The 576,716-nt window shown below is 44.4% G+C and overlaps 14 protein-coding genes and 1 pseudogene across 24 annotated transcripts; 7 read left to right on the forward strand and 8 right to left on the reverse strand.

Annotated features, from left to right (window-relative positions):
• Window positions 1-32,704: 32,704 nt before the first annotated feature.
• Window positions 32,705-51,732, reverse strand: LOC106590493 (GTPase IMAP family member 5). Its single transcript, XM_045708032.1, has 6 exons — window positions 51,586-51,732; window positions 50,160-50,264; window positions 37,399-37,482; window positions 36,938-37,121; window positions 36,726-36,825; window positions 32,705-36,625 (listed from the first exon to the last, which is right to left on the reverse strand). Exons 1-6 carry the CDS (start codon window positions 51,714-51,716, stop codon window positions 36,030-36,032), a joined length of 1,200 nt encoding a protein of 399 aa, XP_045563988.1. The 5' UTR covers window positions 51,717-51,732; the 3' UTR covers window positions 32,705-36,029.
• A 518-nt stretch (window positions 51,733-52,250) lies between these two features.
• Window positions 52,251-60,684, reverse strand: LOC106590483 (immune-associated nucleotide-binding protein 3). Of its 3 annotated transcripts, XM_045708040.1 has the most exons (8): window positions 60,546-60,684; window positions 59,560-59,690; window positions 59,245-59,346; window positions 57,376-57,471; window positions 56,690-56,978; window positions 55,086-55,194; window positions 54,209-54,957; window positions 52,251-54,163 (listed from the first exon to the last, which is right to left on the reverse strand). In XM_045708040.1, exons 2-8 carry the CDS (start codon window positions 59,679-59,681, stop codon window positions 54,029-54,031), a joined length of 1,602 nt encoding a protein of 533 aa, XP_045563996.1. In that variant the 5' UTR covers window positions 59,682-59,690; window positions 60,546-60,684; the 3' UTR covers window positions 52,251-54,028. The 3 variants fall into 3 exon arrangements, with proteins under 3 accessions (XP_045563996.1, XP_014037047.1, XP_014037038.1); XM_014181572.2 differs by having other exon boundaries at window positions 52,251-54,957; window positions 59,245-59,304; XM_014181563.2 differs by having other exon boundaries at window positions 52,251-54,957.
• An 8,642-nt stretch (window positions 60,685-69,326) lies between these two features.
• Window positions 69,327-77,663, forward strand: LOC106590405 (4-aminobutyrate aminotransferase, mitochondrial-like; annotated as a pseudogene).
• A 112-nt stretch (window positions 77,664-77,775) lies between these two features.
• On the reverse strand, window positions 77,776-79,109 carry LOC106590477 (transmembrane protein 186). Its single transcript, XM_014181551.2, has 2 exons — window positions 78,984-79,109; window positions 77,776-78,684 (listed from the first exon to the last, which is right to left on the reverse strand). Exons 1-2 carry the CDS (start codon window positions 78,984-78,986, stop codon window positions 77,989-77,991), a joined length of 699 nt encoding a protein of 232 aa, XP_014037026.1. The 5' UTR covers window positions 78,987-79,109; the 3' UTR covers window positions 77,776-77,988.
• A 225-nt stretch (window positions 79,110-79,334) lies between these two features.
• LOC106590471 (glycerophosphodiester phosphodiesterase 1) lies at window positions 79,335-86,128 on the forward strand. Its single transcript, XM_014181538.2, has 6 exons — window positions 79,335-79,930; window positions 80,147-80,322; window positions 80,531-80,636; window positions 81,350-81,442; window positions 81,704-81,915; window positions 85,306-86,128. The coding sequence occupies exons 1-6, from the start codon at window positions 79,664-79,666 to the stop codon at window positions 85,451-85,453; spliced, it is 1,002 nt and encodes a 333-aa protein (XP_014037013.2). The 5' UTR covers window positions 79,335-79,663; the 3' UTR covers window positions 85,454-86,128.
• A 1,476-nt stretch (window positions 86,129-87,604) lies between these two features.
• On the forward strand, window positions 87,605-93,060 carry LOC123730737 (MAPK regulated corepressor interacting protein 2). Its single transcript, XM_045708107.1, has 5 exons — window positions 87,605-88,199; window positions 88,457-88,526; window positions 89,944-90,077; window positions 91,653-91,772; window positions 92,563-93,060. The coding sequence occupies exons 1-5, from the start codon at window positions 88,145-88,147 to the stop codon at window positions 92,631-92,633; spliced, it is 450 nt and encodes a 149-aa protein (XP_045564063.1). The 5' UTR covers window positions 87,605-88,144; the 3' UTR covers window positions 92,634-93,060.
• Window positions 93,061-93,210: 150 nt separating this feature from the next.
• On the reverse strand, window positions 93,211-103,953 carry LOC106590400 (structure-specific endonuclease subunit SLX4). 3 transcript variants are annotated; one of them, XM_045708088.1, is made up of 14 exons: window positions 103,354-103,414; window positions 102,548-103,188; window positions 102,219-102,435; window positions 101,724-101,942; window positions 101,121-101,395; window positions 100,597-100,895; window positions 100,186-100,432; window positions 98,692-98,861; window positions 98,299-98,445; window positions 98,004-98,173; window positions 94,843-97,763; window positions 94,533-94,635; window positions 93,901-94,236; window positions 93,211-93,766 (listed from the first exon to the last, which is right to left on the reverse strand). In XM_045708088.1, the coding sequence occupies exons 2-14, from the start codon at window positions 103,065-103,067 to the stop codon at window positions 93,403-93,405; spliced, it is 5,988 nt and encodes a 1,995-aa protein (XP_045564044.1). In that variant the 5' UTR covers window positions 103,068-103,188; window positions 103,354-103,414; the 3' UTR covers window positions 93,211-93,402. The 3 variants fall into 3 exon arrangements, with proteins under 3 accessions (XP_045564044.1, XP_045564048.1, XP_045564040.1); XM_045708092.1 differs by having other exon boundaries at window positions 101,130-101,395; window positions 102,548-103,953; XM_045708084.1 differs by having other exon boundaries at window positions 102,548-103,953.
• Window positions 103,954-104,000: 47 nt separating this feature from the next.
• Window positions 104,001-176,527, reverse strand: LOC106590442 (CREB-binding protein-like). Of its 4 annotated transcripts, none has more exons than XM_014181503.2 (33): window positions 175,666-176,527; window positions 154,077-154,678; window positions 142,892-143,026; window positions 142,409-142,670; window positions 130,853-130,966; window positions 128,807-129,040; window positions 128,257-128,341; window positions 127,778-127,918; window positions 127,310-127,427; window positions 125,049-125,238; window positions 124,820-124,882; window positions 124,470-124,591; window positions 123,434-123,637; window positions 122,794-123,123; window positions 122,277-122,465; window positions 121,922-122,090; window positions 121,231-121,349; window positions 117,670-117,909; window positions 117,447-117,535; window positions 116,643-116,723; window positions 116,428-116,484; window positions 115,780-115,857; window positions 115,608-115,675; window positions 113,741-113,891; window positions 113,040-113,186; window positions 111,324-111,437; window positions 111,014-111,179; window positions 110,437-110,604; window positions 110,035-110,196; window positions 109,662-109,819; window positions 108,949-109,072; window positions 108,474-108,729; window positions 104,001-107,658 (listed from the first exon to the last, which is right to left on the reverse strand). In XM_014181503.2, the coding sequence occupies exons 1-33, from the start codon at window positions 175,751-175,753 to the stop codon at window positions 105,647-105,649; spliced, it is 7,236 nt and encodes a 2,411-aa protein (XP_014036978.2). In that variant the 5' UTR covers window positions 175,754-176,527; the 3' UTR covers window positions 104,001-105,646. The 4 variants fall into 4 exon arrangements, with proteins under 4 accessions (XP_014036978.2, XP_014036968.2, XP_014036985.2 ...); XM_014181493.2 differs by having other exon boundaries at window positions 122,794-123,126; XM_014181510.2 differs by lacking the exon at window positions 124,820-124,882 and having other exon boundaries at window positions 122,794-123,126.
• A 350-nt stretch (window positions 176,528-176,877) lies between these two features.
• On the reverse strand, window positions 176,878-285,015 carry LOC106590466 (adenylate cyclase type 9). 2 transcript variants are annotated; one of them, XM_045708103.1, is made up of 8 exons: window positions 194,217-194,436; window positions 193,749-194,029; window positions 188,732-188,834; window positions 187,185-187,393; window positions 186,774-186,933; window positions 186,250-186,398; window positions 184,515-184,544; window positions 176,878-183,065 (listed from the first exon to the last, which is right to left on the reverse strand). In XM_045708103.1, the coding sequence occupies exons 2-8, from the start codon at window positions 193,961-193,963 to the stop codon at window positions 181,646-181,648; spliced, it is 2,286 nt and encodes a 761-aa protein (XP_045564059.1). In that variant the 5' UTR covers window positions 193,964-194,029; window positions 194,217-194,436; the 3' UTR covers window positions 176,878-181,645. The 2 variants fall into 2 exon arrangements, with proteins under 2 accessions (XP_045564059.1, XP_045564061.1); XM_045708105.1 differs by lacking the exons at window positions 176,878-183,065; window positions 184,515-184,544; window positions 186,250-186,398; ... (1 more) ...; window positions 187,185-187,393; window positions 188,732-188,834 and adding exons at window positions 275,678-275,965; window positions 280,312-280,576; window positions 280,922-281,176; window positions 281,459-282,788; window positions 282,925-285,015 and having other exon boundaries at window positions 193,758-194,029; window positions 194,217-194,435.
• A 3,663-nt stretch (window positions 285,016-288,678) lies between these two features.
• On the reverse strand, window positions 288,679-306,835 carry LOC106590279 (sarcalumenin). Of its 2 annotated transcripts, none has more exons than XM_045708118.1 (10): window positions 306,743-306,835; window positions 296,478-297,761; window positions 294,545-294,634; window positions 293,309-293,404; window positions 292,500-292,616; window positions 291,834-292,067; window positions 291,258-291,379; window positions 290,700-290,927; window positions 289,997-290,203; window positions 288,679-289,742 (listed from the first exon to the last, which is right to left on the reverse strand). In XM_045708118.1, the coding sequence occupies exons 1-10, from the start codon at window positions 306,801-306,803 to the stop codon at window positions 289,476-289,478; spliced, it is 2,706 nt and encodes a 901-aa protein (XP_045564074.1). In that variant the 5' UTR covers window positions 306,804-306,835; the 3' UTR covers window positions 288,679-289,475. The 2 variants fall into 2 exon arrangements, with proteins under 2 accessions (XP_045564074.1, XP_045564069.1); XM_045708113.1 differs by having other exon boundaries at window positions 296,283-297,761.
• Window positions 306,836-318,230: 11,395 nt separating this feature from the next.
• On the reverse strand, window positions 318,231-327,265 carry LOC106590423 (transcription factor AP-4). 2 transcript variants are annotated; one of them, XM_014181445.2, is made up of 7 exons: window positions 326,935-327,265; window positions 324,730-324,895; window positions 323,032-323,130; window positions 322,579-322,752; window positions 322,145-322,309; window positions 321,776-321,925; window positions 318,231-321,578 (listed from the first exon to the last, which is right to left on the reverse strand). In XM_014181445.2, the coding sequence occupies exons 1-7, from the start codon at window positions 327,015-327,017 to the stop codon at window positions 321,420-321,422; spliced, it is 996 nt and encodes a 331-aa protein (XP_014036920.1). In that variant the 5' UTR covers window positions 327,018-327,265; the 3' UTR covers window positions 318,231-321,419. The 2 variants fall into 2 exon arrangements, with proteins under 2 accessions (XP_014036920.1, XP_014036929.1); XM_014181454.2 differs by lacking the exon at window positions 326,935-327,265 and adding an exon at window positions 326,461-326,481.
• Window positions 327,266-343,023: 15,758 nt separating this feature from the next.
• On the forward strand, window positions 343,024-361,933 carry LOC106590410 (zinc finger protein GLIS2). Its single transcript, XM_014181422.2, has 7 exons — window positions 343,024-343,046; window positions 354,186-354,359; window positions 355,049-355,212; window positions 356,258-356,443; window positions 356,891-357,024; window positions 357,810-357,928; window positions 358,360-361,933. The coding sequence occupies exons 2-7, from the start codon at window positions 354,191-354,193 to the stop codon at window positions 359,085-359,087; spliced, it is 1,500 nt and encodes a 499-aa protein (XP_014036897.1). The 5' UTR covers window positions 343,024-343,046; window positions 354,186-354,190; the 3' UTR covers window positions 359,088-361,933.
• Window positions 361,934-362,198: 265 nt separating this feature from the next.
• Window positions 362,199-371,226, forward strand: LOC106590431 (beta-1,3-galactosyltransferase 2). Its single transcript, XM_014181469.2, has 4 exons — window positions 362,199-362,491; window positions 368,766-369,276; window positions 369,448-369,654; window positions 369,993-371,226. Exons 1-4 carry the CDS (start codon window positions 362,460-362,462, stop codon window positions 370,389-370,391), a joined length of 1,149 nt encoding a protein of 382 aa, XP_014036944.1. The 5' UTR covers window positions 362,199-362,459; the 3' UTR covers window positions 370,392-371,226.
• A 2,675-nt stretch (window positions 371,227-373,901) lies between these two features.
• Window positions 373,902-377,594, forward strand: LOC106590435 (beta-1,3-galactosyltransferase 2). Its single transcript, XM_014181480.2, has 5 exons — window positions 373,902-374,033; window positions 375,146-375,531; window positions 375,772-375,902; window positions 376,005-376,394; window positions 376,568-377,594. Exons 1-5 carry the CDS (start codon window positions 374,029-374,031, stop codon window positions 376,778-376,780), a joined length of 1,125 nt encoding a protein of 374 aa, XP_014036955.1. The 5' UTR covers window positions 373,902-374,028; the 3' UTR covers window positions 376,781-377,594.
• A 39,377-nt stretch (window positions 377,595-416,971) lies between these two features.
• On the forward strand, window positions 416,972-446,659 carry LOC106590506 (vasorin). The gene is made up of 5 exons (XM_014181594.2): window positions 416,972-417,218; window positions 442,304-442,536; window positions 442,855-443,414; window positions 443,631-443,858; window positions 443,981-446,659. Exons 2-5 carry the CDS (start codon window positions 442,326-442,328, stop codon window positions 445,166-445,168), a joined length of 2,187 nt encoding a protein of 728 aa, XP_014037069.1. The 5' UTR covers window positions 416,972-417,218; window positions 442,304-442,325; the 3' UTR covers window positions 445,169-446,659.
• The last annotated feature ends 130,057 nt before the right edge of the window (window positions 446,660-576,716 follow it).

Raw genomic sequence — 576,716 nt, forward strand, 5'->3', positions numbered from 1 at the left:
TCTCTCTCTCTCTCTCTCTCTCTCTCTCTCTCTCTCTCTCTCTCTCTCTCTCTCTCTCTCTCTCTCTCTCTCTCCCTCCCCCTTCCCTCTCTCTCTCTCTCTCTCTCTCTCTCTCTCCCTCCCCTTCTCTCTCTCTCTCTGTCTCTCTCTCTCCCTCTCTCTCTCTCTCTCTCCCTCTCTCTCTCCCTCTCTCTCTCTCCCCCTTCCCTCTCCCTCTCTCTCTCTCCCCCTTCCCTCTCTCTCTCTGTCTCTCTCTCTCCCTCTCTCTCTCCCTCTCTCCCCCCTCTCTCTCTCTCCCTCTCTCTCTCCCTCTCCCTCTCTCCCCTTCCTTCTCTCTCACTCTCTCTCTCTCTCTCCCTCTCTCTCTCTCCCTCTCCCTCTCTCCCTCTACCCCCTTCCTTCCCTCCCCCTTAACCTCTCTCTCTCTCTCTCTCTCTCTCTCTCTCTCTCTCTCTCTCTCTCTCTCTCTCTCTCTCTCTCTCCCTTTCCCTCTCTCCCCCTCTCTCTCTCTCTCTCCCTCTCCCTCTCTCTCCCTCTCCCCCCCTCTCTCTCTCTCCCTCTCTCCCTCTATCCCCTTCCTTCCCTCTCCCCCTTCCCTCTCTCTCTCCCTCTCACACTCTCTCTCCCCCCTTCCCTCTCCCTTCATCTTTCTCTCTTCCAATACCCATGATCCTCAAAGAGTACAGTTTAGACATCTCCCCTGAGCACTGCACCCTAAAGTTAATGCAAAACCAAACTTTATTTAAACAAAGCCCCTCAGCTGGACAATGAATCTGCTCTCTGCAATGTTCAACAGCAGAAATTATCACGCCAGATTTAGAGCTTGATTCAATCCGTAGTGCAGAATATCTGCGCGGTAGCGCGGCTCACATTTAAAGGTAACAACCGATTGAGCCGACATATGCAGGGTTTACCATGAATGCAGTCTCCATTACCGCGGGAACATTGCCTTTAATTGTCAATCTTGCTCTATAAAGTGGATCTTCAGTGCTACGGATTGCCACACACACACACACACACACACACACACACACACACACACACACACACACACACACACACACACACACACACACACACCTTGTTAAATGAGTCATATCACACTGTGATATCGAGGGAGTTGATACCATAGCCCTGTTCAAAGTTATTCTATGATTTCACTCATGACAGTCGTAAGAGGGAGGGCAGTCTGTATATTTGTCTTTCAGAATAATTAAGGACCTCTGGAAGTAATACATCCTTGTAGATTTACTCGAGGGCTGTATTTGTAATTCATCTCAGTTGGAGTTCAAAGATGTAACCTTACCTGGGGGTCTGGGCACACGACTGCAGGGGGGTACTATGTCTGGTTCTGAACCAGTGAAATGTCAGGAGACTTTCAAACAATACAAGAATAAAGATTTATCTGGCCATACTTTGTCTTTGTCCTGCAGATTATATTTTGTCAGTTGTTGGTGAATATTAAACACCAACGTCATCAATGAATCAGATGGTGGCTAATATTGGATCTACGACCATTAGCTCTGATATAACCAGATGATGTGTTCATGTCAATATTTATTCGATTTTTCAGGAAAAGGAGATTGCTAATGTCATAGTCATAACAGTTTACAGCGTTATCATGATTTGAATCTACCTCTACCCACCAAGCATGAATCGGTTTGGAAAAACTCACACCCCTCAACTGGCGTAAAAACACAGTCCAGTAATATGGCTTAGGGTCTATTTCCTGACCTCATCACAACCAGATGAAACAGTCCATTAGTTAAGTGTTTGAGCCCAGGTGGAACATTGCAGATTTCAAAGTATGACAGAAGCCTTATTGCAGTTAGCTACCAGATATTGATGACAACTCAATACAGATGCTATTTTTCACCGTCACTACACTGAACGCATTGAATGAAAGAAATCCCTACTCCCCCTCTACCTTTTCCCACTGGTGTTGACTCACCTTCAAGGCATGTTTAAATGAAGATATCTGACCCCAGAATCCTAAAATCCATTATTAGCTACGCTAAGGATACACATTGACTGTGGTCAGCCATGAAAATACCATTTAGCAAGCAGAGGTCAGCCATGAAAACACCATTTAGCAAGCAGAGGTCAGCCATGAAAACACCATTTAGCAAGCAGAGGTCAGTCATGAAAACACAATTTAGCAAGCAGAGGTCAGCCATGAAAACACCATTTAGCAAGCAACGGTCAGCCATGAAAACACAATTTAGCAAGCAGAGGTCAGCCATGAAAACACCATTTAGCAAGCAACGGTCAGCCATGAAAACACAATTTAGCAAGCAGAGGTCAGCCATGAAAACACCATTTAGCAAGCAAAGGTCAGCCATGAAAACACAATTTAGCAAGCAGAGGTCAGCCATGAAAACACCATTTAGCAAGCAAAGGTCAGCCATGAAAACAGCATTTAGCAAGCAGAGGTCAGCCATGAAAACACCATTTAGCAACCAGAGGTCAGCCATGAAAACACCATTTAGCAAGCAGAGGTCAGCCATGAAAACACCATTTAGCAAGCAGAGGTCAGCCATGAAAACACCATTTAGCAAGCAGAGGTCAGCCATGAAAACACCATTTAGCAAGCAGAGGTCAGCCATGAAAACACCATTTAGCAAGCAGAGGTCAGCCATGAAAACACCATTTAGCAAGCAAAGGTCAGCCATGAAAACACCATTTAGCAAGCAGAGGTCAGCCTAATACGTTCTGAAGGTGAGAAGAAAAATAAGAAGAGGACTTAAGTGGGAATGTTTGAGATATTTCAAGTGAGGGAAGGTTGGAGATATTTAACAGGATACTGTATTAAACCCAATGAGGCCCTATAGGCTCTTTGGACCCGGGGCGGGAGGCCCTAAAGCTTTTTACAAGCCAGCTGAGCAAATAGCACCATGGGAGAAAGCCGACGGGTCAAAGAAAAGAAAATGGAGGAGACAGTGAGAGAGTTAAGTATGTATATTTTCACTGTTAATATAGTAGAGACGTATAGATAGATGAACGGGTTCAATCTATATTGACATCTTTCTGATTATATCAGCCTATATCAATAGTTGTGTCCTCTTATTCACTACTACAACATGAAGCCTGTGTTTACTGTAATAATAAACTAATACATTTGAGTAGCATTTGTAATAATTTTCTGACCACTGTCCTGACTGATTCAGTAATTGCTGTTTATGCAGGCATGGTGATATACAGCAGGGATCCAAATGAACCATGTTTGAACCACACAACCCCTTAAACAGCCAATTAACATCATTATCCTGATGATTGCTGGGAAAACAATAACTTATGTGAACCATTGCATTCCCTAAAACAAATGTCTGCTTTTTAACAAAACTCACACTTTCTGAATCCCTTCTTATAGGGAGGCAGTGAAATAATGTAAACATTGAAACAGTATGAATAAGCCAGTATAAATGTCATGGTAATTTGACGTGCTGAACTACCCCAGTCGAAGCATTGTTGGTGGTGGAAACGCTACACAAACATGCCAGTTTTAATCCTGCTGTGTTGCCAGGACATTAACGTCCCATGAGTAGAATAATCAAGGAATACTTTCTGTTTTGAAAACTCCCTGCAAAGCTGTGTGTGGTCAGTATGAGCAACTGTGAAAGTGGCAATGAGATGTGGATGTTGTCAATCCCTTTACCTAAGACCACCTACATCACTGCATATCAACCACACCACATACACCACATACATTAGATAGGCATAAAATACTCAAAAACACATATACACTGCCAATAGGGCTACTGTCATGCAAACTGTAGTCTTAAGTACAGACAGTATCGTTTTCAAGGCTACTCTGTGGTAGTCTGTCCAGAGCAGGCCAAGGTCCAGTCAGAGCACTGAGACTTTGGGACTTCCATCAGGCTCTGATTCACATCCCTCTCACACACACACACACACGCACGCACGCACGCACACACACACACAACATCCCTATCTGGCCAGTCTGTTTACCTGGATCTCTGTAGTCCTGGTCGTCCCTGGAGACCCAGCCTGATCCTGATCTGATCACCACTTTATTATTGTTTTCTGGGATAAACACAGGGATTTATCAACACAATAACATGTGGATGTAGTGTGTTGGGGTGTGTGTTTGGGGTGTGTGTTCCCTGTCTGTGTGTGTTTATGTGAGTATCTGTGGCTTGACACTCCCTCCCCTCCGTCCTGTCCCTCCCTGCCCTCTCCTCCATTCCCTTCCATCGGGGGGGCAAATGTCGAGCGAGTGAGCCCCGAACCAGGGTTGGCCGGTCGCTACGGAAACAATGGCGACTGCAGCGCGGTGACAGCGGGAGACAGGAAGAGACAGGAACAGGCACAAACACAGGAACCTTCCATTCTGCCACCGAGTCTGAGACAGACCTGAGACCTGGATTTGCGTTCCAAATGCCACCCTATTCCCTATAGGCCCCTTAAGGCTCTGGTCAAAAGCAGTGCACTACGTAGGAAATAGGGTGTCATTTGGGAATCAGAGTGGCTCAGTATGATAATATGCACTAACATGACAAAAGCAGTGACACACACAATCAGTGATTATTCACGAGTCCTGGGGGAGGCAGCATGGAGCGCCACAGAGTCCTGCGGTATGATACAGAGAGATATATTTAGGTATGTGTGTGTGTGTCTACCTTCACCTCATATGGCATGAAAGTTTTGGGCAGGTCTGGGAATCAAGATATGTTCAGCCTATATATATATATATATATATATATATATATATATATATAAAATCACGGATTTTAACATATACAGTTGAAGTCGGAAGTTTACATGCACCTTAACCAAATATATTTCAACTCAGTTTTTCACGATTCCTGACTTTTAATCCTAGTAAAAATTCCCTGTCTTAGGTCAGTTAGGATCACCACTTTATTTTAAGAATGTGAAATGTCAGAGTAACAGTAGAGAGAATTATTTATATTTCAGCTTTTATTTCTTTCATCACATTCCCAGTGGGTCAGACGTTTACATACATTCAATTAGTATTTGGTAGCATTGCCTTTAAATTGTTTAACGTGGGTTAAATGTTTCAGGTAGCCTTCCAAAAGCTTCCCACAATAAGTTGGGTGAATTTTGGCCCATTCCTCCTGACAGAGCTGGTGTAACTGAGTCAGGTTTGAAGGCCTCCTTGCTCGTACACACTTTTTCAATTCTGCCCACAATTTTTTTTTATAGGATTAAGGTCAGGGCTTTGTGATGGCCACTCCAATACCTTGACTTTGTTGTACTTAAGCCATTTTGCCAAAACTTTGGAAGTATTTAAAAATAAAAAAATAAATTGTATTTCACCTTTATTTAACCAGGTAGGCTAGTTGAGAACAAGTTCTCATTTGCAACTGCGACCTGGCCAAGCTAAAGCATAGCAATTCGACACATACAACAACACAGAATTACACATGGAATAAACAAAACATAGTCAATAATACAGTAGAACAAAAGAAAACAGAAAGTCTATGTACAGAGTGAGGTAAGATAAGGGACTTTAAGGCAATAAATAGGCCATGGTGGCGAAGTAATTACAATATAGCAATTAAACACTGGAATGGTAGATGTGCAGAAGTTGAATGTGCAAGTAGGGATACTGGGGTGCAAAGGAGCAAGATAAATAAATAAATACAGTATGGGGATGAGGTAGGTAGATAGATGGGCTGTTTACAGATGGGCTATGTACAGGTGCAGTGATCTGTGAGCTGTTCTGACAGCTGGTGCTTAAAGCTAGTGAGGGAGATATGAGTCTCCAGCTTCAGAGATTTTTGCAGTTCGTTCCAGTCATTGGCAGCAGAGAACTGGAAGGAAAGACGACCAAAGAAGGAATTGGCTTTGGGGTGACCAGTGATATATATACCTGCTGGAGCGCGTGCTACGAGTGGGTGCTGCTATGGTGACCAGTGAGCTGAGATAAGGCGGGGCTTTACCTAGCAGAGACTTGTAGATAACCTGTAGCCAGTGGATTTGGCGACGAGTATGAAACGAGGGCCAACCAACAAGAGCGTACAGGTCGCAATGGTGGGTAGTGTATGGGGCTTTGGTGACAAAACGGATAGACTGCATCCAATTTGTTGAGTAGAGTGTTTGAGGCTATTTTATAGATGACATCACCGAAGTTGAGGATCGGTAGGGTGGTCAGTTTTACGAGGGTATGTTTGGCAGCATGAGTGAAGGATGCTTTGTTGCGATATAGGAAGCCGATAGATTTAATTTTGGATTGGAGATGCTTAATGTGAGTCTGGAAGGAGAGTTTACAGTCTAACCAGACACCTAGGTATTTGTAGTTGTCCACTTATTCTAAGTCAGAGCCATCCAGAGTAGTGATGCTGGACGGGTGAGCAGGTGCGGGCAGTGATCGATTGAATAGCATGCATTTAGTTTTACTTGCATTTAAGAGCAGTTGGAGGCCACGGAAGGAGAGTTGTATGGCATTGAAGCTCGTCTGGAGGTTAGTTAACACAGTGTCCAAAGAAGGGCCAGAAGTATACAGAATGGTGTCGTCTGCGTAGAGGTGGATCAGAGAATCACCAGCAGCAAGAGCGACATCATTGATGTATACAGAGAAGAGAATCAGCCCAAGAATTGAACCCTGTGGCACCCCCATAGAGACTGCCAGAGGTCCGGACAACAGGCCCTCCGATTTGACACACTGAACTCTATCAGAGAAGTAGTTGGTAAACCAGGCGAGGCAATCATTTGAGAAACCAAGGCTGTTGAGTCTGCCAATAAGAATGTGGTGATTGACAGAGTCGAAAGCCTTGGCCAGGTTGATGAATACGGCTGCACAGTAATGTCTCTTATCGATGGCGGTTATGATGTCGTTTAGAACCTTGAGCGTGGCTGAGGTGCACCCATGACCAGCTCGGAAACCAGATTGCATAGCGGAGAAGGTACGGTGGGATTTGAAATGGTCGGTAATCTGTTTGTTAACTTGGCATTCAAAGACCTTAGAAAGACAGGATAGGATAGATATAGGTCTGTAGCAGTTTGGGTCTAGAGTGTCACACCCTTTGAAGAGGGGGATGACTGCGGCAGCTTTCCAATCTTTGGGAATCTCAGACGATACGAAAGAGAGGTTGAACAGGCTAGTAATAGGGGTTGCAACAATTTCGGCAGATCATTTTAGAAAAAGAGGGTCCAGATTGTCTAGCCTGGCTGATTTGTAGGGGTCCAGATTTTGTGGCTCTTTCAGAACATCAGCTATCTGGATTTGGGTGAAGGAGAAATGGTGGGGGCTTTGGTGGGTTGCTGTGGAGGGTGCCGGGCAGTTGACCGGGGTAGGGGTAGCCAGGTGGAAAGCATGGCCAGCTATAGAGAAATGCTTATTGAAATTCTCAATTATAGTGGATTTATCGGTGGTAACAGTATTTCCTAACCTCAGAGCAGTGGGCAGCTGGGAGGAGGTGCTCTTATTCTCCATGGACTTTACAGTGTCCCAGAACTTTTTTGAGTTAGTACTACAGGATGCACATTTCTGTTTGAAAAAGCTAGCCTTAGCTTTCCTAACTGCCTGTGAATATTTGTTCCCCACTTCCCTGAAAAGTTCTATATCACGGGAGCTATTCGCTGCTAATGCAGAACGCCACAGGATGTTTTTGTGCTGGTCAAGGGCAGACAGGTCTGGAGTGAACCAAGGACTATATCTATTCCTAGTTCTACATTTTTTGAATGGGGCATGCTTATTTAAGATGGTGAGGAAGGCACTTTTAAAGAATAGCCAGGCATCATCTACTGACGGGATGAGGTCAATGTCATTCCAGGATACCCCGGCCAGGTCGATTAGAAAGGCCTGCTCACAGAAGTGTTTTAGGGAGCGTTTGACAGTGATGAGGGGTGGTCGTTTGGTCGCAGACCCATTACAGATGCAAGCAATGAGGCAGTGATCGCAGAGATCTTTGTTGAAAACAGCAGAGGTGTATTTAGAGGGCAAGTTGGTTAGGATGATATCTATGAGGGTGCCCGTGTTTAAGGCTTTGGGGTGGTACCTGGTAGGTTCATAGTTAATTTGTGTGCGATTGAGGACATGTTAAGCATGTCCCAGTTTAGGCCACCTAGTAGCACGAGCTCAGAAGATAGATTTACATTTACGTCATTTAGCAGACGCTCTTATCCAGAGCGACTTACAAATTGGTGCATTCACCTTATGATATCCAGTGGAACAACCACTTTACAATAGTACATCTATATCTTTTTTTTGGGGGGGGGGTTAGAAGGATTACTTTATCCTATTCCAGGTATTCCTTAAAGAGGTGGGGTTTCAGGTGTCTCCGGAAAGGACTGACTCCGCAGTCCTGGCGTCGTGAGGGAGCTTGTTCCACCATTGGGGTGCCAGAGCAGCGAACAGTTTTGACTGAGCTGAGCGGGGACTGTGCTTCCGCAGAGGTAGGGAGGCGAGCAGGCCAGAGGTGGATGAACGCAGTGCCCTTCTTTGGGTGTAGGGACTGATCAGAGCCTGAAGGTACGTAGCTGCCGTTGCCCCCACAGCTCCGTAGGCAAGCACCATGGTCTTGTAGCAGATGCGAGCTTCAACTGGAAGCCAGTGGAGTGTGCGGAGGAGCGGGGTGATGTGAGAGAACTTGGGAAGGTTGAACACCAGACGGGCTGCGGCGTTCTGGATGAGTTGTAGGGGTTTAATGGCACAGGCAGGGAGCCCCGCCAGCAGCGAGTTGCAGTAATCCAGATGGGAGATGACAAGTGCCTGGATTAGGACCTGCGCCGCTTCCTGTGTAAGGCAGGGTCGTACTCTGCGAATGTTGTAGAGCATGAACCTACAGGAACGGGTCACCGCCTTGATGTTAGCGGAGAATGACAGGGTGTTGTCCAGGGTTACGCCAAGGCTCTTAGCACTCTGGGAGGAGGACACAATGGAGTTGTCAACTGTGATGGCGAGATCATGGAATGGGCAGTCCTTCCCCGGGAGGAAGAGCAGCTCCGTCTTGCCGAGGTTCAGCTTGAGGTGGTGATCCGTCATCCACACTGATATGTCTGCCAGACATGCAGAGATGCGATTCGCCACCTGGTTATCAGAAGGGGGAAAGGAGAAGATTAATTGCGTGTCATCTGCGTAGCAATGATAGGAGAGACCATGTGAGGATATGACAGCGCCAAGTGACTTGGTGTATAGCGAGAATAGGAGAGGGCCTAGAACTGAGCCCTGGGGGACACCAGTGGTGAGAGCACGTGGTGCGGAGACGGATTCTCGCCACGCCACCTGGTAGGAGCGACCTGTCAGGTAGGACGCAATCCAAGAGTGAGCCGCGCCGGAGATGCCCAACTCGGAGAGGGTGGAGAGGAGGATCTGATGGTTCACAGTATCAAAGGCAGCAGATAGGTCTAGAAGGATGAGAGCAGAGGAGAGAGAGTTAGCTTTAGCAGTGCGGAGAGCCTCCATGACACAGAGAAGAGCAGTCTCAGTTGAATGACCAGTCTTGAAACCTGACTGATTTGGATCAAGAAGGTCATTCTGAGAGAGATAGCAAGAGAGCTGGCCAAGGACGGCACGCTCAAGAGTTTTGGAGAGAAAAGAAAGAAGGGATACTGGTCTGTAGTTGTTGACATCAGAGGGATCGAGGTAGGTTTTTTGAGAAGGGGTGCAACTCTCACTCTCTTGAAGACGGAAGGGACGTAGCCAGCGGTCAAGGATGAGTTGATGAGCGAGGTGAGGTAGGGGAGAATGTCTCCGGAAATGGTCTGGAGAAGAGAGGAGGGGATAGGGTCAAGCGGGCAGGTTGTTGGGCGGCCGGCCGTCACAAGTCGCAAGATTTAATCTGGAGAGAGAGGGGAGAAAGAGGTCAAAGCATAGGGTAGGGCAACATGAGCAGGACCAGCGGTGTCGTTTGACTTAACAAACGAGGATCGAATGTCGTCAACCTTCTTTTCAAAATGGTTGACAAAGTCATCCGCAGAGAGGGATGGGGGAGGGGGATTCAGGAGGGAGGAGAAGGTGGCAAAGAGCCTCCTAGGGTTAGAGGCAGATGCTTGGAATTTAGAGTTGTAGAACGTGGCTTTAGCAGCAGAAACAGAGGAAGAAAATGTAGAGAGGAGGGAGTGAAAAGATGCCAGGTCTGCAGGGAGGCTAGATTTCCTCCATTTCCGCTCGGCTGCCCGGAGCCCTGTTCTGTGAGCTCGCAATTAGTTGTCAAGCCACGGAGCAGGAGGGGAGGACCGAGCCGGCCAGGAGGATAGGGGACATAGAGAGTCAAAGGATGCAGAAAGGGAGGAGAGGAAGGTTGAGGAAGCAGAATCAGGAGATTGTTTGGAGAAGGATTGAGCAGAGGGAAGAGATGATAGGATGGAAGAGGAGAGAGTAGCAGGAGAGAGAGAGCGAAGGTTACAACAGCGCAATACCATCTGAGTAGGGGCAGAGTGAGTAGTGTTGGAGGAGAGCGAGAGGGAAAAGGATACAAGGTAGTGGTCGGAGACTTGGAGGGGAGTTGCAGTGAGATTAGTAGAAGAACAGCATCTAGTGAAGATGTGAGTAGGGGGGGGACGGTGAGAGGGTGCGGTCAAAAGAGGAGAGGAGTGGAAAGAATGAGGCAGAGAGAAATTAGTCAAAAGTAGACGTAGGGAGGTTAAAGTCACCCAGAACTGTGAGGGGTGAGCCATCCTCAGGAAAGGAACTTATCAAGGCGTCAAGCTCATTGATGAACTCTCCAAGGGAACCTGGAGAGCGATAAATGATAAGGATGTTAAGCTTGAATGGTCTAGTGACAGTGACAGCATGGAATTCAAATGAGGAGATAGACAGATGGGTCAGGGGAGAAAGAGAGAATGTCCACTTGGGAGAGATGAGGATCCCAGTGCCACCACCTGGTCAGACGAGGAGAGAGCAGTAGGAGTAGCAGTGTTTTCTGTGGTAATCCATGTTTCCGTCAGCGCCAAGAAGTCGAGGGACTGGAGGGTAGCATAGGCTGAGATGAACTCTGCCTTGTTGGCCACAGACCGGCAGTTCCAGAGGCTGCCGGAGACCTGGAACTCCACGTGGGTCGTGCGCGCTGGGACCACCACGTTAGAGTGGCAGCGGCCACGCGGTGTGAGGCGTTTGTGTGGCCTGTGCAGAGAGGAGAGAACAGGGATAGACAGACACATAGTTGACAGGCTACAGGAGAGGCTACGCTAATGCAAAGGAGATTGGAATGAAAATTAACTAAACAGCTGGGGAAGCGAGAGTGCAGGGCCTCCCTCACTAACCATTCACTGAAACATTCATAACTTTTCCAACTTCCACTTTAGAAATATAATTGATGTAAACAACAGTGGTTCAATGTTTCCAGGAATAGGCTCAAACTTAGTTTATTCAGCTAGATAACTTGGTACAGTATTCTTCCGTGAAACCCACCCAGTGCACCGTGTCCTATGACGCCGTAGCTAACTAGCATGCTAGCATCCAATAACACACGGTTAGCACCAATACTTGGTTACAACAAACTACCAATGGATCATACGTGTCCGTGTCTAGTTCCTTTCATAACGCAGAAGTGATTAAATGTTGACTAGCTAACACAAAGTCAGTCCTGCTAGCTACACAAGTGGACTACATGTCTCGAAAGTTCAGAAAGTTAAGCTTACGTTGCAAAAATCTTATTGACTAAAAATGATACAGTACTGCTAGCTGCTAGAGTTGGCTAGCTAGCAATGGCTGCGTTTACCTTTATCTTACCTTTATCTTTGATACAAAGGCAACTATGTAGCTAGCTAACATTACACTAATCAAATCGTTCCGTTGTAATGTATTTAGTTTCTACAGTACTTCTAGTTGGTAAAGTTGACTAGCTAGCAGTGGCTGTGGTGTTGTGGTGTTGACGCCGTTTGGAAAACGGTGCGAACGAACGAATACAGCTGGCTAGCTAACCTAGTTAGTTTCTCAAAGCTACACCTTTATCCTTGATATAAAGACAGCAAAGACAACTATGTAGCTAGCTAGCTAATCAAATCAATCTCCGTTGTAATGTAATGAAATGTAATATTATCCGCGGAGCGAAGTACAGCACGAATACTCACTCCAGCATCCGGTCCCGGCCCCGGGGGGGCAATCAATTCACATAGAAGCTCGAATTATTTGGGTACAGACTTGGATAGTAATACAGAACTCTGCAGGCTATCTTTGCAGTAGATTGCAACACCACCCCCTTTGGCAGTTCTATCTTGGCGGAAAATGTTATACTTAGCGATGGAGATTTCAGGGTTTTTGGTGGTTTTCCTAAGCAGGATTCAGACACGGCTAAGACATCCGGGTTGGCAGAGTGTGCTAAAGCAGTGAGTAAAACAAACTTATGGAGTAGGCTTCTAATGTTAACATGCATGAAACCAAGGCTTTTACGGTTACAGAAGTCAACAAATGAGAGCACCTGGGGAGTGGGAGTGGAGCTTGGCACTGCAGGACCTGGATTAACCTCGACATCACCAGAGGAACAGAGGAGAAGTAGGATAAGGGTACGGCAAAAGGCTATACGAACTGGCCGTCTAGCACGTTCGGAACAGAGAGTAAAAGGAGCAGGTTTCTGGGCACGATAGCACAGGTTCAAGGCATAGTGTACAGACAAAGGTAAGGTAGGATGTGAGTACATTGGAGGTAAACCTAGGCATTGAGTGATGATGAGAGAGATGTAGTCTCTAGAGATGTTTAACCTGTCTGGGAACCTGGGACGTTTGCGTCCCACCCTAGTCAACAGGCCAGTGGAATCGCGTCGCGCGAAATACAAATACCTCATAAATGCTATAACTTCAATTTCTCAAACATATGACTATTTTACACCATTTTATACATACACCTCTCCTGAATCGAATCACGTTGTCCGATTTCAAAAAGGCTTTACAGCAAAAGCAAAACATTAGATTATGTTAGGAGAGTACCCTGCCAAAAATAATCACACTGCCATTTTCAAAGCAACTAGCATGCATCACAAATACCCAAAACACAGCTAAAAGCAGCACTAACCTTTGACAATCTTCATCAGATGACACTCCTAGGACATCATGTTACACAATAGATGCATTTTTGTTCGATAAAGTTCATATTTATATATAAAAACAGCATTTTACATCGGCGCGTGACGTTCAGAAAATATTTTCCCTCAAATGCTTCCAGTGAATCAGCGCTACAATTTACAAAATTACTATTCGAAAACATTGGTCAAATATAATATTGTCATTCAAAGAATTATAGATTAACATCTCGTGAATGCAACCGCATTGCCAGATTTAAAAATAACTTTACTGGGAAATCACATTTTGCAATAAACGAGGTGCTATGCTCAGAAAAATAGGCTAGGCGATACAGGTTAGCTCCATCTTGGAGTCATCTAAAATCAAATATACTATTGTAAATATTCTCTTACCTTTGATTATCTTCATCAGAAGGCACTTCCAGAAATCCCAGGTCCACAACAAATGTAGTTTTGTTCGAAAAAGTTAATAATTTATGTCCCAATAGCTCCCTCTTGTTAGCGCGTTCCGAAGGCTATTCAAAATGTACGAGGCGCGCGGGACTTGTCGTCACGAATGTGCAAAAAAAATATATTTACGTTCGTTCAAACATGTCAAACATTGTATAACATAAATCTTTAGGGCCTTTTTCAATCAGAGCTTCAATAATATTCAAGGCGGACGATTGCATTGTCTTACTAAATGTTTCGGAACGAGAGTGTACCCACGGGCGCCCGCGTCATAGTAGTCCCTCTATGACCAACTTTCCAGGCCTCTCGTTCGGTCAGTATTTACCGGAGAAGACTCAAACCACTTTGTAAAGACTGTTGACATCTAGTGGAAGCCTTAGGAAGTGCTAAATGAATCCTAACTCACGGTGTGTTTCATAGGCAAAGTGTTGAAGGTGATTCCACAAATCAGATTTCCACTCCCTGCCATTTTTGCCTGCCATATGAGTTATGTTATACTCACAGACACCATTCAAACAGTTTTAGAAACTTTAGAGTGTTTTCTATCCAAACCTACTAATTATATGCATATTCTAGTTACTGGGCAGGAGTAGTAACCAGATTAAATCGGGTACGTTTTTTATCCGGCCGTGCAAATACTGCCCCCTAGCCCCAACAGGTTATACCAGGTGATGTCATCGCATATGTAGGAGGGGGAACATGGTTGGTTAAGGCATATTGAGCAGGGCTAGAGGCTCTACAGTGAAATAAGACAGTAATCACTAACCAGGACAGTAATGGACGAGGCATATTGATATTAGAGAGAGGCATGCGTAGCCAAGTGAACATATGGGTCCAGTGAGTGGTTGGGCTGACTGGGGACATGGCGATTCAGACAGTTAGCAGGCCGTTGCTAACAAGCTAACAGTTAGTAGGCCGGGGCTAAACAAGCTAGCAGTTAGCAGACCGGGGCTGGCAAGCTAGCAGTTAGCAGAACGGGTTAGCAAGCAAGCAGTTAGCAGACCAGGGCTAGCAGTTAGCAGACCGGGGCAGGCAAGCTAGCAGTTAGCAGACCGGGGCAAGCAAGCTAGCAGTTAGCCTTTGGGGGACGTCGCGATGGGGGTAAGTCTGTTTTTGCCTCTTTGTGCGGTGGCGTCGATACGATGGTGGTAGACCAGTCATGGAATTAGTAGGGTTCCAAGTAGCTCTAGGTAGCTAGCAGGTCGTGGTTAGCAGAATGGGCCTTCAGCGGACGTCACGCCTGAGGGGCCTGTTGGAATCCTCAGGCAGATTATGTCGGTATTCCAGTCGTAGAGGATCGGCGGGGTTCCGTGCCCCGTACCGGCAGTAGAAGGGGTCCGTATATTGTTGCCCAGGAGTGGGCTTCGGTGGTAGCACAGGAGCCCTGGCCGGGCTAGCTTCAGGCTAATTGGTGCTTGCTCCGGGATGGAAACGCTAGCCAGGAGTAGTCACCCGGGATTGCGGTTAGCTAGTTGTGAAGATCCAGATTAAAATGTTCAGAGTTTGCTGTGGGAATCCGGGGATATGGAGAAAAAAATATATGTTCTGATTTGAGTCCTGTGTGGCTCAGTTGGTAGAGCATGGTGTTTGCAACACCAGGATTGTGGGTTCGATTCCCACGGGGGACCAGTATGGAGAAGAAAAAAAAAAGTATGAAATGTATGCATTCACTACTGTAAGTCGCTCTGGATAAGAGTGTCTGCTAAATGACTAAAATGTAAAAAATTAGTCACGTTGTTCGAACAGGCGAGAGCTTTCTGAGCTAAAGGTTAGCTGATGACCGCTAGCGATGGTTTGCGGACTGATAGCTGGTAGGTAGTTAGCTGGCTAGCTTCAGTTGAGGGATTCCAGATCTGAAGTAAATAGAAAGACTTTAGAAAAAAAAACAGATCCATGCCACATTGGGTGAGACGGGTTGCAGGAGAGTATTTTGAGGTTTAGGAAAATATTTTTAAAAGATATGCGAAGAAAAAGATGTAAAAAGATAAATACAAGGGACACAACAGGACAAAGACGTCTGACTGCTACGCCATCTTGGATTAAAAACATGCTTGTCCATTTGGAAGACCCATTTGCGACCAAGCTTTAACTTCCTGACTGATGTCTTGAGATGTTGCTTTAATATATCCACATAATTTTCCTGCCTCATGATGCCATCTATTTTGTGAAGTGCACCAGTCCCTCCTGCAGCAAAGCACCCCCACAACATGATGCTGCCACCCCCGTGCTTCACGGTTGGGATGGTGTTCTTCAGCTTGCAAGCCTCCACCTTTTTCCTCCAAACATAACGATGGTCATTATGGCCAAACAGTTCTATTTTTGTTTCATCAGACCAGAGAACATTTCTCCAAAAAGTACGATCTTTGTCCCCATGTGCAGTTGCAAACCGTAGTCTGGCTTTATGGCGGTTTTGGAGCAGTGGCTTCTTCCTTGCTGAGCGGCCTTTCAGGTTATGTCAATATAGGACTCGTTTTACTGTGGATATAGATACTTTTGTACCTGTTTCCTCCAGCATCTTCACAAGGTCCTTTGCTGTTGTTCTGGGATTGATTTGCACTTTTCGCACCAAAGTACGTTCATCTCTAGGAAACAGAACGCATCTCCTTCCTGAGTGGTATGACGGTTGCATGGTCCCATGGTGTTTATACTTGCATACTATTGTTTGTCCAGATGAATGTGGTACCTTCAGGCGTTTGGAAATTGCTCCCAAGGATGAACCAGACTTGTGGAGGTCTACAATTTTTTTTCTGGGGTCTTGGCTGATTTCTTTTGATTTTCCCATGATGTCAAGCAAAGAAGCACTGAGTTTGAAGGTAGGCCTTGAAATACATCCACAGGTACACCTCCAATTGACTCAAATGGTGTTAATTAGCCTATCAGAAGCTTCTAAAACCATGACATCATTTTCTGGAATTTTCCAAGCTGTTTAAAGGTACAGTCAATTTAGTGTATGTAAACTTCTGACCCACTGGAATTATGATACAGTGAATTATAAGTGAAATAATCTGTCTGTAAACAATTTTTAGAAAAAGTACTTGTATCATGCACAAAGTAGATGTCCTAACCGACTTGCCAAAATGTTAGTTTGTGGTTGAAATGGTTGAAAAACGAGTTTTAATGACTCCAACCTAAGTGTATGTAAACTTCCGACTTCAACTCTATATTGTATATTTTTATGTAAAATAGAAAATATACAGACATTATTATGTATGAGTTCTCATTAATCTTCCACTTAATTCAGCTCCAGAATGTATTTTAAAGAGATATTAAAGACGTACATTAATCATTGCTGTATAGCCCTTCTATGGCTAAACTCCTGAGACTGAGTAATTCATGGGTATGATATTGAAAAATGGAGACCGAGCCCATATTGCAAGACGCTTGGTATGTAGCCTGTGTGTCTGAATAGATGCAAAAATCCCCTCTGTAATACTATTATTTCTGTATTAATGGGATATTTGTTCATATGGATTACGATGCCTTTTGTTCAATATTTTAGGCCCTCATTGTTTCTGAATAAAACGTTCTGCTTCACTCTTGTTGATTCCCACATTATAGAATAATGCTCTACATCTACAATAGCCTTCACTACAGCACATGTACTCCACACAATAGGTCTGCCAGAAGGCATCATGATTAGACCATAAACCTGCCAGCTTCAGAAATACACTATCACAGTCTCTTCCTGTCCCACTCATTGTGCTGTAGGCTGGTGTGTATTGTATTGTACTGTAATCAAGGTATTCACTCTAGGAATCCCTATGGGCCAGATCTCTGATATTTACATATATAGATGACATCGTTCAGCAGCAGGGGTATACCTTGGCATCTTCACGACAGCCAACGGCAATTCAATTGTGACATATTAATAATTGTAGGCATCCTTGAGGGAAATCCTAAAGATCAGATGGTTTTATCATTCAGCGGTAGGTATATACCTTGGCATTAATTCTCCCTCTTTCCCACTGCGACTTCCCTATGTGGTATAGTTGTATGTTAAAGGAAGTATGGCATCAGCTTTAAGGGAAATCCCCCCCACAGAGCTTCAATTCAATACAACTTTATTTATCCCCTCAGGAGTAACAGAGCGTCTAACAGAGACCTGTGGTCTGAGGAGTGGCGCCAAGGTAAACAAAGGTAAACAAACAACCAATCAGACGTCTCCGTAAACCCTACCGCCAATCCGCTACCTGTCTTGATGAGGGGACCGGACGGTCCAACTCTGAACAACGCCATTCAGGAACATTTTGGGAATTGGGAATGAGGACTTGGGACCGTTTTGGTTTAGGAGCGGAACGAGCGGAATGATCTTCCTCTCCCTCCATCCTGTATTGGCGGGTTTGGGTCTCAGTCTCACAAAGAGAGTCGACTGGGCTGGGAAGGGAGCGGTGAGAGGGACCGGGAGCATTCCTTTCAGCTGGGAACCCCCTGCTGTGAGAGAGGGCCTGCTCCAAAGGAATTCAAATGTACAGCAGCGTCCCCCAGACTCCAGTGGCCTCCAGGTTTTTCCTTCTGCATCCCAAATAGCACCCTATTCCCTATGTAGTGCGCTACTTTTGACCAGGGCCCATAGGGAATGGAATGCCATTTGGGACACACACTCCCTGTATGGTCTGTGAGAACGGCTGGGTTATTCAGGTTTGCCTAGTTGTGTTATGTTATCTAAAGAGGGAAAGTACCGCACAGAAGGGTGGAGGTTTAAACGTACTGAGTAGAGCTAATTCTGGGCTGATCTCGTATTAGCCTCTGGCCCAGGGGTAGGCTACCCTGTTCCTGGAGTGCTGCAGGTACTGCAGGATTTTGTCCCAACTAGGCACCACACCTGACTAACTGAGCTAATTGTACAGTTCAGTGATTGTCTAAATTCTACACTCCTGGTCTTCCAGGTCAGTTAAATCAAGAACATGAAGTGCCTGTGGCACTCCAGGACCAGGGTTATCTACCCCTGCTCTGGCCTATAGAACGTGGTCTGATTTTAGGTTGTTTGTGTTGAAGTACTGTTGGGCCATAGTCAGCGTACTCCATCAATTTAGTTTGTACAGTTGATTAGCCATATGTGGATAAATCCAGCATCGCCCGTGATGTATGTAGCTACTGTACACTCCAGTCCAAATAAGGTAATCTCTTTTTTATAGCAATGTCATTTTTCCTTATAAAATATGGACATCTTCTTTTCAGTCTTTTCTGAGTACAGTAATGTGATGTAAAAATAGGCTAAGATTTATCTGTCTCAGTGGGGTGGGTTCCCTGGTGAAAGTATGTTTGGGGAGAAATCTTGGTGTCAAAGAAAGGAATATTTGGTCTCTGAAAAATCTAATTAGGAGACATTTTAACCCTGGACACAATGGATGTTATGTAGTAATGCTGATCGGACCATTGTCTATTGTGTTGTCCCTCAAGCCTCTCCCTGTGTTATAGAGAAACATGCTATGTTCTCTGCCCTGACTGGAAGAAACATCCAGTGAACAAATGAATCGGTTGCTTCTTTTTGTTTTCAAACAGATCCTCCAGTGAGGCGCTTGGGGTTCCCTTGGCTGACATTGCCAAGGCATCGGGAGTCGAGGCCCGCAAAAACAATTGATGAAACAGGGAATGGCGTGAAGAGTGTCCAAGAACCTGCCTTTTACGGCCATTCAGGGTCTTCCAAGGACAAGTTGTGTGTCTCCCTTCAGAATTCCAGAATTGATTTTCTCTTCTGAATAAAACATTATTTTCTTTCTATTTCTTTGTTTTTTTGTGTGACTCACTAGACTAGAGCCATGGGTCTAAGTTTGGCTTCAGAACAGACAGTATACGCCTAGGAAACTGGTGGTAATGACGGTAGCCATTTTGTTTCAAAAGTTAAATCAAACTATGATCTGTCCTTATATTAAACAGGAAGTCTCGGGGTTATCAGTACTAATGGTCGAGAGCACAGCTTGCTTTTCGATATTTGATGGATTTCTCTGTTTATTTGTTCATTTCAATTGTTTTGCTCGTTGTCATCACAATGCAATTTGTTCAGGCTTTGTAGTTCGTTCAACTTCCTTTCTGTCCAAAGATTGATTTAACTTCATACCTTAATGTTTTAATCTCGGAACCGATATTTTCCGGGAATATTTCAAAAGAATACTGGTTGTTCATCCAACTTTTAACAAAAAATTATATTTTGTACAAATAGTTTATCCTCTGGTTGTTTCTCAATGGGTATAGAAAACAGATTTTGACACCTAAAATAATAGATAAGTGTCACATCATCTTACTTTATGGCTTATAAACTTAAAACAAAAATTGCAACACAATACTAGCTGGACAGCTTTAGGCTACGTTTTTAGATGGAATGCCTATCAGAACTGAGGAACATTGGTAAATATCCTACATAAAGTATACATCAGACCATAGCTCTCTGAACTCCATACATTTTCATAGCTAAGGTGTCATAGGTACAAACTGGGTCAGTACTTTGCAGACCTCAGCAGAATAGGATCCACCTCATGAGATCTACAATACATACAGTAGAACCAGACTCACTGAACATATTGAAGGGAATTATTTACACCCCCGTTAAAACAAAGTAAGATGGATAGATGGAATAGTCATTATATGGATAAAACATATCTAAGTTGAAATAGAGCATTCTTACGATGGAGCACAGTCTATATATAACCTCATTCACATCAAATGTACCAGGAATTCACAAGATGGAATTCTCATGCATTCTAGAACCATTTGGATTTCTCCTGTCGCCACGGTAATGAGCTGTTGTTGATTCTAAGGAACCTACGGAACAGTGCAGAATTCCATCACGTACTATAGCCTACGCAGCGCTAAACAGAACATGGAATAACGACTTGTATTCTTTTCCTCTAGTACATCTCATTCATTCCTTCTGTTCATACACCTGTACATACTAACGAGGTGAGAATACCAGTCTGGAATACCAGACTGCAAAGAACAATTACACTGCATGCCTGCCTGATGTCTACACTTTCCTCCCTTTGTCAGTGTAGTCCTCCAGCGCACTGCACACACAGAACGAACCCAGGCCTGCTTCCTGAGTGCTGGAGTTAGGGCTGTTTCTAATTATAGCTCAGAGACGAGCGAGACTGAGGCACACACACACAGTATACCCACACATACATTAGGCTATACACACACACACAGTACACACACATACAGACACACTACTATAACTACAAGCATAGAATTTACGGTCCCAGGGCCGATGCTTCCCCTGAACCCAGCAGGCCAGGGAGCTGTTCACCGTTCACTTTCTCTGGTTGTAAATCTGACAGGCTTGGTCTGGTGGCTGCATGGTGCACCACATGTTACTATACTACTGCATCATGTCAGACACAGGACAGTAGTCTTGTGTAGGTTTACTCATTAACCATCCACAACATCAGGTAAGTAGTGAGGGGAACGTGTTATAAACCAACAATGCTATGAAAGGCATAAGACTCTTGCATTGAACGCACTTGTCGCTGCACACATAGATTTTTTTCTTCGTGGTGAAACAAGTGGATTACTTCCTGTACCGCATGAGGTCACTTTACAGGTGTCACACACAACCCATTTAAAAGTACCACACATTACTGACAATACAAATGCACCTGGTAACACGTTCAGGTGTCCAGGTCACTTTGTCAAAGTACAACACTAAACACAGAGCTACTCCTTCAGCTTAGAGTGTGTGGTGTTGTGTAGACTAGACCTCCTGCAAGGTGTTTCTGAGTAGAGAACATCATCACCTCCCTGTAGACATTAACAGCTCAGCTAGCATGGCTGTAACACATTATCAAGCCGTTAAAGTATCACAGAGAGGCCGGCGCCTGATGATTGAGTTATTACTTCACATTAACACGTTGACTTACTGTGCCACTGCCTTTAGGCCTATGATGCAGTCACAGAGTTCTGTGTTCATGTGTGGTACTTTAAAATAAACTCAGCAAAAAAAGAAACGTCCTCTCACTGTCAACTGCGTTTATTTTCAGCAAACTTAACATGTGTTCATATTTGTATGAGCATGACAAGATTCAACAACTGAGACATAAACTAAACAAGTTCCACAGACATGTGACTAACAGAAATTGAATAATGTGTCCCTGAACAAAGGGGGGGTCAAAATCAAAAGTAACAGTCAGTATCTGGCATGGCCACCAGCTGCATTAAGTACTGCAGTGCATCTCCTCCTCATGGACTGCACCAGATTTGCCAGTTCTTGCTATGAGATGTTACCCCACTCTTCCCCCAAGGCACCTGCAAGTTCCCGGACATTTCTAGGGGGAATGGCCCGAGCCTTCACCCTCCAATCCAACAGGTCCCAGACATACTCAATGGGATTGAGATCTGGGCTCTTCGCTGGCCATGGAAGAACACTGACATTCCTGTCTTGCAGGAAATCATGCATAGAACGAGCAGTATGGCTGGTGGCATTGTCATGCTGGAGGGTCATGTAAGGATGAGCCTGCAGGAAGGTACCACATGAGGGAGGAGGATGTCTTCCCTGTAACGCACAACGTTAAGATTGCCTGCAATGACAACAAGCTCAGTCCGATGATGCTGTGAAACACCGCCCCAGACCATGACGGACCCTCCACCTCCAAATCGATCCCGCTCCAGAGTACAGGCCTCGGTGTAACGCTCATTCCTTCGACGATAAACGCGAATCTGACCATCACCCCTGGTGAGACAAAACTGCGACTTGCCAGTGAAGAGCACTTATTGCCAGTCCTGTCTGGTCCAGCGACGGTGGGTTTGTGCCCATAGGTGACATTGTTTCCGGTGATGTCTGGTGAGGACCTGCCTTACAACAGGCCTAGAAGCCCTCAGTCCAGCCTCTCTCAGTCTATTGCGGACAGTCTCAGCACTGATGGAGGGATTGTGCGTTCCTGGTGTAACTTGGGCAGTTGTTGTTTCCATCCTGTACCTGTCCCGCAGGTGTGATGTTCGGATGTAACGATCCTGTGCAGGTGTTGTTACACGTGGTCTGCCACTGCGAGGACGATCAGCTGTCCGTCGTGTCTCCCTGTCTGTCTTAGGCGTCTCACAGTACAGACATTGCAATTTATTGCACTGGCCACATCTGCAGTCCTCATGCCTCCTTGCAGCATGCCTAAAGCACGTTCACGCAGATGAGCAAGGACCCTGGGCATCTTTCGTTTGGTGTTTTTCAGAGTCAGTAGAAAGGCCTCTTTAGTGTCCTACGTTTTCATAACTGTGACCTTAATTGCCTACCGTCTGTAAGCTTTAAGTGTCTTAACGACCGTTCCACAGGTGCATGTTCATTAATTGTTTATGGTTCATTGAACAAGCATGGGAAACAGTGTTTAAACCCTTTACAATGAAGATCTGTGAGGTTGTTTGGATTTTTACGAATTATCTTTGAAAGACAGGGTCCTGTGTGTGATTTGGGTGAATCCTTCTATAAATACATAAGTGGTATGCTAAAATGGATAGGGGGAAACATATATAAAAGTAGTTAGCTAAGACAAGCTTAGCTAGCACGTTTCATCCATCTCTACAAAATGAAATTAACCATCCACAATATCAGGTGAGTAGTGAGTGGAATGTTGCGTACCAACAATGCTATCAAAGGCATAAAACGCTTGCAGATTGATGGAGATTACAAAGGTAATTGCCTTTTCTCATTTGGGCAAAAGTCTGTCCTCTGTCCTCTCTCCTCCGTCCTCTCTCCTCTGTGACCCGCAAACCGATAAGTGGTAGAGTGGTCGAGGAGAGTCTTCATTTGTTAGTAGGCAAAATGAAGAGTGTCCTCCCCTCCTCAATAGCCACCTTTCATCGAGGATAGTCGTGTATCCTACCTGAGTCCTTCGCAGAAGAGTTTTAGAAATCTGCCACACCCCCTTTGAAGCGGTTGTTTTCTGGAAGGAGGAAAGCATTCAAAAATGAAAAGAGGATATGCTACTTATCTTTTTATTTATATAATGTCTTGCACAAACTAGCTACATTTGTTTTATCACTTTACACATTTATTTGGGGATTCCACTCCTGTAAACGTCATTTGCCTGATGACGCGTGAGTGGTGAGGAGTCTCATTCCATGTTCCCTCTCCTCACCGCCTCTCCTCGATTACCTTTGATCTTTTTCAAAAGGAGGCAAGAGAGGAAGGAGGAGATAGGACACAGGAGTTGAGCAAATCCAGTTGAGAAAAGGAAACTGTATGCAGAATCAACGTGATCTTCTTCCATTGAAGAAACAAACTTCCTGTTTACGGAGGTCGCATGAAAGGTAAAGGTATCAAATCAAATCAAGCTTTATTTATTCAGCACATTCCAGACATGGATGCAACGCAATGCGCTTCACAAATATTTTTATAATAATAAACTACACAACGAACACCAGAGGATAAAAAAACTAAAGAATAATGGTAAAAATTGAAAGACTAAAAAGCACCCTAAGTAATAGCAAAGATAAAAAGGTGTGTTTTAAGTTCTACTTTAAATATGTCCAATGTTTCGGCCCCCCTCAGGTTCTCTGGCAGGCTATTCCAGAGGCTGGGGGAATCATAACTTAAAGGCTGCCTCTCCATGCCTCTTGGTCCTAGGATTTGGGAAAGTTAAAAGGCCAGTGCCAGAGGACCTGAGGGACCTACTTGGTACATACTGTAACTTAAAATCATTTCGGACGGGGTTGGGGTGGGGTGCACAATCGTGGATTGATTTAAAAGCCAATAGAAGAATCTTAAAACGTATTCTAAAACTCACAGGATGCCAGTGCAGAGACCGGTGTAATGTGTTCTCTCCGTCTGGTCTTGGTCAGTACCCGTGCTGCAGCATTCTGTATGTTTTGCAGTTGACCAATGGCTTTCTTGGGTAGACCATACAGGAGAGCATTACAGTAGTCAAGCCTGTTTGTAATAAAAGCATGGATGAGTCTCTCTGTATCCGCATCCGCCTGAGATAGAAACGGCTGTTTTGGTCACATTCCTAATTCAAAATTGAGTTCAGAATCGGAAATGACACCTAGGTTTTTTACCTGGAGATTTATCTTTATATTAAAATGAAATAAAATGTGCTGCCAGATTCTCTCTCTGTGCTTTGGCTCCAATATTAAGTACCTCGGACTTTATTTAGCTGGAGGAAGTTGTGAGCCATCCAAGTATTTAACTCACTAATACAGTCTAATCATTTATCTGTGGAGCTAAAATCCTCTGGTGACACAGAAATGTAAAGTTGTGTAAAGTCTGTGTAGCAGTGAAAATCAATGCTGTGCTTTCTGATGACACTGCCTAGGAGTAACATATATAACCTGAACAGTGCCAGACCAAAAATCAAACCTTGTGGAACTCCATATGTGAAATCATGTTCACTAAGGTCACACAAGGAAGAATACTGCTTATAAAAAGCTGCGAGCAGGGTGAGACAAACACCCAAAGTTAAATCGGAATCAGAATGAATAGTGATACATCAGTAGTCGAGAGAATACTGTCAACAAGATTTAGGGCGAACAGTCACCTTCAAAAGACTCAATTCTGTTATTGTTGATGGTGATGTTGTCCGTAAATACACATTTAATTACCGAAGCCCATCTGAATTCAAACAAAGACCTAATACAGCAGTGGATTATTTTATTGTGTGTGGAAGTGTTTTTACTGCAGCCATGCTGAAAACAACAGGAAATCCTAGGCAAACAGGAAGGTTTCTTTTTTGTGTAATAAAGACAAATTATTGGGGTCTTTTAGAGTAAACAATACAGGGATAGACAAAATACCTGCACGACTAAATTGGAATCTTGGAGTCCTACATAGTGGGACAATTGATCAACGATGACCAACAATGACATCACAAGTTCCACAAGGAAGTCATAGACTCAGTGTGCATCCGAAATTGCATCCTATTGCCTACATAGTGCACTACCTTTGACCAAAGCCCTAAGGACCTTGGCCAAAACTAGTCCACCACATAGGGAATAGGGTGCCATTTCATTTGGGACTCTTTGAGGAAGTGATACAAGACCATGTTGGCACTTAGAACCACAGCTACCATTTTGATTGATATCCCCATAGGGAGAGGAACTAGTAGTCAGACACACTTGTTGCTATGAGTCTACTCTCAAATAATGCCACACATCTTCCTACATATTGTTCATAATGTTTCATTGTTCCTAACGAGTATCACAGCCTCAAAAGGAGACTAAAATATTCATAAAAACAGGAAAATGCATTCAATATGAAATAGCTTGGGCTGGTCCGGCAGAAGTCGAGGTCAGTGTAATATTGTTAATCACAGGAAGCTCGTCCCCCCTAATAACAATGACAAAACAAACACGAGAGGGTGGACATCGCTGAAGTGAGAGGGAGCAACAAGTAAAAGTGGGACTTTCCCCCTATACAGTACAGGGAAGGGAATCAAGGGTCCTTTTCAAGGGCCCTTCAAGACATGTAAAGGCCCCTTGGAGCTGCCAGAGGATGTCCCAAATGGCACCCTGCCTATTCCCTGTATAACACATTATCTTGTACAGGGCCCTGGGTGGCAGGCAGCCTAGCAGTTAAGAGCGTTGGGCCGGTAACTGAAAGGTCGCTGGTTTGAATCCCTGAGCCGACAAGGTGAAAAAAATCGGGCAAAGTTCGCTTGAGCAAGGCACTTAAACCTAATTGTACCTGTAAGTCGCTCTGGATAAGCATGTCTGCTAAATGTAGGCAACAGGGTGTGATTTGGGAATGTGGACTGAGTCATTTTCAATATCAAGCCGTTTTCTTCTAAAGGAAAAAGAGCTGATCCGAGAGCTTTTGTTCTTTTGTTAATGTTCTCAAACGCTCGTCTAGGGGATGGGCAAGCAGATAGGTGAATTCCAAGATTTTAGCTTTGTAATGTGGGTGTATTTGGCTGTATAATATAATACTCAATACCCAATTTGATATCCCAGATGTGTTCTTAGATATTATTTATTTGTAATGCTTTATTCATGGTATTTTCAGTGTAATGTACTGATTCAGAATAATATAATAACATTAGACATGATGTATTGATTCACCAAGTGTAAACCTATAGGGGGTATACAGAATATACTGTATAGAGGATATATTGAACATGACGCCCTGTAAACTATACATTTCCTGTGCATTGTCACTCATCCCACCAAAATATTCATATTTTTGTCTCTGTATCTATGGGGGCATGTTTGGATAACCCAACATAACATACAGAGTGATGTAACACATTATTAAGTAATGCTGAGTAGGTATAAAGACCTGAAACTGGTTTTATTGAAGGATGAATTGTCTAGATTAGGCTTACAGATAATTGTGCAAGTGGCCAGTTAACATGTACAAAAATGCCATTCTTAAGTTGCAGGTGCAAGCCTATTTTCCCTCACCTTTTAGATAGTCCTACACAGAGTTCAGGAGCCTGTATGAGTTAATCTAGGATCAGGTCCCCCTCTGACTTATTATGATCCTATATCAGCACTCCTACTCTGAGACTGTTTGTGAATATGGGCCCTGATTATGGGACACTATGAAAAATAATCAGTAGACAGACTGACTAATATCCTTGACTATACTGACCTCTACTGGATAGCCAGACAGTAGACAGGATGGAGACAGTTCTCCATTCAATCAAAGTTGGGAAATTAATAAATCAATAATGTAGTTTTAAACTGAAGGGTTAACCTTGAGTATTTTTTAGAGGAAACTCGATGCCATCTAGAGATTTACCAAGAGGCCTTAACCCCTCACTTTACCATTCACATTGTTAATTCCACATAAAAGTGCATATATCTTATATGCCTCTAAACACCATTCTTTCAATCTTAAAAAATCTATAAAAACGCTTCTAATGATTAATCAATGAACAACTCACACCAAAAAAAATCTAACATACAATGCTACTCATTCATTATGCAGTCATCTGAAATAAATGTAAAAATGACCATTGTAAGAGCAGGTAATTTATAGCATACTGGCTAATGAGTATTCCTGAAACAGAACTCTAGGGGAACCCCTGGCTGCTATTTAAGATATGACACAGACATTGCAACTTTCTGACTGATTCTCAGACACATTTATCATATAAATGTAAATCCATACATTTGAAGACATTTGGGGGGAAATATTAAACAGATTCACCAAGCTTTGATGCTTGAACCCGTAAAAACAAATTCCTCATTTTAGTCATTTAACAAGGCTCTTATCCAGAGTGACTTACAATAGCAATTAGGGTTAAGTGCCTTGCTCAAGGGCACATTTTTCACCTAGTAGTCTCGAATCCGCGGCCTTTTGGTCGCTAGGCTACCTGTTGCCCCAAAATACCACAGTGGCTTAAATAAAAAAAAACTGGTTGCAGTCATTCAGCTTGTCTACTGTCTGGCTCTGAGGCGTCTGCATAGTCCCACATTTTTATTTTTTAAATATAAAATAGCCCAAGGCCTATGCAGCTGCTCTGCAGGCATGGCTGGATGAAACTCCCCCCAATGTTTCAATGTATTTTCAGAAATTGTTACATTTTCTGCCGTTAGAGAGGCTATCCCATGTTCTCAACAACACACCATAGCCTCTCATTTAGGCTTAGAATGATCATCAGTGTTATGCATGGGAAGGCTGACCTCAGACACCTGATCTGACCTGATTCTATAAATTATGGCCGGGTCCAGGTTCTCCCCACTTCTCCCGGGGTGCGTGTCCGTGTGCTCTTGGCCATGGATTTTACAGGTGTGGTCGCTTCATTCAGCAATTGCCATTCAACAATACATATGGAAACCATATGTTTGACTCCATTTCTTTAGTTGAAGGCCGGTGGGAGGAGCTATAGGATGACAGGCTCATTGTAATGGCTGGAATGGAATAGCTGGAAAGGTAACTAACTGACTTGCCTAGTTAAATAAAAAAACACATGTTTGACTCCATTTCTTTAATTGATGCCTTTAGTTTTCATGGTGCACAAGACACCAGTCAGATTTGTGCTTGTCTCTGTGGACTATCCATTTGCAGAGGCTGTGGGGATGACAGTCCATCACTCTCTAAGACATATGCTAATGATATTGTATATGGTTATATTATGTAAGAACAATGGTGCAACTAGGATTGCAAAATTACTGGAACTTTCAATAAATTCCCTGGTTTTCCGAAATCCTGAAAATTGATGCCTTTTCCTAGACCGCTATGTGCATAACAGCAAAGTTAAGCAGCATATTGTTGCTGAGAACAATGCAGCGGAGGCACTAGCAGAGTGAGAAGAGAAAGTAGTCCTTGCCTTAATTGTCTAAGAAAAGTGAAGAGAGAGGAAACCAACTTAATTAGGTCTGTAATCAATAGCCTAACTGTTAAATGTGCCTGGTTTAATAAATCATCCAAAGGATATACACTACATGACCAAAAGTATGTGGACACCTGCTTATTGAACATCTCATTCCAAAATCATGGGCATTAATATGAAGTTAGTCCCCCCTTTTCTGCTGTAACAGCTTCCACTCTTCTGGGAAGGCTTTCCACTAGGTGTTGGAACATTGCTGCGGGGACTTGCTTCCATTCAGCCACAAGAGCATTAGTGAGGTCGGGGACTGATGTTGTGCGAATAGGCCTGGCTTGCAGTCAGCGTTCCAATTCATCCCAAAGGTGTTCGATGGGGTTGAGGTCAGGGCTCTGTACAGGCCAGTCAAGTTCTACCACACCAATCTCGACAAACCATTTCTGTATGGACCTTGCTTTGTGCACGAGGGCATTGGCATGCTGAAACAGGAAAGGGCCTTCCCCAAACTGTTGCCACAAAGTTGGAAGCACAGAATCGTCTAGAATGTCATTGTATGCTGTAGTGTTAAGATTTCCCTTCACTAGCACGAACCATGAAGAACTGACTTGTTGGAAAGGTGGCATCCTATGACGGTGCCACGTTGAAATGCACTGAGCTCTTCAGTAAGGCCTTTCTGCTGTGAATGTTTGTCTGTGGAGATTGCATGGCTGTGTGCTCGATTTTATACACCTGTCAGCAACGGGTGTTGCTGAAATAGCAGAAACCACTAATTTGATTAGATAGATAGATAGATAGATAGATATACTGCTCAAAAAAATAAAGGGAACACTTAAACAACACATCCTAGATCTGAATGAAAGAAATAATCTTATTAAATACTTTTTTCTTTACATAGTTGAATGTGCTGACAACAAAATCACACAAAAATAATCCATGGAAATCCAATTTATCAACCCATGGAGGTCTGGATTTGGAGTCACACTCAAAATTAAAGTGGAAAACCACACTACAGGCTGATCCAACTTTGATGTAATGTCCTTAAAACAAGTCAAAATGAGGCTCAGTAGTGTGTGTGGCCTCCACGTGCCTGTATGACCTCCCTACAACACCTGGGCATGCTCCTGATGAGGTGGCGGATGGTCTCCTGAGGGATATCCTCCCAGACCTGGACTAAAGCATCCGCCAACTCCTGGACAGTCTGTGGTGCAACGTGGCGTTGGTGGATGGAGCGAGACATGATGTCCCAGATGTGCTCAATTGGATTCAGGTTTGGGGAACGGGCGGGCCAGTCCATAGCATCACTGCCTTCCTCTTGCAGGAACTGCTGACACACTCCAGCCACATGAGGTCTAGCATTGTCTTGCATTAGGAGGAACCCAGGGCCAACCGCACCAGCATATGGTCTCACAAGGGGTCTGATGATCTCATCTCGGTACCTAATGGCAGTCAGGCTACCTCTGGCGAGCACATGGAGGGCTGTGCGGCCACCCAAAGAAATGCCACCCCACACCATAACTGACCCACCGCCAAACCGGTCATGCTGGAGGATGTTGCAGGCAGCAGAACGTTCTCCACGGCGTCTCCAGACTCTGTCACGTCTGTCCACATGTGCTCAGTGTGAACCTGCTTTCATCTGTGAAGAGCACAGGGCGCCAGTGGCGAATTTGCCAATCTTGGTGTTCTCTGGCAAATGCCAAACGTCCTGCACGGTGTTGGACTGTAAGCACAACCCCCACCTGTGGACGTCGGGCCCTCATACCACCCTCATGGAGTCTGTTTCTGAACGTTTGAGCAGACACATGCACATTTGTGGCCTGCTGGAGGTCATTTTGCAGGGCTCTGGCAGTGCTTCTCCTGCTCCTCCTTGCACAAAGGCGGAGGTAGCGGTCCTGCTGCTGGGTTGTTGCCCTCCTACGGCCTCCTCCACATCTCCTGATGTACTGGCCTGTCTCCTGGTAGCGCCTCCATGCTCTGGACACTACACTGACAGACACAGCAAACCTTCTTGCCACAGCTCGCATTGATGTGCCATCCTGGATGAGCTGCACTACCTGAGCCACTTGTGTGGGTTGTAGACTCCGTCTCATGCTACCACTAGAGTGAAAGCACCGCCAGCATTCAAAAGTGACCAAAACATCAGCCAGGAAGCATAGGAACTGAGAAGTGGTCTGTGGTCACCACCTGCAGAACCACTCCTTTATTGGGGGTGTCTTGCTAATTGCCTATAATTTCCACCTGTTGTCTATTCCATTTGCACAACAGCATGTGAAATTTATTGTCAATCAGTGTTGCTTCCTAAGTGGACAGTTTGATTTCACAGAAGTGTGATTGACTTGGAGTTACATTGCGTTGTTTAAGTGTTTCCTTTATTTTTTTGAGCAGTGTAGTTGATTTTATTAAAACACATAGGTTGTTTTATATATGGAAAAATACACGTTTTAAAATTTGATTGGTCGAAACAAGAGACAACAATATTTGTTGTCGTCGGGGACAGCCTTGTAGGCTTACCCGGTATTGAAGGCTTGACTTGACAATCTCCAAATGTCATTAAACCTGTTGGTGTTTTTTAACATATGTCTCTTTCCATTCATCCAATGGCCGCTGCATAGTTTGGATTGACGGATTTTAGTTAAATCATTTCAAAAAAGTACATATACTGAAGGCCAATGTAACTTCATATAGCCACCCAGAAGAAAGGCACACTGACACCCACACTTCAGGTTGACTTGGTTTATATCTGCAGGAAAAGATATCAAACAGTGATGACAGAACGGTCACAGCCACACGTTCACTGGTTAGGTAGGACACAATATATCTTTCAGATAGGAGCAACAGTAAAGATAACATGCCCTAAATACAGAGGACAAGTACAACAGTGGAGATTGCGGAGGGGAGGACGGCTCATAATAACAGCTGGAATGGAATAAATGGAATGGCATCAATCACGGCTGTCTTATTCCCTGTCCTCAAGCTGACGGAATAACTCAAGAGTTTCCCCTTTTCAATCCGCATAGGATAAAAATGGTTTTACAGTAAATGAACAAAGATGTAAACAACTCTTTCACTACTGCTGTAGTCAACCTTTTCTGGCCCATGGTGTTGCATGTGAATGTTTATCCTTTTAAGCTTGGAAAAGAGACTCTTAAACCCAGACTTGGAGCTTGAGTGTGCTTAAAAAGGAGAACATGTTTGTAACTCATTTATTTTTACATTGTTTGCAAACTGATATGTGACACATTAACTCAAAACCCAGAAGTTGTTCTTTCAAGGAAAATAACAAAAAAAGGCAAGTCTGAAGACCTCTCGTATTGCCAACCTTACAATGGCAGTAAATATTTCCAACTTGTTGTGTAATGTTTATATCCAATGGCCGATGAGCACTGATATGTTTTATCTATAATTTCTCTTCATATGACAAGGATTGAAAAGGATTTGCCAGTAGATTGTCGCCTTGATTCATGACGATGACCGCTTGTCTAGCTTGCTGGCTAAGACTTTGAAACTGATGTTGACATGATCAGTCCAATCAAAGCTACGGTAGATATAACGTGATTTGACATTTTATCTGTGGCCAATGACCTTCAGCCTTCTTAGATGGGCACTTCTAATGTAACTCTATGGCAGCACCCGAAGGGGCTTGAATTTTCGAGATCTCCCCGTAAATTTTGTGGTGACATAGTGTCCCCATGAGTGACAACACTGAGCCAATCACGGTGCAACTAGAGAACATCACCAACCCCTACTCTCCGTATTTTCCGCTGGCTGCCCCACCACCACAAAACACCTGCATTTTGGAGCTGCCTTACTCAAGAAAGCACTGAGCTAGGCTGAAACACCTGCATTTTGGAGTTGCCTTACTCAAGAAAGCACTGATCTAGGCTGAAACACCCACATTTTGGAGCTGCCTTACTCTAGAAAGCACTGATCTAGGCCGAAACACCTGCATTTTGGAGCTGCCTTACTCAAGAAAGCACTGATCTAGGCTGAAACACCTGCATTTTGGAGCTGCCTTACTCAAGAAAGCAAAAAAGAGACCATGTTTGTAACTAATTTATTTATTTTTACATTGTTTGCAAACTGATATGTGACACATATTCATGCCAAAATAACATGCAAAACAGGCAACAAACAAAACAAATATATTTTTGCTAAACAGTTAGGGTTTAACAGGAGGGGCTCTGAATGACAGGTCGCCACTGTGAAATAGCCTTAAAATACATTAAACGGCAACATAAATATATACATAGCCACATTCTCTAAAGACTGGATTTATAAAAAAATGTAGGCGCTGCATCTCAGTGCAAGATGCGTCACTGCAGTCCCTGGTTCAAATCCAGGCTGCATCACATCCGGCCGCGATTGGCAGTCCCATAGGGCAGCGAACAATTGGCCCAGCGTCATCCGGATTTGGCCGAGGTAGGCCGTCATTTTAAATAAGAATTTGTTCTTAACTGACTTGCCTAGTTAAATTAAAAGATAAAACAAATGTACAGAGGAAGGAGACATGAACCTGCTCTCAGAATATCTATCTCTGACTGAAGAACAGGCAGACCAACTTTCCAAATAGGGGAGAAGCACTCAAAACCCACAAGTTGTTCTTTCAAGGAAAATAACAAAAAAAAAAGGCAAGCCTGAAGACCTCTCGTATTGCCAACCTTACTACAATGGCAGTAAATATTTTATCAATTCGTCAACACATAATGAAAGGAAACGTACTTACTTCCATTGTGTTCCCTATTTCCATAAATACATACATTTACATAGATAGAAGCATTACAGAGATAAATATGTTGTGCACATAAAAACAAATTGAGGTTAAATTCCCATGTACCGAATAAAAAAATACAAGCTTAATGGGCTTTCCATCGCGTTTTCAACTCCAGGCCTACTGATGGTTTTGTCACTAAAAATGTATGCATAGGTACAGTATAGCGAATGTGCTCACTCTGGTATTGGCACGTCACTTTTATTTTTCCGCCGTTATTCAAATGACATTTTCACGCAGCCTAGAGTAGAATTTTGTACTCACTTGAAAACAATAATGCAATTATTCATTGCATTGTTGTTTTGTAGGCTAGTCTAGGTAGGTAATTGTATTGTCCCAAAACAAGATCAATAGGGGAGATTTTTGAGCCGTCTCATGTCTTCACTGCTCTTTCGTGCGCAATGATGCACCTGGCTTCTCTGCTGCCTATCAGCTATTCCTATTTGTTCTTGTGGACTCATATTACAATTGATGCAGCTTTGATGCTTTTACGTGTGGTATGATGGCTAGTTAGCCTATTACAGATCTGGACAAACGATCCACCTACCACTATTGTCACTATGAATGGTGGATAGAGTGCAGGATATACCGTTAGACTGGTAGACTATATTGACCTGTGGTATAGTTACGCAATAAGGTGCGAGGGGGTGTGGTATATGGCCAATATACCATGGCTAAGGGCTGTTCTTATCCAATGGAGACAGCCCTTAGCCGTAGTATATTGGTCTATACCACAAACCCCAGAGCTCCCTTATTGCTATTATAAACTGGTTACCAACGTATTTAGAGCAGTAAATAGAAATGTTTCGTCATTCCTGTGTTATAGAGTCTGATATACCACGGCTGTCAGCCAATAAGCATTCAGGGCTCGAACCACCCAGTTTATAATAAAGGTTAGCACATGGAAAAGCGTAGTGCAGGAAAGTACCAAAATACCTTGATATAGGGGAGAATTCTGCAAGCAGCTAAGGAAATGTTTCTAGGATGGAAGAAATGTTATAGTAAAACCTGCAAATAGTGAAACTAAACCAGGGGGAATGCATTACCCTCCCCTGTGCCCAATAAAACCCCAGAGAGAAAAAAAAGTTTGACAACCCTCTCCTATTTTGGACCACCCCTCCCCCAGTAAAATGCCATCTGTCCCTTACTTCTCAACTAAATACATTTTGGAGGGGATTCTAACAAGGCTACAATGTTTGGTTTCTTGTGTGAACAGTCGCTGAGATTATATTTGGTGATCAATGCAGATTATGCTACTTCGATGCATAGCCTATACTGTAGATCAGATCAAGGAACCAAGGGACAACACTGCCCTCACGGCTCCATAACGAACGATACACCGTGTCTCACTTTTCAGGAAGTAAACGTTTTTCAAATGCTCGAGTGTATTACAAGGTCCTGGCCCTTTTGTGCCGAAAAACGACAACACTGCACACTGTATCTACAGTGTGCAGTGTATCTACAGGGCCTTCCCTGTAGCTCAGTTGGTAGAGCATGGTGTTTGCAACACCAGGGTTGTGGGTTCGATTCCCACGGGGGGCCAGCACAGAAAAAAAAAAATGTTTATGAAATGTATGCATTCACTACTGTAAGTCGCTCTGGATAAGAGCGTCTGCTAAATGACTAAAAATGTAAAATGTAAATGTCTCTGCAGAGAGTATAGACCATTAAGTCCATGACGGAGATGAGGGACATAACCTACATGTCAGGTGCAATTCTTGACAAATGTGTACATTTTTGACAATTGTGACTGCTGCGACCCTGTGACTATTGTTGTGACTACTACTGTCACAGAGACAGGGCACAGCCCTCTAGTGACTGTTGTGACTACTACTGTCACAGAGACAGGGCACAGCCCTCTAGTGACTGCTGCGACCCTGTGACTATTGTTGTGACTACTACTGTCACAGAGACAGGGCACAGCCCTCTACTGACTGCTATTATCTTAACTATTTATTGTACATTTTTGTATTTTATTTTTGTACTGCCTTTGGTTTTATGTTCCGTGTCGTTTGTTTTTTTTCTGTTCTGTTTTGCTCTTTACTGTCATATTGTTGTTGTTGATCTGATCATTGTTTCCTTTAAATTAACTTTTTTTAATTAAATAAACTTGAAAAGAAACCACTGTTGGACTCATTCTTTATTTTTCTTTGTTCTTCTTCTTTCGTTACCTTTCTATTTAGGTCTTCTTTCAACAATCTGATTTCCTTTTCCTTTTCCCTCTTTAATACGTCTAATTTCCTTCTCCAGTTCCTCTTTCTTCTGTATTGATATCATATATTTTTCCTGCATTCTATCTACCTTAGACTTATAGCACCAATTTATGATAAGAATGATGATTGTTGCAACAATGATTGTCAGTTTAAACGTCATGTCTGAATCTGACATTTTCTCAGCCAATTTTTCAACAGCCTTCAATGCCAGATCATTTAGCTCCTTTCTCCTCTTCTCCTCCTCTCTAATCTCTCTTTCTGCTGCCTCCCTCTTCTTCTCCTCCTCCTCTCTAATCTCTCTTTCTGCTGCCTCCCTCTTCTTCTCCTCCTCTCTAATCTCTCTTTCTGCTGCCTCCCTCTTCTCCTCCTCCTCCTCTCTAATCTCCCTTTCTGCTGCCTCCATCTTTATTCCCTCCTCTTGTAGTATCTGAGCCCTCTCCCTCTTCCTCATCTCCTCTCCCCTAACCCTTTAATGTGTCAGCAATTCTGCCTCATGATGATAACCCCTATACTCATTCAGTAATTCTTCTATCTTCTCTAGCAGCTCTGTGACCTGAGTGTTGTCATTCTTGTCCTTGTTGTTAAAGACATGGTATCTGTCCCCACAACTGTTAACGACTTGTAGTAGATGGCTGCTGCCGTTTATAAACGTCTCTACTGGTTTCCCCTCCAGCTGGTCTACCCCAGTAAACAGAACTATTGTGTACTTTAAAGCCTCCTCTCCAAAATGTTCCTGGATCCATTGTACTGACTTTCTGTCCTCATCTGTGAATTCCCCCAGCCTGATCACCAATAGGAAGGCATGAGGTGTGGTGTTAATGCATTCAGCAGTTTTAACCATAACTTCATCAGGTTGCAACAATGTGCCCAAGATACCTGGAGTGTCAATCACAGTTATTCTATTCTGACCAATAAAAACATTTTGTTTCTCACACTGTGTGGTCACAGACACCGGAGAAGCCTCTGCTCGAAACACCTCTCTCCCCAGGATGGTGTTTCCTGTTGAACTCTTCCCTGACCCAGTCTTACCCAGCAGAACAATCCTCATGTCAAGTCTCCCCTTACCTGCAGAGACACAGGACATGTAATGAGTAAATGTTATAGAATATATGGAATCATACTCTGCAGAACAAAACATTGGAAATGCAGTTGTGACTCCACACACCCTCTACTGTGGGACTCATTTGATACCAAAGTCCTCCCAGACCCAGAAGTAGAAGTATGACGATCCAGAGAAGGCCTAAGGTTTTTTTCCGTATTCCAACCTGAGGAAAACAGAGTAAGTCATATCTGTTACTAAATTGATAGTTATTTTATAATCCTAAATCAACTAGAATACAACTAAGAATATAACTGGGAAAGAATGAATGCCTCTACCTGAGTCAAACTCCTTTCTATTTCAACATGGCCGTGCTTATCAGTGGCATCCACTAGCGTGTGTTTCTTTAGTCCTGGGGCCTTGTAGTGGTCTCTACCATGGTCCTCACAGTACGCAGCCTTACAAACCTTGCAGAACTTCACAGCTTTGTGAATGCGTCCCACACATATGTCACACTTCTGTCTGGTACATTTCACGTGATAGAATACAATAGAACAGCAAAACATTATTGTCCACACAAACATTACATTTTTTTATTCCTAAACTAATTCAAGCTTGATAACCAAAAGGGGTGAATACTTATGTCACCAATGTACTTCAGTATTTTCTTTCATTATTTTGTTTATAAATATTGTGTATATCAGTGACAAAAAAAATCCATATTAAATCAATTTTAGTTCCAAGTTGTAACACAAGAAAATGTGAAAAAGTCCAAGGGGGGGAATTATTATGACCATACCTTTGATGTTTAACACCAGATCCTTGATCCATCTCACCTTCATCTGTGCTACACACTGAGGAGTTTGTCTCCAGAGACTGGCTCCTAGGAACGAGAGAGAGATTGTTTTAGGTTACTAATCTTGTATACCTAATCTGATCACTCTTGACCTCTTGTAGTCACAGTAGACACTTTCCCTGATATGACAAGTCTCTGTTACTGCCCGTTTACTTAATTCGTACACTTTATTTGAACTCTGAGCGCGGGCGAACGACTGCCCCCTCTCAATGAGGATTTCAAGTTCAAGGCCGACCGGGGTACTGCAGGCAATGTTACAGAAATCAGGATCCCCATTAAGCGCTTTTCAGACACCCACCAGAATATCGGCGAGTATCCCTACCGGCACAGAGTACCCCACTTGTCCCTCTAGTCAAAGCGGCTGGTGCCTTCACATACAAGGGCGACAGCCACCGGTGACCATAGGAACGAAATCAATAAACATTAGTAACGTGCGAAAAGTGAATCGGTATAAGCACTATAAGCATTCATTAAACTGTATTTACATGCAACAGAAAATATTACTCAAAAACAAAATGATTTGTATTGTTAAACATGACTCTGTGAACTGATAGTGTTAGCCTGCTAGCTAACCAGCGGGCAAGTTAGCTGGTCCTGCTGTTGGATGGAAGTTTTGACGTATCACCAAACAGACTACGTTTTCTACTGTGAACACAGCTTTCCACCTAGGCTGAGTGGCTTCCACTGGTGCTCACCGCTGACCACTCCACCTGGGTTTGAATTTCGCCCCCACCTAGGCTTCATTGAAAATGAAAAGGCCACCCCGTCCGCTATCTGTCAGCGCTTTATAATCAATGGGAGTATAGCGATCTTCGTGGTCAATATCGTGGATATACCATTTCTTTTCTAACACAATCATGGTACCTACACTTGATTCTATACTGAACAAAAATATAAACGCAACATGCAACAATTTCAAGGATTTTACTGAGTTACCGTTCATATAAGGAAATCAGTCAATTGAAATACATTCAATAGGCCCTATTCTATGGATGTCACGAGTGGGAATACAGATATGTGTCTGTTGGTCAAAGATAACAGGGGCGTAGATCAGAAATAGGAGCGTAGATCAGAAAACCAGTCAGTCTCTGACTGATTATTGTAGCCTGTGGAATGTTGTCCCACTTCTCTTCAACAGCTTTGCAAAGTTTTGTATTTGTATTTATTAAGGATCCCCATTAGTACCTGCCAAGGCAGCAGCTATTCTTCCTGGGGTCCAGCAGAATTAAGGCAGTTTATACAATTTTAAAAACATTACAATACATTCACAGACTGTGTGCCCTCGGGCCCCTACTCCACCACTGCCACATATATACAATACAAAATCCAGGTGTACGTGTGTGTATAGTGCATATGCTATCGTGTGTGTGTGTGTATGCATGCGTCTATGTTTGTGTTGCTTCACAGTCCCCACTCTTCCATAAGTAAAAAAATATATAAAAATATTACTGCTTGCATCAGTTACCTGATGTGGAATAGAGTTCCACATAGTCATGGCTCTATGTAGTACTGTGCGCCTCCCATAGTCTGTTCTGGGGACTGTGAAGAGACCTCTTGTGACATGTCTTGTGGGGTATGCACTGGTGTCCGAGCTGTGTGCCAGTAGTTCAAACAGACAGCTCAGGTATTCAACATGTCAATACCTCTTGTAAATACAAGCAGTGATGAAGTCAATCTCTCCTCCACTTTGAGCCAGGAGAGATTGACATGCATATTATTAATATTAGCTCTCAGTGTACATCCAAGTGCCAGCCGTACTGCCCTGTTCAGAACCAATTGCAATTTTCTTAAGTCCTTTGTGGCACCTGACCACATGACTGAACAGTAGTCCAGGTGCGACAAAACTAAGGCATCTAGGACCTGCATTGTTGACAGTGCTGTCAAGAAGGTAGAGCAGCACCTTTATCATTGACATACTTCTCCCCATTTATTACACCTTCATTTTACCAGGTAGGCCAGTTGAGAACAAGTTCTCATTTACAACTGCGACCTGGCCAAGATAAAGCAAAGCAGTGCGACACAAACAACAACACGGAGTTAGACATGGAATCTTAGCTACTGTTGTATCAATATGTTTTGACCGTTTACAATCCAGGGTAACTCCAAGCAGTTTAGTCACCAACTTGCTCAATTTCCACATTATTTATTACAAGATTTAGTTGAGGTTTAGGGTTTAGTGAATGATTTGTCCCAAATACAATGCTTTTAGTTTTAGAAATATTTAGGACTAACTTATTCCTTACCACCCACTCTGAAACTAATTGCAACTCTTTGTTAAGTGTTGCAGTCATTTCAGTCGCTGTAGTAGCTGACATGTATAGTGTTGAGTCATCATCATAGACACTCTGGCTTTCCTCAAAGCCAGTGGCATGTCCTTAGTAAAGATTGAAAAAAAAGTAATAGGCCTAGACAGCTGCCTTGGGGAATTCCTGATTCTAGCTGGATTATGTTGAAGAGGATTCAATTAAAGAACATCCTATGTGTTCTGTTAGACAGGTAACTCTCTATCTACAATATAGCAGGGGGTGTAACACATACATTTTGCCAGCAGCAGACTATGATTGACAATGTCAAAAGCTGCACTGAAGTCTGAGACAGCACCCACAATCTTTTTATCATCAATTTATCCCTCAATTTTTTTTATATCACATTTACGTAAGTATTCAGATCCTTTACTCAGTACTTTGTTAAAGTACCTTTGCAGCGATTACAGCATCACGTCTTGTTGGGCATGATGCTACAAGCTTGGCACACCTGTTTTTGGGGAGTTTCTCCCATTGTTCTCTGCAGATCCTCTCAAGCTATGTACAGTGCCTTGCAAAAGTATTCACCCCCATTGGCGTTTTTCCTATTTTGTTGCATTTCAACCTGTAATTTAAAATGATTTTTTTTCATGTAATGGACATACAAAATTGTCAAAATTGGTGAAGTGAAAAAATTACTTGTTTCAAAAGAATTAAAAAAATAAAAAAACGGAAAAGTGGTGCGTGCATATGTATTCACCCCGTTTGCTATGAAGCCCCTAAATAAGATCTGGTGCAACCAACTACCTTCTGAAGTCACATAATTAGTTAAATAAAGTCCACCTGTGTGCAATCTAAGTGTCACATGATCTCATATATATATATATATATATATTTTTTTTTCTGCTCAAAAAAATAAAGGGAACACTTAAACAACACAGTCAATCACACTTCTGTGAAATCAAACTGTCCACTTAGGAAGCAACACTGATTGACAATAAATTTCACATGATGTTGTGCAAATGGAATAGACAACAGGTGGAAATTATAGCCAATTAGCAAGACACCCCCAATAAAGGAGTGGTTCTGCAGGTGGGTACCACAGACCACTTCTCAGTTCCTATGCTTCCTGGCTGATGTTTTGGTCACTTTTGAATGCTGGCGGTGCTTTCACTCTAGTGGTAGCATGAGACGGAGTCTACAACCCACACAAGTGGCTCAGGTAGTGCAGCTCATCCAGGATGGCACATCAATGCGAGCTGTGGCAAGAAGGTTTGCTGTGTCTGTCAGCGTAGTGTCCAGAGCATGGAGGCGCTACCAGGAGACAGGCCAGTACATCAGGAGATGTGGAGGAGGCCGTAGGAGGGCAACAACCCAGCAGCAGGACCGTTACCTCCGCCTTTGTGCAAGGAGGAGCACTGCCAGAGCCCTGCAAAATGACCTCCAGCAGGCCACAAATGTGCATGCGTCTGCTCAAACGGTCAGAAACAGACTCCATGAGGGTGGTATGAGGGCCCGACGTCCACAGGTGGGGGTTGTGCTTACAGCCCAACACCGTGCAGGACGTTTGGCATTTGCCAGAGAACACCAAGATTGGCAAATTCGCCACTGGCGCTCTGTGCTCTTCACAGATGAAAGCAGGTTCACACTGAGCACATGTGACAGACGTGACAGAGTCTGGAGACGCTGTGGAGAACGTTCTGCTGCCTGCAACATCCTCCAGCATGACCGGTTTGGCGGTGGGTCAGTCATGGTGTGGGGTGGCATTTCTTTGGGGGCCGCACAGCCCTCCATGTGCTCGCCAGAGGTAGCCTGACTGCCATTAGGTACCGAGATGAGATCCTCAGACCCCTTGTGAGACCATATGCTGGTGCGGTTGGCCCTGGGTTCCTCCTAATGCAAGACAATGCTAGACCTCATGTGGCTGGAGTGTCAGCAGTTCCTGCAAGAGGAAGGCATTGATGCTATGGACTGGCCCGCCCGTTCCCCAGACCTGAATCCAATTGAGCACATCTGGGACATCATGTCTCGCTCCATCCACCAACGCCACGTTGCACCACAGACTGTCCAGGAGTTGGCGGATGCTTTAGTCCAGATCTGGGAGGAGATCCCTCAGGAGACCATCCGCCACCTCATCAGGAGCATGCCCAGGCATTGTAGGGAAGTCATACAGGAAAGTGGATGGCAACACACTACTGAGCCTCATTTTGACTTCTTTTAAGGACATTACATCAAAGTTGGATCAGCCTATAGTGTGGTTTTCCACTTTAATTTTGAGTGTGACTCCAAATCCAGACCGCCATGGGTTGATAAATTGGATTTCCATTGATTATTTTTGTGTGATTTTGGTTGTCAGCACATTCAACTATGTAAACAAAAAAGTATTTAATAAGATTATTTCATTCATTCAGATCTAGGATGTGTTATTTTAGTGTTCTCTTTATTTTTTTGAGCAGTGTAATTTATATATATATATACACACACACACACACACACACACACACACACACACATATATATATATATATATATACACACATACATACACACACCTGTTCTGAAAGGCCCCAGAGTCTGCAACACCACTGAGCAAGGGGCACCACCAAGCAAGCGGCACCATGAAGACCAAAGAGCTCTCCAAACAGATCAGGGACAAAGTTGTGGAGAAGTACAGATAGGGTTGGGTTATAAAAAAAAAGAAACTTTGAACATCCCACAGAGCACCATTAAATCCATTAAAAACATTGGAAAGAATATGGCACCAGAGAGGGCCGCCCACCAAAACTCACAGACCAGGCAAGGAGGGCATTAATCAGAGAGGCAAAAAAGAGACCAAAGATAACTCTGAAGGAGCTGCAAAGCTCCACAGCGGAGATTGGAGTATCTGTCCATAGGACCACTTTAAGCCAAGCACTCCACAGAGCTGGGCTTTACGGAAGAGTGGCCAGAAAAAAAGCCATTGCTTAAAGAAAAAAAAGAAGCAAACACGTTTGGTGTTCACAAAAAATGTATGTGGGAGACTCCCCAAACATATGGAAGAAGGTACTCTGGTCAGATGAGACTAAAATTGAGCTTTTTGGCCAACAAGGAAAACACTGTCTGGCGCAAACCCAACACCTTTCATCACCCCAAGAACACCATCTCCACAGTGAAGCATCGTGGCAGCATCATGCTGTGGGGATGTTTTTCATTGGCAGGGACTGGGAAACTGGTCAGAATTGAAGGAATGATGGATGGCGCTAAATACAGGGAAATACTTGATGGAAACATGTTTCAGTCTTCCAGAGATTTGAGACTGGGACGGAGGTTCACCTTCCAGCAGGACAATGACCCTAAGCATATTGCTAAAGCAACACTCAAGTGGTTTAAGGGAATATTTAAATGTCTTGGAATGGCCTAGTCAAAGCCCAGACCTCCATCCAAATGAGAATCTGTGGTATGACTTAAAGATAGCTGTACACTAGCAGAACCCATCCAACTTGAAGAAGCTGGAGTAGTTTTGCCTTGAAGAACAGGCAAAAATCCCAGTGGCTAGATATGCCAAGCTTATAGAGACTTGCAGGTGTAACTGCTGCAAAATGTGGCTCTACAAAGTATTGACTTTGGTGGGGTGAATAGTTATGTACGCTCAAGTTCAGTTTTTTGTTGTTGTCTTATTTCTTGTTTGTTTCACACAAAAAAAATGTTGCATCTTCAAAAGTGGTAGGCATGTGGTGTAAATCAAATGATACAAACCCCCCCAAAATCCATTTGAATTCCAGGTTGTAAGGCAACAAAATAGGAAAAATGCCAAGGGGGGTGAATACTTTCACAAGCCACTGACTGAGCTTGAGAGGATCTGCAGAGAACAATGGGAGAAACTCCCCAAATACAGGTGCGCCCAGGGGCGGAAATCCCGGGGGGGGACACGACCCCCCCCATCCTGGGAAAAATATGATTTGTCCCCCCCAATATATCACTGAAACATAACTATGTAATTTAAATAATATTAATAATACGCAATGAAAGCAATTGTGCTGATTATAGACACTTAATAAGCGCGTTTTTAAGTTTCAAAGCATTGCGACCCCCCCCACCCTTTGCCTCACAATGGTTTGATCCACTGACAGTTCCTTAGTTGGCAAGGTAACAGAGGGGTCGTATCTACTGTCTGAAAGGCACTCAATGAACGTAACTGACGTGAGGTTAATCTAGTCAATCGCGCACACACACTAGCTGAATATGCAGAGCTAGCGCGCAAATATTAACTATTAAGCTAGCTAGTACCTATTCCATTTATGTGGCGTCGTCAAAGATGGAATCTTTGCTATCGTCAATTTATTCCAAGATCAGCATGCAGATGATGTAAGTTAGTGCTTCAAAGTCCCTGTGATAAGGTTAGCGATAAACTGAAATCCAAACTGAACAGAACTACACTCTCTTCTACCATTGTCTTAAATATATTTAATGGTCTCGTTGCAAAAGCTAAATTGTCGCAAGGGAACTTTTATTTATTTATTTCACCTTTATTTAACCCGGGTAGCAAAGATTATAGCAAACACCACTGAAACGGAATTGGTGCTCGCTAGCTTTGCAAACTCAGCTATTGTTAGAAGCCAGCCAATATGAAACAAACTATTAAAATTACAAAAGGTTGCAGCATATGTTGTGTAAATGGTGAACTCATACAGCTGTCAACTCTTGTCATTTTAATCCGTTTCACATTTGCTAGCTACCTTTTAAATCGAAGCCCAAATAGAATGATTGAAGATGATAGAAGCCCATCTCCTACTGTAAATAACCTACACACTGTGTGTGTAGCCAGCCAGCCAGCCAGGTAGAAAAATGGCAGAAAAATAAAAGACGGACATCAGAGTATTTTTCAATACACCAAAACGCATAGTAAGAACTCTAGTAGCCTAATATCTCAAAGACTAGTTGATAAAATGTTCATAAGAAAGAAATGAAAATGTTTCACATTGATGTCATTAGGCAGAGCAGGCAACAGATGGCACACAGACAGCAGAGTTGGGGACAGATATGCAGGGACAGACTGGCAGAGACAGGGAGTCTCAGGTAAGTTTGTTGAGTCTTTGTTTGGCAACATTATGAAAGGTTCTCAATTTTTTTGACTTGTAAAATAGGAACATAATTGGAAAATCCCATGGATACCCCCACTCAACTTAAACTGGTGACTGAACTAAGATTTGTTAAAGGCAATGGTATTGCTGTTGTGATTAGTTGTGTAGTTTTGGGTACCGGTAGTTAGGAGTACGGCAAACACCTTATTTCTTTGGTTCCTCAATATACATTTACCATATTACAATGTAGGCTATGTGTTACAGCACTACTTTTGGTGTCCCCCTCAGGAATTGCTCTTGAGAAAATTTCATGTAATTGTCCCCTCCAAAGTTGATATCAGATTTTCGCCCCTGGGTGCGCCAAGCTTGTAGCGTCATACCCAAGAAGACTCGATGCTGTAATCGCTGCAAAGGTGCTTTAACAAAGTACTGACTAAAGGATCTGAATACTTATGTAAATGTAATATAAAAAAAAAATTGAGGGATAAGTTAGCAAAAACTTTTTTTGCATCGTCATTATGGGGTATTGCGAGTAGATTGATGAGGATTAAAAAAATAAAAAATAAATAAACATTAGAATAATGATGTCAAGAAACAAAATGTGGAAAAGGTCAAGGGGTCTGAATACTTCCGGAGGCACTGTAGGCCTACAACAAGAATACCATCCGTCCCGTCTCTCGTTTAATTTTACCCTCTTCAGCGTAGTAAATAAATAAGCAAATTCTTGATTTTTTTTACCCCTTTTTCATGGTATCCAATTGGTAGTTACAGTCTTGTCTCATCGCTCCAACATGGACTCGGGAGAGGCGAAGGTCGAGAACACTGCACCACTCGGGAGGCACATAAATAAGCAATTTCAAGTATTTTGCTCTATACCATCCGATCCAGAGCGCAGTTTATTAACGATGGAACAGACGGTTGGTTGTTGGTTACCTCTTTAGTTTACGTCTGAATACTGCAATTAAACATTTCCCGAGTAGACAATATTGCATTTAAACATAATACATATTTTCATAACCATTGCATAATACATTCTTTAACTTTTCTGGTAATGATGGATTCATATTCCCAAAGTAGCTGTAGCCTACACCAAATTACCTTTCAAGTGTGTATTTCAAGTAGCTCTATGCATCAGAAAGGATGCGTGGTTTATAACATACAGTAGAATTTAACAGGTGAACAGACAGTTGATCTTTTGCATTGAAGTGTGTATGGCTACAACATTTCCCTCATTAAAATGCAAATCAATTTATAACATTTTTGACATGCGTTTTTCTGGATTTTTTTGTTGTTATTCTGTCTCTCACTATTCAAATAAACCTACCATTAAAATGATAGACTGATAATTTCTTTGTCAGTGGGCAAACGTACAAAATCAGCAGAGGATCAAATACTTTTTTTCCTCACTGTATGGCATGCAAAGTTTATAAATCTCAATATTTTTGTACATGCACAGTATTTTCAGAAATGACACACGCAGATATTTACGCAGGAGATATAAATGAGGCCCCTGGACCCAGGGAATGAATGAGGGCCCATCAGGGGTGTGTGCTTAGCCCCCTCCTGTACTCCCCATTTACCCAAGACTGTGGGCCACGCAAGACTTCAACTCTATCATCAATGGCAGTGTGGTGGACAACAACCTCTCCTTCAACGTCAGTAAGACCATGGAGCTGATCGTGAACTACAGGAAACAGGGGGGTGCACAGTGGAGAGGGTCAAAAGCATCAAATTCCTTGGAGTCTACATCACTGAGGACTTACAGGTAACATGGTCACCAGCACAGTCGTGAAGAAGTCTCTTCTCCCTCAGGAGTCTGAAACTACCTGCAGCATTGAGAGCATCCTGACTGGTTCTATCACCAACTGGTATGGCAACTACACCGCCCTCGACTGGAAGACAAACTGTTTCCATTCTCCCGTCCAGCAGGCAGTACTGGTGCATCAAGACTCAGACAAACAGACTCCTAAAGAGCTTCAATCCCATGGCCAGAAGACTTAAATGGCTAACTACTGCTCTCACTCTCCCACAGACTAGCCACACGGACTCTATGCCCATCCACAGGTCTCTACCCACTCAGACACACAACCTTCCCTGTCCCTCTTAGTCACATACACACCCACAAACCCACGCTCCTGCTAAAATGTTTATTGATTAGATGTATTACAACCATTACACTGCTATTCATAGATACTAATAATAATGGCAATCAATCTATTTTATCCTGCTACTAGTCACTATTACTCCTGTTTACATGTAAATATTACCGTTAGTGGGCTGCCGAGTGGCGCAGCGGTCTAAGGCACTGCATCTTAGTGCAAGAGGTGTCAGTGCAGTCCCTGGTTCAAATCCAGGCTGAATCACATCCGGCCATGATTGGGAGTTCCAATTGGCCCAGCGTCGTCTGGGTTTGGCAGGCTAGCCACACGGCCTATGCCCATCCACAGGTCTCTACCTGGTCTCTACCTGTATGCCATCATTGTAAGTAAGAGTTTGTTCTTAACTGACTTGCCTAGTTAAATAAAGATAACATTTTAAAAATATGTTTTTTTTATATTACCATAAATATTTATCTATTCCTGTTACTAGTCACTTTTCAGCCCTGTTTACACTTTTCAGTCATGTGACTTTTAAACAGATAGGCAATAGCTGCCCACCTCCAACAGGACTACAGTTGAAGTCAGAAGTTTACATACACTTAGGTTGGAGTCATTAAAAAAAACGTTATTCAACCACTCCACACATTTCTTGTTAACAAACTATAGGTTTTGGCAAGTTGGTTAGGACATCTACTTTGTGAATGACACATGGGAAAATCAAAAGAAATCAGCCAAGACCCCAGATAAAAAAATGGTACACCTCCACATGTCTGGTTCATCCTTGGGAGCAATTTCCAAATGTCTGAAGGTACCACATTCATCTGTACAAACAATAGTACGCAAGTATAAACACCATGGGACCACGCAGCCGTCATACCGCTCAAGAAGGAGACGCGTTCTGTCTCCTAGAGATGAACGTACTTCGGTGCGAAAAGTGCAAATCAATCCCAGAACAACAGCAAAGGACCTTGTGAAGATGCTGGAGGAAACAGGTACAAAATTATCTATATTCACAGTAAAACGAGTCCTATATCGACATAACCTGAAAGGCCGCTCAGCAAGGAAGAAGCCACTGCTCCAAAACCGCATAAAAAGCCAGACTACAGTTTGCAACTGCACATGGGGACAAAGACCATACTTTTTGGAGAAATGTCCTCTGGTCTGATGAAACAAAAATAGAACTGTTTGGCCATAATGACCATCATTATGTTTGGAGGAAAAAGGGGGACGCTTGCAAGCCGAAGAACACCATCCCAACCGTGAAGCACAGGGGTGGCAGCATCATGTTGTGGGGGTGCTTTGCTGCAGGAGGGACTGGTGCCCTTCACAGAATAGATGGCTACATGAGGAAGGAAAATTATGTGGATATATTGAAGCAACATCTCAAGACATCAGTCAGGAAGTTAAAGCTTGGTCGCACATGGGTCTTCCAAATGAACAATGACCCCAAGCATACTTCCAAAGTTGTGGCAAAATGGCTTAAGGACAACAAAGTCAAGGTATTGGAGTGGCCATCACAAAGCCCTGACCTCAATCCTATAGAAAATGTGTGGGCAGAACTGAAAAAGCGTGTGCGACAAGGACGCCTACAAACCCGACTCAGTTACACCAGCTCTGTCAGGAGGAATGTGCCAAAATTCACCCAACTTATTGTGGGAAGCTTGTGGAAGGCTACCCAAAACGTTTGACCCAAGTTAAGCAATTTAAAGGCAATGCTACCAAATACTAATTGAGTGTATGTAAACTTCTGACCTGCTGGGAATGTGATGAAAGAAATAACATTCTTAAAATAAAGTGTTGATCCTAACTGACCTAAGACAGGAAATTTTTATTAGTATTAAGTTTAAATGTATTTGACTAAGGTGTTTGTAAACTTCCGACTTCAACTATATATACACACACTCACAGTTTCTTACCCACACACCCACAACATATGCCTATACATTAAATGTACTGTTCGATATCAATTATATGGCTAACTATCAGTAATATTAGGCTACAATTAGAGTTGTAGCTTGCCTCAGGTGATGAATTAGGGTGTTGTGTGCTCGTGGGAAATATGAAACTGGGAAGTCCATCATGAATGTGTTCACGTGCCTTTAAAGTCAGAAAAGTTCTTCAACCAATAAGATTTTATCTAGCTTGGTAAGGAAGCTAACATTGCTAATAATAAAGTTACTTTACACATTGACATATGGTCAATCTAGCTACAGTTCCTTGCGAAAGTATTCGGCCCCCTTGAACTTTTCGACCTTTTGCCACATTTCAGGCTTCAAGCATAAAGATATAAAACTGTATTTTTTTGTGAAGAATCAACAACAAGTGGGACACAATCATAAAGTGGAACGAAATTTATTGGATATTTCAAACTTTTTTTACAAATAAAAAACGGAAAAATTGGGCGTGCAAAATTATTCAGCCCCCTTAAGTTAATACTTTGTAGCGCCACCTTTTGCTGCGATTACAGCTGTAAGTCGCTTGGGGTATGTCTCTATCAGTTTTGATATTAAAAAAATCTAAATACTGTACCTAGTTTAACACAAAAGTCTAGTACACTTCTTTCTTAATGGAACACAGAATGGCTTTATAAGATGAGGCTACTCATTTTTTATTGCGTGACCCCACAGTAATTGTGATGTGACCAAATCATGGGCTGGTGCCACCATTGGAAAATGTTCTTACACATAGAATAGAACAATTTCCCCAGTTTGGAAATACTCATGTTACTAAATGTAAAAAAATGCTATATTAGATGAACGTTTCTAAACTTTTTAAAATATGTCTGGGTGTTAGGCTATAAATTAAAATAATCCAAAAGCAATCAAAATGTAATAGAATTATGTTAATCATTTTGAGTAATCCAAAGAAGTATGTTACTGATTACTTTATTTTTCATGTAACTAATCACAAACGGATTAGATTTTTCAAGTAATTATCCAAACCCTGTCTACATGTACAAATCTACCTCAATTACTCCAATATCCCTTCACAATGTACATTTGGTACTGGCACTGACCCTGTATGTAGCTTACACTGTCCTGTTTTTATTTTTCCTTTCTTATTTCAGTTTTTTTGTTGCAATAACTTGATATTGAATACTGCACTGTTGGGAAGGTCTTGCAAGTTAAACATTTCACTGTACTTGTGCATGTGAGAAATAGAACTCGAAACGTCAAATGCACCACTGAGAATTAATATAGGAGACAACTGAGTGACGTAATCAATGGCTTCAAGAAGTCTGATTAATTAATGTCCCTGAGTAATGATAAAATGAATACAAGACAACATTTCAGAAGACTCACCCATCAGAGGTGGGGCAGACACCGTTGAAATGTAGTGGAAGACGCATGGAATTCTCGCTCTTCATGGACTGACAGTCAGGAACAGGTGGTTCTGGCTGTTCTTCCCTGATAAACACAGCATAACATTTTCAATTCCAACTAAGCTTAACTTTTTGTTGTTGATAACCCCCTATAAAGGACGCTGCTCGAGCTATCATCCTTCAGGGGGTTGTAAAGAGTTTAAAGGGCAATTCCGCCACTATTCAACCTCATTCATCATCTCCAGCACAAAACAATGTCTACATACTCACCAACCAGTTTATTAGGTACACCAACCCGTTCACAAAAATGGATCGCTCCTAGTTACTGTTCTATTGAACGTTAGAATGTGCAAAACCAGTGACATAAGCGACTGAGCTTGGTATGATCGTCGGTGCCAGGCGAACCAGATCCAGTATCTCAGAAACGGCCGCCCTCCTGGGCTTTTCACGCGCATGACAGTGTCTAGGGTTTACAGAGAACGGTGTGACAAACTAAAAACATCCAGTCAGCGGCAGTCCTGTGGGTGAAAACAGCTTGTTGATGAGAGGTTGACGGAGAACGGCAAGAATCACACAAGCAAAAAAACAACTTGTCAATCCTTGTCACAAATGGGGTATTGCAGCAGACAACCATCAGCTAAAAACAAGAAGAAGCGGCTCCAATTGGCACGCGATCAACAACACTGGACAATTGAGGAGTGGAAAAACATTGCCTTGTCTGACGAATCCCGGTTCCTGTTTTGTCATGCTGACAGCAGAGTCAGGATTTGGCATAAGCAGCATGAGTCCATGGACCCATCCTGCCTGGTGTCAACGGTACAGGCTGGTGGCGGTGGTGTACCTCCATCCAATCTGCAGCAATTGCGTGATACCGTCGCATCAGCATAGACCAACAGCCTTGTGGAACTTTTACGACTTGTAGAATCCCTGCCCCGAAGTATTCAGGCGACGGGGATCTGAAAGGGTACTATCTGAGTGTACCTAATAAACTGATAGGTGAGTGTGTGAAAACAGCATGTTTCTATGATCTGTGGTTAAAAAGATAAGGTAGTAAAATAAATGCTTCTCTGTGACATCAGGGTAGGATTCAAATATAAAAAAACTGATTTTTCAAACCTGCAACGAGTTTAGCTCAAGGGAGGGTATTATCTTGCTCCCCATGTCACATCGAAACTGTGTTTGAATTTTTTATTTTTTTTTTTACTTTTTAACTTTAGAATTTTTCACGTAATATGAAGATAATGTTATTGAGCTGGATATAATGAAAATGAGGTTGAAAACTGGTGGCATTGCCCTTTAAGTAGTTTGACAATTTTAAAAACACAAATAGCAAGCACAGTGACTCAAGAGTGCTACAAAAACCCACAATACCATAACAAATTAACATATTATTAAACATAGATCACCTTATTCCATCTGAGCTCTCGTTAGCATCAAGGTATGGCAGTATTTTTTGTGCTTCCTCTGCGGAGCCTCCTTTATATTCACGTTCAGCATCAAGCACGTTTCGCGTCGAGAGTTTCAAGGAAGTAGCCATTTTACAATGTAACTGTAGGTTGTGAATGCACAAACACACAAAAAAACATTAAAAGGCAGAACAAGGCGCAGCGGGAATGTGTATGCTCATCTTCTTTATTGAGAAGAAGACCAAAATAAACACTTAAACAAAAACAACGACGAAGCAACAGTCCTGTGAGGCACACAGCTACACATGGAACAACTACCCACAAAAACCCATGAAAAAAACACCCCTACTAAATAGGACCTTCAATTAGAGGCAACGAGGAACAGCTGCCTCCAATTGAAGGTCAACCCAATAAACTAAACATAGAAATAGGAAGACTAGAACGAACATAGAAATATACTAACATAGAACATTAACCAAAAAACCCTGAAACACATAAAACAAACACCCCCTGCCACGTCCTGACCAAACTACAATAACAAATAACCCCTTTACTGGTCAGGACGTGACAATTGGTGCACAATTTCTACTTAAGATGGTTGGGGTTCGTTCATTGTTCCTTGTCAATCATTGGCTCATTGGTGAAATTAGCATACTGACAATATCTTTAATTAAATCATTCATTCATTTATTAATGCAATTGCAGACAGAAGTTGACAACAGGAACATAGCATGCATGTTTCCGAGTAAGTTCTGCAAAATAGAAAAGGTCCCAAGTTGCTTTTATCATGCTTGTAGTCAACCCCTTGTGATGTCACTGCCTACGTCATTAACTTCTACTCATGAGATCAAAACCATGCCTACACAGCTATATAAAGAAGACTTTTAGTGTTATCTAAAAGCTTGGCAGTAAATGTCCAAGTTGATTTATAGTGGAATGTCTGACTAGTCTCTTATCTCTTACACTCCCCTGCAGAGTTCTGTCTTCACAGTCACACATTTCCCAGACAGTTTCTTTATGAGGCAGAGAGACTAGAAAACAACTGTGGAACAATATTAAACCTTTATAATGAATATATATATATATATATATATATATTGTTTATCTGTAGTCTAGGACCCAATAAATGTAAGGAGGGTGGGGTCTTATAACCCCTCCCCTTCTATTAATACAACATAAGCATAATCAATTATTATAATACACCAAACATTTGGTACAGCCCCCATCATGACCCCTAGTTGAACCCCTGACAAGATATCAAAGGGACGCAAAAGGCACTCTTATTGTGAAACAACCCAGTAACTAGCTGGCCTCTGGCACTGAGCAGTTCCCGGTAGTAGCTTAGCCAACTGCGCCTCACTGATGTGGTACAAAATGCATAACTGATATTTTACATTGATGTTCTGACATTGGTTTTATTAAAGGACATTTAAACTGGGTCCAGCACTTCATGAGACACAGCTACAGTATAGTGAATTTCCAGGCCCAGTTAATATAACATTGAAAATACTGCACCAAACAAATCCCAACACAGCTATATGATGATTCAACTGTATTCCTTGACCGTTTTGACCTTTATATTGCATAATACATGACACTGCATTATTTGTTCACCCATTGGAGAAAGTGCAGGTATCTTATATTTCTCTAAACACCAGGTTATAATGGGAGATATGTTCTTAAAGAATATATAAAACCACTTCTAACAATTAATCAATGAAATCAATTAATAAATGAACTTATCATTTTCATCTGCAAACTTGTTTTGTTTTCAGAGGTCACCCTGCTTTACAATAAGAGATGATGATTGAAGAGACTCACTAATGTTCAGATGATGATTGAAGAGACAAACTAATGTTCAGATGATGATTGAAGAGACAAACTAATGTTCAGATGATGATTGAAAAGACAAACTAATGTTCAGATGATGATTGAAGAGACAAACTAATGTTCAGATGATGATTGAAGAGACTCACTAATGTTCAGATGATGATTGAAGAGACTCACTAATGTTCAGATGATGATTGAAGAAACTCACTAATGTTCAGATGATGATTGAAGAGACAAACTAATGTTCAGATGATGATTGAAGAGACAAATTAATGTTCAGATGATGATTGAAGAGACAAACTAATGTTCAGATGATGATTGAAGAGACAAACTAATGTTCAGATGATGATTGAAGAGACTCACTAATGTTCAGATGATGATTGAAGAGACTCCCTAATGTTCAGATGATGATTGAAAAGACTCACTAATGTTCAGATGATGATTGAAAAGACTCCCTAATGTTCAGATGATGATTGAAGAGACAAACTAATGTTCAGATGATGATTGAAGAGACAAACTAATGTTCAGATGATGATTGAAGAGACTCCCTAATGTTCAGATGATGATTGTGAATACCAAATGAAAAGACTCCCTAATGTTCAGTTTAGTATCATTAAAGGACAATTAGTATGATCATTGTGATCACTGTTACTCCTACATACATTTTTGAGCCTGAGACTTTCAATGCCAGATTATCAATGACCTTCCTCCCTTCATCTTCCCCCTCACAGACTTTTCTCTCTTCAGTCTCCCTCTTTTTCTCCTCCTCCTCTCTTATCGTTGCTATGGCTGCATCCCTCTTTTTCTCCTCCTCCTCTCTTATCGTTGCTATGGCTGCATCCCTCTTTTTCTCCTCCTCCTCTCTTATCGTTGCTATGGCTGCATCCCTCTTTCTAACCTCCTGTTCCAGTATCTTTCTCAGAGCCTCCTCCCTCCTCCTGATCTCCTCTCTCCTCCGGGTCAAGATGTTGGTCACATGATAGTATCCCCTATTCTCATTCAATAATCCATCTATCTTCTCCAGCAGCTCTGTGACCTGAGTGAGGTCATTCTTTTCTTTGTTATTGAAGACGTGATGTCTACCACCACACATACTGAGAAGCTTTAGGGAATCACTATTGTCCATTAGATACTCCTCCACTGGTTTCCCTTCTAGCTGGTCTCCACCAGTGAACAGCACAATGGTGTATTTAAGGGCCTCCTCCGCAAAGTTCTCATTCATCCATTTGACAGTTTTCTTCTCCTCTTCTGTACACCAATTGCACAACCTGATCACCAGCAGGAACACGTGAGGTGTTGAGATGTTGATGCATTGAGCTACTTTACCTGCAAGTTCCTCAGATGGCAACACATCTGGGGTGTTAATCATAGTTATGTTATTTTGGCCCACAACAGCATCTTGTTCCTCACACTGTGGCCCATACGAAGGTGAAGCCTCCACTTTAAAGGCCTCTCTTCCCAGGATGGTGTTTCCTGATGCTCTCTTCTCTGATCCAGTCTTCCCCAGCAGAACAATCCGTTGCTGAAATCCCACCTCAGACCCTGCAAAGATGCAGGATATTTAAAATAGGTTAAAAAAGGTTAAAAGGTTAAAATATGTTCAATTGAATAAGTGAATAACATTAATACTGGAACAAAACGAGAAATAAAGAAAAAATGAGTAAACTCACCGTGTACAGTGACACACAATTGTGTATAACATGCAAGTCCTACCAGGGCAAGTACCAGAATGAGAATCCCCAGAAGACTGAAGAAGAAGGCTGTTTTCCATGAGCAGACCTACGAAGGAGAGTCATGGAACTACAGTGAGGGAAAAAAGTATTTGATCCCCTGCTGATTTTGTACGTTTGCCCACTGACAAAGAAATGATCAGTCTATAATTTTAATGGTAGGTTTATTTGAACAGTGAGAGACAGAATAACAACCAAAAAATCCAGAAAAACGCATGTCAAAAATGTTATAAAATGATTTGCATTTTAATGAGGGAAATAAGTATTTGACACCTCTGCAAAACATGACTTAGTACTTGGTGGCAAAACCCTTGCTGGCAATCACAGAGGTCAGACGTTTCTTGTAGTTGGCCACCAGCTTTGCACACATCTCAGGAGGGATTTTGTCCCACTCCTCTTTGCTGATCTTCTCCAAGTCATTAAAGTTTCGAGGCTGACGTTTGGCAACTCGAACCTTCAGCTCCCTCCACAGATTTTCTATGGGATTAAGGTCTGGAGACTGGCTAGGCCACTCCAGGACCTTAATGTGCTTCTTCTTGAGCCACTCCTTTGTTGCCTTGGCCGTGTGTTTTGGGTCATTGTCATGCTGGACATGCTACCCATCCACGACCCATTTTCAATGCCCTGGCTGAGGGCAGAAAAACACCCCCAAAGCATAATGTTTCCACCTCCATGTTTGACGGTGGGGATGGTGTTCTTGGGGTCATAGGCAGCATTCCTCCTCCAAACACGGCGAGTTGAGTTGATGCCAAAGAGCTCCATTTTGGTCTCATCTGACCACAACACTTTCACCAGTTGTCCTCTGAGTCATTCAGATGTTCATTGGCAAACTTCAGACGGGCATGTATATGTGCTTTCTTGAGCAGGGGGACCTTGCGGGCGTTGCAGGATTTCAGTCCTTCACGGCATAGTGTGTTACCAATTGTTTTCTTGGTGACTATAGTCCCAGCTGTCTTTAGTCCCAGCTGTCTACTATAGTCCCAGCTGTCCCAGCACACTCCCTTTAAGAGTGTGCTCCTAATCTCAGCTCATTACCTGTATAAAAGACACCTGGGAGCCAGAAATCTTTCTGATTGAGAGGGGGTCAAATACTTATTTCCCTTATTAAAATGCAAATCAATTTATAACATTTTTGACATGCGTTTTTCTGGATTTTTTGGTTGTTATTCTGTCTCTCACTGTTCAGATGAACCTACCATTAAAATTATAGACTGATCATTTCTTTGTCAGTGGGCAAACGTACAAAATCAGCAGGGTATCAAAAACTTTTTTCCCTCACTGTACGTCATGTATATACTGTAGGTCACTATTAGGATTGCACATTTCTGGTAACTTTTCTCAAATTCACAGGTTTTCCAGTAATCTCAGTTGGAGGATTCCTGGAATCAGGAGGGAATAAGCAGGAAATCCAGAATCCTCATTTCTGGAAAACCGGGGAATTTAAGGAAAGTTACCATCATTTTGCAACCCTAGTCAATACCTTTCTTGACAATTTCTATCAGGGGACCAAATAGACATTTCACTGGAGAAGAACGAAACTCTACCTGAGGCACAGTTTGTTCTGTTTCAACATATGTTTCATGGACCTGATCATCTACATTTGGAATGGTTTTCCTTCCTTCAGTGGCCTCCACCAATGTGTGTTTCATCAGTCCTGGGGCCTGGTAGTGGTCTCTAACATGGTTCTCACAGAAAGTAGCCTTGCAATCCTGGCAGAACTTCACAGCTTCGTCGCTGCGCTGTACACATATAGTACAGTCCAGTCTGGTACAATGTACTATTCTGCTATCCTGCATCTGGCCTAAAGCAGGCAGAGGGTCCTCAACAGTAGGGCTGTAGAAAGGTTAAAGCTGAATGAAGTTACATGCACGTTTATAACACATGCACGTCCATAGCAAAGGATCAACAGCATTATGTTTTACATTGTACATTTTTTACATTTGAGTGACTCACAGGACCAATTAGAGTTAAGTGCCTTGCTCAAGGGCACATCGGCAGATTGGTTGTTGGATTCGACCCAGAAACCTTTCGGTTACTGGCCCAAAGCTCTTAACCGCTAGGCTACCTGCCACCTCATCATGGTACATGATAGTAGATAAGGCAGCATTCAGTACTATGAACAACAAACACTTACACTATAGGAAATCAATAAATAGCTCAGGCTAGAATTCCTCATAACACCAAAACAAAGGCATATATCTGGTTTACATTATGGGCATACATACTGTACCTCTGATTCATATGAAGACCAGATCCATATAAATCAATCTCACTGTCTGCTGAGCCGACTGTATACACTGAGTACTCTGTCTCCACCTGCTGGCTCCTAGCAACAACAGAGAAAAAGAGAAGACCAGGGTCTGAAATGTTTGTCAAAAGTGGTTGGAAATCTAAAAAGTCATCAATGTTTTTTTTTTCTTCAGGAGAGTAGAGGTTTGCAGGTCGGTTTGTGAGCCATCTCTGTTATTAAAGTGAACAAAAAGAGATTGACTAATGTTTTACAGTGCATTCAGAAAGTATTCAGATCCCGACTTTTTCCACATTTTGTTACGTTTCAGGCTTTTTCTAAAATACATTTTTTCCTCATCAATCTGCACACAACACCCCATAATGACAAAGCAAAAATACGTTTTTAGAAATGTTTGCTAAATTATTAAAAATAAAAAACAGAAATACCTTATTTACATAAGTATTTTGACCCTTTGCTTTGAGACTCTAAATTGAGCTCAGGTGCATACTGTTTCCATTGATCATCCTTGCGATGTTTCTACAACTTGATTGGAGTCCACCTGTGGTAAACTCAATTGATTGGACATGATTTAGAAAGGCACACATCTGTCTATATAAGGACAGTGCATGTCAGAGCAAAACCAAGCCATGAGGTCAAAGGAATTGTCCGTAGAGCTCAGAGACAGGATTGTGTCGAGGCACAGATCTGGGGAAGGGTACCAAAACATTTCAGCAGCATTGAAGGTCCCCAAGAACACAGTGGCCTCAATCATTCTTAAATGGAAGAAGTTTGGAACCACCAAGAATCTTCCTAGAGCTGGCCACCCGGCCAAACTGAGCAGTCGGGGGAGAAGGGCCTTGGTCAGGGAGGTCACCGAGAACCCGATGGTCACTCTGACAGAGCTCCTGAGTTCCTCTGTGGAGATGGGAGAACCTTCCAGAAGGACAACCATCTCTGAGGCACTCCATCAATCAGGTATTTTATGGTAGAGTGGCCAGACGGAAGCCATGCCTCAGTAAAAGGCACATGACAGCCCGCTTGGAGTTTGCCAAAAGGCACCTAAAGGATTCTTAGACCATGAGAAACAAGATTCTCTGGTCTGATGAAACCAATATTGAACTCTTTGGCCTGAATGCCAAATGTCACTTCTGGAGGGAACCTGGCACCATCCCTATGGTGAAGCATGGTGGTGGCAGCATCATTTTGTGGGGATGTTTTTCAGAGGCAGGGACTGGGAGACTAGTCAGAATCGAGGGAAAGATTAACAGAGCAAAGTAAAGAGAGATCCTTGATGAAAACCTGCTCCAGAGTACTCCGGACCTCAGATTGGGGCAAAGGTTCACCTTCCAACAGGACAACGACCCTAAGCACACAGCCAAGAAAACACAAGAGTGGCTTTGGGACAAGCCTCTGAATGTCCTTGAGTGGCCCGCCAGAGCCCGAACTTGAACCCGATCGAACATCTCTGGAGAGACCTGAAAATAGCTGTGCAGCGAAGCTACACATCCAACCAGACAGAGCTTGAGAGGATCTGCAGAGAAGAATGGGAGAAACTCCCCAAATCGGGTGTGCCAAGCTTGTAGCGTCATGCCCAAGAAGACGCAAGGCTGTAATTGCTGCCAAAGATGCTTCAACAAAGTACTGAGTAAAGGGCCTGAATACTTAGGTAAATGTGATATCAGTTTTTATTTGTAATAACCTGTTTTTTATTTGTCATTATGGGGTATTGTGTGTAGATTGATGTGGGGGGGAACTATTTAATCCATTTTAGAATAAGGCTGTAACATAATAAAATGTGGGAAAAGGTCAAGGGATCTGAATACTTTCCAAATGCACTGTACATAAATATTTCAGAAGACAGCATCTCACCATTTCACAGAGGTACGGATCCCACCGTTGAATGTTATTGGTTGACACATGGACCAATCACTGTTCAGGGTGTAAGGCACAGGTGTTTTTGGACTTCCTTCCCTGATACAAAAATAATAAGATTTTCCACTATAGCTTGAGGTAAAATTGGTCCTACTTTATTTGGATATAACTGTTCATATTTAGAATGGAATACAATCACGAAACACGCAATTTTATTGCTACAAATGTTCTAAAACGTCTAGTTTTTCTATCAAATAATTCAATTGGTAACACTTCACTGACTATTGGTATTTAATCGGAAACTCCTCTTACCTCGTTTCATCCGAGCTCATGTTATCAGTTACTTGGGTTGGCAGCAATGTATCCGTTTTCCCTGGCACATAACCTCTATCTCTTAGCAAATCAATTGCTTGGTAATCAGGATTGGCAGCCATTGTATGACGCTTTGATACAAAGTACAACAATGGGCACAAACACAAACAAGAGTGAAAAGGCACAATTGATAGAATGCGTAATCTAGGCGCAGTAAGTAGCTTTTTGGGCGACGCAACCAAATTCACATAAAAATGTGAGTTGTAGATCTGTCACTCGTTGAAAGCATGTCTGAAAAGCGATAGATGCATTCTATGTACATCCGTTTCTATGCTTCCCGTTAAGTTTCATTTTTGGGTCTTTTAACTTTCGGTTTGGTACATCAGCTTCAAACAGCTGAAAAATACTATATTTTGGGTTAATGAAAATGTTTCATAGCATTTAATAATGGCACATTGGATAGCTTGTTTTGTCACACAAGCTGAAATAAAAGAAGAACCATTCGAATCTTAGCAACCAGAGCAATTTCTACATAGCTACCTATGACAGGTTTATAGTATTTGTCAACGTTTTGTTCATACCTTTTCTAGTTTAAATACTAAGACAATTATTCTAGAGTGATTGCAATTTGATTCAACTTTATACAGTACAATTAGGGTGTACTTTGGTGATAAAATGTCACAAAATAGATTTTACGAAGACATATGTTTATTCACTTTCGCTAACATATCAAAATATTTTACTTTTTGTGGTAGTCATGTTCAAAGTTGTTTCCGCGGGTTGCAAAATTTGCATAACACGAGCTGAATTCAATGTAAAAGGCTTTGAAAATAAAAAGCTTGGTATACGCTCAGTGCTGTGTTGACATTCAACAGAGCTTGTGAGAAATCTTTTAAAAAGAACAGGAATATCGAATTAATATGAAAAGTGTATACAAAAATATGAAAATACTACATGTCATGTCTCAAAATCGATATTCATCTTACCTCTCTCTATATTATGTCCTGCTGACAAGAGAAGAAAGATGACGAGGTTAACGTGAAAGTGAGCCTGTCAAGTAAAAAAAGTCTGTCCCTCTTAATCTCGTCTTCTTCTTCTTCAGTATCATAGCGTTTGCACATTTTGTTTGTGAATGCGGCCAACTACTGTTCGGGAGTGTGTTCAATCATGTTACATTTTGTGATACAAATTAAAAAAGGAAGGGAAATAAAATATTGAATCACCAACTAACCCTACACATATCACTATTTCATAAAAATACAAATAAAAAACACCAATCCATTCCACTACTTTGACCCTATATGCTAATGCACCATGCCACCAGACTGGGAGGATGGAACACCACCACTAAACACACCCTGTAACTCTTCTGAAGCTCTACCGAAGTACTTCTCTGCAGCTGCCACCATAACATCTATTTTCTGTGATTGACGTTCCATTTCTGCGCTACAGTTGATAACCATTGCTATGAACGCTAAGAAGCCAACCTTACTGAAACATATATCACTCGTTGGTCTATCCCTCTGTGCTGGCACAGATCTACTAGTCACAGGGATCATCTCAGGGTCCCTCACCGTTGACCCATTCTCCTCTACTTTCTTCACTGGCCCAGCATACGTGTCATATGCTGGGCCAGTGAAGAAAGTAGAGGATGCACTACTCTGACTCGGGCCACCTCCACTTGCCACTCTCGCACCGGACACTTCCGATCCCCAGCAATATGGGCAACCCTACAGTTGACACACACAACTTTATCTACTGAAACTACACAATCTTTTGTCCCATGCCCTCCTGCACACTTCCCACATCTTGGATTCTCCCTCCTACACACTGCCGCAACATGACCATAAACGTTGCACCTGAAACACTGCAGTGGATTTGGTACAAAAGCTGTAACAGGATAACTGATAGAGTATATACCAGTGGAGGCTCCTCAGAGGAGGAAGGGGAGGACCATCCTTTTAGATAAAACTATACTAAATATATGAACATGTCACCAAATAATTGAATTAAACACACTGTTTTGCAATGAAGGTGTACAGTAGTTAGTTTCCGTCCTCCTCTGGGTACATTGGCTTCATTACAAAACCTAGGAGGCTCATGGTTCTCACCCCGTTCCATAGACTTACACAGTAATTATGACAATTTACGGAGGACGTCCTCCAAACTATCAGAGCTCTTGCAGCATGAACTGACATTTTGTCACCCAATCAAAGGATCAGAGAATTAATCTAGTATTGGAAGCATAAGCTACAACCAGCTAGCACTGCAGTGCATAAAATGTGGTCAGTAGTTAACTCAAAGAGAGAGAAAGACAATAGTTGAACAGTTTTGAATAAATACATTTCTTCAAAAATTAAGCATAACCATGATAGTGAGGGAGAGAGAGAGCTAACTATATTTCATAGTATTTTTTTCACATTCACTTACTTAGCTAGCTAGCTAGTTTAGTCTACTCAAACACCCGGCTCAAACAGAGAGGGACGCTGTGTTAGCTAGCTGGCTATGGCTATCAAACACTGGAACTCCTCAAGGTAAGCTTTTGGTTTTATAAATTTATTGCCACCGGGGCCCGCCGGTGTAAATGCTAAACTGCTTGCTGAGTGTACACTATACTACATGATTGTAGCGGGTTTACTAATGCATTAGTTCTATTAGTTATGTTGACTATGACGTTAGATAATATGGTGACAATGATGTAGGCTGTGTGTCGGTTAGCGGTTATGATTCGAAGGTTTGGCTTGGAACGTTTTTTTTCTCGCCTGGTCCCAGACAGCTGACGTGTTGTGCACTGAAGTCCACAAGCGAAGGGTAAAGGTGCAAAAGGAGGAAAGTGATCCGAGAAGGAATTACAACGAGCAAAGTGATCATACTGTTTGTATGCGGCTGCTATGAAAATGAACTGTATTTGCGTGTGATCAAGGGTGTATTCATTCTGCTGATTCTGTTGAAAAACGTTTCTTAAACGGAAGCAAACAAACGGGGATAAACATACCTGAATTTGTCCAATAGAAACGTTCTTTTGCAACTGATGGACTAATGATTACATCTTTGATCAGCTAGATGCAGGCAAGTGTGTGCAAGGCGTAATTGAATGTGTCACTGTCTGTCACTTCGATTACTAAAATGTATCTCGACCTGTTGTTGTAACAACCTCATGGTGGGTATAGGGAAAATTTGAGTGTCATGCCTAAACCTATAGATGTTACATTGAAATGGGTGAGTGGAATATGAATGACCGTCATCCAATGTACTGTAATAGAAATAAGGCCATGCTCATTAAAAAAAAACATCTTAAATGGTACCGACCGCCACTATATAATCCAACAATAATATCACTTGTTGAAGTGGGGAAGAGTTTGAATATATCCCTTTGTTATACTTAATCAACATAATATACATGTGTTTTTATTATTACCAGTGTATCCAATTACCACAACTTGAATAATAATCAATACGGATAGCTCATTAAAATGATATTCAATTTAGGTATTGCTTCCTTAATATATCAATATATGTTATACCAAATCCAACAATGCAAAGCTTCAACTACTGTGTTGACAAAGTTCAACAGGAAATACTATCAGAGCTCAGGACAAGACCCAGATGCAGACAGTTCGAATCACAGATGTTTATTTACAAAACAGGAGGCAGGCAAACGACAGGTCAAGGGCAGGCAGAGGTCGGTAATCCAGGGCAGAGTCCGTAAAGTACAGAACGGCAGGCAGGCTCTGGGCAGGCAGAATGGTCAAAACCGGAAGAACTAGAAAACAGGGACTAAAGAGAACAGGAGTATGGAAAAACATGCTGGTAGGCTTGATGAGACAAGACGAACTGGCAACAGACAAACAGACAAATATTATGAAACACAGAGAATAAATATATATTTTTAAATGGGTACATTTTTTGGGTCAAGCCTGGCTTCCTTTGGCGTCCATGAATACACGCCACTGTTCTGTAGACACACTGGGCAGGACATGTCAGTGTAATACTGTGGCCTGGGCTTGGCAGGGGTTTCCTGCTCCGACTGATGCAGCTCCCGCAAACAGCAAGGACATTCTCCTGGGGTGTATTCATTACAGAAACTGTTTACCATTTGAGAACCAAATGGAAGCGAACAGAACAAAATGGGGAGGAACCTACCTGAATTTGTCCAATAGAAACTCTAGTTTGCGTTTTCCGTTTGGAGTAAACCGTTTCTGTTGCAAAATATTTTGCAACAGAATCGGTGTAAGGATTACACCCCTGGTTCTCTGGGTGGATGTTTTCTTGATCATCTCCGCAGAGCAGTGTTAAGTCCAATAAAAGACGTGACACTCAGAATTTCCACAATCAGGACCGGGTTAATGAAGCCTACTGTGATTTGAATCTTCATCTTGTAGTAAATAGTCCACATCCTCACACTGGTTTTAATCCATTACACCCACTCATATCATCCACAACATATCCATTGGAATTATGATAGAGAGAATGACAGAGATTTGTAAATCAAAGAACCCTTCCACAGTCATGCAAAATGGACTGCAGAATCCAGGAGGGGGGTTTAATCGAATAGACTCCCCTTAGGTGCCCCCTTCTCCCATCCCTGCGTAACCTGCGGGAGATAAATGAAAGACCAGTTTAATGAATGTCAGTCTTTCCGCTTCAGTTTAACATTGATCCTAATAAATATATCTGTAATATCAATTGAATTAAATTATTTTAGAATTGTGTAATACTATGTAAATCTTGCGTTGAAACGTATAGACAGTGGGGAAACTGTGCAGTGCAGGTTATAAGAGTGCAATTGTAACGGCTGTCGTCGGAAGAAGACCAAGGTGCAGCGGACTTAGTGTTCATCATAAAAGGTTTTAATGATCAACGAACACTATACAAAAGAAACCAAAAAACGACTAGCAACAGTTCTGTTAGGAACACACTAAACAGAAAACAATTACCCACAAAATCCAAAGGAAAAACATGCTCCTTATGTGTGACTCCCAATCAGCAACAACGAGCTTCAGCTGTGCCTGATTGGGAGCCACACACACGGCCCAAAACAAAGAAATACAAAAACATAGAGAAAGGAACATAGAACGCCCACCCAATGTAACACCCTGGCCTAACCAAAATAAAGAACAAAAAACCCCTCTCTATGGCCAGGGCGTTACAGCAATTTCCCCCACTGTTTTGATTCTGGGATGATGGGGAAAGCAAAATAATTAACAACATTACATTTCATAATGGTGGGAGCAAGTTTGGCAACCAAATATAACAATTTTCATGTCAATATTACGGCTCATAACTTACATACTCTGATACAGTTGAAAAGGAGGCAAAGAGATATGATGCAAGGAATCTAAGAAAGATTCATTGAGATTGTATGTCCTCTCTCTCCATCTGTTCTGTTCCAATTACCTCTCCCTTCCCCTTCCTTAACTGGTGTTGAGGTAATGCAGGGTTCTGCATTCTCCTCCCCGGCGACTGTGAATAAAATGAGAATATAAATGTGGGAAACATGGATGATTATGCACATAGTAACTAGATCTAGCTTGTCCCGCTGCCTCTGGCGGACTCACGAAACACAAATTCTTCTTTTATAGATTATGTCGGTGTTGGAGTATGCCCCTGGCTATCCGTAAATAAAATAAAAAACAAGAAAATTGTGCCATCTGGTTTGGAATAAGGAATTTGAAATGATGTATACTTTTACTTTTGATACTAAAGTATGTTTGAGCAATTACACTTACTTTCTAAATGTATGTATATTTAAAAACAAATACTCAGACTTTTTTCACTGGAGTCAATTTCTATTCATATCTTTACTTTTACTCCATTATGACAATTGGGTACTTCTCTTACCTACCTCTCTTTATTGCCCGTTCTTTAGGATAGATGGATCTTTAGCGTTTCTTACTCTGATATAACAAAGCCTTGGTTTTCTATATCTTACTTCGTCATTGGCCTGATTACACAGGTAATCAAGGAAGATTGAACCATTTTGTGATGCTAGAATAATGTAGATAACGTTGGTTAGCGAACGCACAAGCACACACACAAAAAGCACCAACAAAAAGCCACAGCTACTGAAATTATTCATTTGAATTCAAGCAATTTCACAGTATGTACGTATTATTTTCAAAATAAGTGCTCCTCACAGTACAATTTATTTTTTTAACCTCAACAAAACATATCTCAGACATAGCCTACAGTAAGTAGGCTACAGTTCTAGCTTGGACAAATTGTCTCACCTTTAGCAGAAGGTTTCATCAATTCATTTGAAATCTTTTCAATCATTAATTTGAGGACAATCTGCATGTCTAAGGAGCTAGTAATGTTATACTTTCACCACTGGTACAAATGCGCTACATTGTGGAAGAGGTGATAAGAATAATGAATTGAGGGTTGTGCAGGCCTTCTGGACCGACTGTTTCCCTCTGATGATATGAACCTGGTTTTGAGGCCTTCAAACACAGACTTGATATGAACTATTGATCCATTTATTAGCGTGTTGCTATTGGTATTTAAAAGAAATTGGAAAGGAACTGGTTCAAACAACAATTAACCGCAGCTGTGAAATTACATTGCAAATAAATTACAACATGGCTAAATTACCATGAAAATATATTACAACATGGCTAAATGATCTCTGCGAATTGGGATAAAAGCTGTATACAACTGCATCACACCCATTAAAATGATATGCTTATAGCATGTTTTGATTCAACCTAGCTGTTCAATTTCGTTTTCCACTTCTATCATTGTGTGCTCAGTGTTGCCAACTCCTCAGTAAGGAAAGTAGCTATTGGCTGTCCTAAAAGTCGCTAAATGACGTCATCACCTAATTTGCATAATTGGCCATGTGCATGTAAGATGCCTGCAGAGAAGGTAGCACAACCGGTGAAGACCAACGGTGTGACAAATGAAAGAGGGAAGATCATCACTGAAGTAGAGGATGATGAGGACAATCTCAGGTACTGAGGAGTAGTAGCCAATTGATTAGGATTGTCTATCACCCCTTTTAATCTATTCAATGTCAAATGATGGATCATGATTCAGGGTTATTGGTGAGGTGGTCAAGGAAAACTTGGGGCCCTAATAACAACAATTAGAAATGATAAGAATGATGGGCGACTGTTTTCATTAGCCTGGTCCCAGATCTTTTGCGCTCTTGACAATTCGATCTCAAGTTTGGTATGATAATGAGTAACAAGGAGTTGGCATGATATTGAGTAACAAGGAGTTGGCATGATGATGAGTAACAAGGAGTTGGCATGATGATGAGTAACAAGGAGTTGGCATGATGATGAGTAACAAGGAGTTGGCATGATGATGAGTAACAAGGAGTTGGCATGATGATGAGTAACAAGGAGTTGGCATGATGATGAGTAACAAGGAGTTGGCATGATGATGAGTAACAAGGAGTTGGCATGATGATGAGTAACAAGGAGTTGGCATGATGATGAGTAACAAGGAGTTGGCATGATAATGAGTAATAAGGAGTATATAAACATAGGCTATGTTTGCATGCCCTTAGCAGTGAATAATTTCCACCTGTTATTTTAATCTGTCGACCATCACCAACCTGTATAGTGATACAGGACTTCATTATTTATGACCAAGAGTGTCAGCTTGCATGTCTTTACCTGTGAATGATTTCACCTTTTTTACTATGTGTCTGTCTGTTGTTCCTCCATCTGTTCTTCACCTCCCCCGGCCAGATGACCTGTCAGAGTTGCTAGCGGAGGGAACCAAGGAGTCCCACGACAGAGCAGAGAACTGCCAGTTTGTCAAAGACTTCCTCAGGGGGCGCATCCAAAGAGAACTGTTTAAGGTCAGTCTGCAGGGCTGGGCAAGAATGGGTTAACTGACAGGCCCAGACAAACCATTTTACACATTGACCCCTGCTCAAATTCATTTAAACTGTTCTTATTTATTCAGTCAAATGGTTGAGTTGGATTAGAACGTTTCATTGAAATAGTGCTACTGTATGTGTAATATTCACATATTTCACTTTACTGCCTTAGTCAGTTCTATTCAATAATATACTGGAACTGAACTGAATATGACCTGCGTTTCTGTCTTCCTGTGAGTTAATATTTCACCTCTGTCTCTCTCCTACCTGCTCTATCTCCCTCTCTCGCTTTCTGTTTCTCTCTGATCTATCACAGACTGATTCAGCCAATCATATGTTTAAAGGGCGGAAGACAAGGAAAGCGTGGACTTCTGGAGGAGAATGGCAAAACTTTGTCCACACTTATGAACTTGTTCCCTCCCTCAATACTTTCATTCTTTATTTCTCTCACTCCCTTCGTTGCTGTGTTGATACCAGCTGGTTGTTGTAGTAATGATGTTACTGTAACGTTGTAGGGTATGAACCCGTCTTTAATTAACCTTTTCACTGCCTACATGCAGATGATCTTCTTCATAATGTCCCCTTCAGTACTTATCACCTGCACGATTCAGTACTTATCACCTGCACTATTCAGTACTTATCACCTGCACTATTCAGTACTTATCACCTGCACTATTCAGTACTTATCACCCGCACTATTCAATACTTATCACCTGCACGATTCAGTACTTATCACCTGCACTATTCAGTACTTATCACCTGCACTATTCAGTACTTATCACCTGCACTATTCAGTACTTATCACCTGCACGATTCAGTACTTATCACCTGCACTATTCAGTACTTATCACCTGCACGATTCAGTACTTATCACCTGCACTATTCTGCTTATCAACTCTGAATAGTTACATTGTTCAACTTTCATTTATGGCTGTAAGTGTGTATTGAAACTATACTGTACTTGCAGTACAGTGTATTTTAGGCATTTATTTATGCTGTAAATGTTGCAAAGATTTTGATCTTGTAGTTATGTAATTGCAATACAGTATGTATATGTTTGGAAAAGCAGTATTTGAAAACATGTCCGCTGTATGCAATGTTGATTAAAATAAACATGTTGACAAATGTGTTTTATCAATGCGTTTGTATTCCAAGAGATGAAATGGGAATGCTGCCTGTGTTAAACTGTAGACCAGAATGTAGTACACATAGATGCTTTAGCCAGGAAGGTTCTGGGTCTAGAATGCTTTAATAAAGACAAGTTAAAGTCACAGTTACATCTCAATGTTTTCATGCCATAATAATAATTCAAATGAATCATGTTAATCTGTCGTTCCAATGTCTACCAACAGGTGGCATGTATGTTTAATGTTTGAAATTTAGTAAAACTGGACATTTCAGGATGTAAGAATCTTGACCACAGCAATCAATGAATACATGAAACCCACCCTCCCTCACCTGTCATAGAAGTTGATCTAAAACCAACCTATTTTGATCCATCCTCTGTCTGCAATTATTACTGTCATGACCTGACCCTTTAGTGTCCAGGAGAGCAGTCTAGTCAATGATAGTGGAGTGTGGTATACCGGACGATTCCGCACTGGCCCCCACCTCCACACCCGCTTCTCTAAATGGCGGTGGTTGAGATATAAAAGGCTGTTGGGGAGTAAGGACGATGGCATACAGTCTTGTGGTTCCACCTGCATCACATTTTCACACTTCCACAGTGAGTGTTTCCATTACATTTTAAACTACTAAGCAGTCAACCAGCATCATTTGATATGAATATTCTATTTTTAAGAGTATACTGTATGTGTGATAACCTAGAAAATATTGGTATTTTTTATTGGTATTCATGTGCAGTGTCAAGAAAATATGAAAATCAACCTTTTTTTTGCATTCTTCATTCTTGCTACAGCGGTAGCTGAGGAGCATGGCCTCCAGTATCCTAAGCCGCCATCTTGCTTCCTCTCTGAGACCCAGCCTTGGGTTGTCTGCTTCAGGTAAGAGGAGAGAAACTTGTATATGACTTACCATAGTAGATATATCAACAAGGATGAATGCAACAACCATGTCTCTGTCACTAACAAATACAGTCATAACTCTACAATTTACTCAAAAGGCAAGGCACTCTGGGAAATATTTCAATAAGGCTTTACACGAAGCAGTGTGTTAATTTAACACCGCTCCGGTGTGTATATGGGTCCACAGACTCCACACTTTCAGTGTTGATTTAACACTGTGTTTTATTTTTTTTTACACTGGAGAATTTGCTGTTTAGTGATAGGTAATGCTGGCTTCTCACATGCTATTTATTGAAAGATAGTACATATTCAACATTATGGTAATAACTAATAAGTTGAACACGATGACAATTGGAGAAAGGAGATTGTGGAATGTCTGGTGAGTTTCTGAATGCATAGCTACATTATGTTGGATCTTAATTTGATCACCCTGTTGCAGGAGAATTTTCCTGCAATGCAGGACACTAGGCTTCTGAAGTTTGTAATTTCCACTTTGAAAATGTCAGACTTGATTTTCGTTTACGAAAAATGTATCAAACCCTACAAAAATGTCAATGAATTATCCTGTTGCTGCAGGATTAATTTCCTGCAGTAGCATACTGGCTCAAATGAAGATCCTACATCTGTACTTTCTGTCAGTCAGACAAGCATCATGTCTTTGACCCATACTGGCCATTCAACTTGCCACAACCAGACAACTGGAAAACATAGTTGATCATTAATTCCCACCTCTGCACTCCTCTTGATCCCACTCATTCCAGATTAATATCTAGCTTCCTCGTGAGGTATTTGTGATTTGCCGTACTGTCTTGTGACTCCCCACTGATTGGGTGTGTTTTTGGCGTTGGCACAAAACTTCATAACTCAAATAACCCATAGAATCTCGTTCACATTTTCCATAGGATACCGCCATCAACAAACACCAGCTAAAAGAGTTGAGGAAGTTGAGTTTGATGGTCCTTGTATGAAGACTGAGGTTCCAGGGCCCAGATCTAAGGTAATTCAATAGATCAACTCTCGACCATACCACACCTGGGACCAGACCTACTATGTTTATCGCATTTTGCAAAGGCAAGAAAAATGACACTATAAAAGACAGTTTTATGGGATTGTTTTTCATTCTCGTATGGAAAAAACAAGTGCAAACTATGCAGTAGCGCAAATGCTTAGTAAATCTGTCCCTCACTGTAATGTGCCAACTGTCTAGCAGTATTGTTGTCTGTTAGTTAGGGTAGCAGGGATGGTAAGGGGAACAACATATTTTTTAACAATTTAAAACGGTCTATGAATGTTTGTGAAATATCTTGTGAGTATTAACATTGGCCAGGCCAAAGCTCTCAGGGGTCAATCAATTACACATATGATAGAAGAAGCCATTCAAAGCACTTTGAAATTCCGGACATGGTTGTTTCTTAAGTACTGGTAGTATCCGTTCATCTCTACTGTTGTTCTCCACAGATCCTAGCACAACAACTGGAGGCGATTCAGGTAAGAAATACACAAAACACACTCAGATTTATATGATATAATATGAATGAAATGTCATGTCACTGCTGAAGGACAAAAAGAGAGGCGGTGAAGAGAAATGTCCACATCGTGAAAAGAGTGTCTTATTCTCCTTGACGTCCTCTGTCCACAAGTCATATCATGTCGGATTTGTACGATGAGTCATGTGTAACGGTACCAGTGAAGATAGCCTCTTCTCTGTTCCCTCTTGAACATCTCTGTCCCTCTTGAACATCTCTGTCCCCCTCTTCAGAGTGTTGTCCAGGTGAACTTCTTCTGTGACTATGAGGGAGTAAAGGTAACTACCTGGTGGACGTGGATGGGAACCGCATGCTGGATGTCTACACCCAGATCGCATCCATACCCATAGGTGGGTATTCTATTCTATAGGACCCAGAGTTGTTCCTGGTCAGGTCACATGGTCAGGAAAAACTATTGGCCACAAGGATGAGTCAAAGCACTGAAAGTCCCGAAGACTTCAAATGTAGGTTTTTCTCTCTGTGATTTCCAGGATACAATCACCCGGCACTCACAAAAGTCATGACGGATCCGAAGAATATGGTAAGCAGCAAAGTTGATCTTGAGAATTGAAAACATTAGATTTGTCATTGATAATGTGTAACTGTTTTCTACAATCTGTGTCAGGGAACGTTTGTCAACTGACCAGCTCTTGGGATGATGCCACCAGAGCAATTCTCTGAGAAGCTTGTCAACGGCCTGATGGCAGTAAGTTTGATATCAAATACACCTCGGAATATAACATCACAGCCCGTTTAACACTATTACTAACCATGCATACATTTTCTACACATATCAGGACACAGAGGACAACATTGGAAATATGTGTTCTATGATACTGTATTGTGTTATCCCCTGGACTTTGTACTTTTTTAACGGATTCAAACCCAAGAATAAATAGAATGAAATCAAATAACTCAAGTGCTGACATGACTGGTGTGCTTCCTCCCTTTGTCCACTAGGTGGCACCCAAGGGTTTCAGCCGGGTCCAGACCATGGCCTGTGGATCCTGCTCCAATGAGAACGCCTACAAAGCCATCTTCATCTGGTACAGAGTAAGTGCAGGACCATGGACAGTAACGCATTTATAAAGTCTAGATTAAATATGGACTGTATATATAGCAGGCTTTTACTCTATGTGTTTCTTAGAACAAGATGAGAGGAACTCCGGAACCAACTCCAGAGGAAGTAAGAACTAGTGTCATCAACCAGGTAGGTAACTCACACTCCCTCACAACTCATTTTGTTATATAGGGCCAGCAGTTTGTCAGTCTGGTGTTCTCTCGTCCTTTTTCCAGGTTCCTGGCTGCCCTGACCTGACTCTTCTGTCCTTGATGGGCGGATTTCACGGAAGAACTCTGGGTAAGACTTTAATATGTACTTACATAGTAATTACTTAGGCTGACTAGGGTACTGAGTGGGTACACAAAGTACTTTCAACTGGGATGTAGGTCATTGCAATGCCAATACATAGGTTTTAGAGCCACGTAATATCAAGTCTGAACTCAAGGCTCTCCTATTCTCCCAGGCTGTCTGGCCACCATTCACACCAAGGCCATCCAGAAGCTAGACGTGCCGTCTTTTGACTGGCCCATCGCCCCCTTCCCCCAGCTGAGGTACCCCCTGGACCAGTTCGAGAGGGAGAACGCACCGGAGGAGGCCCGCTGCCTGGAGGAGGCCCGCTGCCTGGAGGAGGCCTGCTGCCTGGAGGAGGCCCGCTGCCTGGAGGAGGTCTGAGTCGCTCTCTTTACAGTATCTTCTTCCTAATCTGAGCATCCAACTGACTCTCATCCCTTATTCCCCTCATCTATCTAACTTTCATCCATCCCTTTTGACTCGTCCCTCATTCCTACTCATCTTCCAACTCTTTTCATCCATCTGAACTATCCTTTCTTTCATTCTCCCCCCTGATCTTCATTCTTGCCTCTATTCCTCTCATCCCTCGTTCAATCCCTCCCATCTCAGGTGGAGGACCTGATAGTGAAGTGGAATCAGAATGGTCGGCACGTGGCGGGGGTGGTGATCGAGCCAATCCAGGCAGAGGGAGGGGATAACCACGCCTCCTTCGACTTCTACAGGAAGCTCAGGGGAATCACCAAGAAGGTAGAGTAAGGATCCTTACTGGTTATAGACAGAGTACAGAGCATCTGGAGGGATATGAATCATGCTGACAATCTAACTGATTTGATTCTCTTGATTGTTAATGAAAATGATCAAATTAATAGATATTGAGTAGAATTCCTTTAATTGAGGCTTGGTATAAACCACCTACCAAGGTGTGTTTTATCAAATACTTCTCTAAATACATTGATTGGTAAATAATATGAAGCTATCAAGGTACACTCATCTAGAAATCAGTACTTTACTGTGTAAGTACACTGTAAACAGTATTGTAATTACACAGGTCTTTAGTCATTTCAACCTACTGATCCTTGTGTGTCCGTCAGCATGGCTGTGCCTTCCAAGTGGATGAGGTACAGACAGGGGGCGGGTCTACGGGGAAATTCTGGGCCCACGAGCACTGGGGATTGGACGACCCCGCTGACATCGTCTCCTTCAGCAAGAAGATGCTGACAGGAGGATACTACCAGAAAGATAGCTTTCAGCCTGACAAGGTAGTGTGTGTATGTGTGGTACTTTTATATCAACCTTTTTACCTTATTTTCTTTTCTTTCTCTTCTCTTCTCCTCTCTTTCCTCCTCTTCTTTCTCTTATCTCCTCACTTCTCTCCTGTCTTCTCCTCTCCTCTCTTCTTCTCTCCTCTCCTGTCATCTCTTCTCTCTACTTCTTCTCATCTCTTCTCTCTGCTTCTCTCCTCTCCTCTTTCTTATTTTCTTCTCCAGCCGTTCAGGATCTTCAACACGTGGCTTGGAGACCACACTAAGAACCTGTTTCTGACCGAGGTCATAAAGGTCATCAAGACAGAGAACCTGCTGGACCAGGCCAAGAGGTCAGGCAAGGTCATGCTGGAGGGACTCTACGACCTACAGGTGAGTTACGGTCAATGGTTAGGAGTCACTGTTAGGGGAGTGAAGAATGATCATGGTTTGATATTTACTGTGGTTGTGTCATGAGTAGAGGGAGTGTGGTCATTTGTAGTGTGTGTGTGTGTGTGTGTGTGTGTGTGTGTGTGTGTGTGTGTGTGTGTGTGTTATATATAACATGGCATGCATCACCCCACTCCTCTCTCTTCAAGGATAAGTACCCTCACCTGCTCAGTAGAGCGAGGGGCATCGGGACGTTCTGTGCCATCGATGTTAAGGATGAAGACACACACAACAACCTCCTCCTCTAGGCCAGGAATAAGGGTAAGACTCTTAGCATGTAGGATGTGATGAATCCTCAAGGCCAGGAATAAGGATAAGACTCTTAGCATGTAGGATGTGATGAATCCTCTAGGCCAGGAATAAGGGTAAGACTCTTAGCATGTAGGATGTGATGAATCCTCTAGGCCAGGAATAAGGGTAAGACTCTTAGCATGTAGGATGTGATGAATCCTCTAGGCCAGGAATAAGGATAAGACTCTTAGCATGTAGGATGTGATGAATCCTCTAGGCCAGGAATAAGGGTAAGACTCTTAGCATGTAGAATGTGATGAATCCTCTAGGCCAGGAATAAGGGTAAGACTCTTAGCATGTAGGATGTGATGAATAAACTAAAAGAATAAGACTATCAATTTAGAAAGATTATCAAATTATTCAAGGACATGCAGGACAATATCCAGCATAATATTTACTAGCTTAGTATCGATACCATTTACGTCATTTAGCAGATGCTCTTATCCAGAGCGACTTACAAATTGGTGCATTCACCTTATGATATCCATTGGAACAACCACTTTACAATACATCTGTACATCTATATCTTTTTTTTTGGGGGGGGTTAGAAGGATTACTTTATCCTATCCCAGGTATTCCTTAAAGAGGTGGGGTTTCAGGTGTCTCCGGAAGGTGGTGATTGACTCCGCTGTCCTGGCGTCGTGAGGGAGCTTGTTCCACCATTGGGGTGCCAGAGCAGCGAACAGTTTTGACTGGGCTGAGCGGGAACTGTGCTTACGCAGAGGTAGGGAGGTGAGCAGGCCAGAGGTGGATGAACGCAGTGCCCTTCTTTGGGTGTAGGGCCTGATCAGAGCCTGAAGGTACGGAGGTGCCGTTCCCCTCACAGCTCTGTAGGCAAGCACCATGGTCTTGTAGCGGATGCGAGCTTCAACTGGAAGCCAGTGGAGTGTGCGGAGGAGCGGGGTGACGTGAGAGAACTTGGGAAGGTTGAACACCAGACGGGCTGCGGCGTTCTGGATGAGTTGTAGGGGTTTAATGGCACAGGCAGGGAGCCCCGCCAGCAGCGAGTTGCAGTAATCCAGACGGGAGATGACAAGTGCCTGGATTAGGACCTGCGCCGCTTCCTGTGTAAGGCAGGGTCGTACTCTGCGAATGTTGTAGAGCATGAACCTACAGGATCGGGTCACCGCCTTGATGTTAGCGGAGAACAACAGGGTGTTGTCCAGGGTCACGCCAAGGCTCTTAGCACTCTGGGAGGAGGACACAATGGAGTTGTCCACCGTGATGGCGAGATCATGGAACGGGCAGTCCTTCCCCGGGAGGAAGAGCAGCTCCGTCTTGCCGAGGTTCAGCTTCAGGTGGTGATCTGTCATCCACACTGATATGTCTGCCAGACATGCAGAGATGCGATTCGCCACCTGGTTATCAGAAGGGGGAAAGGAGAAGATTAATTGTGTGTCGTCTGCGTAGCAATGATAGGAGAGACCATGTGAGGATATGACAGAGCCAAGTGACTTGGTGTATAGCGAGAATAGGAGAGGGCCTAGAACTGAGCCCTGGGGGACACCAGTGGTGAGAGCACGTGGTGCGGAGACGGATTCTCGCCATGCGACCTGGTAGGAGCGACCTGTCAGGTAGGACGCAATCCAAGAGTGAGCCGCGCTGGAGATGCCCAACTTGGAGAGGGTGGAGAGGAGGATCTGATGGTTCACAGTATCAAAGGCAGCAGATAGGTCTAGAAGGATGAGAGCAGAGGAGAGAGAGTTAGCTTTAGCAGTGCGGAGAGCCTCCGTGACACAGAGAAGAGCAGTCTCAGTTGAATGCCCAGTCTTGAAACCTGACTGATTAGGATCAAGAAGGTCATTCTGAGAGAGATAGCAGGAGAGCTGGCCAAGGACAGCACGCTCAAGAGTTTTGGAGAGAAAAGAAAGAAGGGATACTGGTCTGTAGTTGTTGACATCAGAGGGATCGAGTGTAGGTTTTTTGAGAAGGGGTGCAACTCTCGCTCTCTTGAAGACGGAAGGGACGTAGCCAGCGGTCAAGGATGAGTTGATGAGCGAGGTGAGGTAGGGGAGAAGGTCTCCGGAAATGGTCTGGAGAAGAGAGGAGGGGATAGGGTCAAGCGGGCAGGTTGTTGGGCGGCCGGCCGTCACAAGTCGCAAGATTTCATCTGGAGAGAGAGGGGAGAAAGAGGTCAAAGCACAGGGTAGGGCAACGTGAGCAGGACCAGCGGTGTCGTTTGACTTAACAAACGAGGATCGAATGTCGTCAACCTTCTTTTCAAAATGGTTGACGAAGTCATCCGCAGAGAGGGAGGAGGGGGAGGAGAAGGTGGCAAAGAGCTTCCTAGGGTTAGAGGCAGATGCTTGGAATTTAGAGTGATAGAAAGTGGCTTTAGCAGCAGAAACAGAGGAAGAAAATGTAGAGAGGAGGGAGTGAAAAGATGCCACGTCCGCAGGGAGGCTAGTTTTCCTCCATTTCCGCTCAGCTGCCCGGAGCCCTGTTCTGTGAGCTCGCAATGAGTCGTCAAGCCACGGAGCAGGAGGGGAGGACCGAGCCGGCCGGGAGGATAGGGGACATAGAGAGTCAAAGGATGCAGAAAGGGAGGAGAGGAGGGTTGAGGAAGCAGAATCAGGAGATTGGTTGGAGAAGGATTGAGCAGAGGGAAGAGATGATAGGATGGAAGAGGAGAGAGTAGCAGACCATATCACTTACATTCAGTAGTACTATCAAGTGAATCGTTTATTCATTAGTAAAGAATGATTACTATTTATGATGTTGTTTTCTTGTTCCAGGTGTGGTTCTAGGGGCTGTGGAACCCAGTCTATCCGGTTCCAATCAGCTCTGGTGTTCACGGAACACCATGCTCATCTCTTCCTGGATATCTTGAATGACGCGTCGCTGAGCTCAAGTAGAGTCTACACAGGAATCCAATGTGGCCCTGCTCAAACAGACCCATACACTGTCAATCTGCAGTGAAGAGGTTGATCCTCCTTCAATCAATCAAATCAATCAAATGTATTTGTCACAAAGTGGTTTTACAGAAACCCAGCCTAAAACTCCAAACAGCAAGCAATGCAGATGTAGAAGCACGGTGGCTAGGAAAAACTCCCTAGAAAGGCAGGAACCTAGGAAGAAACCTAGAGAGGAACCAGGCTATGAGGGATGGCCAGTCCTCTTCTGGCTGTGCCATGTGGAGATAGTGCATGGTCATTAAGGCCAGATGGTTCTTCAAGATGTTCATAGACGACCATCAGGGTATACACTCCTGTATATTACTGTACATTATTTCACTCCAACACATTAAGAAAATTATTTCCATAATTGACTGTGGGCTGATTGATTGCAATGGACTTTCTAAAGGTCAAATAACTGTAGACATTTTCTGTATAGTGTTTTGTGTACTGAACCTTAAAATAAACCTGGAAAATATTTTTGCTTAAATGATCAGGGTGTATTTATTGAAGGCTGCGAGTCTGAGCAGCTGTCCAACACAAATGTCACAGTTTCTTTTGGTCGCACACAGTAGTCAAGAAATGTGGCAGAACAGACTGCAGTAAATGTAGGTAGGCATCTCTTTAGCTGCAGAATATACAACATTTTAAATGCTCACAACATAAAATACCCTTTTCACACCACTGTGTCGACCTGAACCTAACTGCAGGCTCAGATCTTTTCAGTACAGTTCCAGGAACTATAGCAGATGCTTGATTGGGCTCGGTTCGGCTCAGTACAGCTTGGTTTGGCTCTGAAAAGCCCTATAAAAACATCAAATCAAAGTCCCAAACACTTTCTCAAAGGCTTGCCTATCCACCACACGTCCCAGTCTAGTCGAGAAGTACAGCGTCTCAGAACTACTATATCGCTTCAACCTCAATATAGTCTCCCCTATGGAGTCCCCGGTGTCCCCCAGAGTCATAACGTCCGTCACAGGCAGATACACGTCCTTCCTGCTTCCCCAGAACGTCAGGTGAGACACTTTCAGCGTCGTCTGGGACTCATCCAGGTACATCATCCCGACGACGCGTCTCAGGTAGTGACTAGCCGAGTAGAGCATGACGGCGGCGAACGCCGCTATCCCCGTGCTGTAGCTAACCAGTAGGTACGAAGCATCTCCTTGGGAATACATGTAGTAGACGGGCGGGAGTAAGAGCATGGTGATTCCGGTTTGGAGCAGTTTGAGTCGGGAGACCGCTCTCAGGAGTTTGATGTGAGGTAAGGAGTAGATGAGGTTGTATTTTTGGGTGGATAAGTCAGAGTATTTGGTGAGAGTAGTGACGTGGGGGGATGGGGGTACTGGGTAGCTGTGTTGGATACTAGGCGTCCATCTTGGGTCCAGTCGGCTGACTACATGGGGTTGTGGACCACAGATTAGCGACCTTGAGCTGCGTCTCAACACACTGTATCCTCTGCAGTGGGCCAGCACATGGTAGGACAGCCGAGGGAAGAGTGCTGTAGACCTATGCTGTGGGATAAAGACAGAGAGAGAGGGTAGGGTAGAGAAAGGGGGTAGAGATAGCAGGAGAGGGCAGAGGGCAACAGATGGAGACATGAGAAATACAAAAATACTTTGTTTTTGTTTAAAACTACAAGCTGTTTAGAGAGCAAGATGCCATACAACAGAGAACCGATTATTTTTGCTGCATCCTCATTCATCCAATTTATTCTAACGGTATTCTGTTTTACTCTATATTAATGGCTATACAACTGACAGTTAGTCTAATATTGAGTCAAACGACAATAACAAATAACTCATTTACCAACCATGTTAGCTGGCTTCTATCTTGCAAAATATGTGAAAAAACATCTCAGGAAGGTATCATTCACGCTGTTAGCCAGATGGCTAGGTCAGACCTTGAACTTTGGTACAGGAAGTAATTTACGCAATGTTCCAAATTGTTCTTAGAGCAATTCCGCCCTCTTGTGGGCAGAGTAAGATAGGGTCCAAATAAAGTATTTCTGCAATTACTTTTATCTTTAATACTCATAAATATGAACAATAATTATTTTTGAAAAGCATGATATTTATTGCTCAAGTCTTTAACATTTTTTTTATTTTAAACTTTAGGTTCCACAAAACTATTAAAACGGAAAGTGGGAGGTACAATATGACAGTTATGAGGCAACAATGTTGCTGTTTGATCATGTGAATAGGATGTTGTGAAACTACGCTAACGATTTCAAATATAGCCACTGAATTATCTTGTGTGTTGCTTCTGCATAGACTGAAGAAGGAAGGTCAAGACAATCTTCGGTGGAGTCCTGAGTGCCGATCTTCCAAAGAAGTGTCACTGCTTGCATCCAACTGGAACAATATTGAGACATCTTTCTAAGCTTCGTTGGCTATTAAGAAATGGTAACTTTATGACAGTGTTAATGCACTGTTGTCTGTCCAACAGCATAGCAGAATTGTGAGTCAGTGACCGTATGGACTCGGCGCAAAAATGCTGCAACTCGGAGACGAAATTGCCCTATTCTCTGTGGTGTTCGCGTTCGTTCTCCTCGGAACACGGAGCCCGATATGGTCCACCGCCCTCACCGCCTGCCTCTATGCCTTTCTGATCATGTTCCATTTTCCCCAAGTCCCGACCAGCCAGGCGAGACAGGTGCTTCGGCCCGCTAAGAACGCTGCTTCGGGTGGGGTGTCCCTAGTCGCTCACCGGGGTGGAGGGCATGATGCGCCGGAGAATACCATGGCTGCCATCCGGGAGGTGAGTCAGCAAGTCGAGGAGAGAAGTATTTGTTCAACAAGGATTCGTGGTTCTTGAAAGCCACAACATTCTCTCTCGCTCTCTCTCCCCTTACATAGCCTCCAGGTGATTATGGCAAACCTTCAGTCAGTATAGTGGAGATCCAGTCAAGAAAGCACCACCTTGCTTCACTTCATGCCATCTCCTTTTCTAACCTCGTCTCATCTCCCTCTCTAGGCCCATAAGAACGGGGCGACCGGCGTAGAGCTGGACTTGGAGTTCACATCAGATGGAGTCCCTATTCTGATGCACGATGAGACTGTAGACCGAACCACCAACGGGTCGGGACCCCTCACACAGCTAAGCTTCTCTGAGCTGAGTAAACTGGACGCAGCCGCTAAGCACCGACTCAGGTGAGTGGAAAGAGAGGAAGAGAGAGATGGAGTGATACTGTAGGACAGCTCCGGTCCTGGAGGTCGCAGTGTGTGCATGTTTTTGTTCCCAACACTAAAACACATATTCAAATAAATAATTGATCATGGTTTAAATTGAGTTCTGTGCTTATTAGTTAGCTGGGACAGGACCAATGATTGCACGGTATATGTTATGTGGCTCCTACAGTGACAAGTTCCAGGGAGAGAAGGTCCCCACTCTGCAGGAGGCTGTGGAGGAATGCATCAAACTGCAGCTCACTATCTACTTTGATGTCAAAGGTCACCCAGATGAGGTACAGCCAATCAGAAGCCTCAGATAAAGATTTTTGTAAATATACACAGTTTCACACTACTGAGTACTTCTTTGTCTTCTTCTTAAGCCTAAGCTTGATAATTCTCTTGTTTGCTGTTTAACAGTACACTTTTAGACCCTCATGGACCAGCTAGGCCCGTTGATAGCCTGTTGTTTTAGTCAGTGGTCCACTTCAGTTCAAGAAACTGAGTATTGAGAGCAGTCATCTAACTCAGTGGTTCCCAAACTGTTCCACTCCGGCCCCTCTTCCATCATTGGGGGAACATCTTTTGCTGTTTTAAAGCTAATTTCCCACAATTCTACACATTGTGTGTTCATGTCATATCTGAGTGACTCATACAATAAGACAATTCTGACAAGTTATAACTATCTCTTTAAGGTCTGCAATGACTAACATGACAAGAGGAACTGATGATGCACTACCCAATTTTCGAAATTGCACCTTGTGCATTCAACTATTGCAACATTCAAGAGTAAGTTTAAGGGGGGGCGACGACGCTGCAGCCCCTCTGCCGACCCCTTTGCACGCCCCCACAGTCTGGGAACCACTGATCTAACTGACCCCCAACAGTTGCTGGCTCACCAGTGGGTCTGAGAGGTACACATACACAAATATACACCCATACTCTACAAACAAACAGAAAGTGTATTAATTACTTTTTCATGTTCTGTTCTTCTCCTCTCCTCTCCCAGGCAGCGGCAGCCCTAAAGGAGATGTATCAGAAACACCCTGTGCTTTACAACACCAGCATCGTCTGTTCCTTTGAGCCCAAAGTCATCTACAGGGTAACTGTGGGCTGTTAGGTTGACAAGAGGATAGTAGTGAGCTGTCTGTCTATATGGCTACTGGGTTAGATGTGCCTATCTCTCTGTATGAGAGGACTAACAATGGATTTAAGTTTCCATGAAATGGCAGCCATTTTCATTTCAGCTTCACTATGGGAAGAACATTAGATTACAGATAGGCATTTGAAAGATTGACCTGATAAACTCGTTGTAAAATCCCATCTCTCTTTCTCTCCATTGCCCTCTAACCCCTGATCCCAGATGCGTCAGGCTGACCCGGAAGTGGTGACCGCGCTGACCCACCGGCCATGGAGCCTTAGTCGGTTGGGTGACGGCACGCCGCGCTTCTCGTCGCTATGGAAACACCACTGGATGCAGGTGCTAGACGTGATACTGGACTGGGCCCACCACCACCTGCTCTGGAACCTCTGTGGCGTCTCTGCCTTCCTGGTGCAGAAGAACTTCATATCACTGTGAGTCACCGCTGTCTATTTAGAGTCCAAAATGGCACCCTAGTCCCTATAGCGTGCACTACATTTCAAGTTTTAATGTCACGTGCAGAAGGACAGTGAAAAGCTATAGTAGTACTATAAAATAAATGAAGGTAGAACAAAAACACATAAGAAATGTAAGTAAGAAGATCAAGAGAATGTAAGTAAGCTACAGTTGAAGTTGGAAGTTTACATACACCTTAGCCAAATACATTTAAACTCAGTTTTTCATAATTCCTTACATTTAATCCTAGTAAAAATTCCCTGTCTTAGGACAGTTAGGATCACCACTTTATTTTAAGAATGTGAAATGTCAGAATAATAGTAGAGAGAATTATTTATTTCAGCTTTTATTTCTTTCATCACATTCCCAGTGGGTCAGAAGCTTACATACACTCAATTAGTATTTGGTAGTATTGCCTTTAAATTGTTTAACTTGGGTCAAATGTTTCAAGTAGCCTTTTCACAAGCTTCCCACAATAAGTTGGGTGAATTTTGGCCCATTCCTCCTGACAGAGATGGTGTAACTGAGTCAGGTTTGTAGGCCTCCTTGCTCGCCCACGCTTTTTCAGTTTTGCCCACATTTTCTATGGGATTGAGGTCAGGGCTTTGTGATGGCCACTCCAATACCTTGACTTTGTTGTCCTTAAGCCATTTTGCCACAACTTTGGAAGTATGCTTGGGGTCATTGTCCATTTGGAAGACTCATTTGCGACCAAGCTTAACTGATGTCTTGAGATGTTGCTTCAATATATCCACATAATGTTCCTCCTCATGATGCCATCTATTTTGTGATGTGCACCAGTCCCTCCTGCAGCAAAGCACCCCCACAACATGATGCTGCCACCCTCGTGCTTCACGGTTGGGATGGTGTTCTTCGGCTTACAAGCCTCCACCTTTTTCCTCCAAACATAACGATGGTCATTATGGCCAAACAGTTCTATTTTTGTTTTATCAGACCAGAGGACATTTCTCCAAAAAGTACGATCTTTGTCCCCATGTGCAGTTGCAAACTGTAGTCTGGCTTTTTTATGGCGGTTTTGGAGCAGTGGCTTCTTCCTTGCTGAGCGGCCTTTCAGGTTATGTCGATATAGGACTTGTTTTACTGTGGATATAGATACTTTTGTACCTGTTTCCTCCAGCATCTTCACAAGGTCTTTTGCTGTTGTTCTGGGATTGATTTGCATTTTTCGCACCAAAGTTTGTTCATCTCTAATAGACAGAATGCGTCTCCTTCCTGAGCGGTATGACGGCTGCGTGGTCCCATGGTGTTTATATTTGCGAACTATTGTTTGTACAGATGAATGTGGTACCTTCAGGCGTTTGGAAATTGCTCCCAAGGATGAACCAGACTTGTGGAGGCCTACAATTTTTTTCTGAGGTCTTGGCCGATTTCTTTTGATTTTCCCATGATGTCAAACAAAGAGGCACTGAGTTTGAAGGTAGGCCTTGAAATACATCCACAGGTACACCTCCAATTGACTCAAATGATGTCAATTAGCCCATCAGAAGCTTCTAAAGCCATTACATAATTTTCTTGAATTTTCCAAGCTGTTTAAAGGCACTGTCAACTTAGTTTATGTAAACTTCTGACCCACTGGAATTGTGATTAAGTTAAATAATCTGTCTGTAAACAATTGTTTGAAAAATTACTTGTCATACACAAAGTAGATGTCCTAACCGACTTGCCAAAACTATAGTTTGTTAACAAGACATTTGGAGTGGTTGAAAAACGACTTTTAATGACTCCAACTTAAGTATATGTAAACTTCCAACTTCAACTGTATATATGGTTAGTTCCAATACCGTATTTACAATGTACAGGGATACTGGATCTATAGAGGTAGATATGTATAGTGGTAAGGTGACTAGGCATCAGGATATATGATGAACAGAGTAGCAGCGGAGTATATGATGATTGTATGTGTGTGTAAAGTCAATATAAATGAGTGTGTGTGTTGGAGTGTGAGTGAGTGTGTAGAGTCCTGTGAGTGTGCATAAAGACAGCGCAAAAAAATATAAACATTCAAGAGTTAACTCAGATCGTCTGTGTAGCCATTTGTTAGGTATTTAGCAGTGTTATGGCTTGGGGATAGAAGCTGTTCAGGAGCCTGTTGGTGTCAGACGTTTTGCACCGGTACCTCTTGCCATGCGGCAGCAGAGAAGATAGTCTATGGCTTGGATGGCCGGAGTCTGTAATGATTTTCCGGGTCTTTTATTTTTTTTGTATATATTTTTTTTTGTACAATATAAAACATACACATACAAACGACAACATCAACTACATCACACCTGCCCAGAACCACCTGCTCACACACCCATCTCCAGCGCCCGCATCACTCTCCGCCACATGACCACAAACTGAACCATTGTTTCTCTCTGTCGGCCACGTACTTTCAACATTGAGGTAATAAAGCATTTAACCTTTCCATTGTGTTAACGACAGAGGATTGGTTGATTTCCAGTTTTTAAGTATATGTTTTTTCTAGATAATCGACGAGGCCTTCCTTTCACACCGCCTGATATCGGTCCTGGATGGCAGGGAGCTCAGCCCCAGTGATGTACTGGGCTGTCCACACCAACCTCTGTAGCGCCATGCGATTGAGGGCGGTGCAGTTGCCATACCAAGCAGTGATGCAACAAGTCGAGATGCTCTCAGTGGTGCAGCTGTAATCTGTTCAACCTCCTGAGGGGGTTATGTCCATTCCCTATATAGTGCACTACTTTAGACCTCTATATAATGACATGATTCTGCTTGAAGGAGCGATGTATCCTCTGATGAAAGGAAATATTTGCTGCTCTAGCCCTTATGTACTGCTGCTTTGTTGTTACTACACGTCGCAACGGTTACCCACATCGTTAGCTGTTTGAAGTGTACACGCCCTCAATAACCACTGTTATAGGGATACTTTGGGATTTTATCTAGCATGCTAGCAGATACCCATAGACTTCCAGTCATTGCGCTAACGCTAGTTAGCATTGGCTCACGAAACTACCTCTAACTTCCTTCATACTGGACACAGAGACATAACAATAGTATCCATGAGTTCATTTTGGAGGTGGTGGCGGCACCGTAATTGTGGAGGATGGGAACGTGGTAATGGCTGGAGTGGAAAGGTATCAACAACATCAACACATGTTGTTACCATGTGTTTGATGTCATTACATTCACTCAGTTCCAGCCATTAGGATGTTGCCGTCCTCCCCTCAGCAGCCTCCACTGCACGAGGTCATCTGACTCTTGGGTTGTAGATAAAAGGGCTAAAATCACTAAGTCTCCCTTTATTACACAACATCTCATTTACATTTCACATAACATGTATTGATTTGATTGGCCATTGATTCCTTATTGACTCTCTCTTCCATCCCCAGGGACTATGTCCAGTACTGGGCCCAGAGAGGGGTTGAGGTGGTGGGCTGGACAGTCAACACAGCTGAGGAGAAACAATACTACCAGGAGATACTCAACGTCAACTACATCACTGACAGCCTACTGGAGGACTGTGATCCTCACTACTGAACACAGTGGATGGACATAACACACAGAAACCTGCACAAAACACACACACAAAACACACACACACTGAAGTGAGTTAAAATCCCATATTGGACACATACGGTTTAACCCTGTGTTACTTATCTTACTGTGTATTGTATGCCCAAGACACATGATACAAATATTCAGTACAATACAATAGCCTTCAAATTACAGGGAGACTTCATTTAGTGAACAACATGTCTCCATGTTCACCTATGTACTGTAATAACCAACTCAGGAGTGTACCTACTGCACAGTTACATTTTAGTCATTTAGCAGACGCTCTAATCTAGAGAGATTTACACTAGTGAGTGCATACATTTCCATAATGGTCCCCTGTGGGAATTGAACCCACAACCCTGGTGTTGCAAGCCGCCATGCTCTACCAACTGAGCCACACGGGACCACAGCTCGTACATATGTCATATTTTGAATCCATGACCGTTCCAAGTGTCAAGGATGTGTGTAAATATGAACACTTCATTCTCACACAGTGCAATAATGTGTTTTTCTGAAGGGATAGTCTAACTGAAACAAGGAAAAGTCTGTGGGCATCCAACCAGCCTTCCAATGAAATACTATCCTAATAAGATGCATTAACTTGAGTGAAATAATCTTATAGAAATGGAAAAATAAACAAGGACAGTATGGATGAAGTATATTTGTTCAGCTTCTCTCTCTCTCTCTGTCTGTATGCAGTGTCTACCATGTTGTTTCAACCCTCAGCCACAGGCTTTCCCCTCACCTCTTAAAACAACATAAGCAAAGTCTGAAGCCCAGGCTACTACCAGTGTTCAGGGACTATGGACATAGGTCAGCAGTCTCTAAGGTACAGGTTGAGTACCTGTTGGTAGCCCGGCTAGTAACAGTGAGTAAAGTTCAGGGCAGGGTACTGTGGTAGCCCGGCTAGTAACAGTGAGTAAAGTTCAGGGCAGGGTACTGTGGTAGCCCGGCTAGTAACAGTGAGTAAAGTTCAGGGCAGGGTACTGTGGTAGCCCGGCTAGTAACAGTGAGTAAAGTTCAGGGCAGGGTACTGTGGTAGCCCGGCTAGTAACAGTGAGTAAAGTTCAGGGCAGGGTACTGTGGTAGCCCGGCTAGTAACAGTGAGTAAAGTTCAGGGCAGGGTACTGTGGTAGCCCGGCTAGTAACAGTGAGTAAAGTTCAGGGCAGGGTACTGTGGTAGCCCGGCTAGTAACAGTGAGTAAAGTTCAGGGCAGGGTACTGTGGTAGCCCGGCTAGTAACAGTGAGTAAAGTTCAGGGCAGGGTACTGTGCGGAGGCCGGCTAGTGGTTTCAATCTCTCGGTCACAGCTTTGAGGCGCCTGTAGTGTCTCTGCCTTGTAGAAGGTAGGGGGGTGAACAGGCCCTGGCTCGGGTGGCTGAGGCCCTTGATGATAGGAGGCAGGATTAAGGTTAGTCCCATACATTGACCTATATAGAGCAGATGTGTCTGAGTGTAGGGGGCAGGGTGAAGCCTAGGTAGACTAGTATTACCCTGGTTAAGCCTGTCTGAGCCTCCTCTTGTCACCGACGAGCTTCAGTTACCAAACATGTCTTACCTGTCTTACATATGTTCTGACTCCCAATATGTATTTTGAACATACATACTAGGCTATTCCACAACAACCAAAATGCATGCCTTATGCAAATATATATATTTTTAAATTTAACTATGCAAGTCAGTTAAGAGCAAATTCTTATTTACAATGATGGCCTACCCCAGCCAATGCTGGGCCAACTGTGTGCCACCCTATGGGACTCCCAATCACAGCCAGATGTGATACAGACTGGAATCAAACCAGGGACTGTAGTGACGTCTCTTGCACTGAGATGAAGTGCCTTAGACTGCGCCCCTATACTCCCTATACTAAAAAGCCTAAGGCTGTGTTTGCATAATGACTCGTGTTAAATCAGAGAACATTTGTGCTGGTAAAAAAAAATGGACTTCAGCAATCTCTGATTTAACTTCCCCATTTTCATTCCAAATGTTAAGCCTGATCATCGTGAATAGGCTTCAAATCTCCACGTGCTCGGATTACCGGGTGATGGGTCAGCAGTAGTGCGTTCTGAAGGGCGCTCCTCCTCTAAAACCGCGACGGTTGGGGGTGTGAAGTGACATGACCGGGGTGCCCATGACTGTCATGTGTGCGGTGTCACTGTCATTGTTTGTAAGGGTACTGTTGGATAGGGTTGCCTCTCACAAAGGGGAATTTAATCAATATAACTAACTGTATTTTCTATTCAAAAACATTGATCGGAAGGGTAGGAGTTTCTTCTCCAACAGACATTTGAATTCCATATCAGTATTGAATCACCTTGGCTGACCTATTGGCTATATCCTTGAAGCACTAGCAGACTGCCTCTTTAACCAAACATATGCTTATTCGTAACGGCGACGAGCACCGCACAGGACAAGGAGCACATTGCAGTACCGAGATCTTTTAACCGAACCGGAGACGTAGGCTACGTAGCTCCGAGCAGCTGACTTGGAAAAACAGGCGCTATAATTTTCCCATCGTGGCTGCGTCAAGAGAACTCTACCAAAAAGGGTATCGATTTAAAGACCACCACGGTATTTGGAGTCGACACATTGTAGGCTATCGCACCACTCTCGACTTGTTTGAAGATAACCCACTTATTTTTCCTTCGCAACACTGAAGTTCTCGGCTTTCACATGATGTACACTATTACTAGAGGTCCCAGTAAACTTGTTACACAGCGCAGGACAGGTGAGCATCAGTTATGTAATTCTTGTTTCTCTTCAATCCAATTATGTATCGCCTATATTATTGATATAATCGATAGTAGCATTCGAATCATGGCAATAAAGCAGTAGTACACTTTTCAAAACCTGAATAATGAGCACGGGACTTTTGTTTAATTGAACCTAGGCCTTCGATTAGATTTGTCGGATTTAAAAGTATATTTTAATGACAAACATGCATGTTGTGATCAGTGCAACCTTGCTATTCTATTTCCATTTCAGGTCCCACGCAGCAAATTGAGAATAAAACCAACGACTTGAAGCTCAAACCGACCCCCTGGTTATCCTTAAAGTAAGTTGCCATATTGCATTTATCATAATCATATCAAGAAGCGCGAGCAAACCAGTCAGTTGAAGTACTACAAAAATGTAACCTGTTACGTGTGTGGCGTATAGTGGAATAAACATGATCATGTAACGTTGATTCCACTGTCATTTATGTAGTACGTCACGATTCACGGAAATTAATCTTAGAACGTTCGTAATCCTGTATGTTTACAGCAATATAGTATCGACACAACGATAAATGACATTGTATCGTTGAAGTGTCATTGCAACGTTTTCTAAATTCTTTGGAAACGGTCTGACCTTGCGAGGTTAGCTGACAGGCTTGCTGGCTAGCAGCGCGTGCTAACTTTGGCCATTTGTTTACTGTCCAAACACAGTAGAGAAACATTAACATTTTTGAACAGCCATTCGGGGAATCGGTCAGTGGTTACATTGTAGCCAGTGTAGAACTATGAGCAACATGCCCTAAGAACGTAGCATGCGTTCAAAGTGAAATATGCCTCGCGCGCTCTGCAAGGGCACACAAGTTTAGCAATGGTGTATTTGGTTGAGTAAGCAAGCTTTTTTTCACCGTCATTGGCTACATACATTGGTATATTTTTAATACAGGATAAAATGCATTCATACAATGTAGTTTAATGCACGTGTGTTACATAATAGCACAGTCATTCAGTCGTTTCCTGGGAATCACTCCACACAGACTTTTATAATCCGTCTGCTGTTGTCTCCGTAGCAACATCATTGTGTAAGGAAGTAGGTTCAGAGGATTCCCACCAATCCTTACGTTTCTATGGTAGCCGAGTGGGCATGACATGCGATGTGGGATAAGAGAATTCCTAAATATTCTAGACCAGGGCACTTCAACCCTGTTCCTGGAGAGAAACCCTCCTGTAGGTTTTCACTCCAACCCCAGTTGTAACTAACCTGATTAAGTTTATCAGCCAGCTAATTATTAGAATCAGGTGCGCTAGATTAAGGTTGGAGCAAAAACGTAAAGGACAGTAGCTCTCCAGGAACAGGGTTGGAGACCACTGAACCTCTAGGCTAGATATACAATTTACTTTGCATCAGTGTATGTACTTATCTATCCAGTGCAGTTGGGATGTCCCAACTGCACTGGATAGATAAGTACATATACTGATGAAGTAAATTGTCAATGTCCTCTGTTTTTAGTGTATGCAGTATGATGGACTGACTGGTTTAAATAGGTATGATCTGAGAATGTATGTGTATCATTTTAATGGAAGGTGATGCTAAAGAAAACTTTATTCTATAAAAAAAGTCCTTTTGGGTTTTATTCAAAATGTATAATCTAGTGCCCAGCATATACATTTCTGAAGCAAGACCAGCTTTCCAGAGGTGTAACACAATACGATTTCACACACAATGTTACTTATTTACTGTATTTTCTATCTGTCTAGCTCTCCAACCCCTAAGATAGTGTTTAATCGCCTGAACGGGAAGAGATACCACACTGCAGCCTCACAGAAGGAAGACACCACATCTGAAGGCTTCACCCCGGCCCATGAAGAGAATGTCCGATTTGTGTACGAAGGTGAGACGCATTGACTACTAGACAGATGAGACATTACCCATTTTTCTCATGCATAGAGCCATGGACACTCACTCAAACAGTATAAGGAATATTGTAGACTCTCAAATATGCAATTTGAAGGTTGTTAATGAGCCTATATTAAGTCCTTTATGCATACACATTCCAGTTTACATCAGTTGAATGGAAGGCCATTATAGCTGACGAACATGTTGACCAGCAGCACTGAGTCAGTGTTAACTCGAGGCTACATCTGACACTATCCACAACACCAGTAATGTTCATCTGGGAGAGAATCACTGCATTCAAGGACTAGACTACTCAATGCATGAGGAGAATAGACACTAAAGCAAACAGGGGGTGTGAATATATAGAAGAGAGATGGATGTATAGAAGAGAGAGAACTATGTGGAGTTTAAGCCTACACTTGAAAGCAAACGGAGGATAAAAGAATCCACCGAGTTTAAATGATTTAATCAAGTGCAAAAGTCTAGGCATTCTTTCTGACACAGTTTGGGTATAGTTTGTTAAAGATCCTCAAACCATAGAGAAGGTAAATAAATGGTTGATAGAAATACTTGAAAGCTTTATCGAAGCAGTCAAGTACAAAAGTGGAGACATTGTTTTCTGACAGTTTGGGCTAGTTTGTTCTATACTTTCAGCCTGCTCTGATGAAGACAGGTGACTTGTAGCAGAATGGAATGGTCTCAGCATGACCTGTTCTGTTGTTCTTGGAGCACTGCTCAATGATAATGATCAGAAGGAAGTTCTGGGCATATCCCGTTTGTTTTTATAAAACATCTACAGAGCACAGATCTACTCATTTACAGAAAGCCTTGGACTCCATTGCCAATGCAAACCACTATATTGTAGTGCATGAAATAGTCAAGTCCAGTCACTGTGTTTATAAAGTGATATCGGTTGTCAATTAAACTATGAAAACACTACCAAGTAATTTAAGGTGAAAGCTCCTTTACACTTTGCACTTCTTATAAAACAGTGATCTTGGTTTATTTTGGTACATTTACATTCAAATGCTTTTCACAGAAATGTATACAGTCAGCACAGTGTATTTGAAAGTGTAAGGGGTGTGTTATAACTCATAGTGGAACACACAACCTCCAGTCTTATCTCAACTCCTCCTAGTAGTGTGGCTGATGCAATGTACTGTAGTTCTGTCCTGGTCCACTCGAGGACACATGGTTGGCTGTTTTCATTTGAATTTGGAGCACAAGCAAGGTTACACCTCTAGAGAAAGTTTATTTAAAATAAAAACACTTCCATTGGGCATTTATATAAGAGGAAAACAACGAACCCTCAGCTTCATAGCCGCGGGAAGTTGTGGTGCGACGGGTGCTGCAGCACCCCATAATACTATCGCAATAGATGGGTTTTTTAAAAGCACACAAAACATTTTCCCGCGTCATGCCCAGTTGGTTTTATGTAGTCATAGGCTGCGTGTATTATACAACTACCTAGGAACTGCAGCATAACACATGGAAAAAAATGATTTGCTCTAACACGTATCTTCAGTTAGTGTGTGTATTAATGCCTCTGTATATTCTCTCCGCTCTGCAGCATGGCAGGAAATAGAGCAGCAGCTGGCAGGAGATGGAGAAGGCAGTGTGGAGCCTGCTGCTGTATGTGGCCAGGGGCCCGTGCAGTACGCAGAGAAGACCCCCAGTACCACAACGAAGAGTGAGTATCTATAGGCCTTATTCACTAGCCGCCATTGTTGTTTAATCAGCCTCCATCTTGCTCTACTGAAGATGTGCAACATTGGGATATATGTGAGAGGCTGTACACTAGTCTACCTCTACTTCCTATCTCATTACATCCAATTATGTGATGCCCAGGACCTGTATTCATAAATGCTCAGAGTAAGAGTGCTGATCTAGGATCAGGTCCTCTGTCCATACAATCTGATTATGATCTGAAAGACGAACTGATCCTAGATCAGCACACCTACTCATGCTCCACTTTGTCACGGTCTTAACCCTCTATTTTGGTGTATTTCTGTCTAGCCCTATAAACGTCTGTCTCAGTACTGTCTACAGAAACACAGCAGGCTAAGCGGTTCTTGGCTCCATCTTATCTGCAGCTAGATAGAGGTCATAAGGCAAGCTTTTGTTTTAATGTTTAACTCTCTGAACAACTATCAGTCTCTCACCTTTGATAAACTGGCACTCCTCCTGGTTGCTGATTTCACACAACCTGTCCAGTCCTGTTCACTCTGTAGGTCATTGGACAGTTACTTAACAGTAGATGGACAGTACTGTAGTGTTTGAGGTTACAGAGAGAGTGAAGCACAAATGTAATATCTCAATAAGCAGAAATCTCACCAATACTGGTTCCTTCCTTTTCACACACTATTGCCTCTTCTCTCCATGCAAACTTGTGCTCGGGATGTGTAGACTTGTGAGATTCAGACAGAGGTACCATCATAGTAATGTTCTCTCATTAGCACCTATTCCCTGTCTCCTTACAGACTTTGTGCCTATAGACCTGGAGGAGTGGTGGGCCCAGCGCTTCCTGGCCAACATCGCTAACCTGTCGTGACAGGAAGAGAAGGGACAGGAGGTGCTAACTGGTGTGGAAGCCACATGGGCCAAGCTGTGATCAGGAGGGGTGGAGAGAGGACATTCTGGTTCTGAAGCTACAGTTTAGTGGGCTTCCTGTATTTTGAAACCCAGTATTTTGGGTTCAAAGGAATACTGATATCTGCACCGTGCTAGGGGAGTGTGTGACACGCACACACTGCTGTACCCCTGAACTTTGACCTTTTAGACTGAACGCTCCACCTCCAAGGAAAATGCCTGTTCCTGATTGGCTAATCAACCAGAAGAACATCTGATTTTTCTTCTGCTTGTGTTTTCTTTTTAACAAGTACCTCCCTGCCCCAACATGAGTTGTGCTCAGATTGAATGAAGTCTATTTCTTGGCTGGTCTTCGGAGAAAAAGAAAAACAGTAAAATATTTTTCACGATTTTGCTTTGTGCTGGAGTTATTCCCGGGTAATCCAGGGGTTTTGAATGTTAACTATTTTGGCTTGTGGACAGCATAGTTCAATAACTCAGTGAAAACGGCTTAGTCCAGACTAGTATAGCACGCTGCAAAGATAGGACTTGACACTAGGAAGAGAACAAACATTACTTAATTATAGTAGTCCAACATCCAACCAATATAAACAGTTCAACATCCAACTAGAACTCAGAATGATAGTAACACGTTACAGCCTTATTTGCCACTGATTTAGTTTAGACTGTTATTTCCTGCAAATCCTTTCAAAATCCACCTTTGCCTCCACTGTATCCCCTCAAAGGTAACTTCAATCTGCCGTTTTGGCTGCCCCTCTCCCTCTCCTTCCCCTCCCTCCAGCCCTAGTCACCCCCTTCCCTTTTCTCTTTCTTCCTCCCCTCAGTCCAGGCTTGGCTGTGGTAAACGTAATGCACTGGGAATCCAGGTAGTCTAGTAGCTTGGCGGCCCCCAGCCGGATACCCGCGGCCTTGAGTCTGGCCTGGAGGTCTGACAGGACCAGGGGCTGGTAGTGGAGGATCTGCCCGTAGAGGTCAGGGTCTGACTGGATGAAACGACGGACAGCGACGAGGTTGTCCTGGAGCTTGGAGGCAGACTGCGAGGCAGTAATATCGTCGTTATCCGAGTCGTCAGAGAGGCACTGCTCTGGATTAGACCTGGAGAATAGATTGGGGGGAGATGAACGGAGGAGTGTCAATGTCAGTACATTTGACTTTGAATTTAGCAGTCAAAGTATTCTAGACAAATGCATACATGAACAACAGCTGTTAAAAACACTCCCAGTGCTAACCTCTCAGAGTCTTCACTGGGTGCTGTGGAGGACGTATTGGATCCCTGAGAGGCAGAGAGAGGCTCCATGTCCTCCTCCCTACCAGGCAGTTTCACCAGGGAGACGGTAGGTGCTGCTCTTCCACTAGGCTCTTTAAACCCCCCAGTCTGGGCACAGGACACTGGCTTTCTGGTGGGCTCCATGGAGGAGGTGGTGGGTGGGGGCCCGACGGCTCTGGGGCGACCCAGGGAAGGTGCCTCGTCCTCGGACTCTGAGCTGACGACCTGGTGGGTGTACTGGTGGATCTCCTTGAGCTTCAGGATCATCTGGCGCTTGGGTAAAGGACGCACACCGAATCTAGAGGGAGGACACAGAGCAGGATGGCAACAGACTTTTACTATATGAAGAGGGAGAGGATAACAGAAGGAGAGATGGAGGGAGGTATAGACAGAGTACACTGACAACTGCCATACATTGTGCTCCTGTAATCTCACATATCATCAAAAAACTCAATGGAGGAAGAAGGACCGGGGTCTAGACCAGGCTAGGTCTCTTAACATGGTGGGAGTGAAATGACCACATGAATTGAAAAACTCATAAAAAGGCAGAGATATCAGAGACAGTTCTGAGGTGATGTGTTGGGGGAGTCAGACCTGTTGAGCTTGTTCTTGAGGTCAGGTGTGTCCATGTCAGAGTAGCTGGGCATGGGGGTGATGGGGACCAGGGGGCCCTGCTGGCCTTTCCTACAGGGGGCCACTGTGGAGAGAGGGGTCAAAGGGTAGAGAAATAAGAAAAGATGTAACAAAACAGTGAATGTGTTTCACATGTTTATTGCATTTATGGATCAGAATAATATCAATATTTCAACAGTACAAAGTAATGAAGCTGGTTTTGAACCCGAGCTAGCTAGATTAAACATTAAAACCTCTATACAAGGGGGTATAACTGCTGAAAGTGTATTACCTGGAGTCTTGAGCTGGGCCACTCTCTGAGCCAGAGCTACAGGATTCACCCTCTGAGAGAGAGGAAGAGCCTCATCCTCTTCCTGCCCCCAGTCGTCCCAGATCTCAGCGTCCAGGAGGCTAGCGTTGATCTCTGGGTTGGCCTGGGGTGTAGCGGTGTTGGGTGGAGGTGGAGAGGGGGTGGAGTAAGAGTGGGTGGTGTAGGCTTTAGGATGAGGAGGAGAGGGGGTAAAAGTAGAGGATGGTCCTGCAATCTCTCCATCTCTCCGGCCCTGTCTTGGAGGACTAGCCCCACTGCCGCTGCTCTCTAGCCTCAGACTGAAGCACACTGCCTGGGATCGTTCTCCGTCCGTGTCCCCTCCTCCTGCGTTTAGGCCCCAGGAGTCATCGAAGGCCATGGGTGGCTCGTCCATCCCGAGGAAGCTCTGTTGAAAGCTGTTACTGGACCTCTCCATGTCTTCTTCCATCTCTTCCTCTTTCACTACACTCCTTTCCAGTTCCTCCATTTTCATCATCTCATCTGATTCCTCTCTCACCCCCCTCTCTTTCTCTCCCTCCGTCTCTCTATCTCCTGGGCTGTGGAAGTATTTAGACTCAGTGGATGGTCGGCGTTGTCCGGGGGAGCCGCTGTTCTCTCTCGGTTGGGTAAGGGACTCCTTATGTGGGGACGAGGATGGGTCCGAGAGGGACAGGCCCAGAGACCCCTGTCCCCCTCTCTTCCATGGGCTCCCAGAGATCCCCAGCCCCCTCCCTCTCTGCCTGGTTCCGTTGTCCCCCTCCCCGTCTCTCAGAAGAGGGGAGGCCAGAGACGGAGCAGAGGGCTTGGGTAGATCTGAATAAAGGGGAGTGGAGCTGTATGGCTGGGGGATGTTGTGGAGAGGGGTACCCTTGGTGGAGGGGTCTGGTGGGGGGATGACGGAGAGAGAGGGGGTCAGGCGGGGAAAGCAGGAGCGTTTTGGTTGGGACTTGGAGGGGACTGTGAATCCAGAACCACTGTTGTATTTCTGGGAAGAGCGGTCGTCATGGTCGAGACCCAAGCTGGAGTGCCGAAGCCCTCTGCTGTCTGATTTCTGCCTAGAAATAGAGGACTCTGTCTGGGCAGAATGTGTAGAAAGCCTGGGTGGGTTGGAGGTGGTGGAGGTCTGGCGGCTAGGCCTGAAAGGGAGGGTGGGAGAGGAGAAAACTGACGCTGCAGAAGAGGAGGAAGAAGAGTTGGCCTTAGGAAAGAGCTGAGTGCGACGCATGCTACTAAAGGTCTGGGTAGAGCTAGAGCTGGTCCTCCTGGACGGCAGGGGCGGAGTGGCCGGGATGAGCCAAGACATCTCTGCAGAACAGTCCACGAGACTAGTAGAACCAGGAGGATCTGGATCTAGGCCTTGATCTGAAGGATCCCTCACAGAACCACCAATAGTCTCTTTCTCCTTCGAGCTGGATTTCTTGGGTTCTGTGTCTGATTGGGTTATCGTGGTGGGTTTGTTGGATTGAGTTGTGATTGGGGTGTAGCCTTGGTGGTTCTGGGAGAGATAAGTAGGGGGTGGTGGAGAGGGGCTGGTAGGTCCTAGATCCCCTACCTCCATCTCTTCACTAGAGTCAGACAGAACTATAAGCTCAGGTTCTTCTTTGGTACTGTGAGGAGGAGAGACGGGTACAGAAATACTATACGGACCATGACTCTCTCTCTTTAAGTCCTCTGGACTAGACGGTACCTTCTCTTGGAGTAACTCCTTACACACAGGAACTTTCCCTCCTCCAACCACTCTCTCCGTCCTAACTCGTGCCCCGGTGTTAGTCACTTCCCCTGGGGACAAACCAGGAACAGGTAGGGCGGATACACCAGGGACCAGAGGAGGACTGATGGAGAGGTCAATGATTTCAATGGCTGAGTACTGGAGGGTAGGGATCGCTGTCTGTCTCGTACCCCCATCGACCCTTACCCTTGTGGGCTGGGAGCGGGAGGACGGTGGGGGTGGGGAGGTGAGTTCTGGCTGTCTCACACCCTCCACTACCATGGTCCTGGGGGGCTGGGAGCAGAAGGGTTTCTGGATAGCCCTGGGGGGTTGGGAGTGGCAGGATGGTTGTGTTGGTGGGGAGGTGTGGGGCTCCTCCTGCGTCTCATAGACCCCCCAAGAGTCAGAGAAGAGGCGGCTGTAGCTACGGTCCAGACTAGCGTTTAGTTGTTGATCGTCATGGGGACTGGAGTGGAGGCTTTTTGTCGTTGATACCTCTCCAACACTTCTTGAGCTTGTGACGTTTGATTCAAATTGTTTTGTTCTGTCTGATTCCATGGTGGCTGTTCTAGAACATTCTAGATCTTTACCTTCTGATTTGTTGAGGTCAGTTTTTATCCTATTTGGATTCCCCCGGTCTGTGTCGATGTCACCAATAGCTATGTCTGCCTCTAAACTGGGAGGTTTTGTTTGAGGGGAAGTCATGCATGTTAATTCACCCTTATCTAAGTGTTCAGCCAATGAGTGAGTTTGGATTGGAGCCTCCTGCTCTTCTTCTGTCTCTGTGAAAAATGTCACTCCTCCCTCCTCCTCTGATTCTTCCTTTTCACTCTCTTTCCCTTCATCCCTCTTTCTCTGAGTGGCGGCAAACTCATATATCTCCTCCATCTCTTCTTCGTTCACCTTTTCTTCGTTCGTCTCTCCATCTTCTATCGTCACGCCATCCCCTCGCCCCTCCTCCATCGCAATCCCTCCTTCCTCTCCTCTGTCCTCATCTTCCTCAACCTCTTCTTCATTCCACATGGAGCGGAGGAGCTCCATGAAGACCCGGTCTGGGTGCTCCTCCTCTCCCCCAGATTGGTGCTCCTGGGCTGGGTAGTCTCCCCACTGATCCCCCTGTCCCTCTACACCTCTGTGGAGGTCTGTCTGAGCTGGGTAGAGCTGGCACAGCTGCTGCAGCTCCTCCAGGTTGAACCTGATGAGGAGAAAACAGAGAAAGAGAAAGAAGGAGTTTTATAGAAAGAGAGTGAGAAAGAGAGACAGCAAGAAAGAGACAGAAAGCAAGAGGGGAAGGGGGATAAAGAACAATATGTTTTTTGGTTAATTCTAACTCACCCTTTACCTGAGAATTTTGTAATACATTCTGTTACTAAGAAGTCACATCACCTAAACACCAGTCTAGCCATCCAGGCGGAGGTGTTGAGTCAGACTTTACCTGGCTGCCAGCTCCTGAACGTGTGGCAGCAGGGTGTGTGTGAGGGGGCAGTGGGCTGTGTAGAGGTACTGGAGTAGGGTATACACCGCCTGGCCTGGTACCTCACCCAACAACACCCTCTGGGCTGAGGGCATGCCATCCTCCTGCACCCCGAATCCACTGTCATGGACCTGGGAGAGAGAGAGGGATGGAACGAGAGATAAAAAACAAATCAATTTCAACTGGAAATATTAATGGTTTCAAATGAGAACCATACAAGCAAATATAACGAGGCAAAATCCACACGTGCACTCACCATCTGCGCCAGCAGGGGGCATCGAGCATACAGCATGAATGAATGGGTGAAGTACACCTCCCCACTGTCCACCTGTAGCTGGACATCACTGAACTGGGGGTTGTTCACCATACTGGTCAGGTCTGAGGCCAGCCTGGACAGCGCCACCTATGGGTCAGAGACAGACAATGGCTAACAGCACAGAACAATGATCAGGCAACAAGTGTCCAACACAGTTATGATGTGATGGTGATTATATTAACCAAGGTGTGGCCAACCCTCTTTCTGGAGAGCTACTGGGTGTGTGTAGGGTTTTGCTCCAAGCCTACTCTAACACACTGGACTCAGCTAATCAAGGTCTAGTTGTGAAAACGTATACAATAGAGTGGAAGACTTCTAAAAAAGGTCCCTTACTGATTTCTGGTTGCTCCTGTTGGTATCTCTGCTTTGAGGAAGAGATCTCATCTGATGGCTTTCAGTGTTTCTAATGCTCTCTGGGATGAAGCCACTGAGACACAGGTCAGGGGGTTCGTCTGTGCCCTCAGGAACAAAGCCACTTAGGTGGAAGTCTGTAGCAGTGTTCTCTTTGTCCGAGGGACCGAGGGAAGATAAACAACGTTAGAGGTACAGTAGGTTTGACTTTCAGGGATGCTGTGTGTGTGTGTTAATCTGCATGTCTGTGAGCGTGTATATACATCCTGTGTCTGTAGTGGAAAAATAGGGAGTGAACACGTGTGAACAACGATGAAGGCCAGCGATGAAGATGCGTCTAACGACCTCCCAGGCGCCGAGGCCCAGAGTGAGGACTCCATCATCATGTATGGCATTGTCTGGATGGCTGACCACATGACGGCTATCACAAAAGTCAAACACACCTTATCCGTGGCTTTCTCCGGGGCGGGACGTTCCCATAGAACCCTGGGAGCACGACGTTACTGTGTGAATTACATTGTCGTGTTTGGATTGATTCAAGAGTTCATAAAGAGCTGTGAATGTTGATAATGTTTCATTGTTCTGTAAGTGCTATGGATTCATTGTTACAGAGTTACTGTGTTATTCCGTCTGTTGGACGGCGGTCAGTTCAAAGAGGGAGCGACCAGATGTGAGCTCTTACCATCCAGATAAGGGAGGTTCTGGAGTTCGTGAGTTATTTTAATGAATTTTGTTTTGGCCGAACAAAGTGACGTTAATTAGACGAGGGGAGATACTGAGATCTGGAGCTCAGGGGAGAGTAAAAGACGGGTGGAAACTTTCTTCATGGAGTCATTGGAAACCAATCTCCTGGTGTAGCTTTCTGTTACACCATAGTGGGTCTTTTTACATATGTTGTATCTTTTGACATTGAAGACTTCTGGTATGTACCATTTCATAATTGCATTCTAATTGCACAAGTGTAATACATTTGATTACTTTTAGATAGATAAGAACGGTAGTGGTCATATTTCTGAGTAATATTCCGTGAATTATTATTAGATGTATGGTCTAATGGTAAATGTCATTCATACTACACACAGGAGATATGCTTGGCCTCTAATTGTGCAGCTCTGAGCTAAGGTTAAATCAATCATTTTATGCTAGGACATTGATCACAAGAAATTAGCTCTGTCTCTCAGCCTCTGAATAACTCCAGAAGGGTTATCTTGGACACACTAGTATTCTGAGTGGTGATGCAAGGCTCGCTACCTTGACTAGATCCATGGGATACGCTTTTATCGACCTATAGCATTCACATGGTAATGGAGTCAGATTGAAGACTATGACATGGTTGTATTACTCCTACACTAACTCCAGTCCTGCTCAGTCGGTTGGATGTCCACTCTTTTACATGTCAATGTCTTTGTGTTTTGTGCACATTCTTCCCCCTGTGTGTTTCCTGTATATAACAGTTCTCCCAGGAGTAGCTCTCACCTCTTGCAGGTCCTGGGGTAGAATAGCCCCACTGTGTGAGGGTCATTCCCTCATCAGCCAGCTCCATCAGGTCACACAGAGTCTGGCTGCCCACTGGAAGGTGCCCTGTCCCTGGGGTGGAAGGGAGCGAAGAGGGGACTGGTCGTTGGGAGGAAGGGATAGATTGCCTGGTCATAGAGACGCCTTCTATTAAGGAAAGGTTGGTGGAGGATACAGGCATTGCCTTGGTGGAACTGACCATATCCATCTAGAAGAAGACAAATTGAGTGAAATAAATTAAAGTGTGAATGAAAAGACTATATGAATCAAGATACACTCATACTTTTAACGCAAATCAGAGTATTAGAAGCAAAGATGTGAAAGTATGAGTAACACACACACACACACACACACACACACATGGGCTCTCACCTTTACAGACACCCAAGGCTGTATAAACTCTCTGAGCTCTGGGGTGTAGAACTCAGAGATGACCTTCGGCCCTCCGTCCCGCAATGCACTCTTCTGCCAGAGGGGGCCAGCACCAGTGCTGCAGGAGGGCAGGGAGCTGGGGCAGCGTGTGGGGGTGGGCGGCGAGGGGCCGCGGGTACGGAGGAGGAGGCCAGCCACGCGCTCCTGTAGTCGCCTCAGGGCTGTCTCCGAGTCCTGGACCAGGAGGAGGGGAGGGGGGCGAGGGGGTGCACCCCTTTTCCTCTTGCCACGCCCCTTACCTGGGGGAGGGGTCAAGAGAAAAGGACCCGGCTATGATATTAATCATATAAACATCATCAGAATGTTTATACATATATAGTTTCATATCAATGCATTTAGTATAGTTTGCTCCTGTCTTACATAATAAAGGGGAATTGTTTTTCGTCACAGCAAATGCATCCTTATAATCATAGCATAATGCATTGCCTAAACAATATGTAGGTTCAGTCAAGATAGTGACTTACTCGTCTTACTTGGTTCAGCTCTCCACTTCAATGGTGACAGAGAAATGTGAGGGAGGAGGGCTGGGAGCTGCTGACCACCTTCTCTCTCCATCTCCCTCTGTAACTCTCTCTGCATCTCCCGCTCCATCTCTTTCTCCTGCTCCAGGAGGGAGTGGGACAGGGCCATGGCCACCATGGTGTCTTCGTCCAGGCCACGGGGCTTCTTTCTGGGCTTCTTCCTGCCCGGGAGGCTGGGGTCTGTGGAGCCTTTACGCTTGGAACCTCCGGGCTGCGGACTGGGGGAGAGGAGAGGGTTATTCACGGGTGGAATAGAATAGTTTATTGTCCTCCCGCATTTGAACAACGCAGTGTTTCTCCTACATTCTTTCTCTAGGTGGGACAGAAAGGCCCCAAAAGCATCATACAGGGGCGGTTCAGTAGGGCACGACGTAGCTCTATCAAGTACACTTCTATCTGCAATGTTCAGTATGTTGCACCCTCTTGAACACGACTCAATGCTTCTAACATCAAAGTTATCAATTTAATGTACAGTAATAGCAGTCAAGTTGTTTGGGTTGGTTGATGGTTCAAAGGGGCGGGACCAATCAGGCCAGGGTGACTCACGGTTGGTTGGCGGTGCTGTCAGTCAGGCCCTCTGCAACTTGTCTCTGTACAGCCTGCAGCAGCACGGCAGGAGCCACGCCCATCGTGGAGGAGCAACGCTTCAGGTGGGCCGCGCGACTCTTCTGGGACTTGAACCGTTTACCACAGATGAGGCATTCTGGGACGATGGGAGCGGGAGGAGGGGCGGGGGCAGCACTGTCCTCACTCTCGTCTAGACACCTGGATAGGGGGACATGGGGTGTCCCAATAAAGTAAACTGGTTTATTTTCCTTGTCTCCTTTCCTTCATCTGATCTGAAAACACTGGATTGTTGAAGGCTAAACATCAGAAGCCACAAGAGGACTTGATTTCACCTATCCAGTTCCTCAAGATCAGGAAAGGAAACGAGGCAGTATCTTCTTTGGAGTCATTGACTGTTCCATTAACAGACAGATTCTGGAGTTAGATGGGTGAGAGAGCAAGTGTCTGTGTGTGTCCAGCTCCAGTCGTCCCTACCTGTTGATGTGTTGGGTGCGTCCTGTGGGGCTCATGGCAGACAGGTCTTTCTGGCAGAGCTGACAGAAGAACAGGCCTCCCTGCTCCAGGTCCACTGCACTACCCTGGGCCACAGCCTGGGCCTCCCTGTCCAGCTCCTCCTGTAGACGCAGGGCCAGGGCCTCATCCGAGTCATCCACCTGGGGGTCCAGTGATAGGGGAGTGGAGGCGGATGGAACTGAACAGGAAGGGCAGAGGTGGAGAGAAAGGTCATTAGCATGCCATTGAGTGTACACACCAATGAATGAAAATACACACCAAAGAGTGTGAGACACAGTGATGGATCTCACCATTATCTGGCAGTGGATGGGGAGCAGCACTGTCACTTTCACTCCCTGTTGCTGCAGGCTGATTCCTCTCACCATGCACCAGCTTCTGTGGATTGACTCTCTTGAACTGCTGCATCCTGTGTAGCACTTTCTCCTTCACCCCCATTCCCCTATCCTCAGGACGAGACCCAGCAACATCCACAGCCACTGATGAACCATTCTTTCCTACACCAAGTTCAATACCTCCATTGACCACTGCTTGTTTAGATTCATCTGTATTGGAGGGAAGTCGGTTTGGTTCATCACAAGTGGTAGAGATGGAGGAAACGTGTTCAGAGTTGTTACCCAAAGCTCCCTTTGAACTTGAGCCAACATCTTTCTTCTTCCTCCTAGTCGTCACCCTTTTGGTGGGTATGTCTTTCGCAGTGTCCTGGAACGAGGGCTCTGCAACACTTCTCTTCTCGGTTTCGCCTGCTTTTCTGCGGACACGTTTGAGCAACTTGGAGCAGAGGTCCACGAAGTCTTGATCGGAGTCGTCCATTGTATTTGACTGTTAGTGGTCTGCTTCTTGCGCCACTAGATAGCTAGCTAGATGTGTTGATTGTTTTGATAGTAGCTAGCCTCTCGGATTGAGAGCCATGGAGGTTAATGCTGCTAGCTAGCTAGAAATGTGAGGTGGCATTTGTGAAATATCCTCTCTTCAGCATAAATATTCTGCATCATTTAGGAATGAATGTGCCATTACTGCATGAACATTGAATAGTTGCATCTATGACAGTGAAAACATGTATTTCGAGCTAAATTTGTTTATTAATCAAAATACTCACATTCGACTGCTTCACATACTTCCTGTCACGTGACAACAGGCTTGCCGTCTACCCATGTCATGTGATGGGTGGATTCATGCGTTACAAGACCCCTTTATTAAAGTACTAAATCATTTAGAAAATATTACCAGTAGAAGAATAGCAATTTGATGCACAGCTTCTCCCTTGAAATCATGGCAACACAGCCATTTGCTACAGCTTTGTGTGTGTTTTTTTTTTAGTTTTAAGTAACCTTTATTTAACAAGGCAAGTCAGTTAAGAACACATTCTTATTAACAATGGACGGCCTACACCGGCCAAACCCGGATGACGATGGGCCAATTGTGCGCCGCCCTATGGGACTCCCAATCAGTTGCGATACAGCTTGGATTCGAACCAGGGTGTCTGTAGTTACGCCTCAAGCAATGAGATGCAGTGCCTTAGATCGCTGCGCCACTCGGGCGCCCGTTTAACCTGAAATTTGCATAGATTTTTGAGAGATTATTGAATGAAGCCCACATACTCACTTTACCTGTTCTCATTCTGAGACTGCCCTAATACTCACTTTTCCACTCATTTTCTAAAACATGCTCACAACCTCATCCTAGTTCAAGTATGCTATCAAAATTGCAGGGCAAACAATCCCACAAACCACTATGACACAGAAGTATAACTCCAAGTGTTTTCTGTTTCACACTGTTTATTTAACAATATGGTATATAAGTAAGAAATGAGTCTTTAACCAGTTTATACAGTGATTTCATTCGCTCTTCCTTATATTTATAGTATTTTTGCTTAATAACAACTTGCATGATTTACAATATGGAGCTAGAACGTAACCCACCCCAAGTTTTATTCAAGTTTGTGTTTTTGAGAGAGGGGAATAAGGATGGAGGGTTGATAGACAGCTGGACTATTTATTTATCTCTTTTCAAAACAAACAAGCAGTCAAGCAGTGAACACCCATTCCCCCTTAGGATAAGAGTCCTTCTGTCCCCCATTCCCCCTTAGGATAGGAGTCCTTCTGTCCCCCATTCCCCCTTAGGATAGGAGTCCTTCTGTCCCCCATTCCCCCTTAGGATAGGAGTCCTTCTGTCCCCCATTCCCCCTTAGGATAGGAGTCCTTCTGTCCCCCATTCCCCCTTAGGATAAGAGTCCTTCTGTCCCCCATTCCCCCTCAGGATAAGAGTCGGCTGTCTGTTCTCTTTATATACTTAACTTTACACAACAAATGATGACAAACTTTTTAAATGACAGAACCACAATTTTCTACATCTGCAAGTCAAGACAGAGATTCCGGTTTCCAGGCTAGTGAGATTTTGTCCTTGTTTTGTTTGTGTTTTGAGAGTTTGGCATTCCGTGTATGTGCGTGTCAAGTGTTTCTGCATACATGCCAGTGCATTACAAACTGCCATAGTCCATTTCCTATTTCAATACAAATGGATAGTTCTCCTCGAACACACACACACGTTACAAAGAGGAAAAAGAGTCCCTCCCTCTCAAATGCAGGTGGATCTATAAAAATGGTACAACACTTTAGATTACAATTGCCAGGGCTACATCTGGAATGGCTCCCTATTCCTTATATAGTGCACTACACTATATTGGGAATAGGGAGACATTTTCTGGATATATGTCCCAGGAATGAGAAGAGCTTGAGAAGAGAAAAGAAACCTATCCCGATTCCCAGACAAAAATATTTTACAGTCTCAACACTAAACAAAAAAATGCTTTACTTTAACCAAAAAAAAAGTACAAAATTAAAAGTATGAATACTATAATGCAATTGTTTTGTACATTTTCTTTAAAAAAGAAAATGAAAAAGGCATGACATCATACCAAATACCAAACAAATAAAACAAAGTCTGAGCACATTTTGGTCTCAACCCAAAAAAATATATATTCTTTGTGATTTAAACGTCTTTTAAACAGCAATTTGCAAAATCCCGACTCATAAGGAAGAAGAAACACCAGTTTTAGGAAACATCAACATTCCCCTACTAGTGTTGGCATTTTTCATTTTATCCCATTTTCTCTCTTTTTACATCTCTTGAAACTATGTACATGTCAGTAAAAAAAATAGGGAAAAAATGATTTTTCATTACTTTATATACATTACAAAGTCTCAAAAAGGGGACGGGCCCAGAGTCTGAGTACATCAGTGGAGGATGGGGAGTGTGGGTTGTTTCTGTATAAATCCCAAATGGCACCCTATTCCCTACATAGTGCACTGCTTTTGAGCAGGGCCCTAGTGCACTAATTGGGAATAGGGTGTCCACCTATTTGGGACACAGCCCAAGTCTCCTGTTTAATGCTACAATCCCTCCACAAACTTCTCCAGCGTATCTCCCGTCGTATCCCCTCCCGTGCCCAAGTCATTCTTCAACCCTCCTCTGGCGGGCGTGTTCATCTGCGATAGCATATCGCTCTGCTCCGCCAAGTGTCCCTGGTCCATGTAGCCAGGCATGGGGCCCCCCAAGCCCGGGTGGGGGGACCCTGGGTGGGATGAGGGCTGAACCTGGGGTGAAGGGCTGGAATGTGGGGGTTGTTGCGAGGGCGGGCACGGGGATTGTACAGGTGCAGGGGACCGGTTGGAGAGGGATTTGGCCATGGGGGATTGGCCAGGGAGGTGAGCTCCAGGCTGGGGCTGGCTGGCCAGCAGGTGGGCCTGGGGACTCATGGTGGGGCTAGGCAGGACCGGGGAGCTGCCCATCTGCTGCTTGAGGATGGCCTGTTGGTTAGAGATACTCTGCTGTTGTTGCTGGAGCATCCGCTGGTGCAAGAGGTTCTGGGTGGTGGAGGTGGGGTCCATGCCCATGCCAGATTGACCCATTTGGGCCATGGGAGGGAGCTGGCCCTGGGCCTGCATGGCTAGCTGCTGCATGTGGAGCTGAGAGTAGCTGGCCGTCTGGCCTTGGGTCTGGGGAGGGAACGGACCTGGATGGGCCGGCTGCTGCTGCTGCTGTTGTTGTTGTTGTTGTTGTTGTTGTTGTTGCTGCTGCTGTTGTCGAAGGAGCTGTCTCCGGTAGAGCTCCTGTATCTGGGCAGCGTTGGGTTGGGGGTTGTGTCCAGGGTTCATGAGTTGCCCCTGGGGTCCTAAGGCAGCCATCCCTTGGGCGGTGGGTTGTTGAGGCTGCTGCGGGGGCATCCCGGGCCTCTGGCCCCCCCCGGCCCCAGCCTGCATCGCCGGCTGGGCTCCCAACATTCCCGGCTGCTGTTGTTGCAGGGGGTTGCTGGCGTGGTACTTGGCCGTTCTCTGTTTGATGAATGCCGCCATGAGCTGGGGGTTGGACTTCAGGATGTTGAGGACCTGCTGCTGCTGCTGTGGTGAGCTGGGGGACTTGAGGGTCATCAGGAGGTCCTGGAGGGCATTGGGGGCGATGGCACCGGGTCTCTGGGATGGCGTCTGGGGTCTGGGACCCCCCGGCTGGGGGACTAGCATCCTCTGAGCCTGTTGCTGAGGAGACATCATGGGTCTCTGTTGCGTCGGTATCCCCTGCTGGGGTTGACCCACCTGAGGGACTCCAACTCCTGGTTGTCCAGGCTGAGCTCCCGCTATGGCTCCCCCAGCGCTGGGCCACTGACCAGGGGCCATGGGCTGCTGCATGCCCTGGGGCCCTCTGGGTCCCACCATTTGACCCCCAACCATCTGCATAGGTCCGGCCATGCGTTGCTGCTGCTGGGTGTGAGGCTGGGGGTTCTGCTGGTGCAGTGGCAGGCCGTTCATGTTGACCCGGTAGTTCTGCTGGTTCTGCTGCTGCGCCTGGGCCACCATCTCAATGTGCCGCGCCATCTTGACCGCAGCGAGAGGGGGTTGTTGTTGAGAAGGTTGTTGAGGTTGAGGGGGTGGCTGGGGTTGGGGAGGTTGCGGGGGGAGAGGTGACTGTTGCTGGTGTACAGGAGACGCTTGAGGTCCCCCTTTGCCCTGGGAAGCTGGCGTAAGGGGATGACCGTTGCGAGGAGGGAACACTGGTGACATACCTGCAGCGTTTGGGGTCTGCGGCTGGTTCGAAAGCAGTTGTTGGGGGGTTTGGGGTGTGTTAGGCTGGGGGTGTGAGGGGGTGGTGTTGGGGGTTGTAGTGGGGGCCTGAGGGGGGGACGGTAAGCTCTGGGGCATTGCTCTTCCCTGCATGGTGGCCATTCTTCTCCTCATCATCTGAGCCTGCTGTAAGCGGTGCTGGAGCTGCTGCTGCCTAAGCTTGTGCTTGATGTTAAGACAGAACGGTACAGGACACTTGTTCTCCTGGCAGTGCTTGGCATGGTAGCAGCACAGAGCAATGAGCTGCTTGCACACAGGGCAACCACCGTTAGTCTTCCTCTTGCAACCTAAAATAGATAAGATATGTTATTGTTAAGGATATATCGAAGTGTATTGGTTGATGTTTTTCCTTTGAGAAATGAAGAAGCAGCCCTGTTCAGAACGAGGGTCGAGTGAAGTGTACTGTTTGTTAGAGGCGCGTGACCGGAAAGCACGCTCCACTTTGTTTTCATCCGGTATTGAACACAGTTTATCCCATCTTAAATTGTATCGACTATTTACGTTAAAAAATACCTAAAGTTGTATTAGGAAAGTTGTTTGAAATGTTTGGACTAAGTTTACAGGTAACTTATGAGATATTTTGTAGTCATGTTGCGCGAGTTGGAACCGGTGTTTCTGGATCAAACGCGCCAAATAAATTGACATTTTGGATATATAACGACGGAATTAATCGAACAAAAGGACAATTTGTGATGTTTATGGGACATATTGGAGTGCCAACAGAAGAAGCTCGTCAAAGGTAAGGCATGAATTATATCGTTATTTCTGACTTTTGTGTCGCGCCTGGCGGGATTAAATATGATTGTCTGTGTTTGTTTGATGGGGTGCTGTCCTCAGATAATGGCATGGTTTGCTTTCGCCGTAAAGCCTCCTTGAAATCTGACACCGTGGCTGGATTAACAAGAAGTCAAGCTTTAATTTGACATATTGCATGTGTATTTTCAAGAATGTTAAATATTTACAATTCTGTAGTTTGAATTTGGCGCCCTGCACTGGATGTTGGTCAGGTGGGACGGTAGCGTCCCATCTAGCCTAGAGAGGTTAAGTGCCTTGCTCAAGGGCACAACGGCAGGACACTGATGCCAGCAACCAATTTCATTACCTTTGGTGTGCTGCACCACGCGCTTCATCTTTTGGCAGGACGGCAGGCTGCAGTTGGCGTTGCGACACTGGCAGGCGTGAACCAGGGACTGGATGCAGCGCTGGATGCTGAGACGGCGTGACTCCTGGGGGCTCTTAGAGGCCTCGCCGGCGCCGCCCGCTCCATTGCCGCCGTCGTCGTCCAGCCCTAGGCCCCACTTGACCATCTGGTGCTCGTGGCCCTTGGCGGCGTAGCAGTTGATACACAGGTCAAAGTCCTGAGAGGTGGGGGTTAATACATGCATGGGCAGATGTAAGTGACAGAGAGGACAGCTATTGCCTGCTTGCTCTTTAGGGTCTAGGCCGGTTTACTGTAAAGCACTTTGACAACTGGCTTCATAAAATTCATTTGATTGATTGGGACACAGGAACATGGTCTAAATCTCCAAAGACGGTGAGGATGTATGCACACGTGTGTGTGTGTGTGTGTGTCTTACCTCACAGACGGTACAGTGCCAGCGTGTCTCCACGTGGTGTTTACACTCGTTGCAGGTGTAAACGAAGCGGTCCTGACCTTGGTTGTGCAGCTCCACCAGCATGCACATGGTGCTCCACTTACACCTTATGGAAACAAATGGTAGGAATTCATCAACCAATGGTCCTCTATGGCAGGGGTTTTCAAACCTCTCCTCGGGGACCCCCAGTCGTTCCATGTATTTGATCTATTCCACAGCTAGCACACCTGATTCAACTTGTCAACTAACCAGCCTTGAATAGGTGAATCAGGTGAGTTAGTTCTGGGCTACAAATAAATTGTGAAACGTCTGGTGGTCCCTGAGGAGAGTTTAGAAACCACTGGCCTACGGAACGCTCAACCTTACCGTCTGAGAGCCACTACATCCATCAAGCAATTTTAAAACTGGCTTAAAAATACCCAAACTCACTTTAACAGACTATCTCTGTGAAGGCCTTTCAGCATCTACCGTTGTTGCTTTAGCTGGCTTGATTCTTACTGAATGTTTCCTTTTTATTGATACATTTAGGACACTTAACAGAGGCTCTTATCCAGAGGGCCTTAGTCAGTGCATTCAACTTAGGTAGGCAAGTCAACAGTCATAATTGTTCAATTCTAACGTAGAATTCAAGAGGTAGAAGTTTGAGATTCCTCCATTATGAAAAGCGCTATACAAATCAAATGTATTATCATTACCTCCTGAGAGAGCTGAACTCCCAGTGCTTGTCCCGGGCCAGGGTGAGGAAGGCGTCGCGGCCGTCCATCAGGTCACAGTTCAGCAGGGGGTCAGGGTCCATGATGGGGGGCAACATGTTGGCCATCTGGGCCGAGTGCAGGTGGATCACAAAGAACACCTGGAGGGAGAGAGGAGAGAAATACTCTTGAAGAGAGCATCACTCAATTCCTGATTGTTTGCCATTGGGTTTGGGTCAGGCCAATAATATCCCAGCTCAGAGATTATAGAAGAGAACTGACACATGGCACCATTCTAAGAAACAACTTCATAAAACAGTTATAGCCATTGAAAGACGACATGCATTTCAAAGCAAGCGTGGTGACGTCATCATACCTCTTTGTGTTTGTCAAGGCTGGCGTAGAGCTTCTGGGACAGGTCATTGGCTACATTCGGCATGCCAGGCTTCTTCTTATTGGTTCGGCTCACGCTGCCCTTGTTCTTATTGGTCTTCTTGCTGTTCTTCTTCTTGGCGTTCTTCGTGTCCCCCGGCGTGCCCTGAGGGGAAGAGAAGAGGGAAGAGTTTGAAAAATATGGCAAATTAACAAATGTTTAGACACAGGACAGTGAGGGCACAAACATTCACCACATGCATGTTATGCATTTGACTATTAAATTATTTCCCATTAATAAAAACATTAAGACAAATTTGACTAGACAGGTAGGAGTTATGTATCGATAATGATGTCTCTAGTACTATCATCGGTCTACCCTATGACTCGTCTCTCCTCCTCCCACCTCAGGTGTGTCGGAGCAGGCTACGTTCTCCTCCTTCTTCCTCTCTTCCGCCTCCTGTTCCAGCTCCTTGATGCTCTCCTCCAGCACGTTGGGCCAGAAGTCCCCCTCGAAGTAGGGCATCTCGTTGGCCTCCGTCAGACAGTCCTCTGTCGCCTGCTTGAAAATGTCCTGGAGAAAAACATAGGAGAAGAAGATTACTTTAAGTGTCCAATGGACACAAATGTTCAACTAATATGAGTCTTCTGCTTGGCTGGTTGTTGCTGTTCTAGCCCTATTAATACATTCAGAAACCTCAAAACACTTTAGAGGTTGAAGGCTTGGTTGGCCCGGTTGCATAGAAGACAACTTTCCCAAGGCTAAGGCTGGGGACTCAACTGTACCAAGTCTACAAGATAGGCCTGAAAGGCTTTAGCCATTGAGAGGCCTACCTTGAAGTTGTGGATGATCCTCTCCACAAAAGCAGTATCCAGCATCTTCTTGTACCACTCCTGCAGCCTCTTGGGCTTGGGGGATCTAACTTTAACTCTTAATCCTTACCTTAATCCTAACCTTAATCCTAACCTTAATCCTAAATCACCTTGAAGTCATGGAGGATCCTCTCAGCGAAGGCCTTCTCCAGCATCTTCCTGTACCACTCCTGCAGCCTCTTGGGCTTGGGGATCTTCTGGTCGGCAGGGTGGCAGTGGAAGATGTAGTCGTCCCCCTCGCTGGGGGGGCACGCCCAGATGTGACCCTGAGAGTAGCTGAGGGGGAGAAGAGACAATGATTGGTTGTTTTGGTAGGGAGACATATTTAATGCAAGTGGGGAGTTACCTCCAAGTAAAGTGCTTTTATTTGAGAAAACTGCAATATGAATGCATATCATTGTACTATTAATTAAGACCTACCCGAGTTTCTTTACATACTCCAGGTAGCCAATCAGGATCTCATGATAGACGGCCGTCCTTAGCAGTCGAGGTTTGAAGAAGTGAATACTGTCCAGGTAAGATATGTAAACCCGTCTGTGGAGGAAGGGAGACACAGGAATAAACAAATGTCATCAATTACCCCGAACCAGCCCCATGTAGGGGGTACAGGTACTCTAGACCAGCCCCATGTAAGGGGTACAGGTACTCTAGACCAGCCCCATGTAGGGGGTACAGGTACTCTAGACCAGCCCCATGTAAGGGGTACAGGTACTCTAGACCAGCCCCATGTAAGGGGTACAGGTACTCTAGACCAGCCCCATGTAAGGGGTACAGGTACTCTAGACCAGCCCGCATGTAAGGGGTACAGGTACTCTAGACCAGCCCCATGTAAGGGGTACAGGTACTCTAGACCAGCCCCATGTAAGGGGTACAGGTACTCTAGACCAGCCCCATGTAAGGGGTACAGGTACTCTAGACCAGCCCCATGTAAGGGGTACAGGTACTCTAGACCAGCCCCATGTAAGGGGTACAGGTACTCTAGACCAGCCCCATGTAAGGGGTACAGGTACTCTAGACCAGCCCCATGTAAGGGGTACAGGTACTCTAGACCAGCCCCATGTAAGGGGTACAGGCACTCTAGACCAGCCCCATGTAAGGGGTACAGGCACTCTAGACCAGCCCCATGTAAGGGGTACAGGCACTCTAGACCAGCCCCATGTAAGGGGTACAGGCACTCTAGACCAGCCCCATGTAAGGGGTACAGGTACTCTAGACCAGCCCCATGTAAGGGGTACAGGTACTCTAGACCAGCCCCATGTAAGGGGTACAGGTACTCTAGACCAGCCCCATGTAAGGGGTACAGGTACTCTAGACCAGCCCCATGTAAGGGGTACAGGTACTCTAGACCAGCCCCATGTAAGGGGTACAGGTACTCTAGACCAGCCCCATGTAAGGGGTACAGGTACTCTAGACCAGCCCCATGTAAGGGGTACAGGTACTCTAGACCAGCCCCATGTAAGGGGTACAGGTACTCTAGACCAGCCCCATGTAAGGGGTACAGGTACTCCAGACCAGCCCCATGTAGGGGGTACAAGTACTCCGAACCAGCCCCATGTAAGGGGTACAGGTACTCCAGACCAGCCCCATGCAAGGGGTACAGGTACTCTAGACCAGCCCCATGTAAGGGGTACAGGTACTCTAGACCAGCCCCATGTAAGGGGTACAGGTACTCTAGACCAGCCCCATGTAAGGGGTACAGGTACTCTAGACCAGCCCCATGTAGGGGGTACAAGTACTCCGAACCAGCCCCATGTAAGGGGTACAGGTACTCTAGACCAGCCCCATGTAAGGGGTACAGGTACTCTAGACCAGCCCCATGTAGGGGGTACAGGTACTCTAGACCAGCCCCATGTAGGGGGTACAGGTACTCTAGACCAGCCCCATGTAGGGGGTACAGGTACTCTAGACCAGCCCCATGTAGGGGGTACAGGTACTCTAGACCAGCCCCATGTAGGGGGTACAGGTACTCTAGACCAGCCCCATGTAGGGGGTACAGGTACTCTAGACCAGCCCCATGTAGGGGGTACAGGTACTCTAGACCAGCCCCATGTAGGGGGTACAGGTACTCTAGACCAGCCCCATGTAGGGGGTACAGGTACTCTAGACCAGCCCCATGTAGGGGGTACAGGTGCTGACCTGGTGTTTGGGAAGGAGCAGTCCGAGCCGTACTCTTGAACGTGCATCCCGAAGAAACACACATCCACGCCGTCGATCTCCTCAAAGGCGAAAAGCGCTTTGGTTCTGTAGGGGAAGGTCTCCGACATCTCACCTGTGTCCACAAACCTGACCAGAAAAAACAGAAAGACAGACGTCTGTCTACATCGAACATTAACCACATGTGTCAAAGAGGCCAAACTGAATGGGCGGCGGGTAGCCTAGTAGTTAAGAGCTTTGGGCCAGTAAACGAAAGGTCGATGTGCCCTTGAGCAAGGTGCTTAACCCTAATTTGCTCCTGTAAGTCACTCTGGATAAGAGCGTCTGCTAAATATGGACTGACCATTGAAGGCAGTAACAGGGAGTGTTTACAGGTTCAACAACATGGGATTTAAAAGATGAATATATGATCATTAGGTTTTATGTGGTGTATTCTTATCTCTTGGGCTCTCTGCAAAGCCAAAGTCAAACAAGGGTGCCAACCACACTGTTTACGGGCAACAATAAAACAGGAGCGTGGGCAAATATTTAGTGTATTGACTATGTTGAGGTACAGACAAGACTTCCTTACATGCTGTGAAAGTGCCTGCACAACTAAAGTAGTGCAATAAATGTGTATACCGTCAGTACTCTAAAATGTTAGGTAGTGCACTACACGTGCGTGTCCACTCCTCAGTCTCTACCTGGATTTCATGCCAGGTTTGACCTCTGTAGTTTTGTCAGAGCTGGCCACCACTCGTACGTACACCTCCCCTGCCTCAGGGTGGTTCTGCCTCTTCAGATACTTATTCACCCGGTCCTCGATGTACATGCCCAACCGCGTCGTCTGCAACCCTACACACACACGGAGAGATTGGTCCAAAAAGGTCACAAACCAAGCCTTCATTCAGCAGGACATGTTTTATGTATGAATAAATGTGCAGACAGAGTCTAATTTAGCTTAATGCCATGTGGATGGAAAGGTCAAACACGCTCTCTGGTACTACAAATACCAGAGGCAAAACCGCAAATGTGTGGGTGAAAGAGAGAGCTACTGCAGGTAATTGGAGAAAGCCAGTGATGTCATAAGTCCATGACATTTACCATATGGAAGTGGTTTGTCATAAAGAGAAAGGCTTCTGTAAAGCTTGAATAACTAGGCTATTAAACTGATGTTCAAAAAGATTTTGGCTTTATTTTCGATATTGCATGACGAATTGGCTAAGTATTCCAATACTCTTAAAGGGGAAATCAGCCATTGATACATCAATTTATGACCTTGAAGGGTTGATACAGTGTGTACACATTGATTATTGAAAAATATAACTTAGAAATGGCTCATGAGCTCAGTTCAACCATCGTACCCCATCAGAACCCAAAATAAGCTGTTTTACTCCAATGTTTGAAAACAAAGTAAATATAACCAAACACTATATACCGTAATTTCCGGACTATTGAGCGCACCTGAATATAAGCCGCACCCACTGAATTAATTTTTTGTAATTTATTTTGAACATAAATAAGCCGCACATGTCTATAAGCCGCAGGTGCCTACCGGTACATAGAAACAAATGAACTTTACACAGGCTTTAACGAAACACGGCTTGTAACAAAAATAAATAGGCTTTAACGAAACACGGCTTGTAACAAAAATAAATAGGCTTTAATGAAACACGGCTTGTAACAAAAATAAATAGGCTTTAAGGAAACACGGCTTGTAACAAAAATAAATAGGCTTTAATGAAACACGGCTTGTAACAAAAATAAATAGGCTTTAACGAAACACGGCTTGTAACAAAAATAAATAGGCTTTAATGAAACACGGCTTGTAACAAAAATAAATAGGCTTTAACGAAACACGGCTTGTAACAAAAAATAAAAAATTAGCAGTAAGCTTTAGTTGTCTTTTTGCACTGAGTCAATTCCTCATGCTGCTGTTTCCAACGTCTTATCATCGACTCATTAAGACCAAGCTCCCGTGCAGCAGCTCTATTTCCTTTTCCAACAGCCAGATCAATCGCCTTCAACTTGAAAGCTGCATCATATGCATTTCTCCGTGTCTTTGCCATGATGAGGGTGACAAAATGACTACCGTAATCAGAATGATGGGAAGTTTGAGAGCGCTCGATTTAATCTAAACAGTAAACAAAAAAGTTGTTTGACCTTAACCCGTTCGGCAATTTCATTGGTCTAATGAAAGCTTCATGCCGGCAAAAAACTGAGCACGTCACAGAATGTTTTTTTTTTTAGAAAAAAAATTGAAAGCGGGAAAAATCCATATATTAGCCGCGTCATTGTTTAAGCCGCGAGGTTCAAAGCCTGGGAAAAAATGTGCAGCTTATAGTCCGGAATTTACGGTAGCCTATAATAAAACTATATTTTTGATACCACAGATGCTCAGCCTTGCATCCATAGCTTGGTCTATGAATTTGAAAGCAGTTACATTTCTCCAGCCCCATCACTCAGCTTTGTACCGAAACAGGGGCGGGGATAACGCTGTGTTATTGTTTCAACTGCGGATTGCCACTTTAAGATGGGGCTTAAGGCCAGGGAATGGAAAAGAGGACGTACGTTTTGCAGAAAATTTGTTGTCTTTCCGTGTTTTCCCACTCTTCTTCAAACAGTTGTCACAGATGAAACTGCAAGGTGAGAGAAAGAAAAAGAGTCATTCATGTAACTGGTATCGAATAGAACTTCTTCCCACCATTTTGTGACACTGTCAGAGATTAGGCTGGATGTTTACCCGGATGGCCAGATGACGTCATAATGTAGAACACATATCTGATGCATCTTCCGTCCGCAATCTTTACAGTCAACAAACCTGGTGACAAAAACACCACATCTTGGTTTACTACAGAAACCCATTACCCGTTATGTCCCCCATTTAGGGCAACAGTTTCTCTTCTTGTTTGTTTCAATTGTACTGTTCATGATATGTAAGAGTGCTGATTGGCTTGACTGCTAGAACAGGAAGCCATAGAGAGATCAACATTCACTTAATATTCCTCCAGTTCTTACGCACGTGCAAGCAGACCAATGCAAGTGCGCCTTTGTAGGAGGGGTTGGAACACAATACTCATATGTAGCCCATTATTCATTTATATATTCATAAAAAATATATACTTTTGTTATAATAAACCTCCAATGTGTAAATAGAATGGAAATTAAAAGGTGAGCAAAAGTGGAGATCTACGAGTGGCTCTTATGTTGTCTATTAAAAATAATCCACGTGCCAAAGGTGTACATGTTGAAATGCTCCCCTACGTGATATAAAACTAAACACCAGATGGCGCTTCAGAGCTGAGCAGGAAGTCTAGTAGGGACATTGCAGGAGCAGCAGGCTGATATGAAAGGTATATGGAGTGAGTGTGAGCTGGTTAAAGAGCCTTACGGTTCAGGGTCTAGTGTATCGTTCTTCTTCCTCTCAAACTGGTCTTTACATATCATTCTGAAGAGGCAGAGAAGACAGCAACTGGTTAGATGACACGGTTAAATCATGACATGAAACAAACATTTACTGCAAATACCTGAATAAAAAACAAGACCCTATTGGAGTTTGAATGAGATGAAGTGGAGAACAAGGTAAGCAGAGACGGGTTGACTCACGTCTGTGGTTGTGCCGGGTCGTCCCCTAACGTCACATTGTGCCCCTGGATCTCATTGAAGCACTTCTCACAGAAATGATACCTGGAACAAGACGAGACACACACATACACACACTATAGCACACGGAACACAGAAAATGGCACCAGGCCCAAAGAGCACCAACAGACATTCAAAACATCCACTTGCCTCAACTAGATATAACTGAATTGTGGTTGTCGTACCTAGCTTCCTTAAGTAGACGCATTAACTAAGTCACTCTGGATAAAAGTGTCTGCTAAATGTACAGATCTGAAATACGATGACTACCTAAAAAGGTTGTCAGTGCATATGAACATCAGAAAAGTCATTCCTATGTCAGAGTTGTACAGTACTTGCACTTTTAACTTCAATGCATATCTTTCCATTAGGACTTGGGAGTGTCAGAACAGAAGACCATGCTGCAAGAGAGATCAGGGCCTGTATATTCATAAAGCATTTCAGAAAAGGAGTGGTGATCTAGGATCAGATCCCCCCCGGATCCACGTTATCTTATGGCGTTATCTGGCGATCTAAAACGGCCAAACTGATCCTAGATCAGCACTCCTAATCGGAGATGCTTTATTAATATGGGCTCAGAGCATGCGGCCTTGTGTTACAGCGTTATGCTATCTATTCACACGCCACGGCCGCTGTGCTGCACAACCCCATTCCAACGCATGCAGAGGAAAAACTAGCTGCAGTTACATGACCTGAACACCAGGCGGAGCAAGGGGGCAGTGTTCTGATTGAGCACTCTGCCATTTAGCGCAGAGAGGCAACTCTTACCTGTTCTGGTAGCTGTAGTAGGTACCGCCGGTGGGTATGGTGCACAACTGCTTACCATAACAGCAGAGAGTTTGAGGAGAGAACTCATACTGCAAAGGAAGTGGCCAACAAGAAAATGTTAGAATACAGATTTGCAAGAAAAGTTCATTTCAGAGATGCAAACAATCTCTGCCTCCGATCCCTCCCTCCCTTTCTCCACTACCCTCCCATCCCTCCATCTCACCTTGCGGCCGCAGCAGTAGCCAAGGCTCATCATAACGGGGTCTATCTCCAGCTCAAACACCTCGGCCAGCTTGGAGCAGAACTTGTAGACGCGGGACGTCTTGCGGTTGTAGATCCAGGCGTTGTTGAACATGACCCAGATGTCTTCCACGTACTGCCAGGGTTCCTGGTACTGACCCGTGTCCAGCTTACGCTTTATGGTGGACAGGTCGATGGGGTTCTTCACGATGTCAAAGTAGTCCTGGGGGGAAGAAAGTCAATTGTTCATCAGACCGCATCAGTCAATCGCTACACCTAACAAACGTATGCAGACATGGGCAAAAATTAAGACTTTCAGCTTTTCATAGAAAATAAAGTGAATATAACCCATGATTCATCCAAAAATATTGTCAGACCTGCCAACCCTGTCCAACTTTTTGGAGTACCAGACGCGCGCGGCAAATTGGAGTTCTTTCCCCACCGCATGCTCGTGCGCTGTTTGTTAGTCTGATCGCAGTTATAGAATTGTACCAAATCAAGTCTATAAAAGGTTGGAATACTTTATTTGACAGCATTCCATTTACACACATTAACAAGATCTAATTAGAAAGAACAAAGGGCCTTCATTTTTATTAAACAAATAAGTTATTTGTTTCTGTACAAACTTTACAAACGTCTTATCCACAATAAAACATTTTTTAAACTCTGATATGATAAGAACAAATGTTTGAAGCAGAGCATCAAATAAACATGTTATCCATAATAAAAAGGAAAAAACTATGATAGGAAACAGTGGGTGAGAACAAATCTTCTGGAGACCTTCAAATGTTCAGGAACACATTTCCTAGACAGGTAGCTAGCAGATTTAGCCTTACGCAGCAGGGTATCAGGGTAGACTTCTCTGTGGCAAACAGTTCTTCTGGCAATCATTGAAACCTTGGTAACAAGGGCACTCATCAGGTCTGTACTGAGGGAGCCTCTGTACTGGGTTTTGTTCTTGGAAACGAGACTGAATATTCGTTCGCAGTCTGCATTGCTGTGGAAAATGACCAATATCCCTAACATCACAGCCGAAAGGTGTGATGTGCTGATTTCTCTCCAGGCCTGATCCGTGCGCATGTTGACCAGACTCTGCTCAAATGAGTTCACACTATTAGGCAACACCATCTTCCACCAGATCAACAGAGGCTCCCTCAGAAATAATGCAGGGAAAGCGTGCCATGAATAAGTTGAGGGATGAGAACTTGGCAGTCTGCCTGTTGGCAATGTCAGCGACCACTGCATGCTGGAGGAGCACATCGGCAAATGGAAATTTCAGCAACATGTAGTCTACTGCAGAAGACAATATGTTTCTGACATCTGCATAGAAGGTCTTCAGATCCAGCTTGCCTTGGCTTCCTATGTAGGTGCGGGTGTCCTGGCCAATGGACAGCTCCTCGTCAGAAAGCTGGTTTTGTCTCTCCAGGTAGAGCGTAGGCTTGACACCAGTACATTTTTGTCACGAGCACACATGCTTAGACAAACATTATGGATCACACCTGGTTCAGTTCAGTCCTCTGAAAAAGTATTTTACAAGACATAAATAAAAGATTCATACTGATAAGTACAGAACATAGCAAATATATATGTTTTGTGGAATTTAGCACAGATTGTATGTTTATTCCATTACATGTACAGTATAGAATGGAGATAATTATCTATAACGTTTTTCTTAGCACATGCCCCCAAGTTTAGTCTCTACAGTAGAGGAACGCTTGTCACCTCTCAAACAGGGCCAATCACTAGGGCCAGCTCACATGTATTGGATTTTTAAACAACACTAAAAGCAAAAATCATTTTGAAAACAAAAACAAAAGATCGCATTGACAGAGTGCAAACTGTCTACACAGGCTACCGCAAAGGGAATCTGACCGCTGTTCAGGAGGCTACCGCAAAGGGAATCTGACCGCTGTTCAGGAGGCTACCGCAAAGGGAATCTGACCGCTGTTCAGGAGGCTACCGCAAAGGGAATCTGACCGCTGTTCAGGAGGCTACCGCAAAGGGAATCTGACCGGTGTTCAGGAGGCTACCGCAAAGGGAATCTGACCGGTGTTCAGGAGGCTACCGCAAAGGGAATCTGACCGGTGTTCAGGAGGTTACCGCAAAGGGAATCTGACCGGTGTTCAGGAGGCTACCGCAAAGGGAATCTGACCGGTGTTCAGGAGGCTACCGCAAAGGGAATCTGACCGCTGTTCAGGAGGCTACCGCAAAGGGAATCTGACCGGTGTTCAGGAGGCTACCGCAAAGGGAATCTGACCGGTGTTCAGGAGGCTACCGCAAAGGGAATCTGACTGCTGTTCAGTAGCCTACCGCAAAGGGAATCTGACCGGTGTTCAGTAGCCTACCACAAAGGGAATCTGGCCGCTGTTCACCAGAAGGGTCTAGTGTTTCAGCCTATGTAAAAGTGCCTATTGTATTTCTTTGCAGCGCATACATCATTTCAGAGGTTCAAAAATGTAAAAAATCTCAAATCTAATGCAAAGACATTTTAGAAGCATTGCCTCTATAGCTAATACCGGACACTGCATCGCGCAGTCTCCTAAACTCCCGACTCCATTTAATGCCAAGATGTTTATATTTATTTTTCATTATACTTTTGTAATGCTTTTTGTGACGTGTATCATAATTACAGTTAGCCTATCAGGTTGCATGATCCTCGTAATGGTACGTGGAAAATACAACTAATGGGACGCAGAATTAAATGTATATCACACTCGCACAAATGCGACAAGTTATTTTTTTTGTATTTGCATTTCATTTCTTTCACTAGCTAATGTGAGTGAACTGCTGGCACTTTAGAACCCACTGAATGTCCATCTTCTGTTCGCTAACGTTAGCTTGAAACAATGTGTTTACCTTTCCACAACACACGGAGTGGAAAAGGGATTGGTCTGTGTGTTTACGTACAGCTGACAGTCGGCAAACTCAACATCACAACAAACAGGAGGGGCAGACACCGGGTAGCTACGTCCAATAACGATGTATTTATCTCCATGTCCGTTGATACAAACTCCGTACGTCTGTGTGTTGCAGCTCGAGAATTGGGATATTAGATTTATTTTGTATTAATTAAAAAAAATTAAATCAGGCCCCATTCATTTCTGCATACTTTTAACTGGGATCTCGTACCTGCGTACAAGGACAGAGAATTGCATAGTTGGTACTCAAAATGGATGCATGTTGGCAGGTCTGTATTAGGAGTATAATTCAGATATGCTGGACTGGAAGTTTCAGGTAGAATGACAAAAGGGTATTTGAGCTCTGTGGTTTAAGGGGTGGGCTACTTAGAGGGATTCCCTGCAACATGGGGTCTACAGGCTGTCTGAAGGGTAGAGACTCTGGGTCCTGTCTGTAGCGTGTGTGTGTACTCACTGGGATGCCCAGTACCATGGGGTCTACAGGCTGTATAAATGGTAGAGACTCTGGGTCCTGTCTGTAGTGCGTCTGTGTGTACTCACTGGGATGCCCTGCAACATGGGGTCTACAGGCTGTATAAAGGGTAGAGACTCTGGGTCCTGTCTGTAGTGCGTCTGTGTGTACTCACTGGGATGCCCAGTACCATGGGGTCTACAGGCTGTCTGAAGGGTAGAGACTCTGGGTCCTGTCTGTAAAGAGACTCTAGGGTGGGCATGAGGGCCTGGCGTAGCTCCTCTGGCTTAAAGACTGGAACAGAGATGGGGAGAAAAAGTTTTAATAGGTGTTTTTAATAAGTTTCATCCTAGACCAATTCCTTGTCCTGTCCCTAGTCCCTTTTTGGGGGAAGGAGAGAGATGGCTAGAGAGAGAGAGAGAAATGGCTAGATAAAGAGAGGGCGAGAGAGAGAGAGAGAGAGAGAGAGAGAGAGAGAGAGAGAGAGAGAGAGAGAGAGAGAGAGAGAGAGAGAGAGAGAGAGAGAGAGAGAGAGAGAGAGAGAGATGGCTAGCGAGAGAGAGATGGCCAGAATACAATTTTGATAAACTCCCATATCTACTGGGTGAAATACCAGTGTGCCATCACAGCAGCAAGATGTGTGACCTGTTGCCACAAGAAAAGGGCAACCAGTGAAGAACAAACACCATTATAAATACAACCTTTATTATTTATTTTCCCTTTTGTACTTTAACTATTTGCACATCGTTACAACACTGTATATAGACATATGTCATTTGAAATGTCTTTTTTCTTTGAGTGTAATGTTAATTTTGGATTGTTTATTATCAATTTCACGTGAGCGAGAGAGAAGAGAGAGAACTCACTTTTCCTCCGTGACTGAGAAGGGGATGAGGACACTGTGCCGTTGGCTCCTCCCCCCTCCTCCTCTTTGGGCTCATTCTTCATCTCCAGCTTCTTCTCCTCAGTCTCCATTGGCACCTGCTTCTCTTCTGGCTCCTCCTTCACTGACAGCGAACCAGAGTCCTCCTCAGTCTGCAAACAGGAAGTAAAGATAGGCGATTAATAAAGCTAGGGGAAATGCTTGCTAACAGTATAAACCATGTGATTCATAGCTTCTATTTCTATGATTCAACATTGTCTAATGACATGGATGGACTCCACATGACTTCTGGAGCTCAGCTTAACCAAACCTGAATGAATGAACAAACAAAAACACACCTCCATCTTGGGCTCGGTCTTGCCACTGGCCGACTCAAAGTCCCGCTGGTCCCTAAGCCGCAGCTCGGCCTTGGTCTCCTGGGCCGGCAGGTCAGGCAAAGCATGCTGGGAGTGCGAATGCAAGTCGCCGCTGGCGGCAGAAGCTGGGGTGGGCACCCTGTTATCCAGACTGGCACCTGTCTGAGAAAGCTGAAAAGAGAAGGAGAGAGCGCCAGAGTGAGAGGAAGAGCGAGAGAGAGAAAAAAGGAGTGTGAGCAAAAGAAAGAAAAAGGAAAAAGGAGGAATAATAAAAAGAGGGTCAAATGAGCATTTAGTGGAAAGCAAGTTCTTCACAATTTGTGAAAACAGTGAGTTTGGTTGACAGATGAGACATTCCATGGTTGTCATGCAGCTAGAACAAGATGGCATGGTCAAAGGAGGTCAAAAGGTCAACCAGAAAGGATTGAAGGTGAGAGGTTAAAAAGGGATGTCGTAGTTCAAGGTGGAAGGGCATGCCATGCGGTCTCAGGGCTCTCACCGGCGTGGTCGGGGGCTGCACTGTAGGAAGCTCCGGTTGGGGTTGGGACTGAGTCTGTGGCTGGAGGGGGGTATGTGGCTGGGGTTGAGGAGGCTGGGTCTGGGTCAGGTTTGGGCGGGGAGGGGTGTTGGAAGGACCAGGACCGTGGGTGGAAAGGGTGGGGGTTGAGCTGCGGCTGGAGGGCTTGGGGGGCTGCAGGTTAGTTGTGGGCCCCCCTGTGGAGGAAGAGGGTGGAGGAGTGGAGCGCAGGGGGGGCTGGGAGGGGAGCTGTAGGCCCAGGGGACCAAGTGCACTCATGGGGAGGTTAGCACTCTGCTGCTGCGGCGACTGCTGCTGTAGGGAGCGAGAGGAGGCACACACACACACACACACACACACACACACACACACACACACACACACACACACACACACACACACACACACAGAACAAGGATTACATACACATAAACCAACCACACACAGAGACTTGAGTTAAGGGTACCTCATGATAGTCAGTGTGTGAGTTGTGACGGTTACTGATTTTAGTGGGTAATTGAACCCATCCCCCCCTCCTCTCTATACCCCCATCCATCTCTCACCCTTGTGACAGTAGCCCAGGCCTTCCCTCCATCTAACCCTCCCTCCCTTTATCTCTCACCTGTGTGACAGCAGCCTGTGCTGGGGGCTGGCCTAGACCCAGGTTGTTAGCGTTCATGGCGCCGGAGGCAGAGGGGGGAAATGGGGTCTGAGGGGGATGGAATTGACTATTTTGATTGGCTGTCTGGCCCACCATGCTGCCGCCGCCGCCGTGGGCTCCCAGCATGCCCTGGGCCTGTGGCATCCGCGAGGGAGACAGACCCATCTGAGGAAGAGAGTGTTACCGTGGTAATAGGAGAACCAATCAATCAAATCCTAGATATACACAAACACAATGAAGCGTAAATAGGAGTATGCCAGCCTTAATGCTATAGTCCGGGGCCCCTAAAATACAGAATAATTTCAATATATCCCTTCAAGCCGATGTGAATACCAATTTAAAATCTGAATACAACCAGTTTGCCATTTCAATTAGTCACTGTGACGTCTCTTCCAGACAGCACCAACAGAGGGGTTGTCTATAACGGGAGAGATCATCAATTATCACTACGAGAGCTCTCGACAAGGCGGCGTCATCAGTGAGCAAGCGGCGCTCTGACTGACTCAAAGCGCTAGGAAAACTAAAATAAATGGCACGTTGTGTGCTGAAATGTGACCCCTGTAACTCCCGCATCCCACGCTTCGGTTTTTACTAAAGAACTGTCGCCATGATGCTGCTGAGCGTTAAGAGGGAATGCTGGGAGTACAAACTCTCCATCCCCATCTCTCCATCCTCCCCCTCTCTCTCACATCCCTTGTTCTCTCTCAGTCAGTCTTGGTACAACGGTAAACCATGCCAGCAGTGCTGTACTTTACTTCAGAGGGGTGGTGCTGCTGCATCATTTCAACCTAACAAAAGGCCCTAACTGACTGACTGACACTTCTCTCTTTGCCACTAAAAATACTCTCCAACATACGGTGAGTCATGGCTGGAGAGAACATTATGTCCTGCGTCCCAAATGGCACCCTATTCCCTACATAGGGCTCTGGTCAAAATTAGCGCACTATGTGAGGTGTTGACACCCTTAAATATCCTAGTGTGTGTGTGTGGTACTCACGGAGGGGACGGAGCCCATGTTGATCTGTGTGGGGTGGTTCATGGGGGAGGCGGCACGGGGCCCTAGAGGCTGCTGGGACATCTGGATGTTGGGCAGGGCCATGGGGCTGAACTGATTGAGCCCTGCAGAGGAGAGGTGGAGCACAACATCAGGCAAGACGCGCGCCCTCACCACGCACACGCGCGCCCTCACCACGCACACGCGCGCCCTCACCACGCTCACAGGGCATGACGCACAACACACCTGTAGAGATGCCAAGCGCATACATCAAATTGATCGACACGAATACGCAGATTCACACCACACACACAAATTGCCTTAAGTAAGAAAACCTAGGGTGGGGTTGGTACCTTGAACAATTTGCATGCGATTCATGATCTGATTTGGCACATTGGGCATAGACACAGGTCCATCTGAGGAAGCAGAGAAAGACAGCAGGATAAGGTAAGGGTTGGAGAAGAGCAGCAAACAAAGATGGCAGAAAAGCAACCCCCCAAAGTGTTCCAGAAAAGCCCTGGCTTTGGACTACTACTACCACCTCCAGAGTGTTAGGGTTTAGGGTTATGGCTTGATACTCACTCTGTGGCCTAACAGACTGCCCAGGGCCCAGGGTGTTGGGCTGCGGGAGACCTCCAGGCTGCTGTTGGGCTCCTGCAGCCGTCAGAGGCCCCTGGTTGATGATCTGTTTCTGGAGCCGAGACCTCCTCTTCTCCTCCAGCTCCTTCTGGATTTTATAGATCTTCTCTGCCAGGAAGTGGTAGTATTCATCCTGCAGGGGAGACAACAAATTAATGAATAAAATGGTTGGGTAATGTAGTTCAAAACAATCTAGCAGTCTAAAAACGACAAACTATTAGAATGCATAAAAACTAGTTTACCACCATTATGGCTCATCAACTTCAGTGCTCAAGTGTTGGTAAGAGCACAAACTGATAGAACAGATAAAAGCAGGACACTGAGGACTATTCAAGGGGCTTGTTTCTGGGGAATGTGAGCTGCGGACCCTGCTGTTGGCAGACTCATACATGTCCCTCTCCACCTTCCCAGCACGCACGTCGTACCCTAATGTCCCCCTCCACCTTCCCAGTGTGCGCGTTGTACCCTAATGTTGGCAGGCTCATACATGTCCCCCTCCACCTTCCCAGTGTGCGCGTTGTACCCTAATGTTGGCAGGCTCATACATGTCCCCCTCCACCTTCCCAGTGTGCGCGTTGTACCCTAATGTTGGCAGACTCATACATGTTCCCCTCCACCTTCCCAGTGTGCGCGTTGTACCCTAATGTTGGCAGACTCATACATGTTCCCCTCCACCTTCCCAGTGTGCGCGTTGTACCCTAATGTTGGCAGACTCATACATGTCCCCCTCCACCTTCCCAGTGTGCGTGTTGTACCCTAATGTTGGCAGACTCATACATGTTCCCCTCCACCTTCCCAGTGTGCGTGTTGTACCCTAATGTTGGCAGGCTCATACATGTTCCCCTCCACCTTCCCAGTGTGCGTGTTGTACCCTAATGTTGGCAGACTCATACATGTCCCCCTCCACCTTCCCAGTGCGCGTGTTGTACCCTAATGTTGGCAGACTCATACATGTTCCCCTCCACCTTCCCAGTGTGCGCGTTGTACCCTAATGTTGGCAGACTCATACATGTTCCCCTCCACTTTCCCAGTGTGCGCGTTGTACCCTAATGTTGGCAGGCTCATACATGTCCCCCTCCACCTTCCCAGTGTGCGTGTTGTACCCTAATGTTGGCAGACTCATACATGTTCCCCTCCACTTTCCCAGTGTGCGCGTTGTACCCTAATGTTGGCAGGCTCATACATGTCCCCCTCCACCTTCCCAGTGTGCGTGTTGTACCCTAATGTTGGCAGACTCATACAGTGCATTCAGAAAGTATTCAGACCCCTTGATTATATTATTTTTTCCCTCTACACACAATACCCCATAATGACAAAGCGAAAACAGGTTTATACATTTTTGCAAATTTATAAAAATTTTTTTACAGAAATTCCTTATTTACATAAGTATTCAGACCATTTGATATGAGACTCGAAATTGAGCTCACTTGCATTCTTTGGCCTGAATTCCAAGTGTCACACCCAGAGGAAACCTGGCACCATCCCTACGGTGAAGCATGGTGGTGGCAGGATCATGCTGTGGGGATGTTTTTAAGCAGCAGGGACTGGGAGACTAGTCAGGATCGAGGCAAAGATGAACGGAGCAAAGCATAAAAGGATCCTTGATGAAAACCTGCACCAGAGCACTCAGGACCTCAGACTGGGGTGAAGGTTCACCTTCTAACAGGACAACAACCCTAAGCAAACAGCCAAGACACTGCAGGAGTGGCTTAGGGACAAGTCTCTGAATGCCCTTGAGTGGCCCAGCCAGAGCCCGGACTTGAACCTGATCTCTGGAGACCTGAAAATAGCTGTAAAGCAACGCTCCCCATCCAACCTGACAGAGCTCAAGGGGCTCTGCAGAGAATTTTTTTTGAGAAACTCCAAATACAGGTGTGCCAAGCTTGTAGCGTCATACCCAAGAAGACTTGAGGCTGTAATCGCTGTCAAAGGTGCTTCAACAAAGTACTGAGTAAAGGGTCTGAATACTTATGTAAATGTGTTTTTTTATTATTTTTAATACATTTGCAAACATTTCTAAAAACCGTGTTTTTGCTTTGTCATTATGGGCTATTGTGTGTAGATAGATGAGGAAAAAAACAACTTAATCCATTTTAGAATAAGGCTGTAATGTAACAGAATGTGGAAAAAGTGAAGGGGTCTGAATACTTTCCGAATGCACTGTACCCCTCCACCTTCCTAGCTTGTGTGCATGTGTGTCGTACCCTGCTGTTGGCAGACTCGTACATGTCCCCCTCGACCTTCCTAGCGTATGCCACCAGGTTCTCCATCCGCCTATCCTTTAGAGCTGCCGGATCTGGGGTGGGGAAAATGGCTTGTACTCTGGACAGAGAGAAGTAGAGGGAGAGAGCAGAGGCATTGAATAAACAAACTAATGAACATGGGAAGGACTGAGTCTACTCTTTTCAAGTGATTCACTGCTTATGTCGCCTTAAGAACATGACTTTCTCATTACAGAGCTTCTGATATAAGTGGATGTCGGTGGTTGTGACTAGGAAGTTGTTTGTGTGGTGGGTGACAATAAATCTAAAGGCTCCCAGTGAGTCACAATTCAAAACCACTGCTTTGGAACTAAACCACAACTCAGAGACTTGTGTTTAGTATTCCATTGGGATAAGAGTATTTTAACGGTTTTCTATGGTCGTTTTCCCACTGCAGCCATCTGGACGTACAGTTTGTGGACGAGGTGGTTGCGGAGGTCCTGAGTGACGTGTTCATGCCAGGTCTTCCTGACTCCCGATGCTGAGAGGGGGGCGGCGGTGGGCAGGCTACCCCCCATGGAGCCAACACCTGATCCGTCGGACAACAGCTGACTGACAGGGGGAGGAGAGGGGGAGATTAGGACAAGGGAAAACATCTTACATAGGCCTGAACAAAAGCTCACGAGGAGTTCCAATTCAATTAAGTCTGGTGCTGTGTCAACAAGTCACTTCATATGGAAACCTGTGTGAGAGAATCTTCAATACAGCTAAATGTATTCACTTATTATCCATGATCGTGCTATACGCCTACTTTCATGTTTCAGTCCCTTGATCTATTTCTTCTCAGCTAAAGCAACAGTTTTTAGAATAACCACGTATTCATTCAATCAATCAATCAATCAATTCCTTGGCACAGCTCCTAGACATGATGTATGTTTGCTGAGACTCACTTGGCGTTGAGAGAGTCTGAGTGCAGGTTGGTCTGATCTGACGAGGCCACGCCCATCGCCCCGCCTCCCAGAGCCATCTGGTTACCTGGAGAAACAGAGACATGGCAAGTTAGAATCTGTATGTGTGTCTAGACGCAAGTTAAGATTGTATTACACACACACACACACACACACACACACACACACACACACACACACACACACACACACACACGTCTCATCAGACAAGACAGAAGCTCACACGCTTTAATGTTTACGCAGTTAAATAAAGTAGCAACTGTTACTAGACGGTTAACCAAACAATAAAACCTGTTGAGCAAGGACCAATGGAGACTGACCAAACTATGGTCTCTTAATCAAACACTTCTCCCAAACTGACACACCTGGGATCGTGCTCATTAGGCAGCAAACAGAAAATTGATTGAAACAGGGAGGGACCACCTGAACTGGTCCAATAAGAAACACTAATTCCCATTCCAAAACATTTCCAAATGTCTTCTGTGGAGTGTCCTAATGAACACAGCCCTGCTACACAAAAACCACTCTTTACCTAGTGCATTGATGGGTCTCATTCGCTGTGGATGCTGCCCCTGTGTAGCGTTCTGTCCCCCTGGGGGGGTCTGACCGGGGGTGGGGGTCTGGTTGCTGTACGGCAGGCCCAGGGCGGCATAGGCCCTCTGCATGGAAGAGGGGTCGATGGGGGTGGGGGTGTTGAGGGAGGGAGCACCAGAGACCACAGAGGCCAGGGAGTTCTGGAGGGCAGCGTTGGGGGAACTCAGCAAGGCTGGAGGGGGGAGAGAGATTCTAGTTAACATTGATTTTGATTGATTTGACTATGATAAACATATGCTGTTAGCTATAGTGTGTTCTCTCTACTACCGCATGGCAAGCGGTACCGGAGTGCCAAGTCTAGGACAAAAAGGCTTCTCAACAGTTTTTACCCCCAAGCCATAAGACTCCTGAACAGGTAACCAAATGGTTTTCCGGACTATTTGCATTGTGTGCCCTCCCCCTGCTACTTTCTGTTTATCTTATATGCATAGTCACTTTAACTATACATTCATGTACATACTACCTCAATTGGCCCGACCAACTTGTGCTCCCACACATTGGCTAACCGGGCTATCTGCATTGTGACCCACCACCCGCCAACCCCTCTTTTTACGCTACTGCTACTCTCTGTTCATCATATATGCATAGTCACTTTAACCATACCCACATGTACATACTACCTCAATAAGCCTGACTAACCGGTGTCTGTATATAGCCTTGCTACTCTTATTTTCAAATGTCTTCTTACTGTCGTTTTATTTCTTTACTTACCTACACACACACACACACACACACCACACACACACCTTTTTTCCCCCCGCACTATTGGTTAGAGCCTGTAAGTAAGCATTTCACTGTAAGGTCTACACCTGTTGTATTCGGCGCACGTGACAATCAATCTTACTTAAACTTTGATTTGATAGTCCTATACAATGTAATCAAACACAAACATACACACGATCATGTAGGCACACCTTGATGTATACACACAATCAGCGCACACACACACACACAAAGCTTTCATAACTTGATTGATATTTATTCTTGGAACTTTACTTGCCATGAGATAGCCGTGTGAAACAGCAGATATGGTTCTAATCTTAGTGGTTTAACCACATTGTGACACATAAGAGCTGTAGAAATTCCTTCATGGGGTATTACATGTGTAAACTCTGCATATTAAATAGAGTTCAGCCAACATACTACTCTATGTCTGCTTCCCAAATGGCAGCCTATTCCCTATAGTGCACTATGGGCCCTGGTCTATGTAGGAATAGGGTGCAATTTGGGACGCATCATAAAAATATAAAAAAATCAGAGGAGAACGAACTGAAATGCTGCTTGCTATTTACACTGGCAGGAGTAAAGTCAGTGGTGCCATTGTGCTTTCCAGCATGTGAATCAGGCAGAGAGAAACAAACTCTCTAAAGAACAGAGTGATGAAAGATGCTGAGCAGAGGGAGAGAGAATGAGCAAGCAGAGAATGAGAGAGAAAGGAGTAAAAGAGCAAAGGGAAAAAAACAAGAAAGCAGAGTAAGGCAAAGAGATGGAGAGAGAGGGAGCAATTAACAGAGTGAGAGAACAAGAAAGGAGAAAGTCATCTGGGGGGTTTAAATGAATCATCAGTCCACCAGCCAATCGCTCAGCAGGACAGCCACACACCCTCCATGCCTCGTCCCCCTCCTCCTCTCCTCTCCCTCCTGCATCTCGGATTACAAGCCCAGCAGGAGTCCACTCTTGCTCATCAAGCTGTTCACAACCAGCCCTGTGGAACGCTAGCCTGGTCCCAGATCTGATTGTGCGGTCTTGCCTAGATCTACGGTCATTGGCAAGACAGCACAAACATATCTAAGACCAGGCTGGAGGAACACAAGGCTAGTATATAAATATCCTACAGGTGGTGGTGTCTTATGGATGATGCAGTACTCATTGAGTAGGATGAGGTGGTCTATAGTCACTGATCTGAGTTCAGTTTTTCACCCTAATGGTTGATATATGGGGAGTCAGTAAACTGATCCTAGATCCGTGTGTGGGTACTACTCACGTTGCTGGTTCTTCTTGTCACTGGCGTTCTTTAGCGGCAGGCAGACAGGACAGTCGTGCCGCGTACAGTTCTTCCAGTGTGAGATGATCTGTCTGGATGACGCACAGTGAGCCACTACAGAGGGGAAAGGAAGAGCAGAGGGAACACAGCGTTACACCACCTGTAACACAGGTTTAATGTCAAATGCACAAGTACAGTGAAATTCCTCTCAAGCACTAAACCCAACAATGCAGTAATCAATAACAATGTAACACAAAAAATAACAAGGTAGAACAAAATGCTACAAAAGTATGTGGACACCTGCTCATCGAACATCTTATTCAAAAGTTATGGGCATTAATATGTAGTTGGTTCCCCCTTTGCTTCCATTAACAGCCTCCACTATAGTGGAAAGCCTTCCCAGAAGATGTTGGAACACTGCAGTGGGGACTCAATTAATCCACAACAGCATTAGTGAAGTCGGGGACTGATTTTGGGCGATTTGGCCAGGCTTGCAGTCGGCTTTCCAATTCATCCCAAAGGTGTTCGATGGGGTTGAGGTCAGGGCTCTATGCAGGCTAGTCAAGTTCTTCCACACGGAACTCGACAAACCATTTCTGTATGGACCTCGATTTGTGCACGGGGACAATGTCATGCTGAAAGAGGGAAAGGCCTTCCCCAAACTGTTGCCACAAAGTTGGAAGCACAGAATCGTCTAGAATGTCATTGTATGCTGTAGCGTTAAGATTTCCCTTCACTGCAACTAAGGGGCCTAGACCGAACAATGAAAAACAGCCCCAGAACATTATTTCTCCTCTACCAAACTTTAGTTGGCACTATGCATTCTGGCAGGTAGCGTTCTCCTGGCATTTGACAAACCCAGATTTGTCTGTCGGACTGCCAGATGGTGAAGTGTGATTCATCACGCCAGAGAACGTGTTTCCACTGCTCCAGAGTCCAATGGTGGCAAGCTTTATACCACTTCAGCCAACACTTGGCACTGGGCATGGTGATCTTAGGCTTGTGTTCGGCTGCTCGGCCATGGAAACCCATTTCATGAAGCTCCCGATGAGCAGTTCTTGTGCTGACGTTGCTTCCAGAGGCAGTTTGGAACTCGGTAGTGAGTGTTGCAACCAAGGACAGACAATTTTTACGCGCTACGCGTTTCAGCACTTGGCGGTCCTGTTCTGTGAGCTTGTGTGGCCTAGCACTAACGCTGAGCTGTTGTTGCTCCTAGACTTTTCCACTTCACAGCACTTAGTTGACCGGGGCAGCTCTAGCAGGGCAGAAATTGGACGAACTGACTTGATGGAAAGGTGGCACCCTATGACGGTGCCACGTTGAAAGACACAGCTCTTCAGTACGGGTCATTACACTGCCAATGTTAGTCTATGAAGATCGCATGACTGTGTGCTCGGTTTTATACGTCTGTTAACAACAGGTGTGATTGAAATAGCAGAATCCGCTAATACGAAGGGGTGTCCGCATACTTTTGACCATGTAGTGTAAGTAAGCTATATACAGGGTCAGTTTCAATATCATATTTACAATGTGCATGGAATCTGGAGTGATAGCAGTAGGTATAGAGGTCACTAGGCATCAGGATATTTTTTTTTTTTTTTACCAGGTATGTTGATTGAACATATTCTCATTTACAGCAACAACCTGGGGAATAGTTTCAGGGGAGAGGAGGGGGATGAATGAGCCAATTGTAAGCTGAGGATGATTAGGTGGCCATGATGGTATGAGGGCCAGACTAGGAATTTAGCCAGGACACCGGGGTTAACACCCCTACTCCTACGATAAGTGCAACGGGATCTTGAATGACCTCAGAGAGAGTCAGGACACCCGTTTAACGTCCCATCCGAAAGACGGCACCCTACACAGGGCAGTGTCCCCAATCACTGCCCTGGGGCATTGGTATATTTTTTAGACCAGAGGAAAGACTGCCTCCTACTGGCCCTCCAACACCACTTCCAGCAGCATCTGGTCTCCCATCCAGGGACTGACCAGGACTAACCCTGCTTAGCTTCAGAAGCAAGACAGCAGTGGGATGCAGGGTGGTATGCTGCTGACAGTAGCAGCAGCATATATGATGATTATACGCGAGTGTGTGCTTGTGTACATTTTTGAGAATGACAAATATGAATTTTTAACAAAGTCTGCTGCCTCAGTTTGTATGATGGCAATTTGCATATACTCCAAAATGTTATGAAGAGTGATCAGATGAGTTGCAATTAATTGCAAAGTCCCTCTTTGCCATGCAAATTAACTGAACCCCAAATAAACATTTCCATTGCATTTCAGCCCTGCCACAAAACGACCAGCTGACATCATGTCAGTGATTCTCTCGTTAACACAGGTGTGAGTGTTGACGAGGACAAGGCTGGAGATCACTGTCATGCTGATTGAGTTCGAATAACAGACTGGAAGCTTCAAAAGGAGGGTGGTGCATGGAATCATTGTTCTTCCTCTGTCAACCACGGTTTCCTGCAAGGAAACACGTGTCGTCATCATTGCTTTGCACAAAAAGGGCTTCACAGGCAAGTATATTGCTGCCAGTAAGATTGCACCTAAATCAATCATTTATCGGATCATCAATAACTTCAAGGAGAGCGGTTCAATTGTTGTGAAGAAGGCTTCAGGGCGCCCAAGAAAGTCCAGCAAGCGCCAGGACTGTCTCCTAAAGTTGATTCAGCTGCGGGATTGGGGCACCACCAGTACAGAGCTTGCTCAGGAATGGCAGCAGGCAGGTGTGAGTGCATCTGCACGCACTGTGAGGCGAAGACTTTTGGAGGATGGCCTGGTGTCAAGAAGGGCAGCAAAGAAGGCACTTCTCTCCAGGAAAAACATGAGGGACAGACTGATATTCTGCAAAAGGTACAGGGATAGGACTGCTGAGGACTGGGGTAAAGTCATTTTCTCTGATGAATCCCCTTTCCGATTGTTTGGGGCGTCTGGAAAAAAGCTTGTCCGGAGAAGACAAGGTGAACGCTACCATCAGTCCTGTGTTATGCAAACAGTAAAGCATCCTGAGACCATTCATGTGTGGGGTTGCTTCTCAGCCAAGGGAGTGTGCTCACTCACAATTTTGCCTACGAACACAGCCATGAATAAAGAATGGTACCAACACATCCTCCGAGAGCAACTTCTCCCAACCATCCAGGAACACTTTGGTGACGAACAATGCCTTTTCCAGCATGGTGGAGCACCTTGCCATAAGGCAAAAGTGATAACCAAGTGGCTCAGGGAACAAAACATCGATATTTTGGGTCCATGGCCAGGAAACTCCCCAGACCTTAATCCCATTGAGAACTTGTGGTCAATCCTCAAGAGGCGGGTGGGACAAACAAAACCCCACAAATTCTGACAAACTCCAGCATTGATTATGCAAGAACGGGCTGCCATCAGTCAGGATGTGGCCCAGAAGTTAATTGACAGCATGCCAGGGCGGATTGCAGAGGTCTTGAAAAAGGGTCAACACTGCAAATATTGTCAAAAGCCTTTGACACTTATGAAATGCTTGTAATTATACTTCAGTATTCCATAGTAACATCTGACAAAAATATCTAAAGACACTGAGGCAGCAGACTTTGTGAAAATTAATATTTGTATCATTCTCAAAACTTTCGGCAACAACTGTAGAGTCAGTATAAATGTGTGAGCATGTTATGTGTGTGAGCAAATAGAATGTATGGGTTGGATTGTCAGTGTGTGTATATAGAGTTTTAGTCCTGTGATCATACATGGAAACGGTGCCCCCCAAAAAATCCTGAAAACATGTAAGAGTCAACCCAGATAGTCCGTGTAGCCATTTTGTTAGCTATTTAGAAGCTGTTCAGGAGTCTGTTGGTGTCAGACCTGATGCATCAGTACCGGAAGCAGAGAGAACAGTCTATGGCTTGTATGGCTGGAATCTAGGGCTGTCTCCGAAAAAAAAAGAAATTTTTAAACGTGTATTTATCCATATACAGTGCATTCGGGAAGTATTCAGAAGTTACAGCATTATTTTAAAAATGATAAAATATAATTTTTCCCCTCAATCTACACACAATACCCCATAATGACAAAGCAAACTGATTTTTTAGAAATGGATAAAGAAATAAAATAACTGATATATTACATTTACATAAGTATTCAGACCCTTTACTCAGTACTTTGTGAAAGCACCTGTGGCAGTGATTAAAGCCTTGAGTCTTGGGTATGACGGTCATGTGTCTTTTACTGATGAGTGACTACTGTCTGACCACTCTACCATAAAGGCCTGATTGGTGGAGTGCTGCAGAGATGGTTGTCCTTCTGGAAGGTTCTCCCATCTCCACAGAGGAACTCTGGAGCTCTGTTAAGAGTGAGCATTGAGTCGTTGGTCACATCCCTGACCAAGGCACTTCTCCCCTGATTGCTTAGTTTGAATGGGCAGCCAGCTCTAGGAAGAGTCTTGGTGGTTCCTCTTTCATTGAAGAATGATGAAGGCCACTATGTTCTTGGGGACCTTCAATGGCACAAATGTTTTGGTACCCTTCCCCAGATCTGTGCCTTGACACAATCCTGTCTCTGAGCTCTACAGACAATTCCTTCGACCTCATGGTTTGGTTTTTGCTATGAAATGCACTGTCAACTGTGGGACCTTATATAGATAGGTGTGTGCCTTTCCAACTCATGTTCAATCAATTGAATTTGCCACAAGCCTCGAACCCTTAATGACTTGGAGAAGATCTGCAAAGAGGAGTGGGACAAAATCCCTCCTGAGATGTGTGCAAACCTGGTGGCCAACTACAAGAAACGTCTGACCTCTGTGATTGCCAACAAGGGTTTTGCCACCAAGTACTAAGTCATATCTTGCAGAGGGGTCAAATACTTATTTCCCCCATTAAAATGCAAATCATTTTATAACATTTTTGACATGCGTTTTTCTGGATTTTTTTGTTGTTATTCTGTCTCTCACTGTTTAAATAAACCTACCATTGAAAATTATAGACGGATCATTTCTTTGTAAGTGGGCAAACGTACAAAATCAGCAGGGGATCAAATACTTTTTTCCCCCACTGTATGAAAGCTGGTGGTTCCTTTTAACATGAGTCTTCAATATTCCCAGGTAAGAAGTTTTAGGTTGTAGTTATTATAGGAATTCTAGGACTATTTCTCTCTATACGATTTGTATTTCATGTACCTTTGACTATTGGATGTTCTTATAGGCACTTTAGTATTGCCAGTGTAATAGTATAGGTTCCGTCCCTCTCCTCGCTCCTACCTGGGTTCGAACCAGGAACACATCGACAACAGCCACCCTCGAAGCAGTGTTACCCATGCAGAGCAAGGGGAACAACTACTCCAAGTCTCAGAGCGAGTGACGTTTGAAACGCTATTAGCGCGCACCGCGCTAATTAGTTAGCCATTTCACATCGGTTACACCAGCCTAATCTCGGGAGTTGATGGGCTTGAAGTCATAAACAGCGCAATGCTTAAAGCATTGCGAAGAGCTGCTGGCAAACGCACGAAAGTGCTGTTTGAATGAATGCTTACGAGCCTGCTGGTGCCTACCATCGTTCAGTCAGACTGCTCTATCAAATCATAGACTTAATTATAACAATAACACACAGAAATACGAGCCTTTGGTCATTAAAATGGTCGAATCCGGAAACTATAATTTAGAAAACAAAACGTTTTTTTCTTTCAGTGAAATACGGAACCGTTCCGTATTTTATCTAACGGATGGCATCCCTGAGTCTAAATATTGCTGTTACATTGTACAACCTTCAATGTTATGTCATAATTATACTTCACACAGTTCGCAATGAGCCAGGTGGCCCAAACTGCTGCATATATCCTGACTGCTTGCACGGAACGCAAAAGACAATTTCCCTAGTTATAAGAAATTCATGTTAGCAGGCAATATTAACTAAATATGCAGGTTTAAAAATATATACTTGTGTATTGATTTTAAAGAAAGGCATTGATGTTAATGGTTAGGTACATTGGTGCAACGACAGTGCTTTTTTCGCAAATGCGCTTGTTAAATCATCACCCGTTTGTCGAAGTAGGCTGTGATTCAATGAGAAATTAACAGGCACCGCATCGATTACATTTACATTTACGTCATTTAGCAGACGCTCTTCTCCAGAGCGACTTACAAATTGGTGCATTCACCTTATGATATCCAGTGGAACAACCACTTTACAAAATCTATATATTTTTTGGGGGGGAGGGGGGGGTAGAAGGATTACTTAATCCTATCCCAGGTATTCCTTAAAGAGGTGGGGTTTCAGGTGTCTCCGGAAGGTGGTGATTGACTCCGCTGTCCTGGCGTCGTGAGGGAGCTTGTTCCACCATTGGGGTGCCAGATTATATGCAACGCAGGACACGCTAGATAAACTAGTAATATCATCAACCATGTGTAGTTAACTAGTGATTATGTTAAGATTGATTGTTTTTTATATGATAAGTTTAATGCTAGCTAGCAACTTATCTTGGCTTCTAGCTGCCCTCGCGTAAAAGGTAGTCAGCCTGCCATGCAGGCTCCTCGTGGAGTGCAATGTAAGGCAGGTGGTTAGACTAGTAACCGGAAGGTTTCAAAAACAAATCCCCAAGCTGACAAGGTAAAAATCTGTCGTTCTGCCCCAGAACAAGGCAGTTAACCCACCGTTCCTAGGCCGTCATTGTAAATAAGAATGTGTTCTTAACTGACTGGCCTAGTTAGTTAAAAGGTGTTAAAAAAAACATTTTTACCAACCAAAAACAAATAAAAAAATAGCCGCGTCCAAAAAGACCAATTACCGATTGTTATGAAACCTTGAAATCGGCCCTAATTAATTGGCCATTCCGATTAATCAGTCGACCTCTAATCAACATAAATTTTTTCATTCAATGTCACATATTTAATGGTTTCCCATTTCATTTACATTTGTTACATGTAATCTTTTGGTTCAACCTTAACCTGTTAGGGCTAGGGGGCAGTATTGACACGGCTGGATAAAAAAAACATACCCGATTTAATCTGGTTACCACTCCTACCCAGTAACTAGAATATGCATATACTTATTACATATGGATAGAAAACACCCTCAATTTTCTAAAACTGTTTGAATGGTGTCTGTGAGTATAACAGAACTCATTTGGCAGGCAAAACCCTGAGACATTTTCTGACAGGAAGTGGATACCTGATGTGTTGTATTACCTTTAAACCTATCCCATTGAAAAACACAGGGGCTGAGGAATATTTTGGCACTTCCTATTGCTTCCACTAGATGTCACCAGCCTTTACAAAGTGTTTTGAGTCTTCTGGAGGGAGATCTGACCGAACAAGAGCCATGGAACGATGATGGCCCATTAGACACCTGGCGCGAGTTCATGTTGGGTACCCTCGTTCCAATACGTTATAAAAGAGTATGCATTCGTCCACCTTGAATATTATTCATGTTCTGGTTAAAAAAGGCCCTAATGATTTATGCTATACAACGTTTGACATGTTTGAACGAACGGAAATATATTTTTTCCCCTCGTTCATGACGAGAAGTCCGGCTGGCTTAGATCATGTGCTAACAAGACGGAGATTTTTGGACATAAATGATGAGCTTTTTTGAACAAAACTACATTCGTTATGGACCTGTGATACCTGGAAGTGACATCTGATGAAGAGAATCAAAGGTAATGGATTATTTACATAGTATTTTCGATTTTAGATCTCCCCAACATGACGTCTAGTCTGTATCGCAACGCGTATTTTTCTGGGCGCAGTGCTCAGATTATTGCAAAGTGTGATTTCCCAGTAAGGTTATTTTTAAATCTGGCAAGTTGATTGCGTTCAAGAGATGTAAATCTATAATTCTTTAAATGACAATATAATATTTTACCAATGTTTTCTAATTTTAATTATTTAATTAGTGGTGCTGACTTGACTGCCGGTTATTGGAGGGAAACGATTTCCTCAACATCAATGCCATAGTAAAACGCTGTTTTTGGATATAAATATGAACTTGATAGAACTAAAAATGCATGCATTGTCTAACATAATGTCCTAGGAGTGTCATCTGATGGAGATTGTAAAAGGTTAGTGCATCATTTTAGCTGGTTTTATGGTTTTGGTGACCCTGTCTTTGAATTGACAAAACATTACACACAACTCTTGTAAATGTACTGTCCTAACATACTCTAAATTTATGCTTTCGCCGTAAAACCTTTTTGAAATCGTAAAACGTGGTTAGATTAAGGAGATGTTTATCTTTCAAAGGGTGTAAAATAGTTGTATGTTTGAAAAATTTGAATTTTGACATTTATTTGGATTCAAATTTGCCGCTCTTGAAATGCACCTGCTGTTGATGGAGTGCACCACGGGTGGCACGCTAGCGTCCCACCTAGCCCATAGAGGTTAATGCATAATAAGCATCAACGGGGGAACATTTTAGGTGTACGCTAATAAGTTGTAGAAAGAATATATCAATTCATAAAACTTGTTCATAAGAGAGAAAATTGTTCATAAGAAGGGCCTGAGATCAAAGTAAATATTCAGACCACTAGGGGGTCAATGTTTTTAGATAGGATATCCAGTAAGCTGCTCTTTGTAGTAGTTGGATCTCAATGGTTACCTCCTCTCCTTGGTAGAGCAACATGCTCAATGCCTGTGTATTTGAGGGAGGAGATTGGATGGTTAGCTTCAACAAAGTGAGCTGCTACTGGATAGTCAATGTTCTTACACCTGATTGAGCTGCGGTGTTCAGCTATGCGGTGCTGTAATTGTCTTTTCGTTTTGTCCTACATAGGCTTCTCCACATGAGAATATGTAAAAATAGCCTACATAAAAAGCCAACAAATAAAATCATTGCAGCACACAGGTAGAAAATATGATAAAAATAAAAATCCTATAAAACCACATTGGCTACGCATAGCTTGTCTGCAAGGAACTTCAAACATTGTATCAACTATTAACATGTTCTGGAAGAAGCTTGAGCTAGCAAACTTGCATAAAATACTCTGGGCCCTCAGAGTTTCCGTCCCAGTGAACTCCGGACAGACACAGCTGTAGGCTATTTGCGCAAGAGATAAGAAGTAATCAGGTATGGATTTTTTATGAAGTTTCTACCGGATCAGAGCATGACATTTTTTCCCCCCTTTCATTCGGAGTGGTTATCGAAAGGAAGAGCTGGAAAGATTTTTCAATTAGGCTACGTTGAGGAACTATTGTCAGGACACGGATCCTGTAGAGGTTAATGATGCAAACTAAAAGATAAAAAGCGGCGGCAACAAGGAAAGCAGCCTCTGGGTGCAAGTTTTCCTGCTGGTTTATAGCCTCGCATAGTTTGTTAAGTTCCAGCTTGTTATTTTTATTGTTCTGAGGTGGAATGTATACAACAGTCACGATAACAGCAGAGAATATTGCAATTAAGAATTCTGTTGGTATCAAAGCCGTGGTCGGCAGTCATCCATCTTATTATCAAGTGGCCAGTAGAATGGAGGGGGGCAGTTTTCCCTTCACCTTAATCGCGCAAATACTCCCCCTCTCGTCTCTAACGCCGACGTTTTCACTTGGATACCCCGAAAATTGGGTCAGAATTACAGAGAGAGAGTCCAGGGCAGATGAGTCGAACTTGAAGCCGGATTTGGCTCTTAACTGCCGATCTGATGTTCAAAAGTTATTGTCGGTTATAAGAAATGATAGCGGATACATTGTGAAAATAAAGTACAAATAAATGCCAAGATAATCACAAATTAGCCAAGTTGGATTAGAGCTCGCAACCTGGAGGCCACACAGTACGGCACCATCTTTGTGTATTCAGTGAGCAACTACAGACGGTAAACCAAAGAGCACAAGGAACACACCACTGGCTCCCAAAACAAAAAGCAACAACCAATATTTATATAACCCCAGACTTTCATATTCTACATTGACCAGGAAGAGGAGCATATATTATCTCTGACATGAGTACAAAATGCACTTTAAGAGAGCAAGAGTGTATTAGTGCCAACAGCATCCAGGCCTTCCAAAGCAACACAGAGAGCAGCAAGGCCTCAAACAATAAGTCTTGGCTTGTTATAACGCAGAGGCAGAACGAGAAATTGAGAAACCAGAGACTCCCCAAAGGCCTGGTTATCATACCAGCGATCTCACAGGGATATTTCAGACTGGGAAGAGTCTACTGCATTTGGCCTTGAGAGGCAGAAGAAGAAAACCACAACCAAAACAACGTGTTCTTTTTGGTTCTGGAATCTGTACCTGCCAGATTGGGTTTCTCCTGGCAGTGTTGGCTAACTGGCTAATATAGAGTCCCAGGGCCCTGTTCAACAGAATAAGAAAAGAATTATTGGGCAAATTCAGGACTTCGTCATTGGCCTCATTAGGGAGAGAACAAGAAACAACAAAACATGTTTCTCCTGGTTTTGTAGCAGACATATTGGGTTCCCTCTATTCTCCAGAGCAGAGATCCCAAATTGGCTAACAGAGAGCCCTGGATCCTGTCAGTAGGGCACACAGTAGCAAAACATTTTGCAATGGTAAACTAGAATCTGGCAATTATTATTGGACAAATTCAAGTAGTTCCTCCACATTTCAGAATGTTTTAAAACGTTTTTTTTGCCCAACTGAAGATGACCCCGACTGATGTGCCTGCTGCTGCTGCCACTAGCCCTGGGCAAGCCCTGGGCAAGCCCTGCAGCAGGAGAAGAGGGAGTCTAGAACTAAAGGCAACTATACATGAAAGTGACAGCTAAGTGAATGAATTGCTCGAAGCGGTGTAGAGAAGTATGAATACATAACTATTTGGGAATACACCAACATGGCAAGACTGTTTGAGCATTAATAATAAAACCCCCAAATATATCTCAAATTGAATTTCTTATTACAGATTCAATACACAACCCCTATCATAATAAGAGCTTAGCAACAGTTTGCTTAGATTCTGTGTAGAATTCTCAAAACAAGCCAATCCAAGCACCAGAATCACCTAAGAAAATACAATTCTATTTACTTTAGATCTGAGAAAAAGGAACAATTACTCTGAAGAGGAACGTTCGTGCTGATTATTTGGGTGGCGGGTAGCCGAAGGAAATGAGCTGGCAGAGACACGAAAAACCAACGACTTGGCATGTACAAGTGTTTGGCTTCATATGACACTTCAACCAGACAGCATACCAGGCCAGACATAAATGAGAGGGAGGCTGGAGGGGAATTTTCCATTAAAGCCACGAAAGAGAAAATAAAACTAGAGAATGAAGGGAAAGAAAGAGAAAGGATTGAGAGGGAAAGAGAAAAGGGGAGAGAGTGGGAAAGTAGCATTCGAGGTGTAGAACTGGAAATCCCCAGTGGCGTGACCAGATTAGGCAAAGATGCGTGGTGTGACCGTTATGGAGTGAAGGAGAGCGTCTGGCCTTCTGTGTTACTAGGAGCACCTTGGAGAGAAGTCAGACAGGACGAGTGGAGGGAGGGAGGAGTGATGGAGACAGGGGGAGAGAGAAACCCTGGCCTCAACGACCCAGCCACGGTGTTACTCCACACCGAGGATGTGTCCCCACCCTCCATTAGCCACAGTGCCAGACCCCTCCCCACCCTCCATTAGCCACAGTGCCAGCCCCCCCCCCAGTACTGACCCTGGCAGGACTTGCCGGCCTGGCAGTGGGTCATGTGGTTGAGGACATTCTTCATGGTGCGGCAGTGTGGCAGGGCGCAGGCCCGCACCTCCCCATTGGCTTGCTCGCGCCGCTGGCACTTGTGGGCGTGGAGCAGAAGCACCAGCTGCTGTTGGATCAGTTTGCGCTTCTCTGGGTCGGCCGTGGGGCCAGAGATGGAGACACTGCCGGGCACGGGGACCATGCCCACCGAGGGCACCTGCTGCCCGGGCTGCTGCTGGGACTGGGGAGGGGTGGAGGAAAGAGGGAGGATATGTTTGAGAACATCTACCTCATCAAAATAATTGCACCTAACTACAGTGACATCAGATGGTCCCAGGATCAATGCAAAGCCTTGACATTTGCACATAACATACAGAGAGAACAGGAAACACTCTTGAAAAAAAGTTGTGCACTATATAGGGAATAGGTTGCCAGACTAGGTGTGTGGACAGGAGGACTCACCAGGTTTGGCACGCTGGTGACGGCGGTAAGGGGTGCTGCCTTGTTCTGAAGCTGCTGGGGGTTCACCCCCTGCCCTGGCCCCCCCTGGCTGTACTGACCACCAAACGGACTGCCACCGTTACTGCCCAGGCCCAACTGAAAAATGAGAGAGGGGAAGGAAAGAAAGGGAGAGGGGAGAAAATGTCAGGAAGCATTTCAAAACACCGTCCATGCTAATAACTAAGTCGCTCTGGATAAGAACTTCAGCTAAATGACCAAAATGTAAAATGTATCAAGTGTCAATTCCATTTCAACAAGCCAAGCACACAAACCCAAATCTCAAAACATGGAAAATGCTCCCAGCATCAATTTGTCTTCTCCAATTCTGCACCAATTTGTCAACAAGCAGCTCTACCAGTGAGGTCCATGCCAGTCACAGCTCGTACATGGTGCCATTATAGCTCTGCCAACTTGGTCCCACCACAACCCTGCTAGTGCCAACACAGCTCAGCCATAGCCCCACACCACAACCCTACTGCCAGAGTTTGAGCTGCAGGCTGAGGAGCCAGAGGGCCTTGGCTGCATCCCTCCTCTTCCTTTCCGCTTTCTCCCTCAGTACCCCTTCATCGCTTCCTCTCCATCTACAATCACCCCAGCTATCTTTCCTAAATCCCCCTTCCACAGCCTGGAGAAGCCAGACAGAGGCCCCTACATCTCTCCCCCTCTGATCCCATGCAGCAGGCAGGCTTAGACCACGGCAGGCGGCAGAAACACCCTCCCTCCCCCGGGGAACAGCCCAGACCGTTGACAGCGCTCCAGCAGACCAGATAAAAAGGCCCAGCTGAGGCAACCAGAAACCAGCAGCTTAACTCAAACAAACACACAGCTGAGAGCTGAAGATGGATAGGCCCCACCCCACCTACATCCTTCTGTCCCTCGCCAACACTCCACACAGACGAGCACTGAAGAAAAGTACCCGCCGTGCACTCCAGACACACCTCCTCCTCCTCCTCATTCTGACACACTTCACACAGCAGCCAGCTCTGCTTTGAGCCTTGCCACTCCACTGTCAGACGAGAGCGACAGAGACACAGGAGTGTATTTAGCTTGTTTGGCCCTGCACATAGATTACCCTATACCTCCTTTCACACTCACCCCCTTATTCTGCATTTGATGAAGTGATTTACTGTCCAATGGTATGGCAGAGAGCCATGGAAAGAGGGGGATCACACACACCCAGAAAGGAGATTTACAACCTAGCATAATGCAGACAACACCAATACGCTCTCGTTCAGTCTCTCTCCATCCCCACTTCCTCACACACCAAACTAATCACCACTGAGTTTCTCAGTCTCACACCCATACCAAACTCCTACAGGTTCTCTCAGCGGACTGGTCTCCATGTAAACACACAACTAGAAACACTGTTAAGACCCCCTCTCTGTGTTGAGGTTACAGACAGGCAGACCTCTCATTAGACAACAGAGAGAGCAGAATGGATGGTTTCCTATTGATTTCCTGTGAAACCACATAAGAGCAGTGTCACTGAGGCTTAGGTAAACAATCCCTAGCAATCTACACACAGTGTTATAATCAACTGTAGTATCCCCTACGGACAGTGATTGAGCAGAAGATGAGAATGTTAACTCAATATCAGTCCATAGCAGTTCCTTACATCTAGAATTCTAGTTCTAATTCTATGCACAGAGCTTGCAACTGAATAATGCTGCCAACTGATGTGTCTTAAAAAAAAAGAACTGACTCAAGCCAATAGGCAACCAGCTTGTCACATGTGCAGCCCATTGTACAAAAAGAGAGCAGTTATGAGTCTGCAGTGCTGTTGATGGAGATGTTTTTAAAATTGTCCTCCAAGGCCACTGTGGCGCGCTGTTAGAAATGTATCATCCCGTTAGAAACGAAGACCAGGCGTTGTAACGAAAGGCTATGGAGGTTCTCACCACTCATTAATTGGGCAATTAAGCCAGTGAATTAAGCCCAGTAAAAACTTAAGCGCTGGCATGGTGTTGGACACAGAGGCAACATCAGACATTGGTGTAGTAGAGCTGTACTAGGCACAGGGGAGGCTGGCTAAGTGTTTCCTGGTCCCAGATCTGTTTAGGGACCATAGGAAGGGGCAAGACAAGACCAACATATCTGGGACCAGGCTATGGCTAATGCCGCGCTCACGTCAGGTCGGAGTGATCGGAGGAACGACTTGTCTACTTGGAGAGTTCATGTGCTTTGAGCTCGGAAGGAACTATTTTTGTTGCCATTTTCAGTGGTGCGTGGTGTCAGTGTTCAGCAGGTGGGAAAGATCAGGGCCCTGAGTTCATACCAGAGTTTCCTAGTCGTAATTAATCAAATAAAATGTTTGTTTGTCACATACACATGGATAGCAGATGTTATTGCGAGTGTAGCGAAATGCTTGTGCTTCTAGTTTCGACAGTGCAGCAATATCTAACAATTCCACAACAGCTACCAAATACAAAGTAAAGTAATGAAAAAATAATATATACACCATTCAAAAGTTTGAGGTCACTTAGAAAAGTCCTTGTTTTTGTCCATTAAAATATTGTCAAATTGATCAGAAATACAGTGGAGACATAATGTTAACGTTGTAAATGACTATTGAAGCTGGAAATGGCAGATTTCTTTATGGAATATCTACATAGGCGTACAGAGGCCCATTATCAGCAACCATTACTCCTGTGTTCCAATGGAATGTTGTGTTAGCTAATCCAATTTTATCATTTTAAAAGGATAATTGATCATTAGAAAATCAGTTTGCAATTATGTTAGCACAGCTGAAAACTGTTGTTCTGATTAAAGAAGCAATAAAACTGGCCTTCTTTAGACTAGTTGAGTATCTGGAGCGTCAGCATTTGTGGGTTGGATTACAGGCTCAAAATGGCTAGAAACAAGGAACCTTCTTCTGAAACTCGTCAGTCTATTCTTGTTCTGAGAAATTAAGGCTACTCCATGCGAGAAATTGCCAAGAAACTGAAAATCTCATACAATGCTGTGTACTACTCCCTTCACAGAACAGCGCAAACTGGCCATAACCAGAATAGAAAGAGGAGTGGGAGGCCCCGGTGCGCAACTGAGCAAGAGGACAAATATATTAGTGTCTAGTTTAAGAAACAGACACCTCACAAGTCGTCAACTGGCAGCTTCATTAAATAGTACCCACAAAACACCAGTCTCAATGTCAACGGTGAAGAGGCGACTCCGGGATGCTGGCCTTCTAGGCAGAGTTGCAAAGAAAAAGCCATACATCAGACTGGCCAATAAAAATAAAAGATTAAGATGGGCAAAAGTACCCAGACACTGGACCTCTGCCTAAAAGGCTTGCATCCCGGAGTCGCCTCTTCACTGCTGAAAGTTCTTTGTTTCTGGCCATTTTGAGCCTGTAAATCGAACCCACAAATGCTGATGCTCCAGATACTCAACTAGTCTAAAGGAGGCCAGTCGTATTGCTTCTTTAATTAGAACAACAGTTTTCAGCTGTGCTAACATAATTGCAAAATGGTTTTCTAATGATCAATTAGCTTTTTAAAATGATAAACTTGGATTAGCTAACAACGTGCCATTGGAACACAAAAGTGATAGTCGCTGATAATGGGCCTCTGCACGCCTATTTTTTTATTTCACCTTTATTTAACCAGGTAGGCTAGTTGAGAAAAAGTTCTCATTTGCAACTGCGACCTGGCCAAGATAAAGCAAAGCAGTTCGACACATACAACAACAGAGTTACAAATGAAATAAACAAACATACAATCAATAATACAGTAGAAAAATCTATATACAGCATGTGCAAATGAGGTAGGATAAGAGAGGTAAAGGCAATAAATAGGCCATGGTGGTGAAGTAATAACAATATAATTTAACAATATAATTAAACACTGGAATGGTAGAATGTGCAGAAGATGAATGCGCAAGTAGAGATACTGGGGTGCAAAGGAGCAAGATAAATAAATAAATAAATACAGTATGGGGATGAGGTAGATTGGATGGGCTATTTACAGATGAGCTATGTACAGGTGCAGTGATGTGTGAGCTGCTCTGACAGCTGGTGCTTAAAGCTAGTGAGGGAGGTAAGAGTCTCCAGCTTCAGTGATTTTTGCAGTTCGTTCCAGTCATTGGCAGCAGAGAACTGGAAGGAGAGGCGGCCAAAGGAAGAAATGGATTTGGGGGTGACCAGTGAGATATACCTGCTGGAGCACGTGCTACGGGTGGGTGCTGCTATGGTGACCAGTGAGCTGAGATAAGGCGAGGCTTTACCTAGCAGAGACTTGTAGATGACCTGGCGCCAGTGGGTTTGGCGACGAGTATGAAGCGAGGGCCAGCCAACGAGAGCGTACAGGTCGCAGTGGTGGGTAGTATATGGGTGCTGGACGGGCGGGCAGGTGAGCATGCATTTAGTTTTACTTGCATTTAAGAGCAGTTGGAGGCCACGGAAGGAGAGTTGTATGGCATTGAAGCTCATCTGGAGGTTAGTTAACACAGTGTCCAAAGAAGGGCCAGAGGTATACAGAATGGTGTCGTCTGCGTAGAGGCGGATCAAAGAATCACCAGCAGCAAGAGCGACATCATTGATGTATACAGAGAAGAGTCGGCCCGAGAATTGAACCCTGTGACACCCCCATAGAGACTGCCAGAGGTCCGGACAACAGGCCCTCCAACTTGACATACTGAACTCTGTCAGAGAAGTAGTTGGTGAACCAGGCAAGGCAATCATTTGAGAAACCAAGGCTGTTAAGTCTGCCAATAAGAATGTTGTGATTGACAGAGTCGAAAGCCTTAGCCATGTCGATGAATACGGCTGCACAGTACTGTCTCTTATCGAAGGCGGTTATGATATCGTTTAGGACCTTGAGTGTGGCTGAGGTGCACCCATTACCAGCTCTGAAACCAGATTGCATAGCGGAGAAGGTATGGTGGGATTCGAAATGGTCGGTAATCTGTTTGTTAACTTGGCTTTCGAAGACCTTAGAAAGACAGGGTAGAATAGTTATAGGTCTGTAGCAGTTTGGGTGTAGAGTGTCTCCCCTTTGAAGAGGGGGATGACCACGGCAGCTTTCCAATCTATGGGAATCTCAGACGATATGAAAGAGAGGTTGAACAGGCTAGTATTATTCACTTAGCAGACGCTCTTATCCAGAGCGACTTACAGTAGTAATGCATCATTTCAACCCCCAAAAAAATTTCCCCCGTAATAGGGGTTGCAACAATTTTGGCAGATAATTTTAGAAAGAGAGGGTCCAGACTGTCTAGCCCGGCTGATTTGTAGGGGTCCAGATTTTGCAGCTCTTTCAGAACATCAGCTATCTGGGTTTGGGTGAAGGAAAAGTGGGGGAGGTTTGGGCGAGTTGCTGTGGAGAGCGCAGGGCTGTTGACCGGGGTAGGGGTAGCCAGGTGGAAAGCATGGCCAGCCGTAGAAAAATGCTTATTGAAATTCTCAATAATAGTGGATTTATCAGTGGTAACAGTGTTTCCTAGCCTCAGTGCAGTGGGCAGCTGGGAGGAGGTTATTCTCCATGGACTTTACAGTGTCCCAGAACTTTGAGTGTGTGCTACAGGATGCAGATTTCAACTTGAAAAAGCTAGCCTTACCTTTCCTAACTGCCTGTGTAGATTGGTTCCTAACTTCCCTAAAAAGTTGCATATCACGGGGGCTGTTCGATGCTAATGCAGAATGCCACAGGATATTTTTGTGCTGGTCAAGAGCAGTCAGGTCTGGAGAGAACCAAGGGCTATATCTGTTCCTGGGTCAATTTTTTTTTGAATGGGGCATGCTTATTTAAGATGGTGAGGAACGCACTTTTAAAGAATAACCAGGCATCCTCTACTGACGGGATGAGGTCAATATCCTTCCAGGATACCCGGGCCAGGTCGATTAGAAAGGCCTGCTCGCTGAAGTATTTTAAGGCCTGCTCGCTGAAGTATTTTAAGGGAGCATTTGACAGTGATGCAGGGTGGTCGTTTGACCGCAGACCCATTACGGATGCAGGCAATGAGGCAGTGATCGCTGAGATCTTGGTTGAAAACAGTACAGGTGTATTTGGAGGGCAAGTTGCTAAGGATGATATCTATGAGGGTGCCTGTGTTTACGGAGTTGGGGTTGTACCTGGTGGGTTCATTGATAATCTGTGTGAGATTGAGGGCATCAAGCTTAGATTGTAGGATGGCCGGTGTGTTAAGCATGTCACAGTTTAGGTCACCTAGCAGCACGAGCTCTGAAGATAGATGGGGGGCAATCAATTCACATATGATGTCCAGGGCACAGCTGGGGGCAGAGGGTGGTCTATAGCAAGCGGCAACAGTGAGAGACTTGTTTCTGGAAAGATTAATTTTTAAAAGTGGAAGTTTGAATTGTTTGGCTACAGACCTGGATAGTATGACAGAACTCTGCAGGCTGTCTCTGCAGTAGCTTGCAACACCGCCCCCTTTGGCAGTTCTAGCTTGTAGGAAAATGCTATAGTTAAGGATGGAAATTTCAGGGTTTTTGGTGGACTTCCTAAGCCAGGATTTAGACACGGCTAGGACATCCGGGTTGGCAGAGTGTGCTAAAGCAGTGAGTAAAACAAACTTATGGAGGAGGCTTCTAATGTTAACCTGTCTAGGCTAGGGGGCAGTATTTTCACGGCCGGATGAAAAACGCACCCAATTTAAACAGGTTACTACTCTGGCTCAGAAACTAGAATATGCATATTATTAGTAGATTTGGATAGAAAACACTGAAGTTTCTAAAACTGTTTGAATGGTGTCTGAGTATAACAGAACTCATATGGCAGGCAAAAACCTGAGAAAAAAATCCAACCAGGAAGTGGATTGTAGTTTTTCAAGACTGGGCCTATTCAGTATACAGTGATTTAGGGTTCTACTAGATGTCAACAGTCTTTAGAACGTGTTTCAGGCTTTTGCAGTCAACAGAGAGCGAACAAGACCTCCTGGAGTCTGATGACCGAGAGAATGACAGGCCACAATTACGCGCATTCACGTGAGGAGGTAGCTGTGTTCCATAACGGTTTTCAAGACATTGGAATCGTCCGGTTGGAATATTACTCAAGTTTTACGTTAAAAAAGGCCCTAAAGATTGATGTTTTACAACGTTTGACATGTTTCAACGAACATAAATATAACTTTTTGTCGTAAAATGTTCGGCGCGCTTCCTACATTTGGAGTAGCTTACTGAACGCGCAAACAACAAGGAGATATTTGGACATAAATTATGGACTTTATCGAACAAAACATTTATTGTGGACCTGGGATCCCTGGAAGTGCCTTCTGATAAAGATCATCAAAGGTAAGTGAATATTTCTAATACTATTTATGATTTTAGATGACTCCAAAATGGCGGGTATCTGTATTGCCTGGTGTATTTTTCTGAGCGCAGTTGGGGCCTCCCAGTTCAGATTATTGCAAAGTGTGCATTCCCCGTGAAGCTTTTTTGAAATCTGTCACAGCGGTTGCATAAAGGAGATGTTCATCTATAATTCTTTGAATAACAGTTTAATATTTTATCAACGTTTATGATGAGAATTTTAGTAAATTGTTGTGCTGATTCACCGGCAGTATTGGAGGCAAAATATTTTCTGAACGTCACGCGCCAATGTAAAAGGCTGTTTTTGGATATAAATATGAACTTTATCGAACAAAACATACATGTATTGTGTAACAATGTCCTAGGAGTGTCCTCTGATGAAGATCGTCAAAGGTTAATGCTTCATTTCGCTGTGTTTTGGGTTTTATTGACATGTCCTTGCTTGGGAAATGGCTGCGTGATTATTTTTGTCTATGTGGAGCTAGGCACTGCAGGGCCTGGATTAACCTCTACATCACCAGAGGAACAGAGGAGGAGTAGGATGAGGGTACGGCTAAAGGCTATCAGGACTGGTCGTTTAGTGCGTTCAGAGCAGAGAGTAAAAGGAGCAGGTTTCTGGGCGTGAGAATAGATTCAAGGCATAATGTACAGACAGAGGTATGGTAGGATGTGAGTACATTAGAGGTAAACCTTGGCATTGAGTAATGATGAGAGAGAGATACTGTCTCTAGAGACGTTTTAACAAGGTAATGTCACCGCATATGTGGGAGGTGGCACTAAATGGTAGGGTAAGGCATATTGAGCAGGGCTAGAGGCTCTACAGTGAAATAAGACAATCACTAACCAGGACAGTAATGGACAAGGCATATTGATATTAGGGAGAAGCATGCGTAGCCGGGTGATCAATAGGGGTCCAGTGAGTGGTTGGGCTGGCTGGAGACATGGCGATTCAGAAAGCTAGCAGACCAGGGCTAGCAAGCTAGCAGAAGGGCCTTAGAGGGACGTCTCGACGGAGGAAAGTCTGTTTTGAACGTCGACAGACTAGTCGTGATGGATTAGTAGGGTTCCGAGTAGCAGAGGGTTCCAAGTCCAATTGGTATAGTGGCCCAGGAAATTGGCCGATGGATCTATACAGCTAACAGTCCAATATGCTCTAGACAGCTAGCAGCAAGTGGGCCGCGGCTAGCGGATGGGCATTCAGGGGTGGTTGCGATGTAGAGGCCAGTTGAGTATCCCCTCGAGCACATTACGTCGTAGTCCAGTCGTGAAGGATCGGCGGCGTTCCGTGCCCCGTATCGGCAGTAGAAGGGGGCCGGGTATTGTAGCCCAGGAGTGGCTGATGGGCCTCTTTAGCTAGCCGGGAGAAAGGGCCTAACATGGGCTAGCTCCAGGCTAATTGGTGCTTGCTCCGGGACCAACGTTAGCCAGTACTCGGATAGCAGCTAGTTAGCTGCGAAGATCCAGGTGAAAATGTCCAGAGCTTGCGGTAGGAATCCGGGGATATGGAGAGAATATGGGTCCGGTATGCTATGGTTTGAGTCGTGTTGTACAAACTGGCGAGAGCTTTCTGAGCTAAAGGTTAGCTGATGACTGCTAGCAGTGGTTAGCTGACTAATAGCTAGTGAGCTGGCTAGCTTCTGTTGGGGGATTCAAGGTGAATAATACTTTAGAAAAAACCCCAGATCCGCACCACATTGGGTGAAGCGGGTTGCAGGAGTGTTTTGAAGTTGAGTTTTAGAAAAAATATATAAAAAAGATCTGTGAAGAAAAAGACATATACACGGGACACGACGAGGACAAAAGACGTCTGACTGCTATGACATCTTGGATTTTTTTGTAGATATTCCATAAAAAAATCTGCCGTTTCCGGCTATAGTCGTCATTTACAGCATTAACAATGTCTGCACTGTTAATGCTGATCAATTTGATGTTATTTCTCCTTCATAAACAAGGACATTTCTAAGTGACCCCAAACTTTTGAATGGTAGTGTACATATAAATATGGATGAGCAATGATCGAGCGGCATAGGCAAGATGCAATAGATGGTATAAAATACAGTATTTACATATGAGATGAGTAATGTAAGATATGTAAACACTAAAGTGACTAGTGATCCATTTATTAAAGTCTTTATGTAGGCAGCAGCCTCTCTGTTAGTGATGGGCTGTTTAACAGTCTGATGGCCTTGATAGAAGCTGTTTTTCAGTCTCTCGGTCCCAGCCTTGATGCACCTGTACTGACCTCGCCTTCTGGATGGTAGCGGGGTGAACAGGCAGTGGCTCGGGTGGTTGATGTCCTTGATCTTTTTGGCCTTCATGTGACATGGGGTGCTGTCGGTGCCCTGGAGGGCAGGTAGTTTGTCCCCCGGTGATGCGTTGTGCAGACCGCACCACCCTCTGGAGAGCCCTGCGGACCCTCTGGAGAGCCCTGCGGTTGTGGGTGGTGCAGTTGCCATATCAGGCGGTGATACAGCCCGACAGGATGCTCTCAATTGTGCATCTGTAAAAGTTTGAGGGTTTAGGAGACAAACAAAATTTCTTCGGCCTCCTGAGGTTGAAGAGGCCGCTGTTGCGCCTTCACCACACTGTGTGGGTGGACCATTTCAGTTTGTCCGCGATGTGTACGCCAAGGAACTTGAAACTTTCCACCTTCTCGACTGCGGTCCCGTCGATGTGGATAGAGAGGTGCGCCCTCTGCTGTTTCCTGAAGGCCACGATCACATCCTTTGTTTTTTTGACGTTGAGTGAGGTTGTTATCCTGACACCACACTCCCAAGTGCCCTCACCTCCTCCCTCAGGCTGTCTCGTTGTGTCGTCTGCAAACTTGATGATTGAGTTGGAGGCGTGTATGGCCATGCATGTCATGGGTGAACAGGAAGTACAGGAGGGGGCTGAGCATGCAACCTTGTGGGGCCCCAGTGTTGAGTTTCAGCGAAGTGGAGATGTTTCCTACCTTCACCACCTGGGTGCAGCCCGTCAAGAAGTCCAGGCCTCAATTGCACAGGGCGGCGTTGAGACCCAGGGCCTCAAGCTTAAATTATGAGCTTGGAAGGTACTATGGTGTTGAATGCTGAGCTGTAGTCAATGAACAGCATTCTTACATAAGTATTCCTCTTGTCCAGATGGGATAGGGCAGTGTGCAGTGAGATGGCGATTGCATCATCTGTGGACCTATTGGGGCGGTAGGCAAATTGAAGTGGGTCTAGGGTGACAGGTAAGGTGGAGGTAATATGATCCTTGACTAGTCTCTCAAAGCACTTCATGATGACAGAAGTGAGTGCTACGGGGCGATGGTAACTGAACTAAATGACTATTGTCTTCTTGGGTACAGGAACAATGGTGGCCATCTTGAAGCATGTGGGGACAACACACTGGGGTAGGAAGAGATTGAATATGTCCGTAAACACACCAGTCAGCTGGTCCGCACATGCTCTGAGGACGCGGCTAGGGATGCCGTCTGGGCATTACGAGTTGGTGGGACATTCACATGCATTTTTCCCAGTAAAAGGGTTGTATTTCCGAGTTCCCGACATGACCGCAACATGTGTCTGAATCTTTCTAAATGGTTCGGCTTCTGCGGAGGACATTTATTCGTTTACGATTTAGTACCCAGCAGTATCAGAGAGCTATCACCCAACCAGGATGGATCTGCTCTACACAGTGCCACAGTAACTAGCACCAAAGCTGAGAATTCATGGATGATCCTGTACAAATGATGATTCAACACACACAATGCAGAGCTATAAAGAGATATCGCTGCTCTCTGACCATTTGGCACATTCAAAACTTGTCTTTCTGTCGCAGACACACATTTCATACATGCCTCTCTATGACTAAGAGTGTAGTTTGTATGTGTGTCTGAGTCCCATCCCTGTGACTCACCTTGTTCATGTTGCCCGCCTGCTGGGCGGCGGCGGCAACGTTCAGGGTGGCAGCGCCCACCTGCGGCCCGCCCTGCTGTGTGAGGGTCTCTGCCAACGAGCTGCCCGCTCCTCCTCCTGGTGCCCCCTGCATGGCCTGGTACTGCCCCCGGCCTCGTCCACCTCCAGGACCCAGCCCCAGGCCTCCGTTTATCACCTGGCCCGGCTGGTGCTGCCCACCCTGGGCTAACATCCCGGCATGGCCCCCCAGAGACTGGTTGAAGTTCTGTCCAGTCCCCGCTTTCGGCGACCCTTGACCCAAGGAGCTCTTCCCGTGTGCTGCACCCAACTGACCCCCAATGCCACCGGGCTGAGTCCCTCCTCCAGCACCCCCAGTGAGACCAGAGGCACTACCCACCCGGAGGAGTTCTGACAGCTGCTTGTGCTTGGCCACTGCGTCCGGGACCTTGGAGCCCAGAGGTCCAGGACCCCCAGGGTTGGCGTTACCCCCGTTGGAGGGCATGGCGCCCCCCGTCATACCCCCCAAGCCAGAGCCTCCGTTGGGGATCAGCTCGTCTGGCAGGTCGTTCTCCAGGTCGTCCCATGACAAGGAGCCTAGATCCACTGTAGAAGAGGAAGAGAGAGAGGGAGAGAGAAAAACAGCTTAATAATATAGATTGATAACAATCATGAAAATTCATGGGCAAATATTCCTGTCTGTGTAAGTGCCATTGAAGTACAGTATCAGCCAGCCTATCGCAGACCTGCCAACCTTGAATCATGTTTATGAGAACCACTTCAGCGCAGTGGCTGCACCCCCGGGCCCAGTGACACCACACTGCTCAAATCATAGACAAATGCACTTTTTTTGTCTAATAATGTGGCAGAAGATTGCCTCAGAAGGAATGGTAGGCTATAGACTTACGGTATTTGGTAATTGGCTGCTCTTCAGGAGCGAACTAGAAATACATTTAAATGCACTGTCAGGGCTCTCACCAGGATTTTCTGACAAGGTGGTGTTGATGTAGGCCTAAGGTTGGGTAGGGGATAGGTCCAGTGCATGTCAGTCAACTTCCCCTTAGGAAGTTGGAGCATTTTGCATTTTTGAAAAACCTGTAACTGCCATTTCCTGAAACTAAGAGTCTTAAATTATATCAAACAATGTATCAAACACAGAAGTACTGTGTTTGATCCAAATTAAAGTGAGGTGGTCTCAATGACACATTTTTCTAGGTTCAATTTAGGGGTAATGATTATTCTAATTAATAATTAATGTAGGTGCTTTTATGTGCATAGTCTAGTGAAAAAGTAAACTGGCTTCATTTCGTTTGGGGAGAAAATTCTAAATGATTAAATCACTGGAAGCAATGTAGTAGCTTACTATATGCTATTTGGAATATGAAACAACTGAACTAGCCCTATATGAGCTAGTTTCACATCTACATCCCTGACCTAGTCCATCAAGTTAGGTCTGACTACTAGGCTACCGTTCATTCAACATGCCTTGTTATTGGTGAACTGACTATTATGACATCTAGTATCACACCACTATGGTTGACATACAGCTACATCAAGAGAACAGATCAACAACTTATTCATTAACATAGGCCTACTAGTCTAACAGCATACCATAACTTTCTGTGAAGGATGGACCGGTATTTGCGGAACAGCTCTCTGCCATGTCTGTTTCCATCCACGCAGCGGCGAAAAACTGAACTACCAGAACACCACAACGTTTCCTTTCTCGAATATGCACTCGTGCCTACAACCGTTGAGATCACAGCATGTCCGGGAAAGAAAGTGTTCTTGCCTAGTTGACTAAACAACGCTGTAGGTAACTACGAAATAGTGGTTGTGCTTGACAAACAATTTTGGGGAAAATAGCAAACAGTTCGTTCTCCATTTTCCTTACCCTTTCCCCCTCACACATCAGTGGTATCAACGGATGAAGTGGAGAGCTGCCATCCAGCTCGGGAGGAAGATTGAAAACCCTGCACTGGTTTTTCCTTGTTCAACTGAAGTCAAAAGAACTGAGCAGACCAGACCCAGCTGCTATCGCATTGGTGTCTATGTGAGAGCCACCCCCTTAAGTAGACAGAAACTGACAATGTTTTCGCAATGGTAAACAGGGATGCACGATATATCGGTGAACATATCGGAATCGGGCGATATTAGCTAAAAATACCAACATCAGTATCGGCCCAATGTCTAGTTTAACGCAAATGTGCAAAACCGATGTCAAAGCTGAAGTGCATACCAAAACTCAGCAAAAAAAGAAAAGAAACGTCCTCTCACTGTCAACTGCGTTTATTTCAGCAAACTTAACATGTGTACATATTTGCATGAACATAACAAGATTCAACAACTGAGACAAACTGAACAAGTTCCACAGACATGTGACTAACAGAAATTGAACAATGGGGGGGGTTAACAGTCAGCATCTGGTGTGGCCACCAGCCAAATTAAGTACTGCAGTGCATCTCTCTCCTCATGGACTGCACCAGATTTGCCAGTTCTTGCTGTGAGATGTTACCCCACTCTTCCCCCAAGGCACCTGCAAGTTCCCAGATATTTCTGGGGGGAATGGCCCTAGCCCTCACCCTCCGATCCAACAGGTCCCAGACGTGCTCAATGGGATTGAGATCCGGGCTCTTCGCTGGCCATGGCAGAACACTGACATTGCTGTCTTGCAGGAAATCACGCACAGAGCGAGCAGTATGGCTGGTGGCATTGTCATGCGGGACAACATACATACATAAATACTACTATGGAATGCCGTTTGGGCCTTTGCGTGTCAATTTTTTTTTGTCAAATAACACTATTTGACACGTCAAATAACACAGTTCTATGATATAATGTTGTGTGTTCTGAATTTGCAAGTGCAAGCGCCACCACTACTATCAGTAGCAGTGTCAAAGATGTACCAAAAAGTCTGCAAACACCTGCCACGAATGATGTGTTTACAATACTGCGTTGGTAATAAAGCATGATTTGTTTGACCGCAACTTCTGGGGTAGCTAACTAGCTTTAGCTTGGTACCTAGCTAGCACCAATACAACCAGCCTGAAAACAATGACCAGTGGAAACTGCAGTCATTTTCATTATTCTTAGCAATGAATCCTTGTGAGTAAGTATTAGCTAGATAGCCACTTGTTGTTCGCCTATTAAAATTGAACTTCAGTTCATAAAAATGAATAGCTAGCCAGCTACTTAACCCTGTTGCCAAAAGCTAACGTTATAAGCAGCCAGCTAGCAAGGCTCGACCGGACCGGGTTATGTGTTGTGAAGCTAGGATCAATAGTGGAATTTGCGGTTTGCCTTCAAAATAAATGTACCTCTTTGAAAATGATGCAGAAGGTTACAATTGGTGGAATCATGCCATATTTAGACTAGATCATGTTCAACAAGGTTGGAATGTGAAGCAATGAAAATGGGGCATCAGTCTACTCGGTGACACCGACAGAACACAACTGTGAAGAGTTTAAGCAAATATTAGCGTTGTAGCTCTTATCGCGGGACTGTGACTGTGTGAAATCACCTCCCCAGTCAGCCTAATGTGTGTATTGACATTCATATTGCACTGTACACCTAAGGATTAACTAAGTATTGGGGATCAACTAAGTATTGGGGATCAATGAAACGGGGTATCAGTCTACTCAATACCCAAGATATTTTTTCCCAACGTTCTCCTAAGAGTTATCAGACTCTAAAACATCCACAGAGTATTGTTTTTCCTCTGGAATAGTGTTCAATACACATAGGTTGACAATAAATATAGGTTGACAATAAATGTGGCTAAATTCAGTTGTTTCAGAGTCCCGCAATAAGAGCTACAACACTAATGTTGTCTGGGTGTCACGGAGTAGACTGATACCCCAATTTCATTGATCCACAAACCATGGTTAAGGCTGGACAGTGAAATAAGTATGCCCCAAATGTAATTCTGAAGTATAATAAATCCAGTGTGATTTCAGATTTTTTGTCAAATTAACAAATTGTCCAATTGTTGATTTAATATAACATTCCAACCTCGTTTAGCATGATCTATTCTATTATGGCATAATTCTACCATTTGTATTCATTTGCATCACTATCAATGACATACTTGTATTTTGAAGGCTAACCGCAAAGTACACTGTTGTGGCTAATCCTTATTGTGGCTAGCTTCACATAGATGGGTCCGACCACCATTAAGCAAATAAGAACTGTCTTGTAAATTAGGGTTATTTTAGATGACACCTAGCTATCGTTTTGCTATGTTTTTGGGGAAGAACATGATTTGCATCTATGAACTAGCTAGCTTATTTTTTTTATGACCAGCACTGTAGGTGCGCGAGACAACTTTACCAGCATCATAGCATACGTATCGATGAATCGTTGTGACATATGAAATACGAGAGTTTAATCAATGTGTAATAACTACATTAAAAAAAATGTATGAACGCGTTAAATTATGTGACGTGCTATTGTGATATTCAGATCCTGACACATTACATTACATTTACATTTTAGTCATTTAGCAGACGCTCTTATCCAGAGCGACTTACAGTAGTGAATGCATACATTTCATACATTTTTTTTTCTTTCCCGTACTGGTCCCCCGTGGGAATCGACCCCACAACCCTGGCGTTGCAAACACCATGCTCTACCAACTGAGCCACACGTCAAATAGTGTTCTCTTTTTTGACACGCAAAGACCCAAACGGCTTTCCATGAAATCCTGGTTGAGAATGAAACGACTGAACAAAACAGCACAGCAAGTAAGTGAAAGAAATAGATTTTGATGTTTTACTGTAATGGGGACATACGTGAATGCCAACAAAATTACTTTTTGGTCAGTGTGGTGTGTGTGTAACCTTTATTTAACTAGGCAAGTCAGTTAAGAACAAATTCTTATTTACAATGACGGCCTACCCCGGACGATGCTGGGCCAATTGTGCGCCGCCCTATGTGACTCCCAATCACGGCCGGATGTGATACAGCCTGGATTCGAACCAGGGACTGTAGTGACGCCTCTTGCACGGAGATACAGTGCCTTAGACCGCTGCGTCCATGTGTGTGTGTGTTAACTATTTAACTGTACTAGAATGCTTAAAAGGCCGCTAAAATTCTAAATATCGGTATCGGTTGTTTTTGGCAAGGAAAATATTGGATATAGGTATCGCCCAAAAAGTCATATCGGTGCATCACTAATGGTAAATGGCCTGAATGAACTATTTTCATTTATCCACCATTTTTGATAGTACTACAACTATGGGGGGGGCGGGACGGAGCAGAGAGCTAAAGAGTTTTGTCCTCGCCCAAGTCCTCTGATTGGCTCAGCTCCAACTTCAGACGGTTGAGTCAAAAACCACAATGTGCCAACTAGTCTATTTCTGTGTATTTTTCATACCAGTGTACTTTGACCTCAAATTGCGTGCAAGTATGGTACGCAAAACACGTGCAAGTTGGCAGGTCTGCTATCGCTCCCAATTCCATCTCCCAGCCCAAGTCCATTCACCTCACACTTGATTCCATCGCAACGTGCTAATGAGCTAACGTGCTAACTAGCTAGCGCTGCTTGGTGAGTCTACTGCTGATCCACACCACACAGTGAAGAAGCAAAAAAGCAGGAGGAAGGGAGGGATGGAGGATGATATTTAAGAAGAGTGATAAATGAGGAGGCTGTTGGTGCCACCTGACAAACACAATTAACAGTTAGACAGGCAGTGAAAATACAGCATCACTCAAGGGAGGGAGGGGGCAAGCGTATTTGGGTAACACTGTCAGGAAGCGTGTTTTGACAGTTAAACAGCCAGTGAAAATACATAATCACTGCATCACTCAATGTTGGTTCCCCATAGGGAAGAGAGAAGGGGGAAGAGTATTTGGGTAACATCGTCAGGAAGTGTGACTGGGAATTGTGGTGGAGGGAGAAAATTGAAGACATGACAGGGGATGAGACTCAGTGGATACAACAAATTAACCCAAACAGAACTTGCTAATTAGATTTCTGCAGGGCTGTGGAAATTGACTTAAGGGTTAATAAAAATGGAGTTATGGATTTTACCCAGTCTCAAAGCCGAATGGTTTAGATTGCTTGGAATATTACGGGAGAAGCTCCGACCAATTGCGACCATGCCTGTGCAGCTCCAAAAAATGTTTAGATTTTTTTTCTTGCCGTCTTTGATGAAAATACCCTTTTCATGTAAAAATAACAGAATATACACTGACGATTTAAAGCAAAACCACACTTTCTGAAGAAACTACTGTTTATCCTGCACCAGTGCTAGAGTTTCCTGAAGAGTGTTGCTGGTCAGGTTTCTTAGAAAACCCTTCAGAGCGCCTTCTCTTTTCTCCTGATTTCTAGGAATTTACCCCGTCTTGGCATAGCCTCAAGGGTTGCGTTAGCTTTCAGAAATCTGCATTGTTAACCTGTTAGGGCTAGGGGGCAGTATTGACACAGCCGGATAAAAAACGTACCCGATTTAATCTGGTTACTACTCCTGCCCAGTAACTAGAATATGCATATAATTATTGGCTTTGGATAGAAAACACCCTAAAGTCTCTAAAACTGTTTGAATGGTGTCTGTGAGTATAACAGAACTCATATGGCAGGCCAAAACCTGAGAAGATTTCAAGCAGGAAGTGGCCTGTCTGAGAAGTAGTGTTTCATCTTGGCTCTTTTTATTGAAGACTCAGGATCTGTGCAATAACGTGACACTTCCTACGGCTTCCATAGGCTCTCAGAGCCCGGGAAAAAGCTGAACGATATCGAGGCAGGCTCTGGCTGAAACACTTTATCGCTTTTGGCAAGTGGCCACTCAGAGTACTATGGGCTTAGGCGGGTGCCCGCGTCCACCGAATGCTTTCTTTTCCTTTGTCTGTTTACCTAAACGCAGATTCCCGGTCGGAATATTATCGCTTTTTTATGATAAAAATTGCATAAAAATTGATTTTAAACAGCGGTTGACATGCTTCGAAGTACGGTAATGGAATATTTAGATTTTTTTTGTCACGAATTGCGCCATACTCGCCACCCTTATTTACCCTTTAGGATAGTGTCTTGAACGCACGAACAAAACGCCACTATTTGGATATAACGATGGATTATTTTGGACCAAACCAACATTTGTTATTGAAGTAGAAGTCCTGGGAGTGCATTCTGACTAAGACAAAAGGTAATAACATTTTTCTTATAGTAAATCTGACTTTGATGAGTGCTAAACTTGCTGGGTGTCTAAATAGCTAGCCCTGTGATGCCGGGCTATCTACTGAGAATATTGCAAAATGTGCTTTCACCGAAAAGCTATTTTAAAAATCGGACATATCGAGTGCATAGAGGAGTTCTGTATCTATAATTCTTAAAATAATTGTTATGCTTTTTGTGAACGTTTATCGTGAGTAATTTAGTAAATTCACCGGCAGTGTTCGGTGGGAATGCTAGTCACATGCTAATGTAAAAAGCTGGTTTTTGATATAAATATTAACTTGATTGAACAAAACATGCATGTATTGTATAACATAATGTCCTAGGGTTGTCATCTGATGAAGCTCATCAAAGGTTAGTGCTACATTTAGCTGTGGTTTGGGTTTATGTGACATTATATGCTAGCTTGAAAAATGGGTGTCTGATTATTTCTGGCTGGGTACTCTACTGACATAATCTAATGTTTTGCTTTCGTTGTAAAGCCTTTTTGAAATCGGACAGTGTGGTTAGATTAACGAGAGTCTTGTCTTTAAAATGGTGTAAAATAGTCATATTTTTAAAAAATTGAAGTAATAGCATTTCTAAGGTATTTGAATAACACGCCACAGGATTCAACTGGCTGTTGAGTAGGTAGCCCATAGAGGTTAACTCAACTCAAAAGAAGCCCAAATATTGAACAGAGCAGTAGCTGAGTTTATCTGTCTGGATCAAGTACAATTCTGGGACTTTGGTCGTGTCTACACTTCACACTTATGTGACTTTATCAGAATACGTAGATCGCATTGAGAAGACGGGTCTAGACGCACAAAAGTCGCTTTGTGGTCTGATCTAGCTGACCCATTCAGGATGTGGTCAGGGATGCACTGTGTGCAGATTTCTCAGTCGATGCAAATCAGGCTACCGAAAGCGCATACATTGGGCGACGTCATCGGCACTCCTCCAACAAGTCTGCAGAAAACTTGTGTTTTGGGGCCGAGAGTTACCTTGTCCTTATAACGTTGGAGGGAATACTTTCCTAGAGCGTGACGAATGTGTTTCGCTGGCATCATAAATGCTTGCCAGCTACCTAATATTTAGAATAAACATTTTGGCTTTTTTGTGGCGGTTTTGGAGAAGTGGCTTCTTCCTTGCTGAGCAGCTTATGTCGATATAGGACTTGTTTTACTGTGGATATAAATACTTTTGTACCCGTTTCCTCCAGCATCTTCACAAGGTCCTTTGCTGTTGTTCTGGGGTTGATTTGCACTTTCTGCACCAAAGTACGTTTATCTCTAAGAGACAGAACACGTCTCCTTCCTGAGAGGTATGATGGCTGCGTGGTCCCATGGTGTTTATACTTGCGTACAGTTGTTTGTACAGATGAACGTGGTACCTTCAGACGTCTGGAAATCACCCCCAAGGATGAACCAGACTTGTGGAGGGCTACAATCTTTTTCTGAGGTCTTGGCTGATTTCTTTTGATTTTCCCATGATGTTAAGCAAAGAGGCACTGAGTTTGAAGGTAGGCCTTGAAATACATCCACAGGTACACATCCAATTGACTCAAATGATGTCAATTAGCCTATCAGAACCACCTAAAGCCATTACATCATTTTCTGTAATTTTCCAAGCTGTTTAAAGGCACTGTCAACTTAGTGTATATGTAAACTTCTGACCCACTGGAATTGTGATAGATTATTTCACTTATAATTGACTGTCTAAACAATTGTTGGAAAGATTACTTGTGTCATGCACAAAGTAGATGTCCTAACCAACTTGTCAAAACTATATTTTGTTAACAAGAAATTTGTGGAGTGGTTGAAAAACTAGTTTTAATGACTCCAACCTAAGTGTATGTAAACATCCGACTTCAACTGTAGCCCTGGCTCTACCACTTCCTCAATATCGCTCCCTCCTTTTCTACTCACCGTCTTTCCCTCTAGTTCTCTCCCTCCAACTCTTCCTTCTTTCACTTGCTCTCACCACTACTTCTCCCTCTAGGTTCTTCACTCGCTTAGTGGCTGAGGCCAGCAGTGAGTGGCACAGTTTTCTGTCAGAGCCAGGCGCCTTCACACACACACAATGTCCTGGTCAGTCAATCACCAAGTCAAGCATGGCTTATTTTCACAGCCTGCATGAGCAGAGCACACACACACACTCCATCTCCCTCTTACACACACACAGACTACTTTCTGTCCCCTCAGATACACACATGCGTGTGTATCTCTGCCATCCTTTGAGCAGCAGGGAGCTGGCGATGGGATCTGTGCTGACTTTATATTTCCTGGCTGGAGTAGATTGCAAGAGCACGAAATAGAGCAAGAAGAGTGTCCATTTCAACACAAAGGGGCTAATGACCCAACTAAACCAGATGTCAAAACTTGGAGACTAGCAAAACTAGGCTATTCAGGAACCACCCTTCCTTCTCCAAAACCATTCACCCAAATGAAAAGTGCTTTTCAGGTATTCAGAGGGGACTTCAACTTGATGGATGAACAAGGCTTATTTGCTTGGGGTGAGAATTTTGGGTATTTTCTATTAGAGCTGAGACAATAAACAGAAAATTACTGACACTGACATTCTTTTACTGAAGCATTTTGCTTAAGTCGGTAATTTCCGGTGATTTTGCTACACAACGTTCCTGTAGATTGACCAATGGTTTAAGAACAGTAATATACGCATTGTGTTGATTCCTGCTATGAAATATCTGCCTGTTCCGTTTTGCTGTTGGCTGCTGACTCTCCCTCCCTCCCCCCACTGACACGGAGGAGGGAGAGATGCATTCTGAGAAGCACAAGCAAATGACCATTGCTCAAAATACTATTGTGGGAAAAAGTTTTTAAAGCAACTACTGTTGTTCTAGTCACAGCTTTCTGTGAGTATATCATGCGTGTCTCACCTCTTAATATCGAGTTCGTGGCACCACTTCTGAACCGGAGTAGGCTGTAGTGCGCCATTTGCGGTAAATAGACCGACATCAAGAAGCCTAGGCCTAGCACTGGAAAGTTTTTGTAGGACATTGTGTTTTAAATTCACACTTCCTCAGGTGTTGAATAATATAGCCTATATAGGCCAATATGCACAAAGATGTTGGCAAACTCTGAAGAGTCAAAAATAAATCTAATAATTCAGGATCCTATTTTGACAGGTTGCACACTGAAATATCAAATCATGCATTTCTTGGATATGTTAGATGAAATAGCTTAGTTGTTGATAGGCTACCATCTCAGTTGTCTTGGCACTGGAACAAAAATTGTCTAGAACCATGGCGCTAATGTAAAGTAACTGCACATTGAAAGTTTAATGTTGAATTTGTTGTTTTCGAGCAAAATAGTTACATTTAAAATCGCAATATTATGTTTTGTCCATGTCGCCCTGCTGTAGCACCTCCCTAAAAAAGTTTATTAAAATTGCTGATTTATCATTATCGCAAAAAACAGGCAATTTATTGCGAGATGGATTTTTGTCCATATCACCCAGCTCCATTTGTCATCAATTCTGTGCTCTGTATCAAAGCCATATCAAATATCTTGGTTCTAAAGTAGTTGCTATAGAGCCATTTCATATTAATTGTTGAGAGAAAAAAAGGATCCCTACAAAAATATGAGAGTCTCCTCAACAGGGTCAGTAACTGCTTCCAAAGCTGTGTTTTTCCCGCAATTGCATTTTAAAATGTTACAGCCTAAAATCAGAACACATTTTTTTTATTCCAGAGCGCGGGGGAGAGGGAGGGAGTGAGTGGCTTGCCAGCAGGCCTCAGCGAAACAGGGAAGATACTTTTACTACAGGAATTGTGAGGATAATGCAAATTACTGGTTCATTTACATTTTAGTCATTTAGCAGACGCTCTTATGCAGAGCGACTTACAGTAGTGAATGCATACATTTCATTTCATGCATTTTATATTAATTTTTGTGGGAATCGAACCCACAAACCCTGGCGTTGTACACACCATGCTGGCGTTGCAAACACCATGCTCTACCAACTGAGCCACAGGCAATAATAGCCTGTAAAAATAGGACGTTTGGACTGAGGTGAGCGTGTAATGTGACCAACTAAAAATGTTACTTGTGTCACAGGCCGGCTCATAGCCTGTGGCAAAAATGAGAGGACATCAACAACCGGTATAGGCCAATTCAAAAAGTTCTTTATTATAAAACAAAACTATTAATTCTAAACAAAGAAAAAGGAATGAGGTGTGGAAATGTCATAATGTAGGGTGTATGTAGGGTGCATGGATGCGTGAATATGTGTGTGTAAACATGACTGAGTGGAAACTAAATAAACCAACAAAGGAACAAACAAAACAGGATCATACCTGGAGGAGCTGGGAGAGAGAGAGCAAGCCAAGCGAGAGAGAGGTTAGTGGAGCAGTTTGTTAAATACCCTGAGCCCAGGTGGCTCCAATCACACCAGCTCCAATCACTAACGACCCTCCTCTGCCTGCAGGAGGAACCGTCCCTGCACTGCAGAGGAGGAGCCGTGACACTTGCGACAAGTTAAAGGGTTGCAAAATGCAAATAAATGTTCAGTCGGGAGCCCTGGAAGACAACTGTCTTATCAGATAGTACGCGATGCAAGAGCTGTTCAAATTTTCTTTAACGATAGTTTCTTACGCCTCATCACGCCATCCATGTCCACTTTAACACGGCATCTTTTTCCCTGTCCGTCTTTCATTCATCCCACTCTCTCTCTTTTCAAGTTGAGAACTGACAGATGTGAGTGGGAGACGCAAAAATTGCAATATCTGCTAACGGGGACAGATTGGTATATAATGAGAGGAAACGGTGAGGCTTAAATATACGGCTTAAAACGTGTGAAGTGATTGCAGACTGGCATTTAAAACTGCCAATTAGGCTGTAATATGGGCCAGGCTCAGCCGGCGCAAAAAGACGCTGCCATAAGTGCTTTCCTGGGGGGGGTGGGTGGGTGGCAACCCATTTGTCCCCTCCTCAGAGGTTCCATTACTAAGTGAGTCATGAGTGTGTGTGACGGGTGGGCCCTAAACGCGCCATTTGGAGAGCAGGGAGCGTGCTGACGGAGGGCTCCTCTCGTTAAAGCAGTGGAATATCCTGCTAGTCATAGAGTCTGCTCCGGTATCTGCGCGTTAGAGATTTTGACGATGAGTATGATGCGTCTCAGATTCAAACTCCCATTAGACAGCTCTGCAAGCATTATGTCAAAATAAGTTTGTTACTCACCAAATATGGATGAGCAACCATCTTCATTGACTCCCATTACGCCATGTACTTCCAAAAAGTCTAAATATAAATTTACAAGCAACTGAATAAAATCCGATTCGGCACTTTCATTAAGGCCACCTACAGGTGGGAAGTCTAAAACATCTCGATACATTGGATACATTTTTCGGTAGCTTGTGAATTTTTATATAGACCTTTTTTTGGAAGTACATAGCTACCAGCTGTAACGGGATTAAATTAAGATAGTTGATAATTGAAACTCAAATGTTTGTGAGTAACAAAAGTATTTTGACAGAGCTGTCATTAAAGGGAAACGCGTCATACTCATCTAAATCTCTAACGCACAGATACTGGGGCAAGTAGAGTCATAATACTTGCCAGGAACCTCATGATACGATATCACAATACTTAAGTGCCGATATGATATGTATTGCGATTTTCAGGATTCTATGTCTTGCAATTAGATACGGTGATTTTAATACGATTTAATGTTCCAAATATATTGCTCACTGACTATAGAAAACATTAGGAACTAGGGATGCACGATATAGTCGGTGAACATATCGTAATATTAGCTAAAAATGCCAACATCGGCATCAGCCCGATGTCTAGATTAACACCGATGTGCAAAACTGATGTCAACGCTGACATGCATACCTATATAATGTAGGTAGATGACGTAATGACGCCACGAAAAATACTGCGCTACACGTGGACATACGCAAATGCCAACAAAATAACTTGTGTTTCAACTATATAACTGTACAAGAATGCTTAAAAGGCCGCTAAAATGTTAAATATTGGTATCAGGTTTTTTGGCACGGAAAATATTGGATATCGGCCAAAAATGTAACCCCGGTGCATCCCTATTAGGAACACCTGCTCTTTCCATGACAGACTGACCAGGTGAAAGCTATGATCCATTATTGATGTCACTTGTTAAATCCACTTGAAATCAGTGTAGATGAAGGGGAGGAGACACGTTAAAGAAGGATTGTTAAGCCTCGAGACATGGATTGTGTATGTGTGCCATTCAGAGGGTGAATGGGCAAGACAACATATTTAACCCTTGTGTGGTGTTCGGGTCTGTGGGACCCATTTTCAATGTTTACTAAAAGAAAAATGATACAATTAATAATTTGTTCAACCTGAGACTCATTGGCCTTGGCTTATTTTCTGTGAAGAATATATCTAAAATAACACACCCCCTACACATTTATATTACATATGTGGTGTTCGGGTCCACTGGACCTGATGGAAATAAAAGTGTGGTAAAGTGTGTGTGTTGGTGAAAACAAGTAAAAATTTGAAGAAAAAGGTTTGCTGTGTGCCTTCACTCTGTCTTCCTCCTCGCTGGGCCTGCTGTTTCAACATAGAATCAAGAACCTAACCTGTCTGTATACCGGCCTGTCTCAACGTTTTCTAGCACTCTTTACCCTTTGTAGTGTGTGGAACTACACAATGTCTTGCGGGAACCTGCACAATGTTATTACAATACATTATTTCAATACATTGTAAAAAAAAAAAAAAGTACTTTGGGGTTCTTATCCTTGCTGGTGTTCAGATCCAATGGGGAATCCACAAAATCCCTTTGGGATGCAGAAACAGGCAGAGATTTTTTCTGCGCAACAATGTCTCTGGAAAACTTCATACAAAATTCCTGGACTATCTGCTTCGATAACCGAGACACCAGACCAGCTCGGCGGCAGAGACAAGCTAGGTGCAATTAGGTCAGCGTGGGTGGACTGCCTTCCCCTGTTTTACAACCCTGGGCCAGACATTACAGTTGATGAGCAGCTTATGCCATTTAGGGGCCGCTGCCCCTTCAGGCAGTACATACCATCTAAACCTGCAAAATATGGAATCAAGATCTGGGCTGCCTGTGATGCTGCATCATATGCGTGAAACGTGCAAGTGTATACGGAGTAGAGGTCGACCTATTATGATTTTTCAATGCCGATACCGATTATTGGTGGACCAAAAACCCGATACCGATTAATCGGCCGATTTAATAAATAAAAAAACTATATAAATATATACATATTTGTAACACTGACAATTACAACAATACTGAATCAACACTTATTTTAACTTAATATATTACATCAATAAAATCAATTTAGTCTCAAATAAATAATGAAACGTTCAATTTGGTTTAAATAATGCAAAAACAAAGTGTTGGAGAAGAAAGTAAAGGCGCAATATGTGCCATGTAAAAAAGCTAACGTTTAAGTTTCTTGCTCAGAACATGAGAACATATGAAAGCTGGTTGTTCCTTTTAACATGAGTCTTCAATATTCACACGTAAAATGTTTTAGGTTGTAGTTATTATAGGATATAGGACTCTCCCTCTATACAATTTGTATTTCATATACCATTTGACTATTGGATGTTCTTATAGGCACTTTAGTATTGCAACAGTATAGCTTCCATCCCTCTCCTCGCTCCTACCTGGGCTCGAACCAGGAACACATCGACAACAGCCACCCTCGAAGCAGCGTTACCCATGCAGAGCAAGGGGAACAACTTCTCCAAGTCTCAGAGCGAGTGACGTTTGAAACGCTATTAGCGCACACCCCGTTAACTAGCTAGCCATTTCACATCGGTTACACCAGCCTAATCTTGGGAGTTGATAGGCTTGAAGGGGTGGGTATAATTTGTGAAACATTCCAACAGGAATCTGTTCCAAAAAACGTAAAGTAAAAGGTTGCCAACCAACAACGTATACAAAGTAGCAACGCATACAAACCTAGCTAACTAGCTGCCGAATACGCATCAACTCACCACGTAGCTTATTCTTCATGTTTGTCCATAGGCAACCAGAGTGAGGACAGACATTTTTCGGAATAAACGTAATGAGTGAAAAACGCAATGAAATAGACCACTCCCTACTCGGTATCTTATTCTGCCGCTATACAACTGTGTATGCGTTGTTTTTTGGCAATCTTGTTATTTACGAAGTTTTTGGAATAGATTCCTGTTGGAACGTTCCACAAATTATACCCACCCGGCTTGAAGTCATAAACAGCGCAATGCTTGAAGCACAGCGAAGAGCTGCTGGCAAAACGCACGGAAGTGCTGTTTGAATGAATGCTTACGAGCCTGCTGCTGCCTACCACCGTTCAGTCAGACTGCTCTATCAAATCATAGACTTAATTATAATATAATAAACACACAGAAATATGAGCCTTAGGTCATTAATATGGTCGAATCCGGAAACTATCATCTCGAAAACAAAACGTTTTTTTCTTTCAGTGAAATACGGAACCGTTCCGTATTTTATCTAACGGGTGGCATCCCTAAGTCTAAATATTCCTGTTACATTGCACAACCTTCAATGTTATGTCATAATTACGTAACATTCTGGCAAATTAGTTCGCAACGAGCCAGGCGGCCCAAACTGTTGCATATACCCTGACTGCGCGCAATGAACGCAAGATAAGTGACACAATTTCATGTTAGCAGGCAATATTAACTAAATATGCAGGTTTAAAAATACACTGCTCCAAAAAATAAAGGGAACACTAAAATAACACATCCTAGATCTGAATGAATGAAATAATCTTATTAAATACTTTTCTCTTTACATAGTTGAATGTGCTGACAACAAAATCACACAAAAATAATCCATGGAAATCCAATTTATCAACCCATGGAGGTCTGGATTTGGAGTCACACAAAATTCAAGTGGAAAACCACACTACAGGCTGATCCAACTTTGATGTAATGTCCTTAAAACAAGTCAAAATGAGGCTCAGTAGTATGTGTGGCCTCCACGTGCCTGTATGACCTCCCTACAACACCTGGGCATGCTCCTGATGAGGTGGCGGATGGTCTCCTGAGGGATCTCCTCCCAGACCTGGACTAAAGCATCCGCCAACTCCTGGACAGTCTGTGGTGCAACGTGGCGTTGGTGGATGGAGCGAGACATGATGTCCCAGATGTGCCCAATTGGATTCAGGTCTGGGGAACGGGCGGGCCAGTCCATAGCATCAATGCCTTCCTCTTGCAGGAACTGCTGACACACTCCAGCCACATGAGGTCTAGCATTGTCTTGCATTAGGAGGAACCCAGGGCCAACCGCACCAGCATATGGTCTCACAAGGGGTCTGAGGATCTCATCTCAGTCCATAATGGCAGTCAGGCTACCTCTGGCGAGCACATGGAGGGCTGTGCGGCCCCCCAAGAAATGCCACCCCACGACTGACCCAACGCCAAACCGGTCATGCTGGAGGATGTTGCAGGCAGCAGAACGTTCTCCACGGGGTCTCCAGACTCTGTCACGTCTGTTACATGTGCTCAGTGTGAACCTGCTTTCATCTGTGAAGAGCACAGGGCGCCAGTAGCGAATTTGCCAATCTTGGTGTTCTCTGGCAAATGCCAAACGTCCTGCACGGTGTTGGGCTGTAAGCACAACCCCCACCTGTGGACGTCGGGGCCCTCATGGAGTCTGTTTCTGACCGTTTGAGCAGACACATGCACATTTGTGGCCTGCTGGAGGTCATTTTGCAGGGCTCTGGCAGTGCTCCTCCTTGCACAAAGGCGGAGGTAGCGGTCCTGCTGCTGGGTTGTTGCCCTCCTCCACGTCTCCTGATGTACTGGCCTGTCTCCTGGTAGCGCCTCCATGCTCTGGACACTACGCTGACAGACACAGCAAACCTTCTTGTCACAGCTCGCATTGATGTGCCATCCTGGATGAGCTGCACTACCTGAGCCACTTGTGTGGGTTGTAGACTCCGTCTCATGCTACCACTAGAGTGAAAGCACCGCCAGCATTCAAGTGACCAAAACATCAGCCAGGAAGCATAGGAACTGAGAAGTGGTCTGTGGTCCCCACCTGCAGAACCACTCCTTTATTGGGGGTGTCTTGCTAATTGCCTATAATTTCCACCTGTTGTCTATTCCATTTGCACAACAGCATGTGACATTTATTGTCAATCAGTGTTGCTTCCTAAGTGGACAGTTTGATTTCACAGAAGTGTGATTGACTTGGAGTTACATTGTGTTGTTTAAGTGTTCCCTTTATTTTTTTGAGCAGTGTATATACTTGTGTATTGATTTTAAAGCAAGGCATTGATGTTTATGGTTAGGTACATTGGTGCAACGACAGTGCTTTTGTTCGTAAATGCGCTTGTTAAATCAACACCCATTTGTCAAAGTAGGCTGTGATTCAATGAGAAATTAACAGGCACCGCATCGATTATATGCAACGCAGGACACGTTAGATAAACTAGTAATATCATCAACCATGTGTAGTTAACTAGTGATTATGTTAAGATTTTTTTTTAAATTTTTATAAGATATGCTAGCTAGCAACTTACCTTGGCTTCTTGCTGCCCTCACGTAACAGGTAGTCAGCCTGCCATGCAGTTTCCTCATGGAGTGCAATGTAAGGCAGGTGGTTAGAGCGTTGGACTAGTAACCGGAAGGTTGCAAAAACGAATCCCCCCTGAACAAGGCAGTTAACCCCCGTTCCTAGGCCGTCATTGAAAATAAGAATGTGTTCTTAAATCTGACTTGCCTAGTTAAATAAAGGTGTAAAAATAAATAAATAAATAAATAAATAAATATATATATGGCAAATCGGTGGCCAAAAATACCGATTACCGATTGTTATGAAAACTTGAAATCAGCCCTAGTTAATTGGCCATTACGATTAATCGGTCGACCTCTAATCTACAAAACGTTTGTCATCTAGATGGCATTGAACCCAGATTGGAACAGAGGGAAGCTCCAGAGGAGAAAGCTCTTTCTTGAAGAGCTGGGCAAGACATTGGTAAGACCTCAAATCCAGAGGCAACATATCCCAAGGAACCCAGCTTCTGCAGCCATTGTGAGTAGGATTCATGGATGCTGGTGCCCCATCCTCCCGACCCACCGAACCAACAACTCCAATACCGGAAGTGTGAGTGGTGTGTGTGTCTGACTCTCCTACCTTGGCCTGCTTTAACTATATATGCGAGTGAGATGTTAGTAAAATTCCTGAACTAAGAGTTTCCATCATTCTAGATTGCAGCCAGTAACAACAAGAAGAAGCTCTGCAATGTGTGTGGACCCAAGAAAGACAGGAAGACAGTACACATGCATCAAGTGCAAGAAATACATTTACAAAACACACAGTAAAACTCTGTCTCTCATGTGGTGTGTAGACTAGCCTTAATTTGTGTTCAATGAGGCTCATTTACCATTTCCATAAAATACTGTATGTAAAATTTGTCCTTACAATTTGTTGAGTTCAAAGCCATAAACATCAAGTGATGAAAACCTTGTTTCATTTATATTTGTTCCAAGACAAACATGATTTATTCCACCCATGTCTTGATTATAATAGATTTGTTTACAAAAATCACATTTTATCCTTAGAAAACAGCAGTTTTATTGATAAATGTGACCTAGCAGAGGTCAGTCAACATTAAGTATTTTTACGTAAATTGTTATGGCTGTATTGTTTTAAAAACCCAATAATATTATGCGTCCATCAGCCTAGGGAACATTGGGTGAATAACAAAAACATGAACACCACACAAGGGTTAAGTGCCTGTAGGTACCAGGCACACCAGTTTGAGTGTCAAGAACTGCAACGTTGCTGGGTTTCTCAAGCTCAACAGTTTCCTGTGTGTATCAAGAATGGTCCACCACCCAAAGGACATCCTGCCAACTTGACAACTGTGGGAAGCATTGGAGCCAACATGGGCGAGCATCCCTGTGGAACACTTTTGACACCTTGAAGAGTCCATGCCCCGACAAATTGAGGCTGTGCTGAGGGCAAAAGAGGATGCAACTCATTAGGAAGGTGTTCCTAATGTTTTGTACACTGAGTGTACTGCATGTTTGCTGCAGAGAGACATTAGACCGCATGAGAAAACGAGGTTGTGATAAGTCAAGTGTGCTGAAAACATGTTGGCTCACTATTTAAAAAGGTTGAGGACAAGCTATAGGATGAAAAATACAGGCGTATAGGCGCAGGTCCAGCCGACTAGCGCTAGCTAATGCTACCTACAGGAGCAAAATATATTTCTCTATTTTACAAACTGACACTTGGAATCAAATATCGATAAAATATCATCCAAAAATAACATTGCAATATGTAGATGTTTAGATTCCCCCCATTTAATATGAATTGTCATTACTAATCGCTGATTGTACAATTAGACTCAAACGGATACGAATTAGCTTGTTTTTTTAAATTAAATTTGGACTTTGGGATAGTAATTTCTGAATGAGTTCATCTGAATGAGCAGAGCTATGCCTCTTCACTAAAAACTCTAGAGAATGACAGACGAGATATAAACCAAGCCAGTAAATAGCCAGCAAACAACGAACCAACCTCCTTCTCTCCAACTACCTTTACGCTATGGTGCTGTTCAACACACAACTTACTACAACGGTCTGCCTTGAGTAGCTGCTGAGCGCACAAGTAGCTAAGCCTAGAGCTGGCTACATCAAGACGTGGGCAATGTGTGCACTAGTACGGCACACACCCACTGACTAAAGTATTGGTGATGGGGGGAATTGAAGGGGGAGGGGGCAATGGGACCCTGCTGGGGTGACAGATGGCCTGAATAGGGGGCGAGGGGCACGTGTTTGCACTCTGTGACTTCAATGAAAGGCGTACCCCCACCCCCCCACCAAGGGAGTGATGTGCAACCCAAACTGGGCCTCTGGGCAGGGGATGCTCCTACGGGGCTCTCCAGGCATGACCGCAGACACTAAGGGGGAAAACGCACACCTTGTCTGGGGTAATTTACTGCTAACAGCCCCTAGTGTTCCCACGCTTCCAGGCTCTGCTTGGCTAAAATGGCAATTGGAGATTGAACACTTGGGGTCGATAATAATATAGCAGGGGATGGATGCGTTAGGGGATTTTGCAATGGATTGTGTGTGAATAACATGGTCATCACCATAGATGTTTTCCCTGTGGCTCAGTTGGTAGAGCATGGTGTATGCAACGCCAGGGTTGTGGGTTTGATTCCCACGGGGGGCCAGTACAAATTATAATTTTTTTAAATTAAATTAAATGTATGCATTCACTGCTGTAAGTCGCTCTGGATAAGAGCGTCTGCTAAATGACTAAAATGTAAATGTAATGTGTTGCATTGGTTATTGTCTCTGTAGCCAATATAGTGAAAGAGGCATGGTGCATTCACACCTACAATCCTAACATTCTGGTTCAGTAACTTTTTATCTAGAACAGTTGAAAGAGGTAGGCCCTATAGGTGTATTTTATCAGCAGTGGGAAACCCATATGAACAGATATGGAACATGATATAGCAATGAAAACTGACAACTGTCAAGGTATTGGGACATAACACCGCATCAAATGCACGACAGTATGGGAGTGGGACATGATAGGCCTATGGTTAAATTACTTGAATCTGACCATGGCATCAGTTGGCCTACTCGGAGCCAGTTAGGTGTGCAGCAGGGTGCAAGACTGTGCCTAAACTGTTTCTGCAGATAAAGGCCTGCTATCAAGATGTTTGACGAAGGTAAATGTAAACATGAACATAATTTAGCCCCCAGCAGAGCCCCCAATCCCTGTAATAACGTCGTTCCATTTTGATAGGGGTATACCGGTTAGTTTTCAACAGAGTATCTGACATGATTTAGGCCAGGGATGGGCAACTCCCGTCCACGGGGCCGGAGTGTTGTTACTTCTCCCCCCATCCCTTGGAAACATACAATTAGTTTAATCAGCTATTCTAAACTGAAGACCATGATTAGTTGATTATTGGAGTCAGTTGTGTTAGTCAGTCCTGGCCCCCGAGGACTGGAATTGCCCACCCCTGATTTAGGCTGTCACCAATGACATTTCGACAAGTATGTTGCTACTTTGCGCTGAAGGGTAGCCATGTTGATGTAGCAGATCAAGCAATTGCTAGACATGTCTCTAGCTGGACATCTAAGCATTAGCTAGTTAAGTGTTGCTTTAGTTAACAATAGCCTTTATAAAAACTAAAATAGCTAGCCCTGTTTTCCAACATGTCAGAAATGACTGGGATGGACGCGTAACGTTGGCAACAAAGTTGTGTTAGCGGCCAAGCTAGCTAACTAAGGTTTGCTAACTGCTTTGTACAGCTGTTTGAATGACAAACGTCAGTTGAATGAATAACTAGTTAACGTTAGCTAGCTAAATATCTGGACACACAGAACAAGTCATACAAAACAAATAACATTTTACTGACTAACGTAGCTAGGTAACGTTAGCTAGCAGGTTAAGTTGGTTTGTGGGCCTTCCTTACCTGGTCCATCTGACGCTGACAGCGCAGGTGAATTCAGCTTCGGTCTCTTTGAGTTGGGAGGTCCGACGTCGAGCAGGTTTTCAGCCATTGTGATCTTTAATGGATTTCTTATTTAATTATTTGAAAAAAGGAAATTCCTGGGACAGAAAAGGTTGTTCTGACAACCTCCACCTTTCTCTAGTTAGCACGTTAGCAAGCGGTTTGCTCGCTAACGTTGGCTAACTGGCTAATTTTCTAGCAGTGAGGGTGAAAATTTCAAAAAAGATGCAACAGCGCCCCGCTTCGCCACCGCCATTCAACCCATGATAATCCAACAACCAACACCCACATTATCGTTAAATAACCCCAATAAAAAAATTCCCATGAAAAATGTACGTTAAAATTAAACCTAAAAACATTAACATGGATTGTATTCCTGTCCCATAAATCGTTAATTTTAGATGTTCAAACAGCTCATTTTTATGACGTCAAATGTCTTCATGTAAAAATGGTTTGAAGCTCCATAAAATGCACAACTGCAAAAAAATTATATATTTTTGCAAAACTGTCAGTAAGAAGCTGTCTCTTCTCCGGTTATCCCCGGTAAACAATACTGCTCCGAACGGCGATAGGGCTCGAGCGCCGCACTTAAGGGGAAATCAGATATACGGGGTATTCTTGCCGACGACGACCGATCGAATTCCCGTTTTTTCGTAAAAAATTCTTCAGAAAAGGTGAAAATACTTCGTTTTCAGGGGAAATTTGCCGTCAAACCTCGGTTTGGATGCTCAATTTCTAAATAAAAATGTGTGATCTACCGAAATCCTAATTCCGAGCCACGACAAGATGGCGGCTGTTGATTCCTTCGGTACAAAAAGTTTTTTTCTCTCTTTTCCAGATAGATAGACTGTAGAGGGGGAGGGGTCGCGCAATCACGCCCTACGTAAACCTATGGTAAAAAGCTTCGGTGTGCGTCACACGAAATTCGCCTAAAATTCCGCTACGGGGCGGTAAGAGACCTTGTGAGAATTAGTATTCACCGTAATAACTTGGTAATAAATAGGCTATTGATTCCTCACGTCAATATCGCTGTTGTAAAGGGAGGCAGATGATAAATAACATTTGTGAATTCTTCATTCTTCACTAAAATGTGTGGATCAATGTAGCTAGGCCGAAGTCTATCTGATCAGTCTTCTCTGACATGAAATATGGCTAAAATGAAGATGACACAAATAAACAAAAGTTTGGATCCTTTAATTTCTGTACTTTTCTTTCTTGATTTACCTGCCAGGCCTACCTTCCCACTGGCCTCATCTCTCCTGTGTATGTTGGCACACAATGCTGCTTTCCTCCTCCTATCGCCCAAACAAACCCCCCAATGTCCATCTTCTTTTAATAAATGTCAGTGTGATGGACTTTGGACTGTCTAATAAGCCTAATAGGTCTCCACATTAACATCAGGCTCTTGAATCAAGGAACAAAATATATTACTATTGTACTTATGCTAGTTGCAGGGGATTGTTGGTTGTCATAATTATGGTAGAAATATTGCTGCCCTTGCAGCATCTAAAATACTTATTTTGACAAGCCCTTGAAAGATCATACGTAATATATCACTCACACAGTCACCCAGACAGCCAGGCAGACGACAAAACAGTTTGATATTGAAGTGTTCTCCTGTTCATCGATTTTCACAAAAAGTCCAAATCTGGCTCAGGCACATGTACAAAAAGTTGAAACAAAATCATAACTGTGACATCAAATACATATTGCATATGTACATACATAGTGAGTGCCTTGTGCAAATGTATACAGATTATGTTCATCGTGTTTAAAAATGATACATTGGCTATGGTTAATGTGCACAATAACAAATAAACAAACACAATAGCACACTGACTGATTTAAAAAGGCAAATATAAACGAGCAAAAAAACACAACATACATCTCAGATCAACAAATTAAAACACTTTGGCTTTTTTCAATATATATTGTTTTCCCCAGTGTGGAAATAACACATTGGAGCTCATTTACTATAGTTAATTTACCATAGCAGTGAAAGAAAGTGAGTGTGCAATTTAATCGCGAGTGAATTATCAACTTTCTTTTGCTTGTGATGATAGTTTGAATGTGCTAACACACCCACACATATTTAGTATATCTGCAAACCAAACAGTAAAAAGAAGAAAAAAAAACAATATTTTCTCAACAATTAAAATTGTATTTACTATAGTGAAGGCCTGGTAAAAGGACTTTTTCTGCAGAAAGAAACACAGGCTCAGACACTGGTTCAGTTCAAACAATATATATTTAATCTCTCTGTTCTATGCATTCTTGATGTTTAAGCTTATGTTAATTACTGAATAATTAGTTTGTTCGTTGTTGGCTTTTGTCTCCCAATTCGTATTAGATATTGTATAGCATAATTATCCTGTATGGCTCAGTTGGGTCCTGTATGGCCTGGTCGGTAGAGCATGGCGCTTGTAACGCCAGGATTGCGTGTTTGATTCCCAGGACCACCCATATGTAAAATGTATGCACGCATGACTAAGTCATTTTGTATAAAAGTGTCTGCTAAATGGCATATATATTATATATTCTTTAGAATTATACTACTTGGGCTCAATTAAAATAGACTTCTGGAGGCTTAATCCATGTCATGAAAGCTAACAAACAAACAAACCCTAAGGTTGGTTAGAAATGTCAAGAGAGGCAAAGAAAGAAATCAATGACCAATGGCGGGAGTGTATGGGTGAGAAGTGGTAGCAAAAAAAACATAAGTATGTCCATGAAAACACACACACACACACACACACACACACACACACACACACACACACACACACACACACACACACACACAAGAACAAAGACACACACACAGAGCAAAGTGGTGAAAACGCCAGACTCAAACAAGCAAAGTCAAAGTCATTCCCTCCCATTCCTCCCCTTTTACCAGAGAGCACAGAGTTTGAGACAGTTTCATTTTTACTTATATTCCCTTTTTTATTTCTCAGTATTGGTGAAGGTTTTAGTAAGAGGGTGGCATGCCCATATCCCTCCTCCCTGTTCTGCCTAGTTCCCTTTAAAAAAAATTGTCCCTTAGATACCAGTCTTGGTTACTGTGCCCTTTCACTCCAAAGTCAACACAAATCGCTACTGTACTCCGTTTCACTCTAACTACCAAAATAAATACAAGTGTGATTCAATGCACAAACACTTACTTAAGCAATCATAAACCAAATAGATACACGATTGATGGTAAATACGATCTGCTTCTGTGGAAGTGACAGATAAAGTATGGCTTTTTTTTTCAAGTGTGATAAATAAAAATATATCCAAATATTTAATACAAAGATCCACAGTACTTTAATTCATAATATAAAAATGGTGTGTGTCGAATTATTAACTATAGTCAGATATATAGAATCTATGAATGTGCTACAAAGTTATTGGAAGTGGAAAGGCATTTGAGGATAAAAATATCAAGAAGGCTGACAATAAGCCACCAAACTTCATCCACACAAGATGTCTAGCAAAAGGCACTGACATTTTAGAAGTACATATTGGTGGTAGGTAAACAAAAGTCCCAAACGTTAAACAGACTCAGAATTTTGGCAAGGGTACATTGGCATAATATGAACAACATATAGCACTTAATTCCGATTTAATACGATTTCTAGATCTTTTTATGGGCACTCACCTTAAAGTTATTGGACATCTGCTTTGATTTGTATCATATGTTTTTAATTTGTCTGATAGCCCACTTAAAGACCCTTAAACTAGCTCTTATTGGTTCTCCCTGCAGATTAGAGTAGAGGTATCCCCAAAGATTACTTGGATAGATTACTCTACCCAAGTCCGAGCATCGACCATTAGGAATTAAAACACAAAACGGACCCTTGATCAGCACCAAGGGGCAACTTCAACTTTCACTCTTTCTCCTTAGTCAAATAGACTTGGGGAAAAAAGCACACGCGCACACACGACACACAGATTTTCATACTACTTTCTGTCTGAAATGTAAGACACAAAAGTGACAGGGCTACAGATGAATCCCCTATAGACCCTTTCTTTCAGAAGTAAAAGCTTGAGCAGAAAAGAGGGGAAAAGGCAAGGTGAGAGAAAAGAGAAAAGCGAGGGAGCACGGAAGAGACCTTGGGCACACCACCCTTCACATAGAATTCACAGAGAATCAGTCAGAGAGAGAGAGAGAGAGAGAGAGAGAGAAAAAACAAGTGAGCAAGATGTTAATTTTCTCAAAACAGGAGTTGCAGTTGGAACTGCTGAAGGCGATTCATCATTTCATAAAACATACAATCATCATCATCATTGCTATCATCATCATACTAACTCAACAAAAAATAGTTTTTTTAGGCACTACAAAAAATGTACTTGAAAAGGAAAACGTTGAAAAATATAGGTTGCATTGCACCCAAATAATAACTTGATGAAAGTGGCACATTTTAAGTACATTAATACAGTAGAGCCTCCCTCATGCAGAGGCTGTGATTGGATAAAAGATTAAACGTCCCACCCCTCAAACCAGCATGTCCCACAAAGCTAAAGGCAGCCGTGATTAGCCATTGGTTGAATCTGGTGTCGGTCAAAATAATTTGTTTCTGTGGCAACTAACACAATGTATAGAACTTCATACAAACTTGAGTATTCACTTCAATACACATTAATACATGTTATAACGTGTTAATAAACTGTTTGTAATGAATTCTGTTCCTTTTGGCGAATGTCATACTTTTAACACATTTTATCCCTAAAGATTTTAAGTGCTTTCCCATTTTGATATAACCAAATAGTCCCTTTAATTTCCTACACTATGATTCCCTTAAACGATTTTTAGATTTGTGCTTTTTCAGTATACTTGTTAGAGTATAATCGCTACTTGAAAGTGCTATAACGTATTTGTTCAGTTTTCTTACTGTCAAGACTGCTTGGTATAGGCTACCATCCCATTTTGCCATTTCCATTGAAGAGAGGTCTAGGAGAAGTTGTGTGAGACCAAGTGAGGAGACCTGTGGTTCCGACAGTTATGTTCCACAGACCACTTAAAGAAGCTGTACGGAAGTTTCTTTAAAAAAAAGTGCTTCCTGAAAAGTTGGACATAAAAAAGCGTCAGTGTGAAGATAAATCCCTATGTTGGTTTCCCCTTTAGTATTGGTTCTATGTAGCACATCACAAACACTCTAAGCCATCGTTTCAAAGCAGAAACACCAATAACAATGCTTTTTGTCATTCCCTTATTCTACCCATAACTTCGTGCTTCTTACCCATGATCCACCACTGTCTGGCACGTCATGTATTTCCCTTTACGGTCAGGCGAATAGGCTACAACTGATCAAGTGAAAAACTGAATATGGCACAAACGATAACGATACAATAACAAAATAAATTGCATTGAAAAAACAACTTGTAGTAAAAGAACCACAGCATCATCGGTAGACTAGGTTTGAAATATAAAAAATAAGTCATGCTAAAGATTGTTCCAACCTTTTTTGTGTTTTTGTTCCATATTCATTTCTTGTTCGTTAACGGTTCTTGTCCTGAAGGCACTTCTCTACATATCAACCAAAGCATAAGAAAAATAAAACCTCAACACCAACAAGCAAAAACCCTTTCTCTAATCCTCCTCCTCCCTCCATTATATTGTGCCACAATAACTGTGCTCAACACAGCCCTCCCCCTTCCTATAGAAAAGTGATGAGCCATCATAGCTTGACTACAAGTCAATGTCCAAAGGTCACTCTGTCTGCAGTCACATTTCATCATGTAAAAACATCTGTTTTGGTTCAGAAAGGTGATTAATGGATAAGTTAGGGGGGAAAAAACTCCTCCCATCCCTACAAACCTGTATCTGTAGCTACTTCTGTCTTCAGCTCAGCTCAGAGAAAGGAGTGCTGATCGAGGATCAGTTTCGACTTTAAAATCATAATGAATAGGATTATATGGATAAGGGGGAGCTGATCCTAGATCAGCACTTGATGGATCAAAGGCGTGACATGAAATCCTCCTTATTGAGCTTTGTCAGCTCATTCGCTTCCTCCTCATCCTCTTCCTCAGGCTGTGCCAAGGTACAGGGTACTAGCTCCGGGTCTAGGTCCAGGGTAAGGAGGTGAGGGTCCGTGCCCGTAGCAGGGGGGTGGCCAGCCCCAGTTTGGGGGATTCCTGGTGGGGTTGGAGGAGCGTCCCTGTACCCCTCTGCCCGATCTGCCCTCACCCCGCAGGGCTTGGCCGGGCCTGGCTCTGGCCCTAGTCCTGAAGGAGCTCCAGGAGGTCCTATGGAAGAGGCTTGGGGGGTGAATGTGGAGGAAGAGGAGGAGGTGGGAGGAGTGTAAGAAGAGGATAAGGGAGGAGGAGCTGGCGCATTGGCACCTGCATCAGACTTGGTCGTATTAACGGCGTCCCCTTCCCCCACGGGTCCAACGGCTGCCTGTGATTGGACAGGTTTCACCGGGGGCAAAACAGCAACTAATTGATGTGGCTGTAGCCAAGGCTCAGCCAATAGCTGCCCACCTCTTTCAGCACTCCTGGGATACAGGAAGGTCCTCATTTGACCTTTGCCCTTGACGTTGACTGTACCGCGGTAGTCGAACTCTAACCCCATTCCGCTGAGCGCCGAGTGGCTCTCCTCACTCACCTGTACCCGACACTCCACCCCTGTAGAGTCCATGCGACTCGCAATATTCACTGTGTCTCCCCAGATGTCGTAGAGCAACTTGGTAGTGCCGATCACCCCCGCCGTCAGGGGACCATGGTTGAACCCGATACGGAGCTTAAACCCAAAGCCTAGCATGTTTTTATTGAAGTCGTCCAAAACACCCATCATCTCGAGGGCGAAGTCGAACAGCGCCCTCAGGTGGTTAGAGTTGGGGTGGGAGTCGTCAATGCACTGTTGAGGGTTCAGCCCGGACGCCGCCATGTACGTGGCGCCGATCGTTTTGATCTTCTCCACGTTGGCGAAGTCCGGTTTCCGTAGCAACTCATCGAAGTCGCCGATGAGCTCATTGAGCACTCGGTAACACTCCTTCCCGCCTTCGTAACTTTCCTCGTAGAATTCAGAAAAATTCACAATACTCGCAAAGATGACCCCGGCGTTGTCGTGATTTTTGGAGTACGACTGGGTCACCTTGAGCTGCTCGGCGACGTGGATTGGGATGATGTTGCCTAGCAACCAGTCGGCCTGGTCCCGCATGTTCTGGATCTTGACGCGGTGCTTGTCGGCCTCTATGTTGCCGTGGTAATGGAGACGGTAGCTGACCTCGAACTCGTGGTTCAGGAACCAGACCAATAGGAGGAGGAGGAAGTAGGTGAGTACTGCTTCTGGGACCAGTAGGTCTAGGGGTCTCACGGGGTCCATGGTGTCTGGATGTGGTTCTGGAGTGGACCATGTCTCATTGGTGAGGTTACTGGAAAAGAGAAGGAGAAAATGAGAAGAGGGCAGGAGGTAGATGAGGGCAGACAGAGAGAGAAAGGAGTGGTGTGGTGGCTAGACAGAAAGAGAGAGAAAGAAAGAAAGAAAGAAAGAAAGAAAGAAAGTTAAGAAAGGAGGGTGTAGAGAGAGAGTGAGAGAGATAAGAAGGGAGGGTGTAGAGAGAGATGGGTAGACAGAGAGAGAATGTGAGAGATAGAGCGAGAGAGAGATAAAAAGTGAGGGTGTAGAGAGAGGTAGACAGACAGAGCCAGCCAGCCAGACAGTCATGAGACAAGACAGACAGAAAGACATACAGAGAGACAGACAGACCAAGAGACAGACAGACCAAGAGACAGACAGACCGAGAGACAGACAGACAGACCGAGAGACAGACAGACAGACCGAGAGACAGACAGACCGAGAGACAGACAGACCGAGAGACAGACAGACCGAGAGACAGACAGACAGACCGAGAGACAGACAGACAGACCGAGAGACAGACAGACCGAGAGACAGACAGACCGAGACTGACAGACAGACCGAGACAGACAGACAGACAGACCGAGACAGACAGACAGACAGACCGACCGAGACACAGACAGACAGACCGACCGAGACACAGACAGACAGACCGACCGAGACACAGACAGACAGACCGACCGAGACACAGACAGACAGACCGACCGAGACACAGACAGACAGACAGACAGACAGAGACAGACAGACCGAGACAGACAGACAGACAGACAGACAGACAGACAGACAGACGGGAGGGGGTTGATATCGTTACGCAGCAGTTGCATTACCATGAACCACACCCATTCAGTGTCTACCGTACCACGCTATACATGCCAAGCACTTTCACAACTTAAATCACTTGGCTATAGGCTCAAAGATACCCATCATAGCATCAATTCAACTCATTATCCCTCTTGTTAAAAAAGGCCAACATGGTCCTTCATGATGTATGTATTATTTCAGATCCTCTACCTGCAGCATCTCTCCCACAGTTGAGCTTAACCCGTGGCTCGTATAAATAGGACCAGCTAGCCAGTCTGACTCACAGGATCTGTCCCAAATGGAACTCTATTCCCTATGGGCCCTGGTCAAAAGTAGTGCACTAAGTAGAGAATAGGGTGCCTTTGAGATGCAGGCATAGCCACTGCTGCTGACATTTAGCTGCTATGATTACACCAGCCATACTTCACAGTTTGAGAAAAGAGAGGAGAGGAGAGAGGGAGAAAAGAGAGTGAGAGAGGGAGAGAGTGAAGAGAGAGGGAGAAAAGAGAGTGAGAGAGGGAGAGAGTGAAGAGAGAGGGAGAAAGAGAGAGAGAGATAGAAAGAGAAAGATAGAAAGACGGCCCCTCTTCTCTCCTTTCACCCCCGTCACCCTCCCAAATGTCACTCATCCATCAACATTCTGTGTTTCCATGGCAACACTCACCCCATCGCTGGAGAACTGTCATTACTGGAGCTGCAAGACAGAGTGACTCCCGTCAGTTACACACACACACACACGGCTGACTGATTCATATCAACCTCTTAGAATGACTCCTGTGAGTTAAACACAGCGATAACACATTCCAACACACTCACACTCCAACACACTTACTCACACACACAACTTGGCTCACAAACAGATGAATATGAACATTTCCCAAGAGCCACTGGGAGGGAGAGGTATATTGTGTATTATTGTGCATATTGTGTATGTCATAAAATGCTGACTTATGGCTGACTAATGGCAAATAAACTGCAAGCTATACAATAAATAAATAAAAAATTGAGCTTAAAGTTTTAACATTATAACATAAGTTATAACATCTTCAAAATGTTGTAAAGTTTCAAATGTTTCAACCCGCTACCCTCTAGAAGGCGGAGACAGTACAGGTGCATCAAAGCTGGGACCGAGAGACTGAAAAAAAGCTTTTTATCTCCAGGCCATCAGACTGTTAAACAGTCACCACTAGCCAGCCTCCGCCCAGTACCCTGCCCTGAACTTTAGTCACTGATACTAGCCGGATACCACCCGGTACTCTACCCTCCACCTTAGAGACTGCTGCCCTATGTACACAGTCATGGAACACTGTTTACATCCTGTTTTACCCACTTCATATGTATACACTGTATTCTAGTTGCTCATCCTATATAACTACTGTTGTACACACCTTTTCTATTCATATATTGTCCATAATGCCTATACACACAATCATATACAGTACCAGTCAAAACTTTGGACACACCTACTCATTCAAGGGTTTTTCTTTATTTTTACTATTTTCTACATTGTAGAATACGTCAAAACTATGAAATAACACATATGGAATCATGTAGTAACCAAAAAAAAGTGTTAAACAAATCAAAATATATTTTATATTTGAGATTCTTCAAAGTAGCCACCCTTTGCCTTGATCACAGCTTTGCACACTCATGGCATTCTCTCAACCAGCTTCATGAGGTAGTCACCTGGAATGCATTTGTTAAAAGTTAATTTGTGGAAATGAATCCTTCTTAATGCGTTTGAGTCAATCAGTTGTGTTGTGACAAGGTAGGGGTGGTAAATAGAAGATAGCCCTATTTGGTAAAATACCAAGTCCATATTATGGCAAGAACAGGTCAAATAAGCAAAGAGAAACGACAGTTCATCAATACTTTAAGACATGAAGGTCCGTCAATACGGAAAATGTAAAGAACTTTGAAGGTTTCTTCAAGTGCAGTCGCAAAAACCATCAAGCGCTATGATGAAACTGGCTCTCATGAGGACCGCCACAGGAAAGGAAGACCCAGAGTTACCTCTAATGCAGAGGATACATTCATTAGAGTTACCATCCTTAGAAATTGCAGCCCAAATAAATGCTTCACAGAGTTCAAGTAACAGACACATCTCAACATCAACTGTTCATAGGAGACTGCATGAATCAGACCTTCATGGTGGAATTGCTGCAAAGAAACCACCACTAAAGGACACCAATAAGAAGAACAGACATGCGGATTGCTAATATTGATATATTTCTTAATTCCTTTCTTTTATTTTGGGGATTTGAGTGTATTGTTTTGTATTGTCAGGTATTACTGCACACTCGCGATAACATCTGCAAAGTATGTGTACGCAAAAAATTGGATAGGATTTGATTCAAGTTCTGAATGGGTCGTAAATACGTATAGGCTGCAGTACTCACCCTGTCCTGTTGAGGGGGCTGTGGAGCAGCACTAGTAGAGCCACACCAACAGCCGTGGCCAGGGCAGATCTCATCCAGAAACTCAGCTGGCAGAAGTTACAGTACTGGATGATGGCTATGGTCACTGCACAGCACAGGAACATGGTTACCTAGAGGGAGGACACAAAACATTTGTTTGTGTAAACAGAAATTCAAATTTTCCTCAATGCTTCTATATGAGAAGAAATCGGGAATTGGAATTTCAGGTTATTTCCCAAATTGACTGAACTGAAATGGAACTTTACCCTGGTACACAAGAGTACTCACACAATATATTACATATGGTAACATAAACATACTCAATGCTCTTGACACTTAGTCCCATACACTTGAGAACACCTATTATTGTAAATAAGTATTGTTAGCAGTAATGCATTTGCCATCTGTCATCTAGACCAGCGTTCAAACCCATTTTGACCATCCCTGACTAGAACCCCATGTCTGCCAGTCTGCCCTCCTCCTTTACCCTCTCTATCTTTCCTTACCTGGATGGGCAGGTGGAGGCTGCAGGCGAGGTGCGAGAACACGGACACGGCAGGAAGTGAGACCAGCACGGCCCCGATCACATGACGGGGGATCCAGCCTGACACCACCCTCAGCAAGGTCTGGGTACAGCTCAACACGTTGTCCAGGTAGAACGTCATACTACAGGGGGCCGAGGGGGAGGAGGTGAGTAAAGAAGGGACAAGTAAATAGCAAAAAAGGACAACATTGTGATACACTGACTCACATCCCTATCAGTTCTCTCTTACACCCTCTACCCCTCTCTCTCTCCCTCCCTCCCTTTACCTAATTTCTCATCCCTCCATATAGCAACAGGGAGACCAACTGCAGCAGACACTTTTCACTTTACCCACCCTCTCTCCCTCCCACTATCTCCCCCCTCCATCCCTCACCGTATGGACAGCACCAGGGAGACCAGCTCTAACAGACCAGCAGCGGTAGCCAATCCCAGGACGGTTGCTGGAGGCGTCTCCATGGTGACCATGGGAACCAGGAAGCAGGCCAAGGTGAGGGCGAGGAACACAGAGCAGGATAGGAGAACATCCAGGAAGGAGCTGAAGGTAGGGCTGGCGAAGGTCTGCACCGGGGCCTGGGTCTCCACCTGGAGGGGAGAGAGTAGTCAGAGACATAGAGAGAAGGTCTGCACCGGGGCCTGGGTCTCCACCTGGAGGGGAGAGAGTAGTCAGAGACATAGAGAGAAGGTCTGCACCGGGGCCTGGGTCTCCACCTGGAGGGGAGAGAGTAGTCAGAGACAGAGAGAGAAGGTCTGCACCGGGGCCTGGGTCTCCACCTGGAGGGGAGAGAGTAGTCAGAGACATAGAGAGAAGGTCTGCACCGGGGCCTGGGTCTCCACCTGGAGGGGAGAGAGTAGTCAGAGACATAGAGAGAAGGTCTGCACCGGGGCCTGGGTCTCCACCTGGAGGGGAGAGAGTAGTCAGAGACATAGAGAGAAGGTCTGCACCGGGGCCTGGGTCTCCACCTGGAGGGGAGAGAGTAGTCAGAGACATAGAGAGAAGGTCTGCACCGGGGCCTGGGTCTCCACCTGGAGGGGAGAGAGTAGTCAGAGACATAGAGAGAAGGTCTGCACCGGGGCCTGGGTCTCCACCTGGAGGGGAGAGAGTAGTCAGAGACATAGAGAGAAGGTCTGCACCGGGGCCTGGGTCTCCACCTGGAGGGGAGAGAGTAGTCAGAGACATAGAGAGAAGGTCTGCACCGGGGCCTGGGTCTCCACCTGGAGGGGAGAGAGTAGTCAGAGACAGAGAGAGAAGGTCTGCACCGGGGCCTGGGTCTCCACCTGGAGGGGAGAGAGTAGTCAGAGACATAGAGAGAAGGTCTGCACCGGGGCCTGGGTCTCCACCTGGAGGGGAGAGAGTAGTCAGAGACATAGAGAGAAGGTCTGCACCGGGGCCTGGGTCTCCACCTGGAGGGGAGAGAGTAGTCAGAGACAGAGAGAGAAGGTCTGCACCGGGGCCTGGGTCTCCACCTGGAGGGGAGAGAGTAGTCAGAGACATAGAGAGAAGGTCTGCACCGGGGCCTGGGTCTCCACCTGGAGGGGAGAGAGTAGTCAGAGACAGAGAGAGAAGGTCTGCACCGGGGCCTGGGTCTCCACCTGGAGGGGAGAGAGTAGTCAGAGACAGAGAGAGAAGGTCTGCACCGGGGCCTGGGTCTCCACCTGGAGGGGAGAGAGTAGTCAGAGACAGAGAGAAGGAGAGGAGAAAGGAACGGTGCTTAGACAGTTGGGATGAGAGGCGAACAACACAGGGACAGAGAGAGGAGATAAAGTTCAGATTACTACTACTATAATGTAGTCAAACTGTTAGAACTGAAATATCTTATACACACCAGCAGGGGGCTTTGTATGAACACGTGGTCGATACGGCTTTGACTGACACGGATTGAGGGTGTCTATGTGTGTGTGTGTGTGTGTGTGTGTGTGTACCTCCTCCTGGTAGCTGATGCGGTAGGCTGTCTCCAAAGGTCTCTCCAGGAAGTTGAGGCTCAGCTTGTTGATGGGAGGCTTGAAGAAGTAGTCCTTCATCAGACTTGAAAGACAGGAGAATAGATTGAGGAAAAGACCGGTAGAGGGTTTCACGGTGGAATCCTAACTTGAACTTGACATCTGCATGCATGACTTGAATCATCCATTGACATCCATGCATTATTTACGTGATCATCGAGGTTAAGTGCATGCATCTCAAGCTGGGATTCCTCCCTTAGTGACCGACTTAAAATATATACGCTGTCAACACTAATCACCATAGCACTGTTGGTAATCCTAAACCACCCAAGCCATGGACTGTTCTCTCTGCTTCCTCACGGCAAGTGGTGCCGGTGTATCAAGTCTGATACCAACAGGCTCCTGAACAGCTTCTATCCCCAAGCCATAAGACTGCTAAATAGCTAACAAATGGCTACACAGACGATCTATGTCTATCTAAGTTGACCTTTTAGTTATTTTTATTCTTGCACTGTCTCAATGCACACTCACGCACACTGACACGCTCAACACAACCATAACATGCACACACATATATACTGACTCTATACACACACACACAATATTCATATACTCTGCTGCTACTCTGTTTATCATATATTCTGATGCCTAGTCACCTTACCCCTATACATATCTACCTCTATAGATCCAGTATCCCTGTACATTATAATATGTTACTGGCACTGACCCTGTATATAGTATGTTTACCCCTATACATATCTACCTCTATAGATCCAGTATCCCTGTACATTATAATATGGTACTGTACCCTGTATATAGTATGTTTACCCCTATACATATCTACCTCTATAGATCCAGTATCCCTGTACATTATAATATGGTACTGACCCTGTATATAGTATGTTTACCCCTATACATATCTACCTCTATAGATCCAGTATCCCTGTACATTATAATATGGTACTGGAACTGACCCTGTATATAGTATGTTTACCCCTATACATATCTACCTCTATAGATCCAGTATCCCTGTACATTATAATATGGTACTGGAACAGACCCTGTATATAGTATGTTTACCCCTATACATATCTACCTCTATAGATCCAGTATCCCTGTACATTATAATATGGTACTGACCCTGTATATAGTATGTTTACCCCTATACATATCTACCTCTATAGATCCAGTATCCCTGTACATTATAATATGGTACTGGAACTGACCCTGTATATAGTATGTTTACCCCTATACATATCTACCTCTATAGATCCAGTATCCCTGTACATTATAATATGGTACTGACCCTGTATATAGTATGTTTACCTCTATACATATCTACCTCTATAGATCCAGTATCCCTGTACATTATAATATGGTACTGACCCTGTATATAGTATGTTTACCCCTATACATATCTACCTCTATAGATCCAGTATCCCTGTACATTATAATATGGTACTGACCCTGTATATAGTATGTTTACCCCTATACATATCTACCTCTATAGATCCAGTATCCCTGTACATTATAATATGGTACTGGAACTGACCCTGTATATAGTATGTTTACCCCTATACATATCTACCTCTATAGATCCAGTATCCCTGTACATTATAATATGGTACTGGAACTGACCCTGTATATAGTATGTTTACCCCTATACATATCTACCTCTATAGATCCAGTATCCCTGTACATTATAATATGGTACTGGAACTGACCCTGTATATAGTATGTTTACCCCTATACATATCTACCTCTATAGATCCAGTATCCCTGTACATTATAATATGGTACTGACCCTGTATATAGTATGTTTACCTCTATACATATCTACCTCTATAGATCCAGTATCCCTGTACATTATAATATGGTACTGACCCTGTATATAGTATGTTTACCCCTATACATATCTACCTCTATAGATCCAGTATCCCTGTACATTATAATATGGTACTGACCCTGTATATAGTATGTTTACCTCTATACATATCTACCTCTATAGATCCAGTATCCCTGTACATTATAATATGGAACTGGAACTGACCCTGTATATAGTATGTTTACCCCTATACATATCTACCTCTATAGATCCAGTATCCCTGTACATTATAATATGGTACTGGAACTGACCCTGTACAGCGTCTTACTTTCTCCTGTCCTTCTTATTTCTTATTTTTATTTCTCCTGTGTTTTTGTTCTACCGTATGTTATTTTTGTTAGTACTACATTGATATTGATTAGTGCATTATTGGATTTAGAGTTTGTAAGAAAAAGGCCTTTCACTTTAAACCTAAGGTAGGCTAATCCCTGATCTGCCAAGACATGCCCAGTTCTGCTCCTAAATCAAATAAAATGTTATTGGTCACATACACATATTTAGAAGACGTTATTGCGAGTGTAGCAAAATGCTTGTGTTCCTAGCTCCAACAGTGCAGTAGTATCTAACATCAGTGCAGTAGTATCTAACAGCAGTGCAGTAGTATCTAACAATAGTGCAGTAGTATCTAACAACAGTGCAGTAGTATCTAACAGCAGTGCAGTAGTATCTAACAACAGTGCAGTAGTATCTAACAGCAGTGCAGTAGTATCTAACAACAGTGCAGTAATATCTAACAACAGTGCAGTAGTATCTAACAGCAGTGCAGTAGTATCTAACAACAGTGCAGTAATATCTAACAACAGTGCAGTAGTATCTAACAACAGTGCAGTAGTATCTAACAACAGTGCAGTAGTATCTAACAACAGTGCAGTAGTATCTAACAACAGTGCAGTAATATCTAACAACAGTGCAGTAGTATCTAACAACAGTGCAGTAATATCTAACAACAGTGCAGTAGTATCTAACAACAGTGCAGTAGTATCTAACAACAGTGCAATAGTATCTAACAACAGTGCAGTAGTATCTAACAGTGCAGTAGTATCTAACAACAGTGCAGTAGTATCTAACAACAGTGCAGTAGTATCTAACAACAGTGCAATAGTATCTAACAACAGTGCAGTAGTATGTAACAGCAGTGCAGTACTATCTAACAGCAGTGCAGTAGTATCTAACAACAGTGCAGTAGTATCTAACAACAGTGCAATAGTATCTAACAACAGTGCAGTAGTATCTAACAACAGTGCAGTAGTATCTAACAGCAGTGCAGTAGTATCTAACAACAGTGCAATAGTATCTAACAACAGTACAGTAGTATCTAACAACAGTGCAGTAGTATGTAACAGCAGTGCAGTACTATCTAACAGCAGTGCAGTAGTATCTAACAACAGTGCAGTAGTATGTAACAGCAGTGCAGTAGTATCTAACAACAGTGCAGTAGTATCTAACAACAGTGCAATAGTATCTAACAACAGTGCAGTAGTATCTAACAACAGTGCAGTAGTATCTAACAACAGTGCAGTAGTATCTAACAACAGTGCAATAGTATCTAACAACAGTGCAGTAACAACAGTGCAGTAGTATCTAACAGCAGTGCAGTAGTATCTAACAGCAGTGCAGTAGTATCTAACAACAGTGCAATAGTATCTAACAACAGTGCAGTAGTATCTAACAGCAGTGCAGTAATATCTAACAACAGTGCAGTAGTATCTAACAACAGTGCAGTAGTATCTAACAGCAGTGCAGTAGTATCTAACAACAGTGCAGTAGTATCTAACAGCAGTGCAGTAATATCTAACAACAGTGCAGTAGTATCTAACAACAGTGCAGTAGTATCTAACAACAGTGCAATAGTATCTAACAACAGTGCAGTAATATCTAACAACAGTGCAGTAGTATCTAACAACAGTGCAGTAGTATCTAACAACAGTGCAGTAGTATCTAACAACAGTGCAGTAGTATCTAACAGTGCAGTAGTATCTAACAACAGTGCAGTAGTATCTAACAACAGTGCAGTAGTATCTAACAACAGTGCAATAGTATCTAACAACAGTGCAGTAGTATCTAACAGCAGTGCAGTACTATCTAACAGCAGTGCAGTAGTATCTAACAACAGTGCAATAGTATCTAACAACAGTGCAGTAGTATCTAACAACAGTGCAGTAGTATCTAACAACAGTGCAATAGTATCTAACAACAGTGCAGTAACAACAGTGCAGTAGTATCTAACAACAGTGCAGTAGTATCTAACAGCAGTGCAGTAGTATCTAACAACAGTGCAGTAGTATGTAACAGCAGTGCAGTAATATCTAACAGCAGTGCAGTTGTATCTAACAACAGTGCAGTAGTATCTAACAACAGTGCAGTAGTATCTAACAGCAGTGCAGTAGTATCTAACAACAGTGCAGTAGTATCTAACAACAGTGCAGTAGTATCTAACAGCAGTGCAGTAGTATCTAACAACAGTGCAGTAGTATCTAACAGCAGTGCAGTAGTATCTAACAACAGTGCAGTAGTATCTAACAACAGTGCAATAGTATCTAACAGTGCAATAGTATCTAACAGCAGTGCAGTAGTATCTAACAACAGTGCAGTAGTATCTAACAACAGTGCAGTAGTATCTAACAGCAGTGCAGTAGTATCTAACAACAGTGCAGTTGTATCTAACAACAGTACAGTAGTAAATAACAGCAGTGAAGTAGTATCTAACAACAGTGCAGTAGTATCTAACAACAGTGCAGTAGTATCTAACAACAGTGCAGTAGTATCTAACAACAGTGCAGTAGTATCTAACAGCAGTGCAGTAGTATCTAACAACAGTGCAGTAGTATCTAACAACAGTGCAGTAGTATCTAACAACAGTGCAGTAGTATCTAACAACAGTGCAGTAGTATCTAACAACAGTGCAGTAGTAAATAACAACTAGTCCAGGGTCAGCTTTAGACTGTCAATCATTCCACTAAAGCCACCTACTATCGCCCAACGCTAATATGCTCCTCTAAACTGGTTCAGAGTCAGGGTTTATGACTGAACTCTGGTCTAGGTTATTTAGATGTACTGAACTCAAAACAGTTCATAAGTAAAGTCAAAAGCCACCATACTCCCTCCTGTCCTCACCTGTCCTCCTTGATGACATCAACAAAATGGACGTCACTCTTCTCCCTGAAGTTCTTGGAGCGTAGCGGGATGAGGGCGGAGTGGTCCATGCCTGTGCCTCCCGGTCCCGCCCCTCCTGGACCCCCCATACCCAGGCTGGTACCCGTCCCTGTGCCCGTACTGGTCTTCTTTTCTTTCTCCTGGAGCATGTCGCATAGAGAGCTCTGGCTGGCCATTACCAAGTCCTCCAGTGGAGGACTGAGAATGCCATTCAGAGCCCTGGGGCTGCAGCCTGGAGTAAACTACAGAAGAAGAAGGAGAGAGAGGGATGTGTGTTAGACAAGTGTGTGGTGCAGGTGTGTGTTATTAGTAGGTGTGTGGTAAGCTACGTTGGCATAGCAGTGTGTTGTCAGTGTGTGTGTTTGTGTGTGTGTGTGTGTGTGTGTGTGTGGATGCGTCCTTGCGTGCCTGCATAGGCGTGTGATCTACCTTGGCGCTGTTAGTCTTATGTTCATCCTGGCATCCATTGAGTCCGGCCCCCTCCTCTGTCTGCTCCCCATTCACAGTGCAGGACACACAGAGGGCAGCAGCCCCCCCCAGGCATGAGGGCAGAGGTGTGGGGGCGAGGGCACGGGGTCAGGATGTCCTGAGAACAACCACACTGAGCATGCTCTAACTTCCTCCCTGAGATCAGGTAGGTCTTCATCCCTGCAGAGGGGAAACACACACAGCTGTCAATACACAAGAACACACACTTAATAATACACAGACAACCACCATAACACACACACTTAATAATACACAGACAACCACCATAACATACACACTTAATAATACACAGACAATCACCATAACACACACACTTAATAATACACAGACAACCACCATAACACACACACTTAATACACAGACAACCACCATAACATACACACTTAATAATACACAGACAACCACCATAACACACACACTTAATAATACACAGACAACCACCATAACACACACACTTAATAATACACAGACAACCACCATAACACACACACTTAATAATACACAGACAATCACCATAACACACACACTTAATAATACACAGACAATCACCATAACACACACACTTAATAATACACAGACAATCACCATAACACACACACACACTTAATAATACACAGACAATCACCATAACACACACACGCTCCCACACACAATCAACCCAGCAGTTGCACTGTGCAATCCGAGAGTCAGACAGTTAGTCAGTCAGTCAGTCAGTCAGTCAGTCAGTCAGTCAGTGATTCAGACCTGCCGACAGACAGACAGTCAGTCAGTCAGTCAGTCAGTGATTCAGACCTGTCGACAGTCAGTCAAGTCAGTCAATCAGTCAGTAATTCAGACCTGCCGACAGACAGAGAGAGACAGTAATATAAGCTGTGGTGTATCACAGTGTGTTTGCACAACACCAGACTGTAGTGGCTGAGTTAAAGGGCAATTCCACCACTTTTCAACCTCATTTTCATTATCGCCAGCACAATACCAGTGTATATGGGAAAAATGTTATATCTGATGACATCATCAAAAGAAAACAAAATGTCACAGAGAAGCATGAGGACCTTTCTTATTTTTTTAACCACAGATCATTGAAACGTGCCGTTTTCACATACGTAGAGACACTGGTATTGTGCTGGAGATAATGAATATGAGGTTGAAAAGTGGCGGAATTGCCATTTAAAGGAAAGATTCCCCTATTTTGAATGTTATATAGTTTTTGTGCAGCTCTGAGTGATGTTTTATCGATTACAGGGGTCATTTAATGTTTTAATGTGTATTTGAGCTACTGCCGTTGAAGCTGGCAGAAATACAACTGTCATGATGAGTTTTGTAACATAGTCATCTTTCCTTTAACAATGCTGTGGGGCAAACAAGGAAATACACAAACACTGGATTACTAGAAGTGGCCAACGGCCAGCCGGTATCAGCCTGTTCAAACACGCTAAAGCTAGTTGGGCTAGATAAAGGTATCATAGTTCATATACAGCTAATACTAGCAAGATTAGCTCTCATAATTTTAAACATGGCTAATGCTAGGCAAGTTCAAAAAGAGCTTATACTAAAAGCTTATACTAACTAGGCTAACAAGTGCTCTCACAGTTCAAACACAATGCTAGAATAGGTTAGCTAACTGGTCTCTCAGTTCAAAATGAAATGCTAGCCAGGCTAGATAGATGTCTCACAATTCAAACACAGCCAATGCTAGGCTAGGTTAGCTAGTGCTCTCGTTGTTCAACATTACTGATGCTACCTCTCATAATCAAAACACAGTGGAAGCTCAGGGGATTGTAAGCAAATAGGAAAACTGTAAAACACATTTTAATTAAAAAAAATATTTCTAGGAACTAGTTCCCTGTTCCTGCACTAATGCAAAAGTTCTCTGAATATGTTTTTATGAAAAAAGTGTGTGTCTATGAATATGTTTCAGATGAACACACACACAGGAAAGATGTATCTAGCTACGTGTGATGTGTCAGCCTTTGCTGTGAGTGTATTTGATCTGTATATTAGTAAGCTCATGTATAAGTGTGTGTGCGCGTCAGTCTGTATGTATGAGTTTGAGTGTGTGTGTTTGCACTAGCTCTTTACTGAGTGAGTCACACTCATATTGTGCTTCTCTGTTTCTCTCACGTGTCTTTTAGAATCACCAAGGCTGAGGGCCCATTCATCTCTTCTGTCTTTCTCCTCACTTCATCACTCACTTTCCTCCATCACTATCTATCTCTTCCCTTTACCTTTCTCTCTCTCTCCATATTTTCACTCTACCACTTCCATTGGCAGACACACCACCATAAGAAGAAGTGCTCTTATCTCATTTCCCAGTGTCTCTCTAACTCAATTCAATTCAAGGCATGGGAAACATATATTAACATTGCCAAAACAAGTGAAGTAGATAATATACAAAAGTGAAATAAACAATAAAAATTAACAGTAAACATTACACTCACAGAAGTTCCAAAAGAATAAAGACATTACAAATGTCATATTATGTATATATACAGTGTTGTAACAATGTGCAAATGGTTGAAGTACAAAAGGGAACCCTCTCTCTCTACCTCTCTCTTGCACCTCTCTCTCACACCTCTCTGATTCAGAGGGGTTGGGGCTCCCGAGTGGCGCAGCATTCTAAGGCACTGCATCTCAGTGCTAGAGGCATCTCTACAGACCCTGGTTCGATTCCAGGCTGGATCACAACCGGCCGTGATTGGGAGTCCCATAGGGAGGCACACAATTGGCCCAGCGTAGTCCGTGTTAGGGTTTGGCCGGGGTAGGCCATCATCGTAAATAAGAATTTGTTCTTAACTGACTTGCCTAGTTAAATGGTTAAATAATATTTAAAAAATTATAAATGCGGAAGACATTTCAGTTGAATGCATTCAGTTGTACAACTGACTAGGTATTCCCCTTTCCTCTCTGTCTCCCTCCCTCTCTCCACCCCTCAAATCAGTTCATGAGAACCAAAACCCACCAGACTCTATCTCTCCTCTCTCTCTCTCTTCTGTTGCCAGATCAGTCACTGTCACTGGTGTCACTGTGAACAACATACCTAATATAGTAATATATTCTATTCTAGCCTGTCTGGGTCTCCCTGGCTATCCCTGGGTGTGGGGGTGTGTGTGTGTGCCTCGAAGTTGTGGTCCATTAGCTTGACTAATAGGAGCGTACCGGGCCATGACCTACTGTCTGTCTGTCTGTCTCTGCATGCATGTGTCTGTCTGTCTCTGCATATATGTGTGTGTGTGTCTGTCTGTCTCTGCATATATATGTGTGTGTGTGTGTGTGTGTGTGTGTGTGTGTGTGTGTGTGTGTGTGTGTATGTATGTATGTATGTATGTATGTATGTATGCATGTATGTATGTATGTATGTATCTGTGTGTGTGTGTGTGTGTGTGTGTGTGTGTGTGTGTGTGTGTGTGTGGCTGTGGGCCAGTGAACAGGAACAGGGACGGGGGGAAGAACACTACAGTGTGAGAAACAGCAAGAGGAAGTGAATGGAAAGTTGTATAACAGTGGGCAACACAGCACACACACTCTTACAGTGGTCTTGTTACCAACTGTCTATGTTTACTGAGGCAGGACATGGGAATCAGAGATGAGTGGATTTTATCAAAACAATGTACTGCAAGAAAAGGGAGTGTGTGTGCAAGAGTGTAAGAGAGAGAGAAAGAAAGAAAGAAAAAGAAAGAAAGAAAGAAAGAAAGAGGGAGAGAGAGAGAGAAAGAGAAAGAGAGAAAGGAAAGGAGAGAGCGTAGAGTGAAAGAGAAACAAAAGGAGAGAGGAAAGAGAGAAGGAGTGTGTATTTATGCCTGTTTGTTTGTGTGTGAGAGATGATAGAACCAAGGAGGGCCTACAGCAGCACCTAGATCTTCTGCCAGACCTGAACCCTGACAGTAAATCTCAGTAAGACCACAATAATGTTGTTCCAAAAAAGGTCCAGTCGCCAGGACCACAAGCACAAATTCCATCTAGACACCGTTGCCCTAGAACACAAAAAACGATACATACCTTGGCCTAAACATCAGCGCCACAGGTAACTTCCACAAAGCTGTGAACGATCTGAGAGACAAGGCAAGAAGGGCATTCTATGCCATCAAAAGGAACATAACATTTCACATACCAATTAGGATCTGGCTAAAAATACTTCAATCAGTTATGGAACCCATTGCACTTTATGGTTGGGAGGTCTGGGGTCCACTCACAAACCAAGAATTCACAAAATGGGACAAACACCAAATTGAGACTCTGCATGCAGAATTCTGCAAAAATATCCTCTGTGTACAACGTAAAACACCAAATAATGCATGCAGAGCAGAATTAGGCCGATACCAGCTAATTATCAAAATCTAGAAAAGAGACGTTAAATTCTACAACCACCTAAAAGGAAGCGATTCCCAAACCTTCCATAACAAAGTCATCACCTACAGAGAGATTAACCTGGAAAAGAGTCCCCTTGTCACGACTGTCGTATAGATGAGACCAAGGCGCAGCGGGTACGTGAATACTCATACTTATTTATTAAAGTGAACACGAAAAAACAATGAACAAAGAACGACAGGAACAGTTTAGCAGGCTAACTAAAAGCAGTGCTAAAACAACTACCCACAAACAAACAAGTGAAAACAAGCTCTTTAAATATGACTTTCAATCAGGAACAACGATGAACAGCTGTTCCTGATCGAGAGCCACAGACCACAAAGAAATATAACCACTAGAAAAACCCTAGAATACAAAAACCAGAACATACACCAAAACCCCGGAACACATAAATAAAACACCCCTCTACAATACACATAACCCCCGAACCACATAAAACAAATACCCTCTGCACGTCCTGACCAAACTACAATAACTAATACTTCCTCTACTGGTCAGGACGTGACATTACCCCCCCCCCCAAAGGTGCAGACCCCGTATGCACCTAAACCAAAAAATAAATAAATAAATAAACCCCTAACTAAAGGGAGGGAAGGGAGGGTGGCTGCCGTCAACGACAGCTCCTGTGCTACACCCCCCCCCCCCTCCCCAACCCACCTATACTGGAGGTGGCTCAGGTTCCGGTCTACAACCCCCACCCAACCTGTCCACCCCTGCAGAATACTCAGGGCTGTATAGCGTCTCTGGGGGCTCCGGACTGTAGGCCGACTCTGGAAGCTCCAGACTGTAGGCAGACCCACTCTGTTCCGGACCGTAGGCAGACCCGCTCGGCTCCGGACTGTAGGCAGACTCGCTCGGCTCCGGACTGTAGGCAGACTCACTCGGCTCCGGACTGTAGGCAGACTCACTCGGTTCCGGACTGTAGGCAGACTCACTCGGTTCCGGACTGTAGGCAGACTCACTCGGTTCCGGACTGTAGGCAGACTCACTCGGTTCCGGGCTGTAGGCAGACTCACTCGGTTCCGGGCTGTAGGCAGACTCACTCGGTTCCGGACTGTAGGCAGACTCACTCGGTTCCGGACTGTAGGCAGACTCACTCAGTTCCGGACTGTAGGCAGACTCACTCGGTTCTGAGCTGCAGGCCCTCTCACTTGGTTCCGGACTGTAGGCCGTCTTACTCGGTTCCGGACTGTAGACCCTCTCACTCCGTTCCGAACTGTGGGCCGTCTCACTCGACTCTGAACAGTGGGCCGTCTCACTCGACTCTGAACAGTGGGCCGTCTCTCTTGGTTCCAAACTGTAGGCCGTCTCACTCGGTTCCGGGCTATACACTATTACCGGATACTCTGGACGGGGTACTGTTGCCGGATACTCTGGACGGGGCACTGTTGCCGAACACTCTGGACGGGGCACTGTCGTCGGACACTCTGGACGGGGCACTGTCGTCGGACACTCTGGACGGGGCACTGTCGTCGGACACTCTGGACGGGGTACTGTCTCCGGACACTCTGGACGGGGCGCTGTCGTCAGAAGCTCGGGACTGGGCTGCCGCACTGGAAGCCTGATGCGTGGTGCTGGTACTGGAAGTGCCAGTTTGGGGACACGCACCTCAGGGCTAGTGCGGAGAGCGGGAACAGGCTGAGTTGGACTGGGCTGACGCACTGGAGGCCTGGTGCGTGATGCTGGCTGTGGATATACCGGGCCGTGAAGACGCACAGGCGGTCTCGATCGCACCTCCTGCACAACCCGTCCTGGCTGGATGGAACTAGTAGCCCTGTACGAGCGGAGTGCTGGTACAGGGCGAACTGGGCTGTGCAGGGGCCTGATGGTTGCCGTGCGTAGAGCGGGCGTAGGGTAGCCTGGACCTAGGAGGCGCACCGGTGACCAGATGCGCTGCGCAGGCATCCTCCTACCAGGCTGGATGCCCACTCTAGCACGGCACTTGCGAGGGGCTGGGATCACTTGCACTGGACTGTGCGTGCGTATGGGCGAGATCGTGCGCACTTCTGCATACCTCGGCGCCCTCCACTCCATACGATCCTCACAATAAGCACGGGGAGCTGGCTTAGGGCTCACCCTTGGCCCAGCCAAACTACCCGTGTGCCCCCCCCAATTTTTTTTTATTGGGGGTGCCTCTCCGGCTTCCTCGCCAGCCGTGTTCCCCGGTAGCGTTCCCAGTCCTCACCAGACTTCCTCCATGGGCCCTCTCCGGCCAGAATCTGCTCCCACGTCAAAAACTCCCGACAGTCCATATAATTCTCCCTTTGCTCCCTTCTCCGCTGCTTGGTCCGTGGTTGGTGGGTAGTTCTTTCACGACTGTCGTATAGATGAGACCAAGGCGCAGCGGGTACGTGAATACTCATACTTATTTATTAAAGTGAACACGAAAAAACAATGAACAAAGAACGACAGGCACAGTTTAGCAGGCTAACTAAAAGCAGTGCTAAAACAACTACCCACAAACAAACAAGTGAAAACAAGCTCTTTAAATATGACTCTCAATCAGGAACAACGATGAACAGCTGTTCCTGATCGAGAGCCACAGACCACAAAGAAATATAACCACTAGAAAAACCCTAGAATACAAAAACCAGAACATACACCAAAACCCCGGAACCAACCCCCGAACCACATTAAACAAATACCCTCTGCCACGTCCTGACCAAACTACAATAACTAATACTCCCTCTACTGGTCAGGACATGACACCCCTAAGCAAGCTGGTCATGAGACTCTGTTCATAAACACAAACAGAACCCACAGAGCCCCAGGACAGCAACACAATTAGACCTAACCAAATCATGAGAAAACAAAAAGATAATTCTTTCCAATGTGTCAAGTAATTAACAAAAAAACAGAGCAAACTAGAATGTTATTCGGCCCTAAACAGAGAGTACACAGTGGCAGAATACCTGACCACTGTGACTGACCCAAACTTAAGGAAAGGTTTGACTATGTACAGACTCAGTGAGCATAGCCTTGCTATTGAGAAAGGCTGCTGTAGGCAGACCTGGCTCTCAAGAGAAGACAGGCTATGAGCACACTGCCAACAAAATGAGGTGGAAACTGAGCTGCACTTCCTAACCTCCTGACAAATGTATGACCATATTAGACCAACACATATTTCCCTCAGATTACACAGACCCACAAAGAATTCGAAAACAAACCCGATTATGATAAACTCCCATATCTACTGGGTGAAATACCACAGTGTGCCCTCACAGCAGCAAGCTTTGTGAACTGTTGCCACAAGAAAAGGGCAACCAGTGAAGAACAAACACCATTGTAAACACAACCCATATTTATGTTTATTTACTTTCCCTTATGTACTTTAACCATTTGCACATCTTTATAACACTATATACATAATGACATTTGTAATGTCTTTATTCTTTTGGAACTTCTGTGAGAGTAATGTTTAATGTTCATTTTTATAGTTTATTTCACTTTCGTATATTATCTACTTCATTTGCTTTGGCAATGTTAACATATGTTTCCCATGCCAAAAGCCCTTTGAATTGAATTGGAGAGAGAGTGTGTTTGTGCACTCAAAATGTCATTGAGTTTAGCCTGCCTTGCATAACACACATTCCATATAGGCTTCTATTTGGACGTTTTTCTTACTGTCTAAGATTCAGATGAAACACTTCTATACCATTTACACTAAATACCCAGTTTATAGTAACCAACCCTGTATGTATCTTCACATGTACAAGTCTCATGTAGCCTTATCACCAAAACTACACTGAACAAAAATATAAACACAACATGTGAAGTGTTGGGCCCATGTTTCACGAGCTGAAATAAAAGATCCCAGAAATGCACAGAAAGCTTATTTCTCTCACATTTTGTGCATTAATTTGTTTACATGTCTGTTAGTGAGCATTTCTCCTTTGCCAAGATAATCCATCCACCTGACAGGTGTGGTATATCAAGAAGCTGATTAGACGGCATGATCATTACACAGGTGCGCCTCGTGCAGGTAACAATAAAAGGCCACTCTAAAAGTGCCGTTTTTTCACACAACACAATGCTACGGATGTCTCAAGTTTTGAGGGAGCGTGCTATTGGTATTCTGACTGCAGGAATGTCCACCAGAGCGGTTGCCAGATCATTTAATGTTAATTTCTCTACCATAAGCCACCTCCAATGTCGTTTTAGAGAATTTGGCAGTACATCCAACTGGCCTCACAATTGCAGACCATGTGTAACCACGCCAGCCCAGGACCTCCACATCTGGCTTATTCACCTGCAGGATCGTCTGAGCCTGCCACCCGGACAGCTGATGAAAATGTGGGTTTGCACAACCGAAAAAGTTCTGCACAAACTGTCAGAAACAGTCTCAGGGAAGCTCATCTGCGTGCTGGTCGTCCTCACCAGGGTCTTGACCTGACTGCAGTTCAGCATCATAACCAACTTCAGTGGGCACATGCCCCCCTTCGATGGCCACTGGCACGCTGGAGAGGTGTGCTCTTCACAGATGAATCCCGGTTTCAACTGTACCGGGCAGATGGCTGTACAATATGATCTTGTTGCCAACTGATGCACATTCATAAATCAGCACTGCAGAGCTCTCCATGTCCTATGCCGTGCCCTGATTGTATTACTGTTGATGATATCTGGAAATGTGCATGTACACCCTGGCCCATCTACCATTGCTAGTCCCAATTCTGACTTGTGCTCTGATATCTGCTTCACTGATTTCTGCTCTCGTTAAAGCCTGGGTCTTCTGCACGTTAACACTAGAAGCTTATTAACTAAAATGGATCAATTGAAAGTGTAGGTCCACAGCTCCAATCCAGATGTGTTGGTCATTACTGAGACGTGGTTAAGGAAGAGTGTTTTGAATACTGATGTTAACCTTTCTGGTTATAACTTTTTTCGGCAAGACAGATCTTCCAAAGGTGGTGGAATGGCAATCTTTACCAAGGATCACCTTCTGTGCTCGGTTGTCTCCACCAAGTCTGTCCGCAAACAATTTCATTTGCTGGTTTTGAGCATTAAACTGTCAAATAGCTCTTTGTTGACTGTTGCTGGGTGCTATCGGCCTCCATCAGCACCGGCCTGTACCCTACCTGCCCCAAGCTCTCTCCTGGCCCCTTACACTAAGTCTGAATTTGTCCTGCTAGGTGACCTAAACTGTGACATGCTTACACCAGCTGACCAAGTCCTAAAGCAATGGGACTCCCTAAATCTCTCTCAGATTATTACCAATCCCACAAGGTATGACTCCAAACACCCATCAAAGGCTACTCTTCTTGATGTTATCCTCATAAATAATCCTGATAGGTGTCAGTCTGGTGTTTTCTGTAATGACCTTAGTGATCACTGTTTTACAGCCTGTGTTCGTAATGGCTGCTCAGTGAAACGACCTATCCTGATTTGTCATACAGTGAGGGAAAAAAGTATTTGATCCCCTGCTGATTTTGTACGTTTGCCCACTGGCAAAGAAATGATCAGTCAATAATTTTAATGGTAGGTTTATTTGAACAGTGAGAGACAGAATAACAACAAAAAATCCAGAAAAACGCATGTCAAAAATGTTATAAATTGATTTGCATTTTAATAAGGGAAATAAGTATTTGACCCCTCTGCAAAACATGATTTAGTACTTGGTGGCAAAACCCTTGTTGGCAATCACAGAGGTCAGACGTTTCTTGTAGTTGGCCACCAGGTTTGCACACATCTCAGGAGGGATTTTGTCCCACTCCTCTTTGCAGATGTTCTCCAAGTCATTAAGGTTTCGAGGCTGACGTTTGGCAACTCGAACCTTCAGCTCCCTCCACAGATTTTCTATGGGATTAAGGTCTGGAGACTGGCTAGGCCACTCCAGGACCTTAATGTGCTTCTTTTTGAGCAACTCCTTTGTTGCCTTGGCTGTGTGTTTTGGGTCATTGTCATGCTAGAATACCCATCCACGACCCATTTTCAATGCCATGGCTGAGGGAAGGAGGTTCTCACCCAAGATTTGACGGTACATGGCCCAGTCCATCGTCCCTTTAATGCGGTGAAGTTGTCCTGTCCCCTTAGCAGAAAAACACCCCCAAAGCATAATGTTTCCACCTCCATGTTTGACGGTGGGGATGGTGTTCTTGGGGTCATAGGCAGCATTCCTCCTCCTCCAAACACGACGAGTTGAGTTGATGCCAAAGAGCTCCATTTTGGTCTCGTCTGACCACAACACTTTCACCCAGTTGTCCTCTGAATCATTCAGATGTTCATTGGCAAACTTCAGACGGGCATGTATATGTGCTTTCGTGAGCAGGGGGACTTTGCGGGCACTGCAGGATTTCAGTCCTTCACGGCGTAGTGTGTTACCAATTGTTTTCTTGGTGACTATGGTCCCAGCTGCCTTGAGATCATTGACAAGATCCTCCCGTGTAGTTCTGGGCTGATTCCTCACCGTTCTCATGATCATTGCAACTCCATGATGTGAGATCTTGCATGGAGCCCCAGGCCGAGGGAGACTGACAGTTCTTTTGTGTTTCTTCCATTTGCGAATAATCGCACCAACTGTTGTCACCTTCTCACCGAGCAGCTTGGCGATGGTCTTGTAGCCCATTCCAGCCTTGTGTAGGTCTACAATCTTGTCCCTGACATCCTTGGAGAGCTCTTTGGTCTTGGCCATGGTGGAGAGTTTGGAATCTGATTGATTGATTGCTTCTGTGGACAGGTGTCTTTTATACAGGTAACAAACTGAGATTAGGAGCACTCCCTTTAAGAGAGTGTGCTCCTAATCTCAGCTCGTTACCTGTATAAAAGACACCTGGGAGCCAGAAATCTTTCTGATTGAGAGGGGGTCAAATACTTATTTCCCTCATTAAAATGCAAATCAATTTATAACATTTTTGACATGTGTTTTTCTGGATTTTTTTGTTGTTATTCTGTCTCTCACTGTTGAAATAAACCTACCATGAAAATTATAGACTGATAATTTCTTTGTCAGTGGGCAAACGTACAAAATCAGCAGGGGATCAAATACTTTCTTCCCTCACTGTAGTTGCTTGCTAAAAAACTTAAATGAGCAAGCCTTCATTCATGAACTGGCCTCTGTAAAATGGTATAGAATCAGCTTGATCCCCTCTGTCGAAGACACTTGGACATCATTTTTTTATATTTTCAGTAGTATTGTTAACAAACACGCCCGCATAAAGAAAATTTGAATTAAAAACAACCGTGATCTTGCAGAGTTACTCTACCTCAAGAATTGCATTTGGTGAAAGGCTCGGCACACGCATACTCAGGCTGACTGGCTCTCGTTCAGGCAAATGCGAAATAAATGCACTCAGGCTATCCGGAAGGCCAAAGTTAGTTACTTTAACCTCCCTGGGCAAGGTGGGACGTTTGCATCCCACCAAGTCAACAGCCAGTGGAATCGCGTCTCGCGAAATACAAATACCTCATAAATGTTATAACTTCAATTTTTCAAACATATGACTATTTTACACCATTTTATAGATACACTTCTCCTGAATCGAACCACGTAGTCCGATTCCAAAAAGGCTTTACAGCGAAAGCAAAACATTAGATTATGTTAGGAGAGTACCCTGCCAAAAATAATCACACAGCCATTTTCAAAGCAACTAGCATGCATCACAAATACCCAAAACACAGCTAAATGCAGCACTAACTTTTGACGATCTTCATCAGATGACACTCCTATGACATCATGTTACACAGTACATGCATTTTTTGTTCGATAAAGTTCATATTTATATATAAAAACAGCATTTTACATCGGTGCGTGACGTTCAGAAAATATTTTCCCTCAAATACTGCCGGTGAATCAGCGCCACAATTGACAAAAATACTTGTAATAAACATTGATACAAAATTAAACTGTCATTCAAAGAATTATAGATGAACATCTCCTTTATGCAAACGCTATGAAAGATTTCAAAAAAGCTTCACGAGGAAAGTACTCTTTGCAATAATCTGAGTACTGAGCTCAGAAAAATACACTAGGCTATACAGATAGCCGCCATCTTGGAGTCATCTAAAATCAAACATTGCATTAGAAAGATTCCCTTCCCTTTGATCATCTTCATCAGAAGGCACTTCCAGGAATCCCAGGTCCACAACAAATGTTGTTTTGTTCGATAAAGTCCATAATTTATGTCCAAATAACTCCTTGTTGTTCGTGCGTCCAGTAAGCTACTCCAAGTGTAGAAAGCGCGCGGACGATGTCGCGACGAAAAGTAAAAAAAAGTTGTATTTACGTTTGTTCAAACATGTCAAACGTTGTAAAACATCAATCTTTAGGGCCTTCAGAACGTGAAGATTCAATAATATTTCAACCGGACGGTTCCTGTGTCTTGAAAAAGGTTTTGGAACGGGAGGATCCTCCTCGTGAACGCGCCCCAAGACGTGATGTCACCCCCTGCCTCAACAACTTCCCCTCCTTGTCATTCGGGCTCTGTTCATCGTAGAAGCTTCAAACAACTTTGTAAAGACTGTCGACATCTAGTGGAAGCCGTAGGAAGTGCACAATTATTACTACATCACTGTGTATTCAATAGGAAACGACTTGAAGAGAGCCCATGCATCCAGATCTCCACTTCCTGGTAGGATTTCTCTCAGGTTTTTGCTTGCCATATGAGTTCTGTTATACTCACAGACACCATTCAAATGGTTTTAGAAACTTCCGAGTGTTTTCTATCCAAATCTACTAATAATATACATATCCTAGCTTCTGAGTTTGAGTAGGAGGCAGTTTAATATGGGCACATCTTTTTCCCGAAATTGTCAATACTGCCCCCTAGCCCCAACAGGTTAACCTTTCTCTCCTTTCTGGAGAGGTTCTCATTGCTTGGAAGGCAGCCACGGTTCGTCCTTTATTTAAAAGGGGAAATCAAGCTGATCCTAACTGTTATAGGCCTATTTCGATTTTGCCCTGTTTATCAAAAGTGTTTCTTGATGTCTATAGTATTTTCTCTGGTATGCAATCTGGTTTACACTCAGGTTATGGATGTGTCACTGCAACCTTAAACGTCCTCAATGATGTAACCATTGCTCTTGATTCTAAGCAATGTTGTGCAGCTATTTTTATTGACTTGGCCAAAGCTTTTGATACAATAGACCATTCCATTCTTGTGCGCCGGCTAAGGAGTATTGGTGTCTCTGAGGGGTCTTTGGCCTGGTTTGCTATCTACCTCTCTCAAAGAGTGCAGTGTATAAAGTCAGAAAATCTGCTGTCTTAGCCACTGCCTGTCACCAAGGGACTACCCCAAGGCTCAATCCTAGGCCCCACGCTCTTCTCAATTTCCATCCACAACATAGCTCAGGCAGTAGGAAGCTCTCTTATCCATTTATATGCAGATGATACAGTCTTATACTCAGCTGACCCCTCCCCGGATTTTGTGTTAAATTCTCCACAACAAAGCTTTCTTAGTATCCAACAAGCTTTCTCTACCCTTAACCTTGTTCTGAACACCTCCAAAACAAAGGTCATGTGGTTTGGTAAGAAGAATGCCCCTCCTCCCAAAGGTGTTATTACTACCTCTGAGGGTTTAGAGCTTGAGGTAGTCACCTCATACAAGTACTTGGGAGTATGGCTAGACGGTACACTGTCCTTCTCTCAGCACATATCAAAGCTGCAGGCTAAAGTTAAATCTAGACATGGTTTCCTCCATTGTAATTGCTCCTCTTTCACCCCAGCTGCCAAACTAACCCTGATTCTGATGACCATCCTACCCATGCTAGATTACGGAGACATCATTTATAGATCGTTGGAATCGAACCCACAACCCTGGCGTTGCAAACACCATGCTCTACCAACTGAGCCACCCATTCTGCCAGTCACATTCTGTTAAAGGTCCCCAAAGCACACACATCCCTCGATCGCTCCTCTTTTCAGTTCGCTGCATCTAACGACTATAACGAGCTGCAACAAGCACTCAAACTGGACAGTTTTATCTCAATCTCTTAATTCAAAGACTCAATCATGGACACTCTTACTGACAGTTGTGGCTGCTTTGTGTGAAATATAGTTGTCTCTACCTTTTTGCCCTGTTGTCTGTGCCCAATAATGTTTGTACCATGTTTTGTGCTACTACCATGTTGTGTTGCTACCATGTTGTTGTCATGTTGTGCTTCTACCATGCTGTGTTGTCATGTGTTGCTGCCTTGCTATGTTGTTGTCTTAGGTCTCTCTATATGTAGTGTTGTGTTGTCTCTCTTGTCGTGATGTGTGTTTTGTCCTTTAACCTGTTGGGGCTAGGGGGCAGTATTGAGAATTTTGAAAAAAACATGTGCCCATTTTTAACTGCCTCCTACACCAACTCAGAAGCTAGGATATGCATATTATTACCAGATTTGGATAGAAAACACTCTGAATTTTCTAAAACTGTTTGAATGGTGTCTGTAAGTATAACAAAACTCATATGGCAGGCAAAAACCTGAGAAAAAAATAATAATTTTGTGGCTGTACTATTTTTTTGTCTGTCATTGTTAATAGATACCACAGTGACAAAGGATTCATTTCGCACTTCCTACGGCTTCCACTAGATGTCAACGATCTTTATAAAGTTGTTTGAAGCGTCTATGATGAATAGAGACCGGATGACAAGGAAGAGAAGTTGACCTCCCTGGGATGTCGTCACTTCATTATTGGCTGCACCTGCGCAATCATGTGATGCGATACATTTTTCAAATACGTTTTTCAAGACACAGGAGAGGTCGGGTTGAAATATTACTGATGTTTCACATTAAAAATGGCTCTAAAGATTGATGCTAAACAACGCTTGACATGTTTGAACGAACGTAAATAGATTTCTTTTTTTTTTTTTACTTTTCGCCGTGACTCCCCCCCCCCCCTACTTTTTAGTAGCCTACCGAAGCGCTAACAACTTGGAGTTATTTGGACATCAATTATGAACTTTGTTGAAAGAAACCACATTTGTTGTGGACATGGGAGTCCTGGAAGTGCCAATGGATGAAGATAATCAAAGGTAAGGGATTATTGACAATAGTAATTTTGATATTACATGGTTACAAGATGGTGCTAACCTGTATAGCCTAGCCTATTGTTCTTAGCACAGCACCCGGTTTATTGCAAATTGTGATTTCCCAGTAAAGTTATTTTGAAATCTGGCAATGCAGTAGCATTTACGAAATGTTAAACTATGAATATTTGAATGACAATATTATAATTTACCAATGTTTTCGAATAGTAATTTTGTAATTTGTAACGTTGTTCACCGGAAGCATTTCAGAGAAGAAAAAAATCTGAATTTCACCGCTACTGTAAAATGCTGTTTTTGGATATAAATATGAACTTGATGGAACAAAAAATGCATGTATTGTATAACATAATGTCCTAGGAGTGTCATCTGATGGAGATTGTCAAAGGTTAGTGCATAATTTTAGCTGATTTCTGCTTTTGGTGACGCCTGACCTTGAATTGAAAATGGATGTTTGTACTTTTGTGGCTATGTACTGTCCTAACATAATCTAACTTTATGCTCTTGCCGTAAAGCCTCTTTGAAAATCGAACAATGTGGTTAGATTAAGGAGATGTTTATCTTTTAAATTGTGTAAAATAGTTGATTGTTTGAGAAATTGAAATTATTAGATTTTTGATGTTTTGAATTTCCAGCCTTGCTAGCAATCCCGTCTCAGGGTTCATTGCTACCCCCTAGCCCCAACAGGATATTTATATATACAGCTGTGGAAAAAATTAAGAGACCACCGCAATATCAGTTTCTCTGGTTTTACTATTTATAGGTATGTGTTTGGGTAAAATGAACATTTTTGGTTTATTCTATAAACTACTGACAACATCCAAATTCCAAATAAAAATACTGTCATTTAATGCATTTATTTGCAGAAAATTACAATTGGTCAAAATAACTAAAAAGATGCAGTGTTGTCAGATCTTGAATAATGCAAAGAAAATAAGTTCATATGCATTTTTAAACAACACAATACTAATGTTTTAACTTAGGAAGAGTTCAGAAATCAATATTTGGTGGAATAACCTTGATTTTCAATCACAGTTTTCATGCGTCTTGGCATGTTCTCCACCAGTCTTTCACATTGATGTTGGGTGACTTTATGCCACTCCTGGCACAAAAATTCAAGCAGCTCAGCTTTGTTTGATGGCTTGTGACCATCCATCTTCCTCTTGATCACATTCCAGAGGTTTTCAATGGGGTTCAGGTCTGGAGATTGTGCTGGCCATGACAGGGTCTTGATCTGGTGGTCCTCCATCCACACCTTGATTGGCCTGGCTGTGTGGCATGGAGCATTGTCCTGCTGGAAAAACCAATCCTCAGAGTTGGGGAACATTGTCAGAGCAGAAGGAAGCAAGTTTTCTTCCAGGACAACCACATTTCACAGTGGGTGCGAGTGCTGGAGAGGTCTACAAGCCACAGTGTCTCCACCCACTGTGTAATTTGGTGGAGGATCGGTGATGATCTGGGGGTGCTTCAGCAAGGCTGGAATGGGGGCAGATTTGTCTTTGTGAAGGACACATGAATCAAGCCATGTACAAGGTTGTCCTGGAAGAAAATGTGCTTCCGTCTGCTCTGACAATGTTCCCCAACTCTGAGGATTGTTTTTTCCAGCAGGACAATGTTCTTAACTGACTTGCCTAGTTAAATAAAATCAAATAAAATATATAAAAAATATTTAAAAAATGGCAGACAGCATGTATGGCATCGTGTGGGCTTGCGGTTTGCTGATGCCAACGTTGTGAACAGAGTGCCCCATGGTGGTAGTGGGGTTATGGTATGGACAGGCATAAGCTATGGACAACGAACACAATTGCATTTTATCGATGTCAGTTTGAATGCACAGAGATACCATGATGAGATCCTGAGGCCCATTGTCGTGCCATTCATCCCCCGCCATCACCTCATGTTTCAGCATGATAATGCACGGCCCCAAGGATCTGTACACAATTCCTGGAAGCTGAAAATGTCCCAGTTCGGCCTCCCGAGTGGCGCAGTGGTCTAAGGCACTGCATCTCAGTACTAGCTGTGCCACCAGAGACTCTGGGTTCGAGCCCAGGCTCTGCCGCGACCGGGAGGTCCATGGGGCGATGCACAATTGGCCCATCGTCGTCCGGGTTAGGGAGGGCTTGGCCGGCAGGGATATCCTTGTCTCATCGCGCACTAGAGACTCCTGTGGCGGGCCGGGCGCAGTGCACGCTGACCAGGTCTAAAAAAAGGGCTAAAAAAAAGAAAATGTCCCAGTTCTTCCATGGCCTGCATACTCATCAGACATGTCACCCATTGAGCATGTTTGGGTATTCCAGATCGATGTGTACGACAGCGTGTTCCAGTTTCCGCCAATATCCAACAACTTCACAGAGCCATTAAAGAGGCGTGGGACAACAACCAAGTGGGCCACAATCAACAGCATGATCAACTCTATGAGAAGGAGAGGCAAATGGTGGTCACACCAGATACTGAGTGGTTTTCTGATCCATGCCCCTACTTTTTTTTTAAGGTATCTGTGACCAACAGATGCATATCTGTATTCCCAGTCATGTGGAATCCATAGATTAGGGCCTAATTTATTTATTTCAATTGCCTGATTTCCTTATTTGAACTGTAATTGTTGCATGTTGCGTTTATATTTTTGTGCGATAGGCTGTTTTCAGCTACCAGATCTCAGTCTCACGTCAGAATTAGACGTTCATCCATGTTTCTCAAACGTCAAATTTCAAAGTCTTTATTCTTAAGGTTGGGCATTACCTCCGAATGGTTAAGGTAAGGGTTAAGGTTTGGGATAGGCTTAAAACAAAAATTGAAAAAGCAACTTTCTGTCGCTGGATTCGGACACGAAACCTTTTGAACCAGAGGCAGATGCTTACGCCCATCTTCCATCCCCGTCCACAACGCCGAAACCTACTTGAAGGTAACATCGCTCACTGTTACCACTAGTGGCCGGTTTCCACGTCATCTCCTGACGTCCTCAGACATGGATGGACGTTGAATACTGACTTGTATCACGGGTGACCTGGCTGGTTTTCAAAGCAAAACAGGTTTCATATAGCTAAAAATACATTTTCCCAGACGTATCAAAATAAAAAAAAAAGGGTGTGCCTGTGTTTATGTATTGTGGTGTGTCTGCAAATGGAAGTGGATGCGTGTCCAACATAGTTGGAAGGAAAAGCTATAGAGCTGGAATCATGTCAATATAAACTTCCCTAATAACCCTATACTCTTTGTGTCAACCCTCTCTAGGATGTACATCTATCCAGTCAGTGTATGGGAGGAACACTTAGCTTGCCAGCCTGACACACAAACACTGAGAGGAACACTTAGGCCTGACACACTTTAGCCTTTAATGCACCTGATGGATTCTATTGATTCTGTATAATACACAGGCTGCTGGGCACACACATACACACAATCCCAGTGAAGAACACACACACACGATGAAGGGACACACACACACACACACACACACACACACACACACACACACACACACAAAAACTATGGCTGCTGTGGAGACAGAAATAGACAGTGCAGAAACAAGGTGTCTTTCTCTTTCTGATACCCACTTATTTTGACTCTATGAATGAATACACACACACACGTACACTTTCTCTCTCTTTCTTACTCTTTCCAACCCAAAGGCCATTGGTGTCCTTGAGAAGAAACCTGAGTAAACTCCAAACTGTTCGAAACCAAACATTTTTTTTAACCTTTTTTTTAACTAGGCAAGTCAATTAAGAACAAATTCTTATTTACAATGACGGCCTACCGGGGAACAATGGCGGTCTACCGGTGAACAATGGCGGTCTACCGGGGAACAATGGCGGTCTACCGGGGAACAATGGCGGTCTACCGGGGAACAATGGCGGTCTACCGGGGAACAATGGCGGTCTACCGGGGAACAATGGCGGTCTACCAGGGAACAATGGCGGCCTACCGGTTCTGCCCCTGGCTGCTTTGTTCAGGGGCAGAACGACATATTTTTACCTTGTCTGCTCGGGGATTCAATCCAGCAACCTTTCGGTTACTGGCCAAATGCTCTAACCACTAGGCTACCTGCCAGCCCAATGAGAGAGTACAGACAAAGGAGGGAGAGAGATGGAGAGTGAGGGAGGGAAAGAAGATAGTTCCTGCAGACCGTTTCCTGAGAGAGAGAGTGAGACCAGACAGGGAGGGCATGAGGGGACATATGTGCCAGGTGTTTATAGCCCAGCCAGTTGGCATTGGCAACACCGATTTCTCTAGGGAAGAGAAAGAGGAAAAGAGAGAGAGAGAGTAAGAGAGAGGAAGACAGAGAGCGAGAGAGAGGAAGAGAGAGCGAGAGAGAGGAAGAGAGAGCGAGAGAGAGGAAGAGAGAGTGAGAGAGAGGAAGAGAGAGCGAGAGAGAGAGCGAGTGCGAGTGTGTGTGTGTGTTTACATGTGCATGAGAGAGGGGCCTATACCCTGCTGGCAGCGATACTTTGGGGGACAGGGGGTAAGGAGAGGGGGGAGGAGGGAGAGAGAGGCCCATGCCCTGAAATACTGTTGGGGAGAGGGGGTAAGGAAAGGGGGGAGGAGGGGAAGTCCACTAGAGATATGGCTTGAGGGTGAGAGTGAGTGTTTAAAATTCAATTGAGCGCTAATGGCATGTTTATCAGTTAATGAGAGAGGGAGAGCCAGAGAAGTGAGAGGGAGGAAGAGAGGGAGAGAGAGGGAGAGAGAGAGAGAGGGAGTGAGAGAAGGAAAGGCAGAGAGAAAGAGCAAGAGAGAGGGACAGATGCATACATAAACAAACATGTGTCAGCTGCCCTGGGTTAATGATCAAAGCAAATGCTGCATACCAATACTGAAGGGGAGGAACAGCAACAAATACTCCCTTGTATACATACACACGCACGCTTGCACGTACACATTCTAGGGTTGGCCATTATCTAGATTTTCATACCATCATACTGTTCCTGTACCAAGGGCCGCTATTTCCCTAAACACACACCCCTCCCTGAAATGCAGAGTTGGTCCCCTAAGAGGGCAGTACCACCCACGGTTCTGCTGCCTACATCTGGTGTCCTGATGTCCCTACAGCCTGTAATGATGACCACATCCCCACTAGACAAGGATAGCACATTCACACTATAGGCCGACACAAATAAATGTATATATACACACACACTGAGATGGAGGGATACACACACACACACACACCCACACCCACACCCACACACACACACAAACTAACACAAGCAGACAACACACACACACACACACTGTAACGTCTGCTTCCAACTCACACTCTCAAACACATAGACCCCTGAATGCAGCTCACTCTCTAGGTCCCAATCACCTGAATCCTGATCAGCTGTTCACACACCTGTATGTCATTATCACACACTATTTAGTTCAGTTCTTTAAACCCCATCATTGTGAGGTATTGTTTGTTTTGTGACACACTTCTATTCAGAGCTCTGTTTTTCACGTAATTTAATCATCCCGTGTATGATAGTTTTTGCCTGCCTCACTAACGATGCCTTTTTGCCTATTCCCTGCCTGTACTTTAGCCTATCGGATTTCCTGTTATCTACCTATTGCCTGATCTCCCGGATGACGTTACCAGCCTTTTCTCTGCCTGTACTGTTGCCTTTTTGGACCCCCTGTGTATGATCTTCTGCCTGCCCCTGGACCCAGCTACCTGCCTCCTCCTGTGGTCCTTACAATAAACACCTGCTGCTCCCTGCACTTGAAACCAGCTCTCTGTCTCCCATCGTGTTCATTACACACACACACTAGTGCATAAGCAGACAAACACACAGTATCATACAAAGTATCATTGGCGCCCTGTGTGTGTGTGTGTGTGTGTGTGTGTGTGTGTGTGTGTGTGTGTGTGTGTGTGTGTGTGTGTGTGTGTGTATATTTTGTTTTAGAGGAGATCCCCTGTATAGAGGAGACCCCCTGTATAGAGGAGCCCTCCTGTATAGAGGAGACCCCCTGTATAGAGGAGCCCTCCTGTATAGAGGAGACCCCCTGGATAGAGGAGACGCCCTGTATAGAGGAGACCCCCTGTATAGAGGAGACCCCCTGTATAGAGGAGCCCTCCTGTATAGAGGAGACCCCCTGGATAGAGGAGACGCCCTGTATAGAGGACACGCCCTGTATAGAGGAGACGCCCTGTATAGAGGAGACCCCCTGTATAGAGGAGACCCCCTGTATAGAGGAGACCCCCTGTATAGAGGAGACCCCCTGTATAGAGGAGACGCCCTGTATAGAGGAGACCCCCTGTATAGAGGAGACCCCCTGTATAGAGGAGACGCCCTGTATAGAGGACACGCCCTGTATAGAGGAGACCCCCTGTATAGAGGAGACCCCCTGTATAGAGGAGACGCCCTGTATAGAGGAGACCTCCTGTATAGAGGAGACCCCCTGTATAGAGGAGACCCCCTGTATAGAGGAGACCCCCTGTATAGAGGAGACGCCCTGTATAGAGGAGACCCCCTGTATAGAGGAGCCCTCCTGTATAGAGGAGACGCCCTGTATAGAGGAGACCCCCTGTATAGAGGAGACCCCCTGTATAGAGGAGACGCCCTGTATAGAGGAGACCCCCTGTATAGAGGAGACCTCCTGTATATATGACTCAGTTGGATCTTCAGTGAACACTGCAGTATTATACTCCCAAGCCTCACGCACTATTAAATGTTCATGACAGGAGATAAACACAAACACAGACGCATGCCAACACACACACACACACCAGGGTTTTCGTTAGGAAAATGTGGCGCTGGACATTTGACCGGCAGCATTTTAATTTACTGGACCCATATGCATTGGGTACGTAGTCTGATTAGGGCGTCCATCCACAGTTCTCAAAATGACAGAAATCGATTTACATTACGGTAATTCATATTAACAGAACATGCAAGTCAAGGATGCAATGATCTGAGGCCCATCTTACTGAATTCTGATGTGAGGCCCTTCTTACTGAATTCTGATGTGAGGCCCTTCTTACTGTATTCTGATGTGAGGCCCTTCTTACTGTATTCTGATGTGAGGCCCTTCTTACTGTATTCTGATGTGAGGCCCTTCTTACTGTATTCTGATGTGAGGCCCTTCTTACTGTATTTTGATGTGAGGCCCTTCTTACTGAATTCTGATGTGCACTTTGAAGATGTTAGAATAACTGTCCACATTGACTTTTCCTCAACCAGCAAGATGAGAAACGAACAGAAAAATCACTAGCCTGTGTCAATCTACTATCCCCCATAGTAGACATTTTAACTATTCTGTTGGTCAGCAATTGGAGTAAGAAATAGCCTATTCCAAACAGACTCTGGGACAGTTGTGGGATGATAGAATCCCAATTTCACACAACCAGTAGGCCTAGGATACATCATTCTTTTTTTGAAAGCAATGAGTCTGATGCAACAGATCAGAATGTTTAGCTTAAAATGTTGATAAACTATTATTTATGCACATTATAAGCGCAGAAATGCGCACGGCAGTAGGATACGAGCAAATGTTCATTCCATAATGCAATTAGCGGGAAAACACTGTTGTCAAAAGGGCACTGCACATGCAAGAGGTTTCATGTGACAATGATGAAAATATCCATTAGTCATTTTGAAAAAGGGGAGATCTAAATTGCAACAACTAGCATGGGTTGCTAATATGACTAGGATTGTGCCTTTGGCTACTAGACAATGAAAGAAAGTTTATATAAAAGAATTGCCTCCACCGATATGGTCTGATTTTGGCTAAGCTACATTATACACTGCTCAAAAAAATAAAGGGAACACTTAAACAACACAATGTAACTCCAAGTCAATCACACTTCTATGAAATCAAACTGTCCACTTAGGAAGCAACACTGATTGACAATAAATGTCACATGCTGTTGTGCAAATGGAATAGACAACAGGTGGAAATTATAGGCAATTAGCAAGACACCCCCAATAAAGGAGTGCTTCTGCAGGTGGTGACCACAGACCACTTCTCAGTTCCTATGCTTCCTGGCTGATGTTTTGGTCACTTTTGAATGCTGGCGGTGCTTTCACTCTAGTGGTAGCATGAGACGGAGTCTACAACCCACACAAGTGGCTCAGGTAGTGCAGCTCATCCAGGATGGCACATCAATGCGAGCTGTGGCAAGAAGGTTTGCTGTGTCTGTCAGCGTAGTGTCCAGAGCATGGAGGCGCTACCAGGAGACAGGCCAGTACATCAGGAGACGTGGAGGAGGCCGTAGGAGGGCAACAACCCAGCAGCAGGACCGCTACCTCCGCCTTTGTGCAAGGAGGAGCAGGAGGAGCACTGCCAGAGCCCTGCAAAATGACCTCCAGCAGGCCACAAATGTGCATGTGTCTGCTCAAACGGTCAGATACAGACTCCATGAGGGTGGTATGAGGGCCCAACGTCCACAGGTGGGGGTTATGCTTACAGCCCAACACCGTGCAGGACGTTTGGCATTTGCCAGAGAACACCAAGACTGGCAAATTCGCCACTGGCGCCCTGTGCTCTTCACAGATGAAAGCAGGTTCACACATGTGACAGATGTGACAGAGTCTGGATAAGCATGACCGGTTTGGCGGTGGGTCAGTCATGGTGTGGGGTGGCATTTCTTTGGGGGGCCGCACAGCCCTCCATGTGATCGCCAGAGGTAGCATGACTGCCATTAGGTACCGAGATGAGATCCTCAGACCCCTTGTGAAACCATATGCTGGTGCGATTGGCCCTGAGTTCCTCCTAATGCAAGACACTGCTAGACCTCATGTGGCTGGAGTGTGTCAGCAGTTCCTGCAAGAGGAAGGCATTGATGCTATGGACTGGCCCGCCCGTTCCCCAGACCTGAATCCAATTGAGCACATCTGGGACATCATGTCTCGCTCCATCCACCAACGCCACGTTGCACCACAGACTGTCCAGGAGTTGGCGGATGCTTTAGTCCAGGTCTGGGAGGAGATCCCTCAGGAGACCATCCGCCACCTCATCAGGAGCATGCCCAGGCGTTGTAGGGAGGTCATACAGGCACGTGGAGGCCACACACACTACTGAGCCTCATTTTGACTTGTTTTAAGGACATTACATCAAAGTTGGATCAGCCTGTAGTGTGGTTTTCCACTTTAATTTTGAGTGTGACTCCAAATCCAGACCTCCATGGGTTGATAAATTGGATTTCCATTGATTATTTTTGTATGATTTTGTTGTCAGCACATTCAACTATGTAAAGAAAAAAGTATTTAATAAGATTATTTCATTCATTCAGATCTAGGATGTGTTATTTTAGTGTTCCCTTTATTTTTTTGAGCAGTGTATATAAACAAAAGTATGTGGACACCCCTTCAAATTGATGGATTTGGCTATTTCAGCCACACACGTTGCAGACCGGTGTATACAATCAAGCACACAGCCATGCAATCTTCATAGACAAACATTGGCAGTAGAATGGCCTTACTGAAGAGCTCAGTGACTTTCATCATGGCACCATCATAGGATGCCACCTTTCCAACAAATATGTTCGTCAAATTTTTGGCCTGCTAGAGCTGCCCCGATCAACTGTAAGTGCAGTTATTGTGAAGTGGAAACGTCTAGGAGCTGTTCGTCAGGAGCTTCATGAAATGGGTTTCCATGGCCGAGCAGCCGCACTCAAGCCTAAGATCACCATGCGCAATGCCAAGCATCGGCTAGAGTGGTGTAAAGCTCGCCGCCATTGGACTCTGGAGCAGTGAAAACGAGTTCTCTGAAGTGATGAATCATACTTCACCATCTGGCAGTCCGACAGACAAATCTGGGTTTGGCGGATGACAGGAGAACGCTACCTGCCCTAATGCATAGTGCCAACTGTAAAGTTTGGTAGAGGAGAAATAATGGTCTGGGGCTGTTTTTCATGGTTCAGGCTAGGCCCCTTAGTCTTAACACTACAGCATACAATGACATTCTAGACGATGCTGTGCTTCCAACTTTGTGGCAACAATTTGGGGAAGGCCAGTTTCTGTTTCAACATGACAATGCCCCGAAGCACAAAGCGAGGTCCATACAGAAATATCTTGTCAAGATCGGTGTGGAAGAACTTTACTGGCCTGCACAGAGCCCTGACCTCAAACCCATCAAAAACCTTTGGGATGAATTGGAACGCCGACTGCAAGCCAGGCCTAATCGCCCAACATCAGTGCCCAACCTCAACAATGCTCTTGTGGCTGAATGGAAGCAAGTCCCCACAGCAATGTTCCAACATCTAGTGGAAAGCCTTCCCAGAAGAGTGGAGGTTGTTATAGCAGCAAAGGCGATACCAACTCCATATTAATGCCCATGATTCTGGAATGAGATGTTCGACGAGCAGGTGTCCACATACTTCAAAGTGCACTACATGTTACAAATAGAAATCAAACTGGATGGACATCAGAAATAGAGGAAGGACTAAAAACAAACAAAATATAACTATTGTAAAATAGACTGTGTCTGTAAAATGTGTATAGGATGTATAAACTGAAGGTAGAAGCCTAAGTGTTATTGTTATTAGTTTACTCCAATTGGGGGAAGGGTGGTAGGGTTTGCAGGGAACAATAAAGGTATTTTTTTTTAAATGATGTATGCCTATATAGGTATGTGTATGTATATATGTGTATATGTGTATGTACGTGTATGTATATGGATGTATATATTTACCAAAAAAAAGATATGGGGGATTGGAAATGATGTAGACAATTATATTGATGGAAGCAACAATCTTTCTGTAATATTAAGCTGATCAACACCTTAAAAAAAGAAGAAGTGCACTACATGACCAAAAGTAAGGTGAGACATGCATCATAATATGTAGTAAAACATTCCGATTTCAAAAAATTAAGTGTATGTTTCAAAATGCATACTGTCTTCAGCTCATTGCAAAGTGGTGTGTGACGTGCTGATGAAGCCTGCATTCCATTGCCTATGCATTTGCTGTTTGAGATTCTGTAGCAGCAGCTCTCACGCTGTCTGACAGATTTTACACTCAAAAGGCTCTGTATCTGTATGCTGTATGCGTGTGATAAATAAGATACATAACGAATATACTGTACACACACGGCAATTTAATTCCACAAAACTATGCAAATGAACCTAGAAACCGAAAAGCATGAACAGTTTACATCGACTGGTATTTCTATCAATAAATAGAGGCTAAAAAACATTACTTCACAATGAAGAGAGGCTAAAACTATAACTTCACAATGAAGAGAGTCTAAAACTATTACTTCACAATGAATAGAGGCTAAAAACCATTACTTCACAATGAAGAGAGGCTAAAAACCATTACTTCACAATGAAGAGAGGCTAAAACCATTACTCCACAATGAAGAGAGGCTAAAAACCATTAATTCACAATGAATAGAGGCTAAAACCATTACTTCACAATGAAGAGAGGCTAAAACCATTACTTCACAAATGAAGAGAGACTAAAACTATGACTTCACAATGAATAGAGGCAAAAAACCATTACTCCACAATGAAGAGAGGCTAAAAACCATTACTTCACAATGAATAGAGGCTAAAACCATTACTTCACAATGAAGAGAGGATAAAACCATTACTTCACAATGAAGAGAGGCTAAAACCATTACTTCACAATGAAGAGAGGCTAAAACTATTACTTCACAATGAATAGAGTCCAAAACTATTACTTCACAATGAAGAGAGGCTAAAACTATTACTTCAAAATGAAGAGAGGCTAAAACTATTACTTCACAATGAAGAGAGGCTAAAACTATTACTTCACAATGAATAGAGGCTAAAAACCATTACTTTAAAATGAAGCGAGGCTAAAAACCATTACTTCACAATGAATAGAGTCTAAAACTATTACTTCAAAATGAAGAGAGTCTAAAACTATTACTTCACAATGAATAGAGGCTAAAAACCATTACTTCACAATGAAGAGAGACTAAAACTATGACTTCACAATGAATAGAGGCTAAAAACCATTACTTCACAATGAAGAGAGGCTAAAAACCATTACTTCACAATGAATAGAGGCTAAAACCATTACTTCACAATGAAGAGAGGCTAAAACTATGACTTCACAATGAATAGAGGCTAAAAACCATTACTTCACAATGAAGAGAGGCTAAAAACCATTACTTCACAATGAATAGAGGCTAAAACCATTACTTCACAATGAAGAGAGGCTAAAACCATTACTTCACAATGAAGAGAGGCTAAAACCATTACTTCACAATGAAGAGAGGCTAAAACCATTACTTCACAATGAAGAGAGGCTAAAACTATTACTTCACAATGAAGAGAGGCTAAAACTATAACTTCACAATGAAGAGAGTATAAAACTATTACTTCACAATGAATAGAGGCTAAAAACCATTACTTCACAATGAAGAGAGGCTAAAACTATAACTTCACAATGAAGAGAGTCTAAAACTATTACTTCACAATGAATAGAGGCTAAAAACCATTACTTCACAATGAAGAGAGGCTAAAAACCATTACTTCACAATGAAGAGAGGCTAAAACTATGACTTCACAATGAATAGAGGCTAAAAACCATTACTCCACAATGAAGAGAGGCTAAAAACCATTAATTCACAATGAATAGAGGCTAAAACCATTACTTCACAATGAAGAGAGGCTAAAACCATTACTTCACAAATGAAGAGAGACTAAAACTATGACTTCACAATGAATAGAGGCAAAAAACCATTACTCCACAATGAAGAGAGGCTAAAAACCATTACTTCACAATGAATAGAGGCTAAAACCATTACTTCACAATGAAGAGAGGATAAAACCATTACTTCACAATGAAGAGAGGCTAAAACCATTACTTCACAATGAAGAGAGGCTAAAACTATTACTTCACAATGAATAGAGTCCAAAACTATTACTTCACAATGAAGAGAGGCTAAAACTATTACTTCAAAATGAAGAGAGGCTAAAACTATTACTTCACAATGAAGAGAGGCTAAAACTATTACTTCACAATGAATAGAGGCTAAAAACCATTACTTTAAAATGAAGCGAGGCTAAAAACCATTACTTCACAATGAATAGAGTCTAAAACTATTACTTCAAAATGAAGAGAGTCTAAAACTATTACTTCACAATGAATAGAGGCTAAAAACCATTACTTCACAATGAAGAGAGACTAAAACTATGACTTCACAATGAATAGAGGCTAAAAACCATTACTTCACAATGAAGAGAGGCTAAAAACCATTACTTCACAATGAATAGAGGCTAAAACCATTACTTCACAATGAAGAGAGGCTAAAACTATGACTTCACAATGAATAGAGGCTAAAAACCATTACTTCACAATGAAGAGAGGCTAAAAACCATTACTTCACAATGAATAGAGGCTAAAACCATTACTTCACAATGAAGAGAGGCTAAAACCATTACTTCACAATGAAGAGAGGCTAAAACCATTACTTCACAATGAAGAGAGGCTAAAACCATTACTTCACAATGAAGAGAGGCTAAAACTATTACTTCACAATGAAGAGAGGCTAAAACTATAACTTCACAATGAAGAGAGTATAAAACTATTACTTCACAATGAATAGAGGCTAAAAACCATTACTTCACAATGAAGAGAGGCTAAAACTATAACTTCACAATGAAGAGAGTCTAAAACTATTACTTCACAATGAATAGAGGCTAAAAACCATTACTTCACAATGAAGAGAGGCTAAAAACCATTACTTCACAATGAAGAGAGGCTAAAACTATGACTTCACAATGAATAGAGGCTAAAAACCATTACTCCACAATGAAGAGAGGCTAAAAACCATTAATTCACAATGAATAGAGGCTAAAACCATTACTTCACAATGAAGAGAGGCTAAAACCATTACTTCACAAATGAAGAGAGACTAAAACTATGACTTCACAATGAATAGAGGCAAAAAACCATTACTCCACAATGAAGAGAGGCTAAAAACCATTACTTCACAATGAATAGAGGCTAAAACCATTACTTCACAATGAAGAGAGGATAAAACCATTACTTCACAATGAAGAGAGGCTAAAACCATTACTTCACAATGAAGAGAGGCTAAAACTATTACTTCACAATGAATAGAGTCCAAAACTATTACTTCACAATGAAGAGAGGCTAAAACTATTACTTCAAAATGAAGAGAGGCTAAAACTATTACTTCACAATGAAGAGAGGCTAAAACTATTACTTCACAATGAATAGAGGCTAAAAACCATTACTTTAAAATGAAGCGAGGCTAAAAACCATTACTTCACAATGAATAGAGTCTAAAACTATTACTTCAAAATGAAGAGAGTCTAAAACTATTACTTCACAATGAATAGAGGCTAAAAACCATTACTTCACAATGAAGAGAGACTAAAACTATGACTTCACAATGAATAGAGGCTAAAAACCATTACTTCACAATGAAGAGAGGCTAAAAACCATTACTTCACAATGAATAGAGGCTAAAACCATTACTTCACAATGAAGAGAGGCTAAAACTATGACTTCACAATGAATAGAGGCTAAAAACCATTACTTCACAATGAAGAGAGGCTAAAAACCATTACTTCACAATGAATAGAGGCTAAAACCATTACTTCACAATGAAGAGAGGCTAAAACCATTACTTCACAATGAAGAGAGGCTAAAACCATTACTTCACAATGAAGAGAGGCTAAAACCATTACTTCACAATGAAGAGAGGCTAAAACTATTACTTCACAATGAAGAGAGGCTAAAACTATAACTTCACAATGAAGAGAGTATAAAACTATTACTTCACAATGAATAGAGGCTAAAAACCATTACTTCACAATGAAGAGAGGCTAAAAACCATTACTTCACAATAAAGAGAGGCTAAAACTATGACTTCACAATGAATAGAGGCAAAAAACCATTACTCCACAATGAAGAGAGGCTAAAAACCATTACTTCACAATGAATAGAGGCTAAAACCATTACTTCACAATGAAGAGAGGCTAAAACTATTACTTCACAATGAATAGAGGCCAAAACTATTACTTCACAATGAATAGATCCCAAAACTATTACTTCACAATGACGAGAGGCTAAAACTATTACTTCACAATGAAGAGAGGCTAAAAACCATTACTTCACAATGAAGAGAGGCTAAAAACCATGACTTCACAATGAATAGAGGCTAAAAACCATTACTTCACAATGAATAGAGGCCAAAAACCATTACTTCACAATGAATAGAGTCCAAAACTATTACTTCACAATGAAGAGAGGCTAAAACTATTACTTCAAAATGAAGAGAGGCTAAAACTATTACTTCACAATGAAGAGAGGCTAAAACTATTACTTCACAATGAATAGAGGTTAAAAACCATTACTTTACAATGAAGCGAGGCAAAAACCATTAATTCACAATGAATAGAGTCTAAAACTATTACTTAAAAATGAAGAGAGTCTAAAACTATTACTTCACAATGAATAGAGGCTAAAAACCATTACTTCACAATGAAGAGAGGCTAAAAACCATTACTTCACAATGAAGAGAGGCTAAAACTATGACTTCACAATGAATAGAGGCTAAAAACCATTACTTCACAATGAAGAGAGGCTAAAAACCATTACTTCACAATGAATAGAGACCAAAAACCATTAATTCACAATGAAGAGAGGCCAAAAACCATTACTTCACAATGAAGAGAGGCTAAAAACCATTACTTTACAATGAATAGAGGCCAAAAACCATTACTTCACAATGAAGAGAGGCAAAAACTATTACTTCACAATGAAGAGAGGCTAAAACTATTACTTCACAATGAAGAGAGGCTAAAACTATTACTTCACAATGAAGAGAGGCTAAAACTATTACTTCACAATGACGAGAGGCTAAAACTATTACTTCACAATGAAGAGAGGCTAAAACTATTACTTCACAATGAAGAGAGGCTAAAACTATTACTTCACAATGAATAGAGGCTAAAACGATTACTTCACAATGAAGCGAGGCTAAAAACCATTACTTCACAATGAATAGAAGCTAATAACCATTACTTCACAGTGAATAGAGGCTAAAACCATTACTTCACAATGAAGAGGCCAAAAACCATTACTTCACAATGAATAGAGTCCAAAACTATTACATCACAATGAAGAGAGGCTAAAACTATTACTTCACAATGAAGAGAGGCTAAAACTATTACTTCACAATGAAGAGAGTCTAAAACTATTACTTCACAATGAAGAGAGTCTAAAACTATTACTTCACAATGAAAATAGGCTAAAAACCATTACTTCACAATGAAGCAAGGCTAAAAACCATTACTTCACAATGAATAGAAGCTAATAACCATTACTTCACAATGAATAGAGGCTAAAACCATTACTTCACAATGAAGAGAGGATAAAACCATTACTTCACAATGAAGAGAGGCTAAAAACCATTACTTCACAATGAATAGAGGCTAAAAAACATTACTTCACAATGAAGAGAGGCTAAAACTATAACTTCACAATGAAGAGAGTCTAAAACTATTACTTCACAATGAAGAGAGGATAAAACTATGACTTCACAATGAATAGAGGCTTAAAACCATTACTCCACAATGAAGAGAGACTAAAAACCATTACTTCACAATGAATAGAGGCTAAAACCATTACTTCACAATGAAGAGAGGCTAAAACTATTACTTCACAATGAATAGAGTCCAAAACTATTACTTCACAATGAATAGATCCCAAAACTATTACTTCACAATGAAGAGAGGCTAAAACTATTACTTCACAATGAAGAGAGGCTAAAAACTATTACTTCAAAATGAAGAGAGGCTAAAACTAATACTTCACAATGAAGAGAGGCTAAAACTATTACTTCACAATGAAGAGAGTCTAAAACTATTACTTCACAATGAAGAGAGTCTAAAACTATTACTTCACAATGAATAGAGGCTAAAACTATGACTTCACAATGAATAGAGTCTAAAAAACATTACTTCACAATGAAGAGAGGCTAAAACTATAACTTCACAATGAAGAGAGTCTAAAACTATTACTTCACAATGAATAGAGGCTAAAAACCATTACTTCACAATGAAGAGAGGCTAAAAACCATTACTTCACAATGAAGAGAGGATAAAACTATGACTTCACAATGAATAGAGGCTTAAAACCATTACTCCACAATGAAGAGAGGCTAAAAACCATTACTTCACAATGAATAGAGGCTAAAACCATTACTTCACAATGAAGAGAGGCTAAAACCATTACTTCACAATGAAGAGAGGCTAAAACCATTACTTCACAATGAAGAGAGGCTAAAACTATTACTTCACAATGAATAGAGTCCAAAACTATTACTTCACAATGAATAGATCCCAAAACTATTACTTCACAATGAAGAGAGGCTAAAACTATTACTTCACAATGAAGAGAGGCTAAAAACTATTACTTCAAAATGAAGAGAGGCTAAAACTAATACTTCACAATGAAGAGAGGCTAAAACTATTACTTCACATTGAAGAGAGGCTAAAACTATTACTTCACAATGAAGAGGCTAAAAACCATTACTTTACAATGAAGCGAGGCTAAAAACCATTACTTCACAATGAATAGAGGCTAAAACTATTACTTCACAATGAAGAGAGTCTAAAACTATTACTTCACAATGAAGAGAGTCTAAAACTATTACTTCACAATGAATAGAGGCTAAAAACCATTACTTCACAATGAAGAGAGGCTAAAAACCATTACTTCACAATGAAGAGAGGCTAAAACCATTACTTCACAATGAATAGAGGCTAAAAACCATTACTTCACAATGAAGAGAGGCTAAAACTATAACTTCACAATGAAGAGAGTCTAAAACTATTACTTCACAATGAATAGAGGCTAAAAACCATTACTTCACAATGAAGAGAGGCTAAAAACCATTACTTCACAATGAAGAGAGGATAAAACTATGACTTCACAATGAATAGAGGCTTAAAACCATTACTCCACAATGAAGAGAGGCTAAAAACCATTACTTCACAATGAATAGAGGCTAAAACCATTACTTCACAATGAAGAGAGTCTAAAACCATTACTTCACAATGAAGAGAGGCTAAAACCATTACTTCACAATGAAGAGAGGCTAAAACTATTACTTCACAATGAATAGAGTCCAAAACTATTACTTCACAATGAATAGATCCCAAAACTATTACTTCACAATGAAGAGAGGCTAAAACTATTACTTCACAATGAAGAGAGGCTAAAAACTATTACTTCAAAATGAAGAGAGGCTAAAACTAATACTTCACAATGAAGAGAGGCTAAAACTATTACTTCACATTGAAGAGAGGCTAAAACTATTACTTCACAATGAAGAGGCTAAAAACCATTACTTTACAATGAAGCGAGGCTAAAAACCATTACTTCACAATGAATAGAGGCTAAAACTATTACTTCACAATGAAGAGAGTCTAAAACTATTACTTCACAATGAAGAGAGTCTAAAACTATTACTTCACAATGAATAGAGGCTAAAAACCATTACTTCACAATGAAGAGAGGCTAAAAACCATTACTTCACAATGAAGAGAGGCTAAAACCATTACTCCTTCTGAATAGAGGCTAAAAACCATTACTTCACAATGAAGAGAGGCTAAAAACCATTACTTCACAATGAATAGAGGCCAAAAGCCATTACTTCACAATGAAGAGAGGCTAAAACCATTACTCCACAATGAAGAGAGGCTAAAACTATTACTTCACAATGAAGAGAGGCTAAACACCATTACTTCACAATGAATAGAGGCCAAAACTATTACTTCACAATGAATAGATCCCAAAACTATTACTTCACAATGACGAGAGGCTAAAACTATTACTTCACAATAAAGAGAGGCTAAAAACCATTACTTCACAATGAAGAGAGGCTAAAAACCATTACTTCACAATGAATAGAGGCTAAAAACCATTACTTCACAATGAATAGAGGCCAAAAACCATTACTTCACAATGAAGAGAGGCTAAAACTATTACTTCAAAATGAAGAGAGGCTAAAACTATTACTTCACAATGAAGAGAGGCTGAAACTATTACTTCACAATGAATAGAGGCTAAAAACCATTACTTCACAATGAAGAGAGTCTAAAAACCATTACTTCACAATGAAGAGAGGCTAAAACTATGACTTCACAATGAATAGAGGCTAAAAACCATTACTTCACAATGAAGAGAGGCTAAAAACCATTACTTCACAATGAATAGAAACCAAAAACCATTACTTCACAATGAAGAGAGGCCAAAAACCATTACTTCACAATGAAGAGAGGCTAAAAACCATTACTTTACAATGAATAGAGGCCAAAAACCATTACTTCACAATGAAGAGAGGCAAAAACTATTACTTCACAATGAGGAGAGGCTAAAACTATTACTTCACAATGAAGAGAGGCTAAAACTATTACTTCACAATGACGAGAAGCTAAAACTATTACTTCACAATGAAGAGAGGCTAAAACTATTACTTCACAATGAATAGAGGCTAAAACTATTACTTCACAATGAAGCGAGGCTAAAAACCATTACTTCACAATGAATAGAAGCTAATAACCATTACTTCACAATGAATAGAAGCTAATAACCATTACTTCACAATGAATAGAGACTAAAACCATTACTTCACAATGAAGAGAGGCTAAAAACCATTACTTCACAATGAATAGAGGCTAAAAAAACATTACTTCACAATGAAGAGAGGCTAAAACTATAACTTCACAATGAAGAGAGTCTAAAACTATTACTTCACAATGAATAGAGGCTAAAAACCATTACTTCACAATGAAGAGAGGCTAAAAACCATTACTTCACAATGAAGAGAGGATGAAACTATGACTTCACAATGAATAGAGGCTTAAAACCATTACTCCACAATGAAGAGAGGCTAAAAACCATTACTTCACAATGAATAGAGGCTAAAACCATTACTTCACAATGAAGAGAGGCTAAAACCATTACTTCACAATGAAGAGAGGCTAAAACCATTATTTCACAATGAAGAGAGGCTAAAACTATTACTTCACAATGAATAGAGTCCAAAACTATTACTTCACAATGAATAGATCCCAAAACTATTACTTCACAATGAAGAGAGGCTAAAAACCATTACTTCACAATGAAGAGAAGCTAAAAACCATTACTTCACAATGAATAGAGGCCAAAAACCATTACTTCACAATGAATAGAGTCCAAAACTATTACTTCACATTGAAGAGAGGCTAAAACTATTACTTCACAATGAATAGAGTCTAAAAACTATTACTTTACAATGAAGCGAGAATAAAAACCATTACTTCACAATGAATAGAGGCTAAAACTATTACTTCACAATGAAGAGAGTCTAAAACTATTACTTCACAATGAATAGAGGCTAAAAACCATTACTTCACAATGAATAGAGACCAAAAGCCATTACTTCACAATGAAGAGAGGCTAAAACCATTACTCCACAATGAAGAGAGGCTAAAACCATTACTTCACAATGAAGAGAGGCTAAACACCATTACTTCACAATGAATAGAGGATAAAAACCATTACTTCACAATGAAGAGAGGCCAAAAACCATTACTTCACAATGAATAGAGTCCAAAACTATTACTTCACAATGAATAGAGGCTAAAAACCATTACTTTACAATGAAGCGAGGCTAAAAACCATTACTTCACAATGAATAGAGTCTAAAACTATTACTTCAAAATGAAGAGAGTCTAAAACTATTACTTCACAATGAATAGAGGCTAAAAACCATTACTTCACAATGAAGAGAGTCTAAAAACCATTACTTCACAATGAAGAGAGGCTAAAACTATGACTTCACAATGAATAGAGGCTAAAAACCATTACTTCACAATGAAGAGAGGCTAAAAACCATTACTTCACAATGAATAGAGACCAAAAACCATTACTTCACAATGAAGAGAGGCCAAAAACCATTACTTCACAATGAAGAGAGGCTAAAAACCATTACTTTACAATGAATAGAGGCCAAAAACCATTACTTCACAATGAAGAGAGGCAAAAACTATTACTTCACAATGAAGAGAGGCTAAAACTATTACTTCACAATGAAGAGAGGCTAAAACTATTACTTCACAATGACGAGAGGCTAAAACTATTACTTCACAATGAAGAGAGGCTAAAACTATTACTTCACAATGAAGAGAGGCTAAAACTATTACTTCACAATGAATAGAGGCTAAAACTATTACTTCACAATGAAGCGAGGCTAAAAACCATTACTTCACAATGAATAGAAGCTAATAACCATTACTTCACAATGAATAGAAGCTAATAACCATTACTTCACAATGAATAGAGGCTAAAACCATTACTTCACAATGAAGAGAGGCTAAAAACCATTACTTCACAATGAATAGAGGCTAAAAAACATTACTTCACAATGAAGAGAGGCTAAAACTATAACTTCACAATGAAGAGAGTCTAAAACTATTAATTCACAATGAATAGAGGCTAAAAACCATTACTTCACAATGAAGAGAGGCTAAAAACCATTACTTCACAATGAAGAGAGGATAAAACTATGACTTCACAATGAATAGAGGCTTAAAACCACTACTCCACAATGAAGAGAGGCTAAAAACCATTACTTCACAATGAATAGAGGCTAAAACCATTACTTCACAATGAAGAGAGGCTAAAACCATTACTTCACAATGAAGAGAGGCTAAAACCATTATTTCACAATGAAGAGAGGCTAAAACTATTACTTCACAATGAATAGAGTCCAAAACTATTACTTCACAATGAATAGATCCCAAAACTATTACTTCACAATGAAGAGAGGCTAAAACTATTACTTCACAATGAAGAGAGGCTAAAAACCATTACTTCACAATGAAGAGAAGCTAAAAACCATTACTTCACAATGAATAGAGTCCAAAACTATTACTTCACATTGAAGAGAGGCTAAAACTATTACTTCACAATGAATAGAGGCTAAAAACTATTACTTTACAATGAAGCGAGAATAAAAACCATTACTTCACAATGAAGAGAGGCTAAAACCATTACTTCACAATGAAGAGAGGCTAAACACCATTACTTCACAATGAATAGAGTCCAAAACTATTACTTCACAATGAAGAGATGCTAAAACTATTACTTCACAATGAAGAGAGGCTAAAACTATTACTTCACAATGAATAGAGGCTAAAAACCATTACTTCACAAAGAAGCGAGACTAAAAACCATTACTTCACAATGAATAGAAGCTAATAACCATTACTTCACAATGAAGAGGCTAAAACTATTACTTCACAATGAATAGAGGCTAAAAACCATTACATCACAATGAAGAGAGGATAAAAACCATTACTTCACAATGAAGAGAGGCTAAAACTATTACTTCACAATGAATAGAAGCTAAAACTATTCATTCACAATGAAGAGAGGCTAAAAACCATTACTTCACAATGAAGAGAGGATAAAACTATGACTTCACAATGAATAGAGGCTTAAAACCATTACTCCACAATGAAGAGAGGCTAAAAACCATTACTTCACAATGAATAGAGGCTAAAACCATTACTTCACAATGAAGAGAGGCTAAAACCATTACTTCACAATGAAGAGAGGCTAAAACTATTACTTCACAATGAATAGAGTCCAAAACTATTACTTCACAATGAATAGATCCCAAAACTATTACTTCACAATGAAGAGAGGCTAAAACTATTACTTCACAATGAAGAGAGGCTAAAAACCATTACTTCACAATGAAGAGAGGCTAAAAACCATTACTTCACAATGAATAGAGGCCAAAAACCATTACTTCACAATGAATAGAGTCCAAAACTATTACTTCACAATGAAGAGAGGCTAAAACTATTACTTCAAAATGAAGAGAGACTAAAACTAATACTTCACAATGAAGAGAGGCTAAAACTATTACTTCACATTGAAGAGAGGCTAAAACTATTACTTCACAATGAATAGAGGCTAAAAACCATTACTTTACAATGAAGCGAGACTAAAAACCATTACTTCACAATGAATAGAGGCTAAAACTATTACTTCACAATGAAGAGAGTCTAAAACTATTACTTCACAATGAATAGAGGCTAAAAACCATTACTTCACAATGAATAGAGACCAAAAGCCATTACTTCACAATGAAGAGAGGCTAAAACCATTACTCCACAATGAAGAGAGGCTAAAACCATTACTTCACAATGAAGAGAGGCTAAACACCATTACTTCACAATGAATAGAGGATAAAAACCATTACTTCACAATGAATAGAGGCCAAAAACCATTACTTCACAATGAATAGAGTCCAAAACTATTACTTCACAATGAATAGAGGCTAAAAAACATTACTTCACAATGAAGAGAGGCTAAAACTATTACTTCACAATGAAGAGAGGCTAAAACTATTACTTCACAATGACGAGAGGCTAAAACTATTACTTCACAATGAAGAGAGGCTAAAACTATTACTTCACAATGAAGAGAGGCTAAAACTATTACTTCACAATGAATAGAGGCTAAAACTATTACTTCACAATGAAGCGAGGCTAAAAACCATTACTTCACAATGAATAGAAGCTAATAACCATTACTTCACAATGAATAGAAGCTAATAACCATTACTTCACAATGAATAGAGGCTAAAACCATTACTTCACAATGAAGAGAGGCTAAAAACCATTACTTCACAATGAATAGAGGCTAAAAAACATTACTTCACAATGAAGAGAGGCTAAAACTATAACTTCACAATGAAGAGAGTCTAAAACTATTAATTCACAATGAATAGAGGCTAAAAACCATTACTTCACAATGAAGAGAGGCTAAAAACCATTACTTCACAATGAAGAGAGGATAAAACTATGACTTCACAATGAATAGAGGCTTAAAACCACTACTCCACAATGAAGAGAGGCTAAAAACCATTACTTCACAATGAATAGAGGCTAAAACCATTACTTCACAATGAAGAGAGGCTAAAACCATTACTTCACAATGAAGAGAGGCTAAAACCATTATTTCACAATGAAGAGAGGCTAAAACTATTACTTCACAATGAATAGAGTCCAAAACTATTACTTCACAATGAATAGATCCCAAAACTATTACTTCACAATGAAGAGAGGCTAAAACTATTACTTCACAATGAAGAGAGGCTAAAAACCATTACTTCACAATGAAGAGAAGCTAAAAACCATTACTTCACAATGAATAGAGTCCAAAACTATTACTTCACATTGAAGAGAGGCTAAAACTATTACTTCACAATGAATAGAGGCTAAAAACTATTACTTTACAATGAAGCGAGAATAAAAACCATTACTTCACAATGAAGAGAGGCTAAAACCATTACTTCACAATGAAGAGAGGCTAAACACCATTACTTCACAATGAATAGAGTCCAAAACTATTACTTCACAATGAAGAGATGCTAAAACTATTACTTCACAATGAATAGAGGCTAAAAACCATTACTTCACAAAGAAGCGAGACTAAAAACCATTACTTCACAATGAATAGAAGCTAATAACCATTACTTCACAATGAAGAGGCTAAAACTATTACTTCACAATGAATAGAGGCTAAAAACCATTACATCACAATGAAGAGAGGATAAAAACCATTACTTCACAATGAAGAGAGGCTAAAACTATTACTTCACAATGAAGAGAGGCTAAAACTATTACTTCACAATGAATAGAGGCTAAAACTATTACTTCACAATGAAGCGAGGCTAAAAACCATTACTTCACAATGAATAGAAGCTAATAACCATTACTTCACAATGAATAGAAGCTAATAACCATTACTTCACAATGAATAGAGGCTAAAACCATTACTTCACAATGAAGAGAGGCTAAAAACCATTACTTCACAATGAATAGAGGCTAAAAAACATTACTTCACAATGAAGAGAGGCTAAAACTATAACTTCACAATGAAGAGAGTCTAAAACTATTAATTCACAATGAATAGAGGCTAAAAACCATTACTTCACAATGAAGAGAGGCTAAAAACCATTACTTCACAATGAAGAGAGGATAAAACTATGACTTCACAATGAATAGAGGCTTAAAACCACTACTCCACAATGAAGAGAGGCTAAAAACCATTACTTCACAATGAATAGAGGCTAAAACCATTACTTCACAATGAAGAGAGGCTAAAACCATTACTTCACAATGAAGAGAGGCTAAAACCATTATTTCACAATGAAGAGAGGCTAAAACTATTACTTCACAATGAATAGAGTCCAAAACTATTACTTCACAATGAATAGATCCCAAAACTATTACTTCACAATGAAGAGAGGCTAAAACTATTACTTCACAATGAAGAGAGGCTAAAAACCATTACTTCACAATGAAGAGAAGCTAAAAACCATTACTTCACAATGAATAGAGTCCAAAACTATTACTTCACATTGAAGAGAGGCTAAAACTATTACTTCACAATGAATAGAGGCTAAAAACTATTACTTTACAATGAAGCGAGAATAAAAACCATTACTTCACAATGAAGAGAGGCTAAAACCATTACTTCACAATGAAGAGAGGCTAAACACCATTACTTCACAATGAATAGAGTCCAAAACTATTACTTCACAATGAAGAGATGCTAAAACTATTACTTCACAATGAATAGAGGCTAAAAACCATTACTTCACAAAGAAGCGAGACTAAAAACCATTACTTCACAATGAATAGAAGCTAATAACCATTACTTCACAATGAAGAGGCTAAAACTATTACTTCACAATGAATAGAGGCTAAAAACCATTACATCACAATGAAGAGAGGATAAAAACCATTACTTCACAATGAAGAGAGGCTAAAACTATTACTTCACAATGAATAGAAGCTAAAACTATTCATTCACAATGAAGAGAGGCTAAAAACCATTACTTCACAATGAAGAGAGGATAAAACTATGACTTCACAATGAATAGAGGCTTAAAACCATTACTCCACAATGAAGAGAGGCTAAAAACCATTACTTCACAATGAATAGAGGCTAAAACCATTACTTCACAATGAAGAGAGGCTAAAACCATTACTTCACAATGAAGAGAGGCTAAAACTATTACTTCACAATGAATAGAGTCCAAAACTATTACTTCACAATGAAGAGAGGCTAAAACTATTACTTCACAATGAAGAGAGGCTAAAACTATTACTTCACAATGAAGAGAGGCTAAAAACCATTACTTCACAATGAAGAGAGGCTAAAAACCATTACTTCACAATGAATAGAGGCCAAAAACCATTACTTCACAATGAATAGAGTCCAAAACTATTACTTCACAATGAAGAGAGGCTAAAACTATTACTTCAAAATGAAGAGAGACTAAAACTAATACTTCACAATGAAGAGAGGCTAAAACTATTACTTCACATTGAAGAGAGGCTAAAACTATTACTTCACAATGAATAGAGGCTAAAAACCATTACTTTACAATGAAGCGAGACAAAAAACCATTACTTCACAATGAATAGAGGCTAAAACTATTACTTCACAATGAAGAGAGTCTAAAACTATTACTTCACAATGAATAGAGGCTAAAAACCATTACTTCACAATGAATAGAGACCAAAAGCCATTACTTCACAATGAAGAGAGGCTAAAACCATTACTCCACAATGAAGAGAGGCTAAAACCATTACTTCACAATGAAGAGAGGCCAAAAACCATTACTTCACAATGAAGAGAGGCTAAAAACTATTACTTCACAATGAATAGAGGCTAAAAACCATTACTTCACAATGAAGAGAGGCTAAAAACCATTCATTCACAATGAATAGAAGCTAATAACCATTACTTCACAATGAATAGAGGCTAAAACCATTACTTCACAATGAAGAGAGGCCAAAAACCATTACTTCACAATGAATAGAGTCCAAAACTATTACTTCACAATGAAGAGATGCTAAAACTATTACTTCACAATGAAGAGAGGCAAAAACTATTACTTCACAATGAAGAGAGGCTAAAACTATTACTTCACAATGAAGAGAGGCTAAAACTATTACTTCACAATGACGAGAGGCTAAAACTATTACTTCACAATGAAGAGAGGCTAAAACTATTACTTCACAATGAAGAGAGGCTAAAACTATTACTTCACAATGAATAGAGGCTAAAACTATTACTTCACAATGAAGCGAGGCTAAAAACCATTACTTCACAATGAATAGAAGTTAATAACCATTACTTCACAATGAATAGAAGCTAATAACCATTACTTCACAATGAATAGAGGCTAAAACCATTACTTCACAATGAAGAGAGGCTAAAAACCATTACTTCACAATGAATAGAGGCTAAAAAACATTACTTCACAATGAAGAGAGGCTAAAACTATAACTTCACAATGAAGAGAGTCTAAAACTATTACTTCACAATGAATAGAGGCTAAAAACCATTACTTCACAATGAAGAGAGGCTAAAAACCATTACTTCACAATGAAGAGAGGATAAAACTATGACTTCACAATGAATAGAGGCTTAAAACCATTACTCCACAATGAAGAGAGGCTAAAAACCATTACTTCACAATGAATAGAGGCTAAAACCATTACTTCACAATGAAGAGAGGCTAAAACCATTACTTCACAATGAAGAGAGGCTAAAACCATTATTTCACAATGAAGAGAGGCTAAAACTATTACTTCACAATGAATAGAGTCCAAAACTATTACTTCACAATGAATAGATCCCAAAACTATTACTTCACAATGAAGAGAGGCTAAAAACCATTACTTCACAATGAAGAGAAGCTAAAAACCATTACTTCACAATGAATAGAGGCCAAAAACCATTACTTCACAATGAATAGAGTCCAAAACTATTACTTCACATTGAAGAGAGGCTAAAACTATTACTTCACAATGAATAGAGGCTAAAAACTATTACTTTACAATGAAGCGAGAATAAAAACCATTACTTCACAATGAATAGAGGCTAAAACTATTACTTCACAATGAAGAGAGTCTAAAACTATTACTTCACAATGAATAGAGGCTAAAAACCATTACTTCACAATGAATAGAGACCAAAAGCCATTACTTCACAATGAAGAGAGGCTAAAACCATTACTCCACAATGAAGAGAGGCTAAAACCATTACTTCACAATGAAGAGAGGCTAAACACCATTACTTCACAATGAATAGAGGATAAAAACCATTACTTCACAATGAAGAGAGGCCAAAAACCATTACTTCACAATGAATAGAGTCCAAAACTATTACTTCACAATGAATAGAGGCTAAAAACCATTACTTTACAATGAAGCGAGGCTAAAAACCATTACTTCACAATGAATAGAGTCTAAAACTATTACTTCAAAATGAAGAGAGTCTAAAACTATTACTTCACAATGAATAGAGGCTAAAAACCATTACTTCACAATGAAGAGAGTCTAAAAACCATTACTTCACAATGAAGAGAGGCTAAAACTATGACTTCACAATGAATAGAGGCTAAAAACCATTACTTCACAATGAAGAGAGACTAAAAACCATTACTTCACAATGAATAGAGACCAAAAACCATTACTTCACAATGAAGAGAGGCCAAAAACCATTACTTCACAATGAAGAGAGGCTAAAAACCATTACTTTACAATGAATAGAGGCCAAAAACCATTACTTCACAATGAAGAGAGGCAAAAACTATTACTTCACAATGAAGAGAGGCTAAAACTATTACTTCACAATGAAGAGAGGCTAAAACTATTACTTCACAATGACGAGAGGCTAAAACTATTACTTCACAATGAAGAGAGGCTAAAACTATTACTTCACAATGAAGAGAGGCTAAAACTATTACTTCACAATGAATAGAGGCTAAAACTATTACTTCACAATGAAGCGAGGCTAAAAACCATTACTTCACAATGAATAGAAGCTAATAACCATTACTTCACAATGAATAGAAGCTAATAACCATTACTTCACAATGAATAGAGGCTAAAACCATTACTTCACAATGAAGAGAGGCTAAAAACCATTACTTCACAATGAATAGAGGCTAAAAAACATTACTTCACAATGAAGAGAGGCTAAAACTATAACTTCACAATGAAGAGAGTCTAAAACTATTACTTCACAATGAATAGAGGCTAAAAAACCATTACTTCACAATGAAGAGAGGCTAAAAACCATTACTTCACAATGAAGAGAGGATAAAACTATGACTTCACAATGAATAGAGGCTTAAAACCATTACTCCACAATGAAGAGAGGCTAAAAACCATTACTTCACAATGAATAGAGGCTAAAACCATTACTTCACAATGAAGAGAGGCTAAAACCATTACTTCACAATGAAGAGAGGCTAAAACCATTATTTCACAATGAAGAGAGGCTAAAACTATTACTTCACAATGAATAGAGTCCAAAACTATTACTTCACAATGAATAGATCCCAAAACTATTACTTCACAATGAAGAGAGGCTAAAAACCATTACTTCACAATGAAGAGAAGCTAAAAACCATTACTTCACAATGAATAGAGGCCAAAAACCATTACTTCACAATGAATAGAGTCCAAAACTATTACTTCACATTGAAGAGAGGCTAAAACTATTACTTCACAATGAATAGAGATTAAAAACTATTACTTTACAATGAAGCGAGAATAAAAACCATTACTTCACAATGAATAGAGGCTAAAACTATTACTTCACAATGAAGAGAGTCTAAAACTATTACTTCACAATGAATAGAGGCTAAAAACCATTACTTCACAATGAATAGAGGCCAAAAGCCATTACTTCACAATGAAGAGAGGCTAAAACCATTACTCCACAATGAAGAGAGGCTAAAACCATTACTTCACAATGAAGAGAGGCTAAACACCATTACTTCACAATGAATAGAGGATAAAAACCATTACTTCACAATGAAGAGAGGCCAAAAACCATTACTTCACAATGAATAGAGTCCAAAACTATTACTTCACAATGAATAGAGGCTAAAAACCATTACTTTACAATGAAGAGAGTCTAAAACTATTACTTCACAATGAATAGAGGCTAAAAACCATTACTTCACAATGAAGAGAGTCTAAAAACCATTACTTCACAATGAAGAGAGGCTAAAACTATGACTTCACAATGAATAGAGGCTAAAAACCATTACTTCACAATGAAGAGAGGCTAAAAACCATTACTTCACAATGAATAGAGACCAAAAACCATTACTTCACAATGAAGAGAGGCCAAAAACCATTACTTCACAATGAAGAGAGGCTAAAAACCATTACTTTACAATGAATAGAGGCCAAAAACCATTACTTCACAATGAAGAGAGGCAAAAACTATTACTTCACAATGAAGAGAGGCTAAAACTATTACTTCACAATGAAGAGAGGCTAAAACTATTACTTCACAATGACGAGAGGCTAAAACTATTACTTCACAATGAAGAGAGGCTAAAACTATTACTTCACAATGAAGAGAGGCTAAAACTATTACTTCACAATGAATAGAGGCTAAAACTATTACTTCACAATGAAGCGAGGCTAAAAACCATTACTTCACAATGAATAGAAGCTAATAACCATTACTTCACAATGAATAGAAGCTAATAACCATTACTTCACAATGAATAGAGGCTAAAACCATTACTTCACAATGAAGAGAGGCTAAAAACCATTACTTCACAATGAATAGAGGCTAAAAAACATTACTTCACAATGAAGAGAGGCTAAAACTATAACTTCACAATGAAGAGAGTCTAAAACTATTACTTCACAATGAATAGAGGCTAAAAAACCATTACTTCACAATGAAGAGAGGCTAAAAACCATTACTTCACAATGAAGAGAGGATAAAACTATGACTTCACAATGAATAGAGGCTTAAAACCATTACTCCACAATGAAGAGAGGCTAAAAACCATTACTTCACAATGAATAGAGGCTAAAACCATTACTTCACAATGAAGAGAGGCTAAAACCATTACTTCACAATGAAGAGAGGCTAAAACCATTATTTCACAATGAAGAGAGGCTAAAACTATTACTTCACAATGAATAGAGTCCAAAACTATTACTTCACAATGAATAGATCCCAAAACTATTACTTCACAATGAAGAGAGGCTAAAAACCATTACTTCACAATGAAGAGAAGCTAAAAACCATTACTTCACAATTAATAGAGGCCAAAAACCATTACTTCACAATGAATAGAGTCCAAAACTATTACTTCACATTGAAGAGAGGCTAAAACTATTACTTCACAATGAATAGAGGCTAAAAACTATTACTTTACAATGAAGCGAGAATAAAAACCATTACTTCACAATGAATAGAGGCTAAAACTATTACTTCACAATGAAGAGAGTCTAAAACTATTACTTCACAATGAATAGAGGCTAAAAACCATTACTTCACAATGAATAGAGACCAAAAGCCATTACTTCACAATGAAGAGAGGCTAAAACCATTACTCCACAATGAAGAGAGGCTAAAACCATTACTTCACAATGAAGAGAGGCTAAACACCATTACTTCACAATGAATAGAGGATAAAAACCATTACTTCACAATGAAGAGAGGCCAAAAACCATTACTTCACAATGAATAGAGTCCAAAACTATTACTTCACAATGAATAGAGGCTAAAAACCATTACTTTACAATGAAGCGAGGCTAAAAACCATTACTTCACAATGAATAGAGTCTAAAACTATTACTTCAAAATGAAGAGAGTCTAAAACTATTACTTCACAATGAATAGAGGCTAAAAACCATTACTTCACAATGAAGAGAGTCTAAAAACCATTACTTCACAATGAAGAGAGGCTAAAACTATGACTTCACAATGAATAGAGGCTAAAAACCATTACTTCACAATGAAGAGAGGCTAAAAACCATTACTTCACAATGAATAGAGACCAAAAACCATTACTTCACAATGAAGAGAGGCCAAAAACCATTACTTCACAATGAAGAGAGGCTAAAAACCATTACTTTACAATGAATAGAGGCCAAAAACCATTACTTCACAATGAAGAGAGGCAAAAACTATTACTTCACAATGAAGAGAGGCTAAAACTATTACTTCACAATGAAGAGAGGCTAAAACTATTACTTCACAATGACGAGAGGCTAAAACTATTACTTCACAATGAAGAGAGGCTAAAACTATTACTTCACAATGAAGAGAGGCTAAAACTATTACTTCACAATGAATAGAGGCTAAAACTATTACTTCACAATGAAGCGAGGCTAAAAACCATTACTTCACAATGAATAGAAGCTAATAACCATTACTTCACAATGAATAGAAGCTAATAACCATTACTTCACAATGAAGAGAGGCTAAAAACCATTACTTCACAATGAAGAGAGGCTAAAAACCATTACTTCACAATGAATAGAGGCTAAAAAACATTACTTCACAATGAAGAGAGGCTAAAACTATAACTTCACAATGAAGAGAGTCTAAAACTATTACTTCACAATGAAGAGAGGCTAAAAACCATTACTTCACAATGAATAGAGGCTAAAAAACCATTACTTCACAATGAAGAGAGGCTAAAAACCATTACTTCACAATGAAGAGAGGATAAAACTATGACTTCACAATGAATAGAGGCTTAAAACCATTACTCCACAATGAAGAGAGGCTAAAAACCATTACTTCACAATGAATAGAGGCTAAAACCATTACTTCACAATGAAGAGAGGCTAAAACCATTACTTCACAATGAAGAGAGGCTAAAACCATTATTTCACAATGAAGAGAGGCTAAAACTATTACTTCACAATGAATAGAGTCCAAAACTATTACTTCACAATGAATAGATCCCAAAACTATTACTTCACAATGAAGAGAGGCTAAAACTATTACTTCACAATGAAGAGAGGCTAAAAACCATTACTTCACAATGAAGAGAAGCTAAAAACCATTACTTCACAATGAATAGAGGCCAAAAACCATTACTTCACAATGAATAGAGTCCAAAACTATTACTTCACATTGAAGAGAGGCTAAAACTATTACTTCACAATGAATAGAGGCTAAAAACTATTACTTTACAATGAAGCGAGAATAAAAACCATTACTTCACAATGAATAGAGGCTAAAACTATTACTTCACAATGAAGAGAGTCTAAAACTATTACTTCACAATGAATAGAGGCTAAAAACCATTACTTCACAATGAATAGAGACCAAAAGCCATTACTTCACAATGAAGAGAGGCTAAAACCATTACTCCACAATGAAGAGAGGCTAAAACCATTACTTCACAATGAAGAGAGGCTAAACACCATTACTTCACAATGAATAGAGGATAAAAACCATTACTTCACAATGAAGAGAGGCCAAAAACCATTACTTCACAATGAATAGAGTCCAAAACTATTACTTCACAATGAAGAGATGCTAAAACTATTACTTCACAATGAAGAGAGGCTAAAACTATTACTTCACAATGAATAGAGGCTAAAAACCATTACTTCACAAAGAAGCGAGACTAAAAACCATTACTTCACAATGAATAGAAGCTAATAACCATTACTTCACAATGAAGAGGCTAAAACTATTACTTCACAATGAATAGAGGCTAAAAACCATTACATCACAATGAAGAGAGGATAAAAACCATTACTTCACAATGAAGAGAGGCTAAAACTATTACTTCACAATGAATAGAAGCTAAAACTATTCATTCACAATGAAGAGAGGCTAAAAACCATTACTTCACAATGAAGAGAGGATAAAACTATGACTTCACAATGAATAGAGGCTTAAAACCATTACTCCACAATGAAGAGAGGCTAAAAACCATTACTTCACAATGAATAGAGGCTAAACCATTACTTCACAATGAAGAGAGGCTAAAACCATTACTTCACAATGAAGAGAGGCTAAAACTATTACTTCACAATGAATAGAGTCCAAAACTATTACTTCACAATGAATAGATCCCAAAACTATTACTTCACAATGAAGAGAGGCTAAAACTATTACTTCACAATGAAGAGAGGCTAAAAACCATTACTTCACAATGAAGAGAGGCTAAAAACCATTACTTCACAATGAATAGAGGCCAAAAACCATTACTTCACAATGAATAGAGTCCAAAACTATTACTTCACAATGAAGAGAGGCTAAAACTATTACTTCAAAATGAAGAGAGACTAAAACTAATACTTCACAATGAAGAGAGGCTAAAACTATTACTTCACATTGAAGAGAGGCTAAAACTATTACTTCACAATGAATAGAGGCTAAAAACCATTACTTTACAATGAAGCGAGACTAAAAACCATTACTTCACAATGAATAGAGGCTAAAACTATTACTTCACAATGAAGAGAGTCTAAAACTATTACTTCACAATGAATAGAGGCTAAAAACCATTACTTCACAATGAATAGAGACCAAAAGCCATTACTTCACAATGAAGAGAGGCTAAAACCATTACTCCACAATGAAGAGAAGCTAAAACCATTACTTCACAATGAAGAGAGGCTAAACACCATTACTTCACAATGAATAGAGGATAAAAACCATTACTTCACAATGAATAGAGGCCAAAAACCATTACTTCACAATGAATAGAGTCCAAAACTATTACTTCACAATGAAGAGAGGCAAAAACTATTACTTCACAATGAAGAGAGGCAAAAACTATTACTTCACAATGAAGAGAGGCTAAAACCATTACTTCACAATGAAGAGAGGCTAAAACTATTACTTCACAATGAAGAGAGGCTAAAAACTATTACTTCACAATGAATAGAGGCTAAAAACCATTACTTCACAATGAAGAGAGGCTAAAAACCATTCATTCACAATGAATAGAAGCTAATAACCATTACTTCACAATGAATAGAGGCTAAAACCATTACTTCACAATGAAGAGAGGCCAAAAACCATTACTTCACAATGAATAGAGTCCAAAACTATTACTTCACAATGAAGAGATGCTAAAACTATTACTTCACAATGAAGAGAGGCTAAAACTATTACTTCACAATGAATAGAGGCTAAAAACCATTACTTCACAAAGAAGCGAGACTAAAAACCATTACTTCACAATGAATAGAAGCTAATAACCATTACTTCACAATGAAGAGGCTAAAACTATTACTTCACAATGAATAGAGGCTAAAAACCATTACATCACAATGAAGAGAGGATAAAAACCATTACTTCACAATGAAGAGAGGCTAAAACTATTACTTCACAATGAATAGAAGCTAAAACTATTCATTCACAATGAAGAGAGACTAAAAACCATTACTTCACAATGAATAGAGACTAAAACCAATATTTCACAATGAAGAGAGGCTAAAAACCATTACTTCACAATGAATAGAGGCCAAAAACCATTACTTCACAATGAATAGAGTCCAAAACTATTACTTCACAATGAAGAGAGGCTAAAACTATTACTTCAAAATGAAGAGAGACTAAAACTAATACTTCACAATGAAGAGAGGCTAAAACTATTACTTCACATTGAAGAGAGGCTAAAACTATTACTTCACAATGAATAGAGGCTAAAAACCATTACTTTACAATGAAGCGAGACTAAAAACCATTACTTCACAATGAATAGAGGCTAAAACTATTACTTCACAATGAAGAGAGTCTAAAACTATTACTTCACAATGAATAGAGGCTAAAAACCATTACTTCACAATGAATAGAGACCAAAAGCCATTACTTCACAATGAAGAGAGGCTAAAACCATTACTCCACAATGAAGAGAAGCTAAAACCATTACTTCACAATGAAGAGAGGCTAAACACCATTACTTCACAATGAATAGAGGATAAAAACCATTACTTCACAATGAATAGAGGCCAAAAACCATTACTTCACAATGAATAGAGTCCAAAACTATTACTTCACAATGAAGAGAGGCAAAAACTATTACTTCACAATGAAGAGAGGCAAAAACTATTACTTCACAATGAAGAGAGGCTAAAACCATTACTTCACAATGAAGAGAGGCTAAAACTATTACTTCACAATGAAGAGAGGCTAAAAACTATTACTTCACAATGAATAGAGGCTAAAAACCATTACTTCACAATGAAGAGAGGCTAAAAACCATTCATTCACAATGAATAGAAGCTAATAACCATTACTTCACAATGAATAGAGGCTAAAACCATTACTTCACAATGAAGAGAGGCCAAAAACCATTACTTCACAATGAATAGAGTCCAAAACTATTACTTCACAATGAAGAGATGCTAAAACTATTACTTCACAATGAAGAGAGGCTAAAACTATTACTTCACAATGAATAGAGGCTAAAAACCATTACTTCACAAAGAAGCGAGACTAAAAACCATTACTTCACAATGAATAGAAGCTAATAACCATTACTTCACAATGAAGAGGCTAAAACTATTACTTCACAATGAATAGAGGCTAAAAACCATTACATCACAATGAAGAGAGGATAAAAACCATTACTTCACAATGAAGAGAGGCTAAAACTATTACTTCACAATGAATAGAAGCTAAAACTATTCATTCACAATGAAGAGAGACTAAAAACCATTACTTCACAATGAATAGAGACTAAAACCAATATTTCACAATGAAGAGAGGCTAAAAACCATTACTTCACAATGAATAGAGGCTAAAAACCATTACTTCACAATGAATAGAGGCTAAAACCAATATTTCACAATGAAGAGAGGCTAAAAACCATTACTTCACAATGAATAGAGGCTAAAAACCCCTACTTCACAATGAAGAGGCTAAAACCACTATGTCACAATGAATAGAGGCTAAAAACCATTACTTCACAATGAAGAGAGGCTAAAAACCATTACTTCACAATGAAGAGGCTAAAACCATTACTTCACAATGAATAGAGGAGAAAAACCATTACATCACAATGAAGAGAGGCTAAAAACCATTACTTCACAATGAAGAGAGGCTAAAAACCATTACTTCACAATGAAGAGAGGCTAAAAACCATTACTTCACAATGAAGAGGCGCTAAAAACCATTACTTCACAATGAAGAGGCGCTAAAAACCATTACTTCACAATGAATAGAGGAGAAAAACCATTACATCACAATGAAGAGAGGATAAAAACCATTACTTCACAATGAAGAGAGACTAAAACCATTACTTCACAATGAAGAGAGGCTAAAAACCATTACTTCACAATGAATAGAGGCTAAAAACCATTACTTCACAATGAAGAGAGGCTAAAAACCATTACTTCACAATGAATAGAGGCTAAAACCAATATTTCACAATGAAGAGAGGCTAAAAAACATTACTTCACAATGAATAGAGGAGAAAAACCATTACATCACAATGAAGAGAGGATAAAAACCATTACTTCACAATGAAGAGAGACTAAAACCATTACTTCACAATGAATAGAGGCTAAAAACCCCTACTTCACAATGAAGAGGCTAAAACCACTATGTCACAATGAATAGAGGCTAAAAACCATTACTTCACAATGAAGAGAGGCTAAAAACCATTACTTCACAATGAAGAGGCTAAAACCATTACTTCACAATGAATAGAGGAGAAAAACCATTACATCACAATGAAGAGAGGATAAAAACCATTACTTCACAATGAAGAGAGACTAAAACCATTACTTCACAATGAAGAGAGGCTAAAAACCATTACTTCACAATGAATAGAGGCTAAAAACCATTACTTCACAATGAAGAGAGGCTAAAAACCATTACTTCACAATGAATAGAGGCTAAAAACCATTACATCACAATGAAGAGAGGATAAAAACCATTACTTCACAATGAAGAGAGGCTAAAACTATTACTTCACAATGAATAGAAGCTAAAACTATTCATTCACAATGAAGAGAGACTAAAAACCATTACTTCACAATGAATAGAGACTAAAACCAATATTTCACAATGAAGAGAGGCTAAAAACCATTACTTCACAATGAATAGAGGCTAAAAACCATTACTTCACAATGAATAGAGGCTAAAACCAATATTTCACAATGAAGAGAGGCTAAAAACCATTACTTCACAATGAATAGAGGCTAAAAACCCCTACTTCACAATGAAGAGGCTAAAACCACTATGTCACAATGAATAGAGGCTAAAAACCATTACTTCACAATGAAGAGAGGCTAAAAACCATTACTTCACAATGAAGAGGCTAAAACCATTACTTCACAATGAATAGAGGAGAAAAACCATTACATCACAATGAAGAGAGGCTAAAAACCATTACTTCACAATGAAGAGAGGCTAAAAACCATTACTTCACAATGAGAAGAGGCTAAAAACCATTACTTCACAATGAAGAGGCGCTAAAAACCATTACTTCACAATGAAGAGGCGCTAAAAACCATTACTTCACAATGAATAGAGGAGAAAAACCATTACATCACAATGAAGAGAGGATAAAAACCATTACTTCACAATGAAGAGAGACTAAAACCATTACTTCACAATGAAGAGAGGCTAAAAACCATTACTTCACAATGAATAGAGGCTAAAAACCATTACTTCACAATGAAGAGAGGCTAAAAACCATTACTTCACAATGAATAGAGGCTAAAACCAATATTTCACAATGAAGAGAGGCTAAAAAACATTACTTCACAATGAATAGAGGAGAAAAACCATTACATCACAATGAAGAGAGGATAAAAACCATTACTTCACAATGAAGAGAGACTAAAACCATTACTTCACAATGAATAGAGGCTAAAAACCCCTACTTCACAATGAAGAGGCTAAAACCACTATGTCACAATGAATAGAGGCTAAAAACCATTACTTCACAATGAAGAGAGGCTAAAAACCATTACTTCACAATGAAGAGGCTAAAACCATTACTTCACAATGAATAGAGGAGAAAAACCATTACATCACAATGAAGAGAGGATAAAAACCATTACTTCACAATGAAGAGAGACTAAAACCATTACTTCACAATGAAGAGAGGCTAAAAACCATTACTTCACAATGAATAGAGGCTAAAAACCATTACTTCACAATGAAGAGAGGCTAAAAACCATTACTTCACAATGAATAGAGGCTAAAAACCCTTACTTCACAATGAAGAGGCTAAACTATTATGTCACAATGAATAGAGGCTAAAAACCATTACTTCACAATGAATAGAGGCTAAAAACCAATACTTCACAATGAAGAGAGGCTAAAAACCATTCCTTCACAATGAATAGAGACTAAAACCAATATTTCACAATGAAGAGAGGCTAAAAACCATTACTTCACAATGAATAGAGGCTAAAAACCATTACTTCACAATGAATAGAGGCTAAAACCAATATTTCACAATGAAGAGAGACTAAAAAACATTACTTCACAATGAATAGAGGCTAAAAACCCTTACTTCACAATGAAGAGGCTAAAACCACTATGTCACAATGAATAGAGGCTAAAAACCATTACTTCACAATGAAGAGGCTAAAACCATTACTTCACAATGAATAGAGGCTAAAAACCATTACTTCACAATGAATAGAGTCTAAAAACCATTACTTCACAATGAAGAGAGGCTAAAAACCATTACTTCACAATGAAGAGGCTAAAACCACTATGTTACAATGAATAGAGGCTAAAAACCATTACTTCACAATGAATAGAGGCTAAAAACCATTACTTCGCAATGAAGAGGCTAAAACCATTACTTCACAATGAATAGAGGCTAAAAACCATTACTTCACAATGAATAGAGGCTAAAAACCATTACTTCACAATGAAGAGAGGCTAAAAACCATTACTTCACAATGAAGAGAGGCTAAAAACCATTACTTCACAATGAAGAGAGGCTAAAAACCATTACTTCACAATGAAGAGAGGCTAAAAACCATTACTTCACAATGAAGAGGCGCTAAAAACCATTCCTTCACAATGAATAGAGACTAAAACCAATATTTCACAATGAAGAGAGGCTAAAAACCATTACTTCACAATGAATAGAGGCTAAAAACCATTACTTCACAATGAATAGAGGCTAAAACCAATATTTCACAATGAAGAGAGGCTAAAAAACATTACTTCACAATGAATAGAGGCTAAAAACCCTTACTTCACAATGAAGAGGCTAAAACCACTATGTCACAATGAATAGAGGCTAAAAACCATTACTTCACAATGAAGAGGCTAAAACCATTACTTCACAATGAATAGAGGCTAAAAACCATTACTTCACAATGAATAGAGGCTAAAAACCATTACTTCACAATGAAGAGAGGCTAAAAACCATTACTTCACAATGAAGAGAGGCTAAAAACCATTACTTCACAATGAAGAGGCTAAAAACCATTACTTCACAATGAATAGAGGCTAAAAACCATTACTTCACAATGAATAGAGGCTAAAAACCATTACTTCACAATGAAGAGAGGCTAAAAACCATTACTTCACAATGAAGAGAGGCTAAAAACCATTACTTCACAATGAAGAGAGGCTAAAAACCATTACTTCACAATGAAGAGAGGCTAAAAACCATTACTTCACAATGAAGAGGCGCTAAAAACCATTACTTCACAATGAAGAGGCTAAAACTATTACTTCACAATGAATAGAGGAGAAAAACCATTACATCACAATGAAGAGAGGATAAAAACCATTACTTCACAATGAAGAGAGACTAAAACCATTACTTCACAATGAAGAGAGGATAAAAACCATTACTTCACAATGAATAGAGGCTAAAAACCATTACTTCACAATGAAGAGAGGCTAAAAACCATTACTTCACAATGAATAGAGGCTAAAAACCCTTACTTCACAATGAAGAGGCTAAACTATTATGTCACAATGAATAGAGGCTAAAAACCATTACTTCACAATGAATAGAGGCTAAAAACCAATACTTCACAATGAAGAGAGGCTAAAAACCATTCCTTCACAATGAAGAGAGGCTAAAAACCATTACTTCACAATGAAGAGAGGCTAAAAACCATTACTTCACAATGAATAGAGGCAAAAACCCTTACTTCACAATGAAGAGAGGCTAAAAACCCTTACTTCACAATGAAGAGAGGCTAAAAACCATTACTTCTGTCATGTCCTGACCAGAAAAGGGGTCATTTTGTTATTGTAGTTGGTCAGGACGTGGCAGGGATGTGTTTGTTTTGTGTGTTTCGGGTTTTTTTGGGTTATGTTCTATGTTAATACATTTCTATGTTCGTTCTAGTTCTTATATTTCTATGTTTAGTTTATTGGGCTGAACTTCAATTGGAGGCAGCTGTTGCTCGTTGCATCTCATTGAAGGTCCTATTTAGTAGGGGTGTTTTTCCATGGGTTTTGTGGGTAGTTGTTCCTTGTATCGTCAGAGCACCTTACAGGACTGTTTTTCGTCGTTGTTTTTGTATAAGTGTTTTGTTTTGGTTTCCTTCTATTAAAAAAAGATGAGTATTCATATACCTGCTGCGTTTTGGTCCACTTTTTACGACGAATGTGACAGAACCCCCCACCAAACGAGGACCAAGCAGCGGAGAAAGGAGCAGCAAAGGAGCTATAGGGAGTCATGGACCTGGGAGGAGACACTAGCTGGAGTTTTGGGGGGGGGCACACGGGTAATATGGCTAAGTCAGGTCGTAGACCTGAGCCAACTCCCCGTGCTTATTATGGGGAGCAACGGATCATGAAGGCACCCCGAGCTATGTGGAAATACGCACGGCAGCCATCATGCCTCAGCACAGCCAAGTTCGCCCTGTGCCAGCACTCCGCCCGTGCCGAGCTATGGTAACAATCCAGCCAGAACGGGTTGTGCAGGTTGTGCGCTCTAGACCTCCAGTGCGTCAGCCCAGTCCAGTACGTCCTGTTCCTGCTCCTCGCACTAGCCCTGTGGTGCGCGTTACTAGTTTGGCTCCTCCAAAGCCAGCCCCACGCACCAGGCATCCAGTGCGTCAGCCCAGTCCAGTACGTGCTGTTCCTGCTCCTCGCACTAGCCTTGAGGTGCGTGTCCCTAGTCTGGCGCCTCCAAAGCCAGCCCCACGCACCAGGCCTTTAGTGCGCCTGTCCAGTCCAGAGCTTCCGGCGACAGTTCCCCGTCAAGAGCTTCCGAAGACGGCCTGCAGTCCGGAACCGACAGAGACGGCCTAAAGTCCGGAACCGACAGAGACGGCCTAAAGTCCGGAACCGACAGAGACGGCTAAAAGTCCGGAACCGACAGAGTCGGCCTCCAGTCCGTAACCGGCGCGGCCAGAGTCGGCCTCCAGTCCGGAACCGGCGCGGCCAGAGTCGGCCTCCAGTCCGGAACCGGCGCGGCCAGAGTCGGCCTCCAGTCCGAGGTCTCCAGCGACGCGCCTCAGCCCGAGGTCTCCAGCGACGCGCCTCAGCCCGAGGTCTCCAGCGACGCGCCTCAGCCCGAGGTCTCCAGTGACGAGCCTCAGCCCGAGGTCTCCAGCGACGCGCCTTAGCGCTGAGCCTTCAGCGGGGATGGTTAGGTTGGGGACTAGGGCCAGAACCAGAGCCACCTCCGTAGGGGGGAGTATTGTGAAAGGGGGGGTGTTTGCACAGGAATAGAGGCTAAAAACCATTACGTCACAATGAATAGAGGCTAAAAAACATTACTTCACAATGAAGAGAGGCTAAAACCCATTACTTCACAATGAAGAGAGGCTAAAACTATTACTTCACAATGAATAGAGGCTAAAAACCATTACTTCACAATGAAGAGAGGCTAAAAACAATTACTTCACAATGAATAGAAGCTAATAACCATTACTTCACAATGAATAGAGGCTACAACTATTACTTCACAATGAAGAGGCTAAAAACCATTACATCACAATGAAGAGAGGCTAAAAACCATTACTTCACAATGAAGAGAGACTAAAACCATTACTTCACAATGAGAGGCTAAAAACCATTACTTCACAATGAAGAGAGGCTAAAACCATTACTTCACAATGAATAGAGGCTAAAAACAATTACTTCACAATGAAGAGAGTCTAAAAACCAATACTTCTGTCACGTCCTGACCAGAAAAGGGGTCATTTTGTTATTGTAGTTGGTCAGGACGTGGCAGGGATGTGTTTGTTTTGTGTGTTTCGGGGTTTTTTGGGTTATGTTCTATGTTAATACATTTCTATGTTCGTTCTAGTTCTTATATTTCTATGTTTAGTTTATTGGGCTGACCTTCAATTGGAGGCAGCTGTTCCTCGTTGCCTCTAATTGAAGATCCTATTTAGTAGGGGTGTTTTTCCATGGGTTTTGTGGGTAGTTGTTCCTTTTATCATCAGAGCACCTTACAGGACTGTTTTTCGTCGTTGTTTTTGTATAAGTGTTTTGTTTTCGTTTCCTTATATTAAAAGAATATGAGTATTCATATACCCGCTTCGTTTTGGTCCACTTTTTACGACGAATGTGACAGAACTCCCCACCAAACGAGGACCAAGCAGCGGAGAAAGGAGCAGCAAAGGAGCTATAGGGAGTCATGGACCTGGGAGGAGACACTAGCTGGAGAAGGACCATGGAGGAATGCTGGAGAGGACCGGGAGTGTTGTGTGGGAACACGGCTGGCAAGGAAGCCCGAGAGGCAGCCCCCCAAAAAGTTTTTTTGCGGGGCACACGGGTAGTATGGCTTAGTCAGGTCGTAGACCTGAGCCAACTCCCCGTGCTTATTATGGGGAGCAACGGATCATGAAGGCACCCCGAGCTATGCGGAAATACGCACGGCAGCCATCATGCCTCAGCACAGCCAAGTTCGCCCTGTGCCAGCACTCCGCCCGTGCCGAGCTATGGTAACAATCCAGCCAGAACGGGTTGTGCAGGTTGTGCGCTCTAGACCTCCAGTGCGTCAGCTCAGTCCAGTACATCCTGTTCCTGCTCCTCGCACTAGCCCTGTGGTGCGCGTTACTAGTTTGGCTCCTCCAAAGCCAGTCCCACGCACCAGGCCTCCAGTGCGTCAGCCCAGTCCAGTACGTCCTGTTCCTGCTCCTCGCACTAGCCTTGAGGTGCGTGTCCCTAGTCTGGCGCCTCCAAAGCCAGCCCCACGCACCAGGCCTGTAGTGCGTCAGCCCAGTCCAGTACGTCCTGTTCCTGCTCCTCGCACTAGCCTTGAGGTGCGTGTCCCTAGTCTGATGCCTCCAAAGCCAGCCCCACGCACCAGGCCTTTAGTGCGCCTGTCCAGTCCAGAGCTTCCGGCAACAGTTCCCCGTCCAGAGCTTCCGGCGACAGTTCCCCGTCCAGAGCTTCCGGCGACAGTTCCCCGTCGAGAGCTTCCGGCGACAGTTCCCAGTCCAGAGCTTCCGGCGACAGTTCCACGTCCAGAGCTTCCGGCGACAGTTCTCCGTCCAGAGCTTCCGGAGACGGCCTACAGTCCGGAACCGACAGACACGGCCTAAAGTCCGGAACCGACAGAGACGGCCTAAAGTCCGGAACCGACAGAGACGGCCTAAAGTCCGGAACCGACAGAGACGGCCTCCAGTCCGGAACCGGCGCGGCCAGAGTCGGCCTCCAGTCCGGAACCGGCGCGGCCAGAGTCGGCCTCCAGTCCGGAACCGGCGCGGCCAGAGTCGGCCTCCAGTCCGAGGTCTCCAGCGACGCGCCTCAGCCCGAGGTCTCCAGCGACGCGCCTTAGCCCGAGGTCTCCAGCGACGCGCCTCAGCCCGAGGTCTCCAGCGACGCGCCTCAGCCCGAGGTCTCCAGCGACGCGCCTCAGCCCGAGGTCTCCAGCGACGCGCCTCAACCCGAGGTCTCCAGCGACGCGCCTCAGCCCGAGTTCTCCAGCGACACGCCTCAGCCCAAGGTCTCCAGTGACGAGCCTCAGCCCGAGGTCTTCAGCGACGCGCCTTAGCGCTGAGCCTTCAGCGGGATGGTTAGGTTGGGGACTAGGGCCAGAACCAGAGCCACCTCCGTAGGGGGGAGTATTGGGGAAGGGGGGGTGTTTGCACAGGAATAGAGGCTGAAAACCATTACGTCACAATGAATAGAGGCTAAAAACCATTACTTCACAATGAAGAGAGGCTAAAAACCATTACTTCACAATGAAGAGAGGCTAAAACTATTACTTCACAATGAAGAGAGGCTAAAAACCATGACATCACAATGAGATTTTTTCTTCTTCTCCCGGACAATTGGCTGGCGCCAATTTAATTGGCTTTTCACACACACACACACACACACACACACACACACACACACACACACACACACACACACACACACACACACACACACACACACACACACACACACACACACACACACGGATGCACGCAAGCACACACACACGGATGCATGCAAGCACACACACCCACGGATGCATGCAAGCACACACATCCACACACGGATGCATGCAAGCACACACACACACACACGGATGCATGCAAGCACACACACACACACACACACGGATGCATGCAAGCACACACACACACACGGATGCATGCAAGCACACACACACACACACACACACGGATGCATGCAAGCACACACACACACACACACGGATGCATGCAAGCACACACACACACACACGGATGCATGCAAGCACACACATCCACACATGGATGCATGCAAGCACACACACACACGGATGCATGCAAGCACACACACACACGGATGCATGCAAGCACACACACACACGGATGCATGCAAGCACACACACGGATGCATGCACGCACACACACACACACACACACACACACACACACACACACACACACACACACACACACACTACGTCATCAGGATGAAGAGGGAGTGTGAGTAAAAGAAAAATAAAGACATTGGACTAGTTCAAGAGAGAAAGACATTGGACTAGTTCAAGAGAGAAAGACATGGAGAGAGATGGAGGGAGTGCAAATAAGAATAGTAAAAAGAGAGAAAGACTGAAACATGATAAAATAAAAGGAAAGTGTGAATGAATGAATTAATTAATTAATTAATGATTGAATGAATGAATGATGGAATAAATTAATGAATAATGGAATAAATTAACAAATTAATAAATAATTGAATGATGGAATAAATGAACAAATCAATAAATAATTGAATGAATGATGGAATAAATGAATGAATAATTGAATGAATGACGGAATAAATGAACAAATTTATAAATAATTGAATGAATGATGGAATAAATTAATGAATAATAGAATGAATGATGGAATAAATGAACAAATGTATAAATAATTGAATGAATGATGGAATAAATGAATGAATGAATGAATGGTGGAATAAATGAATGATGGAATGAATGAATGTCACGTCCTGGCCAGTATAAGGGTTAATTGTTATTGTAGTTTGGTCAGGACGTGGCAGAGGGTATTTGTTTTATGTGGTTCAGGGTGGTGTGTTAGTTAGGAGGGCGTTTGATTTATTATTTCCGGATTTTGAGTTATGGTCTATGTTTATGTATTTCTATGTGTAGTCTAGTGAGTGTGTTTCTATGTTGAGTTAATTGGGGTGGACTTCCAATTGAAGGCAGCTGTTTGGTGTTGCCTTTGATTGGAAGTCCTATATTAGTTGGGTGTGTTTGTCTTGTATTTGTGGGAGATTGTTTTTGCATTGCGTGTTTTTGTGAGCCTGCAGAACTGTCATTGGTCGTGCTTATTGTTTTCTTGTTTTTCGTGTTCAACGTATCTTTAATAAATTAAGAAAATGAACACCAACTCTGCTGCATATTGGTCCACCTTTTCAGACGACGATTTCGCTATATCGTCCTCCGACGAAGAAAGCCGTGACAATGAATGAATGAATGAATGATGGAATCAATAAAAGAATGAATGATGAAATGAATAAGTGAATGATGAAATGGATGAATAAATTCATGATTGAATTAATAAATTAATAAATGATAGAACAAATGAATGAATCAATGAATAAATGAATGAGAGCGTATGAATGAGACAAGATCGGAAGAGAGTGCCACACCTATATCTTTGTCAGTCTGTCGGGGTGTGTATATGTGAGTGTATGTATGTAAGCGGGGTGTGTGTGAGCGGAATGTGTATATGTGAGCGGAATGTGTATATGTGAGCGGGGTGTGTATATGTGAGCGTATGTGTGCAAGCGGAATGTGTGTGACATTCCACATGTACACCCTAACTCTGTCTACACCACAGCCAAGACAATTCCTCTCCCTTTTAATCCAAACAGAACGGAAACACACCCACACACTACAGGTGTCCAATATTACACAACAACCACTGGACAGTGGGGACTTGACCTATAGACCAGTATAAGATGAATGGAACAGTGGTGAAATCATACACTGGTGTAAGAACTTGACCTATAGACCAGTATAGGCTGAATTGAACAGTGGTGAAATCATACACTGGGGTCAGAACTTGACCTATAGACCAGTATAGGCTGAATGGAACAGTGGTGAAATCATACACTGAGGTCAGAACTTGACCTATAGACCAGTATAGGCTGAATTGAACAGTGGTGAAATCATACACTGGGGTCAGAACTTGACCTATAGACCAGTATAGGCTGAATGGAACAGTGGTGAAATCATACACTGGGGTCAGAACTTGACCTATAGACCAGTATAGGCTGAATGGAACAGTGGTGAAATCATACACTGGGGTCAGAACTTGACCTATAGACCAGTATAGGCTGAATTGAACAGTGGTGAAATCATACACTGGGGTCAGAACTTGACCTATAGACCAGTATAGGCTGAATGGAACAGTGGTGAAATCATACACTGGGGTCAGAACTTGACCTATAGACCAGTATAGGCTGAATGGAACAGTGGTGAAATCATACACTGGGGTCAGAACTTGACCTATAGACCAGTATAGGCTGAATTGAACAGTGGTGAAATCATACACTGGGGTCAGAACTTGACCTATAGACCAGTATAGGCTGAATGGAACAGTGGTGAAATCATACACTGGGGTCAGAACTTGACCTATAGACCAGTATAGGCTGAATGGAACAGTGGTGAAATCATACACTGGGGTCAGAACTTGACCTATAGACCAGTATAGGCTGAATGGAACAGTGGTGAAATCATACACTGGGGTCAGAACTTGACCTATAGACCAGTATAGGCTGAATGGAACAGTGGTGAAATCATACACTGGGGTCAGAACTTGACCTATAGACCAGTATAGGCTGAATGGAACAGTGGTGAAATCATACACTGGGGTCAGAACTTGACCTATAGACCAGTATAGGCTGAATGGAACAGTGGTGGAATCATACCACTGGAGGTTGGTGGCACCTTAATTGGGGAAAACCGGCTTGTGGTAATGGCTGAAGTGGAATAAGTGAAATGGTTTCCATGTGTTTGATGCCATTCCATTCGCTCTGGTCCAGCCATTATTATGAGCCATTTGTATTGGTATTTATTAGGGATCCCCATTAGCTGTTGCCAAGGCAGCAGCTACTCTTCCTGGGGTCCAAACACATTAAGGAACTTACATTACATATAAAACAATACATCATATAACAATATTACACCACTACACATCTACAATACACAATGTATAATACCACCATACTACATATCTACAATACACAATGTATAATACCACCATATAACAATATTACACCACTACATATCTACAATACAAAATGTATAATACCACCATACAACAATATTACACCACTACATATCTACAATACACAATGTATAATACCACAATATTACACCACTTCATATCTACAATACACAATGTATAATACCACCATACTACATATGTACAATACACAATGTATAATACCACCATATTACACCACTACACATCTACAATACACAATGTATAATACCACAATATTACACCACTACACATCTACAATCCACAATGTATAATACAACAATATTACACCACTACATATCTACAATACACAATGTATAATACCACAATATTACACCACTACATATCTACAATACATAATGTATAATACCACCATACAACAATATTACACCACTACATATCTACAATACACAATGTATAATACCCCCATATAACAATATTACACCACTACACATCTACAATACACAATGTATAATACCACCATACAACAATATTACACCACTACATATCTACAATACACAATGTATAATACCACAATACACCACTACATATCTACAATGTATAATACCAACATACAACAATATTACACCACTACATATCTACAATACACAATGTATAATACCACCATAACAATATTACACCACTACATATCTACAATACACAATGTATAATACCACCATAACAATATTACACCAATACATATCTACAAAACACAATGTATAATACCACAATATTACACCACTACACATCTACAATACAAAATGTATAATACCACAATATTACACCACTACATATCTACAATACACAATGTATAATACCACCATATAACAATATTACACCACTACATATCTACAATACACAATGTATAATACCACAATATTACACCACTACATATCTACAATACACAATGTATAATACCACCATATAACAATATTACACCACTACACATCTACAATACACAATGTATAATACCACAATACACCACTACACATCTACAATACACAATGTATAATACCACAATACAACAATATTACACCACTACACATCTACAATACACAATGTATAATACCACCATAACAATATTACACCACTACACATCTACAATACACAATGTATAATACCACCATACAACAATATTACACCACTACACATCTACAATACACAATGTATAATACCACCATATAACAATATTACACCACTACACATCTACAATACACAATGTATAATACCACCATATAACAATATTACACCACTACATATCTACAATACACAATGTATAATACCACAATATTACACCACTACATATCTACAATACACAATGTATAATACCACCATATAACAATATTACACCACTACACATCTACAATACACAATGTATAATACCACCATATAACAATATTACACCACTACACATCTACAATACACAATGTATAATACCACCATACACCAATATTACACCACTACATATCTACAATACACAATGTATAATACCACCATACACCACTACATATCTACAATACACAATGTATAATACCACCATACAACAATATTACACCACTACACATCTACAATACACAATGTATAATACCACCATATAACAATATTACACCACTACATATCTACAATACACAATGTATAATACCACAATATTACACCACTACACATCTACAATACACAATGTATAATACAACAATATTACACCACTACACATCTACAATACACAATGTATAATACCACCACACACCAATATTACACCACTACATATCTACAATACACAATGTATAATACCACCATATAACAATATTACAATGTACGTGTGTGTAGAGTGCGTGTGCTCGCGCTTGTGTGCGTATGCGTGTGTCTGTACCTTTGCGTGTGTCTTCACAGTCCCTGCTGTTCCATAAGGTGTATTTTTACCTGCTTTTTAAATCTGATTCTACTGTTTGCATCAGTTACCTGATGTGGAATATAGTTCCATGTAGTCATGGCTCTATGTAGTACTGTGTGCCTCCCATTGTCTGTTCTGGACTTGGGGATTGTGAAGAGACCTCTGGTGGCATGTCTTGTGGGGTATGTGTGGGTGTCCGAGCTGTGTGCTATTAGTTTATACAAACACCTCGGTACGTTCAGCTTGTCAACAATTCTTACAAAAACAAGCAGTGATGATGTCAAATCTCTCCTCCACTTTGAGCCATGAGAGATTGACATGCATATCATTAACAAAAGGCGTTCTCCCCTCAGCAGCCTCCTGTGAATCATACACTTTTACTGCTCTGCAGTGGAGAGCAAGGGTCACAATGACTTAGACACTCCATGAGGTTATTACTATTCATTCATATATTGTATAAGTCACATACAATACATTGACAAGAGCTATGACTTTTCTATATATACTACATTACATTCCATTCATTTTCTATTATGGTAAGTATTTTTGAGAACCAAAGTTTTGACATTTCTTCACTGTATTGCATTCCAGCAGCGGGAATATAAAGATAGTGGGTTTTAGAAAGAATCCTGGAGCGTCCTGCTCCGAACTTCACCACTTCCTGTCACGTGACACCTGACCCTTGACCTCTCGGCAGCTTAGACCCAAATGATCAAAATCATCTACAGCGACCTTCGGGGTCACACGGTCCGCTCTGGTCCCAGACGCAGCCAATGAAATGTGTGTGTGGAAATGTGTGTGCATGTGTGTGTGAAACGTACACCCAACGTTTAGTAAATATATAGCCAACAACAAAATCTAACTAAAGTATAAATCTAACTAAAGTATACCAACAATATCTGTATCTCTCTCTCTCCTTGAGAACTAGGTCTGTGTGGTTTCAGATGCATCCATATTAGGACACAGTGATGGAGCGGAGGATGAGGCCGCCCCATCTCCCTCCCTCCCTCCTCCTTCTCTCCTTCCTCTCGTGGGCCTCGCTCAGTTGTGGGCCATATTATAGGGCAAATACAGTCCTGGGAGCCACGCTCCCGCTCTCCCTCTGTTCATCCCTCCTTTCTTCTTTCCCTCTCCCTCTTTATCTGTCCTTCTCCCCCCCCTCTCTCTCCCCATTTGTCCCCCTCTGTCCATCCATCCCGCCCCTCTCCCTCTTATTCCGCCTTTCTCTCCCCCTCTCCCTCTCTCTCTCTTTCACTAACAGGAGCTGTCAGTAGGGAGATCCAGAGAGTGTTGGAGGGGATGTTTAGAGTGATGTTGCATCACATTGACCTACACACTGTCCCTCACTACACAGACACACACCAGTGTGCCCCTTGTATTCATTTAGCAGCAGTGGCCCACCACTAATCAATTGTTGCCACCACTCCAAAAAATATGATGTAAAAATATTTTTCAATATAGATTTCTACAGATACGCCCTTTGAAATGGGTAGTGCAAGATTTTGGCACACATAGTCAGATGAAATCCTGGATACCATTTTATGTCTCTGCATGCATTTTGAAGGAAGTTTCTATCTAGCGTTAGCTCAATGACTGGATGTCTATGGGAACAGCTAGCATGTCATTGCGCTAACACTACCCTTGCCACCACTGCTGAAAAAAAGGGGAAAAAAGACAAACAGATGCACACAAGCATGAAAACACACACTCACACTCTCTCCTTCTCAAACACACGCATGTACACACACTCCTCACTTACCATGACCCAAGGGACAGAACAACAAAATGCAGAGTGACTGTTGTTGCAGGCTTTGGTTTTCTAACTGACTGTATTCATTTCAGACACTATCCCTCTATGTCATTCATCAGTAACCCTAGGACTCATCATATAGCTTTTCACTCCAACATAGGTGGCAGGAAAGTCCTGGATGGCATCTTTCATTGGTGTATGTGTGTTGTCTTACTGAATGTTCCTCCCCCTCTCATGATTCACCCTTTTCATGTTGCCACACACACACACACACACACACACACACACACACACACACACTCCCCCACTCCTAGCTGGACTGTGGGAAATCTTTTGGAAAGAGGTTGTGGCTACAGGCTCTGTTTCTTTTCTCTCTTCCTCTCTATCCCTCTCTCTTTCTTCGCTCTCTCTTCGCTCGCTCTCTCCCTCCCTCCAGCAGTAAACCTTTAAGTCAACAAACTATCATTTCTAGGCCACTAGGAGACAGAGAACTAGAGAGCTTGTTTATGACACCATGATAACTTGAATTTAGTGACAACAATAACAATATATTGACTTTGAAATCTCTATAACAACATCAGGTACTGCGACAAACGCTGTAGATACTTCATTTGGAGCCACAATGAAGCATCTAAATGTGTGTGTGTGTCTGTATTCATTGATCAGATCACACCAACACACACACACACTCCAGCCCTATAAATCTGTGCTAGTGATGCTCATAGTTTTTTAAGCAGCTCCTGGGCCGTGCTCTGCATGTTTTATTTACACCAACCATTTAACACACACTCTACCCCAGACACACACACACACACACACACACAGCAGTGCCAGAGATAACCAACTGCTCCTCACTCACACATTCAATTGTCCCACAGCAAATGCTTTAAACAGCTGCTAGAGCAACACACACACTCCACTTCTCTCAGCATTTGATACAATCTGCTTTTCTCCTCTGATAGGGGTGTCTAGCCTGTAGAGAATGAGTCTGACCTTTTCAGGCCTATACCCTGCCCGCAGACAGACAGACAGACAGACAGACAGACAGACTCTCATAGAGGTAGACACACAACACTTTGCCCTCTCCTCCTCCTCCCCTCACCCGTATGAGCAAAACATTTTAGTGGTTCGAGTTAATTTCCTGCAATTCTCCTCATTTTGCCATTGGACGTAGAGCAATGTTGTAGTTTTAAAGCAAGTTTGCTGCAATTCTCCTCATTTTGCCATTGGACGTAGAGCAATGTTGTAGTTTTAAAGCAAGTTTGCTGCAATTCTCCTCATTTTGCCATTGGACGTAGAGCAATGTTGTAGTTTTAAAGCAAGTTTGCTGCAATTCTACTCATTTTGCCATTGGACGTAGAGCAATGTTGTAGTTTTAAAGCAAGTTTGCTGCAATTCTCCTCATTTTGCCATTGGACGTAGAGAAAAATATGATAACAGTGACCCCTGGTTGGTAATGCAACCATGATTTAGAAAAAAAATCTCAAAATTGCACCTTGTGTATTCTACTATTCTAACTCTCAACAGTGAGTTGAGACCCCGGCTGAATAAAAATAATAATAATATATATAAAATAATATATAGTTTATTTTTTTGGTAATTGATACACAGGCCAGCCAGTTGCTCATCCATGTCCTATATGAACCACTCTACCCAGCTGGATCAACACACAGGGGGACCTTGTGCGCAGCAGGAAGTGACGTCACACGAAGCGACGGTGGAGACAAATAGCTTGGATAGAAACTGGAGTAGATAGTTCTTGGTTAGCATGTCTGTGCTTGTCTGCCGTCTCAATTAAGGACACATGATTCATCGTTTTATTAGGAAACTGGGCCAACCACTGATTTCATGGAATGGGTTTTATGTGGTGATATAATTCACACAATATTAATTGTCAACATAATCCCTTCAAAACATCTTTTGAAACAAGCCATATGACAGTCTATTGGATAGACAGAAAAAGTAGACACGCACGGCCAAACACCCAAACACACAGACCAATAGAACAGGGAATAGAGCGTAATTTCAGAAGCACCATGTTGTCTCTCTGCAGTGTGTGTGCTGTAGGGCTGGGATCTGATAGAACAGGGAATAGAGCGTAATTTCAGAAGCACCATGTTGTCTCTCTGCAGTGTGTGTGCTGTAGGGCTGGGATCTGATAGAACAGGGAATAGAGCGTAATTTCAGAAGCACCATGTTGTCTCTCTGCAGTGTGTGTGCTGTACGGCTGAGATCTGATAGAACAGGGAATAGAGTGTAATTTCAGAAGCACCATGTTGTCTCTCTGCAGTGTGTGTGCTGTAGGGCTGGGATCTGATAGAACAGGGAATAGAGTGTAATTTCAGAAGCACCATGTTGTCTCTCTGCAGTGTGTGTGCTGTAGGGCTGGGATCTGATAGAACAGGGAATAGAGTGTAATTTCAGAAGCACCATGTTGTCTCTCTGCAGTGTGTGTGCTGTAGGGCTGGGATCTGATAGAACAGGGAATAGAGTGTAATTTCAGAAGCACCATGTTGTCTCTCTGCAGTGTGTGTGCTGTACGGCTGAGATCTGATAGAACAGGGTTGGGCTCCAGTATCTCTACCGACACACACTCTGACCTGACTAGAATACTCCCTCTATTACCTAGGATGAAGAGACGGAGGGAGAGAGAGAGAGACAGAGAGAGAGAGAAAGAAAGAGAGTGAGAGAGATAGAGGATAGAGACACAGCTCCCATTAGTAGTATACTATTGACCTCCTACTGCGCTACACTAGTTCATTAGACCTCCTACTGCACTACACTAGTTCAGTATATAATTGATCTTCTACTGCGCTACACTAGTTCAGTATATTATTGACCTCCTACTGCGCTACACTAGTTCATTAGACCTCCTACTGCGCTACACTAGTTCATTAGACCTCCTACTGCGCTACACTAGTTCAGTATATAAGTTATCCCCTACTGCGCTACACTAGTTCAGTATATTATTGATCCCCCTACTGTGCTACACTAGTTGAGTATATTATTGACCTCCTACTGCGCTACACTAGTTGAGTATATTATTGATCCCCTACTGCGCTACACTAGTTCAGTATATTATTGATCTCGTACTGCGCTACACTAGTTGAGTATATTATTGACCTCCTACTGCGCTACACTAGTTGAGTATATTATTGACCTCGTACTGCACTACACTAGTTGAGTATATTATTGATCCCCCTACTGCGCTACACTAGTTCAGTATATTATTGATCCCCTTACTGCGCTACACTAGTTCAGTATATTATTGATCCTTCAGTATGTTAATGACCTCCTACTGCGCTACACTAGTTGAGTATATTATTGACCTCCTACTGCGCTACACTAGTTCAGTATATTATTGATCCCTACTGCGCTACACTAGTTCAGTGTGTTATTGACCTCCTACTGCGCTACACCAGTTAATTAGACCTCCTACTGTGCTACACTAGTTGAGTATATTATTGACATCCTACTGCGCTACACTAGTTCAGTATATTATTGACCTCGTACTGCGCTACACTAGTTCAGTATGTTATTGACCTTCTACTGCGCTACACTAGTTCAGTATATTATTGACCTCGTACTGCACTACACTAGTTCAGTATGTTATTGACCTTCTACTGCGCTACACTAGTTCATTAGACCTCCTACTGCGCTACACTAGTTCAGTATATAATTGATCCCTACTGCGCTACACTAGTTCAGTATATAATTGATCCCTACTGCGCTACACTAGTTCAGTGTGTTATTGACCTTCTACTGCGCTACACTAGTTCATTAGACCTCCTACTGCGCTACACTAGTTCAGTATATAATTGATCCCTACTGCGCTACACTAGTTCAGTATATTATTGATCCCCTACTGCGCTACACTAGTTCAGTATGTTATTGACCTCCTACTGCGCTACACTAGTTCATTAGACCTCCTACTGCGCTACACTAGTTCAGTATATTATTGATCCCTACTGCGCTACACTAGTTCAGTGTGTTATTGACCTCCTACTGCGCTACACCAGTTAATTAGACCTCCTACAGTGCTACACTAGTTGAGTATATTATTGACATCCTACTGCGCTACACTAGTTCAGTATATTATTGACCTCATACTGCACTACACTAGTTCAGTATATTATTGACATCCTACTGCGCTACACTAGTTCAGTATATTATTGACCTCGTACTGCACTACACTAGTTCAGTATATTATTGACCTCCTACTGCGCTACACTAGTTCAGTATGTTATTGACTTCCTACTGCGCTACACCAGTTAATTCGACATCCTACTGCACTACACTAGTTCAGTATATTATTTGCCTCCTACTTTGCTACACTAGTTCAGTATATTATTGACCTACTGCTGTGCTACACCAGTTGAGAATATGATTGAATTCCTACTGTGCTGCACTAGTTCATTAGTAGTATATTATTGACCTCCCACTGCACTACACCACTTCAATATACAGTTGAAGTCGGAAGTTTACATACACTTAGGTTGGAGTCATTAAAACTCGTTTTTCAACCACTCCACAAAATTCTTGTTAACAAACTATAGTTTTGGCAAATCGGTTAGGACATCTATTTTGTACGACACAAGTAATTTTTCCAACAATTGTTTACAGACATATTATTTCACTTATAATTCACTGTATGTATCACAATTCCAGTGGGTCAGAAGTTTCCATACACTAAGTTGACTGTGCCTTTAAACAGCTTGGAAAATTCCAGAAAATTATGTCATGGCTTTAGAAGCTTCTGATAGGCTAATTGACACAATTAGAGTCAATTGGAGGTGTACCTGTGGATGTATTTCAATGCCTACCTTCAAACTCAGTGCCTCTTTACTTGACATCATGGGAAAATCAAACGTGAACGTACTTTGGTGAGAAAAGTGCAAATCAATCCCAGAACAAGAGCAAAGGACCTGGTGAAGATGCTGGAGGAAACAGGTACAAAAGTATCTATATCCACAGTAAAACGAGTCCTATATCGACATAACCTGAAAGGCCGCTCAGCAAGGAAGAAGCCACTGCTCCAAAACCGCCATAAAAAAGCCAGACTACGCTTTGCAACTGCACATGGGGACAAAGATCGTACTTTTTGGGGAAATGTCCTCTGGTCTGATGAAACAAAAATAGAACTGTTTGGCCATAATGACCATTGTTATGTTTGGAGGAAAAAGGGTATGCTTGTAAGCCGAAGAACACCATCCCAACCGTGAAGCACGGGGGTGGCAGCATCATGTTGTGGGGGTGCTTTGCTGCAGGAGGGACTGGTGCACTTCACAAAATAGATGGCATCATGAGGAGGAACATTATGTGGATATATTGAAGCAACATCTCAAGACATCAGTCAGGAAGTTAAAGCTTGGTCGCAAATGGGTCTTCCAAATGGACAATGACCCCAAGCATACTTCCAAAGTTGTGGCAAAATGGCTTAAGGACAACAAAGTCAAGGTATTCGAGTGGCCATCACAAAGCCCTGACCTCAATCCCATAGCAAATTTGTGGGCAGAACTGAAAAAGCGTGTGCAAGCAAGGAGGCCTACAAACCTGACTCAGTAACACCAGCTCTGTCAGGAGGAATGGGCCAAAATTCACCCAACTTATTGTGGGAAGCTTGTGGAAGGCTACCTGAAGCGTTTGACCCAAGGCAAACAATTTAAAGGCAATGCTACCAAATACTAATTGAGTGTATGTAAACTTCTGACGAATGTGATGAAAGAAATAAAAACTGAAATAAATCATTATCTCTACTATTATTCTGACATTTCACATTCTTAAAATAAAGTGGTGATCCTTACTGACCTAAGACAGGGAATTTTTACTAGGATTAAATGTCAGGAATTGTGAAAAACTGAGTTTAAATGTATTTGGCTAAGGTGTATGTAAACTTCTGACTTCAACTGCATTATTGACCTACTGTGCTACACTAGTTCATTAGTAGTATATTATTGACCTCCTACTGCACAACACTAGTTCAGTATATTATTGACCTCCTACTGCACTACACTAGTTCAATATATTATTGGCCTCCTACTGCGCTACACTAGTTCATTAGTAGTATATTGTTGACATACTACTGCGCTACACTAGTTCATTAGTAGTATATTGTTGACATACTACTGCGCTACACTAGTTCATTAGCTGGAGTGTGTCATGGTTTAATTAAGACTAAGTAGCCTATCTACTGCCACCCACACGACTGACAGACATATCATAGCTACAATCAGGCTAGAACAATATTCTAGCCCTGAAATATGCTAAAGCTAGCTACAGGTAACTTATCGCCATCAATACTCTAGCCCTGAAATAAGCTAACCTAGCTACAGGTAACTTATCCCCATCAAAACTCTAGCCCTGAAATAAGCTAAGCTATCTACAGGTAACTTATCCCCATCAAAACTCAAGCCCTGAAATAAGCTAAAGCTAGCTACAGGTAACTTATCCCCATGTACTAGTAAATGACTATCTTCCTACAGCTGTAGTTAAGCTACTCTATGAGTGGATCCCAAATGGCACCCTATTCCCTACTTAGTATACTACTTTTACGGGTTCTGGCCAAAAGTATTGCACTATATAGGGAAAAAGGTGCCAACGGCGTTGTGGAGGGTTGGTCGGTATCCAGATTTTCATATCGTCTTACCGTCCTTCTCTCGTCCCAGGATTTACAGTATTACTGGCTTGGTACACAAGGGGGCACCCAAAAAAACTATTACCAGAATGCTAACAAAATTACCATAAGTAATAGTGAATTTTCATGGAGGTTGCTAGCTAAATATGCTAACGAGCGCAAACGAAAATAAACAAATTGCAAAGACAGGAAATCCAGCTCATGCCATTTTTGGTGAGTTTGGACATTTACAAGCAAATATGAACGAGAGACGTTGTGCAAATGAACAAAGTTTTGACACATTCTTGTCTGAAGGAAGAACATTATTTTGTACACGCTGTGTCTGTGTGGAGTCTGGAGTCGCTAGGGCAACGGGCCTGCCTGCTCTGCTTGGAGAAGAGGGGGGAGTAGCAGACGGGCCCAGAATGAGGAGAAAAAATGCAAGGAAATCAAACTGCAGTGGCAGCTGTAGAGATAACTCATCCAAAGGGATTTGACTTCTCAAACACGGCAGAAAGCTACCACAATATAATGCCCCTTCACCTTATTAATTCAGACACTTACTTAGATAACTAGCAAGTTAAACTTAGGAGTTGCATTAACGCAGAATTCATACTTTTTCACTCAGGAAAAAAAGATAAAACGCATTAGAAATATCTTGCTGCATTTAAAAAAGGTAATACTGGGTATCCCGGGATGAGTTTGCAGATGCAAACATGCAAATAAGGCAATTGAATGCACACACACACACACACAAACATACGAAACACACTCATTCCTAACCCCATTTCCCTGAGTAACAGCACACCACAACAGGAGTGCAAAAAGCCTGAACACAGCATATCTATCCATGGCCATTCCGACACTATGTGTGTGTGTGTGTGTGTGTGTGTGTGTGTGTGTGTGTGTGTGTGTGTGTGTGTGTGTGTGTGTGTGGAGCCCAGAGCTCAACAAGAACAAACCCTGGGCACAAAATGCAAGCCTCACCACCTGGGCTGAAATAGGAGAGATGGCAGATTCAAACATACACACACACACAGACACACACACACACACACAGAGTTGCACACACACACACAAATAGCAGTGCCGGGGCACAGAGAGGCTATCACTGCTAGTAAAGCTATATGAGAAAACCATGAGTCATTGCAATAAACTGGACTGGTGTTGCGTAAGGGCTGTGTGTGTGTGTGTGTGTGTGTGTGTGTGTGTGTGTGGGGCGGGGGAGGTTGAATGACAGGTGAATCGCTGAGTGGATGAGACGGGTAACACTAGGGGTGTAACGGTACACGTATTTGTACCAAACCGTTCGGTATGGGGACCTCGGTTCGGTCCATACTGTGAAACCAAATGACTACATAAAAAAATATACAGTGCCATCGGAAAGTATTCAGACCCCTTGACTTTTTGCACATTTTGTTAGGTTACAGACCTATTCAAAAATGCATTAAATAGTTTAATCTACACACACTACCCCATAATGACAAAACAAAACAGTTTTTTAGACATTTTTGCTCATTTATTTAAAAAAAATCTAAACAGAAATATCACATTTGCATAAGTATTCAGACCCTTTACTCAGTATTTTGTTGAAGCACCTTTGGCAGCAATTACAGCCTTGAGTCTTCTTGAGTATGACGCTACAAGCTTGGCACACCTGTATTTGGGGAGTTTCTCCAATTCTTCTCAAGCTCTGTCAGGTTAGATGGGGAGCGTTGCTGCACAGCTTTTTTCAGATCTCTCCAGAGATGTTCGATCGGGTTCAAGTCCGGGCCCTGGCTGGGCCACTCAAGGACATTCACAGACTTGTCCCGAAGCCACTCCTGCGTAGTCTTGGCTGTTTGCTTAGGGTCATTGTTCTGTTGGAAGATTAACTTTTCACTTTGGATCAGGTTTTCAACAAGGATCTCTTTGTACTTTGCTTAGTTCATCTTTGCCTCGATCCTGACTAGTCTCCCAGTCCCTGCCGCTTAAAAACATCCCCACAGCATGATGCTGCCACCACCATGCTTCACCGTAGGGATGGTGTCAGGTTTCCTCCAAACGTGATGCTTGGCATCCAGGCCATAGAGTTCAATCTTGGTTTCATCAGACCAGAGAATCTTGTTTCTCCTCGTCTGAGAGTCTTTAGGTGCCTTTTGGCAAACTCCAAGCAGGCTGTCATGTGCCTCTTACTGAGAAGTGGCTTCTGTCTGGCCACTCTACCATAAAGGCCTGATTGGTGGAGTGCTGAAAAGATGGTTGTCCTTCTGGAAGGTTCTCCCATCTCCACAGTGGAACTTTGGAGCTCTGTCAGAGTGACCATCGGGTTCTTGGTCACCTCCCTGACCAAAGCTCTTCTCCCCAGATTGCTCAGTTTGGCTGGGCGGCCAGCTCCAGGAAGAGTCTAGGTAGTTCCAAACTTCTTCCATTTAAGAATGACGGAGGCCACTGTGTTCTTGGGGACCTTCAATGCTTCAGACATTTTTTGGTACCCTTCCCCAGATCTGACCCTCGACACAATCCTGTCTCAGAGCTCTACGGACAATTCCTTTGACCTCATGGCTTGGTTTTGCTCTGACATGCCCTGTCAACTGTGGGACCTTATATAGACAGGTGTGTGCCTTTTCAAATCATGTCCAATCTATTGAATTTACCACAGGTGGAGTCAATCAAGTTGTAGAAACATCTCACGGATGATCAATGGAAACAGGATGCACCTGAGCTCAATTTCAAGTCTCATAGCAAAGGGTCGGAATACTTACGTAAATAAGGTATTTCTGTTTTTATTTTAATAAAATTGCAAAAATGTCATTATGGGGTATTGTGTGTAGATTGCTGAGGAAAAATAAATATTTAATCAATTTTAGAATAAGGTTTGAATACTTTTAACGGAATAGCCTAAATTGTTTTTTCAGCTCCGATTTACTCAAGAGACCTACAACGCAGTATAGACCTGTCTTTGAGTAAATCGGAGCTGAAAAAACATTTTAGGCTATTCCGTTAAAACAACTGGAGCCTATGCGCACATTGTAATCAAAATTAGAATCTTAATTGGTGCATTTCAAACTGTCCTTTTGTGAGGCGCAGTCAGGAACTAGTTCTGCACAATGGCAAGTGGTGGGGTGGATATTCCAGAAATGGAGGATCCTCCGTCATCGTTTAAATCTCCAGTTTGGGGACATTTTGGCTTCCCAGTAGATTACAACGACGAGGGACAGAGAGAGTATGTCGCCACACACCTCGAACATGTTGACACATTTACGCCGACATCACCCAAGTATTCCTACCACTGGAGCAAGACGGAAACGCAATCTGCATTCAAGCCGACCTCGGCAGCTGATTCTGACCCTGGCCAAAGAAATGACAAGAGCGATAGGCATGTTTATAGTAGAGGTCGACCGATTATGATTTATCAACGCCGATACCGATACCGCTTATTGGAGGACCAAAAAGCCGATGCCGATTAATCGGCCGATTTTTGTATTTATTTTTTTGTAATAATGACAATTACAACAATACTGAATGAACACTTATTTTAACATAATACATAAATAAATCAATTTAGCCTCAAATAAATAATGAAACATGTTCAATTTGGTTTAAATAATGCAAAAACAAAGTGTTGGAGAAGAAAGTAAAAGTGCAATATGTGCCATGTAAGAAAGCTAACGTTTAAGTTCCTTGCTCAGAACATGAGAACATATGAAAGTTGGTGGTTCCTTTTAACATGAGTCTTCAATATTCCCAGGTAAGAAGTTTTAGGTTGTAGTTATTATAGGAATTATAGGACTATTTCTCTCTATACGATTTGTATTTCATATACCTTTGACTATTGGATGTTCTTATAGGCACTTTAGTATTGCCAGTGTAATAGTATAGGTTCCGTCCCTCTCCTCGCTCCTACCTGGGCTTGAACCAGGCACACATCGACAACAGCCACCCTCGAAGCAGCGTTACCCATGCAGAGCAAGTGATGTTTGAAACACTATTAGCGCGCACCCCGCTAACTAGCTAGCCATTTCACATGGGTTACACCAGCCTAATCTAGGGAGTTGATAGGCTTGAAGTCATAAACAGCACAATGCTTGAAGCATTGCGAAGAGCTGCTGGCAAAACGCACGAAAGTGCTGTTTGAATGAATGCTTACGAGCCTGCTGCTGCCTACCACCGCTCAGTCAGACTGCTCTATCAAATCATAGACTTAATTATAATATAATAACACACAGAAACACGAGCCTTAGGTCATTAATATGGTCGAATCCGGAAACTATCACGTTTATTCTTTCAGTGAAATACGGAACCGTTCCGTATTTTATCTAACGGGTGGCATCCATAAGTCTAAATATTCCTGTTACATTGCACAACCTTCAATGTTATGTCATAATTACGTACATTTCTGGCAAATTAGTTCGCAACGAACCAGGCAGCCCAAACTGTTGCATATACCGACTCTGCGTGCAATGAACGCAAGAGAAGTGACACAATTTCACCTGGTTAATATTGCCTGCTAACCTGGATTTATTTTAGCTAAATATGCAGGTTTAAAAATATATACTTCTGTGTATTGATTTTAAGAAAGGCATTGATGTTTATGGTTAGGTACACGTTGGAGCAACGTGTACCTAAGCGATTATATGCAACACAGGACAGGCTAGATAAACTAGTAATATCATCAACCATGTGTAGTTAACTAGTGATTATGATTGATTGATTGTTTTTTATAAGATAAGTTTAATGCTAGCTAGCAACTTACCTTGGCTTCTTACTGCATTTGTGTAACAGGCAGGCTCCTCGTGGAGTGCAATGTAAAGCAGGTGGTTAGAGCGTTGGACTAGTTAACCGTAAGGTTGCAAGATTGAATCCCCAAGCTGACAAGGTAAAAATCTGTCGTTCTGCCCCTGAACAAGGCAGTTAACCCACCGTTCCTAGGCCGTCACTGAAAATAAGAATGTGTTCTTAACTGACTAGTCTAGTTAAAGACAGGACAGAGGGAGGGAGGTGGCAATGTGGGAGAGAGAGCGAGGAGAGTGAGGGAGAGAGAGAGAGGGATGGATGGAGGGAGGGGGGTGTAGAGGGAGAGAGAGATCAGGACAACGGTTTCTTTATGAAAAAGAGGCAGCATTCTCTCTGTCTCCTGCAATCAATCTACCTATTTCTATAGTCTTTACCTGACTGACAACTATTATTTACCCTCTCTCAGTCTCTACCTTTCTCTCTCTCTCTCACCTTCTTTCTGTCCTCACCCTGACCCGAGTCACTTCACTGTGTCCCCTTGTTGAACCTCCTGATCTCTCTCTCCATTTCTCTCTCTCCAGCACAACCCAAATTAGCCAATTCAGCTTAAGCTTGCTTATATAGAGCGGTTACTACCTATTTGCTGAAATGGGTGCGCGAGGGCAAATTCATAATGTGGCTCAAGCACCTTCACAAGGTGCTGAAACCCCCTATTCTTCTCAACTAGGAAAATGGGCGCATATCCACCACTATAAACTAGAGGTCGACCGATTAATCAGAATGGCCGATTAATTAGGGCCGATTTCAAGTTTTCATAACAATCGGAAATCAGTATTTTTGTACGCCGATTTGGCAGATTTTTTTTATACACACCTTTAATTAACTAGGCTCTGATGGGGCTGTTAGAGACATGTGTATTATATGCTGAAAGACACTCACTGTGTGTTTAAGGTTATACACACACACAGAGAGACACACACCCTCTATGTGAGGTGACATTATAGCTGACAATAGAGTACCAGCTCCTATTCAGATGAGACCTCAGACAGGAATACCCTGCTGTACAGCTGTAAAGACAGTTCCCCTGTTGATGATGTACCCATCCACAGGTCAAGCTGGACAGGACACACACACCTGTATGCCTGGAAAGAGATCCCTTGTCAGATAATACAAAAGGGAAGCGGAGGAAGCAGAGAACACCTCTACTGAAACACTTAACTCTATATTTTTATTTATTTTTCCTCTCTCTTCTCCTGCCTCCTCTCTTCTCCTGCCCTCCTCTCTTCTCCTGCCCTCTCCCTCCACTTTTCTACCCTACTCAGCACTGAAGTGCCTGCCCTCTCCATCTTATCAGTTCCTATCTGCAGCTCAAACATGCTCTGCCCACAATGCAACACCTGGGCACAAACACAGTAGCAGCCAAATATAAACTAGCAGCCTCGGTGTGTGTGTGTGTGTGTGTGTGTGTGTGTGTGTGTGTGTGTGTGTGTGTGTGTGTGTGTGTGTGTGTGTTAGCGCTAACTCATTTACTAACAAAACACTCACTGACTATTATGAGTTTTGAAATGATGACCCTGTATGATCCTGTATGACCCTGTATGACCCTGTATGACCCTGTGCAAACCTGCATGGTCCATATTCATAAAGCCTCAGAGTAGAAGTGCTGATCTAGGATCAGGTCCTCACTGTCCATGTCATCTTTTTCAAATATGATTTAAAAGGTAAAACTGATGGTGGATCAGCAGTCCTGCTCTGAGACGCTTCATGAATATGGCCGTGATGTGCTTTAGGTATTATATCATTACCCAATGGGATGAAAGCCACAGTCTGCAATATTTCCTGCTGTTCAATGTGACGTATGTGTATATTCAGTGAGCATACAGTCTACTACACACACGTTGTCTGTAAATGTGTAATAACTTGCTATATTCCTGAATATTTTTGTTCTTGTTTGAAGTGAGAGGTAAAAAACACATTTCCTAAGGAGATATAATAACCTAGAATAACCCATTTTCATTTACAGTTTTACTTACCAAGCAGCAGTTTTAGAAATGTTGGGATGTACATAACACGCTTCATTGTTACAATCAACTAAACAACATAGAATCAAAACACCCAGTTATTATGAGTAATCAAGGTAGAACCAAAATAGACCCCTTTCGGTGTTTACAAACATTGTGGCACACGAGGGCGATGCACACAACTTGGTTGCAGAACACGGGTGAGTTCTCATAGACCGGAAGCAAAAAAAAGCCTCTATTTACATGTTGCTTATGAGCGCCTTCCACACTACTTTTGGATTATAATTGGATTGTAGGACTTGTATGAATGTCCTGCTTATTAATATGAAGTTCGTGTCATCATCGCAAATCAACTGCATTATACTTTAAAAAAACGTCAATTTCACCCAGTAAAATGACTTATTGGCTAGCTTTGCTCACCGCCTACGTCAACGAGTGTTAGCATTCTAGCTAACAACTGCTGTGTCCAAAATAGGTATTTTGCAAAGATCACAACCAAATATAATCTTAGCGAATGTTCAAACACTATTCAAAACAACATTGGAAGTAATAATAACTATGGAAATATCTCAATCATGTTGAATGGGCACAGATGGCGATGGCCGGTGTTTCTGCATCCTGCCTGACATCAGTGTGTGTGTGTACTGAAAAGGGGGACACAGAACAAAATAAAATAAAAACTTACCCTTCAGTTTCTCCATCAGGCCCTGCGTCGCCCTCTCCAACACCCGCCCGTCCTCCTGCTGGTACCGATCATCCAGAAACCCGGCGGTGGCATCTGATAGGTGTACCTTCCCGGCGACGCCCAGTTGTTCCATGAGGTTAGCCAGGTTGACGTCGTTGGACCACACGTCGAACTTGAACCGCTTCATCCCCAGGATCCCACAGAGGACCGTGCCGGTGTGGACCCCCACCCTCATGTCCACCGTCTCACACGTCTCCTGGCAGAACTGCTCAATGGCCACGATCATACCTAGTTTCAGAGTAGAAGAAGAAGCAGAAGAATACTTTATTGACCCGTTTTCCTGGTAGTACACTGAAACTGCTTGGATCCCAATCACCCCTGAAACACAAACACACACAGGTCAGACAGAAAGTAGTGAGTACACATCCAATAACTAGTAACAGGTGCAGGGTACAAAAAGTCAACTGGCGAAAGAAAGATACTGTACCCAGCCACACACTGCTGATTGCTCCCCTAGTTTTATTGGAAAACATTTTGACCCAAAGGTCAAGAAGACCAGTTTCAAAAGACCTTCAGATCAAAACTTTGCTCAAAAATGACAAAGACATGTGTGTCATTTCACTGAATGGGAGTCATTAGAAGCACATCTAAGGGGCCAGATTAGTTTATTCAGAGCATATGACAATAAACAGCACACTAAATGCTTATCGGAGCTATCTCAACTCATTCCAGATGTGGACAACAGATATGCCTCTACTCCAACTTGAACTCTACAAAGAGAGACTGCTACACCAATCGGAATTTGACAATCCACGAAACAAACAGAGCAGCTTCTGTTTAAGTCGACGCAGAGAGAAAGCTGGCAAGTTGTTAACTCACCAGCTTCAACCTGAAATCTGTGCTGCAGCTGATTTAACTTCTACCAATCCCAAAGAAATCAACAATCAATGTAAGCAATTCTACTCTGCTCTTTACTCGTCAGAGGCTCTTCCTGACACATATCGTATGCATGCATTTCTAGACAATCTGGACATCCCCTGTCTCAATTCAGATGAGCAAACTAACATGGATGCCTCAATAAGTGATGATGAAGCTTCTCTGGCAATCCAGTCCATGCAGAGTGGTAAAGCTCCTGGGCATGATGGCTTCCCTATTGGATTTTATAAAGCATTCTCCTCTAAACTATCCCCTATCCTCAGCTCAATGTACAATGAAATCCTTTCTAGTCAGAAACTGCCCCAGACACTTACCCAGGCAACTATTTTGGTTTTGCTTAAAAAGGACAAGAATCCCCTAGACTGTGGCTCATACCGCTCTATATGCCTTTTGTGCTGCGATTATAAAATTCTCACTAAGGTCCTCTCGCGCCGTTTAGAGACAGTGATGCCTAATATAATTAACTCTGACTAAACCATATTTATCTCAGGAAGACAATCTTTCTATAATATACAGCCTGCTATTTAATGTTCTTCATTCTGCCCACTCAACTACAGCCAGAGGTCGTCAGCTCTCCTGATGCTGAGAAGGCTTTCGACCGGGTTGAGTGGGAATATCTATTTACAGTACTAGAGAGATTTGGGTTTGGCCCGTCAGTCCTTTCCTGGATTTAGATTTTGTACTCGTCCCCAGTGGCTTCTGTTCACACCAACAATGTTACCTCCAGCTACTTCCCTCTCCACAGGGAGGCCAAGCAGGGTTGCTGTTTATCCGCTTTCCTATTTGATATGGCTATTGAGCCTCTTGCTGTCACCCTACGCGGAGAGGAGGGGATTAAGGGGCGACATAACTCACAAGGTGTCCTTATATGCAGACTATCTTCTTTTATACATCTCTAACCCTGTGGAGTCTATACCCGATGGTGGATCAGCAGTCCTGCTCTGAGACGCTTCATGAATATGGCCGTGATGTGCTTTAGGTATTATATCATTACCCAATGGGATGAAAGCCACAGTCTGCAATATTTCCAGCTGTTCAATGTGATGTATGTGAGCATACAGTCTACTACACACGTGTTGTCTGTAAATGTGTAATAACTTGCTATATTCCTGAATGTTCTTATTCGAAGTGAGAGGTAAAACAAATTTCCTGAGGAGATATAACAACCTAATTATATTAGGCATCACTGTGGAGTCTATACCCTATCTCTTGGACATGCTACAAGGTTTTGGGACATTCTCTAGTTATGAGTTAAACCTAACACAAAGTGTGCTCCTCCCCATTAATCAGTTAGCAGAAGGTATTGGATATGGTCTTTATTTATTTGGGGATGAAGGTCACACGCTCATTTAAGGCTCTGTTTAAACATAACTTCAAAACACTCCTGGAGAGCACTAAGCAGGAGTTCATAAGGTGGTCGTCTCTTCCCATTTCACTATCAGGTCGCATTCATTCTGTTAAGATGACTGTACTATCTATGTTATTGTACTTATTACAAATGAGTCCCATTTTTTTTTTGCCAAAGTCGATATTCAAACAACTGGACAGCTACATTTCAACTTCATTTGGAATAAGTCAAATCCACAAATGACAAAGGTATAAGGCTGCAGGCGAACTGGGCCTTTCCAATGTTTTACACTACTACTGGTCAGCAAATATATCTAAATGTGTTTATTGGGTTTCTACATTTGAAAAAAAGGATGGTCCAACTTGGGCCATCCTTGAGTTACAGTCTTGGTACCAATTCCGAAATCACTTTAGCCTTAAACAAGCAAGCTGCTTCTCTCCATTAACATCTCTTCCAAGCGTCACAGATTGACACGGCATTCCAGTTCTGGCAAAGGAACGGTCTGGTGTTTTTTTGTGACCTATTTGTTGATAACACCTTTGTCTCATTCCATACTCTGAGGGTTGACCATAATCCCAATACCCACTTTATTAGATATCTGCAAACTCTCAGCCTTACCAAAAAACATTTCCCTTCATTTCCACTCGAGCCCACTAAGTGTCCAGTCGAGAGGTGCTTAGAGCTTAACCCTTATCTGAAGGGCACAATCTCCAGATTATACAACATAATACAGAACATTAATCCGCCTTCCTTGGCAAATACAAAATCTGCATGGGATCAAGACATGGGTGGCGAGCTGCCCGATGATATATGGCAACACAGTATTGAGCGTATCCACACATCATCATTTTGCATAAGGAATGGGCTCATTCAGTTCAAAGTTTTGCACTGTCTCCATTACTCAAATGATAGATTGGCAAATATATATCCAAATGTTGACCCCAAGTGTTTGAGATGCCACCAGAGTCCAGCGACTGCGGGACACATGTTTTTGTCATGCCAATATTTGAGTGGGTTCTGGGACCACATTTGTTAAGCATTCTCACATATGTGTAATACAACTGTTAGCCCCAACCCGTTGACTTCCATTTTTGGGGTACTTCCCCTAGACCAGAATGCTACCACGCATCAGGCGAATGCGATAGCCGCCCTCCCTTTATGCAGCGGGTTAAGGAGGTGGTGTCATCTCTGCCTTTGGAGGTTGGGTACACTGTGCATGGGCCCTGACAAAGGTTTGGCTTAACCTGGTCCCCATTAATACCTTGAGAGCCTGTCTTTTACTTCATGTAACTTGCATATTTTGGTATGCTGTCATGTCTGTTCTAGTGGCCATATATTGTGCTGATAAGATTCAACTATAATTATGATACTGATTTTATTTTCTCCATTGTTTTTGTTCCTATTACCGTTTATGTTTCTGCCCTGTTTATGTTTCTATGTTATCCTTGTATGATGCCTTGGTGGGTGGGAGGTGTGGAGGGAGGTGTGGAGGAAGGTGTGGTGGGAGGGGTGGTGGGAGGTGTGGAGGGAGGTGTGGTGGGAGGTGAGGAGGGAGGTGTGGTGGGAGGTGTGGAGGGAGGGGTGGTGGGAGGGTGGTGGGAGGTTTGGAGGGAGGGGGTGGGAGGTGTGGAGGGAGGTGTGGTGGGAGGTGAGGAGGGAGGTGTGGTGGGAGGGGTGGTGGGAGGTGTGGAGGGAGGTGTGGTGGGAGGTGAGGAGGGAGGTGTGGTGGGAGGTGTGGAGGGAGGGGTGGTGGGAGGGGTGGTGGGAGGTTTGGAGGGAGGGGGGGTGGGAGGTGTGGAGGGAGGTGTGGAGGGAGGGGTGGTGGGAGGTGTGGAGGGAGGTGTGGTGGGAGGTGAGGAGGGAGGTGTGGTGGGAGGTGTGGAGGGAGGGGTGGTGGGAGGTGAGGAGGGAGGTGTGGTGGGAGGTGTGGAGGGAGGGGTGGTGGGAGGGGTGGTGGGAGGTTTGGAGGAGGGGGGGTGGGAGGTGTGGAGGGAGGTGTGGAGGGAGGGGTGGTGGGAGGTGTGGAGGGAGGTGTGGTGGGAGGTGAGGAGGGAGGTGTGGTGGGAGGTGTGGAGGGAGGGGGTGGTGGGAGGTGAGGAGGGAGGTGTGGTGGGAGGTGTGGAGGGAGGGGTGGTGGGAGGGGTGGTGGGAGGTTTGGAGGGAGGGGGGTGGGAGGTGTGGAGGGAGGTGTGGAGGGAGGGGTAGATGGGGGAATGAGGGGTTGTGGTTGTACTGTTTTTCTGTTCTCATATCTGAAAACCTATAAATAAAGTACAAAAATAAAATGACAGACATTGCAGGAGCAATTAACAGAATGCTATCTACCCATCTTTATCCCATTGGATCATACCTAGTCCCATCTCGACACAGCAGTAAGCGTGGTCAGGGCGTGGCTCGGGACATCCCGCCACGCAGTAGTAACAGTCTCCCAGTGTACTGATCTTCTCACAGCGCGTCAGCTCACAAAGCCGGTCGAAACGGCCGAAGAGGTCATTGAGGAGCCCCACCAAGGCGTGGGCAGACTTGTTGGCAGACATTTTGGTGAAGCCGACGATATCCGCAAAGAGGATAGAAACAGGCTCCATCCGCTTCATGTTGAATGGCCTGAAGATGATCTGATGATCAAATTAAATCAAACTTTATTTAAAGTGTTTTTAAAATTGTAACACACTTTGCAGTAAATCAATAAGCTTTGCAAGCTTTGCTTGTTCTTCTGGGTCTAGGCCGGTTACCGTAAAGCACTTTGTGACAACTGCTGATGTAAAAAAGGCTTAATAAAATACATTTGATTGATTTGGATAATAAAATAAATAAAAGCAGACCACAAATGGAGCAATAAAGGAGGAACAAAAAAGCATACAAACAAACAATGACTAAAAGGCCAAGCTAAACGGGTGAGTTTTTACACATGATTTTAAAACGCCAGTGGTGTTTTTAAAATCAACCACTGCTCCTCTTACCTGGCCTCTGGGGATCGAAGTCTTCTTCCTCTTATGATGACTATGATGATGGGGATGGTTCTTAGGGCTCGCCGCGATCGACGAAGCCCCCCCAGGACCTCCGACCGTGGACACAGCCGATGCCGAACAAGCCCCGGCAGAGTATCTCTTCCCTGCATTCCCCTCCATCTCCTCGTCCCCCTGCTTCATCAGTTCATCGGCGACCCTCCTCGGCATGACAGAGTGGATCATGCGTTCCTTCAACGCTTTCTCCACCTGTAACATATTCACAAAGACAGTGAACCACTGGTTTCCTTCTCCACCTGGAACGTATTCACAAAGAAGGGTAACAACTGGTTTCCTTCTCCACCTGTAACTTTTCACAAAGACAGGTAACAACTGGTATCGAGAACATCAAGAATGTAACCATTTGTGATCTATTTTATGTTATTTGATTGTTTGATGAGCATGATGATGAAATTAAATCATCTGGCTATCGATGATTAAATGTGTCAATGTTTTGATTGTATCCGTCTCTAACATATAAATAATAATTACCTCCAGGTCCTTGCCGTGCATGATGGCCTGGCCCACCTTGAGGAAGGTGGAGCGGGATCGCACCTCGGACATGATGAAGAGGTGGATGCCGATGGCGTGGGCACACAGGTGGAGGAGGGCCTTAGCCGGGCCCAGCCAGCGGAGGGTGTCCCATTCCGAGCTAGAAGAACCAAGACCTCCAGGACTAGATCCAGAACCTAGGGACCCTTCTGCACCTCCAACCCCAGCCTCGCCCCACCTATTCCCCCCATAATTTCCTCCACTGCCATCTCTCCCCTGGAGCAGGGGCAGCCACCCTAAGGCTTCAAATAGGACTGAATACAGGAGCCCCAGTAAAACTGAAGCATATAGCCTCACATGGAGAACACTGTAGAGTAGTAGCAGGACCTCCATACACAGAGAGAAGGTGCCCACTGGGGAGATGCAGGGAGCCCGAGTAGGGCCCACTCCGCCTGGGGTGCGAGGGAATGTCAGGTTGCCATCCCTGGTTCTCTCCAGGTAGACGAAGCCTCCTGTCTGGATCTGAGGAGCCAGAGTGATGGCGAATGTGGCCACAATGAGGAGCAGCGAAGCCTGGTTGTACAGGTGAGTATAGGGCCTTGTCAATGTAAAGAGGAAGAGGAAGAGGAGGAAAAGGAGGAAGGAGGCGGTCGGGGCGAGGAAGGTCGCCGGGTCACAGCGGTCGTGGTTGACCCCGAAATACACGCCCCAAAGGAGCGAGGCGGAGGCCATGTATGACAGAACATAGCGGAAGCGACGTTGAGTCTGCGGGAAGCACCTCTCGCGGCACGCCTCTTCGAGTATCGGCGAATCAAACTTGGGGTCCCACCACTGGGCAGCAGACCTCTCAAACAACTGGGGCAGAGTCTTCTGCTGTCTGTGTAATTTATTCATAACAGCCCTCCGAACTCCCGACTCCCCTGAACTACAGCTGGAGGAGATGCTGTATTTGGTGCAGGGTTTGGAGGGATCTCCTTTGGCGGTAGTGGTAGCCCCACCTACTCCACTCCCTCCTCTGGTATTGCTGTCCCTTGTCGTTGGGGTTGGGGGAGAGTCATGATATTGTCGATGCTGTGGCGACGGCGCGTGCTGTGTGTGCTTAGTGTTGTCGATAATCCGCACAGTCACTGCGCCGTCACTGCTTGAGGCGCAGCTAACCTCCGTGGCATGTGGGAGAAGCTGCTGCTGCAGGTGTTGCAGCGGCTGCAATGCCATTATGATGGCTGGAGGAGTGACGTGAAGGGGGAAATACTAATATCTGATCAATGATGGCGGACGGTGCGCGGGCAATGAGGTAACAGTACTAAGTGAAACATCTGGCAGAGGAGGACTAGACAGGAGAGAGAGCAAAAGAGAGAAAGGCAAAAAAGGTGATGGTTGTTATCACGACTTGATATATCGTGTGTACAGAAAATACGTATTTCTACTAGGCTACGCACGAATGTAGCCAAATGTAGCCAACTCACTCATATAAAAGGACCGTTCCAGGCTCTTGAGTAGTTCATTATCCCGACCTCTGTATTACGTCAGCACTCACATTCCATTAATTCGTCCCTTGCCTTTGGAAGCCCTCGCTGGCCACTTTGTTCTCGTGTGTTGCTCTGCTCGCTCTCATCTGGCAGTTGAAATAATTGTAAGTCCTTTCCTCTTTCCTCTCCCCTTCTTTAAACATCCTTCCCCGATATTACGTTTTTTTTTTAAATCACATTACGATTTTTATCGGGTTTAAAAAGCCAATCTGGGGTCAGCTGTTCAAATATTCACTTTTTATTCCAGACCGCGCGCAGTGTTTTGACAGCCGCCAGTGACAGCTCGAGCTCAGCCTCGCTCTCAAGAAGTCCTCACGTGTCTTCTTCACTGAAGATCAAAATAATGTCCCCATGTTATTATTACATTTTAATACACATACAATCCGAAAAGAGAACATTATTTATCTAATGATTCCAAGTCCAAAACGACCCATATTGTGTGTGTCTTGTTTAGGAGTTGTAGGCTATACACAGTAGATTGTTGTCCCACTCATTCCAATAACAAGCTACACATGGTTAGAAAATTGCGACAAAGTTACAGCTTCGGTCCCCTTCTTATCTTATCGGAGCACGCGCTCCAAAACATGTCACTTTAAAGTTCCTTTCCCTTGGAAAAAAAACTAGCGTTAACCTCTTTCCGTTTTAGTTACATGAGTCAACAGTTGAAAATAATAGGCTAACATTCATAGCATAAACTCGTATAGCATATCCTCCTTTCCCTTTCTGACTATTTCAAAGCCCCTGTGTGGGTGAATACTTTCGTGTTATGCTAGCCAAGCTGAAGAGTTAGGCTTTGGCTGTCGGGTCGGGAAGGTGGGTGGGTCGGTCGGTTGGTTCACGACCACCCAAAACCAGCAGCCAGGTAGGCAGCGTCCGTTTAGCGGTCTAGCTGTCCCCCATACCCAGTCTGTAGTTCTTCCACAGCCGGGCCTATTCCCAAGCTCCAGCCCCGTCCTTTCCTGACCTCCCTCTACGGATCTCTACATCGGTAATATCCCCACTTCCAATACGACAGGGACTGTACAGATACAGTAATTATGAGACCTTGAGAAGCGATTTTAAATCGAGAAATAAGTGCCCAAAATATGACAGCTGAGCTGATATAAGCCAACTCCTTTTAGTAGGCTGGAGTCTTGAACAAACTTGTTGGTAAGAGTTGGCAAAACAGAAAGCTATGAAAAACACCCACCCTTGTATGAATAGTCTATTAAATATATAGACTGAAATACAAAACTGTCAAGTTATGTCTACTAAATATTCCTATCGAATATTCACATTTTCCATAGAATAGGCCTATCCAATGAACAGGACAGGCTTTTAAAAACAAAAACTGCAGTTTAAAATTGAAGCAAAAACGTCTCCAGAAACGTCACTACTGTGCTCCCTTCTGTATCCAAAGCTTAGAAACTTTTTCCCAGGCCGTGGTTCCTTCCTCATAGGCTACAGAAGTAGCCAGGACTGTAAACGCGTGGAGTAGAGAACTATGGAGTGCATGGAGAGATTCTGTGAATTTCCTCCTCTTTGCTTTCCCCTAAGGAATAGCGAATTCCCATGAGGAAGAAACAATATATCCTTGATCCTGCTTCCCTTTATTCAATTACCAACGGATAAGACATAGTTCGCGAAATGTGCTGTCTGTCTGTTCCATAAATTCCTCAAGTCTGGATAGCTCGAGATTAGGCTGTCTGCATGCATGTGCCCAGAAGAAGCATAGACCGAGAGAGAGTCCACTCCTTGTTGCGTTTGCGTCCTCTTCCGTTCGAAAGGTTCGGTGACGGTTAAGGTTACCTCCCTATTGCCCGGGTCCGGGTAGCCTAAGTAGGCTAATAAAAACACGTTTTTATGTGTTTTCCCGATTTATCCTGGGGAAGACAACGCAACTCCCGTCACTCCCACCATCTTCCTGTACCCAGACGGAAATTCTCCGCCAGCTGAGGTGGCGGTGCGGTGGAGAAGGGTGGGTGTCCAAAGCGGAGCGACTCCGTAGTATGAGCATCGAGCTTCAGCAGCTCCAGTCTGAAAATACAGCGGGGGGGTATGGTGGCTGATGTTGGGAGCGCGCACGCAGAAATGTATTGTGTGGCTATGGACGAGCACGTATTGAATGAGAGAGAGTAAAACTATTTCAGAATGTAAAACATTTAAATAGGTAGACTAGAAGGCCAAAGTATTAGGCCTATTTTACGCATTTTACGCATAGGCCGTTTTCTTTCCAAATAACATCACACACCACATGACACAAACAGACCAACACGTTAGGTGTACACATACCAATAGATTTCAGTGTTTTTACATGACATGCATGTTCATTGTTGCACAGCTGTTACACATAGACCTATGCCCACGCTAACAGGGTTGTGCCCATAATTCCAACAGTCAGTGATATCATTGATTGAAGGTGCATGAAAAAGGCCTACCCTAATCTAGTAGATAAGGTATGCACACCTATAATTGCCCTGAAGAGAACACTGATCTAGTTTCCATATTCACAGACAGATCTTTGTGTGATACGTCTACTTTGAAGGAAGAATAATACCTACTCTTTGAGTCCAATAAAAATGGCTAGCCTCTTCCACTAGAAGAAAGTTGCCAAACACACACACACACACACACACACACACACACACACACACACACACACACACACACACACACACACACACACACACACACACACACACACACAGTCTTGCGCAGCTAACCTTTTGGGGACATACAATTCAGTCCCATTCAAAATCCTATTTTCCTTAACCCCTAGCCCATACCCTAACCTTAACCCAAAAACCTAACCTTAATCCTAAACCTAACCTTAGCTCCTAACCCTAAAACTAACCCTAGCTCCTAACCCTAAACCTATTTCTAACCCTAACACTAATTCTAACCTCAACCCTAAACCCCCTACAAATAGCATTTGACCTTGTGGGGACCAACAAAATCAAATCAAACTTTATTTGTCACATGCGCCGAATACAACATGTGTAGACCTTACTGTGAAATGCTTACTTACAAGCCCTTAACCAGCAGTGCAGTTCAAGAAGAGTTAAGAAAATATTTACCAAATAAACAAAAGTAAAAAATAATAAAAAGTAACACAATAACATAACAATAAGGCTATATACAGGGGGTACCGGTACCGAGTCAGTGTGCGGGGGTACATGTTAGAGGTCATTTTTACATTTAGGTAGGGGTGGAGTGACTATGCATAGATAATAAACAGCGAGTAGCAGCAGTGTACAAAACAAATGAAGGGCGGGGGTTCAATGTAATAGTCCAGTGGCCATTTGATTAAGGAGCCTTTTGGTCCTAGACTTGGCGCTCCAGTACCACTTGCCGTGCGATAGCAGAGAAAATAGTCTATGACTTGGGTGACTGGAGTCGCTGACAATTTTATGGGCTTTCCTCTGACACCGCCTATTATATAGGTCCTGGATTGCAGGAAGCTTGGCCCCAGTGATGTACTGGGCCATACGCACTACACTCTGTAGCGCCTTACGGTCAGATGCCGAGCATTTGCCATACCAGGCGGTGATGCAACCGGTCAAGATGCTCTAGGTGGTGCAGCTGTAGAACTTTTTGAGGATATGGGGACCCATGCCAAATCTGTTCAGTCTCTTGAGGGGGAAAAGGTTTTGTTGTGCCCTCTTCACGACTGTCTTGGTATGTTTGTACATGATAGATCGTTGGTGATGGGGACACCAAGGAACATGAAACTCTCGACCTACTCCACTACAGCCCGTTGATGTTAATGGGGGCCTGTTCAGCCCGCCTTTTCCTGTAGTCCACGATCATGTCCCCAGTTGGTCAAATTTTTGTTTGTTTACTATACTTGTGGAGAATTCTAGTTAAACACGTCCACACACACACACACACACACACACACACACACACACACACACACACACACACACACACACACACACCACACGTAACAGATTTCCTGCAGGATTCCTGTAGGACTTTTTGTAAGGGTTGATTTATTCAGTGGGGGTCACGCCCTAATCTATAATCCTTATAATATAGGTATTAAAAAAACACCCACCCACACAAATGGCCAACACACACAAGCTTGGTTTCTCAATGACTGAGGGAGAGTCTTGGTCTGTACTCAGATGGACTTATTTTTGGACTAGATGGACTCAAATTGACTTCGTATTAGACTAAATTGACTTCTTATTTGCTAAAAACAGATCTTTGGCAACTCAATTTATTGGGGATAGAGGAGAACTTATTCTGAGTTCTCAAGCTTCTCACAACAGTTAGTGATAGTTTGTCGCAAGTAGGCCTATCAATACTTTTTCTATATCACCTTTATTTTTCAACTGTTCAAACAGAGTGGTTAGAGTAGCCATGGTGATAGATTTCTGTCCTTTTGTTTTCACGCTGACTGACAGAATAAGGTGAGGTTTGGAGACCTATTAGTTTCTACACAGCTCATTTTATGTGACCAAATGTCCTCTCAGCACTTCACTTCACGATCCATCTTTACCTGTAATACGTCCCAAATGGCAATCTATTCCGTATATAGTGCACTAGGTTTGGCTAGGCCAGGGCTTTTCCATGGGGAATAGGGTGCCATAAACCCTGGTAATCATTTCCATTGACTGCCATTGAGTTCAGGCACCACCTGGTGGAATTCTAGTGCCACTGCAGTGTTTTAATGAAGTAGATGACTGGCGGAAATTATACCCCATTTGTTTTTGCTTTTAACCCTTCCCTTATGTCCCGGTTCAATTTGAGTTAGAAATCACTAAAATACTATTTTACGTAATTTTTCCATCATGACCCTTCATCTACTTTCCTAAGGTTGTGTCTCAAACGTGTAAAACACGTAACAACAACAAAAATTTGACCGGTACCAGAATAGTGACATTCATGATGTTCTGGGTCAATTTGACCTGCAATTTTACCTTGACCTTGGGTCTATATAACTTTTTAACAGGTTGTCCTAGAAACAAGCTGAGGCGGAGCAACACTGATCTTAAGTCAATTTGAAGTACATTTGACCTTTGACCTTGACCTTTGTCTTAGAGACAAGTGGTATTCTGTGCAATAAAGATCTATCCATGACAATCATAAAGGATCTAGGTATGATTTCCTTGTGGTGTCCAGAGGCCGAAGGATAGTGATCTGAAGTTTGGCCAAAAATTTGCAAAAAATTTCATAAATGTCATAATTCCATTGATTTACGACTTTTGTACAGTAATCAAACATTTGGCTCCCAATTTTGAACAGTTGGTCCATCAACTCATATGAAACATTCTCAGCTACTGGAGGAAAATAATTTGTAAGGTTAAAATCATGTATTATTTGTAAAGTTAAAATCCTATTGATGATCTAGATGACTTACTGTACTTATTGTAATGGTGTAGGTTGAACCAAACATAAGGATTAAATACCTAATATTATGTAGATCTGGTTTCTGTGTCTCAGACAGATGTGGAACCTTGCAGTGATGGGTGTGTGTGTGTGTGTGTGTGTGTAAAGATGGTTTAAAACCACTCTGTGTGTTTGGCCTGGCTAACACTCCTTCACAAAGTAAGAAGCATATCAATTTTACATTATTGCTGGGGACAGGACGTTCCCTCCAGAATGTAGGCCCTACCCTTGTTGGATCAAACATAAATTGGGTCTGTTTTTTGTCTTTCTTTCTCCCTCCTTTTTCTCTCTAAAGAATTGACACAAGAATCTCGGTTGTCAATGGGATCTGAAGCTACAAGGATAAAATACAACTTTAATGACACTTTGACATGCAGCATATTGAGGCAAAGCTATAACAACAGGAAGAGAAGGCTACAGCCCATTTAACTGGCATCAATGTACAAATGCGTTCTTACACAGCAATGACATACTGCACTGACAACGAAGATAACCTGTAGTTTAGAAATTACAATAAAGACAATAAAATACAATACAATAGAAGAATGCTGTAACTGACTGCTGGTAAAGAGCACAGAAATCCAGACACTTTTGAAATGACAATAAAGACAATAGAATAGAATATTATGCTGTAACTGATCGCTGGTATTTCTCCTCCTTGTCTACGGATGAAGAAGAAGAGAAAAACTTGAATAAATAAAATAAACAAACTGGCAAACAAACAGAAATAAAACAAACTCTTGTTTATATTTCCCTGTTTTCGTTCGGAGTTAAATAATAACACTTAGGAAGATAAGAGTCTCTGATTTAAATAGTTGAAAAACTTGTTTCCGTTTTTTTTCTCTAGTTGGATTACTTCTAATGGGCCTGCAAGGTTCCCATTTGCTTCATGTGGCTTCAATCCCCCTTTTTCCCCAGCTGTACATATTTCCTATCCTCCACCCATCCTCCACCCCATCCCTCTCTCCTCTCTTCCCCGTGTCCAGTCCAGACAAACTCAGAAGTGGAGTCACCCCAGTACAGCCTCTGGCTTCGGCCTCCCTCCTTATTTTCTTCCTTCCTTTACTCCCCGTCCTCTTCTCTTTATCCATCCCTCTCTTCATCTCTCCTCCTCAAACCTTTCGCCAGCGGTTCTTGGGTTTTGCCTCAGGCAGTGGGGGTGGAGGGGCTGGGGCGGCCTTGGCTGGAGTTGGACTGTCTTTCTTGCCCAGGCTAATCAGTAGGGCAGGGAGCTCCACAGTGATAGCTTTCTCTATCTTGTCAATCAGACAGCCTGACGACCAGGAACAGAGGGAGGACAGCTGTTTAAAGCCTGATGGAGGGTTGATGCCAAAGAAGTCCTGGTAGGCCTCTTTGTCTGGCAGGTCGAACTTGCTCACCTGTAGAAATGGAGAACACACAAGTTCTATACATGTTATACACACGTTATATACATGTTAGTTATACACACACACATTATAGACATGTTATATGCACATTACTCACACACATTGTATACACATTGTACACATTACATACACATTATACACACACTTTGCACACCTTAAAACACACGTTATATACATATTCCATACACACATTACACACACACACCCCCCCCCCCCCCCCCCTCCCTACACACTCTCTCACATACATTGGTCTTGGCCAGGATGGACTTGAAGATGTAGAACTTGTCAGGGTCTGAGACGATGTCCCTGAACACCTCGTCGGGGTCGCTGAACCAGCCCAGCTTCTCGTGGTATGTATGGAGGTAGCGATCTACCAGCAGGGCGTGGATCCTGACCCGGATGGCGTGCTGGCGGATGAAGGCTATCTTGTTCTCCAGCTGGTTCTCAATTACCTGAAGATAGAAGAACAAGGAGATTATTGTCAACAGCAGAGGTGCATAAAGACGGCGTCCCCCATGCACTTATCACAAATTCCTCATTTTGCTAAATTCGCCGAATTGTACATCGCTCTCCGTGACTCTTTTGTTTGCATGGTCATTAGCACAGTATACATGATTCCAATTTTAGCTTCAAGACACCGGGACTTTAAAAAACCGAAAAAAAAGTAGATTGTGCTGATTTACTGGCACATTGAACCATATACGCTCCGTAGTTTCACAACTCAGTGGATAGTGCTAAACAATGACATCACATCTGAATTCTGACATCTTTATGCACGTTCGCCATTGTCACAGATTCGAGGTGCTTTGCTCAAGTGCACAACGGCAGGAGATGGCAGCTTCTCGACCAGCAAGGTCTCCTCCCGTATGAAAAGCCATGGGCTGGTGTGTGCGTGTAATGTGTTTGTTTGTGTGTATTCTGTAATGTCTGTAGGTGGTTGAGCTTCACCTGGTTGAGGTCTTCGAGCAGTGAGATCTCCTCCCGTATGAAGAGCTCTCGGCTGGTGTCGGCTGCGTATTCTGTGGGCCAGAAGGAGCTGACGTAGACCCGGGGAGGCTCTGTGGCGTTGATGAGAGGAGCCATGGACCAAAACAGGGCGCCGTAGACACGCATCAGGTCCTGGGAGGACAGGCTGTCTGCCTTGTTCAGGATGATGCGGATCTGGGACTCTCGGCCCTAGAATGAATGAATTAATGGATGGATCAATGAATGAATGAAGAAAACAGAGTTTAGAAAAGGTTATTAAAGTGCTAGGCCAAGACTGACCATATATTGGGGTATCTAAGGCACTTTGCTTTGCACCATAGACATACAATTACTAGAATGAGAAAGGAATGTACTCTTTTATAATTTCAGTTGAGTTGACTGTTGATAAAGCACAAATTGAATGCTGAACTTACTACTTTTGCTTCCTGCTTTACTCCTATTGGTACACTCAATATGGCTGCCGGTCCACCCAACACTTCCGTTCTAGTAATTCTATTTCTATGCTTTACACTTCTTTACCTTCATCTGTTTGAACAGTGTCGCCAGCTCCCCGCCCACGTCCAACTTGGTGGGGTCAAACATCAGGAAGATGAGGTCAGCACGGTCAATGAACCACTGACACACCTCGCTATAGGGGTAGCCTGGAGGGGGGAAGGAGATCGACCAATCAGAGGCTGTTTGACTCAAAGGTGTGGTAGTATACAGTGAGTTAAGTCTTTTCATCATTCAATTTTTGTGAATTTGTAGGTGTTGCATGCAGTGTGTTACCATTCTGAGGATGTAGGACACAAATAGTTTAGGTGTGTGAATGGTTCGATGACACATTGTGTGTGACGAGTGTGTGTGTGTGTGTGTGTGTGTGTGTGTGTGTGTGTGTGTGTGTGTGTGTGTGTGTGTGTGTGTGTGTGCATGCATGAGTGTGACTGTTAATGAATCTCTGTCTGTTCTCCTCCCACCTCTCTCCTGCTGCTTGTGATTGTCACTTCACAGCATGTAACAAATATCTAAAGAGTGTATATGATCTAATACACATGGCTGTATATGAGAGGTTAGTGTGTGTGTGTGTGTGTGTGTGTGTGTGTTCTCCTCCCCCACCTCTCTCCTGCTGCTTGCGGTTCTCAATAATCCCAGGCGTGTCCACCAGGGTGACTCTCTCCAACAGTTTATGGGGCATCTCAATCCCCACCAGCCTCTCCAGGAACCCCTGGCCAAACTTCTCCAGAGGGGAGAAGGACCTGGAGCTGTCGGCTGCCATCACGATGCCCTCCACCGAGCGGAACTTGTCACCATGCATCACCACTGTGTACTCAGATGTAGTGGGCTCAGCACCTGGGAGAGAGGGAGGGAGGAAGAGGGGGAGATAAGGAGGGAGGAAGAGAGGACAAGGGGGAGAGGTGGGAGAGAGGGAGATAAGGAGGAAGAGAGGGTGGATAGAATGTGTAAGAGAGACAATAATATGAGCAGCTATCCAAATAGTTAACTAAGAAAAGGAAGCGGTTGCATTGAGGCATGTTTGTATTCCTGAGAGAAGTGGACTGGGAAGGGTGCAATAAATGACAGATCAGTAGTAGATAGACAAGATGTTGAATAGAGTAAATGATAAAGTGGAAAACCTTGTCTGCGGTGTTGACTGGTAAGGGGTGACATGAGGGCTTTAGAAATACATTTGATTGATTGATTGACTGATTGTCAGAGTAGAGAGATGGTCAGGAGTTGGTCTGGTGAAACTCCAGGCCCAAGCTATGCGACAGGTGCTCTTACCTGTGTAAAGTTGTTGTGGGGTACCGTGCACGCCCAGCAGGTAGTTGATCATGGAGGATTTGCCTACAGACCAGGGTCCCAGGAACAGTACCATGGGCTTGGAGGTGATCTCTCCATCTAGAGAGAGAGCGAGATAGATAGATAGAGAGAGAGAGAGAGAGAGAGAGAGAGAGAGAGAGAGAGAGAGGAGAAGGGGGGTCACTTTTGTAGACTGTCAATGGTACACTTTGCCCCACAAGGGGGCGTTCATTGCATGCATCATGGTACTATGGATGGAGCCCTCAAGCTCTAACAAACCTGGGTTAAGTGAGGCCTGGTCGCCCACACAAAGCTGTATATATATGCTGAGGCACACAAAGTCACTTTCTGGAGAGCTCCTGGGTGCACTCGATTACTTGCAGGTGTATATGCAGTAAATTAGTTTATTTATGTTTCATTGATTTTCCAGTTTCTTCAGGCGAAGGCACCAGAGAATTTAGACTAAGCTGGCACACAACTGTGTATAGTATTGCCCATTTGCCTGGGGAAACCCCATAGCTAATGCCAATGTCTACAAGGACTGTTGGTAACTAGACTTATGCCTGTCTGTTTTTTCGGGGGAAATTTTGCATTTTGTTGTTCTTTGTGTAACAGGTTGGTAATGAACAGAAGGCTAATAGCTAATGACTAAAGGCTAATACTAATAAACAAATTTGAACAATGCTAACCAGGCTAAAGGCTAATACGCTAAGACAACAGGTCAATATAAAACAGATTGAAAATGCTAATAGCATGGCTCAAGGCTAATGCTAAGTGGTTGGACAGGCTACCTGTGACCTCGTGAGCTCTGAGCTCATTGTACTTGTAGGCCGTCTCCATGGGCTTGATGGCTGAGTGGTAGATGTGCTGCAGCTTCTTCATAGCAGCTGTAGAGGAGAGAGGGATGAGGAAAGAATGAGGGGTCGAGAGGAGGAGGAGAGGAGAGAGGAAGAGAAGAGAGAGGGATGAGGAGAGGATTGGGGGAGAGAGGAGGAGAGGATGAGGGGGAGAGAGGAGGAGGCAATGACAGGATGAGGGGGAGAGAGGAGGAGAGGATGAAGGGGAGAGAGGAGAGAGGGAGATAGAAGAGAGGGATGAAGAGAGGATGATAGAGAGAGGTGGAGAGAGGCAGAAGTAGCAGATGAAGAGAGCAGATATTGAAAAATATTTGTTTTAAAGGGTGGGAGAGAAGAGAGGAGACGATACATTTTGCATGGTCATGGTAGTCATGGTAATATAATGGAAGGCACTGTGAATGAACTAACCTGACTCATGGTAGTCTTGGTAATATAATGGGAGGCACCATGAATGAACTAACCTGACTCATTGTCATGGTAGTCATGGTAATATAAGGGGAGGCACTGTGAATGAACTAACCTGACTCATGGTAGTCTTGGTAATATAATGGGAGGCACCATGAATGAACTAACCTGACTCATGGTAGTCATGGTAATATAATGGAAGGCACCATGAATGAACTAACCTGACTCATGGTAGTCATGGTAATATAATGGAAGGCACTGTGAATGAACTAACCTGACTCATAGTAGTCTTGGTAATATAATGGGAGGCACCATGAATGAACTAACCTGACTCATTGTCATGGTAGTCATGTATTATAATGGAAGGCACTCACACACACACACACTCACACACACACACACACTACCATCCAGTCCACACCTTGAAACAATTTCCACAGTAATTTTAGCAGAAAAGGCCCAGTAGATTTCTCAATCCTTCCTGTTCACATATAAACACATGACCACACCACCAGAGTTTTTCCTGGTCAGCTCATGTGGTCCCCAAAACAATCTGGGTATTTTTCACAATTAATATTTTTTAGATTCCTTGCGTCCTCTCTATTCGCCTGCTTCTCAATACACATTGGAGAAGAAGGTCCAAGGTCCCTCCTCTTGGACCTTCTCCAATATGATTGAGGAGGTGGTGAGATCAACTGGAAGGAATCGAAGAATGATGAATTGAGAAAAACTCAGGGCCTTACTTGTAACTCGGTTGCGCCTTACCTGCGAACTCAGGCGAGGGTTCGGCAGAAACCAATTGGAGCATCTCATCGATGTGAGAGTGGTCTCTGAGCTTTGCTGCCTCCTCCACCACTGTTGATTGGAGGAAAAGCCTGTCAGTCAACTCAACTATGAGGTCATCAGACCAAGGTCGAATCCAAACTTGACATGTCCATAAACATGAGTCAGAAAGTAGAATTTCCCTGCATTATCATGATGATGTACATTGAGGATACAAAACATTAGGAACACGTTCCTAATATTAAGTTGCACCCCCCACCCCCCTTTTGCCCTCATCGAGCATGGACTCTATAAGGTGTCGAAAGCATTCCACAGGAATGCTGGCCCATGTTGGCACCAATGCTTCCCACAGTTTTGTCACGTTGGCTGGATGTCCTTCGGGTGGTGAACCATTCTTGATACACACAGGAAACTGTTGAGTGTGAAAAACCCAGAAGCGTTGCAGTTCTTGACTCAAACCGGTGCGCCTGACACCTACTACCAAACCCCGTTCAAAGGCACTTAAATCTTTTGTCATACCCATAAAGCATCTGAATGACATACATATACAATCCATGTCTCAATTGTCTCAAGGCTTAAAAGTCCTCCTTTAACCGATCTCCTCCCCTTCATCTACACAGATTTAAGTGGATTTAAAAAGTGACATAAATGAGGGATCATAGCTTTCAACTGGTCAGTTATGTCATGGAAAGAGCAAGTGTTCTTAATGTTTTGTATACTCAGTGTATGCTTGTAATACGCAGTACAGTGTGCATACATGCTTGTCTGTCATGTAGAATAGGGGGATCCTGTCAGCTCTATTCACTACATTTATATCTGCAACTTTTCTGGTAGCAAGATATCATGTTGAACAGATGTGATTGTCTGTCGTCAAGAACTGGGAATCATGTGAGCTCTATTCATTACATTTCTATCTAAACGTTTCACCTTTGATCTCCCCTGAACATGACACCAATTGACTTCCTGCCAGGACAACAGAACACTGACTGATCACAGCATCTGTTGTGTGGCTCTGCAGCCATCCGTCCATGTTGTTATATCAGTGTCCATCTTCCCATCTATCTATCTCTTCCCTTCCTCCCTCTATGTCTGTCCTGTTTATTTCGGGCCCAGCTAGGGGTTATTCCTGATGCCACCTTTAGCCACACATATCAGGTTCTGGGGCATGGCACGGGCCAGGGAGAGAGGAAGGGATGGAGGGAGGGAAGGAGAGGAGAGGAGAGGAGGGAGGGGAAAAGGAGGGAGGGAAAGTGGTTAGAGAGAGGAGAGAGAGAATGAGAGAGAGATGGAGGTTTAGAGATCATGTAAGAGCCAGACCAGATCCTATGTCTTGTATAGGATCTGGTGTCAACACTACGGCACCAAATGGCAGAGAATGTCAGTCTCCTGATTACAGTAGCACTCGCTCATCATGGCTTTGAATACACTTGAGTTGACACTGTAAAGTTGACAGTTGGCTCCTAAGAGCTATACACTGAAGTGCATTCAAAGCACTGTGAAGAAGACAGGGGGAGATATAACAGGATCCTGTAACCCCATCTCTACAGTATGTAACTTAAAAGTGCTCGCCAGAGGTACTTTTAGCATGAGCATCACATTTAGTATAGGAAGATTAAATATTGACACATTGATATGAACAAACAAGTTTGTTTCCAAATAGTTTGGACAATAACGTTTTTCTCGTTCAAATTATAAATTCTAATAACGCAGTACTCTATACCTTTTGCTGGTGCTTCTGCCTTTGCTGGTGCATCCTCCACTGTCACATCCTCAACAGGCGCCTCCTCAACAACAGTCGCCTCCTCCTTAACAACAACAACAGGTGCCTCCTCTTCCACCACTGCTTCCTCCTCCAAAACAGCTGCCACCACCTCCACCAGCTCCTCCTCCTTCACTGCCTCCACAACCACCTCACCTGCTTCTACAGGTTCTGGAGCGGCTTCCGCAGGTTCCGGAGTAGGTTCCGGAGCAGCTTCCTCTACAACAGGCTCTGGTTCTGGAGCCACCTCCTCGACCACCATCTCTGGCTCGGGCTCAACCACTTCAGGTTCCACCACAGGTTCTGGCTCGGATTCAACCAGCTTGGGTTCCACCACAGGTTCAGACACTAATACTACTGCTTCCTCTACTGCTTCCTCTACTGCCTCCTCTACTGCTTCCTCTACTGATTCCTCTACTGCTTCCTCTACTGCCTCCTCTACTGCTTCCTCTACTGCCTCCTCTACTGCTTCCTCTACTGCCTCCTCTACTGCTTCCTCTACTGCTTCCTCTACTGCCTCCTCTACTGCTTCCTCTACTGCTTCCTCTACTGCTTCCTCTACTGCCTCCTCTACTGCTTCCTCTACTGCCTCCTCTACTGCCTCCTCTACTGCTTCCTCTACTGCCTCCTCTACTGCTTCCTCTACTGCCTCCTCTACTACTACCTCTACTGCCTCCTCTACTGCTTCCTCTACTGCCTCCTCTACTGCCTCCTCTACTACTACCTCTACTGCCTCCTCTACTGCTTCCTCTACTGCTTCCTCAGCAACCTCCTCAATCGTTACCTCCTCAACAACAGGTTCCTCTACTGCAGGTTCTTCTATTGTTTCCTCTACTTCCTCTTCAACTACCTCCACTTCCTCCTCCATGGCCACAGCTTCCTCAACTGCTTCCTCTTCCTTTACAACCTGTTCTTCCTCAGCTTCATGTTCTACCTCAACCTCCTCTACAACCTCTTCTTCAGACGAGGGAGCTTCCTCCACTACATCTTCTTCAGACGAGGCAGCTTCCTCCAGTTCTTCCTCTTCAGACGAGGGAGCTTCCTCCACTACTTCTTCTTCAGACGAGGCAGCTTCCTCCAGTTCTTGCTCTTCAGACGAGGGAGCTTCCTCCACTCTCTCCTCTGATGCTTGGATCTCCTCTGAAGTCTCTGCAGACTCCACAGATTCTTCCTCAGCTACCACCTCCTCAGATGCAGCCTCCTCCTCCTCGCTCGCCATCTCCTCCATGGGAACCTCCTCTGTGGAGGCTAGGGGCTCCTCTTCGGCCGGTGTAGCAAGGCTTCGTGGGGGGTTACAGGACTGACACACGGAGCCTGGGGCCGGGGTGTCGTTGGAGGAGCTTTGGCCTCCATTGTCATCTGTGGAGTCACAGGAGAGGTCACAGGAGAGTGGCACGTGGAGATGCAGCTCATCGGGGCTGGAGGCCTCCACCACTAGGTCTGCAGAGAGACAGAGAGAGAGAGAGAGGTGAGTCTGTTAATGATAAAGATGTCAGTATAAAGAGAGTGAAGGGTTTAGGTCTGGTAATCACTGAACTGCCACGTTAGAAAAGACAACAGCGAGCAAGACATAGGGGGCGGCAGGTAGCCTAGTGGTTAGAGTGTTGGACTAGTAACTGTCGTTCTGCCCCTGAACAAGGCAGTTAACCGACTGTTCCTAGGCCGTCATAAAAAATAAGAATGTGTTCTTAACTGACTTGCCTAGTTAAATAAAGGTACAAAAAATCTAATGAAATAGGCGGCGAGCTACCAGATGATATAAAGTATTGAGCGTATCCACACCTCATCATTTTGCATAAGGAATGGGCTTATTCAGTTCAAGGTTTTGCACCGACTCCATTACTCAAATGACAGATTGGCAAAAATATACCAAAATGTTGACCCCAAGTGTTTGAAATGCCACCAGAGTCCAGTGACTGTGGGACACATGTTTTGGTAATGCCAGCTTTGAGGCCTCTGGGACCGCATTTTTGAGGCATTCTCACATATGTGTAATACAACTGTTAGCCTCAACACGGTCACTGCCATTTTTGGGGTACTTCCCCTAGACCAGAATGCTACCACGCATCAGGCGAATGCGTAAGCATTTGTCTCGCTGCTGGCTCGCCGTCTTGTTCTCTTCACTGAAAGTCTGCAAAGTCGTCCTCCTTTATGCAGCGGGTTAAGGAGGTGGTGTCATCTCTGCCTTTGGAGGTTAGATACACTGTCCATGGGTCCTGACAAAGGTTTGGCTTAACCTGGTCCCCATTAATACCTTGAGAGCCTGTCTTTTACTTTGTGTAACTTGCATATTTTGGTTGGTAAGCTGTCATGTCTGTTCTAGTGGCCATTTGTGCTGATAACAATTTTTATTGAACTTTTTTCTCCATTGTTTTTGTTCCTATTACTGTTTGTTTCTGTTTTTCTTTCCCATTTAACTTACTTTTATAGATGCCTTGGTGGGTGGGTGGTGTGGAGTGAGGGAGTGGAGGAAGGGAGGGAGGGGGTGGAGGGAGGTGTGGAGGGAGGGGTGGATTGAGTGGAGGGAGGGAGGGAGTGGAGGGTGTGTAGGGAGGGAGGGAGGGAGGGAGGGAGGGAGGGGGTGGATTGAGTGGAGGGAGGGAGGGAGGGAGGGAGGGAGGGAGGGAGGGAGGGAGGGAGGGAGGGAGGGAGGGAGGGAGGGAGGGAGGGAGGGAGGGAGGGGGGTGGATTGAGTGGAGGGAGGGAGGGAGGGAGGGAGGGAGGGAGGGAGGGAGGGAGGGAGGGAGGGAGGGAGGGAGGGAGGGAGGGAGGGAGGGAGGGAGGGAGAATGAGGCGTTGGGGTTGTATTGTTTTTGTTGTTATATCTGAAAATCTATAAATAACGTTTTTTTTAAAGAAAGGGGAAAAAAGAAAAGACAACAGCCTCTCTGTTATTGATCATGGTTTGATTTCTATAACTTTCTAGAAGTTCCACTTCAATTATTAAAATTGGAGACCTCTAACACTCCTGTATTGACTTGACACACAAGGAGCCGCATTAAATGATTTATAATCATCATGAGGATGTGGCAAGTTACAATTTGCTTTTTGAATGTCCGATATTTTGAAAACTTGATTGCTGAACTTCATCAACAGTGGAATAATGAAGAAAATACCCAAATATAGCTTTGTAGTGGATTACTCCTTTAATCTTCTTGTAAAGCACAGACCCATTGGTTCCAAACATCTTACTGGATCAACTTACATATACAGACATTACGGATAAACCCAATTGCTCTCTTTATCCAAAATAGACCTTATTCATCACACTGGACACTTTCACAGCCACTATTTATTTTCCTGCATCAACGCCTGTGTGTCCAGAACAGACTTGGTGTGTGACTGTGTGTAAAGCCAAGAGCAGATTGAATACTCAACACCCTCTCAGATTGCTACACTCAGATTTCAGCTCCTTGAATGGAGATGCGTAGGCCTGCTTAGACTATTTGAGGGGAGCAGACCTAGGTAAAGACAACCCTGTAGAGACAGACTCCGACAACAAACCCTGAGCCAGGAAGTCATATTATTACGTGTCAAAATGATGGGAACTCTGTTCCTGCGCGTTCTCTCCCTATTGTACCCCTGTTTATATAGCATAACCTGGAGTAGCTTAGACTGCATGTTTGTAGATGGTGAAATCTGAGCTAGTCACAGTAAAGTACATGTAGCCATGGATAGTAAGTAACCTCTAACACAGGATAACAAGGAGACCCCAGTTACAACCCCAGGTCGTTGCACATAAACATGACAGTGTGTACTCACTAGGAATGTAATATTGGTGGGTTATAATGCTGCCAATGACCAGAGGAGGTGATGGATTGGCATAGCTCACTCACTTACACACACACACACACACACACACACACACACACACACACACACACACACACACACACACACACACACAGGAGGTGATGACCGACCAATCATGAGAGGTAAATTCTTTACTTGTGAATCAGAGCCGGAATAGGAAGCCCATAGAGAACACAGAGAGTCCCATTTGTGTACCATGAACGATCATGGACAGTCACACGGGTGCTAAGCTTTCCGCCCTGACCCATTTGATCAATGTGTGTGTTGAGTCAGATGCGACTTATCTTGAGCCTGACGATCTTAGGTCAAAGGGCTTGTGGCGCATTTTTCGCGTCCACATTTAACATTGACATTGGGCCGGTAGAAGACACTAGCGTCATTTTTCCTGTCTGCAAGTCGAGGATTCTGCAGAAACCGTTAGATCAAATCCATCATGTGCATTGGTATGTGTATACGTTAGCATACACAGTTACAAACCCCTATGCCACCATAGGTTAGCCCATAGCTTAGCTATTAGTCGCTAGCTGCTAGCATTGGTCAGCAAGATGTGCCACCTCTTCTCAGAAGAATAGAGAATCACACAGCACAGCTGAGAATCACACCTAAACACCTGAGTCATCATCACCATACAACTACGTTAGCCTTTAGCTTAGCAATTAGCCGCTTCACGATAGCAATGGGCAATGAGACTGCATGTGCCATGTTAGCCGTTTGCTAGCAATTAGCCTGTTGGCGCTAGCCGTGAGCAATGCAGCTCATCTCAGCCAACTCTTGTCAGCCATTGAAGGTGAGAATCACAATGCAGCTGTCCATGCCATGGATACAACCTGATCCATGCTGCTGCCTTGAAACATGAACCTGCAGACGTACACACAGAGGCCGTACACCACCATACTGTACCCCACTACACATCCCACTACAGACCGTCCTAACAGGCCTGCTAAGACCTCACAGGTTGGTATTTAGCCAGTTGGGGACATGTGTGACGATGTATGTTCCTTTGTGGTCCTTTAGGTCCATGTCATCCCCACTTAACTGTTTAGGGAGTTTGTGTAACATGGAAGGAGGGTGCCTCTGTATGTTTTGCCATGGCAACTGTAAATAAAGATATTTTGGAGCTCTATAACTTCAAGCCTGGGTCTTCTAATGGCCACAAGTCTGTATTAGCCCTGTGAGCTAAAGCCTAGGCATTCGCTAGGGGAGCTAACAAGAGTCTTCAGGTCCCAGGCATGGTTTTGTAACCTGACTGATATAGAGTCTTATAGGCCTTTTAGCTGAAGAAATGACCCCTCCATTACAGTTTCCTGTTGACCTGAACTCATCTAGCTGCTGAAAGCGGACAGAGGATACAGTCTGTATTCTGAAGTTATGTTTTTTCAATCCCTCCACTTGTGTAACTATTCGCGGCATGAGTTAGCCTCGGACATCCAGGCTTTGCTCACGTGGCCTGTGACAGAGGCTAGGTATTCGTTACAAACCATCAGCACCACATCCTCACAGTGGCAGTTCTAGACCATTTCAACTGGGGGGGCCAAGCTGGGGCCAGTTGTACTGTTAGAGGGGCCAGTTACATTAGACGTTATTGTTGTCATATCGTTTTCTTCACTGCATTGCAGGCATTAGCAGGCAAAAGACCATGTTCCGCATTGCCACTGTCTAATAACGGATGTAAAAAAAGAACGATAGCAAAAATATGTTATGTAAAAATGATTTCATACGCCACATTTAGAAGGGCCACAAGGGGGTGCATCCTCAGCGTCAGTCAGATAGTATTACTTCAAAAACGGGGATGTAAAAGGCTACCGTCTGTGTACCAAATGGCACCCTATTCCCTACATATGTGCCCTGGTCAAAAGTAGTGCACTAAATAGGGAATTGGATGCTCCGTCACACTCTGCCAAAGCCTGAAAGCACATGGATTTCCAGGGCTCTGATCACAGATCTCCCCGGACAAGGAGAGGGCATCACTGATCTATCCGATCGGTAAGCAGTGTCCTATTCGGCAAGAGTGTAGCGCAAGTAACATTAAAAAAGCATCTGCTAAGTTACACATTTAGTTATGTATGTATTTAGGCCCACTCCTACAGCATATTTGTCCTGCAGCACCAGTCTGCCACAGACAGGGGGCGGTAATGGGTTATAAAAAGAACCCGAGAGGTGTTTCTTTCTCACCCCTGGCATTCAATGTAGCCTTTGGCTCGCTGACCCCCGGTCATAAACAGTCTCCCACCGACTTAAGTGTACCCTGGGTGTCCCTAATTAAATAAAACCAACAAGATGGTGTGTGTGTGTGTGAGAGAGAGCGAGAGAGAGAGAACGAGAGAGAGAACAAGAGAAAGAAAGAGAGAGAGAGAGGGAGAGAACAAGAAAGAGAGAGAGAATGAGAGAACGAGAAAGAGAGAAAGAGAGGGAGAGAGCATGTGTGTGCTGAAGGTGGGTGGATGGGTAAAGTGTGTGTGTGTGTGTGTGTGTGTCTGTGTGTGTGTGTGTGTGTGTGTGTGTGTGTGTGTGTGTGTGTGTGTGTGTGTGTGTGTGTGTGTGTGTGTGTGTGTGTGTGTGTGTGTGAGAGAGAGAGACAGGAACTTGGAAGGCAATGTGATTGGAAATACAGAGGAGCCAAATGAAGTGCTCACTGCCGCCCTCGCGGGTTGGATGGGCTCCATAGACATAGTGCGACAGCGTCGTCAGTCGTCTGCACAGTTACATGAATGTGTGTACAGACGGCAAGAATTCTAATGGTGTAACGTTGTCAGGTTACCAGCATGGTAACAGGGTCCCTCAGGGTCACTCATTAACAAGTGACAGTTTGTTTGTTTATGTTGACTTAATATATATTTTTTAACTACTTTGCCCTAATCATTTAATGAAGATTCTGTGGTAAGAAATGGAGGTAAGCAATAGCAATAGTTGAGACAGTCATTACTTAAACCGACCAAATTTCAAACACAATGAGTAAGTTATAGGAAATAAAAAGATTTTGACTCATATCGAAATGTTGATCCCGTTTTCAGAAAAATGAAAATGTGTTTGTTGATACAGGCATTCCACGGGATCGTATTTGGTAGTTAGTAGCAGCCAAGTAGCTTATTGAATTAGAGTTAACATAGTTAGGGAGACGGAGGGATGGAAAGAGGGATGGAGGGAGGGAAAGGAGGGATGGGGGTACGGGAGAATGAAGAGACTCCATATGGGAATGATCACTGGGGTTTTTCCCCTAGGCTTAGATAAAGATCACTATAAAAGTTCAACAGCAGTGAAAGAGAGAGAGAGAGAGAGAGAGAAAGGGGGGGCTTGTCAAGATTGTTCTAGCAATCAAATAAATACAGCACAAATAGGCTGTTGCATTGAAATGCTGTTATTACACAGTTATGTAACACCGGACAGTGAACCTGGTCCTGGTGGGTCTCCAGACCCAAGGCCCTGCCCTGGCAGTGTGAGTACCCAGGCAGAATACATCAAAGTGGGGATGGAGTGGGACAGGTGCCTGGGGCATGGTGCCTGTGTCCTACTGGTCTCAATCAGGTATATGAATAGATCTACAATGAGTCCGATAGAATGGAAGGCAGGGAGGGATTATTCCACTGCTATATTCTGCAGGAGTGACGTTTTCCTTCCCTGACGATTGTCAATGATTGTCACCGGCCTTGACGACAGCCTTATTGCACATATGCACAGCAACGGGCAGGGTTTCCCAAACGCGGTCCTGGGTCCCCCTGAGTGCGCCGTTTGGTTTTTGTCCTAGCACTACACAGCTGATTCAAAGCACCAACTCATCATCAAGCTTTGATTATTGGAATCAGCTGTGTAGTGCTAGGACAAAAAAACTAAACTTTCACCCAAGGTGGGCCCCTGGACTGAGTTTGGGAAACCCTGTTCTAGGGGGCTGTAGCTCTGTCACTATCATTATGGATTTCCATCGCGGCATCCATATAGGGACAGCCATTATCAGCGTGTACTGTCCAACAGACAGGCTGCTACTGAACACTGCTATAGTCTGTCCTATAGCATCCACTTTGTACCAGCGTGTGTGTGTGTCCTGCACTGGGGGCTTTCCCTACACGTGGACTACTGTCTATCTACAGCTGCAGTTTATCTAGCTATGTAGACACAAATAGGTTTGCAGAACTACAGAGAAATGGATTTTGAATTGAGAATATCAAATGCATGGACTACATTGTACATAGTCTTTGGCAAATCCCGTGAAACCCTAATTGCAGACTGTGTGCGTGCGTGTGTGTGTGTGTGCCTGCGTACTGTGCATGTAGTAAGGGTGCAACCAGACCCACACTGGCAGTGGGTGTACCTATAAGTCTCTGTGGTGTTTGTATGGTGTCTGGTTACAGCAGCACACTCACTAAGGCTCAAGCCACCTGACTAACTACAGAGGCCTGGAAGGTACAGGGATTAAGTGACAGCAAGGACAGGCAAGGGTACCCCCCCCCCCTCCCCCCACTGGTGTCACTGCTCAGCAACACTGACATTTCCACCCACAGCCAACACACCCTTCTGATGTACTAGCATAGGTGTGGCACAGGAGGCTGCTGAGGGGAGGACGGCTCATAACGGAATGGCATCGAACACCTGGAAACCATCTGTTTGACTTATTTGATACCATTCCACTTATTCTGCTCCAGTCATTACCACGAGATGTGTGTGACAGAAGTACTGGACACACACTGTATTATATATCAGCATTATATGCACAAGCAGCATTCAACTTTTCACTTATCATTCATTCAGTCATTCATTCATTCAGCGCACACTGACAGAAATGCCATCCTCTGTCTCTTCCTCCACCCCTAATGCATACATTACATACAGTGCCTTCGGAAAATATTCAGACCCCTTGACTTTTTCCACATTTTGTTAGGTTACAGCCTTGTTCTAAAACAGATTAAATATATTTGTTTCTCATCAATCTACAAACAATACCCCATAATGACAAAGCAAAAACAGGTTTTTAGACATTTTGCTAATTAATTAAAATAAAAAACGGAAATATCACATTTACATAAGTATTCAGACCTTTTACTCAGTACTTTGTTGAAGCACCTTCAGCAGTGATTACATCCTCAAGTCTTCTTGGGAATGACACTACAAGCTTGGCACACCTGTATTTGGGGAGTTTCTCCCGTTCTTCTCTGCAGATCCTCTCAAGCTCTGTCAGGTTGGATGGGAAGCGTCGCTACACAGCTATTCTGAGGTCTCAACAGAGATGTTTTATCAGGTTCAAGTCCGGGCACTGGCTGGGCCAATCAAGGACATTCAGAGACTTGTCCCGAAGCCACTCCTGCATTGTCTTGGCTGTGTGCTTAGCATCATTGTCCTGTTGGAAGGTGAACCTTCACCCCAGTCTGAGATCCTGAGTGCTCTGGAGCAGGTTTTCATCAAGGATCTCTTTGTACTTTGCGCCATTCATCTTTGCCTCGATCCTGACTGGTCTCCCAGTTCCTGCCAACGACAAACATCCCCACAGCATGATGCTGTCACCACCTCCGTAGGGATGGTGCCAGGTTTCCTCCAGACGTGACTCTTGGCATTCACGCCAAAGTGTTCAATCTTGGTTTCATCAGACCAGAGAATCTTGTTTCTCATAGTCTGAGAGTCTTTACGTGCCTTTTGGCAAACTCCAAGCGGGCTGTCATGTGCCTTTTACTGAGGAGTGGCTTCCGTCTGGCCACTCTACCATAAAGGCCTGATTGGTGGAGTGCTGAAAAGATGGTTGTCCTTCTGGAAGGTTCTTCCATCTCGTTCTTGGTCACCTCCCTAACCCTAACCAAGACCCTTCTCCCCCGATTGCACAGTTTGGCTGGGCGGCCAGCTCTAGGAAGAGTCTTGGTGGTTCCAAACTTCTTCCATTGAAGAAGTACCCTGCCCCAGATCTGTGCCTCAACACAATCTTGTCTCTGAGCTCTACGGACAATTCCGTTAACCTCATGGCTTGGTTTCTGCTCTGACATGCACTGTCAACTGTGGGACCTTATAAATATCTAGGTGTGTGACTTTCCAAATCATGTCCAATCAATTGAATTTACCACAGGTGGACTCCAATCAAGTTGTAGAAACATCTCAAGGATGATCAATGGAAACAGGATGCACCTGAGCTCAATTTCGAGTCTCATATCAAATGGTCTGAACACTTATGTAAATAAGGTTTCTCTGTTTTTTATTTGTAATAAATTTGCACAAAATAATGTTACCTGTTTTTGCTTTGTCGTTATGGGGTATTGTGTGTAGATTGCTGAGGATTTTAAAAAATGTACTGTATTCCATTTTAGAATTAGGCTGTAACGTAACAAAATGGGGAGAAAGTCAAGGGGTCTGAATACTTTCCAACCTGGAGTCTCTATGACACCGTGTCAGGACAAAGTTGTATTGCTACATTTCCATGACCATGTTCTCATGATCAGCCTTTCATACACTTTTATCACAAACCCTCATATATGGTCTGCACTGCAGCCATTGCTATTTCCATTCATGCAAAGAATCTGACATTCATATTTCCCCCTTGCCCTCTTTCTGAGCAAAGGAACATGCCCATCTACAGTAATAAAAACTTGACGGACTAATTTGTTTTCTTCTTCTAATCTTAATGTATGTAATCTTACCTGCAGCGACCAGGACAAGCAGGGAGAGCAAGCAGGACACAGAGACCTGTAGAGGCTTCATTTTGGCTGCCAGAGGCCTCCCCCTTCTACCAGCAGTTATATATACCCCTCTGGAGAAAGGTCAAAGAGCGTGCCAAGGAAGGAGGGGCCTGGTAATGTCACAGGCAGCAACTACACCCACCTCAGCCATTCCGTGTTTAAGTAGAGGGGCCTGGGTGGCTGGCTAATGGGTAACGTAATGTCACACAGCAGCAGCTGCATCCACGTCTGCCATTTTGTGTCAAAGCAGTTGCCCTGGTTCTATAAGGGGAGAGAACAGACGGGGAAAGGTGTCAGGAAGTTTCACTGTTCGTATTGGGAAACCCTCTTTTCACGCCACTTCGATACTGAAGTGACTTTTTCGTAGCAGGTTAGGAGAACTTACACTGATGGTTAGGATAATTAACTTAGCAGGTTAGGAGAACTTACGCTGAAGGTTAGGATAATTAATGTAGCAGGTTAGGAGAACTTACGCTGAAGGTTAGGATAATTAACGTAGCAGGTTAGGAGAACTTACGCTGAAGGTTAGGATAATTAACGTAGCAGGTTAGGAGAACTTACGCTGAAGGTTAGGATAATTAACGTAGCAGGTTAGGAGAACTTACACTGAAGGTTAGAATAATTAACGTAGCAGGTTAGGAGAACTTACGCTGAAGGTTAGGATAATCAACGTAGCAGGTTAGGAGAACTTACGCTGAAGGTTAGGATAATTAATGTAGCAGGTTAGGAGAACTTACGCTGAAGGTTAGGATAATCAACGTAGCAGGTTAGGAGACTGAGGTCAAGGTTAGGAAAAGGGTTAGGGAAAAGTGGCGTGAAAAGACTGTATCCCATTCGTATTGGTCACTAGTCACCATAGGGACAGTTTCCTGGACTTAAGAGCCTACTGCTGGACTAAAAAGCTGACTCAACAGAGAATTGGAAAGTAATTTTTGCTCCAGGAGTAGGGTAAATCTAGGTTCAGGAATTAAGGTTAAATAGGTCAAGATGAGACAGAGGCGGATACAGATTCTAAAACAAAGATACTAACTTCTCCATATAAAAAAACGAGTTATAGTATAGCAAAACGTTTCCATTTGAGATTTGATTAGCTGTTCTTACAGAGGCAATACTGCTGAGTCTGTGCACTTCTATTTTGATTCAAAAGTACAACAGACTGAACATAATTAAATTATATAAATAATGTATTTTGTCCCATTTCAGTTGCACAACTGAAATGGGACATAACTTTTCTGGGTTTATGGTTTAAACTAGCTGCCACCACCTCGTTAATCTAGCAGAGTTGTAACGCTAAACCTTTACAAGATTAAATAAGACTAACACCAGGGTGCTGGGATGAACAATAGGACTAAATCAAATCAAAGCAAACTTTAAATGCACTTTGAGTGAAGTAAGGGTTGATCCTATTCTTTGGCTTTGATTCTTGGTTGGGATGGAGACGTGAATCCAACATATAAATTATTAATTTGTAGACAAACTGGAATTTGTTGACAACCAAACACAATTCAATATCACTTTTGCAATACAGTAAATAGGCTATTAAGTTGTCGACAAGTTAACAGATGATATGTTGGATTCATGTCTCCAAATAAACCAAACATTTTATTTAGATAATAGGATTAAGCCAGTGGTTCAGATAAAACTATCCAAGCATTAGATATCCTTTAAATCCCTGAGCTGGCAAGATAGAAAAATCTACCATTGTGCCCTTGAGCAAGGCAGTTAACCCTGAACAACAACTGCTCAACAAATGACGTTGATTTTCCCCACCAATGGTTAAGGTTAGGATTGGGGGAGCCGACACTGATCCTAGAACTGTACCTAGGGGAAACTTCACCAATCGCTCCAACGCTTGGGGATTCTAGAACTTTAGAGCCACTTAAACAGCACCACCTGGTGGACAAAAGTGGAAAATATCAACTTAGTGACTTTACTTTAACGAATTTACAGTACTTAAAGGTCCAATGCAGCCGTTTTTATATCAATATCAAATCATTTCTGGGTAACAATTAAGTACCTTACTGTCATTGTTTTTAATTAAAATGTTCAAAAATAAACAAAAATAGCTTTGCGAAGAGCAATTTCTCAAGCAAGAATTTATTATATATATATATATATATATATATATATATATATATATTTAATTTATTGAATATCCGAAACATACAATATACTTGCAGTGAAGCCGCTGAACAACTACATCATACCAGTCATCCAACAGATTCCCATTCAGAACAACACACAGAAGCATGCAGCGTCAATGCCCTGCTCAAGGGCACGTTGACAAATCTACCACCAGGCCAAAAACACTCCAAGATCCCCCCACAGTTCCCCAATATCTGTCCCTCAACCATTCGAGACCCCTCCCACAGTCCCCCCCACACAACAAGAAGAAAAATAAAAAATACAATTCCATTTCCCACCCCCAAAGAACCCCCAATGCACCAACAACCAAGAGAATGAACTAAAGAGAAAAAAGGAAAAGACAGAAGAAAACAGCAAACAACAATGCAAAAAAAATAATAAAACAAAATAATACATTTAAAACAAAGGACATCAAGGACAACTAAAATCATAACAGCAATGCCAACTGTATATGTTTGTGTGCATGTCTGGCACTATTACATATATGTGTGTGTTCTTGTATGTGTTTATTTGAATGAGAGTGTGTGTATATGCATGTGTACAAACACCTGCACGGCATCAGCCTCAGGCAAACCAGCATTAGTTGTAAAAACCCTCCCCCTCAGTTTTTTAAACTTTTATCTTTGACCATCATTCTATCTCCCACACAGCTACTCCACTCCCACTTGTCTCCAATTTCACATCCCATCCCTCAGCTTCCCTCAGCCCATCCCATCTATCTCTGCTGGCCACCCACTTCGGGTTTCTACGCAACACATACAGTGAGGGAAAAAAGTATTTGATCCCCTGCTGATTTTGTACGTTTGCCCACTGACAAAGAAATGATCAGTCTATAATTTTAATGGTAGGTTTATATGAACAGTGAGAGACAGAATAACAACAACAAAAAATACAGAAAAACGCATGTCAAAAATGTTCTAAATTGATTTGCATTTTAATGAGGGAAATAAGTATTTGACCCCCTCTCAATCAGAAAGATATCTGGCTCCCAGGTGTCTTTTATACAGGTAACGTGCTAAGATTAGGAGCACACTCTTAAAGGGAGTGCTCCTAATCTGTTTGTTACCTGTATAAAAGACACCTGTCCACAGAAGCAATCAATCAATCAGATTCCAAACTCTCCACCATGGCCAAGACCAAAGAGCTCTCCAAAGATGTCAGGGACAAGATTGTAGACCTACACAAGGCTGGAATGGGCTACAAGACCATCGCCAAGCAGCTTGGTGAGAAGGTGACAACAGTTGGTTCGATTATTCGCAAATGGAAGAAACACAAAAGAACTGTCAATCTCCCTCGGCCTGGGGCTCCATGCAAGATCTCACCTCGTGGAGTTGCAATGATCATGAGAACGGTGAGGAATCAGCCCAGAACTACACGGGAGGATCTTGTCAATGATCTCAAGGCAGCTGGGACCATAGTCACCAAGAAAACAATTGGTAACACACTATGTCGTGAAGGACTGAAATCCTGCAGCGCCCGCAAGGTCCCCCTGCTCAAGAAAGCACATATACATGCCCGTCTGAAGTTTGCCAATGAACATCTGAATGATTCAGAGGACAACTGGGTGAAAGTGTTGTGGTCAGATGAGACCAAAATGGAGCTCTTTGGCATCAACTCAACTTGCCGTGTTTGGAGGAGGAGGAATGCTGCCTATGACCCCAAGAACACATCCCCACCGTCAAACATGGAGGTGGAAACATTATGCTTTGGGGGTGTTTTTCTGCTAAGGGGACAGGACAACTTCACCGCATCAAAGGGACAATGGACGGGGCCATGTACCGTCAAATCCTGGGTGAGAACCTCCTTCCCTCAGCCAGGGCATTGAAAATGGGTCGTGGATGGGTATTCCAGCATGACAATGACCCAAAACACACGGCCAAGGCAACAAAGGAGTGGCTCAAGAAGAAGCACATTAAGGTCCTGGAGTGGCCTAGCCAGTCTCCAGACCTTAATCCCATAGAAAATCTGTGGAGGGAGCTGAAGGTTCGAGTTGCCAAACGTCAGCCTCGAAACCTTAATGACTTGGAGAAGATCTGCAAAGAGGAGTGGGACAAAACCCCTCCTGAGATGTGTGCAAACCTGGTGGCCAACTACAAGAAACGTCTGACCTCTATGATTGCCAACAAGGGTTTTGCCACCAAGTACTAAGTCATGTTTTGCAGAGGGGTCAAATACTTATTTCCCTCATTAAAATGCAAATCAATTTATAACATTTTTGACATCCGTTTTTCTGGATTTTTTTGTTGTTATTCTGTCTCTCACTGTTCAAATAAACCTACCATTAAAATTATAAACTGATAATTTCTTTGTCAGTGGGCAAACGTACAAAATCAGCAGGGGATCAAATACTTTTTTCCCTCACTGTATCTTTCAACTTATGCTGTGATGTTTAAAGTAACATTTCAATCTATCTAATCGAATAGAATCCACAGATTGTGAGTTGAAGATAAATACTTTTACTAAGAGTATTAGTTTATTAGTAATTGACTGACCCGGTCTCTCCAGATTTCCTAACAGTACTATTTCTAGGGTCAATTTTAGATCAATGCTATGCATTTTCAGCCATTCCTGAACCTGAGACCAGAAACCTGAGGGCAATACCAAAATAAATGCTCTATTGATTCTGTATCCTCACAACAAAATCTGCAGAGCTTCGATGACTTTATGCCCCAAATATTCAACATTTTGTTGGTGGCAAGAATTCTATATAATAATTTTAACTGAAAAGCACGAAGTCTTGAATCTTGCGTTGTTTTATATATCAACTCATACACCCTGTACCATGGAATCGGTACATCTAAAATCTCTACCCAACTACTTTGCAATCTGTATGGCACAGTTGTCAACATCCTGGTCCTCAAATGAAACTGGTATACTTTCCTATTTATGCTATTTTTATTCCTCCGCCAGTTTTGATCCTTTATATTGGGCAAACAGACCTGTTCCCTACCTCCTCCTGCTGCCACCTGTCTCCTCCATTTTTGGGGTAGTGCTGTAATCAATTGGTTGTACTCTTGGATTGAGCAGACCTTCCTGTACAATTCTGATAACTCCATGAAGGACATAATGATACCATTCCAATTTACAATATCATTTAAGAACAAAATACCCTTTTCTTTCCCATAAATACAGGTATTTTATCATCCAGCACATTTGAGTTCAGCCATAATATTTGTTGTAATATTTGTTCTATCTTTTCAGGGGGATGAAATTGAAATTGTAGCCAGCTCTGCAATGCTTGTTTTAAAAGGAGAGATACTTTGAAAAAAGTATAATTTTCAATTAATCAAAAAGGAGACATGGCAATCTGCACAAAGGCAAAAAGGCAATTTTAAAAAAATGGATGAGCTTTTCTTAGTAATCTACTTGAGAACCATTTAGGGTTCAAATAAAACTTTTGAATGAGAGAAGCTTTTAGAGAGAGGTTTAGTGCTTTAATATTTAATAACCTCAACCCACCCAATTTATATTCATTATATAGATTGGCACACTTTATTTTGTCTGGTTTAGCGTCCCAGATAAAGCAAAATATTTTTTGCTTATATTATTTTAAAAATGAATCATCAGGAGTAGGCAGCACCATAAGTATGTGAATAAACTGAGATATGACTAAGGAGTTAATCAGGGCAATTTTTCCATAAATAGACAGGTATTTACCTCTCCATGGTTGCAGGATCTTGTCTATTTTTACAAGTTTTCTATTGAAATTCATTGTGGAGAGCTTATTTATATATTTTGTGATATGAATACCGAGTATGTCTACTTCACCATCAGCCCATTTTATAGGTAAACTGTGGGGTAATGTAAAAGTTGTATTTTTTAAAGATCCAATACGTAATATTGTACACTTATCATAATTAGGTCCAGAGAGTACAGAAAAGTTATCTAGATCTTCAATGAGACATTGCAGGGATCTAGCTTGCGGACTTAATATAAAACTTGAGTCATTGGCATACATGGACACCTTTTTTTAAGCCTTGAATTTCTAATCCTCTAATGTTGTTATTGGATCTGATTTTAATAGCAAGCATTTCGATGGCCATAACGAATAGATATAGTGACAGCGGACACCCTTGTTTAACTCCTCTTGACAATTCAAAACTCTCTGAGAAGTAGCCGTTATTTACTATTTTACACCTAGGGTTGCTATACATTATTTTTACCCATTTTATAAGAGAATTACTGAAATTGAAAAAATCCAGGCATTTATAAATAAAATCCAGTCTTACTTAATCAAATGCCTTTTCAAAATCCACTATAAATACCATTCCTGGCTCCTTATATGTTTCATGATGTTCTATTATTTCTAGTAGTTGTCATATATTATCTCCAATGTATCGTCCATGTAAAAAACCTGTCTGATCAGGATGAACAATACCTGATAAAACCCTTTTAATTCTGAGTGCTATGCATTTCACTAGTATTTTTGCATCACAACATTGAAGTGTATGGGGCCTCCAGTTTTTTTTAGATTGACTGGGTCTTTATATTTGCCATCTGGGTCTTGTTTTAATAATAAGGAAATCAGACCTTCCTGCTGAGTACCTGACAGTACCATTTCTATAGGAGTAGTTAAAACAATCTAACAATGGAGCTTTTAGTATATAAAAAAATACTTGATATACCTCTACCGGTATGCCATCAAGCCCAGGGGTTTTTCCAAACTGAATAGATTTAATAGCCTCAAAAATTTCTTCCTCTGTAATTTGGCCTTCGCACTGATCTTTCTCTACATTTGTTAATTTTCCAATTTTATATTATTTGGAAAGAATTCCTTACCATAATCTTCATTCTGTGGGAGAGGATGAGACGGAAAAGAGAACATTGCCTAAAATAATTAGCTTCCTCTTTTAAAATATCATTCGCAGAATCATAGATGACTCCGTCTTCAGTAACGAGTTTCTACAAATAATTTTTGTTAGCGTTCCTGTATTGGAGATTCAGGAAGAATTTTGTGCATTTTTCTCCAGATTCCATCCAGTTTGCTTTATTTTTGTAATAGATTACATTAGATCGTTCTTGAATAAGTTCCTCAAGTTCTTTTTGTTTTTCCTCTAACTTATTTTGTAACTTTGTAGTATCGTTTTTATTGCTACCTACCTGTACTATTAGTTCATGGATTCCCCTTGTTAGTCAAGCAAGAATGTTGCTAGGACTGTCTGGGAAGGGACTTTTCAAAACAGATCTTACACTTAAAGGGCATTATCATCATTTTCACAGTATTATTCAACCTCAGTGTGGAAATATAGAGTACCAGTCAAAAGTTTGGACACACATACTCATTCAAGGGTTTTTCTTTATTTTTACTATTTTTACATTGTAGAATAATAGTGAAGACATCAAAACTATGACATAACACATGGAATCATGTAGCAACCAAAAGTGTTAAATCAAAATAGATTTTATATTTGAGATTCTTCAAAGTAGCAATGTTTGTCAAGAGAGATCAGGGTTCAGAGTAACGCCGAGGTCCTTCACAGTTTTATTTGAGACGACTGTACAACCATCAAGATTAATTGTCAGATTCAACAGAAGACCTCTTTGTTTCTTGGGACCTAGAACAAGCTGTTTTGTCCGAGTTTAAAAGTAGAACATTTGCAGCCATCCACTTCCTTATGTCTGAAACACAGGCTTCCAGCGAGAGCAATTTTGGGCTTCACCATGTTTCATCGAAATGTACAGCTGTGTGTCATCCGCATAGCAGTGAAAGTTAACATTATGTTTTGGAATGACATCCTCAAGAGGTAAAATATATAGTGAAAACAATACTGGTCCTAAAACGGAACCTTGAGGAACACCGAAATTTACAGTTGATTTGACAAACCATCCACAGAGACAAACTGATATCTTTCCGACAGATAAGATCTAAACCAGGCCAGAACTTGTCCGTGTAGACCAATTTGGGTTTCCAATATCTCCAAAAGAATGTGGTGATCGATGGTATCAAAGCAGCACTAAGGTCTAGGAGCACGAGGACAGATGCAGAGCCTCGGTCTGACGCGATTAAAAGGTAATTTACCACCTTTACAAGTGCAGTCTCAGTGCTATGATGGGGTCTAAAACCAGACTGAAGCATTTGTTATACATTGTTTGTCTTCAGGAAGGCAGTGAGTTGCTGCGCAACAGCTTTTTCTAAAATTTTTGAGAGGAATGGGAGATTCAATATAGGCCGATAGTTTTTTATATTTTCTGGGTCAAGGTTTGGCTTTTTCAAGAGAGGCTTTATTACTGCCACTTTTAGTGAGTTTGGTACACATCTGGTGGATAGAGAGCCGTTTATTATGTTCAACATAGGAGGGTCAAGCACAGGAAGCAGCTCTTTCAGTAGTTTTGTTGGAAGAGCTTCCAGTATGCAGCTTGAAGGTTTAGAGGCCATGATTATTTTCATCATTGTGTCAAGAGATATAGTACTAAAACACTTGAGTGTCTCCCTTGATCCTAGGTCCTGGCAGAGTAGTGCAGACTCAGGACAACTGAGCTTTGGAGGAATACGCAGATTTAAAGAGGAGTCTGTAATTTGCTTTCTAATGATCTAATGATCACCAATGATTGGAACGAATTGCAAAAATCACTGAAGCTGGAGACTCATATCTCCCTCACTAACTTTAAGCATCAGCTGTCAGAGCAGCTTACAGATCATTGCACCTGTACATAGCCCACCTGTACATAGCCCATCCAACTACCTCATCCCCATATTATAATTTGTTTTTGCTCCTTTGCACCCCAGTATCTCTACTTGCACATTCATCTTCTGCACATCTATCACTCCGGTGTTTAAACCTGTTTGGGATAGGGGGCAGTATTTTCACGGCCGGATAAAAAACGTACCCGATTTAATCTGGTTACTACTCCTGCCCAGAAACTAGAATATGCATATAATTAGTAGATTTGGATAGAAAACACTCTAAAGTTTCTAAAACTGTTTGAATGGTGTCTGTGAGTATAACATAACTCATATGGTAGGCCAAAACCTGAGAAGATTCCATACAGGAAGTGCCCTGTCTGACAATTTGTTGTCCTTCTGTTGCATCTCTATCAAAAATACAGCATCTCTGCTGTAACGTGACATTTTCTAAGGCTTCCATTGGCTCTCAGAAGGCGCCAGAAAGTGGAATGGGGTGTCTGCTGTCTCTGTGCGAAGAACAGTAGGAGAATTTGTGAGTGGTCAGCCTGGGGACAGTGAGACTGAGAGGCGCATTCACGAGAATTCTCAATTTCTTTCTTTCAGCCTTTGAATGAATACAACGCCGCCCGGTTGGAATATTATCACTATTTTACGAGAAAAATAGCATAAAAATTGATTTTAAACAGCGTTTGACATGCTTCGAAGTACGGTAATGGAATATTTTGAATTTTTTGTCACGAAATGCACTCACGTGTCACCCTTCGGATAGTGACCTGAACGCACGAACAAAACGGAGCTATTTGAATATAACTATGGATTATTTGGAACCAAAACAACATTTGTTGTTGACGTAGAAGTCCTGGGAGTGCATTCTGACGAAGAACAGCAAAGGTAATCCAATTTTTCTAATAATAATTCTGAGTTTGGTGAGCCCCAAACTTGGTGGGTGTCAAAATAGCTAGCTGTGATGGCCGAGCTATGTACTCAGAATATTGCAAAATGTGCTTTCGCCGAAAAGCTATTTTAAAATCTGACACCGCGATTGCATAAAGGAGTTCTGTATCTATAATTCTTAAAATAATTGTTATGTTTTTTGTCAACGTTTATCGTGAGTAATTTAGTAAATTCACCAGAAGTTTTCGGTGGGTATGCTAGTTCTGAACATCACATGCTAATGTAAAAAGCTGTTTTTTTATATAAATATGAACTTGATTGAACAAAACATGCATGTATTGTATAACATAATGTCCTATGAGTGTCATCTGATGAAGATCATCAAAGGTTAGTGCTGCATTTAGCTGTGGTTTTGGTTTTTGTGACATATATGCTTGCTTTGAAAATGGCTGTGCGATTATTTTTGGCAGGGTACTCTCCTGACATAATCTAATGTTTTGCTTTCGCTGTAAAGCCTTTTTGAAATCGGACAATGTGGTTAGATTAACGAGAGTCTTGTCTTTAAAATGGTGTAAAATAGTCATATGTTTGAGAAATTGAAGTTATAGCATTTTTGAGGAATTTGTATTTCGTGCCACGCTCTACCATTGGATATTGGTGAGGCGTTCTGCTTGCGGAACGTCTGTCCATAAGAAGTTTTAATTGCTAAATTGTAATTACTTTGACACTACGGCCTATTTATTGCCTTACCTCCCTTATTTTACCTCATTTGCACACACTGTATATAGACAATTCTATTGTGTTATTGACTGTACGTTTCTTTATTCCATGTGTAACTCTGTGTTGTTGTTCGTGTCGCACTGCTTTGCTTTATCTTGGCCAGGTCGCAGTTGTAAATGAGAACTTGTTCTCAACTGGCCTACCTGGTTAAATAAAGGTGAAATAAAAAATAAAATAAAATGGACATTAGACCGGTGGAAATCTGTCCTTTGGTCTAATGAGTCCAAATGAGATTTTTGGTTCCAACCGCCGTGTCTTTGTGAGACACAGCGTAGGTGAACGGATGATCTCCACATATGTGGTTCCCACCGTGAAGCATGGTGGTGTGATGGTGCTTTGCTGGGGACATGGTCTGATTTATTTAGAATTCAAGGCACACTTAACCAGCATGGCTACCACAGCATTATGCAGCGATACACCATCCCATCTGGTTTGTGCTTAGTGGGACTATCATTTGTTTTTCAACAGGACAATGACCCAACACACCTCCAGGGAGTGTAAGGGTTATTTTACCAAGGAGAGTGATGCATCAGATGACCTGGCCTCCACAATCACACGACCTCACCCCAATTGAGATGGTTTGGGTTGAGTTGGACTGCAGTAAAGGAAAAGAAGCCAACAAGTGCTCCGCATATGTGGGAACTCCAAGACTGTTGGAAAAGCATTCCAGGTGAAGCTGGTTGAGAGAATGCCAAGTGTGCAAAGCTGTCACTAAGGCAAACGGTGGCTACTTTAAAGAATCTAAAATATATTTTGATTTGTTTAACATTTTTTGGGTTACTACATGATTCCATTGTTTCCACAATGTAGAAAATAGTAAAAAATAAGGAAAAACTCTTGAATGAGTAGGTATCCCAATTTTTGACTGGTAATGTATATAAAGTAAGGAATAGCAAATGTTTTAATTGCACTGGGGCCTTTAAATACTTAAACAAAATTGTAAAAGGTGGCAGCTTAACAAATTCATCGTCATTCAAACAGGTCAAAATAAAAATGTACGCCATGTATGTATTAAAAAACAAAGTACAAATTTTATTGTATTTTTTCTTTACAAAGGCCTGTTTTCCCAACAAGTTCATTTTTTTTTTAAACAAAATATAACAGCTTCTCATCGACCCGGACTGACAAAAAAAAGAAATAAAAAAATATACAAAATGTCTGTAATTAAAAAAATAGGACAAAAGGAGGGATGCAGAGAGAGCGAGGCAGAGAGAGATGAGAGAAATGAACATATTTGAAGGAGAGAAACACAGCTGTTCGGTTTTAAGTCACAGCATAAAGAGCTTGATCAACATAGTAAAAATCTTCGTCGCCGTCCTTGATTCAGGCAGTACAGACCGGGAAGTGCTTCATATCAATAATCTCTAATTATTGATTATTAAGAGATTATCTAACAACCAACAATTTCTCAGGACACCCGTGCTGAAATATGATGCACACATCTTTAGCATAAAAACTGTATTAAAAAAAAAAAAAAATGAACAGAAGAAACAACCAAAAAGATAAATATATCTCATAAAGGACAATGAAGATACTGGCGTTGTCCCAAATGGAACCCTATTCCCTACCTTGTGCACTCTTTATACCAGGGCCCTGGTAAACAGCAGTTCACTATATAGGGTGCCATTTGGGACACAACGCAGTCTCGCAGCAGTCAGTAAGTATAGCTACTATTCTAACCAGATTTGAAGTTCACACAAAATTATAATTTTCCCCTACAACAGACAATAGGTTGTTTCTGCTCTCTTGCCAACTCCTAATGGAATTGTCATGCGTTTTGGCTTGACAATGACAACAGAGTTGGGCAAGAGCACAAACAGATCTGGGACAAGGCTAAATAGACATAATATTGTAACCAGTTATGAAGTTGAATCACAAAATGAATGAGCTTCGTCACCCCAAATGTCCCACTGGAGCCAAGTTCTCACACAGGAAGAGCTTCATGTAGACAGTGGCTACGTCGACAATGGAACACTATATGCTAAATAGTGCACTAGTTTTGGCCAGTGCCTCAGTGCGCTATGTAGGGAATAGGGTGCCGTTTCGTACGCAGACAATGACTAAGTAAGGAGATCCCAGAAAAATAATTACATTGAAGACAAAAAACGAACACAGCATCAATTGGCAATAGAGCATGGAGGGATGAATCAAGAAAACTCAAATAAAGTCAAAATAAATGGAATGTTTTTACAGCATCATTTCAGATTCAGCATTCCTAGAAACTCCTGTTCTTCCCTGATCACGAGATCTGTACAGGAAAACTCATGGCCCTAGTTGTAGCCTTAAACATGGTTCAGGAAAAACTCCTGACCCTTAGCATCATATCAACATATCATAGGAAGTGAGTGAGAAACTCCAGGCTTCCAGAGAAATAACAGGGATTCCAGTCCCGTTCCCAAAACAAACCGACAACATGGAGGGGTACGAGGGGCAAGGGACTGGGGCATATTTCTAGTTCAGTGCTTGTGTAGGAGTTGAGCGTTACCCGTTGGGTTAGGATATGCCCCCAGGGGGTTTCAAAATCGAATGGTAAAAGTTGGGGGTCTCAGAGGCCATACGATCCCTGTTAGCACCATCAGAAACAAATACTACATTCTTCAATGCATGTAGGCATGCATGTAGTTACATGTGTGTTATGACTGTAGACACGTTGACAGACGGGTTGGCTGAGCATTTCACCAACATTATGCACACGCATCGATGAGGCCCTGTGGTGTTATGATTCTGAACGGTCAGATAGCTTGCAACAATGCCTAGAAGCTGCCTGGTGGGGAATCGTAGGTGTCTCGTTTCAGCTCGTTACTGATACCATGTCTTGTTTTGAGGTGTTTTGACTATGGCTCAAATTCACTAGCTAGCTAACCAACAACTGTAACAATGTATTTGAGAGAAGTGTATTTATGTTTTCGATAAACATTTAGAGACAAAATATAATTTACATGTCAACAATCTTAGCCAATCCTGTCTGTTTTGCCACATAGTTGCGCATGCATTGGTTTTGTTGCTAGACAACCAGCCCGTCAATCCCGTATGCATGTTATGTTCTCTTGTTGGGAGGTGCATAGATTCATATTGGGTGAAGGGGTCATTTAAAAAAAAAAAACTTTTGCCTAATATTCAACACTACCCCACCTATAAAACTAATTTACTGTAGATTGGAATTGCATAAATACCTAAAAATGTTTAGTGCATAGTCACTGAAATAAACAAAAATCAAAAAGAGACCTAATTGGAAACTATCCTCTTCTAAGTAAACCCGAGACTTAGGAAAACTTTTTTTTTTATAGAAAAGATGGAAAACAACGTTTGAAACGTTAAGAGAATGGTCCACTGCTTGCTTCTATGTAATAACCCTAATAGAGCTAGTGACACAGGTTATTCTGTACGTTTCATTCATACATGTGATTGATGGGATCCAGCTAAGTACCAGCTGTGTTGTATTCTGCCAGAGCCAACCTATCGCTGTCTATTGTCTTAAAGACTTTCCAGACAGGAAGCGATCGGGCGGAGAAAGGTTTCCAAAATGGAGCAGATACCCATTTTCTCCGCCTCGGCTGAGCAGCCCTCACGTGCACGAGTAACGCCGATCGCTCCGCCTGAAAAGAATTCCGCTGCAGCTTTGTCTGGAACGGCCTTTCTGATAGACTGCCAGATTGAGCCAACTTCTTCATCTGTGATTTAAAAGCACACGATCTGAACAGAGCTTATCACACCTACAAGCTGACTCCATAGTCATTATAATGCCAAAGACAGGTTCAAAAAAAGAAACATTTATATCAAAAAGTAGTCAGGCGTCTGGAGGGAATCTTTGTGATCGTCTTCTACAGTGGGTGGGTATCGCTAACGTGTGTGTGTTCCATTTGTTTGTCACTGGTTTATGATTGAATATGGATTTTAGTAGAACAAATGTCATTGTTTCGCTCTACCAGTCAGATGATGTCTGAGTGTGTGTTTGTATCGGTGTGTGTGTGGCAGCGAACAGTTCATCAAGCAGTCCTCTCCCTTGATGTCAAACTGTCTGGAGAGAACACGTTGTGTGTGTGTGTGTATATACAGTATGTATTGGTTTGTGTGTGTATATATCTCGGTGTGTGTGTGTGTGTGTGTGTGGTAGCTAACAGTTCATTGAGCAGCCATGGCTCATGCTGTCTGAAACTGTATAGAGAACACAGTATTTGTGTGTGTATCTCTGTGTTAGTTCATGGAGCAGTCCTCCTCTCCCTCACTGTCGGAGGCCGTGTCAGAGCCGGTGGTATCCATGGCGATGTGGGCAGGGCTGACGATGACTGCTCGTCTCCTCTCCTCCTCAGCACTGCCCCTCCTCTCCTGGGTACGTTCGATGTGCTGGATGGCCTGGAGGGCAGAGGTCATATGATTCAGTGACGCTATACGTAATGGGGTTATCTATACACCTCACACTCAAACATACGCTCACTGTCTATCTCAAACACACACATTACTATAGCACTACAGACATCAGAGAGCACAAGGACACACTGAACTTCACTATAGAAACCCTACAGAGCACAAGGATACACACTCTCCCTCACCTGTACGATGGTATCCAGGTTCTGCCGGGACGTTGACACTGTGCTGGTGTTGGAGGCGGGGCTCATGGTAACCACGGTGACGTGGTGCGGGGTCAGCGTGGGGGCGGGGACGATGACCGTGGGGTGGTGAGTGGGGGCTGGGGACCGCACCTAAAGGAGGAGAAGAGAGATGGTGAGAATAAGAAGAGTTTGAGAAATGAGAAGAGAGAGAAGGTGAAAAATTAGGAGAAAGAGTACAAGGAGGAAGGAAAATAAAACATTCACATTCCTTCCATTCAAAAACGGTTTGTGTGTTTCCCCATCTGTGGATTGTGTGTGTCTCTCGCTCTCCGTCTGTGTCCTCCACCTGTAACCTGTGTGTGTCTGTACCTGTGGGCTGTGTGCTGCGTGTCTGTCCCTCTCTGCGCTGGTTTCTGCATGGAGCTGCTGTAGCCTCAGTAAGGTCTGGGTCTGGATGTGAGCCTGCTCCTCCTGGACCTGCTGGGTGATCACCTTCAGCCTCTCTGGGTGCAGCACCATGTCTAGAGAACGCACCTGGATGAACAAAGACACGGAGGAGAAGGGTGATCAGTCTTTATGTCTATATTCCTCTTCACTCTACCTTCCCTCTTTTCATTCTCAATCGCTCATTGTATCCTTCTTCCCCATCACTGGTTCACCCGCTCTCTCCTCAGTCTCACCACCTCTCAGTTCAACCTTCTCTCCATCCCTTCTTTTAACTCCCTCTCCCCACTCCTCTGTTCATCCCGTTGTCCCTAGCCAGTCTCTCCCACATCTCCCTACCCACCATCCTTCTCTCTCACCTGTTCCTCCAGTATCATCCTCGCCGAGCGCTCCTTGTCCAACTGTTGTCTGAGCTCCAACATCTCTCTCCTCAGCTCCTCGGCTTTCTCCTCCTCCAGAATGTCTGGGGAGCCGATCCCTTCATCCTTCTCCTCCGCCCCACGCCTCCTCTTTGGGGAGGAACCACTGAACTCCTGCAGGAGGAGAGGAGACAGGGTGAGAGGGAGCATTTCAACTAGCTATGGCCATGCCATGAACAGTTAATATTTCACCAATGTAATTGTTAGGGAGAAAGTATTTATACTGTACACCCAAATTAAATGGATCACTTTACACGTTCATGTACTTTTGTCTGGGTTCAATTAATAACTATACATTTCTGATATTAAAAAAGTCACAAGTTACAATATTTTTATTCAATTCTATGGCTAGACTTGGCTATATGAAGGTAATACAAATGTATGAATGGTTACCTGTATGAAGCGTTTGAGCTGGTTGTTCTGCTGCAGTAGCTGGGTCTTCTCCTGCTCCAGAGCGAAGATGTAGTCTGACGTCTGCTGTAGGATGGCAGCCTGAATAGACAGGAATAATATCAAAGTTAGGTCAGAATCAATACTCTCAGAAACAGTTTCCTTGAATCCTCCATGGGTGGTATGGACTAGAGGTCGACCGATTGATTTTGATTTTTCAACGTCGATACCGATTACTGGAGGACCAAAAAAAGCCGATACCGATTAATCGGACGAGAGATAGATAAAATTATGACAATTACAACAATAGTGAATTAACACTTATTTTAACTTAATATAATACATCAATAAAATCTATTTAGTCTCAAAAAAAAAATTAAACATGTTCAATTTGGTTAAAATAATGCAAAAACAAAGTGTTGGAGAAGAAAGTAAAAGTGCAATATTTTCCATATAAAAAAGCTAACGCTTAAGTTCCTTGCTCAGAACATATGAAAGCTGGTGGTTCCTTTTAGCACGAGTCTTCAATATTCCCAGGTAAGAAGTTTTAGGTTGTAGTTATTATCGGAGTTATAGGACTATTTCTCTATACACCATTTGTATTTCATATACCTTTGACTATTGGGTGTTCTTATAGGCACTATAGTATTGCCAGCCTAATCTCGGGAGTTGATAGGCTTGAAGTCATAAACAGCGCAATGCTTGAAGCACAGCAAAGAGCTGCTGCCAAATGCAGGAAAGTGCTGTTTGAATGAATGCTTACGAGCCTGCTGGTGCCTACCACCGCGCAGTCAGACTGCTCTATCAAATCATAGACTTAATTATAATATAATAAAACACACAGAAATATGAGCCTTAGGTCATTAATACGGTCAAATCCGGAAACTATCATTTCGAAAACAAAACGTTTATTCTTTCAGTGAAATACGGAACCGTTCCGTATTTTACCTAACGGATGGCATCCCTAAGTCTAAATATTGCTGTTACATTGCACAACCTTCAATGCTATGTCATAATTATGTACAATTCTGGCAAATTAATTACGGTCTTCACACAGTTCGCAACGAGCCAGGCGGCCCAAACTGCTGCATATACCCTGACTCTGCTTGCACAGAATGCAAGAGAAGTGACACAATTTCCCTAGTTAAAAGAAATTCATGTTAGCAGGCAATATTAACTAAATATGCAGGTTTAAAAATATATACTTGTGTATTGATTTTAAAGAAAGGCATTGATGTTTATGGTTAGGTACATTGGTGCAACGACAGTGCTTTTTTCACGAATGCGCTTGTTAAATCTTCACCCGTTTGGTGAAGTAGGCTGTGATTCGATGAGAAATTAACAGGCACCGCATCGATTATATGCAACGCAGGACACGTTAGATAAACTAGTAATATCATCAACCATGTGTAGTTAACTAGTGATTATGTTAAGGTTGATTGTTTTTTATAAGATAAGTATAATGCTAGCTAGCAACTTACCTTGGCTCTGTGCTGCACTCGCGTAACAGGTAGTCAGCCTGCCACGCAGTCTCCTTGTGGAGTGCAATGTAATCGGCCATAATCGGTGTCCCAAAACACTGATTACCGAGTGTTATGAAAACTTGAAATCGGCCCTAATAAATTGGCCATTCCGATTAATCGGTCGACCTCTAGTATGGACACAAACACAGTTAGCTAGATTATGGTCCTGCTCTCCTACCTTGCTGAGTTTCTCGCCGTCTGTGTGTGGCAGGAGTGTTTTCAGCGACTGGAACCCTGCGTTGATGCTCTGCATGCGGCGCCGCTCGTTACTATTTGCGATCTCCCGGCGGATACGCCTCTCCTGGTCCTGAGCAGTCTCCGGGCTGAGCGGGATGTTGGCCAGACTGGAGGGAGAGATGGAGAGAAGGACAGAGGGAGATGGAGACAAGAGGTACATTTTATTCAGGTTTATTGTAGTTTAGTCTGCTTTTCACTGCGTCTAATTAGAAATTACATGGTTATAAATTCCTATCATGCCGATGTAGCTTGGTGGAAAACACAGTGCACATGCAGGTAGTACAGCGCTATTCCTTCCCACTCCCCTGCAACAACACCCCCCACCTACATTTCACTTGGGTTAGTGACTAGGGCTATTATAAGGTCAGGTCCTGGAGTTTCCCTGAACTCACTGCCCTTCAACCCATTTCATGGTTGCTAACCTACCCTGTTCTGTTTACCCAGCCAGAATAATATGTAAACCATATAACCTCCAGAGATAACATCAGTGAATGCTCTGCAACAGGATTTCCCCAAACTTGGTCCTGCCCGCCTGCACATTTTGGTTTTCCCCTAGCGCTACACAGCTGATTGAAATAACCAACTCCTCAAGCTTTGATTATTTGAATCAGCTGTGTAGTGCTAGGGTAAATACCAAAACGGGGCCCAGGACAGAGTTTGGGAAACCATGCTCTACGAGGTTCACAAAGAAGTAGAATAACCAGATCTCGGGTAAGCTAGGCTTAAAATCATTCACAACGCGACAGACAGTTAACTGTCACACAACATCTTAAGAGGGGGAAATATAGGCCTGTTAGCAGACCTATTATCTATGCACACAATGCTTAGACTCACAATACCTATTTGTTTAGTCAACTGAAGAGTGCAGTAAGCAAAACAAATTAGATATGCCTAAATCAATGTTAATAAGTGAAGTGGACAACCAAAAATCTAATACTTTTGAGATGGAATGCATCCAAGCCATTGACGATGTGGGCCTAGTCTAGTACAGAGTAGCCTACTGCAATCTAGATTTGAACGCTGCCCTCATTCATAAATTCTGTTTCTGCTCCAAAAGATTCTAGAAGCGTGTTTAGCTACAAACCCCTGGTTGATCGAGCGCTTCTCACATACATTGGTTGAGTGCGCAGACTTATTACAAATAAATATTGTAGCTAGCACTAAGGTGTGTATATATGGTAATTAGCAAGCTTGTTGTCGGCCCACCAACGAACCAGAATATATAAACTTAGTAGCTAACGAACTAGTAATATGTGCAAATCCTTCACCAAAATAAGTAGCTAGCATAGTAGCCTGGTGAAATGTGACACCGAGACCACCCCTTCACATGGAGAACAATGCTTTTTGCCTACCTATTTGAAACACTATTACACCGTCGACTTCACAAAAACGGGACCTTTCTACAAAATATGAATAAATAACATTCAAGTAGTTAAATATAACTTAGTATGGACGGAATGGTGTGATGTTTATTATTTAAACGCTGTTGCGGATGTTGAACACACACCACGGCCATGCTACTAAGCTCGAGAGCTTAGCCAATTTCAGAACACGACACGAGCATGGCCGCGCTACCCACGAGCTAGCTGGCTAGCCACGGCAGGCATATTTACTCGCTACACCTCGTAGGTTCCCTACATGTGTGACCCAAAGCCCGTAAACACACACATACTGTTAGGTTGTGTCACAAAAAGTATAACTGCATCATGTTTGTCGACCTGTTGGGGAAGGAACACCGTAGACAACATCTGGAACGCAAGCTAGCGCGGGATAGCTACACAGCAGCGGGCAGTGTGATTAGTAACCACGTGGTTCGTGTTAGCTGGATACAAAATGTATCGATTTCAAGTATTTATTTACATTTTTCGCTGCAACTGAAACCATCAACGGTCATTATTAATACCACTAGCCGTTACAATGTTTCAGGACAAATAGTAAATGATTGCTTTCGTCCCGCCCTCGGGGTATGTGCTCATATGCGCACAGCTAACAAGAAATCATAGCTTCCTTCAACCAATGTTGTGCCAATATTGTTGTAGCTAGATTGCTACATACAGGCTACTAGCTAGTTAGTAAGCAGATAACTCAGTTGCAATCAAAACACACAATACACATCTTATCGGAAACGTGATTGTGCAATACACACCTACAAAGCCCTCCAATAACATCCTTCTCCGTTTTCTTGAATTGTTGTAAAGCCTTCTCCGTAGGCATCATGAAGTATTCCATGCTTTAGCTACTTAACGTTAGATATCTTCAGCTGTAACCCCTTGAGTCTGTTCTGTGTTTGGAGGAAATCTTTCAAATTTCCTTGCCGTAAAAAAAAAAAACACTTCTGTACTATGTTCGATTGCACATAGCTAAGTATTGCGTAGTATTATTGATCGTTCGAGGTTGCAGCTAAAAGGCTAGCCAAGCTAACTGTGTGTGGCTCCAGCTGATGCGGATTTCCCTGCGTGCGTGTGGCGCCTCCGCCTTCTACTACGTGTGTGTTTGCAGCTGATCTCCGTGTCTCGAGGCGGGAAACAGCTGGTCGGAATCAAGGAGAGCACAAGAGCTTTTTCTCTCTCTGCATAGCAGACCAGACTACGCACAAACAAAGAGCTACTTTGAGACAGAAGCATTAGGGCCTATTGAACAAGGAACGGCCAACTGGTGCTTATAAAGACACTTAAAATACACTAAAGAGAAAATGAAAACAGGAGGCCAGGCCAAGGCAACAAACCAAAGTCAAGTACAATAACAACAAACACTACATTTGCATATATTCTATAAAACAACAATATATTCTATTCTAATGTATTATATTCTTTAAAAACAAAAATAGATTACATGTTTTTATGCCAGTGCCTATCAGGTCAAATACATTTGAAAGTCCTGATGTTATGCCTATACTGTAATAAAAACCCTATTACTAAGTAGAATTATGATAGCCATGGTAAATTATCGATATGGCTTGTAGCCTATGTAACAGCCACCCTATTCTTATTCAGGTTAAAGCTATATAGCCAGTATAGCTTGTAGTAAGAAGGCTATTGGTCTAGTATGGCATAAGACCAGAGGCTATCACACAAAGTGTTACGCCCATCTGGGAATGTTGCAGTGGTCTATGCCTACATGTAGGCAGATTATCCATCATTTATCAAACAAATTAGTATAGGCGTATAAACTATAATTATGCGATATAGGACAATGGAATATGCTCCACAATCTTTTCGCATTTCTATTTTTGTTAAGATGTTTTTTATTTGATAAGAAAAAATCGATAGCTCTTCCATGCACCCTTTGACCAGCAGATGGTAGACTAAACCTTCTCATGCAGTTATGGTCATCAAACCAAGGTGTGAGTTGTCGTGATAAAATTCAGGAAAACAAACATTTTATTTTTGGTCTTAATTTAGGGTTAGGAATAAGGCTAGCCTATGTAACAGGTTAAGGTTTAAGGTTAGGGTTAGGTTTAAAGAAATTGGCAGGGTTTAGCCATAATTGTGACTTTGTGGCTGTGGAAACTGGTGACGACACAAAGTGTGTACCCCAAACATTTTTGAACTTTATGTGTCCAGGTATTTCAATAACCTATTATGTCGAATATAAAACATGAGCTGGTGCACACAGAGATAAAGTTATTTTATCTAGAGGTGCTGACTAACGGATAAACTATAAGCTATAAAAATAAAGGGAGTCGAACACTATATATAAACTCCCAGTAATTTATTGGGTAAATCACCAACGTTTCCGCATCACTGTGCCTTCTGTGTGTGTGTGTGTGTGTGTGTGTGTGTGTGAGGGAGAAGTCAGCTGTGAAACGGAAAAATAGAGAATATCTGAGAGAGATGCGTGTGTGTTTTTTGTTCACTCACGTGTTGTTTTCTTTCTTCAGATATAGAGACTTTTGTGAGTGTAATGTTTTCTGATAGTTTATTTCACTTTTGTTTATTATCTATTCCACTTGAAATGGCAATGTAAACATATGTTCCCCATGTCAATAAATCCCTTTGAATTGAATTGGGAGAGAGAGAGACATGAGAAAGCGAGAGACTTGAAGGAAAGGTTGGAAATGAGCCGAGAACAACCTCAGTGTTCGGAAGTGATAGGCGGGACCGAGAAGGCAAGGGAGGCATGCGCTGAGCTGGAAGAGGTAGGCTGCTAGGGTCTGTTACCGAACAGAGGAGTGGTGGTGGCTGCGTGGGGGAATGGGGGCTGGACTGGGTCTTGGTCTGTCTACGTGCACAGCAGACGACCACGGGGAGGCTGGAACCACACAGTCACGTCTCATGCTGAGGGGTGTAGCCGGAAAAAAGAGAGGGAGAAAGAGAGAGCCACGCACGGCTCAGCTGAGGCAAGCAGACGATTGGAGTAGAAATCGTGAGAGACAACCGCTGGAAGCGAACAGTGGAAGGGAGGAAGGAAAGAGAAAACAGACAGGACCCAAATCTGCCAGCGACCACCACCTCCTCTCCCTCTCTCCATCTCGCTGCTTAGCTGCGCACCCACATAGACCGATGACACCCCCCGCCCTCTTCTAAAAAGACAACTAGGGGGGATGACCGCCTACCGAGAAGGCAGTTGACTAGCGTCGTAACTAAGCGATGCACCTTCTATCCAAGAGCGCTAGCTTGAAGCTGTATTTTATCCTAACATAGGCTATTTGACGAATGTCACTGTTGACATTATTTCCTAACAGTGTTGTGGTTATTGACACGAGCCTCGGTTTGTTTTCGAGACTCTGTAAAGCAAAGTTTTTTTTCTGCTGGACTTGTTTTTTTCAGTGCGTCGTTGGATTTCCATACTCGCAGAAAAACAGATTATTCTTTTTTGCGACAAGCTAGGCCTATTTGTAAAGAAATATAGCAGTAAACGAACGGACTCCTTTGGGGTGGGTTTTTATGTCTTTATTTCCCGTACAGTCTGTTATAGATACATTACATTCTATCGACAAAGGTTCGACAAGAGCCTACTAAACTTGTCTCTTGAATAGACACCCTTCTACAGCCTATCAACCGTTTTGAAACGGTTGTGTGCACATCAAGAAGATACTGAGAAGTGACAGTAGAGAAGACATCCAACGAGGAGAGCCGACAAGGATACGTTCAGCGTCCAGTGGAGACAAGGCTTTTATAAAAGGTAAACACACACAGACATTCAGACATCCATGTTCTCCCATGGGAGTCCATGACAGATTTTTATTTTGCATATGTGTCCTTTATGCCCCTATAGTCTCCCAGGCTACTGTAATTTCGTTGTGGTAATGTATGTAAACCACTATATTTATAGACTACGTAGATTTGATAAATTCGGCACCTGTGGGAAATTTGGTTGAAATTGTCACTGATTATTAAGGGCACCGACATAAGATGCTCGTGGCCGGTTATCGGTCTAGACTGGATGTCACGGTCCGTTATGTTGTCCGTACACCATATTATTTTGCCTGTGTAGCCTAAATGCCACATTTGATATTGTATCCAACATCCCATATTCGTTCCTTTAACATCTCACCACAGGCTGCCTTTATCGAAAACAATTACATGTAGGCTACATATGTGTGACATGATTGAACGGTCTGTCACAGACTAGATCATATCCAGCCAACCGAAATAGTGCGCAATAGTGTTCTGTTAAAGGTGATAGACCGTTCACGACCTAACCTGCCCTGACTGTGACACTATGTGACATCACATTAATATATTCATGATGTGCCATGGTGTGCAATTTATTTTCAACAATGGCCTTTCCAAAATGTCTCTCAAATGAAACATTTTGAGTAAGCCCAGTATAGTATAGGGGCTAGTTCCAGAACATTAGATTAGATTGCAGTGTGTTTAGTGGTAGGCCTATATGAGACATTTGGAGTGATAGAGTTTGTAGCCTAAATCCAGTTAACGTGTACGGGGAGTTGGCTTTTTTAACACTAACCAGAAGGAGATAATGAGATTAGCCCTAAAGGTCACAGTGAAACACTGGGAACGTGTTTGGTTGGACAACCAGCCCAGTGGGCACCCACTACTTGAATCAAAGTTGTTTCCATGTCATTTCAATGAAATGACGTTGAACCAACGTGTACTAGACGTTGAATTGACGTCTGTGTCCAGTGGGAGTCCTTGTCAATGTACTGATAAGTGTGTGTGTTATGCCCACACAGAGGTTTCAGGAATCTTACATCTTGTCTATTGTGGGCCAATAATAAAGATGACTGGCCCTTAGTTTGACCACACACACACACACACACACACAGTGCAAAAGGAGTCTGAGGGGAGCTAGATACAATATGCAGATACACCCATCATCACCCACAGCAGGAAAAGAGGGCCTAGTTCCAGGCCTCTCGGAGACAAAGCGGCCCTTAAGACGCTATGATGCAACAGGACTGTAACAGACCCACCACCACCGCGCACACACACAGAGAGAAAGAGACAGTGGGAAAATAATATCATAATACAATCCAGCAGCAATCACAGAAAGGAGAAAGCTCTCTGGACTGGACCTCACCAGACTGACTAACTGGACCTCACCAGACTGACTAACTGGACCTCACCAGACTGACTAACTGGACCTCACCAGACTGACTAACTGGACCTCACCAGACTGACTAACTGGACGGGCGGGCAGGTGCAGGCAGCGATCGGTTGAAGAGCATGCACTTCGTTTTACTTGTATTTAAGAGCAGTTGGAGGCCACGGAAGGAGTGTTGTATGGCATTGAAGCTCGTCTGGAGGGTTGTTAACACGTGTCCAAAGAAGGGCCAGAAGTATACAGAATGGTGTCGTCTGCGTAGAGGTGGATCAGAGACTCACCAGCAGGAAGAGTGACATCATTGATGTATACAGTAAAAAAAGGGTTGGTCCAAGAATTGAACCCTGTGGCACCCCCATAGAGACTATCAGAGGCCCGGACAACAGGCCCTCCGATTTGACACATTGAACTCTATCAGAGAAGTAGTTGGTGAACCAGGCAAGGCAATCATTTGAGAAACCAAGGCTGTCGAGTCTGCCGATGAGGATGTGGTGTTTGACAGAGTCGAAAGCCTTGGCCAGGTCAATGAATACGGCAGACTAACTGGACCTCACTAGACTGACTAACTGGACCTCACTAGACTGACTAACTGGACCTCACTAGACTGACTAACTGGACCTCACTAGACTGACTAACTGGACCTCACTAGACTGACTAACTGGACCTCACCAGACTGACTAACTGGACCTCACCAGACTGACTAACTGGACCTCACCAGACTGACTAACTGGACCTCACCAGACTGACTAACTGGACCTCACTAGACTGACTAACTGGACCTCACCAGACTGACTAACTGGACCTCACCAGACTGACTAACTGGACCTCACCAGACTGACTAACTGACAGCCATGATGAGAACGTATAGGAGAAAGGAAGACTCAGTGTGTGTGTAACGTGTGTGAAAGGCCCATGAGTACACGCATGAATGTGCTTAGTAGGGTCGAGCGGTATCCTGATTTTCATACCTTCATACCGTTCCTGTACCATACCGGGGTATAAGGTATTACCGGCAGTGCACACAAAGGGCGCTATTTCATTCCAAACGTAAAAAATACAAATAATATTGATCCACGAGGGGATTAGTTGTCTTTGCTGTAACCAAGAAGCTTGGTCTTGCAAGCAAGACACTTAGCTAGCAAGTTAGCAAACCCAATGCATAGCTGGAGCCTGAGCTGGCTATAATGTATTTAGCACAACTTAGATAGTTAACTTATATTTGTAAGCAGTGGCGTAGCACGCAACCCCAAACTTTAGGGGGCCCGGTATTAAAAATGTCAAAATACCCCGGTATACGGTATATACAGTATACCGTCCAAGTCTACAGCTTAGAAACAACAATGTGTGTGTGTGTAAGGGTACGTGTTAGAGCTTGCACATGAACATGTGGAGGTACGTAGCAACCCCTTGCCAACTCTATATACTCCTATACAAGCTATAGCAAAGTCCTGGGGGGAACTGTGTGTGTGATATAGCAAAGTCCTGGGGGGAACCTTGTGTGTGATATAGAAAAGTCCTGGTGGGAACCTTGTGTGTGATATAGCAAAGTCCTGGGGGGGAACCGTGTGTGTGATATAGCAAAGTCCTGGGGGGAACCGTGTGTGTGATATAGCAAAGTCCTGGGGGAACCGTGTGTGTGATATAGCAAAGTCCTGGGGGAACCGTGTGTGTGATATAGCAAAGTCCTGGGGGGAACCTTGTGTGTGTGTGTGTGTATATAGAAAAGTCCTGGGGGGAACGGTGTGTGTGATATAGCAAAGTCCTGGGGGAACGGTGTGTGTGATATGGAAAAGTCCTGGGGGAACGGTGTGTGTGATATAGAAAAGTCCTGGGGGAACGGTGTGTGTGATATAGAAAAGTCCTGGGGGGAACGGTGTGTGTGACATGGAAAAGTCCTGGGGGGAACGGTGTGTGTGATATAGAAAAGTCCTGGGGGGAACGGTGTGTGTGATATAGAAAAGTCCTGGGGGGAACGGTGTGTGTGATATAGAAAAGTCCTGGGGGAACGGTGTGTGTGATATAGAAAAGGACCCCTTGGAGCCGTGCCGTGCTGGGTAAGCCCTGTGTTGTCTTTGACTGCCCCTGTTTGTACATGAGAGTTCAACGGGTTTAACTCTAGCAAGTTATGAAAACCTTCCCCACTACTCTACTCCCCGCAGCGCACACACACACACACACACACACACACACACACACACACACACACAGTTAGAGTGGGGAAAGCTGGCCTCCCTCTAACTCTGGCTCAAGTCTGGCTGTGTGTGTGTACTCTGGCTCAAGTCTGGCTGTGTGTGTGTACTCTGGCTCTAGTCTGGCTGTGTGTGTGTACTCTGGCTCTAGTCTGGCTGTGTGTGTGTACTCTGGCTCTAGTCTGGCTGTGTGTGTGTGTACTCTGGCTCTAGTCTGGCTGTGTGTGTGTACTCTGGCTGTGTGTGTGTGTGTACTCTGGCTCTAGTCTGGCTGTGTGAGTGTGTACTCTGGCTCTAGTCTGGCTGTGTGTGTGTGTACTCTGGCTCTAGTCTGGCTGTGTGTGTGTGTACTCTAGCTCTAGTCTGGCTGTGTGTGTGTACTTTGGCTCTTGTCTGACTGTGTGTGTGTGCTCTAGTCTGGCTGTGTGTGTGTACTGTGTACTCTAGCTCTAGTCTGGCTGTGTGTGTGTACTTTGGCCCTTGTCTGACTGTGTGTGTGTACTCTGGCTCTAGTCTGGCTTGTGTGTGTGTGTGTGTACTCTAGCTCTAGTCTGGCTGTGTGTGTGTACTCTAGCTCTAGTCTGGCTGTGTGTGTGTGTGTACTCTAGCTCTAGTCTGGCTGTGTGTGTGTGTACTCTAGCTCTAGTCTTGCTGTGTGTGTGTACTTTGGCTCTTGTCTGACTGTGTGTGTGTGTACTCTAGCTCTAGTCTGGCTGTGTGTGTGTACTCTGGCTCTTGTCTGACTGTGTGTGTGTGTGTGTGTGTTACTCTGGCTCTAGTCTGGCTGGGCTCAGACCAGGCATTTTTCTCCCGTTAGACTCTAACCACTAACGACTGCCTCTCTCTGCTCCCCCCAGGAATGTCTTATTCACCTCTCTGTCTGTCTCTCTGTCTGTCTCTCTGTCTGTCTCTCTGTCTGTCTGTCTGGATGGGCCGGGGAATCACGCACACAGCCTACTGCAGACACACACATACTGCAGATATACTGTATACACACATACTGCAGAGATACTGTATACACATATATACTGTATACACACACATACTGCAGATATACTGTATACACACACATATGTATGCATAGATTCAAGACACACATATTAACAAACACTCATGCATGAACGAACAAACGCATGCATACTCAGAAGCAGCTAAAGCACAAACGCAGCCACGCAGGTAAACACATACACTCACACACACCATGACACACACACACGACACACAGACACGATACACACACACACGGTTTACCCCAGTATGGATAACACCACCTGTGTGACTCCATACATCTATGAGGGCCCCTGGCCACCCCCAACCCACACATCCCTCTCTCCATCCCTCTTTTCTAAAAAGAAAATAAAACATCCCTCTTTCCTTTATCCTCCACAGAGCCGTGAGTCTGTGTGTTCACGTCCAAAACAAACACAGACGGAATTCCGCATCTCCTCCCTCTTTCCTCCCTCCTCACCCACTTCTTTCACTACTCCCTCATGTATTCTCTCTCGTCCTTTCTCTCTCCCTCATACTTTCTCTCTCCCTCATACTTTCTCTCCCTCCCTTGATCTTGCTGGGCTGTGGCGGTCCTGACTTTTTGTCAGCCGGTTATTGTCATGTAAAAGACTGATGGTCTCATGGTAATTGACCGTTAATTAACATAAACATGTTTAACATCTCCAGGCCTCCACGCATACAAACCGCTCATACAAGCCTTTGGAACATCTATATTTACAAAAACTCTAATAAATCTATTTAATATACACCATCACAATAAATCAATTATTTATTTTAGGCAGGTCTAAGGAAACATTATGATATTATCAGGCTATGTGCCATGCCATAGGCTGTAGGCTTGTTCATTTAGCCGACAAGATATGCTTATCAGTCCCATGACATTATTTTATATTATATGATTTTATAGTAAGAAAAATATAATTGAACTTAGCTGAATAAATAGAAAGGATATTTTTCCCATTCTGGAGCGAGTGCGCATATAAAGTGACTATGTTGAGCGTAAAAGTGATAATTCGAAACAGGTCCTATGTGCTAAATTTAGCGTTGTTTGGCACCTTTAGTTGTGAATGATACAAACTTTAGAATGTCTTAGGAATCAAAACATATGTAGGCTGCATGATGCAACTATAGGTTAGTTAACTCAACCTACATGTACATACTACCTCAACTAACTGGTGCCCCTGCACATTGACTCTGTACCGGCACCCCCCTGTAAATACAGTTGAAGTCAGAAGTTTACATACACTTAGGTTGGAGTCATTAAAACCTGTTTTTCAACCACTCCACAAATTTCTTGTTAACAAACTATAGTTTTGGCAAGTCAGTTAGGACTTCTACTTTGTGCATAACACATGTAATTTTTTCAACAATTGTTTACAGACAGATTATTTCACTGTATCACAATTCCAGTGGGTCAGGAGTTTACATACACTAAGTTCACTGTGCCTTTAAACAGCTTGGAAAATTCCAGAAAATTATGTCATGGCTTTAGAAACTTCTGATAGGCTAATTTGAGTCAGTTGGAGGTGTGGATGTATTTCAAGGCCTACCTTCAAACTCAGTGCCTCTTTGCTTGACATCATGGGAAAATCTAAATAAATCAGCCAAGAACTCAGAAAAACATTGTAGACTTCCACAAGTCTGGTTCATCCTTGGGAGCCATTTCCAAACGCCTGAAGGTACCATGTTCATCTCTACAAACAATAGTACGCAAGTATAAACTCCATGGGACCACGCAGCGTCATACCTCTCAGGAAGGAGACGCGTTCTGTCTCCTAGAGATGAACATACTTTGGTGCGAAAAGTGCAAATCAATCCCAGAATATCCACAATGAAACGAGTCCTATATCGACATAACCTGAAAGGCCGCTCAGCAAGGAAGAAGCCACTGCTCCAAAACCGCCATAAAAAAGCCAGACTACGGTTTGCAACTGCACATGGGGACAAATATCGTACTTTTTGGAGAAATGTCCTCTGGTCTGATGAAACAAAAATAGAGCTTTTGGCCATAATAACCATCGTTATGTTATGAGGAAAAAGGGGGATGCTCGCATGCCGAAGAACACCATCCCAACTGTGAAGCACGGGGGTGGCAGCATCATGTTGTAGGGGTGCTTTGCTGCAGGAGGGACTGGTGCACTTCATAAAATAGATGGCATCATGAGGTAGGAAAATTATGTAGATATATTGAAGAAATATCTCAAGACATCAGTCAGGAAGTTAAAGCTTGGTTGCAAATGGGTCTTCCAAATGGACAATGACCCCAAGCATACTTCCAAAGTTGTGGCAAAATGGCTTAAGGACAGCAAAGTCAAGGTATTGGAGTGGCCATCACAAAGCCCTGACCTCAATCCCATAGAAAATTTGTGGGCAGAACTGAAAAAGCGTGTCCGAGCAAGGAGGCCTATAAACCTGACTCAGTTACACCAGCTCTGTCAGGAGGAATGGGCCAAAATTCACCCATCTTATTGTGGGAAGTTTGTGGAAGGCTACCTGAAGCGTTTGACCCAATTTAAACAATTTAAAGGCAATGCTACCAAATACTAATTGAGTGTATGTACTGTAAACTTCTGACCCACTGGGAATGTGATGAAAGAAATAAAAGCTGAAATAAATCATTCTCTCTACTATTATTCTGACATTTCACATTCTTAATAAAATAAAGTGGTTATCCTAACTGACCTAAGATAATGGGCCAGACAGGGAATTTGTACTAGGATTAAGTGTCAGGAATTGTGAAAAACTGAGTTTAAATGTATTTGGCTAAGGTGTATGTAAACTTCCGACTCAACTGTGTTGTTATTTTTTACTGCTCCTCTTTTAATTACTTGTTACTTTTTATCTCTTATTCTTATCCATATTTTTTTTAACTGCACTGTCGGTTAGGGGCTCGTAAGTAAGCATTTCACTGTAAGGTCTACACCTGTTGTATTCGGCGCATGTGACAAATACAATTTCATTTGATTTCATGATTTGAGAAAGTTGCAAAAGAAACTTGCGCTCTGTTCCTTGCCTCAGGCTGCACACGTTGTTCTCTCATATTCTCACTCATCAGACTATACTCTGTTTAATCTGGTCTTTAATATTATGTCACATTAGTTTACATTTAGAATGGCCCATTATCAAATGGTCAGGAACAGGTTCAGGGGGAATAAGACATGTCATCCGTATGTATGGAGGCTGCTTTCCCACCAGTTCCTTTTTCAATCATGCTGGGTCGGCTACTCCTGTTATTTCACTCCAGACACCAACGACAGGTGATATTCCACCCCAGCTCTGTATGCCATGGGCTCTCCAACCCAGCTCCTGCAGCTATCAAGTGAAATCTGTTTGGGAACATCGATAGTAACATATTTGATTAAACTGTTGACAGCCGCTCTCACTGCGCGCTCGAGAATGGAATGAAGGAAAGAGGGTAGGAGATGGAAACGCACGGTGGTGAGATGTTCTGTAGCTAAAGGTAATGTGTCAGCCCGTTAATTATGAAAATATAAAAAAATACCCTATTACTAGGCTATTCAAAATCAAATACAAATTCTCTATAATTGTAGGCTAACTCTGTAAGCCACCCTGCACAATCAATGAACCAACAGCATCGCCTAAGTCTATATATTATCTCCCAGACTCATGGATAGAAAGTTTGGAGCATAATAATGCATAATAATACAGTCCATAATAATAATATTACATAATAATACATTTTTATTTTGGAGTATAGGCTAGACCAATTATGTACCAAATAAATCTGAAATCAGTTTTCTTATGTTTGTCTGCTGTGCGTAATATGTGAAACGGCACAGTCATTATTTTAATTCAGTTTTATTCTTTCAGGCTTGGACTCATATATATAGGCCTGTGTGTATACATAAGCTCTAATATGCTTATGGTTGTTTTGGACTAATCGTCCCCTTAGAAAGTGCTGTCCATTTCATTGTGTTAGGCTTTGAAACAACATCTTAGGCTTTTGGACTTTTAAAAACACAACACTGTGTTAATGATGAGTGTTTGATGTGATTTTCCATTGTATTTGCATTGACATCAGAGTGGTTAGAGGGACAACAGAGCCCTGAGTACCAGGTTGTTAGGACCTGATGGTAGTTGGCGAGTTGGGTAGTACCAACGCATGTCCAGAGTGCATAAGAGATTACCATGACTCAGTGGCCACGTGGCATTTTACTGTGGTCATGACTCATGACTGCCGGTATGGTGGTAATATGGCCACTGCAACAACCCTACTCTTGTTTCCTGGTTTTTCTTTCTTGGCCTTTGAGGAGTGAGGATGTTGTGGAGCCTAGAGAGTAGAGACCCTCAAAACTATTTACAGAACTCAAAAACTAGGAAGTCAAAGAAAGAGAGGGAGCTGGAGTGAAAGAAAGAGAGGGAGAGGGGCTGCACAATTAAGGGAAAAGTAGTGAGTGAGAATACATCTTGTAAGAAGATACAACATTTTTTTTTATCTTTATTTAACTAGGCAAGTCAGTTAAGAACAAATTCTTATTTACAATGATGGCCTAGGAACAGTGTGTTAACTGCCTTATTCAGGGGCAGAACGACAGATTTTTACATTGTCAGCTCAGGGATTTGATCTAGCAACCTTTCGGTTACTGGTCCGACGCTCTAAACACTAGACTACCTGCCGCCCCAAATATGATTCTAAGAGAGTTGACAGTGATGTCACAGAGTGTTAGCATCACAGGCTACAGGCTACTTCCACTCCCAAGAGGTGCTAGATAAGGAGCTCAATAATCATTCTGTAAGGTTTCTCTGTTTCCTTCACACTCTCTCTACATCTGTCTCTCGCTCTCTCTATCTCTCTATATATTCTCTGTGTCTTTCCCTGCTTTGGCCTCCCGAGTGGCGCGGTGGTCTAAGGTACTGTGTCACAGTGCTAGCTGTGCCACTAGAGATTCTGGGTTTGAGTTCAGGCTCTGTCGCAGCCGGCCGCGACTGGGAGACCCATGGGGCGGCGCACAACTGGCCCAGCGTCGTCCAGGTTAGGGGAGGGTTTGGCCAGCAGGGATGTCCTTGTCCCATCATGCACTAGCAACTCCTGTGGCAGGCTGGGCGCAGTGCACGCTGACACTGTCACCAGGTGTACGGTGTTTCCTCCGACACATTGGTGCGGCTGGCTTCCGGGTTAAGTGGGCATTGTGTCAACAAGCAGTGCGGCTTGGCTGGTTTGTGTTTCGGAGGACGCACGGCGCTCAACCTTTTTCTCCCGAGTCCGTTTGGGAGTTTCAGCAATGGGACAAGACTGTAACTACCAATTGGATACCACAAAATTGGGGAGAAAAAGGGGACATTTTTTTAAATGTTTAAATATGAAAAAAGATAAAAAATCTTTCCCCGATTCATCCATCTGTTCATTCCCCTTTTCACACCTCTTATTCTCTCTCTCTTTTCCACTATCTCTCCTCCCTCTCCTCACAATCTCTGCCTGACCCGTTCTCTCTTCTCTCTTTATTTCTCTTTTCTATTTCTTTCCCTCTCTTCCTACAGTGTTCAGAGAGAGAGAGCTGGCTCTACTGTACAGCTGGGCCTGGTTATTATGTTCTGTCTTGGCTCACACCCCTACTCACACAGACACACACACACACACTAGTGCAGCAGTGGAAACAAATTGGGTGAATCTGCAACTCTGCACCGAGGAATGTGAGGCGCATGTGTTTGTGTGTTTGAGGTCTGGATGATAGAGGGAAGGGAAAGACAGAGAAATAGAGGGAGAGGGGGGAGAGAGAGAGGGGTAAACAGAAAGAGAGAGAGAGGGAGAATGAAAGACAGAGAGAGGGGAGAAAGAGGGAGAGAAAGGGACAAGAGAGGTTTCTCAGATACAGTCTGTTGTGGGTCTGGTCTGGCTCTGTCTAGGGAAATGAATTCCTGAGGGTTCAAAGCACTCTCTCCCACTCACTCAGTCTCTCTCTCTCTCTCTCTCTCTCTTGGACTTGCTGTCTCGTTCTCCCATTCTCCTTAACTCTTCAAATTGTTTTCTCTCTTTCTTTCTCAGCAAAATGAAAGGATCAGACTTTTTCTCATCTGAGTGGAGAGAGAGAGGAAAAGAAAGAAAGAGGGATATAGTGAAAGGAGAGAGCGAGGGATAGAGGGGTAAAGAGGTTTCTCTGTGTTGACCTTGTCTGGCTGCCAAGTGGTGGGAGGGAGGGAGGGAGGGGTGCCCCCAGATGAGAGGGCTAAAAGTCACATCCCCAGATGCAGAAAACAGAGGGAGCGACAGGGTGGAGTGTAGAAAACAGGGAGCGACAGGATAGAGTGTAGAAAACAGAGGGAGAGAAGGAAAGGAGAGTGGTGGATACTGCTAGATGGGAGAGAGCGAAACAATAGTGTGTATTTTGAGAACCAACCCAGTGGGTTGCAAACGCGCGCACACACACACGTCACACACGTACGCACACACAGACACACTGGATAGTGGCTGTTCTTTCACATTACGTCACCTCAGTCTTAATTGCTGTTGGTTGTGGCTGTTTAGCGTTTTGCCCTCTTCCTGTCTCCTATTACGCATTAGTGTGTGTGTGTATGTGTGTGTGTGTGTGTGCTTGCTCTCACTGGAAGTGTTAGGATTTTTTGGAACAGTTTGCTCTCCTTCTCTTCTCTTTTTCCAATATCCTCCCTTTCCACTCATTCTCCTTCTCCTTGTCCCTCTCCTCTCCAAAATGTCCTCCCTTCACTTTTCCCTTCCCACCATTCTCCTTCTCCCTCTCCTCTCCTTTCCTTTCCCTTCCCACCCATCACCCCAGTCCACCATCATCCCAGTTCATTTCAACCCAGTCTCAGTCCCAACTGGGCTGTCTGAAATGTGTAATGGCTTCGAGAACTTTTAGTTTACCACTACCCCCCCCTTCTCTTCCACCCCTTCACTTTTTCCATTCCCACCCTAAACCCTCCACTCCCCAAACTACCCCCTCAATCCCCCCAGTAGTTGTTCACGCTCCCTATATGTCACACACACACACACACACACACACACACACACACACACACACACACACACACACACCTGTTCCACACCCCACACCGCCCCTCCCTAAACTCTCCACCCTCCTAAAAACTGCCCCCTCACTTCCCCACTAGTGTGTGTTCTCTCCCTATAGATCAGCTCACAAACATTGCATGCAGATACACACACCTGCCTTTTCCCTTCCTCACCTCCACCCCTCCCCTTCTCATCTCCCTCCTCCACCCCAGCAGCAGCATTCCCCTCCAGGCTAGATATCCCAAGCCTGAGCCCCTGTCTGCTCCAGCAGCTCCACACATCTGGTTCTCGCTCTCTCGCTCTCTCTAATACAGCGTGACAGGTGCCCTCCCCATGCACACAGACAAGCATGCATTTCTCCATAGGATAAATACATTTTCACAACGAAAATACGTTCGTTGTGCTTGACTGCGCTTGCCTCGTGCATATTGGAAGTCACAGTGGTGAATTTCAAAGTTGGTTGAGTCGGAGAGATGGAAAAGTTTTAGGGTGGAGACTGAAGGATGAGGATCGCTAAAACTTAACGAAAACAAAAAAATAACTTTGGCCCAGGTCCTATCCTGATATTTCTCTCTTTTAGACTCTCTCTCCCTCTGTCTCTCTGTCTCTCTCTCTGTCTCTTTCTCTCTCTCTCTGTCTCTTTCTCTCTCTCTCTGTCTCTCTCTCTGTCTCTGTCTCTCTGTCTCTCTCTCTGCCTCTCTCTCTCTCTCTCTCTCTCTCTCTCTCTCTCTCTGCCTCTCTGTCTCTCTCTCTGCCTCTGTCTCTCTCTCTGCCTCTGTCTCTCTCTCTGCCTCTGTCTCTCTCTCTCCCTCTGTCTCTCTCTCTCCCTCCGTCTCTCTCTCTCCCTCCGTCCCTGTCTCTCCCTCCGTCCCTCTGTCTCTCTCTGCCTCTGTCTCTGTCCCTATCGTTGTCTCGGTCTCTCTCTCTCTCTCCGTCCCCCTGTCTCTCTCTCTGCCTCTCTGTCCCTATCGTTGTCTCTCTGTCTCTCCCTGTCTCTGTCTCTTTCTCTCTGTTTCTCTGTCTCTCTCTCTGTCAGTCTCTCTCTGTCTCTCTCTCTCTTTCTGTCAGTCTCTCTCTTTCTCTGTCTCTGTCTCTCTCTCTCTCTCTCATTGTCAACCCCTCTCTCTTTTCTTCTCTTCCTCTTGTTCCCTTCTCTCTCTCTCGCTCATTGTCTACCCCTCCCTCTCCTTTCCTCTCTCCCTCTCTGTCTGCAGACGCCAGTGTCTATGGCACACTCAGCAGGCTCAACTATTGCAGTGAGAAGTGTTGAGATTGCATCACATGAAGAAAGGGAGAGCTGATTGGAAAGGAGAGAGGGAGGAGAACAGAGGGAGAGAAGTAAAGAGAAAGTACGGGAAGGGGAGGAGAGACTACGTCTTTCTCCTCTCTCTTTCTGTCTCTCTCTCTTATACACATACTATCTCTCTCTCTCTCTCGTTCTCTCTCCTCCCTCTCTCTCTCTTATACACTCACTATCCCTCTATCTCTTTCTGCTTCTCCTCCTTCTATCTAAAATTCCTAGGGCTCTGTGTTTTCTGGCCGATGTCCATGGGCTGCTAGGTAAGAGCTCTCTTCCTGCTGCTTTCGTCATCCCTCCCTCCTTCCCCCCTTCTATCCCACCATTTTATTTATCTCTATCTACCAGTTCTATCCCCTTTTCAATCTCCCTCTCTTGTTTGAACTGAATTCTTTATCGTATTCTTCTCTTATCTATCTCACTCTTTCTCTCACTACAGTACTCCAACAGGTGTCCAATCAGCTCTCTTCATTGTACTTCAGTGAAGGCAATCTCTCTCTGTCTCTGTCTCTCTCTGTCTCTCTCTGTCTCTCTCTGTCTCTCTCTCTCTCTCTGTCTCTCTGTCTCTCTGTCTCTCTGTCTCTGTCTGTCTCTCTGTCTGTGTCTCTGTCTCTGTCTCTGGCTGTCTGTCTCTCTGTCTGTCTCTGGCTCTCTGTCTCTGGCTGTCTGTCTCTCTGTCTGTCTCTGGCTCTCTGTCTCTGTCTGTCTCTGTCTGTCTCTGGCTCTCTGTCTGTCTCTGGCTCTCTGTCTGTCTCTGGCTCTCTGTCTGTCTCTGGCTGTCTGTCTGTCTCTGTCTCTCTGTCTGTCTCTGGCTCTCTGTCTGTCTCTGGCTCTCTGTCTGTCTCTGGCTCTCTGTCTGTCTCTGGCTCTCTGTCTGTCTCTGGCTCTCTGTCTGTCTCTGGCTCTCTGTCTGTCTCTGGCTCTCTGTCTGTCTCTGGCTCTCTGTCTGTCTCTGGCTCTCTGTCTGTCTCTGGCTCTCTGTCTGTCTCTGGCTCTGTCTGTCTCTGTCTGTCTGTCTGTCTCTGTCTGTCTGTCTCTGGCTCTCTGTCTCTGGCTCTCTGTCTCTGGCTCTCTGTCTCTGGCTCTCTGTCTCTGGCTCTCTGTCTCTGGCTCTCTGTCTCTGGCTCTCTGTCTCTGGCTCTCTGTCTCTGGCTCTCTGTCTGTCTCTGTCTCTGGCTCTCTGTCTGTCTGGCTCTCTCTCTGTCTCTGGCTCTCTCTCTGGCTCTGGCTCTCTCTCTGTCTGGCTCTCTCTCTCTGGCTCTGGCTCTCTCTCTGTCTCTGGCTCTCTCTCTGGCTCTGTCTCTGGCTCTGTCTCTGGCTCTCTCTCTGTCTCTGGCTCTCTCTCTGTCTCTGGCTCTCTCTCTGTCTCTGGCTCTCTCTCTGTCTCTGGCTCTCTCTCTGGCTCTGGCTCTCTCTCTGGCTCTGGCTCTGGCTCTGGCTCTGGCTCTGGCTCTGGCTCTGGCTCTGGCTCTGGCTCGCTCTCTGTCTGGCTCTCTCTCTGTCTGGCTCTCTCTCTGTCTCTGGCTCTCTCTCTGTCTCTGGCTCTCTCTCTGTCTCTGGCTCTCTCTCTGTCTCTGGCTCTCTCTCTGTCTCTGGCTCTCTCTCTCTCTCCTACTGTCTCTGTCTCTGGCGCTGGCTCTCTCTCTGGCTCTCTCTGTCTCTGTCTCTCTCTCTCTCTGTCTCTGTCTCTGGCTCTCTCTGGCTCTCTCTCTCTCTGGCTCTCTCGCTCTCGCTCGCTCTCTCTGTCTATTTTTCTCCATACATTTGTTAGTTACAGTGAGTATCATAAGTATTCACATTTCACATTTTGTTGCGTGACAAAGTGGGATTAAAATGAATTTCATTGTGATATTGTCATGTAATTGATATGCACAAACCATTATGTCAAAGTGAAAAGAAAATTCTACAAATGTTAACATTAATAAAAATGAAATAACTAAAATATAGTTCTCAAAAGTATTCACTCCTTTTGTTTAGACAAGCCTAAATTAGTTCAAGAGTAAAAATTGTCTTAAGAAGGCTCCTCAGTCAAGTATTGAATTTCAAGCACAGATTCAACTACATAGACTTTTTTGAAAGCCTCATAAAGAAGGGCAGTGATTGGTAGATGCGTAACAATAGCAAATAAGACATTGACTATTTCTTTAAGTATGGTCAACTGAATCATTATGCGGAGGGTGATGTATTAAACCACCCAGACACAAGAAAGATACAGTCGTCTTTCTGAACTGAGCTGCAGGACAGGAAGGAACCTGCTCAGGGGATGTCACCATGAGGTCACTGGTGATTTTAAAACGGCTATAGAGTTGTGAAGGTGGAAAACTGAAGATGGATCAACAACATTGTTGTTACTACGTCCTTATAAGGCTTTATGCAATACCATTGCAACATTATATGCATGTATAAAGGCTTGGTTTTTAGACACAGAGACAAAGTGCATATGCTGTTGCATAATGCCTTATAAGGACATAGTGGGATGGAGAAATTTGACGAGAGAGACGGACGAAGAGGAAGAAATAGAAGAATATAACTTTTACAGAAAGTCAGAACAGACATAACTAACAAACGTATGGAGAGACATTCCCTAAAAAAAATTAAATGAAAGAGAAAAAACAGTCTTATGACAAACAGCAGGAAGACATAGAAAGGAGAAGGTGGGGCTCTGGACCGGTCTTATGACAAACAGCAGGAGAGACATAGAGTGTGGATGAAATAAAGGAGTAGAGAATAGTAGAGAAAAAAAACAAGAAAAGGGGAGTTTATGAGAAAAAGGGAGTGAGGGAATGGAGAGAGAGAGAGATAGGGTACGATACAGCTGAGATTTGGAAGAGGAAATGAAGGAGAGAAAGAGAAGAACGGAGGGAGGGAGAGAAGCAGTGAAAGAGGGCAAGAGAGAGGCGTTAGTGGGGTATGATAGAGCTGAGAGTTAAGGCAAGCCACAGGAAGGGAGAGAGAGAAGGGAGGAAGGGATAGGAGTGAAAAAGGGCAAGAGAGCGGTGTTAGGGGTTATGATACAGCTGAGGATTTGGAGAAGAAATTAAGCCACAGGAAAAAGAATGAGAGAGAGAAGGAGGGAGAGAAGAAAAAGGGAGGGAGAGAAGGAGTGAAAGAGGGCAAGGGAGAGGCTTAAAGGGGGTACGATACATAGGAAAGGAACGCCACAGGAAGGAGAGAAAGAAGGGAGGGAGAGAGAAGGAGTGAAAGAGGGCAAGGGAGAGGCGTGTATGGAAGAGGGAGAGGCCAGCTCAGGGTGCCGTGGAAACGAAGGTTTCCTGTCTAAGGAGGAAAGAATCTCTCATCTCAGGGTGTGTGTGTGTGTGTGTGTGTGTGTGTGTGTGTGTGTGTGTGAGTGATATACTGTACTCTGGAGCTAAGGGGTATAGAGGGGGGTCTGCTGAGACTGCTTGTGGTGCAGTGTGTGTGTTGGGTGGCGGGGGATCAGTAAGGGGGCCTGGGCATTCTGCCCAAAGGGAGGTCATTGAGGAAAAGAGTGAGAGGAAGGGGGAGCCGTGTGTGTGTGTGTGTGTGTGTGTGCATACATACATATGGTGGCGTATGTCCATGCCTCAACAATACTCTGAATAGCAGTGTGTGTGAGAAGTTAGGGAGGTTCTTATGGAATGCAGAGCCACTGTTGTGAGTTGGCACGCAGTGAGAAGTGTGTGTGTACTGTATGTCTACTGTGTGTGTGTAACTAACTGTAGCACTGACTTCATTGTGGTGAGGAGTCTGTTCTATATTACTGTATATTGGAGATCTTTTCTATATTATAGAATTGCAGTGTGTATCCCAACAGGTTTACACTTATTCCAGTTCAGTGGGTTTACTGTAAAAATGTGTTAATATCACAGAGTAGACTTTATGGCTCTAACAGCCCTGTAACCCTTCGTTGACATTAATGTGTAGCTGATGAGGGAAGCTTTAATGAAAGAGGTCAGTAGATGAAAATGCTGCCTTTGTGAATAAATAAATGAAACCGTGTGTGTGGTGTGGGTGTGTGTGGTGTGTGCGTGTGTGGGTGTGTGTGTGTGTATTGTTTTGAAGCTGGCTGCAGCTGGTGTAGTATAGCAACGTCTCCCCCTCAGCACCTGAACTAACTGTTACTGACCTCTTCTATGGAAGCTTCCACCACCAGCTACACACTGATGTCATTGACAGATCCGTGTTAGACTCTGACCTCACACAGTTACTCACATAAATCTGGAGTCAGGATTTGACGCTCACTAAGGAGTTCACTGGGTCAAAGCTTTTTTGCTGACTCTGGAAAGCGGGGGGACTGTGTGTGTGTGTGCACATATGCAAGTGTGTACGTACACATTTGTGTGTGTGTGAGTGCAATGCATACTGTGTGTATGCGTGCGTTCGTACAGTGTGAGTGTGTGTATGGGGCATCTTAAGTGAGCGTTTGGTTGACAGGTCAGACGTGTACTCTTCGCAGCATGCTGTGACACTGGGTGGAACTTCCCCTAGTCTTCCACTAGCGTTTAGCAGCTCTAACAGACGTCTAGTTCTCTCTCACAGAACCACTGTACTGTACAGGGAGTTGCTGACGTGTGTGTGTCTGAGCGTTTGAGAAAATGGGACAGTGTGTGTGTGTGTGTAATTGCACATTTACGAGAGGAATAGGATGAAAGACAGAGAGATAGCAAGTGGGCTTGTTGAGGCAAGTGTGAGTGGGTGTATGTGTAGACTTTAGTGTAGAGGGGAGTGTGGAGGGGAGGTTAGAGGGGAGTGTAGATGTGTGTCGAACATGGGAGGCCCAAGGGAGACACAATTATCTCATTCAGACACACACCACACTGTCCCAGTCTGTTTCTCTATGGGAGGTAGAGGGGGACAAAGGCTTCTCTGAGAGCAGCTTCTACAAAGAGCAGCTGACCCCATCCCATGGCTCAGTGAGGAAGTGTATGGGGCGAACAAACACACACTCTGCCCTGTACTCATCCCCCCACTCATCCAGCCCCTCACCCTCCCTATATCCAGCCCCTCACCCTCCCTATATCCAGCCCCTCACCCTCCCTATATCCAGCCCCTCACCCTCCCTATATCCAGCCCCTCACCCTCCCTATATCCAGCCCCTCACCCTCCCTATATCCAGCCCCTCACCCTCCCTATATCCAGCCCCTCACCCTCCCTTATCCAAACCCTCACCCTACCTTATCCAGCCCCTCACCCTCCCTTATCCAGCCCCTCACCCTCCCTATATCCAGCCCCTCACCCTCCCTATATCCAGCCCCTCACCCTCCCTTATCCAAACCCTCACCCTCCCTATATCCAGCCCCTCACCCTCCCTATATCCAGCCCCTCACCCTCCCTATATCCAGCCCCTCACCCTCCCTATATCCAGCCCCTCACCCTCCCTATGACCAGCCCCTCACCCTCCCTATGACCAGCCCCTCACCCTCCCTATATCCGGCCCCACACCCTCCCTATGACCAGCCCCTCACCCTCCCTATATCCGGCCCCACACCCTCCCTATGACCAGCCCCTCACCCTCCCTATATCCAGCCCCTCACCCTCCCTATATCCGGCCCCACACCCTCCCTATGACCAGCCCCTCACCCTCCCTATATCCAGCCCCTCACCCTCCCTATATCCAGCCCCTCACCCTCCCTATATCCAGCCCCTCACCCTCCCTATAACCAGCCCCTCACCCTCCCTATAACCAGCCCCTCACCCTCCCTATAACTAGCCCCTCACCCTCCCAGTCTAGCCCCTCACCCTCCCTATATCTGACCCCTCACCCTCCCTATAACCGACCCCTCACCCTCCCTATAACCGACCCCTCACCCTCCCTATAACCAGCCCCTCACCCTCCCCATATCCAGCCCCACACCCTCCCTATATCCAGCCCCACACCCTCCCTATATCCAGCCCCACACCCTCCCTATATCCAGCCCCTCACCCTCCCTATATCCAGCCCCTCACCCTCCCTATATCCAGCCCCTCACCCTCCCTATATCCAGCCCCTCACCCTCCCTATATCCAGCCCCTCACCCTCCCTATATCCAGCCCCTCACCCTCCCTATATCCAGCCCCTCACCCTCCCTATATCCAGCCCCTCACCCTCCTTATATCCGGCCCCTCACCCTCCTTATATCTGACCCCTCACCCTCCTTATATCTGACCCCTCACCCTCCCTATAACCAGCCCCTCACCCTCCCCATATCCAGCCCCTCACCCTCCTTATAACCAGCTCTCACCCTCCCTATAACCAGCCCCTCACCCTCACCCTCCTTATAACCAGCCCTCACCCTCCCCATATCCAGCCCCTCACCCTCCCTATAACCAGCCCCTCACCCTCCCTATAACTAGCCCCTCACCCTCCCAGTCTAGCCCCTCACCCTCCCTATATCTGACCCCTCACCCTCCCTATAACCGACCCCTCACCCTCCCTATAACCAGCCCCTCACCCTCCCCATATCCAGCCCCACACCCTCCCTTATCCAGCCCCTCACCCTCCCTATATCCAGCCCCTCACCCTCCCTATATCCAGCCCCTCACCCTCCCTTATCCAAACCCTCACCCTCCCTATATCCAGCCCCTCACCCTCCCTATGACCAGCCCCTCACCCTCCCTATATCCGGCCCCACACCCTCCCTATGACCAGCCCCTCACCCTCCCTATATCCGGCCCCACACCCTCCCTATGACCAGCCCCTCACCCTCCCTATATCCAGCCCCTCACCCTCCCTATATCCGGCCCCACACCCTCCCTATGACCAGCCCCTCACCCTCCCTATATCCGGCCCCACACCCTCCCTATGACCAGCCCCTCACCCTCCCTATATCCAGCCCCTCACCCTCCCTATATCCAGCCCCTCACCCTCCCTATATCCAGCCCCTCACCCTCCCTATAACCAGCCCCTCACCCTCCCAGTCTAGCCCCTCACCCTCCCTATATCTGACCCCTCACCCTCCCTATAACCGGCCCCTCACCCTCCCTATAACCAGCCCCTCACCCTCCCCATATCCAGCCCCACACCCTCCCTATATCCAGCCCCTCACCCTCCCTATATCCAGCCCCTCACCCTCCTTATATCTGGCCCCTCACCCTCCTTATATCTGACCCCTCACCCTCCCTATAACCAGCCCCTCACCCTCCCCATAACCAGCCCCTCACCCTCCCCATATCCAGCCCCTCACCCTCCTTATAACCAGCTCTCACCCTCCCTATAACCAGCCCCTCACCCTCACCCTCCTTATAACCAGCCCTCACCCTCCCTATAACCAGCCCCTCACCCTCCCTATAACTAGCCCCTCACCCTCCCAGTCTAGCCCCTCACCCTCCCTATATCTGACCCCTCACCCTCCCTATAACCGACCCCTCACCCTCCCTATAACCAGCCCCTCACCCTCCCCATATCCAGCCCCACACCCTCCCTATATCCAGCCCCTCACCCTCCCTATATCCAGCCCCTCACCCTCCTTATATCTGACCCCTCACCCTCCTTATATCTGACCCCTCACCCTCCTTATATCTGACCCCTCACCCTCCCTATAACCAGCCCCTCACCCTCCTTATAACCAGCTCTCACCCTCCCTATAACCAGCCCCTCACCCTCACCCTCCTTATAACCAGCCCTCACCCTCCCCATATCCAGCCTCTCACCCTCCTTATAACCAGCCCTCACCCTCCTTATAACCAGCCCCTCACCCTCCCCATATCCAGCCCCTCACCCTCCTTATAACCAGCCCTCACCCTCCCTATAACCAGCCCCTCACCCTCCCTATATCCAGCTCTTCACTTCATATAACTGTTCTGATATTTGACAAAAGGCACTGTTGATCAAGATGTTTGTGTGGCTGTCACATCCTTGATGGTGTGTGTGTGTGTGTCTTTGTTATGGTCTCGAACATTGTTTTGTGTCTTGCGTAATAAAATGTTAAAATACTTTAATTTGCTGTAGTGTTTTTACATCCGTGTCTTAAACCTGTGTGTGTGTGTGTGTGTAACATGATGTGCGTGTGTACTAGGGTTTTTGTTATGTGTGTAACAACTATGTGTGTGCAAAAGCTCTTGTGTGTGTGCAACATTTGCGTGTGTGTGCAACATTTGCGTGTATGTGTGTGTGTAACATGATGTGTGTAAAGGCCTCTGTGCGTGCGTGTGTGTAGAATGATGTGTGTGTAACGTGTGTATGTAACGTGTGTGAAAGCTCTTGTTGCGTGTGAGAAAGTTGCTTCTGAACAAACCCAGTCCCACCCAGTTGATGGAAATATGCACAGAGAGCCATGTCTCAATGCTACAGTTAATTGCCTGTGGCTACTGAGGAAAAGCAGTTTGGATCTGGGTCATGCTATTGTATTCATGCCCAGTAACATACCATCATTTAGCTATAGGATTACCATCCCATAATATTTAGCTATAGGATTACCATACCATACCATAATATTTAGCTATAGGATTACCATCCCATAATATTTAGCTATAGGATTACCATCCCATAATATTTAGCAATAGGATAACCATACCATAATACTTAGCAATAGGATAACCATACCATAATACTTAGCTATATGATTACCATACCATAATACTTAGCTATATGATAACCATACCATAATACTTAGCTATAGGATAACCATACCATAATATTTAGCTATATGATAACCATACCATAATACTTAGCTATAGGATAACCATACCATAATATTTAGCTATAGGATTACCATACCATAATATTTAGCTATAGGATTACCATACCATAATACTTAGCTATATGATAACCATACCATAATACTTAGCTATAGGATAACCATACCATAATATTTAGCTATAGGATTACCATACCATAATATTTAGCTATAGGATTACCATACCATAATATTTAGCTATAGGATTACCATACCATAATATTTAGCTATAGGATTACCATACCATAATACTTTGCTATAGAGTAGGATTACTATACCATACAATAATACTTTGCTATAGGATAGGATAACCATACAATAATACTTAGCTATAGGATAGGATAACCATACCATACCATAATACTTAGCTATAGGATAACCATACCATACCATAATACTTAGCTGTAGGATAACCATACCATACCATACCATAATACTTAGCTATGTGATTACCATACCATAAATCTTAGCTATAGGATAACCATACCATACCATAATACTTAGCTATATGATAACCATACCATAATACTTAGCTATATGATTACCATACCATAATACTTAGCTATATGATTACCATACCATAATATTTAGCTATAGGATAACCATACCATAATACTTAGCTATAGGATAGAATAACCCTACCATACCATAATACTTAGCTGTAGGATAACCATACCATAATACTTAGCGATAGGATAGGATAACCATACCATAATATTTAGCTATAGGATAACCATACCATAATACTTAGCTAAAGGATTACTATACCATACCATAATATTTAGCTATATGATTACCATACCATACCATAATATTTAGCTATAGGATTACCATACCATAATATTTAGCTATAGGATTACCATAATAGTTAGCTACAGGATTACCATACCATACCATAATAGTTAGCTATAGGATTACCATACCATACCATAATATTTAGCTGTAGGATTACTATACCATAATATTTAGCTATTGGATTACCATATCATAATATTTAGCTATATGATAACCATACCATAATACTTATCCTATAGCTAAATATTATGGTATGGTTATCCTATTGCTAACCATACCATACAATAATACTTAGCAATAGGATAACCATACCATACCATAATATTTAGCTATAGGATAACCATACCATAATACTTAGCTGTAGGATAACCATACCATACCATAATATTTAGCTATATGATAACCATACCACACCATAATACTTAGCAATAGGATAACCATACCATAATATTTAGCTATATGATAACCATACCATAATACTTAGCTGTAGGATAACCATACCATACCATAATATTTAGCTATATGATAACCATACCACACCATAATACTTAGCAATAGGATTACCATACCATACTACTTAGCAATAGGATAACCATACCATAATACTTAGCAATAGGATAACCATACCATAATACTTAGCTATAGGATAACCATACCATAATATTTAGCTATAGGATTACCATACCATAATATTTAGCTATAGGATAACCATACCATAATACTTAGCTATAGGATAACCATACCATAATATTTAGCTATAGGATTACCATACCATAATATTTAGCTATAGGATAACCATACCATACTACTTAGCAATAGGATTACCATACCATAATACTTAGCTATAGGATAACCATACCATAATATTTAGCTATAGGATAACCATACCATACCATAATATTTAGCTATAGGATTACCATACCATATCATAATACTTTGCTATAGGGTAGGATTACTATACCATACCATAATATTTAGCTATAGGATAACCATGCCATAATACTTAGCTGTAGGATAACCATACCATACCATAATACTTAGCTGTAGGATAACCATACCATAATATTTAGCTATATGATAACCATACCATACCATAATATTTAGCTATAGGATTACCATACCATAATATTTAGCTATAGGATTACCATCCCATAATATTTAGCTATAGGATTACCATACCATAATATTTAGCTATAGGATTACCATACCATATCATAATACTTTGCTATAGGGTAGGATTACTATACCATACCATAATATTTAGCTATAGGATTACCATACCATATCATAATATTTAGCTATAGGATTACCATACCATACCATAATATTTAGCTATAGGATAACCATACCATTCAATAATACTTAGCTATAGGATAGGATAACCATACCATAAATCTTAGCTATAGGATAACCATACCATAATACTTAGCTATAGGATAGGATAACCATACCATAATATTTAGCTGATCCTGATCAGCTGATCTAACTGGGGAGTAGTTAAAGGAAAGACCAGAGTTGTTCCTAATCAGCTGATCTGACTGAGGAGTAGTTATAGGAAATATTGGAGTTGATCCTGATCAGCTGATCTGACTGGGGAGTAGTTATAGGAAATATTGGAGTTGATCCTGATCAGCTGATCTGACTGGGGAGTAGTTAAAGGAAAGATTGGAGTTGATCCTGATCAGCTGATCTGACTGGGGAGTAGTTATAGGAAAGATTGGAGTTGTTCCTGATCAGCTGATCTGACTGGGGAGTAGTTATAGGAAAGATTGGAGTTGATCCTGATCAGCTGATCTGACTGGGGAGTAGTTAAAGGAAAGACCAGAGTTGTTCCTAGTCATGTTAGATGGTTAGAAAAACTCCTGTTCTACTAGTGGAAATGTGATTGTTTGTTATTCTTTGATTGGTCATGGCCTTCACTAACGAGCATTATGATTGTCCCTTCTCTACTGGTGGGTGGGAATACTATAGTTGCCATGGTGTCATTGGACGAGCCTTTGGACCTGAAGCTTCCACAGGCCAATGGGAGGGTCAGGTTGGGAAAGAGGGCGTGTTCGGCCTCCATCTGTGCCCCCCTCAGTGCCACACGACAACGTCTGCTACGTAACCTACCGATGACCTACCCCTCACCACCTCCCTCTCCAGGTAATCTCTCTCTCTCTCACTCACTCACTCACATAAATCCCTCTATTCATTTCTCGTTGTCTTAGAGGCCAGTGAGTCCATGTGTGTCCCAAGTGGCACCGTATTCCCTTTACAGTGCACTTGGCCCATATGGCTCTGGTTAAAAGTAGTACACTATTTAGGGAAAGGTACCATTTGGGACATGGACCACGTCTGAAATCAACATCATGCTCCTCTCATTACCCGCTGTTGTATACACTTAAAATGTTGTTATGGAGTGTGAGTGTGTCATTATGGACAGCAGAGTGGCACTGCAGCTGAACACTCAGTATTATGCCAATGACAGCCTTGCTAACCAACGATAGCCTCGCTAACCAATGACAGCCTCGCTAACCAATGACAGCCTCGCTAACCAACGACAGCCTCGCTAACCAACGATAGCCTCGCTAACCAACGATAGCCTTGCTAACCAATGACAGCCTCGCTAACCAGCGATAGCCTCGCTAAACAACGACAGCCACGCTAACCAAAGATAGCATTGGTTAGTAAGGCTATATAAGTGGTGTCAGTCTGTGTCTTTGTGAGAGACTGAGAGAGAAAAGAGAGACAGAGAGTGTGTGTGTGTGTGTGTGTGTGTGTGTGTGTGTGCTGCTCATATGTACTATACATGGCTCTCGTGTGTGTGACCTCACCCCAACTCCCCCCACCAGGTACCCCCCTGTACCACCAGGAGAGGGCAGGTTCCTGCACCCCCCCTGCCATGGACCTGAGTCTCTCCCCCTCCTCCCGCCATGCACCCTCCCCCTCTGCCTCCCCCTCCTCACCCCTGGACTACCCACCCAGCTGCAGCCCAGCCACACCCATCTACTCCAGGGTAAGTCAGCGTGTTTCCACAGGAGGTTGGTGGCACCTTCATTAGGGAGGACGGGCTCATGGTAATGACTGGAGCGCAGTAAGTGGAATGGTATGAAATACATCAAACATGTGGTTTCCATGTGTTTGATGCCAATCCATTTACTCCGTTCCAGACATTATTATGAGCCGTCCTCCGCTCAGCAGTCTCCACTGGTGCGTGTGTGTGACAGGGAGGAAGAAGTTGCCCTAGCTACAGATCTAGGATCAGCTTATACAACTCCTCCCAAGCATAACAGTCAGGGGGATAATGCAAACGTATCTTAGGTCAGTATGTGTAGGGGCAACTTGATCCTTTCCTGAGTCAAACCAATGTGCAATGATGGGTGGGGTGACAGCCGGGTGAGCCTGTATGTAATAAACTTGGGCCTGTATTCACAAAGCCACTCAGAGTAGGAGACTAACTTATTCATTATGATTTAAGAAGGCAGAATTGATCCTCGATGAACACTACTTCTCTGAGACGCTTTGTGAATACGGCCTGTTGTGTGAGAAACATTTGAAACAATTTCATGGTGACAGTTTTATTTAACACAAAACTGATCTATTTTGCGTCTGAAGGGAAAACAAGATTTAGTAAGAGAGAAGAGAGTTCTCTCTATAGAGCTTCTTAGTATAGAGGTTCATCTTAGTGAGTGTGAGTGTGAATGCGTGTGTGTGTCTACGTGTGGCAGGCAGTCTGGTCAGAATGTGGGATAGTTGATTAGTGAATACACTCCACACATAGTGGACAGAAGTGAATTAAATCTGTAGTGAATCTAATTTGGCAGCATGCTGTCTGCACACAGTCATACTGTGGTTCTCACTTAATCAGATTTAAAACAGGGCTGCAGGGGTAACGGACAGACGGACGGGCAGACAGACAGACGGGCAGACAGACAGACGGGCAGACAGACAGACGGGCAGACAGAGTGACTGCCCTTAGTTGACACACTCATCATCATTCTCCTCACTCTCTCACTCTCTCACACACTCACTCTCTCTCACTCTCTCTCACTCTCACTCAGGAAGCAGCTCTCCCTCGTTACCTGGAAGGCGGTGCTTCTCCGCAGGGCTTCCAGATCTTCTTGCCAATCGGAACCACAGGGGGCGGGTTCAACCTGCCCTCCTCCATGTTCATTAGTCAGCCCGGGGAGAAGCGGGCGTCACCCGATCCCTCATCGGACGAGCAGCTGGCCTGCCATTGGATGAAGGTATGCGATTGACATGTGGACAGGAGAGGGGGTGTGTGTGTGGACGGCATAGAGTACCCTGGGGTGCATTCAGAATTGTAACGTTGCAAAACTCTTTGCCACAGTTTACTGTTTATACCTGTATTTGCTTTGTACTCACACACTCATAATGCTCTCGACAAATGTACATCCATCCATCGATTCATAGCACATTACAATCTGGATTGCACTGCGACAACTGTCAGCATGTACTTCAAATGTGTGGAAGTATGAGTATGACTTTTCTCCTTCTATAAAACATATACAGCATATATCATATGCTCAGCTCCAGTTCACTTACCTGAAATGCTCTAGTCTAAATGGACTCTTTCCCGTTCTCCCTCTCACTCGCTCTCTCTTTCTCTCTCCTTCCCTTTCTCTCTACCTCTCCCTCATCCCTCTCTTCCTCCCTCTCTCTCTGCTCTCTAGTGCCACCTGCTGTTTGACTCGTTACAGGACCTGGTGGATCACATCAATGACTACCATGTCAAACCTGAAAAGGATTCTGGGTACTGCTGCCACTGGGAGGGCTGTGCCCGCAACGGGAGGGGATTCAACGCCAGGTAAGAGGGGCTTATTCTTCAGCGTGTAGGTATGAGGGTCTCTGATCTTCAGATATAAAGGTGCCCCTAATCAGATTTAAAAGTGGATTAAAAAAAAATCGGACTCTTTTTTTTTTTTTTAACAAATTACTATAAAAACATACACTGAGTGTACCAAACATTATGAACACATGCTCTTTCCATGACATAGACTGACCAGGTGAATCCAGGAGAAAGCTATGATCCCTTATTGATGTTAAATCCACTTCAATCAGTGTAGATGAAGGGGAGGAGACAGGTTAAATACGTAGTTTTAAGCCTTTGAGACAATTGAGACATGGATTGTGTGTGTGTACCATTCAGAGGGTGAACGGACAAGACAAAATATCGAAGTGCCTTTGAACGGGGTTTGGTAGTACGTGCCAGGCGCACTGGTTTGTGTCAAGAACTGCAACGCCGCTGGTTTTTTCACGCTCAACAGTTTCCCGTGTGTATCAAGAATGGACCACCACCCAAAGGAAATTCAGTCAACTTGACACAACTGTGGGAAGCATTGGAGTCAACATGGGCCAGCATCCCTGTGGAATGCTTTTGACACCTTGTAGAGTCCATGCCCCCGACGAATTGAGGCTGTTCTGAGGCCAAAATAAAAGGGTGGGGGGGTGCAACTCAATATTAAGGGTGTTCTTAATGTTTTGTACACTCAGTGTATATTCACCACTTATGTATGTGTGTAAAGCTTTATTCACTCTGTGTGTGTGTGTGTGTGTGTGTGTGTGTGTGTGTGTGTGTGTGTTTCCCCCCAGGTACAAGATGTTGATCCACATCAGGACTCACACCAATGAGAAGCCTCACCACTGTCCCACCTGCAACAAGAGCTTTTCTCGCCTGGAGAACCTCAAGATACACACACGCTCACACACAGGTCAGTACACACACACACAGGTCAGTACACGCGCACATACACACACACAGCTCAGTACACACACACACACACACACACACACACACAGGTCAGTTTGATTATTTTTGCTAAAGAACAGCTGTTTATTTCCCCTCCTAAAGGCTGTCTCGCGGGGTTAAGAGTCCGCTGTGCTGTTATGTCTCTTTGTCAGAACCTCTCGCCGTGTTTTTTTATTGTGGTTGTGGGTTACTTCGGGTCGGATTAAAGGCATGCATACATGTCGCACACACAGGCATATAATCTTTAATGCATGCATACCGTCATTCAAAGATGCTTTTCTGGCATACCTGTCCAAGAAGAAATGCTAACACCATATGCATTCCACAGTCTGAAGATCTGTCAGTTGACAAGAAATTTCACACCCATCCTTCTCTCCTCTTTCCCTCTCCCAGGAGAGAAGCCGTACATCTGTCCGTACGAGGGCTGCAGCAAGCGCTACTCCAACTCCAGCGACCGCTTCAAGCACACGCGCACCCACTACGTCGACAAGCCATACTACTGCAAGATGGCTGGCTGCCTTAAACGCTACACCGACCCCAGCTCCCTCCGCAAACACATCAAGGCCCACGGACACTTCGTCGCGACCCAGGAACAGGCCTCCTCGGTCGGGCTCGGGGTGTTCCTCAAAGGGGGTGGTCTCCACGGAGGTAATGGTGGAGGGGTCTCCGAGATGGGCTATGTCGGCGGGGCCCATATTATCCTCCCAGGAGGGGCCGCCGTGGCTTCTCTCCTAGGGGGACACCATCTGGGGGCCTCGCTGCCCCTCTCGGCCATGTGTGGCCCCCTGGATCTCAGCGGACTTGGTCACCCTGGAGCCTCCTTGTTCTCACTAGGTAGGGGAGGTGGGGGATTGGGTTGGTGTGATTCCTCCCTGCTCCCCTTCGGACTCTCGGCTGCATCCGTGTTTGGGCTGGCTTCCATGGGTCTGGGGCGGCTAGGGAGAGGGGAGAGCAGGAGGGAGGGGGAGGAGGAGGACGGGTGTGAAGAGGAGAGGGAGGATGAGGTATTGAATTTGTCTGCGGGAGGGTACGGAGGGACAGGGGCGGGGCGTGACCTCCCTTCCTGGGTGGTGATTCAATCCCCTGGGGCGCTGGTGCTCAAACCAGCTGTTGTCAGCTAGGGCCAGGGTGTGTGTGTGCTCAGCTTGTGTGTGTGTTCAGCTTGGGACACATGCTCACATGCCTATTTCTATGATCAAGGGACAGGGTGTGTGTGTAAGTTTCTGTGTGTGTGTTTGTGCCTAAACGATGCCTCGGAGCTGACAGTTGGTGTGTATGTGTGTGTGTGTGTGTGGGGGGGGGGTAGGTGCTTTATGAAAGCTGCGTGGGGGTCAAAGGTAATTCTCCTTTTCAGACATGAAAAAATGATCATTTCAACACAAAACAGTAACAGCAGGCTAAAGAAAACAACAAGAAAACTATGGAAATGTACCTCAAACATTCCCTATGGACTTTTTCAATTGACTTTTCCCAATGGACATCCCTAATTGACATTCCCAATTGATTTGTGTGGCAACGCAGTTGGATTTATGTAATCACCATTATAATGTAAAGAAGAAGCAGCTGTTATTGAGAGAATTGAGGTAATATGCTCTTGTATGTTTTGTTAGGCTCTGTGCTGCATACAAATGATGACTATCTATGGACTATAACGATAACAGCTACTGTTCGTCTGGATAGTCACTATAACAGTGGGTTTTATATCAGTGTCTTTACCTATTATGGCCACCAGGGGGAGGTAGAGAGCCAGGTAAATTCTGTCTAATCTTTCTAGCCTCACATCAGAACTGAATTGTTCTGTGTAGAAGTTGTCTGTAGCCACAGATCCTGGGTCAGCTTACCATCCTTAACCGTTAAAAAATGCAAAACTGACCTTAGATCAGTGTTTAGGGCCAACTTTATTCTCCTTCCTCCCCCTCTACTCAGACTCACAACAACAAACAGCCTTTAAAATCCCCTGTAGGGGATAGGCTCCTGAGGTTACAAGGTAATCAGTGGAAATATGTGGTACACACTACAGAGTGAACACAGTCTTGTTGAAGCATGTTGGATGTCAAACTACATTCTACATGCATCTGTGGAGTGGATTCTAACTTCCACTTTAGTCAAACGTTGATGACAATGGGAGACTAAGTTCAAATGTAACTGGAAGTTTAGGATTCGCCTTTGTTATTTTTTAAATATTTTTTTTACACAGGCATGGTTAGGGGTAGCCTTCACTCATGTTACCCGGTTACCCTGGGGTCCTCTGAGCTAAGAATGTGGTATTTAGTTCCATTGTCATGTAAAATAAAAAAAATAAACTGCCACCTGCATAGTTGTACGGTTGGTTGCCAGGACAACAGAGGTGTGGTTTGGCTATGATGTTTCGCTGACAATGACCCGCACCTTCCTCTCCCCTCAACCAACCTACTTGACCTGCAGTGGCTTCACACACCTAGGCTGCATCTGAAATGACCCCCTATCCCCTGTATAGTATTCCTTAAAAGGTAGTGCACTGTAAAGGGAATAGGGTGCTATTTCAGACACACACCTCATGTTTTATGACTGACGATCAAATCCAATAATGTTGAATGAATTAAGCTTAAAATATCTTGTATGTTTTTATCCTACAAACGGATCAAATCTGGTGTGGTCCGAACGAACAGCCTTTAAAATATTCTGTAGGAAATAGACTCCTGAGGTTACAAGGTAATCAGTAGAAATCTTTGGTACACACTACAGGGCAAATACAGTCTTGTTGAAGCTTGTCAAACTACATTCTGAATCTATCTTACATAAGCATTTACATACCCCCCCTTCTCAAGTTTGTATAGGTATGATATCTCTGTTTCTTTTCATCACTTGTGTAAAAAAATGTTTTATTTGTCTTTCTGGTTAAGACGAGACGTTTCTGTTGAATGTTGAAGTTGTTCCTCTCTCTACCGCAACTAACTGCCATCTTATTTCGTCACTCGGTGACAATGTGTGTGTCCCAAATGGCACCCTATTCCCTATGAAGTGCGCTACTCAGTAGTGCACTACATAGGGAACAGGTTGCCATTTGGGGCGCATACAAAGACAATGATCCTATATCAGGATCTACAAACCCAACGATGACGCATTAACCCTTTGTGCGACAGACATTTCTCAATAAAGCCGACAAACCTCATAAAAGTATTATTTGCTAGTTGCTTATCCAACACAAGGTAGGGGCTTGTTATTTGATCTGCACACCTTACCTGGCATCCAGTATTATTGGCCAAGTTAGGGATTTCTATTTGATCCAGGTTTTATTGATTAGATAAGTAGACCAAATGTAAACAGAAGTGTGTACATAACTGTGTAGTACTTATAATAGCTTCATTATTTGTATTTATTTACAGACAAATCACACAAAATAATACTTAGTCGTTGTTGTAAGTAGAATGTAACAATGTGCAACTCCTCCATGCCAGTTGAATTTAAATGTAGTTACAAACCAGGAACTGTAAGGTTGATTGGAAAAACACGAGACTTTGGGTTCCCATATTGAGGTAACACAGAAAGTACAAATAGGACAGAGGTGAATTTACATATGAAGTCTACACATGCGCAAAGGGTTAACGTTAGACTATGGTCTACCTATTGCAGGCCAGCATCTGATATCATTTCTTATCCTCGTTTGCACATTAAGATTTTCTATTATTATTATGTATTTTTTTATGTTTCCAAGTGCCTTGTATGTATGTATGTATCATAAGTGAAATATACCGAAAATACACACAGCACATTCAATGAAGTACAGGTACATGTAATGCAAATGTATAAATATAGGTATTTTTTCCCCACGGTCAACGCTTTCATGACTGACTGTTTAAAGAGTTGACAAAAGGTGTGATTGGTGACATAGCTTTGTGTGTGTTCAGTTTTTTTTTTACGAGGACTGTTAAACGGAAAATGTCATTAATGACGATGACGTGACGTCAATAAACAATTAACAAATCAAGTGGCATTGTTGTGTCACCTGTGTGTGTGTGTGTGTTCATCAACTCTCCTGGGTTGTAGGCAGGTGGCGTGTTATGCCGTGTGTGTGTGTGTGTGTGTGTGTTTAGGCCTACTGTCTGCAATCAGTGTAAGAAAGAAAGATGTTTCCCCTTAGCCTGACAACATCCAAAGTCAACAAAGCCATAACATTTTACAACACCGAAGCAGGCTCTCTCTCTCTCTCTCTCTCTCTCTCTCTCTCTCTCTCTCTCTCTCTCTCTCAAAACTCCCCACCTCCCACACACACTCGCCCTTCCCTGTAGGCTACAGAACACCTGTGAAGCTACACCAACTCCAGCATAGACCCATTGACGTGTGAGGCTCAGAGCCCACTGGAGTGTGTCCTACTGGATAGACCTGAAACGGGAGGGAGGTGGTGTAATTGTCCTGGGTTGGTCGTACACACACACAGGAAGGGTGTTCTTTTCTTCACCAGTCACTGCCACAAGGATCCATGGTCTCTCTGAGGAGGGCAACTGGCTGCAGTCATGGAGAAACAAGGAGGAAGTGGATGTAAACGGTAAGCAAGCACAGCCAATGACATCTCTCTGCTTTTCTCAGGACAAACTAACTGACGTGCTAGATAATAGGGTCCAGTTTTACAGCGCTTTACAGTATCAAATCAAATCAAATCAAATTTATTTTTATATAGCCCTTCGTACATCAGCTGATATTCTCAAAGTGCTGTACAGAAACCCAGCCTAAAACCCCAAACAGCAAGCAAAGCATGTGAAAGAAGCACGGTGGCTAGGAAAAACTCCCTAGGAAAAACTCCCTAGAAAGGCCAAAAACCTAGGAAGAAACCTAGAGAGGAACCAGGCTATGAGGGGTGGCCAGTCCTCTTCTGGCTGTGCAGGGTGGATATTATAACAGAACATGGTCAAAATGTGAAAATGTTCATAAATGACCAGCATGGTCAAATAATAATAATCATAGTAGTTGTCGAGGGTGCAACAAGCACGTCCGGTGAACAGGTCAGGGTTCCATAGCCGCAGGCAGAACAGTTGAAACTGGAGCAGCAGCACGGCCAGGTGGACTGGGGACAGCAAGTATCCAGTTACTAACTAGATCAACTACATGTTACTTCTAGATAATAGGGTCCAGTTTTACAGTGCTTTACAGTAACCAGTTACTAACTAGATCAACTACATGTTACTTCTAGATAATAGGGTCCAGTTTTACAGTGCTTTACAGTAACCAGTTACTAACTAGATCAACTACATGTTACTTCTGTATGTATTTACATGTTAGTAGCTTTAATAGACAGACGCAGTGTCTACTCTAGAACCGAAGCCATAGATTTGAATAGGGTAACATTTCCATAGAATATGTTGACATCAGGCAATTTCTATTGGCCCTAGTCATAAATAGAATGTTTGGCGTTCTCTGAGAAGATTGTCCCAATCTACCCTAAAAGGAGAAGAATACATAGCTGAAGAATGTATGTAATGATGTGGAAAATGTGCAGGTATATACTTAATTTTATATACTTATTATGTACTTATTGAAATACATGAAATTAGCTGTACAGTGTATTAAAGATAGCATCTTTGTCCAGATTGTATTTATACAGCTATTTTTACAGCAGTAGTTGTCACAAAGTGATTTGACAGTAACATGGTCAGTCACTTGAAAGAAGCAAAAATATGCAAATAAGTCCAAATGAAATCGGATCAAATGTTATTTGTCACATGCGCCGAATACACCAGGTGTAGACCTTACCGTGAAATGCTTCCTTACAAGCCCTTAACCAACAATGCAGTTGTAAGAAAATAGAGTTAAGAAAATATTTACTAAATAAACTGAAGTATGTGTATATATATATATATATATATATATATATATATGAAATATATAAGGTACCCCCTGTATATAGCGCCTATATCTATAACTATATCAATGTATGTATGTATATATATATATATATATATATATATATATATATGATATACAGGGGTACCGTTTCCGAGTCAAGTAAAATACAGTGCATTTTACCGTAGTAGGTCAAAACTTTTAGAAACTTTCTAAAGATAGACAATATTGTTATCTGTTTGACAGCAGTGGAATTTTCTTTTGTCGAACTTTCTTTATTGCAATTGATTATTTTTCAACTATAAAAGTAATGTTTCTTTGCAGGACAATGATTGTCCTGACTTTCAAGAATGTCTGAATTGTTTCGACTTGCTTTTCTTGTTGGCTGGCAAGTTTCACCATCCAATTAATTCAGATCTACAAGAGTGTAAGTTTCACCATGGCACGGACCCAGGGGCGGAAATCCCGGGGGGACACGACCCCCCCCATCCTGGGAAAAATATGATTTGTCCCCCCCAATATATCACTGAAACATAACTATGTAATTTAAATAATATTAATAATACGCAATGAAAGCAATTGTGCTGATTATAGACACTTAATAGCTTGTTTTTAAGTTTAAAAAGATTGCGACCCCCCCCCCACCCTTTGCCTCACAATGGTTTGATCCACTGCCAGTTCCTTAGTTGGCAAGGTAACAGAGGGGTCGTGTCTACTGTCTGAAAGGCACTCAATGAATGTAACTGACGTGAGGTTAATCTAGTCAATCGCGCACACACACTAGCTGAATATGCAGAGCTAGCGCGCAAATATTAACTATTAAGCTAGCTAGTACCTATTCCATTTATGTGGCGTCGTCAAAGATGGAATCTTTGCTATCGTCAATGTATTCCAAGGTCAGCATGCAGATGATGTAAGTTAGTGCTTCAAAGTCCCTGTGATAAGCTTAGCAATGAACTGAAGTCCAAACTGAACAGAACTACACTCTCTTCTACCATTGTCTTAAATATATTTAATGGTCTCGTTGCAAAAGCTAAATTGTCACAAGGGAACTTTTATTTAACCCGGGTAGCAAAGATTATAGCAAACACCACTGAAACTGAATTGGTGCTCGCTAGCTTTGCAAATTCAGCTATTGTTGGAAGCCAGACAATATGAAACAAACTATTAAAATTACAAAAGGTTGCAGCATATGTTGTGTAAATGGTGAACTCATACAGCTGTCAACTCTTGTCATTTTAATCCGTTTCACATTTGCTAGCTACCTTTTAGATCGAAGCCCAAATAGAATGATTGAAGATGATAGAAGCCCATCTCCTACTGTAAATAACCTACACACCGTGTGTGTGTGTAGCCAGCCAGCCAGCCAGCCAGGTAGAAAAATGGCACAAAAATAAAAGACGGACATCAGAGTATTTTTCAATACACCAAAACGCATAGTAAGAACCCTAGTAGCCTAATATCTGAAAGACTAGTCGAAAAAATGTTCATAAGAAAGAAATTAAATTCTAATGGAAATGTTTCACAATGATATCATTAGGTAGAGCAGGCAACAGATGGCACACAGACAGCAGAGTTGGGGACAGATATGCAGGGACAGACTGGCAGAGACAGGGAGTCTCAGGTAAGTTTGTTGAGTCTTTGTTTGGCAACATTATGAAAGGTTCTCCATTTTTTTGACTTGTAAAAAAGGAACATAATTGGAAAATGCCATGGATACCCCCACTCTCAACTTAAACTGGTGACTGAACTAAGATTTGTTAAAGGCAATGGTATTGCTGTTGTGATTAGTTGTGTAGTTTTGGGTACCGGTAGTTAGGAGTACGGCAAACACCTTATTTCTTTGGTTCCTCAATATACATTTACCATATTACAATGTAGGCTATGTGTTAAAGCACTACTTTTGGTGTCCCCCTCAGGAATTGCTCTTGAGAAAATTTCATGTAATTGTCCCCTCCAAAGTTGATATCAGATTTTCGCCCCTGCACGGACCGTGGCGATACCTGCTGCCCCATATACATAGAATCACTGGTCACTTATTTTTTTTTAAATATTTTTTATTTATTTAACTAGGCAAATCAGTTAAGAACAAATTCTTATTTACAATGATGGCCTACCAAAAGGCAAAAGGCTTCCTGCGGGACTGCTGGGATAAAAAAATATATATGTATATAGGACAAAACACACATCATGACACTAGTCACATTAATAATAATGTTTACATACTGCTTTACTAACTTCACATGCATATACTGTATTATATTCTACTGTATTTTAGTCAATGCCACTCCAACATTGCTCGTCCTAATATTTATATATTTCTTAATTCCATTCTTTTACTTTTAGATTTGTGTGTATTGTTGTGAATTGTTAGAGCTAGGAACACAAGCATTTCTCTACACTCGCAATAACATCTGCTAAATATGTGCATGTGACCAATAACATTTTTTTTTTATTTGACATGAGAATTATTAGAATATGGTAAATATTAGTCAATTTTTGCATTCTATACATGCTGACTTTCGCGGACTATAGGTGGGAAACATAGGTGGGAGGGCATACAGGATATCGACAATGTATTAACGCGCAATTTCTCTAAATGCGTAATCGAAACACTTCAACCACTGTACTACATTTTTATTCAACACCGTACAATTATTTATAGCGAACCAATCCTCTATAACAGTATTTCCCAACCCTGGTTCTCCAGTACACTCACCAGTACACATTTTCGTTCTAGCCCTGGACAAACACGCCTCATTCAACTCATTGAGAGTTTGATGATTAGTTGACAAGTTGAATCAGGTGTGCTTGTCCATGGTTACAATGAAAATGTGCACTGTTGGGGAACTGGAGGTACAGGGTTGGGAACTATATTCTAAGGAATGGTAGAGCCAAGCAACCTAAGCAAATATAGTTTTATGAATGACAGAAGAGACATTTCCCAGCCTGTTCGAGTACCAGTACCAAGTCGATGTGCAAGGGTACGAGATAATTTAGATATGTACATATTGGATAAAGTGACTAGGCAACATTATAGATAATAAACAGTAGCAGCAGCATATTTGATGAGTCAAAAGAGTTAGTGCAAAAAGGGTCAATGCAGATAGTCCGGGTAGCTATTTGGTTAACTACACTACATGGCCAAAAGTATGCGGACACCCTTCAAATTAGTGGATTCGGCTATTTTAGCCACATCCGTTGCTGACAGGTGTAAAAAATTTAGCACCATGCAATCTCCATAGACAAACATTTGCAGTATAATGGCCCATACTCAAGGGCCCAGTGACTTTCAATGTGGCACCGTCATAGGATGCTCACTTTTCAACAGTTCGTCAGATTTTGGCCCTGGTAGAGCTGCCCCGGTCAACTGTAAGTGCTGTTATTGTCAAATGGAAAAGTCTAGGAGCAACAATGGCTCAGCTACGAAGTGGTAGGCCACACAAGCTTACAGAACGGGACTGCCGAGTGCTGAAGCGCGTAGTGGGTAAAAATCGTCTGTCTTCGGTTGCAACACTCACTACCGAGTTCCAAACTGCCTCTGGAAGCAACATCAGCACAATAACTGTTCGCAGGGAGCTTCATGAAATGGGTTTTCACGGTAGAGCCGCCACACACAAGCCTAAGATCACCATGTGCAATGCCAAGCATCGGCTGGAGTTGTGTAAAGCTCTTCGCCATTGGCGGAGTGATGAAGCAGGCTTCACCATCTGGCAGTCCAATGGACGAATCTGGGTTTGGCGGATGCCAAGAGAACGATACCTGCCCCAATGCATAGTGCCAACTGTAACGTTTGTTGGAGGAGGAATATTGGTATGGGGCTGTTTCTCATGGTTCGGGCTAGGCCCCTTAGTTCCAATGAAGGAATATTGTAATGTTACAGCATACAGTGACATTCTATATGATTTTGTGCCTTCCAAGAAGAGTGGAGAAGGTTATAGCAGCAAAGGAGGGACCAACTCCATATAAATGCCCATGATTTTGGAATGAGATGTTCAAGGAGCAGGTGTCCACATACTTTTGGTCATGTAGTGTATTTCATCCAAGTCCTTGTGGTGAGATACCCACTGTAGGTAGAAACAGTTGAGTTGTGTGTGTAGCAGTCTAATGGCTTGGGGGTAGAAGCTGTTCAGGGTCCTTTGGTTTCAGACTTGGTGCATCGGTACCGCTTGCAGTGCGGTAGCAGAGAGAACGGTCTATTTTAACAGAATAGTACTCAGTAGATGGAGTCTTTGACAATTTTTAGGGCCTTCCCCTGTCACCGCCTGAAATAGAGGTCCTGGATGGCAGGGAGCACGCACCAAGCTGTTATTCTCTAAAGTATAGTATGCACCGTGTTGGCATACGCAGGGGATTGAGGACAACCTTATCGCGAATTTGAAGGGCACCATGACAGGGACTGATGCATGCACTTCTGTCTCTTCTCAGTCTGGCAATGCACCATCACCGTTCGTTAGAATGGTATTGCTTTGGCGATACCACACGTGTGACACGCACAGCTGTATACACACACACAACCCACTTGTCTCTACCTATGTACTGTATGTAACCACACGAACTGGTGTAGTACCTACTTCTGAAAAGAAGGAGGAACCAGGTCCTAATACTTATAATAATATGATTATTATGTGCTTAAGGAGAAAGGATTTCATTGTTACTAAAGCCAATTCTAAAGTATAGTTTCACCAGGTCATCTAACTCGGGTAGTATTTCAACAGTGACGTGCACAGCAACAGGCAGCCAGGGAGGCATGCAGTTAACCACATCCCCTATATAAATATAACTGCGACTTTATTCCCAAAATGTTGACTTTAATCTCTAAACTAAAATTGTATTTTATTCTCAAAATATTGCCACTTTATTCTCGAATACATCAACAACCACCACCCATCGCCTCTTCACTTGACCCGAATACTCTTCCATACTAATGAGACCATGTTGATCTACCAATCTGACCTCTATTTTCTTCTTATCCCATTTAGTCAAGTTGTGGTCGAGAGCCCTGTACGACCACTGCGGTCTCTGGTGCGGCCGTGTTTCATCTTCCTCCTCTTCCTGTCCACGGTCATCTTGATCATCCTCTTAGCTTTTCCTGACAGCTCCTTCCAGACAGACTGGTGGGAAAACCTATCACTGTACACATACTACCGTGGATGGACCAAACCCGACCGCCCCCTTGGACCATCCCCAACCACCATTCCCCCAACCACAGTACCAGCCCCACCCTCAACCACTATACGCCCGCTACCAACCAATCACTACCACTTTGGCTACCCTCGTAACTATCACTTCATTGTAGACGAACCGGACAAGTGTAATACCCAGACCCCGTTCCTGGTGCTGATAGTCCCCGTGGTGCCCGGTAACCTGGCTGCCCGGGATGCCATCCGCAGGACGTGGGGTAATGAGACCCTGGTGCAGGGGAAGAAGGTACAGACACTATTCATGCTAGGACTTCCTGGAGGACCAGATGCTCAGAAGCTGCAGGAGAAGGTTGGTCTTGATTGTTTTAGCTTTTTTTTAGTGTTGTTTATTTTTTTTAAGTGTGTTGGGGTTGTTAATATTTAAAAAGAGTTTGATTTGATTTTGATTTGATTTTGATTTTAGCTGACCTAACTTTGACTTTGACTCAACTTTGTCTTGACTCTTGACTTTGATTTGAAGGTGAACCAGGAGAGCCAGGTGCATCATGATCTACTCCAGAGCAACTTCCTGGACTCCTACCTCAACCTCACCATTAAGACCATGGTGATTATGGACTGGCTGGCCACCCACTGCACCAATGCCACCTACGCCATGAAGATCGACTCAGACATGTTCCTCAACGTAGAGAACCTGATGACTATGTTGTTGAGACCGGACATCCCCAAGGTGAACTTTATTTTTATTTTATTTTATTCAACCCAACCTCCACCTCTTTGGGGGACAACTTTATTACTATAACAGTCTCTGTCTGTCTGTCTGTCTGTCTGTCTGTCTGTCTGTCTGTCTGTCTGTCTGTCTGTCTGTCTGTCTGTCTGTCTGTCTGTCTGTCTGTCTGTCTGTCTGTCTGTCTGTCTGTCTGTCTGTCTGTCTGTCTGTCTGTCTGTCTGTCTGTCTGTCTGTCTGTCTGTCTATTTCATTTACTAAGTTACAGTTTATTATTTTTTTCTCCTTCTAAATCTTTAATAATTCCATACAAAGATTAAATTCCTTTCCTATTTCCCAAGGTGAACTACCTGACGGGGATGCTGATGTGGAATCGACCAGTCATCCGGAACCCCAACTCCAAATGGTATGTTCCGGTAGAGATGTTAGCCGACAACCGCTACCCGACCTACACACTTGGCATGGGATACGTCTTCTCCAACGACCTGCCGGTGAGGTTCGTGGAGGTATCCAAGGACATCAAGCTTTTTAATATAGAAGACGCCTATGTTGGCGCCTGTATGAAGAAACTGGGCCTCTCGCCCACAAACTCACCAGATCCTTGGCAATGGAAGGCCTATCTCGGCAAGTACAATCGCTGTGAATTTTCCAAAGTCATCACCTATATTGTGATCCGCTCGTCCCAGATAGTGGACTACTGGATGGACCTGAAGAAGACACCTGGTTCACCCTGTCCCTAGACACTGATTTAGGGTCAATTTTGTATTTTTTCATCCTAATGGTAGAGTCTAAGTCTTTAGGTATCCAATATACCTGTATATTTTCATGAAAAAACACTGCTGTAGGTCTGCCACCTTCCACCTCAGATGCGGAAGGCTGACATTGGCGGATGTGGTGGATTGAGACGCAGCCCATCCAATAAAACGGTTATCTCTAGCTTAAACAGACAGATTCTGATGGGATTTTTTTTAATTGTGTTTATTCAATTTCCGTGCGGACATTGACTCTAGTACTAGTACTAAGATTCAGGGAGTGTATCAGTGTCTGAGGGGCATCTTATGTAAGGCGGCAGATAGCTGAGCAGTTAGATTGTTGTGCCAGTAACTGAAAGGTTGCTAGTTCAAATCCCCTAACAGGTGGCTCATAATAATGGCTGGAATTAAGTAAATGGAATTGTATCAACCACATGGAAACAATGTGTTTGATACCATTCCATTTATTCTGTTCCAGCCATATGAGCCTGTCCTCCCCAATTAAGGTGCAACCAGCCACCTGTGCTAGGAATATGATGGCGTGTGTGTCTATGTTCTTTATTCTTAATGACATCATCGCTGTGACAATATGAGCAAAGATGATATCATACATTTAAAGCACTTATAGATTATTTATGTTATGAAAAGCACAATAAAAGTTTAATAAATCATTTTTATTATTACTGTCATAAATCATTGACATGGTGAATGTATTGCAGTTGACAACAGGGATCTTTAAAAAAAAAAGAGAGACAGTTTAACTTGTCTCGAAGAAGAAAGGCTCTGTCCGAAGTGTTGACAATAAAGGCATCTTTATACTCTGCTCTCATGTCTTGGTTTCTCTTGTTCTACCAAATAAACTACCTGATGGAAGGAAAGTGTTTACATCCCAAATGGCACCCTATTTCCTATATAGTGTACTACTACCCATAGGGCTCTGGTCAAAAATAGGGAACTATATAGGGAATAGGGTGCAATTTGGAACAGAAAAAGTGCTTGTGGTGAGAGAAAATGATGAAGAGTAAGAGGTGAAGAGGAAACAAATACCATTGCTGAGAGTCTTTCAACTCGTCAGGAAGACAGGCAGGCAGTATAGGACCTAATTTATATTCTTAGACGTTGCCGACTCCTGCCAGATCTTACATAGGTATTTTAAGTATCAGCTAACCACATGTTATAGCAATTTGTCAGTCGATGAAGTGGCATGCATCCAGTGGTTGTTGCGTCGCCTCGCCTTTTGTGGAGCACACCCTAGGTCTGTCAGACATCTCTCTCTGCTTGGTATTGTTAGGTCACAATACACCAGACCACCCAGAACTAATGCCACGTTCAAGTGCTAGTTGGAACTAGGAAACGCTGACATTTCAGACGTGCTAACTAATAGTTGTAGTTAAACACGTGCCGCGTGTCAACAAGTCAGACATTTCTGAGTGTCCTAGTTTCGTGTAGCACGTGAACGCGGCAACATTCAGCGTGGCGCAATCATTACACAGATGATTACCGTTTACGCCAACGAAAAAAACGCAAACAAGAGTTTCTATTGAACGAATTCATGTAGGTCCCTCCCTGTTTCGTTCCGTTTGCTTCCGTTTGTTTCCTAAATGGTAAACGGTTTTCGTAATGAACACACCCCAGCCTTAAGCCTCTTGTCCACCAGATTGCTTTCCAGCGGAAGTCATTCTTTGTCAATGGAGCAGTCCGCAACGTTGAGTTGGGGATGCTGCACTAGGCTGCGGTGCGTTCTGTGTACCGCATGCGTTCAATATTTTCAACTTGTGCGTTGCTTTACCGTGCGGTGGTACAAACAGAAGTTCATAAACAGTCAAGCAAGTTAGCTAGCTATCTAACTACAAAGATAACCACTTTGTTAGATACACTACATTACCAAAAGTATGTGGACACCTGCTCGTCGAACGTCTCATTCCAAAATCATGGGTATTAATATGGAGTCGGTCCCCCCTTTGCTGATATAACAGACTACACTCTTCTGGGAAGGCTTTCAACTAGATGTTGGAACATAGCTGTGGGGACTTGCTAATATTCAGCCACAAGAGCATTAGAGGTTGGGGACTGATGTTGGGCGATTAGGCTTGGCTCGCAGTCGCCGTTCCAATTCATCCCAAAGGTGTTCGATGGGGTTGACGTCAGGGCTCTTTCCAGGCCAGTCAAGTTCTTCCATACCGAACTCGACAAACCATTTCTGTTTGGACCTCGCTTTGTGCACCGGGACAATGTCATGCTGAAACAGGAAAGGGCCTTCTCCAAATTGTTGCCACAAAGTTGGAAGCACAGAATCGTCTAGAATGTCATTGCATACTGTAGTGTTAAGATTTCCCTTCACTGGAACTAAGGGGCCTAGCCTGAACCATGAAACACACAGCATTATTCCTCCTCCATCAAACTTTACAGTTGGCACTATGCATGGGGGCAGGTAGCGTTCTCCTGGCGTCCGCCAAACCCAGATTCGTCCATCGGACTGCCAGATAGTGAAGCGTGATTCATCACTCCAGAGAACGTGTTCGAATCGCTCCAGAGTCCAATGGCGGCAAGCTTTACACCACTCCAGCCGACGCTTGGCATTGCACATGGTGATCTTAGGCTTGTGTGAGGCAGCTTGACCATGGAAACCCATTTCATGAACCTCCCGACGAACAGTTATTGTGCTGACGTTGCTTCCAGAGGCAGTTTGGAACTTAGTAGTGAATGTTGCAACCGAGGACAGACGATTTTAACACGTACATGCTTCTGCACTCGGCGGTCCCGTTCTGTGAGCTTGTGTGGCCTACCACTTTGCGGCTGAGCCGTTGTTGCTCCAATATATTTCTATTTCACAATTACAGCACTTACAGTTGACTTGTTGGAAAGGTGGCATCCAATGACGGTGCCACTTTGAAAGTCACTGAGCTCTTCAGTAAGGCTATTCTACTGCCAATGTTTGTCTATGGCGATTGCATGGCCGTGTGCTCGATTTTATATACGTCATTAACGGGTGTGGCTGAAATGGCTGGATCCACTAATTGGAAGGGATGTCCACTTACTTTTGTATTTATAGTGTATATCCAAATGGACATTAGTATTCACATTAAGGGCCTGTTACAATACATACATCATGACGGATTTTATGAATATCCACGTTGTTAGATCAGATTTGTTGAACGTGCACCAATCCGGAGTCCTTCTATCCCCCACGGTCTGTGTTCCATTGACCTCTTTGCCACATTTATAGAACATACATGTTTTTCTGTGATGCAACGTGTCAGCTATATACAATACATTTCTATCTGGAACTTTATAGAATGCTAAAATGTAAATATATGACGTAGAACAGATACACTTTTTAGTCAGGGCAATCGTTTCAGCTCAACACAATACATTTATATCTGTCAGTGGTGGCCTCTCCTGACCTGTAGCCAGGTATGCAGCTGGCTGAGCGTGCGGTGTGTGGGAGGGGCTGTGGAGAATAAAAAACAAAAGGCACCCAACCTACACTGGCTCCTCCTCTACCTGTGGGCGGCCATTTTTTCGCTCACCGTCGTCAACGTACCTTGAGGAAGGAGAAAGAAGACGTCAACCAGGTGCTAATCCCGTTGAGAGCCATGAGCCGGATTTGATACCAAGAGACAACATGAGGTATGTGTCAATTAAAGCTGGAGTTTGTTTGTAGACATTGCGCTATTTTTTTTTGAGGGTGTGTTAGTTATATTTCACACTATCGCGATCCAGTCAACAGGGATTACGATTACACTGAACGTCATCAAATATAGTTTGCCGGTTCTAGAGTAGGTTACTGGATGTGTGCAAACTTTAGTTCCAGCCTATGCCAGCCCAGCGCTAACACGCCTTAGTCAAATAAACCGACTGAAGACATAATGATGACAGGTGTTTTAGTGCTGGGGTGTAACAACATCCAGCACACCTAGTAACTAGAGCGGTGTTGGATATCCATGGTCTAGGGGTGGGCAACTCCAGTCCTCGAGGGCCTGATTGGTGTCACAGTTTTGCCCCAGCTAACACTCCAACTCCATAATCACCTAATCATGATATTCAGTTTAGAATGCAATTTGATTAATCAGCTGTGTTTGCTAGGGATGGAGTTGCCCACCCCAATCAGGCCCTGGAGGACTGGAGTTGCCCACCCCTGGACTTCAAACACTTGTTTGTCTTTATACGATTTCATTATTTATGTGATTGTCAGACAGCCAAGGAATAGTTATTGTAGTCTAACTACACCACCAGCATACCAGACGCAATAGTCTTCGTAACAAACTCATGTACAAAGGGCAAAGCAAACCGTGGTTATGCAATATAGCCTACTCTTGGTGCTTTCAAGACCCCTGATAACATGACGCTGCTGCAACAGATGTCGCGTTCAAAACAACTGGGAACTCGGAAAAAAAGAAACGAGCACAGCAAACAAGAAATATAAATCACCAATATATTGTTTTTAAGATATTTTTAATTGATATCTCATATACTATACCTCTATAAGACCAAGTGATATGTGCACATATGGTTTGCACATATCACTTGGTCTTATACAGTATATGAGCGATCAATAAAAAATATTAATATTCATCTTAACAATATATTCATGATTTATATTTCTTGTTTGCTGTGTAAGGGGTGATTTCAAGAAATGTTTATACATTCAAATGGTACTTCTGTACAACAGTGTGGCAAGAACCATTGACCTATGAACCATTGACCCCTCTCACTCTTTCTATCCTTTCTCTCTTCATCAGCCCAGCTCTGATGCAATCATGTACAGCCCTTTCCGGAAGCCTGTATAGAAGACCCTGTTTTTTATTCATCCTGGTGGCAGTGGCTGTCTCAGTGACCTACACCACCTTCGCCTTGAATTGGTGGAACGACCCACAGGGACCCTCGGTAATCAATCACACTGGAAAGACTCCTGATGATGACAGGACTAATCACACTGGAAAGACTCCTGATGATGATCAGGTGAACACACGTGTCTTGACCAATCGGAATGGTGTCCAATGGGAGGATCCCGGGCGGTACCACGTGGCATACCCACGGGGGTACAAATTCGTAATGGATGAGCCGGAGAAGTGTCGGAACGGGAATCAGGCCCCGTTCCTGGTGCTGATGGCCCCCGTGGCACCTGGTAACCCTACTGGAAATTTCACACAAGATTAACACATTCTGTTTTCAATTCTAACATGATCCATTGCATGTGAAGTGACTTGATAACCTGTTTCCAATACATTTTGAATGTATTTAGGAACTAAAAATGCAATACAAACTAGCTTTTTTTCAAGTGTTTGTGAAAGCCGACGAAGAAATTGTTACAGTAAAATGTGTTATTGTGTAATTATTGTATTTTTAACATGTACATTTCTGGTAGGTAATCTGGCCTCCCGGGACGCCATCCGCAGGACGTGGGGTAATGAGACCCTGGTGCAGGGGAAGAAGGTACAGACACTATTCATGCTAGGACTTCCTGGAGGACCAGATGCTCAGAAGCTGCAGGAGAAGGTTGGTCTTGATTGTTTTAGCTTTTTTTTGTTTGTTTTAAGTGTGTTGGGGTTGTTATTATTTAAATAGTTTGATTTGAGTTGATTTTGATCTGATTTGAAGGTGAACCAGGAGAGCCGGGCGCACCACGACCTCCTCCAGAGCGACTTCATGGACACCTACCATAACCTGACCATAAAGACCATGCTGATCCTCGAGTGGCTCGTCTCGCGGTGCCCCGAGGCCTCCTACGCCATGAAGATTGACTCAGACGTGTTCCTCAACGTCCAGAACCTTGTCTCCATGCTGGTCAACCCTGACACTCCCAAACAGAACTACATGACCGGTCTAGTCTGGTGGCACAGCCCGGTACTGAGAAACCCAGACGATAAGTTCTTCCTGCCTTATGAGGTGATGGCCGAGTCGGAGTATCCCCCGTACCCTCTGGGGTTTGGCTACATCATGTCCATGGACCTCCCCAAGAAGATCCTGGGGGTCTCTCCACAGATCAAGGTATGTTGATTTTCTGTATTTTGCCAAACAAATGTTCCTATGTATGGGACTTAAAGTATAATTTTTCTTTATTTCTCTCATTCATTGGTAGCACTATTATGTGGCATTCATAAAGCCATTCATTATTTAATTAATCCAGTCATTCATCCATTAATTAAGTAATCTCATTCAAGCCCATCTACATCGAGGATGCCTACCTGGGGATGTGTCTGAAGCGGCTGGGCATCTCCCCCACCGATCCTCCCAGCAAGTCTCTCTTTGATGTCAACCCCATCTACAGCTACGGACGCTGCAAACTGTCCACTGTGGTTGCCGTGATGACGACCAGAGTGAGCCAGCTGCTGAGGTACTGGCAGGACTACACAAGGCCCGGCCCGCCGTGCTGAGAGGGTAATCACCAAAGCAACCATTGCTTCTTCCTGTTTGGAAATGAACATGAAGACATTTCCTGTATGTTTCCCTTCCTGGAAATGTTGAACTAAAACTTTGGGTAAGAGACATTAGCTCTTGCATAAGAGACATCCGTTCAGTCTTGTTGGGAGATCCATAGGTTGTTTGGCATTTTGCTAATGTGTGCCTCAACCCCTCCATTTACACTGACTGTGGTGCAGTGAAGGTGGATAGGTTTTGGAGAGGTCTTATTGGGCCTGTCTCAATACCTTTCAACTGTCACATGCTTCAACAAAAAGAGCCCAAGCTGCATATTTGTATAATACCTTAGAGCCTTAAGACGACTGTATCCTATCAGATCCGTGCTAGCCGACACCCGCATGGTGGTTGTATTGGTAGTGTCGGAGGTGGCACTGTCAAATCCACAAGCGGCTCCCAGCGTTATACCTAAAGTGGACATTGCCATTGGCTGCAAGGAGTTGCACAAGGGAAATCCCATGCAGCCTTGTTTCCAAGTTTGTCAACACTTTACTTGACACCAGCATCATAACACAATCATAACCATGTCATAACAGCTGATGTAACTTGTTATAATATGGTCATAACAATGTCATGACACATAGTTAGACCTGTTGTGACATATTGTGCTATTTTATAGCTGGTTATGACACCTACATTAGTGTCAACATACCACATGGCAATAGCCTACATGTCAACAGTATGTTTGTTATATACACTACCATTCAGAAGAAATGTCCTTGTTTTGGGATTTTTAATTTTTTTTGTCCATTAAAATAACATCAAATTGGATCAGAAATACAGTGTAGACATTGTTAATGTTGTACATTTTATTTGACCTTTTATTTAACTAGGCAAGTCAGTTAAAAACATTGTTATTTTCAGTGACGGCCTAGGATCAGTAATTTACGTAACAACAGAATGCGGCGCAGCAAGCGACTGAAGAGACAAACAATTTGCTAGTTACAGCATCAGCACATGCTCTGGAAAGACAGCAGAGAGTAGAAAGGCAGTTACAGCAGCGCATCCCCTGAACAAGGTAACGTTAGGTGAGAAGCCTGACCACGGAGATGGGGGTGATGAAGTGTACTTAATGAGCTTTAACCGAAAAACAACTGGCATTTGGAAAGTTTGAGGTGAGGGAGAAAGTGTGGCAGAACAAGTATTAGCATTGTTCAGTATCTTGCTAGCTGGATCGAATTCTCCGTTAGCTAGCCAAAGACATTTTGAGCAACATTAGCCAACTCATCTGATCAAATAATTGAGTTTAGGGTGTGAATTGGCTTGCTAATAAAGCCAGACAGCTAACGTTACAACATCAGATGAGCTAATATTACTAACCTAACCAATTCGCTGTAGTTTTAACTGGTATACGACTCCTTGCTGTTCAAGTTATAACGTGTTAGTTGCTTACTCGACCCTGGCAATCTGTGTTAAATGTTAACAGATAGTGGTTAGTTCATTAACTAGTTAACTAATGTTTTCCCTCTACAGTATGTGGTTAATTTTCAGAACGAGAGAATTAGGTGAAAATGAGGCGTTGCTTGTTAAACAAGTGGATTCAGGGATCAATTGTAGCTGGAGCTGGGCCTGGCTTATGCTGGATGCCACTATAGAGGTGAAAGGAACACCACACAGGAACACTCTTTCCACTTTTGCTGGCACATTGTGGAACAGATGTCCACAGGCAGAAGGTGTATGGTGTGCAGTGTAGCCCAGAGGTATTGTTTTGGTTGTGTTGAACTTGACAGTAACTGTGAGGGGAGGGGGTTATACTTTCTTTTTTTACTCAGTGAATGTTATTTTTGTGCACATGTAGCCTTGTGCACTTGCTCGCTTGTGCACTTGATCGATGTCTATAGTGGCCACTATAATAGAGCAAAAAATATAATTCCTGTTTGTTTCATTCTATTTCTACTTTAAGATGTTTTTTTCCCCAAGTGCAATATTTAGATGTGTGTGTGTGTGGTCACAAGCGTTCTATTATAAACGCTGCCATGGCTAACTGCAATATTAGTGTATTGTATTTTCTCAAGACTTGAGTGTCATTTGCAGTAAAGTCTAGGCAACAAATAACATTGGATTGCTTTCTTAACCTAATTCACAGCTAAGAAAGGTAAACATTAACCACTTTATTTTACACACAGACTGATTATGTAGATCATATTCTTTGTTGTTTAATTAGTTAAAACCTGCATTTCCCCCTAGCAGGGATTTGTTTTGCATGTTTCAGTGCCCCCCCAAAAAAGTACATTAGTGTCTAGTTTGAGAAACAGATGCCTCACAAGTCCTCAACTGGCAGCTTCATTAAATACTACCCGCAAAACACCAGTCTCAACGTCAACAGTGAAGAGGAGACTCCGGGATGCTGGCCTTCTAGGCCAGCCATCGGGGTCTTACGATTTTGCCACATATTCAATTTAAACCTACATCAAAGTGTGTGCCCTCAGTCCTGGAGGGAATCTAGCCTGTTTCCAACCCTTAGTAAACTTCTGGAAAAAATTGTTTGATCAGATACAATGCTATTTCACAGTAAGAAATTGAAAACAGATTTTCAACACGCTTATAGGGAAGGACACTCAACAAGCACAGCACTTACACAAATGACTGATGATTCGCTGGAAGAAATTGATGATACAATTATTGTGGGGGCTGTCTTGTTAGACTTCAGTGCAGCTTTTGACATTATCGATCTTAGTCTACTGCTGGAAAAATGTATGTGTTATGGCTTTACACCCCCTGCTATAATGTGGATAAAGAGTTACTTGTCTAACAGAACACAGAGGGTGTTCTTTAATGGAAGCCTCTAAAACATAATCCAGGTAGAATCAGGAATTCCCCAGGGTAGCTGTTTAGGCCCCTTACTTTTTTCAATCTTTTTCTAACGACATGCCACTGACTTTGAGTAAAGCCTGTGTCTATGTATGCGTATGACTCAACACTATATACGTCAGCTACTACAGCAACTGAAAAGACTGCAATACTTACCAAAGAGCTACAGTTAGTTTCGGAATGGGTAGCAAGGAATAAGTTAGTCCTACATATTTCCAAAACTAAAAGCATTGTATTTGGGACAAATCATTCACTAAACCCTAGACCTCAACTAAATCATGTGGAAGTTGAGGTGACTAAACTGCTTGGACTAACCCTGGATTGTAAACTGTCATAGTCAAAACATATTGATACAACAGTAGCTAAGATGGGGAGAAGTATGTCTATAATAAAGTGATACTCTGCTCTCAATAACACTTTCAACAAGGCAGGTCCTACAGGCCCTAGTTTTGTCACCTAGACTACTGTTCAGTAATGTGGTCAGGTGCCACAAGGAGGGACTTAAGAAAATTGCAGTTGGCTCAACAGGGAGCACGGCTGGCCCTTAAACGTACATGGAGAGCTAACATTAAATACATTCATGTCAATCTCTTATGGCTCAAAGTGGCGGAGAGATTGACTTCATCACTACTTGTTTTCATAAGAGGTGCTGAATGTACTGAGCTGTCTGTTTAAAATACTTGCACACAGCTTGCATACCAATGCATACCCCACAAGACAAGCCACCAGAGGTCTCTTCACAATCCCCAAGTCATGATGTTCCACTGGATATCATAAGGTGAATGCACCAATTTGTAAGTCGCTCTGGATAAGAGCGTCTGCTAAATGACGTAAATGAACAGACTATGGGAGGCGTACAGTACTACATAGAGCCATGACTACATGGAACTATTTTCCACATCAGGTAACTGATGCAAACAGTAGAATCAGATTTAAAAAGCAGGTAAAAATACACCTTATGGAACAGCGGGGACTGTGAAGACACACGCAAAGGCACAGACACACGCATACGCACACATTGTGATATTGTTATATGGTGGTATTATACATTTTGTATTGTTTCCGCAATACAATTGGTATTGGTAGGTTGTGCGTTTGTGTCCCAGAGGATACATTTTGACCATTCTATTTTGTATATAGTTTGTATGTGTGTGCTGTTTTTCATTTATTAGGTGGGTCTTAAAAGGTTATTTGGGTTTGTTGGCTATCATTGAGTGGGAAAGGGAGTGTGTGTGTGACGTCTACTAGTGTGTGTGTGTGTGTGTGTGTGTGACGTGTACTGCAATCGTCTTGCAACACCGGGGTCGAGAACGCGCTCTCAAACTTCCAAGGAAGAAGTCGTTGCCCTCATCCGTCAGATGCACGCCATCCATATGGTATAGTATAGCCATCAGATCCGACCCGCTTGCTCACAGCTTCACTAGGGTCGGACAGCATTCCTGTGTATATTAAGACAACATGATGCAGGCATGAGAAATGCGTTGTACTCCAGCTCTGCGTATATGAGTACTGGCGCAGTAAGTAGGCTGGATAACCAAGAAGCCATAACTACTGGTATTACGCTACTGGCTGACATTGAACATTCTCAGGGTATTGTTCCCGATTTCAATATTCTTTAATGATATATTGTGTGAGATGTACAGTACCAGTTGAAAGTTTGGACACACCTACACATTGAAGGGTTTTTCTTTATTTCTACCATTTTCTACATTGTAGAATACTAGTGAAGACATAAACTATGAAATAACACATATAGAATGATGTAGTAACCAAAAAAGTGTTAAACAAATCTAAATATATTTGAGAATCTTCAGTAGCCACCCTTTGCCTTGACAGCTTTACACACTCTTGGCATTCTCTCAACCAGCTTCATGAGGTAGTCACCTGGAATGCATTTTAATTAACAGGTGTGCCTTGTTAAAAGTTAATTTGTGGTATTTCTTTCTTTCTTAATGTGTTTGAGCCAATCAGTTGTGTTGTGACAAGGTAGGGGTGGTAAACAGAAGATAGTCCTATTTGGTAAAATATCAAGTCTATATTATGTCAAGAACATCTCAAGTAAACAAAGAGAAACAACAGTCCATCATTACTTTAAGACATGAAGGTCAGTCAATACAGAACATTTCAAGGACTTTGAAGTTTCTTTAAGTGCAGTCGCAAAAACCATCAAGCGCTATGATGAAACTGGCTCTCATGAGGACTGCCACAGGAAAGGAAGACCCATAGTTACCTCTGCTACAGAGGATAAGTTCATTAGCGTTAACTGCACCTCCAGATTGCAGCCCAAATAAATGCTTCAGAGTTCAAGTAACAGACACATCTCAACATCAACTATTCAGAGGAGACTGCATGAATCAGACCTTCATGGTCGAATTGCTGCAAAGAAAGCACTACTAAAGGACACCAATAAGAAGAGACTTGCTTGGGCCAAGAAACATGAGCAATGGCCATTAGACCGGTGGAAATCTGACCTTTGGTCTGATGAGTCCAAATTTGAGATTTTTGGTTCCAACCGCCGTGTCTTTGTGAGACGCAGAGTAGGTGAACGGATGATCGCTGCATGTGTGGTTCCCACCGTGAAGCATTTAGGAGGAGGTGTGATGGTGTGGGGGTGCTTTGCTGGTGTCACTGTCTGATTTATTTAGAATTCAAGGCACACTGAACCAGCATGGCTACCACAGCATTATGCAGCGATATGCCATCCCATCTGGTTTGCGCTTAGTGGGACATCATTTGTTTTTCAACAGGACAATGACCCAACACACCTCCAGGCTGTGTAAGGGCTATTTGACCAAGAAGGAGAGTGATGGAGTGCTGCATCAGATGACCTGGCCTCCACAATCACCTGACCTCAAGTCAATTGAGATGGTTTGGTATGAGTTGGACCACAGAGTGAAGGGAAAGCAGCCAACAAGTGCTCAGCATATGTGTGAACTCCTTCAAAACTATTGGAAAAGTGTTCCAGGTGAAGCTGGTTGAGAGTGCCAAGAGTGTGCAAAGCTTTCACGGCAAAGGGTGGCTACTTTGAAGAATCTCAAATATAAAATATATTTTGATTTGTTTAACACTTTTTTGGTTACTACATGATTCCATATGTGTTATTTAATAGTTTTGATGTTTTCACTATTATTCTACAATGTTGAAAATAGTAAAAATAAAGAAAAACCCTTGAATGAGTAGGTGTGTCCAAACTTTTGACTGGTACTGTACTTAAGGTGTATTTGTTTAGGAACCAAATGTGGGGTATCATGCTATGCTACACTCATAGATAAAAAGTTGCTATCCAGAACCTAAAAGGGTTCTTAGGCTGTCCACACAGGAGAATGCTTGAATAACCCTTTTTGGTTCCAGGTAGAGCCCTTTCGACAGAGTTCTACATGGGTTCTTCTACCAGAAACCAAAATGGTTCTCCTATGGAGACAGCCAAATAACCCTTTAGGGACGCTTTTTTCTAAGAGTGTCATTTTTACAGTAAAATAATAAAAGGAAGGAATAACATGTTTTCATATTTTGTGCTGTATTCCAGAGGTATTCAACTCTTACCCTATGAGGTCCGGAGCCTGCTGGTTTTCTGTTCTACTTGATAATGAACTGCACCCACCTGGTGTCCCAGGTCTAAATCAGTCCCTGATCCGAGGGGAAGAATGGGGAAAAAAACTGTTGAACTGGCCTCCAGGTCCAGAGTGTAGTTTGAAGGCTGTATACTCTGGATTCTGATACGTTATTGTGAAGGGAAAGTGCACCACCTAAAGGTAGCTGCCTGTCTTCATTATGCTGTTTGATTCATTGTAAACACATTTACGAAGCATTTGTAACAGTGTAGTTTGGACCTCTTCTGTTTCAAATAGTGCTGTCTACTCCAATCTCCTCATCCATGATCCATCCACTGACAAATTCTGGAATGTTGACATATTAGCCTGTGTTGGATGCAGTGGAGGCTGGTGAGCGAGAAATATGGAGGGCATGCTCATTGTAATCCCTGGGATGGAATGACTGGAACAGTATGCAAACGCATGCAATTTAAAGTTAATAAATTATCATTAGCCTATTATATAATTATATTATGTATTGAACCTCTCCTCACCATTTCTCCACTACCAGCCTCAACTGAATGGATGTCTGTGAGTTTGTGAGTTTGAATGGTTGTTCCATTAACTTCATTGGCTTGTTATTTAATCATACTACCACCAGGGGATGCCCAAACATCAGGTATAGTGAAGAAGACAGAGTACAGACATTACACACATGGGGCAGTAGTATGCTTTAACTTCATCTACCAGTGTGACCACAACATAGACATTTAACATACATGTCCGTATATGGCATATATTTGGAAAGGAGGGGGGGGGGATGTGGAACCTACAGTAGACCATTTTAGAGTGGGAGAGACGGGAGAGATGGGGGTGGAGGAGAAGAAAGGGGGATATCTAGTCAGTTGTACAACTGAATACATTCAACTGAAAATGTGTCTCGCGTTTAACCCAACTCCTCTGAATCAGAGAGGTGCGGGGGCTGCCTTAATCCACGTCATCGGCACCTGGGGAGCAGTTGTTGTTGGGAGTTAGGGCAGAACGGCAGATTTATCCACCTTGCCTGCTCAGGGATTAGAAGTGTCCCAACCCTCCTAACCTCTAGGGTCCCTGCTGCATGAGGAGAGGCGCGTAGAGGAGAGAGACCGAGGGGTTGAGGTGTCGTACATAGTTACAGTTTACGATCACACACACACACACACACACACATTCTCAATCAACTTCAGATAAAGACTAAGCCAGACCAATAAGTGGTAAAGCCAACGGCTCTGCTCTGCTCTGCTCTCCTGTCAACATCTTCACACACTGATCTAAGGTCAGTTTGTAAGGTTTTCTGTCAATGGTAAGTTTGCAATTTGAGGGAGCAATCAGTTCCTAAGGGATCGTTCGAATAATACTCCAAAGGGATCCATCTCATTCCTTAATCCTATGTCTCTAAAGTCTGATCTAAAGTCAGTTTTGAGAAGTTGCCTGCTGATGGTTAGGATTTGAGGAAGCTGATCCTAGATCTGTGCATAATGGGGCCTTCTAGCAACAAGCGCCATGTCATTCTTCTCTCCCATTATCTATCACCTTGCTGCCATCTAGAGACTATGGCAGGGAATTGATCGAATTGAGCCTGTATACTGTAAAGCTATTGATCATGACAGACCATGGGACTATCTGAGCCTGTATACTGTAAAGCTATTGATCATGATAGACCATGGGACTATCTGAGCCTGTATACTGTAAAGCTATTGATCATGATAGACCATGGGACTATCTGAGCCTGTATACTGTAAAGCTATTGATCATGATACACCACAATACTATCTGAGCCTGTATACTGTAAAGCTATTGATCCCTGACCTGTTCACCGGACGTGCTACCTTGTCTACCGCACCTGATGTCTCGACCTCTGAATGACCCTGCTGGTCATCTGTGAATGTTTGAACATCTTGAAGAACAATCTGGCCTTAATGACCATGCACCATCTCCACATGGCACAGCCAGAAGAGGCCTGGCCACCCCTCAGAGCCTGGTTTCTTTCTAGGTTCCTGCCTTTCTAGGGAGTTTTTCCTAGCCACCGTGCTTCTACATCTGCTTTGCTTGCTGTTTGAGGTTTTAGGCTGGGTTTCTGTATAGCACTTTGTGACATCAGCTGATGTAAAAAGGGCTTTATATATACACATTTGATTGATTTGATCATGATAGACCATGGTACTATCTGAGCCTGTATACTGTAAAGATATTGATCATGTAGACCACGGTACTATCTGAGCCTGTATACTGTAAAGATATTGATCATGTAGACCACAGTACTATCTGAGCCTGTATACTGTAAAGATATTGATCATGTAGACCACAGTACTATCTGAGCCTGTATACTGTAAAGATATTGATCATGTAGACCACAGTACTATCTGAGCCTGTATACTGTAAAGATATTGATCATGTAGACCACAGTACTATCTGAGCCTGTATACTGTAAAGATATTGATCATGTAGACCACAGTACTATCTGAGCCTGTATACTGTAAAGATATTGATCATGTAGACCACAGTACTATCTGAGCCTGTATACTGTAAAGATATTGATCATGTAGACCACAGTACTATCTGAGCCTGTATACTGTAAAGATATTGTAGTTTCTGAGGGAGAGTTGACTGTATCAGTGGCCTGGTTTATATTCTGTCTCCTCTCTGTCTTTCTATCGGTCTGTATCCCCCTTTCTCTCTTTCTCTCTCTTTTTCCCCCATCTATTGTATCCCTCCCTGTGTATCTCTCCAACTCTCTTCTTCCCTCCCTCTTAAAAAGAAACTTGATCTCTGTTGTCTCTCCCTGCTGCTGTCGTCTCCTCCTCTACTCCCTCTCGGTGGTGTGTAGTTGGGACCTGCCTGCCTTTCTGTCTGTCTGCCAGCCTCTACTATTCCCACTTCTCCCCAGTGTGTCTATCTGCTAACCCTTAATCAGCCTGGACAGTATTCATGGTATGGGCTTGGTCGGTGTGTGTGTGTGTGTGTGTATGAGGGGTTGGGGGAGTTGTGTGTGTGTGTATTATTTTTTGATACACGCACAGAGCCCTATGGTTCTCCTATCTTCTGATCTGTCTCCCACCTTCCACCAGCTCATGTCAAACAGTCTCTCTTTCTCTCTCTCACTGCCTCCCTGTCTCTCTCTCTCTCTGTCTCTCTCTCGCTGCCTCCCTGTCTCTCTCTCTCTCTCTGTCTCTCTCTCGCTGCCTGCCTGTCTCTCTGTCGCTGTCTCTCTCTGGCTGCCTCCCTGTCTCTCTGTCTCTGTCTCTCTCTGGCTGCCTCCCTGTGTCTCTCTCTCTCTCTCTCTCTCTTGCTGCCTCCCTGTCTCTCTCTCTCTGCCTTTTACCACAATTTCTACTTTGTTGCTCTCCTACTGGAGGATGAGGGTAGCCTGTGGGTTTGGAGTGGCGGTAGGGGGTTTGGGTTTTGGGGTAGAGAGGTAAGGTAGTAAAGGGGTAGGTGGGAGCAGGACAGTCTCTGTCTCTGGCTAGGCCCAGGTTATGTTTATGACTCTGCTCTCAGGGTGACTGGGAGGACGTCTGGTCTGAAGGGGGAGGGAGAGCGGGGACTATGGGAATGGCGGGGGTAGAACCAGGAAGGAGGAGGACACACCTGGTTTGTATGGGTAGACGGGGGTTGGAAGGGTAGGAGGTGTGTGTGTGTGTGTGTGTGTGTGTGTTGTGTGAATGTGCATGTTCCATCAACACCCAACCCATGGCTGCCCTCACTAAAACATCTCCCTCAAAAAAGCACTTCATGAAATCTCATTGTGCTAGAACGTTTAGAATTTCCTTGTTTTTTTTAATGACATTTCTTTCATTGTCTGAAACCAGTTCTGCGCAGGAGACAGGAGAGCTGTACTCTCAAGGCAGCTGTGTGCGGAGCCAGCCGTCTGTCTCTGTTGATCTGGACATGAATGTACAGTCGTGGCCAAAACTTTTGAGAATGACACAAATATACATTTTCACAAAGTCCGCTGCCTCAGTTTGTATGATGGCAATTTGCATATACTCCAGAATGTTATGAAGAGTGACCAGATGAATTGCAATTAATTGCAAAGTCCCTCTTTGCCATGCAAATGAACTGAATCCCCCAAAAAACATTTCCCCTTCATTTCAGCCCTGCCACAAAAGGACCAGCTGACATGTCAGTGATTCACAGGTGTGAGTGTTGACGAGGACAAGGCTGGAGATCACTCTGTCATGCTGACTGAGTTCGAATAACAGACTGGAAGTTTCAAAAGGAGGGTGGTGCTTGGAATCATTGTTCTTCCTCTGTCATCCATGGTCACCTACAAGGAAACACGAGCCGTCATTTTCTTTGCACAAAAGGGCTTCCCAGGCAAGGATATTGCTGCCAGTAAGATTGCACCTAAATCAACCACTTATCGGATCATCAATAACTTCAAGGAGAGCGGTTCAATTGTTGTGAAGAAGGCTTCAGGGCGCCCAAGAAAGTCCAGCAAGCGCCAGGACTGTCTCCTAAATTTGATTCAGCTGCGGGATCGGGGCACCACCAGTACAGAGCTTGCTCAGGAATGGCAGCAGGCAGGTGTGAGTGCATCTGCATGCACAGTGAGGCGAAGACCTTTGGAGGATGGCCTGGTGTCAAGAAGGGCTGCAAAGAAGGCACTTCTCTCCAGGAAAAACATCAGGGACAGACTGATATTCTGCAAAAGGTACAGGGATAGGACTGCTGAGAACTGGGGTAAAGTCATTTTCTCTGATGAATCCCCTTTCCGATTGTTTGGGGCATCCGGAAAAAAACTTGTCCGGAGAAGGCAAGGTGAGCGCTACCATCAGTCCTGTGTCATGCCAACAGTAAAGCATCCTGAGACCATTCATGTGTGGGGTTGCTTCTCAGCCAAGGGAGTGTGCTCACTCACAATTTTGCCTAAGAACACAGCCATGAATAAAGAATGGTACCAACACATCCTCCGAGAGCAACTTCTCCCAACCATCCAGGAACAGTTTGGTGACGAACAATGCCTTTTCCAGCATGATGGAGCACCTTGCCATAAGGCAAAAGTGATAACTAAGTGGCTTGGGGAACAAAACATCAATATTTTGGGTCCATGGCCAGGAAACTTCCCAGACCTTAATCCCATTGAGAACTTGGGGTCAATCCTCAAGAGGCGGGTGGACAAACAAAAACCCACAAATTCTGACAAACTCCAAGCATTGATTATGCAAGAATGGGCTGCCATCAGTCAGGATGTGGCCCAGAAGTTAATTGACAGCATGCCAGGGCGGAATGCAGAGGTCTTGAACAAGAAGGGTCAACACTGCAAATATTGACTCTTTGCATCAACTTCATGTAATTGTCAATAAAAGCCTTTGACACTTATGAAATGCTTGTGATTATACTTCAGTATTCCATAGTAACATCTGACAAAAATATCTAAAGACACTGAAGCAGCAGACTTTGTGGAAATTCATGTTTGTGTCATTCTCAAAACTTTTGTCCACGACTGTACCCTGTCACCATTCAGGAATAGATAACATCACAACAAGCCTGGGCCCACATCCCAAAACATACACAGACAGATAGCTAGCTATAATACACTCACATCAAATAAAGAACCATGTCCTCGTTTTGTAACATACTCATAAATAATCCCCTTCTTCTGGAAAACAACTAAGAGGATCAAAGGAAGAATGAGAGGAGGAGGAAAAAAGAGGAGCAATTTCCCCTGTCTGGGGTGGAGGGATAGGGAGGGGGAAAGAAATAATGAGAATGTATTGTCTGCTTGACATCTTTTCAGTTGGGCACAGTAGAGGCAGCTATAGACCAGCCAACCTACCAGTCAATACTCTGGGAACAGCTGGAGTTCATTACCAACAATGCCCTCCTTCAGCAGGACCCAAACTGACGGGCATCCCAGGTAATGCCTTTAAAATGAGCTGGCACTAAGAGCAGAATGAAGGACGGCCACACCTGGAATATGGTGTGTGTGTGCACATCTGGGTGTGTGCAGACAGAGTTAGGCCTAGATCCTATCCAGGTGTCCAATGAACATGTTTTTTCTGGATCGTTTCCGCCACTTTCCAGAACAAGGCCGCTGGCTGACTACAGACACAAACACACCAGGAAAAGAGAATGGAAAGCAGAAAAGGCTAAACTTTTCATTTTGGTAACTGCCCTCTACAGATTGTTTGTGACTGTTCAACTATCAACTATGAACAAACTATTGAACGAACTCTCCACTAGACCTCGCCCCAACACAAACTCTATCTTCATGTGAACCTTATTTGTGCCTTTCCTAGTTAACAAGTTGTAGTTGAGTTCCAGTAGTCTTGGATCTTTTTCCTCTTCTATGGTTTTGTCCAGTCTCTTTGGCCAGTCAGTATATCCAGTTGTGGTCAGTTCCCCTCCCACAGAATGGTCAGCATATTATACTGCCCTAAAAGGCAGTAACTGCCCATTTGGTCAAACATTTGTTAAAGTCGATTTTTGCAACATTAAATACATGCTTAATCATGTGGACAAGTATACTGCCTCTGTTGTATTGTGTTTTGGAGAAAATGGGGGTCATGTTAGCAGTAACTTCATAAAGTTACTGTGAAACCAAGGTAAATAAAAGCAATCTTTCTCAGTTCCACGTTATGAGCAGTTACTGCCTTTTTCTTGGTAGGGCAGTATAGTGGTTGTGTTCTGGACCCTCTACCAGAGTTAGTGTTTCTGTCCAGTGAACCACACTGTTGGATGGTTTGACCAGATGGGTTGCGTTCCAAATTGCACCCTGTTATTCCTTTATAGTGGACTTTCTTGTTGTTGTTTACCAGGGTCTGGTCAAGAGTTGTTCACTATATAGGGAATAGGGTGCCATTTGGGACGCAGAAGGCCCCGTTGTTCATGTTTCTGAACCGCTGTGCTTGGAAACACAAAATGGACCATTAAATGATGACAAATGACATTTTCACCAAAGCAACAAAAGTATGTTTTTGTTTTTCATAGAAAGGGAGAAATTAGACTGTTTTATTGTTTAAAGAAAAAAAGTACTTTGGATAAATATCCTATCCAGTTATATTTAATTGTTCATCATTTCCACGGCCGTCATGACTGCCAAAACGATTAAAAAAAACGATGCAATTGAATTATTGTTAGAACAACAGTATTGTCTCTGTGAAGATAACAGTTATAAATCAAATACTAAAGAACAAAACTGGACAGAAAACTCTGATGCTCTCTACAGTATAACAAACTACTACACTCTGATCACTGCAGGCGATCTACAATAATACTCATTTCGAAATTCTATGTGTTGAAATCCAAAAGCCTACCCAAACGGTGTTCCTCACCACAATGTGAAGGATGTCTTGTGAGTGGAAATGTGATGTGTAAATAGTATCTTCTAAAAAAACTGATATCACCACTGGCTTGTAAAGACTTGTGAAACAACTTATGTTCTTACTGTAACTACCTCGGTGGAGGTAAAGTAAGCAAATCATTTGTCTGGTTGCCAACATTGTTGAAGTGTCTGTACTAGTGTGTGTGTGTGTGTGTGTGTGTGTGTGTGTGTGTGTGTGTGTGTGTGTGTGTGTGTGTGTGTGTGTGTGTGTGTGTGTGTGTGTTAGTGGAGACCGCTGAGGGGAGGACGGCTCATAATAATGGCTGGAAAGGAGCGAATAGAATGGCATCAAATACATGGAAACCATGTCAGATGTATTTCAAATCAAATGTTATTGGTCACATACACTTGTTTAGCAGATGTTATTGGTCACATGCACGTGTTTAGCAGATGTTATTGGTCACATACACTTGTTTAGCAGATGTTATTGGTCACATACACTTGTTTAGCAGATGTTATTGGTCACATACACTTGTTTAGCAGATGTTATTGGTAACATACACTTGTTTAGCAGATGTTATTGGTCACATACACTTGTTTAGCAGATGTTATTGGTCACATACACTTGTTTAGCAGATGTTATTGGTAACATACACGTGTTTAGCAGATGTTATTGGTCACATACACTTGTTTAGCAGATGTTATTGGTCACATACACTTGTTTAGCAGATGTTATTGGTCACATACACTTGTTTAGCAGATGTTATTGGTAACATACACTTGTTTAGCAGATGTTATTGGTCACATACACTTGTTTAGCAGATGTTATTGGTCACATACACTTGTTTAGCAGATGTTATTGGTAACATACACTTGTTTAGCAGATGTTATTGGTAACATACACTTGTTTAGCAGATGTTATTGGTCACATACACTTGTTTAGCAGATGTTATTGCGGGTGTAGCGAAATGCTTGTATTTGATATCATTCCACCTACTCCGCTCCAGGCATTAACAAGAGCCTGTCCTCCCCAATTAAGATGCCATCAACCTCATGTGGTGTGTGTTCTTCTACAAACCACGATTATGACGACTTCATACCAGGACCAGGCTCCTGTGGGTTTCCATAGCCAGGTATTTATGGGTTTAAACAGCCTTGTTGCATCTAGACGTTGATCTCAGGTCAGTTTTGCTTTTTCCATCTTAATAGTTAAGATTAGTTTTTGGGGAGGGTAAACTGATCCTAGATCTGTGCCAATGGGCAACTTCTACGCTCACCATTGCTTCTTTTGGGACTTATTTTGGGGTCAAGTCGTTAAGGTAAAATTGGGATTTTGTATCCAGAGCATCTCTGGCCCATTTTGTGAATAATTGTGGGAAACATAAGTATGATTTTTACAGCTTCGTATAACTTTATTCTCAGACATCCTCCAGGACCACCACTGTGGTTCCCACGATCCCAGTCGATGAGTTACTTTGTGGGCAGTGAGAACTAATAGAGGCCGAGGCTGTTGTAGGCCCCGTGCTGAGGCCCGGTCCCATGATACATAAACACAAACACCCACATACAAACACGTATGTTCATATGTAATGTATACGGTCCCCTCCCCCCAACACACACACACACCAAGCTGTGAAAACAAACACAGCTGTTGTCTATGCTGGCTGCTCTGCTCTGTCTCTGCTGTGGATGCCAAGGGAACAGTGGTCTGCTCTGATGTGTAAACCATAGGCATTATCACCATGCTACTACCCAGGGCATCAAAGCAGGAAAAGGATTTTACACATATCATAAAACAACAGACATGAATAGTCTGTTTTCAGTATTCTTGTGTTGTGTTTGTTTAATCTCTCAATAATATTACAATGGCTTCAAAGCAGCAGAAGAATTTCACACATGGTAAAACAGAAGACGGTATTGTTAGGAAGTATTTGGTTTACTTTGTAGAAGAGTCACACAGATGTAGGATCTTAATTTGATCACTCTTTTGTTGCTTTCCTGCACCGCAGGAAATGCAGATGAGCTTCACGATTTACGTAAATTCACTGAAAAACTGCACAGTGAAGAAAAGGCTTAACATAGGGTTGATTGTAAGCTTGGTTCAGGACTATTTCTGCCACCATGGTACATCGATCAGAATGCAAATCAGGAGACGGAGCAGGTTTAGGGGTATTTATTACACACTGTTGAACACAGGAACGAACAGAGGCACACGGGGAGGGTTTGGAACGGAGGTAGGGCTTGTAAGGCCAGTAGGAAGGTTAGGAAGCAGCTGCTTTAGGATGTGACTTGTAAGGCCTTGGAGATAGGATTGGATGTGGCTTGTAAGGCCTTGGAGATAGGATTGGATGTGGCTTGTAAGGCCTTGGAGATAGGATTGGATGTGGCTTGTAAGGCCTTGGAGATAGGATTGGATGTGGCTTGTAAGGCCTTGGAGATTGGATTGGATGTGGCTTGTAAGGCCTTGGAGATAGGATTGGATGTGGCTTGTAAGGCCTTGGAGATTGGATTGGATGTGCTTCAGGATGTGGCTTGTAAAGCCTTGGAGATCAGATTGGATGTGCTTTAGGATGTGGCTTGTAAAGCCTTGGCGAAAGGAAGGATGGGGCACCCCATGGGATCACCAAGCAAACTATGATAGTGTGTAGGAAGGAGCATGCTGCTTAAATAGGGAACTGAAAAAGGCAGAGGAGAGATGATTTGGGAGTGGAAACAGGTGTGAAGGAAAGGGGCGTGGCCTAGGGTAATTGGAGACAATTAGAAGACTGTAGGAGTGGCATGACCAATGTTCCCGCTGAGCTGCGTACGTGAGAGTGCAGAAGAAATATCAGCCCATGGAGAGAAGCACGAGATTGAACTTCACTCAACTTTCTAGTTTCCTCTGTTAGTTAACAGTATCAACATTTCCCTTTACTGTGGCAATTGTGATCCATTCAACACAATATTAGCAACTTTCAATGCAGCATACTAAAACAAAACAAACTATGCAAGAGATTTTGTTGTAGGCACAACCCATTGGAGTAGGAATCTATTGCTCACTACTCAGCCAGTACTCTACACAGACCAGTGCAGCATAACCAATCAGAGCTACAGTAGACCTATATGCAAATAGACCATTGCCATATATGGATCTGTGCCATTCACTTTGAACTGGACTGTGTTTACAGCTGTGGTTGTGAGTAGATGTGCAGTGTTTTCAGATCAAAGCCAGAGCTGCATGTAGCCACGTGTTCACATTTTGTTCGTATCAATTGCTAGTTATTGATTTATTAGCCCAGTTATTGATAATTTGTAGTCAGCAATAGCGGAGTGATTGCTTCTTACTAGAGCACAAAATGTGTACATTCCTAGACATCATTTTTTGTCTTAAAGGGGCAGTGTTGTATTTTAAGACAGGGATTGAATAAGCTAAGTACCCAATAGGCAGAGGGTAGCATAATTTTTCTGATTCTCTGTAATAATATAAGAATAATAATGCATTTTATTTTGTAAAGTGCTTTCTTGCATCAAACAACACAACAACATGTTCAGTCACCTCCATGTCTGAAGGACAAGTGGATAAACAGGTTAATGTCAAACCCTGCATGGAATGTAGGCCTACATTGAACAGCACACATTGGCAGCTACTGTAGGCTGAATGATAGAACAGCTATTTCCATGTTAAAATGTTATGGGATGCATTTACTCCATTGTTTTTGATGGTAGGCCACTCTTTTTTTTTAAAATATTTTTTTATTTCCCCTTTATTTAACAGGTAGGCCAGTTAATAACAAGTTCTCATTTACAACTGCGAACTGGCCAAGATAAAGCAAAGCAGTGCCACAGAACAACAACACAGAGTTACACATAAACAAACCTACAGTCAATAACACAATAGGAAAATCTATGTACAGTGTGTGCAAATGTAGAAGATTAGGGAGGTAAGGCAATAAATAGGCCATAGAGGCAAAATAATTATAATTTATCATTAACACTGGAGTGACAGATGTGCTGATGATGATGTGGAAGTAGAGATACTGGGGTGCAAAAGAGCAAGAAGATAAATAACAATATGGGGATGAGGTAGTTGGTTGTGCTATTTACATATTGGCTGTGTACAGGTACATGATCGGTAAGCTGCTCTGACAGTTGATGCTTAAAGTTTGAGAGGGATATAAGTCTCCAACTTCAGTGATTTTTGCAATTCGTTCCAGTCATTGGCAGCAGAGAACTGTAAGGAAAGGAGGCCAATGGAAGTGTTAGCTTTGGGGATGACCAGTGAATATACCTGCTGGAGCGCATGCTACGGGTGGGTGTTGCTATGGTGACCAGTGAGCTGAGATAAGGCGGGGCTTTACCTAGCAAAGACTTATAGATGACCTGGAGCCAGTGGATTTGGCGACGAATATGTAGCGAGGGCCAGCCAACGAGAGCATACAGGTCGCAATGGTGGGTAGTATATGGGGCTTTGGTGACAAAACAGATGGCACTGTGATACACTACATCTAGTTTGCTTAGTAGAGTGTTGGAGGCTATTTTGTAAATTACATCGCCGAAGTCAAGGATCGGCAGGATGGTCAGTTTTACGAGGGTATGTTTGGCATCATGAGTGAAGGAGGCCTTGTTGCGAAATAGGAAGCCGATTCTAGATTTAATTTTGGATCAGAGATCCTTAATGTGAGTCTGGAAGGAGAGTTTACAGTCTAACCAGACACCTAGGTATTTGTAGTTGTCCACATATACTAAGTCAGAACCGTCCAGAGTAGTGATGCTAGTCGGGCGAGCAGGTGCGGGCAGCCATCGGTTGAAGAGCATGCATTTAGTTTTACTTGTATTTAAGAGCAGTTGGAGGCCACGGAAGGAGTGGTGTATGGCATTGAAGCTCGTTTGGAGGTTTGATACCACAGTGTCCAAAGAAGGGCCAGATGTATACAGAATGATGTCGTCTGTGTAGAGGTGGATCAGAGAATCACCAGCAGCAAAAGCGACATCATTGATACAGTATATACAGAGAAAAGAGTCGGCCCGAGAATTGAACCCTGTGGCACCCCCATAGAGACTGCCAGAGGTCCGGACAACAGGCCCTCCAATTTGACACACTGAACTCTGTCTGAGAAGTAGTTAGTGAACCAGATGAGGCAGTCATTTGAGAAACCAAGGCTGTTGAGTCTGCCGATAAGAATGCGGTTGATTGACAGAGTCGAAAGAGAGGGTCCATATTGTCTAGCCCAGCTGATTTGTAGGGATACAGATTTTACAGCTCTTTTAGAACATCAGCTGTCTGGAATTGGGTGAAGGAGAAGCGGGGGGGCTTGGGCAAGTTGCTGCAGGAGGTGCAGAGCTGTTGGCTGGGGTAGGGGTAGCCAGGTGGAAAGCATGGCCAGCCGTAGAAAAATGCTTATTGAAATGATCGATTATCGTTGTTTATAGGTGATGTTTCCTAGCCTTAGTGCAGTGGGCAGCTGGGAGGAAGTGCTCTTATTCTCCATGGACTTTAGTGTCCCAAAACCTTCTGGAATTAGTGCTACAGGATGCAAATTCCTGTTTGAAAAAGCTATATATTTGTTCCTGACTTCCCTGAAAAGTTGCATATCACGGGGGCTATTCGATGCTAATGTAGAATGCCACAGTATATTTATGTGCTGGTCAAGGGTAGTCAAGTCTGGGGTGAACCAAGGGCTATATCTGTTCTAAGTTCTACATTTTTTGTATGGGGCATGCTTATTTAATATGGTGAGGAAAGCACTTTTAAAGAGCAACCAGGCATCCTCTACTGACAGGATGAGGTCAATATCCTTCCAGGATACCCGGGCCAGGTCAATTAGAAAGGCCTGCACGCTGAGTTTTTGGGAGCGTTTGACAGTGATGAGGGGTGGTCGTTTGACCGCGGACCCATTACGGACGCAGGCAGTGAGGCAGTGATCGTTGAGATGCTGGTTGAAGACAGAAGATTTGTATTTAGAGGGAAAGTTGGTCAGGAGGATATCTAAGAGGGTGCCCATGGTTACGGATTAAGGGTTCTGCCTGGTAGGTTCATTGATAATTTGTGTGAGATTGAAGGCATCTAGCTTAGATTGTAGGACGGCCGGGGTGTTAAGCATATCTCAGTTTAGGTCACCTAACAGTACAAACTCTGAAGATAGATGGGGGGAAATCAATTCACATATGGTGTCCAGGGCACAGCTGGGGGCAGAGGGTGGTCTATAGCAAGCGGCAACGGTGAGAGACTTGTTTCTGGAAAGGTGGATTTTTAAAAGTAGAAGCTTGAATTGTTTGGGCACAGACCTGGATAGCATGACAGAACTCTGCAGGCTATTTCTGCAGTAGATTGCAACTCCGCCCCCTTTGGCAGTTCTATCTTGTCAGAAAATGTTGTAGTTGGGGATGTAAATTTCAGGATTTTTGGTGGCCTTCCTAAGCCAGGATTCAGACACGGCTAGGACATCAGGGTTGGCGGAATGTGCTGAATAAAACAAACTTAGGGAGGAGGCTTCTGATGTTAACATGCATGAAACCAAGGCTTTTACGGTTACAAAAGGTCAACAAATGAGAGCGCCTGGGGAATGGGAGTGGTGCTGGGGGCCTGGGTTAACCTCTACATCATCAGAGGAACAGAGGAGGAGTAGTATAAGGGTATGGCTAAAGGCTATAAGAACTGGTCGTCTAGTGCGTTCGGAACAGAAAGTAAAAGGAGCAGATTTCTGGGCGTGGAAGAAAAGATTCAAGGAATAATGTACAGACAAGGGTATGGTAGGATGTGAGTACAGTGGAGGTAAACCTAGGCATTGAGTGACGATGAGAGAGGTTTTGTCTCTAGAGGCACCAGTTAAGCCATGTGAGATCACCGCATGTGTGGGGGGTGGGACAAAAGGGCTATCTAAGGCATATTGGGCAGGGCTGGAGGCTGTACAGTGAAATAAGACAATAATCACTAACCAAAACAGAAATAGACATGGCATATTGACATTAGGGAGAGGCATGTGTAGCTGAGTGATCATAGGGTCCAATGAGTATCAATAGGTAAGTAAGGGAGCCGGATTAGTAGTTGCTACTACGCTAGGCGAGCTGGAGACACGGGGATTCAAACAGCTAGTGGGCCGGCGCTAGCAGATGGGCCTTCGGCGACGTCGCAACGGAAGAGCCTGTTGAAACCACCTCAGACGATTACATCGGCAGACCAGTCATGATGGATCGCCATGGCTCCGTGTCGGCAGTAAAGGGTCCAGGCCAATTGGCAAAAGAGATATTGTAGCCCAAGAATTAGCTGGTGGACATCTTCGGCTAGTCGGGAGATGGGCCTAGCTTGAGGATAGCTCAAGGCTAACTGGTGCTTGCTTCGGGACAGAGACGTTAGCCAGGAGTTGCCACTCGGATTGCAGCTAGCTAGCTGCGATGATCCGGTGTAAAGGTTCAGAGCTTACGGTAGGAATCTGGAGATGTGGTAGAGAAAAAGCAGTCCGATATGCTCTGGGTTGATATCGCGCTGTGCAGACTGGCATGTATTGACTGAGCTGAGGCTGGCTGTTGTCCGAGTTAACGGTGAGCCACTGCCAGCGGTCTTAACTGACTACTAGCTAGTAGCTAGTTAGCTGGCTAGCTTCTGATGGAGTTACGGTTCCAAAGTATAAAAATAGCAGATTCCACATTGGGTGAGGGGAGTTGCGGGAGAGTATATTCAGTCCGTAGATGGAAAGTGAGATTAAAATATATACGAAAACAAACAAAGAAAACGATATTTACACAGGACAGGACGGGGCAAGACAAGACAAGACAAAACACACGTCCGACTGCTGCGCCATCTTGGAACAACTCTGGTAGGTCTACTCTGGTAGACCTACATTTTGATAAAATAGCCACAGGAGCCTACTTGGCCACTGTCAACTGCAACTTAAAGCAGCAAAAGCCTCACTGGTCAAATTAGGATCCTATATCTGTAAAAACAGTCATTTTGGACCAGAAAGTCCCTCATAGACATGACTATTTTTTTCAGACCAGTGGTAGATCCTCATTATAGCCCACTTCAGGGTCAATTCCGATTGAGCCGACATATGCTGCGTTTACCGAGAATACAGTCTCAGCCAATGTGGGAACATTGCCTTTAAAAGGTGCATTGCAGGCAAAGTGTGATCAGATTGAATCCCAGCCGAAATCTCTCAATGAAACATTCAAAATAATATATACACAAGTCAAGCAGCAGTCAATATATTATTACGAGGGCATCAAAGCAGGATTCATAATAACAAAAATCATAATTATGCCATTTAGCTGACGTTTTTATCCAAAGTGACTTACGTCCTTTTCATATGCGGGACTTCACACTTAATAAAACAACAGACAGGGTATTGTTATGACATATTACTGACTCGTACAACAGTCATTAAAAAGCAGTACAGTATGTATATTACTAAAGAAAGATTCCATGAAGGCACCCATCAACCTGAAAAAACAGTCCAAAAAATGTAACCATAAGTCTCCCCACCAACCCTTACATAGACTACCGTCTCCACAACGTCTAGAGGGCTTTCATATTCACCTGTACTCACATACTGACTCTACTCTCAACAACGTCTAGAGGAGGGCTTTCATATTCACCTGTACTCACATACTGACTCTACTCTCAACAACGTCTAGAGGAGGGCTTTCATATTCACCTGTACTCACATACTGACTCTACTCTCAACAACGTCTAGAGGAGGGCTTTCATATTCACCTGTACTCACATACTGACTCTACTCTCCACAATGTCTAGAGGGCTTTCATATTCACCTGTACTCACATACTGACTCTACTCTCAACAACGTCTAGAGGAGGGCTTTCATATTCACCTGTACTCACATACTGACTCTACTCTCAACAACGTCTAGAGGAGGGCTTTCATATTCACCTGTACTCACATACTGACTCTACTCTCCACAATGTCTAGAGGGCTTTCATATTCACCTGTACTCACATACTGACTCTCCTCTCCACAACGTCTAGAGGGCTTTCATATTCACCTGTACTCACATACTGACTCTCCTCTCCACAACGTCTAGAGGGCTTTCATATTCACCTGTACTCACATACTGACTCTCCTCTCCACAACGTCTAGAGGGGGCTTTCATATTCACCTGTACTCACATACTGACTCTACTCTCCACAATGTCTAGAGGAGGGCTTTCATATTCACCTGTACTCACATACTGACTCTACTCTCCACAATGTCTAGAGGGCTTTCATATTCACCTGTAATCACATACTGACTCTACTCTCAAAAACGTCTAGAGGAGGGCTTTCATATTCTTTATACAATATGCGTAGAATGTTGTGAGGGCATCAAACAACATGTATTTCACACGTAAAGCATTATTATTACAAGCCGCAAACAGCGTATTGTTATTAAATATTGTGTTACATAACAGTGAAAAGTCACCTGTACTCACATACTGTCTCTACTCTCCAAATCAAATCAAAATCACATTTATTTATATAGCTGATATCTCAAAGTGTTGTACAGAAACCCAGCCTAAAACCCCAAACAGCAAGCAATACAGGTGTAAAAGCACGGTGGCTAGGAAAAACTCCCTAGAAAGGCCAAAACCTAGGAAGAAACCTAGAGAGGAACCAGGCTATGAGGGGTGGCCAGTCCTCTTCTGGCTGTGCCGGGTGGAGATTATAACAGAACATGGCCAAGATGTTCAAATGTTCATAGATGACCAGCATGGTCAAATAATAGTAGTCACAGTGAACAGGTCAGGGTTCCATAGCCGCAGGCAGAACAGTTGAAACTGGAGCAGCAGCACAACCACGTGGACTGGGGACAACGAGGAGTCATCATGCCAGGTAGTCCTGAGGCATGGTCCTAGGGCTCAGGTCCTCCGAGAGAGAGAAAGAAAGAAAGAGAGAATGCGAGAATTAGAGAGAGCATACTTAAATTCACACAGGACACCGGATAAGACAGGAGAAATACTCCAGATGTAACAGACTGACCCTAGCCCCCCGACACATAAACTACTGCAGCATAAATACTGGAGGCTGAGACAGGAGGGGTCGGGAGACATTGTGGCCCCATCCAATGATTCCCCCAGCCAGGGCCAAACAATGTCTTCTTTGACTACTTTATGGATAGGATAACCTCTTAATCAGTAAATCCTCTTTATCAGTAAATCATAGGTACCAAAACATGACTATAACTAAACAACAAAAAAGGCCAACATGTATGGGGAACTTATAGTCTGGTCCCAGATCTGTTTGTACTATCACGGCATGAGAGTGAGTTGACAAGACAGCTCAAACAGATCTGGGACCACCAGGCTAGAGGAATTAAGGTCTTCTTGTGAATATGGACATCAGTATGATTCACAGGTTTTTCAGGAAGAGATGATTCAGTGTTCTTTACAGCTACAGACCAGCCAACCTGCCAGTCAGCGCTCTGGACACAGTAGAGGCAGCTATAGACCAGCCAACCTGCCAGTCAATACTCTGGACACAGTAGAGGCAGCTATAGACCAGCCAACCTGCCAGCCAATACTCTGGACACAGTAGAGGCAGCTATAGACCAGCCAACCTGCCAGTCAGTGCTCTGGACACAGTAGAGGCAGCTATAGACCAGCCAACCTGCCAGTCAATACTCTGGACACAGTAGAGGCAGCTATAGACCAGCCAACCTGCCAGTCAATACTCTGGACACAGTAGAGGCAGCTATAGACCAGCCAACCTGCCAGTCAGCGCTCTGGACACAGTAGAGGCAGCTATAGACTAGCCAACCTGACAGTCAATACTTTGGACACAGTAGAGGCAGCTATAGACCAGCCAACCTGCCAGTCAGCGCTCTGGACACAGTAGAGGCAGCTATAGACCAGCCAACCTGCCAGTCAATACTCTGGACACAGTAGAGGCAGCTATAGACCAGCCAACCTGCCAGTCAATACTCTGGACACAGTAGAGGCAGCTACAGACCAGCCAACCTGCCAGTCAATACTCTGGACACAGTAGAGGCAGCTATAGACCAGCCAACCTGCCAGTCAATACTCTGGGAACAGTAGAGGCAGCTATAGACCAGCCAACCTGCCAGTCAATACTCTGGACACAGTAGAGGCAGCTATAGACCAGCCAACCTGCCAGTCAATACTCTGGACACAGTAGAGGCAGCTATAGACCAGCCAACCTACCAGTCAATGCTCTGGACACAGTAGAGGCAGCTATAGACCAGCCAACCTGCGCTCTGGACACAGTAGAGGCAGCTACAGACCAGCCAACCTGCCAGTCAATACTCTCTACACAGTAGAGGCAGCTATAGACCAGCTAACCTGCCAGTCAGTGCTCTGGTCACAGTAGAGGTAGCTACAGACCAGCCAACCTGCCAGTCAGCGCTCTGGACACAGTAGAGGCAGCTATAGACCAGCCAACCTGCCAGTCGGCGCTCTGGACACAGTAGAGGCAGCTATAGACCAGCCAACCTGCCAGTCAATACTCTGGACACAGTAGAGGCAGCTATAGACCAGCCAACCTGCCAGTCAGCGCTCTGGACACAGTAGAGGCAGCTATAGACCAGCCAACCTGCCAGTCAATACTCTGGACACAGTAGAGGTAGCTATAGACCAGCCAACCTGCCAGTCAATACTCTGGACACAGTAGAGGCAGCTATAGACCAGTCAACCTGCAAGTCATTACTCTGGACACAGTAGAGGCAGCTATAGACCAGCCAACCTGCCAGTCAATACTCTGGACACAGTATAGGCAGCTATAGACCAGCCAACCTGCCAGTCAATACTCTGGACACAGTAGAGGCAGCTATAGACCAGCCAACCTGCCAGTCAATACTCTGGACACAGTAGAGGCAGCTATAGACCAGCCAACCTGCCAGTCAGCGCTCTGGACACAGTAGAGGAAGCTATAGACCAGCCAACCTGCCAGTCAATACTCTGGACACAGTAGAGGCAGCTATAGACCAGCCAACCTGCCAGTCAATACTCTGGGAACAGTAGAGGCAGCTATAGACCAGCCAACCTGCCAGTCAATACTCTGGACACAGTAGAGGCAGCTATAGACCAGCCAACCTGCCAGTCAATACTCTGGACACAGTAGAGGCAGCTATAGACCAGCCAACCTGCCAGTCAATACTCTGGACACAGTAGAGGCAGCTATAGACCAGCAAACCTGCCAGTCAATACTCTGGACACAGTAGAGGCAGCTATAGACCAGCCAACCTGCCAGTCAATACTCTGGACACAGTAGAGGCAGCTATAGACCAGCCAACCTGCAAGTCAGTGCTCTGGACAGAGTAGAGGCAGCTATAGACCAGCCAACCTACCAGTCAATGCTCTGGACACAGTAGAGGCAGCTATAGACCAGCCAACCTGCCAGTCAGTGCTCTGGACACAGTAGAGGCAGCTATAGACCAGCCAACCTGCCAGTCAGCGCTCTGGACACAGTAGAGGCAGCTACAGACCAGCCAACCTGCCAGTCAATACTCTCTACACAGTAGAGGCAGCTATAGACCAGCCAACCTGCCAGTCAGTGCTCGGGACACAGTAGAGGTAGCTACAGACCAGCCAACCTGCCAGTCAATACTCTGGACACAGTAGAGGCAGCTATAGACCAGCCAACCTGCCTGTCAGCGCTCTGGACACAGTAGAGGCAGCTATAGACCAGCCAACCTGCCAGTCAATACTCTGGACACAGTAGAGGCAGCTATAGACCAGCCAACCTGCCAGTCAGCGCTCTGGACACAGTAGAGGCAGCTATAGACCAGCCAACCTGCCAGTCAATACTCTGGACACAGTAGAGGCAGCTATAGACCAGCCAACCTGCCAGTCAATACTCTGGACACAGTAGAGGCAGCTATAGACCAGCCAACCTGCCAGTCAATACTCTGGACACAGTAGAGGCAGCTATAGACCAGCCAACCTGCCAGTCAATACTCTGGACACAGTAGAGGCAGCTATAGACCAGCCAACCTGCCAGTCAATACTCTGGACACAGTAGAGGCAGCTATAGACCAGCCAACCTGCCAGTCAGCGCTCTGGACACAGTAGAGGAAGCTATAGACCAGCCAACCTGCCAGTCAATACTCTGGACACAGTAGAGGCAGCTATAGACCAGCCAACCTGCCAGTCAATACTCTGGGAACAGTAGAGGCAGCTATACACCAGCCAACCTGCCAGTCAATACTCTGGACACAGTAGAGGCAGCTATAGACCAGCCAACCTGCCAGTCAATACTCTGGACACAGTAGAGGCAGCTATAGACCAGCCAACCTGCCAGTCAGCGCTCTGGACACAGTAGAGGCAGCTATAGACCAGCCAACCTGCCAGTCAATACTCTGGACACAGTAGAGGCAGCTATAGACCAGCCAACCTGCCAGTCAATACTCTGGACACAGTAGAGGCAGCTATAGACCAGCCAACCTGCCAGTCAATACTCTGGACACAGTAGAGGCAGCTATAGACCAGCCAACCTGCCAGTCAATACTCTGGACACAGTAGAGGCAGCTATAGACCAGCCAACCTGCCAGTCAGCGCTCTGGACACAGTAGAGGAAGCTATAGACCAGCCAACCTGCCAGTCAATACTCTGGACACAGTAGAGGCAGCTATAGACCAGCCAACCTGCCAGTCAATACTCTGGGAACAGTAGAGGCAGCTATACACCAGCCAACCTGCCAGTCAATACTCTGGACACAGTAGAGGCAGCTATAGACCAGCCAACCTGCCAGTCAATACTCTGGACACAGTAGAGGCAGCTATAGACCAGCCAACCTGCCAGTCAGCGCTCTGGGAACAGCTAGAGCTCATTACCAACAATGCCCTCCTTCAGCAGGACCCAAACTGATGGGCTTCCCAGGTAATGCCTTTAAAATGAGCTGGCACTAAGAGCGGAATGGAGGACGGCCACACCTGGATTAGTGTGTGTGTGTGTGTGTGTGCATACGTGTATGTGTGGTGGTGTTTATGTGCATACGTGTATGCGTGGTGGTGTTTATGTGCATACGTGTATGTGTGGTGGTGTTTATGTGCATACGTGTATGTGTGGTGGTGTTTATGTGCACATGTGTATGTGTGGTGGTGTTTATGTGCATACGTGTATGTGTGGTGGTGTGTGTATGCATACGTGTATGTGTGGTGGTGTTTATGTGCATACGTGTATGTGTGGTGGTGTGTGTGTGCATACGTGTATGTGTGGTGGTGTTTATGTGCACACCTGTATGTGTGGTGGTGTGTTTGTGCACATGTGTATGTGTGGTGGTGGTGTGTGTGTGTGTTTGTGTGCACATGTGTGGTGGTGTGTGCTCAAGGACAGAACTACATTAATTTAAAAAGGCACACGTAGCTTACATATCAATACATACACACACACACACTATCTAGGTCAAATGGTGGCCATGGTCTTGCCAATGTCAGCGTGTAATTGTATGTGTATGTATGTGTGCGTGCGTGCGTGCGTGTGTGCGTGCGTGTGTGTGCAGACAGAGTTAGACCTAGCTCCCATCCAGGCGTCCAATTAACGTTAATGTTTTTTTCTGGATCGTTTCCGTCACTTTCCAGAACAAAGCCACCGGCTGCCATTAGACCAGTAGAGATTGAAAGAGGAGAGAAATAAAGAACAGTTTTATAAAGCGGATTGATCTTCTCTCTCTCTCTCTCTCTCTCTCTCTCTCTATCTATCTCTTTCCCCCTCTCTCTCCCTCTCTCCCCCTCTCTCCCCTGTCTCTCTCCCTTTGTCTCTCTCTATCTCTTTCCCTCCTCTCTCTCCCTCTCTCCACCTCTCTTCCCTGTCTCTCTCCCTTTCTCTCTCTCTTCCCCCGTCTCTCTCTCCCTCTCCCCCCTCTCTCCACCCCTGTCTCTCTCCCCCTCTCTCTCTCCCCCTGTCTCTCCCCCCTGTCTCTCTCCCCGTCTCCCCCCTGTCTCTCTCTCCCTCTCTCCCCCTTGTCTCTCGCTCCCTCTCTCCCCCTTGTCTCTCTCTCCCTCTCTCCCCCTTGTCTCTCGCTCCCTCTCTCCCCCTTGTCTCTCGCTCCCTCTCTCCCCCCTTGTCTCTCTCTCCCTCTCTCTCCCTGTCTCTCTCCCCCCTGTTTCTCTCCCCTGTTTCTCCCCCTCTCTCTCCCCCTCTCTCCCCCTCTCCCCCTGTCTCTCCCCCTGTCTCTCTCTCTCCCCCTCTCTCTCTCTAACACTGTGTTTTACTAGCCCCCCTGAAGAGCATTACTCTAGGTCTGAATTCCAATGTGCAATCTCATTATCTCCTCTCCTCTTCTCCGCCAGAACAGTTAAGTCCTGTAACATGTTGTCCACAGGCAGAGACAGTAATAGGCTACGAGCTATCATTAACCAAATGCTCATGTATGTGAATGCATGCACGTTGACACACACACATGCACGTTGACACACACACATACACGCAAGCCACAAGCACGCCCTACTACTTCTTGTTAATACCCCCAATGTTTGCTGCAGTACGCTTTACATTCCTGTAAACTACATGTGGAGGAGCGAGGAGAGAGGAGGAAGCCATGGATTATACAGTGAGAAGTCATTTCCACTGTGTGTGTGTGTGTGTGTGTGTGTGTGTGTGTGTGTGTGTGTGTGTGTGTGTGTGTGTGTGTGTGTGTGTGTGTGTGTGTGTGTGTGTGTGTGTGTGTGTGTGTGTGTGTGTGTGTGAGGGGTCAAGCCTTCCTCCGCCACGGCTGTGTGAGTCGCTCACTTCAAACCACCTTTCCTCTGATGCTAAACCCAGGGGCCAGGGGCCTCACCATCCTTTCAACGTTTAGAAGGAAATGACAGCATTAAAAAAGACCTCTGTTTACTGCAGTACAGGGCATCATCCTAACTTTCTAGATGCAGATGTGATGTGGAGTTCTGCATAAACTAGCCAGGATATTATCCATTGAATGAACAGGCTCTGATGCCATTGTGGACAACTAGACTTACTACATCCACACTGATCACATTTGGGCCAGAGTGAGAAAAGCAACCGTTTATGGCTACAGTTCTCCCATCAACAACATCCTATTGGCTAGAGATCCTGTTGTCGTTCCTGACTGTGCCAGGGCTAATCCAAGTCATCCTGTTGGGTAATAGCCTGGCTATTTGCTTTCCCGCACTGCTGTCAACTCTGTTCCTCTTTCTCTCTCCCTACACACACACACACACACACACACACACACACACACACACACACACACACACACACACACACACACACACACACACACACACACACACGTGAACTCACACACAGTTCCGTTCGTACTCAGCAAACGTGTACCTGGAAAGCCACTAAGTGTCATCACTCCCGTGGACACACCCACAGTAATACAAAGGGGCTTTTATATCACATGTCTGTTTCCACGTCAACCCAACGCTCCCACGGATCCACAAGTCATTTAGATTAGGAGTCAAAGGTCAATGGCATGGTATCGGACAGAGAGTGATGTATGTGTGAGATCACCGTCAGTAAATCTGATTAGTACAGGTCCTGCTATGGCCTGCGTTAGATCAAATATTTACATTGCTACCTGCTACGAAAAGGTTCTTTATCTGTATGCCAAGTGTACGAACAAAGCATGAGAACAGATCCGATTCTCACAGATCCTACATTCAGGTTCCATTCCCACACGGACCATATACAGAACCCATATAGTTTTCCCTTCTCAGTTCAACAACAACTCTCTAAGCCATATGTTTAGTGGATATACCGTGTGTGTTGACTGTATATCACTTTGTAGAAAGGTTTCAGGAAACCTAAGAGGAAAACGTAATGACATGACCATGTTACATTATACAGTATTATACTGTGTCTCACACACTGCTCAGGCTCCTCTATCTGTCTACATTACATTATGATGTCTATCTGTCTACATTACATTATGATGTCTATCTGTCTACATTACATTATGATGTCTATCTGTCTACATTACATTATGATGTCTATCTGTCTACATTACATTATGATGTCTGTCTACAATACATTATGATGTCTGTCTACATTACATTATGATGTCTATCTGTCTACATTACATTATGATGTATATCTGTCTACATTACATTATGATGTCTGTCTACATTACATTATGATGTCTATCTGTCTACATTACATTATGATGTCTATCTGTCTACATTACATTATGATGTCTATCTGTCTACATTACATTATGATGTCTGTCTACAATACATTATGATGTCTGTCTACATTACATTATGATGTCTATCTGTCTACATTACATTATGATGTCTATCTGTTTACATTACATTATGATGTTTATCTGTCTACATTACATTATGATGTATATCTACATTACATTATGATGTCTATCTGTCTACATTACATTATGATGTCTATCTGTCTACATTACATTATGATGTATATCTGTTTACATTACATTATGATGTATATCTGTCTACATTACATTATGATGTCTATCTGTCTACATTACATTATGATGTCTCTCTGTCTACATTACATTATGATGTCTATCTGTCTACATTACATTATGATGTATATCTACATTACATTATGATGTCTATCTGTCTACAATACATTATGATGTATATCTACATTACATTATGATGTCTATCTGTCTACATTACATTATGATGTCTATCTGTCTACATTACATTAAGATGTATATCTACATTACATTATGATGTCTATCTGTCTACATTACATTATGATGTCTATCTGTCAACATTACATTATGATGTCTATCTGTCTACAATACATTATGATGTCTATCTGTCTACATTACATTATGATGTCTATCTGTCTACAATACATTATGATGTCTATCTGTCTACATTACATTATGATGTCTATCTGTCTACATTACATTATGATGTCTATCTGTCTACATTACATTATGATGTCTATCTGTCTACATTACATTATGATGTCTATCTGTCTACATTACATTATGATGTCTATCTGTCTACAATACATTATGATGTCTGTCTACAATACATTATGATGTCTATCTGTCTACATTACATTATGATGTATATCTGTCTACATTACATTATGTGTCTCTCTGTCTACAATACATTATGATGTCTGTCTACAATACATTATGATGTCTATCTGTCTACATTACATTATGATGTATATCTGTCTACATTACATTATGATGTCTATCTGTCTACAATACATTATGATGTCTGTCTACAATACATTATGATGTCTATCTGTCTACATTACATTATGATGTCTATCTGTCTACATGACATTATGATGTCTATCTGTCTACATTACATTATGATGTCTATCTGTCTACATTACATTATGATGTCTATCTGTCTACATTACATTATGATGTCTATCTGTTTACATTACATTATGATGTCTATCTGTCTACATTACATTATGATGTCTGTCTACATTACATTATGATGTCTATCTGTCTACAATACATTATGATGTCTGTCTACATTACATTATGATATCTATCTGTTTACATTACATTATGATGTCTATCTGTCTACATTACATTATGATGTCTATCTGTCTACATTACATTATGATGTCTATCTGTCTACATTACATTATGATGTATATCTACATTACATTATGATGTCTATCTGTTTACAATACATTATGATGTCTATCTGTCTACAATACATTATGATGTATATCTACATTACATTATGATGTCTATCTGTCTACATTACATTATGATGTCTATCTGTTTACATTACATTATGATGTCTATCTGTCTACATTACATTATGATGTATATCTGTCTACAATACATTATGATGTATATCTACATTACATTATGATGTCTATCTGTCTGCATTACATTATGATGTCTATCTGTCTACATTACATTATGATGTCTATCTGTCTACAATACATTATGATGTCTGTCTACAATACATTATGATGTCTGTCTACATTACATTATGATGTCTATCTGTCTACATTACATTATGATGTCTGTCTACAATACATTATGATATCTATCTGTCTACATGACATTATGATGTCTATCTGTTTACATTACATTATGATGTCTATCTGTCTACATTACATTATGATGTCTGTCTACATTACATTATGATGTCTATCTGTCTACATTACATTATGATGTATATCTACATTACATTATGATGTCTATCTGTCTACATTACATTATGATGTATATCTGTCTACATTACATTATGATGTCTATCTGTCTACATTACATTATGATGTATATCTGTCTACATTACATTATGATGTCTATCTGTTTACAATACATTATGATGTCTATCTGTCTACAATACATTATGATGTATATCTACATTACATTATGATGTCTATCTGTCTACATTACATTATGATGTCTATCTGTTTACATTACATTATGATGTCTATCTGTCTACATTACATTATGATGTATATCTGTCTACAATACATTATGATGTATATCTACATTACATTATGATGTCTATCTGTCTGCATTACATTATGATGTCTATCTGTCTACATTACATTATGATGTCTATCTGTCTACAATACATTATGATGTCTGTCTACAATACATTATGATGTCTGTCTACATTACATTATGATGTCTATCTGTCTACATTACATTATGATGTCTGTCTACAATACATTATGATATCTATCTGTCTACATGACATTATGATGTCTATCTGTTTACATTACATTATGATGTCTATCTGTCTACATTACATTATGATGTCTGTCTACATTACATTATGATGTCTATCTGTCTACATTACATTATGATGTATATCTACATTACATTATGATGTCTATCTGTCTACATTACATTATGATGTCTATCTGTCTACATTACATTATGATGTCTATCTGTCTACATTACATTATGATGTATATCTGTCTACAATACATTATGATGTATATCTACATTACATTATGATGTCTATCTGTCTGCATTACATTATGATGTCTATCTGTCTACAATACATTATGATGTCTGTCTACAATACATTATGATGTCTGTCTACATTACATTATGATGTCTATCTGTCTACATTACATTATGATGTCTGTCTACAATACATTATGATATCTATCTGTCTACATGACATTATGATGTCTATCTGTTTACATTACATTATGATGTCTATCTGTCTACATTACATTATGATGTCTGTCTACATTACATTATGATGTCTATCTGTCTACATTACATTATGATGTATATCTACATTACATTATGATGTCTATCTGTCTACATTACATTATGATGTATATCTGTCTACATTACATTATGATGTCTATCTGTCTACATTACATTATGATGTATATCTGTCTACATTACATTATGATGTATATCTGTCTACATTACATTATGATATCTATCTGTCTACATTACATTATGATGTCTATCTGTCTACATTACATTATGATGTATATCTGTCTACATTACATTATGATGTCTGTCTACAATACATTAAGATGTCTGTCTACATTACATTATGATGTCTATCTGTCTACATTACATTATGATGTCTATCTGTCTACATTACATTATGATGTCTATCTGTCTACAATACATTATGATGTCTGTCTACATTACATTATGATGTCTATCTGTCTACATTACATTATGATGTCGATCTGTCTACATTACATTATGATGTATATCTGTCTACATTACATTATGATGTCTGTCTACAATACATTAAGATGTCTGTCTACATTACATTATGATGTCTATCTGTCTACATTACATTATGATGTCTATCTGTCTACATTACATTATGATGTCTATCTGTCTACATTACATTATGATGTCTATCTGTCTACATTACATTATGATGTCTATCTGTCTACATTACATTATGATGTCTATCTGTCTACATTACATTATGATGTCTATGTCTACAATACATTATGATGTCTGTCTACAATACATTATGATGTCTCTGTCTACATTACATTATGATGTCTATCTGTCTACAATACATTATGATATCTATCTGTCTACATTACATTATGATGTCTATCTGTCTACATTACATTATGATGTCTATCTGTCTACATTACATTATGATGTCTATCTGTCTACATTACATTATGATGTCTACATTACATTATGATGTCTATCTGTCTACAATACATTATGATGTCTATCTGTCTACAATACATTATGATGTCTATCTGTCTACAATACATTATGATGTCTATCTGTCTACAATACATTATGATGTCTGTCTACAATACATTATGATGTCTATCTGTCTACATTACATTATGATGTCTATCTGTCTACATTACATTATGATGTCTATCTGTCTACATTACATTATGATGTTGATCTGTCTACATTACATTATGATGTATATCTGTCTACATTACATTATGATGTCTATCTGTCTACATTACATTATGATGTCGATCTGTCTACATTACATTATGATGTCTATCTGTCTACATTACATTATGATGTCTATCTGTCTACATTACATTATGATGTCTATCTGTCTACATTACATTATGATGTCTATCTGTCTACATTACATTATGATGTCTATCTGTCTACATTACATTATGATGTCTATCTGTCTACATTACATTATGATGTCTATCTGTCTACATGACATTATGATGTCTATCTGTCTACAATACATTATGATGTCTGTCTACATTACATTATGATATCTATCTGTCTACATTACATTATGATGTCTATCTGTCTACATTACATTATGATGTCTATCTGTCTACATTACATTATGATGTCTACATTATGATGTCTATCTGTCTACATTACATTATGATGTATATCTACATTACATTATGATGTCTATCTGTCTACATTACATTATGATGTCTATCTGTCTACATTACATTATGATGTCTATCTGTCTACAATACATTATGATGTCTGTCTGTCTACATTACATTATGATGTCTATCTGTCTACATTACATTATGATGTCTATCTGTCTACATTACATTATGATGTCTATCTGTCTACAATACATTCTATTATTATCTGTAATATGACTATATTATCTTATAGTATCATTATTTCTAATGTGACTAATCTTATAGTATCATTATTTCTAATGTGACTATATTATCTTATAGTATTGTTATCTGATATATGACCATATTGTCTTATATTATTATGATCTCTATCATGACTATATTATCTTATAGTATTATTATCTCTAATATGACTAATAATCTTATAGTATCATTATTTCTAATGTGACTATATTATCTGATATTATTATGATCTCTGTTACATACATTCTATCCGGGGTCTGAGGGGCCTATTTCTATGTATATCTTCTCACGGGTTCATCTTAGGTCACTCAACGGGGCTAAATGTCACACACACCACCGACACGCACACACACACACACACACACACACACACACACACACACACACACACACACACACACACACACACACACATACAATTACACGCTGACATTGGCAAGACCATGGCCACCATTTGACCTAGATAGTTTGTGTGTATGTATTGATATGTAGGCTACTTGTGGCACTATACCTTGAGCTGTTCTTGTTTATTAATGTTCTGTATTATGTCATGTTTCATGTTTTGTGTGGACCCCAGGAAGAGTAGCTGCTGCTTTTGTAACAGCTAATGGGGATCCTAATAAAATACCAAATACCACTGCGACTGGAATATAGTAGGTGAATGTATTTCTGTCCGTCCTTCCAGAGAGTGAAAATTCTAACTGAGTCCTGAAAAAGAGTGATGAAAATCCTACTGTCAGGAAACACTGGGGTGTAAGAACTATAGTCATACAGTAGGTTACCAAACAGGGAGTCATAGCTGTGTTGATGTACGTGGGGCTTGTGCAAACTAGATTGAAAAGTGCCTGGGTATATTGTTCAGCTGACTGAAACATAACTCTAGCAACAGATCAGCACCTCAAATGGGGTTGTTGTGTGTGTTTGATTGAGTAAGCCCATTCTAGGGTAATGCTGGGGAGAGAGAGAGAGAATTAGACAACTATGACAGCTGGGTCTGTACATAGTCAAAGGTAGGCTTTGAGGGGACTCCTACAGTAGGTACACCTACAGCTCACCCCTTGGCAGCAGTACTGTATACAACTTTATCACTGACCTCAACCCAGAGTCTCTCAGAGCATTCACAGTCAGCCCACTGACACCCCTAACAGACCACATGAAAATCACAGCATTCTTGAACAGAGAAATACTCAACCATGAGGCATCAAAGCCCAACAAACTGCATGCTATTCAGAAATGCTATAGATGGAAGGAAGATAGTGTGTAGAAACCTTCCAAAGAACAATTGGCCAAAAACACTATCTGCAATTGTGAAGGTGTAAACTTAGCAGTAGAAAGCCTGAATAGTATATTTGACATATCTGCTAACATTTCAAATGAAATAAATTCAAGCAGAAAACCTAGCAAAAAGAACAGCAACGAGAAATGGTTTGATGAAGAGTGCAAAAACCCAAGAACGAATCTGATAAACCTATCCAATAAAAAACACAGAGACCCATAAAACCATAAGATACGCTTTTACTGTGGGGAAACACTAAAACAATACAGAAATACAATAAAAGGAAGGAAGAGCAAATCAGAAATCAGCTCAATGTGATTCAAGAATCCATCAAATCAAGACACTACTGGGAAAATTGGAAAACACTGAACAAACAACAACATGAAGAGCCATCTATCCAAAATGGAGATGGTTGGATGAACCACTTCTCCAACTGCTTTGGCCATGTAACAAAGAACAAACAGCTAAAACATATACATGATCATATGAACATAGGATCAACTATTGAAGACTCCCAGAACCCTTTGGATTCTCTAATTACATTGAATGAACTGCAGGACAAAATACAAACCCACCAACCCAAAAAGGCCTGATGGTATCCTAAATTAAATGATAAAATATACAGACCACAAATTCAAGTTGGCTATACTCAAACTCTTCAATATTATCCTCAGCTCTGGCATCTTACCCAATATTTGGAACCAAGTACTAAAATACTGTACAACAGACCACATACAACCTGCACACCCTAATTGACAAACACACCAAAAGCAAAGTCTTCTCATGCTTTGTTGATTTCAAAAAAAGCTTTTGAGTCAATTTGCCATGGGCCCCTGCTATAACAACTGATGGAAAGCGGTCTTGGGGGAAAACCTACGATATTACAAAATCAATGTACACAAACAATAACTGTGCAGTCAAAATTGTCAATAAACACTCAGATTTCTTCCCTCAGGGCCAGGGGATGAGACAGGGATGCAGCTTGAGCTCCCCCCTCTTCAACATTTATATCAATGAATTGGCAAAGGGCACTAGAATAGTCTGCAGCTCACTGCCTCATCCTACTAGACTCAAATGTCTACTGTTTGCTGATGATCTGGTGCTTGTGTCCCCAACCAAGGAGGGCCTACAAAAGGACCTAGATCTTCTGCACAGATTCTGTCAGACTTGGGCCCTGACAGTTTATCTCAGTAAGACAAAAAGAATGGTGTTCCAAAGAAGGCCCAGATGCCAGGACCCATCTCCTTCACATAGAGTTGATCAGGCTTTTCATTGTGGCCTGTGGAATGTTGTGCCAGTCATCTTCAATGGCTGTGCAAAGTTTCTGGATATTGGCGGGAACTGGAACATGCTGTCATACACATCGATCCAGAGCATCCCAAACTTGCGCAATGGGTGACATATCTGGTGAGTATGCAGGCCATGGAAGAACTGGGACATTTTCAGTTTCCAGGAATTGTGTACAGATCCTTGACATGGGGCTGTGCATTATCATGCTGAAACATGAGGTGATGGCAATCGGATGAAAGGCATGACAATGGGCCTCAGGATCTCGTCACGGTATCTCTGTGCATTCAAATTGCCATTAATAAAATGAAATTGTGTTCATTGTCCGTAGCTTATGCCTGCCCATACCATAACCCCACCGCCACCATGGGGCACTCTGTTCATAATGTTGACAACAGCAAACCACTCGCCCACACGACACCATACACGTGATCTGTGGTTGTGAGGCCGATGGACATACTGCCAAATTCACTAAAACAACGTTGAAGGTGACTTATGGTAGAGAAATTAACATTCAAATGAACAGCTCTGGTGGACATTCCTGCAGTCAGCATGCCAACTGCACACTCCCTCAACACTTGAGACATCCGTAGCATTGTGTTGTGTGATAAAACTGCACATTTTAGAGTGGCCTTTTATTGTCCACAGCAGAAGGTCCACATGGGTAATGATCATGCTGTTTAATCAGCTTCTTGATATGCCACACCTGTCAGGTGGATGGATTATCTTGGCAAATGAGGAATGCACACTAACTGGGATCTAAACAAATTTGTGCTCAACATTTTTGAGAAATGCATGGAACGTTTCTGGGATCTTTTATTTCAGCTCATGTAAACATGGGACCAACACTTTACATGTTGCATTTATATTTCTGTTCGGTATATATTAAAGGGTTTTGGTTGGTATAAGTTATTCAACTGTTAATAAACATGTAGCTAAGTAGTTAACCCCTTAGAGAGTTTGTTGTGTATTGGAGGTAATGGAGATCAACTGGATTTCATCTTGATCTGGACTGGAGAACTCTGGTCACGCGTGTAACAGTTCATCTGAACCACTACCCCATCACATATAATGTCCAACAGATGTGTTTTGTGTGTGTGTGTGTGTGTGTGTGTGTGTGTGTGTGTGTGTGTGTGTGTGTGTGTGTGTGTGAGAGAGAGAGAGAAATATGTCATGAAGAACATGTTCTAGCCTCTAAGACATATCAGTATGTTATGATGTCAGTTCCTCTTAGTTCACCAACTCTCTCTCTCTCTCTCGCTCTCTCTCTCTCATGAATGCACGCCACTGCGCACTCACACACCACACCACACACACACACCACTCCCCCTCTCTCTCTCCCCCACTCTCTCCACTCTCTCTCTCTTGCTCCCTTCCCTCTGTTTGTGCACCGACCATGCCCCACCACCCCACCTCAGTTTAATTTAGTGCCTCAGCCGACAGCTCGTTGACAGCTTCTGTGACGGGCAGAAGTATTCCATGTCGAAGACAACGTATATAGATATACCAGCTAGGAGACTACAATGGAACCTAAGCCCATGTGTTTTGCGTGAAGTGACGAGCCGCAGTGACCTAGTCTGTGAAAATGATTAGGAAAACGTGGTCATAAACACCCACTGAATTTATGCAGAATTTATGCATATTTTATATTGTGAATTTGACTTCAAATAGGCAAACAACATTGTATGAGTGCCTTGTTCTATGCAATAATCTGATTTAGCTTCAGTGGAGTATTTAAAAGATCTGCTTATTCTTGTTAAGTTCAATAATATGCCTTTAATCGAGAATCAATGAAAAAGTAAGGTAATGTGGTCGGACGCATAGCCTTTTCACCATGTTGTTACATATATGGTTTGGCCACTTCATATTTTTACAGGTGTAGGCTATAGTTACCATCTCTGCGCTCCAGATTCTGGAACATGGGCGCGCCGAGTGCAGTTCGCGCTCATACCAGAACGCACCTCCCACTTCCAACTTTTTTTTGTGTAAATTCTAGAGCCTCTCGTCCTCCAATTGTTAAAACTCGGGACGCGCTTGACATAGGGCGCATACTTCTCGGAGACTTCTGGACCGCAACTTTGACACACAGAGAGAAATGTTCTGCCCAGGGATTTCAATAGGCTACCTTTCTGAAGTTTGTGGACAATACAACTGTATTAAAGGGATTTGAGCCTCATAGACACGTCGATAAAGTGGATAAGAAATAGCACTGTTTTGAGCACATTTCGGGACTTTAGTTCATTTTGCCAGGTAGGTGTCTCACGAACAACTTTCTTCTACTTCTGGTGCGACTTTATGATGGAAACAAGTAGACTAGTAGCCAGTAGCCTAGTCAGTGACAGTTTGGAGACCGCGCAATCATTCTGCAGGTTGTTCTGTGTGCTCCAAAGTGCAGCTCGGATGGTGTGTGCTGTTCAGGCGAGATATGGTTTGGGGAAGTTATATGAGGGATTTCTCTGGGTTACTGTCTGTGAGCTGAATGCCTGTCACTGCTTGTCTTTATTAGAAACGAGAATAGTTTTGTGATCACATTTTATATTAAAACATTTCTGAGTTTTTCCTCTTAACGCACATGATGTTGGATACTATATGTCATATATGTCTATCCCATTATCCGTGCTTATCGATCTCACCACGAGCAATGAGCACTGACTAGCCTATAGCCAATAGCCAAGGTTTATATGGCCGAACATTTCTCTATATGGCCAACATAGTTCTATTCTATCTCACTTCGACTACCTTATCCATCTGTCAAGCCAAACCGCATCCACAGAAACCTTTGAAAGCGGATCTTTGTCAAGATGTGATATGGTCGGTTATATTTGCGTGTCAAAATATCTTTACGGTGTGGTGCCTAGCTCACCATTCTAGATTAAAATCTCTGCGCAGCCAGAGACCCTCGCAGAGAGAGTCATGCAGAACAGAGATACTGTTCCAACGTTCAAAAACTGCTTGAATCAACGTTGTTTCCATCCATAATAATAATTTTAAAAAAAATCATCAATCGTTGATTTCACGTTGAATTCACGTTAGTTGACAACTCAACCAAATGAAAACTGGACGTTGAGCTGCCGTCTGTGCCCAGTGGGTTGTTTAGTTATGAGCACAGCAGGCAGGTCAGGGTGGTGTGTTATGGTTGTTGATGTTGGTTTATCCCGTTTGTGTTTGTTTGTTTTAAAGGTAACTGAATTAGAGCGTGTTATCTCACTAATTTGACCAGGGTTGTCATCTCTTCTTTGTTTATTTAAACTTTAACCTGATTGGATTACATTGACTTGTCTTTGTATACAATAGAATAGTAATGGCGTGGTAATAACAACTTCATCAAATCCAAATTCAAAAAATGATCTTATTGCTGTGGTTGTGAGAATGGCACATTTGTGATTTTGAGCAATAATCACCTTGACTACTCAAGTATACATAATGTTATTCAGTGGCCTCTATGTCAATGACTTTGTATGAAGAGGTGTTATAAAGCATGCTAGATAAATACAAGTCAGCGAGGCAGCCAGGAAGGGCACCTAAACAAACTGAAGTCTATGAAGGGATGTGAAAAGTAAAGACCGAGATGGAGGGACAGAGAGAATGAGGGAGGAGGAGGAGGAGATCAGCAGAGAGAGCGAGAGAGAAAGCAAACATTCCTGACTTGGTGTCTCAGCAATTTAATTAAAGAACGTCTAAGATGCTCTCACACACACACACACACACACACACACACACACACACACACACACACACACACACACACACACACACACACACACATTGTGAGCCCCCCCCCCTACTTACACCCCCCCCCCATACACTTTGGTCTTGGACTAATCCCAGGGGTCAGCCAATAAGTGTTCGGGTCATGCCACCATGACAACTAAATAGGGGGACCCCTGATTGAGTTAATAACCCCATGATGGAAGCTAAGAGGTACAAGGTGAAGAGGATTTTGTTTGGTGTGTGTTAGTCTAAAGAGGGCGAAGCAGCTATTAGAGAATGAGAAGTGGTTGTTCATGGTTATAGTGTTATCAACAACAGCAGCAGCAGTATAAATCCTCTCCTCTTAGCCAGGCTTAACTGTGCCCTGTGGTGCTTTGGTGGTGCTCCTTCTAGGTCCTCCAGGTCAGCTTTTACTCTGGGTTCCCCTTGTTAGGGACCATTAAGGAATTAAAACCTCCATGAGCTCTGGTCTCTCTCTCTCTCTCTCTCTCTCTCTCTCTCTCTCTCTCTCTCTCTCTCTCTCTCTCTCTCTCTCTCTCTCTCTCTCTCTCTCTCTCTCTCTCTCTCTCTGTCTCTCCTTTGGTCTCTTTCTCTCCGTTTCACCGATCTTGCTCTCCCTGTCTTTCTTTTCCTTTCTCCCTCTATCTGGACTTGCTCTCAGCTCTTTCTCTCGCTGCCACACTGTTCTCTCCCTCGCTCTCTCTCCCTACCTCTCTGCTCTTTCTCAAGTTCTCAGTCCAGTCTCCTGTCCTGCAGCTGTGCAGACACAGACAGAGGGATGGGGGCTCTGGTTCATGTGGGAGCGTTTAGAGCGTTTAGGGAAGTTGTCACCATGTGTGATAAAACAGCGAGTGTCTCCCCGAAGCCAACATAAATCGTCCTGATGCTGAGAAAGACACAGGTTTTAAGACAGTAATAGATGACTTGCATCGTATGTCTATTGTTCTCCTTCAATGCCCAAAAGAGCCAAACAGGAAGTAACATTATTATATTGAATATGTCCATTGTCCTCAATGAGTGTCTGAATGTGTTTTGTAGACAGTTTGTTCTTGATTTGATGCTCCTTGGTTGAACTGCGAGGTGGTTGGAATTGACCTTTTCTTTGACCTGTGGAATATAGCCTATAGTCTACACATTCCACTGCTCTTTAATAGTGTATTTACCTTTCCACAATGAATTATCTTTATGTGACAGCTTTCCTGACACTCTGTGAATTTTTCCGTTAGTCTAACACGGCACTGACTTGACATGTTCATCGGAGGAGAACCTATGATTGTCAGATCCCAGACCCCCTAGGGAGAGGTTTACGGGTCGCTCCCCTTTGCTGCCCTGTGGTGCACCTCCTTAAAACCCTCCCCCCTCATCCTCGGAGCGTGTTAGGTAAATCCAGTGGTCTAGTGGGAAGGTATTGAGTGTGACATATAGCCTTCTCATTACATTCCTCAGTGTACTACTCTGAGAGAGAAACCTTTGGCGTTCGTCACTTGAGGTAGAGAGGGATAGGTGGAGAGGTCGAGAGAGAGGGAGAGACATTTGCATATTCCGATACCTGATCAGTCTACAGACTAGTCTTATACTATACCTGAGGCTAAGAGTTATTTTGACTCCCTCCACCCCTCTCTCAGTTTTGACCCCCACCCCTAGCCAGCCCTAATCCCCTCTCCCCAAGGGCGCAGTCTGGGTTGTGCACACACATGCCTTTTCATCCCATACAATAGCCCCTCAATCCTCCACACACACACACACACACACACACACACACACACACACACACACACACACACACACACACACACACACACACACACACACACACACACACACACACACGACCCCCCCCCTCCACACACACCCCATTCAGAGGTCCCCTGTATACACACTCAGACAGACAGTAGCCTGAGGCTACAGGGCCTTGTCTCTCTAGCTCAGATCAGCTCCACAACTACAGCCACAACAGGTGATGAGAGAGGCCCCTTGGGAAACAGAAGGTAGGTCCACTCTTTCGCTTACTGGGAAGTTGATGGATCAGTGTGCATATTTGTGTCAGTTATGACAGAGTGTGTTATGTATGTGTGACTTTCGTGGTAAGTGTGTTCTGTGTTTCCCTTGGCAACAGCCTGCGCTGAGACCTAGAGCTTCATACAGCCCCATGTTTACACAAACAGCAGGAAACTAGACCGTTGGGATGTTATTGCAACACACACACACAAGGACACACACATGCTTTGCAACTAAATGTTCTGTTACTTTCTGTACTGATGTCCAGCTGTCAGACTTCCATTGAATAGGCAGGCACATTCAGTTACCCCTCCTTTCTACTATAAATGAAGAGCTGTTAGCTGCTTGTTCCTGTACTCCGGCCTGCTTTCCCCCTCTCAAAACCTCTCATACCTCTGTCCACTCCTGCTCCCCCCTACGGGTGGCAGGCGGATTAGGGGGTCAGAAGTCAGATGGGGGGGGGGGTACAGCTGGAGGGGCCAGTCAAAACACAGGTCAGGACAGGAAACTGACGAGGTGGAAGGAGCAGGGTCCAGGAGCGTGTGTGTGTTGGGCGGAGGGGCAGGATTGGGGTGTAGGAGTTTTGGCAGGCAGGAAACTGTCAGGGAAGAAGGACTAGGGTTGAGGGCTTTGCGTGTGTGTGTGTGTGTGTGTGTGTGTGTGTGTGTGTGTGTGTGTGTGTGTGTGTGTGTGTGTGTGTGTGTGTGTGTGTGTACTTATAATTTGTTCCTTCAGGTATAGTAGACACCATACCAGTCATACCTGTATGATCACCATACAACTTGGAACATTTGCCATTTCAATCAGTCTAATTTGTTTGTCTGTTTACTCATGTAAAAGAGAGTCAAGTTCTTCTCCCTTCTTTACCCCCTCTTTACACCGCTGCTACTCTCTGTTATCATCTATGCATAGTCACTTTAATAACTCTACCTACATGTACATATTACCTCAACTAACCGCACATTGACTCTGTACCGGCACCCCCCTGTATATAGTCTCGCTATTGTTATTTTACTGCTGCTCTTTAATTACTTGTTACTTTTATCTCTTATTCTTATCCATATTTTTTTGAAACTGCATTGTTGGTTAGGGGCTTGTAAGTAAGCATTTCACTGTAAGGTCTACACCTGGTGTATTCGGCGCATGTGACTAATAACATTTGATTTGATTTGAACGTTAAAGGACATGTATGAGACCGTTGTCTCAACAAGAAGTTTTTTAAAAAAGTATTGAAGGTTGTTTCAGGATATTTAAAGGGGCAATCTGGGATTCAAACAACAGCAAAGCGGTCACCATTCAACCTTTTCATTCAAAAGTCAAAAAATGGAAGTACCAATCCCAGATTGCCCCTGTTAACTTCCCTGTTCACATACTCCTCTCCTCTCACTCTACAGTGGCTCCCTGAGCCTGTGGTATTTTTGAACTTGGCCATGTTGTTAACAGATGAGAGCTGTAGCCACTTCAAAGTGAAGGAGAACGGATCAAAAGTTAAGCAGCGACAGCATTTTATACACCGGCGGGAGAGGAGAGGGAAGTAATGAAAGTGTGTGTGTTTGCACTTGATGCCCTTTCATAGAGAGAGAGAGAATGAGAGAGAGAGAATGAGAGAGAGAGAGAGAGAGAGAGAGAGAGAGAGAGAGAGAGAGAGAGAGAGAGAGCAAAAGAGGGAGAAACAAAGAAAGAGAGACAAAGGTAAGGCAAAGTTGAGATGGGGGGACAAAGAAAAATAATTTGTTGCCCTAAGTCTCTGGTCTTCAATAGCAATGCTGTCCAGTTAAAATGACACATTCCTCTGTGGTTAAGCACAGACACTTTGTACAGCCAAGACAAGCACAGCTAGCACACTGCAGTCTGTTGAGAGCCAATCAGCTGCAGAAATACTGAACAGACTGATGATGAATGACTTTAATGACTTTATGTCTTTTCGACTGCCTGACCAAGGCTTGACCCTAACTGTTGAGACTGCAGGGCTGTTATGTTTTGATGAGAGACATGATGACAGTCACAAATAGAACATGGATTTGGCCTGAGATGACGATGCTACGTGTGTGTGTGTGTGTGTGTGTGTGTGTGTGTGTGTGTGTGTGTGTGTGTGTGTGTGTGTGTGTGTGTGTGTGTGTGTGTGTGTGTGTGTGTGTGTGTGTGTGTGTGTGTGTGTGTGTGTGTGTGTGTTGATCCAGAATAACATGGGTTGGAATGTTGTTCAGTATCGAATGAATTTATCTGAGAAGCTGTGACCAGGAGCTGTTCTTTAAGGTACGCCTAAACATTCTGCAGTCACTATCAGTGTGTGAACAACCTTTACTATGATACTCTCTGTCAATAGACAGACACGCTAATACACACACACACACACACACACACACACACACACACACACACACACACACACACACACACACACACACACACACACACACACACACAAACTTTGCGATCAATGAGTGTGACTGGTATGTGTAGTTGATCTGATGATAAAATCCTTTACAAAAGCCTCACTTGATCAACCACAGTTATACCATAGAGACCCTGCACTGTAAATCCATTGTGCTTATATAACCTCTGAATATAGTAGCATAGATATCTGTAATGGAGAGCTCCACCGAGGGAAATGTATCCCAGGCAGAACCTCTCTGATAGAGATAACAGCAGAGCTAGAGGTAGCGTTGGTATTTGTTAAATACAGATCTCTCTGTATAAACCACAACAGAGCTGTACTGTTCCTGAGTGTCAGCGTGTTGAATCAATGGACTATTTTGCTGTAGGCTCTTGAGGTTTATCAGTAGCATCAGTTCGAATTCACATTCTGGTCATGTGTGTGTGTGTGTGTGTGTGTGTGTGTGTGTGTGTGTGTGTGTGTGTGTGTGTGTGTGTGTGTGTGTGTGTGTGTGTGTGTGTGTGTGTGTGTGTGTGTGTGTGTGTGTGTGTGTGTGTGTGTGTGTGTGTGTGTGTGTGATTGAACACAGAGTAGTGGTCTATGTCTGTATACTGTAGGTGAGAAGTGACTGTATATTTTATTTCTCTCTCGCCCTCGTCTTCCTCTTTCTCCCTCTTCATTCTCTCTCTTCCTCCTCATTCTTCCTCTTCCTCTTCATTATCTCTCTCCCTCTTTCTCTCTCTCTCTCCCTCCTCATTCTCCCTCCTCATTCTCTCTCTCCCTCCTCATTCTCCCTCTCCCTCCTCATTCTCCCTCTCTCCTCATTCTCTCTCTCCCTCCTCATTCTCCCTCTCCCTCCTCATTCTCTCTCTCTCCCTCCTCATTCTCTCTCTCCCTCCTCATTCTCTCTCTCCCTACTCATTCTCCCTCTCCCTCCTCATTCTCTCTCTCCCTCCTCCCTCTCCCTCTCCCTCTCCCTCCTCATTCTCTCTCTCCCTCCTCATTCTCTCTCTCCCTCCTCATTCTCTCTCTCCCTCCTCATTCTCTCTCTCCCTACTCATTCTCCCTCTCCCTCCTCATTCTCCCTCTCCCTCCTCATCCTCTCTCTCTCCCTCCTCATCCTCTCTCTCTCCCTCCTCATTCTCCCTCTCCCTCCTCATTCTCTCTCCCTCCTCATTCTCTCTCTCCCTCCTCATTCTCTCTCCCTACTCATTCTCCCTCTCCCTCCTCATTCTCCCTCTCCCTCCTCATCCTCTCTCTCTCCCTCCTCATCCTCTCTCTCTCCCTCCTCATTCTCCCTCTCCCTCCTCATTCTCTCTCTCCCTACTCATTCTCCCTCTCCCTCCTCATCCTCTCTCTCTCCCTCCTCATTCTCTCTCTCCCTCCTCATTCTCTCTCTCCCTACTCATTCTCCCTCTCCCTCCTCATTCTCCCTCTCCCTCCTCATCCTCTCTCTCTCCCTCCTCATCCTCTCTCTCTCCCTACTCATTCTCCCTCCCTCTCCCTCCTCTTTCTCCCTCTCCCTCCTCATTCTCTCTCTCCCTCCTCATTCTCTCTCTCCCTCCTCATTCTCTCTCTCCCTACTCATTCTCCCTCTCTCTCCTCATTCTCTCTCCCTCCTCATTATCTCTCTCTCCCTCCTCATTCTCTCTCTCCCTACTCATTCTCCCTCTCCCTCCTCATCCTCTCTCTCTCCCTCCTCATCCTCTCTCTCTCCCTACTCATTCTCCCTCCCTCTCCCTCCTCTTTCTCCCTCTCCCTCCTCATTCTCTCTCTCCCTCCTCATTCTCTCTCTCCCTCCTCATTCTCTCTCTCCCTACTCATTCTCCCTCTCTCTCCTCATTCTCTCTCCCTCCTCATTATCTCTCTCTCCCTACTCATTCTCTCTCTCCCTCCTCATTCTCTCTCTCCCTCCTCATTCTCTCTCTCCCTACTCATTCTCTCTCTCCCTACTCATTCTCTCTCTCCCTCCTCATTCTCTCTCTCCCTACTCATTCTCCCTCTCTCTCCTCATTCTCTCTCTCCCTCCTCATTCTCCCTCTCCCTCCTCATTCTCTCTCTCCCTCCTCATTCTCCCTCTCTCTCCTCATTCTCTCTCTCCCTCCTCAGTATCTCTCTCTCCCTCCTCATTCTCTCTCTCCCTCCTCATTATCTCTCTCTCCCTCCTCATTCTCTCTCTCCCTACTCATTCTCTCTCTCCCTACTCATTCTCTCTCTCCCTCCTCATTCTCTCTCTCCCTACTCATTCTCCCTCTCTCTCCTCATTCTCTCTCTCCCTCCTCATTCTCTCTCTCCCTCCTCATTCTCTCTCTCCCTACTCATTCTCCCTCTCCCTCCTCATTCTCTCTCTCCCTCCTCATTCTCTCTCTCCCTACTCATTCTCCCTCTCTCTCCTCATTCTCTCTCTCCCTCCTCATTCTCCCTCTCCCTCCTCATTCTCCCTCTCTCTCCTCATTCTCTCTCTCCCTACTCATTCTCCCTCTCCCTACTCATTCTCTCTCTCCCTCCTCATTCTCTCTCTCCCTACTCATTCTCCCTCTCCCTCCTCATTCTCTCTCTCCCTACTCATTCTCTCTCCCCCCTCATTATCTCTCTCTCCCTCCTCATTCTCTCTCTCCCTACTCATTCTCCCTCTCCCTCCTCATTCTCTCTCTCCCTACTCATTCTCTCTCTCCCTCCTCATTATCTCTCTCTCCCTCCTCATTCTCTCTCTCCCTACTCATTCTCCCTCTCTCTCCTCATTCTCCCTCTCCCTCCTCATTCTCTCTCTCCCTCCTCATTCTCTCTCTCCCTACTCATTCTCCCTCTCCCTCCTCATTCTCTCTCTCCCTCCTCATTCTCTCTCTCCCTACTCATTCTCCCTCTCCCTCCTCATTCTCTCTCTCCCTACTCATTCTCTCTCTCCCTCCTCATTATCTCTCTCTCCCTACTCATTCTCCCTCTCCCTCCTCATTCTCTCTCTCCCTCCTCATTCTCTCTCTCCCTACTCATTCTCCCTCTCTCTCCTCATTCTCTCTCTCTCCCTCCTCATTCTCCCTCTCTCTCCTCATTCTCTCTCCCTCCTCATTCTCTCTCTCCCTCCTCATTCTCTCCCTCCCTCCTCTTTCTTCACTCTAAGTCATGTACGAATGAAAACAAACACACAACACAGAAGGTCTTGAATGACATCATTTTGTAGTCCCTTACCAAACATTGCAGATGCCTCCATGGCTTCACTATAAGTCATATGTCAACACCTTCTCTCAGAGCAAGCAGAGTGTGTGAAGTTATTTGTCCTACATAGTGTGTGTGTGTTAAAAGTTTTCCTGCACACTTTGATTTAAGTTCAGTTTATGCCCTCCTAATATTTAAGGATAGGATTTGGGGAGGGTAATTTGACCCTTAGATCTGTCAACTTCCACCCAGAATGTGTCTGTCTCTGGGAACAAACGGAGGTCACTGGCTAAATGGCTTTCTCCACCAAATCAACACGTAGGAACACAGTTCTGATTAGACTAAATGAATACTTCACCAGAACACTGTGAAGGAGACTGGAGTGAACACATGGTCAGTCTAAGTTCTCTCTCTCTCTCTCTCTCTCTCTCTCTCTCTCTCTCTCTCTCTCTCTCTCTCTCTCTCTCTCTCTCTCTCTCTCTCTCTCACTCTCACTCTCACTCTCACTCTCACTCTCTCACTCTCACTCTCACTCTCACTCTCCAGGGGTGTCCAGGGGTCCATGAGGAGTTTGAGTAAACAGTTATGTGAGAGAGTAAACACTAAAGGTTCAGTAACCTACACATCATCTGTCATTTCCCCTACAACAATCCTCCCCCCTTAGTTACACACCAGTTCCCTCAATACACACATTTTCATTTTTCACTTGTTCACACTCTTCTTACAAAAACCTAACTGAGTCACACTCACGCACAAACACACACCAATGGACGAATACCCCCTCTCAGTCCATCCTTGGGCCAGTAACCGAAAGGTTGCTGGTTCTAATCCCTGAGACGGCAAGGTGGATAAATCTGCCATTCTGCCCTTAACCCAGGCAGTTAACTCTCAACAACAGCTGCTCCCCAGGCGCCGATGCCGTGGATGTTGATTAATGCCCCTCCCCACTTCTCTGATTCAGAGGGGTAGGTTCATATGCGGAAAGACACATTTGGTTTGAATTCATTCAGTTGTACAACTGACTAAGTATCCCCATTACCCTTCCCTTTTCTTTGCTTCTAAATCTCCACAGGCATCTGCAGTATAACTCCCCTCACTGGCTTAACGCTGGGGTGATGAGGTGATCCAGCCGTGTGTGTGTGTAGGGTAGTTTAGTGTGAACTGTAGTTTAGTGTGTAGTGTAGTGTAGTTTAGTGTGTAGTGTATGTGTCTTATTGGTCAGACACAGGCACATACAAGGTCAGTGTGGCTAAATAATATGGCAGATGTGTGTTTAGGAGTGTGTGTTTGTGTTCCTGGGAGTGTGTGTGTGTGTGAGTTAGTGTGTGTGGGTGTGTGTGTGCGTGTGTATGTGTGTGTGTGTGTATGTGTGTGTGAGTTCATGTGTGTCTGGGTGTGTGTGTGTGTGTGTGTGTGTGTGTGTGTGTGTGTGTGTGTGTGTGTGTGTGTGTGTGTGTGTGTGTGTGGGAGTGTGTGTCAGATACAGTCCACAGTGTGGCAGTGGGCTGACAAGACCACACTCATATAACCCATACAGCTGCCCAAGCTCAGAGGTGTCTACTGTTACCAGCTCCAGTCAGACATGGGGAGGTCTATCACTACTGTTTACAGCTCCAGTCAGACATGGGGAGGTCTATCACTACTGTTTACAGCTCCAGTCAGACATGGGGAGGTCTATCACTACTGTTTACAGCTCCAGTCAGACATGGGGAGGTCTATCACTACTGTTTACAGCTCCAGTCAGACATGGGGAGGTCTATCACTACTGTTTACAGCTCCAGTCAGACAAGGGGAGGTCTATCACTACTGTTTACAGCTCCAGTCAGACAAGGGGAGGTCTATCACTACAGTTTACAGCTCCAGTTAGACATGGGGAGGTCTATCACTACTGTTTACAGCTTTACAGCTCCAGTCAGACAAGGGGAGGTCTATCACTACTGTTTACAGCTCTAGTTAGACATGGGGAGGTCTATCACTACTGTTTACAGCTCCAGTCAGACATGGGGAGGTCTATCACTACTGTTTACAGCTCCAGTCAGACATGGGGAGGTCTATCACTACTGTTACCAGCTCCAGTTAGACATGGGGAGGTCTATCACTACTGTTTACAGCTCCAGTTAGACATGGGGAGGTCTATCACTACTGTTTACAGCTCCAGTCAGACATGGGGAGGTCTATCACTACTGTTTACAGCTCCAGTCAGACATGGGGAGGTCTATCACTACTGTTTACAGCTCCAGTCAGACATGGGGAGGTCTATCACTACTGTTTACAGCTTTACAGCTCCAGTCAGACAAGGGGAGGTCTATCACTACTGTTTACAGCTCTAGTTAGACATGGGGAGGTCTATCACTACTGTTTACAGCTTTACAGCTCCAGTCAAACATGGGGAGGTCTATCACTACTGTTTACAGCTCCAGTTAGACATGGGGAGGTCTATCACTACTGTTTACAGCTTTACAGCTCCAGTCAGACAAGGGGAGGTCTATCACTACTGTTTACAGCTCCAGTTAGACATGGGGAGGTCTATCACTACTGTTTACAGCTTTACAGCTCCAGTCAGACAAGGGGAGGTCTATCACTACTGTTTACAGCTCCAGTCAAACATGGGGAGGTCTATCACTACTGTTTACAGCTCTAGTTAGACATGGGGAGGTCTATCACTACTGTTTACAGCTCTAGTTAGACATGGGGAGGTCTATCACTACTGTTTACAGCTCTAGTTAGACATGGGGAGGTCTAATCACTGTGTTGGGGCCCACAATGGGATGACACAGGGTAGCGGTTGGGGGGGAACTTAGGCACCTGGAGGGAGGAGGATTTTTGGAAAAGGGGAGAGGAGGACTGAGGATAGATTGGGCCTTGCTCTTCCTGTTTCTCTCGACATACTCTCTTGGTGTGTGTGTGTGTGTGTGTGTGTGTGTGTGTGTGTGTGTGTGTGTGTGTGTGTGTGTGTGTGTGTGTGTGTGTGTGTGTGTGTGTGTGTGTGTGTGTGTGTGTGTGTGTGTTTGCAGCCTGTAGAAGAGCCGTTCTCTCCCCCTGGCACACCTGCAGCTAAGTGGAAGAGACTCAAGTGGCTCATGACTATTTGCTGAAAGATATGACAGGCCTGCAGGTTAGAGAGAGAGGTGGAGAGTCAGGCACAGCCATAGGGCTTGGGTCTGTTTAAAACACACAAACACACACACTCACGCAGTGTGTGTGTGTGTTGACACGATTTGCAATTGTCAGTTCACCATGGATATGTTCTTTGGCAGTTGTAGCTTTGTGTCGTGTTGAGTAAACACCCCAGGGCTTTTAGTCATCTTTGATAAATCTCTTTCTTAAGATTCCAAAAACAAAAGCAGGAAAAACAGGTAGTCCCAAATGTTACTCAGGATTGGTACATACTGTATGTGTGTATTTATGTGTGTGTGTGTGTGTGTGTGTGTGGAGAGAGGATCTGGAGACTCCAGACAAGTACAGACACATCTGACTTCTCTATAAAAACCCAGCACCGTCTTTACATTATCTTAAATATCTCTGTAAACTAATCTAGTTTATCACATCCACCCACCTCAACAAGCACCAGACAGAAGGAGGCGGCGACGTCATAAAATATCAAATCTATTTAACTGTAGTAAAGAGCAGGAGCTTCTCCATTGAATTTGTCTTTACACTTATTTAAGTGATCTGATACTAGAGACATAAACTGGGTCCTACTAAGTCTGTCCTTGTTCTAAGACCTGGGGGGGAACAGTGCTGCTATTGTTAGAGCAGAATAGGACCGTGTGTGTTGAAGTGATGGAAGAGTAGTAGAGTGTGACAAGAAGCACACCTGCATGCCAGTATAGCACATGTTCCTCCTACAGTAGCTGGCATCCTAGACATTCCTTACCATGGTCTCTGTCTGTCTGTCTGTCTGTCTGTCTGTCTGTCTGTCTGTCTGTCTGTCTGTCTGTCTGTCTGTCTGTCTGTCTGTCTGTCTGTCTGTCTGTCTGTCTGTCTGTCTGTCTGTCTGTCTGTCTGTCTGTCTGTCTGTCTGTCTGTCTGTCTGTCTGTCTGTCTGTCTGTCTGTCTGTCTGTCTCTCTCTCTCTCTGTTTCTATCTCTCTGTCTCTCTCTCTCTCTCTCTCGCTCTGTCTCTCTCTCTTGCTGTCTCACACATATACATTTGACATTAACCAGTGTACTTTTCTCAAGTCTCAAAGCCTCACAACTCTTTCCAAACCATGTTAACTCTGCTTGGCCCTCCAGTACACCTAGAAGCCATTACTGTACGTTTCATGTTGTTCTCACCTATGGCATATATCGGGAGACAGACTGTCTCTTAACAGCTAATAAAACTGACAGGTTAGAGAGAGAGAAAAGAGCTGCAAGGTGGAGCTGTCAGAACGAGAGAGAGAGAGATGAAAGAAATAGAGAGATATTAAAGAAGGGGGGAAAAAAGTGGAGAGAGATTAAAAAGTGATCAGAAAAAGTGAGATATGTCACTCTAGCAGATTGTTGAGATACGGTATACTGCTGCTGCATGAAACAGAGGGAATTCCAAACGGTGGGCGGAGTTGAGTGTCATCATTCCAATGCCACATACTCTATTGTCCCCAAGACACTGTCATTGTCCCTAAGGCCTCTCCACTGTCTCAGAGGCAACATGTATTTACAACCATAACTACAGCCTGCCGTTGTTCTGTCTGTCTGTCTGTCTGTCTGTCTGTCTGTCTGTCTGTCTGTCTGTCTGTCTGTCTGTCTGTCTGTCTGTCTGTCTGTCTGTCTGTCTGTCTGTCTGTCTGTCTGTCTGTCTGTCTGTCTGTCTGTCTACAGTGAGGGAAAAAAGTATTTGATACCCTGCTGATTTTGTACGTTTGCCCACTGACAAAGAAATGATCAGTCTATAATTTTAATGGTAGGTTTATTTGAACAGTTAGAGACAGAATAATAACAAAAAAATAATTATAAATTGATTTGCATTTTAATGAGGGAAATAAGTATTTGACCCCCTCTCAATCGGAAAGATTTCCGGCTCCCAGGTGTCTTTTATACAGGTAACGAGCTGAGATTAGGAGCACACTCTTAAAGGGAGTGCTCCTAATCTCAGTTTATTACCTGTATAAAAGACACCTGTCCACAGAAGCAATCAATCAATCAGATTCCAAACTCTCCACCATGGCCAAGACCAAAGAGCTCTCCAAGGATGTCAGGGACAAGATTGTAGACCTACACAAGGCTGGAATGGGCTACAAGACCATCGCCAAGCTGCTCGGTGAGAAGGTGACAACAGTTGGTGCGATTATTCGCAAATGGAAGAAACACAAAAGAACTGTCAGTCTCCCTCGGCCTGGGGCTCCATGCAAGATCTCACATCATGGAGTTGCAATGATCATGAGAACGGTGAGGAATCAGCCCAGAACAACACGGGAGGATCTTGTCAATGATCTCAAGGCAGCTGGGACCATAGTCACCAAGAAAACAATTGGTAACACACTACGCCGTGAAGGACTGAAATCCTGCAGCGCCCGAAAGGTCCCCCTGCTCAAGAAACCACATATACATGCCCGTCTGAAGTTTGCCAATGAACATCTGAATGATTCAGAGGACAACTGGGTGAAAGTGTTGTGGTCAGATGAGACCAAAATGGAGCTCTTTGGCATCAACTCAACTGGGCGAGGAGGAATGCTGCCTATGACCCCAAGAACACCATCCCCACTGTCAAACATGGAGGTGGAAACATTATGCTTTGGGGGTGTTTTTCTGCTAAGGGGACAGGACAACTTCACCGCATCAAAGGGACAATGGACGGGGCCATGTACCGTCAAATCTTGGGTGAGAACCTCCTTCCCTCAGCCAGGGCATTGAAAATGGGTCGTGGATGGGTATTCCAGCATGACAATGACCCAAAACACACGGCCAAGGCAACAAAGGAGTGGCTCAAGAAGAAGCACATTAAGGTCCCGGAGTGGCCTAGCCAGTCTCCAGACCTTAATCCCATAGAAAATCTGTGGAGGGAGCTGAAGGTTCGAGTTGCCAAACGTCAGCCTCGAAACCTTATTGACTTGGAGAAGATCTGCAAAGAGGAGTGGGACAAAATCCCTCCTGGGATGTGTGCAAACCTGGTGGCCAACTACAAGAAACGTCTGACCTCTATGATTGCCAACAAGGGTTTTGCCACCAAGTACTAAGTCATTAGAATGCAAATCATTTTAGAACATTTTTGACATGCGTTTTTCTGGATTTTTTAGTTGTTATTCTGTCTCTCACTGTTCAAATAAACGTACCATTACAATTATAGACTGATTATTTCTTTGTCAGAGGGCAAACATACAAAATCAGCAGGGGATCAAATACCTCTCTCTCTCTCTCTCTCTCTCTCTCTCTCTCTCTCTCTCTCTCTCTCTCTCTCTCTCTCTCTCTCTCTCTCTCTCTCTCTCTGGTCTAGAGTCTGAGCCACAATGGCAGCTCTGATATGTTTCATTAGGAAACCAGCCCAGTGGTCCTGGCTGTCAGCTGTTATTAATGCAGGTGACATAGAGAAGGTGCTGTCAGCTGTTATTAATGCAGGTGACATAGAGAAGGTGCTGTCAGCTGTTATTAATGCAGGTGACATAGAGAAGGTGCTGTCAGCTGTTATTAATGCAGGTGACATAGAGAAGGTGCTGTCAGCTGTTATTAATGCAGGTGACATAGGGAAGGTGCTGGCAGCTGTTATTAATGCAGGTGACATAGAGAAGGTGCTGGCAGTTGTTATTAATGCAGGTGACATAGAGAAGGTGCTGTCAGCTGTTATTAATGCAGGTGACATAGAGAAGGTGCTGGCAGCTGTTATTAATGCAGGTGACATAGAGAAGGTGCTGGCAGCTGTTATTAATGCAGGTGACATAGAGAAGGTGCTGGCAGCTGTTATTAATGCAGGTGACATAGAGAAGGTGCTGGCAGCTGTTATTAATACAGGTGACATAGAGAAAGTGCTGGCAGCTGTTATTAATGCAGGTGACATAGAGAAGGTGCTGGCAGCTGTTATTAATGCAGGTGACATAGAGAAGGTGCTGGCAGCTTTTATTAATGCAGGTGACATAGAGAAGGTGCTGGCAGCTGTTATTAATGCAGGTGACATAGAGAAGGTGCTGGCAGCTGTTATTAATGCAGGTGACATAGAAAAGGTGCTGGCAGCTGTTATTAATGCAGGTGACATAGAGAAGGTGCTGGCAGCTGTATGTCGATGCTTATCTTCACACAAAGAAGAGTGTGTGTGTATGTGTCAGAGTGAGAGCGTGTATGTGTGTGTGTTTGAGAGAGCCTGTGTGTTCATGAGAGTGTGTGTGTGTCGGAGAGAGGGAAAGTGTTTGAGTGTGCAAATGTGTGTGTGTGTATTTGCGCGTACACTCTCATAGATTTGTGTTTACATAGACATACTTCACTATAACAGCATTACTAGTGACATGCAGTCAGAGAGGTACTGGTTAGGACCCAGCACACCACCAACCTAAACACTGTGCAACACACACAGCAGCCAGCAGACAAACACATATTGCAAACCACAGGAGAAAGTTCCAGTTTTTCAAGTGGAGATCTCTGATTGATATTTCTCTCCTTCCTGTTTACTCATTGTTTCCTTCATAAGAAGTTTCCAAAATGCACTCTGTATAGCAGTGCGTTAAAGCAGTAGTGTTTAAAAAATATAACATTTCACTGCACCTATCTGGTGTATGTGACAATAAACACATACTTATTTATATATATATTTTTAACTAATTCACCCAAAGTTTCACCCATCAAATAGACAAAACCATGGTTATAGCTTCTGCTTTCAGCCACAACCATTAGGTTCCAGAGTCAAACCACCATTTTAAAAACTCCCTCCCTCCCTCCCTCCCTCCCTCCCTCCCTCCCTCCCTCCCTCCCTCCCTCCCTCCCTCCCTCCCTCCCTTCCTCCCCAGTTGAGAGACACAGCAACCCGATCCAGGTGTAGCTCAGGTGTAACCCGTGTAAGGCGGTTCGTCTCATCCATTGTGTCCCTCGCTATCTTTCCTTCTTCCCTCTTTCTTCCCCCTTTCTTCTCCTATAGACCCCGAACAGCAACAGTTTAGTAGAAGGACTGAAACTCTACCCCAGGAAACAGACTCTTGGGAGTGTGTGTGTGTGCCTGTGTGTGTATGTGTATGTGCGTGTGTGTGTGTGTCTGAAACAGGCTCTTGGAAGTGTGTCGCACCTCGACTTACAAGGCTTGTTTTGGTGGGTTAGGTTTCCAGTGAAGTGTGTCGATCGGAGGATGACGAGGGGTAATGGTGTTGTTATGGTCGTAAGTTGTGTTTGGAGTGTGTGGAATGTGTAGATGGATGGATTGGATGGAGAATTTGTGGAAAGCATAGCAAGGGTCGAGAGTGGTCTGGACTCTGGACTTTACCATTTTTGCTGCATTGTGTTTTTGTATAGAGGGGATTAGGGATATTAGTGCGTGTGTGTGCTGCTATGTGTGCCTGCATGAATAGCGGGGTCAAGAACCTACTGTAGCACTAAACCTATCATAGCTGCTCAGGCCCTCAACATGAAATGTTACTGTCAAGCCATTCCTTCTCGACATGCTCTTACACAGTATCTAATTGCGGGTTCCGTTGACAACGGCATTGCTATTCTCCATGTCAAGTTGTAGAGTTTAAGTCCTGGTAACCAGTTCTGATTTGTTTAACAGTTTTTACTGCCTAAAGCTTTAAGGGAAAATTGTTAACAGGATAAAGGTTGGTTTACAGTTGGTCTATCGACAGTTGTCGCAGTGACATCATGAACGTTCTGTTGTCGTGCGACATCAAACTTTACGTTGTCGTTACAGAAAAGTAGAAACACAAAAACGACAGGCTGCGTGACATCAGCATCCAAAATGTATATGTCCATCTAGCAAGCCAGGCAACTAAAAGCAACTTCCTAAACAATATTTTGGTTTGTTTGTAGCTTGTTAGCTTGTTAGCTTGCTGGGTAGCCTGTTTAAATAATGACCATACCATAGCTGACAACATCTTAACTTTAGCACGTTTTTATTCATTATTACAGGAAAATAAACTCACAACAAGATCATTATTTACAAATGAATGGCAAGCTAATTACAGAAAATAAAAGCAGGGCATTCTACCAGAGAATTTAAGAACTTGTGCACAGTCTCAGTCAGGTAACCACGACAACAGAAACAGTCACAGCAACAGACAGTCCACCGGAGTATAAATGAAATGTTGTTTTGACCAGCGACACTTGTCACATTCTAATTGTCTACAGATAGACCAAGTGTAAACCAGTCTTAAATCACTGTCATCCCCCTTTTTTGAGGCTTTGAAAGAACAGAAATCCCTCCATCAACACACCTTCAGACATGTTATTTATTACCATCCTTTACCTCCCTCGCTCCATCCCTCCCTCCATCCCTCCCTCTCCTAAAAACAAGTCAGTTCAGGAGTTAAGCCGGCCCTTTTATGTCAAGTGGTCATATTTGGTATGTGCTGGTACTCCCTTGTGATTTTGGAAAAAGATAAGAGGGAAAGAAAAGAAACAAGGGACAAAGAAGTCTGGATGGTAAATCTGAAAATAAGGGCCACCTCTTTCAGAAGTATAATGATTTTGTGGATCGCTGAAGACATTCTATGTACTGTAGCAGCAGACCTCGAGCCTGGTTAAACAGGACTGAGTAGTGATCCCTGTAGTTCTACAGCATTCAGTTTAACCCAGGCTAGCAGAGCCCATCTGGCCATACATACAGGTCCTGACTTTGATTATTTACCAACTAGAAAGAGAGGGATAAAGAGAAGTGGCTGCGCATATTGTCTGTCTGGCCTTTGTCATGTAGGAGCGACAGGGTAGCCTAGTGGTTAGAGCGTTGGACTAGTAACTGAAAGGTTGCAAGATCGAATCCCCGAGCTGACAAGGTTAAAATCTGTCGTTCTGAACAAGGCAGTTAACCCACTGTTCCTAGGCCGTCATTGTAAATAAGAATTTGTTCTTAACTGACTTGCCCGGTAAAATAAAAAAAATGTGGCCTGAGTATAGTTTGCTTTGTTTACACACTGGGGGTTTGTATGAATGGAATTGTGTTTTACTCTGACAATTGGTATTTTTGTATCTTTATCTTTATCTCTCTGCCTCTCTGTCTCTCTCTCTCTCTCTCTCTCTCTCTCGATCTCTCTCGATCTCTCTTGGTCTCTCTCCTCCTCTCTCCTATCTGGGGGACAAAAGTTTATAGTGTGGCTTTGTCACAGTGAGAGATGGCCCCCAATGCACTGTGGGTAATAAAATCCATCTGTGGTAGTGTGTGCGTGCGTGCGTACCAGGGCATGTGATAGGGTCCTGTTCTGTTTCAAGGGAATAACAGTGTTTTCCATTCGGTAGATACCAATCTCTACAAATAATGAGAGAAGACACACAGAGAAGAGAAAGGAAGACACAAAGTGCATTCCAAGATGGAAACATTCCATAGTGAATAAAATAGGAAGAAATCCCACTGAAGCAATGCCATTTCAACACAGGTTTAGTTTTTCATCCCTTCATAACGTACAGTACAACTTCTCAATGTGGTAACAACTGCCAGTGTTCAGTTAGTCTCTGCCTATGAAACCAATGTGTTTACTGGCAAACCATTGTCCAGGGCTTTGTGGTTCAGAAGTAATCCCATTGAAACAGGAAATCAAACAAATGGAGAGAATGAACGAAAGAAAGGAGTGGGACAATATGTGACATAAAAGTAGAAAATATTTTTTTCCAGAGATGAGACGATAGAGTTGTAAGACTTTCATTCTCTCCCTCCATCCCTCCGTCCTTTCATCCCTCCATCCCTCCGTCCTTTCAGCTCTCCATACCGCCGTCCGCCCCCACTTTCATTTGGGCTCTCATTCTTTGCAATTGAAGCCAAATCATTTTCTAGCTATATCCTTTTCCACAGAAGTAATATCAAACCTCATTTCAGACGTAGGGCTACAGATAGATGAGATTTGGAGTCTGTCATAACTAGGACCCAGAGTATTCCCTGGCCATGTGACCTGACGAGGAAAAACTCCTGGCATAAAGGGTGGTTCAGACACAATATCCTGATGTACAACGAGTGAGAGGAGAGATATTTGAGCAACACATATAGAATTTAATTGAGCATTTTGACCAAGCCAATTTAGGTCTGATGATACAGACGATATGCTTTGTGAAATAGTTGTTTGTATTGTTAAATTGTAGACTTCCTGTCTCGTGTAGAATACATGTGCACTGCTGCATCTGCCAGGTATCGTTAACATTGTCATCACCTTAACTATTAATAAAAGGCAGAACTGTCAAAAGAGGGGCCCAACGTCCTGTGGAAGTTGATGAGTGAGAAACATAAACTGTGATTAGTCATTTCCTTTCATACACTCCTCTCTTTCTTTCTCTCCCCCTCTCTCTCTCGCGCTTGTTCTAATTTCGCTCTCTCTCTTTCTTCATAATCTCCCTCTTGCTTTTTTCTCTCCCTCTTTCTGTCTTTGTTAAGCCTCTCTCTTTCTTCTTCTTTTTCTTCTCTCTCTCTCTTTCTCTCTTCAATCTGTCAGTCTGAGACTGTTCCCCTTTAAAGAATGACCCAGAGCAGCTTACCTATCTACTGCAGTTACAGTTCTATCAGCTGGATAAATACAGAGCTCCGGATTCCTAATAGGCCTATGGCCGTGTCCTAAATACCACCCTATTCCGTATTTAGTGCACTATTTTGGACTACTTTTGACCAGGGTCCATAAGGCTCTTGTCAAATGTAGTCCACTATATAAGGAATAGGGTGCCATTTTGGATGCAGGCTCAGTGTGCCTTTCGGTCCCAGAAAAAGCTTTTAAACAAAGGTGCACTGTGCCTTGTCTGAATACCATATCATAAAATAATTATTTCATTCTAGAAGAGTAATGTCAGGTGTGTGTGTGTGTGTGTGTGTGTTCTACACTACAGGGTTTAGTGAGTATAATGGGTATGATAATAGCTAGATTAGCTACAGTGAATGTTAGGGGAAGGTCATTTCCTTGTGACTGACTTGACAGAGTGACATGGCAAGCTTTGTGTTACGTGTGTGTGTGTTATGAAATGTCGCACCTTACCTGTCGTGCCCTCTTTACCATTAACCCTCAGGTATGCGCCTGACGACGTTGTGAGTGACATCTGGTTTTGGTTTCCATGGCAAAAACAACCTACCGACTCAAAGCAGTCCTAATGAATGGCATAGCTCTAATTAGTTTTGACTTTGACAACAACAACACACGTTACAATGAATGACTGATTGACTGATTGAGAAAGCAGGAAGAGCCTAGAGTTGGTTACTGAGAAGTAACTAGTACTATGAAGTAACTAAGAAGTAACTACTACTAAGAAGTAACTCACAAGGCTTGTTGTATCAGGTTGAGAGAGAGATTTAGATTTTTTTTGAATCCCCATTAGCCGACGCCAATGGGTCTGATGTAAAACAAAAAATTACATTACAGACAAAACACTTTACAATTTACACACACACTACGTGTTAATGTTTTAAATGTGTGTGTGTGTGTGCATCTATCAGTTACACATACTGTACATGTCAGTACATACATACAAGAAGTAGGTCACATGGGGGGGAGATGCGTTGTGCCGTGAGGGATATAGCAGAGGCATGTGTATAGAGGAAAGACTAATATGCACATCATAACTCTGTTACACCTCAGCCATCCCTCCCTCTAATCTCCCCCTTCACCTTTGTTGTCCCTTAGAGACCTTGCTCTCTCTCTTAATTCAGTTCAAATGGGCTTTATTGGCATGGGAAACACATGTTTACATTGAAAGCAAGTGAAGTAAACTAAAGAGAGAATTAACAAAAAACATCTCTCCCCCTTCCTTTTTTTCTCTTACTCTCTCTTTACACCCCCCCCTCTCTCTCTCTCTCTCGCTCTCTCTCTCTCTCCCTCTCTCCTTGATCAAGATGGATTTTGGGGGGGTTATTGCAAATTCCAGCCGCGCCTGCCGGATCAGGCCCTGATCTCTCCTGTTATGAGGAAAAGGGGGGATGAGGAGGGAGGTAAAGGAGGGCAGGAGGCCGGAGGTTGGCCCCTTCACTTCTTCACTTTAATGAAACGTCTCGGGTTTCTATCCAACTTCCAACCTCAGGAGCCATGCAGAGGGCAGGAGTGAGGGATGCAGAGAAGGAGGGAGGGAGAAATGGGAAGAGAGTAGTGCAGGGTTCACTGAGAAAGACCAAGGCAGTGAGAGTGGGAGGAACAGAGGGAGTGAAGGAGAGAGAGAGAGAGAGAGAGAGAGAGAGAGAGAGAGAGAGAGAGAGAGAGCAATATTTAGAATGTATTGTCATGCTTTTGTGTGTGTGTGTGTGTGTGTGTGTGTGTGTGTGTGTGTGTGTGTGTGTGTGTGTGTGTGTGTGTGTGTGTGTGTGTGTGTGTGTGTGTGTGTGTGTGTGTGTGTGTGTGTGTGTGTGTGTGTGTGTGTGTGTGTGTGTGTGTGTGTTTGCATGTGCATGTAAAATACTCGTGTACTTGTAGTGCATTCTTGCTGACCGTAGGCTACTATAAAGTAACTCAAGGTCACTGTACAGCTGAAACACAACCAAGGAAAATTGATTCCACGCCTGCATCTGAAATAGCAACAACCTTTCATTTATCAGTCTTATCTTTGCTGAACAGAGATATGCACCGTAGGTAGCCTTGTTGTTTGCTGTAAAACCTTTAGTCTCTCCCAGTTGCCTCGCCAATTACTCTCAAAGTGTTCCCTGACCCGACTGATGGCACGTCTCACTGAGACACGCTACCTTGAAATTCACTTCTTATTAAACCTTTTTCTTCAGGAAATGGACCTTTTCCCTGGAACTGATAGGCCTATGAGTTTCAACCTTACCCTGCTATAATACCAAACTAAAAGCACGTGAGAAAAAGACGAAAGAGAATACATATATGGGTATGTGATTGATAGTGTGAGAAAGAAACAGACAGAGACATAGAAAAAAGAAAGAGGGAGGAGAGGTTATGAGAAGGTATGAGATCACTGTAAAATCAGGGTTGGATGGAGTCGCCGCTTAGACACTGATCTTAGGTCAGATTTCCATTTCCCCCTAATGGTTATGGTCAGGACCTGTGGAAAGTACGCTGATCCTAGATCAGAGGCTTTAGTCACTTACTCGCATCTCACTACCCACCCAGAACATTATAGATTAAAACAGCTTAACCTGCTTTATTATTAAAACACACACACAGCTAATCCTATAACTCTACTTTTCAGAGATAATTATTACAAGCTAAATGCCTCCTAAAGGGATGTGGGAAGGCTTTAATATGTCCATACATTGTCGATACACACACTCACTCATACAGTATACTCTATATACATACTGGCTTCATGTGAAATGGCATCCTATTCCCTATCTGGTGCATTTCCTTTGGCCCTGGTCAGAGGTAGTGCACTATGTAGGGAATAGGGGGCCATTTGGGATGCAGCCACACTGTATGTAACTGTAGCTGATGCTTAGGGTCTCTCTCTCTCTCAATGCAATTTCTATTCAATTTAAGGGGCTTTATTGTCATGGGAAACATATGTTAACATTGCCAAAGCAAGTGAAGTAGATAATAAACTAAAGTGCAATAAACATTACACTCACAAAAGTTCCAAAGGAATAGAGACATTTCAAATGTCATTATGTTTCTCACTCACTCACTGACTCACTCACTCACTCACTCACTCACTCACTCACTCACTCACTCACTCACTCACTCACTCACTCACTCACTCACTCACTCACTCACTCACTCACTCACTCACTCACTCACTCACTCACTCACTCACTCACTCACTCACTCACTCTCTTGTGTTAATTAGTCTCTCTCACTCTCTCTCTCTCTCTGTTAATTAGTCTCTCTCTCTGTTAATTAGTCTCTCTCACTCTCTCTCTCTCTGTTAATTAGTCTCTCTCTCTCACTCTCTCTCTCTCTGTTAATTAGTCTCTCTCTCTCACTCTCTCTCTCTCTGTTAATTCGTCTCTCTCTTTTGCTCCCCCCCTCGTGTAGCCAGCGTAGTAAGGTCTGTGTTTATGGTGACCATGTGTCTGGCTAGGGGTGTGTGGGCAAATGTGTGTGAGTGAGTACATTTTGAGATTGCATGTGTTTGTATGAAGTAGCCGTGTATGTGTCCATAAGTTTGTATGAAGAAGTGTGTGTGTGTGTCTGTCTGTGTCTGTAGGTTTGGAAGTGTATGCATACATCCATGTGTGTGTGTCTGTGTGTGTGGTACACACTCCAATACACACTCACAAAGCCATAGTTTGTGTTTGTATGCAATAGCCGTGTTTTTGTGGGTGTCCAGCCGTTTAAAGCCAGGGCAGTTTTCATGGGCTGGAGACACTGCCATAAACACACACACACACACACACACACACACACACACACACACACACACACACACACACACACACACACACACACACACACACACACACACACACACACACACACACACACACACACACACACACACACACACACACACGCCAATGCCATAAACACTGGGGAGAGGCTAGACGTGCTTCTCAATCACCCCAGGACGGAGTGACTGTGGGTGGGCTAAGACAGGACCTCGCTCAGGACTCAGGCCAACTGTGTGTGTGTGTGTGCTCACCAAGCAAACAGTGAATGTAGCCACTATGAAGGGGCTGTGTGTGTGACTGGGCAGGGTTTCATCATAGTGATGTTGCAGTCTCTATGGGGTGATGGTTGTATGCTCTGGTTGAGGGGAATAGGGAGGGAGACCCAGTCAGAGAAGTTATGGGGTCTGTTACTGTGTTTGACTCTACTTGTTGTGTTCTCTGATGTCATGAGGGAAGTCAACAATGGGGGATTTCTTTCCTGTGGTGGATTGGGAAGGGGAAGTTTTGGCTTGGATTGTGTGTTTGTGCGTGAAAACTGAAATTTAAGGATAAGAATAATCAGACTCTGACCGCATTAAACAGCCAATAGACTTGGCCGTGTGGAAATTATACTCAGAAATAAATTATTTAATCTTGTCCAGGTTTTTGACCGCTGCTGATTCGTTACTCTGAAAATATGACACATTTTCCTTCCCAGAAAAGTCTCAACCAACCAACACTAACATTTCTCTTTTTCTTTGTGTTTCAGATTACACAAGGACTCCACCACTATGGCGCCCTTCCTCCCCCTCCTCCTCCTCCTCTCCTCTTCCTCTGTTCTCTCCAGTGACTGTCCAGAGGATTGCTCTTGTCAGGCCCAGGGTTCCATCTTCTGCATCCAGCGTCGTTCCACTGTCGTCCCCCGCGGCCTCCCTTCTTCTGTGAAACATCTCTACGTCTTCCAGAACGGCATCAATACTTTAGCCCAGGATGACTTCACAGGTAGGTAGCGTCGAGGTTAGAGAAGTGGGCCAGAAACTGGAAGGTTTCCAGTTCTAATCCCATGTGAGACAGGAAAATATTTGTTTAGGAGTGGGCCGGCAAATGGAGTGTTGCTGGATCAGTGTCCTGGATGCCATTTCCTGCTGTTGTGCCCTTGAGCAAGGCACTTGACCCCTGAACTGCTACCCTCTGCTCGAACCTTTCCAACCTCTGTATGTGTGTCTTTCGAGGGTTTGGAATAAAGTAGAACACAAGTTTTTCCATTGTAAATCCGTATGCATTGGAATATAAAGTGATCATCGTCTTCTTCTTCTTTAGACCTGGAGGAACTGGAGATGCTGGACCTGTCCCAGAATAAACTCACGGAGGTCCCCGATGGGGTCTTTGAAACTCTATCTTCGCTGAGGAATCTCGATTTGTCCGCAAACTACATTACCCACATCGCCAAGGATAGCTTCTCCGGATTGGTGCAACTCGAGAGGCTGTATCTCCATGGCAACCGCATCAAGAGCATCCAATCGGAGGCCTTCGAGGTTCTGGAGGATCTTCTGGAACTGAAGCTCCAGGAGAACCAGTTGACCGGTCTCCCAATGCTCCGTCTCCCCAGGCTTCTCCTCCTTGATCTCAGCTTCAACTCTCTCCCGACGCTGGGTCCCCAAGACCTCCAGACCCCCCACCTCGAGTCGCTCAAAGTGGCTGCGTTGGGGCTCACCACCCTGGACTCAGATCTGATGGCCTCCCTGGGGAACCTCCATGACCTTGATGTGTCCCAGAACCAGCTGGAGGGGATGCCTGAAGCATTGAAGGCCACCCGGGGGCTGATCATGCTCAGCCTGGCTGCCAACCCTATTGGGGAGCTCCGGAACGAGGACTTCCAGGTAAATACATTTTCTTAAACATGTGTCAAATATTTCTGTAATTGATGGGTCCATAACACATGGCTTATTCCCTGAAACTGCTGCATGGGATTTACTATGGCAAGCCTCTGGTCCAACCTATCCAAACTGCCTGTGTTTGTATGTTTTTTAGTGGGGTTGGGATAATTTGTGAACATTGGACAATAAAGTATTCTTCTTTTTCTTCTTCTTTTCCAGAGTCTGGTGGGTCTCCAGGAGCTGGATATCAGTGGGCTGAACCTCCAGGGCTTGCCCCAAGGTTTCTTCCAGCTCTTCCCCAGGCTGGGGCACCTCACGGCGGCTGAGAATCCCTTCAACTGCCTCTGTCCTCTGGCCTGGTTCCCTGGCTGGCTGAAAGAGAAGAATGTGGATCTGGGACGCACAGAAGAGACAAGGTGCCACTTCCCACCAGTGAATGCTGGCAAGGTATTGTCTTCATTTTTTGTAATTCTAATACTAAATATATTTTATTTATTTTTCCTGTGAAACACATTTAGTTGCTGGCTTGTATGAAATGGGATACAAATAAAGTTTGATTTGATTTGAAGGTGCTGGCGGAGCTGGACCATCAAGATTTCGGCTGTCCACCTACGACCACTGTCATGACGAATGCCCTAGGGGAGGGGAGTACTTCCGCACCCCCCATTCCGACTACATCCCCTGGAAACACACATACCAATGCCATCCCACCACCTCCGCCATTCCCTAGTGATGAACCATCCTCAACGGAGACAGACATTGAGAGTCGTCCCCCTCCTCCAGCTTCTCCGACTTCCGCTTTCAGGGACCAGGGGGATGAGGGCCACATATGCCCGCCAAACATCTGCCTCAATGGGGGTACGTGCCGCTTCGATCCTCTGGGACAGCTTGGATGTCTCTGTCCCCGCGGAACTATGGGCCTGTACTGCGAGAATCTGAAGGAGTCGTCTAACCACAACCAGCCCCCTCTCCAAACCTCCGCCCCCGAGGTTTTGGCATCCATGGTCGCCCCCATTGTAACCTCTGATCCCAATGACATCAGTTCCCGTCAGGTAACCTCCACGTCCATCCTCCTCGACCTGCACCGTTTCCTCGAGACGAGGCCGCACATCCGCGGTATTAAGCTGACCTACCGGAACCTCTCAGGGCCCGACCGGCGCCCCATGTCCCTCAGCGTCCCCGCCTCGTACCCAGAATACACCCTCCGAGGGCTCCGGCCCAACTGTACCTATTCGGTGTGCGCCAGCCCCCTGGCAGAGAGGGTGAATGGGGGTGGAGGCGGTGGAGGTAGCCCTACCGAGGGAGGGTCTTGTATGGAGGCTCGTACCGAGGGAGGTCCCCAAGCTTCGTCCTTGGAGCCCCAGGTGGATGATCAGAGCCAGCTCACCTACACCCTCATCCCAGCCTTGGCTGCTCTCGCCCTGGTCACGGGGGTGGCGGTGGTGGCCATCCTGGTTATTTTTCTCCGGAGGAGACGGGCTCACATGGAGCTGGAAGGGGGTGAGATGGAACCAATGGAACTGGAGGGCCTTAAGGCTTGTCTGGAGAACGGCGTGGGGAACGGGGGCACCCTACCCCACAAGGGAGCGGATATCGCCCCCTGTCACACCTCCACCCCGACCCAGCCACAAAATGGCGGATCGTCACATCCCCTTCCACAAAATGGTGGTTTAGAATATGACGCCCCCCTCATGAAGGGACAGGGGCACTGTCCATCGAATAATAATGTGGCATCCTTGAAGCCATCGTATTTCTAGAAACTCAGTCTGTTGTCTAAATAGATTTCTTAATATTTCTCAATGAGACTCAATGTACTCAATGACATTCAGAGCTATGGAATGGAACAGAAGTAACTACCCCTGTAGAGGGTAACTCTATGCCCCGTTATCTCTAAGTGGATGGGAGGACTCTACCATTATGAGGCAGTGAAAGGGGGGTGTTTTAGCTCATCCAGCAGAGTTCAAGTTGATAGAAATGTAACAAGTATTTAAACCTAAAGTGCAATCGCCATGCCAAAAAGGGTCTGTCTTATAATCGGATTGAAAACGGAAGTGCCTTCTTGCATTGACATGATATGCTGTAATAATGATGCTTTTATTTTTGAAATGTTGATGTTTTTAAAAGAACTGCATTGAATGAGCAATCCTGTTGCTGGATCAGGAGGTTGTGAAAGCAGGGTTTGTGGAGGTATGGGGAAGGCACAGAGTCAAGGTTTGGAGGAGTAGAGGTGGGGTGCAGAGGTCGAGATAGAAACACAGGTGTGTGTGTGCTCTGTAGGCTGTTCAGCACTTCCTGAAATGAACGAGGCACCCCTCCCCACCTGCCCCCTGGGAGAACTTGCACTGAAGAGAAGAGAAACTCTCTGCAGCATTACAACCCTTCCCAGAGACTTAACCTAAGGTAGTGAAATGCTGATTCTGTAGAGATGGTACCACGGACAGAATACAGTTTTAGACGACATTACCACCGGTCAGATATCCCTTCATCCTGCTACACCCCCCCAACGAACTGGTATTATCAACTCCCACCAGGGTTGATCAACTTGCTGTGAAAGGCATGTGGACTAAATGAAGAGAAAAGGCAAGGAGACCCTATTCCCTTTAAGTGTGCTACGTTTGACCATTAAAATGTTGACATTTGAGTCATTTAGCAGACTTACAGTTGGTGCGTTCATCTTAAGATAGCTAGGTGACACAACCACATATCACAGTCGTAGTAAGTACGTTTTTCCTCAATAAAGAAGTTATCGGTCAAGTCAGTGCTAGTAGGAAAAAAAACTAGAAAAGACTAGTGCTCTGGTCAAAAGTAGTGCACTATATAGGGAATAGGGTGTCACTTGGGACGTAGCCTCTGTCCTTAGTGGTGTGGTCAGTAGCTGTGATGGACGCTATTTGAAGGTTGTTGTTGTGGAGCGGGTTTCATATGATGTTTTTGTAATGTGTTTTGTATGTATTTTTTTATCATGGATTTCTCTGTTGCTGTCATGCTGTTTCTCCAGTCTTGTTGTAGTCAGAAATGTTGATGCTGTATTGTATTGTGCTGTTCCCTCAACACGGCAAAGTGTTGGGGTCCATTTAGTTTCAATTCAGAAAGTTTAGAATTGAAAGGGTTCATTTACTTTTAAAGATGAGTTTTCCTTTGTTCAATAGGTCATTCCAATTCACCTGAATTTACTGAATTTAGATTCAATTTACCCCTACCCAAAACGCTTCAAATTTTGATCATGTAAAAATTGTTCACCAAGTAAATGTGAATAAGAAGTGTCAGAAACAGCAGACTCTAAACTCTGAACTCCCACACTCTTCTTCTTTACTGTCTAAAACCAGTCTGCCAACTACAATAGCCTGCCAAAGCGACATAAGGACATGGTTAGCTCCAGAAACCCCAATCCTTGTCCCAAATGACACCCTATTCTCTACATAGCACACTACTTATGAACAGAGTCCTATGGGCCCTGGTCAGAAGTAGTGTACTTTAGAGAATAGGGTGCCATTTGGGACGCAAACCTAGTCTCTTTTTGAACGCTCAAGCTCCAAAACTGTCCTCAAAGCTCGGTCACCGCAAACCCTGAGCCATTAAAGTGGCACACACACATGCCGAAAAAAGCATGAGAGTTCAAAGACTTTGAGAGCAATTTACTATATGTGTCGAAGGAGTGGAAACCAGTCATTTCCTTGACTTGCTACTGACTGTGGCGTTTTGAAGATATTCTCTCTTTCTATTTTTCTCTTTCTGTGTCTCTGTTTTTGTCTCTCTGCTTCTCTCTCTCTCTCTCTCTCTCTCTCTCTCTCTCTCTCTCTCTATATATATATATATATATATATATATATATATATATATATATATATATATATATATATACACTGTTCAAAAAAATAAAGGGAACACTAAAATAACACATCCTAGATCTGAATGAATGAAATAATCTTATTAAATACTTTTTTCTTTACATAGTTGAATGTGCTGACAACAAAATCACACAAAAATAATCAATGGAAATCCAATTTATCAACCCATGGAGGTCTGGATTTGGAGTCACACTCAAAATTAAAGTGGAAAACCACACTACAGGCTGATCCAACTTTGATGTAATGTTCTTAAAACAAGTCAAAATGAGGCTCAGTAGTGTGTGTGGCCTCCACGTGCCTGTATGACCTCCCTACAACACCTGGGCATGCTCCTGATGAGGTGGCGGATGGTCTCCTGAGGGATCTTCTCCCAGACCTGGACTAAAGCATCCGCCAACTCCTGGACAGTCTGTGGTGCAACGTGGCGTTGGTGGATGGAGCGAGACATGATGTCCCAGATGTGCTCAATTGGATTCAGGTCTGGGGAACGGGCGGGCCAGTCCATAGCATCAATGCCTTCCTCTTGCAGGAACTGCTGACACACTCCAGCCACATGAGGTCTAGCATTGTCTTGCATTAGGAGGAACCCAGGGCCAACCGCACCAGCATATTGTCTCACAAGGGGTCTGAGGATCTCATCTCGGTACCTAATGGCAGTCAGGCTACCTCTGGCGAGCACATGGAGGGCTGTGCGGCCCCCCAAAGAAATGCCACCCCACACCATGACTGACCCACCGCCAAACCGGTCATGCTGGAGGATGTTGCAGGCAGCAGAACGTTCTCCACGGCGTCTCCAGACTCTGTCACGTCTGTCACATGTGCTCAGTGTGAACCTGCTTTCATCTGTGAAGAGCACAGGGCGCCAGTGGCGAATTTGCCAATCTTGGTGTTCTCTGGCAAATGCCAAACATCCTGCACGGTGTTGGGCTGTAAGCACAACCCCCACCTGTGGACGTCGGGCCCTCATACCACCCTCATGGAGTCTGTTTCTGACCGTTTGATCAGACACATGCACATTTGTGGCCTGCTGGAGGTCATTTTGCAGGGCTCTGGCAGTGCTCCTCCTGCTCCTCCTTGCACAAAGGCGGAGGTAGCGGTCCTGCTGCTGGGTTGTTGCCCTCCTACGGCCTCCTCCACATCTCCTGATGTACTGGCCTGTCTCCTGGTAGCGCCTCCAATCTCTGGACACTACGCTGACAGACACAGCAAACCTTCTTGCCACAGCTCGCTTTGATGTGCCATCCTGGATGAGCTGCACTACCTGAGCCACTTGTGTGGGTTGTAGACTCCGTCTCATGCTACTACTAGAGTGAAAGCACCGCCAGCATTCAAAAGTGACCAAAACATCAGCCAGGAAGCATAGGAATTGAGAAGTGGTCTGTGGTCCCCACCTGCAGAACCACTCCTTTATTGGGGGTGTCTTGCTAATTGCCTATAATTTCCACCTGTTGTCTATTCCATTTGCACAACAGCATGTGACATTTATTGTCAATCAGTGTTGCTTCCTAAGTGGACAGTTTGATTTCACAGAAGTGTGATTGACTTGGAGTTACATTGTGTTGTTTAAGTGTTCCCTTTATTTTTTTGAGCAGTGTATATATATATATATATATATATGACTCTCTCTTTCTCTGACTCTGTCATTCTCTCTCTCTCCCTGTTCCCCTCTCTCTGTTTCTCTCTCTTTTTCTCTTTATTCTTTTTTCTTCCTCTTGTTCTCTTTCCTTTCCTTTTTCTCTCTCTTTGTTTCCTTCATCCCTCCCTCTGTCTCGGTCAACAAGGTTCTTGGCCGTGTTTTCAGGCCTGTTTTGCTTACCTGCAGCCAACTAGACTATGAAAAGTTCATACGGAATGAAAAGTTAAAATGGAATGAAAATCGCGCCGTTCTGATATATTTATCTCTGTTTCCTGTCTTGGAGAATGGGAAGTACAAATGTGTCACCATTCTATTTCTTTTTCTGTTTTCTTTCTCTAATTTTTGTTGTTGTTCTTTTATTTTATTGATCCCTCTCTGTCTCTCTCTCTGCCTGTCTGTCTGTCTCTCTCCGCCTGTCTCTCTGTCTCTCTCTGTTGTTGTTGTTGTTGTAACACTTACCTTAAGGAAAATGTGCCTATTTCTGTGACATACTCTACAATTTCACTACACCAGTTTATGTCTTGGAAGATAGAAAACAGTTTCTCTGTGTGTGTGTGATTCAATATTTTAATCCAATCCAGCCCAGGTATTCATCCCTATTCTCCATCAACCATCTTATTTTCTACTGCCTGTCTTCTTTCTCTCCTTCTTTTACTGTCTTTCTTCATGCTCTCAATCATCCAACAGAAACCAAGAACCATACGCTCATATATCTGTTCACTAAAACCTAAACTGGAAGAAGAAATCCTATACAGCTTTATATACTGTAGCATGAGGGACTGGACATTTTTGAAATATTTTCAACTTGCTTTGTTACGTTCTCTATTCATTTTGGGAAAGCCTTTGTCTTATTATTTTAATGTTTTGTTTTTCAGTAAAAAAGTGTTTATGTTTTGTATATGAAATGACATTAAAAAAAGAATATGAAAAAAATATCTTGGTCATATCTTGGTCAGTGACTCTCTAGCCCTGTTTATACCTTGTTCTAACATGTGGCCTGTGTTCAGATCGTGCACACGATTACAAGAGGCATTGTGATCTGATTGTGATCAGATCTTATAAGTGTAAACAGACAAGATCAGGTCAAGATCAGAATGAATGTCGCATGTTAACGGCAGGTATAAACAGGGCTTCTGTCTTTTAGGTTTTTGACACCATAGACATATACATCATTGTGTGAGACCAAGCGTATCATAAAACACTCACAAATACTACAGTACAGTACACACACGTACTACATACACATACTACACATTTATTACATCAGTTACTAAATCCCCTTTAAACTCCTCACAGTAGTCAATATGGACCAAACACATTTACTACACATTACATCAGTCACTAAATCCCCTTTAAACTCCTCACAGTAGTCAATATGGACCAAACACATTTACTACACATTACATCAGTCACTAAATCCCCTTTAAACTCCCCACAGTAGTCAATATGGACCAAACACATTTACTACACATTACATCAGTCACTAAATCCCCTTTAAACTCCCCACAGTAGTCAATATGGACCAAACACATTTACTACTGTACATACTATACACTGTACATACTATACACTGTACATAAACGTATTACATTACTTCACCTCAGGTCCTCAAGCGTACAGTAAATTCTGGTTGAATGTGACACAGTGCTTAATGACCCTAGTAATAAAAGCATTAGGGCATTAGTCAGTCTTTCCTACTGACTGGGGATTTAAGGAACGACAGCCAGATGTGTGTTGCCAGCTTGTTGCAAGGCCGTTCCCAGAAATTATAGATAGGAATACACACACACACACACACACACACACACACACACACACACACACACACACACACACACACACACACACACACACACACACACACACACACACACACACACACACACACACACACACACACACTTTCACTGCATCCCTCATCCCCCCTCCCTTACAACCCCCTCCCCACCTCTTACTCCAAACCCCAAATGATGGGTTTATGACGCTGTGTTGGTTACTGGAATGAACAAAAGTTCTTGTATTTTTCCTTAATCACCAAGTTTTTGCCAATGGGAAAATCTGACAAACATAAGACAATTTAAATCCTCTAAATGAATACATTAAAGTCCTGGTTGTTTGCTTTGTGGGGAGATTGGTAAATTACTGCAGTACCCACCAGTACTAGCCTACAAGGTTCAGAAAACACACACACCACCTCTCTCTCTCGCGCTCAGTGCCACTCTTTGTCTCTCAATTCAGTTCATAGGGCTTTATTGGCTTGGGAAACATATGTTTACATTGCTTAAGCAAGTGAAATAGATCAACAAAAGTGAGAAGAAACAAAAAAAATGTCAACAAAAAACAGTAAACATTAGACTCAAAGGTCTCTCTCTGTCCCTTTCTCTCTCTCCCTCTCTTTTCCCCCTCTCTCTCACTCACTCCCTCACTCTCTCTATCTCCCTCACTGTCCCTCCCTCACTCTCCCTCTTTTGCTCTCTCTCTTTCTCTCTCTCCCTCTGTATTTCACTCTCTCTGATTGCTTAATTGTCATGAAATACAATTTGTAAATATTGCCAAAGCAGTATAGTGGTCCAGCAGTTCAGTAAATACAGTACAGTACAGTACAATACAATGAGGATAATGAACTACAGTTAAGTAATTCCCAGCTTTATGTCATTAGTAAATACATTTCCTCTTTGGGTAGCCATGTCTTTTTGTGTCTACCTTTTTCTATAGCCAATTGGTGGTCGCTGAGCCTGTACTTGGTCAGGATCTGTCTCTGTTTTGTATCTCTGCCAATGTGGATTCTCTTTTGAGGGCCCAAATAGCAATTTAGTTTATTCTGAGTTTTTGTTAAATTTTTTACATTTGTCAATAAGGTTTTCATTTCTGGAACAATCTGATTGATTTCCCTGTGTGTTTGGATTATAGGGTTGTTTAGTGTTTTAAACAGCTGACATAGGGGACTCTTTTCAGGGTTCAGCTCTTCTTGGGTGTCCAGTGCTTTGAAATGTAAAAATGTTTTGGGGCTTAATTTCAAATGGTGACAAAATTTGAGTGTCCTTTACAATTAAAGGGAATCTTCCGAGTTTCGCTCTGCATGCATTATTTAGTACTTTCTTTTGGATATTTAGATAATTCTGCAGAATTTTGTATGTAGATTTTCTATTGGGTTTTTCTCTCAATGCTTATAATCGTAATTACAGGTTGGACCCCAAACCTCTCTTCCATATAGTACAATTGGTAAAATTACACTGTTGATTATTTAGCACTGGATTTGGATAGAAATAATTATTGGTGATAAAATGCTTTGCAGGCTTTTTTCTTTTAGTGTATTCACTGCCAGTCCAAATCCACCAGAGGCTCTGATTGTTAGTCCCAGGTAGTTGTACCATTGGTCATGTTCAACCATGGTGAAGGAGTTTCTGCTGCTCTGATTCCTGGCATTTTTCTGGAAAATCACAACTTTGGTTTTCTGAAAGTTCATGTTGATTGCCCAGTTGTTGCTGTATTCCCGAATAATGTTAAGTTGTTCCTGTAAACCTTGCTCTGTTGGTGACAGTAAAACAAGGTAATCTGCGTAGAGCAGGAATCTCTACCTCATCTCTGAGGGTGAGTCCAGGGGCTGTAGATCGGTCCAACGACACTGCTAGTTCGTTGATTTGGACGTTGAACAGGGTTGGACTTAATCCTTAAGAGTCGTTTGACACACCCGTGCGTTATGTTGTGTGAGGAAGGTCTGTATAACAGTTTCCACATGTTACTGGTGACACATATTCTCCTAGAGTTATTAGAGTCTAATTTGTCACCTGTTTTATATATGGGGGTTATGAGCTCCTGATTCCAAGTATCAGGCAAGCAGCCACTCTCCAAAACCAGGTCGAATAGTTTGAATAAGGCATCCTGCAACTCAGGAGTACTGTGTTTAAGCATTTAATTCCTGATGCTATCAGGGCTACATGCCTTTTTGTTGTTGAAAGTTCAGCGTGTGTAATTTGGTAATTTGGTAGTCAATTAAATACAATTAAATTAAATACAAATCATTAAAATCCAGACGGAAAATATTTACACAAGAAGCAACCTAATATCACACAGTCAAACTCTCAGTCATTTAGTAAGTTCACCATTATTTTTAATTGTGTGTTCTAGAGCTGAGTTTTCCTTGCATATTTTTGGGGCTTAAAGTAAGGTCTTCTGATGGTAATATTCCATAGATATTTTCAATGTGATCTTTTCAAATGTTTGCATGTTTTGGTCATTCCTCTGTTTTCCATTTAGACCATTCCATTTCTCCCAGAACTGGTGTCCATCAATGGAGTCTTCAATCGCTTTGAGTGTTCTCAAAATGCTTCCATCTTAGGCTTTGTTTGAATATTCTTTCAATGATTCACAATATTGTTGCCCTACATCTCTATCCTGTGATTTGTGATGTTTTCTATTTGATAAAGATTAAAAAATATATATCCTTAAATCATTTCTCTTTGTCACGTTCATTGGAATAATCGGACCAAGGCGCAGTGTGAGTTATATTCCACATCATTTATTAGAAAGTGAAACTTAGAAAAATACAAAAACAATAAAGAATAAACGAACCGTGACAACAATGCAACTACACATAAACAATATCCCATAACCCACAAGTGGAAAACAAGCTACTTAAGTATGATCCCCAATTAGAGACAACGATAGCCAGCTGCCTCTAATTGGGAATCATACCAAACACCCAAACATAGAAAAACTAAACTAGAACCCCACATAGAAAATAATAACTAGAAAAACCCACAGTCAAGCCCTGAACTACGCTACCATAGAAAATAAGAGCTTTCTATGGTCAGGACGTGATACTCTTTTTGAGGTTTCCAATTAGCACTGTTTTTTATTTTGCATACATTTGCTTTTGTGGCTGCTTTATGATAGATCTCATTACATTTATTCACAGCCAAATCTATGTCAGGGAGGTTTGGGCTGAACGTACTTGAAAGGAAATCATTGATGCAGTTTGTAGTTTCTGAGCAGGGTAATGCTGTATTGAAGTGTGATGCGCTGTCAGGGGCCCATCTATTCATTTTATTTATTTAGATTAATCATTGTACAGGGCTCTGTTTGTGTGGTCTTTGGGTGGAGAAGTCTTTTCAAAAACACACTCTCTCTCTCTCCAGTCCTTCTCAGGCATCCTGTTCTGTGTCTGTCTCCATGGGAACCAAATAAATGGACAGAAACAGAACTCCCTTCTGCTCTGTTCCGAGCAGGACTCATGTCTCAGGTATGTGAGTCAGCCACGCTGTGGTGATGACATGGCAGGTTGCAGTAGCCAGACCAGCAAATATATCACTGGGTCGTCAATAGTCAGGCCTTGAAAACATACATATAGATACATGACTAGGGGCCCGATTCAGACTTGAGTTAGTAGACTTAACATGGGTCTGCATTTTTGGACTTAAGTCCATGTCAAGTCAATTTATCTCAAGTCTAAATAGGGTCCTAAGCTAGGCCTAGAAATCACAAGAGATACAACCAGACTTTATAATGCATACGTGTTGTGCCACACAGTCCTCCGATAGAGTCATCAGTAAAACTTTAACAACTTCACACTGGACACAGACGTCAGTACAACGTCTAGTTTTGATTGACATTTGGTTGAGCTGTCAACTAATGTGAATTCAACTTGAAATCAACAAAACATTTCACCATGACATTGGATTCAGGTTAAAAGTTGAGCGAAACTCCCTTACATTGATGACTTTTTGCAAATCCAATCAGTTTCCCACGTTGATTCAACATCATAACTTAGATTTTTTTTTGGTTGAAATGATGTGGAAGGAAAGTTGATTGGACCAGTTTTTGCCCTTTGTGTTGTAGTGGTGGTGTGTGTGTAATGTACCGATACTCTCTTACCTGTGTCGTCCCTCCTTCTTCTTACTTTCATTTCCGATAATGAAGAAGGGATGAAGAAAGAAGGGATTATTTTCCTCCTGGCAGGTGGCATTGTGTGCCAGCACCATTGTTCCTGCTGAGAGGCTCAAAGCAGCCATTGTGATTTTCAGACGGGGCATGTTTTTTAAATTAACTTTCCAAATTCCTCAGTAAACGTTTTTGCTTCCCTTGCTCTTTGTAAACTCAGCAAAAAATAAAGAAAAAAGAAACGTCCCTTTTTCAGGACCCTGTCTTTCAAAGATAATTTGTAAAAATCCAAAGAACTTCACAGATCTTAATTGTAAAGGGTTTAAACACTGTTTCCCATGCTTGTTCAATGAACCATAAACAATGAATGAACATGCACCTGTGGAACGGTCGCTAAGACACTAACAGCTTACAGACAGTAGGCAATTAAGGTCACAGTTATGAAAACTTAGGACACTAAAGAGGCCTTTCTACTGACTCTGAAAAAACACCAAAAGAAAGATGCCCAGGGTCCCTGCTCACCTCAGTGAACGTGCCTTAGGCATGCTGCAAGGAGGCATGAGGACTGCTGATGTGGCCAGGGCAATAAATTGCAATGTCCGTACTGTGAGACGCCTAAGACAGCGCTACAGGGAGACAGGACGGACAGGTGATCGTCCTCGCAGTGGCAGACCACGTGTAACAACAGCTGCACAGGATCGGTACAACCGAACATCACACCTGCGGGACAGGTACAAGATGGCAACAACAACTGCCCGAGTTACACCAGGAATGCACAATCTCTCCATCAGTGCTCAGACTGTCCGCAATAGGCTGAGAGAGGCTGGACTGAGGACTTGTAGGCCTGTTGTAAGGCAAGTCCTCACCAGACATCACTGGCAACAATGTTGCCTATGGGCAAAAACCCACCCTCGCTGGATCAGACAGGACTGGCAAAAAGTGCTCTTCTCTGACGAGTCACGGTTTTGTCTCACCAGGGGTGATGGTCGGATTCTCGTTTATCGTCGAAGGAATGAGCGTTACACCGAGGCCTGTACTCTGGAGCGGGATCGATTTGGAGGTGTGGACTGGGGCGGTGTGTCACAGCATCATCGGACTGAGCTTGTTGTCATTGCAGGAAATCTCAATGCTGTGCATTACAGGGAAGACATCCTCCTCCCTCATGTGGTACCCTTCCTGCAGGCTCATCCTGACATGACCCTCCAGCATGGCAATGCCACCAGCCATACTGCTCGTTCTGTGCGTGATTTCCTGCAAGACAGGAATGTCAGTGTTCTGTCATGGCCAGCGATGAGCCCGGATCTCAATCTCATTGAGCACGTCTGGGACCCGTTGGATCGGAGGGTGAGGGCTAGGGCCATTCCCCCCAGAAATGTCCAGGAACTTGCAGGTGCCTTGGTGGAAGAGTGCGGTAACATCTCACAGCAAGAACTGGCAAATCTGGTGCAGTCCATGAGGAGGAGATGCACTGCAGTACTTAATGCAGCTGGTGGCCACACCAGATACTGACTGTTACTTTTGATTTTGACCCCCCCTTTGTTCAGAGACACATTATTCAATTTATGTTAGTCACATGTCTGTGGAACTTGTTCAGTTTATGTCTCAGTTCTTGAATCTTGTTATGTTCATACAAATATTTACACAGGTTAAGTTTGCTGAAAATAAACGCAGTTGACAGTGAGAGGACTTTTCTTTTTTTGCTGAGTTTATGTTTGTGTGTTTTGTGAAAGAAGAGCATTTTTTATTCTAAAGACTGTTGGATGCTTGGCTGGGGATGTTTGTTAAGAATAGCATTAAGAATAGTGTTAAAAACAGACAGTAGAGTTTCTTGTGCGATTCCTTTTCTTCTGTTGTGCATTTTCATTATTCTGAATGATATGTTTTTCTTCTCATTTTAACTTGCTAGCATACATGGAATGGCTGTAAGGAAAGTCAAGTCTGGAGTAGTGTCTGGTGTTTTGATGCATGAGGTAAGGGGTTCGGGGTCTAGAATAATGCATTATTGCATAGGATGAGGATGAGGGGAAGTTTGTATGCGGACACTATCCAAATAATCCCTAAATTAACAAAAACTTGACCTTCACAGCCTGTCACTCAAAACTGTCGTGATGTCCCTTTGTGTCTGTAATAGTGCAATAGAGGGAAAGACGGGAAAAGATAGAGGGAAGAAAAGAGAGAGAAAAAGGGAAGATAAAAGATTTTAATTTTTTTGACAAATATAGCTTTAATTAAAACAGGCCAGTTTGCAGATGGTGTAAGGGTGGAAAGGGGGAGGAGCAATGATCCCTCAAATGTTTTTCGGCACTGAGCAAATGTCAGGTCTGCTGAGCGCAAACCTGAAAGTGGTGAAAATTCCATGCAACTTCTGGTGTGCGTTTACTGTGAACACAGGCTGTGCCCGCTTTAAGTTGCAGTTTTAAAGGGGCAAACTAAATCAAATCAAATCAAATGTATTTGTCACATACACATGGTTAGCAGGTGTTAATGCAAGTGTAGCGAAATGCTTGTGCTTCTAGTTCCGACCATGCAGTAATATCTAACAAGTAATATAACCTAACAATTTCACAACAACTACCTTATATACACAAGTGTAAAGGAATGACTACGAATATCTACATAAAAATACATAAATGAGTGATGGCCGAACGGCAAGATGCAGTAGATGGTATAGAGTACAGTATATACATATGAGATGAGTAATGTAGGATATGAAAACATATAAAGCGGCATTGTTTAAAGTGGCTAGTGATACATTACATCAAGATGGCAAGATGCAGTAGATGGTATAGCTTACAGTATATACATATGAGATGAATAATGTAGGGTAAGTAAACATTATATAACTAGAGAGTTGAGTGAAGTTCAACCTCATGCTTCCCTGCGCTGGCGGATATTTCTTCTGCACGGCAGTCCAGGGGAGCTTCGGGGAGGTGGGGTTAGGAGAGGAGAGGGGAGGAGGGTTGTGGAGGTGAGGGGGATGAAACTCAAGTATGCACTGATCTTTGGGCTAGATAATGTCTCAAACTGGCCTTTCAAGCCTTAAACCCCTGACTATTGAACGCAGTTTATGTATAGTAGATATAACTTATGCCATATTACGACCTTGGACAACACACACAAAACATTCCCAAATGTGCTGTTGGTTTTCACTTTCCCCTGAGTATGACGTACACCTGAACAAAATGTATTGGAGAGAGAGAGCGATAGATACAAACAAAGTAAGAAAGAGGGAGAGAGAAAGGGAAAGTTTACTACAATTGCACACACATCCATTTATGTGCCTGTTGGATGTCTAAGCAGCCTTGGAGAGGGAACCCTCTGGCACAAAGGCAACATGGCGCCTGAATGAAGGATGAATTACATATCTCAATGTCTCTTCAAATGCTTTATGCATTTAGTATGCATTCTGGCACAGGCTTTAATTACAGATCTAGGATCAGCTTTCAACTTTTAGGAGGCCAAACAAAAACGGACCCCAAATCAGTGTTTAGGGACAAATGCATCTCAAACTAGCATACTCTTTCTGAAAATCACTTCAGCATACTCTTTCTGAAAATTGACTTTTTCGGTGTGCCATTCTCACCAGAATATTGAAAGGCACTTTGTTATCCACAAAATGGATTCCTCTGGTGTAGCCTTCTGGTTAGTGTCACGCTCTGACCATGGAGAGCCCTTGGTTCTCTATGGTGTTGTAGGTCAGGGTGTGACTAGGGGATGTTCTAGTTGATGTATTTCTATGTTTGGGATTGAGTGTGGTTCCCAATTAGAGGCAGCTGATTATTGTTGTCTCTAATTGGGGATCATACTTTATGTGTCCCTGTTCCCACCTGTATTTGTGGGATATTGTTTGTGTATGTGCTTGTTGCACCACGTTTCGTTGCGTGTTTATTGTTTTTGTTTGACAGTTTCACTTAAATAAAAGATGTGGAACTCAACACACGCTGAGCCTTGGTCCGTCCATTACAACAATCGTGACAGAATATCCCACCAAGCAAGGACCAAGCAGCGTGTTCATGAGGTAAAGGAGCTTTGGACCTGGGAGGAGATAATGGGAGGATGCGAGACCCTTCCTTGGCGGGAGTCGCAGAGGACAGCGATGACGCCGGGAGCCGCGGCCACAGAAGCCACAACATTTTTGGGGGGGCACGAGGGTGGTCGACTGAGCAGCGGGGAGTGCCACAGCCTGTTTGGGAGTTGGTGGAGGAATTTTATGAAAGATACCGGAGAGAGGTGGTAGTGAGGAGAATGCTGCAACACAGGCATGCTGAAGAGCTTGTCACCAGTCCGGTGTAACCTGTGCTGGCTCCACGCACCAGGCCTCCAGTGCGCCTCCCCAGCCCGGAGCGTCCTGTGCCGGCTCCACGCACTCGACCTGAGGAGCGTGTCATCAGTCCGGTGCAACCTGCGCCGATGCCCAGTCCAGGCACGGTGTCCAGTCCCGCTCCAAGGCTGGAGTCTTCCTCTGCGCCGGTGCCCAGTCCAGGCACGGCGTCCAGTCCAGCTCCAGGGCAGGAGCCTTCCTCTGCGCCGGTGCCCAGTCCAGGCACGGCGTCCAGTCCCGCTCCATGGCAGGAGCCTTCCTCTGCGCCGGTGCCCAATCCAGGCACGGCGTCCAGTCCAGCTCCAGGGCAGGAGCCTTCCTCTGCGCCGGTGCCCAGTCCAGGCATGGCGTCCAGTCCCGCTCCATGGCAGGAGCCTTCCTCTGCGCCAGTGCCCAATCCAGGCACGGCGTCCAGTCCCGCTCCAAGGCCGGAGTCTTCCTCTGTGCCGGTGCCAAGTCCAGGCACGGCATCCAGTACCGCTCCAAGGCCGGAGCCTTCCTCTGCGCCAATGCCCAGTCCAGGCATGGCGTTCAGCCCGGCGCCATGGCCGGATCCGGGGTCTGGGCAGGGGCTACAACCTGCACCGGAGCCGCCACCGACACTAGTCACTCCCCCTACCCTTGCCATTTATGGTTTTGCGGCCAGAGTCCACACCTTTGGGGGGGGGGGGTGTTCTAGTTTATGTATTTCTATGTTTGGGATTGAGTGTGGTTCCCTATTAGAGGCACCTGATTACCGTTGTCTAGTTGGGGATCATACTTAAGGTGTTCCTGTTCCCACCTGCATTTGTGGCATATTGTTTGTGTATTGGCTTGCTGCAACATTTAGTCACGTTTCGTTGCTTGTTTATTGTTTTTGTTTGAAAGTTTCACTTAAATAAAAGATGTGGAACTCAACACACTCTGCTCCTTGGTCTGTCCATTACAACAATCGTGACGGTTAGCTTCGCGTTCCTAGCCTAACATGATTGGTTCTCACAAGAAAAGGCATGCAGTGCGAATAAAGCTGTCCTCAATTAACCCTTTTCCTGTCTGAAACTTAATACATATTTAATTAAATTCGGCCTTAATTGGTATTCCATTTAACTAGAGGAACCCAAAGGTCTTGTTTTACAACACACCACCAACTGGATACAGATGTCACAGGACTGAACTAGGCTAGCATAAACACCTTGGTGTATTACTGACTGTTTGTTGTGAAGAGACTAGGGCCCGGGATTCAAACAAACCACAATGCGCCAACGTCTGACTGCACTTTAAAGCCAATGTCCCTGGCATTCAATTTCCCTGATGTTTCCTGACCAAACACCTTTAGGGGAAAGTTTGAGAACATAAATTCATAAACTCAAGAGAGGGTAAATTCCAAAATGGATACATTTCACCTGACAGTTACTTTGTTGATGAAGACAATTTTGTTGGAGGAGTTTGAGTATTGTGTATGGAGTATATTGGAGTATATTGGGGTGTATTGAAGTCTACTGAAGTGTTTTGGAGTGCATTGGAGTATATTTATGAGTGTATTGGAGGATATTGGAGTGTATTGGAGTATATCGGGGTGTACTGAAGTCTACTGAACTGTATTGGAGTGCATTGGAATGTATATTAGGATATTGGAGTATTGAGGAGTGTATTGGAGTGTAATGGAGCGTATAGGAGTATATTGGGGTACATTGAAGTGTACTGAAGTGTTTTGGAGTGCATTTGAGGGTATTGAAGTGTTTTGGAGTGTATTGAAGTGTATTTGAGTGTATTGGAGTATATTGGAGTGTATTAAAGTGTATTGGAGTTTATTTGAGTGTATTGAAGTGTACTGAAATGCATTGGAGTGTATTGGAATGTATTGGAGTATATTGGAGTACTGGAGTATTTTGCAGGGTATTGAAGTGTTTGGAGTATAGGGGTGTATTGAAGTGTATTGGATTGTATTGGAGTGTAATTGAAGTGTATTGAAGTGTATTGGGTTATATTGGATTATCGGAGTGTATTGGGGTGCATTGCTATGTATGAGCATGTATTGGAGTTTATTGGACTGTTTTGGGGTGTATTGTAGTGTATTACAGTGTTTTGAAGTGTATTGGGTGTATTGGAGTGTATTGGATTGTATGAAGTGTATTGGTGGATATGAGTGTATTGAAGTCTATTGGGATGCATTTGAGTGTACTGAAATGCATTGGAGTGTATTGGAATGTATTGGAGTATATTGGAGTACTGGAGTATTTTGCAGGGTATTGAAGTGTTTGGAGTATAGGGGTGTATTGAAGTGTATTGGATTGTATTGGAGTGTATTGAAGTGTATTGAAGTGTATTGGGTTATATTGGATTATCGGAGTGTATTGGGGTGCATTGCTATGTATGAGCATGTATTGGAGTTTATTGGACTGTTTTGGGGTGTATTGTAGTGTATTACAGTGTTTTGAAGTGTATTGGGTGTATTGGAGTGTATTGGATTGTATGAAGTGTATTGGTGGATATGAGTGTATTGAAGTCTATTGGGATGCATTTGAGTGTATTGGGGTGTATTGGAGTGTATTGGAGTGTATTACAGTGTTTTGGAGTGCATTGGAGTGTATGGGATTGTATGAAGTGTATTGGTGTATAGGAGTGTATTGGGATGCATGTTAGTGTATTGGGGTGTATTGGAGTGTATTATAGTGTATTGCCATGTATTAGAGTGTATTGGAGTGTATGAAGTGTATTGGTGTATAGGAGTGTATTGGGGCGTATTTGAGTGTATTGGGGCGTATTGGAGTGTAGTGGAGTGTATTACAGTATATTACAGTGTATTTAGGTGTATTGGAGTGTATTGCAGTGTATTGCAGTGTAGTACAGTGTATTGGAGTGTTTTGGACCGTATTCAGAGCTGTAGTCAGAAACAGCTGCTTTGGGTTTAGAGAGGAGCGTAGTGTTTGTATAAGAAAACAATAGCAGGTCCTCCACTGGACCTTACACACACACACGCAAGCATGCACACACCCACACACATGGCCAATATACAAACATACTGTTCACTTTCCATAAATATACAGAAAAGACGGTTTCACTAATGTCTTGCATTATCTAGAATAATATAATCAATGTTTTCATGTTATTCAGTTTGAGGGAAAATAAAATATTTGCCACCATTGTTAAGATTAAAGAGGTTTTACATGACAGTCTCTTCACAAAGACCTCATTCTCCAACCCTCAAAACTCTGTTCCATTCACGTTCACCCTACTCCTCACACACCGTCCTGGCTACACAAAGCCTACTTTAAACTGCTCCACAGCCAGGGGGCTGGTTCCCCCGATCCCTCACCCCCCAGCAAGACCTTTGACCCTGGAGGAATGGGGTATGTAGTGTCCAAGCACAGACACTCTTTATATACCCTCTTGTAGGGACAAGACAAGGGGGGATGCATTGGAGTGTTTAGCTATTTTTGGTAACCCACTACCCCCTCTCTACCCTCCCCTCTCTACCCTCCCCTCTCTCCTTCCCTCCCTTCCACCAAACTTCCAACCTCCCTCTCCTCCACTCTCCCCCTTTCTTCTACCTAGGCTAACCCCTTTCCTACTTCAACCACCTCTCTTTCACCTAATCCCCTCCCTCCATCCCTCCCTCAGGAAATGTCTGGAAAACCTTAAGACTTTTCCTCTCCGGCTTCAAATAGATGACAATTGACTTATTGAATTTCCACCACCACCCACCCAGGCAACAAGCCTGGCTTTTATTGGCTGTTGTCGTGGCCGAATGAGAGACAGGTTTAGACGTGCCCTCCATGTCCTGGGAAGTGGGAGAGAGAGAGCGGTGAGGGAGGGAGGAGAGGAGAAAAGGGGCGCTGAGACGTTAGGAGATAACAGATATATTGTTTTTGGCGCACAGGGAGGGAGAGAGTCGACTGTAGTTGGTAGAACCAACTGAAGGACCAACCTACTTTTTTTGGTCTTAAGTCAAGGGAAATGCCAGTTGATATGATGCAATTAGTATTAGAAAAGCTGATAAGCTCATCATTGTTTGTTAATTGTATCTATGATGGGAATAACGGTTAACCTATCTATGATAGACTTGGGATCATGTTATTTGTGAGGCTGAAATTAGGAGGTTAAGTGTTCCTGCCAAACCTCACCAAGGGCATTACGTCCTGACTTCACCAGAGATCATTCAATACTCCCGGGCGTGTGCTGTGTGTGGAGAAACCAAAGCATGACGTCAAACACAGCTGAGGACGTCTGTTTTCTGTCAGCAGCTTGGAACCTGATGGGAGTGTATGGGCACCAATGTATCCCTGTCACTCTGAGATGTGTGGTTTCCTGTGGACTGGTTAGGGCCAAGTGAGGTAGACTTCAAATGTGTGTGTGTGTGTGTGTGTGTGTGTGTGTGTGTGTGTGTGTGTGTGTGTGTGTGTGTGTGTGTGTGTGTGTGTGTGTGTGTGTGTGTGTGTGTGTGTGTGTGTGTGTGTGTGTGTGTGTGTGTGTGTGTGTGCGTGGGTGTGTGCGTGGGTGCGGTTAGGGCTGGGCGAGAGACTTCAAATAAGGACTATTTGTTTTCAGATCAGTAATTGTGTTTTCCCTGTGGATTCGCAACCAAATGTCGTCCAGTTTTCCAGTATTCCGGTTTCGCTTTTTCCTACTGGCGACCTTCCTTTCATTTTCTGGTGCTGGTGGGAAAAGGCGGAGGTCAGACAGAAAACTGAGGTTGGAGGAATAAACAATATCTTATACATTTGCAAATTATAATGTGGAGGAAAATGTTGCCCTAGAATGCCACTTCCTGTGCGTAAGGTGAAGACACTTAAATGGAAAACTTTCTATTTTAATATATATTATTATACAACCCATCTTCTACCCTCACATGAAATGGCCTTCTAGTACATCCGTACTATTTCCCCTTATGTATGGCCTCTATTCTGCTCACGTTTGACAAGCCCTCAGTACACTTCCTGTCCTTTCACACAACTACCTCCCTGTAGAGCCTCAAAACGTTGTTTGTCCCTCCCTGTGTGTGTGTGTCTTCATGTCCCTCCATGCATGGTCTCCATCCACACACGCTTTCCTCTCAACACAAAGGACATTGTGTCCCTCCATCCAAATTACACTCTGTTGAAATGTTTAAACTTGTTAGCTAGTCCCTGAGCCTCTTTGGTCTAGCCTGATGTGTGTATGAGTGTGTGGCTTAGCATTGTGTACTGCGGACTGTCTTAGCAGGTGCTAAACAACGGGGCTGTAGTGACGTTGTCATGGTGACAGGCCAGACAAGGTCAGTTATGCTCTCATGCAGACTCCTGCCCTCATTGTGTGTGAATCCTTAGTACAAGGGTTTAGTCATGTAAAGACAGGAAAACTGAGGCACATACACCCCATGTCAATTCCACGTTGGTTTAATGTAACTTAATTTAAATGACGTAGAAACAACGTTGATTCAACCAGTGTGTGCCCAGTGGGACATTAAGTATACGGCTATAATATTGAGAGGCAGGATAGGTACGGTATACGGATCAAACTGGGCAGGAATATGAGAAAGAGGCCCGGAGCAGATAGGCTGCACCTTCTAGACTGACTGGCTGGTTGGTTGGTTGGCTGGCTGGCTGGCTGACTGTGCATGTCTGCTGCTGGAACGTCTGTTGGGGATCACTGATTAAATGTTTAAAGTGTTGGAACAGGACACGGTCCGATGGTGAAACAGATGTGTGTGTGAGGGAGAAGGGGGAGTGTTTGAACATGTGTGTGTGTGTGTGTGTGTGTGTGTGTGTGTGTGTGTGTGTGTGTGTGTGTGTGTGTGTGTGTGTGTGTGTGTGTGTGTGTGTGTGTGTGTGTGTGTGTGTGTGTGTGTGTGTGTGCTTATGACCTCACACACACCCCTACTCAGCACGTAAATTGTTTAATAGTAGACTGCAGGGTAATAAAAATCAGTTGGAAGAGATTATCCACTCTCTTTCCAAGGGCCTAACCCTCTTTGTCTATCTGTGCAGGCACACAGCCCAGCTTATCAGTTACAGGTGGTTAGATTTCACAAGGCAAAATAAAATCTAATGCTATTGGCAAAGAGAGACACAACCATCATGGGTAAAGTAAATTGGTTATAAGTGAAGATTTCACTGTATCGGGGCGAAGCTTTCAGATGGATTCTGCGTAATATAGTTAGGAAATCTATTACAACCAGCAAAACACTCAACAGTCTTCCTCAGACGGCGTGAGAGAGAAATAGCCTCAAGACCGCCCAAGACAGTCAGTCTTTCTCAGACGGAGAGAGAGAGATAGCCTCAAGACAGCCCAAGACAGTCAGTCTTTCTCAGACGGAGAGAGAGAGATAGCCTCAAGACAGCCCAAGACAGTCAGTCTTTCTCAGTTTGAGAGAGAGAGAGCCTCAAGACAGTCCAAGACAGTCAGTCTTCCTCAAAAGGAGAGAGAGAGAGAGAGAGCCTTAAGACAGTCAGTCTTCTTTTCTCCAACAGTGGACAGAGAGAAAGAGAGAGAAAAACAGAAGAGATGAATCCATCAGTCCAGCCAAAAGACATCCAGAGGCCTATTTAGAGATCTATGGACGGTTGGTATGAACCACAAGACAAAGACCAAGAAGAGAGTGAAGACTCACGCAACGCCCCAAGCCTCCCTAACCCGTGCACGGAGCTATCTCCTTAATCCCCTGTCAATGAAACTCCTCCCTCGCATCTCACATCACTGCCATGGCATTCTTCACCTTTAACTCACCCACTTAGTGCTCAGATTAACATTGAATGCTGCCACGTTGTTCTCACTTAATGCCGTTTTATTGGTTTGGCTTGGTTTCGTTAGAATGTCTTTGGTAGTAACATGGTACATTGGATGGATTGGGGCTGTTTGAGAGAGGAATGGATTTATTGTATTGTGCAAATGGACTTGATTAAATCCAGGAACGTTGCCCTAGTAACAGGCTGTGTAGCAAATGCCACCCTATTACCTACACTACCGTTCAGAAGTTTGGGGTCACTTAGAAGTGTCCTTGTTTTTGAAAGAAAAGCACATTTTTTATCCATTAAAATAGCATAAAATTGATCAGAAATACAGTGTAGACATTGTTAATGTTGTAAGTGACTATTGTAGCTGGAAACTGACATTTTTTTAATGGAATATCTCAATAGGTGTACAGAGGCCCATTATCAGCAACCATCACTCCTGTGTTCCAATGGCACGTTGTGTTAGCTATTCCAAGTTCATCATGTTAAAAGGCTAATTGATTATTAGAAAACCTTTTTGCATTTATGTTAGCACAGCTGAAAACTGTTATGCTGATTAAATAAGCAATAAAACGGGCCTTCTTTAGACTAGTTGTGTATCTGGAGCATCAGCATTTGTGGGTTTGATTACAGGCTCAAAATTGCCAGAAACAAAGTCCTTTCTTCTGAAACTCGTCAGTCTATTCTTGTTCTGAGAAATGAAGGCTATTCCATGCAAGAAATTGCCAAGAAACTGAAGATCTCGTACAACGCTGTGTACTGGTCCCTTCACAGAACAGTGCAAACTGACTCTAACCAGAATTGAAAAGGGATTGGGAGGCCCCGGTGCACAACTGAGCAAGAGGACAAGTACATTAGAGTGTCTAGTTTGAAAAACAGATGCCTCACAATTCCTCAACTGGAAAAACACCAGTCTCAACGTCAACAGTGAAGAGGCCACTCCGGGAGGCTGGCCTTCTAGGCAGAGTGGCAAAGAAAAAGCCATATCTCAGACTGGCCAATAAAAAGAAAAGAGTATGATGGGCAAAAGAACACAGATACTGGACAGAGATGACATTTCATTTCATTTCAACACTTTAAATGTTATATTTTTATTTTTATTCAGTGATACCAGGAGAGACTCTCTCTCTCTCTCTCTCTCTCTCTCTCTCTCTCTCTCTCTCTCCAACAAGGCGGAGGGCAAGGTTGAAAACCTGCTAACACTTTGCAAGAAGAACTCTATTGCTCCCCAATGCTGAGTAGTGAGCTCAGAACCTTACTTGAATCAAAACCATGTCCATAACTAAAGCAACAACCCCCCAACAGTTAAATCAAGGAATAAGAAAAAAGTATCTCCTCCTTTGGAAAGTTAACACAAAGGAGAGCTCTATCTCCAGCAGGAGCCTTGCTTTACTTTCCAAATACCTGCTGGAAATCAAACTCCTCAGGGAATTACGTTCACTCTCCCTCACTCCCTTTAACGTAAATGGGTGGAACAGGGCTGCAAACACCAAAAAGTTGCACTGTCTAGGCCTACCTGCACTCACCAACACTGTCAACACTACCTGCACTCACCAACGCTGTCTAGGCCTACCTGCACTCACCACCATTGTCTACCCTACCTGCACTCACCAATGCTGTCCACCCTACCTGCATTCACCAACACTGTCTAGGTCTACCTGCACTCACCAACACTGTCTACCCTACCTGCACTCACCAACTCTGTCTACTCTACCTGCGCTCACCAACGCTGTCTAGGTCTACCTGCACTCACCAACACTGTCTAGGTCTACCTGCACTCACCAACACTGTCTAGGTCTACCTGCACTCACCAACACTGTCACCCTACCTGCACTCACCAACACTGTTTACCCTACCTGCACTCACCAACACTGTGTACCCTACCTGCACTCACCAACACTGTTTACCCTACCTGCACTCACCAACGCTGTCGACCCTTCCTGCAATCACCAACACTGTCTACCCTACCTGCACTCACCAACACTTCTACCCTACCTGCATTCACCAACACTGTCTACCCCACCTGCACTCACCAACACTGCTACCCTACCTGCATTCACTAACACTGTTTACTCTACCTGCACTCACCAATGCTGTACCCTACCTGCACTTAACAGCTCGGTCTAGGTCTACCTGTAGTCACCAACACTGTCCACCCTACCTGCACTCACCAGCACTGTCTACCCTACCTACACTCACCAACACTGTCCACCCTACCTGCACTCACAAACGCTGTTACCCTACCTGCACTCACCAACACTGTCTACCCTACCTACATTCACTAACACTGTTAACCCTACCTGCACTCACCAATGCTGGCACCCTACCTGCACTTAACTGCTCGGTCTAGGTTCTACCTGTACTCACCAACACTGTCTACCCTACTTGCACTCACCAACACTGTTTACCCTACCTGCACTCACCAACACTGTCACCCTACCTGCACTCACCAACACTGTCTAGGTCTACCTGCAATCACCAACACTGTCTACCCTACCTGCACTCACCAACACTGTTCACCCTACCTGCACTCACCAACGCTGTCCACCCTACCTGCACTCACCAACGCTGTCTACCCTACCTGCACTCACCAACACTGTCTACCCTACCTGCACTCACCAACACTGTCTATGTCTACCTGCTCTCACGAACACTGTCTAGGTCTACCTGCACTCACCAACACTATCTACCCTACCTGCACTCACCAACGCTGATACCCTACCTGCACTCACCAACGCTGTTTACCCTACCTGCACTCACCAACGCTGTCTACCCTACCTGCACTCACCAACGCTGTCTACCCTACCTGCACTCACCAACACTGTCTACCCTACCTGCACTCACCAACACTGTCTATGTCTACCTGCTCTCACGAACACTGTCTAGGTCTACCTGCACTCATCAACACTATCTACCCTACCTGCACTCACCAACGCTGATACCCTACCTGCACTCACCAACGCTGTTTACCCTACCTGCACTCACCAACACTGTCTATGTCTACCTGCTCTCACGAACACTGTCTATGTCTACCTGCACTCACCAACACTATCTACCCTACCTGCACTCACCAACGCTGTTTACCCAACCTGCACTCACCAACACTGTCTATGTCTACCTGCTCTCACGAACACTGTCTAGGTCTACCTGCACTCACCAACACTATCTACCCTACCTGCACTCACCAACGCTGTCTACCCTACCTGCACTCACCAACGCTGTCCACCCTTCCTGCACTCACCAACACTGTCTAGGTCTACCTGCACTCACCAACACTGTCACCCTACCTGCACTCACCAACGCTGTCTACCCTACCTGCACTCACCAACGCTGTCTACCCTACCTGCACTCACCAACGCTGTCCACCCTTCCTGCACTCACCAACACTGTCTAGGTCTACCTGTACTCACCAACGCTGTCTACCCTGCCTGCACTCACCAACACTGTCTAGGTCTACCTGTACTCACCAACGCTGTCTACCCTGCCTGCACTCACCAATGCTGTCCAACCTACCTGCACTCACCAACGCCGTCTAGGTCTACCTGAACTCACCAACCCTGTATACCCTACCTGCACTCACCAACACTGTCTAGGTCTACCTGTACTCACCAACACTGTCTAGGTCTACCTGCACTCACCAACCCTGTCACCCTACCTGCACTCACCAACACTGTCTAGGTCTACCTGCATTCATCAACGCTGTCTACCCTACATGCACTCACCAACACTGTCTACCCTACCTACACTCACCAACAATGTCACCCTACCTGCGCTCACCAACACTGTCTAGGTCTACCTGCACTCACCAACACTGTCTACCCTACCTGCACTCACCAATGCTGTTCACCCTACCTACACTCACCAACACTGTGCACCCTACCTGCACTCACCACCACTGTCTAGGCCTACCTGCACTCACCAACACTGCCTAGGTCTACCTGCACTCACCAACACTGTCACCCTACCTGCACTCACCAACACTGTCTAGGTCTACCTGCACTCACCAACACTGTCCACCCTACCTGCACTCTCCAACACTGTCTACCCTACCTGCACTCACCAACACTGTCTACCCTACCTGCACTCACCAACGCTGGCACCCTACCTGCACTCACAAACGCTGTCTAGGTCTACCTGCACTCACCAACACTGTCCACCCTAAGTGCACTCACCAACGCTGTCTACCCTACCTGCACTCACCAACACTGTCCAGGCCTACCTGCACTCACAAACTCTGATCACCCTACCTGCACTCACCAATGCTGTCAACCCTACCTGCACTCACCAACACTGTCTACCCTACCTGCACTCACCAACACTGATACCCTACCTGCACTCACCAACGCTGTCTACCCTACATGCACTCACCAGCACTGTCTAGGTCTACCTGCACTCACCAACACTGTCTAGGTCTACCTGCACTCACCAACGCTGTCCACCCTACCTGCACTCACCAGCACTGTCTACGTCTACCTGCACTCACCAACACTGTCTAGGTCTACCTGTACTCACCAACACTGTCTACCCTACCTGCACTCACCAACGCTGTCTAGGTCTACCTGCACTCACCAACGCTGTCTACCCTACCTGCACTCACCAGCACTGTCTAGGTCTACCTGCACTCACCAGCACTGTCTAGGTCTACCTGTACTCACCAACACTGTCTACCCTACCTGCACTCACCAACGCTGTCTAGGGTCTACCTGCACTCACCAACACTGTCAAGGTCTACCTGCACTCACCAACGCTGTCTCCCCTACCTGCACTCACCAACAATGTCTAGGTCTACCTGTATTCACCAACACTGTCCACCCTACCTGCACTCACCAACGCTGTCTAGGTCTACCTGCACTCACCAACACTGTGTAACCTACCTGCACTCACCAACACTGTCGACCCTACCTGCACTCACCAACACTGTCTCGGTCTACCTGCACTCACCAACACTGTTTAGGTCTACCTGCACTCCCCAACACTGTCTAGGTCTACCTGCACTCACCAACACTGTCTAACCTACCTGCACTCACCAACACTGTCTAGGTCTACCTGCACTCACCAACACTGTCTAGGTCAACCTGCACTCACAAACACTGTTTAGGTCTACCTGCACTCCCCAACACTGTCTATGTCTACCTGTGCTCACCAACACTGTCTAGGTCTACCTGCACTCACCAACGTTGTCAACCCTACCTGCACTCACCAACATTGTCTAGGTCTACCTGCACTCACCAACGCTGTCTAGCGTACCTGCACTCACCAACATTGTCTATGTCTACCTGCACTCCCCAACACTGTCTAGGTCTACCTGCACTCACCAACGCTGTCTACCCTACCTGCACTCACCAACATTGTCTAGGTCTACCTGCACTCACCAACACTGTCTAGGTCTACCTGCACTCACCAACACTGTCTAGGTGTACCTGCACTCACCAACGCTGTCTACCCTACCTGCACTCACCAACGCTGTCTACCGTACCTGCACTCACCAACGCTGCCTACCCAGCCTGCACTCACAAACACTGTCTAGGTCTACCTGTGCTCACCAACACTGTCTATGTCTACCTGCACTCACCAACACTGTCTAGGTCTACCTGTACTCAACAACACTGTCTAGGTCTACCTGCACTCACCAACACTGTCTAGGTCTACTTGAACTCACCAACGCTGTCTACCCTACCTGCACTCACCAACACTGTCAACCCTACCTGCACTCACCAAAACTGTCTAGGTCTACCTGCACTCACCAACGCTGTCTACCCTACCTGCACTCACCAAAACTGTCTACCCTACCTGCACTCACCAACACTGTCTACCCTACCTGCACTCACCAACACTGTCTACCCTACCTGCACTCACCAACGCTGTCTACCCTACTTGCACTCACCAACACTGTCTACCCTACCTGCACTCACCAACGCTGTCTATCCTACCTGCACTCACCAATGCTGTCCACCCTACCTGCACTCACCAACACTGTCCACCCTACCTGCACTCACCAACACTGTCTACCCTACCTGCACTCACCAACGCTGTCTACCGTTACTGCACACACCAACACTGTCTACCCTACCTGCACTCACCAACACTGTCTACCCTACTTGCACTCACCAACACTGTCCACATTACCTGCACTCACCAACGCTGTCTACCCTACTTGCACTCACCAACACTGTCCACCCTACCTGCACTCACCAATGCTGTCCACCCTACCTGCACTCACCAACACTGTCTACCCTACCTGCACTCACCAACACTGTCTACCCTAACTGCACTCACCAATGCTGTCCACCCTACCTGCACTCACCAACACTGTCTACCCTACCTGCACTCACCAACACTGTCTACCCTATCTGCACTCACCAACGCTCTCTACCCTACCTGCACTCACCAAAACTGTCTACCCTACCTGCACTCACCAACACTGTCTACCCTACCTGCACTCACCAACACTGTCTACCCTACCTGCACTCACCAACGCTGTCTACCCTACTTGCACTCACACACACTGTCTACCCTACCTGCACTCACCAACGCTGTCTATCCTACCTGCACTCACCAATTCTGTCCACCCTACCTGCACTCACCAACACTGTCCACCCTACCTGCACTCACCAACACTGTCTACCCTACCTGCACTCACCAACGCTGTCTACCGTTACTGCACACACCAACACTGTCTACCCTACCTGCACTCACCAACACTGTCTACCCTACTTGCACTCACCAACACTGTCCACCCTACCTGCACTCACCAACGCTGTCTACCCTACTTGCACTCACCAACACTGTCCACCCTACCTGCACTCACCAACGCTGTCTATCCTACCTGCACTCACCAATGCTGTCCACCCTACCTGCACTCACCAACACTGTCTACCCTACCTGCACTCACAAACACTGTCTACCCTAACTGCACTCACCAACGCGGTCTACCCTACTTGCACTCACCAACACTGTCTACCCTATCTGCACTCACCAACGCTGTCTATCCTACCTGCACTCACCAATGCTGTCCACCCTACCTGCACTCACCAACACTGTCAACCCTACCTGCACTCACCAACACTGTCTACCCTACCTACATTCACTAACACTGTTAACCCTACCTGCACTCACCAATGCTGGTACCCTACCTGCACTTAACTGCTCGGTCTAGGTTCTACCTGTACTCACCAACACTGTCTACCCTACTTGCACTCACCAACACTGTTTACCCTACCTGCACTCACCAACACTGTCACCCTACCTGCACTCACCAACAATGGCACCCTACCTGCACTCACCAACACTGTCTAGGTCTACCTGTACTCACCAACACTGTCTAGGTCTACCTGCACTCACCAACCCTGTCACCCTACCTGCACTCACCAACACTGTCTAGGTCTACCTGCATTCATCAACGCTGTCTACCCTACATGCACTCACCAACACTGTCTACCCTACCTACACTCACCAACAATGTCACCCTACCTGCGCTCACCAACACTGTCTAGGTCTACCTGCACTCACCAACACTGTCTACCCTACCTGCACTCACCAATGCTGTTCACCCTACCTACACTCACCAACACTGTGCACCCTACCTGCACTCACCACCACTGTCTAGGCCTACCTGCACTCACCAACACTGTCTAGGTCTACCTGCACTCACCAACACTGTCACCCTACCTGCACTCACCAACACTGTCTAGGTCTACCTGCACTCACCAACACTGTCTACCCTACCTGCACTCACCAACGCTGGCACCCTACCTGCACTCACAAACGCTGTCTAGGTCTACCTGCACTCACCAACACTGTCCACCCTACGTGCACTCACCAACGCTGGGGACCCTACCTGCACTCACCAACACTGTCCAGGCCTACCTGCACTCACCAACTCTGATCACCCTACCTGCACTCACCAATGCTGTCAACCCTACCTGCACTCACCAACACTGTCTACCCTACCTGCACTCACCAACACTGATACCCTACCTGCACTCACCAACGCTGTCTACCCTACATGCACTCACCAGCACTGTCTAGGTCTACCTGCACTCACCAACACTGTCTAGGTCTACCTGCACTCACCAACGCTGTCCACCCTACCTGCACTCACCAGCACTGTCTACGTCTACCTGCACTCACCAACACTGTCTAGGTCTACCTGTACTCACCAACACTGTCTACCCTACCTGCACTCACCAACGCTGTCTAGGGTCTACCTGCACTCACCAACACTGTCAAGGTCTACCTGCACTCACCAACGCTGTCTCCCCTACCTGCACTCACCAACAATGTCTAGGTCTACCTGTATTCACCAACACTGTCCACCCTACCTGCACTCACCAACGCTGTCTAGGTCTACCTGCACTCACCAACACTGTGTAACCTACCTGCACTCACCAACACTGTCGACCCTACCTGCACTCACCAACACTGTCTCGGTCTACCTGCACTCAGCAACACTGTTTAGGTCTACCTGCACTCCCCAACACTGTCTAGGTCTACCTGCACTCACCAACACTGTCTAACCTACCTGCACTCACCAACACTGTCTAGGTCTACCTGCACTCACCAACACTGTCTAGGTCAACCTGCACTCACAAACACTGTTTAGGTCTACCTGCACTCCCCAACACTGTCTATGTCTACCTGTGCTCACCAACACTGTCTAGGTCTACCTGCACTCACCAACGTTGTCAACCCTACCTGCACTCACCAACATTGTCTAGGTCTACCTGCACTCACCAACGCTGTCTAGCGTACCTGCACTCACCAACATTGTCTATGTCTACCTGCACTCCCCAACACTGTCTAGGTCTACCTGCACTCACCAACGCTGTCTACCCTACCTGCACTCACCAACATTGTCTAGGTCTACCTGCACTCACCAACACTGTCTAGGTCTACCTGCACTCACCAACACTGTCTAGGTGTACCTGCACTCACCAACGCTGTCTACCCTACCTGCACTCACCAACGCTGTCTACCGTACCTGCACTCACCAACGCTGCCTACCCAGCCTGCACTCACAAACACTGTCTAGGTCTACCTGTGCTCACCAACACTGTCTATGTCTACCTGCACTCACCAACACTGTCTAGGTCTACCTGTACTCAACAACACTGTCTAGGTCTACCTGCACTCACCAACACTGTCTAGGTCTACTTGAACTCACCAACGCCTGTCTACCCTACCTGCACTCACCAACACTGTCAACCCTACCTGCACTCACCAACACTGTCTAGGTCTACCTGCACTCACCAACGCTGTCTACCCTACCTGCACTCACCAAAACTGTCTACCCTACCTGCACTCACCAACACTGTCTACCCTACCTGCACTCACCAACACTGTCTACCCTACCTGCACTCACCAACGCTGTCTACCCTACTTGCACTCACCAACACTGTCTACCCTACCTGCACTCACCAACGCTGTCTATCCTACCTGCACTCACCAATGCTGTCCACCCTACCTGCACTCACCAACACTGTCCACCCTACCTGCACTCACCAACACTGTCTACCCTACCTGCACTCACCAACGCTGTCTACCGTTACTGCACACACCAACACTGTCTACCCTACCTGCACTCACCAACACTGTCTACCCTACTTGCACTCACCAACACTGTCCACCCTACCTGCACTCACCAACGCTGTCTACCCTACTTGCACTCACCAACACTGTCCACCCTACCTGCACTCACCAACGCTGTCTATCCTACCTGCACTCACCAATGCTGTCCACCCTACCTGCACTCACCAACACTGTCTACCCTACCTGCACTCACCAACACTGTCTACCCTAACTGCACTCACCAATGCTGTCCACCCTACCTGCACTCACCAACACTGTCTACCCTACCTGCACTCACCAACACTGTCTACCCTATCTGCACTCACCAACGCTGTCTACCCTACCTGCACTCACCAAAACTGTCTACCCTACCTGCACTCACCAACACTGTCTACCCTACCTGCACTCACCAACACTGTCTACCCTACCTGCACTCACCAACGCTGTCTACCCTACTTGCACTCACACACACTGTCTACCCTACCTGCACTCACCAACGCTGTCTATCCTACCTGCACTCACCAATTCTGTCCACCCTACCTGCACTCACCAACACTGTCCACCCTACCTGCACTCACCAACACTGTCTACCCTACCTGCACTCACCAACGCTGTCTACCGTTACTGCACACACCAACACTGTCTACCCTACCTGCACTCACCAACACTGTCTACCCTACTTGCACTCACCAACACTGTCCACCCTACCTGCACTCACCAACGCTGTCTACCCTACTTGCACTCACCAACACTGTCCACCCTACCTGCACTCACCAACGCTGTCTATCCTACCTGCACTCACCAATGCTGTCCACCCTACCTGCACTCACCAACACTGTCTACCCTACCTGCACTCACAAACACTGTCTACCCTAACTGCACTCACCAACGCGGGTCTACCCTACTTGCACTCACCAACACTGTCTACCCTATCTGCACTCACCAACGCTGTCTATCCTACCTGCACTCACCAATGCTGTCCACCCTACCTGCACTCACCAACACTGTCAACCCTACCTGCACTCACCAACACTGTCTACCCTACCTACATTCACTAACACTGTTAACCCTACCTGCACTCACCAATGCTGGTACCCTACCTGCACTTAACTGCTCGGTCTAGGTTCTACCTGTACTCACCAACACTGTCTACCCTACTTGCACTCACCAACACTGTTTACCCTACCTGCACTCACCAACACTGTCACCCTACCTGCACTCACCAACAATGGCACCCTACCTGCACTCACCAACACTGTCTAGGTCTACCTGTACTCACCAACACTGTCTAGGTCTACCTGCACTCACCAACCCTGTCACCCTACCTGCACTCACCAACACTGTCTAGGTCTACCTGCATTCATCAACGCTGTCTACCCTACATGCACTCACCAACACTGTCTACCCTACCTACACTCACCAACAATGTCACCCTACCTGCGCTCACCAACACTGTCTAGGTCTACCTGCACTCACCAACACTGTCTACCCTACCTGCACTCACCAATGCTGTTCACCCTACCTACACTCACCAACACTGTGCACCCTACCTGCACTCACCACCACTGTCTAGGCCTACCTGCACTCACCAACACTGTCTAGGTCTACCTGCACTCACCAACACTGTCACCCTACCTGCACTCACCAACACTGTCTAGGTCTACCTGCACTCACCAACACTGTCTACCCTACCTGCACTCACCAACGCTGGCACCCTACCTGCACTCACAAACGCTGTCTAGGTCTACCTGCACTCACCAACACTGTCCACCCTACGTGCACTCACCAACGCTGGGGACCCTACCTGCACTCACCAACACTGTCCAGGCCTACCTGCACTCACCAACTCTGATCACCCTACCTGCACTCACCAATGCTGTCAACCCTACCTGCACTCACCAACACTGTCTACCCTACCTGCACTCACCAACACTGATACCCTACCTGCACTCACCAACGCTGTCTACCCTACATGCACTCACCAGCACTGTCTAGGTCTACCTGCACTCACCAACACTGTCTAGGTCTACCTGCACTCACCAACGCTGTCCACCCTACCTGCACTCACCAGCACTGTCTACGTCTACATGCACTCACCAACACTGTCTAGGTCTACCTGTACTCACCAACACTGTCTACCCTACCTGCACTCACCAACGCTGTCTAGGTCTACCTGCACTCACCAACGCTGTCTACCCTACCTGCACTCACCAGCACTGTCTAGGTCTACCTGCACTCACCAGCACTGTCTAGGTCTACCTGTACTCACCAACACTGTCTACCCTACCTGCACTCACCAACGCTGTCTAGGGTCTACCTGCACTCACCAACACTGTCAAGGTCTACCTGCACTCACCAACGCTGTCTCCCCTACCTGCACTCACCAACAATGTCTAGGTCTACCTGTATTCACCAACACTGTCCATCCTACCTGCACTCAAAACTCTGTTGACCCTACCTGCACTCACCAACGCTGTCTAGGTCTACCTGCACTCACCAACACTGTGTAACCTACCTGCACTCACCAACACTGTCGACCCTACCTGCACTCACCAACACTGTCTCGGTCTACCTGCACTCACCAACACTGTTTAGGTCTACCTGCACTCCCCAACACTGTCTAGGTCTACCTGCACTCACCAACACTGTCTAACCTACCTGCACTCAGCAACACTGTCTAGGTCTACCTGCACTCACCAACACTGTCTAGGTCAACCTGCACTCACAAACACTGTTTAGGTCTACCTGCACTCCCCAACACTGTCTATGTCTACCTGTGCTCACCAACACTGTCTAGGTCTACCTGCACTCACCAACGTTGTCAACCCTACCTGCACTCACCAACATTGTCTAGGTCTACCTGCACTCACCAACGCTGTCTAGCGTACCTGCACTCACCAACATTGTCTATGTCTACCTGCACTCCCCAACACTGTCTAGGTCTACCTGCATTCACCAACACTATCTAGGTCTACCTGCACTCACCAACGCTGTCTACCCTACCTGCACTCACCAACATTGTCTAGGTCTACCTGCACTCACCAACACTGTCTAGGTCTACCTGCACTCACCAACACTGTCTAGGTGTACCTGCACTCACCAACGCTGTCTACCCTACCTGCACTCACCAACGCTGTCTACCGTACCTGCACTCACCAACGCTGCCTACCCAGCCTGCACTCACAAACACTGTCTAGGTCTACCTGTGCTCACCAACACTGTCTATGTCTACCTGCACTCACCAACACTGTCTAGGTCTACCTGTACTCAACAACACTGTCTAGGTCTACCTGCACTCACCAACACTGTCTAGGTCTACTTGAACTCACCAACGCTGTCTACCCTACCTGCACTCACCAACACTGTCAACCCTACCTGCACTCACCAACACTGTCTAGGTCTACCTGCACTCACCAACGCTGTCTACCCTACCTGCACTCACCAAAACTGTCTACCCTACCTGCACTCACCAACACTGTCTACCCTACCTGCACTCACCAACACTGTCTACCATACCTGCACTCACCAACGCTGTCTACCCTACTTGCACTCACCAACACTGTCTACCCTACCTGCACTCACCAACGCTGTCTATCCTACCTGCACTCACCAATGCTGTCCACCCTACCTGCACTCACCAACACTGTCCACCCTACCTGCACTCACCAACACTGTCTACCCTACCTGCACTCACCAACGCTGTCTACCGTTACTGCACACACCAACACTGTCTACCCTACCTGCACTCACCAACACTGTCTACCCTACTTGCACTCACCAACACTGTCCACCCTACCTGCACTCACCAACGCTGTCTACCCTACTTGCACTCACCAACACTGTCCACCCTACCTGCACTCACCAACGCTGTCTATCCTACCTGCACTCACCAATGCTGTCCACCCTACCTGCACTCACCAACACTGTCTACCCTACCTGCACTCACCAACACTGTCTACCCTAACTGCACTCACCAATGCTGTCCACCCTACCTGCACTCACCAACACTGTCTACCCTACCTGCACTCACCAACACTGTCTACCCTATCTGCACTCACCAACGCTGTCTACCCTACCTGCACTCACCAAAACTGTCTACCCTACCTGCACTCACCAACACTGTCTACCCTACCTGCACTCACCAACACTGTCTACCCTACCTGCACTCACCAACGCTGTCTACCCTACTTGCACTCACACACACTGTCTACCCTACCTGCACTCACCAACGCTGTCTATCCTACCTGCACTCACCAATTCTGTCCACCCTACCTGCACTCACCAACACTGTCCACCCTACCTGCACTCACCAACACTGTCTACCCTACCTGCACTCACCAACGCTGTCTACCGTTACTGCACACACCAACACTGTCTACCCTACCTGCACTCACCAACACTGTCTACCCTACTTGCACTCACCAACACTGTCCACCCTACCTGCACTCACCAACGCTGTCTACCCTACTTGCACTCACCAACACTGTCCACCCTACCTGCACTCACCAACGCTGTCTATCCTACCTGCACTCACCAATGCTGTCCACCCTACCTGCACTCACCAACACTGTCTACCCTACCTGCACTCACAAACACTGTCTACCCTAACTGCACTCACCAACGCTGTCTACCCTACTTGCACTCACCAACACTGTCTACCCTATCTGCACTCACCAACGCTGTCTATCCTACCTGCACTCACCAATGCTGTCCACCCTACCTGCACTCACCAACACTGTCAACCCTACCTGCACTCACCAACACTGTCTACCCTACCTACATTCACTAACACTGTTAACCCTACCTGCACTCACCAATGCTGGTACCCTACCTGCACTTAACTGCTCGGTCTAGGTTCTACCTGTACTCACCAACACTGTCTACCCTACTTGCACTCACCAACACTGTTTACCCTACCTGCACTCACCAACACTGTCACCCTACCTGCACTCACCAACAATGGCACCCTACCTGCAATCACCAACACTGTCTAGGTCTACCTGCAATCACCAACACTGTCTACCCTACCTGCACTCACCAACACTGTTCGCCCTACCTGCACTCACCAACGCTGTCTACCCTACCTGCACTCACCAACACTGTCTACCCTACCTGCACTCACCAACACTGTCTATGTCTACCTGCTCTCACCAACACTGTCTAGGTCTACCTGCACTCACCAACACTATCTACCCTACCTGCACTCACCAACGCTGGATACCCTACCTGCACTCACCAACGTTGTTTACCCTACCTGCACTCACCAACACTGTCTATGTCTACCTGCTCTCACGAACACTGTCTATGTCTACCTGCACTCACCAACACTATCTACCTTACCTGCACTCACCAACGCTGTTTACCCAACCTGCACTCACCAACACTGTCTATGTCTACCTGCTCTCACGAACACTGTCTAGGTCTACCTGCACTCACCAACACTGTCTACCCTACCTGCACTCACCAACGCTGTCTACCCTACCTGCACTCACCAACGCTGTCCACCCTTCCTGCACTCACCAACACTGTCTAGGTCTACCTGAACTCACCAACACTGTCTCCCTACCTGCACTCACCAATGCTGTCTACCCTACCTGCACTCACCAACACTGTCTACCCTACCTGCACTCACCAACACTGTCTACCATACCTGCACTCACCAACGCTGTCTACCCTACTTGCACTCACCAACACTGTCTACCCTACCTGCACTCACCAACGCTGTCTATCCTACCTGCACTCACCAATGCTGTCCACCCTACCTGCACTCACCAACACTGTCCACCCTACCTGCACTCACCAACACTGTCTACCCTACCTGCACTCACCAACGCTGTCTACCGTTACTGCACACACCAACACTGTCTACCCTACCTGCACTCACCAACACTGTCTACCCTACTTGCACTCACCAACACTGTCCACCCTACCTGCACTCACCAACGCTGTCTACCCTACCTGCACTCACCAACGCTGTCTACCCTACCTGCACTCACCAACACTGTTCTACCTCTCTACCTGCACTCACCAACACTATCTACCCTACCTGCACTCACCAACGCTGTTTACCCAACCTGCACTCACCAACACTGTCTATGTCTACCTGCTCTCACGAACACTGTCTAGGTCTACCTGCACTCACCAACACTGTCTACCCTACCTGCACTCACCAACGCTGTCTACCCTACCTGCACTCACCAACGCTGTCCACCCTTCCTGCACTCACCAACACTGTCTAGGTCTACCTGCACTCACCAACACTGTCTCCCTACCTGCACTCACCAACACTGTCGACCCTACCTGCACTCACCAACACTGTCTAGGTCTACCTGCACTCACCAACACTGTTTAGGTCTACCTGCACTCCCCAACACTGTCTAGGTCTACCTGCACTCACCAACACTGTCTACCCTACCTGCACTCACCAACGCTGTCTACCTCTACCTGCACTCACCAACACTGTCAGGTCACCTCTACCTGCACTCACCAACACTGTCTAGGTCTACCTGCACTCCCCAACACTGTCTACCCCTACCTGCACTCACCAACACTGTCTACGTCTACCTGCACTCACCAACGCTGTCTACCCTACCTGCACTCACCAACACTGTCTACGTCTACCTGCACTCCCCAACACTGTCTAGGTCTACCTGCATTCACCAACACTGTCTAGGTCTACCTGCACTCACCAACGCTGTCTACCCTACCTGCACTCACCAACACTGTCTAGGTCTACCTGCACTCACCAACACTGTCTACCTCTACCTGCACTCACCAACACTGTCTAGGCCTACCTGCACTCACCAACGCTGTCTACCCTACCTGCACTCACCAACGCTGTCTAGGTCTACCTGCACTCACCAACCCTGTCTACCCTACCTGCACTCACCAACACTGTCTAGGTCTACCTGCACTCACCAACACTGTCTAGGTCTACCTGCACTCACCAACACTGTCTAGGCCTACCTGCACTCACCAACACTGTCTAGGTCTACCTGCACTCATCAACGCTGTCTACCCTACATGCACTCACCAACGCTGTCTACCCTACCTGCACTCACCAACACTGTCAACCCTACCTGCGCTCACCAACACTGTCTAGGTCTACCTGCACTCACCAACGCTGTCTACCCTACCTGCACTCACCAAAACTGTTCACCCTACCTGCACTCACCAACACTGTGCACCCTACCTGCACTCACCACCACTGTCTAGGCCTACCTGCACTCACCAACACTGTCTACCCTACCTGCACTCACCAACACTGTCTACCCTACCTGCACTCACCAACGCTGTCTAGTCCTACCTGCACTCACCAACACTGTCCACCCTACCTGCACTCACCAACACTGTCCACCCTACCTGCACTCACCAACACTGTCTACCCTACCTGCACTCACCAACGCTGCTGCACCCTACCTGCACTCACCAACACTGTCTAGGTCTACCTGCACTCACCAACACTGTCCACCCTACGTGCACTCACCAACGCTGTCTACCCTACCTGCACTCACCAACACTGTCCACCCTACCTGCACTCACCAACGCTGTCTCACCCTACCTGCACTCACCAATGCTGTCCACCCTACCTGCACTCACCAACACTGTCTACCCTACCTGCACTCACCAACACTGTCTACCCTACCTGCACTCACCAACGCTGTCTACCCTACCTGCACTCACCAACACTGTCTACCCTACCTGCACTCACCAACACTGTCTACGCTACCTGCACTCACCAACGCTGTCTACCCTACCTGCACTCACCAACACTGTCTACCCTACCTGCACTCACCAACACTGTCTACCCTACCTGCACTCACCAACACTGTCTACCCTACCTGCACTCACCAACGCTGTCTACGCCTACCTGCACTCACACACACTGTCTACCCTACCTGCACTCACCAACGCTGTCTATCCTACCTGCACTCACCAATTCTGTCTACCCTACCTGCACTCACCAACACTGTCCACCCTACCTGCACTCACCAACACTGTCTACGTCTACCTGCACTCACCAACGCTGTCTCACCCTACCTGCACTCACCAACACTGTCTACCCTACCTGTACTCACCAACACTGTCTACCCTACCTGCACTCACCAACACTGTCCACCCTACCTGCACTCACCAACGCTGTCTACCCTACTTGCACTCACCAACACTGTGTACCCTACCTGCACTCACCAACACTGTCTACCCTACCTGCACTCACCAACACTGTCCACCCTACCTGCACTCACCAACACTGTCTAGCCCTACCTGCACTCCCCAACACTGTCTACGCTACCTGCACTCACCAACGCTGTCTACCCTACCTGCACTCACCAACACTGTCTACGCCTACCTGCACTCACCAACGCTGTCTATCCTACCTGCACTCACCAACACTGTTCACCCCTACCTGCACTCCCCAACACTGTCTATGCCTACCTGCACTCACCAACACTGTCTACCCTACCTACATTCACTAACGCTGTCAACCCTACCTGCACTCACCAACATGCTGGTACCCTACCTGCACTCAACTGCTCGGTCTAGGTTCTACCTGCACTCACCAACACTGTCTACCCTACTTGCACTCACCAACACTGTTTACCCTACCTGCACTCACCAACACTGTCACCCTACCTGCACTCACCAACGCTGGCACCCTACCTGCACTCACCAACACTGTCTAGGTCTACCTGCACTCACCAACACTGTCTACCCTACCTGCACTCACCAACACTGTTCGGCCTACCTGCACTCACCAACGCTGTCTACCCTACCTGCACTCACCAACGCTGTCTACCGTACCTGCACTCACCAACGCTGCCTACCCAGCCTGCACTCACAAACACTGTCTAGGTCTACCTGTGCTCACCAACACTGTCTATGTCTACCTGCACTCACCAACACTGTCTAGGTCTACCTGTACTCAACAACACTGTCTAGGTCTACCTGCACTCACCAACACTGTCTAGGTCTACTTGAACTCACCAACGCTGTCTACCCTACCTGCACTCACCAACACTGTCAACCCTACCTGCACTCACCAACACTGTCTAGGTCTACCTGCACTCACCAACGCTGTCTACCCTACCTGCACTCACCAAAACTGTCTACCCTACCTGCACTCACCAACACTGTCTACCCCTACCTGCACTCACCAACACTGTCTACCCTACCTGCACTCACCAACGCTGTCACCCTACTTGCACTCACCAACACTGTCTACCCTACCTGCACTCACCAACGCTGTCTATCCTACCTGCACTCACCAATGCTGTCCACCCTACCTGCACTCACCAACACTGTCCACCCTACCTGCACTCACCAACACTGTCTACCCTACCTGCACTCACCAACGCTGTCTCACCGTTACTGCACACACCAACACTGTCTACCCTACCTGCACTCACCAACACTGTCTACCCTACTTGCACTCACCAACACTGTCCACCCTACCTGCACTCACCAACGCTGTCTACCCTACTTGCACTCACCAACACTGTCCACCCTACCTGCACTCACCAACGCTGTCTCATCCTACCTGCACTCACCAATGCTGTCCACCCTACCTGCACTCACCAACACTGTCTACCCTACCTGCACTCACCAACACTGTCTACCCTAACTGCACTCACCAATGCTGTCCACCCTACCTGCACTCACCAACACTGTCTACCCTACCTGCACTCACCAACACTGTCTACCCTATCTGCACTCACCAACGCTGTCTACCCTACCTGCACTCACCAAAACTGTCTACCCTACCTGCACTCACCAACACTGTCTACCCTACCTGCACTCACCAACACTGTCTACCCTACCTGCACTCACCAACGCTGTCTACCCTACTTGCACTCACACACACTGTCTACCCTACCTGCACTCACCAACGCTGTCTATCCTACCTGCACTCACCAATTCTGTCCACCCTACCTGCACTCACCAACACTGTCCACCCTACCTGCACTCACCAACACTGTCTACCCTACCTGCACTCACCAACGCTGTCTCACCGTTACTGCACACACCAACACTGTCTACCCTACCTGCACTCACCAACACTGTCTACCCTACTTGCACTCACCAACACTGTCCACCCTACCTGCACTCACCAACGCTGTCTACCCTACTTGCACTCACCAACACTGTCCACCCTACCTGCACTCACCAACGCTGTCTATCCTACCTGCACTCACCAATGCTGTCCACCCTACCTGCACTCACCAACACTGTCTACCCTACCTGCACTCACAAACACTGTCTACCCTAACTGCACTCACCAACGCTGTCTACCCTACTTGCACTCACCAACACTGTCTACCCTATCTGCACTCACCAACGCTGTCTATCCTACCTGCACTCACCAATGCTGTCCACCCTACCTGCACTCACCAACACTGTCAACCCTACCTGCACTCACCAACACTGTCTACCCTACCTACATTCACTAACACTGTTAACCCTACCTGCACTCACCAATGCTGGTACCCTACCTGCACTTAACTGCTCGGTCTAGGTTCTACCTGTACTCACCAACACTGTCTACCCTACTTGCACTCACCAACACTGTTTACCCTACCTGCACTCACCAACACTGTCACCCTACCTGCACTCACCAACACTGTCTAGGTCTACCTGCAATCACCAACACTGTCTACCCTACCTGCACTCACCAACACTGTTCACCCTACCTGCACTCACCAACGCTGTCTACCCTACCTGCACTCACCAACACTGTCTACCCTACCTGCACTCACCAACACTGTCTATGTCTACCTGCTCTCACGAACACTGTCTAGGTCTACCTGCACTCACCAACACTATCTACCCTACCTGCACTCACCAACGCTGGATACCCTACCTGCACTCACCAACGTTGTTTACCCTACCTGCACTCACCAACACTGTCTATGTCTACCTGCTCTCACGAACACTGTCTATGTCTACCTGCACTCACCAACACTATCTACCTTACCTGCACTCACCAACGCTGTTTACCCAACCTGCACTCACCAACACTGTCTATTTCTACCTGCTCTCACGAACACTGTCTAGGTCTACCTGCACTCACCAACACTGTCTACCCTACCTGCACTCACCAACGCTGTCTACCCTACCTGCACTCACCAACGCTGTCCACCCTTCCTGCACTCACCAACACTGTCTAGGTCTACCTGAACTCACCAACACTGTCTCCCTACCTGCACTCACCAATGCTGTCTACCCTACCTGCACTCACCAACGCTGTCTACCCTACCTGCACTCACCAACGCTGTCCACCCTTCCTGCACTCACCAACACTGTCTAGGTCTACCTGCACTCATCAACACTGTCTAGGTCTACCTGTACTCACCAACGCTGTCTACCCTGCCTGCACTCACCAACACTGTCTAGCCTACCTGCACTCACCAACGCCGTCTACCTCTGCCTGCACTCACCAACCCTGTATACCCTACCTGCACTCACCAACGCTGTCTAGGTCTACCTGCACTCACCAACCCTGTCTACCCTACCTGCACTCACCAACACTGTCTAGGCCTACCTGCACTCACCAACACTGTCTCGGTCTACCTGCACTCCCCAACACTGTCACCCTACCTGCACTCACCAACACTGTCTAGGTCTACCTGCACTCACCAACACTGTCTACGCCTACCTGCACTCACCAACACTGTTCACCCTACCTGCACTCACCAACGCTGTCTACCCTACCTGCACTCACCAACACTGTCTACCCTACCTGCACTCACCAACACTGTCTATGCCTACCTGCTCTCACCAACACTGTCTAGGTCTACCTGCACTCACCAACACTATCTACCCTACCTGCACTCACCAACGCTGGTCACCCTACCTGCACTCACCAACGTTGTTTACCCTACCTGCACTCACCAACACTGTCTATGTCTACCTGCTCTCACCAACACTGTCTATGTCTACCTGCACTCACCAACACTATCTACCTTACCTGCACTCACCAACGCTGTTTACCCAACCTGCACTCACCAACACTGTCTAGTTCTACCTGCTCTCACCAACACTGTCTAGGTCTACCTGCACTCACCAACACTGTCTACCCTACCTGCACTCACCAACGCTGTCTACCCTACCTGCACTCACCAACGCTGTCCACCCTTCCTGCACTCACCAACACTGTCTAGGTCTACCTGAACTCACCAACACTGTCTCCCTACCTGCACTCACCAATGCTGTCTACCCTACCTGCACTCACCAACGCTGTCTACCCTACCTGCACTCACCAACGCTGTCCACCCTTCCTGCACTCACCAACACTGTCTAGGTCTACCTGCACTCATCAACACTGTCTAGGTCTACCTGTACTCACCAACGCTGTCTACCCTGCCTGCACTCACCAATGCTGTCCAACCTACCTGCACTCACCAACGCCGTCTAGGTCTACCTGAACTCACCAACCCTGTATACCCTACCTGCACTCACCAACACTGTCTAGGTCTACCTGCACTCACCAACACTGTCTAGGTCTACCTGCACTCACCAACACTGTCTAGGCCTACCTGCACTCACCAACACTGTCTAGGTCTACCTGCACTCATCAACGCTGTCTACCCTACATGCACTCACCAACACTGTCTACCCTACCTACACTCACCAACAATGTCACCCTACCTGCGCTCACCAACACTGTCTAGGTCTACCTGCACTCACCAACACTGTCTACCCTACCTGCACTCACCAATGCTGTTCACCCTACCTACACTCACCAACACTGTGCACCCTACCTGCACTCACCACCACTGTCTAGGCCTACCTGCACTCACCAACACTGTCTAGGTCTACCTGCACTCACCAACACTGTCACCCTACCTGCACTCACCAACACTGTCTAGGTCTACCTGCACTCACCAACACTGTCCACCCTACCTGCACTCTCCAACACTGTCTACCCTACATGCACTCACCAACACTGTCTACCCTACCTGCACTCACCAACGCTGGCACCCTACCTGCACTCACAAACGCTGTCTAGGTCTACCTGCACTCACCAACACTGTCCACCCTACGTGCACTCACCAACGCTGTCTACCCTACCTGCACTCACCAACACTGTCCAGGCCTACCTGCACTCACCAACTCTGATCACCCTACCTGCACTCACCAATGCTGTCAACCCTACCTGCACTCACCAACACTGTCTACCCTACCTGCACTCACCAACACTGATACCCTACCTGCACTCACCAACGCTGTCTACCCTACATGCACTCACCAGCACTGTCTAGGTCTACCTGCACTCACCAACACTGTCTAGGTCTACCTGCACTCACCAACGCTGTCCACCCTACCTGCACTCACCAGCACTGTCTACGTCTACCTGCACTCACCAACACTGTCTAGGTCTACCTGTACTCACCAACACTGTCTACCCTACCTGCACTCACCAACGCTGTCTAGGTCTACCTGCACTCACCAACGCTGTCTACCCTACCTGCACTCACCAGCACTGTCTAGGTCTACCTGCACTCACCAGCACTGTCTAGGTCTACCTGTACTCACCAACACTGTCTACCCTACCTGCACTCACCAACGCTGTCTAGGGTCTACCTGCACTCACCAACACTGTCAAGGTCTACCTGCACTCACCAACGCTACCTCCCCTACCTGCACTCACCAACAATGTCTAGGTCTACCTGTATTCACCAACACTGTCCATCCTACCTGCACTCAAAACTCTGTTGACCCTACCTGCACTCACCAACGCTGTCTAGGTCTACCTGCACTCACCAACACTGTGTAACCTACCTGCACTCACCAACACTGTCTCGATCTACCTGCACTCACCAACACTGTTTAGGTCTACCTGCACACCCCAACACTGTCTAGGTCTACCTGCACTCACCAACACTGTCTAACCTACCTGCACTCACCAACACTGTCTAGGTCTACCTGCACTCACCAACACTGTCTAGGTCAACCTGCACTCACAAACACTGTTTAGGTCTACCTGCACTCCCCAACACTGTCTATGTCTACCTGCGCTCACCAACACTGTCTAGGTCAACCTGCACTCACCAACGTTGTCAACCCTACCTGCACTCACCAACATTGTCTAGGTCTACCTGCACTCACCAACGCTGTCTAGCGTACCTGCACTCACCAACATTGTCTATGTCTACCTGCACTCCCCAACACTGTCTAGGTCTACCTGCACTCACCAACACTATCTAGGGCTACCTGCACTCACCAACGCTGTCTACCCTACCTGCACTCACCAACATTGTCTAGGTCTACCTGCACTCACCAACACTGTCTAGGTCTACCTGCACTCACCAACACTGTCTAGGTGTACCTGCACTCACCAACGCTGTATACCCTACCTGCACTCACCAACGCTGTCTACCGTACCTGCACTCACCAACGCTGCCTACCCTGCCTGCACTCACCAACACTGTCTAGGTCTACCTGTACTCACCAACACTGTCTATGTCTACCTGCACTCACCAACACTGTCTAGGTCTACCTGTACTCAACAACACTGTCTAGGTCTACCTGCACTCACCAACACTGTCTACCCTACCTGCACTCACCAACACTGTCTACCCTAACTGCACTCACCAACGCTGTCTACCCTACTTGCACTCACCAACACTGTCTACCCTATCTGCACTCACCAACGCTGTCTACCCTACCTGCACTCACCAAAACTGTCTACCCTACCTGCACTCACCAACACTGTCTACCCTACCTGCACTCACCAACACTGTCTACCCTACCTGCACTCACCAACGCTGTCTACCCTACTTGCACTCACACACACTGTCCACCCTACCTGCACTCACCAACGCTGTCTATCCTACCTGCACTCACCAATGCTGTCCACCCTACCTGCACTCACCAACACTGTCCACCCTACCTGCACTCACCAACACTGTTTACCCTACCTGCACTCACCAACGCTGTCTACCGTTACTGCACACACCAACACTGTCCACCCTACCTGCACTCACCAACGCTGTCTACCCTACTTGCACTCACCAACACTGTCCACCCTACCTGCACTCACCAACGCTGTCTATCCTGCCTGCACTCACCAATGCTGTCCACCCTACCTGCACTCACCAACACTGTCTACCCTACCTGCACTCACCAACACTGTCTAACCTAACTGCACTCACCAACGCTGTCTACCCTACTTGCACTCACCAACACTGTCTACCCTATCTGCACTCACCAACGCTGTCTATCCTACCTGCACTCACCAATGCTGTCCACCCTACCTGCACTCACCAACACTGTCAACCCTACCTGCACTCACCAACACTGTCTACCCTACCTGCACTCACCAATGCTGTCTACCCTACCTGCACTCACCAGCACTGTCTAGGTCTACCTGCACTCACCAACGCTGTCTATCCTACCTGCACTCAACAATGCTGTCCACCCTACCTGCACTCACCAACACTGTCTACCCTACCTGCACTCACCAACACTGTCTACCCTACCTGCACTCACCAACGCTGTCTACCCTACCTGCACTCACCAGCAATGTCTTGGTCTACCTGCACTCACCAACACTGTCTAGGTCTACCTGCACTCACCAACGCTGTCCACCCTACCTGCATTCACAAACACTGTCTAGGTCTACCTGTACTCACCAACACTGTCTACCCTACCTGCACTCACCAACTCTGTCTACCCTACCTGCGCTCACCAACGCTGTCTAGGTCTACCTGCACTCACCAACACTGCCCCCCTACCTGCACTCACCAACACTGTCTACCCTACCTGCACTCACCAACACTGTCTACCCTAACTGCACTCACCAACGCTGTCTACCCTACTTGCACTCACCAACACTGTCTACCCTATCTGCACTCACCAACGCTGTCTACCCTACCTGCACTCACCAAAACTGTCTACCCTACCTGCACTCACCAACACTGTCTACCCTACCTGCACTCACCAACACTGTCTACCCTACCTGCACTCACCAACGCTGTCTACCCTACTTGCACTCACACACACTGTTTACCCTACCTGCACTCACCAACGCTGTCTATCCTACCTGCACTCACCAATGCTGTCCACCCTACCTGCACTCACCAACACTGTCCACCCTACCTGCACTCACCAACACTATCTACCCTACAGGCACTCACCAACGCTGTCTACCGTTACTGCACACACCAACACTGTCTACCCTACCTGCACTCACCAACGCTGTCTACCCTACTTGCACTCACCAACACTGTCCACCCTACCTGCACTCACCAACGCTGTCTATCCTACCTGCACTCACCAATGCTGTCCACCCTACCTGCACTCACCAACACTGTCTACCCTACCTGCACTCACCAACGCTGTCTCACCCTACTTGCACTCACCAACACTGTCTACCCTAGCTGCACTCACCAACGCTGTCTATCCTACCTGCACTCACCAATGCTGTCCACCCTACCTGCACTCACCAACACTGTCAACCCTACCTGCACTCACCAACACTGTCTACCCTACCTGCACTCACCAATGCTGTCTACCCTACCTGCACTCACCAACACTGTCTAGGTCTACCTGCACTCACCAACGCTGTCCACCCTACCTGCATTCAAAAACACTGTCTAGGTCTACCTGTACTCACCAACACTGTCTACCCTACCTGCACTCACCAACTCTGTCTACCCTACCTGCGCTCACCAACGCTGTCTAGGTCTACCTGCACTCACCAACACTGCTCCCCTACCTGTACTCACCAACACTGTCTACCCTACCTGCACTCACCAACCCTGTATACCCTACCTGCACTCACCAACACTGTCTAGGTCTACCTGCACTCATCAACGCTGTCTACCCTACATGCACTCACCAACACTGTCTACCCTACCTACACTCACCAACAATGTCACCCTACCTGCACTCACCAACACTGTCTAGGTCTACCTGCACTCACCAACACTGTCTACTCTACCTGCACTCACCAACGCTGTTCACCCTACCTACACTCACCAACACTGTGCACCCTACCTGCACTCACCACCACTGTCTAGGCCTACCTGCACTCACCAACACTGTCTAGGTCTACCTGCACTCACCAACACTGTCACCCTACCTGCACTCACCAACACTGTCTAGGTCTACCTGCACTCACCAACACTGTCGACCCTACCTGCACTCACCAACACTGTCTACCCTACCTGCACTCACAAACACTATCTACCCTACCTGCACTCACCAACACTGTCTACCCTAACTGCACTCACCAACGCTGGCACCCTACCTGCACTCACAAACGCTGTCTAGGTCTACCTGCACTAACCAACACTGTCCACCCTACGTGCACTCACCAACGCTGTCTACCCTACCTGCACTCACCAACACTGTCCAGGCCTACCTGCACTCACCAACTCTGTCCACCCTACCTGCACTCACCAATGCTGTCTACCCTACCTGCACTCACCAACACTGTCTACCCTAAATGCACTCACCAACACTGTACCCTACCTGCACTCACCAACGCTGTCTACCCTACCTGCACTCACCAGCACTGTCTAGGTCTACCTGCACTCACCAACACTGTCTAGGTCTACCTGCACTCACAAACGCTGTCAACCCTACCTGCACTCACCAGCACTGTCTACGTCTACCTGCACTCACCAACACTGTCTAGGTCTACCTGTACTCACCAACACCGTCTACCCTACCTGCATTCACCAACGCTGTCTAGGACTACCTGCACTCTCCAACACTGTCTACGTCTACCTGCACTCATCAACGCTGTCTACCCTACATGCACTCACCAACACTGTCTACCCTACCTACACTCACCAACAATGTCACCCTACCTGCACTCACCAACACTGTCTAGGTCTACCTGCACTCACCAACACTGTCTACCCTACCTGCACTCACCAACGCTGTTCACCCTACCTACACTCACCAACACTGTGCACCCTACCTGCACTCACCACCACTGTCTAGGCCTACCTGCACTCACCAACACTGTCTAGGTCTACCTGCACTCACCAACACTGTCACCCTACCTGCACTCACCAACACTGTCTAGGTCTACCTGCACTCACCAACACTGTCTACCCTACCTGCACTCACCAACACTGTCTACCCTACCTGCACTCACAAACACTATCTACCCTACCTGCACTCACCAACACTGTCTAGGTCTACCTGTACTTACCAACACTGTCTACCGTACCTGCATTCACCAACGCTGTCTAGGACTACCTGCACTCACCAACACTGTCTAGGTCTACCTGCACTCACCAACGCTGGTACCCTACCTGCACTCACCAGCACTGTCTAGGTCTACCTGCACTCACCAGCACTGTCTAGGTCTACCTGTACTCACCAACGCTTTCTACCCTACCTGCACTCACCAACATTGTCTAGGTCTACCTGCACTCACCAACGCTGACTAGCCTACCTGCACTCACCAACATTGTCTAGGTCTACCTGCACTCCCCAACACTGTCTAGGTCTACCTGCACTCACCAACACTATCTAGGTCTACCTGCACTCACCAACGCTGTCTACCCTACCTGCACTCACCAACATTGTCTAGGTCTACCTGCACTCACCAACACTGTCTAGGTCTACCTGCACTCACCAACGCTGTTTACCCTACCTGCACTCACCAAAACTGTCAACCCTACCTGCACTCACCAACACTGTCTACCCTACCTGCACTCACCAACACTGTCTACTCTACCTGCACTCACCAACGCTGTCTACCCTACTTGCACTCACCAACACTGTCTACCCTACCTGCACTCACCAACGCTGTCAATCCTACCTGCACTCACCAATGCTGTCCACCCTACCTGCACTCACCAACACTGTCTAGGTCTACCTGTACTCACCAACACTGTCTAGGTCTACCTGCACTCACCAACACTGTCTAGGTCTACCTGAACTCACCAACGCTGTCTACCCTACATGCACTCACCAACACTGTCAACCCTACCTGCACTCACCAACACTGTTTAGGTCTACCTGCACTCACCAACGCTGTACCCTACCTGCACTCACCAAAACTGTCAACCCTACCTGCACTCACCAACACTGTCTACCCTACCTGCACTCACCAACACTGTCTACTCTACCTGCACTCACCAACGCTGTCTACCCTACTTGCACTCACCAACACTGTCTACCCTACCTGCACTCACCAACACTGTTTAGGTCTACCTGCACTCACCAACGCTGTTTACCCTACCTGCACTCACCAAAACTGTCAACCCTACCTGCACTCACCAACACTGTCTACCCTACCTGCGCTCACCAACACTGTCTACTCTACCTGCACTCACCAATGCTGTCCACCCTACCTGCACTCACCAACACTGTCCACCCTACCTGCACTCACCAACACTGTCTACCCTACCTGCACTCACCAACACTGTCCACCCTACCTGCACTCACCAAAGCTGACTACCCTACTTGCACTCACCAACACTGTCCACCCTACCTGCACTCACCAACGCTGTCTATCCTACCTGCACTCACCAATGCTGTCCACCCTACCTGCACTCACCAACACTGTCTACCCTACCTGCACTCACCAACACTGTCTACCCTACCTGCACTCACCAACGCTGTCTACCCTACTTGCACTCACCAACACTGTTTACCCTACCTGCACTCACCAACGCTGTCTATCCTACCTGCACTCACCAATGCTGTCCACCCTACCTGCACTCACCAACACTGTCAACTCTACCTGCACTCACCAACACTGTCTACCCTACCTGCACTCACCAATGCTGACTACCCTACCTGCACTCACCAGCACTGTCTAGGTCTACCTGCACTCACCAACACTGTCTAGGTCTACCTGCACTCACCAACGCTGTCCACCCTACCTGCACTCACAAACACTGTCTAGATCTACCTGTACTCACCAACACTGTCTACCCTACCTGCACTCACCAACTCTGTCTACCCTACCTGCGCTCACCAATGCTATCTAGGTCTACCTGCACTCACCAACACTGTCTCCCCTACCTGCACTCACCAACACTGTCTACCCTACCTGCACTCACCAACGCTATCTAGGTCTACCTGCACTCACCAACACTGCTCCCCTACCTGCACTCACCAACACTGTCTACCCTACCTGCACTCACCAACACTGTCCACCCTACCTGCATTCACTAACACTGTTTACTCTACCTGCACTCACCAATGCTGTTACCCTACCTGCACTCACCAACGCTGTCTACCCTACTTGCACTCACCAACACTGTTTACCCTACCTGCACTCACCAACGCTGTCTATCCTACCTGCACTCACCAATGCTGTCCACCCTACCTGCACTCACCAACACTGTCAACCCTACCTGCACTCACCAACACTTTTTACCCTACCTGCACTCACCAATGCTGTCTACCCTACCTGCACTCACCAGCACTGTCTAGGTCTACCTGCACTCACCAACACTGTCTAGGTCTACCTGCACTCACCAACGCTGTCTACCCTACATGCACTCACAAACACTGTCTAGGTCTACCTGTACTCACCAACACTGTCTACCCTACCTGCACTCACCACTCTGTCTACCCTACCTGCGCTCACCAACGCTGTCTAGGTCTACCTGCACTCACCAACACTGCTCCCCTACCTGCACTCACCAACACTGTCTACCCTACCTGCACTCACCAACACTGTCCACCCTACCTGCATTCACTAACACTGTTTACTCTACCTGCACTCACCAATGCTGTCACCCTACCTGCACTTAACTGCTCGGTCTAAGTCTACCTGTACTCACCAACACTGTCTACCCTACCTGCACTCACCAACCCTGTATACCCTACCTGCACTCACCAACACTGTCTAGGTCTACCTGCACTCATCAACGCTGTCTACCCTACATGCACTCACCAACACTGTCTACCCTACCTACACTCACCAACAATGTCACCCTACCTGCACTCACCAACACTGTCTAGGTCTACCTGCACTCACCAACACCGTCTACCCCACCTGCACTCACCAACTCTGTTAACCCTACCTACACTCACCAACACTGTGCACCCTACCTGCACCCACCAACACTGTCTACCCTACCTGCACTCACCAAAGCTGGCACCCTACCTGCACTCACAAACGCTGTCTAGGTCTACCTGCACTCACCAACACTGTCCACCCTACGTGCACTCACCAACGCTGTCTACCCTACCTGCACTCACCAACACTGTCTAGGCCTACCTGCACTCACCAACTCTGTCCACCCTACCTGCACTCACCAATGCTGTCTACCCTACCTGCACTCACCAACACTGATACCCTACCTGCACTCACCAACGCTGTCTACCCTACCTGCACTCACCAGCACTGTCTAGGTTTACCTGCACTCACCAGCACTGTCTAGGTCTACCTGTACTCACCAACACTGTCTACCCTACCTGCACTCACCAACGCTGTCTAGGTCTACCTGCACTCACCAACACTGTCATGTCTACCTGCACTCACCAACGCTGTCACCCCTACCTGCACTCACCAACAATGTCTAGGTCTACCTGTATTCACCAACACTGTCCATCCTACCTGCACTCAAAACTCTGTTGACCCTACCTGCACTCACCAACGCTGTCTAGGTCTACCGGCCCTCACCAACACTGTCTAGGTCTACCTACACTCACCGACACTGTCTAGGTCTACCTGCACTCACCAACACTGTTTAGGTCTACCTGCACTCCCCAACACTGTCTAGGTCTACCTGCACTCACCAACACTGTCTAACCTACCTGCACTCACCAACACTGTCTAGGTCTACCTGCACTCACCAACACTGTTTAGGTCTACCTGCACTCCCCAACACTGTCTAGGTCTACCTGCACTCACCAACACTGTCGACCCTACCTGCACTCACCAACACTGTCTAGGTCTACCTGCACTCACCGACACTGTCTCGGTCTACCTGCACTCACCAACACTGTTTAGGTCTACCTGCACTGACCAACACTGTCTAACCTACCTGCACTCACCAACACTGTCGACCCTACCTGCACTCACCAACACTGTCTAGGTCTACCTGCACTCACCAACACTGTTTAGGTCTACCTGCACTCCCCAACACTGTCTAGGTCTACCTGCACTCACCAACGCTGTCTACCCCACCTGCACTCACCAACTCTGTTAACCCTACCTACACTCACCAACACTGTGCACCCTACCTGCACCCACCAACACTGTCTACCCTACCTGCACTCACCAAAGCTGGCACCCTACCTGCACTCACAAACGCTGTCTAGGTCTACCTGCACTCACCAACACTGTCCACCCTACGTGCACTCACCAACGCTGTCTACCCTACCTGCACTCACCAACACTGTCTAGGCCTACCTGCACTCACCAACTCTGTCCACCCTACCTGCACTCACCAACGCTGTCTATCCTACCTGCACTCACCAGCACTGTCTAGGTTTACCTGCACTCACCAGCACTGTCTAGGTCTACCTGTACTCACCAACACTGTCTACCCTACCTGCACTCACCAACGCTGTCTAGGTCTACCTGCACTCACCAACACTGTCATGTCTACCTGCACTCACCAACGCTGTCACCCCTACCTGCACTCACCAACAATGTCTAGGTCTACCTGTATTCACCAACACTGTCCATCCTACCTGCACTCAAAACTCTGTTGACCCTACCTGCACTCACCAACGCTGTCTAGGTCTACCTGCCCTCACCAACACTGTCTAGGTCTACCTACACTCACCGACACTGTCTAGGTCTACCTGCACTCACCAACACTGTTTAGGTCTACCTGCACTCCCCAACACTGTCTAGGTCTACCTGCACTCACCAACACTCTCTAACCTACCTGCACTCACCAACACTGTCGACCCTACCTGCACTCACCAACACTGTCTAGGTCTACCTGCACTCACCAACACTGTTTAGGTCTACCTGCACTCACCAACACTGTTTAGGTCTACCTGCACTCCCCAACACTGTCTAGGTCTACCTGCACTCACCAACACTGTCGACCCTACCTGCACTCACCAACACTGTCTAGGTCTACCTGCACTCACCAACACTGTCTAGGTCAACCTGCACTCACCAACACTGTTTAGGTCTACCTGCACTCACCAACACTGTCTAGGTCTACCTGAACTCACCAACGCTGTCTACCCTACCTGCACTCACCAACACTGTCAACCCTACCTGCACTCACCAAAACTGTCTACCCTACCTGCACTCACCAAAACTGTCTACCCTACCTGCACTCACCAACGCTGTCTACCCTACTTGCACTCACCAACACTGTCTACCCTACCTGCACTCACCAATGCTGTCTATCCTACCTTCACTCACCAATGCTGTCCACCCTACCTGCACTCACCAACACTGTCCACCCTACCTGCACTCACCAACGCTGTCTACCCTACCTGCACTCACCAAAACTGTCTACCCTACCTGCACTCACCAACGCTGTCTACCCTACTTGCACTCACCAACACTGTCTACCCTACCTGCACTCACCAATGCTGTCTATCCTACCTTCACTCACCAATGCTGTCCACCCTACCTGCACTCACCAACGCTGTCTATCTTACCTGCACTCACCAATGCTGTCCACCCTACCTGCACTCACCAACACTGTCTACCCTACCTGCACTCACCAACACTGTCTACCCTACCTGCACTCACGAACGCTGTCTACCCTACTTGCACTCACCAACACTTTTTACCCTACCTGCACTCACCAACGCTGTCTATCCTACCTGCACTCACCAATGCTGTCCACCCTACCTGCACTCACCAACACTGTCAACCCTACCTGCACTCACCAACACTGTCTACCCTACCTGCACTCACCAATGCTGTCTACCCAACCTGCACTCACCAACACTGTCTACCCTACCTGCACTCACCAACGCTGTCTACCCTACCTGCACTCACCAAAACTGTCTACCCTACCTGCACTCACCAACGCTGTCTACCCTACTTGCACTCACCAACACTGTCTACCCTACCTGCACTCACCAATGCTGTCTATCCTACCTTCACTCACCAATGCTGTCCACCCTACCTGCACTCACCAACGCTGTCTATCTTACCTGCACTCACCAATGCTGTCCACCCTACCTGCACTCACCAACACTGTCTACCCTACCTGCACTCACCAACACTGTCTACCCTACCTGCACTCACGAACGCTGTCTACCCTACTTGCACTCACCAACACTTTTTACCCTACCTGCACTCACCAACGCTGTCTATCCTACCTGCACTCACCAATGCTGTCCACCCTACCTGCACTCACCAACACTGTCAACCCTACCTGCACTCACCAACACTGTCTACCCTACCTGCACTCACCAATGCTGTCTACCCAACCTGCACTCACCAACACTGTCTACCCTACCTGCACTCACCAACGCTGTCTACCCTACTTGGACTCACCAACACTGTTATACCCTACCTGCACACACCAACGCTGTCTATCCTACCTGCACTCACCAATGCTGTCCACCCTACCTGCACTCACCAACACTGTCAACCCTACCTGCACTCACCAACACTGTCACCCCTACCTGCACTCACCAACAATGTCTAGGTCTACCTGTATTCACCAACACTTTCCATCCTACCTGCACTCAAAACTCTGTTGACCCTACCTGCACTCACCAACGCTGTCTAGGTCTACCTGCCCTCACCAACACTGTCTAGGTCTACCTACACTCACCGACACTGTCTAGGTCTACCTACACTCACCAACACTGTTTAGGTCTACCTGCACTCCCCAACACTGTCTAGGTCTACCTGCACTCACCAACACTGTCTAACCTACCTGCACTCACCAACACTGTCGACCCTACCTGCACTCACCAACACTGTCTAGGTCAACCTGCACTCACCAACACTGTTTAGGTCTACCTGCACTCACCAACACTGTCTAGGTCTACCTGAACTCACCAACGCTGTCCACCCTACCTGCACTCACCAACACTGTCAACCCTACCTGCACTCACCAACACTGTCTAGGTCTACCTGCACTCACCAACGCTGTCTACCCTACCTGCACTCACCAACACTGTCTAGGTCTACCTGCACTCACCAACACTGTACCCTACCTGCACTCACCAACACTGTCTACCCTACCTGCACTCACCAACGCTGTCTACCCTACTTGCACTCACCAACACTGTCTAGGTCTACCTGCACTCACCAACACTGTACCCTACCTGCACTCACCAACACTGGCACCCTACCTGCACTCACCAACGCTGTCCACCCTACCTGCACTCACCTTCCACTGTCTAGGTCTACCTGCTCTCACGAACACTGTCTAGGTCTACCTGCACTCACCAACACTATCTAACCTACTTGCACTCACCAATGCTGTCTACCCTACCTGCACTCACCAACGCTGTCTACCCTACCTGCACTCACCAACGCTGTCCACCCTTCCTGCACTCACCAACACTGTCTACCCTACCTGCACTCACCAACACTGTCACCCTACCTGCACTCACCAACACTGTCACCCTACCTGCACTCACCAACGCTGTGTACCCTACCTGCACTCATCAACACTGTCTAGGTATACCTGCACTCACCAACGCTGTCTAGGTCTACCTGCACTCACCAACACTGTCTAGGTCTACCTGCACTCACCAACGCTGTCTACCCTACATGCACTCACCAACACTGTCTACCCTACCTACACTCACCAACACTGTCACCCTATCTGCACTCACCAACATTGTCACCCTACCTGCACTCAATAACACTGTCTAGGTCTACCTGCACTCACCAACACTGTAACCCTACCTGCACTCACCAACGCTGTTCACCCTACCTGCACTCACCAACACTGTCTACCCTACCTGCACTCACCAACGCTGTTCACCCTACCTGCACTCACCAACACTGTCACCCTACCTGCACTCAATAACACTGTCTAGGTCTACCTGCACTCACCAACACTGCTACCCTACCTGCACTCACCAACACTGTCTAGGCCTACCTGCACTCACCAACACTGTCACCCTACCTGCACTCAATAACACTGTCTAGGTCTACCTGCACTCACCAACACTGTCACCCTACCTGCACTCACCAACACTGTCTAGGTCTACCTGCACTCACCAACACTGTCCACCCTACCTGCACTCTCCAACACTGTCTACCCTACCTGCACTCACCAACACTGTCTACCCTACCTGCACTCACCAACACTGTCCACCCTACCTGCACTCACCAACACTGTCTACCCTACCTACACTCACCAACACTGTCTACCCTACCTGCACTCACCAACGCTGTCTACCCAACCTGCACTCACCAACACTGTCTATGTCTACCTGCACTCACCAACACTGTCTAGGTCTACCTGCACTCACCAACACTATCTACCCTACCTGCACTCACCAACACTGTCTACCCTACCTGCACTCACCAACACTATCTACCCTACCTGCACTCACCAACACTGTCTACCCCACCTGCACTCACCAACACTGTCTATGTCTACCTGCTCTCACGAACACTGTCTAGGTCTACCTGCACTCACCAACACTGTCACCCTACCTGCACTCACCAACGCTGTCTACCCTTCCTGCACTCACCAACACTGTCTAGGTCTACCTGCACTCACCAACACTGTCACCCTACCTGCACTCACCAACGCTGTCTACCGTACCTGCACTCACCAACGCTGTTCACCCTACCTGCACTCACCAACACTGCTACCCTACCTGCACTCACCAACACTGTCTAGGTCCGTACCTGTACTCACCAATGCTTTCTAGGTCTACCTGCACTCACCAACACTGCTACCCTACATGCACTCACCAACACTGTCTAGGTCTACCTGTACTCACCAACGCTTTCTAGGTCTACCTGCACTCACCAACACTGTCTAGGTCTACCTGTACTCACCAAAGCTTTCTAGGTCTACCTGTACTCACCAACGCTTTCTAGGTCTACCTGCACTCACCAACACTGTCTAGGTCTACCTGCACTCACCAACGCTGTCAACCCTACCTGCACTCACCAACACTGTCACCCTATCTGCACTCACCAACACTGTCACCCTACCTGCACTCACCAACACTGTCTAGGTCTACCTGCACTCACCAACACTGTCTACCCTACCTGCACTCACCAACGCTGTTCACCCTACCTGCACTCACCAACACTGTTACCCTACCTGCACTCACCAACACTGTCTAGGTCTACCTGCACTCACCAACACTGTCTACCCTACCTGCACTCACCAGCACTGTCACCCTACCTGCACTCACCAACGCTGTCTACCCTACCTGCACTCATCAACACTGTCTAGGTCTACATGTACTCACCAACGCTGTCTACCCTGCCTGCACTCACCAACACTGTCTAGGTGTACCTGCACTCACCAACACTGTCACCCTACCTGCACTCACCAACGCTGTCTACCGTACCTGCACTCACCAACGCTGTTAACCCTACCTGCACTCACCAACACTGCTACCCTACCTGCACTCACCAACGCTTTCTAGGTCTACCTGCACTCACCAACACTGTCTAGGTCTACCTGCACTCACCAACGCTGTCAAGGTCTACCTGCACTCACCAACGCTGTCAACCCTACCTGCACTCACCAACGCTGTCTACCCTACCTGCACTCACCAACACTGTCTACCCTACCTACACTCACCAACACTGTCACCCTATCTGCACTCACCAACACTGTCACCCTACCTGCACTCACCAACACTGTCTAGGTCTACCTGCACTCACCAACACTGTCTACCCTACCTGCACTCACCAACGCTGTTCACCCTACCTGCACTCACCAACACTGTTACCCTACCTGCACTCACCAACACTGTCTAGGTCTACCTGCACTCACCAACACTGTCTAGGTCTACCTGCACTCACCAACACTGTCTACCCTACCTGCACTCACCAACGCTGTTCACCCTACCTACACTCACCAACACTGTCACCCTACCTGCACTCACCAACACTGTCTAGGCCTACCTGCACTCACCAACACTGTCTAGGTCTACCTGCACTCACCAACACTGTCTAGGTCTACCTGCACTCACCAACACTGTCTAGGTCTACCTGCACTCACCAACACTGTCCACCCTACCTGCACTCTCCAACACTGTCTACCCTACCTGCACTCTCCAACACTGTCTACCCTACCTTCACTCACCAACACTGTCTACCCTACCTGCACTCACCAACACTGTCCACCCTACCTGCACTCACCAACACTGTCTACCCTACCTACACTCACCAACACTGTCTACCCAACCTGCACTCACCAACACTGTCTATGTCTACCTGCACTCACCAACACTGTCTAGGTCTACCTGCACTCACCAACACTATCCACCCTACCTGCACTCACCAACGCTGTCTACCCTACCTTCACTCACCAACACTATCTACCCTACCTGCACTCACCAACACTGTCTACCCTACTTGCACTCACCAGCACTGTCTAGGTCTACCTGCACTCACCAACACTGTCTAGGTCTACCTGCACTCACCAACGCTGTCAACCCTACCTGCACTCACCAACGCTGTCTACCCTACTTGCACTCATCAACGCTGTCCACCCTTCCTGCACTCACCAACACTGTCTAGGTCTACCTGCACTCACCAACGCTGTCTACCGTACCTGCACTCACCAACGCTGTCAACCCTACCTGCACTTAACTGCTCGGTCTAGGTCTACCTGTACTCACCAACACTGTCAACCCTACCTGCACTCACCAGCACTGTCACCCTACCTGCACTCACCAACACTGTCACCCTACCTGCACTCACCAACACTGTCACCCTACCTGCACTCACCAGCACTGTCTACCCTACCTGCACTCACCAACACTGTTTCACCCTACCTGTACTCACCAACACAGTCTACCCTACCTGCACTCACCAACACTGTTTACCCTACCTGTACTCACCAACACAGTGTACCCTACCTGCACTCACCTGCTCGGTCTAGGTCTACCTGCACTCACCAACGCTGTCTACCCTACCTGTACTCACCAACACTGTTTACCCTACCTGCAATTAACTGCTTGGTCTAGGTCTACCTGCACTCACCAACGCTGTCTACCCTACCTGTACTCACCAACACTGTCTACCCTACCTGCACTTAACTGCTCGGTCTAGGTCTACCTGCACTCACCAACGCTGTCTTCCCTACCTGTACTCACCAACACTGTCTACCCTACCTGCACTTAACTGCTCAGTCTAGGGTCTACCTGTACTCACCTGCCCTGTCTAGACTGACTCATTAATTACTGTTGTTGTCACGTTCCCTTGCATAATTCAACAAGTGTTGCAATAGCAGGATACCCTCAGATTAAAAATCAACACGCTTGGCTGCAGATTACATCTATAGATACTTTACATTGTTTGAGAGATAAGACATAATATCACTATGATCTGAGTGTTCATTTTTGGAAGTTGCTTTAATTCCAGCGCATCTAATTTGTAAACATTTAAACTGTAATCAATCATTTTTTTTTATTCCACAAAAAGTGAACCCCCATCAGAAGTAAGTTCTCTTTCTACTCTTGCCACTTAGATCAGTATCTAACGGGCAACTTCACCCTTTCCCTCCAAAACCAGATGACCATTTTGGATCAAACAGAGGCCCTACTGTAGAAGGTCCACTACACAGAAAACATAAACAGCACAGGAGGCATAATTATGAGAACGGCTCATAATAATGGCCGGAACGGCGCAAATGGAATGGCATCAAACACATGGAAAGCATGTGTTTTATGTATTTGATACCAACCCACTTATTCCGCTCCAGCCATCCTCACGAGCCTGTTCTCCCCAATTAAGGTGCAACCAACCTCCAGTGAAAATCCGCTCCCTATTGAACCAGCCACCTTGAAACCAGGAGGCCATTTTGGATCAAACAGAGGCCCTACTGTAGAAGGTCCACTACACAGCAAACATAAACAGCTTCCCATTGAACCAGCCACCATGAAATCCTAAAGGGGGTATTCATCTGTCTTTCATTTACACTAACTGAAAAAGAGAGAGAGCGGGAGGGAGAGAGGAAAGAGGGATAAAGGTGAGAGGAGGGGGGAGAAATCAACACAGGGGGTCACGGTGATGGTTTGTTTTTGTTACGTTCTCCATTATGTTGATTACAGAGGGTATGTATGGATCGATTCCATCTGAGTGATGTATCAGATTGCAGTCAGCCCTGCACACACACACACACACACACTTCCTCCCTCCTGTGTAAATCCTGTGGGGGTCTTTATAGAGTGGGTGGGCTGCGTCGTGGGGTCCTGACTGGACAAGAGGTGGCCCCTCATCGTGCCTGTCTGTCTGATTCACAGCATCAAGGTCATCTCTGGTCTGACCCTGACTGTGTGTGTTTGTGTGTGTGTGTGTGTGCATGCGTGCATGTGTGTTTGTGTTGTTTAAGTTGTGTATGAATGTGTGAGTGGACATGAGAACGCGTGAAAGACAAATGCGTGGGAGACAAAGAGGGGGTGAAGAAAATAATATTTTCAGTCACTGCAAATAACTAAGTTGGTTTAACTCACTTTGTGTAAATTGGGATAACTCACTCTGCTGCTGGGATTAGAGGGAATTCATGCTCCATCTTCACCACAGAATGTAACTTTACTCAAGGGGTGCCTGCGAGGCTCCAGTCCTCCCACACATAACTCACACACACGTATGCATGCACACACACTCAGGGAGTCACGGACACACAACACAAATACACACACATTGAGAACACACTACCAACTTTTAAACAACCACATATCGATACACACCCACACACATCACTTTAAGACCTCCACACACACTCCCTCCATCACATAAACACCATGGCTCATCCCCCAATCCTCTGCCAGATGATCTGCTTTCATTCTAACAGAAAGAGCTGTATCTCAAAACCACACCTTATACCTCGGACTCCATCTCCCAACAGAGCCAGAAACACATCCAAAATGATCCTCTACACCAGATGTGCAAAACGGCAACCCAAAAAGAGGAAGCTTTGATACAGATCAGACATTAGCAGCTACAGTAGAAACCACAGCCTACCTCTGACTCCAGAATACTGAATACTGAATAGAGGCAGACCGCTGACTGAGCTCAGGTATTTGGAATGTAACCAAGTGAGAAAAGCATTCCAACATTGCCAACTGCCACCATTGACTTTGCCAACTTGTTTCACATTGGTCCTCTCAGAAACCACACCCTTTGACTAAATAACATGCTCAAACTGTAGGGGAGAGTGGGGTAAGTTGAACCCAATGGGTAAGTTGAGCCACCTAAACAAAATTAATCATTTGACCAAATATTTAGGAAGAGGTCATCTCATGGAGTCTGTGAAGGAAGAAAAAGTGGTAAGCAAGTTAGGTCCAAAAAACAGATTTTCCAAGTGAAATGAATTTATTGTGTTAGAGGTTTCGTGATGCTTGTATCTAAACCAAAGTAGATCATTAGGCTGTTCTATACATCAGTTGGGCTCTCTATAAGCTTTAATTTGACGTCCTAAACCTACAGTAGCATGAAAGCGCATCCGTGTAGCTGTGTGGGATAATATATTCAAAATGTTTGTCTTGGGGTACGTTGAGACATTGGCTGAGACAATGGCAAGTTGAGCAAATTGAAATGTTTTCTTCCACGGCATAATGCAAGGTATTATTGCTGGGATATTAGGTACCACCAGGGCCTGGCCTGTGTTAAAAGTGTTTGTTTGGTGTTAGGCCTGTGTTAAAAGTGTTTGTTTGGTGTTAGGCCTGTGTTAAAAGATGCTTAACATGATTAAAAGACAAAAAATCGATTGTGATTGTGTGGAATTGTGTTTGGGAAATAAAGATAGACATGGTTTTAAAAAGGTAGTGGTAATATATTTAATTCAGTACAGAAAATTGTAGGCAGCTTAACGTACCCTGTCCCACGGCTCAACTTATCCCATACCCTGTCCCGCGGCTCAACTTATCCCATACCCTGCCCTGCGGCTCAACTTACCCCATACCCTGTCCCACGTCTCAACTTACCCCATACCCTGTCCCACGGCTCAACTTATCCCATACCCTGTCCCACGGCTCAACTTACCCCATACCCATTAGTGAGGTCAGGCACTGATGTTGGGCGGTTAGGCCTGGCTCGCAGTCGGCATTCCAATTCATCCCAAAGGTGTTCGATGGGGTTGAGGTCAGGGCTCTGTGCAGGCCAGTCAAGTTCTTCCACACCGATCTCGATCAATAATTTTTGTATGGACTTTGCTTTGTGTAAAGGGCCTTCCCCAAACTGTTGCCACAATGGTGGAAGCACAGAATCATGTAGAATTTCATTGTATTCTGTAGCGTTAAGATTTCCCTTCACTGGAACAAGGGGCCTAGCCCGAACCATGAAAAACAGCCCCAGACCAAACTTTACAGTTGGAACTATGCATTTGGGCAGGTAGCGTTCTCCTGGCATCAGCCAAACCCATATGTGTCTGTAGGACTGCCAGATGGTGGAGTGTGATTCATGACTCCAGAGAACGCTTTTCCACTGCTCCATAGTACAAAGGCCGGTGAACATTACACCACTCCAGTTGACTCTTGGTATTGTGTATGGTGATCTTAGGCTTGTCTTCGGCTGCTCCGCCATGGAAACTAATTTCATGAAGCTCCTAACAAACAGTTATTGTGCTGACGTTGCTTCCAGATGCAGTTTGGAATTCTGTAGTGAGTGTTGCAAAAGAGGAAAGAGGATTTTTACATGCTACTCAGATTTTTCAGCACTCGGCGGTCGCATTCTGTGAGCTTGTGTGGCCTCCCACGTTGCGGCTGAGCCGTTGTTGCTCCTAGATGTTTGACCTGGTCAGCTCTAGCAGGGCAGAAATTTGACTAACTGACTTGTTGGAAAGGTGGCATCCTATGACGGTGCCACGTTGAAAGTCACTGAGCTCTTCAGTAAGGCAGTTCTACAGCCAGTGTTTGTTTTTGATTGCATTTACATTTACATTTACATTTAAGTCATTTAGCAGACGCTCTTATCCAGAGCGACTTACAAAATGGTGCATTCACCTTATGATATCCAGTGGAACAACCACTTTACAATAGTGCATCTAAATCTTTTAAGGGGGGGGTTAGAAGGATTACTTTATCCTATCCTAGGTATTCCTTAAAGAGGTGGGGTTTCAGGTGTCTCCGGAAGGTGGTGATTGACTCCGCTGTCCTGGCGTCGTGAGGGAGCTTGTTCCACCATTGGGGTGCCAGAGCAGCGAACAGTTTTGACTGGGCTGAGCGGGAACTGTGCTTCCTCAGAGGTAGGGGGGCCAGCAGGCCAGAGGTGGATGAACACAGTGCCCTTGTTTGGGTGTAGGGCCTGATCAGAGCCTGAAGGTATGGAGGTGCCGTTCCCTTCACAGCTCCGTAAGCAATCACCATGGTCTTGTAGCGGATGCGAGCTTCAACTGGAAGCCAGTGGAGAGAGCGGAGGAGCGGGGTGACGTGAGAGAACTTGGGAAGGTTGAACACCAGACGGGCTGCGGCGTTCTGGATGAGTTGTAGGGGTTTAATGGCACAGGCAGGGAGCCCAGCCAACAGCGATTGCATGATTGCATGACTGTGTTGTCGATTTTATTCACCTGTCAGCAACGGATATGGCAGAAATAGCTGAATCCTCTCATTTGAAGGGGTGTCCACATACTTTTATATATATAGTGTATATGTAGATATCTTTGTTAAAAATAATACTATATTGTTATTATTTACATTGCAAAATATACACATACAAACAACTGCATATAGACACATTCACAACATCAACTACATCACACCTACCCAGACCCACATGCTCACACCTCCATCTCCAGCGCCCGCATCACTGTTCGCCACATGGCTTCAAACTGCACCATTTATTTTCTCTCTATCGCCCACGTACTTTCAACATTTAGATAATAAAGCATTTGACCTTTCCATTGTGATAACGATCCGGGATTGTTTGAATTCCAATTTTTAAGTATACATTTTTTAAAGATGATTGACGAGAAAAGTATCGCCCAACCCATCGGGTATCTCACTGGACCATCATATGCCATGTCTTGAAATATGCAGACAGACGGATTATAAGTCATTTTCATTGTAATACTTCTGACAGCCAACTTTCTAACTCCGCCCATAACTTTAGGATTTAATAGCCGTATCAGTAGGCATGGATTATTGAGTCATTGATAGTTTAATACTTAAGACATGACTCTGCCTTTGTGCTATAAAATGTGTGAATTTTGTCTCTATACATTAGTTTATACTGGATTAAGCATACATTTCCGTTAACTGTAATTTTGTTAGTTATGTTCCAACTTTCCCTCCATCTTGTGCCAATACCAGTACTTTTTATGCCTGTCACGTCCTGACCAGCAGATGGAGCTAGTGTTTTAGTTTTGGGGTCAGGACGTGGCATGTTTGTATTGGTTAAATGTTGGGTGGATGATTGGGACTTCCAATTGAAGGCAGGTGTGTATAGTTGCCTTTGATTGGAAGTCCTATATAGGTGTGTGTGTTTTTCTTTGGGGTTGTGGGTGGTTTGTTTTTGCACTGCGTTTCTAGCCTGCAGAACTGTAGCTGTTGTCACTTTGTTTGCATTGTTAAGTGGATGCTTTACTCCTTTATTTTAATTAAAGATGAGTATTCACATACCTGCTGCGCCTTGGTCCATTTCTACAGAAGACAGCCGTTACAGAACCACCCACCAAAGGACCAAGCAGCAGAAGAGGAGGAAGCCACAGGAGAGAAAAAGGGAACAATGGACATGGGAGGACGTCCTGGACGGCAAGGGAGCCTACACCTGGGAAGAGATCCTGGCCGGAAGGGATCGCCTCCCATGGGAACAGGTGGAGGCACTCAGGAGAGTGGAGGCAGCTGGACAGAGGAACCATCGGGAACGTTACGCTGGAACACGGTTGGCTAGGAAACCCGAGAGGCAGCCCCAAGATTTTTTTGGGGGGGGGGCACACGGGTAGTTTGGCCAGGCCAGGGAAGAGCCGTAAGCCAGCTACCCGTGACTACAGGGAGGTGCGTACGAGGTGGAGGGCGCCATGTTACGCTGAGGTGCGCACCATCTCGCCTATACGGACGCACAGCCCAGTTCGCCCAGTACCAGCGCCCCGCAGGTGCCAGGGCAAGGGGAGCATCGAGCCGGAAGGGGTGATGCCAACCCTGCACTCAAGACCGCCAGTGCGCCCTTTCGGTCCGGTGTTTCCCGCCAGACGCACTAGCATGGAGGTGCGTGTCTCCAGGCTGGCACGTCCTATACCAGCCCCACGCATCAGGAGTCTAGTGTGTCAACCCAGCCTCGCCAGTCAACAGTCACCAGAGCTGCCCGCCAGTCAACCATCACCAGAGCTGCCCGCCAGTCAACAGTCGTCAGAGCTGCCCGCCAGTCAACAGTCGTCAGAGCTGCCCGCCAGTCAACAGTCGTCAGAGCTGCCCGCCAGTCAACAGTCGTCAGAGCTGCCCGCCAGTCAACAGTCGTCAGAGCTGCCCGCCAGTCAACAGTCGTCAGAGCTGCCCGCCAGTCAACAGTCGTCAGAGCTGCCCGCCAGTCAACTGCCAGAGAGGTCAGACTGCCCTGAACTGCCAGAGAGGTCAGACGGCCCTGAACTGCCGGAGTGGCCAGACTGCCCTGAACTGCCGGAGTGGCCAGACTGCCCTGAACTGCCGGAGTGGCCAGACTGCCCTGAACTGCCAGGGTGGCCAGACTGCCCTGAACTGCCAGGGTGGCCAGACTGCCCTGAACTGCCAGGGTGGCCCGCCTGCCCGGTTCTGCCAGGGTGCCCTGCCTGTCAGGATCGGCCCGAGTGGCCCTCCTGTCCTCCGGCCCAGCCCGAGTGGCCCTCCTGTCCTCCGGCCCAGCCCGAGTGGCCCTCCTGTCCTCCGGCCCAGCCCGAGTGGCCCTCCTGTCCTCCGGCCCAGCCCGAGTGGCCCTCCTGCCCTCCGGCCCAGCCCGAGGGGCCCTCCTGCTCTCCGGCCCAGCCCGAGGGGCCCTCCTGCTCTCCGGCCCAGCCCGAGGGGCCCTCCTGCTCTCCGGCCCAGCCCGAGGGGCCCTCCTGCCCTCCGGCCCAGCCCGAGTGGCCCTCCTGCCCTCCGGTCCAGCCCGAGTGGCCCTCCTGCCCTCCGGTCCAGCCCGAGTGGCCCTCCTGCCCTCCGGTCCAGCCCGAGTGGCCCTCCTGCCCTCCGGCCCAGCCCGAGGGGCCCTCCTGTCCCCCGGTCCAGCCCGAGGGGTCCTCCTGTCCTCCGGCCCAGCACGAGTGGTCCGTCTGCCAGGGTCAGCCCAAGTGGCCCATCTGCCCGGCGCAGTTAGCAGCGCCACCGAAGTGGGCTACGCCGACGGTGGAGCAAGGTCCACGCCCTGCACCTGAGCCACCTCCAGGATAGGTGGGTTGGGGAGGGAGGGTGTAGCACAGTGCCGTCGGTGACGGCAGCCACCCTCCCTTCCCTCCCTTATTGTTTTAGGGTTATTGTTTATGGGTTTTGTGTTGTTTTTTTTTGTTGGTAGGTGCATTCCGGGGTCTGCACCTTGAGGGGGGGTACTGTCACGTCCTGACCAGCAGATGGAGCTAGTGTTTTAGTTTTGGGGTCAGGACGTGGCATGTTTGTATTGGTTAAATGTTGGGTGGATGATTGGGACTTCCAATTGAAGGCAGGTGTGTATAGTTGCCTTTGATTGGAAGTCCTATATAGGTGTGTGTGTTTTTCTTTGGGGTTGTGGGTGGTTTGTTTTTGCACTGCGTTTCTAGCCTGCAGAACTGTAGCTGTTGTCACTTTGTTTGCATTGTTAAGTGGATGCTTTACTCCTTTATTTTAATTAAAGATGAGTATTCACATACCTGCTGCGCCTTGGTCCATTTCTACAGAAGACAGCCGTTACAATGCCTTGGTTCCAATAGTTTACATTTTTTATACAAAACCTTAGGAACACCAACTCTTTCCATGATAGACTGACCAGGTGAATCCAGACAAAAGCTATGATTTGTTAATGATCTCATTAGTTAAATCCATTTCAATCAGTGTAGATTTTTTATTATATATTTTACCAGGCAAGTCAGTTAAGAACACATTTTTATTTTCAATGACGGCCTAGGAACAGTGGGTTAACTGCCTTGTTCGGGGGCAGAACGACAGATTTGTACTTTGTCAGCTCAGGGATTTGATCTTGCAACCTTTCGGTTCCTAGTCCAACGCTCTAACCACTTGGCTACCTGTCGCCCCAGATGAAGGAGAGGAGACAGGTTAAATAAGGATTTTTAAGCCTTAAGACATCTAAGACATGGATTGCCTCATTCAGAGGGTGAATGAGCAAGACAAAATATTAAAGTGGAGTAGGGTAGTAGGTGCCAGGTGCACTGGTTTGTGTCAAGAACTACAACACTGCTGGGTTTTTCCACGCTAAATGGTTTCCTGTGTGTTTCAAGAATGGTCCACCACCTAAAGGACATCCAGCCAACATGACACTGTGGGAAGCATTGGAGTCAACATGGGCCAGGATCCCTGTGGAGCGCTTTCAACATCTTGTAGAGTCCATTCCCCTGACAAATTGAGGCCATTCTGAGGGCAAAATTTGGGGGTGCAACTCAATATTAGGAAGGTGTTCCTAATCTATGGTATGCTCAGTGTATATTTCCCTTGACGTGGTGAGGCTGAATGTAAAAATGGCTCAACTTAGCCCACTCTCCACTAACCTAGAACCGTGCGAAACCAAGTTTAAAAAATGTAAACAACAATGCATCAACAGTAGATCCAGGTGCTGGTTCTAGCTTTCCAACATTACCAACTGCCAACATGGAAATCAGCCGGCTTCTTGGTCCAAATTCAGAACTCTCAGAAACCCATAATATAATTTACTAAATAGGGCTAGATTGCTAATGGACTGCAACCCCACAAGAACATCTGTCCGAGATGGTTTAAACATTAAACCAACATCAAATCAAATTAAATTTGATTTGTCACATGCGCCGAATACAACAGGTGTAGTAGACCTTACAGTGAAATGCTTACAAGCACGTAACCAACAATGCAGTTCAAGAAATAGAGTTAAGAAAATATTTAAAAAAAAAAAAAATAATATATATATATATATATATATATACTAATATATATATATCAAAAAGTAACACAAGAAAATTACATAACAATAACGAGGCTATATACCAGGGGTACCAGTACGAGTCAATGGGCGGGGGTACAGGTTAGTCCAGGTCATTTGTAAAGTGACTATGCATAGATAATAAACAGAGAGTTGCAGCAGTGTAAAAACAACATTGTTTCAACATTAACATATTGCCAGGCTACTTGGTACATTTTATATCTTCAGATGGTTTCGATATGCTGTAAGTCATTGATCGTATTAAACAGAGCCAGAACGCTGATAGACCTCCGCTGTGCGAACTGCAACCCAAAAAGAAAGGCTTTCCAACATTGTTGAAACATCAAACCAACATACACCCAACATTGTAAAATGCCAACATTGACATCAGCCAGCTATTTAGTACATAGTAGGCCTATTCATCGCCTTCAGATGGTTTTGATAGAAGGACGTAAGTGATCATAGCCCCCGGCCAGGGGGTCTTATTATGTTTGTATGATTGTGTTTCTGTAAAAATAGAGAGAGAGAAAGAACGAGGGAAGAGGAAAATACAAGTCAAGTGTTCCAGAGGCAGTAAAAAAGTGCCTGTGGAACATTTTGGATTAATAATGTTGCTTTCTGTCCTTCTTTCTCTCTCTCTTTTACCCCCCTCTGTTCCTTTCTCCCCCACACTCCCTCTCTCTTTTTCTCTCTCTCTCTCTCTCCCCTTCTCCCCATTCTGCTATAAAGATTCATAAAGGCTCACATTTCGAAAGCAGACCGGTTTCTTTGTCTCCTCTGAGCTCAACGACCACACAAAACATGTCAACACCTCTAGAATCCCTAAAAATAACATGTATTCTTTATGCAGCACAACTAACTCAGCCAACACACACACACACACACACACACACACACACACACACACACACACACACACACACACACACACACACACACACACACACACACACACACACACACACACACAGCTCTCCTAACTCAGCCAAGCCAAGCCAGCATGACGTTTGGATTAAACCAAAAGACGTTGGTTGGGTGATTTTTTTGCTTGTTGGATCCATCTTCTTTCAAAACAAATGACTGTGTGAGTTTGTCCTTCAAAAAGGAGCCAGAGAGCAATAAATACTCTTCTAATTTACTCAGAGTTCAAGAGACAAGAATGGAAGGGGAAATGGAGAGGAGTGTTAACTGAACTTGTCAACTTTAGCATTGAGATTTGTAGGTCTATAGCTTTGCTGAAGGGAGGATGACGTCCTAAGTGCACAAAGTTGACAAAGTTGACAAGACATCCTGTACAAAGCAACTCATCTATACAATGAATAAACTGTACTCTACACACACACACACACACTGCATCCTAAACATTCCCACCACTGTCTCCGCTACGTTGCTTATACTCATGCAACCTTTCCCAAGACACAGAGAGTTGGAGCTTCCTCGTAGTTCAGATCCGTATCTCTCTCTCTCTGTCTCTGTGTGTGTGTGTGTGTGTGTGTGTGTGTGTGTGTGCGTGCGTGCGTGCGTGCGTGCGTGTGCCCGATGCCTGCCCTAACAGAACTGCGCGCGTGCGTGTGCCCGATGCCTGCCCTAACAGAACTGTAGTGTTAGACAGCTCAAGAGGATTGCAGAGACATTAATTGAGAGCTGTGACTAAGATACTTGAGATAAATGAATTACTATTTGGATTATGAACATTTAAACAATATCTTCAGTCGTCCAGTTCTCAGGGCTGCCATCTCTCAAAGTGATGGTGTGTAAATAGTGTTCTAGAACTGGGAAGTTAGATACAGTTCATAGAATTAGAATGTGGCTTTACTACTTTTTACAGCAACAAAGCCTACCCATAATGCCTAGCAGGATACTTAATTGAAGGCTGAAGGTAATTTTCATTTCAGTCATTTAGCAGGAGCAATTAGGGTCAAGTGCATATCACTAGATTTTTTACCTGCGAGGTCAGTGGCCATTTTGAGCCAGTCCACAGGGAACAAGAACATTGTTAAGCAAAGTAGCTAGTTGTTCGCTTGGTATGGAAGAGAAAACTACGTTCCTTTCTCTTTATCTGAGAAAACTAACTTTCAGGGTGGATACTAGCAGCGTGACAGTAATGGTTCCTCTTGAACAAGTCAAATGGAACGTTGTGATCTGATAAGCCAAACCTCAACCACCACACTCCCCGACCGGCGTCTAGACTTCTGGTTCGCTCTCCTGGGCCCAAGAGAAAACAAAAAGTCTATAAACAAACGCGAGGAAACATACAGGGCTAAAATGACTTGAACACGGCCGCTAGTTAAACTAGCTAGGGGATTTGATTTTGATTAATGAGGTTGATACAACACAGGATATTTGGGGTGAATAGATTGTATTACTTTTTAACACAATGGATTAAAATACTCTGTAACGTTTATGCTGGGAGTCAGGAAGCAGGTGCAGAAGGTGAGTTTAATGATCATAAAAGGCAGATGAACAAAACAGGAGAAGTGTACTGAACGTAACCAAAACCAATAGAGAGAGAGAGAGAGAGAGAGAGAGAGAGAGAGAGAGAGAGAGAGAGAGAGAGAACGAACGAGAATGGAAGAGGGAATGAGAGAGAGGAGCGTGATAGGAAGACAGAGAGAATGAGAGAGGGAGAGAAAGAGTGGTAATATTTGCTGATGGCTCTTGACTAGAGCCCTCCACAGAGAACCGGCAGAACAAGATGGAGAGAAAGAAAGAGGGAGAACAAAAGAATGATGTTTGCTGATTGTTCTTGACTTTGTACCCTTTCCAATAAATACATCCTAAAGAGGAAGGGAGGAAGGGAGGGAGGGAGGTAAAGAGAGAGAGAGAGTGGGGTGTCAAGCATCTTTTCACCAGATGACAATGACTATTGAAAGCTCCACTCTCAGTGACAGTTCTTAAAGACACAGGGGGCCCAACTTTCTCTTGTCCCAGTGGGGCAGTAACTCTGGAGCCAGGAAGGGAAAACCTGTGTTTGTGTGTGTGTGTGTGTGTGCGTGCGTGTTATTATTTTGTGTGTGTTTGCACACTTTTACTTGCGTGTGATGTGTGTGTGTGTGCACAAGTATGTGTGTGTGAAGCAACATTACACACTGGTCTCTTTACAGTAGTGTTGCAGTAAGATTAGCACGTCATTAGGGACAGTGAAAGACTAAAACAACACACACGCACACGGACACACACAACAAGACAACGTCAGGGCGTCGCCCCGGACAATAGACACGTCATCTGTCATTACCAGACTAGCTGTTCCACTGGTTTAAACTCTGCAGCCCAACAAATAATATACAATGCATTCATTTAACTAGGCAAGTCAGTTGAAAACAAATGCTAATTGCCAATGATGGAATACCCCAGCAAAACCCTAATCTGGACAACTGTGTGCCACCCTATGGGACTCCCAATCACAGCCAGTTGTGATACAGCCTGCAAGGCTCCCACTCGGGAGCCCTGCATACAGTATACACAAAATCATTTCACTATGAGGAGACTGTAGAAAGTTATCTCTGTCATCAAGGTGCTGGTACACTGGTCTGGTACAGACAGGCAGAGACTGTACTCTGCTAACTGTTAAAAGCATGGAAGGCACAGAATACACAATGGATTGGAGTCACACAGAAGCATTGCAGAGAATGCAATGACACTAACTGATCTGTTGTCTTGTGTGCATTCCATGTACATTCACTATGCATGAGGTAGATGACAGAGAGGTTACATGGAGGTAGATGACAGAGAGGTTATATGGAGGTAGATGACAGAGGTGACATGACAGAGAGGTTATATGTAGGTAGATGACAGAGAGGTTACATGGAGGTAGATGACAGAGAGGTTACATGGAGGTAGATGACAGAGAGGTTACATGTAGGTAGATGACAGAGAGGTTACATGGAGGTAGATGACAGAGAGGTTACATGGAGGTAGATGACAGAGAGGTTACATGGAGGTAGATGACAGAGAGGTTACATGGAGGTAGATGACAGAGAGGTTACATGTAGGTAGATGACAGAGAGGTTACATGGAGGTAGATGACAGAGAGGTTACATGGAGGTAGATGACAGAGAGGTTACATGGAGGTAGATGACAGAGAGGTTACATGTAGGTAGATGACAGAGAGGTTACATGGAGGTAGATGACAGAGAGGTTACATGGAGGTTGATGACAGAGAGGTTACATGGAGGTTGATGACAGAGAGGTTACATGGAGGTAGATGACAGAGAGGTTACATGGAGGTAGATGACAGAGAGGTTACATGGAGGTAGATGACAGAGAGGTTACATGTAGGTAGATGACAGAGAGGTTACATGGAGGTAGATGACAGAGAGGTTACATGGAGGTAGATGACAGAGAGGTTACATGTAGGTAGATGACAGAGAGGTTACATGGAGGTAGATGACAGAGAGGTTACATGGAGGTTGATGACAGAGAGGTTACATGGAGGTAGATGACAGAGAGGTTACATGTAGGTAGATGACAGAGAGGTTACATGGAGGTAGATGACAGAGAGGTTACATGGAGGTAGATGACAGAGAGGTTACATGGAGGTAGATGACAGAGAGGTTACATGGAGGTTGATGACAGAGAGGTTACATGGAGGTAGATGACAGAGAGGTTACATGGAGGTAGATGACAGAGAGGTAGATGACAGAGAGGTTACATGGAGGTAGATGACAGAGAGGTTACATGGAGGTAGATGACAGAGAGGTTACATGTAGGTAGATGACAGAGAGGTTACATGGAGGTAGATGACAGAGAGGTTACATGGAGGTAGATGACAGAGAGGTTACATGTAGGTAGATGACAGAGAGGTTACATGGAGGTTGATGACAGAGAGGTTACATGGAGGTTGATGACAGAGAGGTTATAAGGAGGTTGTGCATTACAAGCTACACTTGTTTAACGTGTTCATAATTATAGACACATACAGATACATACACAGGTCCTGTTTCACGAGACACAGTCTGAGGTCTGTGTATGTATCTGCCACGCAGTGATCTGAAGACTTTACAAGACTCTACAATGACAAAAGGAATGCAAATGGTACACACGCATAAAATACCATCCACATTTGGTGGAAAGATGTTCCTTTGTTGAAAACAAACTGTGAATGACAGTTCCATGAAATTCTGAAATGTACTGAGTAGTTTAGATTGTCTGAAATATTCTAATTATTATACAAGAGAGCTGAGAAAGAAGATAACATGTGAGCCTACAAGTCAAGTGAACAGAAGAACTACAACATCACAGAAAAACTACAGCACAACAGAAAAACAACAACACAACAGAAAAACAACAACACAACAGAAGAACTACAACATCACAGAAAAACTACAGCACAACAGAAAAACAACAACACAACAGAAGAACTACAACATCACAGAAAAACTACAGCACAACAGAAAAACTACAGCACAACAGAAGAACTACAACATCACAGAAAAACTACAGCACAACAGAAAAACAACAACACAACAGAAGAACTACAACATCACAGAAAAACTACAGCACAACAGAAAAACTACAGCACAACAGAAAAACAACAACACAACAGAAAAACTACAGCACAACAGAAAAACTACAGCACAACAGAAAAACAACAACACAACAGAAAAACAACAACACAACAGAAGAACTACAACATCACAGAAGAACTACAACATCACAGAAAAACTACAGCACAACAGAAAAACAACAACACAACAGAAAAACAACAACACAACAGAAGAACTACAACATCACAGAAAAACTACAGCACAACAGAAAAACTACAGCACAACAGAAAAACAACAACACAACAGAAAAACAGAAAAACGAACAGATCTGGGACCAGGCTAGTTGGATCTCTTTCCTTAGTGTCCCGAGGATGTCGACAATGGCCTGGTAATGGGTGTAATCTGTAATAGCTTCCACAGAGCAGACATGATTCTCAATGTACTGTGAAACCACTGGCCTAAAGATAGCAGGCCTCAAATAATAACTCTGTTGATGCTGTATGGTCATTTCAATGGTTTTTTTTTAAATTATACTGTAGTTGTTTGTGATGGGTGCTAGGTTTGTTAGAGTAGGCCAGTCAACTATAACAGCAAATGGAATATTGAATTACACTATGAGGTTTTCCAGGCTAAGTTACCCGACAAAGACAAATCCTAGCCCAATTCATGGGTTACACAACTAGGGGCTGGAGTTGTGTAATCTTTTTCCTGGCCAATATAAACTTCTGGCCAAAGTTGAGGTGCACAGAAGGGTTGAGTAACACCAAAGGAGGCCAGAGCCAATCAACGTCAGCCATTTTGTGTCAAGGGTGGACCCACGCGGGGGCCTCATTGCTCATTTTGGCAGCCATTTGTGTGCAATTAGTGTGGAAAAACAACAGAGTTGAGCGACAGTGAGTTGAGAGATTCAGACAAAAATGCTGAGCAAGACTTCCAAAGAGCACTGGCTCATAAAACATGAGAAATGAACGAAGGAAAGACAGAGAGAATGGGAGGAAAGAAAGCGGAACGGCCAAATGTGAAACGGAAAGAGAAGAGGGAGATTTTTCATTTTCTAATTCCACCACTCTTCCTCACGGATGAGTGACTTTCATAACGTCAGTAAAGCAACAGGCCCTCTTTCTCTCCACCTTTCCCTCTTTCTTTCCCTCAATCCATCCTCTCATACTAAGGCCAGAAGCCCCATAGAGAGGTCAGGAGAGAGCTGCCCAGTTTTAATGAGAACCCTTCTTCTCCCTGCTTCTTCTTTATCTGTCTCTGTCTCCTCTTTCTCTCTCTCTCCTCTTTCTCGCTCTCCTCTTTCTTGTTCTTTTTCATTCTCCCCCCGTCAGCTTCTAGCAGTTCAGACTCCCTCCTGAAGTGGAGTTAGTAGAGTAGAGGAACTATGATGAACAACCTCCAACCTTCATCCCCTCTATCCTCCTCTGTTCCCACTCATACAACTCCTCCCTATTCCCCTTATTGTCCCTATTCCCCTTATTGTCCCTATTCCCCTTATTGTCTCTATTCACATTATTGTCTCTATTCCCCTTATTGTCTCATTTCCCCTTATTGTCCTTATTCCCCTTATTGTCCCTTTTCCCCTTATTGTCCTTATTCCCCTTATTGTCTCATTTCCCCTTATTGTCCCTTTTCCCCTTATTGTCCCTTTTCCCCTTATTGTCCCTATTCACCTTATTGTCCCTATTCCCCAACCTAACAACACAGCCCCATCATTTATTAACTCTCTCATGCTGAGGAGAGCTTAAGAATTTAAGAATCACTTATCAGACCCAGCAGTAAAACTCTAATTATTTCTTAAAGGCAACAAGGGAGATACACTTCCCCCCTCCTAATCCCAACTTGCTAATAACTCCGACCTTGACGTACCGACGTTCCCCGTTTCGCTAGACGCAATTCCCTTTATTGACCTGGGAAAGTTAGAAAGTTGGAATGTTCTAGAGAAGGGGGTATGGGAATGTTAAACATACAAGGAGGGGGTCTCGTACATTTCTGTGCTAGGGATCTTCATCTTTCAGTCATCCTCTTCTCCCTCATATCCTCACCAAAAGCTAATGCTAAACTTTTGGTGTGCTGTACACTGCTGTTTACTAGAATAAGCACCATGACACCGTTATTACTGGTTGGCTGTGTGAACAGTGTACCGAGGGTGCTTAGGCCAAGCTTAGTCTGAAGACTTTGTCTCACAGACGTGTGTGTGTGCCTGTGTGTCTGTCTGTGTGTCCATATGTGTGTGTGTGCCTGTGTGTCTGTCTGTGTGTCCATATGTGTGTGTGTGTCCTTCTCAGTGTGTGTGTGTGTGTGTGTGTTCCTGAGCGAGTGCGGTTTGTTTTGACAGTCGATGAGGTCATCAGTGTGCGTCAGATCGGCAGCTCGCCGGGTGAAGTCTTGCAGCTGTGGTGCAGAGTGGGCTGGAAATCCCCTCATCCATAATCGGTGTGTGTGTGTGTGTGTGTGTGTATGTACAGTACCAGTCAAAAGTTTGGACACACCTACTCATTCAAGGGTTTTTCTTTATTTTTACTATTTTCTACATTGTAGAATAATAGTGAAGACATCAAAACTATGAAATAACACATATGGAATCATGTCGTAACCAAAAAAGTGTTAAACAAATCTAAATATATTTTATATTTGAGATTCTTCAAAATAGCCACCCTTTGCCTTGATGACAGCTTTGCACACTCTTGGCAGTCTCTCAACCAGCTTCCTGGAATGCATTTCAATTAACAGATGTGCCTTGTTAAAAGTTAATTTGTGGAATTTCTTTCCTTCTGAATGCGTTTGAGCATTAGTTGTGTTGTGACAAGGTATGGGTGGTATACAGAAGATAGCCATATTTGGTAAAAGACCAAGTCAATATTATGGCAAGAACAGCTCAAATAAGCAAAGAGAAATGACAGAACATTATTACTTTAAGACATGAAGGTCAGTCAATGCAGAAAATGTCAATAACTTTGAATGTTTCTTCAAGTGCAGTTGCAAAAACCATCAAGCGCTATGATGAAACTGGCTCTCACGAGGACCGCCACAGGAATGGAAGACCCAGAGTTACCTCTGCTGCAGAGGACAAGTTCATTACAGTTACCAGCATCAGAAATTGTAGCCCAAATAAATGGTTCAGAGTTCAAGTGACAGACACATCTCAACATCAACTGTTCAGAGGAGACTGCGTAATCAGGCCTTCATGGTCGAATTGCTGCAAAGAAACCTCTACTAAAGGACACCAATAAGAAGAGACTTGCTTGGGCCAAGAAACACAATCAATGGACATTAGACCTTCGGTTGGATGAGTGCAAATCCGAGATTTTTGGTTCCAACCGCCATGTCTTTGTGAGACGCAGAGTAGGTGAACGGATGATCTCCGCATGTGTGGTTCCTACCGTAAAGCATGGAGGAGGAGGTGTGATGGTGTGGGTGTGCTTTGCTGGTGACACTGTCTGTGATTTATTTAGAATTCAAGGCACATCTAACCAGCATGGATAACACAGCATTCTGCAACGATACACCATCCCATCTGGTTTGCGCTTATTGGGACTATCATTTGTTTTTCAACAGGACAATGACCCAACACACCTCCAGGCTGTATAAGAGCTATTTGGAGAGTGATTAGTGCTGCATCAGATGACATGGCCTCTGCAATCACCCGACCTCAACCCAACTGAGATGGTTTGGGATGAGTTGGACCACAGAGTGAACGAAAAGCAGCCAGCAAGTGCTCAGCATATGTGGGAACTCCTTCACTGTTCGAAAAGCATTCCAGGTGAAGCTGGTTGAGAGAATGCCAAGCGTGTGCAAAGCTGTCATCAAGGCAAAGGGTGGCTACTTTGAAGAATCTAAAATCTAAAACATATTTTGGTTTGTTTAACAATTTTTGGGTTACTACATGTGTTATTTCAGAGTTTTGATGTCTTCACTTTTAATCTACAACGTAGAAAATAGTCAAAATAAAGAAACACCCTTGGTTCTCTATGGTGTAGTAGGTCAGGGCGTGACTAGGGGGTGTTCTAGGTTATATTTTCTATGTTGGTGTTTTTGTATGGTTCCCAATTAGAGGGAGCTGGTAATCGTTGCCTCCAATTGGGGATCATATTTAGGTAGCCGTTTTCCCACCTGTGTTTGTGTATGTGCTTGTGACACTGCGACTTCACGTTCTTTGTAAGTTTTGTTGTTTTGTTTCTAGTTTCACTGAAATAAAGATGTGGAACCCAACACACGCTGCGCCTTGGTCCGTCAATGTTAACGAGCGTGACAGAATATCCCACCCACGCAGGACCAAGCAGCGTGTAAATGAGGTAAAGGAGTTTTGGACTTGGGAGGACATGAGAGGACACGAGGGACCGCGGCCGACGCCGGGGACCGCGGCCACAGAAACCACAATATTTTTTTGGGGGGGGCACATGGAGCGGCTGGCGGAGTGAGGAGGAGTGGGGAGTGCCAGAGCCCGAATGGAAAACTCTAGAGGAGTTCAACGAGGTATACCGGAGAGAGGTTTTGGCGAGGAGTGTGCTGCAGCGCAGGCACACTGGAGAGCACCTTCTCAGCCCGGTAAATTGGGAGAGAGAGAGAGATGTTGGTTTGGTGTGTTCGGCACCGCTTTGGCCCTGAAGAGCGTGTCACCAGTCCGGTGCCACCTGTACTGGCTCCACGCACTAGGCTTCCAGAGCGCATTCACAGTCCAGAGCTTCCGGCGATGGTTCACAGTCCAAAGCTTCGAATTGCAAACTCTGGAGGAGTTCAACAAGGTATACCGGAGAGAAGTTTTGGCGAGGAGTATGCTGCAGCGCAGGCGCACTGAAGAGTGCCTTCTCAGCCCGGTACCATCTGTGCCGGCTCCACCCACCAGGCCACCAGTGCGCCTCCCCAGCCCGGTACGTCCTGTGCCTGCTCCCTGCACTCGCCCTGAAGAGCCAAAGACCGTCAGGGAGGCGATGGAGAAGTTGGGGGAGAGAGAGAGAGAGAGAGAGAGAGAGAGAGAGAGAGAGAGAGAGAGAGAGAGAGTCCGGTGCCACCTGTACCGGCTCCACGCACTAGGCCTCCAGGGCGCATTCACAGTCCAGAGCTTCCGGGGACGGTTCGCGGTCCGGAGCTTCCGGCGACGGTCAACGGTGGCCTCCCGACGTCCGGAACCTCCGGCGACGGTCAACGGTCCGGAACCTCCGGCGACGGTCAATGGGCCAGAGCCTTCCTCTGCGCCAGTGCCCAGTCCAGGCACGGCATCCAGTCCAGCTCCAGGGCAGGAGCCTTCCTCTGCGTCGGTGGCCAGTCCAGGCACGGCGTTCAGTCCAGCTCCAGGGCAGGAGCCTTCCTCTGTGCCGGTGCCCAGTCCAGGCCCGGCGTCCAGTCCCGCTCCAAGGCCGGAGCCTTCCTCTGCGCCGGTGCTCAGTCCAGGCCCGGCGTCCAGTCCCGCTCCAAGGCCGGAGCCTTCCTCTGTGCCGGTGCCCAGGCCAGGCACGGCATCCAACCCAGCTCCATGGCCGGAGCCCTCCTTTGTGCCGGTGCCCAGTCCAGGCACGGCGTTCAGCCCGGCGCGATGGCCAGATCCGGGGTCTGGGCAGGGGCTACGACCTGCACCGGAGCCGCCACCGACACTAATCACCCCCCCACCTTCCCCATTTGGTTTCAGGTTTTGCGGCCACCTTTGGGGGGGGGGGGAACCCAACACACGCTGCGCCTTGGTCCGTCAATGTTAACGAGCGTGACATTAATTACCTCTGGTTATGGACATTTTTGCCAGCAGTAAAGCTTCCACGGCCTGTTCCTCGGACAGTGAACATACATCTGGCAATATCTACATTTTCGACCCCTTGATCAGCTCCCACTCTGAAAGTAAAGAAAATTGCTTATTTTTTGTAGATATAAAAACATTAAGTGAGATATGACCATTCAATCTAAAGCAGCAGATGTCATTTTCAGGATACGTCAATACAGCACAGAAAGCTTAACACCAGACTAGTATTGTGGTTGTTCATTAGGTGATGGGAAATATGCAAAATGCATACAAAATAATATAGTTACCTTCCTTGAAAATTCAGCGATCCTGCCAAAGATGAAAATGTTGTATCTTGAAAAAAAGCATTGGAATTAAAAGTTAAATGTTTAACCTATTAACCTGCTTCATTATTTATGTATTACCAGTTGATGAAGAACAACTCCAATTTCATACATCATTGAACATTTGTCTACGAATAAGTAAGAATAAAAAAGTTAAAAATAACTTTTTAGATTTGATGTAGACATTAAACATCTTAGTACCTTATCAATGTATGATTTGTATTAATGTGGATGAGAGACAGGGGAGTAGGAACAGAGTATTTTGCCGAGCAATGCAATGAAGCTGGATCATTCTGGCAATGTATGTGTGTGGTGCGTGTGTGTGTGTGTGTGTGTGTGTGTGTGTGTGTAAAGGTGGGTTGTGGCAGGCTGTCTCTGTTATACTTGGCTGTCTGTATGTGTATTTAGGTGCAGAGCTTTGTATTTGTGATGTGTGTGTTTGTGTGTGTAAGAGGATGGTTTAAATTCTGGACCCGGCATGTGTCTGTGTGGCCAAGTATTGAGCAATCCAGTCTGTGTGTGTGTATGCGTGCGTGCGTGACAGAAAGAGAGAAATACAGACAGAGAGAGAGAGAGAGAGAGAGACCTATGTGAAGGGTGTACAACTTTATAAACTTCCTCTACCCTCCCCCCATCCCACCCCTCCCCCCTCTCTCCCTCCGTCCCTCTATCATTCTCACTGTGAGTTCACCCCTGCGCCCCCGCACACGCTCACACACCAGCCTGGTGTTTACACAGGGGCCTGAAGGGCCAGATTTCCCCCGCTTTCTCTTAATACCTCTCTCGATCAATCTCTCCCTTTGTGCCCCCTCCCAAAAGTCAACCCCTCCAACGTACTGCAACTATTCTCTGAAAAGTCAATACAGAATTATTACTCAGAGAACAATCCCATGTGTCCCTCTTTCCTTTTTCTGTGCTGGACACTGTTTGATGGTTCAGTAGTCTCCGTGCCTGTCCCTCTCTCCCTAATATGTGCTGGACACTGTTTGATGGTTCAGTAGTCTCCGTGCCTGTCCCTCTCTCCCTAATATGTGCTGGACACTGTTTGATGGTTCAGTAGTCTCCGTGCCTGTCCCTCTCTCCCTAATATGTGCTGGACACTGTTTGATGGCTCAGTAGTCTCCGTGCCTGTCCCTCTCTCCCTAATATGTGCTGGACACTGTTTGATGGTTCAGTAGTCTCCGTGCCTGTCCCTCTCTCCCTAATATGTGCTGGACACTGTTTGATGGCTCAGTGGTCTCTATGCCTGTCCCTCTCTCCCTTTTCTGTGCTGGACACTGTTTGATGGCTCAGCGGTCTCTATGCCTGTCCCTCTCTCCCTTTTCTGTGCTGGACACTGTTTGTTGGCTCAGTAGTCCCCAAGTGTCCCTCTCTCCCTTTTCTGTGCTGGACACTGTTTGATGGTTCAGTTGTCTACATGCCTGCCTGTTCTTATTCTCCTCTCCTCCTGAAACTCACTTCCCTTGTTCTTTTACAGAGTCCAGCTGAAAAAGAGAGAAAGAAAGAGAGGGAGAAAGGGAGATAAAAAAAGAGCGCGAGAGAGTAGAGAGAGCGAGCGAGAGAAAGATGTGGGAATGGAGGAGAGGAGAGAAATCTGTAAGCCAACCGTCCGTCTCACTCATTCCCCTCCTCCCTCTCTCTCTCTCCCCCCAACTACTACCTCATTTTACATTATAATTGGAAACAGCTACCTCTCTCCTCCCCCACATCTTCTCCCCCACATCCCTTTCTTCTTCCTCTCATTTTTCCTTCTCTTTCTCACTCCCACCTCTTCCCATAGTTCCCCAATGGATATTATATATTCCCCCTAAGACAGTTGGGAGCTATACATCAGGACTATATCTCTCCATACAATACACTATATAACTGGTATGTCCCTCTCTCTCCTCCCTCTCCTCATAGTTCCAACAGATAGTTCCTCTGAGACAAACGTATGTGCTTCCCATGCAGTACTCTTGACAGTACACTGTATTGTAATCTCTCTTCCCCTCTAAACACACCGGTTAAAAGGGTTCAAGTGTGGTGAATGTGAAACAGCAGGCTGGTCCATATGCACGCTCAGGTCCCTACTGGGAATGCTCACTCACTCACTCACAGTGGGGTCTACAGGCCTCCAAAGCCCACCTAGTCCTCTCTGGTCACTGATAATAAAAGAGCCCGTGGTGGATCTCTTCACCAGAGGACTGTAATGTTGTTTCAGTTATGTTTAGAATTTGTTTTCTTTTTCTTCCTCCCCCTCTTTTTTTTTTTTACAGAAAATCTTCCCACGGCCTCCCTGAACCAGATCCAGAGAAAGGGGGGATCCGTGTCCGTCCGTAGAGAGGGAAAGAGGGAACGAAGGAGGGAAAAATGACAACACTCTTCCCCTCTTACCCCTATCCCACACATACACACTACCACACCGATCCCTTGACACTTGCAGTAACACACTGGTAGTGTCACAAAGGGCACCCAATTCCCTATATAGCGGACCGATGTTGACCACAACCCTATGGTCCCAGGACAAATTAGTACACTATAAAGGAATAGGGTGCCCTTTGAGATTCAGACAGTCTTTACTCATGTGTATAACAACCCCTGAAACATATCCTCTCTATTTGACCCAGAGCCAGAAGATAAGATTGGAGAAAAGAATATCTCATGTTATATAATCACCCATTCATTCCTCTCACACTGTACTCATAACATGACTACATGGCTATGAAGCACATTACAGTACATTCACATTATCTGAACGTTTTGAATGAAGAGTAACACTTTAGTTTACTGTACTCCTAACCTCTCCCCCAGGCTCAATAGCTAAGAGCCGAGTGGTGGATGAGATTACTGAGATGACTGCACTGTACTGCCGTTACACTGTATTGTTTGTTTGTTTGTATAGTATAGTGTAACATGTATTATTCAATACAAAGGACTTCCATGGTCTTGGGGCTATGTTGACAGTTAGTGCTGTAAGTACTGTGTACTGAAAAGTCATTTCAACACATTTCTAAAGAATAATAAGAACACTTGAGAGCCTTCTAAGAATCCGTAGAATCATACAGTTGTAGAATGGGCCAAACCATTAGTGGTGATTATTCACAAAACTCTGTTTATTGGCATAGACCATGGCGTTGGGATGACCCCTGGCTTCCTGTTGTTGTGGTACAGCCCATAGAGAAAACAATCAGAAACAGTACAATGTTGACTGAGGCAGGACAGGTTAAGTGGTTCGCTCCAGTGGACAGAAACAGCACGAGGCTTTCAGTAGATACGAGAGTACTGGGAGAAATGTTTCTGTATCTTAACGGAACCAACCTGGGTCCTGTTCAGACCAACCTGGGCCCTGTTCAGACCAAACTGGGTCCTGTTCAGACCAACCTGGGTCCTGTTCAAACCAACCTGGGTCCTGTTTACACCCACCTGGGTCCTGTTTACACCCACCTGGGTTTTGGGTCCTGTTCAGACCAATCTGGGTCCTGTTCAGACCTACCTGGGTCCTGTTCAGACCCACCTGGGTCCTGTTCAGACCCACCTGGGTCCTGTTCAGACCCACCTGGGTCCTGTTCAGACCTACCAGGGTCCTGGGTCCTGTTCAGATCTACCTGGGTCCTGTTCAGACCAACCTGGGTCCTGTTCAGACCCACCTGTTCAGACCAGCATGGGTCCTGTTCAGACCCACCTGGGTCCTGGGTCCTGTTCAGACCGACCTGGGTCCTGTTCAGACCTACCTGGGTCCTGTTCAGACCTACCTGGGTCCTGTTCAGACCCACCTGTGTCCTGTTCAGACCTACCTGGGTCCTGTTCAGACCAACCTGGGTCCTGTTCAGACCCACCTGGGCCCTGTTCAGACCCACCTGGGCCCTGTTCAGACCCACCTGGGCCCTGTTCAGACCCACCTGGGTCCTGTTTACACCAACCTGGGTCCTGTTCAGACCAACCTGGGTTTTGGGTCCTGTTCAGACCAATCTGGGTCCTGTTCAGACCTACCTGGGTCCTGTTCAGACCCACCTGGGTCCTGTTCAGACCCACCTGGGTCCTGTTCAGACCCACCTGGATCCTGTTCAGACCCACCTGGATCCTGTTCAGACCTACCAGGGTCCTGGGTCCTGTTCAGATCTACCTGGGCCCTGTTCAGACCAACCTGGGTCCTGTTCAGACCCACCTGTTCAGACCAGCATGGGTCCTGTTCAGACCCACCTGGGTCCTGGGTCCTGTTCAGACCGACCTGGGTCCTGTTCAGACCCACCTGGGTCCTGTTCAGACCCACCTGGGCCCTGTTCAGACCCACCTGGGTCCTGTTCAGACCAACCTGGGTCCTGTTTACACCAACCTGGGTCCTGTTCAGACCTACCTGGGTCCTGTTCAGACCAGCCTGGGTTTTGGGTCCTGTTCAGACCAATCTGGGTCCTGCTCAGACCTACCTGGGTCCTGTTCAGACCCACCTGGGTCCTGTTCAGACCCACCTGGGTCCTGGGTCCTGTTCAGATCTACCTGGGTCCTGTTCAGACCAACCTGGGTCCTGTTCAGACCCACCTGTTCAGACCAGCATGGGTCCTGTTCAGACCCACCTGGGTCCTGGGTCTTGTTCAGACCGACCTGGGTCCTGTTCAGACCCACCTGGGTCCTGTTCAGACCCACCTGGGTCCTGTTCAGACCCACCTGTGTCCTGTTCAGACCCACCTGGGCCCTGTTCAGACCCACCTGGGTCCTGTTCAGACCCACCTGGGTTTTGGGTCCTGTTCAGACCAATCTGGGTTTTGGGTCCTGTTCAGACCAATCTGGGTCCTGTTCAGACCTACCTGGGTCCTGTTCAGACCTACCTGGGTCCTGTTCAGACCTACCTGGGTCCTGTTCAGACCCACCTGGATCCTGTTCAGACCTACCAGGGTCCTGGGTCCTGTTCTACATTTACATTTACGTCATTTAGCAGACGCTCTTATCCAGAGCGACTTACAAATTGGTGCATTCACCTTATGATATCCAGTGGAACAACCACTTTACAATAGTACATCTATATCTTTTTTTGGGGGGGGGGGGTTAGAAGGATTACTTTATCCTATCCCAGGTATTCCTTAAAGAGGTGGGGTTTCAGGTGTCTCCGGAAGGTGGTGATTGACTCCGCTGTCCTGGTGTCGTGAGGGAGCTTGTTCCACCATAGGGGTGCCAGAGAAGCTAACAGTTTTGACTGGGCTGAGCGGGCTGAGCGGGAATTGTGCTTCCGCTGAGGTAGGGAGGCGAGCAGGCCAGAGGTGGATGAACGCAGTGCCCTTCTTTGGGTGTAGGGACTGATCAGAGCCTGAAGGTACGGAGGTGCCGTTCCCCTCACAGCTCCGTAGGCAAGCACCATGGTCTTGTAGCAGATGCGAGCTTCAACTGGAAGCCAGTGGAGTGTGCGGAGGAGCGGGGTGACGTGAGAGAACATGGGAAGGTTGAACACCAGACGGGCTGCGGCGTCCCGAATGAGTTGTAGGGGTTTAATGGCACAGGCAGGGAGTCCCGCCAGCAGCGAGTTGCAGTAATCCAGACGGGAGACGACAAGTGCCTGGATTAGGACCTGCGCCGCTTCCTGTGTGAGGCAGGGTCGTACTCTGCGAATGTTGTAGAGCATGAACCTACAGGTTCGGGTCACCGCCTTGATGTTAGTGGGGAACGACAGGGTGTTGTCCAGGGTCACGCCAAGGCTCTTGGCACTCTGGGAGGAGGACACAATGGAGTTCTCAACCGTGATGGCGAGATCATGGAACGGGCAGTCTTTCCCCGGGAGGAAGAGCAGCTCCGTCTTGCCGAGGTTCAGTTTGAGGTGATGATCCGTCATCCACACTGATATGTCTGCCAGACATGCAGAGATGCGATTCGCCACCTGGTTATCAGAAGGGGGAAAGGAGAAGATTAATTGTGTGTTGTCTGCGTAGCAATGATAGGAGAGACCATGTGAGGATATGACAGAGCCAAGTGACTTGGTGTATAGCGAGAATAGGAGAGGGCCTAGAACTGAGCCTTGGGGGACACCAGTGGTGAGAGCACGTGGTGCGGAGACGGATTTTTGCCACGCCACCTGGTAGGAGCGACCTATCAGGTAGGACGCAATCCAAGAGTGAGCTGCGCCGGAGATGCCCAACTCGGAGAGGGTGGAGAGGAGGATCTGATGGTTCATAGTATCAAAGGCAGCAGATAGGTCTGGAAGGATGAGAGCAGAGGAGAGAGAGTTAGCTTTAGCAGTGCGGAGAGCCTCCGTGACACAGAGAAGAGCAGTCTCAGTTGAATGACCAGTCTTGAAACCTGACTGATTTGGATCAAGAAGGTCATTCTGAGAGAGATAGCAAGAGAGCTGGCCAAGGACGGCATGCTCAAGAGCTTGAGAGAAAAGAAAGAAGGGATACTGGTCTGTAGTTGTTGACATCAGAGGGATCGAGTGTAGGTTTTTTGAGAAGGGGTGCAACTCTCGCTATCTTGAAGACGGAAGGGACGTAGCCAGCGGTTAAGGATGAGTTGATGAGCGAGGTGAGGTAGGGGAGAAGGTCTCCGGAAATGGTCTGGAGAAGAGAGGAGGGGATAGGGTCAAGCGGGCAGGTTGTTGGGCGGCCGGCCGTCACAAGTCACAAGACTTCATCTGGAGAGAGAGGGGAGAAAGAGGTCAAAGCATAGGGTAGGGCAACGTGAGCAGGACCAACGGTGTCGTTTGACTTAACAAACGAGGATCGGATGTCGTCGACCTTCTTTTCAAAATGGTTGACAAAGTCATCCACAGAGAGGGGGGGGGAGGAGGATTCAGGAGGGAGGAGAAGGTGGCAAAGAGCTTCCTAGGGTTACAGGCAGATGCTTGGAAGTTAGAGTGGTAGAAAGTGGCTTTAGCAGCAGAAACAGAGGAAGAAAATGTAGAGAGGAGGGAGTAAAAAGATGCCAGGTCCGCAGGGAGGCTAGTTTTCCTCCATTTCCGCTCGGCTGCCCGGAGCCCTGTTCTGTGAGCTCGCAATGAGTCGTCAAGCCACGGAGCAGGAGGGGAGGACCGAGCCGGCCGGGAGGATAGGGGACATAGCGAGTCAAAGGATGCAGAAAGGGAGGAGAGGAGGGTTGAGGAAGCAGAATCAGGAGATTGGTTGGAGAAGGATTGAGCAGAGGGAAGAGATGATAGGATGGAAGAGGAGAGAGTAGCAGGAGAGAGAGCGAAGGTTGCGACGGCGCAATACCATCTGAGTAGGGGCAGAGTGAGTAGTGTTGGAGGAGAGCGAGAGGGAAAAGGATACAAGGTAGTGGTCGGAGACTTGGAGGGGAGTTGCAGTGAGATTAGTAGAAGAACAGCATCTAGTAAAGATGAGGTCAAGCGTATTGCCTGCCTTGTGAGTAGGGGTGGACGGTGAGATCAAAAGAGGAGAGGAGTGGAAAGAAGGAGGCAGAGAGAAACGAGTCAAAGGTAGACATAGGGAGGTTAAAGTCACCCAGAACTGTGAGAGGTGAGCCATCCTCAGGAAAGGAACTTATCAAGGCGTCAAGCTCATTGATGAACTCTCCAAGGGAACCTGGAGGGCGATAAATGATAAGGATGTTAAGCTTGAATGGGCTAGTGACTGACAGCATGGAATTCAAATGAGGAGATCGACAGATGGGTCAGGGGAGAAAGAGAGAATGTCCACTTGGGAGAGATGAGGATTCCAGTGCCACCACCCCACTGACCAGATGCTTTCGGGGTATGCGAGAACACGTGGTCAGACGAGGAGAGAGCAAGGTTGGTCTGGGTGGTCTGACCTACCTGGGTCCTGTTCAGACCAACCTGGGTCCTGTTCAGACCCACCTGTTCAGAACCACATGGGTCCTGTTCAGACCCACCTGGGTCCTGTTCAGACCAACCCTGGGTCCTGTTCAGACCAACCTGTTCTGACCAGCATGGGTCCTGTTCAGGCCCACCTGGGTCCTGTTCAGACCCACCTGGGTCCTGGGTCCTGTTCAGACCCACCTGGGTCCTGTTCAGACCAACCTGTTCAGACCCGCATGGGTCCTGTTCAGACCCACCTGGGTCCTGTTCAGACCCACCTGGGTCCTGTTCAGTAGCTATTAAATGTGGTGAAACGTTTTGAATCTGCCTGATTTTGTCCAATGAAAATGCTTAATTTTCAGTTTCTGTTCTTGTGCCAGCTGAACATGATGCTGGTGAATTACAGGTTGAACACACTAACTAGAAAGGTCATGCTTCTCCAGCACTTCCTAGATGTGGCCAAACTTTGTTACAGGCACTATAGTTTAAGTCCTAACCTTTGAAAATGAATGATTGAAGAGGGAAAAGTTGAAGAGTAGAGAGAAGAGATGGATAAAGTGGGTGGAATGAGCAGTCAGAGTCCTGAGAGAAGATACATCAAACTGGAAAAATCCTGTGCCAAGAGAAATGAGAGAGGTAGAGGAGAAGAGTAGATGAGGAAAAGAAAGGAGAGAAGGGTAGAAAAAGGATGAGAAAAGGGATTGAATGCGTTAGCAGATTCTTGAGGTTAGGGTTATAGGAGGATTGAGAAGGAGAATAAGATGGATGGAGACAACTGGCAGAACGAAGAGTGAGGATATGTACAGAAAAGAGAGAGAGAGAATTCTTGTGAATATGCTAGAAATACCTAATTTTAAGACAGACATGTTTGTGTCTCTGAACTCTAAATCTGTGTGTGTCTCCGTCTGTGTGTGTGTGTGTACAGTATGTCTGTGCGTTAGTGTGTGTGTGTGTGTGTGTGTGTGTGTGTGTGTCTACGGCTGTGTGTGGGCTGATAGTGGGGCCATGTGAGCAGAGTGTTTCTTTCTCACCAGTGTTGGCTTTCAGCAGCTGGCAGAGAACTCAGGGTTGAACCCAGAACCATCTATCTGCCTTATATCCTGTCTACCTCTTTCCTTCAATCAGCTCTAAGTATACACTCTGGCACCCATTCCGCCAACACACATATTGTATGCACTTTCACACGAACGCATAAAATCACGATAGCAATCAGAGACATCTGTATTATTGATGTTATTGAGAAGGGATTTCCGTAGGGAGAGTATTTCGTGGGAGTTTGGCTTTGTCTCGTCGGCTTGTGGTGGCTGTGTTTAAAATAGTTGAATGTAATAACCAACACGTTAGCATTTCAGGGAAGAGTAGGCGGGTAGTAACCCCATGACCACCCAACTGAATCCGCATCCCATAGCAACTTTGACTCAGCTTGTTCCAGAAATAGCCTCTAGTCCCTTCTCAGGCTTCTTGGTGTCTCACCTCTTCTTACCACCCAATAGGGCCACCTGTAGAAGCCACAAGATACTTAAATGTTTCTCTCTCCAAAGCCTGAGGAAATTCATGACCCTAAAACAGGTCAAGAATTTAATCATTTAAACCTTTGGAGTGAGCATATTGTTTGTTATTTCCGCTCTGTCTCTACCCCCATTTAAGTTGAGATGGGTTTCAACAAAGCATTTCCGGTGCCGCTACCAAATGTTAGCCCTGATATGTTAGCCTAGCGTAGGACCAATAACCGAAAGGTTGCTCGTTCGTGTCCCAGAGCCGACTAGGTGAAAAATCTGTCAATGTGCCCATGAGCAAGGCACTTAACTCTAACTGCTCCTGTAAGTTGTTCTGTATAAGAGCATCTGCTAAATAACTAAAATGTCAATGTAAAATGATGTGTTAGCCCCAATATGTTAGCCCCGATATGTTAGCCCTGATGCAATTACATACTTCACAAGGATACACAATATGAGGACATCATTCAATGGTCCAGGTGTAAGAGAGCCAATTACGCTGAGCATCTTGCAACATTCTGGAAGGAGTCATGTTCAGCACATTAAGTATGGGTACCAAATAGTACCCTATTTCCTAGGGCTCTGGTCAAATTAGAGCACTATGTAGGGAATAGGGTGCCATTTAGGATGCAGATTATGTTTTGTGAATTGATTTATTGATGGCCTCAATATAGAAAACATCAAAACAAATCACAGCAATAAAATAAGTAGCCTTGACCGAGCCAAAACGGCCCATAAGGCAAGAGCCTATCTCCTGTTTCTGTAGTGTGAGTACAACCATGGACAGGACAGTAGTTTATCACAGGGCCTTCATCCAAGCAATAATTCAACATGATTGAACTGGCTTTCACACAGTGTCCTGAAATGACTGGACAGGGAGAGGAGTAGAGCACCATACGCATCCAATGAGTCGACGTTTTTTGGAATGCATCCCAAATGGCACCCTATTCCCTATGTATTGCGCTACGTTTGACCCAGAGCCCTATCAGAAGTAGAGCACTATGAAGGGAATATGGAACCATTTGAGACTCAGCCTTGGTTGTGGACAGCCTCACAACAATCAGAGAGGAGCGTGAGAGTTCTAGAGTGTGGAACCACAAAAAGAGACTTCTAGAACCACATAAAGGAGGAGGCGGATTCCAGACGTGATGAAGAGTGTGGGAGAGGGTTGGAGTAGGTGGGACAAGGGTGTGTGTGTGTGTGTGTGTGTGTGTGTGTGTGTGTAAGGGTCAGAGACAGTGACAGTGACAGTGACACTAAAAGTACAAGTCAGATTCCCAATAACCCAAGCCCAACCCCCTCTCTTGAGTGTGTGTGTGTGTGTGTGTGTGTGTGTGTGTGTCTTCCTGCCTAGCTGCCCTTCAAACAGTGAGTAATGGCATTTGTCATTTACAGCTTTTAACAACCCCTCTGTAATTGGAATATTTCCGCTTCACCAAATTTGATTTCACCAGGACCGCATGAAACAGACCACCACCCTTCTGTAGAGAGAGAGAGATGGAGGGAAGGAGGGAGAAAGAGAGAGCGGTAGAGTGGGGAGAGAAATAAATTATGAAAGAAGTTAAGACTAAATGAAAGAGAGAAAGAGAGAACGGGAATAGAATGAGGGGGAATGAGAGAGAGAGAAAGAACAACTGAACTAAATAAAGAAAGGAGGAGGGTTGTCTGATGTTGTACTAAGCACTAACATGACCTCAACAACGTGCCAGGCCATTACAAGTCATGGAGGGCTTTTCAGCTCCTCAGTGATGGGGAGACCACTGATTAACATGGAGGATGTAAACAGCCAGTTAGCATCCCTATATAGTGCACTACTTTCGACCAGAGCCCATAGGTAGTAGTAGTGCACTATGTAGGGAATAGGATGTCATTTGGGACGCAGATATAGTCTGCATACTGTGACTCCGCTCAAAACAATCATATAGCATCATCATCATCATCATTTATATATTCAATAGCAGGACTAATTAATATAATACATATAACATCCTAATTAATATCTTCAATAGCAGGACTAATTCATATAATCATATAACATCCTAATTAATATCTTCAATAGCAGGACTAATTCATATAATCATATAACATCCTAATTAATATATTCAATAGCAGGACTAATTCATATAATACATATAACATCCTAATTAATATATTCAATAGCAGGACTAATTCATATAATACATATAACATCCTAATTAATATATTCAATAGCAGGACTAATTCATATAATACATATAACATCCTAATTAATATATTCAATAGCAGGACTAATTCATATAATCATATAACATTCTAATTAATATATTCAATAGCAGGACTAATTCATACAATCATATAGGATCCTAATTAATATCTTCAATATTAGGACTAATTCATACAACCAACAACGATGAGACAGTCTACAGGGAGGAGGTGAGGGCTCTGGGAGTGTGGTGCCAGGAAAAGAATCAACAAAACAAAGGAGATGATCGTGGACTTCAGGAAGCAGCAGAGGGAGCACCCCCTTATACACATTGATGGGACCGCAGTGGAGAAGGTGGAAAGCTTCAAGTTCCTTGGCGTACACATCACTGACAAACTGAAATGGTCCACCCACACAGGCAGTGTGGTGAAGAAGGCACAACAGCGCCTCTTCAACCTCAGGAGGCTAAAGAAATTTGGCTTGTCACCCAAGACCTTCACAAACCTTTACAGATGCACAATCGAGAGCATCCTGTCAGGCTGTATCACCGCCTGGTACGGCAACTACACCCCTCACAACCGTAAGGCTCTCCAGAGGGTGGTGCGGTCTGTCCAACGCATTACTGGAGGAAAACTTCCGCCCTCCTGGACACCTATATCACCCGATGCCATAGGAAGGCCAAAAAGATCATCAAGGACATCAACCACCCGAGCCACTGCCTGTTCACCCCGCTAACATCCAGAAGGCGAGGTCAGTACAGGTGCATCAAAGCTGGGACTGAGAGACAAAACAGCTTCTATCTCAAGGCCATCAGACTGCTAAACAGCCATCACTAACACAGAGAGGCTGCTGCCTACACACAGAGAGGCTGCTGCCTACACACAGAGAGGCTGCTGCCTACACACAGAGAGGCTGCTGCCTACACACAGAGAGGCTGCTGCCTACACACAGAGAGGCTGCTGCCTACACACAGAGAGGCTGCTGCCTACACACAGAGAGGCTGCTGCCTACACACAGAGAGGCTGCTGCCTACACACAGAGAGGCTGCTGCCTACACACAGAGAGGCTGCTGCCTACACACAGAGAGGCTGCTGCCTACACACAGAGAGGCTGCTGCCTACATACAGAGAGGCTGCTGCCTACACACAGAGAGGCTGCTGCCTACACACAGAGAGGCTGCTGCCTACACACAGAGAGGCTGCTGCCTACACACAGAGAGGCTGCTGCCTACACACAGAGAGGCTGCTGCCTACATACAGAGAGGCTGCTGCCTACATACAGAGAGGCTGCTGCCTACACACAGAGAGGCTGCTGCCTATAGACATAGATTAGGAATCACTGGCCACTTTTAGAAATGGACCACTAGCCACTTTAATAGTGTCCCGTATCTAGCATTACTCATCTCATATGTATAAACTGCACTCCACACTATTCTACAGTATCATAGTCACTTTTAAATTGTGGTTACATATTGCATCACCCATTTCACATGTATATACTGTATTGTATTCTATAGTACACCACTGATAGTTAAACAGCCATCTCCAGCACATCAGAGGCTGCTGCCTATAGACATAGACTAGGAATCACTGGCCACTTTGAGGAAATGAAACACTAGCCACTTTAATAATGCCTCCGTATCTTGCATTACTGATCTCATATGTATAAACTGTACTCTATACTGTTCTAAGGTGTCTTAGTCACTTTAATTGTGTGTAAATATTGCATCACCTATCTCATATGTATATACTGTGCTCTATAATATGCCACTGTATTTTAGTCCAATAACACTCTGACATATATGTATATATATTCTTAATCCATTCCTTACTTAGATTTATGTGTGTTTTGGGTATATGTTGTGAAACTGTTAGATATTACTACACTGTTGGAGCTAGAAACACAAGCATTTCACTACACTCACAATAGCATCTGCTAAACATGTGTATGTGACCAATACATTTGATTTGATTTGATATAACATCCTAATTAATATCTTCAATAGCAGGACTAATTAATATAATCATATAACATCCTAATTAATATATTCAATAGCAGGACTAATTCATATAATACATATAACATCCTAATTAATATCTTCAATAGCAGGACTAATTCATATAATACATATAACATCCTAATTAATATCTTCAATAGCAGGACTAATTCATATAACATCCTAATTAATATATTCAATAGCAGGACTAATTCATATAATCATATAGCATCATAATTAGTATCTTCAATAGCAGTATCCTCTTGCTGTGGGGTGCCTTGAAACAAGAGTGCACACAGGACTAATTAGAACATATAAGCGTAGCTGTTACGTACCTCCTAGTAGGAGGGAGGTGCAGGAATCAGGAGCAGGAGAGCAAGGAAGTCCCAGTAGCACAAACGTTTATAAAAGGAGTCCCAACTCAACAACAACATGGGGGGAAACACGCTCGAACGAAGTCGCCACACACAGGGGAAGTAACGCAACACACGGAGGAGAAACCTCTACTCCTAAACAAATCTCTAAACGGTACACCTACCGAATGAAAAGAAAACCCCGTGGTGCAGACACGCACCTCTAACAGAGTAACACATACAAACAATCCCACACAAAGACTAGCAGGCAGTGGAGGTAAATAAACCCACCCAAATCAACTAAATGAAATACAGGTGTGACAAAACAGACAGACACAAACGAAAAGGAAAAATGGATCGGTGGCAGGTAGTAGGCCTGTGACGACGACCGCCGAGCACCGCCCGAACAGGGAGAGGAGCCACCTTCGGTGGAAGTCGTGACAGTAGCTATCAACAGACACCTATTCTGCTGCCCTGGGGTGAACAGTCATTGTCTGTGGTGTGAAAAGCTTGATGGAATAAGACAGCCAAGTCAACAATGTTTGAAGAAGACTTCTAGGAAAAAACTTTTCACAAGTTTAGCCTACTGGACTTTGTATATTTTCCCAGAATGCACTGAGCTTGACCCTGAACCCTCACTGCGCTGTTAAACCATGTGAACTATGAGGATGTATTCTCGCTATTACATACAGGGACTACTAAGTCTAAGGCATGTGCCAAAAGTCAACCGCATCACAACACTACACACCAGCTGTGATCCTGTAGGCTATGTACCAAATGGCACCCTATTCCCTATAGCGCACTACGTTTGATAGGGCTCTGGTCAAAAGTAGTACACTATATAAGGAATAGGGTGCGATATAGGGTGCGATTTGGGACACTACCCTAGTAGTGTTCCCCCATATTGATTTCCAAATAGCATTCCTACAGATATGGACGCAAGCCAGAGTCACGCTTGAGGTAGAAGTTACCCTTAACCACAGATCTAGGATTACATTTCCCTTCACCCTGTCCTAACCTGAGCCATCAGGGGATGAAGAAAGATCTGACCCCAGATCAGTGGTAAGGGGCGACGTCTATATGGTACAGTATGTGTAGATGTGACCCTAGTAACCCTGTCTGTCTGTCTGTCTGTCTGTCTGTCTGTCTGTCTGTCTGTCTGTCTGTCTGTCTGTCTGTCTGTCTGTCTGTCTGTCTGTCTGTCTGTCTGTCTGTCTGTCTGTCTGTCTGTCTGTCTGTCTGTCTGTCTGTCTGTCTGTCTGTCTGTCTGTCACCCTCTCTTCTTCACTATATATTCACAGTTCCTGACACTGGCCCGATGTTCCCCTTGATCCCCCTCTTCTTCTGTCCTTCTCCTTCTCCCCTCCTCTGTCTTTATCTCCCTCTCTCTGCCAGTCGTTCCCTCGTTCTCTCTGTTTTCCTCACAATCTTACTAGGAAATCAGACCTCTCTCTCTCCCCTTCTCTGTGTTTATCTCCCTCTCTGTGTCTTTCTTTCTCTATCACTTTTTCCATCTCCCTCTCTCTATCAGTGTCCTTGTTTCACTATCTTTACTGATTCTGAAGTTTAAAAAACTAGGAACTTGAACAAACAAATGCTTGCAATGACTCACACAATCACAAAAATACAGTGGTGTAAAGTACTACTTAAGTATTTTTTTGGTATCTGTACTTTACTATCTGTTTTTGACAACTTTTACTTTTACTTCACTACTTTCCTAAAGAAATTATTGTACTTTTTACTCCATACATTTTCCCTGACACCTAAAAGTACTGCTTAGCAGGACAGGAAAATGGCCCAATTCACACACTAATCAAGAGAACATCCCTGGTCATCCCTACTGCCTCTGATCTGGTGGACTCACTAAACACAAATGCTTTGTTTGTAAATGATCTCTGAGTGTTGGAATGTGTCCCTGGCTATGCGAAAAGTAAAAAAAAACAAGAAAATGGTGCCGTCTGATTTGCTTAACATAAGGAATTTGAAATGATTTATACTTTTACTTTTGATACTTAAGTACATTTTATCAATTACATTTACGTTTGATACTTAAGTAAACCAAATACTTTTAGACTTTTACTCAAGTATTATTTTACTGTGAGACTTTCACTTGAGTCATTTTCTATTAAGGTATCTTTACTTTTACTCAAGTATGACAACTGGGTACTTTTTCCACCACTGCAAAAAATACAGGCTCACACCCCCCCAGTCCCCCACACACTCGACATGTTTAAAACAGAGAGATACCACGCCCGTCAGATGATAGACGATGGGAGTGTGTTGTGAAGGAAATGAACTGGATCTGTGTGTCTGTTTGTGTGTTGTGGAGGGGTGTAGTCTGTCTCACTTCATCACTGTGTAGGGAACTGGGGTTGCCACAGGAACACCCGGTATAAACACACACACACACACACACACACACACACACACACACACACACACACACACACACACACACACACACACACACACACACACACACACACACACACACACACACACACACACACACACACACACAGGGCCTAATCAATACCCTGCGCCAGAACTCTTCGACCCGGTTCACTGACACACTCCTCTCATTACGCTTACTAAGCCCAGGGCCTAAACCAAGGGCACGGAGAGTTCACTGGGGAGCGTGTGTGTGTGTATTTACGTGTGTCTGTGTGTTGCTGACGGATGAGCTCCAGCTCTGCTCTGGGGGGCTGGTGGAGGAGATTTGAGAATGATGGGGGACATAAAGCTGGGGTGAGAGTTGAGTACTTCAACTTAAAGGATATACTAGCAACAGCAGAGGAAAACAACTCTAGGCTTTGAGGACTGAAGACAAGGATGACAACCATCATGCCCTGTGAAAGACTGCAAACCACACTCACAGAAGGCTCCATACAACTGAATGGAGAATATCTGTTCCCCTTTGACCCACTTCTTAACGACATGTTGATGGACCAACATAACTGTAAAGATACACTGCAACTCCCAACATGTACTGCAGAAGGGATGCATAGAGCAAGTTCCTCCATAGAAAGGACTTAAGCACCACTATTGGTGCCTCTTTGAACCTATCATAATCACACCTGTTGATGGACCAATGACGTCTCTCATTTTCCCCTCTTTTTAGTTCCTAAGTCAAGCAAGTCCAGTTCATTTTAGTTCGCAAGTTAAGCGAGGCAAAGCCTTTACTTTACACCTGAAAATCGCTTACAGCAATAACATGACCTTGTTCAAATGCAAAACCTGGGATAGATTATATTATGTCGTTCTCGTCCTGTGTGAAACTACCTGGATGACGTCAGCTAAGTAAACAAAACAATAGCTTGATAAATGTTTAAATGGAAGTATCATAAACTGTTACAACGCAGGTAGTATATTTAAAAACGTGTGAGAACTGTCACCAGAGAGTGTTTACGATGTTAGAAAGGCTGGCAGGCAGGCACACACACACACACACACACACACACACACACACACACACACACACACACACACACACACACACACACACACACACACACACACACACACACACAGGATCAACAGCTGTTGCTTTCCAAACAAGGTGAGATTTCTCCCGACCCCTCCTGTCTCAGCCTCCAGTATTTATGCTGCAATAGTTTGTGTCGGGGGGCTAGGGTCAGTCTGTTATATCTGGAGTATTTCTCCTGTCTTATCCGGTGTCCTGTGTGAATTTAAGTATGCTCTCTAATGCTCTCTCTCTCTTTTTCTCTTTCTCTCTCTCTCTTTCTGTTTCTTTCTTTCTCTCTGAGGACCTGAGCCCTAAGACCATGCCTCAAGACTACCTGGCCTGATGACTCCTTGCTGTCCCCAGTCCACCTGATCGTACTACTGCTCCAGTTTCAACTGTTCTGCCTGCGGCTATAGAACCCTGACCTGTTCACCGGACATGCTACCTTGTCCCAGACTTGCTGTTTTCAACTCTCTAGAGACAGCAAGAGATACTCAGAATGATCGGCTATGAAAAGCCAACTGACATTTACTCCTGAGGTGCTGACCTGTTGCACCCTCGACAACCACCTGTGATTATTATTATTAGACCCTGCTGGTCATCTATGAACATTTGAACATCTTGGCCATGTTCTGCTATAATCTCCACCCGGCACAGCCAGAAGAGGACTGACCATCCCTCATAGCCTGGTTCCTCTCTAGGTTTCTTCCTAGGTTTTGGCCTTTCTAGGGAGTTTTTCCTAGCCACCGTGCTTCTACACCTGCATTGCTTGCTGTTTGGGGTTTTAGGCTGGGTTTCTGTACAGCACTTTGTGACATCAGCTGATGTAAGAAGGGCTCTATAAATACATTTGATTGATTTGATTGAGATGTTGGACTGTTTTCACAGTAACCATGACGACAACACTGCCCTTTCAACTTTCCCTAGAAGTCAGTTCTAAACAATCTTAGTCAGTGTCTGAAATGGCACCCTATTCCCTACATAGTGAATTCCCTTCATATTCCTTTCATAGTGAATTCCCTTCATATTCCCTACATAGTGAATTATCTTCATATTCCCTACATAGTGAATTATCTTCATATTCCCTACATAGTGAATTCCCTTCATATTCCTTTCATAGTGAATTCTCTTCATATTCCCTACATACTGAATTCCCTTCATATTGCCTACATAGTGAATTCCCTTCATATTGCCTACATAGTGAATTCTCTTCATATTCCCTACATAGTGAATTCCCTTCATATTGCCTACATAGTGAATTCTCTTCATATTCCCTACATAGTGAATTCCCTTCATATTGCCTACATAGTGAATTCTCTCCATATTCCCTACATAGTGAATTCCCTTCATAGTGAATTCCCTTCATATTGCCTACATAGTGAATTCTCTCCATATTCCCTACATAGTGAATTCCCTTCATATTGCCTACATAGTGAATTCTCTCCATATTCCCTACATAGTGAATTCCCTTCATATTCCTTTCATAGTGAATTCCCTTCATATTGCCTACATAGTGAATTCCCTTCATATTCCTTTCATAGTGAATTCCCTTCATATTCCCTACATAGTGAATTATCTTCATATTCCCTACATAGTGAATTCCCTTCATATTGCCTACATAGTGAATTCCCTTCATATTCCTTTCATAGTGAATTATCTTCATATTCCCTACATAGTGAATTCCCTTCATATTGCCTACATAGTGAATTCTCTCCATATTCCCTACATAGGAATTCCCTTCATATTCCTTTCATAGTGAATTCCCTTCATATTGCCTACATAGTGAATTCTCTCCATATTCCCTACATAGTGAATTATCTTCATATTCCCTACATAGTGAATTCCCTTCATATTGCCTACATAGTGAATTCTCTCCATATTCCCTACATAGTGAATTCCCTTCATATTCCTTTCATAGTGAATTCCCTTCATATTGCCTACATAGTGAATTCTCTCCATATTCCCTACATAGTGAATTATCTTCATATTCCTTTCATAGTGAATTCCCTTCATATTGCCTACATAGTGAATTATCTTCATATTCCCTACATAGTGAATTCTCTTCATATTCCCTACATAGTGAATTCTTTTCATATTCCCTACATAGTGAATTCCCTTCATATTGCCTACATAGTGAATTCTCTCCATATTCCCTACATAGTGAATTATCTTCATATTCCTTTCATAGTGAATTCCCTTCATATTGCCTACATAGTGAATTCTCTCCATATTCCCTACATAGTGAATTCCCCTTCATATTGCCTACATAGTGAATTATCTTCATATTCCCTACATAGTGAATTCCCTTCATATTCCCTACATAGTGAATTCTTTTCATATTCCCTACATAGTGAATTCTCTCCATATTCCCCACATAGTGAATTCTCTTCATATTCCATACATGTTGAACTATCTTCATATTCCCTACAAACTTTCCCCTACGGGGCCTCTAAACAGGGAAAAGGGTGCCATTCCAGACACAGACTTATTTTTCCATGAGAATGGAGAACATTCCAGAATTACACCATAATTGGCACATTAAAAGCGACCATTAAAAACGAGAGAGGAGAGAGCGAGAGAGTGAGAGAGAGAGAGAGACGAAGCCCTTTTCCAGACGTCCTCGTTAAAGTGCACTCTGGGTAATTCTCATTAGCGTTACAGCATGTGCTTCTGACTACAGCCCCCCTTTTCTTGGCACTGTCTCTTAGCAAAATTATGGATGTTGTTTTTGAAGCCTTGCATTTTTGAAGTGTTAAGTGGACGAAATATGCAAAATTCTGTTTTATGTCAAACGAAACATATGATTGGAAAGCACAAGTGGTTCTTATTATTCTAAGATGGAAAATAATGGGTGGGGTGACGTAGAAATATGATATATAGATCAGCCATACTAGAGGTACTGAATGTAGTGGATACATGGCTGCACTGTCTACAACTCCACATGTTAAATATTTCATCCTAATGTTAAAAAAGATTATAGCGCTGGATATATGGATGTACTGTCCATGACTCCCTATGCTATAAATGTATAGGAATAGTAAGACATACTGTGCTTCATGGCCAAATCTCCTGATGATTCCTCCTAAAGTTGATCCAAGCCATCCCCTATCTATCCATCTCAATCTGAACCTAGACTGAACTTCACTGAAATATTCTGCTCTGTTGAGTAGGCCTTAGGTCAATGAGTGAGAATGGTGTGTATGTGTGTGTGTGTGTGTGTGTGTGTGTGTGTGTGTGTGTGTGTGTGTATTTTAGAGTTGGCTGTAGAAGAATACGAATGAATACAGATGAGAAATTTAAAAACTGAAAATTTGAGAAATGCATAGCAGACACAGGAAGATAAGGGATATTGTTTACTTTGTGTTTTACCAGCTGGAAGATAATGGATATCGTTCACTCTGTGTGTTACCAGCTGGAGGATAAGGGATAGTGTTCACTCTGTGTGTACAGTCGTGGCCAAAAGTTTTGACAATGACACAAATATAAATTTTCACAAAGTCTGCTGCCTCAGTTTGTATGATGGCAATTTGCATATACTCCAGAATGTTATGAAGAGTGATCAGATGAATTGCAATTAATTGCAAAGTCCCTCTTTGCAATGCAAATGAACTGAATCCCCAAAAACATTTCCACCGCATTTCAGCCCTGCCACAAAAGGACCAGCTGACACCATGTCAGTGATTCTCTCATTAACACAGGTGTGAGTGTTGACGAGGACAAGGCTGGAGATCACTCTGTCATGCTGATTGAGTTCGAATAACAGACTGGAAGTTTCAAAAGGAGGGTGGTGCTTGGAATCATTGTTCTTCCTCTGTCATCCATGGTCACCTACAAGGAAACACGAGCCGTCATTTGCTTTGCACAAAAAGGGCTTCCCAGGCAAGGATATTGCTGCCAGTAAGATTGCACCTAAATCAACCACTTATCGGACTTCAAGGAGAGCGGTTCAATTGTTGTGAAGAAGGCATCAGGGCGCCCAAGAAAGTCCAGCAAGCGCCAGGACTGTCTCCTAAAGTTGATTCAGCTGCGGGATTGGGGCACCACCAGTACAGAGCTTGCTCAGGAATGGCAGCAGGCAGGTGTGAGTGCATCTGCACGCACAGTGAGGCGAAGACCTTTGGAGGATGGCCTGGTGTCAAGAAGGGCAGCAAAGAAGCCACTTCTCTCCAGGAAAAACATCAGGGACAGACTGATATTCTGCAAAAGGTACAGGGATTGGACTGCTGAGGACTGGGGTAAAGTCATTTTCTCCGATGAATCCCTTTTCCGATTGTTTGGGGCATCCGGAAAAAGGCTTGTCCGGAGAATACAAGGTGAGCGCTACCATCAGTCCTGTGTCATGCCAACAGTAAAGCATCCTGAGACCATTCATGTGTGGGGTTGCTTCTCAGCCAAGGGAGTGGGCTCACAATTTTGCCTAAGAACACAGCCATGAATAAAGAATGGTACCAACACATCCTACGAGAGCAACTTCTCCCAACCATCCAGGAACAGTTTGTTGACAAACAATGCCTTTTCCGGTATGATGGAGCACCTTGCCATAAGGCAAAAGTGATAACTAAGTGGCTTAGGGAACAAAACATCGATATTTTGGGTCCATGGCCAGGAAACTCCCCAGACCGTAATCCCATTGAGAACTTGTGGTCAATCCTCAAGAGGCGGGTGGACAAACAAAACCCCACAAACTCCAAGCATCGATTATGCAAGAATGGGCTGCCATCAGTCAGGATGTGGCCCAGAAGTTAATTGACAGCATGCCAGGGCGGAATGCAGAGGTCTTGAACAAGAAGGGTCAACACTGCAAATATTTACTCTTTGCATCAACTTCATGTAATTGTCAATAAAAGCCTTTGACACTTATGAAATGCTTGTAATTATACGTCAGTATTCCGTATTAACATCTGACAAAAATATATAAAGACGCTGAAGCAGCAAACTTTGTGAAAATGAATATTTGTGTCATTCTCAAAACTTTTGGCCACGACTGTATGGTTAACAATGTAGAAGGAGACATTACTCTGTATTAACATACAGCTGACTGCACACTGGGCCCACACTGGCTGCACCAACATGGAAAAAACGTTGAATTGACGTCTGTGCCCAGTGGCTGGGGCTTTCTAAAATACATACTGGTCTAATTGGAGATGATTATGCTTATAAGGAGAGAGAGAGAGAGAAGACACACAAACACAAACACACGCACGCGCAAGCACATACTTGCAACGTGCGGTCTGAACTCTCCTGGCCGCTTACAACAGTGATTTTTCAGTCTTCCAGTTCAAGAAATGGAGACTTATGTTGTAATCACCGGCACCCACCCACAACACCATGCTGTACTCAGCCTGCGGTTCTGCTCGCCTCCTTTCTGTCTCTGTCTCTCTCAATCTTTCTCCTCTTACTCATTCTCATTTTCTCCTGTATTCTCTCTCTCTCCCTTTCTCTTTAACCCCTCTCTCTCTCTCTCTCTCTCTCTCTCTCTCTCTCTCTCTCTCTCTCTTCCCTTTCTCTTTAACCCCCCCTCTCTCTCTCTCTCTCTCTCTCTCTCTCTTCCCTTTCTCTTTAACCCCTCTCTCTCTCTCTCTCTCTCTCTCTCTCTCTCACTCTTGCTCTCTAGCTCTCTATCATTCTCCTCTTTCTCTATTCTCTCTCTCTCTGTTTTGTCTCTCTTTCTCTTCAACCCCCCACCTCTCTCTCTCTCTCTCTCTCTCTCTATCCCATTCTCCCTCTATCTCTCTCTCTCTATACCCCCATTCCTCTCTCTCTCTCTCGATTGAATAAGCACAAAAGCAGCAGAGGATGGAGAAATGTTGAAATCCTGGGCCAGGATACAAAATCTATTCCCTCTTTCCCTCCCTCCTTCCCCTGCCTCTTACCAGATCCCCGTCTCTCCTGCCAACACCGGCCCAAAACTATGAGCAGTATGCACAGCCCTTTAATCTAAAACACACATGGATACACACTCTGAGAGATCGTTAGTTTAAATAAAGACACATTCCCTCTTAGTGAATTTAAGGCATTAGAGCGCAAACCGACATTTTGGACTCATTCTAAGGACGCATTCTTAGAGAAAGAAACATAGACAGACAGACGGACATTGACACGACTCTCCTTCTCTTCTTCCCCCGCTAAAATAGCAGCGCTCTGAGCTCACCTTCTTCCCCCGCTAAAATAGCCACGAGGCCCAGGATGAGTGACTACAGCCTGGGAAGGGAGAGCAGGGTGAGTGGGTGTCCAGCGGGTCAGGGGTCTGGTCAGGGAGAGAGTGAGAGAGACATAGACGGACAGACGGACAGACAAAGCTCAACCTGATTCATTGAGGTGAAGGGGGATCTTAACCCGTTAGCACTGTATAATAACTCCATGTAATAAAGCATTTATAATGGGTTAGTGAATACTATATTCATCATTTATTAATCATTACTCCATTCATAAGATGTTAAATATAGGTCCTTAAAAACCACTTACTAATCATTCGTTGTTAGTTGTCAATTCCGAACGAGTAACCTATAGTTCTATAGTCTCTGTATATCTGACTCTGACCCTGACTGACTCTGACCCTGACTGACTCTGACCCTGACCCTGACTGACTCTGACCCTGACTGACTCTGACCCTGACCCTGACTGACTCTGACCCTGACTGACTCTGACCCTGACCCTGACTGACTCTGACCCTGACTGACTCTGACCCTGACCCTGACTGACTCTGACTCTGACTGACTCTGACCCTGACTGACTCTGTCCCTGACTGACTCTGACCCTGACCCTGGCTGACTCTGTCCCTGACTGACTTTGACACTGACAGACTCTGACCCTGACCTTGACTGACTCTGACTCTGACTGACTCTGACCCTGACTGACTCTGACCCTGACTGACTCTGACCCTGACCCTGACTGACTATGACTATGACTGACTCTGACTCTGACCCTGACAGACTCTGACCCTGACCCTGACAGACTCTGACCCTGACTGACTCTGACCCTGACAGACTCTGACCCTGACTGACTCTGTCCCTGACTGACTCTGTCCCTGACTGACTCTGACCTTGACTGACCCTGACCGACTCTGTCCCTGACTGACTCTGACCCTGACCCTGACTGACTCTGACTCTGACTGACTCTGACCCTGACAGACTCTGACCCTGACAGACTCTGACCTTGACCCTGACTGACTCTGTCCCTGACTGACTCTGACCCTGACTGACCCTGACCCTGACTAACTCTGTCCCTGACTGACCCTGACTAACTCTGTCCCTGACTGACTCTGACCCTGACCCTGACTGACTCTGTCCCTGACTGACTCTGTCATTGACTGACTCTGTCCCTGACTGACTCTGACCTTGACTGACCCTGACCGACTCTGTCCCTGACTGACTCTGACCCTGACCCTGACTGACTCTGACTCTGACTGACTCTGACCCTGACAGACTCTGACCCTGACAGACTCTGACCCTGACACTGACTGACTCTGACCCAGACTGACTCTGACCCAGACTGACTCTGACTGACTCTGACCCTGACTGACTCTAACTCTGAACCTGACTGACTCTGACCCTGACTCTGACTGACTCTGACTCTGACTGACTCTGACCCTGACTGACTCTGACCCTGACCCTGACTGACTCTGACCCTGACTGACTCTGACCCTGACTGACTCTGACTCTGACTGACTCTGACTGACTCTGACCCTGACAGACTCTGACCCTGACCCTGACTGACTCTGTCCCTGACTGACTCTGACCCTGACTGACCCTGATCCTGACTGACTCTGTCCCTGACTGACTCTGACCCTGACCCTGACTGAATCTGACCCTGACTGACTCTGTCCCTGACTGTCTCTGACCCTGACAGACTCTGACCCTGAACCTGACTGACTCTGACTGACTCTGACCCTGACAGACTCTGACCCTGACCCTGACTGACTCTGACTCTGACTGACTCTGACCCTGACAGACTCTGACCCTGACCCTGACTGACTCTGTCCCTGACTGACTCTGACCCTGACTGACTCTGACCCTGACTGACTCTAACTCTGAACCTGACTGACTCTGACCCTGACTCTGACTGACTCTGACTCTGACTGACTCTGACCCTGACTGACTCTGACCCTGACCCTGACTGACTCTGACCCTGACTGACTCTGACCCTGACTGACTCTGACTCTGACTGACTCTGACAGGCTCTGACTCTGACCCTGACTGACTCTGACTGACTCTGACCCTGACAGACTCTGACCCTGACCCTGACTGACTCTGTCCCTGACTGACTCTGACCCTGACTGACCCTGATCCTGACTGACTCTGTCCCTGACTGACTCTGACCCTGACCCTGACTGAATCTGACCCTGACTGACTCTGTCCCTGACTGTCTCTGACCCTGAACCTGACTGACTCTGACTGACTCTGACCCTGACAGACTCTGACCCTGACCCTGACAGACTCTGACCCTGACCCTGACTGACTCTGTCCCTGACTGACTCTGACCCTGACTGACCCTGATCCTGACTGACTCTGTCCCTGACTGACTCTGACCCTGACCCTGACTGACTCTGACTCTGACTGACTCTGACCCTGACAGACTCTGACCCTGACCCTGACTGACTCTGTCCCTGATTGAATCTGACCCTGACTGACTCTGACCCTGACCCTGACTGATCCTGACCCTGGCTGACCCTGACCCTGACTGACCCTGTCCCTGACTGACTCTGACTGACTCTGACTCTGACTGACTCTGACCCTGACTGACTCTGACTGACTCTGTCCCTGACAGACTCTGATCCTGACCCTGACTGACTCTGTCCCTGACTGACTCTGACTGACTCTGACTCTGACTGACTCTGACCCTGACTGACTCTGACCCTGACTGACCCTGACCCTGACTGACTCTGTCCCTGACTGACTCTGTCCCTGACTGACTCTGTCCCTGACCCTGACTGACCTTGACACTGACTGACTCTGACCCTGACAGACTCTGACCCTGACAGACTCTGACCCTGACACTGACTGACTCTGTCCCTGACTGACTCTGACCCTGACTGACTCTGACCCTGACTGACTCTGACTGACTCTGACCCTGACAGACTCTGACTCTGACCCTGACAGACTCTGACCCTGACCCTGACTGACTCTGTCCCTGACTGACTCTGACAGACTCTGACCCTGACAGACTCTGACTCTGACTGACTCTGACCCTGACAGACTCTGACCCTGACAGACTCTGACCCTGACAGACTCTGACCCTGACTCTGACTGACTCTGATCCTGACTGACTCTGATCCTGACTGACTCTGATCCTGACTGACTCTGATCCTGACTGACTCTGATCCTGACTGACTCTGACCCAGACTGACTCTGACTGACTCTGACCCTGACTGACTCTAACTCTGAACCTGACTGACTCTGACCCTGACTCTGACTGACTCTGACTGACTCTGACCCTGACTGACTCTGACCCTGACCCTGACTGACTCTGACTCTGACTGACTCTGACCCTGACTGACTCTGACCCTGACTGACTCTGACTCTGACTGACTCTGACTCTGACTGACTCTGACAGGCTCTGACCCTGACCCTGACTGACCCTGATCCTGACTGACTCTGTCCCTGACTGACTCTGACCCTGACTGAATCTGACCCTGACTGACTCTGACAGGCTCTGACCCTGACCCTGACTGACTCTGACCCTGACAGACTCTGACCCTGACAGACTCTGACCCTGACACTGACTGACTCTGTCCCCGACTGACTCTGACCCTGACCCCTGACTGACTCTGACCCCTGACAGACTCTGACCCTGACCCTGACTGACTCTGTCCCTGACTGACTCTGACCCTGACTGACCCTGATCCTGACTGACTCTGTCCCTGACTGACTCTGACCCTGACTGAATCTGACCCTGACTGACTCTGTCCCTGACTGTCTCTGACCCTGACAGACTCTGACCCTGAACCTGACTGACTCTGACTGACTCTGACCCTGACAGACTCTGACCCTGACCCTGACTGACTCTGACTCTGACTGACTCTGACCCTGACAGACTCTGACCCTGACCCTGACTGACTCTGTCCCTGATTGAATCTGACCCTGACTGACCCTGACCCTGACTGACACTGACCCTGACCCTGACTGACCTTGACACTGACTGACTCTGACCCTGACAGACTCTGACCCTGACAGACTCTGACCCTGACACTGACTGACTCTGTCCCTGACTGACTCTGACCCTGACTGACTCTGACCCTGACTGACTCTGACCCTGACTGACTCTGACTGACTCTGACCCTGACAGACTCTGACTCTGACCCTGACAGACTCTGACCCTGACCCTGACTGACTCTGTCCCTGACTGACTCTGACAGACTCTGACCCTGACAGACTCTGACTCTGACTGACTCTGACCCTGACAGACTCTGACCCTGACAGACTCTGACCCTGACCCTGACTGACTCTGACTGACTCTGATCCTGACTGACTCTGATCCTGACTGACTCTGATCCTGACTGACTCTGACCCAGACTGACTCTGACTGACTCTGACCCTGACTGACTCTAACTCTGAACCCGACTGACTCTGACCCTGACTCTGACTGACTCTGACTGACTCTGACCCTGACTGACTCTGACCCTGACCCTGACTGACTCTGACTCTGACTGACTCTGACCCTGACTGACTCTGACCCTGACTGACTCTGACTCTGACTGACTCTGACAGGCTCTGACCCTGACCCTGACTGACTCTGTCCCCGACTGACTCTGACCCTGACTGACTCTGACAGACTCTGACCCTGACCCTGACTGACTCTGTCCCCGACTGACTCTGACCCTGACTGACTGACAGACTCTGACCCTGACAGACTCTGACCCTGACACTGACTGACTCTGTCCCCGACTGACTCTGACCCTGACTGACTGATTGACTCTGACCCTGACAGACTCTGACCCTGACCCTGACTGACTCTGTCCCTGACTGACTCTGACCCTGACTGACCCTGATCCTGACTGACTCTGTCCCCGACTGACTCTGACCCTGACTGACTGATTGACTCTGACCCTGACAGACTCTGACCCTGACCCTGACTGACTCTGTCCCTGACTGACTCTGACCCTGACTGACTCTGACCCTGACTGACTCTGACTCTGACTGACTCTGACAGGCTCTGACCCTGACCCTGACTGACTCTGACCCTGACAGACTCTGACCCTGACAGACTCTGACCCTGACACTGACTGACTCTGTCCCCGACTGACTCTGACCCTGACTGACTGACTTGACTCTGACCCTGACAGACTCTGACCCTGACCCTGACTGACTCTGTCCCTGACTGACTCTGACCCTGACTGACCCTGATCCTGACTGAATCTGACCCTGACTGACTCTGTCCCTGACTGTCTCTGACCCTGACAGACTCTGACCCTGAACCTGACTGACTCTGACTAACTCTGACCCTGACAGACTCTGACCCTGACCCTGACTGACTCTGACTCTGACTGACTCTGACCCTGACAGACTCTGACCCTGACCCTGACTGACTCTGTCCCTGACTGACTCTGACCCTGACCCTGACTGACCCTGACCCTGGCTGACCCTGACCCTGACTGACCCTGACTCTGACTGACTCTGACCCTGACAGACTCTGACCCTGACAGACTCTGACCCTGACCCTGACAGACTCTGTCCCTGACAGACTCTGATCCTGACCCTGACTGACTCTGTCCCTGACAGACTCTGTCCCTGACAGACTCTGATCCTGACCCTGACTGACTCTGTCCCTGACTGACTCTGACTGACTCTGACTCTGACTGACTCTGACCCTGACTGACTCTGACCCTGACTGACCCTGACCCTGACTGACTCTGTCCCTGACTGACTCTGTCCCTGACTGACTCTGTCCCTGACTGACTCTGTCCCTGACCCTGACTGACTCTGACTGACTCTGACCCTGACAGACTCTGACCCTGACACTGACTGACTCTGTCCCTGACTGACTCTGACCCTGACTGACTCTGACCCTGACTGACTCTGACTGACTCTGACCCTGACTGACCCTGATCCTGACTGACTCTGTCCCTGACTGACTCTGACCCTGACCCTGACTGACTCTGACCCAGATTGACTTTAACCCTGACTGACTCTGACCCTGACTGACTCTGACCCTGACTCTGACTGACTCTGACTCTGACTGAATCTGACCCTGACTCACTCTGACCCTGACTGACTCTGACCCTGACTGACTGACTCTGACTGACTCTGACAGACTCTGACCCTGACCCTGACTGACTCTGTCCCTGACTGACTCTGACTCTGACTGACTCTGACCCTGACTGACTCTGACCCTGACCCTGACTGACTCTGACCCTGACTGACTCTGACCCTGACTGACTCTGACAGACTCTGACCCTGACCCTGACTGACTCTGTCCCTGACTGACTGACCCTGACTGACCCTGACCCTGACAGACTCTGACCCTGACCCTGACAGACTCTGACCCTGACCCTGACTGACTCTGTCCCTGACTGACTCTGTCCCTGACTGACTCTGTCCCTGACTGACTCTGACCCTGACTGACTCTGACCCTGACCCTGACTGACTTTGTCCCTGACTGACTCTGACCCTGACTGACTCTGACCCTCACTGACTCTGACCCTGACCCTGACCCTGACTGACTCTGACTCTGACTGACTCTGACCCTGACTGACTCTGACCCTGACTGTCTCTGACCCTGACAGACTCTGACCCTGAACCTGACTATCTCTGACTGACTCTGACCCTGACAGACTCTGACCCTGACCCTGACTGACTCTGACTCTGACTGACTCTGACCCTGACAGACTCTGACCCTGACCCTGACTGACTCTGTCCCTGATTGAATCTGACCCTGACTGACCCTGACCCTGACCCTGACTGACTCTGTCCCTGACTGACTCTGACCCTGACCCTGGCTGACCCTGACCCTGACTGACTCTGACTCTGACTGACTCTGACCCTGACAGACTCTGACCCTGACAGACTCTGACCCTGACAGACTCTGACCCTGACCCTGACAGACTCTGTCCCTGACAGACTCTGACCCTGACTGACTCTGACCCTGACTGACTCTGACTCTGACTGACTCTGACCCTGACAGACTCTGACCCTGACCCTGACTGACTCTGACCCTGACCCTGACTGACTCTGTCCCTGACTGACTCTGTCCCTGACTGACTCTGTCCCTGACTGACTCTGACCCTGACTGACTCTGACCCTGACCCTGACTGACTCTGACCCTGACTGACTCTGACTCTGACTGACTCTGACCCTGACTGACTTTTACCCTGACTGTCTCTGACCCTGACAGACTCTGACCCTGAACCTGACTGACTCTGACTGACTCTGACCCTGACAGACTCTGACCCTGACCCTGACTGACTCTGTCCCTGATTGAATCTGACCCTGACTGACCCTGACCCTGACTGACCCTGACCCTGACCCTGACTGACTCTGTCCCTGACTGACTCTGACCCTGACCCTGACTGACTCTGACTCCTGACCCTGACTGACTCTGACCCTGACAGACTCTGACCCTGACAGACTCTGACCCTGACAGACTCTGACCCTGACCCTGACAGACTCTGTCCCTGACAGACTCTGACCCTGACTGACTCTGACCCTGACTGACTCTGACTCTGACTGACTCTGACCCTGACTGACTCTGACCCTGACTGACTCTGACCCCGACTGACTCTGACCCCGACTGACTCTGACTGACTCTGACCCTGACTCACTCTAACTCTGAACCTGACTGACTCTGACCCTGACTCTGACTGACTCTGACTCTGACTGACTCTGACCCTGACTGACTCTGACCCTGACCCTGACTGACTCTGACTGACTCTGACACTGACTGACTCTGACCCTGACTGACTCTGACTCTGACTGACTCTGACAGACTCTGACCCTGACCCTGACTGACTCTGACTCTGACTGACTCTGACCCTGACAGACTCTGACCCTGACCCTGACTGACTCTGTCCCTGACAGACTCTGTCCCTGACAGACTCTGTCCCTGACAGACTCTGATCCTGACCCTGACTGACTCTGTCCCTGACAGACTCTGTCCCTGACTGACTCTGACCCTGACCCTGACTGACTCTGACCCTGACTGACTCTGACCCTGACTCTGACTGATTCTGACCCTGACTGACTCTGACCCTGACTGACTCTGACCCTGACCCTGACTGATTCTGACCGACTCTGACCCTGACTGACTCTGACCCTGACTCTGACTGATTCTGACCCTGACTGATTCTGACCCTGACTGACTCTGACCCTGACCCTGACTGATTCTGACCCTGACTGACTCTGACCCTGACTGACTCTGACCCTGACTGACTCTGACCCTGACTGACTCTGACCCTGACTGACTCTGACCCTGACTGACTCTGACTATGACTGACTCTGACCCTGACTCTGACCCTGACCCTGGCTCTAACTCTGACCCTGACTGATTCTGACCCTGACTGACTCTAACCCTGACTTTGACCCTGTCTGACCCTGACCCTGACTCTGACCGTGACTGACCCTGACTCTGACTGACTCTGACCCTGACCCTGACTCTGACCCTGACTCTGACTCTGACTCTGACCCTGACTCTGACCCTGACTCTGACTCTGACCCTGACTCTGACTCTGACTCTGACCCTGACTCTGATTCTGACCCTGACCCTGACTCTGATTCTGACATTGACTCTGGCCCTCACCCTGTACATAGCTTATTTACTTTCTCCTGTTCTTCCTATTTATATTTTTCATGTGGTTTCTACATTACCTTTTTATGCATTTTGTTATAGTACTACTGATATTGATTACTGCATTGTTGGGAAAGAGCAAGCGAGAAAGGCATTTCACTCTACTTGTGAAACTGAATATGACTACCAAGCCTGGCCTATAGACGGCCACTGTTCTCTATCACATGGACCTGCCTGTAGACCCAGCCTCACAGCCAGTCACTTCTGTTTACTCTGTGGACCCGACAGTCTGTGTACATTAGACATAAACAAACAGCACACAGACCTCTCCACTAACCCAGAGATGAAGGGGGATATTCATTGTAAAACTACCAGGGCTTAAGGAGATAAGGAGACCCCCTTACCCCTTAACCCCCATGTAGCCCGTTATCACAGACCCCCCTTTTATACGCACACACATACATACATGAATGCATATCCACACACACTCTCCTTCTTTGTTTGTGTTTATGGTGGGAAGACTGTATATATGTAGCACTCACATGACCCTCCATTTGAGCCAATGACATTTAGTCACACACACAGGCATACAAATGCACACTAGCGTGGGAAACAACCAAACCAACGTGTGTTTACAGCATCATCTGTAATGGGTCATAGAGACAGATGTAATATTCACATCACAGACTCAACACATTGGACATGGAGGAGAGGAGAGGAGAGGAGAGGAGAGGAGAGGAGAGGAGAGGAGAGGAGAGGAGAGGAGAGGAGAGGAGAGGAGAGGAGAGGAGATGAGAGGAGATGAGAGGAAAAGTGGAGGATATGCTTCGATGGTTTAACAGGTTTAACAGTTGTTTTTAATTTAGTGAGGAGGAAATGACTGGAAATGACCATGACTACAACAATAGAAGAGTAAGATGACGGTCTTCATCCAGCCAGCCAACCAAACCCACACCATGAATGCATCCCAAAATGGTGTGGCTACCTACTCCCTGAAAAAGTGCACTACTTTTGATCAGGGTCAACAGGGCTCTGGTCAAAAGGAGTGCACTGTATAGGGAATATGGTGCCATTCAGGACATACCATCTCTCCTAAAGGCCAAATGTTCTAGTGGTCATATTGGTTCTATTAGACACTAGGTTGGGTTGCCATGTTGGGTGAAATCAATTCAGTTACTTCAAATAGGATGCTGTCATAGTCAGCTGGGAGTGATGAGATCATGATGTCAGTAAATGACCTCAGCCTGCAACTGTTGTTTTTATCTTCAATTTAGATTACTGGATGTGCCACACAGTCTCCAAAAATATGACCTTCTAGGTTGTGATTGATTTGTGTTGATTTAGTTTTCGTTTTGTGGCATTGCTAGGACATTAACTATTGGTGATGTACTGCTGGATAGAACACAAACTATAGGTCAAAGGTGAGAGGTCATGAGGGGTCAAGAAAGGGATCATGGTCGTACTGGTCTGTTTCATGGTTCCCATGCCCATAGTACAGGATGAGGACATGGAATGTAGAAATCAGCCACTCACAAGAAAGCCAATGTTCAGAACACTACTGCAGCTGGTTGGATCAGGACAACCTTTTCCAGTTGGGTCAGGACAACCTTTTCCTCTCCTCGTTTTCCCCTGGGCCACTATGTGCTAGTTCTAGTACAACTACCCACCACCCTGCCTACCCACCCACAGACCAACACGTACCTAGGGAAAAGTGACTTACCCTGGGCTGGTTCTCAGCAGAGGCTCCCTGGCCCCTCCAGTAGAGTCAGGGCTCCATGGTGGGAAACTGGGTGAGAACACAACAAAGTAGTGAGAGAAATGTGAGAAAGAGGGAGAGAGAGAGAAAAACTACACAAAGAGAGAGAGAGACAGAGAGACATACAGAGAGAGAAGAAAAAAACAGAGAGAGAAAGAGAGAGTGAGAGAGAGAGAGACAGAGAGAGGGAGAAAGAAAGAGAAAGAAATTGATCAAAACTACATTGCAGCTATATCATCTTAATAAGTATACCCACTTACTATTGGAACATAGAGTAAAGTGACAGTGCCATAAATTCTGGTGACAATTGTTTGAGCCTGTCACCAACTAAACCATTTATGCTTGACGAACCACCAAATTACAGATTTCAGATATACCCAAATGCTTAGTTTAGATATAAGCGAATGAGAAGGGAGCAGAGGTTTAGCGTAACGCCATATGATGTACAGTGAGGGAAAAAAGTATTTGATCCCCTGCTGATTTTGTACATTTGCCCACTGACAAAGAAATGATCAGTCTATAATTTTAATGGTAGTTTTATTTGAACAGTGAGAGACAGAATAATAACAAAAAAATCCAGAAAAACACATGTCAAAAATGTTATAAATTGATTTGCATTTTAATGAGGGAAATAAGTATTTGACCCCCTCTCAATCAGAAAGATTTCTGTCTCCCAGGTGTCTTTTATACAGGTAACGAGCTGAGATTAGGAGCACACTCTTAAAGGGAGTGCTCCTAATCTCAGTTTGTTACCAGTATAAAAGACACATGTCCACAGAAGCAATCAATCAATCAGATTCAAAACTCTCCACCATGGCCAAGACCAAAGAGCTCTCCAAGGATGTCAGGGACAAGATTGTAGACCTACACAAGGCTGGAATGGGCTACAAGACTATCGCCAAGCAGTTTGGCAGTTGGTGCGATTATTCACAAATGGAAGAAACACAAAAGAACTGTCAATCTCCCTCGGCCTGGGGCTCCATGCAAGATCTCACCTCGTGGAGTTGCAATGATCATGAGAACGGTGAGGAATCAGCCCAGAACTACACGGGAGGATCTTGTGAATGATCTCAAGGCAGCTGGGACCATAGTCACCAAGAAAACAATTGGTAACACACTACGCCGTGAAGGACTGAAATCCTGCAGCGCCCGCAAGGTCCCCCTGCTCAAGAAAGCACATATACATGCCCGTCTGAAGTTTTCCAATGAACATCTGAATGATTCAGAGGACAACTGGGTGAAAGTGTTGTGGTCAGATGAGACCAAAATGGAGCTCTTTGGCATCAACTCAACTTGCCGTGTTTGGAGGAGGAGGAATGCTGCCTATGACCCCAAGAACACCATCCCCACCGTCAAACATGGAGGTGGAAACATTATGCTTTGTGGGTGTTTTTCTGCTAAGGAGACAGGACAACTTCACCGCATCAAAGGGACGATGGACGGGGCCATGTACCGTCAAATCTTGGGTGAGAACCTCCTTCCCTCAGCCAGGGCATTGAAAATGGGTCGTGGATCGGTATTCCAGCATGACAATGACCCAAAACACACGGCCAAGGCAACAAAGGAGTGGCTCAAGAAGAAGCACATTAAGGTCCTGGAGTGGCCTAGCCAGTCTCCAGACCTTAATCCCATAGAAAATCTGTGGAGGGAGCTGAAGGTTCGAGTTGCCAAACGTCAGCCTCAAAACCTTAATGACTTGGAGAAGATCTGCAAAGAGGAGTGGGACAAAATCCCTCCTGAGATGTGTGCAAACCTGGTGGCCAACTACAAGAAACGTCTGACCTCTGTGATTGCCAACAAGGGTTTTGCCACCAAGTACTAAGTCATGTTTTGTAGAGGGGTCAAATACTTATTTCTCTCATTAAAATGCAAATCAATTTATAACATTTTTGACATGCGTTTTTCTGGATTTTTGTGTTGTTATTCTGTCTCTCACTCTCTCAATAAACCTACCATTAAAATTATAGACTGATCATTTCTTTGTCAGTGGGCAAATGTACAAAATCAGCAGGGGATCAAATACTTTTTTCCATCACTGTATTATAGCTGTTCTGACACCTTACTTTAGCCAAAGGCTTCAATTCAGAAGAGAAAACGGATTTCCCATGTATTTTTGTCTTGAGTAATTACAGTACTGAATTCTATTTGTCCCTTTGCGGTTGTGTGTGTATGCGTGCGTGCGTGCGTGTGTGCATGTGTGTGTGTGTGTGTGTGTGTGTGTGTGTGTGTGTGTGTGTGTGTGTGTGTGTGTGTGTGTGTGTGTGTACCCCATTGCCCTTGTGTGAGTTTAATTAAAGAGAAAACATATAGAGTTCTAACAAGGAAAATTCCCATACTGTATTATGCTGATTTAGATAAAGCAGTGATTCACATCTCTGAGTGTGTCACGCCCTGACCTGAGAGAGTCGTTTTTCTCTGTTTGGTTAGGTCAGGGTGTGACATGGGGTGGGCATTCTATGTGTTGTATGTCTTTGTTGTTTTTTCTTTATTGGCCGAGTATGGTTTCCAATCAGAGGCAGCTGTCATTTGTTGTCTCTGATTGGGAATCATACTTAGGCAGCCTTTTCCCCACCTGTGTTTGTGGGTTATAATTCTTTCTGTGAGTGTTTTGTGTGTAGATGTTGTGTGCAGATGTTCCAGAAGTGAACATAACAGTCATCCCACCAAGATAAACAGTGGGAATCGTTGCTAGGAAACCGGGAGACAGAAATGTAAAAGAGAGAAGAGAAGATATAATCAACAGGGTCACAACATACACTACCTGGCAAAAAGTATGTGGACAGCTGAACATCTCATTCCAAAATCATGGGCATTAATATGGAGTTGGTCCCCCCCTTTGCTGCTATAACAGCCTCCACTCTTCTGGGAAGGCTTTCCACTAGATGTTGGAACACTGCCGCGGGGACTTGCTTCCATTCAGCCACAAGAGTATTAGTGAGGTTGGGCACTGATGTTGGGCGATTAGGCCTGGCTCGCTGTCAGGGTTCCAATTCATCCCAAAGGTGTTCGATGTGGTTGAGGTCAGGGTTCTGTGCAGGCCAGTCAAGTTCTTACACAGCAATCTTGACAAACAATTTCTGTATGGGCATTGCTTTGTGCACGGGGGCATAGTCATGCTGAAACAGGAAAGGGCCATCCCCAAACTGTTGCCACAAAGTTGGAAGCACAGAATCATCTAGAATGTCATTGTATGCTGTAGCGTTAAGATTTCCCTTCACTAGAAGTAAGGGACCTAGCCCGAACCATGAAAAACATCCCCAGACCATTATTCCTCCTCCACCAAACTGTACAGTTGGCACTATGCATTGGGGCCATTAACGTTCTCCTGGCATTTACCAAACTCAGATTCATCCATTGGACTGCCAGATGGTGAAGCGTGCTTCATCACTCAAGAGAACGCTTTTCCACTGCTCCGATGGTGGCAAGCTTTACACCACTCCAGCCGACGCTTGGCATTGAGCATGGTGATCTTAGGCTTGTGTGTGGCTGCTATGCCATGGAAACCCATTTCATGAAGCTCCCGACGAACAGTTATTGTGCTGACGTTGCTTCCAGAGGTAGTTTGAAACTCGGTAGTGACCAACCAAGGACAGATGATTTTTACGAGCTACACTCTTCAGCACACACTGTTATCTGTATGTTTCTCTGGCAACACTGGTATCTGTATGTTTCTCTGACAACACAGTTATCTGTATTTTTCTCTGGCAACACAGTTATCTGTATGTTTCTCTGATAACACTGTTAGTCTGTATGTTTGTCTGACAACAAAGTTACAATATCTGTATGTTTCTCTGACAACACAGTTATCTGTATGTTTCTCTGACAACACTGTTATCTGTATGTTTCTCTGACAACACTGTTATCTGTATGTTTCTCTGACAACACTGTTATCTGTATGTTTCTCTGACAACACAGTTATCTGTATGTTTCTCTGGCAACACTGTTATCTGTATGTAGACTTCAGTTTTTTTCTTTATTTTTTCTTTATTTTTCCTCTTCTCATTTCTTTGTCTTTCTTTTCATCTCACTCTCCATCTTTTCCAATTTATTGTTCATTGTCATCGTTCAGTTCCCTCTCTCTTTCATTTGTTCTGTCCCTTTTCTTTATCCCACTCTGTCTTTCATTTCATTAAAAAAGTACAAAAGCACCAAGGGGAAAAGACAACTCTCCACCTCCCTCCTCCCTCCCTCCCTCCCTCCTCCCTCCCTCCCTCCCTCCCTCCCTCCCTCCCTCCCTCCCTCCTCCCTCTCCTCCCCCCTCCTCCATCCCTCCCTCCCTCCTTCCCCTCCCTCCTCCTCCCTCCCTCCCTCCCTCCCTCCATCCATCCATCCATCCATCCATCCATCCCTCTCCTCCACCCACCCCCTCCATCCATCCCTCTCCTCCACCTCCCTCCCTCCATCCATCCATCCATCCCTCTCCTCCACCCACCCCCTCCATCCATCCCTCTCCTCCACCTCCCTCCCTCCATCCATCCATCCCTCTCCTCCACCCACCCCCTCCATCCATCCATCCATCCCTCTCCTCCACCCACCCACCCCTCCATCCATCACTCTCCTCCACCCACCCCTCCATCCATCCATCCATCCCTCTCCTCCACCCCCCCCCTCCATCCATCCCTCTCCTCCACCCACCCCCTCCATCCATACCTCTTCTCCACTCCCTCCCCCTCTCCACCACTCCATCTCTCCTAACCGAGCAGTGACATTTTGGACCCAGGTTAGTGGTTTGACAGTCAGGACTAGGGGTCTGAGTCAATGATGGTCCAATGATGCCGTGTAGCTGACAGACCTGGCTTCAAATAGTATTAAAAAAATTTGAAATACTTTTAGAGGCGGTTTACCTGACATGGTTTCTGTGGGTTTGCAGGAGCCAGAGCCAGAGAGGAGAGAGGAGACAGGACACAGGAGAGAGGAGACAGGAGACAGGAAAGAGGAGACAGGAGGATAGAGAGAGGAGAGAGGAGAGAGGAGACAGGAAACAGGAGACAGGAGAGAGGAGACAGGAGAGAGGAAACAGGAGAGAGGAGACAGGAAAGAGGAGACAGGAGGATAGAGAGAGGAGAGAGGAGACAGGAAACAGGAGACAGGAGACAGGAGAGAGGAGACAGGAGACAGGAGACAGTAGAGAGAAGAGGACGACTGGCCACAGCGCAGCTTGCAGTGTAATCTTTGATTTCGAGAAAATCTTTGAATAAGTATCGTCTCCCACACACCAAGTCACCATTCTCCTCTGGTGTAGTTAGTGTTAGACACCAGAGGACCCATAGTAGAAAACACACACACACACACAAAAACAAACTATGCATACACACATCCAAGCACACACAGTCACATATGCACACATACTCTCAGAAACATATGGGCCCTCAATCCCATCCACAAACACAGCTGTTGCGACACGGGTCAAACAGTTTCAACGGACCTTGTTTTTTGTCAGTCTTAATGGACAGACCCAAACGGTTCTGTAGACTCTGTTGTGTTGCTCGACCACCACTGTTTTAATTCAATCATATGGAGGAGCCACAGGACCATGAGCTCACTGTCTCACACACACACACACACACACACACACACACACACACACACACACACACACACACACACACACACACACACACACACACACACACACACACACACACACACACACACACACACACACACACCATGAGCTCACTCTAACCCAGATAATGGATATTCCACATCTGCCCTCTGTTACGGAATCACTACGATAAATCTACAGAACCTTTCATAATCTCCAAGGCAGTAAATCGATAGTTTGGAGAAAGGAACTTTACTTCTGGCCTTCTGAATCCTCAGTACTACACATTTCACAGAAATTACCCCAAAAACATTACCAGGCATGAGGTCATCAGTTTGTGTGCACTATGTCATCGTATTTCGCTGTTTAAAAGCAGTTGGATGTATGGAGGATTGGAGGGATGAGAACTGGGCCCAGAATATCCATTAAGTGTTATTATATCCATACTGGACAAAAATATAAACGCAACAGGCAACAATTTCAAAGATTTTACTGAGTTACTGTTCATATAAGGAAATCAGTCAATTGAAATAAATTCATTAGGCCTTAATCTATGGATTTCACATGACTGGGCAGGGGTGCAGCCATGGGTGGGCCTGGGAGGGCATAGGCCCACCCACTTGGGAGCCAGGTCCACCCAATGGGGAGCCAGGCCCAGCCAATTAGAATGAGTTTTTCCCCACAAAAGGGCATTATTACAGACAGAAATACTCCTCAGCACCCCCTCAAACAATCCCACAGGTGAAGAAGCTGGACGGGGAGGTCCTGGGCTGGCGTGGTTACACGTGGTCTGCGGTTGTGAGGGCGGTTGCATGTACTGCCAAATTCTCTAAAATGACAATGGAGGCGGCTTATGGTCAAGAAGTGAACATTCATTTCTCTGGCAACCTCTCTGGTGGACATTCCTGCAGTCAGCATGCCAACTGCACGCTCCCTCAAAACTTGAGACATCCGTAGCATTGTGTTGTGTGTCCAAACTGCACATTTTAGAGTGGCCTTTTATTGTCCACAGCAGCACGGTGCACCTGTGTAATGATCATGCTGTTTAATCAGCTTCTTGATATGCCACACCTGTAGAGTGAATGGATTATCTTGAGATAATATGCTTTTTGTGCGTATGCAACATTTCTGGGATCTTTTATTTCAGCTGATGAAAAATGTCACCAACACTTTACATGTTGCGTTTATATTTTTGTTCAGTATATTAAAAAAAAACACACGGTATCCATTTAATAATCTAGTAATCTGATTCTGAATTCGAGGTTAATAACTGAATACTACTGTAGAAAAGGTCTAGGCACACCTCTGTGACCTCTGCTATGTAAAATAGTGCGCTAAAACACACACACACACACACACACACACACACACACACACACACACACACACACACACACACACACACACACACACACACACACACCACATGTTAACACAGACACATCCCTCTGCATCTGGCAGTGATCTAGAGCCCTAATCAACAGGGATGGGGGTGAGGAGGGTAGGGGTGAGGGGTGAGGGGTAAATTGGGGGGTAACTGTGATTATGGGTAAATGGGAAACAGGGGGCCAGTGCTACACACACACACACACACACACACACACACACACACACACACACACACACACACACACACAAATGGAAGGACGCATGCAAGAATGCGCACACACGCATACTCAGTTGCTGGTGGTTTTATTCTGAGTAATGTGGAGAAGTGACTATAGTGAAGGCTCACTGGGAGAGAGCAGACGCCAGGCTACTTTGTCTCTTAGAGTTTATGACTGCGTTCATGTTTGTGAACAATAGAGACAAAAAGAGAACAGAGATGTTTTATATTACAGATTTATCATACTTTAGACCAACACAGCTAATTCTCCAATATAGTCTATAGTGCCTTGATTTCTCTACCCTGGTTTGATCCTACATTCAACCTGGGTCAGTAATTGTTTTCCCACTACAGCCCCTTCCTATCCCAGTCTCAGCCCTGTCCTCCCTCCCTTCCCCTCCTACTGTAGCTGTGGTTCCTAGTGTTAAATCACTGCTAGTCCCTTCATTATGATGTCATCATGAGTTGGGTTCCATGGTTCCGTGTTCCGTGTGCCCAGCCCTGACACTAAGCTCTTGGTGGTGAGGTCAAAACCACCATCGTTTGTCAAGGCGGTCAGAACCAGGGCTCTGTCCTTCTCCTCTCCTCCTTCCTCCGTTCCCTCCCTCCCCAGTGTGGTTGGTGAGAAATGGAGAGAGGGAGGGAGAGAGAGATGGATGGAGAGATGTTTTATGTGAGAAAGGGAGATATTATGAGTGTTGCTGACATCAGCAGTGTGCCACTAAACAAAGGGTTTAACAGACCTATTAGTCCATTCTAATGTTTACATGGGCCCATGTTGATTTTTCCATATTCTATACACCTGTGGGAGTGGGTGTGCATGTGGGTCAGTCAGTAAAATCCTCAGGATTATAAGGAGACATTAATACTCCCCTCTCTCTTTCCGTCTATCATCCCTCTCTAACCTCTCTCTTTTCCTCTTTTCTTCCCTCTCTCCTCCTCTCTCTTTCCAGCTCTCCATCCCTCTCCCACTCTCTCCCCCTCTCTCTTTCCCTTTATCCATCCCTCTCCCCCTCTCTCTTTCCCTCTATCAATCCCTCTATCCTTCCCTCTCTCTTTCCCTCTGTCCATCCCTCTCTCCTCTAGTCTCTTTCCCTCTCTCCTTCCCTCTCTCCTTCCCCCTCTCCTTCCCTCTCTCCTTCCCCCTCTCCTTCCCTCCTGTGTAATTTGAGGTAATAACCTCCAATCTCTTCATCGCACAGATCCGCCTTATTAAGGTAAATAAGCACGGCGGTTAACATGTGTGTTCAATTCAGACAATTTTAGATTCACCTCACACACACACACACACACACACACATACACACACACACACACACACACACACACACACACACACACACACACACACACACACACACACACACACACACACACACACACACACACACACACATACACACACTTTCTAGCATATTTAGAGAGTGAGGTCAGGCAATATAGACCATGCCAACACTCCGTACTAACAAACAGTGTCAGACAGACAGGGATTCAGCTTTACAAAAAATCAAATCAAAACCTTTAACAGAAATGTAAAAGAAAACTGAGTGGAGGGCAATTACTGACAAACTAGGCAACTCAAAGTCATTCCAGAACCCTTTATATGTCCAGAAAGGTGTATAGAAACAGACTACACAAACACAAGAGCTTCCTGGCTGCCAATCATGTCTAATTGACAGCTGGTTGCCGGGGACGACTGGGAAAAGGATGTAGGCAGCTTGGGGGTCCTGAGTCCTTTAATAGGGGGCCTTCTTATTTCCTGTACAGTACACAACTCAGACAGTGACCACCCAATAACCGCACAGTCCCTCTCAGTGCAACACAAAGGGAGCTGAGAGGAGAGCTGGGAGAGTAGAGTAGTGGATGACCTTTCATTAAAGCAAGAGGCCAAGATTCATTGTGAACTCAACCTGACAATGAACTGTGCTGTCTGCTGTCTGTCTTTATGCTTGGACAGCTGCTGCTTCCTTAAGTAAAAAACTGTGTGTGTGAGTGTGTGTGTGGGGGGTAACTTGTGTGTGTTAGTCAGAGGAGGCTGGTGGGAGGAGCTATAGGAGGACAGCTCATTGTAGTGGCTGGAATGGAATATATGGAAAGGTATCAAACAAACAGTATTTGGAAGCCACACTCCATTTACTCAACTGGGTTGGATGTGTGTGTGTGTGTGTGTGTGTGTGTGTGTGTGTGTGTGTGTGTGTGTGTGTGTGTGTGTGTGTGTGTGTGTGTGTGTGTGTGTGTGTGTGTGGGGAGGGAGGGAGGGAGGGAGGGAGGGAGGGAGGGAGGGAGAGAGAGAGAGGGGGAGAGACAGGGAGAGAGAGAGAGGGAGAGACAGGGAGAGAGAGAGAGGGAGAGACAGGGAGAGAGAGGGAGAGACAGGGAGAAAGAGGGGGAGAAGAGAGAGAGACAAGGAGAGAGAGAGACAGGGAGAGAGAGAGAGAGAGAGAGAGAGGGAGAGAGAGACAGGGAGAGCAAGGGAGAGACAGGGAGAGAGAGAGAGGGAGAGAGATACAGGGAGAGAGAGACAGGGTGAGAGGGAGAGAGAGAGAGAGAGAGAGAAACAGGGAGAGAGACAGGGAGAGAGAGAAGGGAGGGAGAGAGAGACAGGGAGAGAGAGAGAGAGAGAGAGAGAGAGAGAGAGAGAGAGAGAGAGAGAGAGAGACAAAGTATGTTCAGGTGTCAGTATTTCCTATGTACAGTGTTTACGTGACCATACATTTGACCAAGATTCATGACTAAGTATTAGATTCAGCATCACTATGACTTGAGGCCAGACTTAACGGTTCTTCTCAGGGATCTCTCTGTGCTGTGGGTATGTAGTCTCAGCATCACTATAACTTGAGGCCAGTCTTAACGGTTCTTCACAGGGATCTCTCTGTGCTGTGGGTATGTAGTCTCAGCATCACTATGACTTGAGGCCAGTCTTAACGGTTCTTCACAGGGATCTCTCTCCGCTGTGGGTATGTAGTCTCAGCATCACTATAACTTGAGGCCAGTCTTAACGGTTCTTCACAGGGATCTCTCTCCGCTGTGGGTATGTAGTCTCAGCATCACTATGACTTGAGGCCAGTCTTAACGGTTCTTCACAGGGATCTCTCTGTGCTGTGGGTATGTAGTCTCAGGCCTGTGGTTGGTTAGTGTGGGGCAGAGTTAAGGCAGGGATTTTAGCCCTGTTTGTGTCTAGGTGGCTTATGCCTGCTTTATGACTGTTTTCTCTGGAGCCACACTAGCTGGTGGGTGCCCTGGTGGTGGAGGGGGACCCTGGGCTAAAGCCTCTCCATCCCTGGGCTGAGGTTGGAGATGAAGCCTGGGAGAGAAGGAGATGGACTGATGGATGAGATGGGCGGATGAGATGAATGGAGGAGTAATGAATCATAATCAGCATTAAGGCCAGGCTGGTTAACAGTCAGAGAGACTATGCTACAGAAGCACCCAAAGCCATAATCACAGGGAACCAAGAAACAGGCCTGTTAAATGAGCTTCACTGCTGATCTAGTAATCACTGGCCATGATGAGGGAAGTGTGTGTGGAGGGTGTGTGTGTGTGTGTGTGTGTGTGTGTGTGTGTGTGTGTGTGTGTGTGTGTGTGTGTGTGTGTGTGTGTGTGTGTGTGTGTGTGCTAGTGATAAGTCAGCTGCCAGTGACTTGGTTGGATTATTCACAGTTTAGCAGCGCCATCTACAGTATATATCAGGTGTAGACCCACCGACAGCATTGACTTTTAGGTGTAGAACCACCAACAGCATTGACTTTTAGGTGTAGACCTACCGACAGCATTGACTTTTAGGTGTAGACCTACCGACAGCATTGACTTTTAGGTGTAGACCCACCAACAGCATTGACTTTTAGGTGTAGACCCACCAACAGCATTGACTTTTAGGTGTAGACCTACCGACAGCATTGACTTTTAGGTGTAGACCTACCGACAGCATTGACTTTTAGGTGTAGACCTACCGACAGCAATGACTTTTAGGTGTAGACCTACCGACAGCAATGACTTTTAGTAAGGGTCAATTCAATAAAATAATTGTTACAAAGACCAAATATGTGTTTTAATAAAGGTTATATACTTTTTAAATGTGTTTTGGGACACGACACCCTAATGTAAAAGCAGTGGGTTTATAAGCATCTATTTTTTGCATGCTGACTCAACACTTTTTTCACTTTCACCCTGTTGGTATTTATGATATGGCTTAAGACATGTGGTCTGTCTCATGAAGACCAATGGTACTGTCACGTCCTGACCAGTAATAAGATTATTTGCTATTGTAGTTTGGTCAGGACGTGGCAGAGGGTATTTTGTTTATGTGTGTCGGGGTGATGGTTTATGTAGTGGGGTGTTTGATTTATTATTTCCGGGGTTTTTGGTCACTGCTATATGTTAGTCTATTTCTATGTTCTTTCTAGTTAGTCTGTTTCTATGTGTAGTTAATTGGGGTGTGGACTCTCAATTGAAGGCAGGGGTTGTCTAGTTGCCTTTGATTGAGAGTCCTATATATTAGGGTGTGTTTGTGATTTGTGGGAGGTTGTTTCTTGTTTAGCTGTCTATGCCTGACAAGACTGTCTTTTCGTCGTTCATCATTGTTGTTATTTTTGTATACGTGTTTGGTTTTCCTTCTTTTCGCCTATTAAAAGATGAGTATACAACCCGCTGCGTTTTGGTCCTTTCCAGACGACAACCGTTACAGGTACTAAAGTCCACAGTCTATTGGAAACCTCTGGACCAGAATCTCTACAGCACTGGATCAGGTGTCGGCCCAGAAAAACACCAAAAAATGTAACGAGGTCACACAGCAATTGTCTCAATCTCTATGGAGACGCCTTCTGCTACAGGCATGCTTTCCTTTTCAGTCTGTCCTTTTCTTCTACACTTAGAACAGTCTTACCTAGAACAAATCAGAGTAGTAGACTATTGAGAGAGGCCTAAGCAACAGTCAAATCCACAAGGAAGTAGTAGGCCTATGTACATAGTACAATGTTCGATAATGGAGCTTTGTAGTAATGAAGCTTTTGACAAACTTGAAAAACTTGTTGGATACATTTGCTGTTTGTTTTTGTTGTGTTTTTCCGAATAGGAACTGAATGGTGAATAATATATTGGGTCATTTGGAGTCACTTCTATTGTAAGTGTCACATCGACGGAAGGTGGTGCCCCTCCTCGCCCGGGCGGTGTGTTCACGGACTAGTGTCTCCTGCGCTTGACTTCACCCCTCCTGCTTCCTTGAGCCGCCTTGACAGTAAGTAAGAATGAGAAGATGTTTCTGAATACTTCTATTCATGTTGATGCTAATATGAATAATCACGAACGAATTGTGAATAATGATGAGTGAGAAAGTTAAAGAAGCACAAATATCAACCTAACCCCCCAAAAATGCTAACCTCCCCTGTTATTGGTAATGGTGAGAGGTTAGCATGTTTTATTGTAGTCTCGGTAACCTTCTCACTAAACATTATTCTATTATTTTTCTTCATGGCATTATCAGGATTAATTTAGAAGTGTCCAGAAACATCTTATTAATTCACATAGCTCCTATTGGGTAAAACAAAGCCCACAACCAAAACAAACTGCAAATGCATCCAACAAGTTCCCAGATGAACAAGCTTGATGTAGTCATTGCGTGCTACGAATATGGGACCAAACACTAAACTTTTTAATACTTTAATAGACATATCCTCCCGAGACGCAGCAATTCATTGTTGTCCTGTCTAGTGGACATCAGTCCTTGGTCTGTATCTCTGAGGCCATACAAGTGACTGTGTTAAGTCCTGTTGTCCCTTTTAGAGGACATTCTGGGCATTGCAATGATTGCACTTGTGGGGGTGTGACATTGACAATTAGATCTTCCTGGTTCTTAAAAAAAAGTGCCATCAAAATGAGCACATTTTATGGAAATTTGAAAAGTGTGTGTGTGTAATTATTAACTGTAATTTTTGTGAGTTTGATATTCAAATAGTTTCTTGTAAGTGAGTATCTCAGGAATATTTAAGTCAGGACTGTGTAATAAATGTTTCACATTAAATAAGAGCTAAATAACAGCTTATCAAGAAATGTCCTCTGTAGTCCACAAATATGTTTTTCACCTACTGTACCCATTGACTGTAATGTCATTTTTTTTTACATTTATGTCCTATTTTTTTTGGGGGGGGGGTAACTCTAATGAACTTATCCTCTGCAGCAGATGCAACTCTGGGTCTTCCTTTCCTGTGGTGGTCCTCATGAGAGACAGTTTCATCATGGCGCTTGATGGTTTTGCGACTGCACTTGAAGAAACTTTTATGGTGACAGGAGATACAATGGGGAAGAAAGATAAACTCCAGGGGGAAAGCACAGAGAGAGAATGAGGGGAAAATGTCTTATTCTAGACATATTGTCTTACTACAGATTATTACATTTTTTTATTGAACCTTTATTTAACTAGGCAAGTCAGTTAAGAACAAATTCTTATTTACAAGGATGGCCTAGGAACAGTGGGTTAACTGCATTATTCAGGGGCAGAACGACAGATTTTTTACCTTGTCGGTTCGGGATTCAATCTAGCAAACTTTCAGTTACTGGCCCAACGTCCTAACCACTGGGCTACCTGCCACCCCAGATTTATTGTCTTATTGTAGACTTTCTTGTTGTTTTTATGTATTTTACCCCCTTTTTTTCACCCCAATTTTTTATGATATCTAATTGCAATACAATTACGATCTTGTCTCATCGCTGCAACTCCCCAACGGGCTCGGGAGAGGCGAAAGTCGAGTCATGCGTCCTCCAAAACATGACCCGCCAAGCCAGCTGCATCAATGTGTCGGAGGAAACACCTTCCAACTGAAGACCGAAGTCAGCCTGCAAACGCCCAGCAACCGCAACAAGGAGTTGTTAGAGCGCGTAAAGTAAAGCCCCCCCTAACCAAACCCGGACGACTTGGGCCAATTGTGCGCCACCCTATGGGACTCCCGGTCACAGCCGGTTGTGACACAGTTTGGGAACGAACCTGGGTCTGTAGTGACAACTCAAGCACTGGGATACAGTGCCTTAGATCCCTGCGCCACTCGGGAGGCCCTATTCTAGACTTCTTGTCTTACTGCAGACTTATTGTCTTATTCTCGACTTCTTGTCTTACTGCAGACTTGTCTTATTCTAGACTTATTGTCTTATTACAGTTGTATTGTCTTATTCTAGACTTGTCTTATTCTAGACTTGTCTTATTCTAGACTTCTTGTCTTATTCTAGACTTCTCGTCTTATTCTAGACTTCTTGTCTTATTCTAGACTTCTTTTCTTTTTACAGACTTATTGTCTTATCCTAGACGTATTGTCTTATTACAGACGTATTGTCTTATTACAGACTTATTGTCTTATGACAGATATATTGTCTTATTCTAGACTTCTTGTCTTATTCTAGACTTGTCTTACAGCAGACTTATTGTCTTATTCTAGACTTCTTGTCTTATTACATTTTTGTCTTATTACATTTTTGTCTTATTCTAGACTTCTTGTCTTATTCTAGACTTCTTGTCTTATTCTAGACTTCTTGTCTTATTCTAGACTTATTTTATTTTTTACAGACTTATTGTCTTATCCTAGACGTATTGTCTTATTACAGACTTATTGTCTTATCCTAGACGTATTGTCTTATTACAGACTTATTGTCTTATGACAGATATATTGTCTTATTACAGACTTCTTTTCTTTTTACAGACTTATTGTCTTATCCTAGACGTATTGTCTTATTACAGACTTATTGTCTTATTCTAGACTTTTTGTCTTATTCTAGACTTTTTGTCTTATTCTAGACTTTTTGTCTTATTCTAGTTTGTCTTATTCTAGACTTTTTGTCTTATTCTAGACTTTTGTCTTATTCTAGACAGACATATTTGTCTCTGTAACGGCCTGGCCATAGAGAGGGGTTTTTTGTTCTTTATTTTGGTTAGGCCAGGGTGTTATTTTCCTTTTTCTATGTTTTTGTATTTCTTTGTTTTGGCCCGTGTGTGGCTCCCAATCAGGCACAGCTGAAGTTCGTTGTTGCTGATTGGGAGTCACACATAAGGAGCATGTTTTTCCTTTGGGTTTTGTGGGTAATTGTTTCTGTTCAGTGTGTTTCCTGACAGGACTGTTTCTGGTCGTTTTTGTAAAGTGTTCTCTTTTTTGAATTAAAATTCTAATGACGAACACATCCTCTGCAGCACCTTGGTCTAATTCTGACGACGACCGTTAGTCTCTTAGTCACTTATTTTCACTTTCATGGCAATTAAGATGAGAATCAAGATGTTATACATTGTAACTACACACCATGTGAAAATAGTATCAAAATTAAGTAATCTGCAATGGGTTGATTCTTCATTCACACATGATTGAAAAGGCAGTAATAACAGAGTATTGTTTCTACCATAATATTTTAATTTATTTAAACCTAGGTAAGTCTTGCAGAGCTGTTGTCCCTTACACATACAACACCACAATGACAATACAACTAAATGCATTGGCCTTTATCAGACCACAACATGATGCAAATGGCTGTGTTCTAGACACCCTAATACTGTGCAGATTATAGGATCGTTATATCATATAGACTTGGTTAGCACTCCTACTCTGAGAAGCTTTATGAATACAGGACCTGATCATCTGTGCAGAATTTTGGTATCTGGAACACACTCATTGTGAAGTGCTCGCTCAAGTTCTCTCCTCGCCGCTAATCTTCTCGTCTTCCCTTCCTTGCCAAGCATGCAGACACTGGCTGGGGTCCACTTTGATTCCCCTCCAGTTATTACAAGTTCTTAGTGTCCCATCCCAATACCTGTCTCTTTGGGGACTGAACAGTGTCCGTGTGTGGCTTGACTCCTTGATGGACCATTCCCTGAATATAGATGTCCTCTCCTCACATCCAAACCTCTCTCTCAATTTCTCCTCCTCCCTTTCTTTCTCTCTCTATCCAGGCGATAGGGGTAGGAGGGTAGTGAGAGCGACAGAGCACCAATAGCTTACCTTCTCCCATTATTGTCCTGTTGATCTCTTACCTGGGGAGAGGAAATGAAAAATAGGGGACAGACAAACTCTTCGTGAAGAGTTTATTTTGGTCAGGGTTACTGGGAGGGGTGGGAGACAGGTGTGAGGCTGGTTCTATGGAAAAGGCCTAAGGAGAAGAATTAGGAACAGGTACAGTATATTTAGGTATACATGTTATCTACAATAGACCAGCCACACCGCAGGTTGGAGGAATGATATGATGGAGTGTATGTGTGTTATGAATGTATATGATTGCTCATGTTAAAATCAGACAAATACATTACAGAGCTAATGTAAAGGGGGTGGGGTTAGGGGGTCCTAACTGAGACGTGACTATCAGCTAAAGATGTTCTTGATTTTGGAAAGGAAGCCCTATTCATCTTTCTTGTTCTCCTGGCCCTCTGTGCAGTCTTGACCACTCCTGCCTCCTCCTGGACAAAAACAGGTACTCCAGTCCTGCATCATGTTTGTGTGCACCTGTGGGCAACATTCATAACACCCCCCCTTTCTAAGATAAACACCTCTCTCTCTCTAATAGACTAGGAGCAATTTACTACAGCAGGAGAAAGTAGGAGGAAGGACAGGGATGAGGCAGGGATAGGAATAGCTTTAGTAGGAACGTAACTGTAGTGATGTGAAATACTGCAGTTACCAGTTAAGCCACCTGATGGTGCTGTGGTTACACTAGTCATCCTAGTTGAATAGAGCAACACAGAGTTTGTTACCAGTGCTGTTGGGTTAGCGCATGCCTGCCTGTACCAACAAGCTGCAGTTTCAAAGCAACAACTTGAGTAATTCCACTCCACCTCTACCTCCAAGTTCATTCCACACTCGTGGTTTATCACAGTAATAAAGTTACTGACCCAGGTTGACTAGGGTCAAACCAGGCTGTAATTGAGAGGCTGTATGGGAGAATGGGAACTGTTCATTGACGTCCACACGTTGATTGAATAAAGAAAACACATCCTCTCCCAGTGTGAATGATCTATAATCAGATCTTCACCCTAAACTTCTACCCATATTACCAATCAAATACCCAGCAACCCCCCTGATAGGAACCACAGCCCCCTTTCTCCTAACACTGACTGTAAAGCCTACCTGACTATAATGACTGACTAGCTGGAAAACAGTTAGCAGGTGCCACATTTTCATTTGTGACAAAATCAAAATGAAAGAAAAGTTACTGCGCAAATCCTGCAGGCTATGGTGTGAAAAGCATTATCGTTAATGCCTACTATGGTGTGCTTTGGTACGCTTATTGTTGGCATGTGGACTAATATGTTGTTGAGTTGTGTTCTTACACTGGTACAGTCATGCCCTATGAGAGATGTATGACTGCGCATGTGCGAAAATAAATAAAGTGCATTTTCCCCGTTCTGGTTAAAACACCAATGATGAACATGTGTGTTTATTCCTCCGTTAAGTAAACCGGTATTCCTGTCCTGAAGATGTCAGCACCAACAGGTTATGGGCCCAGGAGGGAACATGGAAGCCGATGGAATAGATTATATTTCGACGGAGATGAAAAAAACTACGAGTTATGGGAGACAAAGTTTTTGGGGCACTTGTGTTTGCTTGGGCTAAAGGCCGCCATATTGAGCGTGGATGAAGATGAAGAAGACGGAGAGAAAAATGAAGAAGCCTACGCCGAATTGATACAGGTTTTGGATGATAAAAGTCTTTCCCTGATAATGAGAGAAGCAGCAGATGATGGGAGAAAAGCGTTGAAGATATTGAGGGAACATTATACAGGTAAAGGGAAGCCACGTGTGATTAGCCTCTACAATGAACTAACTTCTCTTCAGAAAGCCGCTGACGAAAGTGTTACGGACTATATCATTCGTGCTGAGACGGCTATTACAGCACTGAGAAATGCTGAAGAGACTTTAAGTGATGGGCTGTTGATTGCA

This window comes from Salmo salar, chromosome ssa02 (genome assembly GCF_905237065.1).
Source record: "Salmo salar chromosome ssa02, Ssal_v3.1, whole genome shotgun sequence".
Taxonomy (NCBI): domain Eukaryota; kingdom Metazoa; phylum Chordata; class Actinopteri; order Salmoniformes; family Salmonidae; genus Salmo; species Salmo salar.

Bases quoted from the DNA above. Each gene is read 5' to 3' on its own strand.
- LOC106590435 (XM_014181480.2), top strand. The intron at 375,903-376,004 runs GTTGGTCTTGAT...TCTGATTTGAAG, and splicing joins CTCAGAAGCTGCAGGAGAAG to GTGAACCAGGAGAGCCGGGC. The intron at 376,395-376,567 runs GTATGTTGATTT...ATCTCATTCAAG, and splicing joins GGGTCTCTCCACAGATCAAG to CCCATCTACATCGAGGATGC.
- LOC123730737 (XM_045708107.1), top strand. From the start codon at position 88,145: ATGATGTACACTATTACTAGAGGTCCCAGTAAACTTGTTACACAGCGC. The intron at 88,527-89,943 runs GTAAGTTGCCAT...CTATCTGTCTAG, and splicing joins ACCCCCTGGTTATCCTTAAA to CTCTCCAACCCCTAAGATAG. The intron at 91,773-92,562 runs GTGAGTATCTAT...GTCTCCTTACAG, and splicing joins CCCCAGTACCACAACGAAGA to ACTTTGTGCCTATAGACCTG.
- LOC106590279 (XM_045708113.1), bottom strand. From the start codon at position 306,803: ATGAAGCCTCTACAGGTCTCTGTGTCCTGCTTGCTCTCCCTGCTTGTC. The intron at 297,762-306,742 runs GTAAGATTACAT...GTCTCTCTGCAG, and splicing joins GCTTGTCCTGGTCGCTGCAG to ACCTAGTGGTGGAGGCCTCC. The intron at 294,635-296,282 runs GTATAGAGTACT...TCCAATCAACAG, and splicing joins GGCAGAAGCACCAGCAAAAG to TGGTGGAGGAGGCAGCAAAG.
- LOC106590483 (XM_014181563.2), bottom strand. From the start codon at position 59,681: ATGGCTGCCAATCCTGATTACCAAGCAATTGATTTGCTAAGAGATAGA. The intron at 56,979-57,375 runs GTACAGTATGTA...ACCTTTCTACAG, and splicing joins GGTCTTCATATGAATCAGAG to CCCTACTGTTGAGGACCCTC. The intron at 55,195-56,689 runs GTAGAGTTTCGT...TCTCCTTCGTAG, and splicing joins CAGAACAAACTGTGCCTCAG to GTCTGCTCATGGAAAACAGC.
- LOC106590493 (XM_045708032.1), bottom strand. From the start codon at position 51,716: ATGGCTACTTCCTTGAAACTCTCGACGCGAAACGTGCTTGATGCTGAA. The intron at 50,265-51,585 runs GTGATCTATGTT...TGTGTTTATCAG, and splicing joins GAGAGCTCAGATGGAATAAG to GGAAGAACAGCCAGAACCAC. The intron at 36,826-36,937 runs GTAGAGGCATTC...TGTTTTCCTCAG, and splicing joins TAGAAAGGAGTTTGACTCAG to GTTGGAATACGGAAAAAAAC.
- LOC106590442 (XM_014181493.2), bottom strand. From the start codon at position 175,753: ATGGCTGAAAACCTGCTCGACGTCGGACCTCCCAACTCAAAGAGACCG. The intron at 122,091-122,276 runs GTGTGTTTTTGT...TCCTGTTTGCAG, and splicing joins AGACCGAGCCCAAGATGGAG to ACTGAGGAGGACTCTGGTTC. The intron at 117,910-121,230 runs GTGAGTACACAC...TCTTCCCCCCAG, and splicing joins CCATGGTACTGGGCATCCCA to GACTACTTTGACATCGTGAA.
- LOC106590431 (XM_014181469.2), top strand. From the start codon at position 362,460: ATGGAGAAACAAGGAGGAAGTGGATGTAAACG. The intron at 362,492-368,765 runs GTAAGCAAGCAC...TATCCCATTTAG, and splicing joins GGAGGAAGTGGATGTAAACG to TCAAGTTGTGGTCGAGAGCC. The intron at 369,655-369,992 runs GTGAACTTTATT...CTATTTCCCAAG, and splicing joins TGAGACCGGACATCCCCAAG to GTGAACTACCTGACGGGGAT.
- LOC106590471 (XM_014181538.2), top strand. From the start codon at position 79,664: ATGCTGCAACTCGGAGACGAAATTGCCCTATTCTCTGTGGTGTTCGCG. The intron at 80,323-80,530 runs GTGAGTGGAAAG...TGGCTCCTACAG, and splicing joins GCCGCTAAGCACCGACTCAG to TGACAAGTTCCAGGGAGAGA. The intron at 80,637-81,349 runs GTACAGCCAATC...CTCCTCTCCCAG, and splicing joins TCAAAGGTCACCCAGATGAG to GCAGCGGCAGCCCTAAAGGA.
- LOC106590410 (XM_014181422.2), top strand. From the start codon at position 354,191: ATGGTGTCATTGGACGAGCCTTTGGACCTGAAGCTTCCACAGGCCAAT. The intron at 354,360-355,048 runs GTAATCTCTCTC...TCCCCCCACCAG, and splicing joins CTCACCACCTCCCTCTCCAG to GTACCCCCCTGTACCACCAG. The intron at 356,444-356,890 runs GTATGCGATTGA...TCTGCTCTCTAG, and splicing joins TGGCCTGCCATTGGATGAAG to TGCCACCTGCTGTTTGACTC.
- LOC106590400 (XM_045708084.1), bottom strand. From the start codon at position 103,067: ATGGACGACTCCGATCAAGACTTCGTGGACCTCTGCTCCAAGTTGCTC. The intron at 102,436-102,547 runs GTGAGATCCATC...CTTCCTGTTCAG, and splicing joins CCATCCACTGCCAGATAATG to TTCCATCCGCCTCCACTCCC. The intron at 101,943-102,218 runs GTAGGGACGACT...CCCCCTATCCAG, and splicing joins CGCACCCAACACATCAACAG to GTGTCTAGACGAGAGTGAGG.
- LOC106590423 (XM_014181445.2), bottom strand. From the start codon at position 327,017: ATGGAATACTTCATGATGCCTACGGAGAAGGCTTTACAACAATTCAAG. The intron at 322,310-322,578 runs GTGAGAGAGAAG...TTGTTCATCCAG, and splicing joins GGATGATACTGGAGGAACAG to GTGCGTTCTCTAGACATGGT. The intron at 321,926-322,144 runs GTACAGACACAC...CTCCTCCTTTAG, and splicing joins ACGCAGCACACAGCCCACAG to GTGCGGTCCCCAGCCCCCAC.
- LOC106590506 (XM_014181594.2), top strand. From the start codon at position 442,326: ATGGCGCCCTTCCTCCCCCTCCTCCTCCTCCTCTCCTCTTCCTCTGTT. The intron at 442,537-442,854 runs GTAGGTAGCGTC...CTTCTTCTTTAG, and splicing joins AGCCCAGGATGACTTCACAG to ACCTGGAGGAACTGGAGATG. The intron at 443,859-443,980 runs GTATTGTCTTCA...TTTGATTTGAAG, and splicing joins CACCAGTGAATGCTGGCAAG to GTGCTGGCGGAGCTGGACCA.
- LOC106590466 (XM_045708103.1), bottom strand. From the start codon at position 193,963: ATGGCCAGCCAGAGCTCTCTATGCGACATGCTCCAGGAGAAAGAAAAG. The intron at 186,934-187,184 runs GTGAGGGATGGA...GGCCCCCTGTAG, and splicing joins TCCCTGGTGCTGTCCATACG to TATGACGTTCTACCTGGACA. The intron at 184,545-186,249 runs GTGAGTACTGCA...TCTGTCTTGCAG, and splicing joins AGCCCCCTCAACAGGACAGG to CTCCAGTAATGACAGTTCTC.